Source organism: Catharus ustulatus, chromosome 3 (genome assembly GCF_009819885.2).
Source record: "Catharus ustulatus isolate bCatUst1 chromosome 3, bCatUst1.pri.v2, whole genome shotgun sequence".
Taxonomy (NCBI): Eukaryota; Metazoa; Chordata; class Aves; order Passeriformes; family Turdidae; genus Catharus; species Catharus ustulatus.
This window is the reverse complement of record NC_046223.1, coordinates 51406552-51983267: the sequence shown is the minus strand read 5'-3', so window position 1 is coordinate 51983267 and position 576716 is coordinate 51406552. Positions and strand designations below refer to the sequence as shown.

Sequence of the window (576716 nt, the reverse complement as noted above, 5' to 3'; positions counted from 1 at the left end):
TGCAAGTGTTAAGGCATTCCTAAATGGGACATGCTCTGACTGGATGGAGACCACACGATTCAACCCTCTAACAGACAGTAAGGAGAGCTAAGCACACAGCCAGATGTTCAGTGGCCTTGGATAATAATGTGCGCTCAGACTGCGTGTGCCTTCACAGTGTATCATATTTTAAGTTTAGCATGAAGTTACATTTTCATGCAGTTGTTTAATATTTATTATTTCATTCTGCTTTTGACAGAAGTAATTGAAATAATAAAATTGGAATTAGGAGATATATATATATGTATATATAATCTAGTATATACTGAATTCTTTGTAATTCTGTGGTAAAGCCTTACTTAATGTGGCACATTCCGAGTATAAATAACTCTGATTTTGAAAAGGCTTTATTAAACCAATCAGTAAGCATACTCTAGAGCCCAATATTTCTTATCTTCACCAGATAATCTGAGAACATACTGGTAATTCATCCTGTTTTAGTAAATTGAGTTTCAAGGTTGTTTATCCTGCAAAGTCACAGGAATTCCTTGGCAAAATTCCAAGTCACTGTTTACTTTCTTATTGTAAAGATCCTCTTAGTTATCTGATCAAATAATTTCTTACCAATATAAATAAATTGTTCAAAGCTCTACTTAGACTCCCCCAAGCATTGCAAAAATGTAATATGATCAATTTGAAACTGGTCAAACCAGTGTGCCTCTGCTGAATTTGACGGCTTTTTGTACATGTTCATTTTTCCAGCTAAAATAGATCCACCCATGGTAAGTGTATCTTCTACTGACAGATCTATTTCGATCATTTTGACTGCTCCTGAGAAGTGGAAGAGAAGTCCTGAGGAAGAATCCATATCTCTGCTTCAGGTGTATCCTGGCCTACAGTACAACGTGTCTGTGCTCAACAAAAAAACAAAGAAGCGGGTAAGCTTTGGCAAGGCTCTAGAGCTGCTCCTGTTAAATCTGTGCAAATCTGTGCTCTGTGCTTCTTGAAATTGCAAGATTAGCAAACATGTAGTAGACAAAAGTGGTTTGGTGTTTTGGTTGGTTATGTTTGTTTGTTTGGTGTTTTTTGTATGGCTGGTTTGTTGAGGGATTTTTCACAAAGGTGCAGGAAATATAGCCATTACTTTATTTTGGACTCAAAGGTCTGCATAAATCCTGTTACCCTAAGGCTCCTATCTTTTCCAGAACATCCCAGTTTGAAATATTTTGTGGACCCACACCACATGCCCATCATTGGTTTGTGTGTCAGGACAGGGCTGGAGTGATAGAGCAATTAGCTCTATTAGCTCTATTGCAACATCAGCACAAGAACGTGGGCCGGTAGTGACCAATGGTGCTGCTTCATGTGAAGCATGGAATTGTTCAGTGGTGGTACAAGAATCTGTGATTGGAAGAGAAAATAATCAGAGAGGATGTGACTTAACAAGTAACTTGAATGTTGATTGCTTCTGGAAGAAAAGGACACAGCTGGAAGCTCTTAGAGTATCAGTCTGTCTAGAAAATGCCTGTGCTCTTGACCTTTCTGTACCTCTGGAGTTAAAAGGGAGAAAAATATTTTTTTACATCTTCCAGTGGTTCTTCTCCATCAGCAACAACACCTTGGTCGTGCCCTGGTTAGAGCCTGGAACAGCTTATTGTGTCAGTGCACAGATACATGTCACCACACCAGTTTTGGACAGTGGCTTTTCCAAAGAACATTGCATTACTACATTGAAAGGTATGTGTGAGGTGGGAAATTAAAAAAAAAAAAGAAAATGCAAGTAGAAAAAATCATAGTGATTGAATTTGTGAGTCTTTTATGTATCCATTTTGAGAGTGTAAATGGTTTCTCGCTTCTCTGTCCATTTGTACCAATGAATAAAACTTTGCCTCTAATGAAGCATAGCTGGGACTGACTGGAAGGTGCATCAGTACCTCTGAAGAAAAGTGTCTGCATTCTTTGAGTTTTAGTGCATGGAGAATGTTTTTTCTCTTTGAATGCATTTTGGGAGTGGCAGAGCTGGGTCAATCTGAAGTTAGCAACCTAAGGGAGAACCTAAGGGACATGTTGTTACTTCTTTTTAGAATTTAATTTATCATTTAGACAATAATAATAATTGCCCTTTAGCTCGCTTTTTTTTTCATTTCCTGGAAATTCCTTGTTTATCTAAACCATTTGCATTCTGTATCCAAAATGCAATGTGGTGGATGCACATATTATTGTCTACATACATTAAAAAGTTGGTTGAAAACTTTTATTTTATTAACAGATAAAACAGAAGATGAGGCTATAACAATCACATTTGGATGTATTATGCCTACCACGCTGGCTCTACTTTTTATTTCTGTGGCATGCTATTGTGTGCACAAGTATATTCACGTCCACAAACAAAAACATCCAGCAAATCTGGTAAGTGTCTTCTGTTGCAGGAGCTCGCTGTCAGAGCTGTGTGTTCTCCAGGGTTCCAAGCAGGCTTGGAGGAAACTGTGGCTAGCTCTGAATAAAAGCTCTAGGTACCACTGAGATCAAGAGAAGAAAACCACATCAAGGGTTATTAAATGTAAGGAAAACAGAGTAATCAAGTTTGCAATGATCAGAACAAGCTGTTGGTTTGGGAAGAGTCATTGCCTTAAGCAAGGTCTGAGGTGCACTAGGAAAGGTGTGTCAGGATGTTAGAACTCCATAAATTTATCTAAGATGAAGCACTGTGTGAAGTCAGTTGAACAAAAGTTATTAATTTGTTGAATTCAGAAACAAGAAGGGAAGATGGTTAAGCAGTACAGAAACACCATGATGTTTTCTTGGACTGTTACTGGATATTACCAGATATTTCCACTTAATTGTGATTGTGAAGAATTTAACATGTGCATCATGCAGATAACTTGACCTGGATTTCAAGAATACTTTGAAATCCTGCCATTTCCTAACACACAAAAATGTATAAACAAACACATTCCATTATTTAGAGAGCCCAAATAACTTTGTGCAAAAAAAGGTTCTCAAATTTCTTAGTGCTGCAAAGTGTGTCAATTTTTAGAAAGAACACATAAAGTCTATGAAAAGTTAGTGGTTTCTAGCTCATGAGGTCAACAGAACTTTCTCACAGGTGTCTTTAAGTAAGTTGCACAACCATAAACATGCAATTATAATAATGAATGAAGACTTCTGTGTTAATCCAATCTGCATGACACCGGGGGATGGGAGATACAAGAGAGTTGGTTTCAACCTGCTGATCTTGATGAAGATTAGAGGAGTGCAGAGGTGACAGGAGAAATCTTCACAGAGGGACTGTGAGTTCAGAAGGCTCAAAAGGACTGGAGCAGCTACTGCTGCAGCGTGTTCAGATGTGCACAGAAACACCTCCTGCACTTGACGAGGCACTGGGTTTATTACAGAACTTTGGAATCACAGAGTGGTTTGGGTTGGTAGGGGCCTTCAATGGTATCTAGTTCAACCATTCTGACATGGACAAGGACATCTGCCACTAGAACAGGTTGCTTAAAGCTCCATCCAGCCTGACTTGAGGCACTTGCACTTATGGGGCATCCACAGCTTCTTGGGAAACCTATTCCAGTGCCTCACCACAATCACAGTAAACAATTTATTCCTTGTATTCAGTCTAAATGAACCTTCTTTAATTTTAAAACTGTTGTCCTGTATCACTAAAGACCCTAGTAAAAAGTCTGTCTCTGTCTTATTCTGTATGTTTTGTTCCTGGGATGCAAGTCATGGTATGGGCAGATAGCTTGATCTTTTGGGGAGGTAACAGGACAAAGCTCTTTAAAGCCCAAGAACATGAAGGGTGACTTAGTAAAAGATTTCCACTCAGTAGCAGACTAAACTCCTAACTCCAAGAGTTTTTTTTCTCTAATAAAGATGTAGTTTGAATGTGGGGATTTTTTTATGTTCATTGCACTTTCTAATGACCATCGTGGAGCTTCAGTTTTATTTCTCACCCTCTGGATTCAGTCAATGTTAAGGTAACAAATGAATACAGACCTGGTATTTTAATGATGGTCTCTGGCTGTTCCACATGTGCACTGTGTGTGGCCTGGGGGACATGGAATAAACTGTTTTGGTCCAGCATTTCTGACCTGTGCAACCCTTCAGACTACTTGGTACATCCATTAGTGGTCTCAGTCTTCCATTCAAGCTTGAAAGCACTGAAATGCACCTTCTGGTTGTTTTTCCTATTCACACCACCACTATGTTGATTCCTGTCAAAAATTTTACTAGTTTCAGAAAGATCCCTATTGTTTAATTTGATGATTTTGCACAAAAGTGGCCTGTGGCAGACTGCACAGTGTAGACTTTGTGCTTCCACCTGATGTGTAGCTCCCTCTCTGAAAGGAAACCTGGTATTATTTTATTCTCTTTAAGTTATGCATTAACATGTTACCTGACACTGCTTGTGGGAACTGGTTGTGATTGCATTTTCTCTTCACTGGTTCAAAGGAGTGGAATAGATTTGGTAATCTTTGATCCAAGAACAAAACCTGATGTTTTCTCCAAAGTCATATGAGTTTACGCTGGTTTGGAAACAAATGGGGAAGAGGAGGAAAGAGATATTAAACCCAGTCATAATATAGTTTTACTTTAGATAGAATAAAAATGGGAGCATATTGACATTCTTGAATGTTTATATGATGAACTTTCTTCTTCCCTAAGTTGAAATAACCTCCTAATAAGGTCTAACCTAGCCTTATATTTTAAAAATATAAGATGGTATAAGAAGCAGCAAGATGGTAATTTTATTAGACTTCACTCAAAATATTTCTTACTTTCCAGGTATGGCAGTACACTGACAAATGCAAGGGACGAGTTTTCATACCAAGTGAAAAAGTAGTGCTCAACCTTATCACTGTGACTGGGGATGACTGTAAGAAATCCAGTTGTCTATCAGAAAGGAAAAATCCCCATTACAACTCTATTTGCAATGACACTGAAGGGGAGGATTTGCCTTCTAAACAAGTGCTGGAAGCAAGATATTTGCTTGATATTTCACTCAAAGAAGATACTTTAGTGGAAGGGGACCAAACTGGAAAATGGGAATCTCCTGGCCGGTCTGGAGCACAGAATACCTGCAGAGATAAAAATTCAGGGGTTGTAGAGTATGAACATGATGTAAGGGCTGAAGACTTCAGTCCTGGTCAGAAACCAGAAGAGAAGTTTTGTGCCCCCAGGGGGCTACAGGGTGAGCCACAGATTGCTTTGGGGGACTTGGTTGATATGGAAACAGGACAGCTATCTTCCCCCCAGCAAGAGGTAAGGGTAGCAGACCTTTGTTTGGGACAGAAAACAGAGGAACTTAATTTGAAGGTGGCTGATGCAGGAGACGAATTGCCAGGTGAGACCCATATCGACTTCATGGACCTGGATACTGAGAAATCTGGGCAGACATCCTATCATCAGCTGGAAAAAATCACACAGGACCTCACAGAGAAAGGTGTGCAGAGCATATTAGTTGATTTGGATCCTCACAGTGGAAGACTGTATATTCCTACTTTGTCCAGTGTTGAAGATCAGATGTGTGAAGGAGTATTCAAGTGTGATGATCCCAACAAAGAAGGAATTTTACTCAGACTCTATGAGAAAGAAGTATCTGGTGAATCATCTGAGGACCAAGAAATGTATCTCCTGCAGTTCAAGGAACAATGGGGACTTCATGTAGAAATGGAAGACTGAAAAGTAATTTTCTGAAATATTCAAATTGCAAAATCTTGTTTATTTTACCAAAGAGAGTTATAGACTCAGGGGAACAGACATGTTTTAATGTTTTGAAGCTTTTGGAACCATCAGAGTTGAACAATTTATTCATTATATGTTATTTGTAACAGTTTCCATAAATGACTTTATAACAATTATAAATCTCTTGTGTAAAATATGATTGTTGTGAGGTTATATTTTTCTTTTTAAATAAAAGAATTTAAAAATAAATTAAAAGAAAAAAATATTTTAAAATAAATATTTTTACAGAAGATGCTCCCACCTTGCAATTCCTGCAAAAACAAAATACCAGTATTTGAAAGCAGTTACTTTTAGGGGAGAAAAACAACCAAACAAACCAAAAAAAAGGAAAAATTGCAGATCAAAGGAGTTCAGTGAAATGGCTGTAATTGTACTAGCTGGACCATTAGATTACTTAGAAATTACTAGGGCAGATGGCATTTTCCTTTTCAAAACTTGTCCCTTTTTCACTTATTGAATTTATTCCCCCTTTTAGTACACCAAAAAACCTCATAGTAATGATTTACAGTAATTTCACAATTATAAGACACACCATTTTGACTAAAATTTTGGTCTGAACCCGAAGTGCGGCTTATAATCAGATGCAGCTTATATACGGACAAAGAATGAAAAGTTGCTGTTTTAGTTTGAAGGACAGGTGTCTGCTGAGAAAGGCAGGAGCTTCTCTTTGAAATGGAGAATGTAAACCCCCTCCCTCCAAATTATTATAATGTTGAAATTAAGGGGCTTTCAGGCAAAAATATGGGAATCAGGAATAACAGTTCTTTTCTAGGGAAATTAAAATAAAAATACAGTACTACAAAGAAACAAACTCCAAACCCTGACAAAGTCAGAGTACAACCTGACACCCTGTCAGGCAGGGTGCTGGTAGCAGTCCCATTAAATGGTGGCTGCATCTTCCTGCAGTGACAGATGTGATTCAGTTGAAGCAGTGCTCCTGTAGAAGGTGCAGTTTCCCTCCAGAGGTCCACTGGTGATTTGGAGAAATCCAGTTTTCCTCTGTAGTCCAGTGGAGAAAGGGGCTCCCTTAGTGTCCCAAAACCTCTGTTTTTATCTTGGTAAGAAATATTGGGCTCTTCCCCCTGGCTGGAGCAACTTCCAATGGGATGCAGTAATTTTATCAGTCCCACAGTGGGACTCAATGGGCCATTAGCAGAAAATGACTCGCTGGAGGAAGGATGGGTTGTGAAAAGATAAAGAACAATGCCCTGCCTGGTTTCAATGGCTAGCCCATTAGCAGAATATCCACCGTGGAGATAAGGATCACTGCCCCCACCCTCAACAGATGGTGATAGAATAGATACCTTTTATCACACTCTGTGTTGTAACGTGCGGCTTATAATCAGGTGCGGCTTATGTATGGACAAAGAATGAAAAGTTACTGAAACTCAGAAGTGCGGCTTATACTCAGTGCGGCTTATAATCGTGAAATTACTGTATTTGGTTTTGAACAGGATAAGCAAAAAGAAAAAAAATCTACTGTTTTAAAATTTGTGTCTTCCAAACTAGTACATAGTTAGGTGATTCTTTTAAAAAAAGACTTCTACCTAAATGTTTTCTCTCAGTTTTGTTGTTGCATGACCCTGACATTCTCTGTGACTGTTTGTCCTCTGAATTTTTTCAATTGTAGTCATAGACTTTAAAACCAGAAATTGCATTAGAATATTTCTAATTTTTCTAAATTCAGCATTACAATATGCTGATGTCTCCTTATCAGAAGGTACAAAATTGTCCTCAGCTGCTTTTATAATAGAGACCATGCAGCAGTATTACACCTAGCTTAAATAAACATACCTTTGTTCTTCGGGAAGATTACAGAGGAGAGGTATAGTTTATTGTAAAAGAAGAAAACAGTTAGGAGATGTGATTTTTTTTGCTCTCAAAAAAATCAGTCATCCTAAATATTTCTCAGTATTTCCTAAAGATTTCTTCACTAACCTCTTTGTGCATGATCTCATGATGTTCTTTTGCAGTGTAGGGCCTCTAACTCATAGGTAGGAAACAATTACTTACTTTTTTCCAGTAGCTCATTGAATTTTGCCCAGTATATACACATCGGTGTATGTCCATACAAACGGACAGAAAAGGATGGTTCAGTTCTGTATATATATTTTAGAGTAGGTCAACCAACATGCCTTGAAGAGGAAGATATCCCTTATTTTAGGTGTGTATTTCTCCTGGCTTTATTTGCCAGCTGCTAGTGTCTGCTGCTGCTTTTTCTTTTAGGTGAGCAAGCCTTGCACCACTGGTTAAGGATAACTACTTATAAAGATACTTAACATACCATAATCAAGAAATTGCTGATTAAAATTTGAAAACTTGGTTACTTATCCATAGAATCTCACTTCATTAAGTTTTTTTGTGGTTATAATCTTTCACTGCATCTTATCCTGTTTTGTTTTGGCTTTTTGCTTTTTGGTTGGTTTGGTTGATTGGGTTTTTTTTACTTTTCAGTAACAATTAGGTTAGCATTTATTTCCTCTAGTACTTGAAAAGGCATTGCCTTCCCAGTTAACAGTACTTGTGATTAAAATACAATATGCTGAGATTCTTGCAATAATTTTCATCATAAATTTGTGCTTAGGAATAGTGGTTAATTTTTAGACCAAAATATTTTTGATAGAAGTTTGCAGCACTTTCAGTGTTGCTTCCTCTTGATGAGAATTTGCATTAAATTCAGAACTGATACTAGATTATGCAAACAGTCCTTCATATTTATGATACACTTTGAAAGTGTTTTCAGAATGATCACAGAAAAAAAAAAAAAAGCATGCATGGAAAAGATGTTAATGAAGATAAGAACTTTCTTTTATATGCAAAAGGATTTTCCAAGTTAGCTAGTTCTGGAATTGATGAAGCAGACATAATAGTGCATATTTCCATCAATATAATACCAGTAAATTGTTGATGGCTTTTTTAATATCCTCAAAGTTACACATATTTTTCCTTAAAATCTTCTAATTATGTTAATCAAACGAAGCTGATCAGACATGGTGCTTTCAGCAAACCACTCAGCAAGGAGCAAAACACTGCCATGTAAATTTATAAAATAGTAGAGGGAAGAGCCAAGCAGTAAGACAGCTGAGATGTTCCTACTCTTACTGCACTTTATTAAACTTTGCTTAGCCACAATGCAGCCACAAGCAAGATCATATATCTAGAATCATACATCTAGACTACAGATTATACTCAAACACAAGGTTACCTGGAGCTGGGAAGTCAGTGATTTTGAAAATTGTAAGGGAGAGGAATAGAATGAAAAGGCAGTTTGTTGAGGACAATGGGATGCATATTTCTTAATTGTTGCGGCAATAAAACCAGATCTTTAGCTGTGTTTACAGGCCTGATGTGACTACTACTGGAAAAACTGAAAAACTGTCTCTGGTTTACAATGTAAGTCATGAAGATGAAAGGCAAATGCTGGTATAAAAGGCCAAAGCAATGCACTTCAGAGCTTGAAAAACAGGAAACCTAGCTATCAAAATGAGATCTAATGGTGATGAAACTGATAGCTCGGTGTGGGCACACACAGTTTTGGAAAAGTAACTATAATTGTAAGCATAGTTTTGCTGCCTACTGCTTAGGCAGAATGACAGGGATGTTGAAGGAGAGACTGAAACACGGCTGAGCACAAGATACCTGTGATCTGGCGCAGCGCATCCCTGGAGAAGCTACTGCAGAATGAGAGTGACCAGATGGAAAGGCCCAAACACGAGGGAAAAATGCAGTATGAGTCACATGCCTGGTGTGGTAAGGACTGCAGACAAAACGAGCACCCACTGGGCAAGAGATTAACCAGGTGAGGAATCCATGATGACTCTCTAGAACATGATGCAAGATCACCTGTTACATGAAGGGTAGGGAAATGATCAAGAGGGCTCCAGAGGTGGGCTCTGGAAAGAGTAGCTAACACTATTACTTGGCACAGCTCTTCCTATGGATAGCAGGGAAGCTCCAGAAAAAGCCCTGAGAAACATTCACTGGGTCTAGAAATAGCCCAATATGAAAACATCCTGAGCAAGAAAATACTTCAGATTACATTAGTAACAAATACACAGAAACATGTTCAGTTTCTCCTGACTTCAAGTTAAATTCCAAGTTATGCTTTAGGTTTTTGCTAAAACTGAGAGAATTCCTGAATTTGGGACTAACAAAATCTGTCAAAGCATATAAAAACAAAAATAAGTCATGACTTGCATATGGTCTAACCAGGCTTAACCAGACAGAATGACTGAGATGTGAAACAAGTGAAATTTAAAACAGAAGAGTAGCATGGTTTGAATATTTTAAAATATGGACAATTGACTGTTTACCAAGGCCTGTGAAAATCCTCTAATGCTTGTAGGTCTTTCAAATAAGCTTGTTGTTCTTCAACAATAATGCTACAATGGGTGACATTTCTTGCCTGAAATATGCTAAGTGGTACAATGATGTTCATACGTTGTCAAGTCCTAAAATTTGATTAATCCTTTTTTTCTCCTCTTTAAATAAGACTTTTTTGCTCATCTCTACAGCAAAGTTAAAAAAACAATTACTCCAAGCACCATAGTTTTGAAGCTTTGATGTTTGAAGCTTTGATTCTTTCTTGCAAAGTCAAGATTTAAACCTGTTCCGCCATTTTACATTGTCCACACCAAAATACCAAAGTTTTCCTTAAAAGGAAAACACAGCAACATGTCAAGATTTTTCTGCTTTAGTTTTGCATGTGGGTTTCAAGCTTGATCAGCCCAGGAGCACACAGCAGTAAGTGTAGGAAGTAATTTTCATGTTTAGTGTTACCTCTTAGAAACCATCAAAATTTTGTTAATTTGCACTGGCAAACTAAGCTAGTCACATAGTTTCTCACTTCTTTTCTCTGGTTTAAAAAAATAAAAATAAATAAATAATAATTTTTAAAAGTAACAAAACCATTTCTGTTTTCTAATACCTCCAGAATCAGTTTAGCTAAGACAGATTTTTCTGGCCTAAGTTAGGTTTTAAGAAGAGGACTTGCTCCTTAGCATCACACAGCTATGAAAACCCTTACTTGCTGAAGGAAGGTGCACATTCCAGTAGTGCTGCTTCAGCTTTCTGCTTTTGCCTTTATTTGGCTGGAGGAACAATATCCTGCATTACAATATTTTTCAGTCACACTGTCCCTGCTCTGAAGGCCTCTTGTTTGCCACTGCTCTTTACAACAAGGCTGAGAAACCTGGAGAAGGGGAATTGTCCTAATTCTGTATTATTGCAAGGTGACCACCTAGATTTCTCACACCTCAGTTGTTACTTTACCTTGTCAAAGTTCAAGGAGTTATTAATCCAAATAGAGATCTAGCATTGCTGCTCACCTCTGGCAGCAGTTCAGCAAATGCTGTCTGCTAGCACCCAAAATTGCTGCAGTGACTCCCATGGCATCAGAACATTTTCATTTCACTGTAACTCACCCAGGTACTGGCTTTAGCAGCATCAGCCTGTGCTATAAACATACATCATGAGCTCTGCCATCCAAAAACTGCCATTAAGAAACATCTTCCAGATGTCCAAAGTACAGTAATTTCACGACTACAAGGCTCACCCTTTTGACTAAAATTTTCCCCCAAACCTGGAAGTGCGCCTTATAGTCTGGTGTGCCTTATCTGATGTACAAAGTTGCAAAACTTGCCAACCCGGAAGTGTGAGCTGCAGTGGGGGGGCGGTGCCACAGGAGTGCCGAGACGCAAGGTGGGGCGGGAGCGGGCGGCCGCAGCCGGCAGGAGCCACGCAGGGAGGGAGGGAGCCAGCACCGGCCCCAGCGCCAGCGCAGGGGGAACGAGAAGCTGGGTGGCGCTGGCCCCGGCCCAGGTGTGGGGGGAAGGAGCTGCCAGCAGCCGTGGTGGCCAAGCCGCAAGCCAAGCTGCGCCAGCCAGTGCCGGGCGGGAGTGCCTGCACCCATGGCAGCTGCGGCTGCCGGGCAGGGGAAGCCGGGACTCACGGCCGCACGGCGGTAGCCAGGAGCTGTGAGCTGCGCCAGCCGGTGCCAGGGGCGGGTGGGAGTGCGGGGGACTGCAGCATGGGGAGGGCACCTGGGGCTGCATTTAAACGCTACGCCAATCTGTGAAAAATGTTTGCAAATTGAGCACCTGCCAGTAATTCATTACTCTGTCGCACGCAATGCAGCTCCTCACTGCAAAAAAAAGATGCGAGCGGTGAGCCGAGCCGTGAGGGGGGCAGTGCCACAGGAGCGCCGAGCCGTGAGGGGGGGCGGGAGCGGCCAGCCCCCAGCCAGCAGCAGCCACGTGGGGAGAGAGGGAGTGGGCGGCCTCCGGCCAGCAGGAGCCGCACAGGGAGAGAGGGAGCAGGCAGCGCCGTGCCGTCCCGAGCCATGGACGGTCCTGAGCTGCGGCGATTCTGAGCCACCCTGAACCACAGCAACCCTGAGGTGTGAGCTGTGGCCGCCCCAAACCGCGGCAGCCGTGAGCCACAGCCGCCCCGAACCCCACCTCGCCAGCCTGGGGCAGGCAGGAGTGCCGGAGTCCGTGCACAGGGAGGGTGCCTGGGGCTGAGTTTAAAGGCTACACCAATCTGTGAAAAATGTTTCCAAATTGAGCCCCTGCCAGTAAACTCCACGCTCATGGGATTCCGTTACTAATTCGTTACTTTGTTGTGCGCAGCACGGATCTTCGCAGCAAAAAAAAAGTGCGCCTTATAGTCCGGTGTACTTATATAATGTACAAAGTTGCGAAATTTGCCGGCTCCCAGAGGTGCGCCTTATAGTCCGGTGTGCTTTATGGTCGTGAAATTACAGTAAGTCAGCAAGCAGTGTGGCCCAGCAGCAGGGCAGCAAACTGCTTTGCTTTTCTAAATTCTTGTGATCATGTCATTGAGGGTGCAGCAAAATGCTCAGCAAGACCCCCTACTGAAAACAATGGGAGAATACTGAAAAATACCTGGACCCTTCCAGTGTGATGGAAAGAGATCAAAACATTTGAGCATTTTCAGTACTCCCGTGTATCATTTGTATATTTTAATTTTTCCTTGTTTTTTATTTCAAGCCCTTCACGCATTTTATAGTAACTAAAGATAAAGGAAAAGAAATTGCTATTCCAGTTTTACAGACAGGGCAATGGAAAGGCTAAAATGGACTGAAAACCATCATACAGTAAGTGTAGGGTGCAGGGCAGGAGATGACAAAACACAGAGGACACTTGCCAATGTAGTAATTGCCAAAGTCACAGCTCCCCTCAGCAATATAGCCCCATGGTGCAGGTTACTCCAAGCTGTTAGATGTTCAAGGCTAAATGGTCCTACAGTTCCATTTAAATAAAAAATATTAAATTTTAAGGTGAAAGTTTAGTATGTGAACCAGCTGCAGAGTCCAGACCAACAAGAAGAACAGAAGTCTGACAAACCCAACCTTCAGGGCCAGGAGAGTCAAAAGGATCTAAGTAAACCACTCTCTGGGGAAGAAAAGATAACCAGTAATGCCAGGTAGAAATGGTAAGATGAAGGCTGCTGTGCTGAGTGGGGTGAGCTCCAAATTGCCCCTATGCTGTCCCATTCTGTTCCACAGCCTCATTAATGTTGACATTAAAGTTGTTTTGCTGGATGTAGTTTATGTGCTAGTTTATTTTGTAACACTTCTTTCTTCCAAGAAGGATACTGGACCAGTGGAGTCGATGGCTTGGGAAGAGAGGACAGTCTTCAAGAATTATAGAAAAGGAAAAGAAAAAAAAGGAAACATCAGCTGGAGTGGTTTAAATACAGTCAATCTTGTGAGGATGCAGGATGAGAATCAAATGAAAGGGTCCTGTTTTACACAGCAAATGTCATCAACCCAAACAGCACAGAAAAATCCCTGGGCATGTTGGTGAGACTGTACACTTCTCCTTTGCTCTTGGCTATAGATGAGGCATGGGTTGAGGGAAGTGGTTCTGCTCTTGCAAACTTCTTTCCTGGGCTGAGATGGGGCTCTCTTCATCAGTGTTCCGGTTTTTCAGTCATGCCCTTCCCAAACTGTGCCACCTTCCAGGTTTCTGATCTTTTAATCTCTGAATAGCCATTTCACTCTTAGCCCAGTGCTCCTCCTGAATGACCTCTGTTCTGCAAACTCTCAAAGATAAAATTCCTTTCACTAATACTGTATTGGAAATTGGTTTTATGTGTTTCTGAGTTTGCTTAATTATTCTCTGTGCAATATAAAAAGTTGTTAGAATATATCTGTACATCTATTTCTCGCTCTGTCTCCGGGAAAATTATGTTCTTTAGATTACCCCTTGCTCCTTGTAATGCAAACACCATCACATCTACAGGGATCAGAGGGACTCAGCCTGTGTAATGTGATTTAGAGGCATGATTACTCTTCTCACACTCGACTTAAAAACACAATGTGTTCTATTTGTCTCCTAAATTGACTTACACAAAATAATTCTCCTGAACTGATTGTGTTTAGGTTTTCCTATGTGGTCACAGAGACATTTTGTTCTTTAAGCAGTTGTCACATATTATATGCATCCTAAAAAAATATTTCATGTTTAAAATTCGGTTTTAAAGATAAATCCTAAAAACTCTTGGTGCGGACCTTTCTCTGGCATGCAAGATTGATCTTGCATAGCTCACAGACTGCTGGAAACAAATGTTTGTTATTTACCCAGGAAATGTAATATATCCTTTTATGAGGATACAACATAAAGTTTAGAAACCTGCATAGAGCTTTCATGATCAACCTGAAATTTTAAACCCCTCCATATTTCTTAGCTGTTGAAAAAGATGGGTAGCAGTCTGTTCTGCTGCTCAGTGCTATTCTCTCTTTCCTCCTACATCCAGTCTCCCTGGGGCTCAAATTTTTAATCTGTAGCCAAAAAGCAGTCTGGCATTAGGGCAGCAGTTATCAGTCAGAAAGGGAGTCAGCAATTATCAACAGATAGCCAGCAAAATTAACATCAGGCAGCACAACTGGTTGCAGTAAAGACAGCATTGCCAAAGGAAAATAGTGAAAGCTGTTTAAGTGTCGCCTTCTGTTCTACTGAACCAGGAGTTGAGTGATGAGCAGAGGGGCCCTGTGCATACCCAGGGGCAACAGCAGGAGCTTTTAACCCTCTTCCTTTTGCTGGGAATTTGTTTCCTCATGGAAATAGCAGTGTCTACATCCCAGCACAGACCTACTAGCAACCTTAGCATGCAGTAATGACAGCATTTGGCAAAGGGCTCCAAATTAATTACAGCTACAAGTTTTGCCTTTGCCCGAAGCTGACACTCAATCTCTTTCTGTAAGTAGTGTAAGCAAAGATACTGTTAGGGAATAATAGAGGTAGTGATAGGAAATCTGACTTCTGCTCCTTTCTCTCAGTCTCTTGCTTGCAAAGAGACTTTATTGAAGCTACTAAGAAAGGGCCTGAAGCAATGTCACCTGCAGCAATTTCATCCTCTCTGCTGAGCCTCTAGAACCAGCAGTGAACTGGTCTGTATGTTCCTGTGCTACTAAGGAAGCAAAGGTTTGTCAGAAAACTGTATCTCATGGCTTATAATACATGAATGTGAGCATGAACCTAAAAAACCTCAAAAATTTTCCACTGCATTCATGTCTTGATGGATAGTTTACAGTACCTTTGTGTACCTTATATCACTAGTTAAACACTTATTTACTTTCATTTATGTCTTCCCTGTACTTGCAACATCCATAATTTCTCATTGCAATCACAAATACTTAATCACAATTTTCATCTTTTGGGACAACTCTACTTCTAGGTCATCCAAAATACAGATGCCAGAACTAGCCAGTCTTGCAGCCCTTGTCAAATCAGTCCCACATGTCTGTACATGCATTCTGGTCCAACACACTGGGGTGTGGCGAGGCCATCACCTGTTACCCAATTAGTAAACACAATTGATCTGTGTAGCAAAGAGAAAAGGGTCTTGCTTCCATTATGCAGACTAATAAATTTCTCACAAACAAGTCTCTCAGGAGGGTCCAGTTCTACTCCACTTACACCACTTGCTTTAATAGAAACCTTTCCATAAGCAACACAAGTTCAATCTAAGTATGCTTCTCAAATCCTCTCCATTTTCAAGTTGCAGGGTATGCTTGTGGAGCAGAAAGTACTCCTGTTTTCCCAAGACTGCATCAATGCCACTAATAGAAATAAGCTGACCAAAGCTAATGACATAAAGCAGCTAAGTTACACCCTTCTTCTACAGCAGAATGCTGTGCAGTGTTGTGTTGCAGCTGGCCTTAGTTCTCAACACTATAGGCTCTATTTTTCCCATTCTCCTGGCTGTGCTACTTACTACAGCAGATGTTTTACCCTGCTGCTTGTGCCATGCTCTGTTTCCTCAAGTTTTTTAGAGGTTAACGCCAGTTTTCATTTCCTAGTCAACCTCAAAGGAAATCTCAGCATAATCTTGACCTTTTAGTGCTCTGAGATCTGTTGTGCAACCTAGCCACCTGAGCATGCAGGACATTCAAAAGAAGCCACTGCCAAATTGCCAGCTGTCTTCTTAGTGCCACATGGAAAATGCATGAGAGAGAAATCCATGGCTTCTGTCAGGGCTGAGGAGTCTGAAAAACAGAGTGGTCAGCACCCAAAATCCTGTGGTTGCACTGAGCACTTGACACTCCTACCAAGGATTGGGGCATTTGAAAAAGAAATCTCACCCCATTCCAGGGATGGGGCCTAAGTGCTACATTTGATGTAATGCCAATAATAAACTGAACTGGAACTGAAGATTTTACCCTGAATGCCTGGAACACTCTGTAAAAATTGATAATTTCCTGATATTTAATTTCCTGATATTTCTGTGGCATTCAGAAGTGCAAAATCTCTCATTGCTAGGTTTCTTCACAATAACTATGATAGTTTTGAGGTCCATCCTGTAAAAGCAAAACCACCCCACCTATCCTCTGTAGCTTGTGCAGTGATCATGTTACTACTGGCTCCGTTAAAAATTAGCATTTTGCTCATGGCTGATCCAGTGCCAAATATTCCAGTAAATAGCAATAATCAAAACCCATTAAGTCAATGGACCCGTTGTGGCTTGTTTTCCCTACCTTTTTATTGTTCTGTTTTTCATTAGTAAGAAGGCAGATCTGTTCCACATAACTTTGTTAACATTTATCTGAAAGCTATCTGCTATAGTGAGGCCATGAGAGTTCCCGGGAAATACAAATAAAGACCAAACCAAGCAACTTTATTGAGACTAGGTTTGTTAAATTTGCTTATCTTCTAACTTCTGGTCACCATGACACAGGGCAGATGGCGAAGATTATTTTCAGTCTGATTTGATTACTACTTGTTTTTGTCTCTTCTGCAAGGGAGCACATGAGACCCCATACTGAGTTAGCTGGAAAGAACCTTGTCCTAAGTCTCACCAAGCATATCTCATTATTCCATGATTCAGTGTGCTCTCCAGTCCTAGTGGCAAAGAAATATCGAAAGTGAGTGTACATGGTTGAAACTGAGTTAAACTGAGCACCTGAAATATATAGGGTAAATGTTATCTATTAAAATTAGAAATCTCGTGGCAGCAAGCACAGTAGAAATACCAACATGTACCTTCAGTCAGAAATGCAAAACTCTTAGCAGTTCAGATTCAGGAACAGGGATTTAGCATTTAATCCTAAGGCTTGCAACACACTTTACTAGGGCTTCAGGCAAACCAATCTGTTTTCTATTTCTGCCTCTATTACTCCATGATAAGTATTTAGAAAGCTCCCCACACCCCTCTCAGCTTTGGACTGCCTGGTGCAATACATGACAATACTCAGTTTCTTCCTCAGGCAGTTTTCATTCCCTGAAGGAAGCAGGTGCATTTTGGTGGCCAAGACACACTGTAACTTTCTTAGAACTAACCCCAGGAGCTGCAGGGGAAATCCATTGATTCATTCTCTAAACCATGAGAAATACTTGGCAGAAATGTGTCACACTGCTGTGTGGTGAGGTCAGGGTAGCACCTGAGATCTTGTTTGCAGGCTCAGGAGCAGCCCAAGATGAGAAGTCCCTAACTTTCCAAAGCTCTTGCTTTCTCAGGGGGAGGGATTGGAGTCCAGGCCCTTTGTGCCTTAGAGAAACCAAGGATGTTCAAATCTTCCCACACAGAGGGAAGCTACCAAAGGAAGTTGTTCATTAAATATGAAAATCTTCACAAAGAGAATAGGAAGTTAAAATCACTAAATGGATGGGCTAAATGGATAGACTAAATCTGCTTTATCTTTTTAACATTGTAAAGGTTTTGCCAGCAATGAAGAGGAAGTAGAGAGCCAAATACTTGTCAGTCACAGTTTCAAGGAGAGCAGGTGACTGAGAATTTGGTTACTCTGAATTATGCTGAACCCACGGTTCACTACCTTTTTTTCAGTAACTCCATTTCTGTGTCACTTGTCTAGGTTTTAGGTGTTTCAGAGCACAGTTCAGACCCACATTGTTTCCTCTGCAACTTGTCAGTAATACAAAAAGAACAAAAATGGCAATGGCAGATTCAGCATGGACCTTCTGGTCTACAGTGAGCACATCTATGGAGGCAAAAATTTGCAGTGGGTAAAATCTACTTATTATTTCAATATCTGAAAACATAAACCAAGCGGATGTCTCCCAGACAAATACATTAGAATATATAATACAATATAATATAATAATAATAACATAATTTTAGAAGGCTAAACCAGACAGGCTGTTCTGAAGGAGCATGAGTGTGACACATAATTGAGGCTACTGCAGAAAGCTGGAGCAGTCCTGACCTGTAACTAACCACAAATGAGCATACACACTTCTCAGACTTCCTTTCATCCATCTACTTGTATTTATTCCCAAATAAGACCTCTTTGGAAAGGCTAGCTCATGATTTTACATCCATCAAAGTTAGTGTCTCACTCTAGATAGCATTAGCTGGTTCATCTACCTGGGTAGTTTCATCAATGATGTGTCCAACATCCATGGAAATTTTCCTCTGCAGGAAAACTCTCATTAGCAAGCTGAAAAGAAACCTTGGACACAAGCACCCAGCTGTTCACCCAGCAATTTATCCATCTGCAAGCAGGCCTGCAGAAACTCAAGTCTGAGGACACATTCATATTCAGGGAGTAGAGTCATCTTTTATGGAGGAGAGGGGAATGAGCACTTGTGGATGAGCACTTGCTGGATGGGCTGCAGTACTGAGTTCAGAGGCCTCTGGTCACACTGCCACAAGCAGGACAGGGTCAGCCTTAGATTTCAGGACAAGTGAAAGTAAAGGAAAGATTTTTTTTCCTCAATCATTCTGTAAATTCAGAACTAGAAGGACTGTGTGCCCACTTGCAGAACAGGTAACACCAAGAGACTGAAAGATGGGCTTTGTTTCACCTGAGTTTTTATACTTTGCTCTAATCTGCTTGTGAGTTTGGTAAGGACTCGGCCAGAAAACTGTCCATGGTGCAAAGGTAAATCCTGTCACCGAGGACTTCTCAAAGATGAATGAAGCTTTATGTATTAGGAAATCTGTTAAGGGTGACAAAGCACATGAAGAGGTACAGATCAAGCAATCTGAAATGCTGGTGATTGCCATATGACTAGGCTTTTGCAGTAAAGCCTGAAAATATCAAAAGTAGACATTTCTAATGTAAACCTGGACCCTAACCCTAAGCAGAGCAGTAAAAGCAGCCTTTTCCTGAGGCTGAGGATCCCAGCACATGGGTGGTGCCAAGGAGCAAGACGTGGAGGGAGCAATATTGTGGCAATGCCATGCTCCCCTTGGCACGCCTTTTGCAGTTGCAGTATCCCTGGAGCTCTAGGGTTTGTGGTTTTTTCAACCCTAATGGTAACTCTAAGCCTAAGCCCAAACACCTCTGAGACCTGACATACATAACTACAAGAATTCCTTGCAAACCTTTTCCTTTCTTCCTTCTGTTATCTATGTGATAATCTTTCTCCAGGCTTCCCAACACCTTCCCCACCAGCATTCAAGGGGAAGTTTTAGACCAGCACTTGGCAGGTAAATAACCTGTCCTGGGGCTCCACAGTTTCACAAGCCAGGCTGCTGGAGAGCTTTTAGCTGGGATGGCAGCTTTTTACATTTCAGTACCTTGGTGTGCCAGTTTTTTAGGAGCAGATTAGGGCACTGAACCCATCAAACTCCTGGAACCCATTTGTCCCCTCCACACCTCTGCTGTGACATGTAGAAAAGCCTGTCGGTGCTCCAGTAGTGTTCTGCTTCCCCAGCTCCTGCAGGCGGGTGGGAAAAGATAAGGAATTTCCTTTGTATTTCTTTCTTTAAGGAGTCAATGCATTTTTGCTTGCTTAAAGTGCTCTGTGTGGAGAATGTTATTCTCCATCAAATTGTGAAAAGTGATGGTGTTACTTTAGCATGTACCGAAAACTCATATTTAGCTTGCTTAGGATGCCCTGTCAACCACAAACAACCACAACCTCCGGTGCCTGTCTAGAACATTTGCCACTGACAACTCTGTGGCACAAAGGCTCCTTTTTCCGAAGTTTCCCTTTTTAATCCCTTTCCTAATTTTTAGGCGGGGCTTGGCGCCGCCTGGCGGTGATGCGCCCGGCTTTTCTGCGAGGCAGAAGCGACAGAGAAAGATGAGGACGTGATTCCTCCCTCCCCAGTTTCCAGTTATGTGCACTCGTGTAGATTTTAACACTCCGCTTCAAAAGTTCTTAAATACAGCACCAGCTGGGCATCCTTCAAGTGAAATAAAATAGAGTCTCCTGATTTCAGCTGGAAGAGAGGTTTTTTCCTAGGTGCTGGTGCAGTGCTGTGTTTTGGATTTAGGATGACACTGCTGCTAACATACTGATGTTGCTGAGCAAAGCTTACTCTAAGTCAAGGACTGCTCAGTCTCCCATGGACTGCCACTAGGAAAGTGCACAAGAAGCTGGGGCGGGGGGCACAGCCAGGACAGCAGATGGAAACTAGCCAAAGGGATATTCCATACCAAGGAACATCATGGTCAGATGTTCAGAATTGGCTGGGAGGGACCAACTGCTGCTTGGGGATGGGCAAGTAATTTGTATTGTGTTTCTTGGGATTTGTATCTCTTTGTCCTCTTCTTATTACTATTATTATCATTATCATCATCATTATTATTATTATGTTTTACTTTATTTTAATTATTAAGCTGTCTTAAGCCAGCATTTTGACTTTTTCCCCCCCTGATTTTCCTGCCCATCCCACTGAGAGGACAAGGGGGTGTGACTGAGCAGCTGTGTGGGACTTGCTGCTGTCAGTACCACAGTACACTGGGGTTAAACCACATCACTCCTGTTGCAGGTATTTTGTTGCATGAGTGTGTCTAGGTTCAAAAAACCTTAGAGAAGGTATTTTTCTCTTTATTCTTTTCACAGAGAGGATTCTGTGACAAATGTCCTCCCATCAGCAACGTTTTGGAAAGGGAAGTAGGTTAAATGCACCTTTTAAAAGCCACCACCTCTGCCAAAAGTTACACACAGTAATCACCAAAACGTGGCTGCAGAACACATAGAAAAGCAGGCCCCACAAAGGAATATTGTAGCTCTGTAGTACTGTAGTATTGCAGCTCTTTATATCTGTCTAGAAGGTCCCCATGAGGCTCTTCTCTGAGGGTTGTCCTGTCTTCCTTTTTCCAGATTGTGGAGTTGTAGCCTGAAATCTTACTAGTAGTTCCATATGCAGTTGATTCTCACCATTTTTTCATTATTTCTGAAATCTATATTTCTCAATTTTGTAAGAAACAGGGAGAACAAAGAAAAATTCTGGAAAGATCTTAAGTGCAGGAATGCATTTGATGCATCCCCACCCTCCTCTCCACTGCCCTGCCCCTTCTTAAAGTGACCTAAAACATTAATTCATGACACCAGCTCCAGAGTGGACTCCAGGCTCTGATTTGGTGCCCGAATTTGTTACTGAAGGAATAGGGACAGTCAGATGTCTCATGGGGTGCCAGAGCATCCAGTGTTCAAGGCAGAGAGCCCATCTCAAGTCACCAAGCCAAGCCACCACACAGGAATGTGCAGGAGGGAGTCTCATGCCTTTCTAGGGTGTCAGCACCTTGCGCTAAGTGAAAAGACAGGAAGCTCCTACATTCAGTATCCTGAGCCCTGAAATAATATCTTTTGAAAGCAGATATTCACAGCAAGACAGGCTCAGTCTCCTCTCAGGCAGGCTCACTAGGTGGTGATGGTATCATCAGTATATTTGAAAGGTTGGATCATGCACCCCAGCAGTGGGTCACAGAAATTAACCTCTTCCTCTGCCCAAGGAGGGATCCAAATCCATGCCAATTTGAATATCCCCCACACCAGGAACTTTTGAGGCTATATAGCAGTTCAAGAAGGAAGACGTTCCACATTCTTGAAGAACATGAGAGGAAGCATTTCTTGTTAGCAATGAGAAGTCATTTATACTTGTCTCTACTCTCAATCCTAGTTGTCTAAATTATTCACAAATATAAATGCTACCTACGCAGGAGAAAATGACACTTTCTCTTGATGTCCCGTATGAGAACACTGCTGCCAGCATAAAATTTGTGGAGACATCAGACTTGTCAGTATATATGAAACATTCTCAGTGTAGACAAATTGATAATGCCCTTAGCAGGATTCAGGGGGAAAAAAATTATTTCTGGATCCTAGTCAGACTGAGACACAATTGAGATATATCTCCTGTCAAGACTCAGATGTTGCCAAATCTTAATTTATCTTTTTCACCATTTAACTAGCCCAGTTCCACACTCCCCAAACTTCCAGATATTGAAGAATTGTTTTCCCCAAATTGTTTGTTTTTTTTCTTTCAAGAAAGGAATAGTAAACATAGAAGACAAAGATGTCCCACAATAAAAGCTGTACAACAATGTACAACTCTATACTATTACAGTTTGAGGGACTAGAAGCACTTGAAAAGCCAGGCACAAACTCAGGAGTAATCCAAGGATGGTAGTAAACCTTCAGCTTCAGCTGTTACCAGTGAACATGATGTAGAACAGGATGGACAGGTGGACACAATGTTTCAGGAGCATGGATATGCTAAACTGTAAATTGCTATTCATGATTTGGAAACAGAATTTAACTACTTAGGGAGAAGGAAAAAAAAAAGCTAGAAATGAAAACAAACTTTCTCATAATTGGAGAGTTGAAGCTCTGAAAGTCTTTTCAGTAGCAGCAAAAAGCCCAAACCTAGAGCTTCATAAATTAGTGAAGGGAACTGCAGACTGAACTGAAATAACCCTAGATATCCTTAGCTGTTCCAGGTTCATCTTTTTAAACCAGGGAACAGAGAGCCAACAAAATCCCTCGGAGGCTAATCACAGTGACCCTTCTGTGGAACCAAAAATATTGTTAGAATTCAAAAGAATTTCAGCCAGATTGAATAATAAGGCAGACAAAGCCAAATTTTGCTTCCAGTTCTTCAGATTTCACATTACATAGGGGTGAAGTTCCCAGTCTTGGGCGTAGTGTATAATTAATATGTTTCAAGCAAGTTTTGGACCATCTCCTTATTTCCTGCATGGTCACATAGAGGCATGAGTCCTCAAAATGAGTGGGAACATTTTGTTACATCTTACTCAAAAATGGATGCTGACAGCAATCCTCCATGTCCTGGCCTGCCACTCTGACAATGAGAAGCCCACAATGCCAGCCCATGAGCTGAAAAGCAGGGGAAGCAGTAAAGTCTCATGCAGGGATGAGAAGGATGCCTTTTCTGCAATGAGTGCTCCCTCCTTCTGCCAAAGCAATACCACAAAAAATGCATTTGAAACATAATTTTCCTTGCACTAGCACCAGGGCACGTAGCCAAAATGCAGTTCTCTTAGCTTCTGTTCTGGTACATCAGGAAAAGTGAATTATGGTGCTTGCATTTTTCTTTTCCCCATAGAAAATGGTAGAAAATGGGGAAATTTCCCCATTCCTCTTTTCCTGGAAGGGCAGTATTCTGGAAGATAAAGCAGGTATTGCCCAAGCCCCCTGGAACACTTTCAGGTCACTGTAAACAACCTGATCTTAGTTTGAATCAACGACTCAAAATTAATAAAATTTCAGCAGGTAGGAACACCATAGGTAGAATGCCCATGTGAACCTGGTAGCATTCCTGAAGGGACAATAATACCAGAAATTTGTGTTTTGCTTTGAGTTTATTTTCTTTTTTAAAATTATTAAATAAAAGCCAACCCTTTTACAGGGAAACCAAATAATCAAGAGATCTGTCCAGGCTTCTTGATTTTCTCTTTGAAGATAAATCAGGTGCCTTTATGGTCATATACAGAGTCCTCTGCTAGGTAACTTCAGCCCACTGGAGGCACGGACAGTCTCTGAAAACACCCAAAGGGACAGAGGCCAGCTTTAATCATTTGCAGATAATGCACTGTGCAACATAGAGAGACTGGGGAGAATAATTCTACATGAGAAGGAAAAAGTACTCTATTCCTTACAATTACCCATCTTCAAAGGAAATAAAGGCTTTAGTGGTATAAAAAAAAAAAAGAGTGGTGCTGTAGTTATGCCATATTTGCTGTATCCTGTGTGAATTAATTTCATTCAAGTATGAACTGTGCTTTTGGCTTTCTAATTTACATTATGTCACTGAACAATTTTTCTATACTGCCTTTTGAGAAGAACTTGGGGTTTTAGACAAATTGAATATTGTTCTCTCTTTCATGGAGATCATCCAAAGCCAGTCGATGACGCAAATTTTTATAGCCCTTTTAAAATTTCATCTAATTTTTAGAGTGTAGAACTTTTTTTTTTTATTAGTTGGAGCCTATTCTTTTGTAGAGGCCCATTGTTTGAGAAATCACAAATGGCTTCAGTAAACACTCAGGAAGGGTCAGAGACTGGGAAAGCTGTAGAGACTGTAGGAAAATCTGAGGCTGGAGCATAGCACCACACTGCAATGCAACAGATTACAGCACAAATCAGATTAAGTGGAAGAGTTACTTGCTGCTCAATATACTTTTGCCATGCTTGTGGCTTTGGGAAGGGAAGGGGAGAGCTGAGGGCTCTGAGGGCTGTGCTTGCTGCAAGCATGGAAACAACAGCAAGACACAAACAAATTTGCTGTGCTCAGCCATGATGAAGTAATACTGCTGCTTTCCTGGGCAGAGGACAGCCATCTGCTGCCTCTCACAAAATGCAAGCCCTCCCCAGTGGGCTCCAATCTCTAAATTCCCAAACCTTCTAAGGACTGGGAAAAAGAAACCTTAAGCCTGACCCCGCTGAGGGTTTTTAACTCTCTTATGGACATCCCCAGACTGAGGACCACAGGGAGAGTCTGTGGAGAAGGCAGACTTGGTTTGTTTGTTGCAACTTTCTGACAGTCACTATCCCATCACTCTCCATCTACAGCATGTGTTTCTCACATCCATTTTCAGTTGCTTCTGGAGACTGCACTGTTCCCTGCTGTGGAAAAAGTTGTCTGTGACAAGGACAGCAAGTACACTGTCACAGGTGTCTGGGTAGCTACTTCTATAGGTCTCATAGCATGCTGTCTTGTAGATTCCAGGTACCTGATTTTTTTAAAAAGTAAATTAACGAGGCACAGAAATCTGCCTCAACAGGGCTTTTGAGGCCAGACACATGAGTTGGGCAGCTTAGGAAAAGTGCAGCTCTGTTCACATGGTGCTACACCCATGTAAATCAATCCAAGTAATCCAATGCTGTCACACAGATCTGCCTCAGATGTGTCGGCACCTAAGGCAACCTGTACCTTTGATAATCTTCCCAAAAACAATAAGGAGCTATTGAGAGTAACTCGTACACTAATCCCCAAAGCAGACCAACCCAGGAGTGTCACACCCCAGTTTGTGGAGGAGGAACAAGAGCTCTGAAGCCCTGCAGAAGGCTGTGGGCATGGCAGTACCTGGTTTCAAGGCTCCCTGTTGCCTGGTGGAGCCCTCTGCCCCGAGGAGGGATGCTGGCCTGTGGGTGGCTCAGCTAAAGAGAATGAACCCACATCCTCTGCATCCTGTAGCTGTCTTTCTGTGTTTAGTTACCCCAGAAACTCTATCTCCCAAGTGTAGTTACTAGAGAGCCTCCAAAACACATTTACAGTATGTAAGTGCAGCATACAGTAATACTTACTAGTGAAATGACTTAAACATTTTTTATCAGAGTATGAAATTCAACAGATTTCTTCAAATAACCACTCGTTGTTGGTCTGTTTGATCCCATTGAAGTAATCTATGAAACTCCCATTAACTAAACAAGAAGCACATTTAAAAAGCTGTTTACACCCACACTGCACTCAGCTTCTGAAGTAAGTGATGCTCACACATGCTCAAGTCTATGTGATCAGTAACTCCACAAGCAGGAGTCTTTCTCTGAAGCAAGTGGGTTAAAAAAAAACAAACCCACACTTTATTGTCTCTCGCTTGGTTCACAATCAGAGACAGATTATTTTTTCTCTTCTATCAAAGAGTAAAAAGAGCTGTCAGAAGTCACAGCACCCTTTTCCATTTGCAGTATATATGCTCATTTCATTGCTGCAGAACCTCAGACAGTATGAGCCTAAGTGACAGCTTGGCTGAGTCTTTTGCTGCACACAATGCACCGTGGGCTGGGAGGACTTTTCTGCACAGAGTAAAAGAACATCTGGTGGCTGCTTTACAGGAGAACTCACTTCACCTTCTTTATCACACTTCCACACCTGGGATCTCTCTTCATTACTTCATTTTCCTCTCTTCAGACGCAAGTTATTATGAATTGTTAAGGAATATTGCATAATGTCTTCTACTAATAAGAATTTACCCACAGATGGAACCTGGTATTAGATGAAGCAATGCTATCTATCTGCCCTGACAGGTTTGTGGAGTGCAAGCTATTCTATTATGCACTTCATGCAGTTTTATCTTCTAGTAGCACATAAAATTGCAGAGGATCACTCAATATTGTATTTTGATTGCCAAGTCTTTGGCCTGAGACCATCTCTTGTATAAGCAGAGCCTAATGCACTAGGGACCTCTTTTTGTCTGTGTCCTTCAGATACTTCTGGGATGGAAATTCTAAATATTATCAATCCACAAGACTGAATTATTCCTGAGCCCTTCCACTCCATAGTCAGTATAATCCACTTGGTGTTGTGCCAGTTGTTTTACAAAGTTAAATACTTGTACTTTTACTATAAAAGCCCAAGAAAAAGGTTAAAACTACAAGGAGAAACACAAACACACAGAATGTTTACAGAAATACTGAGTTGAGAAAACTCAGCTGCTGCCTGTCTAAAGCCCACAGTCATTGAATTTTCTGTCTTCAGACCACCAGCCACCTATAGCACTCCAGCCCTACCACCAGTTTCACCCATGCATCCAACCATTGCCAGCAGGGTGCTGGCCAGGCTCCCCCATCACCTCGCTCTTTGGTGACACTGCAGGGGCAGACACAGAGAGATGAAGACACAAACCAGGGAGGTCCTCAGCTCCAGGAAAGGAACCAGAATGGAGTCACAGTGGGAGCAGGTACTTCAGCTGCTGAAACAACCTACAATCCTGCACCAAAGCAGCATGTGTTGGCATGTTCTCATATGGGCTCTGGTCTCCTTACTACAGCAGTTAGGAATTTACCATGATGACTGTCTCAGTTCTCTTCCAGGCACAGGAGACAAGTGTTGAGCTCTGAGCTGGCTGGCATAGCCAGAGGGGGGAGCATTCAGCTCCTAAGACCAAGCCACAGGTGCAACACATCCTACTTTTCAAAGCTCTGCTGTCTACACACAGCTCAGGAATATCTGCATCTCAGCTACTCAGCACAGATACTCCTTTGGCTCCTGGGAGGGGCTGGCCACCTTAATATAGGAGTGGAGAGCTCTGCAACTGAAGGAATAAAACCAGGTTTTGTACCACTGTTTTTTTAATGCCTTTGGAGAGTTCAGCCCTGCCTCTGTTCAGCTGTTAGCACTTTGAACAGATCTCCAAGCCATGTGAATCAAATTGCCATTGAATCCAGTCATTTCAAATCAGATCAAGTGTGAGTCTTGAAATTAAAATACATACAATCAATAGAAGTATTTTACTGTTGTACTCTTGGGATTATTTCAGAGATGGAGTTACAGATTTCCATTAGATGTAGCTTACATAATTTACTAAAGAGTTTTGCTTTTTTAAAACTGCCATCTGTTTCCACACATAAGATCTAATTGTACAATGCTCCAGATCCTAATTTTTATCAACTTCAGAATATTTTTTGTGCTACACCCTGAAGCACATCTATCATTCTGCAATGCAAAGTGCTGGTGATTGCAAAGGATGAGGAAGCAGAAAACAAATGATGGGTACAACAACGGGGAAGGATATAGATCATTACCTCCTATAGCTACAAGCATCTCAGTGTTGCACAGCAAGACACCAGCCCAATTCCATTCAAGTTTTGTAGAAATGGTGGATGGAAGAAGTAAAATTGAGGTTTGCATGACTGTCTATTGACAGAGCTTTGTGTTGTGCCTATAAACTGAGGATTATCTAGTAGCTGCTTGAGAGAGCTGGGCCAGGTACATCATTCAGTTACAGGAAACACTTGCTCACTCTTAGGAACATGGTATAAGTGGGCATTGCCTATAATAATGACACATATGTCCTTTTGTGATTACTGTGGTGCTTTATAGAGGAGGAGGTGAGGGAATCCAGCAGGTCATACATTCAAAAGCAGTCAGTACTGGTGAACTTTTCCAGCAGGACTCACTGGCCTTTGCAAGGACCTTTCTTTACTTCTAACTATGCTGAGTCACTGTTTTTGGTGAAGTAGAAGGAAAAAACAAGCCAGAGTGCAACAAAGAAATTGACAGCAGGTAAGCACAATTTTCAAAATAATGATTGGTGGCAGAGCAAGAAAGAGTACAGTAATTTCACGACCATAAGGCGCACCGGACTATAAGGCGCACCCCCCTGGAGTCGGCAAAATTCGCAACTTTGTAGATCATATACGGTGCACTGGACTATAAGGCGCACTTTCTTTTTGCAGTGAGGCTCCGCCCCCAGCTCCCCCCGCGCGGTTTCTGGCCGAGGCCCCGCCTCAACCCGGCAGCTGTGGGGCCCTGGGCCTGCCTGTATCCGGCAGGGGCAGCGCCGCGAGCCACCGGGCCCGCCTTCACCCGGCAGCCATGGGCTCCCGGGACTGCCTGGACCCGAGAGGGGCGGTGGCACAGCCCCTCTGGCCCGCCTCCACCTGGCAGGGGCGGTGCCACAGGCCTCCGGGCCCGCCCCCACCCGGCTGCCATGGCATTGCTGGCTCCCCCCACAGCTCACAGCTCACACTTCCGGTTTGGCAAATTTTGTAACTGTCCATCAGATAAGGCGCACTGGACTATAAGGCACACTTTCGGGTTCAAGGGAAAATTTTAGTCAAAAGGGTGTGCCTTATAGTCGTGAAATTACTGTAAGTAAATCACTGAAGGACAGGATTTCCAAGACTTTTGAAGATGGATTATATCTTGAAGAAACTTTTACAGACTTTCCTCCTAGAGAATGTATTAAAGAAAACATACAAATGGCCATAACAAAAGGTCAAAGCAAAAGTTTGTCTTGCCAGTATCCCATTCTCAGCAGCACCATGAGCAGAGAGATCAGGGGGCTGTGCATGGTACATCCTCTGAATACTGTCCCAGACTCAACACATTTCAATCTCAAAGAACTTCCTGATTCATATGAGGTTTTCTATTTTTATTAACCCTTAGGTTCCTGGAGTACATGGGTATATGGAGTTCTCTTCTGTGTGCCTATGACATAAAGGAAAGTTTCAGCTTCCACTGTATCCTTCAGCAGCGACACCAATCTAATGCTTCCTGTGTCAAGGACATTTCTATTTGCTTTGAACCCAGAGCTACAGTGCAATCCTCTCATTGTACCAGATAATTCTACTTGGAAAAAATTTAAAAAAAAAAAAAAATATATATATAAAATGAGAATAATAGTTATACATGAGACTCTAAGAAAACTAAGGGTCAAATATGGAAGAGGCCAGTCTGCCCTAGATGGCACTGAGTAGTCATGATAATTCTGCACCACTTGCAGTATAAATATGGTTGGAAGGGTCAGCAGTGCAAGACCAGCCTCAGATTTGACAGTGTGAAATGCAGCAGAACAGTGAAGAAGAAAAGGATGTAACTTTTAGCTAAACTAAAGATGAATAATTTTAGATGCTGCTACGAGGAAGCTGGTGACTGAGATGAGGAACCTGTCAATGGGCTGTCAGAAGAAGGACAGTTATTGCCTCAAGTGGATCTGGCACTGATTGAGGAATTTTTTAGCTTGCACTGAGTTCATCCAATCCCCATTTCCTGCACTGGACATTCCTGCCCCTGAATTTTGCCAAGTAGCAGATTCATGACTTGCAGACTGCATCTGAAATGAAGAGCCAGGTATCTCCCAGCAGAGTGTTCGTGGACACGGGGAGTGGGGTGAAAACTAATGACAAAATGACAGCAAACCATGTAGCACCAAGAGAAAAAACAGTCAGTTAAATCTCTCCATTTTTGACATCCCTAAATGCAGATAGACAATTCCCACGAGGAATTGCTCCACAACATGGGAAATTGTAACAAGGCAAAAATCCTGAGCTGCACCCCACTAACCCCTGTGACAGGTATATAAAATCACACTCCCCTCACAGGACCTTTTTTATGCTTCTCTCTGCTGCCACAGCAGAGAACTCTGCAGTTTTATGTCCATCCATCTTCTGATCAGGAGAGATGCTTATAGATCATGAGGGACCTATTTGTCCTGAAACAGCTTTTTGCCAATCAATTTCATTGGCATTATGGGACCATGTCAATGTAGCAGAAGCTAGCCAGCTCTTTGCTTGTTTTGAAGCACATTGATCTCACCAAATAAGCAGAATTAACCCACAGTCCAAAATCAATGGATGAAACCCCCAAATACTCGTGCATCCTCTTACAAAAGTGAGTGACAGCAAAATTTCAGAGGCAGTGCAATTCTATTTACAGTTGAAAAGATCCCAGCAAGGAAAGACCTGGCTAAAGTCCAAGTCTAGTGGTCTTTGTTTAAACATTGACACCAGCCCTGGAACACAGAAGCTCCTGTCACAACTGATGTAACAAAAATGCCAGCTTTGGTGGATCATCTAATTTTTATCTCACATATCAGATAGACCAAAAGTGAGTGGAGTAGTTCATCTAAATCTTCACCTTTAAGAAAGCAAGTTAGCAGAAAAAAAAAATTACTTCATTAACCTGGAGGCTCTGGTAAAAAAAAAAAAAAGAAAATTAAAATCTACGCTTCTGACCTTCTTTTTTTTTTATTCCTGGCAGTACTGTAAAGCCTCAACCAGTTGAGGCATTGTCACAAAAAAATATGGCTGGGGAGACATTTGCTCCTGAAGGAAAACAAGAAGCAAATGAAATGGTTGCAAAGTTTTTAATTTTATCTGGGTATACAAAGACAAAACAAGGCAGAATATGTATTTATTTCCAGCCTCACAGATCCCTGCATGCAGTGGATTTCTCCAGACTTGAAAGTATTGTGGTGCACTGGGATGCCCATGGCTCAGACCCTGGTGGCTTCTGCTTATGGGCTCCCTGCACCTGCATTTGGGTCAGATAGTGGCACTGGATTTAAAATAATTCAAATTATTTATGTCCTTCTTGTTATTACTCCAATGTTTATTCATTATTCTGACTGAGAATTGCAGAGTAACAGCACTATTACTTTGGAAATGCGTCTGTGGGACTACAGTTTTTTGCTTCCTTTGGCTTTCCTTCTTCCCAGTTAGCTTAAAATACTTTTATATTACTGCTCAAGCTTAGTGTTTTAGTTAAAATGAGAGCAGTTTTTTGCATGAATCTGCAAAATTGATCCTGTGTGTCTCTACTGGCCACCACTCATGGTCAGACTTTATGCACCCTAATGCTGGAAATGCACTTACCTAAATTAGATATCCCATTGCAGCAGAGCTCACCGATAGCAGGGCACATCAGCACTGCCTGCACCCTGGGAATCAGCTGGCTACTCCTTATCTTGCAGGAGATTGAATTTGTGACATTTTTTATTCTAAGGCTCAGCTGTCAAGATGCCAGAATTGTTTGTCAAGTCAACTTCAAGAATAATGGCAAATCCCTGACATTCTCAAATGGGTTTGAAGGTTTGCTGTGGCAAAGCTGCTTTACAGAACTCGTTACTTATTGCAGTTCTTACCTTTACATCTTCGTTTTCACAGTCACTTTGAAGGCAGCGAAAATGAGGCAGCCACCAACCTAATCCATTCCATACACTGAATGATTTTGCAAGCTCAGCAGGGGTTGTGCTGCCTGCAGGAACTCTCTTCTGAAATAAATCTTTTCTTCTTTAAAAACTATTAGTCCATTTGCATATTTCCTTTCAGAAGCATAGAGGGAGCTACATCTGGGAAAAAAAGTAATAAAGGAAGAATTTTACTGTAGTAATAGCCTATCTGAACTGCACAGGTAAAATTTGTGCTCTTTCCCTCACCATGGTACCACTTTGCAGCTGAGCTGACTTTCATCCTGCATGGGGAGGGACTGAGTTGTCATGTGTCAGCTCCCTGTAAGGAGCTTTGGAAAAGGGCAAACCCTGACCCCACAGGAGAACACTCACCCACGCAGCTTTAGCGCCCAGAGTGGCTCTCCAACAGCTTCTGCAGTCTCAGCTCTGTGTGTTCGAGGGTGCCAGCATGGCCCCAGCAGCTGGTGGCCCTTCTCTGGCGCTGCACAGTGCCATGGAACATGCCAAATCGACAGGAGCTCTGTTCTCCTTGCAGCAGCTGCTTTTACCATCAGCTGTATTGCCACAGCAATGTCACTAAATAGACTTGATTGGCTCTTTCTCTAGGTTTGCATTGCTGGAATTCTGAGTGTTAGCTTCTCAAGCACAGAAATCTGCTTGGTGGGATAGAAAATAATGCTAAAACTCCCTTCTAACACAGTCCTTGGCTTGGGGAAGTGGAACACCAGACACTAGTGAGCCCCTAAAGTAGCAAAGTGCTTTCATTGAGGCTCATGTCCTACTGAATGAAGGCTTGATCAAGGCACCAAATGCAAAAATGTTCTAGCGCAAGGAATGAGAGAATTCCTGGCAGCTGGTGGGAAGGGTTGTGGTGACTGCTCTATATTGCCATCTAGGAATCCGTGTTCACATTGCAGCCTGAGCCTTCAAAGTTTGCCAACTTACGTGCCAGCACGTCCGATTTATACAAAACACAAAGAGGAACCCCACTAAAAAATAATCTCTGTTTTCACACCATGCTTTAAATGCAGAGATGCAGCAAAGCCTTCTTGGCTGGGACGGTCTTACTCTCAGTGCTTTTCATGATGAGTATGAATCTGCATGAATCTGCAATGAACAATATGTCCTTATTTTTGACCCTGAAAGTGGCATCTGACGTTTTTTGTCTGCTGCCTGCTGGTGTGTGCCAGACACAGGACTGGGTCTTGTGCCCTACCTGACCAGCGGCAGGGACAGGTGAAGTTTTCAAAAGAAAAGTAAAAAATGGTTCCAGAGCAACACTAAAGCTCTATCAAGAGCAAAATTTGCAGATTTTGAGGAAAGGCGCTGTAGCACAGAAAGATGGAGAAAGCCTAAAACTTGGGTGGCAAATAACCCAAACTCCATCTGCACAATCTTCCATTGGAAAGGCAGCTCTAGCTGTCATTTTCATCCTCTACATCAGCTAGCTATTGCTTAGCTTCTTTCCTGAACTGTGACATTGAAAATTTGGAGCAGCTATAAAAGACCTTTATAAGTATACAAGCATATTTAATCACTGTTAAGTAGATTCCCCAGACAGAAAAATAAAGTGTGCTGCTTGTGTTGGATGACAGAGCTGGATGCAGCAGGAATCAAATTGTACTGGTTTTATCAAGCCACTGCAACATCCAGGTGCTGGATGAAGAGTTCAGCAGTCAGAAGGTGCCCCAGGACCAGATATTACAGATGATTCTGCTCATTCATAACATCTATTACAGAAAAAAAATAAATTAAAAAATAAATAATAATTAAAAAAAGGTTGAGCAATTTTGAAAGTCGAATCCTGGAAATGTGCTGCTGGCTTGGCAGTGATCCTTCTCTGAAGAGAAGCTCTTCACAGAGACCTGCATCAAAACTTACCTAAGTCAAGCAATTTCTTCTATGGTGCCAGGCAAATGCTCCCCAGTCTCTTTTCTTTTGAAAAATATTGTAAATCCCAAGGCCAAAACTGCGTGGCTGTGTACTCAGTTGTGGTCTGTTTTGTGTGCATCAGCCTTCTGATGAATTAGACTCAGTGGCCTCTTGGCCACTATGCTTAAGGAAATGTAATTATTTTCCTGTAAAATTGTGATAAGGAAATACTCAGCTGGTTTTTGTATGTTTGTAATGATATATGTTGTTGGACATTTAATCTGTGCTCCTGAATTTTCACTCACTGAAGAAGATGCATTGACAAAGGGAGCTTCTCTGCCCTTCAGATCCCAGATTAGCTTGTGGTTTGAGAAACAGAAAGGAAAATCTATATTCTACCTTTTAATCAGGTGTACATGGTTTGGAATTAGACTAACCATAAGGACAAAGTTGCAGAGATACTCTGAAGACAAAAATGCACTTAACAGAATTGGGACAATTCAAGACATGAAGAGTTAATGGTGATATACACTGCAGCTTTTAGCTGTTTTTATCTCCTGACACTACTGATCATTATTTACAGCACTACTAAACCTGACTGGGTTACTATTATGGCCACTTCCAACTCATTAATGGCTCTCATTTGACCCCCGTGACAGGTAAGAAGTGGTCTGTGACTTTAGGAGTTATTGCTCTTGATCAGAGAAATCCTGAATTCTGTTAAATAATTGTTGGCATCTTCTTGTTTTGTCAGGAACAAAATCAATAGCACCTAATAAAAGAAGTACTGTAATTTTGAGAACAGAGCTGACGTTGCTTTTACTTGACAAAAGACAAACTTATTAACAAGATTAATGTGCCCAGAGCAAAATTTCTTACAACTGTCCAGTAAACAAGAAAAAAAAAGATAACAGAATCACAAAGAATAGATCCCGCCATCTTTCCCGCAGCCAGCTTGTTCACTCTGCCTCTCTTCATGTGCACTGCTCTTCCAGAGCCCAAATTCAACTGCATTCACTGCAGCTTCACCTCACTCTTTGGCCATCGGTTTCCAATGCTGTCCCTTTTTTTTCATGCAAGAACATTTTTCTTTTCTGCAAACTATCAGATATTCCCTATCCATCCTCATTTGAAGCCCACATATTTTCCCCATCCATCTTAGTCCCCTCCCATGTACCTCTTTGAGCATTGTTTTCATGGTCTCTACCTGGGTTTTCATCTCAGGCTGCCTCTCTTCTATTCAAATACAATGTCCAGCACTGAAATGTGACTGGCTTTCTTAAGTCTCAACCTATAAAAAAACTGAGCCTGGCTCAACAGCATGTTTGTGCCTTACTCCTTAAAATGTTGTTACTACGAAAAGCCCTCCTGGTTCTGTGTGTACGGTAAATCTGCCCAGGGGCTGGCAGAGATGAATTTCAGTGCTGGCAGAGCGGGGCACTCGCTCCAGCGCCTGTCCGTGCACAGCCCAGCTCCACAGGACACTGGTACACAGCCCAGGCGCAGCTCCACGAGAAGCTGGGACACAGCCAGGGTTGAGCTATACAGGGATCTCGGATGCAGGGAGCTGGTGGGCAGAAACATGCACAAAGGTAGAAAGAAGCAATCTGGACGTACAAGATCCTGCTGGTCCATCCCTTTCCCTGCCCTTCTGGAAAAAAATAAAAATTACCAGAAGCCTTAGTGGCAAGTCCTCCATCACTTGCAGAGATTTGCAGGATGGACACTGGAAAAAAGATTCGGGAGATACAGCAGCAACAAAGGATGAGAAAAGAGGACATGTGCATGCTCATCAATTCCTGACAGGAACAGGGTTGAAGTGAAAAGCTTCCCAACGACCTTCAACAAGCAACTGAAGCATGAATACGGCAGCTAATTGAGAGCAGAGTTGATTGCCTCCAGTGCACTTAAGAGACTCATTAGAAAAACACAGAAGAAACCTCAAAGTAATAGTGAAATGATACAGGACTCAGGCAGAGAGGGTTAAGGTGTTAACCCTTCACCATGATAAGCAGCAAAATGCTCAAATGTTAATTTAGAGACCAGAGCTGAAGGGCTTGCACCTTTTTGCCGACTAAAGCCTTTGCAGCAAACAGGCATTTTTGCAGCAAACAGAATTACAAGAGGCTATTAAACACTGGCAATAAACTATCCCTGGATGTATGCAAGGGTCTGGAGTGCTTGTTAGTAAACCATAAAATTTCTTTCATTCTCAGATGGTTCTTTGTAAGTTGATGCTTATTTTCCACACGGAAGTGATGACAAATACAAGATTAATGATGTATGCCAATTTTAATTTATCCTTAGAAATTTTAACTGTACCTGCCTCAAAATAAACTGTCCTCTCTTTAATTTCTTAGAGACAAGAATGCATTTTAAAAAAGATGGCCAGCCTGGCTTTTGTTGTCCTGTTGCCTGTGTATTTGTGTGCGTGCATGTGCGCATACGTGCACGTCTAGGAGTGCTACAGCAGGTGTTACTCAAGGGTGTGTTGACACTGAAATTCCTGTTTATTCTCAAAGCAGTCATTGTGCATCAGGTTCATTCATTATCTGACAACAAGGACGGTTTGCTTCTCTAAATCAACCTGCAGGCACATTTGTGTAGAGCTCTGAGTTGAATTCGGCAATAAACACCGACAACAGCCTGGTCTGGCACAACCCAGTTTCAGCCACGGGCGTATTATGTACCTTTCATCCAAAGCAAACAGGTAAAAATTAATGCTTAAGTCATCTCCTATTATGCGACATAAATGGTAATACAAATACTTAACATTGTAAAAAGAAATTAATATTATGCCCTTTAATAACGCAGTCATTTTATAATAGAACTACTAATAATGAGTATCATCTTACTTTTATTAATTCTGGAGTTATAACAGTTACACCAGTGACATTAAATCATCTTAAATATGCAAATAAAAAAAATCACCACTGAGAACCACAGAAATTCTGAGCTGTACTGAGGCCCCAGCCCTTCAGAATACTGTGTTCCTTTGTCGGTCCTTAGTCCCTCTGTCCATGACAGTATTTATAGTGTGCGCTCACATGTTGAGGAATCTTGGATGGTATAAAGGCACAAGAATAACTATAAATGAAGTAAAAATGAGCACTCTGGAGTAGCAACAATAAGAAAACCAGAAGGCTTTTGGAAAGCAGTTCATTTTATTCCCACATCTCATTCTGCAGTCTTCCGCTGATGTTATTAAAATACCTCAGCACGAGGCAGTATTTTTATTTAGTTGTGCAACAGTGTCTGTTACTGAAAAAACTGGATTGAATTTGCCAAATTCCCATTTTAATTTAGGGAATTTACAGGTAAAAACAGAATACATTATAATCACATTTCGACTATACATGCAAATGTACAACATTGTAACAGCAGCTTTTTTGATAGTCAAAACTGTTTGAATTTCCACAGGTTTCTACTAATAATTTAACAATTAAGTGGCAAAACATTTAAGCCCCCAGGAAAAAGTCCTGATACAAGAGTCCGGGGGGAGAGCTTCCTACAGCACATATCAAACATGGTGTGTGCACTATGGGACCTAAGACTGGCATCCAGGTGATAAGAAGATCCACATTTTTTGTGGATGGAAAACACTGAGCACAGTGAGGACAGATCAGAATCGTGGGTTTCTCTCCAGCCATCTGTTTGATAACAATGCAGTTCAATATCACAATAAGTTCAATAATACAGCAACTATAAGTCATAGGTACAAACTTCTTTAGGATGCATTTGAAAAACTAACAAAAGCCCTATTATATTAGCCTAGAAACAATAAATAGTACTTTTATTGAAAAGACCACATATGGAGTTTGAACAGAAGGTAAACGTATTTTGGCGTACAGCCAGTACCTCTTAAACACAAGCTATACATAACGTGATGTACAGAGCTCTGTGCCCTGTCCCCCAGCTCACCAGCTACAGGCTTTTAGCATAAACGTCCTTTTAGCCATCTCTTTCAAAATTCATGGGTGGTGCCAGGTCAGCCAACTTGTGCAATCATTATGAAAACACACTGCCACAGCACCTGATGTTTCTGCCTGTATTTATTGACAAGAACCTAAAGCTCCCCCAGAGAGCAGTTTTGCAAATATTCCCTGCTGGGCAAATTGCTCACTTCAGACTGAACGCGCTGTGAAGCTAATACTGCCGGCTCGGCTGGAGAGAGCATGGGGATAGGCACTGCTTAAATAGGGCTGTGGGAATGGCTGATTTTCAGTTCAGTGGTTTAACAGATAATAATAAATAATTATTAATAACAACAATAATAATATAAAAAACAACAATGACATCAACAAACTCGGTTCATTTTTTCACAAAATGATAACAACTTGTTTCAGTCTGTGGTCAAGGTGGCCCCAATGGCTGCAGCACCCTTTTGGGGTGAGAAATACTCAGTCAAATCTTTTCTCTGTCTAGTCTCAGCAGAGGTTCCACTCAAGTATTCCCACCTACCAAAAGGATATCTTCAGGCAAAGAAGCACTCAAACATTTGTTTCCACAGTCTTTCCAGTTAAACAGATGTGGAACAAAATACTAGCATATTCAGCAGAGGCCTCTCTGGAATGCCTGCTTCCCATTTCTCACATGAGCGCTTGAGTAGAGAAGGGAGAGGCAGCACTGCCCTTCACAGCCCGTGGGGACAGGGACAGTCTGGGCACTGGGGAGCTGCTTCTACCAAAGCCATGGATGTCCTCATGCCAAACACACTGAGCATCCTGCTCCCCAGGCACTCGGCCATGGCTCTGCCGGAGCACTGGGCGTCTCCTGCCTGCACTTTGTTCCACTGGACAGTGCAGCACAGGGACAGGGAGGGCAGATGTGCACAAAGCCACGGACCAGCACGTGGTCAGGATGTAGCAGAACTATCCTGCAAAAGCACCCTTGGGAACTTCAGAGCTGGTGTCCCCAGCTCTGCTATCAGCCTCTGCTTATGAGAGAATGAATGGAGAGGATACCTGGGTACCAGTCCAGGCTCTGATTCATCTGGGTACAAGGAGGGATAACACAAGGCACACACTTTCTCCCTAAATTATTACAGACCTCCCAAATCCAGTCAATACATACCAACATTTCCAAGCTCTTCTATTTGAGTCAAGTTAATATTCCAAATGCTACCTGTAGTTAAAGCTCATAAACATCTTTCTTTTGCCAATCAAATCTTCTCAGAAGCTCAGACCTGCTTCTGCTTTCATGTACATCACCACAAGACTAAAGTATTTCTACTGAAGACACAAAGCACCCAATGTAAACCAAGTCCAAGGCTCAGCCTGGAAGGCTTCAATTTGTCAGATAAGAGAGTGATATTACACCAATACAACTGAAGTGACACAGCCTCTAGCTCTCTTGCAATTGTATTGACACAGAGGAGCACAAAAAAGTACAGTTAATATGAGTTTATATTGTAGGAATTATTTATGTAGAGTACCTATAATTGGATGGATACAGATACAGAAGCACATTGACAGAGCCTCCAAAGTGTTAAAATCACTAGGCTCCAGACACAATCTAAGGTATAGGCCACTGCTATGTAACTGGCACTGCCAAGTATCTCAATGGCACTGATGTCCCTCTTATTCCTGGTTGCTGAAAAAGCACCCTGTGACTTTCCATTACCCAGCTCTCTCTGTGTCTGCAGCAGAGTGTCAGCACCTTAGCTGAGGTGGGTCTGAAGTGACATACCGAAAGCAGCTGAAAGCAAGCCCAAAGCACGAGCAAAGTATGACCTTTTGCTTTTTGACAATGAGGTAAAGTCATCCTGAATGATTTGGATTTGTAAGCATTGATGTGGAAATGTATGCTCTGCCTTCCCCCTGTACAGAAAACCAAGTGTCTGTCCTCAAGCAATAGGTTTTCAAATCTGCTTTTTAAGGGTTTGATAGCTCTTCATTTTCTATCAAATAATCCTTCTTTATATAATTAGCACCCCTCACCAACCTCCATACTCCAAGATAGGTTTCTTTCAGCGAGCTTCTGTTCACTTCTTGTGGGATGGTGGATTTTCCCTGAACCACAAGTGCCTTGGCTGATTTCTCAGTGACATTCTTCTCTTCCTCTCCACTCTGTCTCTGTCCTGTGGATGATCCTTCCACCTCTGCTTCCTCAGCCCCCTTCCCCTGGGAAATTGTCTCCATGGCAAAGAGAGCTTGGTCTCCAGCCTGCCTTTTCCCCTCCTCTTCTCTAGCTTCTTTCTCCAGGTCCTCATAGTTGCTCTGCCGCCTGGTCTCAACATACTTGGCCACGCAGTAAATGACAGACCCCAAGGTGTTGACCACAACACCAGCTATAAATAACTTTGTGGGTTCCACATCATTGAATGCCACCATGCCTACTGTGATGGTGGCGATGCTCTTCACCACCCCCACAAAGCTGGTGGTCACAGCCGAGTTAATGTAAGTGCAGTGAAGAGTGGTAAAGTTCATGGCACAGCTAATCAGGACACAAGCAATAAAGATGCATACCATGGCAGGGTCCTTCCACCCCGGGAAGGACCAGACATTGATGGAATCCATGCTGGCAAACGAGCAGATGATGAGGAAAGGGGTAGCCGAAACAGCAATGGCATACTGAGCTGTCAGGGGTCCATATTCACTATCTACACTGGTTTTCTGGATGAGCACCAGGTAGGCAGCATGTATCAGCACGGCCAGCACGCCTGTCACATAGCCCATAGCATCCCCGGTCAGGTCACCAGCTCCTGTCACAGAGTCACAGAGAGAAATAATGGGTGTTGCACGTGAGAAAGAGAGCACTGTTTTCGACTACCGAGATATTTAGGAAATAGGCATCATTGCACTTTCTATAACCCCTAGGATTTGTCAGTCTTGTCCCAAGTCTTGCCTCCCAACAAATCTCTTATCCAGTTTTTTAAGCTGCAAACATATTGAGTGTTTTTCACCCCCCCTCTAAATCCTCCAGGCAAAATCAGATTGCCTTCTCCCTTTTGTGAAGACACTATGGAAGATTTGTAGCTGAAACTGCACACACAGAGCAGCCCTGAGCATCCTCTTGCCAGCACTGACACATGCCAGCTCTGGCTGGCCGAGCTGCCTGCCCTCCAACCCACTGGCCGTTCTGCACTCTCTAGCAATGGAACTCTGTGGGATCCCTGAAGCAGCAGCCTTTCCTCCCGAGCCCCCTGTCAGCCACTCTGCAGATTAAATTACACACTGTGCATGTGCTCTGTTATCTGAGGCAGCCCCCAACCCAGGAGTGCAGTCGGGCCACAAAGTACCAGATTTTCCTCCCACCTCACCTACACCTCGGCTGGAAAGCAGCAGGGTCCTCCTGGCCCCAGAGGGCTATAGCTGTCCCCTAAGCTTGCACCTGCCCTTGTAAGATCGCACTTGCCCCAGCAGGGCTGCAGCTGTCCCATGGGCTTGCAGCTGTTCCCAGAACGCTACATCTACCCCTGCATATGCACCCGCCCGCCATAAGACTACACTTCTCTCCATAAGGTTTCACCTTTCTTGTAGGGTTGCAATACGGTTGCACCTACTCCCACAGGTTTACACCGACCCCCATAAGGATGCACCTATCTCCAAAAGGTTGTATCGAGCCCTACAAGAACGTACCAATCACAGCGGGGCTGCATCCATCCCTGCAAGGCTGCACCTGCCCTTCCGTGAGGCTGCATCTGCCTCCGTGGGGCCGCAACTGCCCCCCGGGACTGTACGTCCCCCGTATCCTCGCATCTTTCTCCCCGGGCTGGCGCTGCCCTCCATGTCCCGCGCCCGAAGCCCAGATGGAGCGGCTACCGCTGCGGTCGCCTGCCCCGTCCCTTCCCGCCCCCTCCCGTCCCGTCCTGCCCAGTCCCCTCCCGTCCCGTCCCCTCGGTGCGGTCGCGCTCACCGGCCAGCGCGGCGCCGCAGGTGGTGATGAGGACGGCGACGAGGACGCCGGGCGAGGGCATGCCGTCGCGGAGCACCAGGGCGCCCGTGACCAGCGTGACGAGGGGCAGGCAGCGCTTGAAGACGACGTACATGGGGAGGCTGAGGCCGCGCAGCGACCAGAGGGTGAGGGTGGACTGCAGGGTGGCCAGGGCGGCCACGGCGGCGAAGGGGCGCGCCAGGCGGGGCCCGAAGGGCGGCAGCGCCGCCAGCCCCCGCCGCCGCAGCGCCTCCAGCCCCAGCGCCGCCGCCGCGCTGCTAAGGCACTGCAGCAGCGTCAGGAAGGCGAAGTGGTAGCGGGCCAGCAAGAACTTCAGCAGGATGTTCAGCGAGCCCGAGCACAGCCCGTGTGCCACCGCCACCGCGACGCCCCGCGCCCGGCCCCGCCAGCGGAGCATCCTGCCCGCGCACGGCCCCGCCGCCGCGGCCCCGGCTCTGCCGCCCGCCCGGCCACCCGCCGCGGCGGCGGCGGCGCGGGGGGACGGGGACGAGCGGCGCGGGGGGCGGGAGGAGGCAGGACGAGCTCCCGGCAGGGCAGCCACCGCCCTCGACGTGTCCCCCCCGCGCCGCCCCCAGCGTGTCTCCCCTCCTATCCGCCTCCCCTCCCCCGGTGTGTCCCCACGCCATCCCCGCTGGGTCTGCGTCGCCGGTGTCGGTGTCCCCCCATCCCGCCGCCCCCGCCTCCCGTGTTTCCAGGTTCGCCCCGCGGTGTCCCCCGGAGCACGCCCGGCTCAGCGGGCATGAGGAGGTTCCCCTCTGTCCGCAAGCCCTCCCGAGCCCGCTGGGGTGCAGGAGGACGGGCAGCGGGAGCGGGCACCGAGGTGCTTTCCGCGCGAGGGAAAGCTCCGCAGCCGAGCGCCACCCGCCCGAAAATAATGTGGAACAGCCGTGGGAAACCCCATGTCTCCCGGAGCAAGGAAAACAGTGCGGTCCCGCGCGTTCCCAAGCAGTTAGCATCGCTTCTCCCAGAAGTATACGGCTTCCCGGGAAAAAGCATCTATCGAGTCTGCCGGGAGCATCCCTCCCGCTGCCCCCCTGCTTCCTCGGCTTATCCGAGGGAGTGCTTCTCGGGCTACGAACGGCAGAGAGACGGGAAAGCTGCTAAGAAAAGCAGGGAGAACCGGGTTCTAGCGGAAGGAATCGCCTTGAGAAGTCCTCAAAAACTGGTGACACACAGCTTTCAAAAGTGGTGTTTTAAAGCCTGGTAAAGCTTAAATAAGCTGATCGCCTCTCTCGACTTTGCAGATGAAAGTTTTAACAGGAGATTGCAATAGACCACATCGACTCTAAGGAAAAGGCAAAGCAAAAGCAGTTCCCTCGGGCAGCCAGTCCTCTCTCCCAGTCTCCTGCAGTGTCAGGCAACACAAGGGAAGGAAAAACTATACTTTTATTCAGAGCTGCCTTATAATCTTGAGCCTTCTTTTAACATCTTCCATCGATTTCTCTCATCAGGACAGGCAGGGTAAAGGGGGGCAAGGTTTATAAAAATGAAATGAGGTATGCATTAAAAATTAGTGTCTGAAGATGAAAACTCATAATGCAGGAAAAGAAACCACAGGTACTGGAGATGAAGTCTGGTTTCAGAACCCACTAGAGCAATGTGCTAATACATTTACATCAGCCTCTGTTTGGACTCACCCCAAGTCCACATGCAACACAATTTAAAGGAAAGTGTGGATCACCTTGACAGTGTTTGCACATGGGACAAAAAAAGCCTCTTGCGAAGTAGGAGCAGATGGAAAAAAACAGGACTATGCTTTCTGGAAATACTGTAGTAATTTGGACTATGCCTGAGTGTATCCTCTGGCAGAAACATTTTTGTCACCTCACCAGTGAAATTATCACTAGAGGAGTGAATCTCTGACATTGCAGAGTATCAGGCTGCAAAACTGCTTTGGGGGCTAAATATTTCCTTGACTGAAACAGAAAAACAAATGTATCACAAACAAAAATTTTAATAGACTATTTCACTTGTAAGGAATTTAGAATGATCACCCTAGTCCAACTGCCTGACCAATTCAGGGCTGACCAGAAATTAAAGCATTTTTGTTTAGGGCATTCTCCAAATGCCTCTTAAACACTGACAAGCCTGGGACATCAACCATCTCTCTGGGAAGCCTGTCCCAGTGTTTGAATGCCTGCTTAGTAAAGAAACGCTTCCAAATGTCCAGTCTCCTCTGGTTCATCTTTAAACCATTCCCATGCACCTTATCACTTGAGTCTCAAGTGGAAGCACTTCCCTATCCACTTGCCCTTCTTGGGAAGCATCAGAAAGTGATGTTTCCCCTCAATCTCCTTTGCTCTGAACTAGACAAGCCTAAAGCCCTCAGCCTCTCCTCACAGAACATGCCTTCCAGCCCTTCCACCAGCTCTGAGGTACGCTTCTGGATGCATTCAAGGATCTTCACATCCTTAAATTGTAGGGCACAGAACTGAATGGAGAACTCAAGGAGAGGTTGCACCAATACTCAGTTTGGAAAGTAGGTGTTCAAGTACCAAATCCTATCTTTTGGAACTCACCTATGCTGTAAGGGTAGCTTCTCTTACAGCATCTCTCATGATACTCTTAGTTTTAATATTGTCTATAGACAGGAAAGGGAGGTGGAGGGGAAGCTGTTTTCCCTTGCCAAACCACCCCTTTCTCAAGATGGATTGAGGTCAGGTTCAGTACTAGTCTCTTACTGCCTCTCTGCTCTTCACTGGGGAGGCAATGAACAAAGCAACAGGGAGACATCATCAGAGGTGACACTGCAGTGAAGGAACTTCCTCTACACTGGCTGTTCATGTGTCCAGAGGGAACAGTGGCTGCTCAGTTCATATGTTGACACTGCTAAAGAGTTTTGACCTAGCAGTGGGGCAGATCATAGCAAAAAATGGCTCTGTGGTTCCTTACCCTAATGAGACAATTATGATACCTTAGCTCTCATCCTTTAAAGGAAATTGTGCTCAGTTCTGCATTTCACCTAGCTACAATGACATAGGTGAGAGGAAAACAAAACCTGCAGCAAATTGGTGTCTTCCTAAGGGCATAGATTTTTTATAATTGCTTCTTGGATGAAAGTGGTTAAGATCTCTATAAATGGTTAAGGAAAAATTTGCTTTAATTAGAGTCTAATGCAACCATGAGGTCTATCAGGGAAGAATTGTGTAGAGTTGTATTCATTCCCCATCCCATGACCCTGAGCACAGCTAAGTAGTACTATTGAAAGGCACAGTACACCCTGCTTATGCAGCAAAATTTGAGGCCAGCACTGTACTTGGCTGGAAGAACGAGATCACTTCATCACTGACATATACTCTGTACAAGTCGACACAAAGAATAATTTAAAATAGTTTTCCTTTATGAAAATGAAGATCTGAGGGAGACACACACCTAGGAAAAGTTGCATAAAATATACAGTAATTTCACGAATACAAGCCGCAGCAATTTGACAAAAATTTTGGTGGAAACCCGGAAGTGCGGCTAATAGTCGGGTGCGGCTAATACATTAATAATTTTCTGACATTTACAACCCCAGACGTGCCAGCCAGAGTGCCGAGCCAAGCACCGGCCAGTAAAAGCCGGCATTTCACAATTGTTACAGTGTTACCGTGTTGCCCCGGCTCCCTGCAGGCAGCACGGGGGGCGGGGAGAGAGGCGGGAGAGCTCTCTTCTTCCCTCCTCTGCCGCAGCCCAGGGGAGGGGGGGGGGGGGGGGCGCCGCCATTGCCGCGGCCCGGGGAGCCGACGGGGGGGGGGGGGGGGGCCGCCATTGCCGCGGCCCGGGGAGCCGACGGGGGGGGGGGGGGCCGCCATTGCCGTGGCTCGGGGAGGACGCGGGGGATCCGCGCCGCCATTGCCGCGGCCCGGGGAGCCGACGGGGGGGGGCGCCGCCATTGCCGCGGCCCGGGGAGCCGACGGGGGGGGGGCGCCGCCATTGCCGCGGCTCGGGGGGGCCGCGCCGCCATTGCCGCGGCTTGGGGGGGCCGCGCCGCCATTGCCGCGGCTCCGGGAGCCGACGGGAGCCCTGCGCAGCCATTGCCGCGGCCCGGGGAGGGGGGGGGAAGTGCGCGCCGCCATTGCCACGTCTCGGGGAGCCGGCGGGAGCCCCGCGCCGCCATTGCCGCGGCCCGGGGGGGGGCGGGTAGTGCGCGCCGCCATTGCCACGGCTCGGGGAGGAGGCGGGGTGCTTTGTCTGCGCCCGCCGCCGGCGCCACGGGCGCGGGAAAGCTCCGTCCCCGCCCGCCGCCGCTGCCGTAGGAGCGGGGGAAGCTCCGTCCCTGCCTGCCACCGCAGGGCAGCGCCGACCCGGGGTCCCCGAGCCCAGGGGCAGCGGCGGCCGGCCCCGAGCGGCAGCACCGGGCTGGGCCACCTGGCCCCGTCAGCGGCCCCTAGCGGGCCGAGCCTGCACAGCCTTAGCTCAGCCAGTAAACCCCGCCCTGCCGCGGTTCTGTTACTAATTGCACGCGGGTCCTCGCTGCGAACGACAGAGCGGCTTATATTCGTGTGCGGCTTATCTATGGACAAAAACCGAAATATTTGCCAACACCCAGAGATGCGGCTTATAGTCAGTGCGGCTTGTATTCGTGAATTTACTGTAGTCTTCACCAGTACAGGGGAAAAATGTGACCATCACCCAGTATACATACATGAAATGAACCATGATTATGATACTCTTCTTAGAAGATACTCTCAGTATCTTTCACTGCATTTACTTTTTGAATATTTCTTAACTGGGGAAGTGAACACAAGAGTATAGCCAAAGATGCTGTGTGCAATTAATTTAATAGCATTATAGAACAACAAATTCACGCCTTTAGAACTTGATTAATCAATATGTTTCTTGAACCAAAGAGAAACCCAGACTTAAATAAAACAAAATCTTTCATAGGAGCACGTTTGAAAGTAGAACACATTACATCTTTTAGACTGTTGTTGTTAACTGTTTCAGTAAATGAAAAAAAGATTGGAAGCTAGTATTTTGGTCATAAAATAAGAAGTATTTCTTCAAAACAACTATAGCAAATATTCCCTGAGAATTAAGAATCAGCAACAACTATTGCCAAATTGTTTTTTCTGTTACAGTGCAGAAATGTTACAGCACATTCTCACCATTCAAAGATCACACAGGAAGATTAAAGGCCACAGTTTTTATTTACTATGTGCATCTTCTGGATGTGCTCATCTTTCAAGAGAATTAAATCTGGATCCAGCAACCCTCAGCACTGAAGCTAACCAGGACATGAGGGGAGAGAAGGCAGTTGAGGAAAGATTTATTCCATGTGCTGAGTGTGCATGCTCAGAATTTCTAATTTTTCCCCCTGTGCTAGGTTTTCTAAATTTTCCCTTCCAACTGATAGGCTATGGCAGCATTCTGGAATAACCCACGCTCTCTGTCCTCCCAGAAACATGCATATAAAATACACACCTGCCACCAAAATGTTCCACTCAGACAAGCAACTTGTAATCAAAGCAGAAAAGGGAGATAAAACAGAAGAGTGGAGGAACTATTGAAGTTGAAATAATCAATTTTAATGCCTAAAATTAGATTTTATGGCCCATGGTACTGCTGCATGCAGCACAGCTTTATTTTGCATTATTCCTCAGCACACAGAATTAAAGTGCAGTAAACGTTTGGGATTTGGTACAGCACACTGTCATAAAAAAAGATAAATCTATTTTTTGTTATTAATTCAGCTCAAAAAGATGTCAGTCTGGAGGCAGTTTGTATTTCCCCAAGAAAAATACAAGATCCAACTGGGATCCAAATTATCCTGTTGTAGAAGCAAGTTTCTTCCTGTCCAGCCCTATATACCACATACTATATGCGTGTCTCCTTGTGGCTACGTGTTAGTTCCCTGGCTCTTTTGCCAAGATAGAACAATCATTCTTTCCTCGCAACTTGAAGGTCTTAGCTCAGCTGAATTCTTTCCTTCATGGCTTCAAAGCATCCAGCAGATCTGGCAGTGTCTGCTATTGGTTGATCTATGAGTGCTGCAGCCCAGAAGGGTAGAGCATTCACTAACAGCACACTATGAAAATCTGACCGGAGATCTGCAAAGACCCAACCTGCAAAGAGTTTTTGGTGGCAGTGGTAGTTGAGATGGGCTAACAGCAGAAAGGAGATAGTTTAAAGAAGGCAAAAAAAAAGGCTAGTAGGAAATCAGGAGAGAAGGCTAACATATACCAATGAGTGCTGCAGTACTATCACAGTTTGATCCTAAAACACTCTTCAGAGGTGTTTGGAGAAACATAACATCTGAACATCTCTACTTGCCCCAGAAAACTTCGATGCAGCATGAGGGCTGAGAGGGTCAAACTGAGAATGCAAAGTATTCAACATACTAGAACATGTTGTGCATATTGTAGTGACTGCAATAGTTTGGCCATGCTGAATCTGCTATGCTTATATCATGCAATTAATCTGCGTGTATATAGGTTAACTGGTCTGGACATCAGTTCTCACTTTGGCCAGGCCATCAGAGGTCCAGAAACACTGGATATATGGCCACATCCCTCTCCTATTTCTTGGAAAAATTTTCTAAGTGAAAACAGAAGACAAGTCTAAAAGAAGAGATGGTTGCCCTATCTCTAAATCTTGAGGACTGTGATCCGATTAGTTTTGTATATATTTCATTTTTTCATAACCATTTTCTCTATTATCAGAGCATCTTTCTACATAACCTCATCAACTGTTTTACTCAAAGAGATCTAAAGGAAAAATATATGAAAATAATCTTTACTATCTTTAATAAGAGGCAATCAAAAAGGTCAAACATCAGCTGGCTATAAACTATGACATTTACTGTCGATCAAGAGTAAATGCATCATATTGCAAAAGAAAATAATGCAACGTGACTCACAGCAAAACATAAATGCATCTGGGTGATACAAACTTCAGCTGACATTACAGTACTTTATAAAGTCTTTATTTTCCTTTCCTTTCTCTTCCTTTCTTTTCTTAACTACAGTGACATCTCAACATACACTGCCAGTTACTTTTAATCTTTATAAGGAACAAGAAGATTCTGTTCCCATCCTTAGCCAGACAAATCACAAATTCATGTTGGTGATTCAGCTCTCTAGACACCCACTGATATCTGCTATGGCCACTCTTCAGCCACTGAGTAGCTGTGGAACGTTTTGCTAGTTCAAGTACTACTGTACAGTAAACCAAGCCCTAAAGTCTCCACATGTTCAAGTGCACAACACTCCATTCAAGCAGTTTACTTATAAAGAGACGCTGAGATTAGTGACACTGTCAACAATTTAGCACAAGTCTGGTTGTGGGGGGAAGAGAGAAAGGTTCCTGGTGTGCCAGATCATCTTCTCTTCTAAACAGGAACTGCCAGACATGATGGAGTATAAATCTTCACTAGTTCATCCCAAGCACAGTCCACCACCTACAAAGCAAACAAAATCTATTTAGATTCTTCACAAAGGTCATTTTTACAAAAAACACAGGGAACTTAATGCATATTGTGGATTTAATATCAGTTGGTACTCTGACTTACAAGGCTTCAAAATTACACAATAAGTAAATTGGTTTTGGTTTCTTTTTTTTTTTTAAACTTTAGTTTTATTAAGAAACATGAAAATTAACAACCTACTATTTTCTATAATCCCCATGAGGAAAGCAGGGAAACCTTTGGGTTTCAACTGATTGTTCCAAATAGGCAAAAGAATGAAACTGAAAATTAAATTAAGGAAGGATGCACAAAAGTCCAGACCCTGCCATTTCTTCTCTTTATAGAGTCTAAGGATCCTTTTACCATAATAACTAAACATTTCATTACCAGATCTGAATAACCTTCTTGTATTTTCAGATACAGAAATCTGTTATAGACTATTTCCTAACGTCTAGAGCTGAGGAATGGAAAATCAAAAAAAGTTCAACAAAATTATACAGGAAGCTTCCTGAAGAATTAAACCAGAATTTCAGTCTCACGCTTGATAAGCTATGAGCTCACTGTCTATTGTTGAGAAGAGAAATGTGTATTTGCTGAGCATTGTGATTTGGAGGCCGTGGTACTGCTTCAAGCACTACCTAGACTGCCACTAGTCCAATAAGAAGTGGTGCCACTTGTGGCAAAGGCATCTTATAAACAGTGACTGATTCGAGTATAATTGCAACTTTTCTGAATTCAATGTCCCAAGTTCTATCCTAGATGAAGGCTTGAACTTGAAACCAGAAAACCAGAAGGCTAACCTAAGTCTGTAGTGTTTAAAGATTTTAATAAATAACAAGATTCCAAGAAAAAAGACCACTAAATACTCTAGGTTTGAAAATTAATTGAAAACACACTTTAGAGTCTGAAACAAAGTGAAAGGCCTAGCCACACTGGCAGTTACTCAAGATGACCTATCATATACATTCACAAAATACTGCAGGAGGTAAGAACTAAGGGAAATAAAAGAAGAAAGAGGAGAGCTAAAGAGAAAAAGCTGATGAGCTCCACAAATAAATGCCAGCAAATCTGGCTGAAACCATATTGCATTATCTTTACAATGTCATTTCCAGTTATGATCACAAAAGATACAGTATTGGATCCTCTGCACAACAAGCTTCCTTCTGCTTCTGACTGCAATTCCTGTTCTCTTCTAGAGCCAGAATGAACAGCTGCACACCAAAAATTTGGAAATCCAACTACAGTATTTGATTTCAGACTATAATTAGCCCATTTTGTGTTTACTATACTGCACTATTATTCATTTTTATTGCTTCCTTAGCTGGTTGTACTTAGTTATTTGAAGTGCTTTCCATATACATCTAAATGGGTCAAAAAAACTCGTGACAATATGTCTGTCTATTCATATGACACAATAGAGCTTTCTGTAGCATAATGTTCTGCTGCATTGCAGTCTCTTAAATCATACCAAAAAAAAAAATTTGAGTTTTCCACTAAATGCTGTGTAGAAACTGGTAATCACATAAACTGAAGTTTTTTTACTATTCTCCACAGCTACAGATCAATGTTCTATAGGCAATACTTTCTATTTTTGTAAAGAAACAAGAAACAAAAATAACATTTGGAAAAAATCCCATGGGAATTCCCACCTGCTTTCAATGTAATTAGCATCCCTGAAATCTCCTCTGAACAAATACAGTTATAGAACCATTTAATCTAGCAACACTAAAAATAAACAGGGGATATTAAAAGAGTTTGAAAAGGATCACTTGTGATAAGTTGCCCAACTCATTGACTTAATGATATCACATGAAAGGAGAAAACATAACCAGGCAACAAGAGGAAAACAAAAGCTGCAGTAAGTAACCGTGAATCAAGTTCTCCTATGCAGCAGGAAGTCTATAATGGAATACTGATACCAGAAACCTAGATGAAAATACACATGTGAAGTACAGCAAACAGGTATCTATGGGAAACTGGGGCACTGCAGTATGGCAGAATACTAAAAAATGAAATGGCATTTCCATTTCTCCATACTTTCTTCAAAACACAGCCAACAATGTCAGAGAAAGGAGGCAACTGTAAGCTAAGAGCGCAGCAGCCAGCATTCATTGATGGAGAGTGCCACGTGCTCCTTTGCAGTAGCTCTGAGAATGTCACTGCCTCAAATACAAACAACTAAGATGAATCCTAAGATAAAGAGAAGGACTTGTTCATGCAGCAGCTGGATCAGTTTACAAAATGTTCTCCTTGCATTTTGCCTTTTATCTTGCGACCTGTCTTATAAGTGATCTTGTGATAGTTGTGTGCCTTTCCCCAGAAGAGAACATGGGATATTGGATGTAAGTGCTTTAAAAGTATTTAAAAATGTCAGTTCTCATGTGACTTATGACCATTTTTAATACACACTTCAAAGCACTTTAGCCTTTAAAAAGAAAAATAAACCAAATGCTAATTTATTTAAATATTGAAATAGAGGTAGAAATTTCATTGGGATGAAGGCACATCCAGCACACCACAGTAAATAAATATACTATACAAAAAGGGGCAAGTTCCTAGAGTTCATATTTTGATCAATGAGATGATGTTACTGACAGGTAAAAAAAATCCTCCTGTGGTGGGATGAAGACAAAGGAAAACTGAAAATGAACTCACACTTTATTTGCATACCTGATATTAGTCCCTGACATGAAGAGCATGAAGGGATGGAAGTTTGTCCTCCTGTTAAAAAAGTCTGCTGTCTTTGGGACAAATTCTACTCTGAGATTCAAACAAATCTCACTGATTTCAGTTTTTAGAGGGTGCATGGTTTTTTGGTGGTTTTTTTTCTTTTTTTTCAAACTGACATGCCAGCAAAGCAGAGGAAAATTTATTTCAGTTGCAAAGAACTGTATAAATTGCAATATCCTTATAATATTGACTATATTGCATGGCATATTTTGTATGTCACGCAACTTTCATTATCATTTATGAATACTCTTGTAACTATAGAATGCTGTTTTACTATTTCACTATAGCAACTTTTAACTATTGGACTGCAGAGAAAAGCAGAATAATTAGAGCTTAACTGTAAAACAAGAATATTCTCTATTGCACTGACTGGTAAAGTACATGAAGAAATAACACAAATAGAAGAAGCATTCTATGCCTGGTAATTTTCATAGTAACCAAAGCTACATAGAACAAAGGTAGTCTAACAAAATGACATTTATTAATTGTCTTTAACTCTCTTATTTCAGTAGCAAAGTTGTGGTACCAGCATATACACTAAAGGTACTATACTGTTATTACTGCATAACAAATATCATGTAAATTTATCTGCCAGCAAAGACACAAAAACAAGGACAAAAAATGGGGATCACTGTATTTCTCTCCAAGCCAAAAAGCAAGCAAGCAAACTAACAAAAAACTGCAATCATCACAGAAAGCTAATTGTTTGACTAGAAAATCATAGTTCAACTCAGCTGAAACAGCTATCCTGTATTTTATTGAAATGTTTATCCTTGTCCCAGAGTATAACAATGTTTTCCACCAACTGATTTAATACTGACATCCATTCATTTATCAGAGCCATTTCCATTGACTCACTAACTGATTTACTCCTTTGACAGGCCCTCTGTTTCCTATTCATCACAATCATCTTGCCTTGCAATAGACTTAGACCTTTTCCAGCACCCGAGGGCAATCCATTCAGTCTAGTGCAATTACCTGCATGACATTCTGCCTCTTTACTGTTCAGAAGAAGCAAGAGAACAAGAGAAAACTCCCAAGTTGGCCACTAACTTTTTTATTCAGTACTTGAAGGCACAATAAATCTGCAAGCCCTAATCAAGATTAAATATATTCAAAAGAACAACTAAAAACTTAAGAGTTCAATTACCCTTTATGAAAGGGTTTAATCAGAGCAAAGTACAGTCCTCTCTAGATTAATATCTCCAGAACTATCTTGGTGCCACTGAGTTTCCAGAGTGCTCATAATGAATCATGTGATAATACATAAATGTGCCTGAGAGAGACCCATTTCTCAGCTTCTCCCCACCCCATTTTCAAATGAGACCTTTTTTTTTTCCTGTAGAAGAGTCAGCAGGAAAAAATTCAGCTCTTGACTCTTGTTTCAGTTCTTGTTTCCCTTCCTCTTTTAGCTTCTTATCTTCTGTGTCTTCTCAAACATAATTTAATGGTCTATTTATATAATTTTTATGTAATTTTGAGGGATCCTGAGCATCCTCTAAGGTTGTGGGATGGAGATTAATTGAAGATAAAGCAAGCTATTAGGGTTGCTATTCATCAAATTATTTTCACAGGTGAACATTGAAACTAATTGGTCAAATGCATAATGGACCATGCATGAGTTTAAAATTAATTCAGTACCTATTTTCTTTTAAAAAAATCTGGACCACTACTGTGGCCTGTTTGGTTAGCAGTTGCCAGAGTGAACTGCATGATGCTAACCTTTACATGAGAGTGAAACTGATGGGAGTTCGCAAATAAAACTTTTAATTTTCAATGTGCAATAATACCAATATATTTTTAATTTATTTTCAAAAAATATACCTTGATTTAATTATTATTTCCAGTAAAGACAAAATTAGAAAAACTCTGGAGCAGAACTTCTTATAAAGATCCAGGTTCAACCTAGAGTTATCAGAAACAGATGCTCCAAGTGCTGCTTAAAAATCCATTTCTTTCTTAAGGAAAAAAAGAGATAAAAGACTTTAGGGGCATTATTTTCCACATTGCAAAGATATGTCACAAAGAACTAATCTAAGAAGCTGGGAGCTGTCTCATCATTTGTTCTGTTACTCTGATATGGGCAATGGGAAGATGACTTGGAAGTCATGCCACACATTCCTAAATGCAAGTCTTCCAAGTGTGCTTTCATCATAAAGTTACAAAGGAAATGGAGATGTGATTTGCAGGTTAGAAAAATCATTGAAATCTCCAGAGATCTGGTAGTAATTCCTCTGTACTCTAAAAATTAGGAGAAAGATATCACCTCAGTCTTCCAAGAACTGGTTTAATTGGTAAGTCAGTTTTAAGTTCTGTAGAAGGTACATTGGGACTGCAAAATGCCTTTCTGTGCTGATACTGACCTTGGTGACCCCAAATGCAGTCAATTTACATCAGTGAAATTTTTTTCTAATGACCCTATCCAATCTTCGAATGCATCCTTCAGCTCAGAGATATAATCACAAATAATCATAAGCCAAACAGTATTTTCAGTAACAGCTGCAAAATCCGCTGTCTTCCACTGAGTTTCACTTGTGCAATTCACTGGGACTTCTTGAACATTTACTGGTCATGCAGGAGAGTAAGACTCCACTACGCTGAGTAGAAGATGGGGCTCACAGAAGTACCAAGTATTTGTAAGCCATTGCACCAAATAAAATGCAGGAGCAACACATTGACTAAGAAAGTACTGTCTCCCATCCCAGTACTTCAGTATCAAAATTGATTTTCCTCTCCAACACTTGCAGCTTTTACAAAATTGTGATGCCTGACAGAAACCTTTCCAAACACTGAGACTTTTGCTGATAATGGCAAATAGTGACCATTACTCAGGAATGCCTAGCTTTGACTTACACAGTGAAAGTTTAATTTTCACAGTTTGGGAAAGACATACAGTAAGCTCCAGTAAGAAGTATCTCCTTCTTTTAACCCCTCCAACTCAGTAAGGTGTTCAGATTGGTTTAACATTTGCAGCTGGTGAAATCAGATATTTTCTGGAAAAAATCCACTCTGAAATTAGGTAAGTAGGTTCTTTTTATCTCAAAGAATCAAAGAAACTGAATTAACTTTAGTAGCATTCCAGAGAAGGACCACAAGGAGAGACTAAACTGAAGTAAATAGAGTGTCATAATTATAGCAGTGGGATAGCCATAACAGCTGGGTGGAAGCTATCAGGTCCTTAGTAATTAAGTGTAAAAGATAAGAGCAAGTGATCAAAAGAAAAAAGCAGAGAATATCTGTTTTTCTGTACATTTCCACAAGATGTAATTCCACTTTTATATGGAACAATCAACATTTCTGGGCCTCTTGAGCATCCACAATTAATTTAAATGAACAGCAAAATACACAGCCAAACAGCCTTATTAAAGACATCATCTGCATTTATATTTGGCTATACTGGTTAAGCCAACTTCCGCAGCCCCTCCTGTCCCTTCTGCTTCCTGTGTTGGCACAGCTAATGCAGCACACTGCAAAAGCTGAACAAAGAAAACAAGGAGCAGAACAAACCTGCACACCAGAACTTGACATCAAAAATTTCCTCATAAGGCTGGACAAATTTAGAACTAGATTTCAAGTTACCTTCAGGGGCATGCAGGTTAAGTGTATACAGTTTGGCCATGGCCTCCCTCCAGCAAGTAAGAAATGACAGCTTTAAAATTTTAGTGAGCAACACAGTGAGCAGGATACTATCAATTTCATGGGATCAACAGAGTAATCCAGGCACCTCTTCTCAGCTCTGCCATTGGACTGGTGCAAGGAAGGAGCAGACTGTGCTTTGGCAGAACATGCTGGTGACACCCTGCAGCTTTAGGAAGAAGAGAGTGTAAGTTCAGGAAGGCCAAATTACAAGGCCAGTTTAACACAGAGCACAAGAGTCACAGGTACCACACTGGTACCATCACTGTCTCCATAATATGGGGTGTTGTGTGTGTTTAATCCCCACCAGCAACTGCTGCTCACTCACCCTGACCCTGCCAGGTGGGATGGGAACTGGGAAAAAAGGGAGGTGCAGCCAGAAGGTTAGAGAAAACAAGTTTCCTCCCAGACTTGTTGACAGTTGCGCTTTTGTGGTGCAATTATGATCCAAACACACACAGTCAAAGTAGAAGCAAATCCTAAGTGATCACTATTTGTGTTGTACACAAGTTATTCTGAAACCTAGATTTCAGCATGTTCTGATCTGGCATGTCACAGATGTCTAATGTGCTTTTCACATATCAAGTACTCTACATCACTTGCCATCACTCCCACTGAAAATTACAAATCCTTGCAGTTTAGGAATGCCATTGTTCATAGCACAGAAGTATAGAGAAATTGAAAGATTCCACTTCTGTTCCCATTAGATACTTAATCCTGTTCTCAGCAGCACAACAGAAAGCCTGATTCAATGGAAATCAGTTATTTATACTTTCCACTGGCTGCTTTACAGAGTTCAGAACAGATGTAAGGTGTAGCTAAAAAAGATTTTCAGACAAAATTCAGAGTCAGTTTTTTTTACATTTTTGTTTGGCAAAATTGTTTTAGAACTGCAACAGAAAGGGTTGAGTATCTTTTTGTCCATGATTTAAGGAAATTCATGATACATGTGTATTTTCTATTTTTTATATACTTATGGAAATAACTTCAGAATCAGAATCAGAAGGGAATATTTACAGGATCTGTACTTGTATCTGTGTCATTAATAGACTGCTTGAAGATATTAAAAATTAATTCATGACTCCCATATGGCATTTAACCTACAAGAGAAGAAAAAGACCACTTTTAAAAACAGCTGCAGAAGTAACACCAAAGGAAGTTGCCTACAGCATGTAAACATGAACATAAACACAGCAAAATCCCAGGAAGAGATGGCTTAAAGAAGTATGATATTTTTATTCACCAGAACATTCACAGATCACATACAGGAAAAGTAAATACCAGGAGAGAAGTAAGAAATCCAGTGAACTACAGAGCACAACTCCATTACCAGCCCTAAGCAAGGAATAGTTGAGAGCTAATTACAATTTTTAATACCTATATATATCCTACATCTATCTAGTGTGTATACAAGGAAGCAAACTTTAGTTGTTTTTTTTTTTTATCCCTAAACTTGGGGAAGAACTATCTGATTTTAAAAGCCGCATACTCTTAATGTTGCTGAAAGGGTAAACAGATTTGTTCAGTTCTAAACACTACACATCATCACAATTTAAAAGATGTTTGGTGCTTAGGTTCTTGTCACTGCTCTGATCTGTGCCTAGGCTACATTGGCCGAAAGCTGGAGTTGGGAGTATTTTCTCCTAGAAAACATGCCTGGCAAACTCTCGCATCAGCACTTGCAGTTTAACAGAGAAATACCCTGAAAATCATGAGGATCATTTCTGTTAACAATTTGCACTGCAAATGCACATTTTTCTATCCACCTGAAAGTTTGTTTATTGTCTCAAATTTCTATGAATCTGACACTAACATTATGCAGGGGAAAAAACCCTCAAACCTTACATCTGATTTTTAAAATTCAAAGTTTTCAAAAAACACCTTCTTTACATAGAGGAAGATAATCCAAAAGAGTTACTAGAATATTTAATTAAGCGCAAAGGAGTTTACTAGCTAATATTAGTAGGTCTCTTCACATTTCTTATGACCAGATTTTTTTTTCCACATGTTGCCTCCCTTAGCACAAGAACCAGCTTTCCTGCACGTACTTGCTGTCTGCCTGTGGGTTCTGTTCAAAACTCAATCAGTTCCACAGGAATGTCTTGTAATTCCTAGATTACTAGCTACTTAATCACAATATCTATTCTGAACCCTTTCAATAGTGCAGATAATTTTTTCCTTGACATGTAAAAAATACTTCAAAAATGCTGAAGTTCATTGTGCAAAGCCAAAGAAGACATAATCCCTCTAGACAACAAAAGATATCATTAAGAATGAAAGCAAAGGTTAATGACCAGAAGGTACTTAATCTGAGTACAAATGAATAGCTTGTCCATTATAAATAAAATACTCTGCACTCTCCCTGGATCCTTCTTCTCTTTCTCCCTGGAGGAGAGAAGCAGTTCAAATCTGAAGTCATAACTCCTTATAAAGCACACAGTGAAAATCACAAATAATGCAAATAAATTAAGAAAACAAATAATGGAGCTCATCATCTGAGATAAAGAACAGACAAAGACAACCTATATATTTGGAACAGTAGCATAAAATTTAAGCAAATAATCTTTGTTGGATGGATGCAGAAGCCAGGGAAAGACTCCAGGGGCTCATACTGGAAGCAACTATTCAGAAGGTGTTCATACAATCATAGAATGATTTGGGCTGGAAGGAACCTTAAAGATCATCTAGTTCAAAACCCCCCTACATGCACCTTTCACTAGACCAGGTTGTTCAAAGTCCCTTTCAGCCTGATCTTGAACATTTCCATCCACAACTCTGGGTAGCCTGTTCCAGTGTCTCATCACACTCACAGTAAAGAATTCCTTCCTTATACCTACCTTATCATCTCTCAGTTTGAAGCCATGACCTCTTGTCCTATCACTACACGTCCTTGTAAAAAGTTCCTCTCCAGCTCTCTCGGAGGATCCCTTTAGGTACTGGAAGGTTGCTACAAGGTCTCCCTGGAGCCTTGTCTTTTCCAGGCTGAACAACCCCAACTGTCTCAGCCTGTCTTTGTACAAAAGATGCTTCAGCCCTCTGATCATCTTCATGGCCCTTCTCTGGACTCATTCCAACAGGTCCATGTCCTACTCAGAGCTGAACAAAGTATACTCAAGGTGGTGTCTCATGCGTCTTCCTTTCAAAACAGGGGTTATGTTTCCCTTGTGCTCACTCTTTAACTTAGTGAGAGCTCAACTTTATCACAGATTTTTAAACTTCTTTTAAAAAAAACAAAACATTCACAATTTGCACTGCTGTGATATCCAACCCTCAGAATACATTAAATCAACTCAATGGAAAAAAACCAGAGGAATATCAAAGCTGTTTCAAATGCCAAACTTCTGTCTGGAACTTGGCACTCAGACACTCATGGATATGTACCCCAGATCTATAGATTTTGTGCACTAAATTCAACATCAGACTTGTAGAATTTCTGTGTGGGAAAAAAAGATACCTACATGTACAAAAGTCCTAGCGTTGATAGGTATGCACACCATCATTTTCCTTTTTTCAACATAAAAGTGCTTGTGCACTTTTCTTTCAGTTCATTATGTACCATGAAGCAATGGGCTTACAGTCAAACTAATCACATCCTAAATAAAAAATGAAAGAAAAAATATTCTCTCTTCATTCAGATCAAACACAAATCCACACCAACTTCATGGAAAACTGAGCTGGGCTCAGCATATGCACTGCTCTGGAACTGTGAAGCCTTAAAAGCACTATGCTATGCTCACTGCTCCCTCTGGACCCAGTGCAGCCAAACTACATCCATGCAGTCACTTGGGATGAAGTTTCAATCCCCAGCAACTGGCCTTTAAGTATTCTTGCCCTGCTATGATGAAAAATAACCTGAACCCTGAAAGCTTTTGTCAGCCTTACAAATTCCCCCATGTGGTTCACAGCATGGCCTTGTGTACAGTTACTGCAGCACCACTGGAGCAACAGAATTTAAGGAACAACCAACCAGGCAGAAAACCCATCAAGCTATCATATAGGTAGAATGGTTCCACGTGCAGTAAGCTAAGTATTTTGCCAAACTTACACCTTGCTCCTGTATCCTTTTACCAGTAGAAATTACAATGGTTTAAATTTGCTTTGTCCAAACAGAATGTGAATGCAGATGTTACCATTTTTATCTGGGGTGAAAAAATCACTTTACAGTGAATTTGAGAAGAATCTCAATGCAAATTATAACTCCGCCACATTAAATAGTGCATTAGGAATAGTTAATACACTTACAGTAATTTCTGTGTGAAAACTAAAGGTTTCTCATTTTAAAGTAAAAAATTACCATCAGTTTTTCAGAGTTTCTTGTCTAAAAAGCATTTCATACTACAAAAAAAGAATCCTCTGTTTACAAAATAGAGACAACTTTAGCAACAGAAGGAGAGGGAAATCCTTACAGAACCAGTACATAAATAAGGGTTACTGATAAAATAGGTTCTACTTATTCTCATTAATAGCTGAGGGTTTTTTAATTTCAGCCACAGATTAAGCATCTCCTAGTTCTCTAAACAGTATGCCAAACCAGGCCTAGGCATCATGTGTGACACTACTGACATTTAATTTGACAATTTAAGTAGATGGAAGAAAGCTCTGTATCTCAGCTTAGCATTCTAGACTCTTCTCTACTACTCTTCCTACGGAAACAAAATACCTCATTTTCCCAGAGCTCACCATGGCTTTCAGTTATCTGATTTTGCAATCTTGTCTGTCCTGTCCTCCTCTCCTACCCAATGCAAGGAACTGCTTCACAAATAAAAATGGACCCGAAATGAGGTTTATTTGATAAGTGTTCAGCCAGACTCACTTCCAGAAGCTTACTGCAATCTGGTGACTTATTCAGGATCTGAGTCCTGCAGCCCAGCCATGAACGCAGCCCAGCCATGAACGCAGCCCAGCCGCAGCACAGGCAATTGAAAAGTAAATGCATCCCAGCTCTTACCTGATCACGCTTGTGAAGACTTAAATCGAGACCACATGTAAATTCAGTATGATGCTCAACTGTTTCCAGCAAAGGATTAGGCTTGGAAAAGTCCCAGAATCTATAGAGAGAATAAAGGAGGGAGAGAGAGAGAGAGTGGGGGGGAAAAAACAAAAATCAAATAAACCACAATTCAAGTAATTGAAAGGCCATTTCAAAAATATAATGCAAGATATTGACAAATCTGTTGCTGCCAGGGTATTTAAAAAGGCAAACTCATCCACTTAGGAAACATAACAAATCATACCCCTGCAAAACCATCTGCTGATTTGCATAAACGAAATCCCACTGAGCAAAACCATCTTTGTGTCCTGTTGCAGGAACCAAGATCAAAGTTGGCACCAAGGTGCAGTTGGTTGGGACATTATTAAAAAAGAAGAAAAAACGTAGGCTAGAATATTCTTGTTATATTTCTTGAAGGCTGGGGAATTTTATCCCTGAAAGATACTAGCACAATGCGTGATTTTTCTCAGTTTTTGGCATCATTAACTGTGGGGTTAAATAAAAATTATATACTTATTCAGAGATCTCAGTCATTCACACTCTCAAATTTGAGACTATGTTCTTGTAAAACAGAATTTAGTATTATAATTTAGTAACAAATTTGTACTATACAGATGAATTGTATTACACAGTTAATTCCACTAGTTCATATTCTTAAAAGAAATTTTTCTTTTGAGCCTTGGTTGATAAAAAATACTTAAATAAGAATTTTTAAGTGCTCTACTTCTTCCAGCTACTGTCCCAACAGATGCAGTGTCCATCAATGCAATTAACAGCAAGTATGAGAGATGTAAGAGTAGATGGGATTAAAATAGAAGTAAAAGATACCTCGGTCATGAAAAAAAGGATTCAAACCCAGAATTTTCAGATAATAACACACTGACAAAACCCCATATGACGGCACAGAGCAAAGATTTGTTTCTCTTTCTTCTGTTGTATATACTGCTGAGAAAAGTCTGCAGGCTGCACAGCACAGCACATTTTGTGGGCTGTCAGCTGTAATCCAATTTTCTACAGCTCAGACTTTCACACAGGGATCAGTTATAGGCTTTACTACTTCTGTAACAATCACAGAGGTAGGTGTCTGCCTTGACTTTATTGGGAAAAGTGACAATACTTAACAAGAACAGCTCATTATCAGACCAACTACAGTGGAAGTACTGTAAGTTCAAACCAATTCAGGTAAAATAGCAAACACTGGAGACAGCAGGGTCAGTTTGTTTACTATGTAGATGTAATTTCCTTTATGAACAAGGAGAGTGGTATCAGCACAATGGCTATGCCATAGCAACAACCCTCTTAATTTTTTCCTAGTACCTGAGATCTAAAGTAAACAACTTATTTTGCAGGAGAGAGGAGCAAAAGACCATCTCAGCATTTCCATCCTCCCACATTTGTTCATAAGAAGGTAGGGAAACAAATCTTGTTGTTTCTAAGTAATAGTGTTAGTCTTCCTTACCACATTAGTTCTCTACTAATTCTTGAAAGACAGATGCTCATAACTAAAAACTACGAATACAGAAGATAACTTTAGATCTACATGAATAAAAACCTAAAAAATATTAAATTATCCATTTTGATCAATTTTTAAAAAAGGACAATATAGTGTTTGTTATATGAAGTCATGTTGTAAAAAGTCAAAAGTAGTTTAGAGTTTAAGAGTACGGCAACTTAGTTCAAGTACAACAGACTGAATGGAAGCTTTGAAACCTTTTCTTAATATATAAATAGTTACTAGAGAAAGCCAAAAAAATGTTCAGTCTTAGGACTGAGAACTATTGATGACAAACTAATGATGGTTCTCATAAAAACTTTGCAATCCAAAGTGAGAAACACTCTCTGTAGCACAGCTTCCAAAACCACCATGGGGAAAGACAGCAGTATTTTCCTCAGAGTCAACTTCCATCACATTTTGCACTGAGAGGGCAATGCAATTTTCCCAAGATACTGTTTACCACAGCAGGACGTCTGTACAGTGAAGTGAAGATGCATTCACAGCACAAGTAGGTGTGCTTGCCTGACTTTAGTTGAAAGTGCATCTACAGAGTTAGCAGTATGAATTTAAAAAATGGGCCATGTTGTAACCCACTACCCATGATGTATTAAGAATGGTATGTCCCTTGATTCCTGTAGACCCTGTAATATGGACTGTCCCTATATACTCTGTGCTATCCTATTGGCAGGAAGCCAAGTTTCTCCTCCCCTTTCCTGACCCTAGAAAAGACCCCAGACTTTGGGAAACTTCCTCTTTGCCCCCTGGAAGCCATGAAGAAATAAACCAAGGAAACCCCTGGGAGGAACGGCCTCTTTGTATCTTTTATCCTGTTCATGCTATTAATCCCAGGCTTGCCTTGCTACAGAATTGCCAGGGAGCGGGGAAGCCTCGATGGCAGTAGCAGGGCCAGAACACATAGGCTTTTAGAGTCCCTTACAGTTTTGTACAGCCTGTCCAATTACAGGTGTGTCACCTAGAACTGCTATTTTTACCCGTATTATGTATGAAGCCACAACTTCAGTCACATCTGCACCAATCACAAAACCCCCAAACCTATATGAGTGCATTTTCTTAAGCTTTTAAATGCTGGAATTGTTAAAAGTATAGCTTCTTCCTCATTTCTCTATGGTTTATTTTTTTTTACATGGTCCTGGCATGCAATTAATAAGATGCACATGCATTGTAAGTGGACTGATTATTCTGAACAAGACCTTACGAAAAGAGAAAAAGCCTGTCATGCTATGGATTTTGTACTTTGTACCACACATAGCAGTGTCATGAACACTTGTCCTCTCCAACCAAATCACTTTTACCAACCCAAATATAGTTTGTCCTGCATATCTCCTACCTTGTCCTCACCCCCACTCTACCCTTACTAAGTGTCCCTGCATCTTCCCCACTGGCTGGGAATGAAGAAGTCTCAAGTATCATTCCAGGTTCCAGTGTCTGTACAATTGTATTTGTTGTGGCAACCTGTTGCTGCGTGATGAGGAGCCAGCAGATCAGTAGGAAGAAGATTGCTACTTGTGGTGGTGAATTCATGCTACATCTCTTACTTTCTTTAAGACAGTTCTTGAGGTTTCCCTCTTTTGCATGCTCGTGAGTTTCCATTAAATTTCTAAAAACTTAGTAAATTTAGACTACGAGTTTCCTGTCAAATCTAGTTAAGTTTTCAGTAAGTACAAAAGTTACTCCAGGAAATGATTCTATGAAAATACACAGATGGAAGCACAAAGAACAACTCCTCAAGTCTATGTCCTTCTGGGTAAGAATAAAAAAAAATTATGATAAATATTTATTCATTAAAGATTTACTAATGTTCTTAGGTTACAAGATGTCTTCATACATCATATTTTTAGGTGGGAGTGAATCAGTTGTTTAGAAGCTGCTTTCCATAAAAGCCCTCTCAACATCTAATGCTAGCTTTCACACACAACCACACCAGGCACAAGTCACAGAAGCATATGGATGTATAAAACCAAGAACCTATCAAGAGCAACACAGAACTCATTGCTAGTTTACTACATGTGTATCACACAATTCATCCCCCTGCTCCTCTTTTCTAATTCCTGTGCTGACTTGCAAAAGTTCTTCCTGGAGACTAGAGAAACTTCTGTCAGAGAAGAGTTTAGTGTCAAGCTAGTTTTGGATACAGGCCAATCAGGGCAATGTTGTCATTTCAGGAGTTAACTGGGAACATCTATTTCCACACTAATATTCTGAAGAGATTATTCCATTACAGTTCCAGTGAAGTATCAACATTATGAAGCAATTAGGGTATAGAAGGACATTTTCCATTTGAGGAAAATATGAAAAAAAAAGAGAGCAAATGAGCAAACACCCACCTTTTCACCTCAAAGGAAAAAAACAGAAAAAGAATACCAGGATAGTAAAGATAACTAACTGAAATGGAACACAGTTTATTTTATGACCAGCTTTATTCTGTAAGGCTTCTTTGTGATCCTAGTTACTGAACTTGTACATAGTGATGGAGAACTGGAGATAGTGGTTTACCTTACAGTGTGTTGCAGAGATGATGCCCAATATAGTACAACTTTAAAAAAAAAAAAAAGCCTTTTTGCCTTAGGGACAAGCCTCTGTGAATAGGATCCAAAATCTGGCCTGATACCAGCTTAATGAAGGTCTGTAATTTATCAGATCTCCTGTTTAGATTTTTGTGAGCACTGTCTGTGACTAATGCAGCAAGATTTCTTTTTTATACTGAAGACTCCAAAAATACAAAATGGTGATTCCAGTAAAAGACAACACTGATGTTCTTCCAAACTGAATTTTGACAGAGATAACGTTTAGGAATATGCATGCAGGCCTAAAGTAGTTCTGGAAATGTTACAGTACTTTTTGTATTTCCTGGCATTTTAATGATTCATTTGTATTTAATCTACTCTTTAATTAGCCTACATTTTTTATGAGCCTACATTTTTTAAGGAAATGATATAGAAAAAATTTGTCTGAATGAAGCATTTACTGGACAGGGATTATAAATCATTATAGCAAGGTATGTAAAAACTCAAGTTCAAATCAACATCCTTTTTTTCTCACCTCCCAGTATGAAGCTGGCATGTCAACTAGCTTTCTTTTCAGTAGCTTGACTACAGTACCCACATTCAATCATTATACTATTTGCAAAGGAGGAAGCCAAGTGCTGTTAACTTTGTTTCCAATCTACTATTTTTTCTTTTAGATATCCAGTTGTGATTATGCGCCAAAGTAGTTGTATAACTTGAAACAAACAAAAACCCAGCCTCTTACATGACAGTTTGACAATCTGAACTAAGATTTGCAACTGTTTGGTTAAACTATAAAGCTTCAGTAACATTTAAGATTACAGAGCTCTGATAGTAAAGGGTTGCTCCAATACTATGCTCTATTCTGTTATCTACTATAAACTAATGCTTGCAGATAATTCTGAGCTTCTAACAGACCCACCAAAGAATATAAACGAACAATGTCATAACTAAACTGATATTAAAGTAACACTGCAAAAAATCTGTTTTTAAGGGACTGTCATACCATGCTGTTCTATGATTCAAAAATCAGCCTCCCCTCACCAAAAGGAGCTAAAAAGTCAGAGGCCTTGAGTAGATTCACCAAGGTCCATAAGTAATGTCATGTACTAGAATCCCTATTTCTCTTCCATCTTTTATATATTTATCAAGGATATTTACTCTTAAATTGAAATGTATGTGTATGTGTGCATATATTCACATCCACATGTGTGGTTCTACATGTGCATATATGACAGGATGTGTGCATGTATGTACGTGTGGAGTGTATGGTGTGTCCAGCAAAATGACAGTATGTGGTAGAGGTAAAACACAGTCTTTGAAAGAGATGTTCCCAAATTTTTATTGCAACAATTTTCCTCCATTATACAGAAGAATACTTTGCCTGTGACATGTTTTCCAAAGACTTTCACCTGGCCTTCTCTGTTGTTTGTTCATTTATACCGATCCAACAGTCTCAGAAAACTGTATTTCAAAATTTTTATTTCATCTCTTCAATTCTGCTGTCTCTCCCTAGTCATGACAAGTAAATATTTGAACAGAAAAATCATGCCTAGAGTGAATTTTGTGCAGAGGTCCCCAAGCTCTGCATCTATAGACATGATGCTTTGTGAGCTAGTAGCTCTCTCCATCTTTTCTGACAATTTTCACATACAAAAATATCAGAGCTGAAATTGCACTAGATTTCAGTACTGCATGAAGCACATTAGTGCCAAACCTGAAGGTTGGTGCCAAAAATGGGAAGAGCAAAACAACACAATCAAGTCACTTCAATGCTTAATGGGTTAACTTCATGATGCAACTTTATATGATGCTGTGGCAGAAGACTGGATAGATTTATGATTTCGCAGCACATACAGGCACTGAGAATTAGCAACAGAACCCTTTGGCAACAGAGTGTCTCTAGGGCTGGTGTCAGACCAATTAGGACACAACCAGAAGTGACATTACTTGAGATGATTTGGACAAGTGGGATAACTTTGCAGTCCTTTATGCACACAAGAGGACTTCTCCCATTTCTTAAATGTACTGCCTACTACATTCAGTCCATGTTAGACAATTAAATCAAATAGATCAAAGAATGTGATTGAGGTATTCAGGAATACCTCATAGTGTATTGACTTACAACACTGTATCTTAGATATATCAAACTTCTTTAGGACTTTAAATCAGCTTTAAAACAACTGTAGTATGAGATCCTCAGCAGTATCAGATATACTGAGCAGCCATGGGAACTTGCAGAAGTACCGTGTAAAAAGCTTCAGCATACACACTGTGGAACTCTACTACAGCTTCCTCAGATACTGGTAGGACAAAAACTGCTCATAAAAAGCCTAAATAAAAATGTGTCACAGAAACATAAGAATTCCCAGAACTAAATTAATTTAAGAGGGTATTACCTTCTTATCAGATATTATCACAACTGGATGCAACTATGTTCAGTAAAGTGATGTGAAAAGGATTGCAGAAAGCATCTGACAGAGCAGATACTGCTCAGCAGAGTGACTGAGCTGGCCCTTAAGTAACAAACTCATGCATTTTCAACATAGCTTATGAAGCAACTGACAACATTAACTATACTTCAGTATATCCAATCTGGAACTATTTTCTGTTTCAAGCCATACTAAAATAGATCGCCTTTCTAGTTTTATCCAGTTATAGAAAATACTGTACCTTACAGTAAAATCATAGGAGCAAGAGGCCAATATGCTTGCATGGAATGGCGAAAACTGCAAGAAAAAAACAAATTTTAAAGTTAAAACATTGTGAACATATACAGACTTACCATAAGTAGTAAGTCATCAAAGTTTAACTATTTAAATTATCTTGGTTGGTGCTGCAACAAAACAGATTACATCAATGTATTTCTCCCTCATGCTTCTAATTACAAGGAATCATAGAATTAATAATCACAAGGAATGCTCTGTGGGATCCTGGTTTGCTTAGATTTCATTACAGCAGTACCAAATAATTCTGCTGTAAAGTTAAGAAGTTCTGGAACAGTCATATAAACAGTCATTAAATTCTGCTTTTGGCTAATAGGCTAAGTTTCAGCTCGTTATATAAATCAAGTTTCAAACCAGCTGTGTGACCAGTTAATTATTTTCAGAGAGACAAAATCTGTGCCATACTGCAGAAAATACAAGATATATTACTGTCATCAATTCTATACCTTAGCATTTTGAAATTATTCCTACAAATGGCAAAATTGGAGAGAAGTAGAAAAACTGAAGGCAATATAACATCATTTCATGATTTCCCCCTCTCCATTTTACAGGATACACTCTTCCACGGACTCTTGCAGATTAGTCTAAGAACTGCAGCAAAAGAAGGAGGTAGTTATGCAAAAACTGTTCATCTCAGCTCTAGTTTTTTGGCAACCTTCAGTTTCCAACTATTTTAAAAACTGTATTTCTCAGCAGGAAATACAAGTCACTGACATAACTTGAGTTTGAAATCCAGGTACCCCACACCATGTTTCACAGCAAAGTCTTCCTGCAAGGCTTCTAATATTCTTCACAGCAACTACAAAGTTGGAAGTTAAGTCTGGGCTATTGCCACAACTGCCCAAGTTGCCAAGAGAACATAGTATGTTGATGGCTGCTGAACTCTGCTGACAGAGTTCTCTTTACTATAGCAGAATTGAGGCATGTGCATGCTGGAACTTGAACCTTTGCAGACTTCCTGCAATTCTTTTTTTTGAGGGGAAAAAACCCCCAAAACAAAATGGGTTCTGCACCTCAGGAAAATTAATACTAGAGGGGAAGAAGTCTGATGGGCAACAAAAAACAATGGTACACCTTCCACAAGCCCCCTTTGCATGTGCACATAGTTTAAGATAAAGCAAAACCATTCTGTCAAAGCTTTGTCATTAACCCTAAGTATTCTAGAAACTTACCTAAGCAAACTCTATCAAAATACTTAGCAGAGTGCTACACGTGTAAGTTGAAAAAATTTGCATCATGTCTTTCTGCTACAAGAGAAAATTCTGCTCCATTTAACTATAAGATAATACAATTTTATCATCTGAACAGCTGTATACAGGCAGAAGATACCACCATATCATCCATCATGACCCCAACAGATCATTTATCCAAGTATCTTTTGAAGTAAATGCAAAAACCATAACTATGTTTCAGTGTAAGACACTAAGCCAGCTTAGAAGGTGAGGACCAAATGCACCAATATCAAACTCCCAAAAAGGACTCTAGATGACCTCAGTGTGCTGATAATGCCCTGTACTGCAGTGAAAGACCGTAAGAAATCCACAGGAATCCTGACAGTATTGTGCTGGGTAGAATTCCTTGCCAGCCTCAGATCTGACAGTCAACACAACCCCTGAACAAGTGAACAGAATACAAACGATGGGCAACAAAAGAGTGTGATTTCATGGTTGGTGTAAGCTAATTTCAGAGCACACTGCTGCCAAGACTTGTGGCTTCCATCTTCTTTTCCACTTCTAACTGTGTGCTCCTGTCCCCCTCCTTGCAATTGTGTGGTTGAGCAACAAATTGATCCAGCTTAGCCACTTTCAGGGAGAGGGTTTTCAGTCAGAGCCATCAGCTGCAGCTTTACAATCACTAGTGTCAGCACAAGGCAGGGGAAGGGGTATCAATAGAGACAGAGGCCTCTAGAGAGGCAGCATCCAGGTCTCTCTCTCAATTCAGTGTGACTGGGGAGTTATACCACACAAGTGGAGATACGTAGCACGCTCTTCAAGTGCTGGCCCACACTGTCATAGCTTATGTCCTCAGGGACCATGTCTGTCTTGAAATGGAAGCAATGAAAGCCTGGTAAGATGGAATAGAAGTCATGCACTCTCAGTACGGCTCCTTGGCACATGGATGCATCTTCTCCTATGAAAAATATTTCACAGAGCCAGATTAGAGAACAGTCGTGTAGGCATTAAATTAGAGACTCAGCATCAATCACCAGTGGGGAGAGCAAGTAGGGGTAGCTGTGATAAGAACAGCAGGAGCTTCTCATGTTGTCTGACCATGAAAAGGATTTGTGATACAGAATTACTATCTGAGTCACACCCTTTTCTGACAAATTATAAACTAAGCACAGTAACTTCTAAGTATGTTAGAAACCAATCAAAGCATGTAAAGTAAAACACCACCCCAGGATAACTTTCTTCTGCCAGTTCAGACTTCCTAGAAAATATTAATAAACATACCTGCTCCTGAAAGCCTTTAAAAGAATTAGGTATTGTCTCCTTTTTCAGGAGACTTTGATATTGATGCAAAGTGACGTTAGCATTCTTTGCTGGTTTCAATATTTTACACTGAAACAAGAGTTATAGTTTTTCAGTTTACCTAAAAACAACACGAAAAAAATGTCATTGTGCATTGAAAGCAAATTCTTACTAGCTGTACACAGATCCAGTAAAGTTATCTGTAGCCTTTTGTGCATGAAGTTTCAAAATCTCTTTGAATGCATTAATATTTTCTTTGTATACACAAAAGTATATAATCACAATGTGTTCTACATCTAGTCTTCTGTGAATATTGCTCCTTCATGTGGAATGACAAACTCAGAAAAAGTAAGGGGAAGTGTTTTCCCCATCTCAAATTTCCCACATAATTTAGCTGAAGTCAACCTTCTAATCCTTTCTCAAGCCCTCTAACACTCTTCATGTAAATATACTGACTTTGAAAATGCCATTTACCATAAAATCCCAGTAATCTATGAAACATCAAAATGTTTGACAGTGCTAAACAGAAAGTTCGCAATAACAGTCACTGTAACATCTAAAATCCTGTCGTTTTTTCATACTTATTAGATAATATAAAATATTACTGGCTTCCAGAAAAATTTGTGTAACAATTCAGTGATGATCCACGGGAAATAAAATTCAACTTACTTTTACTCTTCTGATAGCATAGGTATGACCAAGCAAGACAAACACTGGTTGCCGGATGTTCCTCAAATCCCAGCCTTTCAAGCTACAGTCAACTGCACCAGTTATCAGCAAGTTCTGAAAGTTCAAAAACCACATTTAATTACTAAATTGCAGCAATGCATATGTTGGGTACAAAAGTTAGATAAATAAAAAAATACAGATTAATAAATCATAAATGAAGTGACGTCCAAGTGCGTAAATTAAAGAGCATAGAGAAACATAAACTGGACTTCCACTTTTGTCTACTCTGCCCACTACACAAAAGAGTTAAGCAAAATCTCTGATCTGCTTTGGCAGACCATGTCTTAGAACAAAGCTCCTCTGGAGATGTAATAGTGAATGAATGAGAGCAACAAAGCAACTAGGCATATTTTCATGAAGAGAAGAGGCAATAATCTTGCAGTAAAACCCCCTGCTATTTAATGAGTGGTTCAATTATCAAAACAGTGGGATGAACGGTTTTATACCTCATCATATTTGCACCAGTCACAACTCAAGACCTCAGCCTGGTGGGCTGGTATCACAAGTTTGACTCCTGGGGTTTTCACATCCCAAATTCTCAATGTCTGATCACCTGAAACAAGGAGAAATTGATTCAATGTTGTTGCATCAGTTATGGTCCAATAACACTTAGCAGACAAGTGTTTCTTAGGTGTATGAGATACAAATGATTGCATGAGAACAATCATGCCAAATAAAGCAAGCAACTTTACAGACACATTATAGAAGATGGATTGATGCAAGAAAAGGTATCTCAACTTACAACTGCTTTTCCATTAGAGAAAAAACTCCATTTTACTACTAACACTTCCACCGTTTTTTTAAACTCAGATTTGATTAAAAGGAGATAGGGTAAAAGACTTAAATAACATTTAATTAAACTAGGAGCCATTTAAAAGGTGCATTTAAAAATAAATTTAGAAGATCAGAATAATGAAAAAGTTTTCTTTTCGAGCCATCTGAGAAGTACCACCTAGGCACATGCTTTTGGAACAAAGTGAACAGTATTTGATATAAAATTTATTTCAAAATTCTTTCAAAGAAAAGAAAATTTATGATATATCACCTGTATCCATCATGTACAAAGCCTGCAGTTACTCTCATTAATTGAAATATTGCAAGATGAAGTCATTCTACTATAAATGCTACAGATATGAAAGGCAACATGCGCTTTAACCTTGGAGCAAGTACACACGAGCACACACACACAGAGCAGTGGAGCCCAGTGTAAGAGTGTTAATCACCTGTGCCTCTCACTTAACTGCTAGCCATACATTTTCTTCTACCCCTAAAGATCTTTAGCATTTGTACACACGCTTCTTACAAATTCAGTTCCCAATGGCTTGTAAAGACATAGAGAGCTGCATCAGCTGACAGGACAACTACACTTTTCAATTTTTTACATTGGGATTTTCTCATTACCCTGAATATCTAGCTTTGTGTCAGCAAAAACAGATTCTCTAGCTCTCTAACTTACAGAGAGAAAATTAATTAGAACTTATTATTATGCTTATGTTCATTCAAGAGACAAATTTAATCACTAAGAGGTGATTAAAAACACTTGTGATTTCTATAGGAAGCATGTATCAATACTACCTAAATAAAAAACCCACTGTTTTATGCTGCTATTGAAGAAATTTTTGATATTTCCTTATAATTATTATTTTCATGCTGTTTATATACAAGCACTTTGATGGTTTTAGTGCCCTGGTGGTCACCGGCTGTAAAATATACAGCTGAGCACAAAAAAAAAATCATAGCTCTTTTCAAGCTACTGGCTACTGATCAAATAAAACCATCCCTAGTGCCCCAGAAATATTACTAATTGCACGATACCGGACCCTGCAGACTTCACAAAAAACCCCGTTAGACATTTGGAAAGTTTAAGTAAATAAAGCAGAGAGAGCTGGCTTCACTACATGCCATGAGTGCAGTCTTCTGATGGCGGAGACCATGGGGAGCTTGCTCTGGTGTTGGCTGGCTCGTCCTCAGCCCTCACGACTGGGAGAGAGGCTGCATTCTTGGTGGATAACTTCCCCATCTATAAGGTGGGAATAACATCCAATTTCTCCCTGTTCTCACTCCTCTCCCCCACTGTCAAGAGGAATACTGCTGCTCAGTACACAGACAGCACTCCTGACAATGGCACCCTGCAGCCAGCCAGCTGAAACCTCAAGCATCGCTACAGTGCCTATAAAAACAGGGCAACATATGGAGAGGAAGAAACACAAGCAGCAGGGTTTTGGCAAAAAAACTGGTAGCACGCCCTGGATCCACTCCCATTAGCCTTGCTAATATGCTTGCCTGCAGAGGAAAGTTCAGTTTGAGTTTTAAGTCTTTCTGAGATATTATAATGGACTTCTTAAAAAGCTTTTATTTTAATTTCATCAGATAACATAGATTTGAAGGGGAAACACATATTTCACTACAGACGGGACCATTTTCCCCAAGCAAATAAATATGTAAATCCAGGTGAACTAGAATGAACTGTTACAGAGATGCTACAGTAGCATTATAAGGGCCAAAAGCATTTGGAAAAGTAAGTTTTTCAGCCAATATCAATTTTGACACTAAATATACAATTGCCCCAATTACTTCTTTTTTTAACAGAAAATACTGATGCATGAGAAAAGGAAAAAATGGTTATTTTCCTTGTTTTTTAACTTCTTTGAAAATGCTAGACTTAGCAGTTCTTAATTCTGGCTGGCACTATCAGTGAAATGTTTTTAATGGAACACAACATGCAAGTGAACCTTTCTGATTCAAAGCCAAAGGCAATCCAATTCTTTCATTTAAGTGGAAAAATCAGATTAATTTTTTTAAAAACCTGATAAACAGTGCAATCCTGACTCAGTGCACATTTTAACAAACTTTTTTTTAACCTCAAATTTATTGCTATTACGTATATATATTTACATTTAATTTCAACAAAAGCTGAAGTTTAAAATTTTGTGATTTCCACATTTTCCACGAGCACTACTGAGCATGCACTTCTTCCACAAGATAAAGCAAAAGTAAAACAATAATAATAGAAAGTCCAAGGAAAGCACTTCTTGTACAACCATACTCACTAACAGACAATTCCAGTTGACATCCCAAAGTAAGCAACCACAAAAGTACCCAACATTTCCCCCATAAAATATTGCTATTTTTGTAAGAAGAAATTTCTCCATGGCAACAGATTTTTACTGGTCCATTAGATAATTATTATTTCAGAATTGTTTATACATTGTACTTGCTTGCTTTCTTTCTAATGAATATTTGTGAAATCTTGGACGAATCCATAAAACTACACAATATACACTCATCTATTCAAAACTTTTCAATCATCCTTATACAAAGGATAAAGATTGCTAATGTGAACGACAATGTCTGGTAGTCAAAAGACAAAGTTTATTTAACATTTAAATTTCATGTAAGTTTTATACTACCTTTTTTACTCACAGATATATTTTATCCAAACTTACACATTATCATCTCTGAAGTCCTGTGAGAGTAACCAGCTAAGCAATCATTCCTAAACAGTAAGTACAAAAAACAGCTAGATTTGGTAGGTTAATAAAACCTCATAAAATCTTAAACAGTATCTTAATGGGAAAAGGAGTCTAACTAGGACAGGTACCACGTTTTTCAGGAACTAACTTCCACTAGATCAGGTTGGTCAGAGCCCCATCCAAGCTGGGCTTGAACACTTCCACAAATGGGGCACCTGCAGCTTCTCTGGGCAACCTGTCTGGTTGTTCTGGTGCCTCATCACCCTCAGAGTGCAGAATTTCTTCGTATATAATCTAAACCTACCCTCTTTCAGTTTAAAGCATTGCCCCTTGTTCTATCACTACGTGCATCTGTAAAAAGCCAAAACCATTGCAATTAAAGTATGTCTGCAGTGCCACTGAATGATTACAAGTTAACATTACTTGCTTAGTTACATGCATTTTTAAATACTAAACCAGATTAAATTATTTAGTTCGAATCAAACAGAAAATCTCTGGGAGAATTAAAAGCAGAACCCAAATCTCATGACTCAAAACCAATCTCTGTATGCATGTTAAAATGATGGTGCTGATTGTTTCTATCAGAGATAATTGTTCTGATTTTGGCTGAAATAAGAGATGTTTTTCTTCTGAGTAGCTGGTACAGCGCTGTGCTTTGGATGTAGGATGAGAACAACATTGATAAGACACTGATGTTTTGGTTGTCACTGAGGAGTGTTTACACTAAATCAAGGACTTTTCAGCTCCTCATGGTGGCCTGCCAGTGGCAGGGCTGGGGCTGCACAAAAAGTTGGAAGGGGACACAACTGGGACAGCTGACCACAGCTGACCAAAGGGATACCCCATAATAGATGGCACCATGCTTAACCTACAAAGCTGGGAGAAGAAAAAGGAAGAAAGACATGTTTGGAATAATGGCATTTGTCTTCCCATGTAATCCTTATGCATGATGGAACTCAGCTTTCCAAGAAATGCTTGAAGACTTGCCTGCCCATGGAAAGTGGTAAATGAATTCTCTGTTTTGCTCTTGCATTCACATCTTTTGCTTTACCCATTAAACTGTCTTTACCACAACCCATGAGTTTCCCAGCTTTGGCCCTTCTGATTCTCTCTTAATCGCACTATGGGGGAGTGACTGAGCAGCTGTGTGGGGCTGAGCTGTTAACGGGTTAAACCAATACAACAGTACAAGAAAACTTACAACAGGAATAATAAAGCTCATGGAATTCCACACAAAGAGACAGAAATAGAGTGACACAAACAACAGCTTTAGTTAAATCATCCAAGAGTGCTACCAAATACACAAAATTGATCTCCATGTAGCAAAACTTACTTCGCAAGCACACATAATTACCAGTGGAAATTTACTTTCCAGCTGGTCAATTTTAGTCTGATACAAAATGCTGTCAAGCTAAAAATTAGAAGAGTTTTAAGTTACTTTAGGGAAGAGCCCAATTAATTCTTTATCTAAAAAGAATACAAAATAAAATAACACAAAATATATTTTTTAAAAGTTAGTGAAATCTTTATTTCAGTGTTTCCCAAGAGGATTATACATAAATCTTGGAACAATTTTTTTTCCCCAAAATTGACCAAAGTTAGGACTTATGATTAAGCCATTCTTCAGCAAATGGCAATATTGGCTAGATATCTACCTGTAACCTAAATGACACAATCCGAATTAATTCGCTGTAAAAAAATGTTACTGTTTATTTCTTCTGAACACTGAAACATTTAATGAGATTTTAATATGAAATATAGTAACCTGGAAGTGCTTTATATTATAGATGTGCTATATACAGTACTTTACTATGGTTAGCATGTAGTATAAATTGAGGGATAAACTCATTTCCTGAGAAACACTTCAGCTTGTACATTAAAGAATGATTTAGTAAAGCTTATTTGATGTGCTAGTTTTGGCTTGGTTAGGTTTAATTTTCTTCACAGTGGTATGGGGCTGTGTTTTGGATTTGTACTGAGCCCAGGGTTGATAATATGGAGATGCTTTTGTTATTGCTGAGCAGGATTTGCACAGAGTAAGGCATTTTCTGCTTTTCAGAGTGCCCGGCTTGTGAGGGGGCTGGGGGTGCATGGGAGACTGGGAGGAGACACAGCTGGGACAGGTGACTCCAACTCTATATTCCAGACCTATGACATTATGCTCAGCATATAAACTTGGGGAAATCAAGAGGAAGTGGGAGGACCTTTGGAGAGATGGCAATTATCTTCACAAGTCACTGTCACGCATGAAGGGACCCTGCTCTCCTGGGGATGGGTGAACACCTGTCTGCCCATGGGAAGTGGTGAATTAGTTCCTTGTTTTTCTTTGCTTGTGTGCACAGCTTTTGCTTTCCCTATTAAGCTGTCTTTATCTCAATCCACGAGTTTTCTCACTTTTACCCTACCTATTCTCTCCATGATCCTACTGGTGGGGAGTGACCATGTGGCTGCACGGGGTTTGGTGGCTGGCTGGGGTTAAACCACAACACTGCAGCACAAGACTTGGATGAATTCAATACAGTGCTGCTAAGTCTTTAAATAACAGACTGCAAATGAAAACGCTCACCTCATGTCACTACATAGATTTGACATAACAAACTAAGCAAGTAAATTGTATTTCAAAAGCTTCTAGTATGAACAGCAGTTGGGCTGAACTGCAACAAGCCACAGTAACTCCACAGTCAGCCTGCCCTCTAGATGCCTGATTTGTACAACAGTGTACCATGCAGTAAATTGAAGCACCTTATTCTTTTATCCCTTTAGGGTTTGGATTTCAAAAATGACCATTTTTTGCAAAGCCTTGAACCTTGTTCACTATGGCATTTCTCCTAACACATTCAACAAGAAAATCACCAGGAGTCGTAAGAAGCAAAAAGTGGACCCACACCACACACAAATGGATTGAACATAAACTTCTAGAAAAAAGTGCTTTGGAACTAATTAGAAACCACTGTCATAGCCAAACAGCAGACTATTTCTTCTAATTATAAGGAACCTGAACAAACATAAGCATCTTTGGAATTGTCTTCAAGCCCTGCTATCCAATGGCTCCTTCTGCTCAGTGCTACTTCTGAGGCAGGAATGTGAGCTGAAACTTGAGAAAACTTGTTGATAAAAGCTTGACAGCCCCACACTTTGGTCCAGAAACACAAAAACCATCTCTACTGAGAAGCTGCACTAATTCAGTAAATGTTCTCTTAGCAGATGTACACCTTTCCCAGGTCATTATTTCATGCAAAATAATGTGTTCAATCATAAGTTTTTTACACTTTGAATACCAAACATGGAAGAGTGCACTGAGACCACATGCCAGCCTGATCTATGAAACTACAGTTTGACAATCCCTTTACTACACACATCTGTCACCAAGAGACCAGTAAGCAAGAAGACTTTTTAAAAGGCAACTCACTAACTCAGGGTTGGCAGAAAAGCAGAATATAAGATAAACAATGTTTTTTTAGTTTCAACATTAAAGTCTAGCACTCAGTGCAAGGGCTTACAAGAGTGGAACCTGGATTTACAGATTCATTTGTAAAGCAGCAAAGCTACAGTCATCCAACACTTTTGTCAACACAATAAAATGTATCAGAAATTATTGCATCTTGTGGTACAAGAAAATTTTTTGCCCTAGGCTTTTGGTCTGAAAAACAAATCTTTGAGCAAAGAATACAATTAATTGATCTAAATACTGATGAATACTGACATTGTCAGGCAGATTTCGAAATAATTTCTTTCCCTTATTCATGAATTAAGATGTTATTAAAATTATGCATCTGCCCTGATCAGTAAACTTAAAGACTGACTTCAAAAGGAAAGCAGCATTAAAACTAAGGCCCCAGTATTTAAGAAAATAGCTATCAGTCACTGTAAAGCTGGGCTTTGTCAAATCCAAAACATTCATATTTTCATCATTAGTCAGTGTTGTATCTGTATCAAAGAATATTGAAGATAAAGGTAAAATGGTATTTATGAAGTATTTTCTACTGTTAAAGGCCAATAAACCCAGTTCATACCAAAAAGGATGATTTCTTTATATACCACAGGACTAAGCAAGGCCTACAGCTCTGCAGTCATGGAGAATCATTTAGTAGACCTCATTAACATTTGACTAAATATTACCGCTGTGTGCATTTCTAACATTCTTTATGAGCTTCTTCACCAATTTGCTTTCTGCTTTCTGGGTTAAAAAAAAAGTCTACTAGGCAAATGATATAATGACTCATTAAACCCCTTTAGCCATGAGGCTGCTGTTAATGTTGTTAGTGGCTTCATGTCACTTCTTTAACGACATTTTCCACATCACTGTGTTTTCAGCATAAGGCAGACATTTACCAGGGCTCTGGTTTGGTGCCACACGTACACCTGAATATCCTGCTTATCTGCTCAGAAATTGTTACTGACATCACAACAGCACTTATTTACATATCCAGAATTAACAGTTTGCTCTGTTACTATTAACTCCCAATTAAAAAAAAAATAACAAGGTTATTTACTTTGTTTTTGGAGTACGAATGATTGTACATGAAGATAACAGCATGATAAAGAACCTCACACATCCCTGTAAATGTTAAATGGAAGTTTACTAGATGCTGAATAAAACCTAATTTAACCGAACCATCAGACATATATATCTTTTGCAATTCAATTGTGTTTTATTGTCCACTGCAGACAAGCTCAGTTTTCTTGTATGTATTCAGAATGGAGACTTAATGAAGCAAAAAAGGCTATACCTCGTATCAAACTCTTTTTCAATTGCTTTATATTGCCATCTTAGATTTCTCATTTTCTTAACTTGCATTCTTTTTCTAATCTCATAATAGCCTGATAAAAAGCCATATTTCAAAATCAAATATTAGCTTCAGGCCTAAGTTGATCCTTTTGAGCAGCTATTTTACTGTGGTTTGCAATTCTATTTGGTTTTCTGTTTTCAGTGTTCACAAACTAATTAGTTACATGGAAATTAAACTTCTGCAGGACTCTATAGGGATTCAAATAAAAGCATAAAAATGGCAGGGGTATGGCATGTTTTTAAACCTTCTTTCCATTTGATGACTTCCTTTAAAAGAAAAAAAAAAAGAGTGCATTGTTTTACTTGTATTTAGTTTAATCTAAAATACTTAAAGAGCAACATTTTTTCCAATCTGTGGTTTACAACACACCTTATTTTACTCGCACATGCAGAATTGAAGATGCTGCTACATGAAACAGTTAATTTCTCAAGCATTACAGTTATACTATTAAGACAGCAGTAAGTACATGTTTGTGAGTAGGTATGTGTGAGGTGGGATGAGACAAAGAGGACAAGGGGGACAAAAGAGAGAAAGAAAAAGATACAGACACACAGACACCCTACAATGCCAAAGCAGTACAGACTTCTTCAAGAAAGGAGTGTTTCAATAATCTTTAACAACATCCAAAAAAACTATTGTTTTAAAAAGTGAAAAAACATAAGTGAGATGAAAGGAGGTATAAAAAGTTTCCCTCCTGACACATTTCAGTCACTAATTTTCAAGACAGCAAAAAGTTGCAAAGTAAGAGACCACAAAACTGCAGGCCAGCCTTTCCAGCAAGCACATCCCAAAGAAGGGAACAGCTCTAAATTTGACACAGTACTATCACATTGAGATTCAAGTTTCTCTTCAGCTCCAACTTTAGCTCAATAGAAGATGAATCATCAGTGAAATTTAGCTTTCTGTCCCATGATTTTCTGTCATCCTCACAGAGCATGCAGACCATAGCAAGTTTTAAATGAGGACAACCAGTCTCCTTGAACAGTTCCACTTTACTTTCATCACATACCTTGACTGACAGAGTAGAATGTCATTAAGCACTAAACAATAAACTCTCTGAACATCAACTCTGTGAGATATACCTTTTTAACAATAAGGAAATGGCATTTATACACAGAGCCAGAGGGTCATGAGTCCTTCTACTATCCAGAGTCCTGCTGACCAAAGAAGGGATTGCCAATAAGCATTTTCTGTAGTGAAACAATCCAATCAAATCACAGGAAAATTTCAGTGTAAGCAATGCAAATTCAGAAGCCTTTTCCACATCAGGATGTCATGATTTCTATGTTATTTCACCTAGAAGTACATCAGACATTTTGGAAACTGTAAAAAAAGTTCACTGTCATTCTGAAGTCCTCTTCTTCCAAAATCTAATTGTTTTATACCCAGAATTACACTATCAGTGTACTGATGGCAAATTTGTATTTCACACCCGAATTGTACTCAGAGAAGAAAAATACTGTGTCTTTTGTGCATGTTGTTTTTCCATTAATGAGTGAAAACTGACTGCAATTAGCTTTAGGCTCCAGTAGCATATTAGTCCCTTTCAAGCATCAAAGTAAAAATTCACAAAAGAATGGGAGCTCTGTAGTGTTTTAGTTCCTCCAACAGCTGCACCCACTGAGTCACTCAAATAATAGATCAATAATGGTACCCAATTTAGGTACCACGACATACAGCATCTAACAATCAATGTTTCCCAAAATTGTTCAAGTGGCAATGTATTAGAAGAAAGATTGGCTTCATATCCTAGAGGATCAAATATGAAATAATTAATTGTATCAGAAAAGCCCTTTTGTTCATCTAGAATGCCAGAAATTTTGTATGGGTAAGACTATCATGGACAGGAAGGTTCTAAGCATGACTTTAAAGAGAACATTCCTTAGAACTTGCAAAAACCACTAAGCACTTAACCTTGACCAAATGGTACTTAGCCAGTATTTTGTAGTGTACAGATAGTTGCATTTCAGTAGAACTGTTCAGTAGTGTACAGGGATCAATTCTGTAAGTTTCTGCACATCCTGTTAGATAAGGTGGAAAAACCTGTGCTCCAACATTTGGCTTTCAAGCACTACTATGTTAGAACAAATAAATGCTACTTGTTCACCATTCTAGCTAAACTTTGCAGGCAGAATCAGATGAAAATAGCCAGACAGAAATTTTATGAAAGTCACATGTACTTTTTCATCTGACTTGCCAAAGAATAGAGAATACCAGTATCTGTGTGTACACACTGTCTCTCTAACTTCAGTAACAGGAAAACATACTTACACCCACTTACTCTCTTGATGTAAGAGCCATACAATTTCTATTTAAATCAGTACAGAAGTAAAACAGATATGAAATCTGAGACATTTAGGCCACCGGAGTTAATGTATTAATATATTTGTATTAAGACAATGCCTTACAGCCCTTTTACCTCCCAGACCAACTCTGTGGCTCACAGCACCTCTCTCACAGCTAATCATCAGCTGGGCTCCAGGTATCACTCCAGAACTCTCCGTGTGCCTCTGAAGCAGGAGCAGTGTTTGGAAAACACTGTAACCTCACCTCTCTTTGCCTCTGTGTACACCCAACTCAACTGTGATTGTATTTACCAGTAAGACCCATAGCACTGGCCAAAGCAGAAAACTAAAATTGATTCAACAATACACAGAGATCTATGGAATTACATAAAAAAGTTCAGTGGGAACTGACTACATTTCTCACAGAGTTAATAGTCTACTGACACTTGAGATAATTTGAACAAAAACATAGGCCAAAACACAAAATAAAGTATATAACACGATTTAGTGGTCAAAAACAAGAGTGAGATGAATGGGAGAGAGTTACATAAAATAACAGAAAAAACTGCCACAAAGTCACTGCTAGAAAACTGCTGATCCTCGTTTAAATGGTCAAGAGGATGATCTACTGACTGTAACAGAACCTACAAATCCAGCTGCAGCAATGCATTTACCTTTCCTTGTTCCCTTTTTATGGAACAAGTGTATATGACACACACCACCATCTGCTGGACAAAGTGCTGAACTGATCCACTAACAAAGAAAGTGGCTTTTGGGCTTTTGTTGTGAGAACCTCTTTACCATCACACTTACCTGAGGCAGATGCAAAACAACCTGGGATGTGTGGAGACCATATAGTGCTGTAAATGACTCCTTCATGGCCTTTAAAAGTGCATAATGACTTCCCCACAGCTGGATCCCACTGAATAAAGGAAAAAAATAAAACTGTTGAGATATACATCCAATAAGAAATTAAAGGGTTTCATACATTGGAAGAAAGCAACTTTATACATACAGAAAGGAATAAATTAATTTCTTTTAAAAAAGCATTTTTATGCTTAAACTGGTATCAACTGAGAGTTTAAGCAATCTCTCAATTAAAGCAGAACTTCAGCCACAGAGTAAAAATAAACATGAAAGGAGAATCCATGCTGTCTCTTAACAGAAAGAGCTACGAAATACAAAAGAAATCACACTTTTCACCTTCAGCAGAAAACCAACATACCAGCTTGGCTGTTTGATCCCATGAGCCAGACACCACTAGCTGCTCTCCTCTAGTTTGGCTCCAATCAACACTGTATGCCTATAAATGACATAAGAGAATAATTTAGAAGGAGCATTAGAATACAAGTTTCAGGCTGTACAAGTTTCACAAAATAGATTTGGATTTGCAGATTGTATTCTAATCAGCTGAAAAACCATACCACTAAAGCACAACAAAACTGCCAAGAATGCCATTTACCTGAACAAAAACTACATTTAACATCTCAGTCAGACATTAAAGGTACATACAAGCTACGAAAAGTATCTGAAAAAGCAAAGATGAGCCAAAAGGGATGAAAAAGAAAATTTGTAACAAAACCCACATATATCTGCAATCATTAGGAGTCTACCACTTTAAAAGCCATAATTCAGACTTGATTTCTTATCGCTGATCCAATTTTATTCAAAGATCTATAGTTTCCAATTCCTAGCCATCTCTCATTGTAAATGCCATCTCTCTTCAGAGCTGACTTTGAGATTTTAGCTGACTAACAATAAATGCTTTTTAATTCTATCTAATTCTCCTAAGAAATATGTCATGAAATACCCCTGGTTTTCATCTTTTCCAGGTTCTATGGCACTCTTTTTACCATCCAAATCCTCAAATAAGTAAAATAAAATAAAAGTTCATTTTCCCTCATAACCACTCATTTCAGCTATTAAGAAATTATTTTCCACTATGTAGTTGAAATAAGCTCCCTCTTCCCTGACAGCATGCTCTAATGATGATCCTCCTTTGACAGAGGATACTTTAACTCCACCCTTCACTGCTGATTTTTCAGCTCTGCTGCCTCACAGTAACAAATGCACTACGGTAGTTCTTCAAATTGTTTAAAATCCTGAAGTCTCAAGTACATGTACAACTTCCATCTTCAAATATACCTCTTAACTTGATGGAAGGTGCACTCTCTTTTGCCTGGTTTTACCTCACACCAAAGTGATTGAATAAGCTGCAGTGAGATATGAACCATTTCAATGTAAGGTGGGTAAATATTAGATAAAACAGCTTATCCACTTAACCTCCAGATCCAATCAGAGCTCCCAGGACACTTCTCAGAAATGTGGTCACTATCAAGGACTAGGAGGTGGCACTGCTTTCAACAGCTGGGCCATTAACCACTGAGGATTTGTATTCCACTTGGGATAATCTAGTACTAGTACAGCACTGGATATGGTCTGCAAGTCAACATACTTGAATAGATGGAATTGTGCATTTAATAACAGCAGTCCTTCTTTTGAAGGTGGAAGTGCTTGGACCTGTGTTACCAGATTAAAAAGCAGAGAAGCTGAAAGGGAAAGAAATCCAGCAACTGTCAAAGTCTTCTATGGAAAGTGTCCTGTGTGAGAATGGAAATCAAGGTAATATATAGCTATTTCTGAGAATTTTTCTTCCTAAGAAATATTTCAGTCTGTGCTAGCTCCAACTTAAATGAACTGATTTTCATCTATCTGTTTATCTTCCTTAAGTGGAAGACAATCACTGCCCAGAGAAAAACAAGTTGCTTTATCTGCAACTCTCCTTTTTTATTTGACAAGGTCCTGCTTCCCATATACTGAAGGCCATACTGCTCCAGAACCATTTTGTACTAACTCCCTTCCTTGAGGAGCTTACAGTCCAAATGTACAAGACACTAGGAGAGTACTTGACAAAAGCCATATAACCGAGAGGTAATTCTTTAGGGTTTTTTTGCCAAACCATACTCTTGTCTTTTCTACTTTTGTTAGCTAACTAATTGTACTACAGCTCATTAAAGCATGCTGCTTTTTACTCTAACTCTTCCTACTAAAATAGTAACAAAGCAAACACAACCAGTACCTCTCCATAGATTCTAAGAATGGAAGACATTACAGTTCTCCGAAGTAGTTTCCAAGTTCCTCACAAATATTTCTCTTTGCCTTTGAATCTGTGATGTCCTGAGCTCAACTCCTAAGCTGCTGTTGTTTGAAAATGCCCCTAACTGTATCACTACCCAGTATGCCTCCTTCACACAACAGCTCAGTAAGTGTTTGGTTCTCACATTCATATTCAAGATTTTCCAGAGAGAAACAGATCTTTGGGAAACATGCACCTGTGTCACACAATCCAGGTAGCTGGTATTCAATACATTGTACTTGGGATGTATCAGATCTGCTGCAGGGATAAGGCAAAGCACACACAGAGCTCCTAGCTTGCTCCCAAGCTATCAGCACGTAGATCTGCTGAGCAGGTGCTGTGACACTGACCTGGGCACATATGGCACACAGGGCTGGCACTGCTCAGCACTCTGCAGCTGCAGCAGAGGCAGACGCACCTGGGCAAACTCTCCTTCAGGCAAGAATTACAAACAGAACAGACAACAGACTCGGGCAAAACAAGATGCTGTCCATTTGGCATGTGACAGGTCTAGGTAATAGGAAGAGGATGAAAAGAAGACAGTGTGAAGAACTCAGTAAGGTTCACTTCTTCTTTCCTTCTCATGCTATCTTCCAACATAAATTTACAGACATTTCAATGGAAGCAGCGTTAAGCAACTGGGAAAGACTAATAACACAGCATAAACCTTAGCTGTTAATCTTTTAGTGCTTTATCTTCAATCATAAAATAAATGAACCCTATCTTATGCCTAAACAGCAGCAAGAAATGCCTCAGGCAAGATAAAAAGATGAGGGAAAAAAATGCAAAAACATAAAATGCAGCTTAAAAGAAATGTTCAGGCTCACTTTACAAGACAAATTTAATTCAAGCACTCTATTATCTCACAATCCAGTGAGATTTTGTCAAAAACAAAGTAAATTAGACTAATTTATTCATGAGATTCAGCAGTTGGCTAGTGCCAGAATAAACTCATCATCCTTTGATAATGCAAATTCACTTTTAAATTAAAAATGCACATTCTTTTTTGAGAAGGGACAATGATCTCATTTAGAAAAAAAAAATAGACCCCTGTCAATCATGCATTAGAAATAATATAAAACTGCCATTAAAAATGTCAGATGGATTAAGGATTAGGAAAGTAGTGAGAACAGTCTGACAGAGTTTACCACAAATTACTAGGTAAATTCCTTCTGAGACCTATCCTCTTAATACAAATTTAGAAAGAATCAATACAAATCTTTCATATCTCACAAACTCTCACTTGGCTCATGTTTCCTATACTGTCTTTCTACGCACAGTTGAATATGTCCACCTCCCATGCTACCAGCTCAGCTAAGACATAGACAAAGAAATGTATATCTCACAAACAACAGATGGTGTAGCAAACCAAAATAAACTTACTCACACAATTTCAATGAGAAAATGACAGAAAAACTAACAAAGAAAACCTGGTACTATGCTTCACCTACGTCTTTCTGTAACTATTATCAGCCTTTGAACATTATCACAAAAGCCTGATAACAACTAGAAACTCCTCTCTCAAAATTCTCAATTTACTCAGCAGACGTAGTATTAAACCAAAGTAGAAAAACTTCAAAGAAATAAACTACAGAAGATGGGCTCTTGTGTAACTACAAGCACTCAGCTTTTAGCTTTGTGCTTCATATCTGAAAAAAATTGAGATTTTAGGGAATGAAACTGAATTTCCTCAATCTGTTTTTGACTGCGTATCTACTAGATTATTTTGAGATCAATACCATTTATATAAAGCATCAGTAAAGCCAGCAAAATCCAGGCTGAAACTCATTGCATCTTAAGTTCAAAGACCTAACAGAAGTGAGTGGAGGGTTAGAAGGAAAGCTTAAAAAAAAAGGGAAGAAAAATCAAGGAAGAAAAAAGGAAGAAAAATATGGGGAAGATATATGTACTACAGTATAAATATTGTTAAACTATGCAAATATATTTATGAACCTGAACATAACATTATTCTCTACCCATACAGCACTACATAAAGAAAGAGATTTTAAGGAAATCAAATGCAACAGTATCAAACCAAGGCTAAACATACACACTCTCCCAACATTTGACGAACATTATTTGAGTAGAATCTCACAGATGCTAGAAGAGAAAAGGATAAGCAGATCTGAGTGCAACCCAAGTGCTAAGGATCTGCATAATGTGTATCACTCCACAACCTCAAGAACAATACTGATATATCAGCTGTCTGATTTAGACGTATCTAATATGGCTCTCTAAAAGTCACAGCGTGGCTGCAGTAATTTCATACATCACAATGATTACTTAGCTTGTAAGGAACCACAAATGCTATTTCTGAATATATTAGATTTGTGTAATCAAGCAGTACCTACTACAGTGTATGAACATGCACAAGAATATGTACATCCACTTTATACTCAAGTTATTAATTCATACCACAGAGCCAAAAAAGAAAACAAAAAAAAAAGCTTTTGATTATAGGACTACAAATAAATATTTTAATTATTCAAACATAAGTGCATCCATTACATTTTTTAAGTTGCCTGATTTACCTCCAAAGTGTGTTCTTTATAGACTTGCAGTGGACCTTTGGTTTTAGCCATATCCCAGATTTGCAGAGATCCATCTCCACTACAAGTGATCAACACGTTTTCATTATTCTCACTCCAGGTCACATCAAACAGGCCATCATTCCAGTCAAAACTAAATTGGAAAAATGAAGATATTTGTCTGTGAGAAATCACAACATAAAAGTCTGGACTAGTTCCATGCAAAGAAAATCTTTAAATTGCCTTTTTACCATTCTAAACAGCATTTTTATATATTTCAGTTTCAAGTGAATCGCCTCACAATCAATCTACTTGTTTGAATGTCAATTTCTACAACCGTATGCCAGAATAGATTGATTAATTTAAAGCATAAATGAGCCAAGGACCTTCCACACACAAAGAAGAAACTCTGCTTTCAGTCTAAAACTTGCCACACAAACAGAGGTACAACACGCCTCAGTCCGATTTATGATTTCTCCAAAATACAGGAGCACTTTGTTTCTTACAACTGTGGTAAATAAAGAAATAAAACTGTGTTGGGAGAGCCCTATCCAATTCACAACACCACTATGAATCTTAGTGAAAACCCAACAGAAACACAGTCAAGAATTTATTGAAGAAGTCTACACTCCCTTGAAAATGCTTTCAAGACACCAACAATCCACCATGCAGGATCTGATGCCATATATTAGTTACTCTGTGACAGCTATCAATTACTGCAATATTATCTGATGGGAAACAGGAATTTATTTACCCCCTTTTCACTGAAGGTTTAGCTAAGCTTAGGTCAAATTTGATGGCATTCTGCAGAAATGATAAGATAAAGGCATGCACATGGAACACTTTGATAAATAGCATGGTCTGTGGGTCAGGAACTTTAGAGGACTTTCTACCACAAAATAAGGGGCATCACTGCAAACAGAAATGAACTAAACTAAACCAGAGTACTAAACCAGAGTACTTAGCAGAAGTAACAGAGTGTTCAACATCTTCAGAGAGTCTTGGTTTATAATTATGAATGAAAAAAAAGTTTCACTGAATATGATTAACTATTTTTTAAAGCATTTCTATGTCAGCCATGTTGATCTAAACGATCCCTGTTTCAAGGTTCTCCTTAAAACATTTCAGGTTATTAACAGCCAAGTATTAAATCCCCTCCTTTCTAACCTTTCCCCTCCTTCCATCCACAACAAAATCAACCTCCTTAAAACCCTTAGAAAATTGTATCTCCTAGGAAAGATCTCCATGATTTGATGTAGCTTTCTGGTCTATTTTCAGTATAAATCAATCATAAGGGCACAAATCTAGGTGTCAAGGCACTGCTCCTAAAAATCTAGAACTTAAAATTTCAAGCTAGGGCAGAGAAGTTGTTCCTATTTCACATTGTCAGTTTCCTACAAAATGGTTTATGCTACGGAAATGGTGTGAGCTAGATGATTTCCCATAACAAAATTAATGCAATGTAAACATATCTTTTGTATTGTATATAAATACAAATACATTAATTTCTACATAAATACAAAGACCTGTATTCAATAGCTACCTCAAAATAGAAAAAATACTTTTTATTGCTAAAAATAACCAAAAATATTTCAGTTGTGCCTGGTACTCACAAGTACACAGTAAGTTTTTCTCTTACAAAAATAAAAGATAAACCTTTATTACCTCCTGAGCAGAACAATCCCAGCTTCATTTTGTTCCAGTACTGCCAGAGTTCCACAACCTAAACCAGCAAAATAAAACAAAACATTACAACTAGTTTCTCAGTGACAAAGGAAACTGGGGTGGTTCTGAGATAGCTTCATTGTGCAAACACAAAGCACACATAAACTTCAAGAGGCTGAACAATTGCATAATTAAACATCTTGCGGCCTCATGCTCTCTGAAACAGTAATTAATTTACACCAGATTGTTCTGGTTTGATTTTTGGGGGGTTTTTTGTTTGGTTGGTTTTTTGGGGTTTTTTTTTGTGCTGGTTTGGTTTATTTTTTTACTTTTTTTATCTGTAGGTGAGGTTGAAAAAGAATTGCTTATAAAAGCACAAACGGGCATTTCCCCATGGGCCTCACATGACAGAGATACCAGTTTGGAGTTCCTTTTGTGTTTTTGATAACACAAACACTTCTTTCACCCCTTCCTAAATATAGGAAGCTCACCAGAGGAAACGAAACAAATAATTCAGTTCTGATAAAACACACATCGGTTCTGCTTCCTCACCTGATGGAGATATTGTTCAAGTCGTTCTATTTCTATTTGGAAATATTTTTTTTTTTAATTAATGTTTTGGGGAGCAATACTCCCACTGGAAATGAAAAAGGTGACAGTATTCAGGAACCATAGGGTCACCAGGGCCTGCCTGGACACTCAGGGACTAAAACAAGAACAGCTGAAGGCACAGAATCACAGAATAATCTGAGCTGGAAAGGACCCATCAGTACCGAACCAGCTCCCGGCCCTGCACAGCACCATCCCTAAGAGTCACACCCGAGCTCTGTCAGGCTGGTGCTGTGACCACTTCCCTGGGGAGCCTGTTCAGTGCCCAGCCACCCTCCGGGTGAAGAACCTTTTCCAAATATCCAACCTAAACCTCCTCTGAGACAACTCCCTCGGGTCCTGTCAGCGGAGAAAGTTATTTTCAGACATTTTATTCACACTGTGTACATCTTTACTGCCATATTTATTCTCGACCCCATCTCGAGGCGCTGTGAGAAGCGCCAGGGCAGCAGCGGGCTGGTCCTTGGGAAGGGGTAGATCCCGGCGGGCTGTGGAGGGCAAGGGGCAGCTCCCGCCACATCCCCGGCCCGGCCGCGGGGCACAGGCGCTGTCTCACAGCGAAACAAACGCAGCCGAAAGGGAAGTCGTCCCCAAGTGCTTTGGCATTTGGCAGACACCGTCTGTCCTTCCGCACACCCACGTTTCCAGCCTCCTCCTCCTGCCGTGAGGAGCCGCGCTCCCGGTCACCCCCCGCGCCGCCCCCCGCACCTGCCATGCCGTAGTACTGCGCGGCGGCGCAGGCCACGCGCCCCGGGCAGTATGGCGAGAACTCCACCGCGTACCCGTGCAGCCCGGGCAGCCGCAGGGCGCCCGCGCCCGCCGCCGTGCCCATGGCCCCCACCCGGGCCTCCGCCGAGCCGCGGAGGAGCCGCCTCGCCCCCGGCCCCGGCGGAAGCGCCCGCCCGCCGGGCGGTGCCGGAGCCGCCATCTTTGGCCATGGCAGGGGCCGGCCCGGGGCGCTGCCAGTGCGGCGGGTCCGGGCATGCCGAGCCTCAAAATCGCCTTCCTACGCACAAGGAATCGCTGCCAAATTCCAGAAACAATCCGCTCTTTTATACGCCATGCAGGACATAGATCAGTTCGGGGTGTGCGCATCAGCTTAAATACATGAGGTGTTTCAATCATAAGTGTGCGCGTTAGCGTTCATTTTTCTTTTTAAAAAGACCTTCTAAGTTTTTAATTCTCCTAAATTCTTGAATAGATCTTCATATTATATAATTCTTCTCAGCATGCAGTTTTGCTCCATGGAAGTCCTTTTATGAATAAACTTCTTACACCTGTGAGAACTTCTATTTAAGTCAGTGGGAATTTTGCCTTTGAAAAGAAGAGGTGGGCAGGGGGTGTTCAGGCTTAGAAAATTAATAGCAGAGCAGCAGCTGCAGCTTTTGCCATATTATATCCTATATATGTCCATATCTATGTCTCTTAAAATACAGACATATTATTCTAGTTGGACACAGACCACCCTAATTAGTCACCAATGACCCATGTATGTGTTTAAAGATAAAAATGCAAAAATATCATTTTGCACTTCCAGAAGTTACAGCAAAGGCAAATTAGATTATTTAATCACAGTAACCTCATGGAACTTGGAACATAGTTATGTACTTCTGGTACCTATATTTAAAAGTAAACCTTGACTACAAAATCCATTGTAAAGCCACGAAAATACCCATTTGCTTAAATTGGCACTCAGATGCAGAATTAGGCAGTTCTACTCATTGTTTAATCTCGTAATAAAAATGAAAACAAATGTGTTTATCAAATAGCTTCTGGGATTTTAGAATAAAGTCAGTTCAAATGCAGTGCAAGTCAAACTCAATTCAATGTATCCTTTGGATTACCACAGCAGTTCTCAAAGCCTCATAACTGGCAATTTATAGGCTTCATTTATTGACATTGTGTGAGATCAGATTTTTTAACCCTGGGGCAAAGGAATACCTTACAGAATTGGCTGGTCCAGGCCAAATTTAGCTAATTTTAGCTTCGGTGGAATCTTTTAACATGATTTCTCTACATGTTACAAGACAGTTTTCTGAGCAAGTGTTTTTAAAGTAATTGCCCTTTGTGACTGTGATGTCAATAGCAATGCTCAAAAGGCCACCATAGGGGTATGGTAAGTAAATTTGGACACAGCCTTTTGCAAAGTGTCAGGGAGTCAGATGCTTAATGGTGTAAAGTCCAGTTACTCTATGGATAATTTATCACTAAATTGGAAAGGTTTCATCAAGTGCATTTTTTTCCAAGCTGGTTGATCTTTCGTAATGAGTGAAATTCTACAAAGAGGTTATGCAAACAGGAACCAGTTCTTATCAGTGGCCCAGCTTTGTTTTAAAGACACGATTAGAAAAACTTTCATAGACATAAAGATCAAGAAGGGGATAAAAGGTAACAAGGAAGTCCTGAGAGAAGGACTAGTTCTCAAACAATTTTTTCACAGACTTACTTGTGAATTCAGGTTTTGAAGATCCACAGAAGTAGAAAGCAAAATAATATGGACAGCGAAAGTACTTGAATAGGATGGTTTCAAGACAGAATAACAACAAAAGAAACAAAAACTATTTTAGAGGCACAGAGAGAAGCGCCCAACAAACAAAATTGTTAAATATGACTATTTCCTCCTCGGCCTCTGGGCAGCTGAGTAAATTCAAGAAACATGAAGGACCACCAATCACAGCAGCATTTTATATGCAGCTACGGAAACCAAATTATCTACCAGCCAGCTCCTTTCAGCTAACTCCAAATTACAGAATCACAGAGTTAATTAAGTTGGAAAAGACCTCTGAGATCACCGAGTCCAACCTATGACTGAACATCACCATGTCAGCTAGACCATAGCACTCAGTGGCACGTCCAGGCTTTCCTTATATGCCTTCAGGGACAGCGATGCCAACACCTCCATGGGCAGCCCATTCCAATGTCTGATTACCCTTTCTGTAAAGAAATTCCTCCTAATGTCCAACCTAAACTCCCCTTGGCTCAGCTTGAGGCCACTTCCTTTCATCCTGTCAAAAGCTGCAGGGGACGAGAGGCTGACCCCTACCTGCCTACACCCTCCTTTCAAGGTGCTGTAGAGATGGATAAGGTCAGCCCTGAGCCTTCTCATCTCCACACTGAACACCCCCAGCTCTTTTAGCCGCTCCTCATCAGACCTGTGTTTTAGAGCTTCATCACCTTTGTTGTCCTTCTCCAGACTTACTCCAGTACCTCAACTGAACTGAGGAGCCCAGAAATGGACACAGGACCCGAGGTGTGGCCTCACCAGTGCAGAGGAAGAATCCAGATTCTTCCAAACAGACGGATCCTGAGTGCAGCAGTAGATGGCAGCCATGTTCCACGCAAAAAACGAAGAGCCCTCAGCTGAAGGGAAAAAAATCCCAAATACACTGAAATTGCTGTTTACCTAACACAACATAGTTTCAATTTTAAAAAGAGAGAAAGTTACTTTGTATTCAGTTTTAGGCTATCTTTATGCAGCGGCAACTTCTCTAGGCTCAGGTAGAAGCCGAGACCCTCGTTAGCATTAGAAGAGGTGGATGAGATGCCCACTGCAGTATCTCCACCTTTTTTGGTCCCGAGCTCTGCTCTGTTACAAACACATGTCCCTCATTTCCTCAGCTTGCTAGTGACAGCTAGCTTAGATGTGAGTTGAGCTGGTAACCATCACTGCTCTGTGCACAAATCCTTCCAAAACCCTTGCTGGTCAGCAGGAGCAGAAATCAGAAAGGCTTGAGTCCAAGTGTTTGGACAAGTTTAAAAAAGGTCTTTTCTACCAGAGAGTAGAATGCGAGCTACTTCCTCATGTGCAAGGGCAGGTAGCTTAAACCACTGAAAATATTCAAGGACTGAGTTAATTTTTGTCTGTATTTTAACTATTGAACCATTCCTATGTCATCAAGATTTTCTTGTACAAGTGAATGCTTATTGACTAAGAGAAATACAGAGGTGTTTCCAGCTGAAATCCCCATATCATTTAAGACTGAAAAACTGGCAACATTATAAACCAATAAAACAAAAATAAGCAAATAAAAACAATCAAGGGGGTTGCAGTAATGAATGCGAAGCAGAAAGGCTCCCCTCATATGGCTAAACTGAAGGCTATGGCATTTGGAAGGAAGAGGCAGTTAGCATGGAGGCTTTTCTGGAAGTTTTAAAGAATAAAAGAAGCAAGAGGAGGGAAAGACACTGAAGCAAATGAAGATTTGGAAAGAAATGTGAGAATTACGGGGAAAGAGAGTATGAAGCAAGAACAGCACACAATCTTCACCATTCTCACAAGAAGAGGGCTACAGGGACAATCCTGACCGGTGAAATATCCTTCCCAGATGATGTATCCACATTGTTCGGTCAGGTTTTGCTGGCTGCCACCCATGTGCACCATGCTGTAATTTGGTAAAGAGATTCCCCATGTTATTACTGTTTCATCATCAGCTACATCCCTACACAATGGCCACCAGTCTCTCTTTACCGCCCACACCTCCCACTTAAATATTGTTTTATATGGTCAGTGTCACCATAAGTGTATCTTTTCTTAAAGACTGGAAGCTGGCTGCCTCAAAATACTGCCTTCTCCCTACTGAACTTAGAAGTTACTTCTCATTGTCTACAGTGATATATTTAGTCTAACTTTTTAGATAGCTTTTAGAAACAACATTTTTAAAATTTCAGATTAACCTTTTCTAGTGCTTGTGAGAGTTCTGGCCTAAAGGTTATGAAAATCAAATTAACTTATAAACTTTAAATATCTCATTCAAATTTTTATATCTCCAAGTTTCTTTAAATTCTTTTGAATTTTTTTAGACACTCATAATTGAAGCATGCTGGATTCCTGAAAACTTTTTCCAGTTTATCAGTGAAGAATTTACAGTGAATCTCCAATCTCTCACTCCTATATGTTATCCTGTAGTTAAATAAGAGGGCCTCAAAGGATGAATGAAATTTCATATCCATTTTAAATCCAGTATTTGTGGAGATATATTTCTGTTTATTCTATGAATTCCATCCACATAACCATAAACAAATTCAAGATGCAGATTGATCTAAAATAATTTTTCTCCCTCTACTGGACATGGATGGCCACAGTACATGAAAAATATAAACCAGGCACAGTTATGTTTAAATTTAGTGTTTATAAATCAGGACATTTGAATTGTCTTTTTTGGTCTTGAATCTTGTTTACACTAGTTGGATCAGCTAAATCCAGCCTGTGGTATTTGTCATGAGCTGTTTGTAACTCATCAAAAATTGCATTTATATTTGCAACTAATAAAGGTGGCAAACTCTTGGGTGTTAAAATTATAATTATTGTTAATACCAGAGGTAAATGACTTATAGATGTAGAAATATATAATGAAGAGAAGGTTGTTATTTCAACAAGTCTACAGCCAACTGCTTGTTCCAAGTTTTTGTCTATTTTGTCTCTGAAAAAAACAGAGCTGGAACAGGATGGTACTGAATCGTGATTATATACAAACCATCTGGTGTTAAAGATGTTAATTTCACAGCCCTTGAGATACAATTGAACAAGGTAAGAGTACTTCTGACAACAAATAGGGTGTTACTTCAGTTTTTAAAAAGTCCTTGGAATTATCTCCTAATCAAACATGAAAACACAAGAGCTCCTAAATGCCTAATTGTTCATTTCAGAGAGCTAACAGATTAAAAAAAAATAATTTCACTTTCTAAAAGCATCAGCAATTTGTGTTTGTTATCCAACAGTACTTTGATTTTTTTCCCAGTTTAGCGCTCAACCTCACTCACAGCCAAATCAGTAGAAGAACTACCTTGTATTTGGAAAAGACATGGTGCTAATAACGAAGCAAGCCTCAAGTCAGTAATGCTAAGTGGAATAGCATGCTTCTTCCGTCTCTTTTCAGTCCATGACTTCCTTCTGCACTTGACAAACACGGGCTGTTCTCGAGAACAACAGAGACATATTGTTCTTGCTTCCTGTAAGGTGATGTAAGTGCAATGTTGAATGGATTAACACCAATTTCTGCATTTTGTGGAAAATGCCACAATTTAGAAAAACACTTTGCCATTCAGACTTTAGCAAGAAACAATAACTTACTGTATCTGGCAGATGAGCAAATATTAACTTTTCCCTGTAAATTAGTCTTTAGTTTGCTTGTCATATTCCCACCCCATTTACCTATTTCTTATCAGCAGAAGCAAATGCCAGGCATATCTTGTTGGAAAAGGGGACTGCTCAACGCAAAAGCAAACAGAGCTACTGAAGCTACTGCAGTAAGTAATTTTTCTAATTATTCCAGAATTGATCCTCTGTCTACAGAAGTAATGGAAAACAATGATACAGGAGGAAGCTTTGTGCCAACAAGTAGATTAGTCTTAACGTCAATTTTAACAGGATGGGACCTATTGACATAACATATAAACAAAGCTTTTTCTTTCTCTCTCGTATCTGTTTAATAGAAGCCCTTAAAAAGGACATTTGATAAATCACCTACTCTCACAGTATTTATATCCAAAAACACACTGCAGAAGTCTCAACGTTATTTTGTTTTCCAAACCATTTTGAATTCCCCAGATATTCGCTCTTGTACTGCAAATAATCTGAAATTTTGGGGCATATTTTCTTCATATGATGGATTATTTTTAAAGCCAAAGGATCTTTTCCTCTACTGGGTGCTGTATTGTAAAAAGTTAGGACAGCTTTTGGCTATATGCTACTAGTTTCTTTCTCTGTGAAGTAATGTTTTTCGTAATTATCAAGCTTTCAAGCATTCTTGACAAGTAAATTGCAGGTGAATGCAAGAAACCGACATATTTACTCAACATACAGGGGTAGTTCTCCAGTTTCCGAGTGCAGCACTTGCGAAGCTGATCCTGCTCAAAGCGGCCATAAACCCTTCGGTGAACTCGAAGGCGCTCGGGAGCACAGAGCGAGGCAGGTTCAGGCGGAGGATAAGAGCAGACGGCAAAGGCTAATGATTACTCAGTCCTGACACTACTCTCAACTCACTGCAAACACTCGAAGGATTTACTCCTGACAGGCTAGAGTACGTGTGCCATTAAAAACAAACAAGAAAAGCAGTAAATGATAAAAGTCCCTTTAGCAGGACGGGGTTGAGCGCACAGGAAGGACCTGCCTTCTCGCAAACACAGGCTCCTTCACGTGAGCCCCAAGCACCTCTGGCGGCTCCGGGCCGAGGCAGGGCCCCCGTCATTCCAGCACCGAGGAGGCGCAGCCTGACCCGCAGATTTGAAGCGCGACCGTGGGTTCGTGTTATGGGGGAGGATATTGCAAAATAAAGCCCCGCAGGAGACGGCAGGAAAGGGCCGCGCTCGGCGCTCTCCAGCAGCCGGCACCGCCGTCCCCTCCCGGGGCGCCCCGAGGAGCGGGGGTGGCCGGGCCGGGACTCCCCAAGGGGAGCGGCGCCTTCCAGGCTGACGAGGCCGGGAGCACACGACGTGACTCCCCTTCCTCGAGAGATCCCACTCGGGACGCGGCCAGAACGCTGAGCAGGGGGGCGGAAAAGGTTATTTCTGCCGGAGGCGGGGCCGGAGGAGGTGCCCGGTGCTGGGGCCGCCCCAGCCCGCGCTGCCAGTGGCTCCGCAGCTGTCGCTTGGCTGGGGCGCCGGAGAGCGATCCCACAAGTGGTTCCTCCGCGCGGCCGAGGAATTTCGCCCAAGGGGTGAAGCGGCCGGAGGCAGAGCGGGGTGTCGGGGGTGGCAGGAGAAGGAGGCCGGGCTGCCGGGGGTCGGCGCGCCGGGAAGTCCCTGCAGGTGCGGGGGAGAAGGGAGCGGCGCGTCATGGTGCCGGTGGCAGGCACGGAGGGAGGCTGTGCTCGTCTCCCCGTCTCCGTCAGCCTTCGGTAGCGCCCGAGTGGGAATCCCTCTCTTCAGCCCGGCCGTCTCTCCCCTCCAGCAGCTCAGCGGGACCGCTCCGGGGCGGGCGGCGCATTATGGCATCCGCCTAACCCCGGCCAGCGCAACAGAGCCCGGGGCTACTCCTTCCTCGCCGGGATGAGCGACAGCAGCGAGGGGATCGTCAGCCTGCCGGTGCCCGGTCCGTCCGGCGGCGGGACGCCCTGCGAAGAGGTGCTCGGCAGGAGAGCGCCCGGGGCCGACACCGGCGCCCGCAGCCTCCCGCCCGACTTGGCTGCGCCGCCCGCCGCTCTCTGGGCTGAGGACGCGGCCGCCGCCGCCTGCCCGAGCACCGCGGCGCGGGCCAAGGGTGGCGGCCGGCGGACCGCGGTCACCTACGTGATCAACGAGGCGAGCCAGGGGCCGCTGCTGGCGGCGGAGAGCGGCGCCCTGCAGAGCCTGCGGGAGGCGTGCGAGGCGGTGGGGGCCGCGCTGGAGACCCTGCACTTCGGCAAGCTGGACTTCGGCGAGACGGCGGTGCTGGACCGCTTCTACAACGCAGGTGAGAAGGGCTGCCCGACCGGCGCTGATCATCGCGCCGCGGGACCGGCTCGGCCGGCACTCGCCGTCACCGCCCCGGGTTCACCGCGGGGCGGCGGGAGCAGCTCCGGCCGCCGACTCCTCCGGGAGCCGAGCCCCTGTGCCCCCGCGGCCCCGGCTGCAGTGACACCCCCGGGTGGCCACCGCGGGTACGTGGGGAGGCACAAGTGCCCCAGAGCGCGCTCTTGTCCCCCGCGCTAGTGAAGAGGAAACTCTTATGTCAGCAAGCGTGCTGTGAATCAGCGCCTGTGACTGCTACCAGCGGCTTAAACATGCCCTGGCTGTTTTCTCTCGGTGTCCTAACAGAGTGCAAGGATGCCAATTCGCATAGTGCGATGAGTGCGGGCTGGAACAGACAGGAGCTGCGAGGCCACGCGAGCTTTGAAACGCAAATTTGACACCAGACGTGTCGGGACAATTTCTTAGTGCTGACACAGTATTTGGGAAGCTCCATGTATTTGTGGTTGAAAGTTTGTGCTTTTGATATTGGTTGCATAAAATACACACGATGGATGCGCTCGAACAAAGGGCTGCTCACACCGATCAAGTTAGTTGGCTAGAGTACCCAGAGCTGCATCCTCTCGCCCCAGTTTTCCAGCTGCACGGCGACAAAAGTACAGCACCTTCATTTCAAGGTGTGGTGGCCTGAGGTCCTATGTTAGGATGTACTTGGCCCCGTTTGTTAAAATAACTAAAACTTTCCCCATCTATTTATCTTACTGACAGATACATGGTGTGAATGTAGAATTAAAAATACCCCTGCTTGCTAGATTTTCATACAACGAACGTTATAGCATTGAATTAATGGCTTTTTGCTTAAAAAAAAAATCAGAAGCAGGAAAGTGACCTGCAATTTTAAGCTTACTGTGAGATATGGCTTTGGTGTATATGAAATACATGCTAAAAAGAAGCATTTAACAAGTTTTGTGAGATACTGCAGTTTACTCCTCTCCTGGGGGGAGGGGTGAAGAAAAAGCGAAAGAAAACCTAAAAAAACAAACAAAAACGTCCTGGCAGTATTGTAATCAGTTCTCACAAAAGAATCTTCAGCACAGGCGTGCATATGCCTGTCACCTCTTTGAAATTTTGCAAGCTTTGCCTCGTGGACTGCTGCTTTCAGTTCGGTGAGGTGGGCGATTCTTAAGTGTGCACTCGCAGCTTATTCCTTTTGCTCCATGCAGAGCCATTTCCTTAAAAGTAGCAATTCTCAGAAGCCAGAGGAGCTGTCCTCACAGGTGAAAATAGAAGGCCATGGAGTTTCATTATAGACCTTATATCCTCTGCATTCAGCTCGGAGAGGTTTCAAGTGCCCTGACATCTCTTCATCCCAGGGCAGGTGAAACCTGAGAGTCTCTTGGTTGTGTTGTGGAAGCTGTCGCGTAGTGAGGCTCAGGAAGTTGAATTATCCCTGATGTTTTTGTGCCTCTTATGCCAGTTAATTTTTAGACTCTGAACTGTTCAATAGGCGGGGTCTTGATAATTCAAGGACGCTTTTCTTGTAATGGGAGATTTGACTTGAAGTGGGCCCCTTTTAATTCTGGCAGTAGGCATCTGGCTCATACTGCTACATAGCTGCATGCTTATGTAATATAATTTGCTTATTTCAATGGCTTTTCAGCAAACTGTAAATGTGAAAACATTACTTTTTTTTTCGTTCTTTTTGGCTGGAATTTAATGGAACTGTTGCAAACCGTAAAAAGTACTTTGTCGTTCTGCTTTAGTAGTAAAGTCCATAAACATGTAAAGAACTAGGAGAGTCTCACCTCCAGTGGCTGGACTGAAGAGAGCTAGATGTAGAAGTTTGCATCTGCTCTACATATGCTCTGTACTGTCAGAGTTGATCAGTGATAAACCAACTGCAATCTCAAAAGCTGTGTTATGCTGCTGATCTTAGGTCTAGAAGGATCTGTGGTTTTTCACACTAGTTTCTTTATCCCTGTTGCACTTTCAATACTCTGTTTTTTAAGCATTAGTTGTTCTCCAGAAGCTTTAAAATGGTGAAAACATTGAAAACATCTCTCTCAGATTGGGAACAACATTAAGGAGTAGAAGCTGTATAGTAGAAAAATGCAAATGGGGAACAGAGTAGGGAACAAAACTGAAACGGCTATGGAGGGTATAGCTTTTGTAGAGATTTTTTTTTAAACTACTTTAACAGGGTGGTGGGACAGAGCATTTGTAGATATCCTATACTCCTCTCTTATCCTTCTTGTCCTCTTTTGCTGTGTGCTTTGAATGATCAAAGGTGATATTAGTAATAATAAATAATATCTGCATGCTATGTTATTTTTAAAAATAGTATATGAAAATAAAACAGCATGACTAAATATGAAATAAAAATTCAGCAGTAAAAGTGTTTTCCAATTATGTCATAGTTAAGTGGTCATATTCAGGGTATGAAGTCTTCCTGGATTCATTGTAAAGGCCAGCAAGTTACAAGAGTAATGAAGATGTGATTTCGTGAAGGTTTGGAAAATCAAACTTCTGTGTTTGTATGAAACAAAACATTAAGCATCTCAACTCTCATAATGCACATAAATTAACTGTGAGTTACAAGGATAGACCTACAGTATAAATACCTGTAGATCATTAAGGCTTCCCTTTTAATGTCTTATTTTTTGCTTTGTATAACATAGTCTGAAGTCTTGGTGATTTCTGATGTATGTTTGCTTCATGCCTTTCACTGCTTCAAAGATAACGTGAAGGAGTATTAACTAAAATGTCTTAAATGAAAATACTCATCATCCGCTCTAAACGTAGATTAGCCTACGAATAATCTCCTGCCAGCTTCAGTCAACTATGGCCCTTAAATGCTGAGACATAATTAGCAGTGCATATTTAGTGAGTAGGTGTCAGCTATGTATAATTGAACCATGCATGCGCCAAATATTAATAATGAGCCTAATCTAGCATTTCTGATTGCATTTTTGATACTATTTCTAAAATCCACTTGATTTCAGCAAAAAACTTAAAAATTATTTCTTAAAAAGCAAATGTCAAGTGAGCCCTGGAAACTGTTGTAGAAATGTCTGACAAAAACAGAGACTTCAATATTTATCACATTTTCTTCCACTTAAAGAGGAAGGTGAAGAGAGGAAAACGTAGTTCAATATCTTGCAAAACTTGACGTATCTGGATTTAATTAGCTGCCTTAAGGGCTCTTTTCCTTTGTAAAGAGGATAACTAGAGGGTTTTTTGTTTTGTTTTTGGTTTTTTGTCTCTAGTTATTTTAAACTGGTGCAGGTGAATTACAGGTATCTCATAAATTCTACTTCTAAACACTTCAGGAATATTTTAAGGGTTGGGCAATCAGAGAGATGCCAAAATGTATCTGAGAGACCATTCTATGGTGCAGTAGATAATCATGGTACTTTTAAAGTCATTAAAGCCATTGATATTTCTAATTAAATGGTATTTTCTCTGCATTTTAATGGCTAGATCTGCATATCCTGTTGATTTTTCTTTAATTGCTCAGTTTCTTTTGGAAGCAGGCATAAACAAGTATAAATTACTTTGTTTGGCTTAGGTAAGCATTCTACTTTTTCCCCCCTATCTTTTTTTGGCAATTGAAATTAGAATTATTTTCTTTCTAAGCAGACCTTTACACAGTCACTTTGTATTACATAAGTACATCAAGGACTGGCTGAACAGAGTGTCAGAGTAAAACAAAATATATTAAAGTATGGTAAAAGGAAAAAAGTCTCATGAATCAGTAACCTGAGTGAAGCCAGCTCTTCATGGGAGAGGGAGGTGCTCTAAGTCAGGGTAATTTCTTCATAAATGTTTTTAGAATTAGACAGGAATGTGTATGGTAATTAACTAGATGCTTAGTGTTGGGCATTCTGACTTTTAAATAAAGTCTCAGAGGGGACTGGTTGAGGATAAGAAAGATCATACAGTTACTGAAGAGAATATGGATTTTCTAATCTGTGCAGTCACTTGATTTAGGTTGGTTCTCAAGCTAAACAAGCTTGACTGATGTGCTTTTCTTAAAACTGTCTTTCTAACTTTAATGTTTTCTTATTATGGGGTATTTCAATTTTATAAGCTTCTTATGCTCAAGTTTGATCCATCAATGACCCTTAGGATAGATAGCATTTTCTACTATCTGCTATTGTGTGAGGCTATTGAGATAATTCTCCGGAACAGCAATGATCAACTAAAATACTGTTCATCAAACAAGAGATGATAAAGTAGGTTCAATATCTTTATTTCTAGAATTCAGTATTATTGCTTTCAGAATTCAAGCAAGCTTGGGTTTGAGATTGGCATGTTGGCTTACTGGGCTTAGAAACATAGTGTGCAACATTCTTGGGAAGACTGTTGATATAAAAAAGGACAAAAAGTTCAGGAAACTAGTACAATCACTTGTGTGAAGGTGAACTTTACTTCAAAGATGTTCTACACCTAAGTTGTTCCTACAGATTCTGCAGAAAATTTGCAGATTGTGCATTTAGAAACACTTACAGGCACACAGAAATACGGTAAAGTAGTACCAGGGCTCAACAGCATTCTTGTGGTTTCTTCCTCTAAATATGATAAATTCTAGGATGCTATTTTTATCAAGCAGAATTTATGCTTTAAGTAAGTTTCCTGAAGTTTGTGATCGTGGCACACTAACACAGACTTTCCGCTTAAACCCAAAGGAGGTTATATTCTCTTCAAAACTGATGTTCACAATTCTAGAAGATGATGTGAATATTTTCTGTTTTAAAATGCAGCATATATCCTGCAATATTAGCTGTTTGTAGGAGCAAGAAAAATCACTAGCAGACAGAGTAATCACAAGTTTTATTCTATTCCACGTTTTCTTTCAGAACAATTAGGTGGTTTTCGCCACCTTTTTCTTGGTGCCTCCTGATTAATGTTCTTTCTTTTCACTGACGGAGTTTTGTCAACCACTTGAAATACTGCACATACTTTTTGTGATTATGCAACACTTACATTCATATCTTATTTTACTTCTTTTTGACATACACCACCCCCACCCCATTCTCCAGGTGCTGCTGTAGCCCCACTGCTGTTTCTATAGCATCATGACTGGAGAATCAAATGATAGTTCTTATTAGTGTAGCGGGAAAAACTATTGTGATGGATTATTCTTGTCTAATTTCAGAGCCCAGGACAACTACTAAAAAAATAAAAAGGAGCTTAGTCCCACTGTCAGGCGAAATCACGTTGAAAAATTCTGTATTTCAGCAACAATGATGCAAGTGATGAGGTGGAGCAAGAGATGCCAAGTAAGTTAGTAATGGTGTGCAGACTTGAGCTGATGGCTGTCTTGAGAGTATGACTATGATCACATCAGGGATGTGAAGTATTATGACTACAGAATCTTTGTGTCAGAATGCATAGCACAAATTGTAATGTTTAGGTGGGGTGGTTTATAAAGCTCCTTTTAATTCTGTGTATTGATTCCAGACTGTCTTAGAAAGCAGCATTAGAAATCTAAGCTAAATGCATGGCATATCTTTGACACGGAAGTGTATTTAATTCTAAAACACCTGTCATCTACATCTACAACAAAAATTATGAGCCTGGAAAAAATCTGTAATCATGATACAAAGTTTGTATGTTCATAATGCTAGAGAACTTCTGAATTTATGAAGAAATTGTGGGATTTGAAAAACATATTCATGAATATTACTATTGCTGGACCAGCTATAAATTTTTATAACTAGATTCCAATATTGGTACTGTATTGCGCTACTCTCATCAGGCTACTTGTCCATAGGTGACTGGAAAACTAGTATTCCATCAGTTTCTGTCTGAAGGAGGAAGAGCACAGCAGATACACCCACTCCATGTATGTAGCCTGTGAGACCTGGGTTCTCTTTCAGGCTCTGTCACCGGCCTGTCACAGCAGTTTGTAGCTCTGCTGTGCAGAAAGGGCTTCCTTGGGCCTCTGCCACAGCTGAGAGGCTTATGCAGCATGTGCCATGTGTGTGAATTACCAGCCATGTCTGTAATATAAATAACATTAAGGGTATGCTCCTGCAGTGTTTATTTACTGAAGTGTTATCAGTGAGACAGCTGACTACAGAGTCCACATGAAGGCTTTTGTTGGAGGATTTAGAAGTTACTGGAAGTTATTAGAAGTTAGGCTTTTGAAATGTACTTTCTCTTTTGCACTTGAGTACATCAGGGTGATAGAACTAGTTTAGAAATACCATGGTATTTGAAGTGGTGGGAGGAAAGCAGGTTATGAAATTCTTAAGGTCTCTTAAAATACAGTAAAAATGTGAAACTCGTGAGGCATCTGTATGAGCAGACATCATCTAAGTATATTCCCCACTGGAGAAAATGCTGAATGGAACTAGATTAATGTTTTTTGAGTAATGCAGAAGAAAACTTGTGACTGAATTTTCTGCAGTTTTCATTTCTGTAGCTCTGAACAGGATGTGTCATAAAGAAATTACTCTTGAATTTGCTGCAGTCATGATAATAATTTGGCTTCTCTTTTTAGTAGCTTTCCAAAATAAAGAAGCATAATACAAAATGCTGTAAATGTAGCAAGTGACAACAGCTGAAACAAGTTGTATTAAAGCCTAAAGGTTCAAGTGAAAAATAGTAAAGACCTTATATACATGCTTTGGCACCATTGCCCTCAGTAAATTTCAGCCTGTGTTACATTTTAAATAAAGTTAAGCTAAGCAAGTGAAAATTTCAGTTTTAGGGCAGTTTGTTTTCTTTTGTCTCCATATAGAACATCTGAGTTTTGAGTGTATTCTGTGGTGTTGATCATTTAAAACTTGTTTCTCTCTTTATTCATGTGTTTGGAGCAGTCTGTATTTGGAATTGCTATATTTGCATGCATAGGTAACTTGTAAGTTTATTTCTAAGTTAAATCCAAAGGAATTTAAAAACCTCAGTGGCTCTGCAGTGACAGAGATTTTCCAAGTCTGTATTTAATAAAATGGAAGTTATTGCTGGGATTCACATCTTTCGTTGTGGACTCCCTGCTCTAGATTGTCCCCAAACATCCACTGGTCACAGCAGTCTCCAGCTGCTTCTTCAGTATGGCTTCTCTGGGGATTTTTACGCAGCAGTACAGACATGCTCAAAGTACAGCATTTGTTAGAATGATATAAACATCTGTAGCAGTCAGCAAAGTCATCTCGTACTACAGACCATGTGTGTGTGACAGATGACAGAAGAATCTGTTTCGACAATTGGAGGATTTTCTGGTAATTACTGATGGGTAGATTTCTGTAAGAAGTTTGTAATTGTGTTCCAAGAGAACATGAACCTCAGACTGATCTTGACATACAAGCACAGGCTGTTTTTTTGGTTTATATTACTGTTTTCCTCTGAGACCAAATTTATGCCTTGAGTGATTCAGATATATTTCGGTTATGAGGAGCTGCTGATCAACTATTAACAACAGCATACCAGAGTTGAATTCTCTTCCAAATCGTGTCTGCCTTTATTCATAAACATTGGGATGAGTTTAGATGCAACATGGGGCTAAAAGATTTCCCACAGTCTGAATCATTTGAAGCCAGTGGGAATCAGTGCTCTTTGAAATCCCACAAGAAATGTATGTTTTGATTTAAGAGCTAGACACCCTTGCGAAAATTTGGCTCTACATTTCTCCCTTACTGTAATAAAGTAAATGAGTTGCTCTGGGACTTGCTTGCTGATTGTGTCAGTGGGTGTCTCTTGCAGAGAGTGCACTCTGGGTGAGTAAGCAGCTGGTGCTTCCAGTGGTGAAGACATTTTTTCAGTGGTATCTCCAAAGAAGAGTTACCTACACTTCTTGCAGAATTTATCTCCTTTTCTTCCCCTTTGTACAATACTTGTCTGATACAGTTTTAATGCTGGTTTCTTTACAGTCTTTCTGGCTTCTTAGGGACCTATAGGGGGAAACCTGCAGTCTGTGAACTGTAAAGATGCAGGTTAAACTTCTGGCAGAAGTCTATCATGCAGTGTGCATAGGTCACCTCTCTGTAGCACAGCAAGCCCTGGATGTGACCAAGGAAGACTCAATGATGTACCAGGAGTAAAGAAACAGTTGTACCACTGTAGGAATTCATGTATGGTTCTGAAGTGGCATCCCTCCTGCTTGGGATAAATTTATTCAGTTATCTTGACACAGAAAGTGCTTCATTTAACTCCACATAGAGGTACACCCATAAGATTAAATGCTCCTACTTCCACTGCTCCACCTTCAATATGATTTTTGCAGCTACACATACTTCTAATGCGTGATACTACTGGCTTTTTCTATAGAAAAATGTATCTGCATACACTATAATGTATACACTAGGTGTATGCCATAATTTTGTGTTTTATTGGTTTATTACTAATTTTCAATACAATATCTGAGATAAGGTTTCTTGACCTTCCTCCAGGAACCTTATAGCTGATCTGAGTGAAAATGGATTGACTTTAACCTGAATGTATGCATGCTGACAACTGGTTATGCTTTCAATAATCTAGCATGGTAATGAAAGCCAGGTTTTTGGTTGTGTGCTGCATCCCATCTGCACTCACTCCTTGCAGGTCTTGCCATCAGTGGAAGTGACATGTGGCATCTGTGGAGAAGGGCATTTGCCTTTTGAGTGTAACCTTTACTTTCAGATCGCAGTTGCAAACGAGAAGTTTTTGCCAGGCAGTTGATGTGAAGAACAGAGAATCCCTCCAAATCTCCTTGGGAGCAGAATTTTGTCAGTTCTGAACATCATCATCATTTTTGGGTCAAATGCAATTACAAAAGGCTCAGTGACACCATCCTGATCATTTTCACAAGAAGTGATTGTTATTTGTGTAAATAAGGTGAAGTCCTGTGTATTTATGTTCTCTGTTTCCCTGAGATCAGTTTCAGTTTTTGTTTTCCGCAGAGCTGAACTTCACTGTTACTTCATATGAAAATAAATATAGTTCCTTTGTTACTTGGAGTCCTTCACTATGCAATCTCTTGCAAGGGTTTTCAGTGATCTTGCAAATAATGCAAGTTTGCTGTACACAAACTATTTTCTTTTGGCTATTATGTTGAAACTTATTTTGGGAGGTAAAGTTCCCTGATTAAATGATGCAATATTTGTATATTACTTAAATTTTGAGACTCTGAAGACTAATTTCCGCAACTATTTTTATGATTGCACGTTAAGTAAAAGAGGAACAGAATTTCTTAGAGGTTGGGGTTTTTTTTTGTTTGGTTTTTATTTTTGTTTGTTTGTTTTGTTTTGATACTGTGCTTGGTTGTTCTAGTTTCCTTTTGTGTCTTTCAGGGTTTTTATTATTTTGGGAATTTTACTGATTTATTAACCAGGAGTAACAACTCTGTATATAGTGAATGTGGCACATATGAAGCATGACAGACAGTGCAAAGCAAGCCAGGAAAAAAAATAGCCCTTCCAAAATATCCTGTACAACTATATTATTATATTATATGACACCAGTACTATTAACTTTGAGGAAGTGCTGGGATCTTTCAGCATGTTCTGTTTGCAGATGAGAAATGTCTCAGGCTGGATTTAGCAGCCACTCAAAGAGCTTGTATTGGTTACTCAAATATTCTTATTTAATTGAGGCTTAATAACACTAGAAGTTTGTGGAGGTCATTAAGTATGAAGTGGATTTAACATGGTTTAAGTACTTCAAAACATTTGGGTGTATTTCACAATTCTGAGGTACATGGAGAAAGTCTTAAAAGTATGTGTTCTAAAAGCATTCCACAAAAGAAACAAGAAAATGAGGATTCTTGCCACTAATTCTGTTACCAGAAACCATGATCTCCCTTTTCCTGCTGATGCAAGAAGGCCAAAATGCAGTAAAAGCACTGGGAAAATGGACTGAACTAAAGCAAGTGCTTTTGCAGCAAGCCCTGCCAAAAGGGTGTGAACTGGAAAATCTCCAGTCCATTTTGTTGCTTAACTGCTTGTGTTTTGGTCTCTGTTCTGCAGCGTCCCAGAAGTGTCTCTGCTTTGAGTGATCAGTATGTTGACAACCTGATACTTGCTTCTCTGTCTTCTCTGTTCAAGTACTTTAATAGTAGCTTCAGTTGAAAAATTTCCTGGTAGGCAGACTTACCAAACCTTAGTGAATTTCAGTTTATGCTGTGGCTGGTTGCAAGCTGGCAGATGTCTGTCTTCAAGATTTCGTTAAGTTCATAAAAATTATGTATTCCTTATCCATTATGAATTGAAAATACTGATTTACAGACACAGAGCTGGGGTTATTCAACACGGAGAAGAGAAGACTTCAGGGAGACCTCATTGCAGCCCTTGAGACCTCATGGCAACCCTTCAGTACCTCAAGGGGGCTTATGAAAAAGAAGGAGATGGGCTTTTTATATGGGCAGATAGTGACAAGAAAAGGGGAAATGGTTTTAAACTGATTTTCTAACTGAAAGAGGGCAGGTTTAGTGTAGATGTTAAGAAGAAATTCTTTATTCAGCAGGTGGTGAAGCACTGGAACAGATTGCCCAAAAGTTGTGGATTCCCCATCCCTGGAAGTGTTCAAGGCCACTTTGGATGGGCCCTGAGCAGCCTGATCTAGTGAGTGCATCCCTGCCTGAGGCAGTAGGGTTGGAATTAGGTGGACTTAGATGTCCCTTCCAACCCAAACCATTCTGTGATTCTGTGATTTAGAGTTACTGCCGTAGTTATGTCAAATACTTTTGCAGTAGAACTCTCTCAGACCTCTAGCACTGAAAGGCCTAGTTGATATGGCACATTTTCAAGTAATCTTTAATGTCAATAAATAAATACAACTAAGATGACAGTTACTGCAATATACATATCAGTATCAGAAAAGAGAATTACCCTCCCGCTTAGTGTATACTGCTGCCTCACTCTAGCTGCAGTGCTAAGTAGGGTAAGAAGATCATAAAATCAATTTTTCTGTGCACTTACTCTCATTAAGTAGAACTGCTGGAATAGTTGAGTATATTGTATCATTTGAGAGGCAGTCCCACAGCAGCTTAAGTGGAGGAGAAACTGGACTAACATGCTTCTCCCTGGTGCTGCTTTCAGTGCTCAGAGAATTATGTGATGAGGTAGGTCATGGAGCTGGCCTGATTGCTAACTCACTCCTTTACTTCCTTCTGGTTAGCTTTCTGTTGAGTAAGTTCTGTGAGCTGAGCACACATGCCAGGGGGCAGACCAAAAGCAGGACTGCAGCAACCTGTGTTGAGATTGTCTAAAGGTGTGGTTTCATGTTATTCTTGATCTTGTCCCCTTGTGGGTTGCCTCATATCCTTTCCTGTTCTGGTCAGGGTAATCAAGGTGGTGGTACTCTCAGTCTGATGTTTTTCAGATACTTTCAGTCTACAGGAAGCTTTGAAAACATTCGGAGTTTTTCTGTGTATTACAACAAAAACTTGAGGACTTATCATCTTTAAGTTTGAAGATTCTGCCACCTGAATTAAAATTTTGACTACATCTTTGCTAGCAAATGAGTATTTGTGGTGTGGTGTCCCACTCTTAAGGGAAGCAGCTGAGATTCATAGGTGCTCATGGTTGAAAGGAATGACAAAAGTTAGAGGTCTGCAAAAGCTTACAAAGTTTTGTTAGGTTATACACTCGCCATGAAAATTGGTATGTTAGCCTGTTATCTCCCAGTATAAACAACAGTACTGGGTTTTGAAAAGGAAGAGAGAGATGGGTTAAAGAGGGTGAAAGAGGAAAAAAGGAAGAGAGATCAGCAGTCCTGGCTTCAGCATTGATCCAGCTGATGGTGTGGCCAAGGTCTGGGATGCACATGCACCTGGGTACCTTTTTATAGGTAAGTTTTCTCTGCCCTGGAGATAAGTTTATCACTTTCTATGCAAGTTAGTTATCATGCTCAGTCCATTCTTTTAGACCTTTCTGGAAATGGGTCAGAGGGCTTTGGAGATCTTTGGTGGTCTTGATCCCCGCCTACAGTCCATGCCCGCTTCTTGACCTCATTCATGCACTGTACTGTGTTGTGCTTATCTCCAGGAGCCAGAACAAGGACTCTTGTCCTGGAAAAGTGCTACCCTACCTCTATATGGTCCCCTTTTCCAGCCACATCCTGTTCTTTCTCACAACAATCCTTGGTTGGCTCCACAGTTATCCGGCTATTGGTGTTTGGAGACATGCACATTAGTCTCCTTATCTTCTAGGCTTCTACACGTGGATAGCAGCGTTCAGTGGCCTATGCTGTTAAGCTGTTATCACTTCTGGCATGCTTTTGGTCTGTGCCAATGAGTAGAGCCTCAGCAGCGTTTCCAGTTGTCTGTCTACAAGGAGCAACCTGAGGCTAGGAGAATTTAAGACTGATGCAAACTATTCCAAGCCACTTAGGCCTGATGCAGAAGGGGGAGTGGGACATGTTTAATTGGTCAGCAATGCTATACTGGTTTCCCAGTTTAGGTGTAACAAATGTGCCTCTTTCAAGCTTTTGTTCAGAGCTGAGGAAGTACAGTTGCAATGCCGTATCTATTCAGGAAGATTGGTTAAAGATAATGCGTTTGTGAATGCACAGTTTTAGCAGCTATCTTAGCTTCCAGATTCACAGTCTTTCTTGAGGCCCTTAAACTGAATGAAGGGCAGTGAGTAGCTATTGCAAGTCTTAGGCCTCAATGGTCATTCAGCAAATAACCTGCTAATATGTGCTGTTTGTTGAAAAAGAGTCTTTCAGATTCACCATATGGAACTATATTCCAAATACAGCATTTGTGCATCTTTTCCAGCATGGTCCATCAGTTTCTTTGTAGGAAATGTAAAAAATGTTATGACTGAATATGATTTCACCTTCCATTTTAATACATTTAATTTTTCAGTCAAACTCGAGGCCATAACTCAGAAAGAACATCTTAGTTATTTTTTTTATAAAAGATATTATATGTTTCAGTTCTTAATTTCTGCTTAAATGTAACTACCCTGCAGTTATATTGAAAAGGCTTCAGTGTGGTAAATTAAGAAGATTGGCTGTAAAAGAAACAAATGGAATTTCAGGACCTTTATTTTTGGCTTATGCTATTGTAAATCACTTGGTCTGTGCTGGCGAGGTTGTTTCCTAGAGTTTGTTGTTTAATTTGCTGGCCTTTATATCCAGATATTTTTGGATAAATTTCTGTGAAAGAGTGATTACTCTGCTAAAAATGAATGTGTGAGTAGGTGGTGGCTGTTGTCACTTTTTTCCCCCCAGTGTCTTAAGTATTTCTCCATCTAAATGTTTCTTTTTCTCTTCCATAGAAGATCAAGAACCTGAAGCATGAGAATTTAAGTGTTTATATGATACAAACTGATCTAGGTTTCCTACCAGTTGTGTGGTTATTTACTTTGTGTAAAGCCGAATATCTATTTTAATGGCAATTATTCAGATTTACATCTGTGTAGCTTTCCTGTTCACATCAATAATTGCTGTAGGAAAAAAAAAATCTGTTTTTAGCAAAAATTATCTTTACCATTTCAGCAGTGCAGGTTGAATGGAGGTTGAAGCCTGTATTGAGTATTGCAGTGAGATAATGTATACGGAGTTGTTTTAGTTAATTACTACAAGAACAGCTGGAATAGTAACTGAATTCCAGTCACTTGGAATGTAAACATTTTTACCTGTATGTAGAATACAGAAGGAATAGAAATATAAGATAAAACAAATCACCAATTTTACATGCAAATGGTAATTATTGCCACTTTGGGTCAATTAACCTTTCTCTTGCCCCACGGATTTAGGCACTTGGAATTGATGAATTCATAAGATTCTTCTAGTAGCATTTCTTTGTTTCAGTTTTGGACTAACTAGCAGGAGGTTTTGCACTCTACTGTGATTTAAAAAATATAAATAATGGATTAGTTGTAGACTATTTTCTCAAGTAAAAGCTTGTGTTTCTATTTTGTAGTCCTTGTTCTTACTCAAAAATATGATACAGTGCAAGACACCCTTGTTCTTACTCAAAAATATGATACAGTGCAAGACACTTAAAACCTCATTTGTAGTGCTAGTTCTGCTTCAAAAGTGCTACTGGTACAACATATATTTTTCTTTTCTGTATGTGGAGTTCAGCATTGTCCTAGCTATCCTAGTGAATGTCCATATATAAATACTTCAGAATCGAATTCAACATACAGTGCTTCAAGTGCTGTGTCTTGAAGTCTTTTGTCTTTCTTCTGCCAGCTGTGATGCTGGCCATTCCCCTTCCTGGGTAATGTACATACTTAAGGATTTCATCTATAGAGGCTAGAGCACTTTATAGAGGGAACAGATAGACATCTCATCATTTTAAGGAGAATGAAACCAGAAGGATGGAGAGTAAATGACTTGCCTGGGGTTTGGCACTAGAAAGGTAAAGAGAAAGCTCAGCTTTCCTGAGTTTGTGAGCTGCTGGCTAGATCAGATGTGCTGCTATTGGGATCTCTGCTGATTTAGATATGACTCATTTCTGTAAAGAAGGACAAGAACTTCCATGATAGTTACATAAAATCTGTAATTTAAAATACTCTTACAGTGTGGTTGGATATTAATTTGTACTGTAGAATTACTGTAGAATTAGTGCAGTAGCCATATAAAAGTAGTTTTTGGTACCAGAGTCACGTGAAGAGATGGGTTGCCTTTGAGCATCTTGTATTAATACAGAGAGGGGCAAGCAACAATAATCCAAGGCTGTTCTTTTTGCTGTAGAAGTGAATTGAATGAGAATGGAGTCATAGCTATCGTAGGCCACATGGAATAACGATTGTCAAAGCCAAACACTTATCAGATCTGTTTAATCTCGTTTTGCAACAATTAGCAGCAATCATGTCAAGCGTTAAAGAATTTAACTCAGATGAGTCATATCCGTTTTCTGTTGGAGGATGCAATAGCGAAGTTACTTGCGAGGCTGGGCAGTCTGTGCTGCCTTAGAGGCAGATGGTGGTGGTGTGAGCAGTAGTATTTTCTGTATTGATTTGCAAATTAGTAGTTGCTTCTCAGGAATTGTGAGTGTGATTTTTCCAGTAACTTAAATACCAAGTTACTATTTACGTGCAAACGTGTGGTTATTTTGGTAGAAAACTAGCGTGGGAAGTTTTGTCCTCCTTAATAAGAATAATTTGGGTATCACCTCCTGTCCCCTTTCTTTACTGGTACTTTCACTGTTACTCTGGCAGTCCTGAAAGGCGAGGATGCTCCAGTAAGCTAAAGCAGAATCATAGCTCAAATTGTGAAATTAATTTCAAGCTTGATCTGTGCAAAAGGGAGATGAACTTCAGCTAAATAAAGCAGCCTGGATGAATCTGTGTCTGTCTGAACCTTTATCCTAGACTTGTGTAATTGCTTCCTTGGGAACTGGCGAGAGGTGAAGTTTACGAAGGGACAGCCCTTCGACACTTTCTTGTAGTTGGCAACAATACTGTGATCTTGTAACTTCTATGTCTGCAGCTGTAGACAAGGCTGCAACTGTGCTTCTTTCTGCTGGAGATAAACTCCTCGTTCTTGTTACCTTCTAACAGGGCCCTTCAAATTCTTGTATTTTAGGCTTTTGTGTTATGGGACAAGATTACCCAAATCTGCAATGTGGAGTGCTTTGCAAAGCAGGGCACTGATTCTGGCTCAATCTTTTGTGAATTGTTGCAATAGAAGAAAATTATAGTGCCACGTGCCGTGTTAGTGACATATGTCTGGTTTGATGGAGGGCTGCTTTCTAAAATATCTGATACTCCAAACTATAGTCTCATCTTTGAATTGAAGACTATTTTCTGTGTGAAGTTGATACTTTTTTGCAGTGTTTTTGGTGGAGCCCAGGGGCTCTTTCAAACTAGGTTTAATCGGGTGTGTTTTGTTTACATACACTTCACCTGTGTTGACAGAAGTAAATGGATTTGTGTGGTTGAGTGCTGCGTGCGGGGTTTTTTCCTGCTAAATTGCAAGGAAGGCTGCGTGCAAACGTTGTACTTGTGACTTACAGATCACTAAGGTGTGACCAAGCCCTGTGAAGGTTGTCCTACCTGCTTCCAAATCATGTTTGACTTGAGAAGCCTTAGTAGTACTTGTAGTGTTACGTGGAAAAAGCAGCTTAGCTGTAATTCTACAGCTTGCTTTGTTGAAAGAAAGTGGTGGTGGTTTCTTTTTTGTTTTGTTTTTGTTTTATTTTGTTTTTTAAAGGAAGAACTGGAAATGGATAAGGTATATGAGGTATGGAAGCAGATACTGATATGTCTTTCTGGTTTTTTCAAAGATTTCATTGAAACAGAACATAAATAGACTTTGTAAGGTGCAGATGAGTAGGAAAAGTAGACATAATCTTTTGAATTTGAACAACAAATATTTAGGACATTGCAAATAGACAATAAATAATAGTAAATTCATGTGCAAGCAATGACAAATTCATTGCTATGCTCATGGGGAAGGAACATGCAATGCTACCCAGAAATCTGTGAGCAAGGAAACAATTGATAAACTAGTGCTTAAACGGGTTTATTTTGGAAAATATTGGTCAGTGCAATCACTAGAACAATTTAAAAATGAAATTAATAGACAGAGACACAAAATTACTAAATGCTGTTGGATATGCTTATTTTCTAATCTATTTGGGTGAGTAACAGAGGTTAGAGCTGTTGTGAATAAATTGCTGAAAACCTTACAGGAGTAATAAATAAACTTGTCAGGAGTCACAAGGCAAGAAAGGGGAAAAACTAGAAGAGTTATTCGCTGTATAACTGTGATGTGGCATATCATTAACACTTCATCTCTGCTCATCGCATTTGAAAAACTGGATTTGGGTCTTGGTGGAATACACAGAGAAAGGAAAAACTGGATCATCAGAAGCATTTGTGGAATTATTTCCATACAGATGAACACCGACTAGATAGGGTCTTTTCAGAAAAGCAACAAAGGGAAAGGTGGTGTAATCTAAAATCAAGAATGAAAAGATATAGTAAGGTGTAATAACTAATTTTTGATTTTTGACTTTCTAACTCTTATCTGTAAGCAGCTTTAGAAGAAGCTAAAAGAAGCGTTTTTCCATACAAGGACATAGTTAAAGAGGCTTCAAAAGGGCTAACATTCCTGAGGGATGGGTTTGCTAAGACGTGTCATATATTGTGTACACATGAAATGACTTGGAAACTCTTCAAGCTGTTGAATTTCCAGATGCTTTAGAATGTAATGTGTGGTTATACAGTTGCTTTTTCTTTTCATTTTTGCGAAGATTTGTGCACTTTTTGAGAGACAATTTATTTTTTTTAATCAGAAAACATGGCATGTGAAATTCCAAAGCCTTCAGGCAATTAGTTTTCTTAGTGTCTTTCTGTTCATGAGAAGACATTGGACACAGCAGCAAAAATGCTATCATGTAGAGATTTTTATGAGGGAGTGGTGAGAACCAGGAATGGTAAACATATTCTTTAATCTTTATGAAATTTGAGGTTTAAAATTCTCAAGTGCTGAATTATTTATGAAAAATACAGTGTTTTTTTTTAAAATGGAAATATTTCCATGTCTAAATGAAGACATTTAACAAAGATGTTTGTTTACATCTCTTGGAAAAATTCTGCTTCCAAATTTTCAGAAGCTTAGGAAGATTCCCACTTTTTACAGGCATGCCAGATGCTGTTCATCATCATCTTGAAGTGCTTGTATTTATTTTTCAGTCTGTACTTGCTGGTCGTGAATCTTCTAAGCTTAAACCATTTTTGGTATCACTGGACTGGAAAACATTAACTCTCATTACTTGAAAATAATGTTATAAGAAATACTTGTACATCTTTGTATTAGAAACACTTCTAGAATCTTTTCAATAGCTTAATGGGTGTGACTTTGGCCTTCTTGAGAAGGGTCTACAGTCTTAGACATTTAGCTCCTTTTGGTGCAGCCGATATTTCTACTGTGAAAAAAATTAGCAAGCTTCTTAACAAGAAATTGACAGGATTAGCTAAAAAGAGGAAGAGCATTCAGATGGCAAAAAGACATCCTAAGAAAAATTCCATTGAGAAAATGTGTGCTATTTACTAACAGAATTTGTAAAGTATTCCACAGCAGGTGGCATTACTAAGAAGATAAAGAAATGGAATGATGCCCTTTGGAAAGAGAACTTTTGTTCTGATGAGGAAAGAAGTTGGAAATGTGTAAAAAGGCATGTAAGTCTTAGTAAGACAGTTTCCAAAATAGTTTGAGTAATATTTGCTGAGGACTGCTTTTTTTATGGGTGCATGACTTCTGACTTCACTTGATATCGGCAGCATTGTAGTGGGAGATTGTATTGGTATTACATTAGGGCAAATGGGTTGAAAATATAAATAAAGAACATATCATTTAGAGTCATGGGTAAAATCTGGCAGCAGGGAGGAGTTGAAGCTTTTTTTTGTAGAAGGAACTCACACTCTTGTTATGAGACTGTACTTGTGGATAATACATTTAGGACAGTATATTGAGATGTCAAAAAGCTTTTGATGGGATACTTTACCAAATACTCTTAAAGGGACAAAATGACTGGAGATGACATCTTATAACCCTTAAGTGGACTCTTAAATGAAAGGAACAGAAGATAAGTTTTGCAATGAAGCAAGGTTGCCAGTAGAAAAATAGGCTGTTAGAAGTTCTGTACTTTCTTGAATTGGGCTATTCAGAAATTTCACGGCTGATCTTCAAATTTCTTTCTGGTGAAAAGGGTGGTGGTAACGTTTGCTAATGTTGAGGCTTATCAAAGAAGAATAGGCAGTAATAAACAGCAGAAGGTTTTATGGTATTAAGCAAATGAGCAGGTAAAGGACAGCTCAATTCCCGTGATAGAGAATGCAAAGTAACATACATGAAGAAAAGCAGCTCTAATTGCTCACATAACATTGAACACTAAATTAGTTGTTGATATTCAGCATTCTAGGTAGCTCAGCATTTTTTCTGTAAATGTGTCTGGATTGTTTAATAAAGCTCAGTCTTGCACCGTTCTTACCACCTCTACCACATTGCCTGCTGCTTCTGGAGAGAAGAAATACTGAGTTAAACAGAGTTTTCTTCTGATCCCTCCAGATGCTGCAATGAAACCCAGAGTTCATTTTTGAAGCTTAGAGGTGGATCTGCCTTGACATTTTTGTCACAGTGAGCTGAGCAAAGAAACCAAATATATGACTGTGTTATAAGTGAAAATATTTAGATTTTAGGAAAAAAAAACAAAACTGGAAAACTTCTTATATGGAGAAAACTTCAGGTCACTAAGTCAGGAATAAACAGAACAGGAAAGACAGAAATAAAAAGGACTTTTGATCAGCTTTTTCTCCTGCTTGTCCTGTCCTTGGAGGTGGATGGTTGTTTCCTTCCTTGGTTTAAATGTTCTCTGCAACTTTTGAGCTGTAGCAAACTCTGCAGTTTGCTTAGACTTTAGGAAAACTTTCCACCACTCCTGAAACCTGTGTTCTTGAAAGTTCTTTCTTTTTGGGTAGGCTCAGTCACTTCTCCAAAGAATAAAGTGTCACTCTTTCATCTTGCATCTCAAAGACACATAACATAAACACATAAACCAAAATAATCACACAAATACCATCATATTTTCTCTCTCTCTCTCTCGCTCCCCCTGAGATTTTCCTGATTAAGATCCTGTCCAGGCCAAAGGAGTGTTTGGTCTTCTTTGAAAAATATTGCAATGATGAAAATCTGAACAAATCTTCTAAATGTAGAAATACTGGCTTGCCTTATTTTCATTGACTACTTCTGCTGTTGCATCTGTGGATTGCTTAAATAATATTTGGTATTAGCCCTGTAATGTGCTCCAGCCTTCAGATGAGCTTCAGTACTTACCCGATTGATGTCTGAGTATTTTTTCTGATGCAAAGTTCAGAGTTAAGGTAGTCTTTAATATTTGGTTATTGGTACTAGGGAGCCTGCTTCATTAGGATTGATACAGATGCATTGAGTCTTAACGTACTGAGGTTATTTTTGAATAAATGGCTCTTTGTTTGCTTGTCATGTTTTATTCTTGCCTGATCCTGAGTTCCTCCCACACGCATCAAGCTGAGAGTGGGTTTTTTGAATTGTTGGGTGTTGGAATCATGTGATAACATTACAGTCCTGTTTTGGGCCAAGAGAGAGTGGATTTTTTGATACTCAAGCTTTTTTCTGTTTTTTTTTTCTTCATCAGCCTTTCTATATTGTTTCAGTTGTCTTCAGATCATTGACACAGTAATTTAGGTTTTGATGTGTAGTTTGATGTGCTAATTCTTCCACAACCCTTTATTGTTTGCCATCTTTATCTTCCTATCTCATTCCTTTTCTAACAGCTGCTATAACTTTCTTTGTGTTACCAGTTGGTTTCTAACTTCTGCTGTTTTATTTTGGAAATTGCCTTCAGCTTATCTCCCATCAGTTTTTGATTACGGGACTGAAAGGTTCTTTTCCCTTCATATCTTTGAAACATAGTGCAGACAAAAAAGCCAGGGTTTATTTGGAGGGTCTTGCTCTTGAATACTGTTGTTGTAACAAGAAAAGGAACTTGTTTTTCTCTCCTCCTTGCTTGGATGATTCCACTTGGTGAAGTATTACGTTTGATTTTCTGAGAATGATCTGAGCCAGTTTGCTACAAAAGTTGTCAGGAACTAATTTGTGCAGGTCTTACTAAGGAGCACCTTGATGTATTGTGGGGCAGGGTGCAATTTCTGTGACAGCAGATCACCACCCATCAGTTAAACATCTGAGGGGGTGCTCCAGGACGTTTGGATTTGTAGATTATAAACTTTCTTGGGATTTCCAGTTTAAATTTATACAGGAACAGCTTATATTTGCTCTTGTACATGGTCAGCCTTTTACTTAAGTAGTTCTTCTCTCTTACCTTATTGACTAGAAAGAAATGAAAAACTATTAATGATTTAAAAAGAGGAAATTGCTTTTATGTGATTAGCTAGTTAATTTTTTGTTAATGAGTAGACTCCTAGAGACCTAAATTGAGTCACATATTCTGTCAGCAGATGTGGCTACAGATACCTAATGTAATGAGGTGAATTGTGGGTAAATCTTTTTATGTATTTTCTGTATTGTTCTTCAAGAAACACTTCTTCCTGTGATTTAATATATGGGATTCTTGAGCAAGTGGATGTTGGATCCATGTCTGTATGGAGGATTAAAATTTACCTACCCCCTGGAACAATATGTGACTCAAGCAGAAGTAAGTAGGTACTTGGTTGCATCTTTGCAGCTGTGGTGGCTGATGCCTTCTTTATACAGAACCTAGTGATTGTGTGGGTGAAAAGTGAGATCATCTAACTGATCCAGGAGTCAGCTGATCCTGCACACTCACTCACCCCTCCAAACAGAGAGACTGAGTTGTCTCACTGGGTATTGCCCACACTGGATCTGATACAAATGTGAAAGAGGGTTAGAATCACCCCTAACAGTAACAGCTGTTTATTGAGTTTATCTGAAGTGAAATAACACCTTTTTGCTTATGAGTCTAGTGTAGAAGTTCACTTTGAAATTCAAGTGCAGCTCAACTCAGTTTAGCTATTCGAGGAACAGTGGACTCTTAATACCCATGAGGATATGAGGGAAAAATGATACTGTTGTATCCAAAGGTAACTTGGTGTTTTTTGGGCAAGCACTAAGTGCTCTAATTATTTCTAGCTCAAATTAGTGTGATGCAGCCTCTGGAAAGGGACCACCCACCAGTCAGCTGGGTTTGTGCGGTATCTGCCGGGATTTTGTGCTCAGAAACTCCCTTTTGAGTAGGTTGCAGGATAGGCTCTGATCTGTACTTCTGTTTCCATTGCAAAAAAATGAGACTGCTCAAGACAGGATTACTATAAGATTCCTAAGTCACAGTGCTTTTCATTAGATTAGAACTAGCCCATGTCCATCACATGTTTTTGTCTTTGTGCCCTTAAGCCTACTTTGTGCCTCAATTCAAGTCTCTACAAATGCCCTGCTTTTCCTCTAGTATAGCATACTAAACTTGCCTGTGCCCTTTTCCTTCCCCATATTCAAGCCTCAGACACCCTTATAAAGTTTCTTTTTTTTTTTTTTTTTTTTTTTTAGCCTCTCCCAGCAGACTGGCATGACTGGACTGATTTCCTGAGAGGTTGGCCATTCACCTGTGTTTGGGTATTCTCACCTCAGTGGCTCCCATCAATTGTTTCTGGCCTTGGAGCCATATGATACACCCTTGGCAGGAAATGTCTGGTTCCAGTGCTGTTGACAAGTCTGTGGCACTGTGGTTTGCACGGTTGAACCAGAAATACCAATCTGTACTGACGTGTCGGGATTGCCAAAGCAGGTTTCCTACCTCATGCAGGCAGTCTCTAGTAAACAGGAAGATATCTATGCCAAGCATAGAGAATCATACAGAAGTTGAAGTAGATAAGTATATTCCTTGCTTGTTTCTGAAAGTTTGCCCAATGGTGTCATCATATCGTCATTCTAAGGCTGAATGGAGAGCTGCTACTGCATAAGTTTGGTGTTCAGACCTGCACTGAAATAAATTTTGCTCTCCTTTCTCTTCTTTTATATCTCTGTCAGAACAGCGTCTTACTCTTTTAAGCCTCAAGTGGAAAAGAACACAAAATCCTGGTCTCAGAAGTTGCCGTTATCATCTTTCCTTTTCCCCTGATTAATTGTGGGATAGTGAATGTTAGGCAATAGTCATGTATATGGTAACAATTAATCAGAAGATAATAACAAACACAAACATTCATGAGTCGTATAGATTCTGTTTGTATTCACTGCTTTTCCTGGCAGCACTGTAGTAAGCAGGTAATATCAAAAAGTAGGGTGTACATGTATGATATCTCAGAGCACTTGTTTAAACATTCTTCTTTGCCGTGTTACATTTAAAACAATGAGTAGAAGATGAACTTTGACCGCTGCATTTCGTTTATCACTGTCTTGGTGACTAAAGGCATGGCTAATAGCCAAGAGCAAAGGGCTCTGTATCCACTAATGGACACTCACCCTTTTTTGGCCTTGTTAATGTGTATACTCTTGAGTTTTCCCCATTTCTTAACAAGTTAATCAGTAGAGATTTTACATGTAAGGTTCTCAGTCTTTGCACAGATAGCTTAAAGAGAACTAAGTGGATTTACATCACAGTTAAGAATGATCGTAGGATGGTTTTAATCTATGCCAAACTTCACAGAGATCTGTACTTTACCAGTGCTTCTCAGGCAAGAAGGGTCAAGCGGGTTACCTCCAATTCCAGCTCATGAATCTGGTTTCCCAGGGTACTAAGAAACCAGTTACTACTGCAGTGATACTTTGTTCTCTTGAATGTCTGACTGTGTGTTTCAAGCTATTGTTGGTGTAGATGTTAGCCTAATAACAGGCTAAACTGTGACTCTCAGTAGCTGTTGGCATGTCTACAGCTCAGTCTGTGGTTACTCAGTTGATGTGTTCATAGGCAGCTTCATTAGAGGTAGTTTGGATGCTGTCAGCAGACAGACAGAGCTTGGAGTGATTTAGCGCATGGAAACTGCCTGCTGCTGTATTTATGCTGGGTTTGCTGCCTAGGTCAGAGCGAATGAAGCTCTGGTTGTGTGTTTATGATGCACTTGTCTTATCTATTTAGGCATGCCAATCATTTAAGGGGATGGGGTTGTGATTAGACTTAATTTATTGCCCATAAACTATGAGAGACAATAATTTACTGCAAGACTTATTGTAAGACTTTCTAGCTATAATGTCAAAGATGACTAGAAAAGGTAAAGACTGTTCTATGCCTGTTTTTCTTTAATATCAGTGACCTGTCACCAGGTCTACTTTCATGACATATAGTAAATTTTATCCCTTACTTTGGTCTTGGGCACAAAATTAAATTTCACATTCTTGCAGCCTGTGAGGTTGCAAAAATTGAAGTTCTTGCACTTTTCTGTCTTCCTATTTTGGGTAGCATGCTTCCATACCCACCCTACTCATTAGTCTACTGGAGCCTGAACAGACTTTTTTGCTGCAGCACTGAAGGCGTGCAAGAGCATTTGAAATGAATTTATGTCAGTGAACTGATATTTCTGGTCTTCAGAGTGCTTCATCCTGAGGGCTTAGGTGTTGAGAGAGCTCTACTCTGATTCCTGTGCTTGATCAGGCTTTTCCTTGCCTTGAAACTCAAACCATAGATGTGCAGTTCCAGTGTAACTGTAGAGCTGATTCCTCCACCTTTGTTGAAATACCATTTTGCCACTTCAGAAGCTGTGTTCTCCAGTGAACAGGTAATTTATCTTCTATGGCAGAATGTTTGATTGATTTCATCTGGGAGAAATGAGAGTGAGGACCTAATAAAGAGGGTTATAGCAGTTTATGTATTGATGACAAAACAGTTCTTTTGGGTTTAGCTAAATACTGGCTCTTTCAAACTAGTGAGAATTTTTATATATGTATGTATGTATACTTACATTTGTCTTGAAAACCATCAGTCTTGCTCGTCTTTGCTAAACTTCTAATCATATTTTATGTAACTGAATATCGTGTTTGGCTGCTTTGTAGTGAACTCAGTGGTACAGTTCAGGTGCTTTATAGGAACCATTCCCACCTCTGTTTCTGTGGTGGATTTTTTCTCTCTCTTTTATTTTTCCCCCCTCCAAAATGAGCTATATAGTATTTGACTTCTGCACTTCTGTCAAGTACATTGATCCATTGATCCTTCCTTTGGTCAGAGGAGTTTCTCTCCTGATGTTGTGAAAGAAGATAGTCCGAAACGGGTCTGTCAGAAGAGCTGTTATAGGTTATATGGTTTTTTATTTGGACAGACATCTGATGTCAAAAGTGCATGTACCTTTTGTGGCTTGTTGGAATTGCAGGTAAGGTTTGTTCCCCTTGGAAATTGCAATACCAGCCCAGAGGCCTAACCTGAACTTGAGAAATCTGATCTCTTTGTTGTGAGTGACATCTTCATCTTAAAATACATAACTGTTAGACTGAGCAGGAAAACTTCACAAAAGACGGACCTATTCTAAGGAAGACACTGCTTTATCTATCAAATAAGATTATCTAGAAGGATTTCACAGAAGTCTTGAGATGCAAAGGAAAGAGATCCTCTTTAGTTGCATAAGAAATGCAAGTATCACAAAAGAGTTTATGCCAGTATCTCAGTGAGATGTTTCATACAAATGTTTCTTTACTCATGGACCTTCCCTCCCCTGTGTAAGTGACTCATAATTTTTGTATAGTTTGGGTATTTTTTTTTTTACTATGATAAGGAAGGTACAGGACCCAAGAATGTTTCCTACAGTGTGGTCCTGTGTCAGACTCATTCAATGCATTTGGCCAGCTTATTAGTTATATATATATATACACACATAATTTTTTTAAAAATTCATCTTTCCTTCTTCGTGATCCTAGGAGCTTGTCATTTTAATAGAGGATCTCAAGTATTTTTTGTAATATGGCTTTGATCAGACTCCATCTAAAATAATATCTCTCTTTTATTCTTAGTTTTGCAACTCTAGTGAGAGCACATTGTCTTGCAAAATTGCAGAATTAAGTCATGGCAAGTTGCGCAAATTTTCCTCCTGCTTGGCATTAACAGATATGTACCATAGATTTAGAGCTGCTCAAGATTAGACTTCTATGTGAGTAAGAGCAGTTAAAAATATAACTTGTGTTACAGCACGTTTCAGAAGAAAATAAACAGACTCTAATCTCACCCAAAATATAGTGGCAGTATTGTCATTCTTGTTTGGCTTTTGTGATGCTTCGGTTTCCTAAAATTAATGAAAGTGAGGATATGTGTAGTCTTCATAAATACAGCCTTTTTTGCTTCAATAAAATTTGATGGCATTCATACTGCAAATATTTATGTGGAATTGGACAGAGGGAGATGCTTAGAACACAAATTATGAATCTTTTAGAAAACATAATTTAATATTAGATTATTTTGTCAAGTGTGAAACAATATCTTTTTTTGTACCATATTTGTCTCTTCTTTTTAAATTTTGTTTCTTGAAGAGCCTAAGCTTGTATAGGCAAATGTTTCTCTTTCAACTGTATCTGTCCTTCCTTCAGGTTTTTAATAATTTATAAGCCTGTAGGCCAGTTACAGAAAAACATTACTGAAGAGTAGATGTCTCAAAGTTATTCCTTTTCAACAAGTTGGAGAGACATTGCTTCCCCAGTTAAGAGTACAACCCCAAGGTTTATCTTTTATTTAACATCTTCATTTCAGTTTTGATGATCTAAGTAAATAGGCAAGGTCAAAAGTTGTGGTTAGAGGTAGAATCTCTGATTAGATTAATTAGAGAAATTTGAGGGCACATAGGCTTTTTCCTACAGAACTTGTCTTGCTATGCATCTTTTCAGTCATGAAAGCATCCAAAGGCATGGGAAAGCATAGAGAGATAATGAAACCAGGCTGCTTTTCTTGTTCTACTCTTAACAGAGGCATATTTCTCTGTTTTGGGTTTGATTTTCTGTTTTTTTGTTTATTTGTTTTTGTTTTGTTTTGTTTTTCTGAAACCTAAGAAAAAAATTAATTGGGTGAAAAGACAGAAAGGTGTTTGTGGAAGAGGTGGAGATGAGTCAGTTTTCTTGCTTTGCTCTCTTGATTCCACAAGACTTTTGCAGTGGAAACATGCTGCCCGGTATAACAGGAATCTTGCAAAGAGTCAGCAGAAATAGTTAATTGCCTCTTGTTATACTTTGACGTTGGTGAAAATCTGGTCAAGAGAAACACGTGGTGTAAGAGAAATTGTGGACTACATTCCTTGTTCTGCAAGCGTTTGTGTATGTGCTCACATGCATTATTCACCCAAATAAAATTTATTATGAACAGAATTGTCTGCACAGTAAAGTTTTTACTTACATGGGGGTTTCTTTGGCTTTATATATTCACTCCCTCTTTGCTTCTCTGCCTCTATAGAAGTCTTTTTCTCATTCTATCATCTTTCTATATAAATCAAAATAGAACTGAATGGTAATTTATATTGGAACGTTATCGTTCAGTTTTTCTTCCAAAGCTCTAGTACAGAATCTATACAGTATATTAAAGACACATTATATAGATACATTCTTTTTTTGCCACTTGCACAGAGGGTAAAAATATGTCTAATGTAATTTTTTTCTTTTATATTTCCCTAAGGTTATTAGTCACCATGTATAGATTTAGAATTTTATTCTTCAAGACAGAAATTGAAATATTTTGCTTTTCTTTATTTGTGGTTTATCTGTTTTTACCATTTTAAGGTCTCATTAAAAGAAAAAAATCGAGTAATAGTAAAATAGAAAAAAACCAAAACCACATCCTGCTGACTATGTTCAAAGTTCAGGTATAATAGTTAAAATGGGAAAATCCCTCTAGATCTCTCATTTCCTACTTAAAGACAGGTCTTCTTAGCAAAATAAGTTGTGTGAACAGACATGACCTAGATGTATTTGACTGTCAGAAATGTGTGGCATTGACAACATTATTTTTTAATTTCTTTCTGCAGATATTGCTGTTGTAGAGATGAGTGACGCCTTCCGTCAACCTTCCCTGTTCTACCATCTGGGAGTCAGGGAGAGCTTCAGCATGGCTAACAACATTATCCTCTACTGTGACACAAATGCAGAGTCTCTGCAGTCACTGAAGGTAGCTCTGGGTGGAAAAAGGGGGTTGGAGGGCAAGTCACAGCTAGTCTAACACTTGAAATAGGTTCTTTGTCTATGAAATACGCATGCCATTTGTGGTTCAGAATAGCAAAAATGTTCTGAGGGCTGGCAAAGATGTCTGCAATGCAATGCTGTAAAACTCAGTCTAGTTTTCTAAAGAGAAAGATTTACATTACTTGATCACAGTCAGATAAATACCTAGCTGTTAAATGCCTGTTTATGGAAACAGAAGTTTGCCAAATTTGAGATGAGAAATTAAATGCTAGAGTTTGTAATTCAAGGGAATTACTGGTGTTTGTGGTAAACTGTTACAGTAATAACAATCCTGAGAGAGTGGTAGTGTGTAGGCAGCAAAATAATCCTTAGACTTTAGCTTCTGTCTAAATTAGCAGTTTTCTGCCAAGCCTTATGGGGCCTCCTGATACCCCCTGCTAGATCTTGCTAAATTGCTTCTGTTTGCATCAGGTACCTAAAGGATTACTGTGCTGGAGATTAGCAGCAGCGTAATGAAGTCAGTAAAAACAAAAGTTGTGCCTCAATGGAGAGTATGGTTCTTTGGTTTAAGGCAAGAAGATGTTTTAAGATAATCTATGGGGCTGTGAATTTTGTCAGCCAAGAAGTTAATACTTGCTTCCTACTGCAACTATCCAAAAAGTTTAGTAACTTCCATGATGGGAAGGGATAGATAACTTGGATGGCCGTGTTTTCAATTACTTCCCCTCTCTCAGATGCATTGGTTTTACTCAGGAGGTGTTTTATGCTCTTGCACTTCCCTTCCAGGCTTTGATGAGAAGAAGAATTTAGAGTGAGCAGCTTGGTGAGTCAGACTGCAGTCTGGGCACCAGCACCACTCAGGAAGGGTTTGCTTCCACTGCTTCTGGCAAGTGCAGGCTATTTGGTTTTGATTCTGTCCCATTTTTTTCTGGTTGGCTCTATATTTGGGACAGACATGCTTAGTACTCTGTTTCTTCCCCTTGCTCTTCCCTCTAAATTTTCTCAGCTAACTGGACCACTTACAATCCAATTATTTCCTTTCTTCTTCAACACAAAGAGTATACAGATAAAAGCCCTAAAAATAATGCTAATGGTAAAAGATGCATCTGGGAATTTAATTCAATTGTGTACGTGCAATTATCTACCGTATAAGCAGAGCAGAATTTCATTGTACGGGGCAAAGAGCCAAATACCCAACTCCCACTGAGAAATCTCTTGGGGTGAGGCATCAGGCTTTCTTGGGCACTTGGAAGAACTTTTTACTAGTTTAGAAGCTGGACTTTGTAAATGCTGGCTTCCCACTAGCATCAGTGGAAGCCCAGTTCTGTGCAGGGAGACTTGGATGTCACAGTTGCCGCCAGTACTCTGCCGACTGAAAGACCTCCTTTGGTTTCCCTTAGCTTTGAACTGGGCGTGTGTTTCTGCTCTTGATAGTCTGCAGGGAGCTAGTCAAAGAGCAAGACCCTTTCCATACTGTTTAGTAACTGCCTAGAAAAAGTAGCTATGGACATACTGGTATGTCTGCTGAGGCAGTGTTTTTTTCTGTATTTGTTACAGCCAGCAGGTAAGAGTGGAAGCAATATAGGAGAGCATTAGCAGTTTTAATCTTGTGTGGAAGAGGGAATTTAAAAAACAAAAATTAAGGAAATACAGATCTGAAGCACATGATATAATCAGGGCATAAAGCAGTAAACTTTTACTGGTGAAATATTCTTCTGCATGAGCATTCAGGCCACGCTGGGCAGCACTTTGATCAACCTGATCTAGTTGAAGATGTTCCTGTCCATGCTGGGTTTGACCAGACCTTTACGGCCCACACTTGGAAAGCTAGAAACAATCATATGTGAAACATGCCCCTCTCAACAGGGAGAAGAGCAGTTTTATCAAAGCCTGACTCAACAATATGGAAAGTGTGAGGTGCCTTGGTTTGATGCTGTCCTTGTTTCTAATGCTGTTGAGCTGGTGAAGCTGCTCACCAGTCCCAGTGGCAGAGGCATAGGTGGCTGATAAATCTGGTATGGTTATCAATTCCTGGGATCAGAACTTGCTGGCAAATCATTATGGAAGCAAGATGATCATTGTTCAGGAGTGGTTTACACTTGAGCTGTACCATCAGGATTAGTGTGCAGGAATCAGCTCTTTCCATCTGTGTGTGCTTCAGAGTCTCTGAAAACTCACATTGAAAATGTGAAGATATATTCTTTGCATCTGATTATTAGACCCAAGTGAATTTCAAGCAGTTTTGTATTATTTTAAAACCTCATATGAGTACTGCTTTTACTATTCTTTTTGGTTGCTTCTCCTGGTAGCAAAATGTTACTTACTATATTTGACTTTTCAAAAATGAATAGATTTTTAATAGACAACTTCTGGATGTCATCTCTCTAGGAAAATTTTTAAGTGGAAGGACATGTTTATATGTGTATGCAAGTATATTCACATGCAGACAGGAGATATGCTCTTATGTATAAATAAGTTGTATGTTTCTACTTGGTTCTGTAGTAATTTTGTCTCTTCTGAGACAATACCTCATTTATGTTGATTTGACAGGTTTAGAAAATATATGTCAATCAACCTTTTCTTGTCATGTGTGCAAACAGTAATATTAGAAAGTCATACTGATCAAATAGCTTTCCTAGTGCTATCAACATTATTTTCTTTTTTTTTCAGGAAATTATTTGCCAGAAGAATAATGTAAGTATGATGTATTAATTAATTAAGTTGAATTATAAACATTGCAAACTTCTGTTTCGTTTAATGTTGTTTATATTCTGTTTTCTACTTGAATCATTTAGCACTCTCCTACTGTATTTTGCAGAGTTAGATGTAGAATTCTGGAAATTCTAGCAGCAAATCTGAGGATATCACTTGGTTGCTAGGTACCAGGCTGACTTCTTACCTTGCCTCTATCTATCAGTGGTATTTTCTCTGCTGCCTTTACTTGTCTGTCGTATTATCTCATACCCATTTGCATTTGTCATTTTATCTTTTTTGTTGTTGCCTTTTTCTATACAGTGTTCATTAATGTTTTTAAAAAATAATCTGTTAGAAAGTAGAGTTATTTGGGAACTGTTGCTCACTTTAGAAACCTAGCTACAGCTCTGAAAAAACCAAGTGTGTATATATATATATACATATGTGCATGTATATATATGTGTGTGTGTAAATATATATATATGCGTATATATATGTATATATGTGTGTGTGTATATCTATGTATATATATATGTACATATATATATGTGTATGTATATATAGATGTATGAGAGTATATATATGTAATAGATTTATAAAGAGAGTATTTATTTCTAGCAGTTGAGTCCTGAAGCCTGTTATTCCAAGTGCAGTGCAGATCCTGGTGGTCTAAGTGCCAGTCATTATTAAACTGCAGTTTTTTGCACCTTGGCGTCCCTTTGGTTTTAACGTGACCTTCCAAATCTCCCTTCCCTTTTTCCCTCCCAAGTTCAAGGGAGGCAGACTTGTGGCTAGGAGAGCACTGCATTTTCACTGTGGTTTGTTCTGGAGCAGCAGGGCCAGTCATGTCAGAATATATAACTGGCATGTTGAGTTGTTCTTGGCTTCGCTTCGTGACTTACTGGTAGCCACATTTGCTAAGATATAATTTCATAGAGGCTAGTCAGTGCTCTGCTGATATCCTGAGGTGCTATGTACATGCTGTACAATTCCATACATTTGACTGAAATTTTCTAGAGGGGCTTATTTAATTTCAGAAATTGGCTAGGTTTTCTTTTCCTCAGTGCCATGAAAACCACAGCATTCCTGATTTTACTTCTTTATTTAAAGGTGGATTAAGTAATTACTTTTGCCAGTATGAAATATGACTCCCTGAAAAAGATGCAGTCTTTTCTCTGCATGGAGTTTGTAAAGATGGCTTCAAAACCAGTGTAAGCTTTGGTCTAATGCTGCATTTTAACTTACAGGGGTTTTTTTTGTGTGTGTAAAAAACCCAAAAAAAGCAAAGAGGTTTCCCTATAGAGCTTCTGTATATCTCTTAACCAGAGAGTGCTTTTCAGACACTCACAGAAGGCTGTGAAGGATGTGCTAGACTAGAAATCTCTCGCCTTTCTCTAATGAAAGTGGAAGAAATGATCAGTTAGGCCTTTTACATCAAATGAAAAGAGAACAGTAAGGCCTTTCTTGTAAATGAATGTATTGCATTCTGTGTTTTTGTTCTGGTGGCCCAGGACCTAGGGAAAATGATGTGTGACTAATGTAATATTCCTGGGAGGGTAGGGCAAAGAGCTCTCTTAGCAGGAAACCAGCAGGAGGTGACTGGTACAATAGAATAAAGGGGAGATGTCATCTTGTCCTGTTTTTAAATGTCCCCAAAGCTCAAGGAGAGGTATGATAACTTGGCCTTCATCTGTTTCAGAAAGAACTGTTCTGTTTTCCATTTAAATTTGGATAGGTGACTGTGACACTGTCATTTATCACTTTTAGAAATGTTTCACTGTATGCCAGAAAAAGAATGTGTTCCTTGAAAGTCTCAGATGTTTTCAAGCACACCCACATAACATCTTTTCGGGGAGGAAGTATTTTCCCTGGGATTAGAACAGGGAAGTCAGTGAAATGGTTTTAGCAGCTCTTTTGTCTCCTTTTTCCTCGTTTTTTTCAGTATGATGTCAGCCAAATTACCTGGAAGTAGACTTTTCCAATATTGGTGCATGCCTAACTACTGAATAGAACACCTGCTTCATAAAATCTTGTTTCTTCATAAATGATAAAATTCTTGGATAAATGGATATGGTGGAGGTTCTGTTCTAGAGAAGCCATGTCTCTGATGCCCACCCTTACCAAAAATAGTCATGTGAGGTTACTGCTATGAAAAGATAATGAAATTCACATATGGATAAACAAAGAGTTCAGTCTTGCTGTTCTAGAACATGTTTTTTAATAGCATACAAACATCAGCCCTATCAGGATCGTGGTATCCTTGGCACCAGGGGATTAAAAAGGTTGCAAAACAAGTGTTTGTTTATCAGTATATATCTGCCTAACTGAAATGCCTTGTGTTTGCTTTTCCTAAACCTAAAAATAAGTGGGATTAAAAAAAAATATTGCTGACTGTTTTGTTCTTCTGACTGGATTTTTGTGCTTCCTAATAATAGTCAATACTATGTTGCATAGCAGGGATAAGCTGCCTGGAGCCTGTCTGGGCAGAGCAGTACAAGATAACATTGGCTTATTTCCTGTTATATGTGGTTTTATAGCTATTTAGTTGGACCTTCTCCAAATGTTCCAGTAATACCAAAACCATATATTTTTACAGGGAGTGATACCTTAACAGGAGGTAGTTGCTTTTCTGGTTGAAAGCTTAAGTTTAGTTTTTGCTGTTATCTGATTTTTGAGGTCAATCAAGCAGCAGAGGCATTCTAGAAATTACTTGTAAAGAATTTCAGTCATAAGATGTTGCTATAAAGGTTATGGTTCATGACTGTACATTGCTAGTTTTAGCTAACCAGTTTTAATTTCATCATACTTCTCCATGGTTTAAATTATACTGCCTTTGGAGGAAAGTTGCAGGTCTATTTAATTTTTTAAAAATTTAACGTCTTGCTGAATCTGAGTGTTTAATATGCTTGTATTCTACATGTGGTTTGCAATCCATTGCAGTAAGTTACACCTTGACACAGTGAACACCCTTCAGTTCAGGCTGCTGGCTTGCACCAGTTTGGAGTAGTGGACAGCCTCGGGGCCTGCCTGGGGTGTGAGACTACAGTACAGCTCCTGGTCTGATCAGAAGAGCCCTTGGAGACAATGGGAATTGTTCTCTTGGGGCAGCTGACTTGCAGGTATGAGCTATTTAAACAGCAGGGTTAATGTTCTATGGCCAGGCACCCTTAGTAGTGTTTTGCTTTTCTGACACTTGAAGGGTTCAGATTGTAGTGACAGCACAAAGGGCAATGGCTTCAAGTTCTAAGAGAGTATGTTTAGATTAGGTATTAGGAAGAAATTATGTACTGTGAGGGTGGTGAGGCACTGGAACATGTTGCCCAGAGAAGCTATGGATGCTAGATCCCTGGAAGTGTTCAAAGCCAGGTTGGATGGGGCTCTAAGCAACCTGGTCTAGTGGAAGGTGTCCCACAACACAGATGTGGTTTGGAACTGGATGACCTTTAAGGTCCCTTCCAACCAAAACCATTCTATAGCTTTATGATTGCAATTTTTACTGGTTTTCCACAGCCTTTCCTAATTGCCTCTTGTTTAAGGCGTAGCTTGAGAGACAGTTTGGTGTAGCACTCCTTTAATGTGAGTGGGAGACCAGTTCTGAGATCCACAAGAGAAAACATGGAGCTCCTGGAGCAGGTCCAGCACAGGGCAACAAAGATGAATGAAAGGACTGGAGCATCTCGTAGGAGGAAAGGCTGAGGGAGTTGGGCCTGTTCAGCCTTGAGAAGAGACAGCTGAGAGGGACTTCATCAATGTCTTTAAGTATCTGAAGGGAGGGTGTCAAGAAGATGGAGCCACACTCTTTTAAATGGTGCCAAGGACTAGAAAAAGAGGCAATGGGCAGACACTGATGCACAGGAAATTCTACCTGAATAGGAGGAAAATCTTCTTTACTTGGTGCAAGCGACCAAGCACCGGAACAGATTGCCTAGAGAAATTGTAGAGTCTCCCTGACTGGAGATATTCCAGAACTGTCTGGACACAATGCTGTGCCATGTGCTCTAGGATGACCCTGCTTGAGTGGGGAGGTTGGATCAGATGACCACTGTGGTGTCTTCCAACCTGACCCATTCTGTGACTCTGGATGAAGCATTCCGGAGGCATCTGCAAGCTCAGAATCTCCATATAGCTCCTGACAAAAGACTGTAGCATAGGGTATGTTTAACTGTTTCTTTCACCATGGAAATAGGGGTAAATATTTTTAATACTCTTCATCCAACCAACAAGAGATTTGTGGCCAGTTTGATTTTTGATATCCAAGTATGTAAAAATGCTATGTAGCCTTCAATAAATATTTAGCTGAAAATGATAACTGGTATTTATGGTATTTATTATTTATGATGCAACATATTTTGCTTATTCTTTAATTTTTTTTAATTCTTGACTAATATATTTGATACATACTTTACTAGGAAAACTTTACCAGTTACCTGGTAACTTTTTTCCCTATGTAAATATGATGACAGGATCATATAGGCTGAAGCTGATTTTTAACAAGCATTTAGGATGTAGCATGGCTGCAATGGAATGCTATTGTTGAGTATATAAAGAAAGAATATATTCTCAAAAAAAGGGGAAGCATTTGATAGAGGAGATCCAGTCTTTGTGCTTCAGTTCATTTGAGGCATGAGGCTTACTTAAGTTCCTTTTCAAATCAGTAGTAAGGCTATCATTCATGTGAGTGGGATTTTAAGTAGACCCAAACTGAGTCTGTATTCATTAAAACATCAGCACATGTTGATTTATGGTGTGTTTGGGGGATGGAGGGAATAGATTTAATAACTTGGTTTATGATTTTGCCATCTGCTACACTTAATACTATGTGCAGTCAGAGAACTACCTTAAAAATTTCACCAGAAGAATTGAAATAAAAGCAGATATTTCTCAAAAGAATGAGTGGGAGAAATAGATAAAAGCTCTCTTAATTAGAAGAGTGTCAGCAGGAAGAACAGTTCCTACTGTGAGAGACACTGGCTATTTTTATTACTTCAGCAGATTTTTTTTTCTTTTATTAAAGTTACGTTGGATACTGACCTGAAGCTTTGGCTAGTGGGTGAGATTCTGCTGGATTCTCCCATCCATGGTTGGCTGGAGGATCTTCGCTTTCTTTGACATTTCTTGTCTTTGAAGGCAGTTTTCTTCTGTTTGTGGATATTTGACTGCTAAATGATACCAACAGAGCAGTGATAGTAAAGAGCCCTAGGGAATTGAAAGGACTGTGCATCATTGACTCTCTCCAATTTTTCAGTTTTCTCCTGCTTTTTGAAGAAAAAGTCAAGACATGAGAATTAACTGGCCAGAACTCAAATGTTTCTCTGTCTAGCACCATCTCTTTTGAATCTGTGAAACTTTCAGAAAAAAAATATTTCGTATTACATCAGATTTATTTTTGAGGGAGATATTAATGTTTATCTTATTTCATTATGTTCTTTCTAAGAAGATGTGGTCTCCCCATTCAAGTCCTAAAAGCTGTCCTTTTCACAAGTAGTAGCTTTGTAGAAGAGGGGAATATTGGAAGAAGGTTTGGTTTATATTCTTACTGTGATAATTAAAATGTAAGTATATGCTATTTATTTTTATTATCTCTTGAATATTAACTTCTTTCAGAAGCTGTGAAAGGATATTGAACAAGAAAGAGGTGCTTAATACTCCAGTGACCACTTGGTCTAGCTAGAAGCAGCCTCTTCTTAAATTCTGTAATTATAGAGCTATTAAGAATGATCTTACATCTCTAACTGAAATTACTCACACTTCGGAATTGTTAAATTTGTCCTCAGTAAATTAGGAAGGGACATTAGAAAAATACACAGCTATTAAAACATTTGCAAAAATTAATTACAGATTCTGTCACTTATTTGTAAGCACTTAGTGTGTGTAGCTGGCGCCAGCCACCACTTCTGCCTAATGAGTCTGACTGATATGATGAAATGGGCTGACAGGGATAGTCTGTCAGAAAATGACCTGATGTTGCCAGGTGCTGAGTGTGGTAGCCCAAGGCTTTCAAAGATATGTATGTTCATATCTCCCAGATAAAAGTAGCTCAGCTGATGTGACAGCTTAGGCCAGGATTACCTGTCTAATGTCCCGAGTTCCCGTGCGTCAGTCTGAACCACAGCAACTATCGTCTAACCCTGTATGCAGACTCGAAGCTGTCCCAGCCCCAGGTGTTTTCAGTAATGCCTTTCAACTCTGGTGCCCTGCAATCCCTTTGTAATTTTCACTAGTGTAATTCGAGCTTTTGAAACTTAAATAATGAAGGTTTTATAAAGGAACAGGGTTGCAAAATGAAACTAGCAGCAGCTGTTCTTGATTGGAGGGGTCTATTCCCACCCACTTTTGAAGTCCCTATATTCAACCCATCTTTTTTAAAGGGTGTTGACATAACAGAGTATTACAATTGTATTTAAAATCTACTCCTTCAAAAATATCCTGGTTTTATTGAAAAGCTTCTATCTGTTACTTTCATTATACATGATATGGTGAGTCACAAGAATAGAGCAAAGTAGAACAGTTTTGTCTTGTGTATTTAACAGACTTAGAGTATAGAAGGAAGTCGGGGTCAGAAAAAATACTAGATTTTGTGGGATCAGAGTTGAGATGGAGTATTACAGGGCAAATTTTAATAGAATAAATTAAATATATTTAAGCTTCCAAGTCTAGTAATATGCACCAAGTGAAAATATGAAGCAAAGTATGAGCAGATGGGAAGTGTGTGTCAGAAAGACCACCTGATCCTTTCTGGCTTAAGTTAGCATTGCTTTATATTTTGACAAAAAAAGATGAAAAAGAAGTATAAGTTGCTGAAACAGGTTACATCACCTGATGAATGAGGAAAGAAGCAAGTCATACACTCTGCTTTGGGGAAAATGGTTGAGAGTTGTCTGACATTTAGAGTAGCAGCAGACTGCTTCCCCCACAGCTTTGTTCTCCTGGGCTCCCACCCTAATCATAGCCCAAATGCAGCTGGAGTCAGCCTCTTTGCAGTTAGAATTTGTGATGGTGACACAACATGTTTCTCCACAGTAGGGGACTATAGACTTTGCTACACAAAAGCAGTCATGCCATCATTGTTATCTTTCTTCCACCACCACCTTTAGTAAATAATATATAACTTTTGATTCTTTTTTTTTCCTTTTAACGCTAGAGTTACTGCATGTCTCCTTTGTTAGGTTTAGCAGTTAAATATCTACCTACGATACTCTTTACCCAGGGAAGTGAAATTGAGATCAGTATTTCTTGTGTTTCTTGGCTTTATTGCATGTGTGCTGTTTCTACTTTTTTTTTTTTTTAAAGTGTATTTCCTATGGAAATGAAACTTAAGAGCTTGTACTGGTTTTTCATCCTCCACCTTTGTATCTGCCTGTTTGTCTGTCTGTTTGAATTTCAGCTGAATTTGAGAGGTTTCATAGATACAGAGCTCCCACAAAAGATAACAATCTAGGTTAAGTTGAGAAACAAAGTGATGCCCTGGCTGAGGGAAAGGCCACTGTGTTTTCACACTACTTGCTACTGAATATCAGGGCGAGATTCTACCTTGAGACAATTCCCTGAGTCCCCTGGGGGCCCTCTGAACAACTGTAAACGGATTTATTTTTTTCTCTTTTTTTCCCACAGTTTTTTCTAATCTTTTAATGTTAAGTTCTTCCCTGTCCACTGCTTCCAAAGACTCTGAAGTCTGCAAGTCTTCAATGCCAGGCTCTATATTATTGCCAGCTTTGATTTTCCCCCTTCAGCTAACAGAAAGAATGCATATAAACTAACTTTTGCTGTCTCTCTTATTTCACTGAAATAGATATGCACTTCCCACAGGAGGTGCACTCAGGATGAGTGCTCAGTAATGGATTCAGACACTTGTCATCTGCAGGAATAGCAGTTTTCCTCCTGGTAGAATTAAAAATTAAGACTGGCACAACCATTTTACAAAGATAAACGTTGGGTTCTATGAATTTCAAAATGTGGGAGCATCCTTTTTCAGAGCTGATTTTTGTTTAAGACCGGAGTATTGGAAACAGTGTGCCAGTGGCCTGAGAGGGTCTTCCTGCAAACACTTTGGAATTTATTTTTGACACACTGAATAAACATTAGGAAGTAAAATGCTTGTCTCCGGATATCTGCAGCTACTTCACCATTTTTCTTGCCTCTGAATTCCTAATCTTTTTTTTGCTTTATCTAGAAAAGGAAAGCTGGAGAATAGTCTGCCTATGTGTAATAGTGGCTCTTATGCCGGTGGCTATGTACCCATCTCTTCCAATTGCTGAAACCAGTTCCAGCAAATTCATAATTTTCACTCTGTCTTTGACTGTGGAGCTCATTAGATTTTAGCAGGGTAAAAAGTTCATCTATTCACTGTTGAAAGCATGTGATTGCCTTACATGCTAGAATATTCTTGAATAGAAGTATCCACTCACTTCTCTATTGCACAGACAAGCAGTTTGGGTTCTGGCATCCCACTCCTTAGTTACTTGTTAAAAAATTTGTCATATACTCCCTAGTTCTCGAGTTTCCTTTGGAATTGCTGCAGTCATGCAGAGATAAGTATTCCCTAGCTCTTCAGCAGCAGTAGTTTATAATGGCTGGGGAAAGAAAACTAAATTAATCCTTGTGCAAGGCACTGTATAAAATAATCTCTGAACAACTTCTGTGTTAGTTGAACTCAATTGACCTCGTGTAAGTGCCTGTACCAATTATTTTTAGATTTTATAGAGTCTGTTGATACCCCTCAGAAGTGCAGTGGGATTGCCTTTATATTGAGGTCTTACAGTTATATGGTATGATGGGTTCAATTAAAAAAATAATTCCTGTACTTTTCATAGTCAGAATCTGATTTGTACACAAACGTGTTTACTGATATTCTATTACACATACATTTTGCAGACTCAATCCTTCCATGTTTTAAAAATCTAATAATGCATTTTAAAACGCATATTTAATGCACACAGCTGGTGTTGTGCATTCAAAAACTATTCAGTCAATGCCCTCTCAATGCATGGAGCTCAGCTAGGCAGGGGAGTTTCTGAAGTGATGTCAGCATTGCTGTATTTGCTTCGGTGAGAGCAGAATCAGATGAACAGAAACTAATTAACCTGGCAAGTAATTTAGGGGTACCAAAAATGATGAGTCTCAAGAATTGGTTTCTTAAGGGTTTTGTTGTTGGTCTGCTGGGCACTTCAGTAATGGGGTCTGAGCTTTGAGAGATGAATGGAGGAGCATCTCCTGATTTTCTTTGTATTCTGTCTCATAGTTAAGACTCTTTAAACCATAAATATTTAGCAACTTTCTCTGCACATAAATCTGTAGTCACACACATACCACAGTCAGCAGACATCTTAGTAGTCTAAGATGCCTCCCTCTTCCTTGGAGGATACTTAATTTTTTCTTTTTCTTTTTTTTTTTTTTCCCCCGAAGTATCTGTCACACATTGATGTGCAAAAATCAATGCAGTTTAGCAATGCTGAAGTGCTCTGTAAGTGATTATTCTGAGCTGTGTATGATTTTAAGTCTCATTGAAAATATTTTCTACATAGTAGGGAATTTATTTTGCTTTTTGAATGCAAAACTATTTGAGTCATTTTGCAGTTCATGTGAGGATAAGTTTTCTCTATGGTTTTCCTGTTGTGAAGCAACTAGATTGTGTTACTGTTTCCAGTATCTGTGAGCCAAACTGTTCTGCTGTCTTCTGATCATCTGCCACCTTGAAAAGCAAGTACCTCAGCTTCTTTTGATTCCATCTGGCTCTTCAGGGTGTGGCCTGAGAATTGTTTCTCTACTGAGGCAATTTTAAGGTGAACTTGATACTTCTGAAAAGACTGATTTTACAGAAAGCATATCAGAACTCTGAAAGAATACATTTTGGGCATATATCCTATTTGATGTGAAAACTGAATTTATGAGTCAAAACTTAGTCTTGCTGAAGTAAGCAGCAGGTCTCCCTTTCACTTTAGCAGGTGTAATTCTGAAGGTAGTATATGCAGTTGTTTCATACTTTGGCTTGCCAAGCCATCACTGACCTAAATATTGCCCCTTGTTTCCCTGCAGATGTGCACTGGGAACTACATATTTGTTCCTTATATGATAACTCCACATAACAAGGTGTACTGCTGTGATAGCAGCTTCGTGAAGGGACTCACTGAGCTGATGCCTCCTGGTTTTGAGTCTCTGCTTGGGCCTATATGCTTACCCTTGGTGGATCGATTTATCCAGCTCTTGAAGGTGGCACAGGCCAGTTCCAGGTGAGTTGTGTAAAACACAAATATTCCGGCAAATGTCAGCCTCTTCTGCCTGCTGTTCAGAAAAACTGATATCTAATAGTTCAGCTTGACCAAACCCCTGCATTGACACTGCTCTATCAATCCATGTTCTGCACATACACTGTGGGAGAGCTGTGGGGCCAGAAAAACGAGTGCAAGGGACCTGTCCCAAATTGCTGATGTGAAGTTGTTCCTCTCCAGCCAGTATTTCCGGGAATCCATTCTGAATGACATCCGGAAGGCCCGGACGCTTTACACGGGCAAAGAGCTTGCAGCAGAGCTGGCAAGGATTCGACAGCGAGTAGATAACGTTGAAGTCCTGTCAGCTGACATTGTAATAAACTTGCTGCTGTCCTACAGAGACATCCAGGTAGGAGTTTGGCGCACTACTAAGAGTAGTAAATTAAGTTATATTCTCACAGAAATTTTTAGTGTATTTTGTGCAGATTTTTTTAATAAACTGTGTGGATTATGCGCGCTAATAAAAATCTTTTATGGTGTCTTCATTGATGTTTTTATTTTGTTTTGTAGTTTCACTGTTTGCCTTTTCCTGGCAGAAAAGGGTTTTATAACTGTATCTAAAGAGTACATGACATGTAATAACTCCATCTCAGAACTGTGTGATGAACAGCATGTACTAAAAGGCTATGGTGGCATTCTGCAACTGATAGGCAAATGTATTCTTTGCCTGCAAAGCTGGTGATGTTTCTTATGGAAACATAAATAGTTCATATGCATTTCAGGTTTCTGAATTATGTTTTTTGCTTTGTTATCCATACTTTCAATTGTCGCTCCTTAAACATTATGAAGTGGTTTGTGTTTGAGTTTTTATTTTTATTTGTTTTTTAAATATGTCAGTGAGTAAGCTACTTTAAAAAGGGTGGTATTAAGAGTCTTGGTTTTGTGGCTTATGCCTACTTCAGAGACTTGAGATGTCTTAATTCAAATGCAATTATCTTTGTAACGTCTACACAATGTGAGCACTGACACAGGTTCAGCTCCTGGAGCTAACTTTAGTAATGAAACAGATATATGAAAATTTCCACAGGACTATGTTGAAGCAGCACAGGAGTCCAAACTGTGCTTCCCTGCTGAATACTGTGCATATTCCCATCTCTGATTAGTACTAAACTATTTACAGTTTGAGACTGAAGAAACTGAAATCCATAAAACTTACAATGGACTGGAAATACTTCGTAGTATGAAATAGTAGCTGCTTAGGTTGAAGAGGAGTTTATATAGGCATACCTCAGCACAGCCACTTAAAACTTTATTATTCCTTTCTTTTGGAAGGATTACGATTCCATTGTGAAATTGGTGAAAACTTTAGAAAAACTGCCCACTTTTGACTTGGCTTCCCACCACCATGTGAGGTTGCATTATGCATTTGCACTAAACAGGTAAGAATCTACCCTTCTGCTATGGAGCAGTAAATCAAAACTTCGAACTTTGTAAGGGTGGGTAATCCTGTGTGAAGTTCCCTGCTTTACATGTAGTCCTAGGATTTTGACTGAAGCAGCTCTGGGGATTCTAAGCTTCTTTTTATCTCATCAGGTTTCATTCCTTTTCCTTTAGTATGTTTGATTTGTCTTTCTATAGGTTTGCATTATTTTTTGTTTCAGTACCTAAATTAGAGCAAATAAATGCCTAACAATACTTTCCTTCTGTAAAATACACTTTTAACATTGTTGTGTGAGTGGCAGCGCTGCATCATTTGTACTGGCAAAGACATCATCTCATTCAATTCAGAGTTCTGGTAATGTCAGGAGACAGAAGCAGACCTTTCATCAAATGTCCATAGGATGATTTTATTGTATTATGATGATAAACTAATTTTCATGTTCTCTGATAACACGGGCAAAATGTGATACATAGAGCAACATATAGTGCTTCTATGGATTAAATAAATGCCAAACCTAGATTTTCTTTCTAGGATACTGACATTTAGGTAAGTGACAAAAAGGGTATTTTTTTCTGAAGAAACTACGGATGTTCTCTGCTCCATTGCCATTATCACAGTGAACTTTTTGCTGTTGTCTTTCAGAGGAGTAGACCAAGTGTCAGCAGGTATTGAAATTGTCAAGTATAGAAAATATCTATAAATGGTTCTGCTTCTCACAGATTTGAATTTTGTAATTCAGGTTCACTGAGGAGGCTTAAAACTGCATATCATGTGAAAGTGATGTCAAAACATGTCACAAGGAATTACTTTAAAAAAATAAACCAGTTTTGAAAGAAAAATAAAAGAAAAGTTAAAAATAAAAAACAGCTATCTGACATTTTTTGTGTGAATAAGATGTCCAGATCCTTTCTTGTGCCTTTATACCAGGTAAATGAAGGTATAAATATTGTGTCTTTTTTTGTTTCCACTTTGACACAAATATGTGAAGTTTTGCAAATTAAATAACCCAGCATGCATCTACCACTTCTACAGAGCCTTCACAAGGGTCACTAGGTGTTCCTTGGAGTTGGAACATGTTGTTTAGACCTCACAGTTTTCTGAAACAAAGACACCTTTTAAAGCAGGACTCTTTCACTGAGGCACTAAAAACCTGGAAAACTGCAGCATGATCTTTTCAGGCATATCCTTGTACTTCACTGATTCTGTGATTCTAAGATGTTGCTGCTGAGAGTATCTGACAAAAGATCTACACAGTACCTCCAAATGAGTCCAGATGAGATTTTTCCTATTCCTCTCTTCTCCAAACTGACCATTAAACTAGAAACCATGACAGCCATGAAAACATTCATGCTTTGGTGTGCCAAGGAGTTAGTTCGGCTAATTGTAGCTTTCTCCTTACTGGGACTATAGAGGATATTTTGTGACCTGAGGCAGGAGTACTATGGAATACTCTGTACTTCTGAATCTTTGCTACGAAAAAAATGTGTCTCTTGCTTCTTATCCAGGTCACTAGTACGGAAGGATGGAGCGGCTCAATTAGTCAGGATTAGTCTGACCTAAATCAAGAAAGTGTAAGGGCATTGATGGAAAAGTAAACAGAAATAAAAGTAGGGACCTCTGTCTCTGAAGACCAGCTAAGTGTAAATAATCCAAGTTGCAAAACATTATTTGCTGTACTGGCTTTGTTCTCATTAAATTCACTAATCTGGATTAGTGATAGTTGATACAAGATGTGGAAGTGTTGAAAAGGGAGTCATTTGATTGTTCAGTACACAAACACGTTAAAATTCTAAACTTTTGATACTGAATGTGGATGTATCATAACTGACTCACCAGGAAGTGTCTAATGCTTGCAATTACGTGGTTTATTTGTCTGAAGTACTTCTTTTAATATTGCCTTCTTGGCTTTACTCCTAAACCTTCCCTATCTTGGGAGTTCAATCTGGTTTGTGCTTTTTGAATATTTTGCTTTACAGTCAAAATGTATATAAAAAGTAAAATCACAAGCACAAGATTGAATCTTTTTTCCTTTAGAGCATGAATTGCAATGAAAGCAATATTAGATATGAAATCAAGGTTCATATTTTTCTATTTTATAAGGAAGTAACACATGATTCCTTCTAAGAATTTCCCTGGGGGCTCTTGATGCTGTTTTCCGTGTTTCGTTATAGCTGATGGTCCATGAGAGAGAGAAGTTATGCTTGGGGGTTTTTATAAAGGTTTCCCATGATATAAAGAAAAGGGGGGAAAAAAGGAAGAAGGGGATAAGTGTGTATATATAACATAGTTCATTGTGTCTATCTTTCATTTTACATGGATGAAAGTCGTATGTCTGTATTAAAAAATGGTCATGTAAAATTATTTCTTGTTAACTTTGTTGTTTTCTAAATCAAAATTATTATTTTTAACAGGCGAAATCTGCCTGGAGACAGACAGAAAGCTCTAGAAATTATGATTCCCCTTGTAGAGCAGGAAGACCAAGTAGCTTCAGATATGTACTGCCTGGTTGGTCGAATTTACAAGGACATGTTTTTGGAATCTGGGTTCATAGACATAGAAAGCAGGGACAAAGGAACTTTCTGGTGAGTACTGTTTTGCTGGTCTATGTCCTTTTTTAGCTTTGGGAAAATATTCCTTGTACAAGAATTGTTTGGTTTTTCTTTCCAAATATTTGGCATCCTTAGGGGATAGACTGAATCTTCTAAACTTCCTTGCTTGTTTGTTGAGAATGAGAGATTTATGTCGTTCACACATCTTATTCTGCAAAGTTTTTGAAGTGGCTCAGGGACTTGAAGTACAGGTGTAAACTAAATTCATTAGAGTGTATTTTCCTCATTTTCCCAAATGGGAAGTCTCCTGTTTACTGTATTATTCTTAGGAATCTGGGCCAGGGAATAATCGGTCATTAATTGATTGACATGTATGGAGTCTGATGGATATTAGCTAGCAAGGCTTAGAAGCTTAACTCACAACCAATATGACTGCTCCAAACTTGCTGACAAAAGTTTTATCACCCCAGCATCATCGTATAACATACGCATATTGCAGTGGAATGCAGTGGCATCAGTAGTCAAAGAAGCACACAATAACTAGTCAATAATAGATAAATTATTATCCTCATTTTAGAGACAAGAATCTTGGGGGTTTTAATGCTTTTGAAATGCACTAGATCACTGTTGTGTGGAAGAGGTTAGGAAATGAAGGCATGGGATATAATCCTAGATTTCTGTTTGGATGAGCTGCTTCTCTGCATTCAGATGAGGATACAGACAATCTTCATTCATGTGTCCTGCACATCACATCTTAGCTCTGGTCTTGTGCTCATCAGCTGCTTGTTGAAGTAAATGCTTAAAATGGAAAGCTTTCTTTTTTCTTTGTCATTTATCACTTGTTTTCAGTAAACTTCAGCTTAGAATTGTCTCTCATAAAAGGTAAGACAAATTGTTTACCAGTTATGACCTCAGAATACAGATACAAGTTTGTAACTTCTGGTCATGCTTTACAGTTTGGCAATTCTTACTGGACTTTTAAAAAATGTTGAAATAGCAGGAATGTAACACATTATTGTCATCCCTCCAGCATAATTTTGGATTAAAGAAAAGTTTCATTTCCTGTAAAGCACAAAGCCTGTAAAAAACTTTCAGGGGTCTTTTGTAAACGCTGTTCTGCTAATGTCAGGAGCATGATGAAAAGTATAGTTCTATATACAAATTTTAGGCATTATTACAGATTAATTAAATATTAATTACTGTTGCTATTGTACATCTTGCTTTCACCTTGTTAATAGTGCCTTATGAACAGATCAACTTTGATATTGTCAAACATAATTGAACTAAGAATGATTATATGTATAACAGTGGCGAGTTCATGTAGCCATTTTAACTCGCTTTGAATAAATGCATCTTATCAATCATGATAATCATAGATGTGATGATGGGAAGTGATTGCAGGCATTCCAGTTTAGGAAAGGACAGAGGCTGATAGCTCCTGCAAAGGGTAGGTTGCTGGCCACTCAGCCCCTAAATAATCCCTGAAGTCTCTGGCACTTGAGACCCGATACAGAATGCTCTGTGCACCTCCTGCCACAGAACAAGGAGATCTCTGTTGAGTCAAGCTGGAGTTTGGCCGGAAGCTGTACCGGATGGCCCAGCTGCTTTTGGTTTGTACTTTATACTGGATATTGATTTGAGTTTCTAGTGTTAGTCATGCAGCAGGCTTGACACACTGAAATGTTTACTCATGACACAGTGAAAAGCTCTTAGAGAGGAGCAGGCCTACTCTAGTGCTGCAGCAGGCCACAACAGGACAAGGTGTGTGCAGGAGCAATGCCTCCATGGCAGTGTTATGTTATGGTGAGATAAAGGTTATTATCTCAGTCTTAGAAAAATAAGGATGTAAGAGAAGTACAGTGAATTGCATGAGACAATGAGAATTTGGCAGCAGAACCAAAGCACTGGTTTTGCAACAGCTAGTCATGTCAAGGTACTTTGTCTATTCCAATTTACAAAACCCAAACCAACCATGTGCTTTTCTGACAATTCGAAAACAGAATAAAAGACATCTTTCATATAAATATGAGAGAAAGAGTAATTATTAATTGACACTTTCTTGTTTTCACACCGACAGTGTGAATCAGACTTAGCAAAGCTACCTTTTCTAAAAGTCTTTATTCATATCTTTTCACTGCTACCTCCTAATTCAGTGTCTGCACTGCAACATTTTCTCAAATGTCAGCAACTACAATATTTTTTTAAGAGTACACTCTCTCTTGTACAGGAACAAAAATGTTAATTTCCAAGGCTTTTTCTTTTTCAGTCAATCTTTTCTCTCTCCTTTTTGTATTGCATGAGAATTGCAGCATGGAGGATCTCTAGGGCAGAAAAGGTGGTCCAGTTGCCAACATCACTATGTCTCCAAACAGATAATGCCAGCTATAGGACTTCTCTTAAATGTGTATACTTAGAATCAATGAGAGTGTTGTCCTGTTAATTGGCAGATTTTTATGGTTTTTTTGTTTGTTGTCTTGGCTTGTTGTGGGGTTTTTTTGTTGGTTTTTCTTTTTTGTTTGTTTGGTTTGGTTTTTGTTTTGTTGGTTTGGTTTTGGTTTTAGGTTGGGTGTTTTTTGTGTATGTATGTGTTGGTTGGACATTTTTTAAGTGAGCCAAAAATATTTTGTACGTATTTTCTTCCTCACTTTTTTGTAACTCAGTGCAAGAGAAAATTGCAGATGATGAAAGAAAAAGATCTAGTACTCTCTGCTTCTCTTGATTTTGTTTAGAGCAGTAGGCGCTTGTCTAATGATTAAGTTCTTTGAAGGTGGGCAGCTGAAGTATCAAAAGTATATATATGTAGCAGATTGAAGAGGAGCCTCTCTTACAGTTTTGGAGAGCAGTGCTTATGTTAAAGGATTCAAAGTCATCAATCATTAGAGCAGAAAAACCAACAAATGAACTAATTAAAAACAAGCCATATTTTTGGCCTGGTGGGATAAAAATGCCATAGCTTTGCTTGCACATCAAAACATGGTCTAGAAGTCAAACCCTTAGGTTTTGCACAGATTGTTTTTCTTCATTATATACTAACCTCACAACCTGTTTAATACTTTGAATGTATTCAATTTGTTTGTATTTTTTTCATCCTTTGGAAAGTAATTTTAAACTCCATTGCTCTTACTCCAGTGAGTTGTGTTGACTGAATCTCTCGTGCTCCTTAACTCACATATAATAGTAGTCTTTGCCTTCTCCCTATGAAGGTTTGAATGTGTGTGTGTATATGTGCAACCAAAGGTGCTCTTATTCTGAAGAGTAAGTTTAAACCTCTGTAGATGTCCTGTTGCTGTTGTCACAGCTACTCGTGTTGCTAGCATGACAGTGTGTGCTGTGTTTCTGTGAAGTCCACTTCTTTTATGACAAGACTGAGCCTAGGTGAATGCCTCCGCCATTTCATTTGCTTACTCAGTTTCTCTTGAGGAGAATGAAATCTGGTATCATCCTTTTTTATGTGAACTCATAAGAACAGTGTCAATAAGACACTCAGTAAAGAATAAAATTTGGAGTAGCTGAAACCATAGCTAAATGTGAGGTATATTCTTGTATAACTTACTTCTGTGCTGAAGCATTTTGATATTGCTGTATGCCATTGTAGCAGATCCACAATAAAATCTAAGGTTTCAAGTCAATGAAAATTCATACATTGAAGGCTAAAGTAATGAGCTTATTAATAAATATAACTCTGAAACAGGTCTTTTACAAGCTGATAGTATTATTCTGTTTTATTTAATCTTCAAGAAAATATTGCATGATACTGTAACTTTCCTGGGATAATTTTACTGGGATGGATGATTAGGATCTGCGCTTGTTGTGTGGGGGGAAAGGAAATGGGAGGAGGATGTATAAATACCAGACTCCTAAAAATAACCACGAAGAATGTGTGGAAAACAGTAAAATATTTTTTGCTTCTATGGATTCTTACTGTGTAAACAGAAGATAAGCTCTTAAATTACCTAAAACTGTAATGATACCCCAACTAGATTGCATTATTTAGAAAGTAAGCTTGAATGTTTGTTTTTCTAGGTTCAAGAAGGCGTTTGAGTCAGAGCCAACGTTACCAGCGGGAATTAATTATGCAGTACTCCTCCTGGCAGCTGGACATTGCTTTGATACTTCTTTTGAGCTGCGGAAAGTTGGTAATTATAACTTGCAAATTCATGGTGAAATCACATTCTAGTGAAAGTACCACCCACTGTTACAGGGGAAAAATCTGGTGGTTGTATGTGAAAGCTTTGATAGAGAGCATGTGAATATTTAAGTTGGTCTCTCACACCACTGCTGATCCCACCTGACTGCAGGTGAGTGCTGTCATAAAAACCTGGTTTCAGTGTCAAGGTCTTAAATGGTTACCAGAGTTTAGTGGAAACTAAGCTTCATTGTAAAGGCATCATTTGTGTGAAACAGGAACACCTGAAATAGGAATCCAGTTCCAGCTAGCACTCTTTAAAACAAACACAAACTCCTGAAGGGAATATGAATGAGAAGTCCATCCTAAGACTGAGGAAAATGCACTTGAGTTGAGCTTGGGTTGGGTTGAGAGAAGGATATTTCTCTTCTGATGCATTCTTAGAGGTTTCTGAATGTCTGTATTCATAGAATCATAGTAGTTTGGGTTGGAGGGACCTTTTAAAATCCATCTAGTCCAAGCCCCTGCTGTGGGCAGAGACACTAGATCAGGTTGCTCAGATTGACACTTCCAGCACAGAGGCATTCACTTCCCTGGGCTACCTGGTCCAATCTCTCGCCACCCTTGACATAAAAAGTTTCTTATTTAAGAAGGAAGAATTAAGATTTTATTTGATTTTGTTTGTGATTTTCTAGATTTGAGGAGAGCAAAAATTCAAGATTAGTCAGTAATATGTTTAGGGAAGATTTGGGAGGTAGGACTGAATGTTGTAATACGCATTGCATTTGGTGTTCTTCCCCATGAATTTGTATAATTCTTGACATTCTGTAGAGTCTTTTTTAGCTTTGTTTCTCCTGAGGAGGTCATCAAGTGAGAAAGAAACAATTTTTTTCACTCCACTGAATATATCTATATTCAGCCACTGCTCTAGTTTCGAAGTCAGGTGTGCACTATATGTCTGGGAGTAATTTCCTGGGTAATTTTGAGTATAAAGGTCAGAGAGAGATGATTACTTTTGCATAAACAGTGGAAGTGAAATTTAAATTCCCAGGTGTGAACGAAGGTATTAATTTGGATGTGTGAGGCTGCGTAGAGTTGCCCCAACTACTGTGTTTGCCCTTCTGTGAGTGGGTGAGATTTTGCTTTTTAATTGGCATAGAATACTTCCACATCCTATGCTGAAATTAGAATTCTTGTACCAGAGTAAGAGGCAGGAAGATATGTTCTACATATTGCATAACATTTACAAATATTTGCTTGCTTGCCTAACTTTAAGCCAGATAGTTTAATGGAGCTGGGTTATATTTTTTTTGTGTAGTTTAATATGAATCCTTAAATTCTAAAGAAACTCCTCAATTGCATACAGATTACAACTGACTGGATCTGTACGAATTAATGTTACGAATTAAATTTGTATGCTATGTCTTTGGTATCATCTTTTTATGAGTTTGTCCAGTGTTGTTTTCCCTATTGTTTTTATTGAGACCATTACGGAAATTAATGTTCATTCTTACATAAGTGCAGAACTATTTAGTGCAGAAGTTTTTTGTTCCTTAGGTGGTTTGTTTGTGTGTTTGTTTGCCTGTCTTATATTAACATTTAGTTGGTGTCTGTTGGATACCCTTGATACAGCCACCCTTCCTATTAGCTACTGGTGTCCATCTTTCTTTTTTGTTCCAGGGAATATTGTCAAAATACTTTTAGTTTCAGACTGACTCAGCTGTTTTGAAACATGTTTTCAAGCACATTTATAGTATAGACCCTACGTGTATCATTGGTTATTTATTTCTTGTTGATAAGACTGTGGTCACTATTCATAGAATCATGGGATGCTGGGTTGGAAATTACCTCCAAGATCATCTGCTACAAACTTTCTTTGGAAAAACACACTCCAAACAGGATGGCCCAGCACCCTGTCCAGCTGAACCTTAAATATGTCCAACGTCAACAAATCCAGTGCTTCCCTGGGAGATGATTCCAAAGACTGATCCTTCAAATTTTGAAAAATTTTCATCTTGTGCCCAATTGGAAAGTCCCCAGCAGTAACTTGTATCCTAATCACCCTTTGTCTTTTTCTTGTTACTCCTTGTTAAAAGGGAGTCTCCATCTTCTTTGTAGCCATCCTTTACCCAATGGATGGTGATAACACCTCCCCCAAGCCCGCTCCCCAAGGCTGAACAAACCCAGCTTTTCCTCATATGGCAGGCTTCCAGTCCTTTGTTCATCTTTGTGACCATTCTCTGGACCCTCTCCAACCTGTCCACATCTTTTGTGTATAGTGAGAGCCAAAACTGAAGAAATTATTCCAGAAGTGCCCTGGCAAGCACTGAATAGAATGGGATAATGGCTTCTTTATCCCTCCTAGAGATGTCCCTGTTGATGCATCCCAACATCCTGTTGGGTTTCTTTGCTGAAGGAGCACACTGTTCACTCATATTCAGCTGCTTGTTTTTCAGGGCCCCCAGGTCTCTTTCCACAGAGCTGCTCCCCAGTGGAGTAGATACCAGCCTGTGCTGCACTCCTGGATTATGTTTTCCCAGGTGTGAGACCTTACAATGGTCTTTGTACAAGGCTGGAGTTGTGCTAGATTCTGAGGATAATTTAAATTTTAATTGTCTGGGATTAAAGTTAATGGTTTAAACAAAATCAGTCAAAATCATGAAAGTTGTATGGGAAAATGCTTTTGGTTTTTTTTCTGGTCCTAAATATCTCTTACATGTGTGTAATTATTTTGATGTCACCTCTTGTTTAGATCTGTGAGTGGAAGACTATTTTTTAGCAATAGTTAGATTTGCCAGGCAGTGCTTTCTATTTGGCGTCCACCCACAGCATTATCTGTAGTACACAGAGAAGTTCTGCTTTCTGCTGAGAGATCAGGAGAGAAGCAAGAACATACCAATCAAGTTCAGTCCAGGTTATATGGAAATTATATTGGTAGGCTGGGAAAGGTGTAGCAAAGGATGTAGCCATTATCAGTTCTTCAGAGAGTGCATGAGGCTGTAATTAGGAGATGCATATTCTGCATCAGATCAGAAAATTTGCCTTCTAAGAGTTCCAACCTGTACTTGCCAGATAATAGTTCACAACTAAATGAACAAACAGAGCATTAATAAAAACCCTCCTCCTACTTTCTGGGTAGTTTTGCTTACTTAACCGTACAAAGAACTTTGAAACCAGACAGAAATGCTGTGATCTGCATTGACAGTTATGATCTCTGCAGGTTGTGCAACTTTGACACACAAAGGATCCTGTAATATGAATTGTTATATCAATATTTGAGCAAGGAAAGAACTTTATTTATAAAGCCTTCATAGTAATATTTAAATGGTAATGTCTACTTACTGTATCTTGTTTTTGTCACAAGCTGTGGATATATTCTTGGTGTCATAAAACAAAGGCTTTTCTGGTGTTAATGGTTCCTCTATTTTGGCTCATTTGTTTCAAAGGCAAAATATTTTTGATAAAATATACTGGAATTCAGCTGCTGCTTTTTTTCCCTCCCTTTGTGAATGCCAAGTTTATTATGGAAGGAGAGAATGTCATGACTTTGCCTGGATTTTCTTATACTTTCAAAAATCTTTTAAAGATGGTGAAATAAAAATAAACTTAGAAAAAGGGAAATTATACAAGGAGACCATAAACTCAGAATTAGAATTATGAAGGTTCACTTTGCAAGTTTCCAAAATAATCCTTTCCCTTTGAGTTCTTTAAATTGGAGTTACTGTCTTTTGAACCTCTTACTAATGTCATCACAAAACAGCTGCATTTAAGGGATAAGTAACTTGTCTTTCAGGAATGAGGAACTTTGTAGATAGATGAGCTTTGCAGAGGATGGTCAGCAAACCAGAGTGAGTTGTAGCCACGTACCTCACCTTTCTCAGAAGGATTTGATGAGAGGGTGATGTTGTCTTCTCTAAGGTAACAGGATCCACTTCACAGAATATTTGAGTAAAACTTCCATTTTATCCAAGTTATGTAACAGTAACAATTCCCAAACTTGGTGTGCTGAGATACTGCTACACATCCATCCTTTCTTCCTCTGTCTTCCTATAAGTCTTACTGAGCTGGGACTCCAAGTGATTGCTTGGTCACCAGTCCTTCCCTCCTAACAAACACCTCTCCCTGCCAGCCATGTGAGGTTCCTCCCCATGTGAGCTGTACCCTTTGTCAGACCCACACACACAGTTTGTTCCTCGCTTTAGCTCTGTTCCCATATGTGGAGCATGGATGTGATGGGTGTGTCCCTGCAGACACAGTGAAGCATGGCAGAACATGTCTGCCTGTGAACCAGAGACTGGTGCTGCTGCTTGCTGTGACAAATAGCCTGTGGTAGCTGGTCAGTAGCCACTGCAACTGTGTGTGCCATCACACAGTGCTTAGCAAAGGCCCTGTGCACAGCTGAATTCCTCCCTTTGCCCTTCCTCCCAACAAAGGTATGTCCAACTGAAATGATCCATGTATCCCTGTGATACCAGTTCCTTACATCTCTTGTGATGAAGTTGCATTAAAAGCCTGTGGAAGTTTGTAGGTGTCTGTCTTTTCTTGTGTGTTGCTATCAAATGCATGCAAATGTTTTAGATGTTCTAGTAGAGCCCTTTGGCCTTTGTAGATATTGCTGAGGTGTGATACTCTAAAGTCCTAGGGGAGATTAATTTTTTCCATTTACAGTAATTTCATGGTTACAAGCCGCACCGTTTTGACTAAAATTTTGCTCCCACACCAGAAATGCGGCTTATACTCAGGAGTGGCTAATATGTGAATAATTTTCCGACATTTCCAACCCCGGAAGTGCCAGCCAGGGTGCCGAGTCGAGCAACCTGCCAGTAAAACCCAGCTTTACGTGATTGTTACAGATTGTTACTCTGTTGCATGGTGGGTGAAGTGGGGCTCTGTGTAGGCAGCGTGGGGGGTAGGGGGGAAAAGCGGGGGACTCCCTCCTTCAGGCAGCACAGCCCAGGGGAGAGACGGGGGGCTCCCTCCTGCTGGCGCCATGGCCCCGAGGAGGCAGGGGGCTCCTGTCCCCTCCTGCTACCGCTGCCATGGGTGCCAGCGGGCTCCATCCCCGCCTCCCACCACAGCTGCGAGTACCGGCGGGCTCCATGCCCACCTGCCACTGCGGGGCAGCGCCGGACTGGGGTGAGCGAGTCCAGAGGCGGTGACGGCTGGCCCCAAGCGGCCCCACCGAGCGGCAGCGCCGAGCTGGGCCACCTTGCCCTGTCGGCAGCCCCGAGCCCTCACGGCCTGAGCTGAGCCAGTAAACCCCACCATGCTGTGATTCTGTTACTATTTGGCAACTTTGTTGCACGCGGGTCCTCGCTGTGAACGACAGAGCGGCTTATACTCAGGTGCGGCTTATTTATGGACAAAGAACAAAATGTTGCCAACACCTGGAGATGCGGCTTATAGTCAGTGCGGCTTGTAATCGTGAAATTACTGTACTGTGTTTTCTGGATAGTGTTCAAGTCTTGCTTTTTAGAACCCAGCTAAAGCTGAACATTATCAACACAAATTCCCCCTCCCTATTCTTCACTGACTAGTGCAGGTGTACATCTTCAAGTGATCTCTTTGACAGTGTCAATGTGTGTAGCACCCTGGCTTAAAGCCTTGCAGAGATGGTCACCATGGTACCTTGTGGAGCAGATGGAAGTGATGTGCATTGTGATGTTTCTCAGGCAGATCAGAGATACTTTGCAGCATCTATGGCACTTTTAAAAGCCTTTATTGCCTGATGTTGATGCCATAAAAATGGGAGCAATGTGATAAAACAAGATAAACTATAGGCTGAAAGGAGTTTATGTAATGATACCCATTTTGATAATATTTATTACTGCTTCTACTGTGAAGTTTAGTCTGCTAGCTACTCAAGGAAGGTTATGTAGAAAACAAGATCAACAGTTGCATTGAAATTTCTCGTGAATACTCAGCGTGAATATCAAGGACAATGGACGATGATGTGGGAGGGAAACTGTCATACTGGAGTAGTGTGGGAAAAGTGAATAAAAGAATACAGTTGTGGAGTGGCTTGTTGTGTAAGCTAAAAATTGGGTTTTTTGCAGGGAATGGTGTAGCATATCTCATGTTCTCTATATGTAGCAGCTCATGTGAACTAAAACTCATCCTGAAGGCCACAGGGGAGCCTAGTTCTCAGCAAACTTAGCAAGTAAAAATAAAACCTGAGGCTCTCCGTAGTCTTGAGTTGCTGAGGGACTTGTGAATATTAATAGATGTCTTTCATTGGGGTAGGACTTGCTGCAGTTAAAAGAACATCACTGCTGGAAGAAGCTCAGTGGATCATCTGTTCCTTCTGCATGGGACCTTGTCTATAAAGGTAAGTTTGGGGCTTGGGGCTTATAAGTCAAAAAAAAAAAAAAAACAAAGCAGAAAAAAACATAATAGGTGCCTTATTCAGCATCTGTTAAGTTTTTGCAGCTATGTTGTGTAGCCTAAGGCCCCAATTTACCTTTACAGATGAGGTCCATGCAAGAACATAGGTAATCTGACTGTGGCCTTGTCCTGACAGTGATGTCTTAAAGTTCCTTTCTTGAGAAGTCTGTAGGAAGAGGGGGTGGGAAAAAAAACTTCTACCAATTAGGGTGTTTGGAAGGCATATAACATTAACTGGTAAGTATGATTTCCATCTTATTTTATCAAAATTGAGAGGGTATAGTAATGTAAGTAATTAAAATATTTTGAATAAGGGAAATGGTTATTTTTAAATTGCATTAATACAAATACTTGTGACTTGTTATTCTCTTTGCTACAGGAGTAAAGATCAGCAGCCTGCTTGGTAAAAAGGGGAGCTTGGAGAAACTGCAAAGCTATTGGGAAGTGGGATCTTTCTTGGGGGCCAGTATGTTGGCTAATGATCATATAAGAGTGATCCAGGCTTCAGAAAAGCTGTTTAAATTAAAGGCACCAGCATGGTAAGGTGATAAACAAGGCCATATACATTCCTATGTTTTAAAACGTTAGACTCCCTCAGCTTTCACATTAGGCACTGTATTCAGCTGACAGGAGATATGTTTTCTGTTTTTTAACAGGTTTTACTGTGTGTGTATTATTTCACTGTACTTTTATCCATAGGGCATAGATTTTGCCCTTATTCAGAGATAGATCTGATACAGGTCTTTAATTTGATGTGTGACAAGGGCAGATCCATCATGGACTTCAAGCTCTCCTGAGGGCAAAGAAGAAAGGAGGAGTTGCTTGCAGCTACATTGCTGAAGAGAAGTGGTAGTGGCTTGTGAGTTTAGTCATAAGAGCCTGAAGATTTTGGGGAATGAAGACAACTTAGCTAGAGAGGTCTGACTGCACCTTTAAATATTGTCAAGGTTATGGCACATAAGAGCTGTTTTAGGAGCTGAATACAAATGAGCTGTATGGTGCCATCTGCATCTTGTAGTGATTGAGAAGACTACAAGTCAAAGTCCAATTAATAGGAAAGCCATAAATCCAGGGTTAAAGACAACCCTGTAAACTCAACATCTGTTATGCAAAGGCCAGGAGATGTGTGTTCTGACAGCAGGTTCCTGGCTCCTGCTATGGATATAGGCAACAATGAAGGACCAGTCACCTGCTCATTAAGGGCTAGGATCATCTTAGGTGCGGAGAACCATGACTCCTTTCTGACTAAAAGATGTTGTCACTCCGCTAATCATAAGAGTGAACAAAGTATGTATGAATTCTTATATTTTTATAAAGGATAGAGTATACCTCCAGAAGGTAATCAGATGGATACCAAAACACAGAAATGCTAAACTTCTGCATTGACATAACATAGAAATGTAAAAATGAAAAACTCTAATTTTCAGACAAAATATTTCATAAATGCTCTTTACGGTGTATTTTTTGCAAGGTTTTCCATTTTTACTATGTGTATATTTTACTAAGAAGCTGGATAGCATTCTCTGGAAGTCTCCTGGTGGAATTTTCTGGAGTTTATGAATGCCTGGTTGTCAGGATTTTATGTACCCCAGTGCCTTTGGGGTTTAAGTCTGTGGATTAAGCTCTGAAAATACTGCACACTCATTTGTGCTTCATGAAGAATTTCTCCTCTGAGCAATTCCTTCCCAGTCTGTTCCCTGCTTTATAGCACAGCCCACTTGGTGCAAGCAGGAGTAGACACAGTACCTTAAGCCAGCTATCCTGATGGCCTAAGAAAGATAATTGGAAATTGCACTATGGAAATGTTCCCTAAAAACCCTCTGAGGGTGGTACAAAAGTTTCCATGAGTAGTCTGTGATAAAGTGATAGCACTGATAAATCCTCTTTTAACATGTGTACCTCATTGCTGTAGTATTCATAAAAATTGCGTGAGATTATGTTTATAACCTTTTTTTCAGAAATGCCAAGAGAAAGCAATATTATCAAGAAGCCCCATAAATCAGCCTCAGAAAGTAGAACAGCAGAGAAGAGGGGTGAACTGCTTTTAGGGGAAACACTCAGCACTGCTGTTGTCCTTCTCTAGCAATGCCAAAAGACTGCATAACATGGTTGTTGCCATCTTTGTAGGATAATCAGTTCCAGAAGCATAATGTTTTAGAAATCTGTGTTAAATAATTCATTATGCAGATACAATATAGGAACTAGAACAGTGCAGAAAGTTAAACTAGTGGACTTTTCACCTGAGTTTTTGTTTGAGGTAGATCACTACTAAAATAAGTTGGACAAAGGCTCAGTTTGGTCCTTAGGTAGAGGGTTTATCTATTTCAAGAATTTTAATGGTTTAGGATAGAAGACACTGAATTTACTATCTGTGTATCTATGTATTTTTGGATGGTCACAGGTACCTGAAGTCTATTGTAGAGACTATTTTGATATATCAGCATTTTAAGAAGCTGGCTCCAGAGCAACATACAGCCAAACAGGAACTCGTGGATTTCTGGATGGACTTCCTTGTTGAAGCCACAAAGACAGATGTGACTGTAGTTCGATTTCCAGTAAGTGGCTGTTTTGTTGAGGTCTGGAGACTTTTTTTGGTTCTATTTTTTGGGGGTGGGTTTTTTTTTTTAAAACAAATTGTGATGTAAAGGAAATGAGCACAAAGCACTGCCTGGTGGCCAGACAATAAACTGTTTGTCCAGAAGAAATATATTTGGCCTGCATCTTTGATTGATTTTAACTGAATGCATGTGGGTACAACAGTGTGGGCACAATGTCTTCTATACAAAAGTAATGAGGAAAAATGTCAAGATAGAATTTTTCTATTTATTATTTGCTACTAATGGGTATACTTCTAAAGCAAACAGGTTATATATTAACTATACTGTGTTTTGAAAAAAAAAGGATCTTTAATTAATTTCGGTCTTCTTCTAGCTCAGCAGGCTTTGTATACTCTACTGCCAGTTAAGACTTAGCCTTTTCAGAGGTTAAAAATCAGCCCAAACAGTCAGAAATCCATTGTTCCAGCTACTAGAAAATGTATTTCAACAGCATTGCACTATAAGTGTGTATATATATGTTTATTTCTGATTTCTTCCACAAAAATTTTGCTGGGAATTTTTATTAGATGCCCCAGTGTTGTAACATGTCCTGAAACTATACCGTAAAAAAGTCTATGTTTTCTGTATGTTTTAACTGTATATGTCCAGGTAATAATGTCTTGGGTATTCCTTTTAGCTAACCATCAACAAAACAGTTTTTTGTCTTAAGTAGCTATTGCTATTGCCTCCCAGATAGTTAAAGTGCATGCAGGTTGTTTTGTACAGTTCTTTTGCCTTCCATGTGTAGATGTGATAATAAACTAAAAGGAGGACTTCAATGTTGAACAGCAAGAGCTCGAAGCAGTAAAGTAAAAACAACACAAGGCTGTCTAAAGAGCCTAGTTTTCCTTTTCTGATGAGAACAGGTAGAAAGTTTTGCAGGGAAACAAAATGTGTGTTGAATCTTCTGGGTTTTGTACAAGGTAAGGCATAATCGTTTTAGATTTTAGATGATGGAATAGTTCAATTAGATAGTTAAAGTAGGCTCTGACTTATAAAACTGTCCAAATAAAATGGTTTGAATTTTTATTCATATTAAGAGGCAAACCAAAGCTGATCACTGTGATAGCATGAGCCAAGAGATAAACCCAGTGTCCACCTAGTTCGATGGTGTTAGACAGGAGGTTGGTTGGAGCATGGAGCTGACAAGGCCAAGGTCATGGCTGCCATCCCTGTATGGACTCAGTGATCCTTCTGGGTCCCTTCGAACTCAGACTGTTCTGAGATTTTGTGACCTGACTACACTGCTGTTGCAGAAGACATATGGGATTTCTCATTATACAGAAATTCTATTTGTGCCAGTTCAGAATGAAAAGCACACAGTTCAATAAATCAACAAAAGGAAAATTAGCAATTTTCTTTTCCCTCCCTTCTCTCAGATCATAATTAATTTATTTTAAAAAAAGTCTTTTTTTCATATTTCCTTGTTGTGAATTGTTCTGTGTATTCTGAGAGCTTGAACTTAAGAGCTCCCCTGTCCATGGGCACTAGCTTAGCTGTTAGTTACTCTCTTATCTGGTAGCATCAGTGTCATCACTTAGGCCTTTAAAGGAAGAAATGACACAGTGCATGGACAACTTGTTAAAGGATTAAGACCACAGTTTGTGAAATGGCTTAATTTTGCAAATTATAAGTCTCTGGAGATGCCAAGCAACACATTCTAATTCCCAGTGCTTATCATTACAAAGTTAAATGTGTAGGTACTTTTCAGAATTTAGCCCTGCACTGTTTCCAGTATATCTCAGTGCTTATTGACTCTGAAGGAGGAGACACGACTTAGATTTCACTCTAAGCCATGGCTGTCTCCAAGACTTTCTATGTTGGTGTTTTTATAAACCTTTGAAAATAGATGTAGACCAACTTGCCCTAGTCAATAATTGTTCCATCTCATCTCTTTTAATGATGCTTCTAGTTTTTGTTTCACCTCTCGCGGTGGTACTTGTTACTTTTGAGAAAATACTTTGATCTGGTGGCTACAATTCATCCTGATCTAGATCATGAACTGTTCAGTTTAGCTCTAGGTTAATCTGTTTCTCTGCTTCACCCAAATATGCTTCTACCAAACCACGATAAAAATGTACCGTGAATCTTCTCCACACGGGAGATAGGCATTCTAGAGTGGCATGGTAGGAGACTGAATTGTGACAGAAAGATTTCAAAACCTGACATTTTAAAAAAAAATAATTTGCAAAATCGATACATGCTACCAATTGACACATAACAGCCTTCTGTAAAAAAAAAAAAATTAGGGTTGGCATTTTTTTTTTTTTTAATTTTAAGTTACTGTCAGCCACACTAAACTAGCCCAGTACCTAAAATTCTGCTTTTCATTATTTCCCTGTTATTCCTACTATGGTATGACTAAAGAAATAGTTTTAACAGATTTCAATATCTTTTGAAATTCTACCAGTTTTGCATTAACTATTGAAACTTATTTTTTCTGCAAGGTTTTGATATTGGAACCAACAAAAATCTATCAGCCCTCGTATCTCTCCATTAACAGTGAAGCTGAGGAGAAGACGGTATCCATCTGGCATGTGCTTCCTGATGACAAGGTATGTTTGTAGTTGTAACTTTTTTCACAATTTATAAGTATACAGGGTACATAAGGCATGTAGCATGTGACCAGTTGCATCTAAATATGATTCTGCAAAGTAGAAAAATGTTTTAGTAACACACAGGAAGATGCTGTGCTTAAGATTGTCCTGATTTTCAATGGATCTTTTGTTTCCCATAATTTGTCGATATAACTTGTGTTTTCCTTCAGGTTGTTTTAAGCCATTGTATATTATACAACATATCTGTTGCTTAAGATTTCATAAGCAATTTATAATTTACTGTCATCATACCAATAACGTAGTATAAATTATTTACAGAATTATCTTCTTACTGCCCTTGCAGTTTTACATGTCAGCTGTGACAAATACTCCTTTAATATGAAAGTAATTGAGACTGGTATGTTAAAATGGGAGCAGAATCCATCAAATGCCAAAGAAGCATTTGGCAGAAGGATAAATGGACACTCTAGAAATTAAAAATTCTGAGAAGTCTATATGTCAAGGTATGAGATATACCAGACATATTTGGAAAGGAACTTAGAAAATCCAGAGATGGAAGTGGAGGGAAAAACCTAGAATGGTTATTACATTCTGGGATGTTTAGGAAGCAAAATATTGGCAAGAGGGAAGACAGGGAGGAGGTCATAGAACCTTAGAGAAGGACGTCAGCTAGGGAAAATGAAGGAGTATATGAAGAGTGAATAGAGACTGAATTAGCTGGAGGCAAAACACTGGGGATGCTGTGATTTGTAAGAACTAGTGCTGTACATTCCTCCATTACAGCATTTTGTTTGCCTGCAGGATAGAACAATGAAGACCTGTTTTTCAGGTAACCATAGAATCATTTAGGTTGGAAAAGACCTTCAAGATCACCAAGTCCAATTGTTAACCTAACACTGGCAAGTCCAATCTTCAGCTTTCCTGCTAGTAGCCTGTAAAAGGAGAAATGTTTTTGAGCACAAAACAGTGACATTCTACTGCTTAGAATTTTTATTGTGAGTTCATGAGAAAATGTAAATGGCAGTTGAAATAGCATATTTAGAGAACAAACTGAAATGTTTGCCTAGACCAATAAATTTCTATTTATTTGTGGCTTGTTCTGACTGATGTTTTTTGAAGTAGGCTCAGCCTCTGAGAATAATTTAAAAAATAAATGTATGCAATTCTTGGGAAAATAAAATTTACCATAGAGTGAATAATCATTTGTCAGAAATACAAACTTAATCTTCTTATTCTAAAATACTTGTTTGGAAAGTATTTCTGTAGTCAGAATTTATTCTATTTAGAGACAACTTGAACATGCTTTTTTTTTTTGGTGACTTTTTTGTGTGTATATTTATCTCACCTCCAAATAATACTCTTCATTCTGTTAAGTGGCTTAACTGTAGGGCAAGAAGGAACATAGGACTAGAAGGAATTTTCTGGACTGTTGAGTTCTGTTCACCTCTCTTGCAGACACTCTCCCCATATAGTTTCCAATAAAGTGGTGAAGATCTTTCTGAATGTTAGTATAGGTTTCACAGTTGACCAATCATACTGAAAAGTGGTTTGAGAATTCCATTGCAACTCTAAAAGAGCAAAGAGTGGAATATTGATGGTGAAAAGGAGTTACCTCAAGTCTTCTAGTTTTCAGTCTGAAATTGTTGACATTTCATACGCATTTGTTCTTTTGCTAACAAAGTGTTTCTATTGAGTAGTTTCCTTTCTCTCTCAGATGTTTACCTGACAGTATTTTTTAGGGGAGTCCTAATACCTCTTAGTATGGGGTTTTCATGTAGGTTTCTTTTTAGGCAAAACAAGTAGGCTTGGTGTCCTGGCCACACGTGGCACCTCATTGCCATAACTTCCTATGTTCCAGTTTGAGCTAACCTCACTTGAGCATGTGAACTCATATTCCAAAAGGTGTATTCCATGGTGCATTCATGTATTGTTTAGCTACTGGGATATTTTTTAATACACTCAGCAATGGCATTTTTCATAGCTGTGTCAATTGTCTGCCCAGTTATCCTCTGTCTGGGAGAAAGATTTGAGTGTATTAGTCTATGCCTGTTTGGTGTTCAGAAGGTAGGTGTTTCTTTCAGTTTTCCCCTTCTTCCTGGTGTGAGGTGTGTGTCTGTATTTTCTGCAGAATAGTATTTTCCTATTTCTCTGTCCTAGCCTTAATCATTGGCATTAGACATTAAGTGCACTCCTTGTACTTTTGCTCTGGCCAGAATCCTTACTGTGATGAGCTTATTGAGTAGCCAGGAATCTGATCGATACTCTGTGCCCTGTGAGCCATCATACCCAATGGAACAATGCAAAGGCAATTTGGTAGTTACCCATTCAGCTGTACAATTATAGTCTGCTGTAATTTGTCAAATTAGAATCCATCACAAACCTCACTGAGAGAAAAGGGACTAGAAAAATTTGGAGGCACCAGCTTCCTTTTCAACTGAGTATAACCAGTATAATATTTGTCTTTGTTAATAGATTTTGTGAAGGAAAAGGATGCATTGTCTGCCAGTCTACTGCACAGAGAAAGACCCATATTTAGGTCCTTAGGAGCCTGAAAACAAGCCTTTTTTGGGGCTGATTAACAAGCAAAGACCATCTATCTCTACTGCAAGGGTATGTTAGACAGCTAGGTTTGGAAACTTCTTCATCTATCCAAGTCTACCAACCATAGGTCTGTCAGAGATTTAGCAATTTGTGCTTCAGATTTCAGTTCATTTTGGCACGTAAATTAATGGTTCTACATGTTTTCCAGAGTTCAGTCAGTGCTCCAAGAATAAGATTTGTGAGTTACAAAGTGTGTGAACTTCCTTTCATGCACAAAGAAGCTGAATTTCCATTTCAAATCCAAACTGAAACTGAGTGGAGCCTGCAGCTGGCACTTTTGTACTAGACAAATGACAGTCAGTACCAGCATAAATAATGTAGCCTCTTTCTTTTCTATTGCTTTCTAGCAACATATTTTAATATTTATTTCTTTAATATTACTGAGTTTAAGATAAACAAATGTCAAGAAAAATCAGACAGTATTTTATTTTGTAGAATGCACATTACCTTTGCCTTGCAGTTCCCTAATTTTAGCAGCCGTTCCCGCATGGGGTTAGAGGAATGCAGCAGTGCTGTTTGTAAGTTTGAAATAGAACAGCCTGTCTCTGTTTTGCTTTGGCTTCTGAATCCATTTTGAGTTTTGTTTTGGGTAGTTGATGATTTTTTTGCCTAACCAAAGAACAGATGCTGAATTTGGATAGCACGCCTGATATATTTACTCCAATGTATTCAAAACTTGGCAAGATCATGAAGGGACATAACTTTTTATGTTATTTCATTGCTTGAGAACTTCACATGGTAATTAAGATTTAAGAGATTAGTTGCACATAGGTGACAGGTAAAGAAACAGTACTAGTGCTTCTTGTTATGTTTCTTGAGCATTTCTGCCTCTCAGAACATATATTTTAACTTACTTGGATTTTAGATTATTCCCAGTACTGGGAATTGGACAAGCACCAATAGCTGAGGTCTGAGGAGAGTTTATAAGCATGGAAAATTGGAAACTAGCAGGTTTTGTATATGAAGGGAGTTGTAAAAGACTGTGCAGAAACCCCTCCTCATTAGCACAGGAATTGAGTTGATCTTCCTTTATTTGAGAGAACCAGGCAACTCAAACAGTGCTTTCACAAACATGCCATAACTAGCATCAGTTAGTACCTCCACTTCAAGATGCAAATCCAGCTTTTCCTAATATTGGGCTACTCTCCTGCTCCTTTACCCCATGAAAGAAACCTGTACCCCATTTAACATTGAAGAGATATTGAAGGTAGTGCTTTGTACTTTACATTTATAGTAGTTATGAAACTTGTGCATCAAGATGTTTGCTTGTATTTTTGGCCCATTGTATTAGGCATCTCATATTAGCATCACAACGTATAATGTGATTTAAGCAGGAAGGGAAGAATTACAGAGGAGGAAAAAATTCTATGAGGAATCCTCATAGAAAGCTGCTATAGCTGGGAGAGTAATTTCCACTGTGGTTTTCTGCACATTGTGCAACTATTTCAGTGGTGTATCTGACTTCTGTGTATTTCACGATTCGTTTTATAAGCTACGCATTTTCAAGTCTTCTTTTGGAATACATTTGATTATGTTTTTCTGTTTGACAGCATACCCTTGCTCATATCACTAAAATGCCAAATGAAATTCAGCTGCAGAAAGCAAAGGTTCTTCGAATATGTGGCTCATTGTGATGGGATCCCAATGTTGCCAGGGCGGTGAGGTGGTGTAGTTCCACCTTTTCCTGAAAGGAGAATGTTTTCTTTAGAAGATACAAAAGGCTTCTGTTTTCTACAGTAAAGTTTTAATAGAATATAAACACAGAGCAATATAAGTGTCTACAGAGAACTCAGTTCTGCTGAGTGTGACAGCTGTAAATTTAAAAGATCTGAAAATAGATGAGGCCTGTCCCTTTGTGTTTTCATAGGGTGGCTTTTTTCTTCCAGCCATGTTTTCACTCCTGCAGCTCTTAGGGGTTTTGGTACATTCTTATCGCTCTCTTCTGGATTCCTAGTGAAATATCTCCTTTCTGTTTCTTTGGACACTTTTCATATTTGAGTAATTCTTCCTACTTTTCTCTCCTGCATTTCTACTCGTAGCTCTCTCCACCCAGCCTTCCCCCACACTAGGGGATTGAGTGTGCAGAGCAAGCTCTCCTTATTCTCAGATGTGGAATATTTTTCCCCCTCCTTTCCTAAGTATCACATCTGATCCCAAACAAGGCTGTACTGGCCTCTCTTCTGATCTGCTCTTTTGAATGTTTTCTAAAATAGTAAATTGTGTTTGCAGTGCAAACAGTGAAGAAATAACCCAAAACTTCTAATAAATAAACTAATAATAAATCCAAATGTAGAACTTCTATTGCTTTGGTTTCAGTTTAAAAAATGCCGTGTAATTGGTGTTAACATATAATAAATAGACTATTGTCATTCGCATGTTTCCCCTTCCATCTCATGAGCTTCATTATAGAAGATATGCCTAGTGGCCCCTCACACATAAGGAGGAATATTTTGATTATTTATTTATTATTGTGTGTTACAGAAAGGTATCCATGAGTGGAACTTCTGTGCTGCCTCTATTAGAGGGGTAAGGTAAGTTGTTTCCTGTTTTTGTTTTGAAATTAAAGGAATAATTGAATGATTTTTGTATTATGCTGTTGCTGCTCTGGACTTTGGAGTGACAGTGATATTCTATCTGTAACCTCTTGCAATTTATTCTTCATCTTAGTCTCTTTTTCCCTTTTCCTGAGGATTTATCTATATTTGTCATCCTGCAACTTTCCACTTTCCTTTCAGTGTAATTAAAAGAAAAAAAGTCCATAAAACTTACATTTTTTAAATAGTCGTTGCTCTGTTCTAATAATAACTGTTCCATACACAGAGTTGTTGCTATGTCTGCAGGACGTTTTTGCACAGATGGATGATTCTTTTTCCTTCCAAAAAGTAACTTAAAAACACCAAACTATCAATAGGAACAGAAATTCAATCCTGTGGAATTCAGCTTATTTTAGGCAAAAATTGCAATGATATGCTTAGTTCAGTCTGGTTTAGGTTTTGGCTACAGTATGTTTTTGTGTGCCTCTAAAAAAATAGAGGGAAAGTATTTATTTATTTATTTATTTATTTGCCGTAATTTTGGTTTTTCCTTCCCCTTATTAAACCATGCTGTGGTCAGTGCTGTTTCTAGTGTAACTCCTGCTCTAGTTGTTTAAACTATGAGTTTTCATTTAATTTTTCAATTGATTTTCCAGTCTGTTCATCTGAACAGATGTCCAAAACAACTCGGATGACTTTATAGTGAGCCAAGAGTCACTGTGAATTCTTAGAGAACTTTCTGGCTCCCTCCGTGAGGAGCTGCAGGGGGAAATATTTATCTTATGCAAACATAAAGCTGAAGAAGGGTTTTCTTTTCCTTTTTATTTTAAATATATGCAAGTTTCTGATCACTTAATTTTTCAGTGTTTTACATGTTTTTTTCCTAGTTTTATGAAGGCAAGTATTGTTTGGGGTGGGTGAGCCTGCAGAACTAGGCCTGCTTCTAATCTATTTTTGTATCAAGAGTATTTTTGGCTACTTTGAGGCTCCTAGACTTAAAGTGGTCTAGGAAGGGGCAGTTCCCAGATTTATAAGGATTCTCAGCCCTTTTAGACTAGTAAGAGTCAGCTTTAGAAATGCAGCCTTAATGTACAAGGCAGGTCTTTGTACATAATCTTGGAGGCTTTTATGACAAAGACCTCCATAAATATTTATGGCACTCCATAAGGAGACAGCAGGTCTGAAGAGACACCTAGCTATGAAATGGCTCACATTTTTGGTAAATACTTCACAGCACTGACAGAGAGTCACTTCTTCTGCCTGCTGTGTAACAGCCACCATAATCAGCATCTTGTTTCACGAGTAATAGGGTTCAGCTCTCAAGTACTGCAAAGCAACTTGCGAAGTATGTAGAACTCTCTGAGCAGAACAGTGCTAAATCACACTCTCTGTGCAGGAAGTCATAGCAACTGGCTTTAGCATAAGAAACTCATCGATTAGCACTTTGTGTGCCAGTGTAAATAGCTCTGCTTTTGCCATATGCCTTCTTGACCTCTTAAATAGAAATGTTTCTTATTGAATTGGCCCAGAAAGTGCTGTTATTCTTTAAAGGCTTTGTCTGAGCTTTTGGAACATGGCTGTTTCCCCAAGGTACTTTGCATCTTAGTTTATCAAGCAAAGTTCCTACTGTTCTGCAAAGATGACAGCATATGAACAAGAAGATAGGAAATTTTATTTTTCTAATTGAAAAAGAGAAACTAAAGTGGAGGACTGAAGTTTGCTACACTACAAACTGGCTTTTACTCAATATTCAGGAGTAGTTCTGGATTATGAAGTAACCACTACTTGTGTTGTTTCTGTGGGAGAGTGCCTCAGGGGTCCCAGTTTCTTTCATAGCTCAAAAACTTAGACAAGCTTGAGACAAGGGTATTTGCCTTCCATCCTAAGTTCTTGGAGCTTTGAATCTCATCAGAATACCTAATTACACACAATGAGAGGTACCTGTACTGCTAGATTTCTAGAAAACACGCAGTTTCACACAGCTCTTTTTCTGTGATTCCTGCTGGTGTTTACCTGTTTAATCTGCTGCTTCATCTGGAAGTACTAGTAATCAGTAGTTACAGCATTTGCAGTGTTTTTTATCGACTAAGGGGAGTTCTGGATGTACATGAGCTGGGCACAAGGCCATGCTAGCCTTGCTTCCCTCTTTGTTTATGGAGTTTGGTGAATTCAGCCCCAGTTCTGCTGTCACAGATGTCAGTAGATGCTACATCTGCTTGGGCACTGTCAGAGTGAGGCACTTCCTGAGCAAATTATCCTGGGTCTTTTTATAACTTGCATGATTTTTAGTCTTCCTTTTTTCAGTTTAGCTTTTTTTTTTTTTTTAACCCAGGGAGGAAAGCAACATATAAGCAATGTAAACCCTCACTTAAAGGCTTAAAGGTCTTAAATATTTATCAATTTCCCTGGCCTCTGTGTACACTCCACATTCTTACCCTTTTATCCACTGCTGTGTTTGTCAGTGGTTTCTGGGCATGCTAAGTTTCAGCTGACAGTTTAGTCAGTAAAATGTTTCAATGCACATGGAACTTGAATGAGTAATTCTGTTAATATCAGTTACTCCATATCTAGAGAGTTTATTTATATGCCTGAAAAGTTGGAATTAAAGTTAGTTTATAAGCTTAGGACAGTGACTGTCTTCCTAAATGCATACACTACTTAGCATTTATGAATGTCCCTAATGTAGAAATAAATGAGTCACTGTACACTCAGACAAATATTCTTATAATGAAGCTCGTTCTTTTCATAAGTAGCTTTATGGAAGGCTAGCTTGTCTAAAGAGTCACTTATGTATTAAAACTTACGGAATTTTATAATACAGCAATCATAAAGGGGACTAAGGATCAGGCAATCTTAAACACTTATTACAGGTTCAAATTCCAAGCATTTCCAGATACTTAAAAAAACCATTACATTAGTCAAATAGTCAATCCTTTGGCACAACATAATTCATAATTCTACTTCATTGTGCTGCAAATTAAGTAGTGACATGATGGCTGTCTTGATCCATCTAAAATAGATTGATGTCACTAGGACTTAATGCAGCATGGACAAAGTGGATTTTGTCCAGTATGTTAATAAGCTTAATAAGGAGACTTAATTTGTCTTGGTTTCTCAAATACTGCATTATTTTCCCTTGTAACACCCCTTGCCATTTCCCTCCTCCCTTTTCCAATATAGTAAGAATCAATTATACTGCATCAGCTTGACAGCTGGCACTCAATATGTGACAAAGTTACAGAAAGAGCTATTTCAAATAACATTTAATATTTTCTATAAGGAGCAGAGTAATGACATGCATATAAAACAGTTCTGGTGAATGAATATCTTTGCATGAACTACCACCTGCTTGGTATAGAAAACTGACAACTGTACAAGAGTTTGCACCTCTTCTATTTTTCTATTGAGACATTTATGCATTCATAGGAAAATGACATACATGCCTCCTCTTTATCTTTGCTCTGCAGTTATAGCAGATGAAACCAAAACTGAAGGAAGAAGTGAACAGGCAAGGGTAATAAGATAATTCACCTCATATTTAGATAATCACTAAATTTAAAAACACTTTTCCGACTTACTATCAAGGTACCAATTAACAAGAAACCGAGTAGAAGAATTTGTTTTGAAGATTGAGCTGTGACTGATGTCTAAAACACAAAGAACTCATTATTATAGTTCAAAGTTCAACTTTCTAATATGACCCTGAAAGGGTGCTTCATTCTGGTTGCAAGAGTAAAAATTAAACGCCTTGCCTAAATGTACTGAAGACAAAAATGTCACAGGTCAATGGAAATATTGGTATAAATTTCTTTGCTCCTGTTCTTCCTTGGGCAATGTGTCGATAAGTGGGACAAGTTGAATGATAGCAAACATCAGAATGCGGACTTTGGAGGATACAAGAGAGTGATTTTATAATAAGGAAAAACTAGGATCCTCAGATTTAATCTGGTGCTTTCCCATGTTAAAAGGGTTGGTCTGTATGGTTTGACAAAGTTGGTAGAAGTCTAAATGCATCTTTCCAATAACTTTCTTGGCCATTCTTTCAGCATTTCAAAGTTTGAGGAACGATGCTGTTTCTTGTACGTGCTGCACAACTCGGATGACTTTCAAATCTATTTCTGCACAGAACTTCATTGTAGAAGGTGGGTCACTGCTGTTATTTCAGAAAAAAACATGGGCTGTGATGGGATAGAGGGTGTCTGCATCCACCACAGGGACTGACAGTTTCAGAACTATGGTGAAAGTTGATCTGAGTGTCCTCAGTGATCAGCATCTTTTGTGTGACAACTTAATACACAGCACCCTGTGTACCTTAGTACACTGGAGAAGGATCAAAGAACAAGCTCAGACAAACATTAGAAACAAATAAAATTGTAAATCTAACTATTTTTTTACACACACCTTTCTGGGATTAGTTTTGTAAGACATATCATATGACGGCTTACTAAAAGCATGTCCCCCCATTTCAACAAAGCATCCCAAATTTTAGAATGACTTACTAAAGTGGGAACATTTGGAATAGCAACAAAGTCTGGTCAAGATTTCTCTGTAACTGTAAATACATTTTTATTTACAGTTAAAAACAAGCACACTTGATTTCCTTTACATTAGCATATATTTACATAAGTAAGATTGTACCTGTGTCTCTGCAGGAAATTTGGCAGAGGTTGGGGTGTCTCAGTTTCTCTAAGCTGTGTTTCTGCTCCATAAGCTTGAGGATGCAGTGTTGAATTGATCCTGAAAGCATTGCCAAAGGAAATTTCACATCTTTTTGTGCTAAAATGGCTGCAAATTTGCCAAAAATCACTGCAGTACTCTCTGATAATGACTGGATCCACCTCACAGCCCAATCTCTAGCTTGTTCTTTTATCCATTCCAGTTCGTATAGGTTCTTTTACTATACGTTCATTCCCCTTCACATCTGAGCTCTTCCTAAGACATGAGTAAGCAATACCTTAGCATGACATAGCTTTTGTACTTGCCTTCTTTCAAAAGTGTAGAAGTAATTTATAATAGGATTTTGAAATAGAAAGGTAAGGAAATAGACATCCTTTTAATTCAAGGGAAAACTTGAAGCTAGAATTCCTACACTACAAAAACTCTTCCACATGTAGCAAGACTTCCCAGCACTTCTCATGGTGCTTCAGTGCTTTCAATGGACATAAACAAATGGTGGTATAGGATGAGAATTTCAACCAATCTGTAGCTTTTGAAATACTAATTCCATTAATAATTCCAGATATCATGGGGGTTTTGTACATGTAAAAGAAGTAGAAAAACTTCCAATTTTGATGACTGAATCACCATGTAAACAAATTTTCTTCTTACAAGCAAACTTACACAGTGAATTTATACTTACTGTACAGATTACACTTAAATATACTTATATATACATCATTATTGCATAATATGTAGTTATATAAAATAATTACTGTACTTATGTCCTCTCTTGGTCTCTTCATTACTTTGTTCCTATACTATCTCAAGTTACTGTCTCAAGTTACTGTCTCAAGCGTGTGTTTGGTTTTTTCTCCTCTCTTTTTTTTTTAAACAGATTTTTTGACATGGTGAACAGTATCACTGAAGAAATGGGGAAGACCACAGAGGAAGGGGAATGTGATGGAGACTCTCTAGAGGTATTTGCACTTTTTTTCTCCCAACATACAAAATTATGGGCTTCTAGTCTAGCGCTTCACTGAAGTAAATTATTCATTCCTTTTCCAGGGATTAGTGAAGTGGATTAGTGAAGTTACTGTTTAAGTTGTGTTCTCACCTGGAGTTTTATCTGAAGACCCATGCAGCTGCAGAGGGATACCAGGATATTGGGTGCAATGCAGCACTTAAGAGGTTTAGGCTTTCTTTGAGGTGGCAGGGAGCCGGACAGAATACCTAAGCACCTGTCCTATCGCAGGAAAATCTGGTGTCCTGAAGCTCTAGAGATATCCACAACTAACTGAGAAAGTCAGTGCTGTGTAACAAATACAGACAGCCCTCTGTCTCAGTTTTGATGTTGGCATTTTATAATGCATTCATAACACATTTTATAACTCTCTCTCTCTGAAATCGGAGGTTGGACAAAGGGAAACCACTGGGGTGACTTGTGGCAGGCAGAGAAGAAAAGGCTGTTGAGAACCTTAGGGTGCCTGTTTATTTTAGCAAAAAGAAAAGCAGTGGGTGACTTGATTACAGTGGATAAGTATTTTTACAGGGAAAATAGCAATGTGCTAATAGTCTCTTTAATCTGTTGAATGAAAATGTAATTAAATAATGACAACAAAAGAATTTAATTAAGAGGCATGACTTTAGCATGAAAATAATTCATTGCTGAAACAAACTACTAAAAGAAGTAGCAGATTCTTTCTTTTATTAAAAAGACAACCATCTTCATATGGAAGAAAATAAAAAATACTTTACCTAGGCCTAAGCTACTGGGTTTAGCACAGGAGTGAGCTTGTGAAATTCTGTGTTACACAAGAGGACACATCAGGTAATCTGTCTAACAAATGTTTTTGGGCTGGCCTTAAACTCTTTGAAATTCAAACTCAGCTGAAACCACGCTTAATGCACTGCGGTGCTGACTAAGCTCCGTTGGCACAGCTCTGCTGGCAGAGCCGGCAGTGTCAGAATGGAGGCTGTGCTGGTTTTGGGAGCCGTGGGGAGGTCAGGAGAGCCCCTGGGAGGGATGAGGAGTGTCCTGCCTTGCTCCCTGTGCCCAAGCAGGAGCCAGGCTCTGTCTGGCGCACAGTGAGTGCCCTCTGTTGTCGGCTGTGCTGCGCAGCTCCTGCGGGCAGAGCTGCGGTGCTGCTCTCTGAGACACAAGGTTTCCACTGCACTGACCCGGTACAGCAAAGCTCAGCTTAACGCACTTCCCTGAAAAGGAAGAAGCCACTGGAGAATCATAGGTGTGTCTGCACTGTATCCCAGTTGTCATCTTAGAGTGGTTTTTGCCTTTATCCTCTGTGATCTGCAGAAAGCTACGAGCATGTTGGATTCCTTAGTTATGATCACAGGGTGAGACGGAATGAATGTTTTCTTTCTGTTCCATTTCACGTTGTTACTGTTTGCTTTGCAGTATGATTATGAGTATGATGAGAATGGTGAGCGGGTCATTCTGGGAAAAGGAACATACGGCATCGTATATGCAGGACGAGATCTGAGCAATCAAGTCAGAATTGCTATTAAAGAAATCCCAGAGAGAGACAGCAGGTATAGGAACTGTGGTTAATTCCAAATTCTGTGCATTGCATGATTTCGTCACTAACGTGGTCAATGAATTTGCTGATCAAGGAGTGCCTCTTCTACTGCCCATAAGTTACCTGTCTGTGGTATATAGTGGTGTACCCTATCTTTGTACCTAGAGGTTTCCAAGCTGTGGAGTGTTCACAAGTGAGAATTTAGATATTTGCTGGGTTTGATATTAGTATTTTCTCATTGAAAAAAAACCACTGAAGTGCAGAATATTACTCAGACACCTGGTGATGAGTCCTATCTACTTAGACACACTCAGGTACATCCTTATAAAAGACCTGTTAGAATTCATGATTTGTGCAGTCCTTTAAAATTCTGGACCTGAACTGTTGTCAAAGAAATTTTTCTTTCTTGTTTTTGCACCATTTGTTTTGAAGCCTTATAACATTAGAATAAATCATATGGAATTATTTATTTGTTAATTTTTTTATTTAAATGCAGAATGTCTGTGTATGTGTAACCCTCTCTCTTGTATAAAGGTTGCCATGTAAGGACCAAGCACGTGTTTGTGTATCTGAAGACTTCTGGGTTATCCTATTTTGTACACATAGATTTCCACAAATATTGTGATAAAAGTGATATGAAATCTAAAGTTAAGAGTTTTGAGGTGAAACTGACTGTATTAAACTATCATGTTTAGCTCAGTTTCTTTTTCATGGGTCTGCTTGGGGACTTCCCTTTGGTTATTCTGTTCTGACTTGTTTTTTTTCTTTGATGTTTAAAAATTAACATTTCTAAATATTTTGGCTGTCCAAATGGATATGTGGTTTAATAATTTTTCCATTCTCATAATCTTTTAAAGGTACTAGAACTTAGATTATGGAGAGGGGAATCCTTCCATCCTGTATATTGTTATTCCAAACTGACCTTCAGTATGTCATAATTTCCCAGAAAGTATGGCCTTATTACATAAAACAATCTGTTGACTCAAAATCATTACAAGTTTTCTGTATGTTAAAAGAAATTTGCTTGTAACAATTGTGATTAATAAAAATATAGACTGAATACAGCAGTAACTACTTCAAAGAAAAAAAAAATCCAGATTTTTCTTCTTCAATATACATTATAAAAGATATTTAAATGGAGAAAGTTTCAGGTTAATTGTGCGAAGGATACCACAGAAGAGACTATTAGGAAGCTGTTGGTCATTCATCTAAATGTTTAGAGGCTTCAAGAATTGATTTCAAGTATTATTCTTTTAATGGCAAAGTAAGAAAGAATTATTAATTTACTTCTGGTTAATTGTAACCTGATCTTTTAATACTTTGAAAGAAGTCAACAGAAAGAAATCACTGAAGTTAATTTGTATAATTTTAAAAGTAAGCATTAACACCTTTTCAATTTGTAAAAAATATTTACATTCTGAGTCAGGCAAGATTGGAAATTAAAATATGTCTATGCAAAAAGCAGTGAGTCTTCAATTTTGCTGTATGTTGAATAAAAGCTATTGAATTATTATCAGGAAACATTAGACTACAGAGACACATTCTCTAGTCCAGCAAAGTGGAAATCAGGAAAAAAAGCCAGGACAGCTGCTTGAAGGAGCAAGCATCTACTGGAAAACTCAGACTCCCAAAGGAAGCCTACAAAGGATGGAAGAAAGTACATGTAGCCTGGGAGGAGTACAGAGAAACTGGATATTGGCTGGGCAGCCAGGGACCAGGTTAGGAAACCAAAGTACCTTAAAGAATTAAATCTGGCCAGGGATGTCAAGGGCATCATGAAAAGCTTCTGTAAGTACATGGTGATAAAAGGAAGGCTAGGGAAAACGTGGACCTTCTCCAGAAGGGAACCAGAGACCTGGTTATCCAGGACGTTAGAAGGCTGAGGTATTTGACAGCTTTTGTGCTTTAGTCTTCAACAAGTGCTCCAGCCACACTGCCCAAGTCACAGGAGGCAAAGGCGGGGTTTGGGAGAATCAAAAACCACCAGCTGTAGAAGACCAGGTTTGAGGCCATGTGAGGAACCTGAACATGCACAAGTCCACAGGGCCTGAAGAGTTACTTCCATGGGTTCCCACTGACTGGAAAAGGGAGATAAACCCCCAGTGTTTAGAAAGGGAATAAGGAAGGCCAGAGAACTAAAGGTCAGTCATTTTACCTCTATGCTGAATGTGATCATGGAACAGGCCTGCTTTAAAACTGTCCTAAGGCAGAGAAAAAATAATGAAGTGATTGGTGACAGCAGACACGGCAGCACTAAGGGCAAATCATGCCTAACTAATCTGGTGGCCTTCTGTGACAGGGTTACAGCTGTGGCAGATAAGGGAAGAGTGACTGACAAGGCCAGCTTGGATAAAGCCTTGAGCAACTTGGTCTAGTGGGAGATGTCCCTGCCTATGTCAGGAGGGCTGGAGCTCTAAAGTCTCTCCCTAACTACAACCATTCTATGATGATGATTTAGAATTTTTGTTCATACCATTTAAAGTCTTCTAGTAATTAAGTCCTAAAACAAAAAACGCTTCATCCTAGGGAAAAATTTTCTTATGGCTTTATTTTATTTGCAAAATTGTTTTGTTGCTCAAGTCTCAACTGTGCTGTTAAAAAGTGCAGGAAGAAGAATTATAATGTTCTTACTGCTGCTGCTCAGAATTAGTATCTCATTAACAGAACTCAGGAATACAATCTTTGATTTTGCATTTCTGTGTGACTAATAACGTAGTCAGAATCTTTATAATCACGTGGAGAGATAAGGCAAAACTCAAATTAGTTTTTAATAAACAGACTCAGAGTTGCATAATCATACTTTTCATTAAACAAATAATTATTTTCTATAACAGTTGTTCTCCAGTAGGATTTTCAGGTGACCACTTTTTTTTCTTTTCCCTGCACTTTTTTAAGAGTTCAGCCTCCACTAGTAGCTTGATGCTCTTTGAGGGAGAGGTGATAGCTACCTGTGCTATTTGCTGTTGCAAATGTTGCAGCTACTTTTCACATTTGGACTGACAGAAGGAGGTCAGTGTCCTTCATCTATTTCAGCTACCCTGCAAGTGTTGCCACAGATGTTAGTGCTTTAGAGAAGATAGCTACCAGACTGTCAGCATATTGTCTACATTTTGCCAGAAATACACAGAAAATACATAAAATCTGGCAGCTGATCCGCCTCCAAGGGAAGTGTTAGGGCAGGCCTAAGTTAGGAAGAGTGTCAGGGTGGACCTAATAACATCAGGTCAGCACATCAGCTGCTGAGCTCTGGTGGTGTTCAACACTGGAGAAAGATCCTGACTCCAGAAACTGGCTTGGCTAAAAGGCTGTTGAAAAACGCTTTGCCTTGGACTAAATTGAATTTGGTGAAATTGTTTTGATCTCTCCATTAATGATTTCTGTTTTCTTTCTCTGATACTTCAGCAGAGACTTCTACTTTAAAATTTAAACGGGAATTCATTTTCATTATTAAAGTGTTATTATTTATACACTAGCTTTATAGTTTACTAGTTCACTTTGGCACCAATATAAATCCAACCACTTCCAAAATTTCTTACTGTCTTGGAGTTAGTCTGGAGTGGAGTTTGTTTTTCAGAATTTTTTTTCCTCACTTTATATATGTTTGTAACATTTTCTGTGTATGAATACACAATATTATATGTATTTTGTAGATGTTATTTTTATTTACATATGTTTACATACTATTTTAGTATGTCCTGGTCACAACCAGTGTTGTTAAATTCATTTAACAAATACTCATTTTCAATTTAAGCTGTTTCAAGGCTTTCTTCACCAAGATGAAGAATAAACTGGTTCTTTGCTTTCCAGGTACTCTCAACCTCTGCATGAAGAAATAGCTTTGCATAAGCATCTGAAACACAAGAACATTGTCCAGTATTTAGGTTCTCTTAGTGAGAATGGCTTCATCAAAATATTCATGGAACAGGTGCCAGGTGGTAAGTTTTGGGGGAGACTGGTTTGGTGGTTGATATGTTTGTTTGTTTTTTTAGCATTTTAAAAGAACAAAAACATATAATAGGGCCATGAGATACATTTTGTACAGGTGTAATATTCTGTAGTGTCCCTTTCTGAAATCAGTAGGGAACATTGTATCTTCAAACTGCTTGAGTAGTTAGATATGGTGTGCTACAGATAAAGCTCAGATCATTGCTATAGCAGGTGAGCTCCTTTTACCTACAGATCAGTGGTGGACTGACCCTGGCTGGATCCCAGCTGCCCACCAAAGCTACTCTGTTACTCTGCTCCTCACCTGGATAGGGGAGAGAAAATGCAACACAAGGCTCATGGGTCGTGATAAGGACAGGGAGAGATCAGTTACTGTCACAAGCAAAAAGGACTTGACTTGGGGAGACTTATTTAATTCATTGTCAACCCAATCAGAGTAGGGTATTGAGAAATAAAACCAAAGCTTAGACATACATTCCCCCACCCCTCCCTTCTTTCTGGACCTAAATTCACTTAGGATTTTCTTTCCCTTCTCCTACCAGTGGTGCAGGGGGATGTGGAATGTGGTTAGTTCATCAAAATTGTCACTCCTTCCTCCTGAAGGGGAGGACTCCTCACTTCCTTACCCTGCTCCGGCAGGGATGGGGTCCCTTCCAAGAGAGACAGTCCTCTGTGAACTTCTCCAATGCGAGTCCTTCCCATGGGCTTCAGTTTTTCACATACTTCCCAAGAATTTTTGCAAAATTTTTGCTTTCTTTAATTGAGCAGGCCAGTGTTGATACAAATAAGCATTTGACTGGAGAGGAGTTTGGTTATAGATGAGATGTCTACAGTTGGATTGGGATTGATACTTGCTGTTACTTTTTTCCTTTTGGGGGAGAAAGCAGAATAAAAAGAAGATTTTATTAATCCTCATTAATAAAAATGAGGATTTTTTTATTCTCGCTTTTTGCTCTCTAAAATTATAGGCAGTCTTTCTGCTCTTCTACGATCAAAATGGGGACCATTAAAAAATAATGAGCAGACAATTGGCTTTTACACCAAGCAGATTCTTGAAGGATTAAAATACCTCCACGATAATCAAATAGTGCATCGAGACATAAAGGTAAGAATTTGCAGAGAATTAAGCCTGATAGTATTATGTAACTGCATAGACATTTATTTTTCCTGTAATTTAAAAATGTTTTTACTGCAAGCTCTCTGCTATTCTGAACCACGGGTTAGGTAGGTGAACTATTGTTGATTTCAATTTGCACCAACAAAATATGTTTGGGTTTTTTTATTTTAGGAAAATCCACATGTAGCAACTTAATATGTGATAAAGTAGATACTTCTTTTTCTGTTTTCAAAGACATGACTGACATGACTGAACTTTCATAAAATCTGATCGAAGTGAAGAAGATTGTGGATGGGATAATTAGCAAGTTCTTTTCTAAGGAGGTTGCAGAAGAAGAAGTGTTTGGCTTGTTTTTTTAAAAAGTACCATTTTTCCTCTTTTAGTGTTCTTTAACTGAATTCCTTCTGGTAAAAGGGAAAATTCACTTTGAGATGAAGTTTTTGTTAATGGGATTACATAAGGCAGGAACATTATTGATTTCTCTTTCATCTCCTCTCTTAAGAAGTCCCTTACTTAGTAAAAAGTGCATTGTAAAAACAGGTTATGCAAAAAGTCTTAGAGATGAAGGGTCTACAGAGAATAATAATTGCTCTGCATGTTCTTTTCCTCAGGGTGATAACGTGCTTATCAACACATACAGTGGAGTGTTAAAGATTTCAGACTTTGGAACTTCAAAGAGACTTGCAGGAATCAATCCTTGTACTGAAACCTTCACTGGTATGTTCCCAGAGGAGTTCTTATCCTCACTCGAACTGTGTATGTAGGGTCATAATCCACAGATGCTGAACTCTCATTGACTTCAAATCAGTATAAAAGGTTACTGGAAAAACAACTTTTGGATATATAATCTTAATCTATACACTCTACTGGTATACACTGTTCAAAGAGAATGCTGTTTTGGATGTTCCACTTGTAACATCAAAGTCCTCTACAACAGAAGAGCTGTGTCTCTCCTGTGCTTTATTTGAGTCTGTCTCCTTTGTGCGTGTGGCTTTTTCATCTTGCTGATCTTTTTCTTTCATGATTGGCTTGGACATCCTGACTTCATCTCCAGAATCGTGTATCTGTCATTCAGTTGCCCCTCCTTCTGCTTGATAATTTGATTTGGGTGTTAAATCATGCAGTGGCACTGCATTAAATGCAGTAATTTCAGGAATACAAGCTGCATTGACTATAAGCCGCATCTCCGGGTGTTGGCAAACATTTTGTTCTTTGTCCATACACAAGCCGCACCCAATTATAAGCCGCTCTGTCGTTTGCAGCGAGGACCCGCATGCAACAAAGTTGCCAAATAGTAACAGAATCACGGGATGGCGGGGTTTACTGGCTCGGCCCTGCTTGGGGCAGCCGCCAGGGAGCGGCCCCGGCCCCGCTCACCACAGCTGCCAGGAAGCAGGAGAGCGGTGTGCCCGGCCGCCAATGCCACCGTGCTTGTCGGGGCTGGGCAGCGCCGCTGCGCTTGCGGGGGGCCAAGCAGCGCTGCCGTGCTTGTCAGGGGTGAGCGGTGCTGCCGTGCTTGCGGAGGGCGAGCAGCGCTGCTGCGGTTATCTAGGCTGGGCAGCGCCACTGTGTTTGTCGGGGGTGGGCAGCGCTGCCACGCTTGCTGGGACTGGGCAGCGCCGCTGCCGCGCTTGCAGGCTCTCACTTCCGGGTTTGGAAATTTCCTAAATTTGTTAATATATTAGCCACTCCGGAGTGTACGCCGCACTTCCGGGTTGGTAGCTAAATTTAAGTCAAAATGGTGCGGCTTGTAATCGTGAAATTACTGTAATTATGTAAAATGAGAAGTGACTGTTATTTTAATTCCATCCTTTGTTCTTACATTGCTTCTGTAAAAGGAACAGAGTGCAGGATGATGTGTCACATTTATTCCCTTATTTCAGAAAGAAATGTTCCTCTCACCTACTCTTTTTAGGTTAAGGTTTCAGGTTTCTCTTCCTTTTTCTCCCTGGGTAAAATTCAGAGTGCTTTCTCATTTTTTGATCTTAAGATATAAGAAAATAAATGAAAGTTATCTCTGATCAAAAGCTCATTGAAACGTTTAATAATTGTCATTGACATTGAAAAGCGATCTCTAGATCAGTAGATGATATGAAATGCTTTTAGCACGAGTAATATCTTGAGTAGTATTTTGAGTTTTATATAGAATGTGGAAATTCTTGAATTTTGAATAATAAAAGGGGATTTTTAAACTTCTCATATTGCTCACTCCTCAGTCATTTTGTTCCTCCTGTCTTTTAGCTATCTGTTTGCAGCATTATTGCACCTAAGTAAACCAGAAAGAGTCTGTTTTAAACAGGTACCCTCCAGTACATGGCACCAGAGATCATAGATAAAGGGCCACGTGGCTATGGGAAGGCTGCAGACATCTGGTCTCTGGGATGCACAATCATTGAGATGGCTACTGGGAAACCCCCGTTTTATGAACTGGGAGAACCACAAGCAGCCATGTTTAAGGTCAGACATCTTCCTTGTACAGCTCAGAGTTGTATTTCTAAACACAGGAAATCTGATGACTGTTTTGGAGAAGCCGGAATTAGAGGTTTCAAGAAAGGGAAATACAGGAAGTGCTTGGGTTGTGAGGATGTTAAGAACAATTATCTGATTCATCCGAGAGGGAGTGCTGTGTATTTTTTAATAGATTAGTAGAGATATAGCAGCTATTCAACTGGTGTTTAAGGAAAAAAACAAGACCAAACTGAGAAAAAGAAGCAGTTTTCTGTTTTGTGAAAAGCCTCTACTTGCAGCTGCGAGTTTTTTTAAATATAATTGTTTCTGCAGTTTGCAATAGTTGGAGGGATTTTTCCCTCTTCATTTTTCTAATGAACTAGTTGTATAAAGTTAATATTAAAATCTGAGAATGATATACCATTTTTACTATCTAAGCAGTTCTTTGATGTTGCTAACTGTTTGGGGTAAGAACAGTTTAGGCTATTGTTTCTCCCTTTATTTTTCTCAGGTGGGGATGTTTAAAATACACCCAGAAATTCCTGAATCCATGTCTGCAGAGGCCAAGGCTTTCATATTGCGTTGCTTTGAGCCAGATCCTGATAAAAGAGCTTTTGCTCATGATCTGCTTATAGATGAATTCTTGAAGGTTTCAAGCAAGAAAAGAAAGTCTCCTTCAAAGCTCTCAGGTAAGCATTGCTAAATTCAATCTGGAAGATGCCTCTTGGCCATGGCACTGTTTCCTGAAATTGCTGATTTAGTCTTTAAAATGAGCACAGTGGATCTCCATCCACTGTGAATGCTGTTGTGGCCTTCTTTACCATCAGCTTGCTACAGAAACACTGCTGTAGCAGGATTCTGTTATCATGTTGTCACAGAAGTCAATTTCTGTAAATATTTCTGATAAGATTTCTAAAAGCCTGTTTATGATTTTGTGCACTTTTTATGGTTGTTAGATTTTTGTATCATTTGTTTTCTGTTTTTTAATTTGTGTATATTTCAATTGAAAGAATATTTATATATTTTGTGTAAGGTTAGAACATGCTATTAGATCTCAGTGGAGTTTTCTACATAAGCAAAATTAATCTTTGTCACAGAGCAAATGTGCATACACTGCGGGTTTTTATTGTTTAATCAAACTTCATTTTCAGGAAATGTTCATTTCCTGTAGTGTTCTAAATTATGGAAAGTAGCAAAGGAGATTTGAGAGCAGTAATAACATATTCTATTGTGTGTGGATATATATTTAGAAAAATATCTTCTGTATATTTTTAGCATGATACTTAAAGAAAGAAAAACATCAGGTAAAGAAGATGATAGTTGATGATCACTTTTAATGTGGTTTCCACCCCCTCAGAATAAAATTAAATTACACTAAATTACACTTTTGGCGACTGCAACCAGGAGAATTGAGATAGTCCATAAAAATGGGAAGTTACCCTTTAGGCTATGTTATTTTCTCAGTTAATTTCAGCATGTTTAACTTTCCTTTTTCTTTCCGTTTCTCACACAGCTCTTTCAGCTAACACAAATGGTGAGTTTTAACCTACTTCTCCATCAAAAACATGCCTGATACTGTAGTTATCACTTACTCTGGTATAATTTGTCAACACCAAAAAGTTGGAACGAGAAGTGGTCACAATTGTGAAAATAAGTGACCTCTCTCTGTTAGGAACATCTAATTCATTGTGCATATCTGAACTACTGTTTTTAGTTCTACCAGACTATGGCTTGATTGTCCAGGCAGGTGGGTGATACAGCCTTGAGGGGCTGTACTGTCATTTATGAGGTCATTTGGTGGAAACCAATGGCTGTTTTATAGTAGCCAGAGAGCCAAGGTTTGTGGAGAATGATAACATAGATTTTTATTAGACTAAATTCTATAACTGAAAAACCAGAATGCATTTAAGACCCCTTGTCAGACCAGGGTACAGGATACTCATCTCTTTCAGGAAATGAACTGGCAGAGTGAGGGGGGGAACTGAACACACACATAGTTACCTCCATGCTGAATTGGTGTAAAAGCACATTTTGAAATGTGCACATGTGAAATAGATATGAGTAGCTTCCTGCAGCGGTAATGCGTGCTCTGGATTTAAAACTAAAAGTTCTCACTTAACTGCATGTCTATTATTATCAGTCAATGATTATGAATTAATTAAACCTGTACAAAGTAATCTGATGAAGAAATATATCTTGTATATGTTATAGTATATATACTTATGTGTAGTGCATATATAAATATATATTCATATACACCCATAAAATTAGGATCTCGGAAGGTATTTGGATGACTTACCATACAGAAGCATTTTCCTACTGCTAGAAGTCATGATAGGAAATGCATGTTCACTTCAGTGCTGAAGTTCTCTGAGTGAACTCACAAGAAGCCCAGCATTTCCATCTTTCAGAACTGAAAACACACCTGAAAGATAACTATATTCCAGATGAAAAAGCTTTAGGAGTTTTTTGTCAATTTTTTTTCTAATATTTTGTGTTGATGTGTGGGAAGGCTGGAATTTTTCTCTCTCCTCTGAAAAAATAATCTTCACTTCAAAACTCTGATGGTGTTATTAAATTCTAATTTCTGAATATTCCTGTACAAATAGAGTATCTTCGGAGTATATCCTTACCTGTCCCTGTTCTGGTGGAAGATACAAGTAGCAGCAGTGAATATGGTTCTGTCTCACCTGATACCGAATTAAAAATTGATCCATTCTCTTTCAAAACAAGAGCCAAATCCTGTGGCGAAAAAGATGGGAAGGGAATCCGGTCCCTTTTTCTGAGGTAAAGAGCTACCTGACATTTTTGTTATGCAGTAGATTAGGAATGCGTGCGTCGGGATGGTTTTTATAATGTTTCTTTTCACTGTGTCTTTCATTCAGCATCCCAGATGAACATTTTGAGGATCACAGTGCACCTCCTTCACCTGAAGAGAAAGATTCTGGTTTTTTTATGCTGAAGAAAGATAGTGAAAGGAGAGCCACCCTCCACAGAATTCTAACTGAGGACCAAGACCAGGTTGTGAGAAACCTGATGGAAGCTTTGACTCAGGTAATTTCAGAGGGCAGCAAGAAATATATGGAATTCTAAGACTTCTCAGCAGTTACCTGGAACTCTTGAAATTAAACATAGTAAAGCAATTAGAAATTAAGTTGGATTAAACTAGAAAGCATATACCATGTAAGCTTTCACGGTCACTGTTTTATTTGAGCTATTAAAAACAGGCTTTGAAAGTTTTCATGATGCATTACATATACCTTTTTTGTTTGTAATTACTACGTATATTCCTGGGTATCAGTACTGGCAAGACAACAGAAAAAACGTGTTTTCATGATACTCTATTTTACCAGTGCTTTTCAAATTTTACTGACTTTGGGTCAGGCTACTCATATAAGGTAGATCATCTCCAGGAGTGGATTATCTTGACCCCCTTTTAAACTTCTGTGTTCTGGCTGACTGGTTTGACAGAGGGAGGTTTAGTCTTTTGGCCTGCTCTGGCCTTACCTTAGGCTAATGTGTGGAAAAAATGGGGCTGATGGATACACCATCGCCTTCTAGCCAACAGCCATAACAGGGGAGAGAGGGGGCTCAGGAGAAAATAAATTGCAGCTATTCTTTAGTACAATCGAAAGCAGGTATGGAGGGAGGATGTAGTAATTGTGAGAGCTACAACAAACAACAAAATAATTGCAGAATGACCTTTTGGCACTCCTTTGTGGGGATGATTCATTATGATGATGTATCAGTTCAGGACAACACTGAAGAAATAACAGGTCATGACCACACTGCGAAGTGTTGCAACACTGTAATTGGATGACAGGTTTTTTTGTTCCTGTTTGTGTGTGTGTTAGTAGTTAATTGTTCCACTTTATTCTCAAGGCACAGTATTGCTGGTCTAAAACATTTGTATAAAACATGACAACTCATCTTCTAAAGATACTAGTGTTTAGAAACTGATGCAAACCAATATGATTATTATGTATGTACTGCAGTTACTGTAATGGGAAATTGGTGCCATGCAAATACAAGCAGCTTCTAACTCTTGGGAGTGGGGAGAGAGTAACCCACAGTTATCCTGGTAACTACAGAAAATGTTAAAAGATACTTGTGATCTGTGCTCTGTTAGAGCGTTGCTGTAACAGACACAGTTTTTGCATATGTATGCAAGTAATAATCAGTTATCATGATACGCTGAAACTCAATCACAAATCCCAGAAAGTGTTGCATGCCTCTCTCAGCTGGGTCTGGAACAGCCTGAAAGAGAAGCAGAGACACAGAATTTTAGAACCAAAGAGTTCAAAGCTCATGTTCATGTCACAGGCTGCCCTTCATTTCTCTCTTGAGAAATGCAAGAAATTACCAATAGAACAAGCCTGGCTTACTTGTTAGGCTTCATTAGGATTTAGGATTTCACAGTTTTTCTCTTCACAAACACTTTTCACAAGAAAGGTTGCAGCAAAATCGTTGGGTATTAGGGCTAGGGGAGGAGAATGCCCCTCACAAAAGGGGTCATTATTTCTAATTGACAAGTCATACTGCTCGTCCTGTCCCCGTGATGCCTAGTGCCGTCATGGACTTGGATCCTTGGATCTTCTAGTCCAGAGCTGCAGTGTTCATTTACCTATCTACCCTAATGGCTTATTAATTTTCTACCTGAAAAGAAGATTGGCTACTGCAGAATAGCGAGAGATCCACTTCTGCATAGAAAATCTTCAGGTGAATTCTTCATAGCAGATCAAAATCAGAGGCTAGGATCTTTTATCTCAGGTGGATGTTTTAGTCAGTGGTATCTTTGACTGCTCTAGAACTTTTGCTTTCTTTTAAAGCTTTTTTCTCAATCAAATTATCTTTGTTTCATCCTGATCAGAATTAATTGACTTTAGTTAAAAGCTCAGTGTTGCTGGTAAACAAAAGTTCTTGGTGCCTGGCCAGCCATAACATTCATGGCATAAAACCAGCAAATGCAGTAGAACCAAACACCGTATGTCCTTCTCTTACAGAAATCAATGCTGGATATCCTTAGTCTGTATAAATATTTGCTTTACTTCCTCCAAAATAAGCATCTAATACTTTATGTTGAACTACAATTCTGGCTTAATTTAAGATCTGGCTTTGAAATTTGCATTTAATTGGCCTAACTTTACTTATGAGAGCAAACACAGTGCTCTGCTTCCTAGTCACTTAGCCTGGTTATTCTGAAGAATGCTTTTGAGCTTTTTGCTACTTTGGTAGCTCATGCAAAGACACAAAAGCTTTTAAAAATAGGCAAATGAATATTTATGCTAGAAAGGTGAGATCTTTGTAAACCTGCTTTAAGAACAGCTAAGTGTAGAAGTTCCGTATTAAGGGAAATTAGGAAATTATATAAGAAACAACCAGTTCCTTTGTGAGCCTCCAGCATAACTTTGACTAATCTCATCTTTTAAATGCTGCTGTAGAATTTCACACAGTGTCTTTGAGAAGCACACAGAAATTAGAAGCACTGAAAAGTATGTGTGTGTTTGCAATTATGAGTAATTTGTAGTATCCAGTGCACAGTACATTTATTCATATCTTTTCATTTTTCTACAAGGACACATACACATTACAGTGTGCATACATTCTTCAGCAACTGGTGTAAAACAAAGTCAGCTACTTGTTCATCGAGTTTGTGCCTGCGTCACCAGGGAGCCCCAGGGCTCTGTGTTGCTGCAATTATGCTGCCACCAGTACCTGACCTGCAGCTGCTCCTTTCCCTTAACCATAGCAGCAGAGTTTCTGAAAACCCATATTGCCACCTGACATCATTGTCTGAAGTCTTTCTGGATGTATGTTTCAAAAGATGACCGTCAAAACTATTTCTTTTCTTCTCTCTTCTACCAGGGAGCTGAAGAGCCGAAGTTAAAATGGGAACATATCACAACACTCATTTCCAGCCTCAGAGAGTTTGTACGGTCCACTGATCGCAAACTCATCGCAACCACACTTTCAAAATTGAAGCTGGAGTTGGACTTTGACAGCCATGGTATCAGCCAAGTGCAGCTTGTGCTCTTTGGTTTTCAAGATGCTGTAAGTTGTAATTTTTACTAAGAAATTTGTGCACATAAACTGAAAAAAACTAAACAAACCAGGACCAAAGAGAACTTGTTTAACTTCCACACAGAGTTGCTGAAACAATAATATTTGAGGCTCAGAAAGTGTAAAAGCAAAATATGAGCCCACAGCAGTGACTTAATTTCATTGCCTTGTGATTCTTTGGCTGGACACAGACCCTGAACACTACTGAGATCTTGCTGATTAAAGATATAGAAGATTCAGAATAATTGTGTGAATATCGCGTCATAATAGTAAGGCAGGAAAGCCTTTCTAAAAAATCTCATTTTGGAAGGTTTTCTGGGAAATAAAACCAACAATGATTGTCAGGTTTATCCTGCACAAATCCAGATCTCTTAAACTTCTCTTGCAAACTAATGTATTGTCCCCGATAGTAATCTATATACCTGGTAATACTGTATTGAATTCTTATTTTAGTATTTTTGACTAGCTGCATATTTCTGCCAAACTAGTAATTTTTATTTCAATTTATAATAAGTGTGATAAGGAGGAATTAAAATTGTTACTTTTCTATCAATAACAAATGCAAGATTTATAATTTCCTACATTAAGCAACCAAACAGATGCACGGGTAGCCTCTAAACACAGGTAGCTAGTTTACAAAAAGCAAATGTTTTCTTAAGGTATGAATTTAATAGTTAAATACAGTTAAATAGTTAGTTCACAAGAAGTTAGGCTTAATGATTAAGATGAATAATGAACATGGGAGGGTGCAGTCGTGCTGAGTATGACTTGTCCAAACTGAAGTCATGTAGTAAAAATGAAATGACAATTCAGGTAGGTATTTGAGGGGGATGATTCTTTTAGAATTTAAACTTGGGGCACTCAGACAAGTAGAAGAGCTGTCAGGAGGGATATCATAGTAAATTGTTGCATAGACTACACTAACAATTAGATGCTTTTATTAAAAAAAAAGTGTTACATGAATCTGTGAAAGAGATCTTCCTACAAATCAAAAGTTTTCTCTTTGATTCTTTTGAGTATGCTTTCAGGTTATTAACCTCATAGTAATATTGTTTTGACATTGGAAGAGAAAAAAAACAAGCATACGAGGTCAAGAAAACAATGGAGGGGTAATAATACAAATACTTGTATTGGTGTTCTGATAGAGATGTTGCTGGGCACCAGTTGTTTGGTAGTGATTGCCTGGGTTGTATTCTTACCAGTAAAGAATGTACATTCTGTTAACTTCATCATTGCAAATTGCTGTTTTTTAACAGATGTCTCTTTCATTACTTTCTACTATTTAAAACTGGGTTTATTAAAACAGAAAGTTGAAAGAAAATCTTTTATTTGTATGTGCACTGTCATAATTCTTTTGGCCTTACAATAGATTTCTATAGTACTACACTGAAATCCAGGACAATATCAAGACCTCATGTGCTGCAGACTGCTGAGGTACTGCTTAAAGTGAGGGAAAGTAGTTCCCTTGCTCTTGAGACTTAATAAGGTGATCTTAGTTACAGTGTTTAATAATCAAAACATTCTTATCAGACCAACCAAAAAAAATTTTGTAATGTAATAAAAATAACTAAATTGTGTTCTTGACTAAGTAAGATTATGCTTCCTCGGTTCTCAACAAAGCTACATTTAGCTAAACATGCCACTGTCTTGGTAATAGTAGTTTGGGAAGGTTCAAGGTACTCACACAGGGGAGTTGTGTTGCCCCAGAAGACAGTGGGCAAGCCTTTGGGGCAGCTGTGTCCAGGTGTGAGGCCCAGGACAGACTCCCCTGGCACTGCTGAGAGGTCTCTGAATCCAAGCACAGTGTCCAAGTGCCATCTCGTGGCCACTGGCAATAGAATTGAGGAGACAGGTACTGCTGCACTGGCTTGACCCTGGCAGGCAGGTAGAGGAAAGCACCTACCCAGTCATTCACTCACTCCTTCCCAACGAGAAGAGAGAGAGAATTGGAAGGATCAAAAGTGAGAAAATTTGTGGGTCAAAATAAAGATTTATAAATAAGTGAAAGGACATGGAAAAGTTCACGAGTATTGCAAAAGCAGTCAGTCACCAGCAGCAGACTAGTGCCCAGCCAATCCCTGAGCAACAGGAAAAAGCAGCCTCTAGTATATTGCTGAGCATGAGCTTATAAGGAATATTGGGAATATTTCCTAGGTGAGCTGTTCCAGCTGTGCCAGCCATGTACCCCTCCAGCCTTTAGTCCACCCACAGTCCCCTGGCTGCTGGGGCAGTGTAAGAAACAGAGGCAGCCTTGACAGCTTGTATGCTTTGCTCGCAGGAGCTGAAGCGTGTGTGTGTTACCAAGGCTGTTTCAGCCACAATCTGAAACATAGCACCGTGTGGACAGCTGTGAAAGCAACCAAAGCCAGTGCAGGCACCTGCATAAATTACTGCATTACGGAATACTCTTGCTTTTTGGCACTGGAAATAATAAGATTGATAACTTTTACATATCCTCTGAGGGCATAATTTGTGTAACTTCAGTAATTTTTTACAGAAAAGTTATCATATTATGAGGGAATTGAACTAATCCTTTTTTTAGGAAGAGTGTATCTTCAGTATGTTTTTGCCATGTTTTTTAGTAATCAGTAGTTGTTCCTTTTTTTATAGTGCTGTAATTTGATAATTTTGTAAATACAGTTATATTTGTTGCTCCCTACAACTGTTTGAGCTCTGCCCCTGCTTTGTTGCTTTGGGTTGCTTCTGTGCCAGGCAAACAGCACTGAGTTTTGTGCTATTGCTGCTTACTGTTGGCTAGGTATTTCCTTGTCATTTGGAAGCTGGAAAACAGTTCCATGAGGTAGAGATGTCTGTGCAAGTGGCATGGAGCATCCATAGAGGCATCTGAGAACATGGCTAAAAGCAGTTTGTAAGCAGACATGTAGGTGGTTAGGAGCAACCCATTGTAGAAAATAATGAGATTGTACAAAGCAAGCAGCAGAAGGGAAGAGAAAATGGTACAGCACAGTTCCCTAATTGTTTAAACTGTCATTAATTAACTAGTTTAAGAATTAAGTAGGAGTGGCGTTACATTAGTTCTTTGATATTTCCTGCAAAAGTACTTTAGAATAGACAAGCAGTGCTGAGAGCAAGCAGTGAAAGTGATACCAAAAAAGTAACAAGATTAATCAGCTACAAGCCTTCTATAACATAGTCCTTGTTACTTGTCTTGCCCGCTTTCTTTTGAAGTTTCTTTCCACAGCCATGAAGGTTTAACTATCACAGCCATCAAAAGTCACCCAAAACAGGAATCAGTACTTGATGAAAAATACAAAATATTGCATGACTTATAATAAAATGGATGAAGTTGATAATATTGTTATCAAAAAATAATTGTAATCATCTGCTTGGATACAGAATCTATAAGTTTAAACACTTTATATGATGTGCATTCTCATTTTAAGTTGTGGGGCATGTAACATCTGAACTGAATTTTCTCTTACTAGGTCAATAAAGTTCTCCGAAATCATAATATTAAGCCACATTGGATGTTTGCACTGGACAGCATAATAAGAAAAGCTGTGCAGACTGCTATTACAATTCTGGTCCCAGGTGAGTCATTTTTCATACTCAGCAAATGTTTATCAGTTGATCTCTTTAAACACGCTTTAGAGTTGTGATTATGATGCTTCACTTAAGGTTTTGAAACCAGCAATAGCCTTTTTCTGGTTCACTGTCTGTTTTGCAATTCAGAAGCTGATTTGTGTATTGTTCAAGCTATTTTGGAAAGTACCTTTCCACAATGTGTAATCTAAATGACTCTGCAACACAGTGAGTAGTTGTAGGTTAAGGTGCTCTGGGACCTAAGTTTTCAAGGTGCAAAATGTTGCCTATTGCTTATGGTCAGAAGCTGTCTTTAAAAAAACCAACAAACTCAAAAAAAATACCCTGGAAAAACAACAACCCCAAAAAAACCTGAAATACCCCAAACCCTTGACTTGGAACCTGCCAAAACCAAACAAACAGGTCTGCAGTGCCTGCAGCTTGTACATTGTTTTTTAAATGTGGATTTAGAATGTATGGCTTCACTGAGAGAAGGAATCTGCTCAGATGAAACTGTAGCCCATTCTGTTACTTTTCTACCTATTTCCAAATTTAGTTTTTCTGCTTCTTAACTTTTAATGCTGGGGTTAATGGTGATATTTTCAAATATGTCATTTAATGCTCTAAGTCGGAATACTTACATTCCTGTTTCCTGCATGGGTTGAGTCTCAGATTATCATCAAGGAGATCTGAAAATTACATAGAAAGTTACAGCAATTCCTATTCTCCTTACTTTCCATATCCCTAGCACAACCAACAAGATATAAATACAGTTTCTGTGTTACTTTCAAGTTATAAAGAAACTCTGTCTTCTGATTAGAATGCTGAACACCCCTTACAGGCATGTACTTCATTACTGTGTAATAGGAGTAACTGTAGAATTCCTCCTTAATAGTCTGTGCTTCCCCGTACAGCTCAGTGTCAGCATTAATTGCAGGTGGTCAAGCTTAAACAGAAGCCTCTGTGCCCTAGTAGTTTTCAGGCACTGATCATCTGCTGCTTCCCTAGTTGCCTTACCCTACTTCAGATTACAGTAATTTCACGACTATAAGGCGCACCCTTTTGACTAAAATTTTCCCTCGAACCCGGAAGTGCGCCTTATAGTCCGGTGCGCCTTATCTGATGTACAAAGCGGCGAAATTTGCCAAACCGGAAGTGTGAGCTGAGAGCCGTGGGGGGAGCCGGAAGTGCCACTGCAGCCGGCTGGGGGCGGGCCCGGAGGCCCGCGGCACTGCCCCTGCCGGGTGGAGGCGGGCCAGGGGGACCAAGGCACCGCCCCTCTCCGGTCCAGGCAGACCTGGGGCCTCATGGCTGCCGGGTGAATGTGGGCTAGGGAGGCCGCGGCACCCCCATTCCCGGGTGGAAGCAGTCCCAGGAGCCCATGGCTGCCGGGTGAATGAGGGCAAGGGGGGCCGCGGCACCCGCCTTCCCGGGTCCAGGCAGTCCCGGGAGCCCACGGCTGCAGGGTGAATGTGGGCAAGGGGGGCCGCGGCACCCCCATTCCCGGGTGGAAGCAGTCCCAGGAGCCCATGGCTGCCGGGTGAATGAGGGCAAGGGGGGCCGTGGCACCCGCCTTCCCGGGTCCAGGCAGTCCCAGGAGCCCATGGCTGCCGGGTGAATGAGGGCAAGGGGGGCCGCGGCACCCGCCTTCCCGGGTCCAGGCAGTCCCGGGAGCCCACGGCTGCCGGGTGAATGTGGGCAAGGGGGGCCGCGGCACCCCCATTCCCGGGTGGAAGCAATCCCAGGAGCCCATGGCTGCCGGGTGAATGAGGGCAAGGGGGGCCGCGGCACCCGCCTTCCCGGGTCCAGGCAGTCCCGGGAGCCCACGGCTGCCAGGTGAATGTGGGCAAGGGGGGCCGCGGCACCCCCATTCCCGGGTGGAAGCAGTCCCAGGAGCCCACGGCTGCCGGGTGAATGTGGGCAAGGGGGGCCGCGGCACCCCCCTTCCCAGGTGGAAGTAGTCCCGGGAGCCCATGGCTGCCGGATGAAGGCAGGCTAGGGAGCCGGCAGCAGCCCCGTTCCTGGGTCCAGGCAGTCCTGGGGAGCCATGGCTGCCGCGTGAATGTGGGCTAGGAGGGCCACAGCAACCCCGCTCCTGGCTCCAGGCAGCCGCGGGAGCCCATGGCTGCTGGATGAAGGCAGGCTAGGGGGCCGGCAGCAGCCCCGTTCCTGGGTCCAGGCAGTCCTGGGGAGCCATGGCTGCCGCGTGAATGTGGGCTAGGAGGGCCACGGCAACCCCGCTCCTGGCTCCAGGCAGCCGCGGGAGCCCATGGCTGCCGGATGAAGGCAGGCTAGGGGGCCGGCAGCAGCCCCGTTCCTGGGTCCAGGCAGTCCTGGGGAGCCATGGCTGCCGCGTGAATGTGGGCTAGGAGGGCCACGGCAACCCCGCTCCTGGCTCCAGGCAGCCGCGGGAGCCCATGGCTGCCGGATGAAGGCAGGCTAGGGGGCCGGCAGCAGCCCCGTTCCTGGGTCCAGGCAGTCCTGGGGAGCCATGGCTGCCGCGTGAATTTGGGCTAGGAGGGCCACGGCAACCCCGCTCCTGGCTCCAGGCAGCCGCGGGAGCCCATGGCTGCCGGATGAAGGCAGGCTAGGGAGCCGGCAGCAGCCCCGTTCCTGGGTCCAGGCAGTCCTGGGGAGCCATGGCTGCCGCGTGAATGTGGGCTAGGAGGGCCACGGCAACCCCGCTCCTGGCTCCAGGCAGCCGCGGGAGCCCATGGCTGCCGGATGAAGGCAGGCTAGGGGGCCGGCAGCAGCCCCGTTCCTGGGTCCAGGCAGTCCTGGGGAGCCATGGCTGCCGCGTGAATGTGGGCTAGGAGGGCCACGGCAACCCCGCTCCTGGCTCCAGGCAGCCGCGGGAGCCCATGGCTGCCGGATGAAGGCAGGCTAGGGGGCCGGCAGCAGCCCCGTTCCTGGGTCCAGGCAGTCTTGGGGAGCCATGGCTGCCGCGTGAATGTGGGCTAGGAGGGCCACGGCAACCCCGCTCCTGGCTCCAGGCAGCCGCGGGAGCCCATGGCTGCCAGATGAAGGCAGGCTAGGGGGCCGACAGCAGCCCCGTTCCTGGGTCCAGGCAGTCCTGGGGAGCCATGGCTGCCGCGTGAATGCGGGCTGGGGGGCCGCGGCACCCCCCTTCTCAGGTGGAAGCAGTCCCGGGAGCCCATGGCTGCCGGGTCCAGGGTGGCTCGGTGGCTCGCGGCACCGCCCCTACCGGGTGGAGGCGGCCCCGGGGGCCAATGGCTGCCGGGTGGAGGCGGGGCCTCGGCCAGCAACCCCACGGGGTGAGCTGGGGGCGGGGCCTCACTGCAAAAAAAAAAGTGCGCCTTATAGACCGGTGCGCCTTATCTGATCTACAAAGTTGCAAATTTTGCCGAATCCGGGGGGGTGCGCCTTATAGTCCGGTGCGCCTTATAGTTGTGAAATTACTGTACTTTTCCTTGCCTTTGTCTCACCCTTTTTTCTTAATTCTTTTTCTTATGATATGGAGATTTATCACTGGCCTTAACACTTGTAAAAGTTATGGCATGTTTAGAGGGATAGTACGAAGTCGATTTTATGCTGTCTGGTGGTGAACAATGGCAAAGAACTTCCGCATCCTGCTAATAAGAACAGAAGTTAGCAGATTCAGACATATTTGTCTAGCAATATTTAGGTAACTGCTATATAATAAATCTGCTCTCCTGAATTTAGTGGAAGCATAGCTCTGTTGATCTTAGTATGTTCAGCCTTGAAAAAGATATACAGCATTGAAATGAAGAGGTGAAATAGGTCAAGGAACAAATGTTTCTTTTGTAAAGAAGAGAAACATACTTGTTAGTTTAGTTATTCAGCAGAAAGGGCAAAAAGTAAGCCTGATTCAAGAAAAAAAGTACAGTAATTTCACGAATACAAGCCGCACCAATTTGACTAAGATTTTGCTCCTAAACCGGAAATGTGGCTAATAATCAGGAGCGGCTAATACAACCTCAGAAGTGCCAACCAGAGTGCTGAGCCGAGCAGCTGCAAAGTCGGCATTTTGCGATTGTTACAAATCGCTACTTTGTTGCACTGTGGGTGGAGCCTGGCTCCCTGTAGGCAGCACGGGGGGCGGGGAGAGAGGCGGGAGAGCTCTCTTTCCTCCTCTGCCACAGCCCGGGGGAGAGACGGGGGGGGGCCCGGCGCCGCCATTGCCGCGGCCCGGGGAGGAGAGGGGGGACCCGGGCCGCCCCTACCGCGGCCCGGGGAGGGGGGGGGAAGTGCGCGCCGCCATTGCTGCGGCCCGGGGAGCCGACGGGAGCCCCGCGCTGCCATTGCTACGGCCCGGGGAGGGGGGGGAAGCGCGCCGCCATTGCTGTGGCCCGGGGAGGGGGGGGAAGCGCGCGCCGCCATTGCTGTGGCCCGGGGAGCCGACGGGAGCCCCGCGCAGCCATTGCCGCGGCTCGGGGAGCCGACGGGGTGCTTTGTCCCTGCCCGCCGCCGCCGCGGCAGCAGCGGGGAAACTACGTCCCTGCCCGCCGCCGGCGCCACGTGCGCGGGAAAGCTCCGTCCCCGCCCGCCGCCGCTGCCGTAGGAGCAGGGGAAGCTCCGTCCCTGCCTGCCACCGCAGGGCAGCGCCGACCCGGGCTGACCGAGCCCAGTGGCAGCGGTGGCCGGCCCCGAGCGGCAGCACCGGGCTGGGCCACCTGGCCCCGTCAGCGGCCCCTAGCGGGCCGAGCCTGCACAGCCTTAGCTCAGCCAGTAAACCCCGCCCTCCCGCGGTTCTGTTACTAATTGCACGCGGGTCCTCGCTGCGAACGACAAAGCGGCTTATATTCGTGTGCGGCTTATCTATGGACAAAAACCGAAATATTTGCCAACACCCAGAGATGCGGCTTATAGTCAGTGCGGCTTGTATTCGTGAATTTACTGTACATTTTGGTGAGGAGACTAGAGGGAGTTCTTAGCAGTAGGAGCCACAATTGAAGGAAGTAAGGAAGAAAGAAAGGTTTGTATTAAATAGTTAGAATTAACAAACAGGCGTTTTTACAATATGTTGTGTAGGAGTGTCAGATCTTGTGTACATATCATACATACCTGGTGGGCTCTGGTAGGTAGTTTAAACAGGGAACAACAGAAAACAGGGTATAGCTTTGTGTTTGTAGTTTTGTGGATGTGCATCATTACAAAATAGGCGATGTTCCCTCTGGTAAGTAGAAGGGAAGTGTGCTTTTAATTGTTGGGAGAGAGGCCTTTTTGTAATTTCCTCTCTATGTTTGGATGCCATTTTTTGGTGAACATGGTATTCTTATAATGATGGAATGCTAAATATGCCAGAACAGCAACAGCAGGGGTACCTGCATAGAAAAGGAAAAATAGTTACTTGTTTAATAAAATGTTTCAAGTCAGGCACATAAGAAAATACAAACTTCTGAGAATGGAATTAAGCAAAAGAAACACTGCTGTACATGTTACTTCTGCACAATTTGACATGAAATGGTAGCCAAATCTGGAATCATATTCATCGAGATGTTGGTTTTTTACAGCTCTTGAACCTTCAATAGGCAAAATAATAATTGCATGAACAAAGGTGCTGTTATGAGTGATCTTAAACCCCTAGAAAATATCTGTTCTCCTTTTACAAAAATTTCTGGTCTGTTGTAACCAAACCCATAGGATGATCTGTAAACAGTCACTTGTGTCTGCTTCTGTTCTAATATTCAACTGATGTTTAATATCTTTGGTGGTTTGTTTTTTTTTTTTTGTTTTTGCTTATATCTTAATAGAATTGAGGCCACATTTTAGTCTTGCATCTGAAAGTGATACAGCTGATCAAGATGATATAGAAGTTGAAGATCAAGATGAACAGCCTCAGAATCAAACCATCCAGCAGCCTTGCATTGTCTTGGAAGATGCAGTAGCTACCTCAGGTGTAAGCACACTCAGCTCTACGGTGTCCCATGACTCCCAGGCTGCTCACAGATCACTGAGTGTCCAACTGGGCAGGATGAAATTAGAGACAAACAGGTAAGTCTGGACATCAGAAGACGGGAACACTAACCTGCTTACAGCACTATGCATTAGTTAGCTTTAAAAATACATAAGCTGGAATGCTAGTGACAGTGCCAAAATTCCATGGCAGTAAGTTGTTCCTTTTAATGATGCTCCTTGCTTAGCTGTGACTGATCACTTACATAGTTTCATGGGTTTCAACAAAACCATAGCGATGCAAATTAAGGTCAGACTTGATTTCAGGTGCCCTTTCGGGGAAGGTCTGGAAAAAACTGACTTGCTTCCAAACTTCTGCTTTTTCTCTCTTTGGTGTGCTCTGTATGGCTGATGAATGGTGTTATGTTTTGTTTCCATTAAGGCAGAACTTGCTGTTCTTTTCTATAGCTATTCTCAGCAAGTGAACTCAAGCTAATACACAGCCACACAAACTCCACAGGGAAACTGCTTCACATTTGTTTCATGCACAAAAATCACTGCAAGCAGGTCTTTGCTTACCAGTAACCATTAATTTTTTATTAAATAAGTTCTTTTCATCAGAGAAAGATGGGGAAAACAGGTGTTTTGTTTAAAAGAGGAAATGAGGAAAAATTTGGATAGTGTATTTTTTTTCAGAAATATGTTGTGAGCTTTTTACAAGTGAAAAGTGATTCTTTAAGGTTTTGTTGTTCTTTCAAGAAATGTTGGAGAAAAATCCAAATCCAAATTATTTTCTATACATTTTGTTTTCTTTTCATTAAAATATACCAAATAGTCTGGTTAAAGTAGCATGGGGTTTTTTGCAGCATGTGATTTATGACACTGGATTTTACACTGAACTCAGTAAATTTTGAATGTGACCTTGATAGAAAGAGAACATGTTTCCAATAAAACAGTTGTTACACTGGTAGAACATTCTTTGGAGCTGCAGTTCCATTTGAAATTAGAATGTTAAATTGCACTTTACTTTATACATATGTCCAGGAAGGTTACCATAATTACAGTACTTCATCAGACTGTACTGTTTTTAATAAAGTGACAGTATTTTGGGGTCCTTACATCACAACTTGTGACCACTGAGAAATATTTTGATTGTCTTATTGATGTACCTAAAGAAATACATAAATACGTTATATTGACTCCCTTTACTTCACAAGCTTATGATGGAGAATAGCCTCTAATCAGCTTGTAGAGGTACTTTTTTGCTATCATTTTGCTTCTCTGAATTTCTCAGATGCAAAACCTCTGACCAAATATTCACATTCAGTCATTCATGCAGAAATTTTGAATAAATAATAAAAATAATTGTGTATTTATGACAGCTTTATTGGCATAAGCAGCAAGCAGTTATCAGGAGAAAATAATGGATTATTTTATTGACCTTTTTCAACCAGAATAGATGGATTAAGAATATGTTGACTGAAAGGTGACCCGTCTGGACAGAATATCAGTTTGCACTGAGAATAATCAAGCTGTGGAGGTAGTGTAGATGCACCAAGCAGCTCTGTTCACATGCAGGGTGAACTTGTTAAGGTTTGTTAGCTCAGGTGTGGAAGCACTCAAGTGCAAATATGTTTCTGGTAGGCCTGCATGCAAGCTAAAAGTAGGGCTAAATGTTTTTACAATGCAGTCGTGGGATTCAGGTGGAATTCGGTTTGCCCCTGTGCAAAGGCAGGGAAGGGGCTTTTGTGGTGCATTTTTAAACTGAATGCCTGTCGTTTAGAAAAAGATTGCAGTGCTCAACTGGTATAAATTTTTTTAAAAATTGGATACATGGATAAGTAAAAGAAACATGCTGAAATGGAACAGTTATCGCATAGTTCTCAGGCTACCAGAGGTTTCAAGAAAGGGATGAAGATACTGCAGTCCTTTCGAGGCAGAACTTCTGAAGACTCAGGAGTCAATTACAGGTTTATGAGTGTGTTCTCCATGTCCAAATTTTGACCAAGTTCCCGGTAACATATCATTCACAAATCCTGCATTTTACTAAACCACTTTTCTAAAAGAACAAATTGCAGCAGTTTTATGTACTAGTTTTCCATTATATTCTGACTATTTTCTTTTGATCAGCTTAAATGGTGCCAGCCACTGAATCTCTCCAGGTTTCTCTCTGCGTTTGTATTATGAAAGAGGTCAAACATGAGTTTTAATTTACTTCTGCTTGACATTCTCAGAAGTAATTGCTTAGGGGAGTAGTCAAGTATTTTGCCTTCTCTTTTCTCACTCTTAATATAGCCTAAGAGGGCAGGCACAAAGTGCCTTATATGTGAGGAAGGGACAGCCCTTGTGTGGTTGAGAATGTATTTTTCATACTTATGAAATGCAGCCATATATTTCCACTACATTTTTATCACTGCTCTACCCTTTCCATACCTTGGAAATGTTTGCTGGAGAGATGTGAACTGGCATTTTTCCTTACAAAGGTTTAATCCCTAGTTTATGAACCACTTCGATATTTGTTCTCAGTTGAAATTTTGTTTAAAATAGAGCACAGACTATAGAAATTTTACTGCCATTTTCTACCATTCCACTTGTTTAGTGGGTGAGCATTTATGTGGAGGGGGCTTCTGTATGAATGTTTATGTCTTGATAGGGGTCATAATCAATCTGTAGTGAAAGAACGTACCTGTGCAAACTGAAGAAATCTGTCATTGTCTTTGTCAGGAAGGTTTCCATTTTAGGTATAGTAAGATCTTTCCTTTCCTGAAAATTTGAAGCTACTGAAGGAAATGTGTGCTTTGTTCCCATTACTTCACAGGTTACTGGAGGAGTTAGTTCAAAAGGAGAGAGAATTTCAAGTCCTCTTGCATCAAGCTATAGAAGAAAAAGATCAAGAGATCAGGAACCTACAGCTCAGTTCACAGCCAATAGGTAAGTGAGAAGAATTTTTAAGGAAAACTTTCATACTGGCTACAGACAAAAAAGTGCCAGCTAAATGTCTGTTCATTTCATTCAGCCAGTCTCAGCAAAGATGCTTTATTGTGCTGCTTCTGGTAGGGTTTGCTCTGAAATAAGAATGTACATTGTGGAAACAAATCACTCGATTTCTTAATCGCAGTACAAGAAATGGTGTGATTGAAATATTTTTGTTTGTGATTATATGGAAGAGTGCAAGGCTCATATCCTACTGAATAAATATTATTTCTAAAGAGGATAATCTAGTATGTTTAGCTAAATGTTCCTTGAATTGTAGGCTGTTCCAATTGTTACATTGAAAGTTCAAGAGGATCTAATTGGTGAGAGGCAAATACAACTCAAACATTACTGAGGGAAGCTGAGTTTGCTGTGGCTGCCCTGAAGAAGGTGGAAGTGCTAATGCAGTTTGATATTTCTGTGTAATATGCTTCTAAGTGTTGCTTCCCAAAAGCATCTGATCCTCAGCCTAAGACATTGCCTGTGCAGCAATTGTATGAGTTACACTGAACAGTTCAGTCAATTGATGCAATAACCTTAGTGTAGATACAGTGACAGTGACATTGATGTGCCTTGTACTAGCAAAGTCATTTTCAGAAGAGGGCAGAAAAAATTTGTGTGTGTCAATGTTCACACTACTTTACCCTTAGTACAGTTGTAGAGAAATTAATGTATAGCTGTCTATAATTTGTAATTAAGTGTGTTCTTTGGGAATTGGCATTTATTTATGGGGATACTGGTATTCTGAGCTTGAAGGGAAAGCTCACTGAAGAAAGTGCTTGAGGAGTTAAAAATGGCAAGAAGTTGCTTTGGCAACACAAAGCCTTGTCTCAATTATGCTTGTTCCAGATATTCCTGGATTGTCTGTCTGTCATCGTCATTCCACTGGCACAGGGACTGAAGACCCTGATCTCATAAACTGGCTGAGAGTTCATGGAGCTGACGAGGCCACGATAAACAAGGTAGCAATGATCCTATTCACTGCCAGGCACAGTTGCATTACTGTTTTGTGACTCAATTTTAAAAAATGCCAAAACTTTCAAATTACTTTAGCACATTTTGAGAGATCAATTTGTTTTCAGACGATAAGAAAAAGCCATGAATGTGAAGGCCTTCATAAATATACAGTACCATTAATAGTTCCTAAATCTGATTATGAATAAAGCAATAAAATATCCTGGTAAATAGACACTCTTGGGTTTTCAGTGTCTTTACACACTACAGCATTCCTACTGATGATACAGGATACATGTTCACCCTTAACAAACTGTGCTCTAGTGAAATATCCTGAAGTAGATCAGTCTGCTCTGCAGCAAATTATATAACTTTAGAGGTGTTGAGGATTTCAGCTAATTTAGGAATACCTGCATGTAGTTATCACTCCTACAGATCAGACCAAAGGTTCCTTCTAGTTGAATTACAACAAATTTAGATGCCATTTTTGAAAAGGTAGGTCTTAACAGTTTTCATTTTCTCATAGGTTAAATGTGGTATTACTTATGGTCTAATTTGTGTTCAGTGAAGTCTGTGATTCTGAGATACCAGTGGTAACAATAGAAATGCCAGTTGACGAAGGTTGTGAGTAGATGTAAAAGCATTACATCTTTCAAGTTGAGCCTAGTATGCCAATGCAGAGTATTTAGTGTAAAAATTAAGTAGTTTCACTGTATTTGGAGAAACAGTGTTTTTCTGTTACACGTACCACATTTCAGCCTAATTTTAGGTTTCTCCCAGATTTAACCTTCTATGTTTAGTGGCAGATGATTCTAGGAAGATGACCTAAGGAATTTAAATAATATTTCTAACAAAATGTTCATTTAAATTTCTTTCTGCAGTTCTTGGCTGAGGATTATACCTTAACGGATGTTCTCTGCTATGTTACACGAGAGGATCTGAAATGTTTGAGACTGAGGTAATGCTTCACAGTTAAATGAACTGTGAGAAAAAAAATTAACTGATACTAAGTCTCTATTGATTGCATTGTGTGCTATTAATTTAAAATAAGTAACACTTTCCAGTATGTCTTTGTATGCTGATACATTTCTCCCAAACAACTGATACTGTTTAAATCTTAAAATAGTCCGTTTCTATTAATGGCAAAATTTTAAGGTAAAGCATTTAATTTACTACAGGAGACACTGGATATTCCATTAGAGCCTTGCTTTTATTAAAAAAGGTAGAGCTAGAAAACCATTCAGTAGTTTATTATCATCATCAAACTTCAGAAATGTTATTCATGGACTGTAACACTGCATTTCACCTAATCATGCCAGGTCTATAGGTCACCAACTTGCATCATGTTGGAAGTGAAATGTGGGTTATGCAAGTCCTTTGGACCAGAAGTCTGAATTCCAGACAGCAGGCATCTGCCAAGTGGAAAGATTGCCCTGTCCTTTAATCAGAAAAGGACTCTGTTCTCTGTTTGAGTAATGCATGTTGAATTTCATCACCTTTGATCAGCCTTCCCACTGAATATCATTGATCAAAACCAGAGGAAGAAAATCAGAAAGCACCTCAGTTGGAAGGCATTCAGGCTAGAGAGTATCTTTGTGCGTGAGTGTCTTTATGATTTTTCTTTACAGAGGAGGAATGCTGTGCACACTCTGGAAGGCTATCACTGACTTTCGAGAGAAACACGCCTGACATCAATATGTTACTTTGCTTCTCTGCAGAGATGAAAAGATTTCCTTTCAGCCAGAGCAGGTGTGCTGTCAGAAGGACTGTTGCACTTTAATCCAGTATTTGTTTACCAATGTTAAAAACACTGCAGCTTACTGACTGCTTTTATTCCTATAATCCACAAGGAATCTGTAAACAACCTGCAACATTATTTTACTTTAAATATTTTTACATGCAAGTTTTTCAAAAATTTTTAGAAAACATACACACAAAAGTTATGAACTCATGAAATATTGTAGTTAAAGTAACCAGATGTTAATTTCCTGACAAACTGATGTAAGATTTCATGTAACAGTACATCACTGGAACAAAACCAAAATGTGACAACAACTTTTCAATTTCTTTGTAATATATCTCAATATTATCTGTAGTAGAGCTTCATAATTTCAATCATAATTAGATATTTTTCTTTTAGTGTGCAAGACCTAAAGGTAATTGTTTTTATCTACCGCTCTATATAGTTTAATATTGTTTATTTTTGGTAATTTAAGTTCCATGGTGCATTTGTTTTAGAGTTGTTTATGTACTACTGAACTGTACCAGTTGTATACACCTGAACCACGGTAATGTTAGCTTGTTCTAAAGCTATCTCTGACATACACAATTGAAAATAAAAATAACCTAAGACTTACTTTTTCCTATATTTTTGGGCTTCTAAAATAATAACAGTGGTGTGGAACTGGAAAATATTGGAATAAAAAAAAGGAAAAAAATTTGTACTGAGTATCAAGGGAACCTTTCTGACACATCTTAAACTTACTGTGATTTGAGTATAACCCTAGCATGGAATATTTTCTTGGTTTTTCTATTCAGTCTAATTCCTGTGCTAAGAAGCTAAGACCAAAAAAAATTCTTCTCTGGGTGCTGTACTTGACTTGAGAAAAGTCCTGCCTCCATGCACTGAATAGTCATTGTGGCCTTTTGTTTATTTTTCTGCTTTTGTTTATGCAGTGATTTTTTTTCTCACATATGATGTAAGAGGGTGGTGGGTGTTCCCTGTACATCCCCTGTCATTGTCGCTCCACTGTCTAGCACTGGGTATCAACAGATTCTTCTGGGGCAGCTGCAAAAAATTCCATTGTGGGTAAGACTTGCATGGACAAGAAGCTGCTTCTTTCTTCATAAGCCTTGGTAACCATTAAAAGGCCTGTGCTCTTAATTTTTCAGGTCTAGCAGGTATTTTCAAGGAAAACTAATTTTTTTTTAAACATAAACACGTTGTCCTAACATGCATACAGTAACTTTTGCTAGCTGAAATGCAACAATTATGTATTTTTAAAAAATAAGAAAAACAGTAGATTAAATAATTTTAGTCAGATTTTTTTTTTTTACTCTGAAGATGGTTCTACTGATTTTTAGGCACAGATGTATTCAACTAATTCCAAAAACTTCACTGCATTTTGCGAGAAGCACAGCTACTGTTTACTAATTTCTACTTCTGTTACAGCAGAAAACAGTACAGTTTCAAGGTAATTTTAAAAATTAGAAAGACCAGTGATAGAAACTAACTTGTAAAACCCAAAACTTGAAAAAGACTGTACCCATTGAGAGCTAACCCTAAGACAATGAACTTCCCTAATATGGTTTTTGTATGAAGGATAATCCTGTATTGGTTCAGCTTTAAAACCTCTGGTTTCATGTGGTATGACTGGAAGGTAATTGCACCGCTCTGTTTACTTGGAAAGCATGCAGCCTGTTCTCTATGACTCAGGCTGCTCAGAAATGCCAGCTATGTAAGGGAGAAAGGAGTGTGATTGAGATTTCTGTTGAGTGTCTCCATGAGACCTAGCCTGGCACCAGCTGGGAATTAACTCCTGTAGTTATTTCCTGGCTTCACCAGACCTGAGGTGGCTTCTGCAGCATTGTTCACCAATCGGTTCTGTATTCTCCATGGTGAGACTGTTGGATCTGATCCATGCCCAGGCCAGGCACGTTTATGCTCCTCCAGCAATTCAGGTCTGAATGTGGTTCCCTGAGCAGCACAGCTAATCCATACAGATACTAGATTGGTGTACAAAAGCTTATGTAAGATATCTACATCAGGCTAATTCATATAGATTGTACCAGATGTTACTTTTTACATCCTCGGACAAAACATGGCATAAAGCTTTGGGAAGGTGTGCATCAGGTCAGCCTGGGGTTCTTGAGCCTGGCTCCCAGAATATGCTGGTGGATAAATGCCTACATGGGCCCTAAGTGAGGGAATTGAGATTGTTAGTGCAGGATTTTGCTGAGGGCAACATTTTGACCGTAGGGCATACCACTGGGCTTCAACTTGGATAACCTCTTAGTCTTTGATCAGTGCTGTTGTAATCCAGGGCTCAAGTTGACTGAGAGATGCTTTTACACCTCCCTTAAGAGGGCACAGAAGTGAAAACTCGACCAAGGCAGTGCTGATTTTGCTCTTTTATGCCTTTCAGCACAGAGCCCAGCCTATTCTTCTATTACAGACACTCTCCTGCCCACAAGCCACAGGGTGTGTTTATCACCCAAGTCACAAACTCCTTGTTCTAGAGCACAAAAGGCTCTTGGTTCAACAACAAAATATTAATTTCCCCTTCCCTTAGAAGACCTTGTGCTCTGAACTTAGCAGTTTGTGAGAGGAGGATGCTCTACGGGGTGGCTGAAGTTGGCTTGGTCCAAGCTCACCAGACTAAGGGAGCTGCCCATCTCCACCTGCTTGCCTGCATCCACAGCTGCATCCTATGAGTTGCCCGATTCACCCACCCTCCTTCACCTGTAGTTCTGATGATTGGCGCTACCTACGAGCCGATGCAAAATTAAATGATGTTTTGATGCAGACTAGAACACTTCAAAAAGAAACATTCTTATGACCCTGAAAAGAAGCATAAAGTAAATTAAGGCAAGCTCATAGGAAAGATAAGAGGATTGTGACCTTCAGAGAAGTGACTGATACATCGACAGCGCTTCGCAGAGAGATTTTTTTGGAAGCAAGGCGTTGCACGCAGCTTTAAAACGGGCTGTTTAAGAGCACGTGCCGCAGGAACGAGTGAGTCTACAGCAGTGCAGCTCTTTCCCACACGATGCGGCGCATCGCCCGGGCTTGCGAGGCGGCCGCCACTCCTCCCACCCACTGTCGAGATGGCGAGCATCCTCAAACCTGTTGTTCCTCTCGGCGCCGGTGCCGAACGAGCTGTGCCAATGCGGCGGGAGCTGCTCTGAAGGAAAAAAACATCGCACCTGTGTGAACAGCGGTACCTCGGCAGCCCGGGCCGCCGCGGGGGCTGGAGTGCGGGCGGCCGCCCCCGCAGCGCCGCCGCCGCACCAGCGCCTCCAGCCCGTGAGAGGCGGCGGCTCCCGGGCCGCGGGCGGCGGTCCCGCCCTCACCTGCAGCCGGGCAGAGCCGGCGGCGGGGGCGGGGGACGTGGCGCTCACCTGCCCCGGGCCGCGGAGCCGCGGGGCGGAGCAGCCGCGCTCGGCGAGCAGCAGGAGACATGGCGGAGGCCGCGGGCAGGAGCGGCGGGCGCCGGCGGCCCGCAGGTGAGCGCTGCTGCCGGCCGGGGCGGAGGGAGGGCGGCACGGGTCGGGTCGGGTCTGCGCGCGGGTGCGGGGGCCCTGCGCTCCCGGGGGCTGCGGGCGGAGCGGGAGCGCGGCGGGCCCGGGCGGCCTCGTCCGCAACAGGTGCGGGGGCGCTCCGCGGCCCGGCCGTGCGGGGCTTGGCTGCCTTCCCGGGGGACAGCGGAGGGTCGGCCCGGGCGGCGCGCCCGAGCCGTGCCCGCCGTAGCAGCGAGAGCCCCCCCGGCCCCGCGCGGGGCCATCCGCCGGCCCGCGCCGTCGTTCCCGGGTCACCGCCGGTCGCTCTGAACCCTCCGCTCCAAGCGCTCGGAGCGCGGCGGGGCCAACGCGGGGTGCGGGGCCGCCCGCGTCCGGCCAGGAAGGGACCGGAGGGGGCGGCCACCGGGTGCGGGCTTTGACCGGGGCTTGCGGTAGCGCCGAGCTCCCGCAGTACGGGTGTGGGGTACCCGCAAGGCGCTGCTAACGGGACGCGGCGAGGGCGCGGGGACGGCTCGGCTTGGCTGGGTCAAGGTACCTGGGGGCAGCGCCCGGCGCCCGCCGAGCGAGGCCCGCTGCGGGGCCCCGGGCTTGGCTGCGCCTCTAAGGCGGGCGAGCGGCGGGCTGTGCGAGCCCTTGCTTCCTACAGGGAGAGCGGGGAGATGCCCTTGCGTCTCCTCTAAGGAGGGATGCACACTGCGAGAACGTTTTAACTCGCTTTTATTTTGGCCCTAAGGGCGAGGAGGGTGCAGGGAGGAGATTTTGGCTTACGCAAGCGGATCGACCGCTGTATCACTGTTGTAGGCGCGGATGCTGTTTGCTTTTGCTGCTTTCTGGACTGTGAAGTCTGAGTCCAACTTCTAGTTCTCTCCTTTTTTCCTTTTCTATCTTCCTCCACAGTTCCATTCCGCTCACCCTTTGCTAGTCCTTCTCTAACATATGTCCAAGTTTATCTCTAAATCAAAAAGTGAGCTTTTCTATCACAACAGCATATGAGTAGGCCATATGGGTATTGACAGACTGATTGTGTTTCCTCAGTGTAACATTTTTAATGCATACTTTATGTAATGCGGACATACAGTCACAAGCAACGACTCTGGACAGACTCATCCAAGTGCTGTCTTCATTAGACTTAGAAGTATAGTGGCTTTGCTCAGAAAGCCTTACAAGTCACTCCCAGGCATCACTCTAAAGTTCAGCTTCAGAAAGGATATGTGCCTGTGTTCCCACACGTTTCAGAGTTTGCAACTGCATTGACTTCACTTTCCACGGGAAAAACTGACTGTTTTTTTAAGCCATTTCTTAGAAATTCTTTTTGAGCTCTTTACCTTACCTTGCTGATGCTTTTTGGGGTTTGTTTTGTTTTGTTTTTAATTATCTGAGTCTTTCTCTAGTTACTTACTAAGACTTGACATGTGCCAACAGGTGACATGTATTTTGCATATGTTCTGTTTTAAAAGGACTTATGTCCCTAGATTTATTCTGAGTTTGCTTTATAGTTTCATTTCAAGCTGCCGTGTTGAACATTTATTAATTGGGACGTTTGTAGACAAAAGGATCTTCTTACATAAGTTCTTGAGTATTTTGAGTTTAAATTGTTTTGTGCTGTCAAAGTTCATTTGAAACTTCTTTGTGAGTGAAATGTCAGATTTAAACTTCTGTGAAGCTGTTTGTTATCTGCTGAGATCCTTTTAGGTCTCTGAGTTATCACAGGGCCCGCTTTGCAGGCGTTCACAAAAAGGAGCGGCCCTAAAGCACATCAGGGATCTGCTCCATGGCTCTTTAGTCCATCCATAAGCGAGCAGATGTGTGTGCCCAGGGAGTGCCATGCAGATGGCTTTGGCTGCAGTCTGCTCTGCAAGCAGAACACCTGTGTCTGGATCCGGCTCCTCAGGAAGGTCAACATCCCATCTGTGTTTGGTGAAATTACCTACCTGTGAAACTGTTACCTCTGCTGAAACAACAGAGCTCTGTGTGTGTGTTGTGGTGTGTGGCTGGTTTGTTTCTTTCCTTGCCTCCTGTGGCTACACACATGGACTGCCAGGGCTGATCCTGGGGAAAGCTTCAGCATCACCACAAAGGGTTTTGCAGGGAGGTGTTACAAGTGTCTCCCTTTATTGGCAGATGGTCCGCTTAACTAGCTTTCTTTGGGTAAATGGCTTATTTATCAGGGTGAAGGGTTTTTTAATTCTGCTATTCATGAATGTACGGATGGCAAAGTGAGTACGGTGCTCAGGGGATATACCAATTTATACCAGTTGGAATTTTTCAGTCATAGCTACTCGAGCATCTAATAGTGCTAACAAGCTCTTCAGTGGTTCCTGAGATGAGAGGGGCCCTCTTGTGGGGAATACCACGCGGAGAAGCTTCTGAGGCACCTCATTCTATGGCTGCCCATCCATAAATCATAGGCATGTCTCCACCTGTGAGAATTCCCCACACGTGCTCTGGGCTGTCTTGGCCAGCTCTGTGCACATGTAACAATCTGTGTAAGCTTTGGGGATGCCAGAGAGAGCTATGTGTAATGTTGCAAAGAACAGTACAGTTTGCGTACTGTTGTAGTTCTTTCTTCTAAGTGAGCTTAGTATTGCTCTGTACTTTTTGCAGCAAAAAAATCTGCACTTTAAATTATGTCAGTGCCAGGTGGCTTGTGAAAGCCGAACACTTGAGATGATCACTCTTTAACTGCTGATGGGACTTTATCTTGCTTGCTCATCCTGGTATTTTCTCCATCTGAGTCTAAATCAAATTTCAACTTACTGTGCTTAATTTTTTCTAATAAATAGATAAATTATTGGGGAAAACACAGAAGTGCAGAAAGCATACAGTGGCTGGGAGCTGAAGGCGTGCTCTGGCTCCCACGGCTCTTTCCCAGCGGTGCCAACGTGTTTTGCTGGGGAGGGTTTACACGACGGTGTTGTGACACACGGGTTTTGTTTCTCCGGTCGGCGCAGTCGATTCATGTTCTTTCCAGGGGAAGCTCCTGGGTGCTGGTCACTGTGGCCAGAGGAAGGGATGGACTATGCCCGTACCCAACCACCGGCACCGGGGGGATGGTCCCGGTGCTCCGGCACAGGCTGCGGTGCCGCCCGGGGGTCACCAGGGGAGTGTCCCGGTTCCTTGCGCTCACCTGTGCCATGAACTGCGGCTGTGGGAGTAGCGGGTGGGAGGAAGCGGGGACTGCCGCCAGATGTGTGCTCAACGGTGCTGTGGGTGTTGAGGTTTGTGTGTGGTGGGCGTGCTCTAGTTTCCATCCACGATTATCTGACTGTTAGTACATTGCGAATCCTTTCTGTCTTTTAAGATACAAATCGTGGCTCTGCAGTTATTCTATTGCCACCCCCTTTGATGAAAACCTATTCAGATTTTGAAATTGTGTATCACAGCATATAATTATAATTTTGGTCCCACATTAACGATTTTTGAGGTACTACTGAATGCACAGAAACTCAGATTTATCAGTACCTTGTAGAATGAAAATAGCACAACTAAATTAAATTTAGGTTAAAATCCTCATAGAAGCCTCCCTCAGCTTTAGAAAGCTTTTCAAGAGCTGTGTCTTGGTATCTCTTAATGGTCAAGTAATGTCTGTGCAAGGACTACAAGCTGTGGAAAAGTTTGAACGAGCCTTTGTATGTGCTTATTGTGTAATGGGAGTCAAGCTGTCTTTCTCCACCCACCTACACCCAGCATTACTAGTGTAAAAAAAAAAAAAAAAGGTGTGTATGAAACAAACCACAAGAAAAAAACTCAACAACAAGAATTCAACCCCGTTCAAAAAAAATCCTTCCCCCCCCCAAAAAAAAAAAATTCCAGCCCAAAGTAACTCTACACACACAGACACACAAAACCCCCAAAGCCAAGCCAAACACTGAAAAAAAAAAAATATATATATATCTGAGTTTATGAAGAATTAGGCCCATTAAGTGATAATCCAGCAACTGGCTTATGTGGTATTTCCAGTACAGAAATAGAATTTTTACTAATTTAGTTGAAGTAACATACACATTTCCCTTGGCTTTAATTTTTAAAAGAGATGCATTTGTGTATGTGCCCTTTCAAAATGCAAGAAGTTGTAAGTTTACAGTACTCTGAGATGGCTAATACTTTATTTGCATGATTTATTATTATCCCAGATAAACAAATTTAATACTTTGTAGCTGAAAATTATTTGTGGTGTTAAAGGTAATTAAATGATCAGAGCAATAATTGCCTCAATTATGTAAATATACTGGATAACCTTGCAACAGCATACTTTCTTTTCCACTTGAAACAAGTATGTGTAAGTCTACATCCACAATATAAGACACAGTGTGCTGCTGCTGTTGTTATGGTAACTCTTAGTGTATCTATCCTTCCTTCAGGAAGGGGATCCCCTCTATAAGACTTCTATTAGAGAAATGTAGTGAGCTGCCAGGAACTATGGCAGGAAAACCTATGTGTATATTATATTCTTTTTTAAACCTTACACATGCATGAGAAATGCTGTATTTGTGAAACTGGTTCAGGTTTAATTCTGCAGCTTTCCCTTAGTGCTAGTTCTGGAGTCATGCCACGTTTGCTTTCATGAAAACAAGTAGGCTTTAGGGAGAAAGCTTGAAAATGTGTGTTCTAGGAGATCTGTTGGATTTCAAGGGAAACAACCATAAGTTTTCTGCTACACTGATATGTAGGACTAGGCTGCCTTGCTGTTCAAATAAATGGAGCTAGAAACCCTGACTCTTAACAATGAGATTCTTCAGAGAGGTGATGGAATGGTTTGTGCTCCTGAAGGAGAGTCACTGTGAGATTAGTGAGGGGAGACATAAAGTACTGATGACTTCAAATATTCCTTGTCTCTCTATCTGAAACTCTGTTCTCCCTTATCCAAAAGTCCACACGTCTTGCTCATATTCTAAGAAACATGTTGGGAACTAAGATGTCAGGAAAGCACTGGTAATTAACACAGTTCTCAGGATTCCATCCATCAGATACTGTCGGTAATACAACAATGGAAAAAACAATTAATTTGGTCTTGGCATATTGCCTTTTCTTTCATGTCCCTGTTTCTGTGAAAAAGCTTGGAGCCTTTTCTTTGAAGTATTCATTTTTAGTGAAAAGCTTAGTACGTACATAAGTGCTCTTAATTTTGAGTGCTAAACAAATGCTTGGTTCTCTTGACATGTATAAAACCCAGGTATTTTAAAAAATAAGTTTTTTGATGTTTTTTGGTTTTGGGGGTTTTGTTTTTTTCCAGACAAAAGCAGTGACAACATTGCCCGGGCAATTAGAATTCATAATTTCTATCTTCTACCAAATTTCTTTTTTCTACTGTCCTGTGAACTCCCAGTTCCTTGCTACCTTTCCTTATTTAACTGACCATTGGTTGAAGCTACATGGTATGTTCTACTACAGGGTCTGATCCAATAACAGAATGATTTCTGTTATATATAAATAAATAATGTTGACTAAGAATGATCAAATATGTTTTTGATTCATCATGGTGTGCCTTGTGCAATGTTTCTAATTAGTCCTACTATGCAAATCAATTTAATTAAAAATGTGACAGACTTCTTAATGTAAGTCTTGTATTTGATTGTTTTATTGGTGTATATGTGTGGAAAGTGAATGATGAAACTCTTGACTAAGTTCTTGATGAACTCTTCAAGTTCATGTGCCTTTTTGTGCTGATGAATGGGTTTGACTGAAACAGGGCAGGGCTTCCAGCCCTCTCCTAAATTTTTCGTATGCATGGAAATGCACAAAGGTTTAGATTTCTTTGACAGAAGGGGAAACAGTTAACACTTTCCTTCTGTCTAATCACTTCTGAGGTGCTCTTAACAGCCCTTGGTCCAGTGTGTGGCACTGTGCATGTCAGGGGGACAGCATACTGTTGTCTATAGCAACTGAAGTTGTTTAAAAGTAATTCAGTTACTGCAGTAAAAAATATGTAATTGGTTGGTCTTTTATGATCTTGTATATAAAAGTGAGGCCTTAGAGATACCTTTGAAGAGAAACTTAGAAACCTCTATAAAGACAAGATTATTATATGTCACTTTGGAAAATAAGAGGTAGAAGGAAGAGAAAATAGAGAGCAGCAGTGGAAAAAATTAGGTGTTTGAGACAGTGGTTGACTTAATGGAAGCAAGTGGTTTTTTCTGATACAGTGGCTATTTTTACTATTTCCAAGTTAACTGTAAAAAAACAAAACAAGGTGTGGGGATGAAACCTGCCTGACTTTTTAAGGGTAGTTTGTTTTGTCCTAGATTTACATGCCGTAGAAAAGGAGGTTTCCAGTCCTTTGATGCTGGGTAAATAGCTGTTTTCTTACATGAGTCGGGGGGTGGGGGGAAGGCCCTACTTTCTCCATCTTTTAAGCCTGGCTTCCTGATTTAAAACCTAGTGAAGCAGAAAGTAAACAGACATATGACTCCTGAAGAAAACTAGGAATAGATTGAGTTTGGAGTTTAGATAATGTATGTGTATTCCAACATAGTCCTGTGAGGGATAAGGACTTGGAGTTAATGATCTTTATGGATCCCTTCAAATTTGACATATTGTATGATCTAGTACTGTCTATATTATGTATTTTTAAATGAGTTCTTAGAAAAAGCTTTTAATATAGATGATTAATACAGAAAATATTAAAATCTATACAAAATATGATTGTGCGTTTTGATAAGTAGGTAAGTTGAAATTTTTTTGTTGTGATGTTTTTGTAGAATAGATGCTTTTAACTGGATTTTCCTGATATTTTTTCTCAAGAAAGAAACATTTGGAATCTACTTCCCAATGGAACCCTTTGTTTCATGGAAGGAAAGCATGTAAAAACAAAATTCTATATCCTTTCTGGTCATAAATATAGAAGATATATACCTACCTTGCCCTGAGCCTCTCAGTTATAAGCAAATCAGAAATAACAATGAAATAGTGGCAATCTGTAAAGGAATGTATGCTAACATGATATATTTACTTGATCTATTTCTTGATACAAAATACATGTAAGAAGAGGGGAAACTTTCCCAAGGCAGTGGCTGTGGAATGTGAATTTATGAGCAATTTGTTATACTTTAAATCACAGTAATGAGCTTCATGGAGTTTGGGTATTTTACAGGGAATGAAACAATCCTGTTAATGAAAGAAGATAGCAAATCTAGTTTAGCTATGGTGACTGGCTTCAACTTCCTTTTCATTTAATAGGTATAGATATCAATTCTTAATTCCTAACGGTAAAGTAGAAACATCACTCATGTTGTCATAAATATTTACATTTCCCATATTATGATTTAATTGTCCTAATAATCCTTGCTCAAGTTGCTCTTTGACTGTTGCATATCAGATGATGTTTTGTGCAGGTAATTATACCTATAGAATCCAGTGGATGCAAGTAGGTGTGTTGAAGTGTAATGGTTTGTCTGATAATCAGTTTGCAGGTGTTGTAAAAAGGAAAACTTAAAAATGACCTAGTGCCCTCAAGACACACAGTTGCCCTCGCTCCATCTCTTGAGAGAGTCTCACTCCATGAGTAAGAGAGCTCAGCTGTGACTGTGTTAATACACAGGATGACTAATGGTTAGAGGGGGAAAAATAATCAATAATAGGTGTTATGCAACAAAATTGTTCTTTTTGTTTTACCTTTTTTTTAAAGTGTTTAACAGCCTTGTTACTAAAATTATCCACCCCATTGTTCCCCCCAGGGAATGTTGCTTTCATCTCAGTTTTCATATAGAAGCTCCCACATAGATGAGACAAGACTGAAATGAGCAAAACTTTCCTGCTAGGAATACCTGAGGAGCTTCTTTATCTTCCCTAAACTCGCAGACTGAGGAAGGGGGGGCTGTCAGTGCAGTCTTTTATGCAGTGCTAGTACCTTTAATGTATGTTTAATAGTATTTTTAGGAATGTTTTTCAGAAAAAAAAATTGCCCAAGTGCCTAAAGTTAGGGGATTTTTTTTTATTAGAATAGATATCTTTTATATGTAATAGGTTGCGTTTTATTAGGCATTTGGAAACATGTTGTGAGCTGGCATAGTTTTTAACCACAGGGACCTTGAAATAAAATCTTGCTGTGTAAGCTGAATGTGCTGTTGATACTTTTCCTCTGTCACCTCTGCATTGGTAAGTCAACAGGAAGAAATATGTACCAATACTTCAATTGTGTGTGTGTCGTTGCCCAAATCTGCCTGCATCAGCCCCTGAAGCATCAGACTTGGTTGTGATTACATCTTGTACAGAGGGCAAGTCACTCTTATGGGTGTGGGGGATTCTGCAAGGACCAATGAAGTCATTCACAGTCCTGTATCTTTTCTGCATGACTCCTTCAATAATAGGGAAATGGAGATGCTGAAACAGTAAACATACCTGTACGCTGGGAAGCTGCTCCAGTCAGGTATATTTTTGTGTGTTACATACTTCTTACATGTTTTGAAATGCCTATTTAAGGAATTCAGCAATCTAAGGCAATTAAACATAATTTTTAAAAGGGTAGAAATCCTCACTTAATGACTTAAAACAGTGAAACGGGGTGGAGCAATATTTAATGAAGCTGTCATATAAATGCTGTTTTCTGTTACTTTTGTTCTGTTGAATTTCTGAGAAATTGTGATGGTACTAACTACTGTCCACTTTCTGTAGCAGTGTGTGTTCTGTTAGGTGGTGTCTGTGGGAGGTGTTAGGTGGATGGGATTTGAGGGATGAAGCTGTTTCTCTTTATAGAATAAAGTAGTTGTGCCTGTATAAATGCCAGAAGGCAAATTGCTGAGCCAAAGAACAGCTTGTTAGAGCTTTCTTCTTACTCTTTTGTCCACACCCTGTAGTACAAAGCGTCTCCAACTGCAGACAAATATCATCACGTACAGCTTCCGTGTACGCCCAGAGTCCAAGGTGTAGCCAGGAGGCAGGACGTAGCCAGGAGGAAATACATACTAGAGGGACTCTGGGCTTGCTTCAGAAATGGTGTCCTCCTGCAAAATACTTCTGCTTTGGCTGGATGTTTTGTGCCTGTGCTGGTGAGGGAAGAACGGTGCAGCTGAGCCTTCAGGTGGTGCTGTGTTCTTCTCCGTCTGCTGTGATCCTGGCTCGTGAGCCTGAGATGTACAAGAACAGAGCTATCCTGCCAGCTGAGCATGATCCTCTGTCAAGAGCATCCCAGGCCACTGTGGCAGTCAATATAGTTCGTGTTCTTCAGTTTTACCTGTGTCATTGACGCGATCACATACATCCCTATAACTCACAGTTTTCAATGAGCCACCTACAGACTTGTCAGCTAATGTCTGTGCCATCTTGTGGTGGCTGATCAGGTTACACCAAGATTTCTCTAAAAAAAACCAAAGCAAACAAAAAACCAACCAAAACAACCCTGAAGTGAGCAAAAATAATGTACTCTTAAAATTATAGAATGATTCTAGCTGGCAGTTTTTCTTTGGTAGCATTTTGAAATGGTGAGCACACACTGAATTGAGGTGGGAGCAGATGAAGATTAAGATGTTTCTCAGGTGAAACACCCAGCATGTTGGGTAGTGGCATTTGCAGCTGTGAAAGATGAAACATTCAGATTGCAAAACTTGTGAGCAAGCATTCTGTCGTAAATCGCTTAAGAAAATCCAGAATGGCAGCATATGAGGGAAATCAACTAGCTAAAACTACCTGGGCTGTTTGCACTTTGCTCGTTTTGTGAGTGTGTGTTAAAGGCTGGCACTGCAAGACTAACGGCATGGTACAGAATTTTTGGAATTCTGTTGTCCCATGTTGTCCACACAAACTAGAAATTCTCATTTTTGCGCTTTCACATGTGGAAAAGAATGTTCTAACACCTGCCTGTAATGTGGGTGTATATATTCCTAATGCAAAAAGTATGTACTGCATAGGAAGGTGATTAAGGGGGGTGGGGGGGCGGTGGCACATGCAAATATAGAAGACGACTCATCCTCATTGTTTTAGGTTAGGGTAAAATTTCTAAACGGGAACAAGCAGGGCAGCTGAGCAAAAAGCAGGTTCATGCCTGGAGCCTTCCAGGCTTCTTTTCCCTGAGTGCTCATGTGCTTGTGCAACCGCAGCTACATTCTCCCGCTGCCTGGAGAGGAGGAAGGAGCAGCCCCTGCTGCCGAGGTGCTTCCAGCTCTCCACAAGAGACAGCGCTCCCAAGGCTCGCTGCAGCTGAAGAGACAGCACTCATAGACCCTTCTTTGATTAGGATGTGTCCGTGTTGTCAGGGCAACTGGTAACAGCGCGGGATCATATTTTCTTCTCTTGTATTGCGTGCTGAATATTTTAGCGTGCTGTAGCTGGAAGAAGGTTGTAGGGAAAGAAGGTGCTGCTGCAAGGAACCTGGAGCTGTGGGCTGGGATCTGATTGAACGGTTAAGACAGCAAAGAGCAGCATCTTTACCAATGTGCCTTTAATTAGGGCTCTTCTTCAAGGAGGGGAACGACTGCAAGCCTTTCGCTGCCGGCTGGATGTTGGTATTTGTCAGCTGGTTGCATACTGCTTATCCATAGGGGATCTGTTACAAGTGCTCAAATGAACAGACAGCCTTGCAGCTAGCAGCTAGTCAGGGGCTGGGGTTTCTTACTTTTTTTGAATAAGCAAGAGGCAACAGCAATATGCCTGGTTCAACTACTGCCCTACGACAAGAGAGACTGAAGAAAAGTCCCAGGCCAAATCCCCCAGGTTTATTCACCATTAATGAAGAGGATGAGCAGCAAAAAAATGGGAATTCCACAAGGCTGCAAGGTACGTTGCTGTTCTGCGGTGTGATCAGGGCTGCCTGTGGGATATGCTGCACAGCAGTGTATTATTAGCTCTTGTGTGTCCTACAGAGTCTGTAAGTGACTGGTGCAGTTTGGCAGTTCATGCTGGCACTCACAAATGTGCTGTGTATGATAGGTGTTTTTAAATCCCTTGGCTTGTTATGCAATCGGCTGCTTTGGCTGTGAAGAAAAAAAAATACCTTTTAGTTATTAATCACATTTCTTCTGGTAGGGATAATGGTCCTGCATCAGAAGTACATCAGTGAGTTTCTGTATGTTTACTTTGGTTTCTGTTTACAGTCTGGGTAAATAACTGGGGGTAGGCTTGGACAGTGCAGAAAGCAATGCCTGCCTGTTACAGAAGACAGCTTTACCAAAGACAATGTGAAACTGTCCATACTTCCATTCATGTGCAGGAGGGGCACTGTGCCTTTGGTAGAAAAATAAACATTGTTCAAATATGCTGACTTTTTTATAAGTCTGACAACAAAGCAAAACAGAAAACCCAAATACAAACTCAACAAATTGTTAAAGAAAAATATTTATGTGCTTAAGGTAGGTAAGCAATGGTGGCAAAGGGATGCTGATGGCCATTGAGTTATAGAAGGTTAGTCAAGCCTGTGTAGCCACTATCTGTCTTGTATCATGTAATTCCTGTTTCCTACATGGATCCTAGTGTTTAAAGTTTCTTAGTCTGGCAGGGATTCTGCTACTTAAATTGTGACTGTAATTTTTCTTTTTTTTTTCTTTTTTTTTGTGCTCAAGTGATTCTATGTATATGAGCACTCCTTTTGAGGGAGGAGGGAAGGGGTGGACTGTGTAAGTTTTTGTTTACAAAACAAATGTTAGTTTGTAGCCTCAAGACACTGTTTTAAGTTTCAGTTATTACCATTCTACCATGTAACAGGAGAGGCTAGAAAGCATTTAAATAGCAAATTTATAGTATGTGTATTTATTAGAGCTGGATAATTTACAGCTGTTTATTTTCTTCTTCTGAAGGTAAAAGGAAGCTAGCTTGGTAGTTTTTGCAAACAAATTCAGAACTCAAGTTTTGTTGTTGGGGTTTTTTTGAGTTCACATCTTTTTTTTCCTCGGAATGGTAATAAAACCTAACTGGTTAGAACTTCATGATAAAGTATATATTGCTAGTTATTATTAATGTGTCTATTGTGTTAGTCTTGTGTACACAGTTACCTGGTCTTCTGTGTATTTAAAATTGCCCATATAAAATGGAGATCCAAACTCCACTGTGAGGTTATTGAGGTTTTAATGTTTCAAGAAGCATAGTACTTTCCTTTATCACCCACCGGATGGCTTCCAGAGTCAACAGTCCATAAAGCTAAAGATCAATAATTTGCCTGGTTTTGTTCAATGGCACTGCTAGTTTCCCAACTAGCAGTGTTTACTTATTTTGTTTACTTAGCTACTCTTTTCAACTTGCAGGAGCTATACAGATGTGCTTTGTGTCTCTTGTTTTAACTGAGATTTGATTTTTGATTATTCCTTTATTTTCTCTTGCTGCTGTGAAATGTAAGCAGATGCATATGCACAGTAACACAGATAGCAAGCACACAAGTTTACGTGGTTTTAAGATAAAAATTTGTCAGCTTATCTTGACTGCTCCTGGTGAGAAATAATATAGGAAATGGTAGAAAATATTCTGGGACTATACTAATTTGCTTTTCATTTCACTAGATATTTAAAATGGCTCATAGTGTCTCTAGAACAGTACATCCTTTGCACAGTGATACATGTGGGTAAATAGTGATATTTGAATGTTACCAGTCACTGGGTGGGTTAGGCCAGAATGCCTGCTAATGGAGAATGCATGCACTCAGGGTGATGTTCTTTTCACCTGGTACCAAGTAAGGTCACTCCAGTGCAGCTCTGACAGGGTGATGGACCCACATGGGGTTTTCATGAATCTTTAGTGTCTGCTGTTCTCTTGCTTCTTTACAGGGTTTGCCTTGTCTTAGTTCTTTACCTGTTGTTTTTGTTCAGCAAGCACCTGCAGCTGCTGAGATGCTTAATTTTTATTTTGTTTTTCTCTCTAGCACATTCTCCGTGTCGTCTTTGTGGGAGATGGGCTAAATGTTGTCTTCATCTGCAGTTTCTGTTATCGTGCTATACTTGTCTTTGTACAACAGTTTAAAACCCAAGAGGCCTTTAATGCATCTGATACTCCAAAGTAAAGAAGTTCCTTTCTGCATTAAGATTATTTGAATATCATCACAAGGTTTAAAATAATCATATTTTCATCAGACTGCTAAGACTTCTTATGAGAATTGTTTTTGTCATCCAGGAAACAAATATTTATGTGGATCTTAAAGTGGCCGGTCTTTGTGAGGTTTTCTGCAAACTGATTTTAGTGTTAACCATTCTTTTGCTTGTCTGGCTGTCTGCATTGTAATTGGAGGAGTCTGGTAGGTAAAATGAATTTGTTTCTCCAGTGAAAACAAATAATGACAATGTTAAGGATTTTTCTTTTTGGTCTGGTGATACTAAAAGCATACAGTGACCTTTGTAGCCATATGCTCCTGATGTTTCCTTCCCTTTGATGTCAACTGTATTTACTGCTTTTTCAACAATACTTGAACTTCCTTTCCTCCTCTTGGCTTTGGGGACAAGCCTGCATTTTTGTTATGTATCTGTAGGGCACCCACTATTTCATGGTCTTGAGATCCTGTTGTGTAGTAAAAGAGTGCAAAATAAAATTACTTTCAATATCCTTTTTTACCTTTATTCACAGTATTTATTCTTTTTTCCTCTTATAAATGAATTTTGCTGCACAGTGCACTCCTCAAATACAATTCTGCGGGTTTACAGAAGCTTATTTAGCACTTGAATTGGTTTATGGTTTAGTTTCCTGCAGTCCTGCAGCTATACTCCCAAAGAAACCAGACAAAACAGGAAGAGAACCACACACTTAACAGCCTCAGTGTTTCCTTAAAGCTTGTGTAGTAAAACAGATATTCTTTCTGTGGCTGAAGAGAGCGTGTGTATGTGGTTCTATATGTAAATCACAAAGACATGACTTTGAGTAGATTAGTGTTTAATTACAGGTATTCATTCCTTGAATTAAGGCACTAACAATTCAATCTGCCTTAGGATTTCCCTCCTCTGCTCTGTTAATTATGTGAGCATTGGATGTAGTCTTAAAACCTTACTCAATTTTATGAAATTTTAAAATGATGCCTCCTCTCCTTCCTCTTAGAAGGAGGACGTTCTCAACTGTTGATAATGTGTGATTAAACTATCATTTGATGAGGCTGGAAAAGCAATGTTCATGTTTCTCAGTTATGGATTTGAATATTTAATAATTGAAATAATGATGACATTTGTGACAAATTAATGAAAAATCTCAATTTAGCAATGTAATCATTCACCATCCTGCTAATTTAAAATTGATTGAGGGAGGGTACCTCTGATATGCTGAGTGAGTATTGCTAATACAAAGCTAGTCATACACGCTGTAGTTTTCTGAACAGTAGCACTGATTCTTTGTCATCTTGAAAACAAGAGAAGGGCTTTTTTTGGCCCTTTGGTGAATGACAGTTATGTCAGTGATCACCAGCAGATTTTGCCACTGCTGTGGCTGGTAATGTTTGTGCATACTGCTCATTTCAGATGAAAAGTTTGTTCTTCCAGAGAGATGGAGAAGATTTCTTCTACCATGACCCTTTCGGTGCTTAGTTACCATGTTCTGCAGGAATTAGTGAAACATATATTTCTTTATAGACTCAAATTGCCTAACTTGTAGTTCAGTTGTTGTCTGTACTTTGTGTCTATGTCTAAAGCAAACTTAAGATACCTGAAAGGAAGGGGAACTTGGCATCTTCAAGGGCATTAAATAGATAGTCCTGGAAACTGAAACTGTATACTTACAAAACAGGTATTGCATGGGGTGTGGAAGTGTAATTTTATCCCACGCTGCAGAGTCAGTGCCTCAGGCAGGATCCAGAAAGACAACAGAGTTTCTGGTTTTCACCACATTTTAAACCAGCAAAACTGCCTGAGATTGTGGTTCTCAAAGGGGCCGCTTGATGCTGGTCAGGAGGTTGACCTCTGGTTTGCTTGGGGCAAAACAGTGAGCAATTCTTAAAGGCTGATGAGCTGTCTTACCAAAATCAAGTACTTGAGGTTTTTTTTGACAATATGTAGCCCTATCTTGCCCATCTGCATTTGAGGCATAATGAGTGAAAAGAGTGGATGGAAGGAAGGAAAGGAACCAATTCTCATTATGATGCTGGTTGTGTAAAAGGGCAGGGCTGAGAACCTGGACAGTGTGGTCTGGCATCTTGCATTTTCCAATGAGTTCTGCTAAAGTTTCTATGTACTTCCTGTTTTTCTGCTAGCCAAGGCCAGGAGAAGAGGGGTCCAAAAGTGATTCTTCTGGACATTTATTTACAGAATCATGGAAAAAGGTGAGTTGGAAGGGACCCACAAGGATCATTGAGTCTAACTCTGGGCCTGTCACAGGGCCATTCCTGAGAATCACACCATGTGCTCAAGAGCAGTGTCCAGACATTTCTTGAGCTCTGTCAGGCTTGGTGCTGTGATCACTTCCCTGGGGAGCCTGTTCCAGTGCCCAAGCACCCTCTGGGTGAAGAACCTTTTCCTGATATCCAACCTAAACCTGCCCTGACACAACTTCAGGCCATTTCCTCAGGTCACCATAGAAATCAAAGTCTACCCCTCCTCTTCCCCTCACAAGGCAGTTGTAGATTGCAATTATGTCTTTAAAAATATCTCTCAAAGTATCTGGGAGGTACATTCTTTAAAAAACCTACATTCATTGCTTACAGTGAAGCTGTTGGGGTTACAAAAGGAATTTGTGTTCTTTTCAGGAAACTGCTCCATCTGTTTGGAGGGAGTCCCCATTCATAGCTGTAGGTGCCCAGGTACCAGGAAGTATTCTATTTTTAACCACGTCAAAGAGATCCTAACATGAAGTAATTTTTAAGCAGTATAACAAAGATACTATGCTGGAAGTCTGGGGGATAGTAGGGAATGTGTCTGTAGACTAGCAGAGAAAATCTGATTTGTTCAGTCCCTCTGGCTTTCAGAGAGAAAGTCCAAGGTCTGAGGACTTGGCTTCTGTTGTAACACAGCCTGTTCATCAAAGTGTGTGCTGCGATTACTGACAGTGCTTATCTGTGCTGGGTGAGAATCATCTTACACTTCTAGCTCAGCCCTATGAGAAGAGGCTTTCACTGCTCATTCTGGATGATTGTGTTCAGTTTTTTGATGGCTACTTTTTGGGGAGGAAACAGCCTGTGTCTATTCATATGCTCAGGGACATCCTTGACATTGAGTACATTGATGGCAAAAGTTAAAAAAAGAGTATGAAATTGACAGCCTTTAAGTTGTTTGTTAAGGTGCATTCAGTTTAATTGGCATGTGAACTAGGAAAATCCCTTTTAAGGAAAGATTGAATTTTGTGAAATAGGTTTTGTAAGTAAATGGGGTTATTTCAATCAAGATCTAAATGACAACACGGTGTTCAGCAGAACTATCCTGTGAGAACAGGCTGCAACATTTGATTTGCAGGACATACATACTGTACTTGCAGGATAGGATGCTTGTTGAAGTTGCAAAAAGATTGGTGTTCAGTTTATTTGAGATAAGTCTCAAGAAAGTTTTTGTATAAGAAACACCACTCATGAAAGTGGAGTTATTTCCTTATTTACTATTACCTCTGCAAAAGTTTGATTTTAAAAACCTGGAATTTGGTATATGATTCTGTGTGGAAAATAAATGCAAATGGAGTGTCAGTTCATGGTCATTTCTTATGGGGAAAAAGAGAAACCTGGAAAGTGATAGACCTGTCCAAGAATCCTGAAATTCTCTGAGGTCTTGTTGCATTCTTTTTTTCCTGAAAATATGCAAATAATACTCTTTCGACTTTATACAGTAACACGTCTTTGGAATAAATTGACAGCAAGATGAAATAGATTTCTGTGACCTGTTGTACTGCATCATACACACCTAGGTAGTACCATGTTTTTATTTTGCAGTGAAAAAATTGAGGTGATGGCTAAGCTCATGTTTTAAAAAGAAATACATTGCAATTCAATCCCCTGATGTTTTTGTGATTGCGGTTTTGTCAAGAGTCTTGGTGCTCTTGCTGCTGTTCGCAAAGCTTGCTCAGAAACTGCTGTATCTGTTCACTCCCTCTAAGTTGGCTTTGTACCCAGGTACGTAGCAATCTGGATATAGTTTTAAGGGAAAAGCTTTTGCTTGTTATATTGAACTCCAGAGAAGTTAATGAGCTCTGGCCTAGAGCATTGCTTCTGGCCATGAGTGGTGATGCAGCTCTGTGTATTACTAGGATCAGCTGATTTAGTGGGAGTACGTAATTTTTCTTCCTACACAAGCTCACGTGTGTGTTCTTTGCTTTCTCATCTACCTACGGAGTAATTTTCATGCCTTTTGAATTTTTTCTTGCTTCTTTAAATTCAATCTGTACTTTACAATTGGAGATTTTTTTTTCTGTTATTTGAGTGTTAAGGATTCTGAATAAAAGAATCTCAAAAGAGTCTTGTGGTATTATCAGAAGTCTCTTCAGAAGTGATTTGTGGATGTGGGATTTTTTTGTTTGTTTGGTGAGACATGCTATGGTATTATTTAATCAAGTCTGTCCAACCTCAGGCCACAACACTAATATGCCAGAACAAATGCCACAATGATTGATACAATTTTATCTGTTTTAATGAACTGCCTTCAGTCACTGAAGGTGCATCTCACACTGCACTGTTTCTGCAGCCAAGCACTGCTTGAAACTCACGAGTTTTAGATGCATTGAGTTAAAGCATGTGGGTCAGATTTGTATAATCAATATAAGAGACAGGGGCAATGTTTAATAAGCAAATAAAAATGCTGGTGAAATATCAGAAATTAAATTAGGGAGTATTCTGAAACTTGGACTTTGATGTCTTGTTGCTTGAAGTAAATTATCTTTGTTTTTCAGCGGAGTGGAATCACATTTACTAAATTCTGCATGAAACTCTCATTGATTTATAGGTCTTGACTACGAGAGCCATTAAAAAACTAAATTGCCCCAAGACCCATCCTAGTGTATAGATGTAGCCTTAACTGCTTAGTCAAGTTCAAGGGAGGAATGATTAGGGGCAGCATGCAGGTGGTATACATTTTCTTTTTATGCTGGCACTTTCAGAGGAGAACCACTTGAATGCTGGCTTCACTTTCTCCTTTAAATGATTAACTTGTAGTTAACGGCTCAAGTAAACAAAGTTCCAGAAGGCATGTCACTGCAGCTTAACCTGCATACAAGTTTCTCCAGAAAGCAGACTTGTGTCCATGTTGCAGTAGAGGACACAAGGGGTTTGGAGCAGGCTGTACCAGTGGAAAACTGAGCTGCTTTGTCAGTACTGACACAGACCTGTAGCTGTACTCAGTGTTTTTCTACTGGGGAGCTCTTGGGTTGTTTTGAAGTAGATGAATACCTCCCGTAGCTTCAATGGGATGATAGTAGAGGATTGCTTTTATTGTCTGTTTTATTGTTTTTGTTTCCTTTTATTCTGGACAAATAGATTTTCATCCAGTTGTTTCAGATCTGTTGAAACCTAGTTTTGCTCTTCAGCTCTCTGGAGGAAACATAGTTTTCTCAGGGATTAACTATATTTCCACACATTTTTATGCGGTTTCTCCATGTAGTTGTCAACAAGAAGCAGCTGGGTTTGGAATTAAGAGCTGGAACAAATCAAGCACAGGTATCTGCTGAGATGCAAAATGTGACAAGTAGCAGAGATTCCAAATTATAGTGGTCTTCCAGTTGATGCCTATCACACAGGAATAAAAATTCAGTTACATGAAACTCTCTTCCTTTTATGGTCCTAGTGTCTGTAGAGATAGCTTCAGAAAATGCAGGAGTTTCCCATTACAAGTCACATTTGTGGATTTTCAACTGGTCTCTAATCTCAGCAAGTGCTCTTCAATTGTGCATGTTGGAGGCCAGATGAACAACCAACTTAATTCCTAGGCAAAATGACTCTCTGCCTCCTGTTTTGAGAGTCATCCAAAACCCTCAAGAAGCCAGGAGAAATGATCAAAGTACTGGAGTTCCCAGAAGGGACTCAATGTACTTAGGGACTGAATTTGTAGTTTGGTTGCTGGCCACCTACTCATCAGATTTTATTTCTTTTGTTTCACACCAATATAGTCTGAGCGTCCAGTAATGCCTACTAATTGGGCTAGTCTTCACACAGAGGTGGATCAATTGACTGATTGATTTATTGATATGTTTTCACTGTCAGCATTCTTCTGTGTCTTCCTCTTCTATCTGAAGCTGACACAGGACCAACTGTCCTCCTACAATCTGGCACATCAGGCGCAACTGCTCACAGATCACTTCTGCAATCTGCCACTGGCTTTTTGTTTAGCACTGGAGGGCTATGGTATAAGGCTGGTGCCAGTGCACACCCCTGCAGGAAATGCTCCAACTGGTTGGAATTTTGTCTTCAGAAGAGCTTTGTTGCAGCATAGTGCCATACCCACCTCCTATTGCATGGTATGCTGTACTAAAAATGCGTTCTTTCCTAGTCAACAGCACAGAAAACATTAGGAAGAATTTTTATCTTTCTCCTGGGAGGAAACAAGGGAAAGGATTGAGGAAGCAACACATTCAAAACTAAGTTTTCTGTAGGATGCCTGAGTTCTAATGTGATTGCTGGGAATACGATTGTAGTGCTGATGTCCGAGTTAAAAGTCCAGTGAAAGATCCTCGACCTAAAATTTCATGAGGCTCTAGAACATTTTGTAAATGTCCTGAAGAAGCCTGGATGGGGTTTTTTTTTTTCATTCTTGAATTCTTTTTCAGCTTCATTTTAAACTCCTGTAATAGGCAAGGTGTATTATGGAAGTGCTGACAGAACTTGATTCATACTGTTGTATCTTGTACAAAGCTATCTTGTTTCTCAATTCTGCTTCAGGAAGCTTTTCTGAAAGCTGTTTTGGAAATGCAGGTTTATCCAGTTACCCGCCCTTGACATAAGAAGTCATTCTTTTACACAGCCAGTTCTGGCTTTGGGTTTTTTCCTTTATTCAAAGTCAATTTCCTCATTGTCTGCATGCTGACTAAATGTACTGGTAAATATTACAGTACTGAATTTTGGCTTGCTTGCTAAGACATCACAAATGACACCGAACACATCTGAGATGTTTCTCAAGACAGAGATGTCATGCCAGTGGAGTTTGCACCAGTTTATAGTGCAGGAGTGGCAGTGTGGTGGAAAACAATCTGATGAGCCTTCTTGCCTGTCATTCCTTCTTAATTGTAAAAGTGCTTTCATTGAGGAATGTACACCCCATCTTGGACATGCAGTCCATACAAATTCTAGATAATGATACTTTAATTTTTCGTGTGCATATCCTTTCAGTAGAAAAATGAAAACATGTTTACCTCACTCTTTATTCCCTGCAGCAAAAGAAGAAAAAGTAGGTTTTGTTTTGTTGGGTTTTTCAAAACAAAAACAACAACAAACATCATTTTCTAGCCACCTAACTGTGGTAGTGATATGTTTACTTGCAGTCTCAACTGCAAAATAAGAGGTAAAGAAAAAAGCAGATGGCAGTTGCCATCTGTAAAACAGAAAAGGACAGCAACAACCAGCTTCTGAGTGAGGTATTGGCAAAAAACCCAGGCTGCAGACCAAGTAATTTGTACTCATAGTGCCTGGGTTATCACTGTTTTGATATGTTCTTACACTTCCAATTGGTTTTTTCTGAATTTTGCTCTAATGTATTGATTTACTTCTCTGCTACTATTTTTCTCTCCTATTCTCAATTTTAGGAAACACAATCGTCATAGTTTGTGTCCAGGGAGTTTCTGTGAGCCTCACCATCCCTGTGAGTTAGGTAGAGTTATGCTGCTGTAAGCCATACCTCACATGCTCAGTGTCACTGAAGGCTGCATGCAGCACAGCCTGGCTGTTCCCTACACTATGTTCAATTTAAATCTTTGCAGTCAATAACTGATGGAGAGCAAAGCATTACTGTGCAAACTGTGGTGCTCACACGCAGGACAGAGATGCTTGTGGATGCTTCCTTTTTTGGTTTGGCTTTTTAAAAATTCCTATCAGATTTCACATGTTTGTGGCATCTGCATAATGAGCAATGTTCAGGACTGAAATATTTAAGGTGATACTATGATGGTTTGATCTTCCTTTCCTGAGAAGTGAAGACAGCATCTCCATTGTAATTGTGCTGCATTTCTGAAAAGGCTCCTGACCCCAAGGTTTGCAGAGGTGATTTCTACTCATTTTAGCTCTGCAAACAGGCCCTGCTATTGCCTGGCTGTAAACAGTTCAGTGTGTTTTGCTGCTACTAGCAGTTTCCTTCAAGGGAACTCTTAACTAATCTCTGTGAAGATTTAGCTTGCACTTTGAGAAAGTGCTGCTGTTTAGTCTTTCTTTATACTCCAGACTTGGATTATGGACTTTTCTTAAACTTGTCCTAGGATTTATTTTCAAAAAGATCTAGATAATTGCCAGTACCAAGCTCTTATCACTAAAATCTAGTCCCAGATGGTCAAATTGAAGTGCTTTTTTTCTATACATCAAGGCATGAAGGTTTGATGATGTCAAATTCTGCGAACCAGTTTTCAGTAGAGTTCTTCCTTGGGCGGGGGTGCTTTTAAGATGTATCTGGCCTCTTCCATGTTTCTGGCTTTTTTGTTGGGGAGGTGTAGGGGGTGTGGTTGGTTTTGTTTAATATTTCAAGTAATAATATGGTAATATGGGTTTATAAACCTGACCTGATGGGCTCCCAGGAGCTTTCAGAAGGAAGGGAGTCTGTTAGGGAGAGAGGTTACACTCCCATTAAGTTTGTGTGCCATTTTCATGGCTCCAAGGAGTGTGATTTGACACACTTTGTCCAATAAGTCACATAAGCAGACCTCTGCTCTTGAAATTATGTAAGCTAACATAGCTTTAGAAAGAAAAAAGGTAGGGAACAACTTAATGAAAATGTTCGCTTCTTCATTTCTGTGTTGGTAGCATGTTATATCATTAAAGTGAGCTAAGATATTTCTTAAAGGGAATTGGTAGAGTTACTGCATGCTTATAAGTGGGATGATCTGTAACTAACTTCTGTTCTGAAGTAAACATAATCCAATACCTTTATGAAAAGTAAGACTTTGAATTTTTCTCTGCAGTTATAAAACCTGTTGTAATGTGTGTCTGAGGAGAGGGGGAGGCATTTGCTAAATTTTGGAAGACTTTTACCATCCTCATTCTCTACACAGACTATCCATCCTGACCTCACTTTGGTGGACAGAGATAGTGTGGAAGTACTCCGAGCTATGGGGCTGGGACTGAGCAAGAATTACAGAAGTCAAGAGAATCACAGAATGCTTTAGGTTAGAAGGAGCTTTAAAGATTGTATAGTTTTGACCCCCTGCTGTGGGCAGGGACGCCTTCCATTAGACCAACTTGCTCAGAGGCCCATCCAGCCTGGCCTTAAGCACTTCCAGGGTTGGGGTATCCACAACTTTAATGGATAACCTGTTGTAGCGCCTCACCATCTTCACAACAAAGAATTCCTTTCTAACATCTAATATAAACTTACCCTTCTTTACTTTGAAGCCAATTTCCCCTTGTCCTGTCACTACGTGTTCTATGAAAATTTTTTCTCCAGATGACGTAACAATATATTTATAAAATCTGAGGCATGCTCTTTACTTGAGGAAGGCTTGTTTTTCAGTTTTAAAGCTGCTGTCTTTTGAGACTGGTTATTGGAAAATAACCAGTTATTGATTAACAGCTGCTCTGAGACCTGTGCTGCAAAGACTCCTTTTCACGTGGAAATTCATGTGACTTACAGAAAAAATATGATGTTGAGTAGCATTTACAGAAACAGTATCTGTTTCCCTCTCTGGGGAGAGGGAATTTGTTTTTGCAGAACATCCTGACAATAGTGATTATAATGAGAGCTATCCCATCTGAATCAAATATTTCATGCTGTGTAGGGACTATTGAATATTACTCTGTGGAAAAACAGTCAGCCAAAGAGGTTCTAATTACTTGTGCCTGAGCAACAGTGCACCTACTTTCCATTCTCTGCACAGGGTTTTCTCCCTTTCTTTTTATCAGACTTTCCTTTTGCTTAAATGTTCTTTAAATGAAAACAGCATTTATTGTATCCTCCAGAAGGATTTAATATGAAGCAAACATGTTTGTGCGATATCTATTACAAATACTTCTTTAACATGTTTTACCTGTAAATTTTTGAGAAGACTTTGCTACTTGCAGGTATTAAAAGATGTGAAATCACTATGTGCATATGCTTAAACCTCTGCTTTTCTACTGTGCTCTTGGATCTTTAAATGGGAAAATCCAATGAGATCTGGCTTTTCTGTTATATAACACACTGCTGTGCAATTCTAAATGCTAAGGCCATGTTCCAAATACCTTTATTTTATGCTGCACTACAAAGTAGTGCGATGTTGGATTATGTTTTATGCTTTGCTTTTTAAAGGGAGAAAAATAAAATGAGGAAAATCTGGGAGCCTGTTGGTGTACTGCATGCCTTTAAGATTAATTGGGACTTTGTACTGAAAGAGAAGCTAATTTGTGTTGAATACAACTGGCTGCTGAGTAAGTGGAGCGTTGAGGCTTATGTTAATTGGCAGTTGTGCCTTTTCTGCTGTTTCCTGGTGCTGCACTCTGTGACCTGGTTGGGCTGGGCTGGCATGGCTCGTATCCGGTCAGAGCTGCTCACACACTGCTGCTTGCAGAGCAGGGCTGTTTTAATGGACACTTGCATAGCATGATGGTCATGGTGCACTGAGCTCTGCCCGTCACATGCCAGTAGAGCCCAGAGCTCTGTGTGCTGAGATGCTGGTGGCCAAGCAGATGGAAATGGAGATTGCCTGCCAGGCTGGTTTGCTGGCTCTGCTGTCACTGCATTTGATTGCCTATTCATGGACTTGAGATGTAAATATGCACACCAGTTGTTATAATCTTCTACAAAATTTTAATATCTTTTGGTAAATTTTATTGGTACAGAGCTGCCTGGTCAGCCTGAGATATAACAAAGTTTTAAGTATTTCCATTCCTGTCCCACCTGGGTAAGACATTCTAACATATTATACCGTGGTTTGTGATTTTGGTGAAGCTTATTGGCTAAACATTTTCCGTCAGTGGTATTTGTGTTTCTGCGGTCTGTGGGTGTCTTTTGGACGATATCTTAGTGTCAGAGCTTTCCAAGCAAGGATTGCTACTGACTGCTGTGGCAAAGTACAGAGCAGTGCTATGGTTAAGTGCTTAGTGCTTTTGATGTGAAGGGAAGCCTTTGTCCCTGTATCTGCCCTTGTGCAGGTAGGGTTCTACCCTTCACCCACATACTGTGACATAGGTGTTTGTGAGGCATCACTGACAACTCTTCCAATACTTGTAACAGATTATTTGAGAAAGGACAATAGGTAAATATTGCTAAGGCATTCCTTTACCCCCAGGTAAACAAAGTAGGAGCACTCATTTATGGAGAAGATGAGGTGTGGTTTGTTTTGAGGGGTGTTTTTCTGAAAATCCTCAAACAAATACAGACGTAGGCAGATTATTAATGCCAGTGGAGTGTGGGAAGAGGTTATGCTATTGATTGCATCACAGGCTTTGGCAAAATAAAGGCTTGTAGACAGTGATTCTAGATCCTGTTCTTGCTCTATTGTGTCAAGTACTTTCCTTCTAAGAGAGTGGGAGAAAAGCTCTGCTAGGCTATTACCTGCTGTAGTTAATTATACAAATATATGGACAGTGAATTTTGTAGTCGGCTGTCACAACTGGAAAGACGTGCCATGGTATCAGTTGAAGTCCACCTAGTAAAGGACTTAGGTACTTCTGTTTATGAGCACTGAAAAGCTAGACCTCATGTGTGCTCCTTTCTCATGGTTTTTAAAACCTTCTCCAAAGGTCTTTAAATAAATTCTCTGAATAGGAGTTGAAATAAAAACTGTATGAGGTAAAAACAAGGTTTGTTGACCTTGAAGTATTTAAAATATTGCATGGGATAGTTGCAAATGAATGGTTTACTCTTATCAAAGCTGCAAATGTTTTGCACTACTGTAATTCTGTGCTATGCATAGTAATTTCACGATTACAAGCCGCACCGTTTTGACTAAAATTTTGCTCCCACCCCGGAAATGCGGCTTACACTCAGGAGCGGCTAATATGTGAATAATTTTCTGACATTTCCAACCCCGGAAGTGCCAACCAGGGTGCCGAGCCGAGCACCTGCCAGTAAAACCAGGCTTTACACGATTGTTACAAATTGGTTACTGTGTTTTGCGGCGGGTGGAGCTGGGCTCCGTGCTGGCAGCGCGGGGTGGGGGAAAGCGGGGGACTCCCTCCTTCAGGCAGCGCAACCCGAGGGAGAGGTGGGGGGCTCCTCCTGCTGGCCCTGCAGCCCAGGGGGAGGCAGGGAGCTCCATGCTGCCATCCCCGCGGCCCGGGGGGAAGGCGGGGGGCTCCCGTCCTCGCCTGCCACCACTGCCGCAGGAGCAGGCAGACTCCCATCCCCACCTGCCGCGGGAGCAGGGGGGCTCCTTCCCCTCCTGCTGCCGCTGCTGCGGGTGCTGGCGGGCTCCATCCCCGCCACCACGGGGCAGTGGCGGGCTGGGGCGAGCGAGCCCGGCAGCAGCGGCAGCCGACCCCGAGTGGCAGCGCTGAGCTGGGCCACCTGGCTCCATCGGCAGCCCTGAGCCCTCACAGCCCAAGCCGAGCCAGTTAACCCCGCCATGCTGCGATTCTATTACTATTTGGCAACTTTGTTGCACGTGGGTCCTCTCTGCGAACGACAGAGCAGCTTATAATTGGATGCGGCTTATGTATGGACAAAGAACGAAATGTTTGCCAACACCTGGAGATGCGGTTTATAGTCCGTGCGGCTTGTAATCATGAAATTACTGTAGTTGTAACTCATGAATAGTGCAGAACTCAGTTTGTCCTAAGAAGAAGTGCTGTGTGTGGAGAATTTTAAAGATGTCTGGCAAGAAGATGCATACTTAGACTTGTGCAACACCATTCAAAAGGCTGGGCCAACTTTGTTCCTGTTGTCATTCTTCTGAGGCAAAATAAATTGAAAAAGTAGTGAATCTGACCACACTTAAAACACTTGTATTCTTCTCTTGATAATGGACTGAAAGCACTTATTGATCTTAATGAGCTGAACTGCACTTTGTAAGTAAACAATTAGCGGTCTAATTGAAAAAAACCAAACATATAATATCCATTTCAAAGAATGAGAAAGCTCCCAAGGACAGGTATAGCTATAGTACCTCAAGTTGCCTTGAAGAAATTGGTCCAAGTTTCTCATCAGCCTTTGAATTCCAGATTGTTTATCTTCTGAATTATTGGTGGGTCTGTACATCCTGCTGTCATTATATCTCAAAATAGTAGAACTACAAAAAAGTTGATAATTTTGCAGTGGAGTAGTTACTTTTTGAAACTCTTTTTTTCTGGCAAATGGGAATTATTAGGCAACTTGCAAAAAGAGAGTTTGGAGCAAGGGACTTATGAAATGAATGGTCTGAATCATCCCTCTCCTCTGTGAGGGCTGAGGCATTCTGGCAGGACTGCAGGCAGTGCTGCTCCAGCACAGCCTGGTATTACTTGTGTGGAGAAACAAAGGGCTTCAGTCCTGAAATGCCCAGCCTGGTACTCATCAGAGAACAGGACTCCATAGGATTTGATGGGAAGAATAGGTCAAGAGTGTCTGGCACAGGGAAGAGAGGCATTATAAAGAAGAGTTATTTCTACTTTAATTGTATCTTTTGTTCCTGAAATCTTCTTTTTCATACTTCATGTTGTTTTATGGCAATGTTTACTTACCTGGGCTTCCCAGAAGCCTGCACTGTCTGTTTGCTTGGAATAGTGTCTATTTGTGTGCCAGTAGCTCATCTGATTCGTGCTTCAGAACTTCCCAGAGATCAAAGCTGCATTTACCAGAACTGGAGAGAAGCTATGCTGGACTGGGTCCAGATTCCTTGGGTTTGTTCTTATGCTATTGGCAGTAAATGTCTAGATTGTTTTGCAGCCATACCTTCAATTTGCTGCACTGCTTATGCTGAGGGGACTTGGCACTGAATTCAACTCTGTTGCATTATTTTATTGCAAACGATGCATCGTGATTCAAAGAGAGGTGTTAAAATGATGGATTGTGGATGTCATCCAGGATGTATAATGTCAGCATTTTCAAACACAAAAGCTAGAAGTGACTGTACTGATGCAGTTAGCCTGTGCCTCAGAGGGACTATCACAAAAAAATTGAAGTGGTCCACTCAATTCTTTGATATGTGGTCTCTGAAGTCTGCATTACTTAATAGTGAGCTGGTCCCAAAAGTTATTGGCTATTTGGAGGCTTGGGAGACTTTTTCAGTTTGTTGTCTTGGTTGGGTTTTTGTTGTTTTTGTTTGATTTTGATGTGTTTGGAGGTTTTTTTGTTTTGCTTTTGTTTTTTCTTTGTTTGGGTTTTGGGGTTTTTTTGTTGCAATTACTTTAGCACCAGCTAACAAGGCTGCTGCCTTAAGACTGGGATTTGGCTGCAGCTTATGAACTGCCTCAAATAACACTTTGGGGAGTAATGAGGCTGCCTACTCTGCTACTGAATCAAATACTTAACTGCTGCATGGTTGTTCAGGCTCTATTCACTGTTCAGTAATTGCTATGTTTGATAGTGTGGCTCTGTTTTTTAAATCTGTTCACCAAATTCCTTAGTTCAGAGCAGTTTCTTAAAGACTTGCCAAGCATACAGCTTAACTAAATGCAGAAGAGACTGTTCTTTCCACAGAATTTTGTCTGCTAGGAGAAAAGGACATAGCTGGGAGGAAAGGTGCATCAGCAAATCAGGCAAGGCGCACAAGTTCTCACAGAAAAGATGTGTAGGCATGTAGTCACATCTGGATACAGATGTGCTTATTAAAGAAGTGAATGGACAGTGTTTCTAAACGGTACATTAATCCCATGGATACTGTACAGCAATTACATGTACAGCCCTTTGACACTGCACTGAAGCATTTGGGAAAAGGTGATGTACCTCCTAAGGAAAATGGCCTATCCTGGAGCTGTTAGTTAATGCTCCCATGTCTTTCCAGTACTAACATCCTAGTGAAACTAACTTCAGCTGCTTTAGCCTTCATTTCTAGAAGCTCCAAAATGATAGTAATAAACAGAAATATTTTTATTTCTTTAATGCTGCTTAAATTATGCAAATTATGGCACTTCAAGATTCTGGATTCTACCTCTCTTTTCTTATTAAGGAAGCCTACATGCACTGCTGCTTAGTGCTAACTTCTCGTGACTGAAATTTGCCTATTTTTGCTCAACAGTGGAAGCTGTGACTCTCCTGACAGCCTCCTACTGAAGAAGGTATCAGACATCATTGCTTAGGTACATAAATTTATGGAATAACTCTTAAGTTCTTCCTCTTCTAGGACACTGGTACAAGGAAAGCAAATCTCACCCTCAAGTAAATTCCATCATAACCATATTATTACTCAAAATAGATGATTGGGGAAAAGAAAAACCCACTCTGCGGATATAGGCCTAACTTAAGTCCAAATATGTATAGTGACATAAACTACACTTAAAAAAACTTGTCTTCAAATTGGCATCCTAAGGCTTGTACAAAATAATTGAAGAAAGTTCTTTTGCTAAAACGGTGTAATCAAATGCGTAATTATGGGTAAAGAATAAATAATATTTTGTGTATTTGGATCACACTTTTGGGAAGAAAGAGACCTTTTTTAAGCATTTAATGAATTGTCTCAGACTCCCTGGATCACCTACAAGTCTTGCTCCTCACAAATGGCTCATGAGGACTCAAAGAGAGAGGTGTGTTCCTGGAATGGAAATTGCAGAACACTTCTGCTATCTGTCAGCTGCTATCCATGTTCCCCCTGTCCAGCCATACTTTGCCTTACGCAGGTTGTTTTCAGGACAGCCATGGAAGAGACTGAACTTTCAAAAGGGATCTTTACGTTGTTGTTCTTGGTCTTAAGCCAATGCACTCAGCTGTTTTCAGCTAATGCTCTTTGGGGTTTGGGGAGTATTTTCAACATAAGATCTGCTCTCAGCACCAATGCTTCTGTTTAATTGTTCTTTTTGATGTTTATATGCTAGTGTGGTCTTGAGTATGGGGGCACTGCCCTTCTGTGTGCAGGTGGAAGGACAGAGCTCAGAGTGGGCCAGGAGCAAAGCCAACAGAACAGTGAAGGGGACCTGACTCCTTATTCTCATGCCACAGTGATTATTGACTTCTGTAGAAAAAAAAAATAGGTTGTGCTATTATTGATGGGGGAGGAGGGGGGGGAGTGCTTGTTCAGATTTTCAGAAGCTTTTTCTGTTAGTGTGCAAAAATAATTTTGTGAGGACATTGAATCTACAGTGAAAGCATGTCTTGCCAGGTGACTCTTCAGCCCCATAATTGCGATTGTTTCCTGTCTACCAGCAAGCAAGTAGTTAAAATATCCACTTTTTGGTTTAACATGTAAAGAATAGGAAAAGGAAATTGAATAAATCTATACATGTATGATAGCTAACTGATAGGCTAATTTATTATGGAGACATTATCAATACAAAGGAAGAGCAGGTGGTTTACAGACAATTTAAGAAGGCCTAGCTGGAGAGTCAAGTCAGTAAGTGGGGCAGGGCATGTGTGGAGATGCCTCTTGTCTTTCTACTGCTGATCTGCCTCCTAAAGGTGAAACCATGCCTGCCAGTGTAAGGCCAATCCTCTGCTAATCTGGGGAAATCCATTTTGTCTCAGTCAGTTGATATAGGCAAAGATCTCTTCCCTCAGACTGAGCTTTCTTCCTCAGAGGTAACATGGAGGATAGGATCAGAAGGTCTCTACACTGCAGAGGTTAGCTCTAGTCACTCTCAGTATTTGTCTGAGAAACACACTTACCAGTGCATCCGAAATCTATTGGAATGAAATGGCTGAATTTTATGAAGATGACTCTCTGATGACACTTGCTTGTGCTAAAGTAATGACAGTTCCTTATTCATCCATGAAGGTTTCTTGCCCTGCTGGCCTAATTTTCTTCCTCATTGGAATGCATTATTCTTGAGCCTGGCAGAAGTGATCTCAGCTCTTATGGATTCTTCTTCCCACCAGGGCCTGTTCCTATGGAATTCTTCAAAGATCCCTGAAGAGCTTAAATCAGCTCTCCTGACATCCATGGTTATAATCTTACTTGCTACTCTGCTTCCTCCTCACCTAATAATGAACTCTACAATCTCATGGTTGCTGCAACCAAGGCTGCTCCCTATCTTCCCCGTCTCCAACAAGGCCTTCCCCATTTGGTAGCATGAAGTCAAGCAGCACACCATTCCTTGTGGGATCCTCTACAACCTGTGACAGGAAGTTGTCACCAATGCTTTCCAGAAACCTTCTCTACTGTTATTCTCTTCTTTGCTGTGTTGCTTCTTCAGCAGGTGTCAGGATGGTTAAAGTCTCCCACAAGAACCAGTGCCTGTGACTTTGAGGATGCTTCGAGCTGCTGGTAGAAGGGCTCATCTGCTTCCTTCTGCTGATCAGATGACCTGCAGCAAACACCCGCAGCAGTGTCTCTCTGGTCTGTCCTCTTATCCTGACCCTTAAGTCATCATCCATCCCAAGACAGAGCTTGATACATGCTGTGTTGTCTCACATAGAGAACAGCTCCACCACTGCCTTTTCCTGGTCCTTTTCTCAAGCACATGGCCCTGCATAACAACATTCTACTAATTCCGTCCCATGGGAGCTATCCCATCATGTCTCGATAACTGCAATGAGGTCAAAGCCCTGTGACTGTACACACATCTCCAGTTCCTCCTGTTTCTGCCCCGTATGTTTACCTTGGTGCACAAGCACCTTACAGAACCATTTGATTATGCCAATATCCCCATAGGCATGCAAAGGGATGCCCCATAATCCTATGTTATGTTACATCTTTGGCTGCTTGTGCTGGCTTGAGGTATTCCCTCTTTATCCTCCTTTTCCTACAGGTGTGGTTGCTTCAACTCTCCCCATACCCAGTCTCTGTTGAGCCTATGTCCCTGTCCCCGCTTCCAATCTAGACAGGGGCAATAGAAACTGACCTAAACACTCAGTACCCTGATCTTTACTTGTTTAGCTCTTTCAGCTTTTAGTACTTTTCATGATCTAGAAAAAAACTGCTAAATTTTCCTATTCTTTTTCAGAAGAAGTGTAGGAAGAAATCCTGTTCTAAAAACAATTCAGAAATTGATTAGAAGAAACATCAACCAGGGCACAGGACAGTGCTCTTGTAAAGTCAATTCTCTATATATGCTTCTCTTAAAATAAAGCAGATATTTTGCTTTTTCATAGAAAACCTCTACCAAGTGTTTTAATACCTTCTTTTTCTGTAATGTTTTGTGTATATGTACATGTGTTCTGACTCTATGTGGTAACAGCTTTCTCCCTTTTAACTCTCCCTTTTAAACTGAGCTAAAATAACATCTATTAAAAATTAACTTCAAGGATGAAAATTCATCTTCCTCTCTCTTTTCAGCACTGGCCTGTTATGAACCTTAGTGCCTAAGTTTTCCTTGCATTAGTGCTGCTCAATCTTTATGGCCTAAACGTATCTAGGGCATTCTGCAGCTACTCCAGCACACTCTGTGGCTATTTTTGGCAATGTAGCTTTTGTCTGGCAGTGCTAGAGAGGGATGGCATATGCTCACTGCTGTGCATGTGACTTGATTTAAAGGTGAATGATGTGGTTTTGTTTACGTATGTGTATTTATCAGAATTTCATAAAACCCTACTCTGTATAATGTAGAAACCCATACAAATTGAATAGGCTTGACTGCATGAGTTTTTTATTCTCCTTTTTTATGTAATTGTATGCTTAGTGAACTGTGCATTAGAAAGTGAATTAGCAAGTTAATTTACCCTACATGCCAGTGATAGAATAGCTTTTACATCCTCAGGCCATGTGATCTGAACTGTGTATAAGTGTATCCGAATACACAAACACTGGTTTTAGAACCATTGCTGGGAGGGCTGTTGTTAGTTTAACCTGTTCTCTCCCTTGGTTTTTGATTCTGGTTTGCAGTTACTGTCAGTGGGGTGTTTTTGGATGTGCTCTGAGTGAACTGGGTTTTGGTTTTGTTTGAGTGCTTCAAGTACTGTACCTCAAGGGGACCTCTTGCAGGGCAAGTTACCTGCTTATCATCTGAATAAAGAGAATAAAATTATAATGATAATAATAATAATTTTTAGTATTCCTAATTGAAGGTAACTAATATTTACACTCTATTTTGAGATTAGCAGTCTACTTCCCTCATATTCCATAAATTCATCGGGCTCAGTTTCATGGGAACAGCTCTAGAACCTTAGTTACAGTTCCTACAACAGGGTAGCCAGCTCCAAAAACAAAATTTGGTTTCAGATTTTTTCAATTGTAGGACTGAAGGAGAATGTTTGCATCAGAACCAGTAATTTGAATAAATGAGTAATAAAAGAGCAGCGAATAAGAAAGTTTTAATCTTAAGATGTAGATCCAAGTTGTGAGAGGCTAAGTGCTGTTAGTGCTCCTTGGATTTTTACTGCTCTGAAGGCTCTGATAGGACCACATGCTCAATTCCCCTCTCCCAGGCTCCCTGGTTATGTCACAACCACATGGCTGCTTTTGACATTGCAGGACAGGACTTTGCTGTGTCCCTCTTTAAGCTCCTGTGCATGGGCCAGCAAGCGGAGTGGGTGGGAGAAGCCCTTGTGCCACACGAATACAGTATCTATTATGGCTTAACAAATGGTGAGTGTAGAACCAGCAGGTTTATTAACTGTTGGTTCTGAAATGGGAGGTATAATGATGACATGATTTTGTTGGTGCGCAAATCCGATTTTAATTGTTTTGTTACAAAATGTGTAATGAAGGAATTGCAGAGGAGAATGATGTTTGGTGATCTTGTGTAGTTGTGTGTTATGTCTTAGTGGAAAGTTAAACATGGCATAGAGTAGGTGTAGGTAGAGTGCAGATATTTCTTAAAATCTGGATTAAATATGCTATTAGTTTGGGTTTTTTTGTTTTTGAGGATGAGCGAAGTTTTATAGCCGTTGCTATATTTTGCTAGTAACCAATTTGCCTTATTGACCAAAGTGTTGACGTTAATGACTGAATTATGATTGTCGAAAGGGCTCATTTGTCATCAAGCCAATAGAAAGACCTCAAGAATTACCTGATGTCCAAGAAATGTTAAAATGTAAAGTAATGTATTTAATACTAAAATCTTGGAAATGTCTAAGTAAACAATCTGTATATGTACAGATGCAAAAATTCTTTTTGAAAATCAAGGCCCCATCTCAATTCAATTTTTGATCTTGAAATGCTTGTTGGATTTTTTAGTATTGCTGTAACTGACCATTGCATTAAGCTGTTTGAAAAGGAAGGGTATGTTTAGAAAACAATTGAAGGGCTGTTCAAGGCAAATATGGAAGCTCCACTGTTTGGCTTCTCCATTTTATTTGGGAGCAGGTTGGAGCTGTCTGACCAAGACCTCCTTCCCAGGCAGTGTGTTTTGAAATAGGAAGTGGGGCAGTGTGGTAGACAGCTGCCAGCACCAATAACCGGTGGCTTGAGCTGCTTAACAGAGGCTAAGCCCAAATCTATTGACGCAGAGCACAGGGAAGTGCTCCGCAGACTTCTCCCCCCTCCCCGTCCTTGCATATAATCTCATGATGCTGTGGATGTGACAAACTCCATTTTGATCAGATGTTGGGCCAGAAATGGTGAGAGAGGGTCGGTTTTGACCTCGAAAGGGTATTATGATGGCATGCCTTCTCCACACTTCCTGAAACTGCACCTTTTTTTTCCGTGATACCACCTCCTTTCTACATCAGGTTTGCAAAATTGCTAGCCTGAATTTTTAAAATGTAGGCTGGGAAATTGAAGCCATGCATACTGGGTGATATGGATCATGCTATGGATGCACAGTAGACCTCTGCAGTGCAAATGAGCATTCAGTACTGAATATAATGGATGAAATAGGTAAGCACCTTGCTCTTCATATTTCCAGAAAAAGACCTTTTAAATGGCTTTCCAATTAAAATTTGTAAATGAAAAACTTTATCTCTAGTTATGGGATACATGTAGTCGTTTTCCTTTGTACTTTCACTTTATAATTAACTGTAAGGAGTCTAACATGATGCAAGGGGTTGCAGAAGAGCATTCTGCTAATACATTGATATTCTGCTTTTCCTTTTTCAAGACAGATTATGAAAGGAAAGGTTTTATCTTTCTGCAGTATCTGCTGTTAATATCTAAGTAATTAATTACTAATTGTTTTATAAACCACCAGATTACTTATTAAAGTTGACTTCTTGGTTGTAAGTAGCCATACTTTTGATATGTAGTGCAGTTAACTACTGCTTCACAACATAATTCAGTCTAATTAGTTGTAACTTCAAATCCACAAAACAGGAGGGGACCTATTTGTCTGTAATGAAGTCTTTTACATAAGCTAGGGCTGCAGTTGCTAAAACAACTGCAGTGTAACATCCCGATTCCAAAAGTACTAGTAACTTTGGTATCAGAATATTTCCTTTCTGTCATCCACTCTAGGCCAGACAAGTGGCAAAAGATGTTCTGTGTTATGAATGCACTGCCAGACTTATTCCCCAGAGGGTGAATTAATGGTGCTTTTTGTAACTCTTAATCTGTTTAGTTATTGAACTTTGTACAGGCACAGCATGAAAACGAGATCATTATTTTGTGTTTTCCCTTCTACCTACATTTAGGTTATGTTTCTGGTGAATAAACACAGCAAAAGTATTTTTTAAAAATTCCAAAACCAAACAATAGACCCTTCTTTGATGAAGGCACTTTTTTGCTGTCTCATTTTGTCATTCAGCATGTTTGTTTGACTTTTTGGTAGTTGCCTACTGTATTTGCTCTGTAAACTTTGGATTATGTCATAAGGATGTCCTTTTTGTTTCCTATGAACCATCTCTGAAGTAATCACTTAATTGCTCTTTATTTCCTTTGCTCTAAGTGCTACTTAACATACCTATGAGTAGCCTGATATTGAATAGTAGCTTGATGCTATCATGTGTTCTATGTGCAACACCCTAATCTGATCCTTATTTCCCCTCATGGAATGACAGCTCACAGTCCCTGTACAGAGATGGTCCTTTCTTCATCCTCTGTACCCCAGGTGCCAGCTGCAGCACTATTTTATATTTCCCCCACCCCCAACAATTGGTGTCTGGCACGTCAGGCTCTAGAGCTAACCTGGAGGGGTGGAAGTCACCACAGATGCTGTAAACAGAGGAGTCAGCACCTCCTGCCTTATGTTATGGTGCCTACTTCAAGCACACAGCGGTAGTCAATCAGCCCTTGCCCATCATGGTGCCACTCCAGAGGGCACAGCCCAACACAGGATGCATTTATGCTCACTGAAAAATCAGAGGTCCTAGTAAGTGTGGCCTGATTTGATGTCTGCAACTTTCATTTGCTTAAATCATGGCTGTCATATTGAGATTATTCTGAAAGTGAAGTGAGTATGAGATTCTTCAATCTCCAAATAAGGTTGTGAAGTTATGACAATGAATAATCTGGGGTGTTTTGAATTTATTATTAAAGTGGGGCAAGTGAAACTTAGTGCTTCTGGAAATAAAGGATTGCTAGCATTATCTAATAGCTATCTAATATTATTGTTCATGTGTGCTTAACTATTTTCCTTGATGGTTATAAGAATTTCTCCCTTTTTTTAAAATTCCTGATCTTAGATTGCAGGCTTTTTCTCTTGGGAGTGGAGAGTTCAGGGAAGAGAAGGGAATGCTGAGTTGTGGAGTTGGAAAAAGCAGTAAAAGTAAGCTGAGACCACCTACCTCACTTTAATTTCTAATGTAATTGGGAACTTCAGATGTGAAAAGCTGTTGCTGTAATCTGTTGTATCGTTGCCAAAATCTTTGGAAATTGAATTCATCTGAAATCTTAATATTGGTTAACAAAGCAGTGGAATTCTATCAGCTATCAGATAATGCTGGAAGCTGGAAGTGGAAATATAATACAATAAGAGAATCTTTACTGGAGGATGTGAACAGAGACAGAATTTTTTGTAAGGCCTTGATTGAATGAATTAATAGAAAACAAGGCAAACCTTTAGGTCGTTATAACTTATGTTGATAGAATCTTTTACTTGGCTATTTTTAAAAATCTGCATAATAATAAAATTACTAAATTAAATAAGAAATTCCTATGTTTTGAGGCTGTTTTACTAGAAGAATAAAGAGCTGGAATGGAATTCTTCAGTACTTATAAAAAGAAAATACTACAAAGTGAGGGGTTTTGATGCCTCTTGCTGTGCAGTGCTACAAAGTCAGAGCTGCTACAGTTCTTAAAACCTGTTTCCAGTGGCCAGCATTTGTATGGGAAACAAAAGCAGAGGCCAAGGCATCGTAAAGTGATGCAGGTGGGAGGGGCAGGGAACCTGCAGTAGCTGGTACATGACTTCCCGCCCCTCTGGCCTAGTTGGAGAGCAGATCAGGGTTAACAGAGGGTTGGCATTGAATAGGAACAACTAAAGGTGTCATTCCTATGAAATAATAGTTTTGTCATGGCTTTTCAGAACTAGGGTCATGTATAGAAGTATGGTTTTACTTATGTTCTTCCTGTTATGGTTAGGGAGGTGTGATATTAGTAGGATGAGAAGCCCGTCGTACACCTGCAATAACTGAACCATCTATTTGATCAAATAGAAATGATAATGCTTCTTTCACTTAGTGTCTTTTTTCACATGCAAAGAAGATTGCACAGGCTTCTTGGACTAAAAAGAAGATAGAATCTATAGATCAGAATTTGTATGGAATGTTTCCTTCTGCCTAGGGCAATAGGATAGAAGCAATTTTTTGTCATGTAAGCAGAACAAGTCACAGCTCAGACAGAAAACAGCTATCTGAATCGAAGGAAACAAAATTTCTGTGGGGCTTTTCTTTCTAGGCAGTAAGATTTGAAATATACATATTGCCCAGCAACAAAATGTCTTGGAAAAAAACATTTATCCACATGCCTGAAATGCGTACACTGTTTGTTCTCTGAAAGTGTGCAGTCAGTGCATGAAGCAGAATGAGACTTTCACATTTGTTGCAAGTATTCTCTTCTTGGTTTTGAAAATTTTAACACTAAGTTGTCAAAATAAAAATGAAGCAGCATTTGAAGATCTGCCATATTTGAAATTATAATTATGCTATTAAATGAAACTCCAAGGATAGCTGAGACTTGGGAATTACATATACTTCCTTTAGTCATGAATAATAAAAATGGATATGCTAATAAATAACTGTTGCTTGTACTACTCTTTTATATTAGTTTTGAGTTTTCTATGATGTCAGAGGATATCAATAGACACAGCAAATTTACAGGGTCGTATGGCTTTGACTTTCAAGCTCAAGTGATATTTTTAACACAAGGTAACTGAAAAAGCATTTGAAATGGCTCTCTGCTATTTTTAATGCATCTAGCACTTTAAAAAAATCCATATAATCCTCTTGAAACAGATGGCTACAGTGAGTTAAAATCCCATGCTAGGATTTGGGGTTTTTACCTGGTGCTGAAACCAATGTCATGATACAGAGATGAATCACTAAATTTGGAGGTGAAAACTGATTTCAAAGCTGTCTAAAAAAAATAAAAAAAAAGGCTGTGAGGAGCTGTGAAGTCCCTTTGTATGTAGAATTGACTGTTAATTTCTTCTAGTTTGTGTTGTCTTTTCCAGACATTGGAATGTGGAAGTTGGTGTCAACTAACTTCACAACCTTTCCTTCTGGGAGAAAGGAAAAGTAGGGAGCTAAAACTTGTAACTTCAAATCCTGTAAAACTTGGGATGATTAATTAGAGACAGGATTTCAACTGAAATTTTTTTGTTTTAACTCTATATTAGGATAACCCAGGAACAGTCCAGGGGAGAGGACTGACGTGTGAAGAGGAGGATGCTAGTATTAGTCTTATCTAGTATTAAAACATGCATATATTTTCTTTTTTTTTAAAGGTCATCTGCTTTTTTTTAAAATCTATTGAACTACAGCAGTGCCTCTAGAGATGATGACAAAACATTGGTGTTCTTGTCCAGATAACTGGAAATAATTTAATATAGCTGGTGATTAATGAATGGAGCACATACTATTTCAGTGTGCTTGTTTCCTGCACTCTTTTCATTGTAAAAGGAAGCAAATGAATGGAAGAGTAAAGTGTTGACATGCATTTAAGTTTTTACAGTTAAGTCACTTAGTAGTTAAATTTTTTTCCTGGTGCATTCCAACGGTTAACCAGAGATTAATTTGAGCCAACGACAGAGAAGTTGCAGCCTTTCCTTGAATTAAGATCTGAATTGCACCAAAATGTATTTAAACCTAATAAATAAAATACCCTGTTCTGACTGTTCTACCTATTTATCAAGTGCACACAATGATTGTAGCATGTTGTGTTCAGCAGGGACAGGAAGAGTGCAGCCCAAGTTATAGCCTCAGCTGGGCAGTACCCACAACTCTGGGGATGCACGTGTGCCCTGGCTGTTCTCTGCCCTCAGCTCTCCACCATAGCTCGTGCATTTGAACCTGCCTTCTCAATCAATTTTTCTCACCACCTGCAGCACTCAGTTGGCTGCAAGTATGTGAGTATTAACAGACAGAGAAATATTAAGCAGCTTGATAGCAGGTAATAAAGGATATGAACTGTAGGGAAGTGAAGCCTGGTTTTTTGACATATCATTTTAATGTGATGTCTTGAGATACATTCAGAACTTCCTTGTCCTCCCTTAGTTTCCAGTGTAGGTCATTCCTAGCAAGCTGAAGGATGAAATGTATACTAGAATATAGAAGATTTTTCAAGATATGTCAGGAAGATTCTTTACTGAAACTGAATAACTCTTTCAAGCTTGTAGCTCTCAGTATCTGTTTTTTCTAAGGCTCTTACTGCAAAGTCTGCTTTAGTGTTCTTAGTTTATTGCTCTAATACAGGCAAATAGTGCTTGGAAAAGAACACCTTTGGCATCTTGACCATACACATGTGAAAAGTTCTTGGTATTCTGGATTTGTTTTTGCTTCCTGGTAAAATTTAGGATAACTCTGGGTGATTCTTGAGAAGGCGTGTAGGAGGTGAGAGCTCATCTTGTAGATGCAGTCACTCGAGAAGCTGAGTTTCTCTGGACTTCAGTGACAGGTTGCTGTTAGGCCTGTTGGCACATGCTAGATTTAATCTTTAAAGAACTGGTGATGGCCACAGTTGGATTTTTTTTTTTCTCCTCTACTCTACTAACTTTACTGACAGAGCTTTTCATCTTGACATGCTCCTATTCCTCAGTTTCTTAATGCTGCTTTAGCTAGACTTGCATCAAACTGCAAAGCAAGCAGAGAGTGTATGAAGAGAGATATTGGGACAGGGAGTAGGTGTTTTGAATGTGTTACATCTTTTAGGGATGTCCTGAACAAGAAGTACTGCTGCTGGGTCTGCCAGATGAGTAGTTCAGAAACTAGGTTATTGTGAAATAACTTGCTACTGTTGCAGTCACAGATTATTTGTGTGCTTTTAGCTGAGGAAAATATAGTGTATTTGTGCTAAAGCATGCCATTGTTTTGTGCCGTGATAAATACATCTCTGCTGCCTTGATCTATACTTGTACAATGGCAGAGGGGTATGGTAGTCTTAGGAGGACAGGTTTGGAGGAGGCACTCCAGATTTTGTTTAATTAAATCATAACCAAGACCTTCCCTCAGCTGTATGAAATGCAAAGGTAGCTCATAATGATGCACACTTTAATAGTCTGAATGCATACATAGAAGCAAAGGTACTGCTCCACAGGACTACAGCAGACCTGTAAAGGAGGTTGTGACACTCAAAGCAATCAATGAGTCCTTAGGCCCTTTCTGTATTTTTTGTAGTTTTCACAGTGGCCCAGTGAGACCCAGTCCCCCAAACCTTGCAGTCAGTGTTAGTAAATTCTTGCTTAATGAAGCTGTGTCCCCAGACTCCCAGGGGCCTGCAAACTGATGCATGATGTAGTGCCTTCTGTGCACTTCATGATTTATGAAGCTTGCTCATCTGTCCTGGAAAAAAAACATTTTATGTGTCCTGTCTAGTCCTGGTGAAATATGTATATTTGCAACAACAGAAGTATACCTGTAAAATAGATATTAGATTTATAAGGGTCTTTCCTCACTGCTTCAGCCTTGAAGCTGGCTGACACACTACCCATAGAGCCCTTTGGGAGCTGGTGTAGTGTTGAGTGTGTATTAACATCAACATCTGCCCCTTTTTTGTTCGACTGCTACTTCTCTCCCCTGGGCATGCAGAAGGATGTGCAAAGAGTGAGGACAGGAGGCAACACTCAGAAATGTGACCCTCTCTTTTTCCCCTTCTGAAGCCTGAGCTCTGCTTTCTACTTGGTTTTGCTTTGGAAAACTCTTCCTCCCCGTGTGGCAACTGAGCCCAGGGCTCCATGTGCTAAGCAGAGGAACTGTATTTCCCTTCTATAACTTTCTTAATTAACATTTTCATTGCTTAATCTACATGGCTCAGCCTGTCTGCATGCCTTCTCTTGTTACAGTCTCTGAAGTAAGTGATTTAAGAATTTGATAATTATATACCTTGAAAAACTAATTTGTATAATCATCTTGCTGGATTCAAAACACCTGCTTGTACTCTAGTTACTTTTTCTCTGTGGAAATACTGATATTATTGATTGCAAAATTAGGAATAGACTCAGCGTTAACTTTTGTGACTTTGAGGACTGTTAGGGATTGCTGAAACTTTGTCACAGTAAATTTTCTCTACCTCATGGTTAAAATAGGAGGGACTGCTTTTGAGTAGGAGAATGAAATATTTCTTGTCTGTTGAAGTGTTTAAATTTTCTGACTTAACCCAATGTTGCCTTGCTCTGATCTCCCTGGATTGCCTCTTCATACACTGTATGATTCCCTGCTTTTCAACACTCAAGTACAGCAATAGTGTAAGAAGGTCATGTCAGAGGAAGTGCTAAAAATCAGCTCTAAAACGCAGTCTCTGATTAAAGCACTTTGGGATGGTTGCTGCTGTTTGGTACATCTGTGTCCTCAAACCAGAAGAGTCCTAATGATGTCTGTGGCACTTAGTAAGAGAAAATGCAGTTGTGAACACCTCTTCTACACTAACAAAGCTGTAGAAACAAGTACACTGTTGCAGACAGTTTTATGAAGGAAAAAAATCCACCCAAACAAAAAAATCCCAACCACAGATGAGAGCTGCCAACTGTTATGTAAATATAGAGAAATCCTTAGAAATCTGCACTAAGATGTCTACATATTTAATATGCCATTAAGCGCTTAGCCTTGGGAGGGAGGCCCACATAAGGCTTTTTCTCCATCTTCAGAACTAGTAGCTCAGTAACTATTTCTCAGCTGGTCCATTTAAGCCTGAGCGCATGTAGTGAAAAGAACCCTTTCTTGGTTTGTGTGTGGTTCATTGAACAAGGTGGCTGCTTAAAAACAAGAGTGTTATTCGTCATGTCACCCTTTGCTTTTACCCCAGCCGACCTTTCAGCTCTGCAGAAGGGAACACAGGCAGTAATTAATCAGCCCATGCTTATTATTTCAGGTCACTAGCATGGTTTAGACAAAAGGAAGAAGAGGAATACAAATGTGAAATATTTTCCACCATTTGCTTTTAAGGGCAGGGTGGAGCATGACAACGTGGACTGTCTGGTTTGTTACAGTGAATTTAGGTGGTGTGCTGACTTTAGTGGTGGAGAATTAATTATATGAAGTTGGCTGGGTGGGCACCTCTTAAACAGGAGCAGCCAGAGCCTCCTTAGGCTGCTCAGCTGTAGGGGAAGGGGCTGTTCTGTCTACACTGGAAGGATTAAAGGCTTCGTGAGGTAGAGAAGGAATATCTTGAGCACTTCTTTGTATTCAGAATGTCTTGTGATAGGAATTCTTAACAGCTAATGGTCTGTGGGACATGGTAAGCTTCAGACCTCATCAGGCATGCAAAGGACCTGTTTAAAAATATATAGGATACCTCTGAAAGGAGTTTTAAGCATAAATATGGAAAAACATGCACGTAACAGTGTAGTTTATTATTTGTCCAGTGTTTCATGTGCTTGGGAAATGAAACTTTCATAAGACTTGTTTTCAGAGTTTTTCTGGGGGAAGAGACAACTTGTCCTATGGTAACAATTAAACACTGGTGAATTTGGGACATATTTAAGACTTTCTGGATGATAGTATTGGAATTGGAGAGGCATTTTCTTTCCACTCAACTGTTATAATTCCTTCTGATTTGTACTTATCTCAGAGGAATCTAGTTGGTTTCTGTCCTTTCTGCCCCTGTAACTTGCCTTACTTCCCCATTTTGTCACAAAACCCTAGAGTAAAAGTCTGTTCTGTAGCAATTAAGGATTGATTTGTCAGTTCACATCTCTGATGGAGAGACTGAATGGGCTTAAATTTATGCATAACAGTCTCTTGTCTTAAGGCAGAGTTGCAGGTCTTCTGCATAGGAGGGGATGCTTCTAGGGTGGGAGCTTTGAGTACTGCTACTGTGCAAAGAAATTCTTAACATATGCTAATATGTTATTTAGCTTCTTACTGAAGATGTACAGCCTGACTCACAGCAGCACCCCGTGATGCATGAACTACTTGGAGTAGTGTCCTTCTCCCAGGTTACTTACAGCCTCTTAATCATTCCAGTATCTAATCTCAGATTAGATGTTGAAGAAGAACAGTTTCCAAAGCCAGTCAGTATTCTTTAGCTCCTGACCAGATAACTCACTAGCATGTCCTTAAGAGATTTCCTTGGAATGTCCATAGAAGATTATTGTTCTGGCAGAGATCTGAGGGCATCACAGACAAATTCATGTCATCTAAATGCAACATTAATTCTTCCAAGGGGAAGATAATTTACAGCCCTATTTTTAAAAAAACTTCTACAATATTATCAGAATGATTGTCCCAAATAATCATATTCACTACTGCATGTAACTGGTCATGTTACCTGAGTTTCTTCCAAATAGGGAAGTGACAAGTGTTCTGTCCTCTTTAATATAACTTCTATTCTTTTGAGGTAGAATGGTAATTGTTTTGATTTTGAAACCATACTACTTTATTCCAGTATACACTGAGCACAACTATGAGGGGAAGAATGAAGTAAGTTCATTCTGCAAGTGAAAATAAATTGTATGTTTAGCACAATCTAATTGCAAAGGTCTAACCTTATATGAAAATAATAATAATATTTTCCTGGCTTACCAGAAATTAATAAACGCTGAAACTTCTTAATTTGCATTATTGTTTCACATTATTTGTCAACAGAATTCAGGAAAAAGGTTTTGAACTCCCAACTCAGGATCAACTCTTATTGGTTTGTGAGACTGTTAGTGTCATCGAAGTCAAATGTAGACAAAATAAACCTCTGTATAGCATGCAAATTGATCTCTTTTCTTGCTACTATCTCAAATTAACTTATATATATGTAAGTATACACTTAGTTGCTTCCCAGTCTAGATTTAGCAATAGCAAGAGGTTTAACTTGTATAGCTAAATTTAGACTCCTCCTAATTTACAGAAGGGTAGGAGGAGATGACAGCTAGGACTACCTACTGCTAATTATGCAGGTATGACTATCAGTTCACTGTGACACTAATTACTGTTCATTCGCATAGTTTGAAAATGTGTGGGTTTGGCATTAGTTTTTGTTAGTGAATTTTGAAACTTTAAAAATAGAGGTTAGTTCTCTTTCTCTCTGGCTTTGCATAGTGGCACTGATGTAGTGCTGCCTTGAATCAGGTGCTGTTGTTCACAGTGGTGTAGAAATGCCAAGGAAAGATCTGTCCAAAGATCTGACAGTTTTTAAAGCTGTGTGAATGTTCAAAAACTGGCAAAGAATAGTGATTCTCTTGATAAATAGTTTAAAAAATCAGTCTGTTGAAGAGCTGTGGTAGTTAGGATGCTTTGTATGCTTTACAGGCAGCCTAATTCCCATCCGAAATAGTCTGTATTGTGTGAGAACACTGAGAAGAATAATAATTTGTCTTATTATGGAGGCTGCAATCATTTCCCAATCACTCTGTTCCCAAGGACTTCTTGGGAAGATCACATGTCTGTTTTTGACATTAAAAAATCATATTCAGCTTTATGGTGGTGTTAGATGGAAGATCTTGTATATTTGTTGCTTCATTTTATTTCAGAATCTATTTTTATGCTTTCTGGGCCTTAGAATAAGACTGCTCTTGATCTCCTTCAAACATACTCCCAAACAAAGCTATTTAAAAGGTGTGATAGCATTTTCCCCACTTATCTGTTGGGATCTGTGCTGCAGAGCAGACTATGGACAGCAGAGTAAACACTCAGCTGCGAGAGAATCCGCTCCCAGGCTTCTTGTCAGCATAGCATAGCATAGCATGGGACTTGTCAGCTGAAGAGCCACGAGGGGTATTTCAGGCTCTTTACTGGTTAAAAAGAGAGTGGACAGGTCACAGATCACAGAATATTCTGAGTTGCAAAGGACCCACAAGGATCATTAAGTCCAGTTTTTAAGTGAGTGGCCCATAGACGGGTTAAACCCACAACCTTGGTGTTTTTAGCACCATGTCCTCACCAACTGAGCTAGTCTCAGGGTGTGAAGAGGAGGGATTGTGCTCTCTATAAATGAGTGGTTTGAATGATTGGAGCTTGTCCTGGGGCAGGTGACAAACCAGTAGAAATGTTGGTGGTGCTGCCTTTAGGTATCTGGAGACTGCCTCAGGCTGTAGTACTCGTGGGTGTCTCTTAAACACTGTTCTGGAAGGGAAATGCACTTGGGTGCTAGAAACCAGGAGATTAGTTTAACATATTCCAAAGCAATTCTTGATGCAGGTGACCAGTGAACTAAGAGTCATGCTCTGCTGGACCTGCTGCTCACAGACAAGAACTGGTAGGGGATGAAAAGGTTGAGGGCACCTTTAAATTGCTGTCTGGCCAGCCTTAGTTTTGCACAGTGTTTGTCTCTAGTTGCATCAGCTTTTGGCATTGATCTTCCATTACAAGCAGGAGAAGTGCTTGCTGGAAGTAAAAAGTGCTGACAAGTTTATTTTGTTTTTGTTTGTTTTAATTGCAAAGCTGGCACAGCAATAGGTAAGCACTAACAAAAATAAGTCAGTTGGCACTCCAGTTGTTGGAAGTAATGTTTTAAAGTGTTTTGAACAGATAAAGAGTGCATCTTGTCATTGCATCTTCCATTGTATAATTGTGATATGAATCCTGATTGTTCAGAGCCTGGTCAGCGATGTTGTGCTTGTCTGTGCTGATCAAAGAGTTGTGAAGCAAGGTGATCTCTTACACAGCAGCATCATGCTTCAAAGTGATTGACTTAGGTATATTTATTGTGTTGAATGAAGATAAACCAGTTAGGTGGACATGAATTATGTTATTTTAGTCACATTCCATAGAGCTTTAATAATCTTGTAGCCTGGAACTTCACTGGTGGTGAGCTACTCACTGTCCAGAAAAGTAGTTTCATAAAAGATTGAAGCAGGTTTGATGAGTTCTGTCTCCCTGTGGAATGGCAATCCACATGGGCTAGTCTTAAAGAATAACCTTTTCGATAAGTCCATTTGCATTCTAAAAATAATTTCCACGGTGCAATATAGGGAGCACTTGGTACTAGCCTGATTCCAGCAGTAACTGATCTATGTGGTCCCAAGTTTTGTGCAACAAAACCTGGTGTGTGTCTCCCATACAAGCAAAACTTTTATAGTTATAATTTAGTCTAGCCAGGAAGGGGGAGTGTGGGGATCCTGCAGGCAATTTGTGGGAACCATTGCATTGTTGGTATGGAACCAGTTCTGTTCAGTGGTTCAAGGAAACTTAATGGCTCTGGCAACCAACCACTGTCTCTGTGAGCAAAGGGAAAGGCTGGAGGACAGTGCTTGAGTGACTCGCCTGAAGATGAAGCAGTCTTGAACACTTTTCCATCCTCATTTCACCTGCTCAAGGCAAAGAAGGGGGAGGTGTGGTCAGCCTGTCTGAAGTTACTGGACCTGCTACCACTGTCTATCAGGCATCCAGCATGGGCTGCCTGGGCTTTCAGATATATAACTCTTATATGGTGAACAATGCATAGAGTCAAATACTGCAATTGCAGCATTGTGGTCCTCATCTGTTTTCTCCTTTTTCACTATTTATGTAACGCATCAATTTTTGTGAGGCTTTGTTTTTTTGTGCTGAAGTGGAATATTTGATGTGCATTACCGAGCAATAGTTGACTTTAAAGTATTGCACTGACATAAGTCACTTGGAACAAACACCTCAATGAGACAGACCATTTTTTCTTTTGGTTGACCAAACAAAGGAATCAAAACCAAGAACATAGTCTAAAACAAAGTTACTCTAGAGGTATACTTGGTACACTATAGTTTAGTCTAGCAAGTCTTGTAAAACTCTTTAAAGGCAGGGACACAAAAATATATAAAATATATAAAACATATTATAGTTATAGTTATAAAATGTTATATAAAATATTGTTAACAGATCCTCATTGTTTCTGGGGTCAAATTTGAAGACACTTCATGAAATTAAATGTTTAGCTTTGTTATCAGAGTGATTGGAATTTTTCATCTTTGTTAGTAGGTCTGTCAAGGCTAGTCTGATGCTGAAGTGTGTGGCTTAGCAGTCTAAATTATTTGCTTTTTCAAGCCATGATAAAGAGGAGACCACTTTATTGTATTAAAGAGTTGTAATTCCATGAAGCATTTCAGTGATGTTGTAAAATCAAGACGTTTTGCATAATAAAATAACCCCAAGTGAGAACTTTATCTTTTTCGTGCTTAATTTGAATTTTACAAGGCAGATGGCAAATAATAAAGGTTGCATAACATTTCCAGTTTAAAGAGTCTTGTTTCAATCTCTTTAAAACTTTGATAGATTTAAATGGTTTGGCTTCCATTTCTCTTTTGCCAGGTTCTTTCCCTCCTTTTTGTTTTCTTCATCTTCAGCAAATGGACCAATTGCTTAAGAATGAGACATAGGAAAGCAATGAAAAAAGTATCAGTCCTGAAGGATGGCTTAAGGTCACAATGCTTTAATGAAAGATTTGAAACTGGGAACAGTATGGATTTGGTTTTAGAGCTATGCCTCCTCTTGACCTCATGAGAATCTATTCAAATTAGTGACATAAAAAGTCACGGCTCATGCTTGTCAGGGATGCATTCAGCATTTGAATGTTATGTTTCTGTCCAGGACTTTTGGCTGAACTGAGGCAGCAGTCTTTCCTCTCAAACGCTTTGGGCTAATCAGTGTCCAAATTATTCACAATCCCCAAGGAACAAGTTGAGCATGATCCTCCCTGGAGTCTGAGAGGAAGCAACCGGAGAAAAATGTCCCAGTCTCTGCAGGCAGCTTTGACACTGGGTGCACCAACTGGGAGTGTAGAGGCTTGTTTTTCTCCCATGCTGCCCAGATGCCTGCTGCTTGAGTTGGCAGGAAGAGTGATGTGATGCCTCTAGGAGAGGTGGGCATGAGAAGGGTTTGGGTTAGAACAATGCTGCCCAGGGATCTACAGGGGTTAAAAGAACAGCAAGAGAAGAGAGTTGCAGTGTAGCAGCTTAAGGAATAAGAAAGGGAAGCTGGGAAGGCATGGAGGGGGGATGTAAGGTGAGGAGAGGGACCAAAGATGTTGTTCAATAGGATAAGAGGAACAGAAGGTCATCTAGTGGAAAGGAATTTTGCTGGTATGTAAAGTTACCTATTTTTAATGCTTATGTTCTTAAATTTTGGTGACTGATATATGGCAGTGCATTATGCAAGCTTTTGGTTAACTTTAGGGTTTCAAGTTCAAGAACTGAAAAGTTAAGAAATCTCAGAGTGAAAGTTGACCCTGTTTAGTACAACTTATTTAATGCGTCTTGTTTAATACAATTTATACATGACATACTATCAAACAATTAGGCATGTGATTGTGTTATTGGAAATTAATAGCCCTCCCATCAGTCAGGCTAAATAACTGTGAAGGAAGTCAGCCTTTAATCTGTCTCAGTAGCGCTGTACCTGAGGTTGTGATGATATAACTTAATGGAAACTTCAAACATCTTCTGAGAGTTTGTAGTTGAGTTAATAGAAACTGTCCAAAAGCAAGGATTTGTGCACATCTTTGTATTAAGAATGAGAGACCTTTGCAGCAAGACACTGAACACTGGAGTGTTAAAGTCTGAAAAAATATCTAGGTTTGTTTTTTGTTCTTAAATCTTGGTGTTAAATAGATTTCTTTGGATTACAGCATGTTGCTGTGCTCAGTCAGATGTTTTACGTTTCATATTCTGTCATCATTAGAAACCAATTTAAAATTAGAGCAGAAAAGAAAGGCAACAACTTTAGGAGTTATTCGGTGTTTTGTCTGTTAAACACAATCCAAGCAACATTATGGTGGATTTTCTCCGGGTAACTAAGGCAGCAAGTACAACGGCAATAGTAATTTTTTTAAATACCCTATTTGATTTGTTGGATATACAGACTACCTACATAAATATTGAACTAAAAGCTATGGAGGGGGGGTGAGGAAAGATTTTTCTTCCTCCTGTTAAAAAAACAGACTAACAAATGTTTGGTTTGATTTTCAGAAGCAACCCATTCCTACATGTGGGTTTTCTTCAGAAGACCTAATTTTCAGTGGTTGTTATAACCTGCATATGGCTGAATCCTCTCAGACTGGTTTTGCAATTGTGGAACATGCTTAGAATAAAAACAACCTGGAAACAAAAGATTTCTCTGAAGACTGTAGAGGGGCAAAAAGTGAATTTTTTGTCTCCAAAGGCCTAAGAACTTCAAATTATGGCAGTACAGCAATGCAATTACCAAGAGAACTAACAAGCAATTGCTTGGAAAACCAATGACATCAATGCTTAGGGAACTAAAAGAGAACCTTCATGGACTTGGAATGTTTTATGCTTTTGTGATATATGAAGAGCTGTTGTAGTACTGGACTTAGGGCAAATGTTTGTGCTGCCCATAGAGTGGTCTATGTCTAAGAGAAATCAGCTGCCTGTGGAGATTCTATGGAGAAACAAGTTTTGATTTTTACAGACTTCTGCAGGTAGTGGGTTTTGTGAAAGTGTGGGGCGGCAGTGTATAAAGACAAGATGTACTTTTTTAGTGGTGTGGCACTCAGCTTCAGGTCCAAGAAAGAACCTGGGTAAAAAATATACTTTACTTTTGGTGATGAATTTTGGTGATGCATTATTCTTATAACAATAAGGCCAAACAACTCTGGTAACAATTTGATGTATTCATAATAAAGACTTTTCAAAAGTAACTGTTGGTGTTATTTAAAGATTGCATGTAATACCTTCCTATTGAAATATATATATTTGCCTTTCTAAACACATATTCATTTATTGCAATTTTTTCAAATATATGGAGCTCAGGAATGATTAAGTTTTGGGGTTTTTTTTGTTGTGCAGACTCAGTCCTGTGCATGGATGCTGTAATTAGCAATTAGAATCTGCTGCCTTTCTGCCAAGCAATACATAGCTGCTGAGGAAACCGTATTTCCTGACAGCTGGACAGAAGTAGAGAATGGCTCCCTGAACTGGAAATAAATTTTCCAGTTCCCTGTGATGTTTACTTAGAAATACAAGTTTCACCAGAAACATGAGTAAATGGTGTCTTGAGAATCTTATTGAGCTCTCGGCTGCCATTAGCTGTGTTTGTCTTCTGCCTCCTTAAATATGGTAGTGTAGGCCTGGCACAGCTTTTATTTTTGACAGTGATTGAAGTGATTATGGGTAAGTCATGCAGTATAAATATATTTTTCAAGTCAGTTTTTCAGCTCTGTTCCCTGCTCAGCAATGGTAGGAAATGCTCCTTTTTGCTTCACTGTTTCTGTGTATATGCATTCTGCGCCACACTAAATGCTCATTTTATTTGGCTTGCAGTCATAGCATAGATATTTTATATAAAAATAACAGGAGAAGAAGCAGCAAATGGAGTGTTGTACTTGCTCTAAGTAGTTACAGCATCCCTTCCAGCAAGGCAGAGGCAGGCTACCAGAAAACTGCCTGTTTTCCTCAGGCAAGAGTGCTCTGAATTAGAGTAATGGCTTGAACGTGTGCATCCAGGAACTCAACTGCAAAATAACAGCATGGAGTCTTTATAGTTTTAACTATTTCAGAAATAACTGTCTGTACAGAGTATGTTATATAAACAAAGCCTGGCTCTCTAAATCTCCCTGCTGTCTTTAGTTGAGAGCTGGTTGTTGCTATAGCAATTTGCAGGCATTATCCATGCTTTATTTTTCTGAGGCTGGAAGGAGGACTCTGAACATCTCCTCAAAATTTGAGGTGCAGGGAGCTTTGCTCAAGAAAACCTGCAGCAGGGAAATGATTATCTATGTTACTTGTATTGATCCCACTCACTCGTAGGTAGTCCAGAATTTATCTCTCTGGAAGAGAAATCCCAACAAATGCACCAGGCATAAATCTAAGTGGCCTAAAGTGTGTGAAGATAATTAGGTACCTGAGTAACGTGGCTACCTCAGTGTAATGCTTAACTTGACCTTTCAGCCAAATCCAACTCCTGCAGTGGACTCTGGTCTTGACACGGCTCTCTCACATTCAGTTCAGGGTATCAAGTCAGGAGATGAAACCCCTGTGACAATGAACTTTTCCTTAGTAAACCAGGTTGTGCTGCTTCATAATTTTATTTAGAAGCTGCATCTTTCATGAAACTCTTCAGCTTCTATAGCCAATTATAGTAAATTTTACCCCACATTCCTTCGCATGGAGTACTAAGTGCCTTGGGCTGCTAACATTAAATAATACTTGTTTCCCCATCCTCTCTTCTTGTGTTTTGAATATCTTTATTTTTGCTCGTTCTCTGGTAAAAGATTTGATAAGATCTCACCAAAGGCAGTTGTCAGGGCCTGTGCAGAGCAGTTGGGAGTACTCTTGGGAGTTGTCCTGTGAAATTGAACCACATGAAACACTTCCAGTCTAAAGCCACTTGTCTGTTTGTGCAAATGTACTTCCATTATGGCTGACTGTAAAAGGAAAATAGCCACTAAATCAATATGCTGCATTAAAATTATTCTGTTTCTTTTCTTGCAATGAGTGCCCATTTATTGTCTCCCAAATGAGGTAATTGAACAAAGTAACTCTTGCAACCCAATCTTCTTCCTAGATGCAAAAGGATGAGACTGAAGATGCTTTAAAGCAATTATGGAATGAAGGCCAGGAGTTCACTTAGTTCAGCACATACAGTGATTCTGAGTTTAAGGTAATTGAAAGCAGAGGAGAGAAAATCTTGGATAATGGATTTCTCTTAAGCTTTATTGTAGATTTCTTTTAATGGGGATAGATAGTGAGGGAATTGTCATTTGTGTGTCAGGCTACTAGCTTGGAATCCAGTGAGAGCTGCTGTCGTGTTGGCTGAAGCTCTGTAGAAAGAAAGTGGTTGGAGGTAACCAGAAGGTCAGGGAGATGGTAAATGTATTCTAAAAGTAATGTAGTGCAAGAATTGCATTGTAGTCTCACTTGTATAGTTGTGTAAGGTGGCAGTTCAGAGCAACCAAAGAAAGAAGGGTTTGAAGGAGAATAGTTCTATTTTTGAACTTTCTTATGCTTGAAAAGTTCATATCACTTCATTTGTTAAGTGTCTTATGGCTCTTGCAGCTGCTCTTGTGTGTGTGAAATGCTAGAGGCGCCCTAGTTTTAGAGTGCGCCTGCAACTGCACTCACAGCAAAGAGAGATTATTAAAGCAAAAATCTGAATTTTCTCTCAATGGAAAACCAAGCAGTTCTAAAACCTCATTTGTTTCCATGGTCTGAAACTCACCTGGCAAGGGCAAGTCTCAGCATTTGGATGTCAGCAAAGAGAACGGGTGTTTGTTCTTACACAGAGCACACTGACTAAACCTGAAAATGGTGAAAATGGTGTGCTTGTGTGCAGATGTCCCCAGAGGGCAACAGAATCACTTGGCTGCTGTAGATAGGAATGAATTACTGTGACGCAGAAAGAGAGTAGATCCTTGCTTTTGAATGATCAGTATGCTGCCATGTATGAAGGAATTCTTCACCATGAGGATGGAGGTCACCTAGGAAGTTGTGGGTGCCCCGTTCTTGGAAATGTTCAAGGTCAGGCTGAATGGGGCTTTGAGCAACCTGATCTCTGGTGGAAGGTGTTCCTATCCATAGTAGGGGGATTGGAACTAGATGATCTTTTAGGTTCCTTCTAACCCAAATCGTTCTATGATTAATTCTGTGATTCCATGGTGGCAGAAGTACCATTATTATGGGACTACCATGTCTAAAACATGAAGTCACTGGGACGGTAACTGTGACATGGAGCTAAGTCAGAAGTTGAAAGCATAGAGGAAAGCATGGGTGTGCACTGATTTCAGCAGGGATGCAGTGACTTGTATATGTCAGTGGGATGGCAAGAAGAAAGCACTGTCGGTCTGAAAAGCTCAGTGTTGGTGGGAGTACGCTAAATTAATCAGTAGATATTGTTCATTTTGTGGCATACTCATTTAAATTAAGAATACATTTTTCATCCAAAAAAAGTTTCATTTTATTTTACTTTGGTGGGGAAAAGTGATAATATCCTCTTGTTGCAAAGCTGAGACCAAAGAGATTGCATTGTTTTCAAAAATTGTTATATCTCAAGATCAAATTGCTCAATAGGGCAATGTATAGCAAAGTATCCATTTTCCCCTTCTCTCCATATCCACGCTCACTTTACTGCAGTTGCTATCTCACTAACACTCACAGGCTACAATATCATTTGGTCATTGTGCCCTCTGAGCGAGGATATCAAATAATGGGATACTCAAGTTGCTTTCTGCAGTTCAAGCAATCTCACCTTGGAATTGGTGTGATATCGAAAGCAGGCTGGTGTCTGCCTAATTCTCCATTTCTCAGCAGTAGGTGTAAGCTTCTTTGTGACTTGGAATTACTCACAGGAATTACCTCATGGTTTGGAGAATGATCTCTAGTTGAAGTCCAGAAGAATTCTTCATCTAGAAAATTGTCCAGGTGCTCCATTTCATAATCTCTGAGGTGACCTTCCATGTACAGCTACTGCAGCAATACACTGACACTGATCCTGGGTATGGGAATCTCTCTGACATCGTGGTAGCAAATGCTGCCTGCAGCAGTGAGAAATCTGAGGAGGAGAAGCAGCTGGTGCTCTTGTACCTTGGCTGAAGGTGTTTGCCCTTATGTTAACAGTCTCACAAATAAATCACTGCATCTTGCACATTGCCTGCTTTTGGTGTTTGAAGAGCATATGAGCTAAGACAGGCTGCACAGCGCAAATTGCTGGCTGTCTGGAGCAGAGGTTGTCCTGCATGCCCTCAGGCAGTGGCATTTCAGCTTTCATTTTGGTGATGTGTAATTAAAACGCTTCCATTCACGTGCCTCATCTGCATTTGTGTGAGCTTGCTAGCCTTCTGGTCAGCTGCAGAACTGGCTTCATAGCACAGGCTTTTTCAGCAGAAAACAGGGACTCTTTTTCCAGGGATCCTTTCATGTTAATATCCTTGTTTTATATTGCAGTAAGATGATGAAATATAATTATCCACAGGATACAAGTGTCAGTGTTCTAAAAAATGCTGTTACAGATACCTTTTATCATCCTTAAGAGATTCTAAGACCTTCCCTACAAAGGCATTTGGTTTGGTATCTTCTACATTATTTACAGTAATTTCACGATTATAAGCCTCACCATTTTGACTAAAGTTTTGGTCTCTACCCGGAAGTGCGGCTTGTATTCTGGAGTGGCTTATATATGAACAATTTTCAGAAATTTTCAAACCCGGAAGTGAGAGCCCACAGCAACCCCGAGCCGAGCTGGAGCCCACACGGCCCCAGCGATGTGGCAGCGCTGCCGATCTGAGCCCGTGATAGTTCCTGTATTTGGTGTTTTCAGTCTTGTGCGGCTGCACAGCTGCCCTGCTCCCTACCCGTCCGAGTGGCTGTCCTGCTCCCTGCCCACCCACACAGCTGAGTGGCTGAGCAGCTGTTTAAAGGCAACGTGGATCCATTGGAAATGCTTTCAAAACGACCATGCTATTGCTTGTATCTTTTTCTGCTCATAAATAAAACTTGCATGGTACGCTGTCGCAGCTATTGTCTGTATCTTTTTTCACTTGGAAATAATGTTTCCAAAGTCAGCACCTGCCAGTAAACCCCACGATCCCGCAATTCTGTTACTAATTGGCAACTTTGTGAACGTTCGCTGCAAACGAAAGTGCGGCTTACAATTAGGTGCTGATTATATATTGACGAAGACCTAAACGGTGCCAACACCCGGACGTGTGGTTTACAATCAGGTGTGGCTTATAATCGTGAAATTACTGTAATATTTTAGGATACAATGCTTTTTAAAGCTGGCATAGTCAACCAAAAGTAATCTTTTATAAACAGGCATGTCCCAATGGAGCAGTTACACAAGTTTGATCTTTAAAAAACAAAAAAGCTGACCCTTTCCCTATAGCCAGCTGCATCACCCAGATTTATGTCTGTGAATTGCTTCCAAATAAATCTATTTGTGCTTCTGGTTTTTATGTTTCACAGTTTAGTTCTGAATTAACTGTGATAGTTTAAAACCATCTGTTTATCTTTCTAGTTTACAATATGATGAAAACAATGGCAACTTTTATACCATTCCATGAATAGTAAGCACTATTGCTGGTGAGTTTTCACTCTGCTTCACTTAGCCAGAACATTAGAGATAAGAAGCATTGGTAAGAGTGCTTTGTTTGGCAACTCTGATGGTAGACTTCTATGATAAGTGCCAGAGCAAAAAGAACTGGTATGGTCACCACAGCTTTAATTTATTTATGTTTGCAAAACAGTCTAGTAAGTTCCACACTGTTGGAAGTACAAAAAGATCTACTGAAGCATTGAACTTTTAAGAATCTAAAGTATTTTAATATAAAATTAATTAATAGGTATGTTAAAATAAGGTATGAACTTTGCTTTCATGTTTCAGTGAATGGAAATGAAACACACATTCTGTCACTCTTCTTACTCAAACCTCCAACTTGCAAATGTACTTTGTAAGTACTGCTGTTTAGACTGTAGAAGAGCAGGCATTTTCCATTTACTAATGATGGAAATTTCAAAAAGTTTTTGTCTGAAATTGTGAAGACTTGTATTACCTGCACTGAAAATAGCAAACCGGTCTATAGTCTAGAAGTACTCTTGCTTCACCTTACCTCCCTCACAAATCACTTCAACCTACTTCCCTTAACAAGAGAATCTGAGTGTTGACATCTAACCAAAATTAGGTACGTGTCTTTATTGTTTCAAACAAGAAATCTAGATTTTAGTTTTAAAATACTGGAGTGCGTTAGATCCAAGATTTCTGCAGAATTCCTGCAGCTCTTTCTGCCTCACTGCTAGTTGGCAGAACCTTGTAAATGTCTTGAAATAATTTTATCAGTGTTGTTAATTAGAACAAGAATTTGTTACAAAAAGATTTTGATTTGATGGTATAGCCCTACCCATCCTACCAAGAGTTTTCTGAAGAATCTAAATTAAGAAGCCTGAAGGAGTTGGTTTTGATGTGTTTCTATTTTTGTTCTGTAATGGTAGCTCTGTTAGAGAAATCTTTCTGGTGTCTCTTTTGAACCTGGTGTTCAGTATGTTCAAGAGGACTTGGGGTTTTTTGGGTGGAATGGAATGTGGACAGCACATGTACTGATGCTTCAGTTCTGTTCCTATCTGTATGCTCTTGTCCGAAGGGTTAACCTGAAAGAAGGGCAGTGCACCATCAGTGTCTTGGTTTCCCCATTCCCAAGAAACCTTACATTTCTTGTGAGCAAGCTTCTGCAAAAGGCGTGTTAATGATGTGCTCTCCTTGTCATTCCTGCAACCTATTGCTATCTTCTCCAATCTCCAGAGATATTTCCCTTGTTTCCCATCCCATTGTACTAAAAAAAAAAATCACAGGATCTGAGCTCACTCCCAAGCACAGCTCTGAGCCTGTCTGTTGAACTCCCTACTGAACTGATCACTGAACCTTCCCAGAGGCACCAGGAATCTCTTTCTCCATAGTAAATGTTAGCAAAGGTTTCTTAGTGTGCCCTTTTGCTCCTGTCCTCAGCACCTGCTCAGGGAGCCTCTGCCAATGACCAGGACAGCGCATCTGGTACACAGGAGGGGCTCTGCAGCCAGGACTTTAAAGGATGAAGGCTGCTTCAAAATGGTCTGTGGATAGGAGCTGACTGCTACCAGGCTGCTTGTGCTTTGGAGGCCAGCAGCAACACACAAGGCCCCATTTATTACCTCCTGCACAGAAGGGAGGTTTGCAGAAGGGGAGAATAGAAGGAGATTATTTATATTGATAAAATGCTGATGCATAATTCCTGTGCTCCTGCACGGTTTATGTGTCAGAGTAACTGTCTTGGACACAGCTCTAAAGAGAGCAGATCACAATTTTGTACTGACTTGTTCTGAAGATTTTAATATAAAACATCTAGATGCTTGGTTTTTACCTTTTTAGCTATGAGCTATACTGCATGCATCTTGGTAATTTTTAGTCAGCCATAGAACTTTGAGACCTATTTATTTCTGGAAAGATTGCTGTCTTTTGTTCCCAAGCTTACAATTCTGAAATGCAAGTAAAAAGTAAGTATGGGGTGCAAGTATGGAATGAACACATTACTTAACTCTAAAACAATAAAGTGCACTAAAATATTACTTAGTATATTGTTTGTCTGAATGTATATAAACGCTATTGATAACACAAAGAATATGAAGTTCTAAAGACTTGCAAAATATATTTTACTGTAAATATGGAGAGTAGTTTTTGCATTTCTTATTCAGAAACTATGGATGTAAGAAGAGGCAAAAGTCACAAGCAGTGGAAAAGCTTTAATTTGTGTTGAACTCTGCTTTTCCGTGTATTCAGCCCCTGGATCATGGTTCACATGAATTTGCTTGTAGGATAAACAACCCAGTTTTGCCATTAAAGAGACTCCTCAGTCTTAAATTTCAGTGGTATTGCTTTAAAATAGAACAGCCAGTTGCTGAATGCTCAGATGCTTATTCTGAGCCAGGTACTCAGGATTTCAGTCTTAATGTGCTTCTGAATTTAAGCTAATAAATTCTGTCAGCTCTGACCTGTATCTGCACTTCCAACACACTCTACCTAGCACAGCAGTATCTCTGGCCTGACTGCCACGCTAGCTAGCCACTGCTCCCACTGCCTAGACTAGCCCCAATTCTGTATTATTACTTATACAAACCTGGAATACTCTGTTCTCTGCTTAATTCTGAGTAATTCAAACTATGCATTTTTTTACATTGTGCATGTCAGGTGTGACATGCTATATAAAATAAGCAATATAAGAGTGGGCTTTTTTGGAGCAGTGTTCATAAGGAAGTAATTGGAGGTAACGGAATTGGATGCTAGGGAGTAAAGAATATATCAGTTCCCAGTTAGCTCTGTTCTAAATTTCCCAGTTTAATGCTGAATTTCCTCTGCTGTGTATTGGCAGTGCTTTTTTACTGAGGCATGAGTTTGTTCCAGCTGTCATTTCTGATGCCTTCCCTATCTCTCAACACACATCCCCAGCACTCTGACAGCTAAAAAAGTAGCTGTTCAGTCATACCAGGGGGATTATATGGCAAGTGGCAGGTACAGAATAGCTAGATTTTCTTCTTTTTTCCCTGTAATCCCTCCTCCTCTGATTTAGCTGCTTCTTTTTCTTATGGTTGTTTCTTGGTAACATCTCTCTCACTTATAGGATTAGAGCAGGAAGCTGGAGGGTGGTCTTTCCTCTTTGGTGCTCAGAGCACCCTGTCCCCAGAGGCGTACCTGCACTGTCAGGCACACACAGCTATCTGCAGGCTCTCCTGTGCTTGTGCTCTCATCCACAGCTATGCAGCCCTTGTACAGCTCCGCTTTCCAGACCTGTGCTAGGATGCAGTGCTGGGGGGCTGCTGTGCACATCCTGACTTTGACACAGGTCTGAGCAGCACTTCTTGCTTGTGCTGCCCAAGTGCCCCTACACACTATGCTTAATCTCTTGAGGCTTACACTTCTGGGGTTAGACACCTTCTGGAAATAGAACTGCCTCTGTCTTGTGGCTGATTCCCTTCCTCCATGGTAAAGTGCTTAACCATCTTCTTTCCAGCTCCTCACCCTTGCTTTGGGGCCTTTGGTTTGCCATTCAGCTCACTGGGAATAGCTGGTTCACTCTGTGCAAACATGTGCTTGATGTGCCACAGTCTGAAAAACAAGTTTGTATTCTGCATGGCTCTTGTGCTTTTAAAAAAGCCTGTCAAAATGCCCATGTGGTGCTTCCCCTCTCAATGTTTGGCATTCAGTGGTTTTTCCAGGGTCTGGGTGAATGTTCTTTCTGCTTTCCAGCACATCCTCCCCGGGGCACTAATTCTCAACTGAGTTTTTCCCCTTGGATGTGTTATCTTGTCTCTCAGGCCAGCCTTCTTTGAGCAGAGCTTACCTGGCACGTAAAAAGCACTAAAAGCTTATAGCTTTCCTCTTTTCTCATTGTTTTCTATGAGACTTTTCCTCAACTTTGAATCTTTTTAATATAAACTTACTCTTTGTGTATGTTTTGCTTCCAACTGCTACCAATTCCTACCTCTGCTCACACACACCTCCTTTGGACAAGCTGGAGAGAACTGGTTTTGTTACTTCCAGAGGAACACCTTAGACTTAGACACCCTATTAAAGGCATTTTTGTCTGACAGATAATGGAATAGCTCTTTCAAAATAGTTCTGGCAATCATAAAGTGGTTTTTTTCTCTTTTAGGAAATAAACTTCGGTACTGGTACTTGGTATGGAGATTGTTAACTGCTGTAGCAATTGACTGCAATTATAGCGGCTGTATGAGACTTGGGATGAGCTGATATCCTTTGAAATTGCTTGTCAGTTCTTCTAGAGCTTGTACTTATCCTGGTAACACAAGTATTGATTTAACCTGTCTGATTGTGAACACATAGATATTTCAAAACAGATCAGAGATTTCTAAATGGATTTCATTTCCATTACAAAACTGTTATTTTAGGAATACTCTGCCAGTTTTGTAATACTTGTCTTGGTTCAAAGCAAAGCTAAAAGCTGAGCCTGCAGAGGACCTCCCTAGCATTAGTCATCCTTGTGGATCCCTTTCAGCTCTGTCCCTGGTATATACACTGAATTCTGTGCTGCATCTGGTTTAACTTGAAAGCTCAGCATTTACAAATGCATATTATTCAGTAGCAATGCATATATCTTTTGTTGCCTTTCCCCCCCTATTTTTTCCCTTTTTCACACAGAGGAGCTGAAGTACAGCTTTCTGTTTGATACCGTGCCATATAGGAATGGCAGAACTGAGAGGGAGGAGCTGTGTTTCACAGAAAATTATCCATCTCTAACACTTCTTTATGCAACTTTTATTCCCCTATGTAAAGGTAATGGTTCAAGATAAGTAGCAGAGCAAGTATTAGGTAGTTGAGTTTATATCTCTTCTGGCACCTGTTAGGTATTGAAATCAGTGTTGTCAATATTTAGGTGTGTGTTTTAGATGTTTAGTTGTCTGATTAATCTGTTTGTATCCTAGAGCAAGAGGTATTTTATGTGGGAGCACACCTACACTGGTTACTAAATACTTGTGCCAATTCTTATTTGATATCCAGTGTCATTAAAATCCGTGGTGTGCCATCTGTTCTTTTCATCACTTGTCATATAAGTGGTCATATGAATTTGTATTCAAACTGTGTCAAAAAACATTCCAAGGAAATGTTAGACAAGAAAATACGGGGGAAAAGTATTACTTTGTGTACCTAGGCTTTTTTGCAAGTGCGTTTTCTGGATGGCATTTAAACCACAGTTTTGAAGTTAATGGAGTGTTGCATAATCCCATGACATAATGCTCGAAGAAAATAGTGCACATACTCAGTATGAAAGATACGAAGAAATTTGTGCTGACACAATTAGAATATCAGTGTACTCACTAACTCTTAGAAACAGTATTTTTACTATTTTATTCCAGTTTCCTCTTCTATATGATGCCCTAGACCAGGCTGATGGGAATTGTGATGTAGTCCCACTGAGTTACAGTGGAAGTTTTTCTGCGAATGTTCTAAATGGTTGATACATGCAAGAGAAAAGCTTCTTTTTCTAGTACCTTAGCTTCGAGGGGGAGGTAAGATATAAAGAGTTTAGAGTCACAGAAGTGTTAAGGTTGGAAAAGACCTTTAAAATGAAGTCCAACTCTTAAACTAACACTACCATGTTCACCACTAAACCATGGCTCCGGGTGCCACATTCCCCAAGTTTTTGAACACTTCCAGAGGTGGTGATTCCACCACTTTCCTGGGCAGCCTGTTCCAAAGCCTGAGTACTCTTTTGGGAAGTATTTTTTCCTAATATCCAGTTTAAAACTCCTCTGGTGCAACTTGAGGCCATTTCCTCCTCATAGTGTTGCTTCTTGTTCTGGGAGAAGAAGCTGACCCCCACCTGGTGACAAGCTCCTTTTAGGCAGTTGTAGAGTGATATGATTCCCTGTGAGCCTCCCTTTTCCCAGGCTGAACACCCCCAGCTCCCTCCCCTACTCCTGATAGCACTTTTGCTCCTGACACTATACCAGCTCTCTGGCTTTCCCTGGACTTGCTCCAGCACCAGCTATGGATTTTTGTAATGGTAGATCCTACCAAGTCTGGTGGTGCAACTGTTCAGTGGTGCTCAAATTATCTTGCCAAAAATCCATCCATCTACCCAAAGGTCATGCTAACCTTTTGCATGAGGCCTTTAAAATGGCAAATGCTAAAATCTTGTTTTAAGCTGCCTCTAAGGTGTTGCAGTTCTTATTGTCATTTGGAGACAGTATTTAAGTTCAACAATGGTTATTTCTATTGGTCGTAAGAGACTTAATACAGGCGTCAGGAAGAGGAGTGTCTGACAATTATTTAAGATTTCACACAATTTTTTTGGTGAGACGACATGATTTTTGAACACTGTTATTGGCAAAACGTTGCTCTTGAACATGAAACATTTGATAACAGTATTTTTGTATTTCCCTCTCACACCTTGCCCCTGCCAAAAAGGTACAGTACATGTAACATACAGGTTCTTCCTGCAACCTTTTACCCTCTAAGTTAATCCTGAAACATGCCTGTGGAAGGAGGGAAGCAAGGAAACAAAGTCTTCTGTGAGGCCATGAAGGGAATGGACTCACTGCGGTACTAAGTGCTGAGTGTGTATTGTTAAAGCTGACATGCATAAGAAATTGCTTGGAGTCTTTTGAGGAAAATTTGTTTTAATTATGTTTTCTAAAGTCTATCTAATACAGTAATGCCTGTTTAGCTTTTAAATCTGGAGTAATCAGGGTTTTTTTCCACCTTTAATTTCTAGTGATATTTTTCTTCAAAGGAATTGGTGTCTTTCATCTCCTAGGGTTTATTTATAACTGTCTTTTTATCCTTGCTTGCAAATTCTTTCAAACTGTTTTTGGAAGTCTTCTTAGAATTCTTACAGTCTGTCTTTAGGCTGTTCTCAGATTGGTGTATTCTGGACTCCAACACTCCTATAGTGGAACTGCTGGATAAGAAAATGAGTAGTAAGATTAAATCATGGCATCTACTTTCTTGGCTTGTTTTTTTTAGTTGAAGATAGATGCTGAACCAAGGATATGGTTTTGATTTGAATAATTGTAATGAATCTTCTGGAGTTTTCTTCTTTATAAAGAGTTGCTGAAAGGGCATTCAAAGCACCAGAATTAGATCTTGTTCTAGGCTGGTAGGGCCCTATCAAAATAATGGGAATATCTCCTCGGATATATTCTTTCAGGTCATTAATAGGCCTCTCTTCAGTTCTGCATTATGGGTGTGTTAGTGATTTGTAAAGAAATTTTTACCAGTATCTTGTACCATACCATTAGAAACCTGTGATCTGCAAGTCATCTTGTAAGTTTTAATAAAACACATTGTTAAAATGAAATCTTCTTGTGGCTTTTTCCTCAAGTTGAATTGAGAACTTATATTGTGGTTTAAATGCTTTCTGTGTAGTCTTTGGGGTTTTTCTATGCAAAATGATATAGAATGGCATGAAGGTGAAATCTTGGAACTATCTGATTTTAAAGGGAATCTGGCAATGTTTAAGTTTCCTTATAATAAGGTAAGTGACCTATTACTAAGTAAAATGGTTAATTAATATCTTCTTTTCTTCCTTATTTTAGCAACTGAAGGCTCTGAAACACCAGATAAGAAAGTCACTTCAGGACAAAGCAGCACAGGAACTAAACCAGGTACACCATTTGACATGCTCTGCGTTTTAAAGCTGTTTGCCTCAATGGTGTATAGAAAACAGCTACAGTTGTTGTAACAGAACTGCTCTGTTTCAGTTGTTACAGAAACTTCTAAAGTTTGTTGATTTTCTACCTTACTGTATTGGTTACAATTACAAAATTGGTATCAGTGACTGTTCATGTTTAGAAAGGCTGGAATATGTGATTGTTTGCAAAGAAGCAAAACGGGGAAAATCTATTTATATTTTAGAATAGAATGAGAGTTAGGAAGTGAGAAAAGACAACAGAAGCCACTGTATTTGCATCTGTGCTTGAATGAGAATTATGTGCTGTAGGCAAAGATTTGCAGCTTTATAAAAGTGTTCCTCTGTTTGGGCGTTTCCTCACTTACCACAAAGCATGCCATATTCTGTGCTCTATGCAGTGGGCAGATGTTTCTCATTACTTCACCATACCTCATGTGTACGTTGTGTGGATTTAATTCACAGTTCACTTACTCAATTAAAAATGTATGTGATAAAAAGCTTAATGTAGTCCTTGGTGGCATGGGTCTATTCCACTTACATGCTTAGACCAAGATCCAGAAGAGGACTTGGATATCTGAAATTCTGCTTGTGTTGCAATTCAGGTACCCAAGGTTAAAGCATGCAGTTAATAATGATTTTGCTTAGATGCCTGGGAAAGCAGAGGTGCTTGTGCCGCTGAGGACAAAGACCACTGTAACATCCCCCTTTCAACTCCTTGACAGCTTGGCAGCTCAGTGATTGTTTTGTACTGATAGACCCTCCCCTATCCCCAAAGGGGGTGCCTTTGGCCTAGGACCCCAGAGGGTAGGAATGATCATACCTCGCGTGCTCTGCCAGACACACTGGTTCCTCCATAAAGCACAGGAATCACAGCTGCTCCCAATCAGATAGGCAGTGGGAAAAGGAGGAGAAAATAAAGATTATATTACCTCTTTCCACAGCTCTTTGTGGTAGACAGTGTTCAATACTTGCTCTATTCTGCAGTAGTTCAATCCAGTTTTCATTTCTCAGGAGGGTGTCCTAGCTATTCCAATGTTTCCTTTATCTATGCTGGTGTGTAGAAAGGAATCCAAAATTCTTGGGACTGGAGTGAGGGAAGGCAGAGTGGAGCTGATAGTACGAGCCACAAAACCTGGTTATATTTACAAAGCACGTATGGCAATTGTTAATTTAGAAACTTAATTTCCACAAATATCAATTTTACTTAAGAGTTTATTGAGTTTTTGTTCTATAGAGGTTTGTAAAACTTGTTTTTTCTTTATGTTACTATCATTAGGAAAAAAATCTATTGATGTTTCAGTGCTGAATTTCTATTCTGAAATAAAGCAAAATATTGTTCACAGTGTCTAAGCTTTCAAAATTACCTTTTAACTTATTAAAATGAATTTTGAACACACACAAAATGTTCTAAATATATGGACATATACTGGTTTCATATGTAGTTTAGAGGTTTAATTTCCAGCAGCAGGTACAAAATTAATTTCCTGTGTTGAACTATGGCTTATTTATTCTCCAAACATCCCTATCACAGAAATGCTTAATTCTATGCCTGTTACATAAGTGAAGGGAAATAGGTTGTTGAGTGTGAGTTCCCACATATTGTAGCATAACCAGCTGCAACTTAAAAAGCAGCACGTGGGTATTCCTGGAGTGTTGTCTCTTAGGCTTTGATAATGCCCAGTTGGCAATCATTTCTCTAAAAAATGAGGATTCAAATTATTGCAGGATTTGTTGCAGCTGCCATGTTTTCCATTTCCTTTCACAGTATCTTAAAGCTTATAGTCTGATGATGACTATGAACAAAAGAGAGTACAAAGTACTTTGTCCCAATATTCCTACCCAATAAGAAATGCCAATCCACCAGGTATTTGCCTGGTGGGTTTTTAATGAGTAGAGACATGAGAAATAAAATGAGGAACAGTGAACTCTCTTGTTTTGTCACAGTTTGAAACTATTGATGCTCTGCACTGGGGGTGCCAGCAGAACGCCTGGATTCAGAATGTGCAGTAATTTCACGAATACAAGCCACACTGTTTTGACTAAAATTTTGCTCCCACCTCGGAAATGCAGCTTACACTCAGGAACGGCTAATATGTGAATAATTTTCTGACATTTCCAACCCCAGAAGTGCAAACCGAGGTGCTGAGCCGAGCACCTGCCAGTAAAACCCAGCTTTACGCGATTGTTACAAATTGGTTACTCTGTTTCACGGCAGGTGGAGCCAGGCTCCATGCTGGCAGCACGGGCCGGGCGGGTGGGAGGGATAGGGAATCTCCCTCCTTCAGGCAACGCAGCCTGGGGGAGGCAGGGCGGGGGGCTCCCTCCTGCTGGCTCTGTGGCTCGGGAGAGGCGGGGGGCTCCCATCTCCGCCTGCCGCCACCGCCGTGGGTGCTGGCGGGCTCCGTGCCCCGCTGCCACCGCGGTGCAACGCTGGGCCGGGGCGAGCGAGCCCAGCGACAGCGGCGGCTAGCCCCGAGCAGCCCCACCAAGCGGCAGTGCCAAGCTGGGCCACCCAGCCCTGTCGGCAACCCCAAGCCCTCACGGCCCAAGCTGGCCAGTAAATCCCGCCATGCCGTGATTCTGTTGCTATTCGGCAACTTTGTTGCATGCAGTTCCTCGCTGCGAACGACAGAGAGGCTTATAATTGAGTGCAGCTTGTGTATGGATAAAGAACGAAATGTTTGCCAACACCCGGAGATGCGGCTTGTAGTCAGTGCGGCTTGTAATCGTGAAATTTCTGTAGATGTTGGAGGTTGAGATTGTAACCAAACTATGAAGGATCACTTTAAAGACTTAGAGAAGACATTTTAATTATCACCGTAAGACTTGCACTGATAAATACACTCCAGCTTCTGGCAGAGCAAATGCAATGATGGTCTGCTACAAAGGTGTTGCCCTCAACTTTTTGCTAACATTGATTTAGCTCTTTGTGATCCCAGATGTATGCAAAATCGCTTGTTACTGAAGACACACATTCTGCATAGCCTGCAACTTAATGCAAATTCTTTAGGATTGTTCTAACATCCTGGGGTGTTGGGAGGAGGGCTATTCTTGTGTGAACACTATCAGGTGTGTGATATGGAAAAAATAATTAGATATCTTCGAACAGAGTGGCAGAGGGCAACTTTAAAAATTTATTTTATTTCTTCCATTCCTTATAATTGGGAATTCTTAAGGGAGAACCTTTTCAATTTGCCTGTCCATGTAGCCCTCCTGCCTCTTTGAAGAATTGTTGCCTCTCCCCAATAGGGAAATCTCTCTTCTCAAGAAAGGGGGGGGGGGAAAAAATGACTGCAAGGATATTCTGAAAGAAGCAGGTTTCTACATTTTTCGCCAGTGCCTTACCATTTTCTGTCAACTCAATGTTACATTGACTTTGCTGACAACCCTTGAAGGGAATCCTTGTTTTCCAGGGAAAATGTGCATTATTCTACAAGCACTAATTACTCATGCCACAGAAATCCATGTTTTGTGAATCTTGTGTGCCAGTCACCAGAGAGAAGGAATATTATTACCCTTTTGACCCATGTCTGTATGCTGAAGGGACTGCGTGTGAGTCAGTGCGCTGCTGAATATCTGCCAAAGGCAGATGTACACTGTGCAGTGGGCAAATCTCTGCCATGGCATGGCCGAGCACAGTGTCACAAATGGCAGCACTGTGAGCCAGTCAGCCAGCAATAAAGTTTTGACCTGTGACTGGGTGGTGGGTTACCTTTGTCTTTGCTGGTGACTTTTTCACTTGTTGCGTCTTTGACTGGGGCTTTCGTATTTGAAGGTTCTCCCTGCCAGTTGTGCAATGGATTTTCTCCTTGCAGCTGTTACTTTGCATTGCTGTTAACACTCTTAATTGCGACTCTAGTCTGACAGTTGTTGAGATAATAGTTTTTCACTGATCAGAGTTCAAGAGTAATTAAAGTGTATATAGCTGTTGGTGAACTGGTTCACCCAAGAAATCCTGTCATGCTTATGCAGAAACTTCTGTTAGAGGGTGAAATGCACATTATATTTTTTAAATCTAATTCAAATAAATATTCAAAATTAGTCTAGCACAGCCTTGCTTCAGAGACTTATTTTGCAAATATCTTTAACCTGAATTTTATTGTGTTGTTTGCTAATAACTTTTTTCATAGGTGTGCAGCAAATACACAAGTAGGCTAAGTCTACGTATTTTTACAAGTTGCTTACATGTATATTCACACTGAATAGTGAAAAGGCTTTGTTGTCTTGTGCACTTTCATGATGACAGTATTCTAGGTAGTTCTTTATCTTAAAATACTTTTAAACTGAGTTCCCCTCAATACTAAAATAGATCAGACCATTTATTTATACCCAGAAATATTTTTGATTTTTCTGTGGGTTTTTTGTTTATTGTGTTCTTATGCAAAGCAGACTTTTTCAGTGCTACTGAAAAAAGCATAAAATTAAGAGCTTTCCAGGTTTAACAGAACAGGCTGAGTAGGAAATTAGTTTTGGCAGCATGCTGAGATGAATTGCTAACTTGGATTTTGTTCCCTTTGTCTGGAACAGCTCCATTGCTGAGACTGGAAGTTGGATGCTAACTGTTCAGCACTTTGTTGTCTTCCAGAACCATCACTGAGCAAGTGATGTTTTCCAACCAAACCTGAATTTTTACAGCCAAACCTGGACTCTGACACAGATATTTCACATTATCCTCAGTCTTACTGCTGTGATCCAAGTGGCCAGTTGCAGATAGTTGTGAAGTACTCATGTAGCTAAATTTCAATCTATAAGAACAGTTAAAACTCTCATCTCACTTGACTCGTATTATACCAGTCCATGCATATGATACCTGACTGCCTTTAAAATATTTGCCAGAGTTTTCAACATATGTGCACACAAACATCTTTTGAGATCAATATCATGCTGTTTCCAGAGGCTCGGCCAGAACAGTGTTTTGATCCAGCCTGTTTTGCTTGGGTGCTGAGGTTCTTGTGTCATAATATAGGGCTTATTGGTTGTTCTGAGGCAATATCAAGGGGAAGAAAATGGTTTATTACAAAAGACTTTCCTATGGATGAATTTTGGAGAGACATTATGGAATAATAAACAGTATTTTTTCAAAATGGTCTCAAGCAGTCCAGTTATTTTATGCTTGGAAACAGCAAAAAGCTTCTTCCTAGGCTTTCACAAGCAGTAGTCTTGCTGGGTATTCACAGCTACATCTTAGTCTATTCTTTGGAAGTATTTTGCATCTTAAAAAATATGAATGTATTCTAATTATTTTCTGGGGTTTTTTAGAATAAGATGGATTTCTGAAAACATGATCTTTTTTTTGACAGAATAATTAGAGTTGTTTAAAGCCATTTTCCTAAAAATTGGGGTTTGATAGTATTTGATTTTGTGCTGTCCTCTTTCTCCACTTCTAGATCATCCAACTGTACTGAAGGTCGATGACAGGCAACGGCTTGCCAGAGAACGGAGAGAAGAGCGAGAAAAACAGCTAGGTAAGGCCTGCTCTGATTTTTGTTGGTTTGTTTTCAGTGGACTATCATTTGCATGCAGTGTTATTGACAGTTTACTTTTAGGGGCAGTCAGCAAAATGATAGTGCTAGATATGCAATAGTGTAATTTTAGATGCACTATCGTATGTTTAAAGCAGACCTTTTAGTTCATCAGTACTATATCTCTCACCTGTTCTATGAATGTGAATGAAAAGTAGGAATAGGTTTAATTCTGAAATCATGCACGGGAGTTGCTGTGATGTAAATGGAATTTTGAAGTTCTAGAATATTTTGCCGATTAAGATCAGAATGCTGAATATCATAAAATAGAATTGTAGAACATGTTGCCATGGTTTGAATTTTTATATGTAAACTTGGGGTGCTTTTTTCTGGTCAAACCTTTAGTAGGTGTCAGATAGGTGTGCTCAATATCTTATGTCACCTGTAACAGTTCAAGTGAATAGTGAAAACTACTTAACAAGTGACTACTGACAGACAGTACCCTGAGTGTGGTGGTGAACAAATTGAAAATTATGTGAGGCCAAATTGGTGGCTTTCTAAACAGCATTTATGTTTGACTGCCACAAAGTTCTGTGGTAATTAGGAGGTCAGGAAATACAAGTATTTCCTCTTTTTTTATATTATTTCTTTCAATGCTGGTTTGTTCATAGCCCTTGAGAAACAGAAGTTCTTTATTTCTCATTTCTAACTTCTGAAAGTTTATTGAACTATGTTATAACTCCAGTCATAATTATGCTGCTTTTTCTAACCTGAAGAGCCATGATTAACTGTCCCCTAGGTCTTGATAGCATTTATAGCCTCCCTTCTTTGCATCACCTTATAACATTGCAATAGCCGTGCATGAATCACTAGGATTGTTTTGGAGGGGAAAAAGAATCTTTGGTTTGCTCAAGGCATAACATGACAGGATGTTTGCTAATCCCTGAAAAACTGCTCCTGGAGTTGAGGTTGATGGTATGTGTAGGCTTAGTTTCTTTAGGTTTCAGAGCAAATGGATGTTACTGGTCCATTTCAATTAATTTTTCACAGATGATGGTTCCATGTCTTGAATTTGTTTTTTTTCTCAGGTTTTAGCCTTGTGTAATAACAATGCTTTACTTAAATGCAGAGAAAGATGCTTTCCTTGAGTTTAACTCAACTCTGATTTTTCTAGCTATTAATAAATGAGTATTTCTTACGAGAAGGACATGGCATCTGTTGAAAAATGTATTATTTTGTGTGACATGTTTCAAAAGCAACTCCAAAGCAACATCAGGAGTTTTAGCAAGTTGACATGGAATTCTTAATTTCCAAGTTGGAGGGTTGTGCATGTCCCTATAATGTATGAATGCATTGTATGTTCTTGCTTGAAGAATTATTTTGGACTAACATTAAAATTGAAAGTTGCATTGTACTGTTATCTGTATATTTGTCTGTGATGATTTAGGAACTGTCTCTTGAGATCTGTGTTCCAGTACAGCAAAGCAATGATTTTTACAATGGCACGCAACTTTATTTACGGTAATGTCAAGATTATAAGCCACACCATTTTCACTAAAATTTTGGTCCGAACCCGAAGTGCGGCTTATAATCAGGTGCGGCTTATATATGGACAAAGAATGAAATGTTGCTGTTTTAGTTTGGAGGACAGGTGTCTGCTGAGAAAGGCAGGAACTTCTCTTTGAAATGGAGAATGTAAACCCTCTCCCTCCAAATTATTATTATTTTGAAATCAAGGGGCTTTCAGGCAAAGATATGGGAATTAGGAATAACAGTTCTTTACTAGGGAAATTAAAATAGAAATACAGTACTACAAGGAAACAAACTGCAAACCCTGACAAAGTCAGAGTACAACCTGACACCCCGTCAGGCAGGGTGTTGGTAGCAGTCCCATTAAATGGTGGCTGCATCCTCCTGCAGTGACAGATGTGATTCAGTTGGAGCAGTGCTCCTCTAGAAGGTGCAGTTTCCCTCCGGAGGTCCAGTGGTGATGTGGAGAAATCCGGTTTTCCTCTGGAGTCCAGTGGAGAAAGGGGCTCCCTTAGTGTCCCAAAACCTCTGTTTTTGTCTTAGTAAGAAATGTTGGGCTCTTCCTCCTGGCTGGAGCAACTTCCAATGGGATGCAGTAATTTTATCAGTCCCACAGTGGGACTCAATGGGCAATTAGCAGAAAATGACTCGCTGGAGGAAGGATGGGTTATGAAAAGATAAAGAACAATGCCCTGCCTGGTTTCAATGGATGGCCCATTAGCAGAATATCTGCCATAGAGATAAAGATCACTGCCCCCACCCTTAACAGATGGTGATAGAACAGATACCTTTTATCACACTCTGTATTGTAACCCAAGACAGTTGCTGACACCCGGAAGTGTGGCTTATAATCAGGTGCGGCTTATAATGTACTTTTCTTCCTTTTTTTTTTTCTAGTGCAGAACCTAGATAATCAGTCACTCATGTCGTGTGAACTGTAGCAAAGAAATTCCTAAGCTGTCTCTCTTAAACATTAAGTTGTATAATATTGTTACATAAATGTGTCTTGCTAAACATTAGAGATGGATTTTGTTAATACTGGGACATTAGCCATGCAACAGTAAAGCAACTGAAGGAAGGAATTTTAATTTTTTTCAATAGAATTAGGTTGGATTTAAGCTTAATTCCTTTCCTTTTGATTCAGGGGATCTGTCAGGTTTAGCAAAGACTTCTTTTTATACAGAAGTTGAGAGTTTCAGTCATACCTCAAGTAAAATTATTCTTTGCTCCTAAAGGGAAAGGACAGAGTTCAATTCTCTAGGCATAGAGCTGGTAGTAATATTTTTTTGTACTTTCAGCAACTTGAACTCCTGGAGGTCATGTTATCAGTCTTTTCAGGAAAATTAAGACCCTTCTGTTAAGAATGTGTGGAGTACCATTTTAGTAGGGATTATGTGTATTTACTGGGCAATGTTCTGATATTAAAGGAGAGTTGATTTAAGACTGTTTTTCTTCCCCCTTTCTTTTACCCTCAAGGTGCAATTTCTTTCGAGTTCCACTGTGCTGTAATAGATTTGACTTTCCTGTGGTAAAGTGGGTTAGCATGTGCTCTGAACTCCTGAGGAGTTGCTTGTACCTGGAAATAGTATTTTAGCAGTCTTATCCTGCTTAGCACTCTTGGGTGTCTAAGTCTTGTTTTTAATGAGAGTTTAGAAAGTAGGAAATGCTGTAATTTTTGTTGTCTGGATGTATATAGCATATATGTGCTGGGACTGTCAGTATCTGCTGTTTCTTGAGGATCATGTTGAGTCACCTAATTGAAAAGATTAAAGAAGCTTCTACAAAAATGCCCCTTTCACCTTTAGTGTATTCCTGTTTTGTTTAGAGAACATTGAAGATACACAGGGACACAATCAGCAAATCATACTATCAAGAAGGAATGATTGTTTTAACTCTTTCATTGTGGGAAAAGCATTGCTTTTGAAATGCCATGTCAACAATCCTGAAATATTAATTCTTTGACTTCTTTTTGTGCAGCTCATTGTGCATGATTAAAGTTGTATCAATTGGGAGGAGGATTTGCTTCAATTTTTTTATTCTCTTGACCATTTAGTAATATGTGTATTGTTGATGTGCACATTCAGACCTTTAAAGGATTATTGGAGTGATTATACTTAATGTTCTAAGTAATGCTTCCAGTATTGACATTTGCTCTTTAAGTAACTGTGTTTTCATTTTTGTGCTCTTTCCCACAGTACCTATGCATGAAAGTTAACATCTGACCTTTAAAATACAAATATCAGATCTCTCTTTGTGAAACTAACCCTCTTGGATTGTGCAAGACAGAAATCCTGAGAGGCAGTGCTAGCTGTCACATGGGTCAGAGTGAAGGGAGATCACACTGTGGCTCCAACTTGCCACTTTACATGTGTCAGGCTGAGCAGCTGTGCTCTGGCACTGGATGCTGAGACACATGTTGGAACTGACTTATTTATGAAGGCAACCATGATAGATGGCCTGGTCAAGCTGGAAAATGTTCCTGAAAACTGCTGGTTTTACCTCATGCGGACTTTACCTTTCTCTGCCATTCTGATTGTATCTGTACTGCCAAATTAACAGTGCTGAAGAGCATTCCCTGGTGTTAAAACTTAATTGTTCTTGTTATAAAGCTGTTATGATCGATCCTGGCAGGGTGTTGGCTCCAGCCAACTAGCTGTCTGCTTTCTGATTCCCAGACAAGGTTTGAGAATTGGAAGGGAAGGTCCATGGGCTTTTCTGCATGTGCTGGTTAAGTGCTGTCACCGTTTTGGAGGGCAGAAGTTTAGTAGTAGAGGTGAAAGTTGTTCTGTGCCAGTTAGTGTCTGATTCCAGAACATAGACCTGGTCCCCCCTAACTAGAAAGAAAAATCCAAATGTATTTTTTCCACATGGAAAATAACTGTGATTTTAAAATGGGTTTCATTCTGGTAACCTTAGATAGTGACCCAGCAAAGAGGAAGAATTGTCTTGTTATTACTCAGCAGTTTCTGCATCCCTAATTCTTGAGAAAACTGTTTTAAGTCTCACTGCTGTGCATGTTTTATCTACACTAATCGTGCTTGAAGACTGACTTTTTTTTAATTAGAATTGTGATCCTGACAAGGACACATGGTTCATTTAGTTCCTGGTGTTGGGAACAAAAGATGGTAATGCTGCCTTTTGACTTAGCACACTTCCTTAAATGAAGAGGGATTAATCTTAGCTCTTAGAATATGTCTGAGTTTCAAGTTGGCTAAATTCATTAAATTCTTAATACTTACAATGCCTAAGCATTAAAACAATATTTTATGGATCACATTATCATGCAGATTTCTCTCCCATTTGAAAGTGATCATTGGCAAAATACTAACCTTAATGAAAATTTTAATTTTTTTTGGTGAATAAATTCCTTCTGGTCTATTTTCTTCCCTGGCACTTAGGGTCAGAGCTTTATCTGACATTTCAACAGAAAAAAAGCCCCACAGAAACTGGGAATCATTGACCCTAGCGTATGAATAATTTTGGGATCTCCTTGGAGAACCTGAACGTCGAAAGGGCTTATAAGACAAAAAACCAATTTTTAAGGAAGACTAGTTTAAAAATGGCTGTGATGAATGTCCCTCAGAGCATGGTTACTGGGGAAAGGTTGGCTTAGAGAAATCTCACATTAACTTCACCTTTAATTACAGCTCTGAAGTTCACCTTCTAATTCGTTCAGTCAGCCACTTCTGTGTAATGTCCCCATTTTTAGGTATGGTTAAAGCATCACCGATCCATTTTACTGCTAATGCAGCAAGGAGGCAATCACAACCTCAGTGCAGAGCTGGCACTGAGCAAAGGTGAAAGAGCAGTCAGAGGAGAAAGCTCTTGCTGAGGTCAGTGCCGTAAACTTAGAAAAGACAAAGGCTGGAAAGCTCGGCAAAGACTGTAAGGTCTTGGCTCAGGTAAGCTGTCTGTCTGAGGTGGATTCAAAAGGCAGACTGAGAAAGTGTGGTGCTAGATGGATCTGCATTTGTATAGGTGGTAAACCAAAAGAAAAAAGACTGAAGTGAAAAGACAGCAGAAGGGATAGAAAAAGAGAATCTGGGGGCACATTCTTTGCTTCACATATGTAAACAGAAAATAAAGGCTTTGACACTTAGTGCATGCTCCTCCTTCCCTCACAGCCTAAAACCCTGCAAAGAATAGTTCTCTGTATGTGTGATTGAGGAAAGAAACTACAAAATTATTTCCAAAAAAGAGACGTGCATTGTTTGCAGCTAAAGTCTTCCACATTAAGTTAGTTAATTCCAGTGTAAAATCAATTGGTTTAAAGTCTTATGTCTCTTATTATTGGAGTGTCTCTTTCTTGACTGACCTTGTTTTCTCTTGCTGTTATTCACTTCAAAAGTGTCAGAAACACAACCTTAATTATGTTACTTTGTAATGTAATCCAGCATTACTAGTTTGCGCACAAGCAGAGGGTATTCAACAGCATGTCTAGGGCTCAATTTGTAATCTTGTTTTTATGCTCTAATTTTGCATTCTTGTAGCACGTGACTGGTTCAAATATATTGATTGCACTAAGGAATGGAATAGAAAATGGATCAGGCTATGACTTTCATTTGTACTTTCCAGCTTTAAAGCAATTGTTCCTGTGGCATTTAAGCTTTCAGCATGCAGGTGCTATCTGAACAATGACCAAATTTTCCTTGAATGAATCTTGCATGTTGTCAGACCGTGTGTGGAGTTACAAGGAGGGGAAGGATTGTGAACCTGTTACTGCTTGGATCATGAACCAAGGAAATGCCTTTTTGTTGGACCATACCCGCCCTGGAATTCAGTGTTGGCTCAGCACCTGGAAGAGATCTTAGCACAGTTTCTGGAGATACCAACATAAAAGTTGGTATTCGTCTCTGCCACATCCTCAAATTGGCTGCTCTTTCAGGTTGACGAGACCTTTTAGAGGTATCTTCAGTTTCCTGTAGGCTCCTATGCTGATTCTTTCTGTCAGCAAGGCATTTGATATTGTGCTTCCAGAAGCACACCTCTGTATGCAGAATAGAGCTTAATATCCCTACTTTTTTACCTTAGAGCAGAAGTCTAAAGAGTAAACTTTTTACTCTACAAGACAATTTATTCATTTCTGTTTGGGGTAGCAGGAAAATCTTTCTGAAAATTCATAAATAGGGACATAAGGATGAAATAAAAATGTTCTAAGCTTCTTATTTTTCCTGAAGATATCCTTATATATCTAAGGACACTAACTTATGTCACTGTATTTGTCACCTACCTTATAAGAGACAAGAACTGAGCCCTTAAGTTCACATAAGAATGTCAGTAGTGCATATAGGAAGAAGTGAAAACAAAGCAGATGTTTTTGATTCTCTAATAAGATAAAATGTAGGAACTGATATTTGAAAAAAAATTAAAAGTAGTTAAGGTTATACCTCTATCTGTGGAAAAAAGTTAAATTCATGAAAATATATATTACAGTTTTTTCAGCACACAGATGTATCATAAATTGTACTTTCATGTGCTTGTTAAATTCTTGGTCCAAGCATTACTTTAGTAACTTCCTTATGTTAGCAGATGAGTACATATTTTCTGCTGCCTTTTGCATGTAGCCTAAAGGTGATGGAAAGATGTAGCTTTTGTATTTGTTTTGAATCAGATCTATTATTTTTGTTAAGAGTTATTCTTGCCAAACCCTTCCATTTGCTTGGGTTAATCCATCACTAATGTCTCTTTATGTTATTGAGCCAACTTACTGTGTCACAAAAGTGATTTTTATCACCCCTTCTTGGAGAAGCAGAAAGCTGAAGATAAGTGTTCTATCCAGAGGTCCAGCATTCTGATTGTCTTAGCAACACTAAGAATGTACCTAAATATCTTTTCAGCTTTTATCTTCTTGAATTTAGTCTCAAAGTTCAAATGTCATATTTTTATTACTTTTTTCTAAAGAACATGACAGAATGAAACCTATGGTAATCACCATGAACAGTCTCTCAAGAAAGTCTAGCCATTTGCATTAATAACAGAAAGAACAAATAATCTCCATATTTTTATAGGCAAATTAATATTCCAGTGACATCAGTTAAGAAAGCTGGTTGGGATGGTTTGGTTTTTTTTATTTATTGATTGATTTTCAGTAGACCAAAGAGGTTTTTTTGTGCTGAGTTGCCATTGTAATCAGATTTCAGGCACAAAAGAATCAGCTCATCACAGGATCTGTGGAAGTCTTGTGGCTCAGGGCAGTGGCTTATCTTGATATGATCATTAGAGTCTGTACACAAGTAATTATTCATTAAAAGTTGACATGCTGCAGCTAGCTGGATTTTCATGATTATATACAATTGTGCTTCTTAGGGAGAAAAATTCGTCTTGTGTAGGGCTTCTTGTTTAGTCTTGATTAGCTCTTCTGAAACTTGTTTGAAGCTGTGCCTAAGTGGAATCATGTGACACATTAAGGTTTACCTTTAGGCTACTTTGATGGGTAACTTCCTTCTGTTGGCCCAGGTGCTCGAATTGCCATCCCAGCCACTCCTATTGCAAGGGATCTGTCTTGATCAGAAAAGGTGAAAGTTATGATAGTTTTATGATTGTATTGTTGGGGTTTTTTTCAGTAAAATTTTACAGAGAATTGTCATTGTTTGTATAACAGAAGTTTGTTCACATACAGCTGACCTCAGTATTTTAGGCATTTTAAGCTAGCAAAAAAATCCATAAAGTTTTTTCCATGAAGATACTGTATGCTCAAATAACTGTTGTCAACTCATACTAAGTAAATTGCGATTAAATAAAATCAGTGTGTGGCCAGGGTATGTTTTAATACATGAAGAGGGATAAGGCTATTATCTATGTCTGAAGAAAGAGTTCAAAAGGTTTTCCATTTACCTTGGTTATTCAAAATGTATTAAAGATTTCATTGCATAAAGCAAGTTAATCCTTTTATTCTCATTTTTCTTACAGCTGCAAGAGAATCTGTCTGGTTAGAAAGAGAAGAGAGAGCACGGCAACATTATGAAAAACACCTTGAGGAACGCAGAAAGAAGCTAGAAGAGCAGAGACTAAAGGAAGAGAGAAGGCGAGCTGCAGTAGAGGAAAAGCGAAGGCAGAAACTAGAGGAAGAGAAGGTAAAAACAAATGTTGTGGTAACACTTTCAACTTCTCCGTCATAAGATACAGTGCTATCAACCTTTTTCTCCAAGAGCTGATGTAAAGAATGCAGCATGGCCAGTATGGCACAGTGTGTGGAAGGATTTTAAGCCTTATTTGCACAGGTACTCTTTCTGTAATGAATCAAATGCGGTGTGGTTGAGCATGCGTGGATTATAGTGTATGGCACTGAGCAAACTCATGCAGAAAAACAAACTGGCTCAGGTTTGTATGGTTATCTGATAATTCTTAGCCATTCAGTTTAAGGGTAGTTACATATAAGTTGCCCTGCGAAAACCTTTTCAAAAATGAGTGTGTAATGAAATATGCTCTTGGCTGATTTGTCTCAGTTAAACTGGGAAGTACATGCAGTGTGGTCCTATGTAAGTCACCGCATCCTTGTGGGTGTTTTGTTTCCTGTCTCTCCCACTCTTCTGGTATTAAGTAGATGGGAAGGAGCAGTAGGATGTGTTTGTGTAGTTGCAGGCCCACTTAAACAGATTTTACCTTATCAAAACTTTGGTTACCATTTTATCTTTTTTATGGCTTATTTGCTGCTTAAGTTTGTTCTCGTCTGTATATCTTAAGTAGGCAGCGTGTTAGTTTAAACACACTTGTAAGACCCCTACTTGGTTTTGTCCATCTCGACGGAGAGTAGCAGGGTTTGATGAGGAAATAAAGTTAAAAACCCAATGGTATCCAAATGTATTATCCTGTTGTACTTAAGGAACGACATGAAGCTGTTGTACGTCGCACAATTGAAAGAAGCCAGAAGCCAAAACAAAGACAAAACAGGTGGTCCTGGGGAGGAGCACTACACAACCGCATTAATAACACAGGTAAAGAGGGAGGCTTGCTTTGCTTGCCAGTTTCCCTTCCCCACCAGTCAACTGGAATTTACTTTTCTTCTTCTGAAAGGAAGGATGATGCAGTGTACGCTAGCTTGAATTCTTTGCTCTTGGTCCTATTACTGCTAGCAGTGGCATGTTTGTGACATTCTTGTGTAGCAAAAAGGTAACAAGGAGAAATGTGAACAAAAGTTACAGCTTGTTTCCGTAGTTGACTTGTTCTGTAACTACCTTGCTACAGCTTCTGCTTCTGCTGCTTTGCTGTTGTTCGTGTGTATATGTGGGTGTGCTGTGTCAGTCTTGTGGTATGAGCTACTGTGGCAGATGCTAGCTTTGTGCCTCAAAGAGCAGGTCTGGTGGAAATGACCAAATACTGAGATTAAAGTAGACACAAGGAAGAAAAATTGTTCTTTGTAATAAGCAATCTATGCCTTGCATTGAAATTTGTGGAAATAGCAGTCCCTTTTCCTCCCCTAAAGATCGGCAAATTAAGTTTAAGTGGATTTTAACTACATGCTTTTTTCCCCAGTTGTCTTCTCTAAGTTAATCTGCCAATCATTAATGTGTATATGCCCTGTTCAATATGAATCAAACCCCCAAAAAGAGAACTTTTCCTTTACTTCTTTTTACAGAAAGTGATCCTTAAAGTTTTTTTCTTCCTAGTCTAATTTCAGTGTCTAACCTCTCATCAGGGGAGGAAAAAAAGAAAAGTTGAGAAAAGAATGCTCTGAAATCTTTGTCATACATAATTTCAATAAACAGTTATTTTTCATAAAACATTACTTTTTTGCTTAACTTTGAATAACTTGTTTGATTTTTATTTCATTTTCTGTGAAAAATCATTGTCTTGCATTCTGTCCCTAGGTTATTTTTTTGAATCATCATTCACCTTTCTCGATTTAGCAGGCCTGGAGCACCACTTCAGATCTCTGGGTGGTGCTAGAAAACCTGGTACATAATGCTGTGGTTTGTTATTCCTTTACCCATAGCTAGTTCTCAAGAAGTGAGATCATCAGTAACTAAACCACCCTCATGTAGTTGCAATGCATGCTTAACACCATGCTGATAGATTAGAACTGTTTTAGTATCAGATTTTTCATTATTATTTATTTTTATGGTGGAGAGTTACTGCTGGCTGACTCTAAAGATTTGGCACAATTCACTGAAATGAAGCATAATATTCTATCTGCTGGAATTTAAGGAGAGAAAATTTGAATATTTTGTTATTTTCTAAAACATTTTTGGCATACTGCAAGTAGGATTTACAATTATTTTGCTCATGAATACAGACACATAACCAGCTGCGTTGGCTGTTTCGTTGCTCATGAGTATTTTAATTCTTTTTTTTGTTTGTTTCTTTTTTGGTTTTTTTGGGTAAAGAAAGCAACAATTTTCCAGGCAATAGATTGTATTTGGCCTATTCTACATTTATAGGATTCATATTACCAGCACTTATATGCAAATCCTTATGCTGAATGTCATTCATTTAAATAAGGTTCATTGACACGATAAATGTTGTCATGCCTAACAGCAGAGGTGATTTTCAATATTGTCATTTGTCATCTTCAGAAAGCCAATTTATGCCATACACCCTTTTTGCCAAATGTAGAAACTTTATGGCTGTACTGATACACTGTGTAGTTTCTCACTGGCAGATTAGACGTGAGATCAAGGTCCCCATCCCATTCCTACAAATATTGTTCTGTTCTGAGGAAGGCCGAACATCTTGTCTCCAGTAGTGACTTGCACAGGGCATTCTCCAGTTTACCCCATAGATCAATTTTGGATCATATTGACAGCCTACAGAGGTCTTTTTCTTAGTTGCAATATTTAGATTTCTCCTTCTTAAAACCTATTTCTGAGTTTTATTCCCCTCCCAGTATCCAGTCTGCCAGTTCTATGCCCTCACCAAGTCATTCTAACATTAAAGTTAGAAAATAATCACATGGAGTAGGGAGAATCTTTCTTCAGTCCAACCAGTTATAGCCAATCCTGTATAGTTCATAGATCTGGAGAGCATTAAGGTGTTTTTCATGTACTTTATTTCTATGATTTTTTTTGTATGCAGCAAGTATAATTGAATCTATAGGGACAGAACAGGTAAACACAATCTTAATACGCTTGTCATAAATAAACAGTTGCAAATAATATTTCAGCAGCAGCATCCTTAATGCTGTCATTGTCCTGAGTTTGTATCTGCTTTGAAAACAGGATATGGACACATTTTTGCACACACAGAATATGAATCAGCAGAGCAGTTAAGCATATGCTCAAGGCTAATTGCATTTCAGCAAGGTTGAGTGCTTTGCTGAGTAGTGCTGAGGTTCAGTACATGCTAAAATGTAAGCAAAAGCAGAATTGATTCTCACAGAATCTTTTGGATGTCAGATTTTCAGATGAAAATTTGTAATGGGGAAGGGGTAGCCAATGCATGGAGCTTGGAGCTCTTTTGTTTGGGTTTTTTTTTTTTTTTGAGAGAGAAAAAAAAGGGCACAGCAAGCTTCCTGTGACACACATATGCACTAAGTGTATGCAGTCTCTATTCTTGAAGTAACCATCAACCCCTCAGCAGGACGCAGATGCTGACTGCAATAGTTGTGCAAATGATGTAATACCACTCTGAAACGTAGAGAAACTAAAATCGAAATATAAATTTTTTGTGTAATGCATGCCAAGTAGGCGCATTACAAGTACTTTCCACAGAGGTTGATGTTTTTATATCTGCTAAGGTGTGTGCTGAGCTGGATTTTCAGCATGCTGAAAATAACTCTCGTGGGTGGTTTAGCACTTATACATAGCTGTGGGATTTTTAACTAAACCTTTTAATTTCTTTTGTGCTTACCCTCACTTCCTTTTTGCACTAGTCTTCCCTTAATCTTTCAGCATGGTATAGTCACAGTATTTACCATCTGCCCTGTCACCTTTTATTCAGATGCTAGGGTGTTTTTTTCAACTTTGCATTTCCAAGCATCTTGGTCCTTCCATGAAGCTTTCTATTTTAAGTCGTGAGCAAAGATTTTCTGACAATATTGAAAGTCCCATTGAGTGATAATGAACAGAATATTTTACACATTTGAAACTTAAACTGTGTTGTGCCCAGTCTTTGAGTCACCTCTTCAACATCTGCTGAGAAATCCATTCTATTTTGGAAGTTCTTGTGGTAGAGCAGGAGTGACCTAGTCCTGTTTTCCTCCTCCCAGTAGTGAGCTAGGAACTTGCACTATTGCATGTGGGCTGTCAATTAGCATTATCTCCATTTGTTTTAGATCGAGACAGGCGGTCTGTTTCAACAATGAACCTTTCGAAACATGTTGATCCAGTCATAAACAAGCGGCTCTCCTCCTCATCGGCAACATTACTAAATTCTCCAGACAGAGGTACAGTTTTGAAGAGAAAAGCATTAAAAGAGCAGCAAGAAAGAATGTTCTATACTGATGTATTACTTTGCACATAAAACAAGCTTCTGAAGTCGTTTTCTGTACTTCATCTAAGTGGTAGTGAAAGACTTCAAATGTGACAAGTAAATGGTTGAACATTTTTTCCTGTGAGAACAAATGAATCTTGTTTTTTTTAAACAAGAGAACTTACCTAAACAATTCTGCTTTAGCAAATGATAAAAGCAGTGCTTCTGTCAGGTTTTTAGTAAATGAGGTACAACTATTGAAAGAATACATCACTCCATAGTGCATGCATTCATGTGGTGACCTTTTCTTTGCATTAGACCATTTTGTCATTATTTTATTTTGTTTTCCTTTCTTTTTTGGTAATAGTTCTTGAATGTCTAAAAACATGTTGCATGAAGCTTTCAAGCAGTTACTTTATTACCATTTCTGGTTATTTTATTATAATTTCCAGTTATTTTTATGGAAGCCGTGTGGGTGTTCTTCATATTGTCTGTTTATTGACTTTTTGTGTCCAGTTATTTCTCAAAGATTGCTTCATTTCAGTGTACATTTTTTGGTGTTTACTAGTCTGAAAAATTATAAACTATCAAACTTTTAAAAATTAACGTAGCTGAATTGCTGCCTCTGTTCTGAGGACTTACGAGATTTAAGCATTGAGCTTAAAAGTTTTATAAAAGAATGTCTCTTGTGTAACTTGTGCAAAGAGCTTTACAGTAAGATACTTGGTAGGGATTTTTTTGTCCTCTACTGAGAATAAGTTCTGTCCCATTTTAAGCCATAAAATTATTTTAAAAAGCAATTTTTAAATGGACTTTCAGTTGTCTTGTCTGGTTGATGTCATTATTTGTGTGTCTTAACTAAGTTCCAAGTTTGCCTAGACGTGTATATCTGGTTGATTCATTGAGCCACGTTCATCCTAGTAGGCTAATCTAGTTGTACAGTCTGATAGCTTGTGAAAAATGCAGTAGTACATTAGGAAATAATTTATTCTTAAGCACCAGTAATTTCTTGACTAAATGTTGAAATCCAGTCAGTTTTATTTTTATTGGCTTTTCAGGTGTGTAAATTTTTTGCAAATGGTTCTTTGCCTGGAGATGCTTTTTTGAGGAAGGATCTTGGTGATGTGGGCAGGGGAACAGCAACAGGCATTAAGTGTGAAGGATAGTCTTTTATGGACTGTAACACAGTGTTTTAGTTTATGCCACTCATTTCAAGTTCAGGAGAAGTTAAACTGAAGTCTAATGGTAAGGACAGAAAAGGAATATGGAAGTGATGGCATATGTCAAAATGTTGAGGCATTCTTTGCTTGGCATTTTTAAAACAGGACAGAACTCTTTAGGAATCACTTGTGACTTTTGCAGACTCCAAGACAGAAAGTAAATCCAAAAGCTATAAATGCCTTTTCTCATGCAAAGTCACATACTTAAATCTAGTTGAGCCATGTATCTGGAGAAGTGGCACTACTCTCTCCAGTGGCTTCAACCTCTTAAGGCAGGTGCTGAAAGGGAGGCTGTGGCTGCCTGCTCCCCATTTCACCTTCCAGAGGGCACCCAATCGCACTTTGTCTATAATACAGACTCCTAGCAGAGAGCTAGAGAGCTGGAGATAAGGATGATAAGCTTACCTACTAAGTGGCTTATAGCTGTCGACAAGAACTTGTCATCTATTGAGCAGCGCCTTTTTATCATTTGAAGGACAATTTTTTTTTTTTTTTTTTTTTTTTTTTTTTTTTATGCAGCAAAGGACACAAGTTTTCATTAACTAATTGGCTAAAAGACTGGTTAATTTTATTTCAAGCATCGGATTGCTGTATAGCTCTTTGTCACAGTTATACAATTGGGCAGCTAGACCAGGCTTCTCATTATGCTTTCATTTAACTGTAGTTAGTGAGTAGTTGAAACTGTAACGAAACATGAACACATATTCAGCTGGAGAAAACTGCAGCTGACCAACAGATTTTGGCAATTATGCTCTTTAAGGAGAGCTTAGCAAGGGGATAATACTTTTCATGAGGTATGAGTTACATACTTTAAGTTTTGCAAAGCTTGCACACTCCCCTTCTCTGCAGTGATTTTTCTTTTAAGCAGATGATGGTCTCAATCACTGCATCACCATTTTCTGCAACCATTATAGAAGATATTCTAGAAGACTCCAGTATTGTTTCCTGTTGAAAGAGCAGTTTCCCCCATTCCCCCATCTATGCCTCACCATATTGTGTATGTGTATAAGCAAACACCACATTTATCAATGAGTCTCCTTCCTGGTGCTCGTCAGAAGGCCTGTTAAATCCTTGCCTCCCATCTGTTCCTACAACTAATCAAATGCTGCTGTTTGCTTACTTGCAAATTATTCTACTGCTGCTAAGGCAACTTCCAGTGTTCAGGTTGTATATCCTGAAGACAAATACAGATTATTTTAATCAATTTACTTTTGCCAGCTTCCTGCAACTTTGTGTGTTTTTTAGTTACAAGTTAGGTTATAAAGATCTTTAATCTGTTAAAAATGACCTACTTGTGGCTGGGGGTAAGGGTAATTCCTTGTACCAGCAAGACTATCACAAATGTGCTTCCTGTGTGAAAAGGTAGCAATAAAAGCTGAGAGTTGGGTTTGTTCAGACTGGAGAAGAGAAGGCTTCAGGGAGACTTTACAGCAAAAGGGTCCCCCAGGAAAGCTGGGGAAAGACTTTTTACAAGACATGTAGCAATAGGACCAAGAGGTAATTGCTTCAAACTGAAAGGTTTAGAGGTTTAAGGAATAAAATCTTCACTCAGAGGTTTGAGGTAGGTTGCTAGAGGCTGGTGGAACAGATTGCCCATAGAAACTGTGGATCCCCAAGGTCTAGCTGGGTGGGACTTTGAGCAACCTGGTCTAATGGTGGGTATCCTGGCCCATGAGAGGAAGGTTGGGACTAGATGATCTTTCAGGTCCCTTCCAACCCAAACCATTCCAGAATTCTATGAAATAGCTTTTAGAGCGATAGCTTAACACATCATGAGAACAAATAATACTGCTTCCCCTTGTCTGTCAAATGGTTTGAAAGACTAAATCTTGGGAATGTCACCATGAGGCATTAAAAAGAAAAAGTGCAAGAAAAAACCACCTGACCTCATTGTCTTGCAGTTGATGTTATTTTGGGATGTTCTTTGTTTGGTATTCAGTTTTGCTCCAGTGTGGTTTGGACACCAAACTGAAGCTGTTCAATGCGTTCAGGTATTAATACTCTTGTAGTTGAAACCAGTGGGCAAAAGTTTGTCTGTTCTAGGTGAATGGTGGTGCTAATCTGTTAAAATATGTATTGAATGTGTGAAGCGTGATGCTTTCAGGGAACTGTGCATTTGGAAAATTCAGTACATTATGACCCTGTCCCACAAAGCCAAGGTGCTTCAAACAAACTCTGATCTAAACCCATTGTAGAGAATCAGGGACACACCACTCCAAGGTTCTGGCTAAAACTATTTTGACATCTCTGAACCAAGCCTATTGCTTATACAGAGAGGAAAGTTTTTGGTTTTAGTTTGTTGTTGTGCATATCAGCTAGCTGACACCCAAACACTGCCTCAGTGCTTCACCTGGATGCTGTGGACACATGATTGCTTCCAATAGGGAATAGGGGATGTAGATACAAGCTTCCCTGAGTTAGGGCCAAAGATAATTAAACCATACTCATCTTTAGGGCAAGGCACATGAGAGACATGACAGGTGAAACATTGGTGTTCTAAATCATCAGTCTCTTAGCTGTGTCCTTGAGATTACTTCATCTCTGGGGGCTTATATGTGATATAAGGCCTGCAGCTGGCCCACAGGGCCATATTTTCATTGTGACATTTACTTGTCATGTGAAGATAAACTCCAAGAAATGGATGGTGTATATAGTACTGGTTTACTAGCGTAAAATATCAGGGATTACTTTCTGAAGTTGTGTGATCTTTATGTTAAACTATAGTAGAAGAGTTCTCCAAACTCATCCACAATCATACCTATTGAAGCCTGAGACCACAAAGAATTGTCTTGTGACGGTAGCTTTAAACAGTGATCATACTGAGCATTGTGCCTGGAGAGTAAAGGAAGCAAAGACTTTACCATTACTACATCCAGCTTAATGGTAGCTCTGTGATTTCTTCATTGTTAAACTGCAAGCTTAATGATAATGTGTGTGCTGTAATGGAGGTCTCTGTAGGGTATTTTGTGTGCCTGTATGATCTCTACCATTGCAGAATGGAACCATTAATCACTAAAATTTCTGGCAATAGTACATCGCGTGAAAGGACAGTTAGGAAAGGAGCCTGCTGTGTTTGAAGAGTCCTATATTTCTATAGTAATGCCCCTTATTGCATTAGTGGAATTTAAGGGAGCAATTTGAGAAGTGCAAAACAGCACTGAAGGCAGATTAAGCAGTTATATTTTCATAGGAGGAGATTGAGATCAGCCTCTCTTTTCATGAGGCTCAGCAAGGAGTAGATTAAAGACAGATTCAGAGTTTGTCTATTAAAAGTGATGGATCTCTTCCTTTAAAAATGCAAATTAATGTAAAGTTTGTTACAGTCACTTCAATGAATGTTATAGAGATTGAACCTCATAAATACAAGCTACAATTTTGTTGCTGCAAATGGTAAACTAAGGCAAATGAATGCTGAGATATAATAAGACCTGATTTTGCTTGCAATATCAAGATTACTGCTATAATGTAAGCTTACTATAATGAACTACTTTGGGAGCTAGCTGAATGTTTTGACTTGTGATAGTTACTATAAAACAAGTTGTTGCATTGGAATATCAAGGAAATACCCTTTTAAATACAGAAAGTAACTTACAAAATTCTTCTAGTTAATGCTTCACCGTGATGTTTAATTAGTATTTTAAAAAGAAAAAGTAAAGAAACTTTGCAAGATAAAAGGATTATATTACCAAGCTATGTTTGCATTAGACAACACTGGGAAGTAGCAGTGTGATTGCAGCCAGGTCAACATATAGTGTGTTTTCAAAACAGAGCAACTATATGAAAAGTTGATTCTTCTTACTGTTCTACATGGAAACTGATTATTAGCAGGATCCTTGGACAGAGAACGAATGATCACATATATTTATTGTTTTCTGAAGATTCACCTATTACTGAGACAACTGTAGCTGCTGAGCTTGGTATCCGCAGTTGAGACACACTATCCTTTTGCAATACTTTGATAAAACCTTATTGCTCTTCTAGTAGGGAAATTATCCTGTTATTCCTAACATGGAATGTGACAGATGTGAAAAATATCCATATTCATTTGGTAACAATTTGCTTTTATGCCACAGGCAATAACACAAATAAGATGTTCAGATGTACATATTTCTATAGGAATTCTTCTGCTAAAAAGGAGGATAATAAAATGCAAAACACTGAACTATCATGGGCACTTTCAAGAGTTTAATGGTATCCATAGTGAGGAAATGGTACTAACACTCTGCAGCATGTGGCTATATGTGAAGTGTTTGATCTAACCTCTTGCTTGTATGGTGCACGTTCAGCTCGCCGTCTTCAGCTCAGTCCATGGGAGAGCAGCATCGTTAGCAGGCTCCTGACGCCCACACACTCATTCCTGGCTCGGAGTAAAAGCACAGCTGCATTGTCTGGAGATGCAGGTAATCTTATAAGAACAGAGCTTCATGTCTCAGACACTTATTTTTCCAGACTCCCTGCCGGATGTTGTGAAGTCATTGATCTAATTATGAGTGTATGGTAGCATCTCAGAATGAACATGAACACCCGTGATTAGTGTGCATGACAGCATGAAAGCTTCTCTGTACAGTTGTTTGCTACATCTTTCTCCTACTACCTCTTTCTTACTTTTGCCTCTTCATCAATGCAGTAAACGAATACAAAACATGCAGGGCAACAACATCACGCTGACCATGGCTGTTTTAGGAAATGCACACCTTGTTGGAAAGAGCTGATTTAGCACATCCACTGCTAAAGCTGTGAGCTGCTTGCTACAAAGGAGTTTGAGCCACTACCAGAGCACTTTCCACGTGGAGAAAGTTAGACTTTAATAAAGATAGGCCCTGGCTACTGTGCATTTAATACCTGTGAAGGTAAATGTGCAGGTTTAGCAAGGTTATAATAATTGCAAAGTTGTCTGCCAACCCCAGAACAGCCTCACTGAAGGAAGATTAATGTGCAGAAATGCGATGATATCACTAGGTGGTAATTGAAGGCCCATGTAAAACTGTATTCCAAATACAACCAGGGCAGGCTAGCTCATCATGTATTTTAGGCAGGTGACAGCTGCCTCTTCTTTTATCATAGGATGTTTTACAATCATCCACTGGGAACTTTACCATTGCACCCTCAACACGTGCAGTAATATATTATCGTAAGTCTAGGCAAGTCTTTCTTGTCTGATGTGAACAGGATTTTTATTCTAATTAAAGAACATAGAAGGTAAGAAGGAACAGAGATCTGCTAAGATTACTTTTAAAGAAGCTTTCACTTAAGAACTCTTATAACTAATTAGGCTGTGGTATGTTTCCACAGGGGTAGAGCTGTAGGAGCAAAAATGTGGATGATAATCTGCAAATAGTAGAATTCACAAGCAATTAGTAATAGAACAGTAGAATCAAGAATTATTTTTTACTCTTCAGAAACAATAGTTTGTGAAGTTAATATTTAATATCACCTATCGAGAAGGGTATTGGAAATTCAGCTCCTTATTAGGGAACGCTTGAGAAGGCAGCATGTAAATGGTTACCATCCTGGAGCAAGCATGAAGCTTTTTGTGACTGCTCTTGTTTATTCTGCACAACCAACTCTAAACTGAGTGGAATGTTGACAAAGGCTACAAGTAGCAGGAAAGACTGATTTGTCAGTTCTATCCAAGGCAATCCCTGAAATGCCTTCTTTGTGCTAACTGGAGCTGTACCACCAGAAGAATAATCCATCTGCTCATTATTTTCCAGGTATTATTCTCAAGGAGCAATAACTTCAGCCCCTTCATACAGGATGCTTCCTGGAGATTAATAATCAGATGATGGCAATGGCTCACAGCTGTGCTCTGAGCACTCCACTCATCCCAGCCTGCCATTATTCCCTAGAAAATTACATACCTTGCCCTTTGGATGTAAAAACAAATTGCAATGTAAAGAATCCAAACTGAGTTAAATATGGATTCTTGTCCTTAAATTTGAAGTGAGCTATTAGGGACATCCAGTGAAAGAGTACCTCTTGATTTTTTTTCCAAATAAATCCTTCAAAACCAAAATGTTTTTAAAATAGGTTTCTAAAAGCTCCTCTGAATAGATCTAATCATGTTAGTACATGAATTATTGGAAGTGCTACCTAAAGCATTTTTTGGCAACTTCACAAATGAAAATGAACTGTTTCTCTTTTAATACTTGTGTTGTCATCCTTGGTGGTAACTTCAGATAATCAGCATGCAGAAAGGGAATTGAATCACAGAACAGGAGCCACATAAATTATAAGCGGTGTAAAGCATTATGCCACTACCTCTTATCTGATTTAGATATCCTCTACCAAAATAAAAACACAAACAAAAATCCCTGTTTTCTTGTTTCTTGCTTGTTTTAAAATTAGTCATAATTCCTCATTAAACAAAAATCCCTATAAACTATAAGGCAAGAATTAGTGCCATTGCTGTAACACTTACATGAGACTCTTTGTTCATAATGTTAATCTCTTGGTGCAATAGAATTTGCAGCATTAGTACTGTTAAGTCTATGAGCTCTTCCTGTAACAGCAGCTGTACTTTTGTAAGACTAGAATAATTAACTGTATGTGGAACTGCATTCTTTCAAGTGTGCTCAGAGAGGGATATACAGGCAAGAAATATTGCTTTGGCTTCGTTTGGTTTGGCTTTTCATTAAGGAAATAGAGGATGTAAGTTTCTTTGACATGGGGAAAAAAAGAATAGGAAAGATACTATATAGAGCCCTATTTTTTCCTCAAGTGACATGCTGGATAATAATTGTGCTAAGACTCAATTAAATGACTAGAAGAGACAAACAGGACCAGAAAAATAAAACTTCACAGTAATAACATAGTTTTTTTCCCAAACTTCTCCTTCAGTTAAATAAAGTCCAAGAACACCTTGCTGCAAGAAGTTTCCCATTATATGTTTTGCAGTTAAAGTTCTCTTTGAAGATAAAATCAGAGCACTGTATATCTGATACCTGCTATTGTCAGATCTTTTGGTAATAGTCTTTTTGTTTGTGCAAACCAACAAAAGCTACCATCCTGGTAACTCAAATACTAATTTCCAAGCTGATTTGTTGTTGCTTTATTTTTTTTAATGTGTAAAATCATTTGCTGTTGAGAATGTATTTGAGTAAGTTGCTATTCTAGAAGTATCAAAAAATATGATGGGCTAAAATATTCCTAAAATGAAGAATTTTTAAGAACAAATCACTTGCTGTAAATTGTAGACAGCAATTTCACTGATTTCCTAGTTGAAACTCTTTTGTATTGTCAATGGGTTCTGATCTTTGTGTGTATGTCTTCTTGAATTTTTCTTTACTTCCAATGCAATTTGTAGGCATTCTGATTTCATTCGCTTTCTATTCTGAATGTAATTGAAACTCATTTCAGTTTGTGTACTAAGCTAATCAGCCATAGTTTCTACTGCTTTTTCAGAACCACCATTGTACAAAAATTTAACAGGAAAATACTATTTCCTACCCAGTATCATGGCATACTTCTTAATTTTTTAGAAAGGAATTATTAGTTTACAAATGGAAAAGTGCATGAGCACCTATTGAACTTGCATCCTTACTGTACCTGTGGCCAAGCTAATGTGTCAAATGATGGTTCTGACTTGATAGTTAGTCACTTCTCTGTGCATTAATACCTTCTTTCTTTTCTATCTTTCTCGGTCATTTCTGTTCCTGCTGGCTTTCCTCTCTCAATTCTCCAATGCTACTCTGTAATTAAAACTATTAAATAACAAAACCAACCAACACCGTAGTTATCCCCGTTTGTCCCCGTTCAGCATCTTGCAGCCCCCTCAGTCCTCTGTCCTACAAGGCCATGAACTGTAGGAGCTCAGGAGAACGAGCAAAACTTTATGCTTCTACTGATGCTGTTGGACGTCGGAGAACAACACACCTCGCAGGGGTAAGCTTGGCAGCTACACATGTCCTTTGTGTCCCGTGCCATGGCCACCTGACTGCACTGCTTGTCAGGACTGGAATAGCTGCAGGGATGCTTCCTACCCTCTGCCCTATCCCCACCCTTTCCAGTTTGTGTCATAGTTGGCTGGATTTTAACTGCAACATGCTACGTTATGTGGTGGCACAGCCTGATTATGCACCAAAGAATCCATGTGGAAAAACACTGATGTTTTCCAAGCACTCGTGTTTGCAGATTAGATGTCTTAGCTTCTCACAAGGCACAGAGGCAGTCACAGTGCCCTGTTCTTAAGTGGATTCTTTGCTGCCATTTAAGGACCTAGATGATGTTGCCACTTTGCCTTCATTAGGGAACTTGTTTTTCCCAGCAGGCTGTTTTCACAAAGGTTTCAGACTTTGACATCTTCTGAGACATTCAGCTAATTCAGCTGAGCTCCTAGAATAAAGAGGGGGAATGCATGTGCTCACGTCTCTATACACAAGTGTGCAGAGTACTCTTCCTTCATCTGTACTTTCTTAGGAGACCAGCCTAGTAAATTTTCCCTTACTGGGAAGGAAGATGCTGGTTTAGGCGTGTGGTTTATAAGCAGGGCTTTCCACGGGTCACAGATCACTCTGAATGATTTAGTAGCACTACAAGGGCTGATCTGAGCTTTTAGGAAAATCAAAACAGTAGAACAAACTCATGTTGAGTGTACTCCAAGCCAGTGGGATGCAGTCAGACCCAGTTCAGATTCATTTGCTGAACCTGAGCTGTTATGTTTTTCTTATACTCTACAACCTGAGTTAGTTTAGAGTGTAAGAAGAGTTGAAGTCATCTCTGCAAAACATTGTGTGAGAGGTGCTTGCATTTTTGTTTGACCTGAAGGTCAAGAGGTAGTGCTGCTATTGACATCCTTGTTGGAAGCAGTGTTAATCAAAGTGCTATGAGTCATAGCCACTACTTAATCTTTCAGGCAGAGGATAGTATACTGCAGTTTAAGCTAAGGCATAACCTTAGTATGTATCTCTGGAGAAATTTCCTAGCATGTGCATAGAGCATTGCAGTCTTCCAGCCTGTTGGTTCTTCCTCTTGAGTCCTTCTGATTGCAAGAGGTTAGAGGTTTGGCTTTTTTTTTCCCCCTTAATTAAAAAGAACAAAGGTTGTTGCACAGGAGGTCATATAAAACTGTTGTTAATATTAAATGAGTGTGTTAAGAGCTGTTGCCTGTATGATGTGGAGAATCTTTTATGCTTCTGCAAACTTCTGTATTAATTCAGCTTTTTACTTTAGTGATATGAAGAAAAATTTTCTGCTGCTCTGCTTTCAGTACTAATGAAGCAGATCCAATAGAGAGTTACTAGCAAGCCAAAACTCTTGTTCATTGTAATGCATTAATTCTGATTGTGTTTACTTTGATAACTCAGCACATCATGTGCTCATGAAATTGTTTTCAGTCTTTCTTTTCCAGTTGTTAACCTGGCTTTCAGTCCAGGGGATGAGCATTGCACAGCTTTCAGCTTGTGAGGCTCTCAAGCCTCATGACACACCTGCTGCAGGGGTTGTGTTTAAGCCCCAGTCTCTGATTCATGGTGGCTGAGTGGCAGCTCAGTGTACTTCCCAGTATTCCTAGTTTTCAGACTCCCAGGACCTGAGCTCATTATTCCCAAACCATGAAGTTTTTAATCTATACTTAAATATGGAAAATATATAGATGCCTAAATTCTGATATATTACCTTAAAACAGTAGTTTGGTTGTAACTCTGGTTTGCTTTATTAGAAATGTTTCTCAACTTAAAATCTAATTTTTAAAAAAAAAGAGGGAAAAAGAAAATCACTATCTTTTATGAGAGCCAATGGCAAAAAGTATGTGCTGGAAAATCAAGAAAAGAAAGAATAGGATGACTGCTGTACCATGTTTGGAAGATTTGAGAACATCAGTGGTGTTCACTTGTAAGCATGAACTCAAAATGTTATGCTATATAGGAAGGAGGACTGTGACCAAGTATGAGCCAAGGGCAAGGGGAGTTTTATGTTTTCTTCAAAAGACCTCCTGTGTTTATGAGAAGAAGAGGAAGGTACAGTAATTTCACAATTATAAGCCGCACCATTTTCACTAAAATTTTGGTCCAAACCTGAAGTGCGGCTTATAATCAGGTGCGGCTTATATATGGACAAAGAACGAAAAGTTGCTGTTTTAGTTTGGAGGACAGGTGTCTGCTGAGAAAGGCAGGAGCTTCTCTTTGAAATGGAGAATGTAAACCCCCTCCCTCCAAATTATTATAATTTCAAAATCAAGGGGCTTTCAGGCAAAGAGATGGGAATTAGGAATAACAGTTCTTTTCTAGGAAATTAAAATAGAAATACAGTACTACAAAGAAACAACCTCCAAACCCTGACAAAGTCAGAGTACAACCTGACACCCCGTCAGGCAGGGTGTTGGTAGCAGTCCCATTAAATGGTGGCTGCATCCTCCTGCAGTGACAGATGTGGTTCAGTTGGAGCAGTGCTCCTGCAGAAGGTGCAGTTTCCCTCTGAGGTCCAGTGGTGATGTGGAGAAATCCGGTTTTCCTCTGGAGTCCAGTGGAGAAAGGGGCTCCCTTAGTTTCCCAAAACCTCTGTTTTTATCTTGGTAAGAAATGTTGGGCTCTTCCCCCTGGCTGGAGCAACTTCCAATGGGATGCAGTTATTTTATCAGTCACACAGTGGGACTCAATGGGCCATTAGCAGAAAATGACTCGCTGGAGGAAGGATGGGGGTGTGAAAAGATAAAGAACAATGCCCCGCCTGGTTTCAATGGATGGCCCACTAGCAGAATATCTGCCGTGGAGATAAGGATCACTGCCCCCACCCTCAACAGATGGTGATAGAATAGATACCTTTTATCAAACTCTGTATTGCAACGTGCAGCTTATAATCAGGTGCGGCTTATGTATGGACTAAGAATGAAAAGTTGCTGGCACCCAGAAGTGCGGCTTATACTCAGTGCGGCTTGTAATCCTGAATTACTGTACTCTGTGGTAATCAGCAAAGATCAAACTATAAATGGTAATTCTCCTGCCCGTGTAAAAATATGCAGCTGCAAATTAGCCCATTACATTTTAGGACAGGGGAGGATGATCAAGAAGGATTCTTGTTGTCAAATGTGTATCTGCTGACAAAGGTGGTGTCAGTTACAGGACCTGTATTAAGGAACTTGTTAAACAAGCTGTAGAAACCACTGACTCAGCATGACTTTTTCTCAGCACACCCCCCCCCCCCCCCCCCAAAGTCCTCATCCTTTACTGAGCTTGCTTTGCTTTCTTTAGCTGTGTGAACTCTGGCTTGACTTTGTCTTTTTGTTTGCCGAGCTATAGACTGACAAAAGAGAAAGGGATCATTTGTCATCCAGCTTCTCAGCCAACTTTAAAGGAGGTCATTTTACTTCCAACCTCAAAGCTAGATCATCAGCTCCCTCTCCAGTTTGGTAAGTCAAGTACATACTTAGCTGGACATGAGCTGTAGGCAGCTCTGATTGTTCTATTAATTAAATGTGAAATGGGGAAAACTTATTTGATGATGTGGATGTTTTCTCTCTGCAAAAAAAGAGTCCTGCTTAAAAAAAAAATAAATCTTGCTACTGCTCTGCAGAGGGGAGGGGGCATGAAAATACTTGGTTTCTTCCTTCCTGGCTGGGCTCAGTGCTCACACATCTGGAGAGCTGGAGAGAGGCATTTTGCATGAAACCAAACCAGTTGTGCCAGCAGTCCTACTTGATAGAGAAATAGAGAAGTTGTATTTATTTATGGTTGTAGAAGTGATGTATAGGTGTAAACCAGCATTGTCACTCTTTGATTACACAGGCATGCGTCAAAGTCTCTGCCTTTTTTGCCTGGCACACCCAAACAGATAACTTCCCCACCTGGTTCCTCCAAAGTCTCCTCTGCTCAGACACGTCCTCCCTCTCCTGGCAACATCCGACCAGTCAAAAAAGAGATCAAACCAGAGAGTGAGAAGAAAAGACCAGAAAAGGAGGCTGAAAAGGCCAGTGAGGCGAGGACAGAAGAAAGTAAAGGAACTTCAGCAGGTGCTGGAGAACCCACAAGTCAGGAACAGCTCACTGTCCAAGCAGAGCTAACTCAAGGTAAGGAGACACCCCACGTTAGGATAAGGAGTGGTTTATATTTTTCCTTCCTTTTCTCTGAAATTATGTAGCTTTCAGTAGTTTTCTGTCAAAGGTTAATATGAATTCTTCACAACACTCCTGCAGATGTATGTTGATTATGAGGAAATTATAGGCAGGTTGAGGCCCTCCTGCTTTTAAGTCAAAACATCATGCTAAGCTGCCTCACACAGTCTGGCTTCACAAGCCTCTTCTCTGCCCTTTTGGAACAGGATTTTTATCCCCAATATCATAACATAGCTTCTTTACAAACTGCTGAAGTAGAATAATAATGGTCTGAAGACTTAACAGTACAAGAAGCCACCACATGAGGTTGTGTGAGCAGTGAGAATGTCCAGCTCTGCTAGACACAGTGCACTTGTGCTGGTAATACTGCTACCTTATGTATAATATGGCAGGGGACCATATCACAGGAGAGATTAGCAGAATATAGAGGAATGCAAAGAACCAAGGAGAAGAGTAAAAAGGAATAGGGAGAATTTTTAAGGGAAAATGAGTTATTAAAAATAGTTAAAAAGCGAATAAGAAACCCACACCAAACCCTACAACCCTGAAAAGCAGCAATGAAGAAAAGGATATACACAAAAAAATGAAATGATGACTTTAAAATGTAAAAAGGGCAAAAGGTGAATCTGAAAATGAAAAAATATGGGTTTGTTCTAGCAGACATTTTACTTCATTCTAAATATGGCATAAACTGTCTCTTGAAGATGAAAGTCCAGTGTGACCATTGGGATACATAAGTTGGGTTAGGATTCTGAACTTAAAATTTGTAGACTTTCCTGTAGTTATCTTTCAGATAACAGTTTTAAATATTTAAATCTTGCATACAACTGCAGCAGGTGTAGTTTGGGCTTGTTCTGTGAAAAAAAAAACCTCACATGAATTGATTTCTTTTGTTTTATTAAATTCTGATACAGTTGTTCCTGTCTGATACCCAGGTCCTACTACAAAAGGTGAAACCCCACAAAAAGGGCAGATGGATGTATCTGCTGGCCATGGGCAAGCAAAGGAGATTTAATTGCCATCTTTTGCCTACTTCCTTTTGAGAAGAAAATCTCCTTTTAAGACAGTTTTAGAGATATCACTGAGATAACGTTACAATATAGCTCTCCAGCACAAGGAGCAGACCAGAGAAAACATCATTCTTGTTCAACTGTTTAGGAGGAAGAGTGACTCCACTTCTTTGCCGTGTCAGTCAATATTTGAGTTTGTGACAAGGTCTCTTAGTATTGAAATAGGTTATGTATGATAAAGGTATTCAAAAGTCAAGCAGTTTGTATTCACAGCAAAAAATACAAATAAGAATACAAAGCAGAGACAAATGAAAGAGAAGGGTACTATAGTTAAAACAATGAGGAGCCCTTCAACTTGAGTGTGTTTTCCCAAAGCCAGAGGAGGTGGTGGCTGGGACCAAAGGCGGAGACCTCAGGCAGAGCCTTTTACATGTGAGGTTATAGAATGGCTTGGTACTCCTGATGGAGGCTCAGCTGCCAAAACTTAATATCTGGTTGAATTCAAGAACCTAGAGAGGTGCAAGTACAGCATTAGGGGCTGGAGGAATGTTGCTGATTCTCCTGGGACTGTTGCAGGTGAATACAGCTCATTCTCTACAGGTAACAGCACTGGCCTTTCACTGGTCTGGCTCAGCTGCCTGCTGGCTCTGTGCTCACAGGAGCCAGGAGGTCAGCAGGTAGCAACTGCTGATGAAGCTGTTCAAACTTTTGCAGGCAAATCTCACATACAACTTTACTAATGCCAATGAAGCTTTAAAGGTCTTTTGGGTATTATCTGTTCTGACAGCAGGGCAGGTGTGCATTAAGCTACTTGTTATGCTACCAACTTCAGCGCCTGAGGCAAGAAGTGAGTCCCAAGCAGCACAAAAGCTGTGCTCCCTTCAAAGCAAGAGCCCTGCCTTGGCCCACGTTAGTAAATTAAAAAGGGCTGAGGTGCAGGAACTCTGTCATTTATACTGTTTACAATTACAAAGGCTCCCTGGTTTGTTTCTGATCCAGGCTGTAATTGCAGCTTCTCATTTTCTTACCTGCTGTCCCCAAGGCTAAGAGCATGGCTCTAAATGGCTCCCAAGATTCTGAGTGATCAAATTGCTTACGTTTTTATATTTCAGCATCCCAGGACTGTCTGAGTTCCCAGCTACATCTTGGAGGTTAGCCCAGGTTTGGATTACTCCCTGGGGTTGGGCTGAATACCTGTTTTGGTAATGTGAGAGAACAGTGCTCCACTGCGCTAAACTGTGCAAGCTCACCTCAAGGCTAGAGAACAGGCCCTGGCACTCTTTAAATTACTGGTGTAGAAGTATCATTTGAATTCACGGTCAAAGCCCTGAAGCAGCTATAGAAAGAACTCTGTAGTCTTTAGCTGATAGAAGAGGAGAGCAGAGAGGTCAACAGATGGGAATTCAGCACAGAAAGCAAATGAATTTATGTTTGTTTACATTATGAGGTAGAGAAAGGCGGGAGTCAGGGAGGAAACCCCTCTTTAAAAGTTGTTAGTGAGGTTTGGAAAATTGTCACATCCCAGTGTATGGTTAGAAATGCAGATTTAAAATCATCTGCTTGTTGCTTCTTATGACTTATTTTACATATATATTACTAGGGTCAGAATCTGATTTCACTGACAGTTCAAAGTCTTTCCTCTCCATGTTTACCTGCATTACCAGACAGGATTACTCTGGAAATGCTTCCTAACGTCAGCTTGTGTGTTGGTAATGGTCCCTGGTGTCCAGAGAAAAGGTAATGAATCACTCTGTACCTCTGCTAGAGAATGCCAGGCAAACTTACAGAAATATGAATTAGTCTTTTACTTGAAAAAACCCTGTAACATCTTTTCTGCCACATGGACAAAGCTGGCCCTGAATAAAGAATTGATATGAAGGCACTACTGAGATTTGAACACAAGCCACAGTTCACTAATAGTAGCAAAATATAAAAAACTGTGTCCCATGAGTTGCCTCAGATTGGAGAAGCTGCAAAACTGATGACAGCTGGTGTCCTACCCTCGGTGCAGATCACCTCAGGCAATTGATGTTCGAGATCACAGAGTTGCCAAAAGTGACTATCACCAAAAGTTCTGGCTCTGATCTTCAGGTGTGGATGATCAGACACAAGAAAATATAATTACACAATGTTTTGTTTCTGCTCTTCAAACAGAATTGGGCAAGCTTAAGAAATGTGATGGTAGGGACATGCTGAGTCAGCATAACTCCTGTTAAGCACCTGTCAGCATTTGTTCTGACAGAAGACTTTACTTACACTTTCAGCTGCAGCTGCTTTCACATACATTGCAAAACCAAACTGCCTTGAAGACAAGTGAACTTCTAGCATCTAGAAACATCTTCCTTCTCTGAATAATTTTTATAACACACATAAGCTTGAAAACACTTTGCAGTGCATTTGAAAGTATTTTCTGTCCCTTTCAAGAGAGTGACATCTTGGCTACTGTGTCTGTACAAACTAATTTTCTTTCCCATTTGTTTCAGCAGACAGCCCATCCCTACCTCCTGCTCCAGCAGCTCCATCTCCAGCCCCAGCACCACCCAAGCCCTCTGCAGGTACAACTGACCCTGAAGAAGCAACAAGGCTGCTGGCTGAAAAGAGGCGCCTTGCCCGTGAGCAGCGGGAGCGGGAGGAGCAGGAAAGGAGGGAGAGAGAAGAGCTGGAAAGGTAATTCTAGGCATCTGCAGTAGAGAAGATATGTTTTTAGCAGCTTCCTGTGTGTGTATTCTGCTTTTACATTGTTACATGTGAAGGACAGCCCTGAAGTGCAGGAGACACAAGTTTCTCCCCAAAACCATATTTTCCTGTTGGTTTTTTCAGTTGGTGCAATATATATCTAAACAGATCTGTAAGGTTAAAACTTATTCTAAGTAGTATTTTAAGATGGGACAAGAGGAGAGAGCAGATCCTTGCAGTTGTGATTTGTTGTTTGCTCAGAGATTAACTAAATTGTGCTTTTTTGTTTCAGCTAGAGAACTCTGCATGGCTGTTTTCAACTTTGTGATCAGCACAAAGTCTCACACTTTGAGTTGTAAGATCTCTGTTGTGGGCAGTGCTTTAAGTGTCCAGCTGTTGTGACTTAGACCTTTTTGTTTTCTAATTTAAAATAAGGATGCCCCCTCACACCCTTACAACTGTTTTGGAGGGTAATTAATGTTACATCTCACTTTCTAATAGCAAATGAGTAGCCCATCTGGATGCTCATGACTCTGGCCACAGCATGAGTTGAGTGGTTTTTTTAGAGGGCTGCCATGCCTCTGGAATTTGTTGGACTTCTTTAACCACTTCACTGATAGGAAAAAGGCAGAACCAGTTTAAAATAGCCTGGCTTTCCAAAAGTCTCACAACACTGACCCTCTCAAAAAGCGTTTTAAAGAAAAAAAGCTGCTGTGGCATAAGAGTAATATGGTGAATAAATACTAACACAGATCACAAATAAAAAGTAAAGAGTAATCAGCTTTCACAGTGAAAGGGGTTTTGAGTGTCTGTGCAGTGGCTTGATAAAAGAATTTGAAAGGAATTGAGGCTGGTGAGGTGATGTTGGTCTTCAATGAGATAAGTCAGTTGTGAACAGTCTGAGATATAGCTTATATTGCTGAGCTACAAAATGGAAGCTGAATTGCTGTATTGAGAAGCATAAAGGAATGTGTGTAGGAAATAATCCTAACTTGACTCCTGGTGTTGGTCTCTGGGTGAGTTATTTCTCAGGGAAGAGATATTGTTTGCAGTTGAATATATGAAAGTATCAGGTGAGTCATCGTTGACAAGGTAAATGAACTGTTACAAGTTAATAGAAAACAAGAACAAAATGAAAATGTCATTCTGAAATAATCAGGATAAATCTATGCTTTTAATGTTGAGTTTTACATTTTTTGAGATAATAAAATTAGTAAAACTAGAAAAATAAGTGCAAACTGACATTAAGGAAGATCATAAGTACAAAACAGTTTCCATATGAAAATCTACTAAACAGGTGACCATTCTTCAGCTGGGAAGATACGCTAAAAAGTCCTAAATAATTTGGGAAACATCAAAGGTGAAGGGGAAAAGTTACTCACTTTGTAATACAAGGATGAGGAGTCATTAGTAAGGTTAGGGGGTAACTTCCAAAATCAGCAGAATTAGGTACATTTTTGTAAGAGTGGAATCATTGCCATGAGGTGAGATGGGTGCCAAAAATGCATACTGTTTCAAAATATTATATGAAATAGCAGGAAGGAGTGTTTTGCAGAATGTACTAACCAAAGATTCTATTTCGGATTCAGAAAGTATGCAAGTCATAGATTAGGCAGAGGTATGCTGGAGAAGTATTGGTGCTGCATTGCAAAGTTTTTTATATTCCATAGGGCTTCCTGTTTGGCCCCTATGGGAAGCAGAACAGACAGCTTGGGAATAGGAGAGCAGTGCACCCTTTATCAAGTTGGGACAGCAGTGCTGGACTAGGAACCTGGTGGTTTGGCTTTCCTCCCTACTTTTATTGCCTGTTTTTCTTATGGTTATTGAATGATTGCAGGCAAAAGAAAGAAGAGTTGTCACAGAGGATAGCTGAAGAAAGAGCTCGCCGAGAAGAGGAGGAAGCTCGCAGACAAGAAGCAGAAAAACAAAGGAAGGAAGCAGAGGAGCGGGAAAAGGAGGAACGGCTGCGCCGCCAGGCAGAGGAGAGAGAGCAGAAGGAGAAAGAAGAAATGGAGCGCATTCAGAAACAAGTATGTTTCCCTCGCGCAATTTCTGGGGCAGTCTAGCTGGCAGCAAAGTGGGCAAAGCAGTACCTCTTACAGAGCACCTAAATTCAAGCAATATCTAAAATTTAAATGCTATCTGAAAAGTATTGGGATAGAACTCATTCCATAGAGTAGTTCAAAGAGTAGAGATATTTCTGCTCGACAAAATCATGTGGCAGGGAATTGAGTTTAGGGATTTTTTTCCTCTCTCTTTTTACAATATGTTTAGAACAAATCCTTTCTTATTTTTCAAAAATTGTGATAAAAAAATCAATAGAGTTGTATTGGGGAATTTTGATAAATGCTGTTATACCAGAGAATTCTTTGTCCCAATAGTTATAGCAAGTCCAGATGCAAAGATAACTGTTCACTTTGCTGGAGATATAGTGCTGCTAAGTTCTAATCATATATCAAATACTGCTTTTGTGTGGGGCTGGTGGTAAGGGTTTAATCAAACCAAGCAGAACCTTTATTCAGTATTGCTGAAATCAGAGTAGCTAGTCAAAAGACATACGATAATGAATGAAAATTAAGTACAGTAATTTCACGATTATAAGCCGCACCATTTTGACTAAAATTTTGCTCCCAAACCGGAAGTGGGGCATACATTCAAGAGCGGCTCATATATGAACAAATTTTGGAAATTTCCCAACCCCGAAGTCCGAGCCAGCAGCGGCCCCGGGCAGCGGGGCAGTGCCGGCACAGCGGCAGCGCTGCCCAGCCCTGGGGGGCGCGGCGGTGGCACCGGCTGGGCACGCCCCTCTCCCTCCTCCCAGTGGCAGTGGCCAGGCACACCCCTCTCGCTCCTCCCAGCGGCAGTGGCCAGGCACACCCCTCTCCTTCCTCCTGGCAGCACCAACCAGACACGCCGCTCCCCTGCCTCCTGGCAGCAGCGGTGAGCGGGGCTGGGGCTGCTCCCTGGCGGCTACCCTGAGCCGGCTGAGCCAGTAAACCCCACCATCCCGCTGATTCTGTTACTATTTGGCAACTTTGTTGCACGCAGGTCCTCCCAGCGAATGACAGAGCAGCTTATAATTAGGTGTGGCTTGTGTATGGACAAAGAACGAAATGTTTGCCAACACCTGGAAATGTGGCTTCTAGTCAGTGCGGCTTGTAATCGTGAAATTACTGTACTTTCATTTTTGGTGGGCACAATGTTAGTTTACTGACTTGAGGAGAGGCAGTGGTAAGCATTCTGGATAGGATTCTTCTCTTTTCACATGTCCTCTTACTTCTTGCATGTGCTCTATTCTACAGTCCAGCACTTCAATTTGCCTTGTAGACACAAGGTTTTCTTCTGGTGTATAAATGTATACTTCTGATAATAAATGTTTAAAGAATTATGTTAGTGAATATGTCTGAGAAACTCCATTCTTCTTTTTCAGACTATGTGTGCTACTTTCTTTGAAATGTTAAACTGAGACTTAACTCAGTTTAGCACTCAGAGACAGCACATGGCCAAGGCTTTTTCGGATGTTAGAGACATAAAAAATGATCTAGTGCAGTAATTCCATAATATAACAGTGTCACAGTCAGAGAGCAAACCTCTCTACAGTAGATTCAATTTTGGATTTCATTAAAAAAGCAGGAATGGAAAGCTTGTGTAAATGGGTCTGTGGCTGTTTGCCCTTGGTCTCATTAAACAGTTACTCTGTTGGCCAAATAAAACATTCTACTGCATTTGTTTTACTCTCAAAAATATCTACCCCACACAAGACATGGATCTCTCTAATACTTTCCTGGCTGCTGTTTTAATGCTGAAGGCTAGAAAATTTATTCCTTATTTGTCATCTGGTGTGTTCTGGAATGGGCAAAGAACCAAACATGATGTCCATTGTTTATTATTCTCTCTTAATGCTACACAAAACATGGAGATTAATCAAGAAATGTGCAATTCCGTCTGAAAAGATTTTTGGTGACTTGTAAATCCCAAAAAGTGTCTTTTCAGGGTGTTGTAGATACACATAATTAGGCATAGAGTATAAAACTGAATATAAATAGTAAATTATTCCTCACTTCTTTTTCTTTTACCACTGACATAGAAAGAAGAGGAAGCTCGCCTGCGGGAAGAGGCTGAGAGGATTCGATTGGAACGTGAAAAGCATTTCCAAAGAGAAGAGCAAGAGCGCTTGGAAAGGAAGAAGGTAACTCAGTCCATGCACAGAAACCCTGCTTGGTTTTGCCTTAGCAGTCTTTTTCCACCTCAGCAGTAGGAAGTAAATGATATAAATGTTTTTATCTCTCAAAAAGGCTGGAGTCCTCATTGGCTGATGTGACAATTAAGGGAATATTGCCAACAGTAATAAAGAATTCATTTTTTTGCAATAAACATATAGCTGATAAATGACAAGCAGTTTGGGAGAAAGATATTCAAATTAATGCCAGCAAACATTATTTTACCCCTTTATATTTCATTGTAGAGGCTTGAGGAGATCATGAAGAGAACTAGGCGTGTAGAAGCTGTAGATAAGGTCAGTGCTGCTACTTAATGTGTAAATAATGAACACATTTCTGGTTTTTCCCCTAGTGCCATTTTTAATTTACAAAACTGTGCTTTCTTTGTAGAAATCCAATGACCAGCAAAATGGACATATATCAAAGACAAATATTACTGGAGAAGCAGGTATTGTGTTTAATTGTGCCCTGAGCACAACAGGTGAATAAATGCCTACTGAGCACAGATTTGAGAAACAGTTCTGAAACTTGGCTCACTAATTGCAGTAAAAAAACAACAACTATGAGAGCAGCATAAATGAAATCTTAGCAGATGTTAATTATTTAGCCTTTCTGTATAGGAAACTAGCCATTACTAAATGAGTCCAATATTTTAACAACTTTACCACATTGGTGTTTAGAAAAACGAAATTTTCTTAAGAAGTTTAATTATTTATAAAGTGAAATTATTTTGTGATTTTTCAGTTTATTTATTATATTATTTCAGATGTTTGTTGCAGATTTACTTAAACATTACTTTGCATTTTCTTAAAAGATTATTTCTTCTTAGTCATCAAAACAAAACATTCATTGTTCTAAACATCTCCCTGTGACTTCTTTCTCCCACACCTGCAGTCTTATTCACTTGGTCTTTATTTCTTTTTTTTATAAAACTGAGCTACTACAAAAGCTTAGTCTTGTCACACCCACACTCTTATGCTTTCCTTCTAATCCATTCCCTCTATCTTTGTTTCTTTTTAGGTCATCTATACAAGACTTTAATACTTAAAATAAAGGAAGAAAAATAAAATGTAGCTTATAATTGCTAGGTGTGAATTAGGACTGTTTAAAGATACTGAAGTCAAGCTTTCAAATGGCTTATCCTATTGCAGCATAACATATTAAATGGCATTAATCTCTTTCTCCTTTGTATTTGGGTTGAGTAACAGGGAAGACAGCAGCACTGACTGATGGATGATTTTTTTTCTTGATATTTAAAACGAACACTAAAATTAGTACTGTCAGGAAACCTTTTGATGCAGATTTCATTACCTGAGTTTGTTATTTGTTTGCATATTATCTCGGGGAAAAATGTTTGTGAGCTAATACAGGACTCATCTGGAATGCCATCTTTGTCTTTGGGCACTGTTGAAAGTGTCATAAACCATTTAAAGAATTCCTGAAACTATAAAGGGCTCCACAACCTTTGGCTAATGCTTTCCCTCTAGAGATAGATGAGAAATAGTCTTCTATCAGTTTCCTAAGGCAGAGGAGACTTTGGATCTCTATTTCCCCAGGCCCAAGGGAAGGCCAGAGTCCCTGAGTAACTGAATAAAGAGAAAACTGCTCTCAGCCTCAGGGCTGCTCTACTGTTTGACTTTGCATTATTATCTATATGTGCCATTGGATTAAAGGTATGGATTAATGGGCATATTCCAGCCACATTAATTTCCATATTGCACTTTAACAGACCTCTGACTTTCCATTAACTGTTTTTAAATTTTTTTCTTAAGTCTTACTGTTTGCCAGAACCTGAGGAGACATTTATGGGAATGGCCAAATCTCACAATGAAAAAAATCCATCACCTTTCTGTCATTCGTTTGCTTCAAAATGAGACTGTTCTGCATTTCCAAAGCAGAACAAAGTTTTATTCTGCTTTTTCCTACTAAACGTTAAAGCAAATATATTTTCCTGTTATTCGATTTGTAGAAGCACAGAAACCTCTATTTCTACTGTATTCCATATAAAAAATTACCAAAATCAGACTAAGGCATTCAGTATAAAAGTCTTCGGCCCAAACATTTGGAGTACAGTGAAATACAGCAGCTAAAGTAGGGGATTACCAGATGAGGTTTTGGGTAACGTAGATAAATGTGTCCAAGCCTATTAATTGTCCTGCAATTATCCACTGAATTGTCCTTGCAATTACTGTGGCAGATGTTAGCAGGGTGGGGTGCAGTTACTTCCTCTTATTGACCTGTATATGAATAGAGTGACTCTAGATACAATGCAGAAGGCTGCAGTTGTACTTTAAAAGAAAACCACCGGGCAGGCTAGAAACATGTATCATGTGGTGTCAGCATGAGGGACAAGGGTATCTCATTTTATGTTGCTCTCTGCAATGTTTTATAGTAGTAATTTGGTACTTATTGAAGAAGTGTCCTTCCCAAAGGAGATTTCTTTTTTTTCTTAATTTCCTTTTGAGTCACTGGAATCAAGAAATACCAGTGTATGGAATTAATAATGTCCAAGTTTTGCTCTATTCCATTCTCTAGTGCTACTTGAAAAGTACCAGCATAGCATTCTATCAGATACCAGCCTCTTTTGCCCATTGGCTTATATATTGGAATTGTGCATATGATTGTAAAATATTTATTCTTGTTCACAAAGCTATGGCTTTGAAATCTGTGACATTTACTTTGGACCTGAAACAGGGTTTGTGTGCCCAAAAAGTTGACAAAGGAGATGGGGTTGGGGGAGGGCTGTGGGAACTGTATATTTTTTTAAAACTGTAACTTGTCTTGGCCGTGCTGGCTTTTGTAGAAAATATTTTACCCTAATCTGCAGGGTAGATACTGCTGCTTGTTTTTATGCAAACCTGTTTTCTTTGCCCAGCCGCAACCAGCCCCGCATGTCCCTCGGAGCCTGCAGCAGGACCCCAACCCCAGCAGGCAGTGCCAGCTCCGCACAACGGGACCCCGGCCGCCTGCACGCGCCTGGGGGCTCCGCACCTGCCCCCCGCAAACGTGGACAGGTAAAGCACTGCCAGGGAGCCGTGCGTGCAGGGTGAGGGCTGCTACAGTCAGGAATTATACTCATTAGCTAAATAAGAGGCAACTGTTCAGTCTGCTTTGTTTCCTGGTTTTTATCTTTTCCTGTGTTCCGAAAAGAACTTTAACATATTTCAAGTAGCAGTAAATGATTTTTTGCTAACTGATAGGGAAGATTTATCTTAAAAAATAGAGCATGTTCTTTGCAGTGTTTGGAACAATGGGCTTGGCAGCATTGAAACTTAATGGAGAGATATTTTTCTCCTGTTTCTTTCCCTGAATTTAGCTTCATAAAACCCTCTCTGGACTTGCACTGCTTATTTTCTTAATTTAAATAATAAATACTGCGCTTTCAGGCTAGATGTGTTGATTGCTAAACTACCTGAAGTATTAGCAAGTGGTGGTGTAGATATGTTCTTGGTATGAGATATGGGATAGTCACTTTGGTTATGCATTTAAAAAAAAAACCTTTGCTCCTCATAAGGAGTACTTGAGGAGGCAGATATTTTGCATTGGGAACTCTCTGCAGCCATGAAGCAAGTCACTCAGACTTTGAAAAATTGCTGAAAAGCTTGAAACCTCAGTATTGAACTGAGTGACATCTGTTACATAAGCATGAGCTGTCAGATTTTTAATTTTAATAATGCAGAAAGCCAAATAATCTTGCAGTCCTTTCATGTTTTATGCAGGTAGTGCCACAATATGCATGGAAAAACTTGAATGTGGGAAGCCATTGTGCAGTGTGTAATGGACAGTATGCTCCAGAGTGTGATTGGCACTAATTGAAGGAGGAATTTGCCCTTTCTCGATCCCTCCATATGCCTGGGGGATCTTAGCTTGCTGTCATGCTGACAAGGATGCTCCTGCTGAGGGAAGTTCTGTCAGTGACACTGAGGTGCATTGGATGAGCTGCACAGAGCTACCTCATAATTGTCTTGGGCAGCTATTAAAATGTTAATCACTCCTAGCCTTACAAGCACCTTGATGTTTGAAATATAAAATGTGCCACACTAATGAGTGCTGTCATCTGCTGTTATAATCTGTGCAGAAGGAACCTCAGAATGCCCACAGTGAAGAATGAATAAATGAGATTGAAGATCACTGACAAAAGTGGGAAGGGCATGTAAGGCTTGTGGAAGGGAAAACTGGCATGCCAGGTTGGAATGTGTCTGCTTCAGGGGTACATCCAAAGTGACTGGGAAGGTAAAGCCTGAAGCACTTGGCAGTGTCCCATAGATTTTGTCACATGGTAAAAGCCACAGGTGCCAACATCACTGCTACTGCATCTTTGTGTGCTGTTGCTATCTGGCACCCAGATACACCAGACACAGTAACACATGGGGGCAATGGGTGCAGGCTGTCTCCTCAGTGAGCATCTCACTCCAGCCCTCAGCAAAATTTGGCTTTTGTCTGAAAAAGCCTTCATCAAGTTTTAAGGGCAAGAGTGCTTAGATTTCTGACCAGAAGTTAAAAAGGTGTTGCCTGGGGGACTTGTGTCATGTGCTTGTGGGGGTACGTGCACAGAGTGATGCAGAACCCTACAGCTGCCTAATCCATAGCCCACTTACAGAGTTTTGCTTGTACTCTACTCTCTAATTCTTTGCCCAAGACAGATCGTGCCTGCTACTTCTTAGAAAAAGTTATTTCAGTATAGTGGTTTATGTTGACAGTACTTTCCTTATGGTACTTACTCTGTAATTCCTCTTTTCTGTGCTGTTTTCTACAAACGCAATGCAATGCAAAATGCTTCGGTGAGCACAACTCACCTGATGTATCTCCATCCTATGTGTGTGGGGCTGGGTCTGGGCCAGTTAGATAGCCAGTTTTCAGAAATAAACAGCTGGTCTGAATGATTGCCTTCATATCTTGTCCTGGAAAAGAAAGCTCTTCTTTGCTGGCTAGTTTCAGTGCTGTTGTCTCCGTTTTTAAAAATAGACACCATTTATTTAAATAATCCAGAAATCTGGGATCCATTTTGCTGTTAATGTCTATCTATGTTTCCTCTGCAAAAATCCTCTCAATAAATGAGGTAGACTGACGTTGTCCTTCAGATCAGAAGTAGCAGCTGTGAAAATATTTTGGCATTTTTCAAAGGCCCCCAAATCTGTATTTTATTTTTTTCCAATTCAATGCTGATTTCTGATGAATGATTGGAAACAGATATACTGAATTCTGGCCTTCTTTATTTTTTAGTCTCTTCAAATTCTAATTGCAGGCTGTGTCTACACAGAGTTTTGGCTAAAATTATCTACAACGGATATAATTTTCAATAATTTGAATTTTTTTGGATGTTCCAGTTCCTTTAATTACACTGGCTTCTCTTTCCTCAGCATCCTCCAGTCTATCTTGTTAATATTGATGTGTTCAGGTCAAAATGTGAAGCTGCAGAGATCCTTTTCAGCTGCCATGGAGATGTCCTTCAGATGCTTGCAAGACTGTTATGTTTGGAAATACACTCTGAACAACTCAGGCTACTTTTTTTCCCTCTATTACATAAGTGTCTTGCTACATGCACACTTATGGAATATGTTGGAATGCCAAAATTATCAATTTCTTTTTGCAATATTGTATGCCTGAAAAGGGTATCTCGGGTTGCATTAGACACTTAGACTACATTAAGAATGCAACATTAGACAGTAAGAACATCTGTAGCAGGTCAAAAATCCTTTTTTATTTTTTTGTGTTTTTTATTTTAATGACCTGTAGCAAAATGTAAAGGGGAAAAAAAAGGTAATTACCAGGAGATCCTCCAGCCAATGAAGGGTTGCTAAGCACGGTGGTCCAAATGCAACCACAGGCTCTAGTAGTCCCTAAGCTGCTAATTACCAAAAGCTGAAGGGCATACCAATCTCCTAGGAATTTATCTAATCTTTTTGTGAACTTGTGGCCTCTAAGACATCCAGTGGAAATTAATTCCACTGTTCTATTTTCCGCTTTGTTTTGTCTAAATTTGCTCCTCTAGTAATTAGGATCAAGCAGCATAGAATCTAGATGATTTTATACCACAAAATTTAGAATATTTATAGTCCTGATTTCCTTTTCTGTGCCCCTTTTGTGATTGTAGACTCAAAAGATATTGCTCAAGTCTGAACGAATCTTGCTCTAACTCCGTGTATAATACTGGCAGTGCAATGACACATAAATATGAAATATGAAGAATTATTTATTCACTAAGTCAACTTATAAATTGGGTAGAAGAATTCTGTTTGCAGAAGCGAGGGGCTTCTTCATTGCTCCAATACTTGCTGAACTACTGTGTCGTTTAATTTATATGAATGGACAGTTGCTCTCTTCCCACCTCTTACCCCATTCATCAAACTTAGCAGGTTATCCTAGCTCTGGCAGTAGATGGGGATAAAATAAATAATGGGATACCTTGAAGTGAATAATAACCTAATGACCATATATGACAGAGCAGGTTTTAATAGTCCTAAAGCATTTCACATAATCTGCTCCTCATCTTACAGATGTGGGTCTCTGGCACAAAAGGGTGATGTGACTTCAGAGCTCTCCCAGGCAGCCAGCAGGGTTTCTGTGCCTGCTCTCAAACTCAGTACAGTGAAACATATTTTTCACTTTGAAATTTGCCCAGCATGTCCACAGATTAAAAAAAGAGGAGTGCCTTTCTGCGAAAGAACTGATGATGGTTTGAAAAGGTGGGAAGGCTTGATATGAATGTGATTCTCACAGGAAATCTGGGCTTTGGATAAAGCATTGCCACTTTCAAAAGAGCAATGGGTTTTGTTTTTTTTTTTTTGGGGGGGTGGGGTTTGTCTCTTAGGGAATACTATAAAACAATTGTTTAATTGTCTGTGCAAAGTTGTACAAAGAAGCCAGCAAATGAAAATATACTGTATGCCAATTACAAGCAGGTTTCTTTTTAAGGCTAGTAAATGTGCTGTCAAAAAATTAGCCTGTGAAGCCAAGCCACCTGCTAAGAAATGGCCTGAGGAAGTTGATAGTCAAGTTCCAATCTAGGAAAATTGCATCTGTGCCTTTGTGGCTGAAGTATTTCCAAACAACCTGAACAGTTGTGATGTGGTCCAAACAGGGAATAGGTACCCAGGATAGTCAGGATCTAACTGTTGAGGGCTTTAGGAAGCACCTGTGAAAGATCAAGATTTTTGAGTATTCGTTGAGCACTTGCTCTTGCTTGAGGAGCTTTTGGTCCCATTACTATCATCCTGTTCGCTGAAACAGCACCTTAGTTTCTCCTCTCTGGCAGGATAGGGTATGGCATCGGCAAAGTCAGAAGGATTTGACAATGCAGCACCTAACAAAGGGGTTGGCAGGGGAGGACCAAGGCTGTGAGACATTAGCAAGTATCCTCTGGGGAGAGTACTCTGTAAATGCCGAGTGTCTGTGCTTGTGCTGCTCTTGACAGGGGGAGGTGTACAAGAGCTCGCTCATAAGGTATCTCTGTCACATGGGAGATGGAAAATGGAAGTGCAGATCAACATAAGGGGTTCTGGGAGAGGGCTCTTGTGGCTTGGACATGATCAGCAGGAGCAGTGTGGAGCTGGGTAGTGCCTTGAAAATGACCCCTACGATCTTGTATGGGAGAAGGAACTGAAAGGAGCACTATATTGACAAGGAAGGTTTTTTCCCTCTGGATAAGTGACATATAGAAGAAGCTGCTCCAGAACTGATGACAGCAGTTGATCCAAGAAATAATAAAAATAACAGTGATCTTATCCAAGGGCAATTACATTGATTTGCAATAAGAGGAAGGGTATAACAAAGGTTATGAGATCTGAAAAAGATATTAGGGGCTGTAAATTGCATTATGTGGGTGGTTCCAGGTATTGGTGGTACTGCAGAGGTTTCCCTACTGATTCCCATTGCAGTTGCTTCTCACACTGCAGTGTCCACACAGCACCCTGTAATTCTGGCTATGTAGCCAAAGGTAAATGCTATCCCATGGGTTTGAGGGAAGGAATACCAAGTACTTGGCTGCAAAACCAGTTTTTCCTTCTGTGGTAGAAGCATAGTTTTATTTTAAATGGGTGAAAGAATGGTTGGGATTGATGCGGACATTCCTTCATTTGTACTGTTGCTTTGAGGATGACTGATTTCTGTTCTAGATAAAGTGCGTAAGGAAAAATTTCTGTGTTTCTCTTTCAGCAATCTCAATCCAGAGGAAAATGCAAATGAAAATGGAACGTCTATGCAGAACGATAACTTTGAAGAGATCATGAACCTACCTATTGGTTCTAAACCATCCCGGCTGGATGCTATGAACAATGATGGAAGCAATAGTCCCGAAATTCCTTTGAATCCAATTCTAGCCTTTGAAGATAAGGGGACTCTTTTGCCTCAGGTAGATAGTGTTCAAACACATCAAACAGCAGGTAGGTTTTCTGTGGTGCACCAACAGTTGTAATTTACTGTAACTGACAGAGGTCCTAGAGCTCTCAATTAATATAAGTTGATTCATTTAAGCATTTTCAGACTCTATGTTTTTTATATTTAAACTCTGTTTAAATTTTACACAAATTTAAATTACCTGGGGACAGGAGTACATCTCTTTGTAAAGCAATGGCTGCCAAGCACGTACAGATGCAGTGCAGTGGTGGTGAGGCCTTATAGTTTCCTGAGTGAGGGTTTCTCACATATACTTTCTGCCGTATGAAGTTGCTTGGAAAGATTTACCCTGTGCTTTTAAACAGAATTGATGGGAACAGCTGCTGTTCTGACCTTATGGTCAGCAATTGGGCTCCAGTTTTGCAAGTGCAGTGCTTGACATGCACATGCAGAAGAGGTGTTACCACTTTTTAAAAAACTACAGTAATTTCACAATTACAAGCCACACGGACTATAAGCTGCATCTCCAGGTGTTGGCAAACATTTCATTCTTTGTCCATAAATAAGCCGCACCTGAGTATAAGCCGCTCTGTCGTTCGCAGCAAGGACCCACGTGCAACAAAGTTGCCAAATAGTAACAGAATCGCGGCATGGCGGGGCGTTTACTGGCTCAGCTAAGGCTGTGCTGTCTCGGCCTGCTTGGGGCTGCTGATGGGGCCAGGTGGCCCAGCTCGGTGGGGCCACTCGGCAGGGCCGCTCAGGGCTGGCTGCTGCTGCCACTGGGCTTGCTCACCCCGACCCAGCGCTGCCCCGTGGTGGCAGGCAGGGACGAAGCCCGCCGGCACCTGCGACGGCGGCAGCGGGCGGGGACGGAGCCCACCAGCATCCACGGCGACGGGCGAGGACGGAGCCCCCCCGCTCCCTTAGCGGCGAAGGCAGGAGGGGAAGGAGCATCCTTGCTCCCGCCGCGGCGGCTGCAAGCAGGGGTGGAGCCTGCCTGCTCCTGCTGCAGCAGGTGGGGGCAGGAGCCCCTCACTTACCCCATGGGCCGCGGGGACGGCAGCACGGAGCCCGCGCCTCCTCCCCGAGCCGTGGGGATGTCAGCACAGAGCCGCCCCCCTCTCCCCCGCCTGAAGTAGGGAACTCCCCTGCCTCTCTCCCTCCCCCTGCGCTGCCGGCGCTGAGCTGGCCCCGCCCGCCGCGCAACACACTAACCAATTTGTAACAATCGCGAAATCCTGGGTTTTACTGGCAGGTGCTCGGCTTGGTACCCTGGCTGGCACTTCTGGGGTTGGAAATGTCAGAAGGTTATTCACATATTAGCCGCTCCTGAGTGTAAGCCGCATTTCCGGGGTGGGAGCAAAATTTTAGTCAAAATGGTGTGGCTTGTATTCGTGAAATTACTGTACTTTTTGAAATTCTGGATATGCTTTTCTCATCAAGTTCTTCCAGGCATTGAGGGATGGTTTTCAGGAGCCCGGATTTTTCTGAATTATATCACAGCTTTTCAAGAATGTTCAGTAAACAAATACTAACTTAGGAGATTAAATTAGACAGTGCTTTATTTTTCTCTGGCCTAAAAATGTAAGGAAAATCATCTCACATTAAAATAATTGCATAAGCACATAACATTTTGAAGACAGAATTGCCACTCAGTTGCCACTCTGACCTGTCACGTTTACCTTCTGTTTTAGAAGTGATCTGATTGTTTCTTCTGAAGAACCAAAGGTGATATGAGCATCTCTGCAGTCAGTGGAGTTTCTTCCATGCTATGAAGGAGTGTTTTATTTTTTTCTCTCCAGTTTTTTAAAGATTTCTTGAATATCTTTTTTGAAAGGACTTTAGTAAAACCAGCAGAAGAAATGAGGGGAATAGACTTGGATCACCATTATAATAGCTTTCATCACTAGAAAAATCATGCTTCACGTGCGTTACTTAATATGGCTATTTCCAACAAGCTTTTTTTGTTAGTAAATGAATATTTCTGCATTCCTTAAGACACAAGACACTGGAATCTGAAAGTAACGGGCTGATTTGGGTGGTGGGACTGATTCTTTTTTGTTTTTAAAAAAGGCGGGTGTTGGTTTAAAAGGCATAATTGTAAAATTGGCAAAGAATCTTTTACACTTTGTGGTTCTAATACTTGAAAAATAAATGCCTCATTGCTCTACAAGTAGAGTTAATGGGGTGTTTTATTTAAACCTGTTGGTTTAAATGTTATTGCAGAGAACTCTAATTATGGGGGCAAACTATAGGCTTCTGTATCAGGTTCTTGTAAATGTAATTCCTACAGGGACATTCTGTAAATTGAGATGTCACTATGATCGTCTCACATTTTCTCTAAAAACACAAAACAAGACAGGTTTTAAAATGTGAAAATTTGAAACAGTTATTTTTTCATGGACAAGAGGAAAACCTATTGTTCTCCTAGATTATGTATTTATGAATTTTGCTCAGTACAGAAATAAATCATTTAATTGAATAAATTAGACAAATGTGGTAAAAAATAAACTGCAAACTTGATTTTTTTTCAGTTACATCCATGTTCACAATACTATAAAAGATGTGTATGCATATGTGCACACACGTGTGCACATACATACAAGGAAATACCTTGTTCTGAGTCCTGTAAATTGCTGCTGTTCCTAATGATGGAAAATTTTTCCTTTGCCTTATCAGACTATTGAAGACTGTGTGAAACCTGGGAGTTTTGGATGACGATGCAGGTTTGGCGATTTTTGGGGTTTGCTCGTTTCAGAGCAAATGGAAAATGGTCGTTGTTTGTGCTTTTTTATGTAGTGTGTGGTTTTAATAAAGCAGTGCAGTTTGAGTGATAAGAGAAGCAATGCAGGTTGCTTTCTCTTTAGTTTGATGCTGATTTCTACTGTCATTCATTACTCCATCCCACACCTTTGGTTGCTGTTGTGCAGAACTGTAAAATCTTGCACGTTTTTGTGCTTTGCTAAACAATGCTATTGGAGGCAGAGCTCGCTCTGGGCGCTTGAGTTTGCAGCATCACCGAATGCTTGAGGCATTGCTCTGAATCAGTGAGAAGATCTTGGGTAAGGGAAATGGAGGTTCATGGGCTCTCAGCTCCTGCTAACAGAGAATATACCATTAAGACTGCTGCACTTGCCTGTAGTGAGCACTGAGCGAGGCCTCTAAGAAGCTGTGCAGAAAGTCTGTGCTAGCAAAAGAAATCCTCTGAGACAAAAGCCGAAGAACTTTTCAAGAAATTTCTGCTGCTGCCAAGTGTTCATCTTATAGAGGAGATGGGATAAAATGGAAATAAAATGAAAGAGACTTCATCTGCCAGAATATTTATGGAAGGGAAAAAACAGCCATTCAGTCAGAGTGCTTTCAATAGTAACTTGTGATACAGTAAAATGAATTGGGTTCCTTTCTTGCTTTCTTTAGTTTACCATGTACATAGCCATGATATTTTGAAGTGTCCAAAATATGTAGTTTCTCTTTAAAACTATATATAGCATGTAAGTACCAAATAAAACTTGTTTGAAATATTTATTTCTACTTATATTTTCATTTGCTTGCATAATTGAAGCAGAGTCAATCTCTGATGCAAAATTCTTCTTGCTACTCATGGTCCACTTAAAACTTTGCTTTGGATTTTCTCTAATTTCTTTACTAAAAAATCAGTACAGAGTCACTTGCAACAAGAAAGAGAGCAATGAAATAGACAGTTCATTTAACTTCAGTTTTAAGCCTTAGGATTCATTTAGGATCAGGTTTAAATTGTGTCAATCTTGCGCTATTTAGGATTGGTTATAAATTATGCTGGTCTGTTTTTTGGGAGACTTCGGCACACTTGCTTCACTGTTTGTGGAAAAATGGGCCAGTTTTGTTTCTCATGTGCACTTTGTTTTTTGTTTTCTTTATTTTTTAACATTTTAAAACAGTTTATCATTACATTCAATCCAGGTTTGCTTCGAATGAGAGCAAGAATTTCTTGTGTCAGGGCCTGACATACAAAATAAAACCAAGGGAACTGAGAGTAGAAGTAGGTGTATGAATTTTTTTAAAAAGTATTTAATATTGAATTTTTAAATCTTTTGGTTAAGACTCTTTTAATGCAGGGAAAATAGTTTATCTTCTGTTTGGTGTTGTTCTTGACAACAAAATATGGCACAGCAGGAAAGCCAGCTTCTCTGCCTGCTATTGCAACTAGTTGTGCTGTTTGTACCATGAGGGGCAAGGTGGAACTACGCTGTGAGGTAGAAGGAGCAGGTGCAGACCTCAGCTGTTCTGAGGGCTGGGAGCAAAGCCTTCCCCAGCAGAGAGCTGTGTGACTGGGGAAGGCTCAGCTCCGTGCTCCCGTCTCCACAGCCAAACATCGATGTTTACAGGGATGATGCTCTGTGAATTATTTCAGTACATCACAACTGCTGCACTGCTCACCATTAGTTCTGCTTGCTTCATGTCTTTTATCTCCTCATTCCTGATGAAGAATGCTTTATTTGATTTCTTGCTAAGACCTTGAAATAATGATTGAGATTAAATATCTAAGAATATGGATACAGGACACATACTAATATCATTACTTAATATTGCACTGTTGCTTTTTGGAAACTGATCTAAAATCATCCACAGAGGTGGTTTGCAATTTGAGATTTTTTATTCCCAGGTGTGTCATTCACCCAGTTTTAGAAAGTCTGCCTGCCTGAAACTGAGCACACAGTTTGTCACATGAGATTTCAAAACTAGATTCCTGTCACACATGAATACTGAAAGCCATATTGTTTTATCCAAAGTTTCTGTCTACCCTGCACTTTAATAGGCTTTTTTACTGCACTGAGTGTGGTTTTGGTTCTTTTTACATGTTTGTTTGGTTTTCGTTGTTTTTCTTTTTTGTTTTGGGATGGGGACGGGGCGGGGTAGGTAGTTTTGTTTTTTCCTAAATGGTACCATTGGAAAGAACTTGCTGATATGAAAAGAAATCATTATCAAAAATGCCTCCCCCAAGCACCAAAGTTAAGCTCAGAGATTTTAGCCACAATAAAACGGAACATTGAGCTATTAACTGAAAGAATAACTTTTTTTAAAACTATTTTTTAAATATCACTTTTATTCCTCGTTTGTAACCAGTATCAGCTCTAAAGCCATATAACAGTGCACATAAGAGTTATGAGATGGTCAGAAGCACCTCAAAAGACAGTGTGCTGCTTTTGGCTGGGGTAGAGTTAATTTTCTTCACAGAGGCTCAAAGGGGGCTGTGTTTGGGTTTGTGCTGAACACAAAGTTGGTAACACAGGGATGTTTTAGTTACTGCTCAGCAGCATGTGCTCAGAGTCTGCCTCTCACATCACCCCATCTGCCTGGGGTTGCACAAGAAGTTGGGAGGGGACAGCTGGGACAGGTGACCCCAGCTGACCATAGGGACATTCCATACCTTACATTGTCATGCTGGGCATATAAAGCTGGGGGAAGGAAGAGGAAAGGAAGATGTTTGAAGTTACAGTGTGTGCCTTCCCAAGTAACCATTACACATGATGGAACGCAGTTTTCCTGGAGATGGCTGAACATCTGCCTGCCCATGGGAAGAAGATACGGAAGAAAATTGAATTTAAACACATGACTGTTTTTATTGTTCTTTAACTCCATTTAAAATGAAGTATCAATATCACAATATAACAAAAGTTCCTAATTTTGCCAAATATTTTCAGTTTTCCCTTGTTGCAAGTAGCTTTGGAAATAATTTAATGTTTGCAGAACACAGTTCTGTACTTAAACATATCTCACCCAAATCCTTCATGGTTCCTGCTGTATTCTGTATTGCTCTGTGCAACATTTCCTTGCCTAAACATGCCTTTGCTCTTCTGCTGGAGAGTAGTGCCAATTGTGTGGACAAGGATCAGCTGTAAGGCTTCACCCCTTCTTGTTTCTTACAAATTTCTTGCACTTTATGAATTGACCCTCAGCAGTTACTTTCTGTAGTAACCTGTTCATAGTTTTCTACCTTTATAGTACGGGTTGATTCAATTATTTTCCAAAGTCCTTGGAGTGCGCTCTGAAATACAGGACATGTAACAGAAACAGAATAAAGATGAATGCAGAGTCACCTGCATACTTGAGAGATGCCTCATCGGTGCAATCAGCCTGTTGCATGAATAAAACCTCATTAATGCGGTGCTGGTTTTTCTGAAGGAGGGGTGAGGAAACCAAAAACAAACCATGGAAGGTGGACCAAGTATAGTGGATATTTTTCAACATGCAGCCATGTCCTCAAGCACATTTAAGCAGCCAGCCAAAGAGTCCAAGGAATTATTTTGACCTGCTCCAGTTCTTGCTATCAGGACATCTCTTGTATGACGAAACTGCAAGTAGCAGGAAAATTACAGGAACCAATGAAAAGAGTTGTTTCCTCTGAAAGTTCAGGCCCTTGGATCTGGTAAGTTTTCATAAGCCATTTGGCTTAAATATTAACTGTCTTCATGGTACATAGCTGCCTTAAGGAGCTCTTGAGTTTCTTCTGTTTGTTGGCGGACTTGCTCAAGGAGTTTGGCCATTTGGCTTTTTCTGAATGCTAATGAAAAGTCTGGAACTGAAGAGGAATAACAGGTGTTAGGCAACCTGCTGTTTTTTCCCTATATTCTAATGCAGAGATGTATAGAAAACTTTTTTTAAGGTTAGATACAATTGGTTGGTGGTTCTTATTACAGGTTAGGCAGAAAAATACCACACAAAGGAGATACAAATTCAGTTTTCATCCCTACAACCATTCAAGATTGCTGCTAAATTCTCCTGATCCAGATGTATAAATCTCAGGTGCTAAATTCAGCCTTATGTAGCAGCTGCCTATCTAGATATAGCAGGGTTTTGGCTCTGGCTCTACGTATGTAAAGATATGTGCTATATGCAGTTATTTCTACATTGTAACTCTCATGAGTACTCAACTTTTATCCAAAGACAAGAAGACTAGCCAAACCCAGAAAAAAATATTAAGGAATGGACTTTTAAGTATGAAGATGTGAGACTTCCCAGTTTTAATATCAGTTGGTCATGCAATTTCCTATTTGCTTGCTTTATCAAAATAAACTAAAATCACATTTGAAAAACTTTTAGGTTTCATCTAGTGCCCAAAAATTCTTATATAGAATAAAAGCATCAGTTCCTGAAGTCCTGCTTCACTGCTGTTCAGAAAGCTTTTCATTTTAAAGCAAGTAAACAAAATCCTCCTGCCTTTATCAGGATGTGCTCTTGAACAGCTGCTTTAAAACAGGTGAGGTAACAGCAACCCTTGAGATTATTCTGTTTTCTTAAGTGAGCAGAGATAGTCCCCAGAGAAGTTTGCACTGTCAGTGGTTGGACTTGATCTTAGAGGTCTTTTCCAACCCTAATGATTCTGTGATCTCTGTTACTAAGCAGTGCCTGTTTGCTGCTGATGGGTGCAGGCAGCCTTGGCAGAAAGGACGTACCTGCTTGTAATCTGCAGAATGTGGAGATGCCCAGCTGCTGAAAACGGACCTCTTGGTGGGTAAGAAAATTCTTGAGGTAGGCTTGAATCTCTCCAATGTGTTGCTTCCACAAAAACATAATTTTTTCTGCATAAATGGGAGAACCAATGGAGATCAATACGAGCCTTGAAACTCTTTGAAAACTGATTTTTGTAACAACATTTTTAAGATCAATAATGACTCATCCACCTTCAGCTAAAACCAAGATTACTGCAAAGACTGGCAAGGGACTTCCCTATATTACAGCTTCTGATACTACTGCTGATACTTCAGGTAAATAAAAAGATGAGTGGGCTGCTGTGCTGGGAATCTGATCCCTGTGCAAGAGGCCTGCTGGTTCACAGACTGGTTGGCCTCGTAGGTGAAGCTATCCATGAGATGATTAAGCTCTAGAATTCTGTTCACTACCCGAGAGTCTGCTCTGTTGCAAACCCGCGATGCTAGAAATGGAACAGATTTGCATTTTCCCTTACTGGGGACTCACTACAGATTTCCATTTTTCTTATGGCTGATGTCTAAAATCTATACCTTTCTAGAGAATGTGGCAAGTGTCATCTTTTCTTGCAAGTCTTAAAGGCTCTTGGCTGCATGGGACAAGTATATTAAGCATAAAGCTGTTTGTTTTCTATAGGTGAAAATAATGCTCTTTTATTCTCTCTCATTGAAACTTTAAAAATTTTGGCTACGTTCTTAAAAGGCACTTCACCACTCCTGCTAATTTAGTCTAGAATTATATCAGCAAGATTTGGTTTAGTAAGAGTTTTTCTCCTGTTGGTCAGGGAGCAGAGTTAACCTAAATTTTGGAACACAACCTCTGCTGTCTGTGAAGGATTCCATCACATTTTACATATTGAGAAAGAAGGTCATATAGGAAGATGTGACCTTGTCTGAAGGGACCCTTGTCTGAAACACATTCTCATCTCTCCCATGGTGAGGAGTATCTTAATGGTCTCCTACCTTCCTACTGAAGTTGTTTGCAAGGACCTCAGAATTGGCTAGGACCAGCCCTGCAGAATGGCAGTTCTTGAAGAAGGCAACAAACATGTGAATCAGACCTTTATCTATGGTCCACTTTCATCCGTGGACTTTCTCATGTACCCAAGGACTGTTTTATTTCAAGGGTGACTATAAAAAATTTGTAGAGACCAAAAGTGGGGGTGATAGAGAAATATTTAAGGTTGTTCAGTGCCTGGGAAAAGACTAATTTCACTCCAGACAGCCATAAGTCCCTTTCAAAGCACAGTTAATCCTGTGTGAGTTACCGTGACCGATCATGTGCCGGATGATGGAGGCAGCATAAAAGGACGGCTCAGGATATTCCAGTTGGCCAGCCAGTCTCACCAAGCACTTTGTCAAAGGTTCATCCATCCACTGGACCATGTGCAAGATGGCTCCTTCTGGAAGGCAGAAAGGTAAGAGAGCAGTCTCTAAATAGGAACTCCAGTGTCAAAGAAATTAAGATGAGAGGTCTGCCAGAATCTGCTGAAATAGTGAGTCCTTCATGCAACTGGAAAAGCAAAATAAGCGCTAAACTTGGTTAGTAAGTATGTTTAGGTTATAAAAAAGGGTTCTGTTCTGAAGTTATGCTTTCAGTATGGTAAGGCCATGGATTTGGTTCATATTTTGTTGGCTTTTTGTTCTGCAAAAATAAATCACTTTATGTGAAAGATCCACTCTTGGCCTGTTGGGCTCAGTCTGTCCAGGAGCTACTGCACTCTGCTTGCAAAATTAAATGTGACATGTTGCCAGCTGCATGGCCATTACACCAGATACAAGAGATGACTTGCTTGACAGACAACATCCAAAGCTGGGCATGTTGGGAAAATTTAAACTCGTCCTTTCTGCTATAAAGAGTGCTGTACCTTTCAAGAGTGCCAATTTGGTATCTCTGATAAAATCCATGTGCAAAAAATTTCAAGATAAAGACCTATTTCGTATTTAGATCTTTTTTTATATATCAGTTTCTGCAATGATAAAATTATTTCAGCCAGAGAAACTGGGAAATGTTACAAATAGAAATAGACAGGCTGTGTACAGCCGTGAAGTTCAGCACAAAAAAAAATTTAGAGTAAAGCATTTTAAGCAGTTGAACAAAACCACAGACAATGGAACCCATGTTTCCTGCCAGTGAATTGGATTTTGTTCTTGAAACTTACAACTAAACAATGAATTTAAAGGGAAACACAGGCTGTATGTCCAGCTGTGCTCCATCTCCTATTAGAGTTAACAAAGGACGTCTGCACTTGTCTGATTCAGCCATTCATGGAGGGTTGCTGCCATACCTTGCTTGGCTAGCTCAGCAAGGCAGGATGTCACGTAACGAAGGGAGTCTTCCTGAGCGTCGGTCAAAAGCATGGTCTGGAGGAGACCTTCAACACAACAGCTCTCTGTGATTCTCTGCCACAAGAGAGAGATTCATGTTCAGCACTTCCATTATGGTTTAGGGGTGTCTGGGGACTTCAAAAGTACTCCTACAGTACTGAGGGTTACACCATCAATAACGGAAATGTCTCCTCCCAGATCTACCACAACCAGGTAAAAACACCTTGGATTGTTCAGAGATCACCTGTACAGAAATTTTTTACTTTTACAGACCACGTCTAAAATAGATAGGAGACCTGGATTAAAAGCAAGAAATGAGACCAAGAAATGAGTTCTGAATGAGTCAGCTGGAGGTAACTGGTTGCTAGTGAAGTTGAATAGTGAAGTCATCAGCTCACTGGGAGGCCCTACCAATGGAAGCTGCTCATGGCTCTCTAAGTGAGCTCAGGTGTCTGTCAACAAAAGGGACTATCTTTTTCTCATTTTATGAGAATTTTTTTACTCATTTTATGCTGCAGTTTTTTAACTTGCTGCTTAGAGGTTCAAGGTGGATTTGAGACTGCTGCTTTTCAAGCTCCCACACTCTGTTTGTGTCCTGTTGGCATAAAAACAACATTTCTTTTTCCACTTGTGCCAAGGACTCTCATGTGTTTTAGGGAGCGTTCCTTAGAATTGACCCTGGAAACTTGTCACTCCCACTCACGCCTGTGTATTCACTCAGGCAGTGAGTGCTTGGTACTCTATATTATAAAGCTTTATGAAGGTGAAGCAGCTCCAGCTGATAACAGGATAAAGTCACAGAATTTAAGTAATTTTAAAAAAGACCATATTTTTCAAACTTTGAACGTGTGGTCCATTTTTATTCCTACTGTGAACTTTGAGTTTAAGGAAATCTAGTTTCCCGTACAACTTGATGTCACAGCTATTAGAAACTTATTTAATTCTTATCTTAGTGAAAACAAACATACTTTTCCTTCTGGCTGGTTTAAATCTCTGGAACTAGTAGTAATTGGATCATGAACAAAGAGGGGAAACAAACCCAAAAAACTGAGTCTTGAAAAGTGTGTACTGGGAAGTGGGACAAAGCAGAAATGAGGATTTGGTGGGTTTTTTCCCTCAATATTGATTACTACTGAAGGTACTGTTTGATCAAGGTATTCTAAAAGGCAAGGAGAAATAAAGTGCATCTGTGCACATGGATTTCGAAGCAACGTCAGCAAGAGAGATCTTTGTAGCATTTTGGCATAGCCAGTATCTTGCCAAAAAGGCAAAATGTACATCAGTAGCTGGGGTTCTATTTCACAATGAACAGCAGCTGAAGCATGAGAGCCAGGAAATAAAGATTCAGTTCAAAACTGACCTCAGATTTTCCTGAATGGTTTCTTTAATGAGTATGAAATGTCCTTGCTAGAAGAACTTTTTATACCTGTGATGCAGTCAAATTAGGTAACTACATTACTCATAGCAAAAATTAGACATTTCTTATTTTAATTAGTTTTTTTGTATTGGGAAATACGAATAAAACTACCTTTCATTTTGTGTAAAATATATAGCAATTTGGCATATGTTTAATTACCCACAGAATTAATTATTTTTTTAATGCTGATTTGACATAAACACAATGGCAATCTCACAGTGACAAACATCGGGTACCTACCTGCCTGTTTTTGGAAAGGCTCAGGTTTTTGATGATGCAAGCAGTATGTCCAACAATCACAGGGTCTGTTTTATGTGCTGCCAGTAACATCCCCAGGCTCTGCAGTAGCTCAGCACATGCCAGAGTGTCCTGAGAAGAGCAACCAGTATCTCAGTTACATCCACTATGGACAACACAACGTGACTTTGCAGTGAGCTATGGAGAAATCCAATTTAGCTCTGCAAGAAGAGCATTAATTTGCTTATTTAAACCAAGGATGTGGCTGGGTCCAGTGCTGCTTCTCTCAAGTACAGTCTGATTGGCACTGACTGTTGAGCACTTGCTATGGAAAGCTGGAGTCTTCAAGGTTGTGTCGTTTATTGTTGTTTCCACCAAATACCTCACCAGGGTCACTGCTAGTCAGGGGAAAGATGTGATCCTGACTGGAAGGAGAGGTGGTCAGGGTCTGTGTGAAAGGCAGAAGTACCTGGTGAAGCAGCAGCAGCAGTGTGTTCTTGAGTACCTCAGCAACTTACCTGGCTACAATAATGGGTTGTATGTTTAGATCAGTTTGTGATCAGGCACCTCTTCAGTAAACATATCCTGAACAATATCTTCTTTACACACATTTCTCTGCTGTCTGGTGATATCTTAGACATACTTTGCTGGGGATCTCTCTCTGAATGTAGTCTTCCTCCAATTACCATTAATATTAATTGAATCACAGAATAGCTTGGGTTGGAAGAGACCTTAAAGATCATTGAGTTCCAAACCCCCTGCCATGGGCAGGAACACCTTCCACTAGGCCAGGTTGCTTAGAGCCCCATCCAACATGGCCTTAAACACTTCCAGGGATGGGGCATCCACAAATTCTCTGGGCAACATGTTCCAGTGCCTCACCACTCTCACAGTAAGAATTTTTTTCCTAGTATCAAATCTAAATCTACTTTCTTTCAGTTTGAAGCCCCTACTGTGGTATCAGATTGGAGTCTGGATTACAGCACAGGTAGTTAATAATATGGATTAAGGAGGCACTGCTGTGTGTAAGAGAAACCTGACTTCAACACAGTTTGTGTTAGGTCTACAGTTAAAAGCAAAAGATTTCCTCTTGGGAGTGTTTTTCTCTTTCAGTTTCCCTCCCTTAGGAATTTAGGAGTTTTTAATGCAGATTTTCTGTTTGTTCACAATGAACTATATTATTTGTACTACTAGGAAACTGAGACACATTAGCAAGGGAGTTCAATACAAAACAAATCATTGGTCCTATACACAGCTACAAAAAAATCACATAATTCTGAAATCTGTGAAATATCAGGATCACTAAAGCAGTGTTGAAAGGTAGATGTCTTTAAAAGCTAGTTTCATCTTTCTTTTGCATAGCTTAAATTCTTTTAATACCAGCTGGCATCTTCACTTAGCTCACTTTAAGCGCTGTCACAACCAGCAATTCTAAAATAAAACAGAAAAATAAGTGGAAAGGGCAGTTCTGTGCCTAAACACAGGGCATTTAAAGAATCCTATATGCAGACATGACAGTAAATTTTCCTTAGTCTTATTTTTCCTTCTTTTTAAAGGAAGAAATAATATAGTTTTACATAATCCAATTACATTACCACTGATGACTGTTTTCTATGCTTTTGGGCCAAATGTCTTTTCTATGTAATCCCATCAACTACGATACTTGTTCTTGATTTGCTACAGCCTGAGAGGAGGAAATTTTCTATGGATTATAAAGGAACTTTCTAATATATAATGACTTCCCTGCCAAGATCTTTTGTTTATTTAGGACCTACATTAGCAAGTGGCAGTACTTGAATTTTGCTGAACTTTTTTTGGCTGGAATATGGCTGAGATCCAGATTTTGTTTTCTGGCTCAGTCCTGCCTAGTACAAGAGAATCATGAGAAAACTGTGAGTGAAAATAGATTGAGTGATTCAGATGGATATTGATCAAACTTCTCTCAAGACTAGAATATTTAAAAAATAAAGGCAAGGCAAAGCATTCCAGCAGCAAGTGTGCTTACAGTGCAATGCTGCACTCATACTCCTTACACAAGAATTTCTTGACAAAATAAATATTACGCTGTTTACCAGTTAGCAAGATGGTAAGGCAAAGTTATTTTGTACCTGGAGTGGAGAGTCAGTGGCACTATCTGGAGTAGACAGACCCTGACTTCCAGGTCTTTGCTCAAAGGAATTGGAGTTAAAAGACTCTTTTCTCACAAAGCCAGATTTCTTTAGTGTTTCAGGGTTGGGCTGTCCTTGGGAAAACTGAATACAACTGCAAGAGGGAAGTTTTCCAGCCCTTGCTGGGAATCCCTGTCAACAGCCTGACCAGGAGACTGCAAAAGGGGGGCTGAAGCAGGGCAAGGAGCTCCTGTGAAGCATTCCTGGGGGTTTGCTTCATGGTAACAAAAGGGCAGACGAATTCTGCCCCATTGTATCCTGGGTAGCATTTGTAATAATTCAAGCATCACTTGACTTGGTTGTAAAGGTTAGCTTTGTTCAGTGGTTTGTTTTCCAACAGCTGTTCCCATGGAGAAGTCCCTTTTTCAGTCACGGAGAATTCAGCCTGAGTTAGAGAAAGAAACATTGAAAAGCCTTGAAAAACAGGCCAGAAAAGGCATGGAGGTGGGGAGGCAGGATATGAATGCGAAGAGGTCAGCCTCTTCTCAGAGTGCCCAGGGCTCGCTCGCACAAAGCAGCAACATTCAGTAGTCAGGGACAGCCATGTTTGCTCGCTAAAACAAACTTAGAGATGTAGATACTTCTCACTGGAGAATAAAGTGAGATGCTTTGCTTTGCAGCCTCTTGCTACTGACCCTTTTTCCCCTCATGAAGGATGGACTGTTTCACTTCTGGTGTACCAAGGCTGAGCTCCCAGTGTCTTCATTCCTGCTTATGCTGACCACGTCTCTTTGTGGCCAGGGGTTCGAAACACTGGTAAAGACAAGTTTCAGGACCAGGGAGAAAAGGATTTATGGATACTCTTTGCTGGGAGAACCAAAAAATAAACAATATTTGGAGACAAGAAGAGCCAAACTGAGTGAGGACCATATTCCAGCATAACGTCTCACACTGAATAACATATTTACTGTGCAAATGGCCTTCAACTAATTTAATGCACTTCAATTGTAAGCTTGTTGAGTGCAAATTGTATTTTGATTGTATGAGGCAGTTTGACAAGCATTGAGGATGTTCAGTGCTCATGCAGCCACTGTGCCTTGAATAGCTCTGTGCTCTAGTTGCTGCCTCCCAGGCATTCAGCTCATCCATTTTCTCCATCACATCCCAGATGCAGGGGAGGTGCAATGTTGGCTTGTGTACAGACAACTGAGCTGTAACACACCAAGTTTTCCAAACCCAGTGTAAATTTCCAATTAGCTGAATGTATTTCAGGCACCTAAGGCCACCTGAAACTATTCAAACCCTGTCACTACTGCTTGAAGCAATGTGGCAGGACAGGTTCTGACATATTTTTGCTCTATGTACCCAACTTCTGACTACCTTCAAATGCTGTTGTTACCTTAAAACACTTACCAAAAACCTTACACATCTGTGTTCTTAAGGATGTCTTTAATTACTGTAAAGAAAAGTTCATTTATAAACAAGAGTAATCTGTCAGTATTTGCTGGAATTTAATTGTAGTCAGACGTCTTCATGTATTTCCTAGTGTTGCACTATTAATGGTGATGTTTACCCTGAACAAACAGAATCATTCTATAACTTAGGGTATGAGGCTACACAGTCCTAGTGAAAGTCCTAATGCATTAACTAAAGATAGACAGGATTTCAAATTCTGTTAGTCCCCCTTTTTGTTTTGATCCTAATTGAAAATATGTTAATATTTTACAAATGCGGTTTTGAACAAAGCTATCCATGTAGGGAAGTAATGTATATTTGCTCTTTGTTCTGCACTTATGCACTTTAAATGTGTGCTCTAAATTAGTTTCTCTGCTTTTCAGTGTGTGGGGAAGCTCTGTAGCCAAGAAATAACTTCCTTAGTTGCCCTCATGGTGGCAGTCTCTCATGATGCTGTGAGTGTCCTCCATTCCCCCCCCCCCCCCCACCCCGCCCCGGCACACCCATCTGGAGACCTATGGTCTGGGGACTGAGGGGACTGCAGGGGGTGCAAGGCAGTGTACACATATACAACGACTCCGACACCCGTCTCTCCCTCTACTCTCTCACTGGTCTCTCCTTTGGATCCCCCTCAGCACAACAAATGGCTCCTCAGGTAGTTAGTGACAGCGAAGATGCAGTAAACAAAGCCTTGTTATTTTGGGTAGGAGAGAGAGAAGGGTTGGGAAGTCCTCTTGGTCATTCTCAAAATATATTTCATAGGCAGTTTTGCCATAACAGAGCGTTACCTCAGGTGGTGGCCAGAACTACTGTTTCCCCTCTGGTTTTTGGGAAAAGACCTCCCATACCTGGTTGGGTGGGTGCTGGGAGAGTATCCAGAGCAGAGCGATGGAGGCACGACGGACATCCTCACTGCCAGAGGCCAGGAGGGAGCACAGCTTGGGCAGGGCGTTCTCAGCAACCATCTCAGCCTGGATGTCTGCTGGTGTGGGAAAACAAAGCAGGTCAGGGGGGTTCAGAGCACTGCAGGGAGTAATTCAGGCTCTAACAGTTGACTGTTGCCTCAGTGATCAAATTAGAGGGGACCTCCCCATCTCTGTGGGATGGGGCAATACCAGATGTTTAGTTATAAAAATAAACTCTCATTTGTTATGCCTCCTTTTGCTGTGGGATTAACACAAGCTTGATGGAAGATTGTAGGTTTGGGCACTCTCAGTCTGCGTCTGAACCTCAAAAAAAAAACCAAAAAAAAAAAAAAACAGAGGGGAATTTTCTGAGTCCATCAGCCATCCCACTCACTGAGTTGTTATACCCCATTTGCCCCTGCAACCTCAGTAAGTGCAGTAAAAGGCAATGCCAGAGCAGCCAGCAGATGGAGAGGCAAACCTAAAAGATCAAGCAGACCAGGTGTTTCAAACACATTAAGGAGTGGCACAGCGCTTCTTTCACTCTCAGCTCCTCTATAATTGTGACTGCTTGAAAATTAAGCACCTCTACATTTTCTAGATTAATAACTCTACCCTGGAGTCTGGGACTTTAGCCTTGAGTATGCCAGTCCTCTACCACAATCTCCTGAATATGTCATAGAAGTGAATTTTGGACATTTAATAGGACACAGTTTATTAAGGGGATGACAAATGCATGTGAGAAAATTACATTTAATGATAGACAGAACTATGCCTTGGAGAAGACAGGTCCCCACTCAATAAGCAATTTCAGGAGACATTCTGTCCTAAAGGGTTTAATGCCTAGGAAACATGGAAAGGAGGAAAGCTTATCAACTCACTAAGGCTCTCTGGATAAGAACACCTCTGCTGCCTTTCTCACTTTCTCCAGATGCTCCCCTTGCTACCTGGGAGCTCTAAGACAGATTTAGTTAGGATATGCATTGCACCTTCCCCTTCCCTTAACATACAGTTAAAATACAGAAAATGTCTCTGCTTTTAATAGGAAAGGTTCCCAGCCCACTGTGCTCACTCTGAAAGGCAGAGAGAGAAAGACAAGAGTGGCTTCTTTATCTCCAAGACATTGCTTACCACTGGTAGCCAAATTTCTTAGGCAAACACATGCCTGGCTTGAAACCTGCTTGTGCCAAAGAGGAAAAAAAAAATAAAAATGAGAGAGAGGAGAAAAAAGAGCAGTTTCAGTAATGTGTATTCTTGCCTATTGCACACAAAATAAAGATGACAACACCATCAAGTTATTATGTTATCTTCAAGAATAAATTTTGGCACTTTTTTTTCAAATTTTTAATTAATTTTTTTTTCAACTTCCTAATATCAGTCATCCTATTGTTGATGAAGAATGGGGTTCAGATGTTGGCTTTATTTCAGAATGTCTGATAAGTTACAGGAAAATGAAGGGAAAGAAATTGTCTCATTTGCTTTGTCTTTTTTTCACCTCCCTTCTACACAGAATTTCAATTCCACTCTGAACTGTAGTTTCTTGAAGTTTCTTTGATGTTGCTTCCAACAAAGCAAAATTTTTAAGATGTTATTCCTTGAAGCCATACAGTAAAAATTCCAGATACCAAAAAGAAAGTAGCACAACAGATGTGTCAGACAACTGTCACAGACACAATGATCAAAGACAGAGCCTGGACAGTGCACTTCTCACATGATGTTTCAAGTTAATAGCATACAAGCTATCCTAGTCTAAAGGAAGCGTCCAGGGCTGTAGAACAACTTTAATAATTTCCCTTTGCTTTCTTCATACATTGACCTTGTAGAACCCATGTATTTTTTACTGCAGGTATATTTTCTCATGGGAAAGGTGCAGTAGATAAACAGAATGATGTGAAGCTGAAACTAGGAGCCCAAGTTTATAGTTCTACTCGGATGCTAAGTTTTTGCACAAAGGGAAAGCTATAGCTTTACCTTGTCCACAGAAGAGGATAGGAGAGAGATCAGTGTCCGCAGCAGGAATCTGTCACCGGGTCTCAGCAAGGCTTTGTGGTGCTGGACATTGGCTGCCACGTTGCTCAGGGCAGCACAGCTGTAATACTGCAAAGAACCAAGAAAAATTGTAGAGAGAGAGGTCAGAGTGGTGACACATTGAAGAGAACACAAATAAATTGGAGAAATGCTCAAATTTACAACCAATGAAAACAAAATGCTTTTTCACATAACGTGCTATAGCTGCTATGGCAATCCTGCTGGGGCATGTTGCACATCCATCAGGACCCTGTCTGCTTGGGAATGCGCTCTGCTGCTGCAATGACATTGCTGCTGGTATTTAAGTTAGGTCATCTGCATCTACTGTACTAAATGTTTACATTGATTTACTCAAGCTGGATGTAGCTATTGCCCTAGCATGCCAAGAGATCATTGCCAAAGGATCTAACCATTAACGCTAGGGAGGATTGCACATATAGAAGTATCTATTACTAGGGAGGTATAATTAGAAGAAACAGGTTGAGCTACAGAGATGGAAATTTTAAGATGAATCTCAGAGAAATTTAAAAATGCTGAAACAGTTTGCAGAAAGCAATTCCAGAGGGTCCATCCCTTCAGACATTTGAAAAAATCTGAGTAGAGATAATTAAACTGATGTAGCAAACAATTTCATCATACTCAAAGGACTGATGAACAAACTAGCAAAGTGTAAGGCTTACAACTCTGATTCATAGTTTATTTATCAGAATACTTTTTCACTAAGATGAGCTCTCTGCTGAGTATGCAGAATCACAAAGAGGTGTCTGTGATAGGCATAAAATAGGATGCTTTACAGATATTTACAACAACAAGAAAAAGATCTTTGCAAGTTATGTCTTCCCAGAATATTTAGAAACATTGCTTAGAGCAGAAGATCAAAGTTAGGATGCAATAAAAATCCCAAAAAACCCAAAAAGCCAAAACCCAGAGGAAGAGATCTATCTGCATCTTGTCTGATCTGAAAGGTAGCCACATAACAACCCTGTGCATGCTCCTGGTGGAAAAAGTTTTGTGTCATAAACTTTCTCCTGTGGAGTGAGACAAATTGAGTCTTTTAATACACATTGTCTGACTGAGCTGAGTTTCACCAAGATGCTCTCCCATGTTTCTCCACTTCAATGGAGAAACCCTTCCTCCTTTCCCCCTTTTCATTTCTGCATACTGTGGTTTGTGCTCTCCTTACAGTCACGATGTTACTGTTTTAAATCTGACCTATTTTAGTCATACCTGGACTTCTGAGTCAGGAGATTCCAGCAATAAGGCAAGAACTGGTAGGGCTCCTTCCTTGCACAGGACTTGTTGGATTTTCTCTGCCATAAAAAAAAAAAAAAAAAAAAAAAAAAAAAGTAAAAGTCTCCTCCTCCTCCTTTCCCTCTCATCTGGAGCCACCATTCAAAAGGGATGTGCACAGTTCTTGGGTTCTAAAGGGTACTGATGTAGTCCAAATATATGCCAGTCAGTGTGATTAGAGTATATAATTTAGAGCTTGTGTAATGCAACAGTATGCAGGTATTTTAGCAAAAAGACTAGCAGGCTGTCTGATTAAGCTTTTGATGGTTTTATGCTAAAGACTGCTCTGAGAACTTGAATTGCTGGAGAAGCTGAAAAGCCTCAGGTAAGATCTTCACTATTATTTCTGTGTTTTGAAAACAAATTATTTAACATACTCGGAATAATATCAGAAATGTAATAGCCAACTGTGTAAGTTCTTGCCAACTGTTTCCTTCCACAATACAGAGTTCAGAGATGTTACTCATGATTTTATTGTTTAGCTCTGTGGAATAATGGTATCATCTTGGTAGGTGAGATTTAATGCTGGTTTGGTTCAGAGTTAATTAAAACCATTAGTCCAAAAGTACCTGATTGTGTGAGGTTCAGAATAGCACCAACTGCATTCTGTTGTACTCTGGGATCATAGGATTTGGCAAGAGACAGTAGGGGTGTAACTCCTCTAGCAGCACCAATAGCCTCTCGGTTGGACTCTGGAGAAAAGAATTAGAGAAAGAAAGAAATGCTTACTGCCGTCTTACTGTGAGCCACAAGCAGGACAACTAGCAGCACTTTGGTGTTCCCTTCTCTGATTTCTCTGCATGCTCAAAGGAAACTATTAAAAATTCTGAGAGCTTAACAGGAAGGAAAACAACTCATGACTTCTGGATTAGCCATAAATCACAGCTGGTTCAATGCTTTTGGTTTGTGACTAGAAAAATTAAAATATCCTTAAGACCCTTTAAACAGGTTAACAAAGTGCTGTACTTGCTTATACTCTTGGTATGTCTGATCAACCTATTCACAGTGTGATAACCAAAAACTACATCATTAACTGCAGGTAAGGTTTAATTAATTTAGTAAGGTATATTCAGAGGCAAGTTCTCTCTTGGAATGTCCCTGTGTTACTGACTTGAGAGCTACAAACAGTGCAGAGCTTTCTAAAGACAGAATTTTATTTAAACATTGGAATTTGAAAAGAGGATGCTTCTCTGAAGTGGTGGTGATTCTTTGCATGGCAGTATACTAAGTTGTACAGTTGTATTCAACAACCTGGAGTACAAGGAGAAGTCAAAAAATATCTGCAGAATTCCTTAAGTCTCTTGGATGAAAAACTGGTGAAAAAAAGAAAAACTATAATAAATAATCCTATAAAATTGACAATATTTATACACAGTTAAATGATGGCCAGTCTGTGGATGTTTGCTGAGAGAAACATGAAGCAGACAGAGCAATAAAAAAAAAAGGTATATAGATGAGATCAAGTCTTCAGGTGCTGACTATCTTAGAGAATTGAGTATGAGAACAAAGTTTTATACCTAGAGCCTATCTAATGTGGAACTGACATACACAGATTAGCCAGGATATTTATTCAAGTGTAGTTCAGATAATATCAGTTTAATATTCCAGGGCAAGCAATTTTCTGTCTTCTTGTGAGTATGTAATCAAGTAAATAACTTTTATTCTGGAAAAAAATGAGAAAAATAATTCTTCTGGGAAGAGTAATCTATTTAAAAATACCTTCTCCATGTGGGAAGCTATTATTCTGGTGAAATATTCTGGTCCCTTTTGTAGACAAGCCCTTTTCTAATCTACCTATATACCATTATTTTGTTTCCCTCAGTAGAAGCAGAAAGTCTTTTGTATGGGTCCAACTGGTGTGATGCAAACTACTCAGCTGAATAAAAACGAGAAGTAAAAAGTTTAAGAAAGAATTTATATATTGCTGCTTCCCTTATTTTCGCACACAATACACTCAATGAATGTTTGTGAATGTGGAAAACAACCTTACCTTTGAGAAAAGGGATTACAAACATTTGGACAAATCTTGGGCAAATTCTTTATTCTATCAGATATTGTGCCTGAACACTTGTTTTGCCAGTTTATGATGACAGACTGAATGGGGAAATCTGTCTCACCAAGATGTGTAACTGTATTTCCATCTCTGTAAGAGATACGGCAGGCTAGATCATGTTTTTCTCCTGGACCACACGTTTACTTTAAAAAATCCAGTCCCTCCACTGGTGCCACTGCATGATGCCCCTTGGAATGCTTTTAGAAGGAAGTCATGTGTTTGAGATGTTTCTTTAAAGTGGGGAAATCAACAACATCTACTCAAGCTGTATTTGAATAACTCACTAATTTAGAAATTCTCCTTCCACTCTCTGACATTTGTGTGCTTGAAAATTCCCATCTGAACAACTTTGAATGCGCTTTACACTCAGTGCGTCCTCCTTGTTTTAGCTTAAAGCAGATGTTCAGGCCCCCCTAAATGCCAAAGATGTGAACATTTAGTTCTGTTCTGAAGTACTGTCAGTTCTTATCCCAGAACTGATTACTTTCACTCACTGATTGAAAAGCTGCAGATAATTGCAACTATGTGTGTGTCCTTTTGCTGCGTGGACAAACGTTGGTGTTGGAACAAACTAACCTTCAAATATTTTTCATCTGAATGGGCTCATTTGCTCTTCTTATTTTCAGCTCCCTATTGCAGCAAGGAGACAACCCAGTTTACACATGACCTGCAGTAACACTGTTAAACAGTTTCACTCTGTACATAGTCTTTCATGCTTGTTGCAACAGAATTAAAACCATTCTTAGATGCAGAATTTTAGTTACCTTAAAGCCATCTAAGAATCTTCCTAATTTGGTTGTGCTTCCATATTTATCTTTTTTGCATAAATGGCCTTCTTGAAGGATATGACTGACAGAACAGGACACTTTTCTCAAGCAGACATTTAAAAATACCAGAGTCTGAGAATTAAAATTAAAGTAAACCCTGGAGAATTGCCTCTTGCTTTAGTCTCATTGCTATGGTATCTAAATATAGTCTGAAAAACAAATAAATGGATCCAGCCCATTTAAATCCTAGTTAAACTGGGACACAGATCCTCAACACTGATCAAATTCCAGGCAGCAACCCAGCCTATGCAGGACTGCCTACCTCTGTGCTCAGCTTTGAAAGCTCCTTGAGTGCTTAATTTGGAGTACTTGTGCTCAGAAGGACATTGGCACTTAAGGGAGTGTGAAAAGGCATTAGAACACCACAGGGAATGAAGGTAGCCTGGATCTGGAGTAGCTGAGGGTTCCCCATATTCCATGTTAGACATCTAGAAGGGCAAGAGTGTCTTCAGGACAAAGTAACAACCTTAGGTGCCCAAACAAATCACTTTCTCCACGGACTGTTTAAAACAGGTGAAGGGACATCTCTCTGTAAATCTTCAAGGGACTAACTTCACTGAACCTACACAAAGAAAGTCCTTTTAGTGCCAAGTACAGCAATTTCATGATTACAAGCCGCACTGACTATAAGCCGCATCTCTGGGTGTTGGCAAACATTTCGTTCTCTGTCCATACACAAGCCGCACCCAATTATAGGCCGCTCTGTCTTTGCAGCGAGGACCCGCGTGCAACAAAGTTGCCAAATAGTAACAGAATCCCGGCATGGCGGGGTTTACTGGCTCGGCTGGGGCCGTGAGGGCTCAGGGCTGCCGACAGGGCCAGGTGGCCCAGCTTGGCACTGCCGCTCAGCAGGGCCGCTCGGGGCTGGCCGCCGCCACCACTGGGGTCGCTCGCCCTGGCCCGGCGCTGCCCCGTGGTGGCAGTGGGGCACGGAGCCCGCCGGCACGCGTGGCGGCAGGTGGGAGGCGGGGATGGAGCCCACTGGCACCCACGGCGGCAGCAGCAGGAGGGGACGGGAGCCCCCCACCTCCCCCCGAGCCACGGGGCAGCAGGAGGCAGCCCCTGCATCTCCCCTGCTGTGCTGCCAGCACAAGCCAGCTCCACCCGCCGCGAAACAGAGTAACCAATTTGTAACAATAGCACAATGCGGGGTTTTACTGTCAGGTGCTCGACTCAGCCCCTCGGTTTGCACTACTGGGGTTGGAAATGTCAGAAAATTATTCACATATTAGCCGCTCCTGAGTGTAAGCCACATTTCTGGTGTGGGAGAAAAATTTTAGTCAAAATGGTGCAGCTTGTAATCGTGAAATTACTGTACCTAAAAGTTTAGCAATGCCATGCCTAATTAAGACATTTAAATGAGGCAATTTGCATTCCACACAAAGTAATGTAGTATGTAGAATGCTCAACCTGACAAGGATATACAATGCTTAAAAATAAGTTCCTAAGGGTAAAGTGTTTAAAAACCTGAAAACAAAACAAAAAAAGTGGGATAAAATGCAAATCAGCATTTTCATGTGGTTGGATCCTGCTTATCCACTCCTCCTTTGCAACATAAATACTTAAATGATGCTTCCCTCAGCTTTCTGGGACATCAGACTGCAACTTCCCATGCTGGAGAGGGAAGCTGGCAGAATAAATGCTACAGGAAGGGAAATAAATGTTATTAATGGCTTTTCTACAGACTTGTACACAATTTGTACTGAAGAACTACGAGTTTGCACAAGGTAGAGGAAGACAGACTAATATGATAACCTTTTGGTAACTGTGGCTGAATTTACCTGTCTGGATACCAGGAAAATATTAATATCATTATATGAAATATGCACTGTTTAACAGAAGCTGGTGACAAATGCAAGTAGTACATGCTGAAAAACTGAGTGAAAGCAAACTAGGAGCAAGTTTTGCTGAATGGGAATGACAACTTGGGAATGGAATTCCATGAGGGCTAGTCTGTACTTGCTTTGAACTAGAGAATTAAAACAAAGATGTGAATATAGAACTGTCATTGCAGTGGAGGACCAGAATATTGTACAAATAACAGACAAGTTAGAAGACTGAAGCAATGGAAACAGAATGAAATTTGTACAAAATGCAGGGATGTGCACTTGGAATGTTGTAGAGCCTTGATTACTTGGTGTCTGCTGGAAACAGCAGCAAAGGAGCTGCAAACTAAGTGATTAAGTCAGCTCTAAGATGACAAGATCACCATGGCACAATCACCAAACCTGCAAGTGTTACTATGAGATATACCACAAAACTTCCCTAAGAAAAATAATTTCCCTGCGTTCCACAATAAAAGGCAAAGGTGAGACCCCAGCTGAAATACTGCACATTTCTGGTGACTTCTCTTTCAGAAGAGATTAATCCAAAACTGAATTCCTGCAGCATTTATCTGTATCTTGGCACTGTAACAATGCCTGAGGCCTGTGGTACCATGATACGGCACATGCAAATGCTACGTTCCATTCCTGGAACATATAATTTACACCCGGAAGGACTCTGAAGATGATTGGAGAGTATCACTTACAAGAGGAGTATTAAAAGGCCTTACCTTTCTTAGTCTAGTAAAATGAAGGAACCTCATCAGCATAGACATCAGAGAGACAGAACACCTCAAGCAAAAGCCAGTGTAGACATTAATTAAGATAAGCTGGTCATGAATACATTTAGGATGAAAATCAGAAAAAGGTTTGTAATCAGAAGAGCACAAAGGTCAGAAACACTGAGAAAAATAACTGGAATGTCAGGAGGTTGAATTCATGATATGGGAATACCAAAACTTGCTGCATCTTATGACTCCTAAACCAATTGCAAATAGGTTGTTTCATCTTAAAATATGATGGAAGAGTTGAATGAATTCAAGTAGCAGACAAAGGCAAAGAGAACACTCACCTGAAACAGCCAAAGTCATCATGCATGCACAGGAATTACACTGTACAGTGGGATCCTCTGACTCAAGCAGATCCAGAATTGGCTCAAGTAAACCCATTTGGACAACTAATTCTTTGTCAACTATTCAGAAATTCAAGGAAAAAAATGGACAAATAAAATAGTAAACAGTTAGTGATTTTTGTGGAAAGAATACATCATCCATTGACTGCTTTGGAGATCTACATTATAATTATACAAAATAGACCTAAGATGGAAACACCTGAAAGCCACTCACAGTCCCTAGCCGGGTTTACTTAATTCCCCTTCAGACGCATGAAAGAGTGCAACAGAAGTTCGGAGCATTTAGGCCAGAAGGTCCCAAATCAGGTTAATTTTGGCAGGAGCTAGTGCAGCTTTCCAATAAGTTCACAATTTACTCAGCAACCCCCTGACCCTTTCTTTTTCTTCTGTGGTCTACCCTTTAAATATATTTTTTCTTTGTAAATAGTGACATTATTTTATTTGCAGCAAAATCCTTAAAAAAAAAAAAAAAAAGGGAAAGGCCAGCTTCACTGAAGACTGACCCTGTCTCCTGCTATTACAGGACTGCAAGATGGAATACTTGTTGCGGCCCAGGTGCCCAGGAGTGCAGTAGTAGATGCAACAAGGACTCAATTGATGAGGTGTGGCATGTTCATGCCCACTATCTATCAACATAAACATTATTGGGAAGTTTTTCTTCTGCATCTCCCAGATTCTATCTCAAATCTATTTTCCCCTTTAATTACAGAAGTAGGTGAATTACACTAAGCATTTAAACTTTTTTTTCTCTGCAAGCAATTTAAGACTAAGGTCCAGCTCACAAATAACCAGAAAATGAGCACTGTCTCATACACAGAGTTTATTTCTATGAGCTGTATATATTATTTGAAAGGAAAAATATCGATAGATCCAAGAACAAGAATAGAATTCCCACACTGGTACTAGAATAATTTATCAGCCTTTGCATACAGATCCAAGAATTCTTGGCAAATTATATAGCTGGAGGGATATGATGTGTCTTTGTGCCACCAGAAGCTAGGTATCTTGCACTCAGAATCAGGCTCACACTCTCCTATCAGGAACACAAAAAAAGGAATCTAGATTTGTGTAGAAGTGCCCTCCTTCTGGCCGAGTCTGGCTGAAGAGATACTTCTTCACCTGAAGAGAAATGTGTTGTTAATTACTCACTATTTCCTTCCAGCAAGAAGTTGACAAGAGACAAGGAGGACATCTGCTGCACCTCCAGGTCAGCAGAACTTAGCAAGGCATAGAAGGGTTCCAGATGCTCCACAGGCAGGGGGATGTTCACTGCAAGAATGAGAGGAAATATTCACGAGTCCCACTGCTCACCACTGTCACATTTTTCCCTTGATGGACTTAGGTCTCAGGTGCTCCCATGGACAGGCTGAGTGGTATTCACCTTCATTAAAATTCCACTGCTACAAGCAAACAAGGCAAGTTTGCTGAAGAGGTTTTGAATAATCAAGTACTTCAAAAACATCATGGCAAGGGAAGTAGCGTGCCTTGCTACCAAACAAGTCATTCTGCCTCACAGCAGGTCCTTGTATTGTGGCCACCTGTACTTTTTATCCAGCAGAAAATATATGGGATGGAATAAAGCATCCAAGTGACAGAATATTCTCTTTGAAGTAAAATCAAAATAAACAAATATATAAATAAATTGCACCCTGCTTATTGCTAGTATTTTTACCTTTTTTTAGAATCCAAACTCTTGCTAGCATTTTATTTGGGATATCTAGGCTGACTCCTAATCATAAACAAACTACCTCAAGAGGCAAGTGCTCCCACAGAATAGTTGGAAGAAAGAAAAATAAATTCATAAATTTTCACTACAATCTGGCTTCCGGAGCTCTGTCCTCTTTTGTATACAATATAAAACATTAACTGGTCACTATGTCCCTTTCCTCTCACCATATTTTGACTGTGTTACTTTCAGGAGATTCAGTATACACTAACTCTAAATACTTCGGGTTGTGCTGACTTTCAGAAGTATAACAGAAGTATAACAATTTCCTTAAAAACAGTCTTTTATAATCATAAGTGATATTTCCTTAGCACAAACTCTGAACTGACTCTGCCTATGTGATAATAAGTTTTCCATCTTCCTTGGCAAACAACATAGCATGAAAGCAAAAAACCCCAAAACTTGCTTAATGAATCAAAAGTAGTTTCACAGTTTGAAATAATATTTTTATTTACGATTACATGAAAATTTCGTAATGTTCACTGAGATAACTTACTGTGCTGACTCATATGCAAGTAATAGAGGGCAGCTGACTGCTGTAAACCTGGGTTTTCTGAAAAGGATAAGGTCCTCAAGGCTTCCAGAGCGTCCTTTCCAAGTGGAGACATTTCAAAATCTAAAGATGCAAAATGACAGCACAGGCTCAATTACATCTGAAAAGGGTTAGTTTGGAAAAATCAAAATTTACAGTCAACCAAACACATAAGGATTTATGTACTGCAACAACTCCATAAAACCCATCTATCTTTATTCATGTTTCCATGGGCAGAAGCAATAGATGAACTGGGAATAACCTACAAGAGGCGATGCCTTGTGTAAAGCTCACAAAGCTAGTGATTGGAAACAAGACAAATGATAACTCTTAGACACGTTTATGCTATCTAATACAAACACATGTTCTTGTTCTCCACAAAAATCTTTATATTTTTCTGAATCTTTGTTAAAATACTGAACATGGTGTTCTTAGTTAAGTAAGAGTATATATTTCTAATATATTTTGTATTTCTATATATATTTTTAAGTATAGAAAGAATATATATTTCTAATTTACCACATCTGAAGTTCACTGTGTTTCCTCTATTGGGTACTGAAAGACAGGATTTAAAGGAATAGCAGCATGGACTGCAAACGGGCTTACCTCAGGGTTAAATTTCTACCATGAGTCTACCTGTTCTCAAGCATCATAACTCCCCCATGAATAAACCAGATGTTCAACAACAGTCACCAAGCAACAGGAGTCATGCATGACTTCTGTAAGTCATTGTATAATATAATATGTGGAATGGAGCAGCAGAGAGGAAAATGAAAGGGACATTGAACCAATGAAAAGAGTTAAAAATGTAATGTATGATTGATCAACTGGTGGAGCACACCATTATAAGACACTTTCAGGCAATAGATTAAATCTGTGCATTAATGATTGAAATACCTCTATGAAAAATGTCTAGCTACTTAACCTCCCACGGGACAAAAAAAGTGAGGGATGTGAGGGGCATGAGCTTTCATGCCTCAGTGCAAAACACAGCCAATATCTCAAGCCATTAGAAACTGCTGACATGTCAAGACTAGCAAACTCCTACCCTCAAGATTAGGTAAGTGAGCTTCATAGAACTGAATCATAGAAAGATCAATTTAAAAATAATTAGTAATACACACAAAGGGAAGGACTTTCCTGTGTGTGCAAGGTTATAGGAAAAAAAAAATCCCTAAAATCTCTTCATGCAGTTTAATTATGTTCCTTTAACTATTGGAAACTGAATCCATCTGATTCTTTCACGTATCTGTGTTTTTTTTTGGGAGAGTGATAAAGCTGAAACCACTCAAAATCTTCACTTGCTTAAAATATCAAAATTTGCTGCCCTGGCTAACAGGCAAGTAAGATGATCAACCATGAAGTCTCTCCTTGTACCCAAATTGTCCAAACACTGTCTTTTTGCTTATTATATTTTGCTCAAAACTGAGCATAGGCTTGTTCTCTCTTGGAATAAAATACAAGGGTAAGTGTTAAAGTAAGAGGGATATGTCTTGATTCTCTTTGTGAGGCTTCCCTGCCTCCATTTGTCTAGGCAGTAAGATTTGGCCACTCAGAGAATTAACCTTGGTTCTGCTTCCTAGGTGGTGTACGTGTCCTGCTGTGGACAGTGGGACCTCCTTGGAAACCCTCACTGTCATCTTGTACTGCTGTCAGAGAAGCTCTAGGCTTCCTGCTGCTGTATCCCAACTCCCATGGATCCAAGACAGACCAGACTTTTGAAGACTGATCTCAGAGGGGAAAGGATCTTTAAAGAAAACACACATTTAGTCTTTTCAGAGAGCACCAGTGGCTGTTACAAGGGGCCATTCTGGCCTCCCCTTCATTACATCTCATCCATCAGCTGTGCAGGGATACCGCCAAGACAGCCTCCTACAGAGTCACGAGCATGCTAGCCTTTGGAAGAAAAAGTTCAACCCTGGAAGATCTCCCCTGTATAATAAGCTGAAAGATCTGTCCCTATTGTGGATATGAACTCGTGGATTTAAACTAGTGCTAAAGGTGCAACCATCAGTGAACCTTATCAGCAGCACAGAATCCACCACATTCACTGGATAATTCACCAGCTAATAACAGGCGAGGCTAATTCACACATGTTCCCAACAGCCAGAGTCACAGCAATTATGCCAAAGGTTGTTCCATGACAGATCATTTCAAACAGCATTAATCATGTCACACCAAGGAAAAATATCTCTCCTGGCTCCCCTCACAAGATTGTTTCATGTTCCCAAAAAGGCAAGTAAAGAAACAGTAGTTTCACGCCTTTCATACAAACCAAAGTAGGAGACTACACAATTTTTTTGTATAGTAATTTCAGCCCAAATCTGCTAAACATAAAGTATACCCAACTAGTTGTGAAACAAAGCAAAACCAAACAAGCAATGACCCCTTATCTTGAGATAAGGACTGTTTTTACACTGGACAGCCAAGAAAATACACTCATCCAAGATGACTGCAGAAGCAAAATAAAAAACCAAGCTTTCCTATTGATACTGTATACTAGGACAGGACAAAGAGGACATCCCAAATAGAAAACCAGGGGAAATTAGGCAGATAACGTGTAAAGCAAAGGAGATAGATGAAGAGTTATGGATCTATTTTGATTCAAGCAGAATCTCATTATTGTGATTAAGCCTGATGTCTAAAACATTTGTACAAAGGCACAGTTGCTTGGAATCCTGAGAGCTCAATGACTGTTGTTCCAGGGTGACTTTGATTTTCCCAATATATGGTCCAGACATTTCCAGCATAAGTCCAAGTGTTCAGCCAATACAGAGGTTCCCAACTGTGTACATCACATTGTGATGTGCCCACTCACAGCTCAGCACTCACATAGCATCCAGTCTTAGCAAAGCCCATGTCCAATTTTGTCAGCTCCTTTTGACTGACTTCAAAAAATAACTTTAATTTCTACAAGGACTCACTTTTATGAAGCACATTTACATGGGTTATATATTAACAGTGGTGGTAGATCAAGAAAGTGACCTAGATCCACCTGTTGCACTACTTGAGCCCTTGATGTCCTGTACACAAAGAAAATGCTCTGTAGCTCTGTAGCTCTGCAGCCTCTCCTCATCACCACCAAGCTGCTCAATGCCATGCCAGAGCAGATCAGCTAGCAATCTGCTTTCAACCCACAAAACTAACCCCCTTGCTCTTTCACAGTCCTTTAGAAAAAAACAAGTCCTCTTACCTGTTTCAATATGTTGCAGAAACACCTGGGCTGTCACTCTCTCATGAGGCTGTAGGATGGGCTTGTACAGTTGTCTGTTTTTAGAGCTGTTTTGTTTTAAGCAGAAGCATTTGCTTATCAGAGTTAAGCATTCCTTGATGCCTTGCACCAAGTCAGAGGACATCCTCTGAACAAAGCCGACAAAGTCCCGCAGGAGCTGCATGCATCGTCCACATAGCTGACCCATTCTTGTTCCAACAGCAGCACAAAGCAAGAAGAGAAGGAAGGAGATGGAAACAAAAGTTTCTTCTCAATTTGTCCGCTTTTTGCACTAGCTTGCCTGCTTACTGTTTGTTCTATCTTACAGATATTAACACCACACCATGTGCAGATGCTGTAAGGCAGACAGACTTCTGTGTCCAAAAAACTACATTTCACAAGGCTGGTTTCTGCAGATCTCCTAGAATTCATAAATTATTATTTAAAACAAGTGCACTGAAGACACACCTTCCTTTTGCTAAAAGAAAAAAAAAGATACTGACCTAAACATTTCATGGAGAAAAAATGGAGTTCAAGTCATGGAGCACACACCAAAGCCTGTATGAGGCTAGAAAAACTCTGGGATTAATGGAAAATGCAAACTGTTTTTGTAAGGCAGCTTTCCACATGAAAGGTAGGCACCACCTTGCCTGCATGTGTACCAGCTGCAGCTACCAATGGGAGAGAGGAAGATTAAAAAAAAAAAAAAGCAAGTGAACAGGTTTTTCCAGTTTTTGCTGGAGCACAGATCAGAACAAAGGAGCTGTTGGACAAACAACTCAGAACTCAGTCACCTGAGACTTTGCAAATCAGCAAGAATAGAAAACTGGGGGGAAAAAAGAAAAAAATAAGAAAAAAAAATAAAGAAAACCAAACCAAACCAAAACACCAAAACAAAACAAAAAAAAAAAAAAAAAGAAAAAAAAAAAGGAAAAAGACAGTGGCCAAACGAATTTAGCACTGTTTTCTTGGCCAGTCCTGCTGAGTGGGCCAGATAAGTTAGCAATGGCAGAAAGCAAAAATTATCTGCAGTTTTCATGCAGAAAGAGGTAGTAAAAGGAAAATGTTCAGTTCTCCTTTCGGTTAATTCACCAGTCTGGTGCATATGCCCACCCTTCACTGAAGAGTTTTAGAAATGACCCTGGTTTAATTCTTGTAGCATGAGATGATATTTGTAATATTGAGGATTCCAGTAAAAACTGGTTTGATTCAGAGTCACCTAAATTAGGAATCTTGTAAGTACAGAACCGATGAAAATTAATCACTTTTATTAACTTACTCATAGATTTAGTGGATTTATTCTAACTATTGCATTTGATACATTTATTGTCTATCCTTTAATAAATCTTTATTTTCTAAATAAATCCTGTTTGAAAATCAACCCTTTGCTCTGCACTCATGAACACTCATGAACAGACTCACACAAATCCCTCTGGTCTGTCCAACAACTGCTGCTTTTTCTCTTGATGTAATTTTCCTAATCCCAAATACCACTTGTCACAAATAACCCTACCTACACTGGTAAACCAAAAGATATGACACTTCTAATACATAATGCAATTCATTACAAAGAATTGGGACTTTGATTTTTCTGGCTACTTCCTTGACCAGCTCTGCAAACCCATTGGGTTGTCAGGCTTCTCAATGTTATCAAAAGCAGGACTAGTATAGCTATTTTCTCACCATGTCTTCTGGATCCTTTCATAGGGGTCTTCTAAAGAATAGGGAACCCATGTGATTGCCAGGTCCTACTTCTGTCACCACTTGCTCTTCACCTTTTGCTCATCATTTTCCACCCTTCAGCTTTCATCCTAAAAGCCTGTTATTCATCACATGCTCCACCTATTTCTTGCTCTGTTGTAATAAACTGTAATGTTTAATTGTGAGGTTCTTTAAAGGTAACTTGAACTGTACTGCACTGAGATGAAAAAACAGCAGGACTGTTTCAATGAAATATTTGCTAGTAACAACTGCATTTCTGTAATGCTCTTACCAAACATTTCAAAATGTATTGCGAACACTAAAACAGTTTTCCAATGCATCTGTAGAGAAGATATTCCCAAAACATTTTAAAACATGTTTCAGAGGTGCCAAGCTCTTGCAACTCTGTTTTAGATAAGTGGAAGTTAAAGAGTGCATGACACTGAAAATTAGGCTATAATTTGCCTGAAGGCATAAAACTCAGGTGTCCTGATACATAGTTTGATGACTCAGACAATTGTTCTCCGATTTGAAACAACTACTTGAAAGCCAGTGTAGAAGGCTGGTTTGTGGGTCTTCAAAATACTCTGAAATCCCAACAGCTGCTATAAAAGTAAACATTGAAACTATAAATCAAATGTTTCTGATTTGTTTCATGACCTTGATAAGTTTCCTTATTAATTGAATAAAATGCCAGCTCAAGATTGCAGAAGAAGAAAAAAAACCAGTAGTACCCTAATAATGATAATATATTTTTGCTTTTATTATTGTACATGTATATGTATATGTATATGTATATGTATATGTATATGTATATGTATATGTATATGTATATGCATTTATTTATATTTATATTATGCAGAACATGCTTCAAATAGTAAATGTCCCACATTAAAACAACTTGATTTTTGTCTCCAAAGGAAAAAAAAAATCCATTCCTTTGTACAGTGTTAAAAAAGCCTGTCCAAACCATTTCCATGCAGTTTGTGTGCAAAAGAGACTTCCAAACAGTAACCTTACTGTGTGAAGGCTGTTTGGAATTCTGCATAAAATGCCTTTGGAAGTTTATATCTATTTGCCAAAAAACCAGATGAATGCTGTAGCTATATAGTACTTTCAATAGAAAGCTTCCACAGGTCCAGCATTTACAGTAATTTCATGACTATAAGGCGCACCCTTTTGACTAAAATTTTTGCCCGAACACAGAAGTGTGCCTTATAGTCCGGTGCACCTTATATATGGGCAAAAGTTCGGAAATTTGCCAACCCGGAAATGTGAGCCACGAGCCGCAGGGGGAGCCGGCAGGGCCGTGGCTGCCGGGTGGAGGTGGGGCTGTGGGGCCGCAGCTTCCGGGTGCAGGGTGGCCTGGGGACCTGCAGCGCCTCTCCTGCCAGGTACAGGCGGGCCCGGGGGCCAATGGCTGCCGGGTTGAGGCGGGGCCTCGGCCAGCAACCTTGTGGGGGGAGCTGGGGGCAGAGCCTCGCTGCAAAAAAAAAGGTGTGCCTTATAGTCCGGTACGCCTTATATAATGTACAAAGTTGCGAAATTTGCAGACTCCCGGCGGTGCTCCTTATAGTCCAGTGCACCTTATGGTCGTGAAATTACTGTAATCTGGCATATGGCTTCTCTGCAAATGACAGAAAATACTGCTTTTGGGCACAGTCCCTTAAGCACTTGATACTCACAGTAGGTTTGTTTTGTTTTGACTCAAAAATAGAAAATTTAAAAGAATACACTTATTAATCAACCTTTTTGCTTAACCAGCATGCCACTGCTAGAACTGCTTATTTTAACAGAAATTCTTTTCTCCATTTTGCAGTAGTGCTTAACTTTTGATTGCTCAAAAGTTGACTGTCACTGGAGAGATGTACACAAATACTCTTTCTACTTTTCCTCCATTCATGACCTGGGGCCTCTTCATGCTGTCAGGCCCCCAGACACCCTCAGGCTCTGACATAAATATTGGGGGTAAAAAAAAGTCAATTTTATTTGAGCTATGACAGTAAAATTTTAGCTCCTGGGCCTGGATTTTAAAAATATTGTTATCCCTCCCTGTGGTTTTAATCAATGGAAAAAGGAATTTTGCAGTGTAGGGGAGAGGCAATGATTGAGAACCTGCGTAGCATTATTTGACTTGTGTGTCAGTCAAATAAGAAAAAACTACTTAAATGCTTAAAAAGCAGTAAATTGAAAGAATATACTCACATTACTCAAGAATCCTAAAAGAAATTGAACTAATTAAATTTGCATTTTATAAATTTGTCCAATGTAATATTTTTATTGCAACTTTGTCTTCTACACATTTCTTTCATATTCCTCTTTCACCTTCCTATTCAAGGGTGAGGAAAACAGTGTGCAGTTTAAAAAGATGTATGATGGCTGTACACTGCTGCTTGTTTAGCAACAGATTTGATTCAAAAAGTTGCCGCTTCCCTAAAGCCTAGCAGGTCTTCATTGACCCATACCTGCAGCTAAGGCCTCCTCATTTGCATGAATTCAGTACTCTTTAAACTGGATCTATGAAATTTTGTGACTAGAAAATACAATCAGAAAACTATCAACAAATCAAAGGACTTAAGTTCCCATAATGAACCTACCACTAACAGAACAGAAAAATAAAAGAATTTTTAAAAAAATTATTGGAAAAGCAGAACAATTGTAAACCCTGAGTCTAATGTGTGCAGCTTACATTACCACTGAGCTCTTTTATTTTTATATGCATATATATATATGTATATATATTGTATATGTGTATGTATATACACAAAATACACACAATATAGATTGTGTAAACAGACTACAGTCATTCAAAAGCAGGGAGGAAGCCAGATGTGAGGACTTGATAGATCCAGATTTGTGAAAACCTGCCAGGAGCTGCATAGCTAGGCAGAGCTTTATGTGCATTCACTGTGATTTCTGTAGAGTATAAAGGAAGTTGTTCTCACTGCATCTAATTCCTTGGCTGAGGTATTTGCCCATCCTCCTTCAGAAGGAGAGTGCCATCTACTGAAGCATTCCTTCACACAGCTCCCTTGAGCCTTGTCCCACTCATGGACTGACAAAGTCCATTCAAAGGGGTTGTAAAACTGAACAAGGTTTTAAAAGGAAAAGCAGCTGCTATAGATGTGAATCTCCGTTGTAAAGTACCAGCTGCATATAAAGAACTAGGCCAAAGATGGTAAATACAACCACTGACTTGTGCAAGCTTGTGCTCCAGCTTTTGAAGAGATTAAAGACAACTTCACTCTGGGATTTCTCCATTCCTAATATATCCCTGGAACTGAGAATACATTACTATTTGTAACTCTTAGGAGTGACATTCCCTGACCGGACAATCCAATTTCACTGCTGACTATCAACCACGAACTTTCCTACCAATTCCTCCTTTCTGTGTTAACACTCACAAGACATACAGCTCCTCAGCTGACTTACTGAACAGTGATCTGATAAGTCACCAAGAGTCTGGCTTGTGATGACACAGTATTATTATTGTGCTGCTTTGTCTTTAAGTATTTTCCCATTTTCTTGAGCTTCATATTTTGTTGTAAATTTTCTGGACTGCTGTTGTATTCAAATAAAGCAGCAGTTTATGTCATGCCCAGAGGTACTATCTCCTATGATAATAATAAGCATACAAATTAAAGTATTTTAAAATATTTTTTATTACTTTGTAGAAAAAATAGTATCTCTAAAACATCAAAGGCAACTCATAGGTGCCCATATACCTTAGAGGTTTGAACAAATTGTATAAAAACAAAGCTAAATTTTACAAGGTAAATTACCACACAAATTCATGGAGTCAGAGGGAAACCTGTCAGGTTGTGTTTCATTTGAATACCCTTAGAAAATGACTGGTTTGATGTGTTTCAAAGCACAGGTGCCTGTCCTGATGTTTTTGCTACCAAGGGGCTCCACTGAAGAATCACACAGCCCATAGCTCAAATGTCACATTTGGTAAGATAAGAAATGAACAAAACTTTGAAAGAACTTGCATTACTTGCCATCAGGCAAATATATGTGAAAAACTTCACAATATATTTTCAAAAAGTTTTACATCATAGTTTGTTTTTTCCATCTGGGCACACAGCATGTTGCCTTAACAGAGAACTGAAAGAGTAGAAGTCTTTCTGTCCCAGTGAAATGCATCCCACAAACCTTATATTGGTTTGTGTCCCACAAATCTTTGTTGGTACCAGTGAGATTGAGTGCACCCTCAGCAAGTATTCCAACAACACCAAGTTGAGAGGTGTGGTCAGCACACTGAAGGGAAGGGATGCCATCCAGAGGGACCAGGACAGGCTTGAAGTGGGCCTGTATGTACCTCATTGATTTCAACAGGGCCAAGCGCAAGGTTCCACACCTGGATCGGGGCAATCCCAAGCAAAAGCACAGGCTGGCAGAAAATGGATTGAGAGCAGCCCTGAGGAGAAGAACTTGGAGGTGCTGATGGATGAGAGGCTGGACATGAACCAGCAACGTGAACTCACAGCTCAGAAAGCCAGTTGTGCTCTGGGCTGCATCCAAAGCAGCGAGGCCAGTAGGATGAGAGAGGGCATTCTGCTTCTCTACTCTGCTCTGTGAGACCTGGGGCATCCAGCTCTGGGGTCCCAACACAACAAGGCAATGGACCTGGTGAAGCAGTCCAGAGGGCTGGAGCACCTCTCCTGTGAAGACAGGCCCAGAGAGCTGGGGTAGTTTACTCAGGAGGGAGCTCCAAGGAGATCGTACTGCAGCCTTCCAGTACCTATGGGTAGGGCCCTACAGGATGGCCAGAGAGTGGCTTTTTACAGGGGCATGTACAACGGGCAATGGCTTTAAACTGAAAGAGGGTAAGTTTAGTTTAGATATTATGAAGAAATTCTTACTTAAGAGTGGTGAGGCACTAGCACAGGTTACCCAGAGAAGCTGTGGATGCACCAGCTGTGGAGTGTTCAAGGCCAGACTGCATGGGGTTTTGAGCAACCTAGTCTAGTGGAAGGTGTCCCTGCATGAGCAATTCTCAGAACCATTAAAAAAATAGGTATATTAAATGCAGTCAAATTTCAGGACAGTTCTGAAAAACCTTATAGGCCCTGGCAAATTGTCTTTTCTCACAGGTTTCTTATCACAGCTCAAAGAGCCTCTTCATTAATAGTGCCTTATTGTTGGTTACAGCAAAAGCTGTAGCATGTGTGCTGCACTTGAGATACATATCTGTTAACTCTACCCCTGTAGAAAGAAAAACCTTAAAAGGGGAAAGGGAGTTGTTTCTTTCTAGCTCAGACTGTTCATCAGTTAACCACACTTTTTATTTTAGCATCAACTACTCACTGTTTGCTGCCTCCATAGAAGGCTACATTTCAAAAAACCTAATAGCCACAACAAACAGATCTAACCACTGCATCACTTTCCCTACACGTAGAACAGCAAACCAGCATTTGGGGATTCTGTCTGCATCTCATCTTCCATGCCCTTTTCTTCCATCAGTTGCTTTTGGCTGCCTCCCAGTCATTGTACCCAGAATTTACAAAAGTTACGTTAAAACGGCATACGTGTCCCTTCCTATTTTTTTTTGTTTGTAGTGGGTTGTTTTCTGTTTCTTGCCTCAAAAATAATAGACAAGAGCTTTCTAAAAAATAAATCAGCTGTGTAAGATTCAAGAAGTGTGAATTGCTTATCAATGCTCTCAAGTACATGGTGCGATTCTTGGGGCTGTCCTGCGCCCGGCTCGAAATGGGTCCCTTCCAACTCAGAATACTCTCATTGTGTGAACTGTAGGACTTGACCAGCGTACATACACCTCTTCGCGCATCAAAGGCAGCCCTCGGCCGCACCACTTTGGTGGTACAGAAACCGCTCGGCCGCGCTTTCCCCGAACGCGGCGCTGCTGCATCGAAACCAAGCATCGGCCGCCCGCCTGCTGCAAAAGGTGCTGCAGTAAAGCGCCGCGGCACCGCCATCTCCCCGCCGGTGCGCGGAGCCCCGGCTGCCAATGCCGCTGGATGCCGAGCCGCAGCCTGCGCTGTGCTCCGCACACTGCCCCTTCCGAGCGACTCCGGTCCCGTGCACGGATGCGCACCCCGCCCCACAGGTAACTAGGCAACGGCCGGGGGGACCCTGCGCTCTCGCTTCCCTTCGGGCAACGAGAGGCTGCAAGGCGACAGCTTTCAGCCGCAGCGGTGCGGGGGAAGCCGGCGGCCGCAGCGGGCGGGACACGGGGTCCCCGGGCGCGGGGTAGGGACACAGCCCGGCGGGGGCGGGCAGCCACCAGCCGCCATCTTGCTTGCGGACGGGTACCCAAAACCAAGATGGCGCTCAGGCGTTAAGCGCGGGGCTAGCGCTTCCCCGCCTAGAGCGGAAGTGACGTTTCCGTGGCAGCAGCGCCCCCCCCTCCCGCCGTTCCCCCCGGTGGATTTTGCGTTTCGCCGCGGGCTGCACGTCTCTTCCTCCGGCGAGACGGAAAATGGCCGCCCGGCTGCCATAAGGGAGCGGGGCTGCCGGGAGTTCCGCCCGCCAGGTGAGAGAAAGGCGGAGGTAAAGGGGCTGCGTGGAGGCTTGGCGGGGCGGTGGCCCCTGGTTGGGGGGAAGATGGCGGGGGAAGCCTGAGGGAGAGCAGCCCGGCCCCGCCCCCCCCGAGCGCGCGGTGCTCGCGCGCCGCGCCGTCCCGCCTTCCCCCGCCGCGTGACCTCGGCGCTCCGCAGCCATTATCCCGATTATCCCGCGCCAGCCGACAGGGAACGGGACGGGAGCGGGTGGTCGCCGTCACCGCCCTGACGCGGGCCACCGCTTCCAGCGGGAGCCGGACGGAGCCGGTGCCGTTCCTCCCTGCGCCCCGGCAAGCGAAGGTAGAAAGGGAAGGGGCGGTGGGAGGCGGCAGCGGAGCTGCCTTGAGCTGTTCCGTGGCTCTCGGAAGCCTGGCGGGAGGGGGCTGTCGGGGTGTGTGGGGAGTGGGCGGCCGGCCGGCCCTATTGGGCTGCCTCCCCGGCTGCGCGGCCTTTAGCTTTGGGCCTCCCTGAGGGAGTCAGGAAGGCCCGAGGGGATGTGACTCTACAACGCTGGTTATGGGAATGTTAAATTTCCCCGTTATGCTGGTGGGTGTGACACTGGCGAGGGAAACGGTGCCGGGAAGAAAGGATGCTTCCCAGTGTTGGATCAGCCTTTACGGTCGTTGGAGGAACTTCCCTTCGGGCAGGGCTGTGGTTCAGGCGCCTGTGCCTGAAGTACCCCACGCCTCCCTGCGCCTTTCCTGCCCTGATTGCAGATACCCGCAAAACCCCGTCAGGGACCGCAGTGGGTTTTATGCCCCTTGCTGAAAGGGACTATTGTGTTCCAAGTCTTGATTACACTGTACTATACAACTATTGCAGGACCATTCCCGTTATTTCCCCTTTGCTTTGTAAATCCCTTACTTCTCGCCTTTAATTCTATGAAAATCAGATTCTTGTTTTGTGTGTCATGTTGATTCTTTACGAAGTCACTTGTTTATCTCAGAGATCAAAGTTTTGTCCTCAAAGGAACAGTTAAATTTTACTACAGAAAGACGTGAGGGCATGCAAAACAAAGGTGCTCTTGACTCTGCGAGTAGTCACTGCTTAAGAAATGCAAATGTATAAAAATATCACTTAGAATAGTTGTTCTTGGTGTGGGAGGGATTGGTTAAACAGCGTGGAGTTGCAGGAAAATGCTGTCTAGCTGCTTTTCTCCTCCCTCCTCCTCGTCCTCCTCTCTGATAATCATGTTGTTTTGGACAAAAGTGGGGAGAATGAGGACGAGTTAAAGGCTCTGGCACTGAGGTGTGCTCCAGGCATGCATCTTGTGGCAGGGAGAGTAAGAATTGCATCCTCCCATTCGTCCCTTTTGATGTTGAGTGGCAGGCTGTGCTGAATGGCCAGACGAGGTTCGGTGTGTTGTATATATCGGTGCTTGGAGCTGGAGTCTCTGTCCTGAGCAAGGCTTTAGCGGGCCAGCCTGTGTGGAGCGACTTCTCAGGTGTGGGCTGTGGCTGACAGAATCCTGGGGACAGGAGGTCGGAGCATGTACCGTGAAGAAGGGCCTGTTTGCATTGAGAATGCAGAAAACCAACAAGGAGCTGTTTGGAGCTAGGGTGCAGATATTCGGATGGATTATATTCAGGCTGGTTGTCAAGGAGAGATAGTGCTGTAGGGATTTGTGGAATGACAGTGAACATTTGGGGTTTGTTTACAGGTAGTGGAGGTAGGTGATGAAAGCTGCCGAGGAAAGTGCTCTGTTTGTGTGAGAGTTTCTCCCAAAGGTATTCCGAAACAGCGCGTTGCTTGCTTGTTCATTGTGCTGGCATTGGCCTCGTGCAGCTTTGTGTTAAATGGGTTCTGGGAGGTGATGTGACTGAAAAGGCAGCTTTTGTCCAGAGTAGTTTTCTTACGGATCACTGCTGCAGCCCACCAAGCACCTCTGGGGGTGTCAGTTTTGGAACAAATGAGGGCAGGAAGATTGCCTTTTCTGTAGCAGCAATTCTGGTTTGTAGCAGAGATTGGGGAAACCACGGCGTAAGGGCGTATGAAAACATGGTGTGTAAAACACATGCACAAAAATAACAAAGACTATCTGAAACAGTATGTGTCCAAAAGCATGCTAATTCATTTCTCTGTATGGACATATTTCTCAGGCACTTTGGTTTCTTTGTTTTTTTAGTTAGAGGGGAAACATGGTTTTGTTTGCCAATAGTATTACATAAAAGATAGCTAACAATCATATGACAGTTTTGCAGAGGTGATTTTACTGTTACTAGGATGCTGGTTTTTGGCTTAATTTACAAATATTTTGTGTTATTTTCTGTATAGGAATTAATTAATTGAGGGGGAAAAGGCCTTTGTATTGTTTTACTGTTTCCATTATATTTCCAGCATATGAAGTGGGGGAAATAATGCTTCCCACCTTTTATTTGTACATAACAAGATAGTTTGGGCAAATTTACCGTGGAATTTTAGTATTTGTAGGAATCAAAGTCACCGATGATCCAAGTAGGATAGGTTTAAGTGACTGTGAAATGCATTCTATTCTTATGTGTGATGTGCCACTGCTACAGTTGTCGACATTAAAGAAAAAGGAGGGGGGAGGTAGAGGGTGGATAAGAAAGCACAGCAGATGTGCATGCACTGAATAGATGACTTACAGTGCTGTCTCATTAAGACTGACTTTATTTCAGTGGGTGTATTATGAGAAACTTTTACAAATTCTGTGGAATTTTGTGAAGACTGTCCCTTTTGTGTTGTCATGGTTGTATAATCATTTGAAGCTTGAATCTCTGAATGGAAACACATTTTGGCAACAGCTTGTGAATTACTTAAACAAGATTTTGATTTAAATCTACCTGACAGTTGTCAAGCAATGCTTAAGCAAGAGAAATGCAGAGTACTAAACAGCTATAAATGAAGGGTAGCTAAAATAATGGATCTAAGGGGAAGCAGTGTTTTGCTCATGTAAGTGAATATAACTGTCCTAAAATGTCTTAAACTTACATGTGATGTTTAACTTGTAAAACAGCTTAAGAGATGTGTTGTACTACAGTCTGCGTACTCTGAGAAAACTCCGACATGAACAGTGAAGTCTCCTAAAAATATTATATAAAAGGGATTTTCCCCGACCTTTTACATTTTTTATTGAACATAGCAAATGCTGACAGTGTCACTTACTTCTTATTGTGTTGCTTGTGGTGGCATAAGCCCGATTCTTTTGCGTATCTTGTTTTTGCTTGACGGCTGCACTTGCTGGCCAAGATTGAAGACATCCAAAGATCCTGTTGTTTTATTTGTTAAGAAACTTTTCTGAATGTGATTCAATAACTGACAGATGGTGGAGTAGACAATTTTTGGAAAACATCATGGTTTCTGTGTTCAGTCTTGGTTGTTTGGGTGTGTTTGGCTTTTGTTATTTTGACTTTATATGTGTGTGTTTATTTTGGTGGGTTTTTTTGTTTATGGGTTTTTTTGTGTTTCGTTTTTTATTTTTAAAGCTGCTTGCAAGTATTTTTAAAAAGCTGAAATACCACCAAGTTTGTTGCTTCTGAAGGCTATGCCAGTCTGGTTTCAGGGAAGCTTTAAGTTTGTGGTGCTGCCAAAAGAAGCAGTTTTGCCCAGCTGCTATTTCAATTTCCCTGTGTTGGCCCAAGTGTTTGTGGGCTATGTAATGAGCCATATAAAAAATTAAAGTTGTATTGAAAGTGATCCAGCATGTGAGTGCAGAAATACTTAGAATGGCATAGGAGAGATCGGCAGGAATGTGAGGAAACACAGGAGAGGAGAGGTGAACTAGCAGAACCACCTCATTCTGTGGACCTGCAGCAGCTTCCTTTGTAAAATCCAGATTTTTTAACGTGGTAGTGAAATGGTTGAGAGCCAGGCATCTCCTTTCAATTATTTAGGGTGGAAAGCAAGGGGAAAAGAGACTTGAGTGGAAAAGGAGCATGTGGATTAGAGCCCTGGTATTTCAGACAGAACGCGTTCCTAACACTTAGCAATGCTGGGTGATACTGATGATACCTTGTGTCACATTGGTGGTGCACGCCTTTGGCCTATTGTGGTTCTCTTCTGATAAAGCATCAAATGGTGCTTAGGACCTCTTTTTCACTGCCCGTACTTGACCTGGTGTAGCCACTGCAGCCTGGCCGTGAGCAGGAAGAGGCTGTGGGTGCTTTCATTTGCTGCTGTGAACCATGTTGTAGCTGTGGTGCTCTGAGGAATGGATACTTTTCCTGTGAAGGTGTGCAGCCTGTAGGAGTTCACTGTCACAGACAGCTGTTTTCCAGCATACTCCTGGTACTACCACAGTTCTTTTCTAAATGAACTTTAATAAAGGCTAATAAAATTTTAGATTCTTGTATATTATAAGAATACTTACACAGACCAAAAAAACCTCAGCTATGTAGTCTTTTCTACTCCTAAGTATGAGTGTTGTTTGGATAAGTGAGTCTTGTGTGTCAAGCTTCTATCTATTACAATTAAATGGAAACAAAAGCTGCAAATAGTTAAATGTTTTTTATTCAGTAGTTAAGGTTTTTATTCAAAGTTCTTTTTTTAAAACAAACATTATATCTGTACTCTTCTTAAAAGACTTAAATGAGAAAAGGGTAGCAGATATGTTTTAGCTGCAAGGGTTGGATGTGGTATAGCTAATGGGTTGTTTAGAAACACTTCAGAAGTGTGGCTACTTTTCACCTTTGCCAGTTGCTAGAAAATATTTCTAAGACTGCAGAACTGACTACCAGAGTTTGAGTTATGGTAATTTAAGATCTTGTCTTCTACTTAGAGTGGGGTAACTGTCTTGTTCTGTATCCCTAGGTCTAAAAACTTGTCTAAATTAGGATTTGGGATTTGGGATTTCAGCTAACACCAGTTTAAGTCAGAAATATGGATTATTTAAGTATTCATTTAAAATCAGAGCCTGAACTTGAAGTTTGTATTGCTTTTTCTGTACTAGACTTCTGAATGCCTTCGTTACCCTTTACTGGCTAATACCATCTCGCCTTTTGTCTAGACAAAATCTGACATGGTCCGATACACTACTGTGCTCCTTCGGAGACTCATGCTTGCTGATGATGAGAAGTAAAAACTTATTCTTAATAAAGCATATATTTTGTAGAAATTGGAAATATCTTGGTCACTACTAGTGAATGGTAAGTGGATTTTTGAAAGCAGTGTTTATGAACACAAATGCTACATTTCTTCTTTTAGATGAAGAAAACACCTATGGTCAAGTGTGGAAGTGTCCTTCAGGAGCAGTCAATGTCTTATGCCTTTGGATTTAATTAATTGTGTTGTTGTGCTGCAGAAGTTCTGGAGCTCCAGCCTGTCTGTAGTGAACTGGGATAAAATTCTGTTTTTGTTGGTTAAGTGGAATTGAAAAGTGTTGAGTTAGAATACAAATGTACATAATCTTAAGGCTTGGAGGTAATTAAAAACTGAGGTCAGTGTAAAATTCATACATTTGAGATGGGTTTTGTTATTACTGTTATGCTTTCTTTCTGCATAACTGTAAAAGAGCTAGTTCTTGAAGATGTTGGCTCTTTAGGTGAAATCATATATGTATGCATTTTAAACAAGAGGTTATACTAGAGTAATTCTTGTGTAAATATTGCAAGAGAAACCTAAAGATTAAACTGTCACTGTTGGCCTGACTTCTCATCCCCATTTTTTTTTTCCAATAAGATAACTCTAGTGAAGTGCAGAGCTGCGTCCTAGAGCTCAAACTGGTCTAACAGTTTGACACTGTCCTTTTTGCCTCCCTCTTTCTGGTGCGTGCTTTTATTTGCTCCATAATCCAGCTCAGTTTGGCCCTTCATTAAGCCACTTGGATAACCTAGTTAAATGAAAGTGGTTTCTAGGTATCAAGAGCTGGTCACTGGAGGATCTGAAGGGTGTCAGGGCTGCTGTGAAGGTGAGGATAACCTGTTACACAGCCCTGATAACAGGGCTGAGGAAGGAGTGGTCACGCATGGAAAGGGAGTAGGATTTGCCACTTGGCAGTGGCAGGCTCTTGATCTGCTCTGGTCTTAGAGTGCAGCATCACTGAGTCCAAGAGTAAATTTGCTATTTCTTATGTGTTGTCTTTTCATGACAGATTAATGTTTTAACCCATTTTAAGCAAAAAGGTGCTGGCTTTTAGGAAATGTTCATGTCTTTGATAGTCTCGTTTTTTGTTCTATAGGAATCAGTATTGCTGAAAGCACAGAGTTTTGAAATAATTTCTTCATTGACGCCAACTAACTGTTGGAGGTAAGTTTAGCTTCATTCCTTTTTAAATGTTCTGATGGAACTCAGCTATTGAGAATTAAATCTTCTTTTGCTTTCTTAAATTTTATGCTTGCAGTGGGAAGCTTCACTATATAAAACTGTCTTGTAAAGATCAGCTGTACTTCTCATAGATAGAATGCAAATAATTTAAAGCTGAGATTGAGTTATATTATAAACATTGTGTATCTGATGTTTGGTTTGATAATTACTTGTAACAGAAAAGAAACCCACCAGGTTTTGTTTTCTGTCGCTCTTGGAAAATTGGCATGTCTTAAACAGTTTTAAAGGTCTAAATTTTTGTTGCCTGTGAGTATTGATCCTAAGAGATTACAAGCCATTTTCTGTAAGTTTAATTGAATGCAATGAATTAGAAAATATCTTCAGCGTATAGATTTTGCAAATTTATTTTTTTTAGTGGAAGGAGCCAATAAAAAAGAGCATTCAACATATTCTTCTTCAACAAGGTAAATAGTTGCATTGAAGGCTGGTTTATGTTCAGTTTTTGTTGGAGTAGTTTCAGATGAGGTTACATCTCTAAGGCCATGCAAACTCTTGTAAGGAAAGTCATGTGGGGCAGGAGGAACCAGTTGATAAGAGAAAAGTTGGTCTGCTTTTCTCTTTTGGGTTCTCTTAGATATGTCTGAAGTTGCTGTAGTTTTGTTGACTTTGAATTAAACTCTAATGTTTTTTTTTGTCTTTATGTAATTGAAATACTACCCAGGTAACAAGAAAGATTATGTAAGACAGAAAGTGCTTGTTGTGTTGAGCTAGTATTTTTGATTCAGTAATTTTAGGCTTTAGCCTGTTTGCAATGCAAAAGGTAAATGTTTGGTTTTTACCATTCCTGTTTCAATTATTATTAAACAATGATAATTGAGCATTCAAAGGCCTGAAAATGTGTAGTTACTTGTTCATAGCTTGTATTCAGGTTGTCTAATGTGACACTTTTTTTTTTTTTTTTTAAAGCTGGGCAATTTCTAAAGAAAATGGTAATGGGTCAAACTTTTTATTAATTAAATTGGGGATTTTTAGCCACTGATCCGAAAAGAAAAGGAAAAGGTGTGTATTTTTTTATGGTTGGCATTAATTCTAAATATCTATTACAACTTGCATAAGAAGAAATGATAGTTTATTATGAATGACTTTCTTTCAGTTCTCATTGATTTATAATCAGTTGTAGTTTTCATAGCTTAATTTGTGCTGAAGTATGTTGAATCTTGTTGCAAGCCATTCGGTTTAACTAATTGTTAAAATCTTTAAGTTGGCTGTGCATTTTACATGTAGGTTAAAAAGCAATGTTAATATAAAAAGATGCAGGATGGGCGTCTTGAGCAGTGGAAATTTGGATCAGAGTGATGAGCTTTAGTACATGTGGTTAAGAGAAATAATACCTGTGGGTCAAACTAACAGCTGCTGGACCAAATAACATCAACGTTTTTTCTTTGCTCATGTAAAAGGTGTAGAGGACTGTGAACTCCTCCTGGAGAAGGAACAGTGCATTGGAAATGCAAAGGAATTACAAACTATGCAATAGCTAGAATTTTGTTACAATGTATTGAGATGTCCAGAGTTATATTATTCTTGCCTAATTTGCAGAAATATTTTGTTTTCTGCTGCCTCCTCTCTCCTACAGGATCTATGTGCAGTTGAATGTGGAAAAAGCCTTTTACTGTTACATGTTGTGTTTTTAGAGAAAGTGTGTACACTGCAGCGATGTTAAATTGTTTAAAACGTGGTTAAGCTTTTAATTTACCAATAAATGTACTTACATGGTCTCCAAAGCTCTTTTGTTTAGTAAATGCTATGTTACTTTCTAATAGTGTCATTTTAGTAGATGCAAATTTTGTTCATTTATATCATTTACATGGATGCTAAATGGTTGCTTCCATTTTTTTCCCCTTCTCTCATTGCTTTTCCTTTTTGGGAAGGAGTAGATCTACTGGCAAAAATGGGTCGATCTAATTCTAGATCACACTCATCAAGATCGAAGTCCAGATCTCAGTCCAGCTCTAGATCAAGATCTAGATCACATTCAAGAAAAAAGAGATACAGGTAAGTTGATGTCTTACTGTGTGAAAAGGTGATTTGGCATATTAGATTTTGTCTGGAAAATGTTTTTCACTTGCATGATGCTGTGGCAGAAGTGAGCCTGGGATTCCATTTCATTTTAGGCAGTAGGTAAACTATGCTTTGAGTGTAATTTCTGTTTATATTTTTTTCCATTTTCCTGTGTCTCAAGGTAACTTCAGAATGCTAATGATTCTTCATGATTTCTGGCCCGTTTGATTATTCCCTTCCCCTTTACATGATGTTTTCTTCATCCAGTCTTTTTTCCTGTAATTTGTTATTTTTCATTAAGCTTTTTGTATCTGAAGTAACTTAAGACTTCAGTAGATAAGCTTTGCTGTATCTCACCTTCTCAGTTGTCTCCAGTGTTTTCTTCATCTTACTTGTTAGTGGACATTACCATCTCCCATAAAAGAATTGGGTCAATTGAATGTTTACTGCCTCAGCTGCTGCCATCCACAGGCTGGCATATTATACTGGGGGTCATGTCATTCCCTGTTCCAGGCTGTGAAGTCTGGTGGTTGAGCAATGCAATTCCGTGTTTCAGAGTGGTGATGCTCTCTAATAAAGTGGCGGGGGAGGCCACTGAGGCTGGCAGTGTCTTAATCACGTGATCTCAAGTTTCACAGTCCTTAGCAGTATAGATGTGTTTATTATAATTAATATATTACAGAAATAATAAATAGAGATTATAGAAGTTACTCTAAGACTAGGAGGATGCATCCTTTACCATTCTGACTGCATTTTGAGAATTTTGTGTCAAGGCACTACTTTTTTATTCTGCACCCCCCCCTTCCCCCCGCCCCCCCAAATTTTCCAGTTGTTAACGTTTGCTTTATAATTTTAGTTCTAGGTCTCGGTCAAGGACATATTCCCGATCTCGGAGCAGAGATCGTGTTTATTCCAGAGATTATCGCAGAGATTACAGAAACAATAGAGGAATGAGACGTCCCTATGGTTACAGAGGAAGAGGTAGAGGGTATTATCAAGGAGGAGGTGGTAGATACCATCGTGGAGGTTATAGACCTGTGTGGAACCGAAGACACTCCAGAAGCCCTAGGCGTGGCCGCTCACGTTCCAGAAGTCCAAAACGAAGGTCTGTGTCTTCTCAGAGGTCCCGGAGCAGGTCTCGTCGCTCTTACAGATCCTCCCGGTCCCCAAGGTCGTCTTCATCTCGTTCTTCATCCCCATACAGCAAATCACCTGTCTCTTCCAAAAGACGCGCATCTCTGGAAAAGCAGGCAAAGAAAACTGAAGGGGCTCCTTTGCAAGAGAGTCCCTTGAAAAATAAACCACAAGATGAACAGAAAGATACATTTGAACATGACCCATCAGAGTCTCTTGACGATTTTAACAAATCATCAGCAGCTTCTGGTGACATTTGGCCTGGCCTTTCAGCATATGATAACAGTCCAAGGTCACCCCATAGTCCTTCTATTGCCACCCCACCTAGTCAGAGTTCATCTTGCTCTGATGCCCCTCTGCTTAGCACAGCCCACTCAGCAAAGGACACACCTCAGCATTCCCATTCCATTCAGCATAGTCCTGAGAGATCTGGCTCTGGTTCTCTTGGAAATGGTTCTAGCCGCTATAGTCCTTCTCAGAATAGCCCATTGCATCATATCCCTTCGAGGAGAAGCCCTGCAAAGACAATCCCACCACAGAGCGCCCCCCGTGAGGAGGCTCGAGTGCGGTCGTTTTATCCTGAGGGTGGTGAGCAGGAAACTGCAAAAGGTGGAAAGTTTATGAAAAGGTAAGAACCAAGTTATAAGCCTACTGTTGCCTCTTAAAAATGTTAGAGTTTCACCAAGTTTATCACTGTTGCCTTGGAAAATGTATTATGGAGCGCTAGTAACACTAGTCTGGTTGGAATTGAGCTTGAAAGACACATATACCTTTTCCTGCTAGGATACGTCAAGGCCTTGAATGTTGACTAATAGAGATAGGGACATGTATCCTCGAGGAAGAACTGGTTTGTGCTTTTTGTCTATGGTTTATTTTCTTATACTCAATTTTTTCCTATTAAGAAAAATCTTAATTGGAATAATGCATCAGACTTGCCGGCTGATAGTGAACTCTCTTCGGGTATTTCAAAATTTTAATGCTTTGCGTACTTTGAAATGTAAATATTCTGGAAGTCTAAAAATGTTGATGTTGTGCAATAATTTCTTTATGTTGACATAAACAGCGTCAGTTGCTAATTGTGTGGTACAGTATGAAAACTTTGATGTTTTGAATTGCTTTACTTATCAAAGAGGGTAGGTGTTGGTATTCTAGGAATATAATGCTGTCGATGTGAAGGAATTTCAGTGTACATATTCCAATGATTGTAAAATTCTTCCAATTTGTTCTCAAAATGTTCTTGACACAGTAGTAATTTTTGAAAGTTGTAAAAGTCTTACTATCATTAGACTGTTCCTTTGTAATGTAACTGGTGTTTTGGTAGATTTCTTGCAAAATGAGTTCAAGTTGTGACTATGCTATATAAACTTGATTGCAGGCTTTTAAATTAATTTGTCTAGTCAGTGATTTATTATGTAAAAAAATACTGCTTAGGAGATCAAAATTACAACTTTTCTTGGATTAGATGTGTTGGAATACATATTAGAACGTATGAACTGTGTGAACATAGCATACAGATAAGGCAGTGGCTGAAATAATTAATTGGTGTGTTTCTGTGTTTAGGAGAGCTGCCTTCTAAAAGTTTCTTGCTTGAGCACAATATGAATAGTGAATGCACTAAGCCTGTGCCAGATTGTGGAATTATCTTAGTAATGTTCAGGATCTTGAAAAGAATTCACTTTTTTGTGCTACTACTTCAACTCTTTCAGTAAAAGAAGTGCAAAAACAAATCACAGTCTGAATTTTCAAACCATGTGAATTTGATGGAAAAAATTGCTAGTGTAAAAGAATGTGAAACTGGGTACTGATTAAGAAAACAAGCAAGTACATTTCTAGGCATTCTACAGAAAGGCATTATATTCTTCAGATGCCTCCATTAGGGCATAAATGACAGTGGATACAATGTTAATGGAGTACCAGGCATTGCATGCTAAAGTTAATTGCTTGGAGGAATGTATTTTCATCTTCTTCTTGGTGTGGAATTGACACAAAAGAGGAATGCAAGTGAACTGGAATGAATGCAATCCAGAGTTACCAGTCTCTTCTTTGCTATCCACAGGTACACAGATGAAGAGTCTAGAGTATACCTGCTTGATAGGGGTAATACCAGGGAGAAGGAGGCCCAGAAGGAGAGAGGATCAGAAAAAGGGAGGACAGAGGGAGAAAGGGAATGGGAGGAACAGGAAACTTTAGACTTTTTCGTTGATAAAGAGACTGGGAAGGAAAAGTTTAATGACTCTGAAGGGGAGGACACAGAGGAGACAGAGGATTACAGACAGTTCAGAAAATCTGTCCTGGCAGATCAGGGTAAAAATTTTCCTACTGCATCTCACCGGAATGCTGAGGAGGAAGGAACCAAATACAAATCTAAAATATCAATCAAGGGCAGTAGAGAGAGCGATGGATTTAGAGATGAGAAAAGTTATAAACTAAAAGAGACTGGCTATGTAGTGGAAAGGCCTAGTGCAACAAAAGATAAGCACAAGGAAGAAGACAAGAGTTCTGAGAGACTAATGATGAAGAAAGAAACTCAGTCACCTGAGCAGGTAAAGTCTGAAAAGCTCAAAGAACTCTTTGATTACAGTCCTCCTCTACACAAGAATCTGGATGCGAGAGAAAAATCCACCTTCAGAGAGGAGAGCCCACTTAGGATCAAAATGATAGCCAGTGACTCCCATCGTCCTGAAGTTAAACTCAAAATGGCACCAGTACCTCTTGATGATTCCAATAGGTAAAATATTCTACTTAACAGTGTGATTCTCCACCTGCCTGCAGTGTTGTTCATATTTATTTAAACTAGTGGTTTCTTTTTGTGTGTCCCTTTTGTTGTTGATGCATTTTAGACCTGCTTCCTTGACTAAAGACAGGCTGCTTGCTAGCACACTTGTCCATTCCGTCAAGAAGGAGCAAGAGTTCCGATCCATCTTTGACCACATTAAGTTGCCACAGGCCAGCAAAAGCACATCAGAGTCATTTATTCAGCACATTGTGTCCTTGGTTCACCATGTCAAAGGTATGTGTTCATTGTACCAGATGTGTCTGACAAGTTCATTTAAACCTATTTGCTGTTCCTAGTACAAGGAGATTTTGGGCTTCTTCTGATGTTGTGATTTAACCAGACTTTCTTCCTGTTGAAGTGTGCATGAAAATAATTAGAAAAATAATAGCCATAGAAACTAGGACAAAAAACCCACAAGCAGTGTAGAGTATAATAGCAGGTATTCTATGTTTCTGGATAAATTTTTGAGCCTAGGTAGCATAGAAAGTTTGAATTTCTGCAGTGTAGTTTAAACGTACTACACTGGTTAATTTTTCTAATTTTATATTAAATGTTGCAGTGTGGGTCGACAGATGTTTTTGGACTGTAAATACAATGGCATTCCTTTTAAAGCACCCCAGAAGTAGTGTCCAGATTCTTATTAGAAAGGATTTTTTTTCCTCCTCAGTAAGATTTAAGAAAAACTGTATTTTAGATGGTAGTAAAATTCATGGTGATAATGTTTTATTCCTATATGATGATATTTTCAGGAATTTCACTTACAGAAACTTGGCAGTGGCTAAATAAACCTCCATTAAATGAGTTTTACACTAATTATTTTTTGATGTAACAGTAGTGGCTGTTTTCTATAAACACCAAGAACCCTCAACAAACCAAGCACAACCAATGCCCTTCCCCAAAACTACTGAAATCCAAACCTGGACCATCAAAGTAGATATATTTAACTTAGGTCATATATCCTCTGAAGTTTTTTGATGGGAAAACAGATAATTCCTAAAATCCCTTGGGGATGTCTGGAGTGTTCTTTAAATGCTTTTTTTCTATAGCCTCTGCTTTATTTCACTGTCTGTTTTCTTGCTGTTGTGGTAAATGTAACTGATACAATACAAAGCTGGTAAAAGTAATTTTGCCGTATCATCACAGTAAAGGGAAAAGTGGAAATGCTTGATTAGGTACCAGTTTCAATGAACCTGCCTGTAAGCATTGTTTTTAAGGTGCATTTGCTTCTAAAATTGCTGAGATTTGTGTGATAGAAATATGTGCTGAACTTCAGTTAAAAATCTAATTTTGTTGACGTAATTCAGATTACTGAGGCCAGATTATTTCCTTTGTATTGAATTGCTTACAAAGTAATAGTCAACAGTAATGGACTATGAGAATGTATTAGTTAAAAAAAATTATTTGGATACCTGTTTAGTGTATAATGATTTGTTGTGAACGTATGTATTTATTGATATGTAAAGAAATGTAAGACTCAATCCAGTGAGAGCTTCTGTAAATTTTTGCTTACATGGTACATGTATAGCTGTAGGTGAAAATAATACTTGTGGAACTCACATGTTGATCACAGAATAGACTTTTTCTGTAAATTTTTGTATGTTGAATATCTGATAAATTTAACAGCCTGTCTGGACAAGTTACTAGGATATGTACTGTTATGGTTATTTTTGAAAGCAGAACATTTCTTTAAGTTTCAGATTTACTGTGGTCTGTAATCAGAATTTTTGTAACTTTTTTGACAAACTGAAGTTATGTTCATTATTGGTGTGATGCGACCAGTCTGAACAGCTCTTTATTAATGTAGAGCTGAAAATGCCCAGTGATGTTTTCTTTTTCATTGTAACTAGGTCCTGGAATGTGTTTTGAAATGGCAAAATCCATGTTTCAAAAGTAAAATAGCTGTTGAAAGATACAGATGCCAAACAGGCAAAGTTGAACCTTCTGTCTTCCTGGCAAAAATGGCATAAAAACAGAATTACTAGCTCAAATTCCTGTGTTTGATGGAATTATGATTGAGGCACTACCCTTGTAGTGGCCGTTTCAAGTTTTAATGGTTGGTTATGAGACAAATACTGGATGCCGGGCGGTAAGTTGATACAGATGTATGTTGACCTGTTAAGCAGATAGCTTGCTTCATATGTAACATTTCATAGCTCATGACTTTATGTATTTCTATATTACATTTGAACACATTTGTTGAGCTGGTTTAAAATCTGAGTTTTACTGTGGCTAATTTAACTGTCTTGGAAGAAAGGAGAAAATTGTCAGAGAAGTTGTCAAGTTTGCCAAGATGCCAGATGCTTAAATGAATTTATTTATGCATAAGTGTGTTAATTGTATTGTTTATCATCACTCAATCAAGAAATTGTATTCCTTTAAGAAAAGACTTGTCAGGTCATTAATGTAGTTATTGAAGAATATATTGTTTCAATGTTTTCACTAATTCTTATTTTAAGTTAAAGATGAGCTGAATGGTAAAGTGTACTTGTTGCAAGTATTCATGACTCAAAAGTAATTTCACTTTCTCTTGTGGGAAGAGTATAAAATAATAGTTTAAGAAATTGCTCTTGATCGTTAGAGGAGAATGTCACTGAAAATGAGCAAGTGCAGTCAGTAAATGATGCTTCAATTAGATGTGATACAGTCATGGCATAATAGACTTGCAGTGATGCTGTGTACTGCTATTTTGTTTGGGTTACAGAGTGTGTAAAAATAGGGAAAATGCCACATTTGCTTGCCCTGATAAATTTATTGAAAGCACTGTGGGTTTTGCCTGCTACTTGACTTTCTGTCAGGAGTAAAATATGTGTCAGTTGAATTAAACTAATGAAACAGTGGTTTTTTTCTATTGTAACCAACAGAGCAATACTTCAAGTCAGCTGGAATGACGCTAAATGAGAGGTTCACTGCGTATCAAAAAGCAACTGAAGAGCACTGCACCCGACAAAAGAGCCCAGAAATACATAGGTATATGTTAACTGCATATATAGATGCTTTGTGTTTGAAATAATGTCTTCTAATATTTCTTCTGAGTGCCCAAAATACGTTTTCTAATGATGAGGTAATTTGTATAATTACAAAATTTTAAAAAACAAAAAACAAAAAAAAGCAAACCCAAAAAACCCAACCCTTTTGTAAAAGAGAACTCATCTGATTCAGGTCTGGCTTCATCTGTGGTTTTGTGACAGATGTCTTCTCTGCCTCTGTATCTCATTTGGGATATATTTACTTTTCTCACATGCAGTGCTCAAATATTGAGGGGCATATGTCTTGAAGATGAAAAGAAGCCCTGTACATGCATCTTTCTTCTTCAGTGTGAAATGTTCCATCTCATACTACTTTAGTTTTTGTGTGTGTTAATTTACAGCAGTTTTTTGAAAAATCTGAGAATCTAAAAGGTAAGAAGGTAGGCATGCAGATGTAGTGTCTGATCATGTGCTCTAGTTTTATGATGCAGTGTACTATATTTGTGTTGCATGTGAGGATACAGTATCTAACTTCACAATTTTTCTTGTTAAGAATTTTTTGACTTTACAGCACACTATCATAGTGCTGATGGCTTCTTGGAGGGGTGGGCTTTCAACTGGCTACATATACTGGTCCTTTTGAAATAAATCATTAAACATTTTTTGTCTTCCAAACTATACTTAAAATGTGAAACATCAGTCTGCCTGTTTTCTGTATTTTTGTTTTTAGCATATTTCACACAGAAGTATGGTTTTTCATTTTTAGTCTTGCTTCTGTGTTCTGATGGTGAGGTTTAATAATGCAGAAAGTTTATTCTGCTGCAAAAATGCCTTGTTTGTCAGTTTTCTGTTGAAATGAAATGTCTGAGGCTGTTAACGGTCCTGTACATGTATGGCAAGACACTGCTTTTATTTTACATTTAGGAGGATTGACATCTCTCCAAGTACCCTGAGGAAGCATACCCGTTTAACAGGTGAAGAGAGAGTCTTTAAGGAAGAAAATCAAAAAGTAGGTTCTAAGTAAATGTGCTATTTGTGCTTCTAAACTTACTAAACTTAGACTCATTTTAAATCTCAACTTAATCTCTGGTTTTCTGTGTGTTTATTGTACCTAGATTACTTGCATTTAGATTTTTTTTTTTCCTTTGAGTAAAACATGTTTTACCAAGAAGCTGGTTTATGTAGTGTGGTTTTGCTATATTAATGATGTGGTACATAAGGTCAAGTCTTCTGCCCTGCTTCCTTTCTTCTTGCATGTTCCTTGACCACTAAGCTGCCCAAGGACAAAGAATAGGCTTGGGGCAGAGGGAAGTACCAAGATGGTCAGTGAGTAGTGTGGTTGAACTGCGAGGTTGCTTATGCTGTGTTTAAAAACAATTCACCAGAAGAAATGAATACTTAATTATCTCCTCAAACCATGTATTGTGGTCTGTATCATCGAAAACTAGACACCAATTACTTGATGGGAACACTTGTTTGAAACTGAAATTCTTAGCTGTTCTTTTTTAGATATAGCCATTGCATGTAAAGGGCAAAGTCAATTTGTGTGCTGAAGTTTGTTGAAAAATAGGTAAATTCTATTTTTTTTAATTTTAATTGATGCACAGTTTGCCTTTTCACTGAGAATTCTTTTGATGTTTTATTTCAATATTTTGTTGCAAAATATATATTTGTTTACAGGGAGATAAAAAATTAAGGTGTGATTCTGCTGATCTTCGGCATGACATTGATCGACGTAGAAAAGAACGAAGTAAAGAGCGAGGAGACTCAAAGGGTTCCAGGGAATCCAGTGGGTCAAGAAAGCAGGAGAAAACTCCAAAAGATTACAAGGATTACAAATCTTACAAAGATGACAGGTAAATATTTGAAGTCCCTATAAAGGATTTTAGCTTCTAATTAGCCTTTTATAATTGTAAGCTTAATTGCTTTCAATTTTCAATGTATAATGGAACATTTAATTTTAAACAATTAAAATTATTTGTTTTACAGCAAATATGTATTATCTGTCTTTTACACGGCTTATGGTGGATGAGGACAAAAACTTTGGAATAGCAAGCTAACACTGAAAAAAAAAATGACAAATTAATCTGTCCTATTATCCAGGCTACATCAGGAGGTTGGACTTCAATGCAGTACATTTCTATAAACAGTTTGTGTAAGAACTTTGGTTCGTTATGCTTGATTCCGCACTTTTTCAACTCATAACACCCAGAGTATGACAATTTTACTGATACTTAGGTTTTAACATGGGTGAGAAGGGGAATTTTTAAATTTTTGTCTAAGCCAGTGGGCTGTTTTAAGAAAAAAATGTTAGCCTATCTCAGTGGATACTGTGTAAAAGTGGTAAGAGTTACTTCAGGTATGGCCTTTCTTTGAATAGAATGCTAAAATCTTGTAAATTGGGACAAGTTAATACCACTATGGGGTTACTAAAAATTTTGATGTAGGAATTTTTTCCCTGCTTTGTACTGTATATAAAGTGAATTTTTACTTATACTTCCTGTTTCCCATTTACTTTGACTTTGGTATCCACATTGTCTTCCACTGGCTAATTTCCCTACAGCCATCTATGTAGGGAAGCCCATACCATACCTCTCAACAGTGTGCAAACTGAACTGTGCCAATTTACTGTAAAACTTTACCTTGAGGGTTTTTTCCCTTTAACTTCTGTTTTTCTGCCTCAGAAGAAAGGCAGATATTAAAAGTAACAGCATCTCTTTATGGCATCAAAATCTAGAAAAGTTGTATTTTACAGTTTGCAGACTGCTGCTTTCCAACTCACCAGCAATACTATGCATTTAGTGCACTTAAATGTGTCAGAGGAGGCTGGAAAGTGGAAATATACTTCGCCTTAATATCTCAAATATGTAACATGTGACTTTATAACCAGAAGGGGGTTAGTTTTTCATAAAATATAGAGACCCGGTTTAGTATAGCATGTTACAGACTATCTAGTACGTTTAAAATAGCACATAGTATATTTTTTTATTTTTCAGTAAACAAAAAAGAGACCAAGACCGTGCTCGGTCCTCCCCATCTTCCTCCCCATCTTCTTCCTCATCCAGTTCTCGAGAAGAAAAGGATTGCAAGAAAGAAAGAGATGAAGAATTCAAAACCCACCATGAGCAGAAAGAATACTCTGGTTTTGCAGGAGTCAACAGGCCAAGAGGCACCTTTGTAAGTTTTTCTCCTGTTCTTCCCCCACATTACGAACACTTCACCAATGGTAATAGTGTAAAAAAGAAAATGGGGGAGTGTTGTAGTGATTCATGTTAAGTCAGACTGGAGGTCTTTATGTGTTACACTGAACCTGAAATACTGAGTCTCTTTTTTTCCCAGCACTCCCCAGTAGCAGTTAGATGATATGTAAATATGCATTAACATGACATTAAAGATCCTAGCATAAGGATCTGGAGAACAGGATTTCTTGATTATTCCTTGCTCTTCTGTAGTAATGCTGTTTCCTAACAGAATCTGAAAATTCAGTGTTCTGTAAATTTTAAATCTTGGGTCCTGATACCTCTTAGCTCCCTGCAGCTTCTGTTTTTCCCTCTCATGTTGGGTTTGATTTTGCCCTCCTTTGTGTGTAATACCTGCAACTTTTTCAATAGAGAATGGCACATAATTAAGATATATGTATATATATGTATACATGTTAACCTTGAAACAGCTGTATTGAGGAGATGGTATACTTGTTATTTTTGTTTTTCTTTGGCTTTGACTAGCTACTGAGCGTGAAAGCTCATTGATCTACCTCTGGAATGTATTTAAGCATTGTGATTTGGAAAGTGGCACATTGACCACTGTAGTTTTCAGAAAAATCTTAAACTGTCAGATTCCATGTTAATGTAATTATTGATGTATAATCAGGAAATGTAGAAGCATTTGGAAAAACTAGGAATCAATAAGGGAGGCCTTGAAAAAGATAAGGAGCACTTGAAAACACCATACAACTCAAACAAAAAAAAACCCCAAAACAACTCACAGGCACCCACACAACCACCCCTCAACAACACAGCAAAATAGACCTCCAAACCATAGCTAAACACACAAAAAAATTCAAGTTCCTTTTAGGTTGGGAAAAATTGTTTTGCATAATAAATAAGAGTAATTTCATACTTCAACAATAATTCCTTAATGTAGTCTGTAATCACGACCAAATAATGCTAAAATGCATTGTTAGTATAAATGTTTAGTCATACAAAAAATATTTTGGACTGCACTTAAGTGTGTCTGAAATGCATGTGGCATGTGTCAACACCTGAGGCTTGAATTTTCCATCTAAAAAACTGTAGCCACCTATAGGAAAATTTCAAGCTCTAAATTTCTAACACTAAAAGTGCATCATTTCCTCCTTTCTTCTTACTTTTTTATGTAGTTATGCTATGGAACTATGTGGCATAAGTATATAAATCCATGGATGGTGTAGGCATCAAATATGACTATCACCACAATTTGTAGCTATATAAAATAATGGCATAAACAAAGAAGTTAAATGAAAAAGAGCTTAAAACTCCATTTCCTTTCAAGGAGATTTAGTGGTAGAAAACTTGTAATTCGTTGAAGCCTTCCTACTTTATAAAACTAGATTGTATGTATTGTGAAAGAGATGCTACTTTACATGCAATTGAGGTAAATGGGAGCTGGAAAGTTAATAGATTTCTACTCATTTAATTGCTAGTGACTGCTAATTCCGTCTATGCAGTGATAACAGGTTAATGTTGCATAATAACATACATGGTCACACACAGGCTTTTGGAACAAAGTGTCTGGGCAGGTCAATCTAAATAGGCCAACTGCTGACTCAGATCTCCTCTTTAGGGGTACATCTTGGATGGTATGGAAAAACACAGACCAGGTAGTGTAGGAATGTGTTTGTAAATACAGACTAATAATGTCTGCATTCCAGTGAATACTGTTATGCTTTTGCAGTAAATAAAATGCTATGGTTTTGAATCCTTCTCCTAATAGGAAGCCTTGGAGAATGTAACATCTCTCCTATCTAGCAAGCTCATGTTAAATCAGCAATGGTTTTTCACTAACTTTGACTGGTACATGGTTCCATTGGATTCTAGGCTTCCCATATATAGGCATCATGAATGGTTTTGTAATGTGTACACAGAAAAAAGGATTAAGTAGAATTTTTCAATGGCAATGTCATTAGTGTCTATACCTGAAAGAATTCTGTGTAGCAGCTCTGCTTAAAGTGAGTTCTATATAGAAAATATACTCTTGTCTTTTTTGTGGTGGTCTTTCTAATAAGCAAGCCTGTAATGATAACACCATAATAGATTTAATGTCCTGCAGTTCTTTACCTGAAAGTTGATTTGGTAGGGGGAAGCATTAATAAAATGGTGAGGAAAACTGTAGGTATTTTTCTAAAGGGAATCTGATCACAGGACTGATTACCAGGAAATGCTGATACCTTTTTTTTTTTTTCTCTTTTTTAAGCTTGTCATAATTCTGTCTGCCCCCTGACCCTCCCCCCAGGTTACTGTTTGTTGTGCCCTAATTTTGTAAAGCTGTTGGAAACAAAGAAAGCATGTCTTATTTCCTCCCTTGTACAGCTTTCCAAATGACTCTCCAAACAATTTTTCCCCTCCAGAGTATTGGATAGGTCTTATGAGCCTTCTTTAGATTGTTTTACAGTCTGTTTGACTTCAGAATAATTTTAAATCTGTCCAGCATAAATTCTGCATGAGAAGTTTGGATCTTTGTGGAACTAAGTATGCATAATACTTATCTTTGGAGTTCATTAATTATATACATTTTTGATCTGTGTTTATGAAACATGCTTATTTTTAACAAATAAATTAGCTTCCAGTCATGTTTTTGTACTATTACTCTGAAGATGCAGTTCTCTGTTTTAAGTAGATTGTGGAAATTGTGTTCTGTAGTAACTGCAGCTTTTAGCAGTCTTACCTTCCCAAACTAACCTTTCTTCTCCCCTTGAATGAAGGATGTGAACTCATTTAATGTTTCTTACAAGCTAAGTATTTACATGCTGAGATAACTGTATACATTACTACTTAGTGTATTCTGAGTGAAGGGTGGTTTTTGGTGTGAGATTTTCTAGCCTAGCATTTTAAAACTTCGGTAATTAATTATAAAGAATATTTAAAACACTCTTTCTCACTTAAGCATTGCTATTCTGCACAGTACATACTATTGACTTTTTTCTGAGTAAAGAATTTACTCATTTGAAATGTAATTTGGCCTTAGGTACATTCATGAATCTCAGTTAAAAATGCTTGAGTAACACACAGTGGCTATACTCCTTTGAAAACTGCACTGTTAGTATGTATTTCAGAATGTCCTTTTCATAAATTATCCAGTTGGCTCCATAAATACCTTTCTTTTCCCCCTGACAGTTTTGTCATTGTTTCAGTCTAGTTTTCCTCCTGGTCTTTTGTCTCTGAACAGCTTCAGAAGCTTCTTGTGACCTTTTGTTCCAACACACTGGTTTGCTAGCAGTCAAATTTCTCTTCAGTGGTTGTGGGTGAACTTATGCCAAGAACTCAAATGTGTTTCAATTAAGTTTAATAGAAAAATTATTTCAAAATGAATGCTTGAATATATTACTTAAGGTAGTATGTGAATTTGAAAATGGTTTTTCTACTTGCAGATACTGTAATTAAGCACAGAAAGTATTTTCAGTAACAGAGAACTTGAACTCTACTTTGTGGTGTTATGTAAATGGATTAAATGACATCTTGGTTAATCAGTTTCGAATTAGGGGCAGAGGAAGAGCCAGAGGAGTCTTTGCTGGAACAAATACTGGTCCCAGCAACTCAAATACTACTTTTCAGAAGAGACCGAAGGAAGAGGAATGGGATCCTGAATATACCCCAAAAAGCAAGAAATACTTCTTGGTGGGTGTGGAGAACTCGATGTCTTATGCATGCTTTTGTTTTTTCAAACTTTCTACAAGTGTAGAAGTAGCATGCATGTATGGACAGGGCCTAGAGTAACTGTGAGAGTATCAGGGTGGCTGTAGTGGTTGGTTTTGCTTATTTTTCATCTTTCTGCAGCAGACTGGCAATAACTGATGCCTAACCTGGAATTTATCTCCAAAAATTTCATCAGGGAGTGGGGAAGAAGGCAGGTTCAGATAACATTTATTAAAATCCAACTTTGAACCAAAAAGGCCTGTGCAGTGTTTTCCTGGATTTACGTCTGTATGACATTCGAGATTTTTTCTTAGATTGGTGTGGAAGTCTACAGAAAGATCAGGAAAAGCTGACAGTGCTTGTGGATGTACATAGGCAGAGTCTGTTATGAGCAGTTTTCTGCTCTGTGTAGTGTGATAGTCATAAGACACCACAGTTTTGATGCCTTTTTCCCATCTGGATTATGAAAGGAGGACCCTTGATGTAACCGCTCTAAGTAGTGCAGTACACTGAATGTGTGGCCTCTGCTCCAGTTATTTCCATAACAATGCAAACTTTGAAGGGTATTGTTTCATCATTGAAAAATGATCAGTAATGAAGATGAGACCTTCTGTAGCATTATAGCTTGTCACAAATATGTTAACAGGTAACTAAGAAAAAATGCAGTCACAATTTAGGTATTTCTTTAAGGAGTTCTGTCTTCCTAGACATACCTAAACTTTTCTGATCTGTAAACAGAGATGTGATAATCTGTTAATGATAATAAAACAACCAATTATGGCTATTAAACTTGAATTTCTAAAAATATTTTAAATTAAATAAGTCACCCTTCAACTACTTCAGTGTAATTAAACTGCATTATATGGGTGTGATACATGTTTAATAGTTCAGACTTCTTTCCAAATCACAAGTTAAAAAACATATGTTGAAGCACGTGTACCTCACTGTTCTAAATATAAACTTTTTATATTAAGTAATGGTTTGTATATTTCATGCAGTGCCTGAAATGATTGTGAAAACATACCAAACTATGTAAGGCCATATTTGGTAGCAAGACAGCAAACTTAAAGCTTATTAACCAGAGAAATTCAACTATTGTTTGGTAATGCTAGATTTAAACAGTTTGAACTTAATTTGCCCTACGTGTTGCAGGTGGGGCAGATTTTCTGAAAACTGCCTTCAGTTACTGATTCTTATGATGTATAAAGAACTCCCTCTGAGCTAAAGTAACCTAGGACTTTCCTAGAGCTTCTTCCAAAGTAGCAATTTCTTTCTCTCAAAACTAGTAATTCTTAATTCTGAATGTAAGTTACAGACAAGTGATTTGTTACTAACATTTGAGGAGACCCACAGTGAATAAGGGCTCTTCAAACAATTCTCTTGTGGTTTTAGTTACAGCATTATGCCTTTTAAGAATAATTACAATCTGAAGAGAACTTTTTGAGTTACTTTGTTTTATACATTTGCTATAGCAGAGTACTAACATTATGGGGTACGTTTAAGAGGTATCTAACCTTACTCTTTTTCTGGTGTTATTGCAGCATGATGACAGAGACGATGGTGTGGATTATTGGGCCAAAAGAGGAAGAGGTCGTGGTACTTTCCAGCGTGGCAGAGGGCGTTTTAACTTCAAAAAGTCAGGTAGCAGTCCAAAGTGGACTCATGACAAATACCAAGGGGATGGGATTGTGGAAGATGAGGAAGAAACAATTGAGAATAATGAAGAAAAGGACAGACGCAAAGAGGAAAAGGTAAATTGTTCAGTGAATTGCAGATTAGACAGTTTATCTTGCACTATGCCAAGTAATATGATGCACGTACAGATCACTTTAAAGATTTTGGAGTTTGATTATTAATACATTACAACAAGACTGTTTTCTTTCTTTCCACAGGAATAACCCAGAAGAACGTTGTAGCTGAAAGAGCAGCTCTTGCACCAACCACACAACATTTTTAATATGTTTTTTTGTTGTCAAATGAATGTAAGCATTTTACTTAAATTTTACTGTTGGAAAGTAGTTTAGAGAGATTGTTTTTGTTTTAAGCCTTTAGAAAAAAATCATGATATAGTAAACTATGTTAATGATCGTACAGGTAGAAGGTAAAATATTTGTAACAACTTTTAAGAAATTTTACTGTTTGTTATATGCAGTGTAATTCTGCTTTGTCCAAATATATGGTCAAGTACAACTCTTAAAAGTTTTGATTCTCCCCTATGTCTGTGTTTTATTCTGAAGTAAACTTACAGCTCTGCACACCTGAAATCTTGGAGCAGCATTTTTTATAAACTGATCACTACTTTTCCATTGCCTTCTTACAAGAATTGTATTTAAGGGTAGTTATCCAGTCACAGTACAAGTACAGACAATTGTGCAAAATGCTGATTGTATGTTAATGCACAAGAGTTACGTTTACATAGTAATGAATCTGGGTTCTTACTCCACCCTGCAGGGGTGCAGTAAGAATTTTACTTCAGCAGTGAAATAGTCACTCTTCATTAGTAACCTAAGAAACGCATATGCATATACACACTTCAGTGAGTTTCAAGTATATTCTCTCATTGCTTAGTCATCAGCAGAACACTTAAGTTAAATTGGTGGCAGTATCAATCTAGTTTCTTTTTTAGCAGTTTCTTTTTAGAGTGTGTTAGAATTGCCTCTTTAATTTCTCTATATGGGCTTGCCTCTCTGGATATGTAATCTGGCAAGAGTGAGTCAATCACATGTACAGCATTTAACTTAAAATGAGAGCAGGGCAGGAGCAGGTGGGAGGAGAGAAACGAAATGAAACCACCACAAAATCCCTGATAAAATAAAGCAAAATATGTTCAAACCTGAATTGGTAAAGATAATGCATATATAACAGAAGTGTGAAAAATTAATCTTACTTTCTTCAACACTGATTTCTAATAATTGTGCTGCAAGAATTTTTGTAGCCAAAGTGCAGATGTTAATGTTTTTTTGTTGATTTTTGTTTATTTGGTTTTTTGGTTTTGTTTTGTTTGTTTTAACAAAAATAACAAACCTGCAAGCTTAGTTTCAGTTGTACACACTTAACCTCTAGAATGTTAAGGATGACAGTAACATACTTGAATTACCAGAACAAGGACATTCTAATACAAGAAGATTACTTTGTTTCTCTTTCTCAAAATGCTGTAGATAAACTAAATCTTAATGTTATGTGGAGTTAAAAATGTAGTTCTTCTTATTCACCCCTTTGAATGGCATAATATCTTTCAAAGTAGGGGGGAAAAAAGAGGAAAGGAAAAGCTTTGATAGAGGTGTTTGTATTAAATACCTATATAATGTATGCCCTTTTATTTGCTTTACTGTTAGGGAGAAGTCCTAACATGTCTCCTATCCAAATTAGACACTAGAAGGCAGGAAAACAAAATAATCCACACTGTAGCTGAAGAAACTATATTTTAAATTGTACTAGTTTGCCAGCAGCTGTGTAGAAGGGGAAACAGGAATAATACTTGCCTCCCAGTATTAGTTAGTTAGTAAAGAGTCATTCCTTCTTTATATTTTAAAATATTTAAGCCAACTAAACTGTTGATGCAAGATTTGCTTTTACATATACAGTGCATCTTTTAATAGTTGTTTGAAATGATAAATTGAGTATTCTTTCAGTATGACTTCTCAGCAAAACTCAGACTTTGTGCATATTAAAGTAGAATAAGCAAAAAAAGGGAACAAAGCAAAATTTGACATCGCAGCCAAAATTGAACATCAGTCTGAAACTGAACAGAATCAAGATAGGCTTGATCTGTCTTAGAACAGGTAATTTGTAGCATTTATGTCAAGCTGAAAGTGGATTTTTAGGGTCTGTGAGTCATAAAGCAGTACAATTCCTGCAAGATGAGGCAGACTTAAATTTTGTACTCCAGCTGAATGTCCAAGGAGATCTGGTAGAGATTGCTTTGGTAATGGCATTTGATCCTACAAACCTGTCTGGAGGTTAGATCACAAAAATCCATTTTTTGCAATCTCTAATTTCATTGTAGATTATCAGAAATGTAATTCGATTACAGAACACATGATGACAGCCACTAACATTTCCTTAAGAGATAATGTAGACAAAGATGCAAGTTGAGAGATCTGTAAGAAACAAAGTGAGCACTTACTAGTCTTTCAACATGAGCAGTGAATTTTCACTGTGCTAAGAAAAAACATTTTTTGAGGTTTTCACTTGGTAAGGTAGTTGCATGACCCATGAATGGAATTTCAGTGCGTTTTGCATTTCTCTTGTTAAAAGGTAGAGACCATCATTGGTGGTACGGGGGGGAAAAACGTGTAGACGTTATGCTGGTATAAAATGTTTAAATGCCTTTTAAATTGTTATTAATTCTGATTGCTCTTCAGCAATGAAACACTTTTTAAGGACACTGCAAAGATGAAGTGGATTCACAAAGTTTGAAGTTATCCATGCAGTTCAGATAAAATCAGGCATACATTTTACTAGGCCAAAAGAAAAGGCCACCAACCATACTGGAATCCAGTAGCTGTACTGTTAGTACAGTGTCTCTTTAGTTTCTTGGTTTGGAATTAAATCTCATATCCTCTTCCCTCCCAGGAACAATCAGCAGCTACAGAAGAGTAAATCTTTCCTGCATTTGTTTTGCTAGTGTTTGAAAAGGAGAGCTGTCCTGAGCTTTGGCTCAGCTCCAGATCCCTATGTCACATCTTGTTCTCAAAAGCTGGCTTGTCACAAGATGCTTTTGTTCAGAAGATCCTGCAGGTCCCTTCTGTACTGTTGAGAGGTGCTCCTGCTGACTTGAAGCATTTCTGTACGAGTTCCCAACTGCATCTCCTCATTCAGTACAGCTGGTTACTGGTGCTGCAGTGAAAACTAAATTGCCTCGGTTTTGCTGTTGCTTCTGAGTCCCTGCCTCTCTTCCTGGCTTTCCATTAGAGCTATGTGTTGTTTCCATTCTGTTGACGCTTTAGTAAGATGTTGGAGGAATAGGTGAGAAGTACTTTTGGCTTAAAAAAAGAAAGTATTGTAGCACAGTTTTTCAAAACATGCATTAAAATGTCCTGCCCTTCCTCTCCTCAAGCTTAAACCTTCCTAGTCCCCTGAACTAGCTATATATGCTGTTACTACAGTGTGTAGTGCCAGTACTGCTCCTCCTTTGTGTTTGGTCTTAGATAATGGCTCCACTTGACAGGTCATGGATAACTGTAACCCGCAATGCTGCTGTAGGAACCCCAGTACTGACTACAGGAACACGAGGGAAGGCGATCTTCGACTGCATAGCTGGAGGAAAAAGATACTTCTCCTAGTAGCAGCCCTATTAGCACTGCTACCTTTCTTGAAGCTTTCAAATTTTCTTGAGGGAAAACAGTAGAAATCTTCCTTACAAAGATGAAAGTAGTGCAAGATAAAGAGCAAGTGTAGAATTTCAAAGCCGGGTTTTAAAGTGAAGTCAGTGTAGTCAGGTCTTACAGGGGAGTTGAGTGAATGAAGTAGTTACGCGTTCACTACATCGAAGACCTAAACCATCTCACTTAGCTCCTTGCCATTAGTTAAGTGAGTTTACAGGCCCTGGTTCATTTCTTCTGTTGGTGCGTACTGTGCTCTGCCTTGGTCAGTGAGGCATACGAGCTGGCCGCAGTGCGCTTTGGCCTCAGCGGCGCCCGCATTCCCGGGAGCGCTCCCAGGAAGAGGGGCAGGCCCGGGCAGCGCGGTGTTCAAACCGCTCCCTCCCGACACCCCCCGCGCCGGGCCCGCCCCGCCGCTCATTGGCTCTGCCGCGGGCACTGCTGGCTTCCTATTGGCGGGGTGCCGCGGTGCCCCGCCCCCAACTGCGGGCGGCTTCGCTCGGGGCACTGCTGTGGGCTCAGGCTTCGCGCGGTACGTACCCGCCATGGCGCTGCTGCTGCTGCAGCTTCTCCGGCGGCTGCTGCGCTGCCTCGGCTGGCCGCGCCACCAGGTGAGACCCGCGGCGGCTGCCTCCACCCCAAGAGCCGCTCGGGCGAGCGTCTCTCCTGCAGCCGCCTGGCTCGGCGGGAAGGGAGGGAGAGAGGGAGGGCGGCTTCAGCGGTGGTGGGGCGGCTTCAGCGCTGCCCGCACGTGGGGAGGCGTGGGGGCACTACCCTGACACAGCCGCTCGAGCGGCTCTCTTTGCGCTGAAGTGAGCTTAGGAAAGTCAGCGGTGTTGGCTGCTCGTGCTTTGCTGTTTGAAACACAAGGCTGCGTCCCCCTTCCTAAGCAGCAGTTAATCCCGCGTGTTCAGAGGCCGGGAAGGTGCGGCAGGGGAAGCTGAAGAGGCCCTGGTGCTATGCCAGGGGCTCCTGTTGCAGCGTGGGGTGGAGGGCAGCTCCTCGGTGGGGGCTGTCAGCAGCGAGGCGCAGCTGCGGCTTGTGCTTCTGAGACAGTCCTGCCGCTGTTCGTGGGAAGCTACCGAGTGTGTCTGCAGGAGTGCTGATTCGGCTGAGGTGCCCTGTTTACTTTCTGGTTCCCTTGTTCGAAACTGTTGATTTTTTGGACAGGCCGTGTTTTTTGAAACTCAGGTGTTTGGCAGCAGTATCAGTCGTACCCTCGGAACATGCCTTCCTTCGGCAGTCTCATCAGGAAGGCATTTCCAGCAGTTATATGCTGTCATAAGGAAGTATCAGGCCAAGGTATGTTAAGTTTATTTCACTTCTTTGCTAATTGTTTTCTCCCAAGACTTATACAGGTATATGCAGTAATTAAATGGGCACTTTTGACACCATCTGAAGATACTGGCCTTTGTGCGTCTTTAAAATATTCTGTATTTTGGCAGTGTTTTAGACACTGTCTGTCGTACCAGTGTAGGTATGGTGGATTTGGGCTTTATGCTTGAGAAGAACATTGAAAAGTTAGGTTCGCCAAACTGCATTCTATTTAATTGCTTGTAACATGGAATAATTAAATAACTTTGGTTAGAGTGAGATTAAGAACTGAGGGCTTTCATTCTGCTTGTCAGTTTCAAAGGTTTTCTGATTTTTAGGTCACATCTCTTTGCCAAAAAAAGGAATATGGACCTACTCGAAGTATTGTCCGTAGACTGGGGACAATTCTTTCCTTGGAGCCCTACCCCAGACCCTATTTTCAAGTAAGCAATTTATTGTCATATGTATACTTCATCTGTTTGTATTTTCTTGTTTCTTAATTGGATGATAACTTTCCTCTTCTTTTTAGCTTGTGTAGTTGTGTGGTGCATCCCTTACACTCATTGTTTTCAACTTCATTATAACACTGTTTAAAAATTCCTGTTTGCTGAGGCAAAACCTTTAATATATGCTGAATCCAGTTTCCCTTCATAACTTTTTTTTTGGCATTGTTCATTTTTAGTTTGTTCAAGACCAAAGTCCATTGGGTTGTGATGAGCAAAATGTGGCTCCATCACTTGCTGATGTCCTGTGGGTGGCAAATGATGAAGGACAAGCGTGTACTAGACTTAGGTCAGTAAAAGTGTAAAAAGGAATAATAGAAATAACTTTTACCTTCTCTATGGTGTGTGATTTTGTGTTTTTTTTCCTTTATTCCTAATATTTTCTGGAAACCTTTTGGGGTTGGGGGTGGAACGGTCAACTTACCTGAAGATTATGACTGTGTAAAGCATTCTTTTCTGAAATAATTCTGAAATTGAGTCTCCTCTTTCTTCTTCGTATTAGTATGTCAGGTGCATTACTGATACTTTAGATGATACATAATATTTAGGGAGGGAGCTGGTTGTTGTACTATTTCATAAGATTATTCCTATCTTTTGCCTTTTAGTTTACAACCTGTTTGATAAACTTTATGAATGGGGAAACAAGAAAAAAAAATTTAAATCTCTCCTTTTGGCTTTGATTTTTAGAGTGCGATGTGTAAGCCTTGATGATTACTTTGATGGAAAAACAAACATGATTATGTTAAAATTTTAAAAACATTTTGAATGTAGTTTATATACATGTTCCTAGCTCTTATGGAGGACTGAAGGAAAAGAATTGTCCAAGAATTTGCAGACACAAATAGTATACAAGTTTTGTCTTGGTTTTTTTTTTTCCCCTCACTGGAGAAGAAATAGTTGTCTTGCTGTTCCTCTAAAAAGCTGTTCAAAATCAGAGGATGAGTTAGAGCCAGAAGCAAAATTAAAATGTGCACACTTGTATTGTCTTGTACTGCATCTCTATGGGACAGTGTAATTCTGCTTCATGTTGGCATTTGTTTGTCTGTGATCTTTGTGCTGCTTACCAGTAGTGAAAATACAAGAAATTGATGAATTGAAATGACACACTTTTCTTTGGAGAAGTTGGATACAGTGTGTTTTATCTTATGTTTCCTGAGGCATTCTTGTTAAATTACTAAAGTTTGTTTGTAACAGCTGTAAAATAGCAGAAAAACAAGAACATTGTTGAAAGAACAAAAAAATCCTGACCTGTTTTGTCCTGCTCATGCTTTTCTTTTGCTGGCCAGATTCACAGAACTGTGACAGTTCATTCTTTGTTGTTTCTATTCTTTGCTCCTCCTCCTCTTCTGGCTGTTTTTCAAGAACAACTATTCTAATTGGTATCTTCCCATTCTGAAGCAGTATTTATAGCAAGGGGGTTTTGGCAGATCAGAGAGCAGTGTTTCAGGTCCGATTTGAGGTAAAAGGATATTTAAAATAAGGGAAAAGGCCTGAGCTTTTTTTTCAATCAAAGCTTAGGGCATTTTAAATTACTCGGGTAAATTTAGTTTCTTTCTGGTAGTTTGATTTTATACTTACATTTTAAGTTTATTTCTGCTGGCACAGACTTGAAACAATTTTTAAAATTAAAACCTGAGACTTATAGCACAATTTTCTAAAGCTTTGTTTGATTATAGTAGCTTACAGGTGGTGAGATTCTTCTTCTGTAAGTCTGTATCAAACCTTATTATTTTCAAGTACAATCTTCTGAAAGACTGTAACTGCTGCTTGCAGCGTTCATGTTAAGAGTTTGAGAAATGACTAAAACTTCTGAAGTCTAATTAGGAGATCATTATTTATTGACTCTCCTGCCTTTCATATTCATGTGGCAAGAAGGGAGAGACACCTTACAGTCAGTCTAATAATTATTGAATAATGTAGTCCTACTGTATGACTTTATGATGTTTAATTATCCTTGAGTGAATTGTCTGACTAATTCTTACGATGACTTTGCAAGGATCTGCATTGTACTTGAGTAAAGGGAGATTTGAAATATTTTAGAAGTTATGAGTAGTTATAAGTGTAGTTTCTTTAAATAGTTGGAAAAGTTAGGTCTTGCTGAATGATGGTAACTTACTTGAACAGCCCAAGTAATTTTGAGATTTCCATTGTTGGTTGAGCCTTTTGAAACTGTATCTTTCTTTGCTTTGTAGGACTGAATTGAGAAGAAAAGAAAAAAGTACAGCTCCTCCTGACCTGCATCCATGTCTGGATTCAATACAGAGTATTCCAAAAAACATTGCACAAAAAGACGTTGTTGATCAAGCAGCACTCCAGAAAATTTCTGCACTTGAAGATGAACTGACCTTTCTTCGTGCTCAGATTGCTGCAATTGTTTCAGCGCAGACCTTGGGAAGCATTCCCTCAAGTAAGCCCTTCTTGGTTTGAAGCAACCGTTTCTTTCTTTGGTTTAGAGTCTACCATGTCTGATATTGGTAGAGTACATGTTTAACTTTTCTAACTCAAGATACACCTACTAAATTTACTGAATATAATATTTTTTTTTTATTTTTGCCATCTGGTGCACTTTCACTTTTCTGTTTTGTGGTCTGTTTGCCAAGTTCAAATGCAATTGATCCTAAGTACAGTAAATTCACGAATACAAGCCGCACTGAATATAAGCCGCATCACTGGGTGTTGGCAAACATTTTGGTTTTTGTCCATAGATAAGCCGCACCCGAATATAAGCCGCTTTGTCGTTCGCAGCGAGGACCCGCGTGCAATTAGTAACAGAACCGCGGCAGGGCGGGGTTTACTGGCTGAGCTAAGGCTGTGCAGGCTCGGCCCGCTAGGGGCCGCTGACGGGGCCGGGTGGCCCAGCCCGGTGCTGCCGCTCGGGGCCGGCTGCCGCTGCCACTGGGCTCGGTCACCCCGGGTCGGCGCTGCCCCGCGGTGGCAGGCAGGGACGGAGCTTCCCCCGCTCCTGCGGCGGCGGGCGGGGACGGAGCTTTCCCGCGCCCGTGGCGCCGGCGGCGGGCAGGGACGGAGTTTCCCCGCTCCTGCCGCGGCGGCGGCGGGCGGGGACAAAGCACCCCGTCGGCTCCCCGGGCCACAGCAATGGCGGCGCGCGCTTCCCCCCCCTCCCTGGGCCGCAGCAATGGCGGCGCGGGCTTCCCCCCCCCTTCCCGGGCCGCAGCAATGGCGGCGCGGGCTTCCCCTCCCCCCTCCCCGGGCCGCGGTAGGGGCGGCCCGGGTCCCCCCTCTCCTCCCCGGGCCGCAGCAATGGCGGCGCCGGGCCCCCCCCCGTCTCTCCCCTGGGCTGTGGCAGAGGAGGAAAGACAGCTCTCCCGCCTCTCTCCCCGCCCCCCGTGCTGCCTACAGGGAGCCAGGCTCCACCCGCGGTGCAACAGAGTAGCGATTTGTAACAATCGCAAAATGCCGACTTTGCAGCTGCTCGGCTCAGCACTCTGGCAGGCACTTCTGAGGTTGTATTAGCCGCTCCTGATTATTAGCCGCATTTCCGGTTTAGGAGCAAAATCTTAGTCAAATTGGTGCGGCTTGTATTCGTGAAATTACTGTACTCTTTATTCTCATTTCCATGTTGGTGAAGGAGCTTAGTAACATCATTATCTATAGTCTACTAATAACTGTTTTAAAAAGTTACAGGCTATTAATTGTCCCTTCAGGGTTTTGCACTGTTTCTAACAAATTATCAAAGTAATGGGTAGAAAAAGTATTTTCAGTCAGTCGGGTTGGGGCTATAACAAAAACAAATGTTACAAACAGATGTGTCCTAGGTAGCTGGTCTCCAATATGCACTTCTGTCTTGTGACCTCTTTTTTTTCCTGATAAGTTTTGAGTCTCAAATGTCTTACTTGTAGACCAGTTTACCCGGTTGGTGAAATACTTGGACTGGTGTGAGGTACTTACTTTTGTGTGGCATTGTGATGCACTTCTGTGATTCAGCTGTTCTGTTGGGTCTTGTCTGTCTCTTCTCCATTGCACTCAGTATTGTAATCTCTTTTACACGTTTTGGTTATCTTTTGCTTCATGTAGGTTATTGTAACCTCTAGACCATTGATTACCATGTACAGTCTGCTTTGCTGATTTATCTAGTGCCTAGATTGAAGACATGAGAAAATCGGAGCAGCACAAGACACCTCATATTCATTACTTCATGTATTGTGAATATGTGGGTTTGAAGTAAGGTTCTTTGTTTTAAGTTTAGTTCTTCTGTGTTGGAATGTGCAAGGTGTCCAAGAAAGCGCTTTCAGAGTGTAGTCTTACCTTAAAACTGATTTATCCTAGATGTTAATGTATGTTGTTGTTTTTCTTCTCTAACTGTGTGCAGAAACCTTTAAAACACTCAACACTCCAGATGGATTTTACCCACTGCCAGCCGTGACTTCTACGCCATTGTCCGTCTCACACACTCACTTTGTAATTCCCTCGCCTCCTCCACTTCCTTCTGGTGCACCATCTGGTGTTGATGCTAGTAATTCTGCACTGGAACTTATCAAACAACGCAGAGCTACAAGGAACAGTGTTGCAACTGCATCTGACAGTATGCATCACCAGAGGACAAAGAACATTCCCAGTATGATGGATGTTTTGAAAGACCTAAACAAAGTTCAGTTGCGAGCTGTTGAGAGGTAGGTTGGATTGGATGTGCATCTCAGCAAGCCAAGGCTACCTAAGCATCAACAGCACTTCAGTAGCACCAGGGAACACCAGTCATTTGGTGTTGTCAGTGTGCATTATTAGGTACAAATCATCAGCCCAGAGACAGCACTTTGCTAACAGAACTATGAACACCTCTAGATTTTTCCACCCCTCCAAGATATCTCGTGTTTAAAAAGTCTTATGATTTATTGTTGTGGACTAGTCACTAGCTTCCACAGTTATGAGAAACTTTGGGGTGAAGTGCCGTGTTGATTTCTGAATTTAAATGAACTTAAAATGAATAAAATTTAAATTAAATTGTCTACACGATAATTATGAAATACCTTAGTGGAACATTGCCATTAATATACTTTATTATAAGTTATAAATGATTTGGTGTAAAACTGCAATCTCGCTGCTTTTTTTTTTTTTTTTTTTTTGGCTTGTTCTTTGCAATAGTTCAACACTTTGTGTTGATTTTCTGCCAGTTTTCTTCATGGAATAGCATCAAGTTGTCTTTTCAGCCTAAGAATGTGACTGTCAAGCTGTTGGGTATAATTGTATCAGTTGTAGTTGATGAATTGCTTTAAAGTTACAATGGCATTACTTGTGTCATCAGGGATTTATAGAATGGGGTGTTTACAGAAGTTGTGTCTCTAGATTTTGGATTAGTCAGCACAGGATTAGGGTTAGAAGACAATAACTTGTTGTTGTTATTCATAGGTCTCCTGGAGGCACTCCTCTTTCTAGACCCACAAAGACACAAAGTTCAGATTGGGATCCAGTTGCTCTACTGACTCATGCTCTAAAGCAGAAATTTGCACATAAAAATGATGATGAAGATGATTCTCTGGACAAAGAAAATAATTCTTTTGATAGCTCTCCATTTTCTAGTCCTGAGATGCCAGTGGTATGTTTTTATATAAGAATGTGTTCTTATTCTTCTTGAACTGACTGCTGTTTTCATGGAAGTTGCAGAGTTTTCGCAAGCCTAGAACTTCTCTACAATCTTTTTCACCATCAGCCCAAGTAGTTACTTTCTTTGAAGTATAATTAAAGCAGAAGATCTCAAATTAATTTGGGTGGATTTAGACTGGTAAATGCTTCTGGATGTGCAAAGAAAAAAAATTTAGAAGACTGATTTTAAAAATTCAGCTCATAGTTGATTGAACTGTGAACCTTAGCTTGATGGTACCTGGCAGTTCTCCATGCATGGAAACTGTGTATTTAAATAGTTATTGACAAACTTTTCAAATAAGGATGTTAGGAACGTACAGGAAGGTCTGACAAATATACCCTAATTGTTCAGAAATGTAAATAAATACATAGTCTGTAATGTGTTCCTTTGAATGCAAGTTCCACACAGTTTGAATCTTTAACCAAAATGAGTTGTGATTCTGTTGTAAAGCCCATGAAGAATGCAGTTTTTCCTAGGAACAAAGAAGTGATAGACAGAGCCATTGGACTAAGGTGATTCTGAGCATCAGTTTCGGCATAGCCTGTGCTGGCTACCTCAGCATTTACAGTCCAGCAGTGCTGTTGTTTGGTTAGGTATTGGGCATTTCCACAAACCTCAGAACTGCTCAAATGAGATGGATAGTAATAGATGGCACTAATTTAAACTGTGTCTATGCTGTCTCTTTATTGTAAGAGTGAGATAAAAGATTCAGGCTGTGGCATTTGTTGCCCTAATGGAGGAAGATAGTAATGCTGAACATACAATGGAAATCCAGATATTCTTCGATATTCGTTGGAAGCTGCTCTTACGTGTGGCTAGCCATGTGACTGGAAACTTGAGAAAAACTAATGTGCATTCCTCTTTCTATCTATAATGATTTGGTTTTTTTTTTTTTTTAATTGCCACAAGGATTTTCCAAGCTAAATGTAGCATATATTTTACGGAGTGCAGTGTGTCAACAGTTCTGGTGCAGTCTTAATAAATTTCTTTGATTTTTTTTTTTTTTCCCCCCACCAAAAGGAAAATTAAAATTTCTTAAAAATAACTATACTGGTATTTTGGATGCTGCAGACTATTGCACTGCTCAACTGATATACCTGATTCTAGATACAAAGATGAAAAACAGCTCCTGGAACAACTTGTATATGGAATAACTTTTGTTTCAGGATCTGACAACTGTATTATAAAGTCCTGGAAGGGACACTGCTTAAGGCCAGCATGTTCAGGAGTAGATAAAAAAAAGATAGAATTTTTCTGGTTAAAGCAGAGTAATCTTACGAGTTTGTAACCAAGCCTCTAACTGTTGACTGTTAAGTGTTTTGAAGAGTAAATGTGCTTAAACCAGTTGCACAGACTTAGTATTTTATTCTTTCCATGTTGAGAGAAGTGCAACAACTCTTCCAAAATGTTTTTCTTGTAAACATCTAATTCAGTTTCTTGGATATAGTTTCAACTTTGTCTCTACTCCTCAGGTTGGACGCTGCATTCTGAAACCAAATGCAAAACCCAACCTTACAAGAACTGATGGAGTTAAGCAGGTACCAGCATGGAAAGGGAGAGCTCGTGTTTAGTGGAGACTTCCAAGGAAAGTTAAGTGTGTATAAGTGGTGGGTCCACTTTGAAACTGCTGTAAGGTGCTGTAACGTGTTCTAGAGCATACCCTTCCTATGCTGTTGAAGTTTTGCATGAGTGTTGCATGGTTTGTAAAATTACCTCTTCCTTCTCTTTGATTTCCCAGTAGCCAAACTTGTGAACATGATGCTTTTACAACAAGCACAGAACTGAGAGAAGGCTTCCATTGTTGTGGAGCAGTGTCTTTGGAACCTGGGAAATTAAAGAAAGCAGTATGTGTGTGTGGGGAAAACAAAGATCTATTGCTGTGATGGCTGAGGTATATGCTGTTTGCACTCCAGTGTAAATAACAAAGAAGTGTAAACGTTTTGTTAGTGTGATAAAACTACTGTATATAATGTTAATACTTTTTCATGAGAGTGGCATAGTTGCCTTGGTTTTCTTTGCAGTTTGCTGATGCAACTCATTCCATGTGCAAACAGTTTTCTAATTTATTTTGGGTCAGGAGATGAACTTTCATGTTTGTGGAACTTTGAACTCTAAGTAGACTACTGGTCATCTATTCAATGCCTGTAATATGAGGGAGTTGTGTTCTGAGGAAAAAAAGACCTTGCAGAGAGATCTGCTTGCATACAGTCTAAATTTCATATGTAAGTAAATACTAATTCCTGTCTTGACATGTGCATCTGAACTCTGTTTTGTTCCCAAGAGCTTATAAAATAAAATTCTCTTTGTATTGTATGTGTGTGTGGTAGTGGCCTTTTGTGTTGCAGACTCTTCTGTATCTTAAGAACTGATCATATTAGACAAGTTCTTAAATTGCATTTTGTAAAACTGATTAAAGAACAGCTTGTATTTTTTCCTACTACAGTAATTAATGAAGCCACTTATTTACAAATTTATTATGGTCCACTGCTTAGGAGCTGCTTTCACCTAATCTAACAATCCAGATCTATAACACCTAACTCCTGTCAGACTGTTAAATGGGTTCCTTATATCCCATGTGTCTTCTGTTTCCCTGCCCAGTTACACAGAGTAGACTGACGGCTACTGCATCGCTCTTACTTCAGAATCTTATTTGTACAGTTGTAAGAAATTAGTATGCAAATACCATACTTGCGTTTTTGTTGTTAAAATTATCTTTTGACTAAAACTGGAACTTAAGTGATTTGAAATATTATGCTTCTAAAGTTAAATCTTCTAGGTGTCTGTTTCTTCTGAATTTAGTAAAATTATTGAACTTTATTATATTCTCCCATTCCTTTATTGATCCGTAACAGTTTGGCCTTCACTTTCTTCCAAAATAAGCATTTGTTGCTTTCTTTACCTAAGCTTGATAATTGCTATGAAATCTTATTGAATATCCAGCTCAGCCCCATAATTTTACCCTCTTCCGTCACAGCTCCTCATTGTCTTTTATCTGCTGCTCTGGTCTCTGCTGTACAAGAGCAGCAGGGAGGGACAGTGAAGGAAGTCCATGTGGTGCCCGCTGAAGAGGACATGAAGGCAGGTGAACCCCAGTGAGCATGAGGGCTTTGAATTGGCTCCCTCTTGCTCAGGATCTGTGCAGTGAGGTGGAGTAAGTCATCTAGTTGATATCAGCGTTCCTAGATCCAGGGCATTTCAGGTATTGGGGCCCTGCTGTTGTGACTGACAAGCAGGAGGGAGTTGCTTCTTTGAGAGACTGAATTGTATGCAAAGCGATAGGCTAGTCACTCTCTGCTACATCAGTTGCTTTGTGTGACCAAGTTTCTTCTCTTCATGAAGAACTGTTATTTTTGACTCCTTTTGCAATTTTTCTGTTCTCCCCAGGATTCATTATTTAACTGCAAGTGTGGTCAACAGGAGCAGTTTACGGTGAGAATGTTGACTTTGGAAGTGTCTTTTCATTTTAAAAGGGACTTCTGAGAAACTTCTCAGTACCTCAACACAATCTAGTGTCAGAAGCATCTGTAAATTTTAGTGAGTTATGTCACCCTTCTGGTTGTTGGATACCATCTGATTTTTGTAATTTTGATGTGAATTGTGCAGTGATGTAATTTATAGCTGATCCGCTTCCTTAGGGAAAAGAATAAGTTATGGACCATGTGATTTTTTCCCCCCCCACCTACACATGTTACAAGAACAGATTCTTTGTTTCATACGGTTCCAGATGTAAAAAAGTCTACGGGTGGCATCTGGTAACATCTGACAGTTTTTAATACTAAGAAGTTGGAAAGCTTAGCAAAAGTTAGTAATGAAAAGTTTTATCACTCATTGCAGAGATTTTTCTCCCTTTTCAGAACTGATGGAAACGTGGCTTTGTCATCTTATTTTCTTTGACTAAAACTTCTGCATCAACAACTGGGAAGCAACTTTAGGTTCTCTGAAGTTTCTGTGCCCATCTAGAATCAATTCCATGTCGTGCCTACAAATGCCTTTGTTAACATAAGGTCCCTAACTGAATTGCTCAGTCACAGCCCAACTCAAACAGTTGTGCTACTGATCTGGGAGAGGAGGAGGAGACTCAGGAACACGAGTGCTCTATTGGTTTGCTGACAGGATCTTGTGAAAGGTTGTGCTTTCTTATCACTTGAAGAAGTCTGAAAAACTTACTCTCCTACCACTCCCAGTGAATTACTGGGCAGGATATCTTCCATCAGGAGGTGCTGGATTGGTCACTGGAATGAAAGTTGGTTTTGTTTTTCTACTCGAAAGACTTAAAGAGTATGTGTATTATATCCAATTTTCCAGCTGATAAAATTGAAATAAGTAAATGTTTCAAATGTTTTGAGTAAAAGGGCTAGAAGGGAATTATTTATAATGCGGTCCTTTAAAAATATTTTTACAGATTTTAGGAAATTCTAAAAGATTTGAGTTCTCTATCAGTGAGCTTCCCATTACAAAGAGACTAATGAATACAATTACCTGACAATTACTGTCAGAATGTCACTGCTGACATATTCCTGTAATATATCAGACCTGTCCACATACTCACTACTTGTGAGGGACAATTAATATATAATTTAATATATATTCATATTGTATTAATATATATTTAATCTATATACACTATGTATGTGTAAGTACAGAGTTTTTGGATAAAGGCAGAGCAGAGAGTATGCAACGCTATTCACTGCCCTCAATCAATCTTGCTAGGAATTAATTACATTGTTCTTTAGTCCCACCTAAATAGTAAAATTGTGTATAGGGTTCTTGCAAAAGCCAAACTGACAAAGGAACCTGCTAAGCAAGTTAGCCTTGAATTACTGATCAGATGCCTTGGGGAAAGGAAGTTCTACATCAAGACTATTGAAACAACTGATGTACCAGTGTTAAGCAAGGTCTGTGGCCAGATTTCACTTCCACTTAATGTAATGTGTTTGCCAGTGATTGGCAGATATTTGTCATCCTGATTCCTCTACCAGGTTCTCAGATCCCTATATGATTTACCAATACATTTTTCATAGTGACACTGACTTCAGCTACATCTGTATTACCTTTTAGGTTTATCTGAATAATCAGTTAATTGCGCACGATATTTTAAGGCATTGTTGCATATCTGTGTGAAATTGAATAGTTACTGTGGGCAAGGTGCCCTGCTGTGCCTTTTGTGTGCAAACAAAGAAGGACTAGTGGGTGACCGTTGGAGATGTCTTGGGCACAGTAATCACAGAGCCACTAGCATTTTCAGTTCTCAGAGAAGACAACAGAACTGCTATTCTGGACTTCTGCGGGACAGACTTTGGCTATCTAGGAGACTGAGTGAATCTCTTGAGAGGCAGTCCCAGAAGGCCAAGGAGTCCCAGAAAGATGGACATTCTTCAAGAAGAAAATGCTAGTGCCAGAGGAGGAGGAGGTGATTTCCATGCACTGAAAGACAAGCTGGGGAGGAAGACCTGTCTGGCAGGACAGAGAGCTTTGACCTATGACCTTTGGAAGAAGGGGCAGACAACTCAGGAGGACTACGAGAATTCCGCAAGGTAACTCAGGGAGGAAATTACAAGAGTCAAAGCCCAACTAAAACTTTGTCTGACTACTGCAGTAAAAAAATGTTTCTCTAAATACATTAGTAACGACAGGAAGGCCACGGAGAAGCTCTGTCCTTTTCTGCATGTGTGGAGAAACATAGTGACAAAGGACAAGAAAGAGGCTGAGGTACTTAATGCTTTCTTTGTGTCATCCTTTAATAGCTAGACTACTTGTTCCCCAGGTGCACAGCCCCCTGAGCTGGAAGACGTTGGCAGGGAGTGGAATGAAGCCCCCAAAATCCAAGGGGAGATGGCCAGTGACTTACTGCCACACTTGGACATGCACAAGTTTATGGGGCCAGATGGGATCCACTCGAGGATGCTGAGGGAGCTGGGGGAAGTGCTCACTGAGCACTCGTGTTCTGTGCCTAGTTTTGAGCCCCTCACTGCAAGAAAGACATGGAGATGCTTAGGCATGTTCAGAGAAAGGCAATTTAATTTCAAAGATCTGAAGATAAAGTATGTAGCTTAACCAGCAGGAATAGGATAGCTGTTGTAAATTGCCAATATATAAAGAGGGAAATTTTTCATTATTTCTCAAAATACTTGGAAGGATGAAGCTGAAGTCACTATATTAAAAGTGTAGCAAAAAAACCCAGTTATTTTATAGTTGTATTGGAGAGTTTTTGTAAAAAAATGAAGAATCTTATAAAGTCATAAATAGTGGATATGTTAGAGTAATTCAAATTATGTAAAAGGAAAAACAACCTGAATCAATGCTTGTATCTGTTTGTGTAAGTGATTCTGCTTTTGTTTCTTGCAAATTAGCCAAATGTGAAAAGCACAATATGGAAGGGTCTTTGACAGACTTACTGTTTGTAGATGGTTCAGTGGTTTAGAACAATATATATCATTCTCCATAGTTATGCCTTGAAACACTTTGTTTAGGAACTCAGTCTTGAAATTGTGGTGCTAGTTTTAGCAATATCTAAAACTGTGTTTTGAATAAAGGCTAAAAACGACAGCTGTCCTAGTTCTGGGAAATTTGGCACATTTCAGTACTATTTGGCTGGATTATTTACAAATTTTGATTATAATAATCTAAAGGCCCTTCTTTTGATATTCATTCATTTTCCCCAATAATCCTGTCAACAGGACCTCTCCTTCTGCAGTGGGAATTTGAATAATTTCTGTTTGCACATTGAAAGAACAACAGCATGTTGCTTTTGTTCCTACTGCATTTCTAGACCTCTTTACATTTTAATTTCTGCCTGCATTTTTATCCAGCCTGGATAAAGTAGGCCTTAAAAGAAAATTATTTATGTATGTTATGGAGAGTGTTCAGACTTTCATTGTTATTTGGATGGGTGTGTTCTTACCTTTTGTTTAAGGCTAATTTTAGGCATTTGATTTCAGTGGGACACAGAAGAAAAAGCAGCAGTCAAAATTCCCTCTTTAAGGTGACTGAGACATGGCAGTACAGTCTGCAGGGGTGGAGCTGGCTCAGATTGCTTCAAACAGATGATCAGCTAAAAATGTCTTAGAATAAAATACATTTGAAAATATTTTAAAATAATTTATACAGTTACATTTTGCAGATGAACTGCGTGGGTTTAGCCACAAGAGAGCAGTGTCACACCAGGCTATGTTGCAAGTCTTAATCTAAAAAGGAATTCTGTGTTGACAGCATCAAGTCTCACAACAAAATTTTAATCCCTTTATATTTTTATTTTCATAGTGGTATGCACTAAGCTGTAGGGGTAGGTGAGTCTATCTTACTAGCATTTTGATGAATTATGTTTATGTGCACTTGGATTAGTAAAAAGTCAACACTTGTCTAGTTTATTTTCTTCACAAAACTGCTACTTCATTTTCTGGCTGAACAGGCTGAAGGTTTTATGTGATGAGTTAGAGAAGAACTTGACATGGCAGTAATTTTTTTTCTGAAAAATTATCTTCTTTATCCCATGTAAAATGGCCATGGGAGATTTTTTTGTGGTCCAGTACACATATAATGAACACTACCACAGAATTGCATGGATTTGTATACATAACTTCTAGCTTATACAAGTGAAAATATGTTGCTTTTTACTGATTAAGAGTCAAAGTGACTATGAGGCAAAGTAATTCACATTTCTTTGAGATGAAACACTATGCTGCTGTTCTGTAAACATGTGTTCTTTGCTCCTCACATGTACACAGTGACTTGAACGAGTTTGGGGTATCCATATAGCTGGGTAAGGGGATGTTTGCAAAGCTGGGCAAATTTTAACCTTCAGTAGTGTGAGTCTTCAAAGCATTGACTTCATTCTTGCCATCTGTGCTTTCTCTTTGGTAGTCGGCATTTTATTTAGTGTGGAATGTTAAACTGAATTGATTGTTCCCACTTCTCTGTTTCACTTTATAGTTCTTGTGCTGTAGCACAGCAGCTGTGTTTGCTGGGAGGCAGTTGCCACTGAGCAACAGCTGCTGGCATAAAGGAGCAGTAGGAAGAAATTTCAAGTAAGCTTAGCTTTAGTTTTTTCCCTGTGTTATTTTTGCCTTATGGCTGTTTGATGCGTTGCTATCTTACAGTTTACAGTCTGTAAGTATTTGTCCTGTTTTTTCTATAATGAAAATTGTAGGAATAATTGAGATAGCAGAGGTTGTGTGTTCTACTGCTGAAGAGAGGGGTTTCTGTCCTTTGGAATATTAGGTTTTTTATGTATTCTGTTGTTTCTTACTCAATTTTTTCTGTCTGGTATTTTGCTTATCTTTTTCCATTATCCATTTTCTAGCAGGTGTTTTTGCTTGACTTGCATACCATGTTTGACTGTCATCTACTGGGACAAGCTTGATAAACCAGGCTGTTTTTAAACTTTTTCTTTGCTTGTAAGGAAATGTTTCTGAAGAGACGTCAAACTCAATGTTCTTGGTTTTGATTTATTAAGTGGGGAGTTCCTTACCAGCATGTACAGTGGGAAAATAATCTCTAGCTTAGTATTTTGTGATAATAAAAATAGGTAGTTTGAAGATGTACTTTGGTTTGACTCAGGTGAAACATGGGCTTTATCAACACACCCTGTTCCTATCTGCTCATTTGACCACTCCAATATTTTTCATCCATTTGTGTTTGCTGCTTCTGTCTGTATGTACTGTCTGCATGTATAATAATTATAGTAAGGCTTTACTAGTTACATTTCTGAGGAGTCTCTGTTTTTTCAAGACTTCTAGCAAATCCCCAGCCCATTTATTATTTCTCAGTAGTGGCATAGACTTTTCTTTCAGATTTGAAGAGTATACTTTGTATTTAGTATATTAGAACAACACAGCTGCTAATGAGACTTATACCAAATAATCTTCTGTATAACCTAGCTTGTTACTGAACTAGTTTTGAATGTTAAATTAGGTTTTTGAGTTCACAAATAAAAGAATATATTGAAAATATATTGACATAAGGCGAGCAAAATAAACAGAATTTGTGAGATCCTTGTGAGCTTTGGGAGCTGTTGCTAGGAGAAGAGCATGGTAACAGTGCTCTAAGCTGGTAGTTGCCCGGGAACCCAGAGACACTTGTGCTATTTCTACACATCTGTACCAACTCACAGTACTTTTCTTCCATGTACCCCCTTTTTCCTCTTCTCTAGCATAAGAAAAGGTGTGGGGGATCTTGACCACAGGCATAAGTCCTTTGTCATCCTTCAGCATACAGGTCTCACAGTCAAGACTTAGTAGTTTTGAAGAAAATGGTACTTGCTCAGATCTTGACTGAGCACAATAGTGGTGAATAGCTGACCCAATACAGGTTGAGGGTAACAAACATCACACCTAATAATGGGCACTGGCACTTTTATTTGGAAGTTGTTGCTGTTCCATTGCTTCAATATGATTAGAAGTCTCACTTAGGAATTGCATAGATTTTAGGAAAAGTGGAATGTATTTACTTAGAAAAAAACCCAGGATCACTAATTACCACTGAAGTAATTATCAGATGGAGGAATAAGACAAAAATCTGCTTACTCGAACAAAAAACTTTGAGCTGCAGATGGCAAAGCAATTTAAACCTGCAGATTCTAAAGAAGCTGGCTGATGGACATATCTGACCCCTTTATATTTACTTTGAATGAACTTTCCAGTAATACAGAAATTCAGAAAATTGTGTCATCTAAGTTTTCTTTATAAGAGAAGCGGGGTAAGATACATGACTATAGGTCAATTGACATGTATCAATTCTAGGCAAAAAATCTGCGTACCTGGAAATACTTAGATAATAGGACTGATCTCTTATGACTTTATTGTAAAATAGATGTTTTAAATCATCTTTAGCAAAAATAGCTGCAACAGAATAGTGTAAATTAAAAATGCAACATTTTTATAACCTACAAAGTAGGTGTTAAGTGGATGTAGAACTGATTAGCTGGCAGAGAATAGTAATCACTGAGAGGAAGTATTTCTATAGAGAATGGTATTAGGCTAATACAGTCTCATGTTTTTAGTAATGAAGTAAGTGATAAAATTTGTGGATAATTAAAATCAGAAATTATATAGAGAGAAATGTTGAAGATGTGAATGGTGGCAAAAAGCCACAAGATAGTGCCATAGCAGGTTAGGTCTTCAGAAGGAAAGTACATTCTAGTACAATCAGTTGAAAAATTATAAAGCTATTTCATTCAAATGGTATTTTCAGAAACAGAAAATCTGTTTGCAGTGATTTGATTTGTCTGTGAATGCATGAAGATTAAGAAAAAGTGCTAAAAGCCTCTTTCTGTGACAGAGAAATGTAATATTAGCCAGATGTAGGAAGTAGAAACTAAAATAATTTAAATGAGAGTGCATTTCAATAATGATCATGACATTCACAGTGGGAAATTGTGACTCTTCTTTATTTCTTCTCTGTAGTAGAACTCAATGCTAGTTTGACAGTGACCCAACTACAGAGTGAAATAATTATCCCTTTTTGACAATGGTGCCTTCCTTCTCATATGTTTATTTTCTAGTCTATTTATTGTAGGTTGTCTCAGGAAGAGAACAGCTTTTACTATATTTGTTTTACATCTCAAAAGGACTTTTAGTTTCACAGAGTAACTTGTGCTACTCTTGAAGGTGCAAACTTTTTGCTGATATTCAGATATTTAAGAAGACTTCATTCCGTCATAAATCTCAGTAAAATTTAAGCTTATGGATATGTTGTGCCAGCTGAAAAATGACATCTGCATTATTATATAAGTTGTCCCTGAGAGCAGTGTAACACCCACAGGCAAAACTTCAAGCTGTCATGTAACTCAAAAACCATGATGTAAGCTCTCCCTTTAAATTAATGACACTGAAATATCAGAAAGACCTGCAGTTGACTTGGTGAAGAAATAAAAGAAAAAAAAAACAAACCCAAAAAACAGGACCCAAACCCCTAGCAACACGTACATATTTTTTTAAGGTACCTGGAGGTGATCAATTAACTTTTTCCACAAAACCACAGAAGTTGTGCTCCATTATCGTTAAAGTAAAACCTGTCCTTTCACACCTAGCTCTCTCTACAGGATCTGTGATGATTTGCTTCTTGACCTCTAAACTGAATCTGTTATTAAATTATTTCTATTGTAACAACTTGTCACGGGAGCAGCATTGGTATCCCTTGTGTGGTTCCTGTCTGTAACTAGAGCACTCTGAAGTGTAACCACGGTGCACATAAATAAACTACACCCCTGTTCAGCACTTCTCACACAGCATGACTGTTGAGTTGCCATAGTCAAAAAGCCAGATAATTTTGGTTATGGTTTATATTTCAAAACCTGTCAACATAAAGGCCTAAGTAGTGGAACTGGTCAGAAGAAAATGGAGGCTATAGGGCACACAGGATTATATTGCGACATATTTAGATCTTGGGCAGGTGGAGGAGTCTTGACATTGTTCTTATGCTTCATCCTAAGCAAGTATTAATTATTGACTGTTCTTCCTTAAAACTAGAAAACTGAAAAACTCTAAAAAAAAAAAAAGTATTTCATACTATTGTAAAATGTACTTGATAAAAAGTGGGATGGGAATTGAAATGGATCTGAGCCTCAGGAAGCTGTTTCTCTTGAAATCAAAAAGCCAGACTTTATTACAACACAGCCTCCATAGTTTTATCTAGGGAGAACACAGGAATTATCAAGGAAGACCGAAAATAAAAAAGGGGTTGTGATCTTGCATCCAAGTCTTTGCTTCCACTTAATACCTTTCCAAGTTGCAGCAAAGTCTCTTAGGCCCCTCTCATGTCTGGCCAACAGCAGATGCTCACAAGAATTTTATTTACTTGCTACATTCTTTGAGTGAGCTGTGAGCTTCTTGCTGTGGCTCTCTTTCATGAGATATCCTGCAGTTGCTGATCTTTCTATCTTGTAGCTAAATCCAGAGCATCTCAGAGAAAAAGGAATTCCCTGCTTCTCTTGAGAGGGAGGGGGAAATCACATATGGTTGGGATCATAAGAAATACCATCATTTCCCCAGTCAAATTATTTTTTGTATTGCTTGTGGTTAGTTGGTGTTTTCAAGAAGCTGACCATAATTAGGTATGGAGGCAAGGGGATGAGGGCAAGACCTCTAAGAAGGTAAAAATGAGGCTTGATAACCAATTTTAGTTGTCTCTAGACAGGACTCCTGATAGACCAAGCATAGAGGATTTGTGAGGATCAAGTGCAGAAGGAAATCAACTATCCAGCTTTGTACCTGAGTTTTTTCACTTTGAGTCACTAATCCCTTCGCTAACATAATTTTCTGCATTATTTTTGTAGCTATAATGAAGTTAAATGAAGGAAGTGTATCAGCTCTGTTAAAACTGTAGTATAAACACCTTTATGCACCTAAAGCCAACGTGCCAAAGTCACTCAACCATTTTGAGTGGCTGATACACCCATCCCAAATCTTATTTACGTTTCTTAATTTGTTTAATATCTACCTTTATATAGGCAGTCTTCAGGCAGTGGCATTGTTGAGGAAGATTTCATGTGGGAGCTGGGGCAGTTACCATCCACATCTGCATGCATATTTATTCAGCCATAGCACTGATAAAAGGGACTTCAAAGCACCAAAGTGCGAGTGGCCACTCCTTAATGACCCATGCAGAAATGGTGGAGCTGGTGGCAGTGACTTTCCTGATGCATTGGGGGAAATAAATGTACAAAGGTACCACAGAGGGCAGTGGCAATGTCCCAAAGTACTTGTCATCTACATGGAACCTCGTCCCAGCAAAACAGTACATTTTTTTAAAACAAAGTAATTCCACTCATGTTTTGGTCTCTCCGCTGGGGATACCAATGTATCTAGTTTTCCTCTTTCTAGAAGATGACTTGAAATACATTTATCCAATACACAAAGCATGGCAGATACAAACAAGTGATCTTTAGGACAATACTTTCTCAATCTGCCCTTGAATCTACCCTATGTTCCAGTACTTCCTATTTTCTTTGAAGTTTCATTGCCTAACATGACTAGCCTCTGCAGGTGTTGGTAGGTCTGGTTATAGAAATGAGGCTGGGCATCAAATACATGTGTAGTTGTAGCACCAAATTTTTCTTTTTGGTAGCTGTATTTCTTTCATAAGTATTCTTATGTATGAGCTAAGCTGATAGGAATCCTCTACACATATGAATGGAAAATCTGGATTTGGAACATAACATCTGCTGAGCAGCATGAGTAGGTCAGGAAAGCATCATTTTAAACTAATGGTGGAATTTTGTTTCATATAAATGTTCAATCTTTTAAGCTTTTCTGTGTGGTTAAAGGTTAATATATTTCTTATGGCAGCAACTTCCTTATGTACTGCTGCATTTTGTTGTACCTGTTTTGATTTGGGGAAAGCAGCTCTCAGTCTGCCCAAGTGTTCTGAGGTGTTTTTTTTAATAGGTGGTGTTAATGAAGCTACAGTACTTTTTCCTCTCTCTCCCCTCCCCAGAGGTTCTTCATGATTCAAATTGCTTTTTGCCACTCTTTGCACTTCCCACTCTTGTACTTGCACTTTCTAGAGAGGGATGATTGGTACACAAATTGAATTTAGGTGGTAGGAGTGCTGGAAATAATAGAACTTATCTGTTTTATACTCCATTTTAGTTATGGCTTCTTAAGATAACCAGATTCCCTTCCTAATCTAGTAGTACAATATATTTAGAGCTCTGTAGGGTACAGGATTCAAATCTTCTCTCTAAATTGCGTTACTATAAAATCTGTCATGAAATTCATCTGCTGTTGTGATACTTCCTTGTGTTTAGGTGTGCATGGCCCTGCATAGACACCCAAGGTAGCTTTTAGGGACTGCTGCTGCTGGTAGCAAAATCCAGTTGTCATGGATTAAGGTAGTGCATGGTGTTCAATTCTGCCTAAGAGCCAAGCAAGCCCAGGATACAGTGAGATGATCCACTGGTTTTACTGGTAGAGCCACTTCAGACTCTTCTCTAACCTGTGATTTATTTACTGTCTGTCTGTCCCTAGACAGCTGTTTGAGACTCTACTGTACATAACATCACTGAAAGATTGAGAGGTGTAGAACTGGGGACACCACAAACCTGCTTTGTTGGTAAAACCAGGGTATTTTGTAATAGCACTCATTTTATTTTGAAGAGGATTTGGCATTTGAGAGACCCCACCTTCCTCACCTTCAGCTAAAAGGAGTGTCTGCTACCTAATTGATTGTCACATACATATTACATTGTTTCTTCTCTGGTTGAATAGATATATTTCCAAAATTTTCCACCTAAACTTTAAACCATATTTAAGTATTTGGTCGGAACAAAAATATTGCCATATAATTAATTTTTCTTTTGCTGTTCGTTGATGCATTTCAACTTGCTGGTCTGCATTTTTTGTTTTAAACCATTAAGCATCAGAATCCATCTAGACAGTGCTGTGCAGAGTGGGAAGCTGTATTGATTTAGCTGTACTTGAAAATAACTGTGTTACAGAAAACAGTGGTTTTCCAATGGTGACTGTGTGGAACTACTCCTGGAGAAACCATCACAACTCCAACCCTGTATAGGACAGACCTCTAAGGGGCTTCATTCTAAAATCAATTTTGCAGTTCTGCTTGCATGTGGAGGACACAGAAAACACTTACTGTGATTCTGAAGGATGATTTTTTTTTTTTTTTTTAGAAAAGTTTAAATTTAAAATTTTGGCTAAAGAGCAGTGAAACAAAACATAGTTCCAGCTCCTATATTTTGTTCAGTTGTTGTATTTGCATGCCATGAACTATGTGAGTATTGCTACTGAACACTTTGAGGTACAAATGAATTCTGGCTTTAGAAATGTGTCAGAGTCAAGAAGAGTCCCTGCAGTGATATCCATCAGTGATGACAAGTATTTCTCACTTAAAAATACTTTTCAGTGTAGAACAGCAATACTTCTCATATTTTCAATTAAACTTCACAAGCTTCTGTCATGTTGCACACATAAAGAACATGGTCTGAAACAGAAATGAGAAAATGGAGATTAAAACTGACCAATGATCCTAAGGAGAACTCATTACTGGAACTGAAAAAATAGTTTTAGGAAAACTCTCCTTTAAATACTTTACCAGGGAAACATTTTCCCTAGGGTTTGAAAATCCTTCTAGTACATGCTTAGGAAAATTACATGGAAGTGCTTTCCTTGCTGGGAACTCCATTTATATTCATACGGCAAGTCTAAGGGGAAATTTAGAGAAAAGTTCTCAGAAACTGTGCACTAGGAAAGTGATTATTCTGTTGGTAGAAAGGAGAGGCAGTGAAAGAATGGATGCAGTGGGATTTCTGCTGCCTTGTCAAACCAGAATGTCTTCTGCAAACAAAGGAGGATCCTTCAATCAACTGGTTTTACCAAAGAACTTGGAACACTTCACTTTTTTTTTTTTATTACTTGTCATTCTTCGACATGATGAATACTTACAGCAGTATGTTAAAAAAGATACAGTTAAGTCTCTTGGCATCACTGCATAGCAGTCACAGCATTTTCACACAATCTAGTGCTTCCTTTCAGAACGATGCATATGGCATATATACGCACATATGGGGGCTGATTCTTGGTCCCAGTGAAGTTGGGGGGACCAGTGTTTGGCCCATAGAGTTGTATAAGATATGTGACTATGTATATATAAAATGCTTTACAATAAACATGACATATACAATCTTGAATTCAAAGATAAGCAGAATATGTTTTACATCCAAGTCAAGCTTATGCTCTGCACTTAAAAGTTTATGTACCTAAAATATTGGATGGATTACAGAAACAAAGAGCAACAGTTTGCACCAAAGTAATTTGAATACATAGTCATGGCATGAAGCTTGCCTTGTGTTTTTGTTTTGTGTTTTGGGGTAGCTCTTTTTTGGACTTGCAGGATTTTAATTCAAATTTCATTATTGATTTTTGTGGGCCATGGGGGTCATGGTGACATCAGGAGGGGAATGGGCATACCTCATGGACAGCTCAGCTGAGTGACTTAAAATACAAGGCAAAAAATTATGGCTGGTACCCGAAAATAAAATTGTGACTATGTATGTGTCTCCTTTTTGAGGAGAATCCATTTGGAAGAGCTAAGTGTCCATTCTGTGTCTAATTTGATGGAAACCTTTAACAGAAATTTAAACCCCAGATTGCAAAAGCTGGTGAGATCGCTATGCAGTGTAACAACACCCTTATCTCATTTACAGCTTTCTCATTCATTGTTGGGGAGGCTTTGGTTTTCTTAATGAAAACCAAGTTTATACAAACATAATTGACCTGTGTTAGAGATTAGGTTAGATACAACTGCAGATAATGTGTTGGGTTTTTTCTTTTTCCTCCATGAACTCTACTTAATCTCAGCTACTCCTGATTTTGTTCTTTGTATTCCAAAGGTACATGTTGTCAATAGTCCTTTTATTCCCCACTTGACTGGTGACTGGACCACTGACATTTAAAAACACAATAGTATGTAAAATCTTGATGACAATGCATACATATGCATTATTTTAACCAGCCTAAGATTTTCACTTATTATCACTTACTAATGTTTTCATACAGAATTGCCTCTTCAGGTGGTATGAAACCTTCATTTAAAGGATCTAGATTTTAATCACATTTGTGAGGCATAAAAAAATTTCAACATCCTGTTTTTTTTCTATATATGAACACCTTAACTCAGTTTGAAAACTTCAAAATCTTTCAGATGCAGTGGCCCAGTGGGAAGGAAAAATAATTTGCAAGGGCCCTCTGTAAATTGGCTGATAGGGCTGATGTCACCAAAATCTGTGTTATCTGCATGGCTTTTCTATTCTGTGCACCAGCAGCCCGTTGGCACACTGGGGAGAAATCCCAGTGCAGAAATGCCCTCCAAACCAGAGAATACCAAATACCAAGTATGTGTCACAACTGCATGTGCTGAGCACTGGTGCTGTTGGATTGACTGGTACCAGTTATGGTTTCTACGGAAATCAGGTGGTTGCATTTTGCATTACAGACCCCAGGGAATCTGGCTGCCAGGCATCTGCTGGCATCTACCCTTTCTGAGCACTTCTATCTGGAGCACCTGAGGAAAACTGGCCCAGGCCCAAACCCATGTAATGGGTTTGGCTCACAAGTACAGAAGCCTTGCTGGGGCCACCCTGAACCTCTTTCAAACACTGTTTCATTAGACAAGGTGATAGAAATCTAGCTGGTATGTTCAGTGCACCAAAATCCCCCACAGCCTGATAATTTCCAGAAGAGCTTTTTAAATTTGGAAAGTTTTAACGTGGTAAGAGAAAACTTGTAATGGAACCTGTAGGTTCTACTTGTAGGAAAGGGTTTGGGTTTAATGTGGCTGTAACAAAATCTGATTTGTACCTAAGATTTCCTGTTGGATCTATTTTCTGGAAGCTCTTCAAAAACAGCTTAACAATGTTTCTGTCAAGAGCTTTTTATGCTGCTAGATGCTGGGTTTGACTACATTTCAGAACATTTAAAAAAAATTCTTTGAACTAGATGGAAAAGGGCTTCCATTTCTTAGTAAAAAGATAAAACACAGGAAATTACATCCTTTTGTATGGACTTAACTGCTTCTAAGCAGCGCATTACGTTGCTCACGTAATGTCCTAATAATTGTCCTACATCTGTCAGAAAGAAAAGTACACCTAAAAAGCTGCAAAGCAGTGGTGCTTCCACCCCCACCACCCCTATGTGGTTAAGAGGACATTTATGTCCTGTAGTTAGAAATAACTGAATTCTGCTACAACTCTCTAGAGTGCCCTTTGCTTGCTGTGGTCCTTGTATTATATGAATCTCATTTAGATTAGTGGGAAGAAGAAGGAGGTTTTCTATTGGTTGTGCCTTACATAAGAGTGGAAGGGGAGAAAAACATCGCTGCAGTGCTTTGTGTGCTCACCGCGTTTTGTCCCTTTTTACTTCACTGGGTTTCAGCCTCTTTTCTCTGAAGATACAAATAATTAGTGGAGTAAATCATCCTTCACTAAAATTCATGCTTTTTATTTTCCTCTAAGTGTATCAGTCACTATGAGCATGAACTTTCTCTCATCAAGTCAACATCCCCTGTAATTGAGAAAAATGCATTATATTTTCCGTCGCACTTCTGTGAGTAAGCATCTTTCTCATGTTTCTCAAACACCAACTTAAAAAGCTCTTTCTTTGTTGGCCTCTTCAAGGTCTTTCCATCCCAATGTGACTATCCAAACGTCACTACTTGGCCATACCCACTGGCTCTTTTGGAAAGCAGCTGTACAGATTTGATGTACAGGGGGTTCACAGCAGGGCTGTACTTCACCCGAATGCAGTTATTCCTTCTGGGGGCAAAGGAGCAGGGGACAATCCCTTTGGTGCAACACAGTAGTGTCTGAGAAAGCAATCTCACTGAAATGGTGGAAGCTTAAGTAAAGTTTAATAAAGACTTTCCAAACTGAGGTTGTTAATGGCATAGTTAAGGCCAAGTATCTTTCACAAACATGAGATCATAGAAAATTCCTCAGCCACTATGATAACTACATGAATTTTTCTTAATAGTCTGACTACAACACATTTTTTTCCTTCATTGACTGAGACAAATCTAAAAAGTCAGTTGAAGTATTCTTTTAATTAAAAGAATGCATTTTAATTAAATACAAATGCATTTTGATGCTGACTATCTAAGGAAGGAACATGGGGAACAAATCAGCTACACTGCAACATCTCTCACGAAAACAACTGAACTCCAGAACTAATGCCGTGCTTTGTAGAAAACTAAACTATTTAGTAAAAATTCACACTCTTGAATAAATGGTAATCAGGCTGAACTGTCAAATCATGTGGTGCTGCTGTGGGGCCTGGGGGTTTTTTTGAAATTAAAACTTCAGGCTCTGTGAAACATTTGCCTAGATCGAATGTGCAAGGTGCCATGGATTAACAACACGGACCCATATGGAATGTGTTTGAAGTTTTCAAGAAGTTATCCTGCCAGACTTCATTCTTTAATGACCTTTGATACACCTTGGATAGTGGAAAGGCAGTTCAGAATCGTATCTTGTTATCATATGATTTTGGCAGCTATCAGAAGATGAAGGATGCTGAAAGTTAAGGCTTTTATCCACAAACAATGGTGTATATTAATAAATTCTATACCATATTTACAAATGCTTTCTCTTGTATTAAAACTAACAGTATTCTGTTCACAGTGCCAATGTTTTTACAGGTAGCAATCATCCCACAAATACTCCAGTATTTTGGCATGGGAATCAGTAGCGCTTTCTATTTACAGAAAATGTACACATATGAATATAAACAGGTAACTTGAAACAGTACTCAAAAGATAGATCTGTTTGTGTTTCAAAGGTTTAGACTGTACTACACCTTCCCTTTCAGCTGCGAGGGAATACTGTTCCTTGCAATGAGAAGATGCCTGTCTTTTATCCAAAGTGGCATAAAAATGATTACCAAAACGAGCCTTTGTTACACTGGAGGTGTGTATATGGAGAGTACAGTAATTTCACGAATACAAGCCGCACCAATTTGACCAAAATTTTGGTGGAAACCCGGAAGTGCGGCTAATATTCCGGGGCGGCTAATCTATTAACAAAATTCTAAAAGCTGCCAACACGGAAGTGAGAGCCCGCGGCAGCCCCAAGCCAAGCTGGAGCCCGGCCGGCCCCGGCAGAGGTGGGAAAGCCTGGCAGAGGCGGGGCCAGCAGTGTGGGGGCGGGCGGCAGAGCCTGAGCCAGCAGGGCGGGGGAGCCCGGGAGAACTGGGGCTAGCAGTGCAGGGGAGCATGGCAGAAGCAGGAAGGCCGGCGGGTGGGGCTGCCTGGCAGCGGGGGAAGCCCAGCATAATCGGGGCCAGCAGCGTGGGGGAGCCCGGCGGTGCGGGGGCCTGCAGTGCCGGCCAGGGCGAGGAAACGCGGCGGCGGTGCAGACGGGAGGGGGCGGCCGGCGAGCGTGGTGGCGGCGGCGGCAGCCCTGCCGGCGGGGCGAGCGAAAGCGGCGCCGCTCGCGAAAGCGCCGCCGCGAGCCGCGAACCGCGAGCCGCGAACCGCGAGCCGCGAACCGCGAGCCGCGAGCCGCGAGCCGCGAGCCGCGAACCGCGAGCCGCGAACCGCGAGCCGCGAAAGCGCCGCCGCGAACCGCGAGCCGCGAGCCGCGAGCCGCGAGCCGCGAACGCGCCGCCGCGAACCGCGAGCCGCGAACCGCGAGCCGCGAGCCGCGAGCCGCGAACCGCGAGCCGCGAGCCGCGAGCCGCGAAAGCGCCGCCGCGAACCGCGAGCCGCGAACCGCGAGCCGCGAACCGCGAGCCGCGAGCCGCGAGCCGCGAACCGCGAGCCGCGAACCGCGAGCCGCGAACCGCGAACGCGCCGCCGCGAACCGCGAGCCGCGAGCCGCGAGCCGCGAACCGCGAGCCGCGAACCGCGAGCCGCGAACCGCGAGCCGCGAACGCGCCGCCGCGAACCGCGAGCCGCGAACCGCGAGCCGCGAGCTGCGAGCCGCGAACGCGCCGCCGCGAACCGCGAGCCGCGAGCCGCGAACCGCGAGCCGCGAGCCGCGAGCCGCGAACCGCGAGCCGCGAGCCGCGAGCCGCGAACCGCGAGCCGCGAAAGCGCCGCCGCGAACCGCGAGCCGCGAACCGCGAGCCGCGAACCGCGAGCCGCGAGCCGCGAGCCGCGAGCCGCGAACCGCGAGCCGCGAACCGCGAGCCGCGAAAGCGCCGCCGCGAGCCGCGAACCGCGAGCCGCGAAAGCGCCGCGGGGCGGGCGCGGCGCGGGGCGGGCGCGGCGCTCGCGAGGCGCGGCGCGGGGCGAGCGAAAGCGGCAGCGGGGCGGACGGCGAGCCCGGCGGCGGCGGCGGCAGCCCTGCCAGCCGGGCGAGCGAACGCGGCAGCGGGGCGGTGCTGACGGGAGAGGGGGGCCAGCGAGCCCGGCGGCGGCGGCAGCACCACCCGGCCAGCCCCGCCGAGCCGTGGCGCTGAGCTGGGCCACCCGGCCCCGTCGGCAACCATGAGCGGGCCGAGCCTGCCTGGCCCCGCCCCGAGCCAGTAAAGCCCGCTATGCCGCGATCCTGTTACTAATTGGCCAATTTGTGAAAGCTGCGCACGGATTCTCGCGACGAACGAAAGTGCGGCTAATATTCGGGGTGCGGCTTATCTATTGACAAAGACAGCAACATTGTCGAGGCACCGGGGGTGCGGCTTATAATCCGTGCGGCTTGTATTCGTGAAACTACTGTAACTTCAGTCCAAGGTTTATAGATCTGTTCTTTAGTGCCCGGAATACAAAAGTTAAAAAGGTTTTTAACTACTAAAACAACCCGACTCTCTGCCCTCTGTGAGCACCATCCCACTCAGTCCATGTCCTCTGGATGCTGGAGATGCTGGTGGTTTAATGTGCAGCCCAGCTGCCAGCCTAGAAAGGGTGTGGCACTCTTGGCCTATATACAGATGTCACATATGACTTGTGGTAAGTGAAAAGATCACCGAGAGTGCCTCTCTTTGTCCCCTGTTCTCTCAGCAATCCTCCCTGCTTCATGGCAGTCAGAACTGGCCTGGCTTCCCTGCCGCTGGCTGGGACTCCACACCGGGGCAGTTTGGTATCAGGAGTGACTAATGGTATCAGGCATGCGCAGAATGGAGAGAGGGGAGAGGAACATGAAGATCAGAAAGAAACCCAGCAGAACCATGGGCACGTTCGTGAGGACCCTTAGAGCTTTGCCATTTCTTGCCTTTGCACGGTGTTGACAACAGGCTGCTGCTCCCCGGGACCTTGTTTGCTGCTTGACCAAGACGGAGATAGCAGTGCTGGAAGGAAAAGTGCAAAGCTGCCACTAGGGAGTCTCTTCTTCATTTAAAGTCTGTTCCTGGCTGCCAGTCACTTGGCCTGAATGGTCATTGCTCCTACTACTGCTGTGTTGCTTGTGGAGCAAACTCCTCCACTTGGCCTTGTTCCTCCTGAGATGGTTTAGCATATTTTCAGACAGGGGAGTGTTGCCGGTGAACTGGGCCCACCTCTCGAAGAGAGGCTCAACGATGTATGTCATGAACCCTGGAGAAACACACAAGGGACAGCTGGTGAGCAACGAGTTAATTCCACAAGTGCACAGTCCCACCAAGTGCCTCCAAAGCACAGAGTAAGGTAAGTGGCAAAAGCCATGATGAGAAATAGCAACAAACTCTCAAACAGACATCAATGCCTTCTGAAATGCACAGCTTTTCACCAGCATACATAACAAAACATGGCTTTATCTGTGTGTGTCACAGCAAACTCTCTGACAGCCAGCAACCCTTTGAGGAGATCTCAGAAAATAAAATAACCAGTGTTTCACACTGGCTGCAGTTTTTTTGCATAGGTATTTTTTATTTTTCCCCTGTGCAAAGACTCCTTTGTCTTTCTGTTGAATATTTGGCTTAGATAGGTTTCTCTTTGAACATTTTAATTTAGAACATATTTTTAACTCTTATGGTATCCACAGCTCTTATTGTTAAAACAACTGGATCAGAGTGGGGCACGAAATGGATAAAAGTTTCTCTTAGAGCTTCTGCCACAGTGAGATAAAGATGAAGAGAATGAAAGTAATACTTACCAATCTGGATGCTTGGTACTGTGTCCTTTTGCTGATTACAAAGGGGGCTTATTTCCAGTTCAAATTTTTGTTCCAGATCACCTGCAAAAAAAGGAAAAAAAAAGAAATTTTTTTCTGTCACTTTTATCTATTCTCCGTACCTGTGCCACACTCTTACAGTGTCTACAAATGTGTGAGGAGTTGAGAATCTTCTACCAATGATGACCATGGTAAATGTCTAAACACTTCATCTTCTGGATTTTTCTTTTTAGGTATAAGAGAAACCAATTATCCATACAAAGAAAAATCTAAGAAAAGAAGAAGATAAGCATTAAATCTGAGCATGTAAGTTTTCCTGAGGACCTTAATTTTTAAAATAGACTCTCATGTGAAAGATTTTTAAGACATTCTAGTTCATTTACTCATTGTTCAAATCTCTTCCTACCAGAAAACTGCAGTATATCAATTTTAGAAGGAATGCATCTTCAGTAGTACTGTAGTGGAAATTGATAGCCTGTTCTTGTGGAAGTGGCTTGTAAAGGGAAGTGTTGGAGCCTGGCAGCCCACACCTGTGGCTGCAGTAACAAACTAATAGGAGCCAAAGCATGGACTCAAGCAATGTTTCAAGTGTCAAGAGCCATGGAGCTCAAGTTAAAAATGTGGAAAAAGGATGAAATTAAAAGTCTGTCTTATTACTGTGCTGTAGCTATGCCTTTGCTGCACTGAGCATATTGTTTTCCTGGGTTGTCCAGGATGTCCCCAGAGAGGCATCTGCACAGGACTGGCTTGAGACTACAAAGTGGTTGGCTGAGCTCACAGCCACCCTCATAGCAGAGTATTTGACTAATTGGACCAGGAGGTTCCCAGTTCAAATCTGGGACTGCCCTGAAGATTCCTGCAAGCAGCTCCTGCCGTGACCAGCCCTGGGGACTGTTTCAAATTGTTGGAAGAAAAACCTGGCTGGGGGATCTGCTCACTCCAGGGCCACCTCAGATTGCTCCTGATGCAGAACTGACCACGTTTGACATCAAGAAGATGCTTATAAACAATCAGTAGAAATTATTCCTTCAGAAATGGTCACACAGGACAGGCTTCTATATATAGTGATGACAGGAGATGTTTTTTATGGAGTTGAAGGTAATCAATAGCAACGACCATGCTGGATTTAAGAATTCAGCAGAAAAACATCTCAGAGGGTGTAATTTGCTCACTGCCATGCAAGACAACAGTCACTTTTTCTGCTGGAGAGACTGAATTCCCACGTGCCTGCAATTACTTCATGCAAAGACTGCTCTGAGCTAAGTTTTGGGTTTTCTTAGAACAAACACTCTCTGTCTGTGAGTGCAACACATTCATCCTTTGTGGTTGTTAGCCTTCCCTACCAGTGTACAATCCTGGTTACTGCATGAGGTACAAGACCTTTCCTGTCTACAATATGGAAGGGAAGTGAGAGTTAACTATGTGCAAGCTAAGATGTGCCACTTCTCTCACACAATAATATTTTGTCCATCTGATTTACTAATAAGGATTTGGTGAGAGCTAGTTAGGAAAAAAACTTTTCTGTAAGAGAGACAGATCTGCTAGTTTAGACAGAATGCTGTATTCAACCCATGAAGAAACATTTTGCTTCAAATTCATTGTTTTTGTTTGAAAGCCCCAAACAGGTTTTGCTATTGTGCTACTGTGCTGCTCAGGTTCTATAGCCCCATATAAAACACTGTGTGCATTTCTAAGCCTTGCCTTTCTTCCCTTTACAGCCTATAATCACTTCTTAAATGTGAGCAGAGTATTTTCAGTCCTAATTGAGTACTTAGAAAGTATAAGGAAAATATTTTTAGCTTCATGAACAATCAAAAGGAACAATTTAGCAAAACTGAGACACAATAACAGTTTCTCATGTTTCCAAACGTGCAGTTTGTCTTATTCTCATCTACGCCTCCAAAAATTTTTGACTAAAAGAAAGTTTCTAACTCCAGTGATATCCCTTTTGTAGGTATTCTGGGAAGAAAATGGTTGACCTGTCTGGCTGAAAGTATATCCACATCTTCTTTCAGAAGTCACTTAATTGACAAAAATAAGATTTGCTTTTGCATGGTAAGAATTTAAAATGACAGTCAAGTTTCTTTTGTTTCAAGTTACAATAAAAGGAACTGCATGAATTAGTTCCTGAGAACTTTCATGGTAGGGAAAACCTTCCAAGCAATTTTAAAACCTCATCAGAGAAACTGATCATTAATGTTGCTTCAACATTAGCCATTTTCTTGAAAGCTTTTTCTTACTACTTCCAGTTTCATATATACAAATCAAGTTTTATTACTTACCCTGTGTTCCTAGCTGTGTCGACTTTTAAAAGACCTGAAAACAAAGTATTTTTCTAGGAAGTGTTTTTGTTAGGAGCTGTTGAAGGCATCAGACACTCCCTGAAATAACTGGATTGTTATTTTATTTACTAACATGTAGTGTAGATGCACCAGAACACTGGAAGATCAGGATCTGAGTCTCTATTAAAATGGTCTTAAAAAAATGTTAAAACTTTGTATCTGTTCCAGAAGTAAGAATAAACCAAGCACTAATTGTGATATTATCTCTCATCTATAGTTAAAATAAAAACACGAGACCTTATGGTTTCTAAATGTTAAATTTAGTGCCAAAAAATACGTTCAAGCCCCATCATTGTGTGCAAGGGGGTAGAGAGGTCTACAAATACACTATAAAGTGATAATGATATCTAAATGCATGCTATTTAATACTGGGGTGTTGTACCACTGAACAGGATTTATACAGCCACTAGTGATAGTCAGAGCACAGTTTCTGTATAACTGTCCCACATAAAATGCTCCTTTTCTCCCTGTGATGCTTCGTATGTCTCATGTTGGGCTAACAAATCTTGAGGGCAGTGGAAAAAGCTTACATTTGTAAGAGTTGAGCTGTCTTTCTCAGCAAGATCCCCCAGTACACTAAAGGTGAGGTTCTGTGCCTCATGAGCTGCATACTGATTATACCTTCGCTACATCTGATTAACTAAACCTGCATCGAGCAAGTTGCTTATGTTGCTTCAAAGGCATGAAAGTCAAAGACATTTCACCAGCTTAAACTGACATTGGCTGAAAATTAACTTGCTGACCTGTTTGTCCTTGTTACAAACTAACTGTACCAGGTACTAGCTCAGATGTGACTTAATTTTGTAGTGCAGAATGTAAAATGAACTAAGAACTTCATTGTGTGCTCTTCCACTTGCCTTCAACTCTCAGGATGCTCTGAACAAAGAATTTAGGAGTGATTAAACTCTGCGGCACCCTGTATTGTAGCACAGCATGACCTTGCCTATGCAGATAGAGCCAAATGGTGTAATTACTGTGTTTCAAAAAAAACCCTGCTTGACTGTGCTCTCTGCAGGGGTCTGAAAACATTTGCAGTAGGTTCTAGCTGAGGTTTGGCTTGCCTGCTTTGGCCCTTTCAATAGCATGCTGGGAAGCGTGTTTGAACCCTTTCTGTGCATTTGCAGGCAGAAGAATGTGTCATATTTGGGAAACAGTGAGGGTAAGGCTCCCATCAGAGTTGTAGTGGGAGCATGAAAAGTGAGACAAAACAGTGCTAGGATTTTGAGGCAGTGTGGCACTGGCACCATTCCAGCTCAGAAACGCTCATGGTGACTGGAGGGGTCTCAGAGAACCCAGCCGTGGGCTTTTCAGCTGAATTCAAGTGCTGAGGCACAGAAAAACCCTCCCTTCCTGCCTGATGCTGGTAGAGGAGCAGAGAAACACTTGTCGCTCTTCTACCCCTTCCCACTTTTCCAATGAGGCAGCACATCTCTGAACAGCTCATTCTCAAGATATTTCAGTTCTACCTCTGACATGTCACACAGAAACCATGGAAAGCAGAGGTAAAAGGGGACTGCTATGAGTTGAGGGCCTGACCTTGCCGGTAAAACTCTTCGCAGACTCGTTCACTCCACTGTTTGCTCAGATCCCAGACCCGGCAAGGGTTGCAAATGTCAGCACACTTGAGTGCAATCTGAAAGCAAGAAGAAAAGTAGTAGTGAGAAAAGAAGTTACTATTTAGCAGTGCTCCAGCAGTAAATCTGCAGTCACGGAACTCCCTGGCCCCACCAGCAGTGCTGGGAAGGGTTAAGCTTACCTTCCATAGACTCAGCCTCACCCAAATGTGCCCTCTGAGGAAAGAGCATTTATTTAAGCTGCAAACAAAACTTTCATTCAGCCCTCCGCTTTACCGTAGTGAGAACAAGAGCAGGGCCACATTCCAAGGCTGCAAAGTGTTTTGGATATTCCTTGCAAGGAATAAGCCAACAAAAGCCTCAGGCTGGCTCCTGCTGACTGCTTGGCTCAGCGTCCATGGCTGCTGACAAGGAAGGGAAGAGCCAAGCTGGTGTATTTGGGCATGATTTCTCTGCGGTCTCAGTGAGTGACCTTGCATCTCACTTCAATTACACTTCATCTTAATGTCTGCATATTTTTGTTTACAAAGCTAAGCACAGGGCTCTCCACACTGCCCCTGGCCTGGTTTCACTTCGTTAACTAGTACTTTTAAGTGCTATGTAGGAGAATGAGTACAGGGGAAAAGATTTTTAAAACCGAGTAACTACTTCAGAAAAGTAAACCATGTAATAGTCTGCCTCTCTTACTGCCTTGGAACAAAATATCATGTGCCTTGTTTCTTCACAGACTGAACACAGTCATTCAGTCTGACAGAAGTCAGAAGTCATTCTGGCACCTGGGACAAAAACATATTTTCTGTAAGAGTTCAGACCTGTGAACCAGCAGAGGGAAATCTTCAAGTCATTTTTCTCTTTGGATTAAGCTGATTAACTTTAATGTTATTGTCTACTGCAAGGACCTTTCAAACTTCCTTTAGCTTACTCCAATCAGTTCTTGATTTTTTTCTTTTCTTCTTCCATAACTAATCCATCAGATAAGTAAATCTTACTATGTCTGTTCCCTTTTTTCTACGTTCCTAGTGCATAAGAAACTTATTTTGCCGTAGCTGAGAGCTGTAATTCCTCTACTTTTGATGCTTGCACAACTTTCTTGCCTCATCAAGAAATAAGGTCAACCTGTGACCCTGCCCTGTACAGTCTGTGCAGGGATCTGGCAGAAGACTGTGTTTGAGGAAGCACAGGTGAGAAGCTACTACATTTCTCACACTGCTGGAGGGGGAAGAATTAACGGATCAGAACTTCTTTCCTTCCAGCTGTCACCTTTCCTGTGACTTTGATGGAAGGAAAATATGTAGGTGTTTGTTTTATGAATGAAAAAGATTACTTCAATTTCTTCATGTATTTAGGAATGAAATTAATGTAATTGCTCCAAAGAAGCAAGTATATGTAGCTACGTTAATGACAATTATGCTTTAAAAGGCAGAGGTTTATTTTGGAGAGTCTGCTAATGACTGCTGCTTAGCTGGAAGAACCAGTGTGAACCTATTTGATTTTTTGAAAAAAGCATGGGTTTTTCATTAGCTGGGCAGATGCACTAGAGAAGCATCTGCTGCCATGGCAACAGCTGTCTCTGCAGAGGCAGTTTCTGAGCATCCATCACAGGAACAGGACTTGGAGACCTGATGTCAGGCTGTCCTGGAAAGAACACCAACAAGGGGGCTCTCCTGCATGGTGACAGAAAATAACACCAGTGGAGGGACATTTGCCCAAAGAGAGAGGGAAACTAAAACTGAAGCATTATCTGGCAAGAGAAGCAGTGTTCTGGAAATAAAATAATTACTTCATTCCTTAGCATTTGACACTCTCCTGTATCTGTTGCATTCACAGCTTTTTAACTCAAGGAAATTACATAAGGAAATACTGGAGGCAACTCATGCTTGCCTGATGTGCCAGAAGGTGGCAGAAGGGAAGTGTTTATGGTAATAGGTAAGGAGAGGCTGATGTCCAGACATGCTACAATATACTACTCTTAACATATACTAGGAAATACTGTGATCTGAAAAATTAATAACAATTTAAAAAAATATTTGAAGTTACCTGAAGCATAAAATGTCTGTCTTGTGCATCCTCCAGCCTCAAATCCTGATTGTCAAGGTGAGATTTTAGACGGATCAAAAACTCATTCTGCCTGTTGATGTCTGTTGCCAAGATCAGGGAGCCCAACTGCTGCTCAATGTCCTGTCTGCAATGAAGGTAAATAAGCCCCTTTAATCATGGAACTATTCAACATTAAGAGCTCAAACCAACCTGCTCTGTATCACTGGAGCTGGCATAAAGCTCCCTCTTTCTTTATGGACCCAGTCTGATCTGTTTGGCCAGTCCACTGAGGTTTGCAGGGTACAACTGTTCTACCTGCCCAAATGGGCTCAACAAGAATAGATAATGTAGAAGAAAAATGCTTGTTGGCACAGGCTGTTCTGAAAGCTTCTGAAAAGTGCTAGGAAAGTACAAAAAAAACAGCATGTTGCATCAAGAAAAATGCTCACGTCTTACTTCAGCTGCTCAGAGCTGAATAGTGAATACTGCAACTTTGAAGTTGCAGTCAAAGTTGTGAAGGTCTAGACTAAAGTCCTTTAACGTTGTTGGTCTGATGCAAAGAATTTCTGGAGCAACATGGAGCTTATTGCTTCCAGGTAACTTGCTTACATTCTTGGTAGGGTCACTTGTGATTTAAAATTTAATACTGCAATCTGTTCAGTCAATCTCCCATCCTTGGTGGGACTAACACAAGTAAAAAGCTAGCAGCAACTTGGCCAAGGTGCTCATGTGGCTGCTCCTTTTTTGCTTTATCCATAAAGACTGAATCACATTCCCTCAGTGAGGTGTGTGGAAGTCTGGAGCAGTCTTGATGCTTCTCGACCAACTCCTTCAATTTCCTGTTTTCAATCACTAAATCTTTCCATATTCAGTTGGTGCTATGTAAAATGAAAAATGCCAACAATTCATCTGAACAAGTCCACTTTTGCTGGACTCCCCATGTTCCTGGTGCTGAGAGTAGCCATTCCTGTGCTGCAGAAGTGGGTAGATCTTAATAGTTCCGCTGTACAACTTCATCTCATGATTTCATAGTGGCACCAAGAAGGGGCAGGAAGTTCAGCCTAATCTGAAGCCAGGGCCTCCTTCCCAGTGTGCTTTTAAGAAGGGAGAAGAAGGCCATGTCCTAGCTTCAGTGATTCTGGTGGACACTTACGTGACCTCCTTGGGCAGGTGGGCGAGCAGCCGTGACTCTCGAAGCATGCCTATGGTAGAGCGCCAGTGGTGGTTCTCCAGCACGGAAACATTCTGGGGAGGAATAACACCAATAAGTGCAAGGATTAGGATGGCATCCATGGTACAGGTATACATATGGATTTGCCATATCACATGATACCCAGAGCTGGTTGGACATGCTGTAACATGAGCCTAAAATGTGTGCTTTTCAGCCACATTTGGATTAGAGTAATTGGTCTAGATTTCTACAGCTAAGGACCTTGTGCTTTTGGGTTTCTTAGCTAAGGTCAGCCCTAGAGGCCTGTTGTACTGCAGTTTTTGAGTCCTGCTGTGAACAGAGGAGCTAATCTCATCTGAGTAGGAGGTAGCTTGCATTCTAACAGATTTATTAACAAACTAATTAAAGCAGGAGTGCAAAATCATATTTTTACCTCCTATTGATTCCAGGCTGACTTTTCAGCCTCCACAGTTTGAATGCAGAGCGGACAAAAAAAAGAAAACTAAACTGCCAAATTTCCCTTTGAGTCACGGAACTAGAAGCTGCCTGCAGCTGTTCAGTGAAAGCAAGAGGAATAGTAGTACTGCTGAGCATTTGCAGGCTTCAGCAACTTTGTCTGCAACAAATTCTGACTCCTCTTTGTTTCCTTGCTTTCAAGTAAGTGGAACCAAAGTTAGGCTGGAAAAAAACTGCTAGGGAGCCAAAACCCAGCTTTCTAGGTTGTCAGTAAATTACAACAAATTTGGTATCTTATGTCTGATGACTTGAAATTACTATCCTAACACACAATGCATTTTCCCATCATCAATTGTTTCGTTCACAGAGTACTTTCTAACACCAAATGCCTCAGAAACGTCACTTGTTCAGAAACCCCTATCATCCGTTCCCTGTTTTGCACAGTTCACAGCTTTTGTAGATGAGCCCTGGATAAGAAAAATAAAACAAAACAAAACAAAACACAACCAAAGCTTTTGAGCAGGCAGCAGAACAAGGACTCCACCTTTTCACTGCCAGCTGGGAAAGTGCGGTCAGAATCCCTCTCTCCAGTCACTGTTAATCTGATCTCTAGCTTCCTCACACACAGTCCCACAGCTCTGAGGTGTTGCTGCCTTTCCCATGGCACATGATGTGCAACTTCCACTTTTCCATGAGGGACTGAGCAGTATTTTCTCCCTAAGTCTTCCCCATCTTCTTTTGTAGTCCTATCATATCTAGTAACTGTTGAAACACTAAACATTGCCAGTAACGAAGATCCAATTTGCTTTTTGATCATCTTGCCTAGTGCAAAGGTGAGAGTACAAATTGGATTGACTTCCTATCACAGTACTCTGCAGTGCTTTTTGTTGCTTCTGAATGCACACAAACAATGCTGCTTTGGTACTTCTCTGGTTTTGTCTGCTTGTTTCCCTTACAGAAATCACAGATTCTGGGGAAAAAAAACCAAAGTAAACCAACCCCAAAATTTTAAAACCAGTTGCTTTTCTTAAGAAGAGCTGATGGATTCAGACCTCAACATCAGTTATGCAATGTAGAAATTACTTCTGACAGCAATTCTGTTCATTTGCCAACTTAAATATCCCTTTTCTCCTTTTGCCTAAATATATCAGGATGGACTTTTGCAACCCGACACTCTGACCATAAAAATAAGACAATGTAATAGGACATAATAACAAATTTTGTTTTGTTTTGTTTTCAACTACCCAGTCACAGAGGTGAATACTGGTCCCAAGAGTACCCCCAGGCCACAGGCTGCCATCTTCCTACTAAACTGGACCTACCTGACTGTCACCTTTGGCTTTTGGGAAGGCTTACACTTATTTAAGACAGTGTCTGTGTGCAGAGTTTCCTGTCACCCTGGTCTGACTGCATCCTTGAAACAATGCAACCAGGGAAATCCCACTTGGAACACCCCAGATCCCCACATCCCTTCCAGCATGGCAGCCTTACTTGCTGTGAGGAGCTACTTCAGCAGCACCTGCCTCAAACAGAATTACACTCCATGGATGCAGCTGCTCCTTGGCCATACTGAAGGTCAGAACAGGGCTGAGGCATCTCAGACCTTTCCTGCATCCAATTAGTAGTTACTCATAGGAAAAAGCAAACTCAAGTAGTCACCTCAGAGTATTTCTACTTCTAAGTTTCTGCTCTTTGCCCACTGCTGTAGAGGGAACTTAAACGGACACTGCTGCACTGATTCGTTTCCCACACTAAAACTATAGGGAGAAGGGAAAAGGAAAGGTCATGTTAACAAGCAACAACTGAGCATGAAGTCATATGACTCTCCTCTTAAATGGTAAGGAGCCAGAATCCCTGAAGAGGAGGCCAGCAATTAGTAGAGTCAGCTATTCCACCTAGGAGCACACTACTGCTTTATTAAGACTAATTGCCATGAGCTATCTGATTACCCAGGCTGGTGGGAGACAACCCATGCAGGGAAAGTCTCCGTGCTGGCTTGCAGACTGGGACTCTCAGCTCTGCTTCACATGGTGTTTTAGTTTTTTAGAAAAGCATGAGTGCTGCAGCTTTGCTTTAAAGGCTGCACTTGTAGGAAGCAGCTGTCACATTTACAGCTCAAGCCCAGTAGATTGCTATTACAGAGACTTCAGGACTATGACTGTTTATTTTACTTAGGCTACCACAGTATTTCCAATCTGTTACTTTGAGCTATTTGAACCACTGCATTCAACATACACATTTGAAAAAGAACTTGAAGAGAGGGAGACTTGCTACTAACTAGGTGCAGAGCAAACTTCAATTTTAACTCAAAAAGGGGATCAGAATTTCTTTCAATCTCTTCAATCTAGTCTTACTCATTGAGCAGTTGGTTTAACTACATAATGTTAAATAGTCAAAAATGACACTTATAATTAGAAACATTGCTTTTAAGGAAGACTGCAAAGGAGAACTGTTTTTACTCATGCCCAAAATGTACCTTCCTATTTCCAGCTTATCTACATGTATACTAAAGTTGTAAAGTATCCTTTCTGAAACCTGTTTTGTACTACAGATGTCTTATGTGATCTATTCACACTTCTAAACTTTCACCCTTCCTTTAAAAGCCGGACAATGTAAGTTATATGTAAAGTCTGCATCATGTTACAAGGAATGCTGCTGTGCTCCTCAGAGGAAAATTAAGTGACCTCCAGACCACTAGAGTCCCCTTCTGTCCTTGTAATGCTGGTGATTTCAGTGAACTGCTTTTATTTTTGTTGAAAATTATGGTGCATACAATCACGTGCAATAGACTCTAGGGGAAATTACCCTACAGATTATGAAACAAAGTGTCTTGTATCACAAAATACGGATTTAGTATGAAAAGAAATATTGAAAGCTCTGAAGTCCTTGGATGTCTTCCTGAAATATGACTCTTCTCACATACATACTTCAGAAGCTGTCAAACAATTTACATCTTTGTCAAAAACTGACCTAACTCATTTTGTAAAACCTTTTCTTCCAAATGTAAATGTAAGGTTCTAATTTAAATGTCAAGAGACATTTAAAAGCACAGAAATGCCATACATGGATAAATCCACTGTCTCAAAGACAGATGACTGCCAGCTCTGTTAAAACTTACTTTCATTTGATCCTTTTTCTGATTAATCCCAGCAGTTCTGTGGCTCTGCTACTTAAAAAACAAAAACCTAAGAATTTTCTTTCAGTTTCAAGCACATTTTAAAAAACATGTTTTAAAGACTATTCACCAAATTTAAATTTTTGACTAAAAATGTTCTCAGCTGTTGCAGTCAGGTAGATAAATTATAAAAGAAGGGCCTCAAAAACAGGCCTTGCTCTCTGCTAAATTAATAGCTAGCTTGTTACTTCTATGTGCAGCTAAGTGGCTTGCAAGTTCCCATGTGAAAACAATCTTAAGCATGAAAACAATTAACACAACAAGCTATTCTGGTAAGAGAACCATTTGCACCTCCAATAAACAAGAAATCTGTCTCATGGGAATCAGTGAACAAAATATGTAAACTAACCAAGAATAGAGACATTTGATAGACAAATAAAATACCTTTTACTAACCAATGGATAAATTGGCAAGAAAATTATTAACCGATTAGAGTTGCACATAAGTTCTGCAAGAACTGTGTAAAATAAATTGCGTGAATAAAAAATGAACTTTTCCCGCATGAAGAAAATGGAGTCTCAGCTGATTTATTACAACATTCAGCAAAACTTTTTTCCAGGAGTTATTTTTATTGGCATCCATATACTGTATACTACTAAAATCTTTGGAAACAATGTGGGATCATTTTCAGTTAAAATAACTCAAACTTGCCAGTGAATGTCCTTAAGTGGGGTACTTCAGATCTCATTTGCTGTTGAAAGATTGCATTTTTTGCTTTGTCACTGCCTTTTCTAACCAACATTTGTAGTATATTCAAACCCAAATAACTGAGCAAAAACCACTTCTCCAAGATACTAATATTTTAGCTGTATGTCTTTCAGATTAGTCTAATTTTTCAACCTAATTATAAAGTACTATTCGCCAGTATTAATTTGAGAAGGAATTGTCTGTACCTTTTCAAAAGATGAGGCATTCTGTGGAATGGCTCTACTCACTCTTCAAAACACCATTACCATTCCCTCCTCACTCAGCTGGCCTGACATTCTGGTCCAAGACTGCACCAGAAACATATGGGTATGACATAATAAGCTGTATCAGCTTATGATGAGGCCAGTCACAAAGTTTTCAGTGTTTGAGCATCACTGTGCCTTGGCTGGGGCTCCTACAGTACAGCCCACTCCCATGTCTGAGGGCAGGACAGTTGCATCAATACACAATCCACTTCTTATAGGAAAACCCAAATTTTGCTTATGTAGGGTAGAAAAAGAGAGTCTCATCAAGTAGTAAGCACATCACAGCAATCTCTCAATTTGCTGAGTATGCGTTTGTAGCTATTAGTGAGTCTTCTTCAGGTAGATTAATTTTTAACGTGGGATATTCTGTTTCTGACAACCTCCACAAAGGCTGAAATTTATTCTTCCAAAGTGGCTGGAAAGCAGCCCAGTGGGAGCGCTGGTCGACAGCTACTGAACATGAGCCAACATGTGCCCAGGTGGCCAAGCAGAATGTTACTGTAAGTGTCTACAACCTTTCCTTTGGTTTCATCTGTCTTCTATTTTTTTTTAATGCTGTGTTGATTAAGTGTTTAATTTTACTACAGCCATATGAAGCAAAGGTTTCTTTAAATGCAATACTAATTTAGAGCATGCCTGCTGCTTACTTGCTCACTGAAAGAACATGAAATTTTGTCACAATTTAAAATCTCCTAGCCATAGTTCCTCATCCCAGATGATCTACAGCAGAAACAACCCAGGCAACTGATCTGCCTTAAATGTTCTCAAAAAAATCTGACATTCCCACCTCCTTTCCTGTATCAGCTTTGCTGTAAGAAATGACACCCAGTGAGGTGCTTGATTGAAATTGTCCAGACTCCTAAGTGCAAGATGACTTGACACGCATGATCTCACTGCCAGATTCTGGCATTAAAAGTTCACTGCAAATTGCTTAAACTCTCCTTGACTGCATTATACACATTAGCAACTCGATGAGCAGTTTTACCTGGTACAAGCTGGCAAGGTGGTGTTTAGTTTTAATCAGAAAGGGTTGGTTGACCCCTGGGTGATCCACATCATGAGCTGCAGCAGCGAGCAGTCCGAGCATGATGTCCGATGGGGTGAGGAAGTTGGCAAGCTGAATCATCACACACATTAATCACAACAAGAACATGAACGGTAAACACTTTTTGGAAAATAAACAAACCAGCTGACATCATGGCATTGCTTGGGTTTGTAGGCATTTCTACACAAATGTCAAGTATAAATTTTGTGAACAACATTTTTAAGGTAAATGTTGAACATACATCTATAAAGATATTAGACTACATAATCATCTTTTATTACAGTTTGTATTTTCCATCTCTTTGTCATTCATGGCAATATAAGGATTGTTGTAATAGAAGTGTTTGAGCATAGTCTCAAACATTTAGTTTAAAAACCAAACAGGTAGGCTGGTAGGCTGGCATATGTTAGTATCCATTGTAAGAGCTCTGTCTCTCCAAGTATTTAGTAATATTAACAAAAGATCAGGCTTCAATTTTCCAGCACAGCACTGTATTATAAAATGCAAAGTTTATCAATTTCTGAAATTTCAGCCTTGGCTGTTAAATATCTACCTCAGTTCAAGTATATATATGTTTTATTAGAGGTCATAATTTCCCTTTCTGACTTCAAACATCCAAGCTGGAAAACCTGTTCAGATTTTTTTCTGCTACAGGGCTCATTTAGAAGCAAAAAAAGGTAGTCTTAGCATTTTCTGTTTGTGATTGTGAGGCAGTTATTACCAGCCCAATGAGCCTGTACAGAGTACAGCTCTATGAGATGGAAAGAAGCATCCTGAAGTAAGAACTGATGAGCATTATGGTCCAACTTCTGGATGCTGACTGTCTTCTGCACTTCCTAGCAACAAAGGGCTTGTAGATCTTGCAGAGGACAAAAATACAGGAAAGGTGGGGCCTGCTCCTGTCCTCACTTACCATTGCTATATTCTGGTGTAACAAACTGCTAGTTCTAGCAGAACATCCTTTCATTTGAGATTGTTTATGTTCTTACACTGGCTCAGCATGGCAATATTACAGTGCCTTCCAGTGACACACAAAGCAACACCCTTATGCTATAAGAACTGCAGCAGCAGTCAAATACTTGTGCAGAGGACACCCTTGCAACACATGCATCTGAAGGGACTGTTTTCCCCTTTCCTGGTGTGGCACTGCACCTAATTTGGTATTTTGAAATAGGGATGTGGGGAGCTTATGCTCTGAGGTGGCTGAGGTAGACATGCATTGCCTCCTGCTGAGTTTGATGGGAGAAGAACTGCAGGCACCAGTGGGTGGCTGCGTCTCACCACCGTGGTGGCTGGAGCTCATGGCAGCACTTAGACACGATGCCTGCGTGATGAGAAGTGACACTCGTAGCTTGACTGAAACATCTCTAATCTGTACCTGAGGCTGCTCCTGACTTGTTGCTAACTTTCCAGCATGCAATCACTTTCTGCTGTCTAGAAATACTTCTTAGGGGTTTTATTTCAATCCTGGGAATAAAAATCTGAGAGCCATCTGAAAGCGACATCAGTGTGAAAGGTTGTCATTACCTTGGGCTCCCTCAGATAGCAGTGCATAGCTTGTGTGACATCAGCGGCATGGACAGCATTGTGGTATGGGTTCTGGCTATGGTAATCTTCTTGAACCATAACTGGAATCAAAACAGAAAACAAAGATCCTTTTGTCTCTGAATGCTATGGCCACAAGTGGGAACTGGACTTAAAATACAATCTGAGGTTTTGCAGTCAGCTGCCTAAGGAGTTCCTTCAAATAGCTGTAGGTTATTTAAATTGCTGCTTTTATCGGGATACCTTTAGAGAAAAAATGCATGAAAGGATTTGTGAGGCCCAAGGGGATATACTCAGTCTAGTGCATAAATCACCTCTTTCTTGCCTTAGTGAAGGCTCTCATTGAGAAGTAAAATAAACAAGGAAAAGAGGCAGATTTATCCACGGAGCATAATTATTTAGGCTGCTGTCATAGGGTAGTAGTGTGCCATTAAGGCAGCACCACCTATTTTACAGCAGCAGGGAGTGAGACCCTGACATCCTGCCATCATTTGTTATTTGAGTGATGAACTAGAGCCAAAGGCATTCCCAGGTGCCCCAGGTGAAGAATTAAAAAAAAAATTCTCCTGTGACAATTTTAGTCACATCTGTGTGTTCATTTTAAAATGCCAGTCCCTCTTGCTTTAGTTTGTAGTGCTGGAACCAGTCCAGGAGCAGGAGCACCAACCTCTTAAGTCCCAGCTTTCTCTCAGACAGAAAAATCACTGAGATATGTGCTTCACAACCCTGTGTTCCTTGCAGCAGTACATGGTCTTGGGACACCACCACGTGAGCTCTGGAAGCTGCATGTGATCTTGCCTAGAGCGCTCTCCTAGACACGATCAAATCAATCAAACGGAAAGCTAACGCTGCCAGCACGAGGAGCGCCAAAGACACTCCAAGCCTTCTGTTTGTTTCCAGCCACACAAGCATCTGGAGGTACAGTGGGTAATCCATTAAACTGTGAGTACCACTAGCTCTAATTAGCTGACTGTCCACTTCATGACTGCCCACAGGAGTTAGAAACAGCAGGGAGATTTTGTCCGTCTCCACACCAGAGGAACACTTTCCAGAAGCAACAATTAGGCAGTCTTGAAGAAGAGGCTTTCCCTGCTTTAGAAACTCTGCCTGACAGCCTGGAAAACAGGCATTTAGCTGCTTTCAAAAAGTGATGCAAAAAGTAATTGATTTTGGCCAATTTCCTCTTTTGGTTCACTGACAGCATGGGGCTAATATTTCTGTTGGCAGTAACAGCAGCAGGGGCTTTCATCAACAGTATTCAGTGTAGACAGCTTGATATAATTTGTTAAATCTTGCACATAAGCTTTTAACTGCCCTGGGTCTCAGTGGTCTTTTAGTCACTAAAATAATTACACTGCACCACAATTGTACTGTGCATGCATAGGTTCTGCAGTGTCTGCCTGTGTGGGCCTAAGCCAGCCACATCTCTGCATGGCATACCTTATTTTAAATCACCAGTGTGACTCTGGTGCTGGGATGCTTCTGCCCAATGCAGAGCCTTTTGAAATCCCTCCATGGACTAGGTACTGAATCAAGTACTTGAGTGCCTGCAAACTGTATGCTGATATATATCACAGACATCTTTTACTGCAATATTTCCAATGACATCATCATTTTTACATGGACAGACCAAGCCAGTGCCTTCTCTGATGCTCTAGTTAAGTTATAAACTTCATTCAAAGATGGCTTTGAGGTGCACACTTACCAAAAAACCTGTGTAATGTAACCATGTCTAACTGGAAATGGTGAATAAGTCCATGCACATTGAAGAGGTGACAAAGCAGTGTTACAAGACTGTTTCCTAAAAGCAGAAATGAAACAACTCTTAGATTACTTTTACATATAGTTACAAACCAAGCAAGGCTAAAAATCTGGGTAATTTCCTATTAGCCAGCTCCTATCGCCTCATCTCACATCTAAGTGAGCTTAGATGACTCTCATATACTCAAAAGTAACTTGTACAAATTACTCCTATACTACTCTTAATCAAGCCTTGATGGAAAGGCTGTACCAATGGAATGCCATTCTTGTGTCTAGAAGCCATAAAGTCACATTTGCTGCTTCAACATGACAGGCAAGCTGGATTTTAACTGGAAGAAGGCAAAGTGACATGGTTTTAATAAAATCTTTAGACAGGCTTGTCTGACAGGGACATCATAATTCAGATCAATCTTGAGAAATAATAGAAACAGAAGTGGCTTTTCTGCCACTTTGGTTTGCCATACTGTACTAATCAATTAATTACTAAAAATCAGGAGTTTGGAATTAATTTTTTTTATTTTGCATATGGTTGTAAAAACATATAATTAACCCATGTAGCACAGCTACAACTGCATCTCATAATGATGAAACAGACAGGAGAAATGAGCTGCAGCATTCACAGTCTCAAGTCCCACTGTAATGCTGCACTGGCCTTACTATAAATCCAATACTGGGAACACTGGTAAAATTGAGCCTTGCTAGTATTACATGATCAGCTGTACATAAAGACAATATTTTATAAAGTTTTCACTGCTTAATTCAGGGGCACTGTTTCCATAAAAGTTAGAAAAAACCTCAAACCAACCAACCCCTGCTACACATAAACAAAGTTTGAAGGGAGTCTTTTCTTATGTAACATAACTCAGGAAGGAAAATAAATGTCTGTATGAAGAACACATGGAAACTTGGTCTTGACTACTGAGCAGGGGCATAGAAAGATAATTTAGAAGAACTATGCTTTTGCTTCCCAGGCAATTTGTAGTCCTTTTCACTCTTCAACTGCCAGTCACTCAGCTGAATGACCCTGCCCCAGCCAAACCTAATTAGAGTGGAGGTGAGGAATGAGGGATCTCAGTTCTCTGAGCAGTACAGAAAGGGGAAAGGTGCAATCATCACCCTCTTCAAGAGATATTACCTGATCAAGAGATATTGCCTGGACATTTATGGGGAAGGGGAGATTAAATTAATACAAAAGCTCACTTTAAACATTATCCTATAGTTCAGGAAAAGCCTGAAAAAGCTCCAGGATGTGATTTTAATAGGGGTTAAATGTGGCCCATCTCTCTTCAGTAATCTGAACTAGAAACATTTAGCAAACAATTCATTAGGGATTTTTTTAATAGTCCTATATGAGAGATAGTAAAATAAAACCATAAAATTTTACATACCATTTGTCAAGCGATCAAACAAGAAAATGTCAAAATCCCACATTCCCACTTTGGATAGCATATGCTGGAAAAAAAAGTGAAAAGGCCAATGACTGGTATGTAACACTGTAAAGCTGGTTTTAATTATTATTCCACACAAATCAGTCACAGGATTGGTTACTACAGCTTTAAAGGTTTTTTCAATAAACCTACAGAGGTTGTATTTGAAATATCAGAAATCAGGCTCATGTAGCTGTACTGCAAAAAATATCACTTGCACTTTTAACTGAGGAGGTTTTGAACATAACACTAAAAATACCTTTTAAATGGAAGTCAAAACAAGGAATAATATAAACTAAAATATTATGAAAATATTCCCTTTTACTGCACAAATGCTTTATTGTTTCTTCATGTCCCCAAATTGTCAGTGCAAATTCTCTTAGGTTTTAATACAGTTTTAAAATCTTAGCTCTCATGGTGAATATGAGTTACAACGTGCTAAACAAAGCAGTACACAGGAATAGCTTTCATAAACTACTGTTAATAACTACTGCGCTACTGTTAAGCCCTCTCAGACATACAGAAAATCTATCATTACCACCAAATGTAGTGATTTTACAGCTGTATCAGTTGAGTCAGGAGACTGATGCTGGACTACCTCTATGACCCACAGTGATGTACGTGCGAATGAAATACATATTCTCTCCCATCTCTAGTCTACATTCAAACAGTCTGGATTCTTAATTAATTTCTAACTTGTGGCATATAATCTCCTCTAGCAGAGAATAAAAATTGCCGAGGCATATAATCCCAATGCCATCAACTGCAAGTTTTGCTAGAAAATACCATTCAAAGTAAGTGTAAGAGCTGCAAAATAAGATAATTATATTTCACTTCACTGTGAAGTTTGCAGTCAATGTTCCACATTTCCTAGCCTTTGCCACTATGGAGAGCTATTGTGGGTTGCCTAATAGCTGTTTCATACCAGATGAGAGATACCTGTCCTTTTTCAAGTGGATGAATTAAATGCTGTGTCAGAGCTGCACTTGAATCAGTAACTTAACCTGAAATCTTTCAGTCTTTAATAAATACATATTATAATTTCAGTTGCTGGAATCTGAAAATGCTGAATAGATTTAGTAATACTTTCTTGTTGCTTTGAGACCTAAGTCTTCAAGGCTATAACCACAAATGAGGAATGGACAATCTGTTTGTTGTGAGAGAGGCACATAACGTGGGTCATTTAAGAAAGATCAGCCATGAATTTGGTTATCTGAAGACTAAAACAAAACTGACACTCTGTACTAGTATTAAAAGAAACTGAGATCTGGAGACCTGTCTTACCCTTGCTTGCCCAAGGTAGTCCTCATCCAGTAGGTACAGAGAGGCTTGTGGTACAATTCCACGCAGTAACCTGGATGCATGGAAATATCTCTGGAAACTTAACAGTCTTTTCACTTTTTTCTTGGTGCCTATTTCCCCTGAGAGTGTAGTATCTGTGAAAAGAAATCAGTACAGAAGCCATGAAACCCAAGATGATGGGTGACATTATCAGTTTATAAGAGCAGTATCAAACACTAAAATAGTAATACAAAAATTGTGAAGTTCATGCTTCTTGCCAAGCCACATGAAGGAGCAGTACTCAAATCACTTCAGCATAATATATTTGTTTAGTTTAGAAAGGAAGTATGTTCCAGGAAGGAAAATACTATTGTAGGTTTTGGAAGATCTGAGTTCAGTACACTGCCTGCCAGCTCAGTCACTGGGGGGAAGGGGGTGATACATCTCCTAACTGTAGGTGTTAGAGGGAGCCTAAATGACTAGGCAGAGTTAGGTACAGGAAAGCTGCTCTTTCTTACCCTGTCTGCCTCTGTTCCCTAACTATATGCCTGAAAATAACATTACCTTGCTACCTTACAGGAGTGTCACTGGAATATATTAAAAATCACACAGCATTAGAGCTGCAAGGTGATCTTGGGTGTAAAATCAAAAAAGTGACACTAAAAGAGAACTCGAAAACACAAATGTGTGATCCACTTTTGGAAAATGAAATAAAAGAGAGATAGAAATAAGAATAGGTTAATAATCCTATTTCATTGTCAGCTGTCTGTTTGTTAAAGCAAATTATAAATGAAGAAAATATTTTAGCTCTGCAATGAGGAAAGCAGGTATATTCAGATAATACAGGCATTTCTGGTTACACAACAGGATATGTTCTTTTCACTCAGTACCAGGATAATTCTAATTCTCTAATGCTGTCCTAGGAGATTTTCATATAGAGCTAAATGTGACACAAAAACCAAGGCAGTTTTTATACAGTGATTAAATCACTAATTAGAGTAATTATACTACCTTATTGTTAGTAAGAAAAAATATGGAGGCTTTCTAAAACTCATAATGGTTCAGGTAATTTCATTTGAACTTTTAACATAACCTTACATTCAGCTGTGGTGTTTTCATGTTGCAGTCTGGTATAAATTTTGGAAAAAAGGGAGGACAGAAACTGGAAAGTTGGTCGAAAGTAGCAAGATTCAATACAGTTCTATTTGTAAGACAAACCTTGTAAGAAACTGAAGATTAAACAGTCCTTTGAGAGAACAGTAATGATTTCTTGAGATAAGAAGCTCCATAGCAATTCACTGGATTTCAGGTTTAAGTAAGAGCTCAGGAAAAATATCCACACACTGAAGAGGACTCGTCTCTATTCTCTATTCTTTCATCTCTTTCTATGAAAAAACATTGAATGCTTGTTCTGTGAAACTAAAATATCACTTTGTCTGCTGCCTCAATGCCTTATTCTGAGAGGATTTTCAGAGAAGTCAGTATGGTTTTTTTGGATCATGGATGGTTCAGGATTTGATTTCTCTAACAGCAGATGTGCAAGCACTCACTGTAGCAAGTTTCTTCCTTATTAAGTAATCCAACTGAGAGGCACAAAGTCAGTAACAACATCAAAAAAAGCCATTCTTACGTACTGAGTATCAACATAACTTCCAACACCAGCAAGCCTCATGGTTCTTATGCAGGGTCTAAAGACCTCACCGAGTTTTAATAATATAAAAGCACAAAATAACTTCATTGCAACTTGACAAGCCATGTGGTTTCCAGAATACAAAGAGTAACAACACCACTACTGTACCAGCCTGAAGGTCAGGTTTTCATTTATGATGTGCCAGCACCTGCCTTGATTTTCTCACACGTTTTAAAAACTGGAACAATTTCATGGCCTGTTGAAGGAGTGACTAATGTAGGTGTGAACAGTTACCCAGTGGCAGCAAACCGTGGAGGAACCAGTAGACATGTTTTCTTATTTCTTTTCATTTATATAGGGCTGCTATGAAATGGCAGGCATTCCATCTAATTCCTGGATAACAAAATACTCTTAAAATAAATTCACTTTTTTAAACTTCTTGTGTTAGCCGTTTCTCAACTTTCCAACTTTACTATTTCCATCTTAGCCTACAAACTGTCACCACTTTCAGGTAACAAGTTTAAATTTTAATGTACAAAAAACTTCCCCTTTTTACATTAAAAATTAGAAGTTGTTTTCACTAATTTTTATCTAAGTTAGTAGCTGTTTTTTCAGTTAAAGACACATGACTGAAATCACCACCTACACTCTCTTGAACTGTCTTTAAAACTCACACATAGAGCTGCTGTGGATGATTTGAAGGTGAAGGTTTGGCCTGAGTCCCAACAAGCAGCTGTACATTCGATTATGAAGAAATGGTTATTTTAACCTTTGGATTACCAGATCGTTTCAGTAGCATGAATAATACTTGCCAAAGCACAAATACATCAGATGGAAACAAGCAACTTCTTATTATGAAAAATATTTTCGGAACTGAACCATCAAACTTGCTGCCCATTGCTCTGTATGGTTGTCATGGGTCTCAATTCAAATTAAGTCATCAGCAGACAGTGCCCCTGCACCTGACTTGCTTCAGGTGAGCCCTGTATTCTAATATATTACACAAAAAAAGATTACCCACAATACTGTATTTTCATTCATAAGGGAAAAAGTTCATAATACTGACAAAGAATTGTAGCAAATGTATTTTTAAAACTGTGTCCTTGACAGAACAGCCTGAATCCAGAACTGCAGGCTATCCACATGCAAACTCTTAAGATGTCAGCTTAAAAGAATATCACATTAAAATCACATCCTTTGGGTCATTTCAGTAATAACTGATTTGCCTTTGAATCACAGGACTTATCAGCTGACTGCTATGACCCATCTCAGATTACTGTGGTATCCACAATAATGTGCTTTATTATGATGGTGTCTTCCATAAAATTGGACGAAGATGCTGCCCTTCTCTGAGCACAATACACCCCAAATAAGTATAATCTAAATCAGCATTTTCTCTTTCCCTTTCCAAGATCAGTGTCAAACAAAAAAAAGCACAACTATATGAAGTTGAGAGAAAAAAGTTAATTAGAACAAAAGAGCAAAAAGTGATGCAGCCAAAAGTGAACACTTAAATTCTGTCCTCAGCTCAGCAGTTGCATCTGAATCTCCCAAAAGCCAAGAGTCATTCCGAGCATATGGTATTCACCACTGACACAAAATCAAGATGCAGTTTTAAGATTAAATTAAGGCTTTATGTGAATGACTTACAGTAAAATGCTGAACATACTACTTCTTTACTGACAACTGCAAATTTCAATTTACATTGTAAATACAAAATTTTGATGATGACACATGATGCAAGTCATACAGTGCCTTCAGGTGAATTTGAATTACAAAGTAAATTAATCAAAAATATTACTGCAGATATCCCTGAACTTCAGCTGTTGTTTTATGGATACTAAAACATATGCTACAGCATCTGGTTAAAGACTATGATCTGCAAAGCTCACATGGGAAGGATTTGGTAATTATGTGCAATTTTGAAATTAACGTGAAAGACAAACAAGAATGTCTTTTGTTTATACCCATAAAACTTCCCTTGAGAACTCTGTTTAACTTTAGTCATTGTGGCAACTTCTGAACATTTTGCTTACCTAAAAAACCTCCATCTCTTAAAAGATGCCTATTCTCATGCTACGGAGTTACTGCCTAACACAAGGGTTGCAGAAACCCTCCTTTGTACACTGAACAAAGTTACTGTATGAATTATACAGACATCTTGTATGAATTACATACATGTTTATAGACATGTTCGTACAAGCATTCCTCACAAAGCTCAACTTCTGCCTTCAAAAGCTCAGGCAGGCAGAGCTTGCAGCATATCTCCTGTGTTCCAGCAGGCAAGCAAAGGGGCTGCATTTTTCTTCAGGTAATTTGATAGCCACATCACGCACACACAAACCAGCAGACCATGGATGATGTCTGCATCACTGCACGTGGCCCTCAAGAGGTTCATAAGCTGCAGACTCAATGGCTGCCTTCTTTCTCTCAGCACAGCTCCTCCAGTTACACTGATCTTCTCGCCTTAAATTGATCTATGGTTCACTACACACGAACCTCTGTTATTTCAGGAAAAGACTTTTCCTGCACTGGGAACTGCTACCAGTTTTATTTCACATTTCTTTCACACTGCTGCACTAGCACGTGCCCACAGGCAGCATGAATATAAATATGATGGAGGTTATGCTAACAGTGGTTGAGTTATCATCCAGAAATGATCACATAAATCAAATTTGGACAAGGATGTACTTAACTCTGCACCAGACATTCATTACATTGTTACTGTTCTTTCAAAGTAAACAAACTGTGTTACGCATTCAAATAAAGCCTCTGAGTTTTTCTTCACAGTACTGGCTTTTGTTACTATATTGCATCTCAGCATACAATAAAAACAGGTCATCCAGCAGCATGAGTGGATAAAAAAGGGTTTATTAATTTTTAAAAGTGAACTGATTCAGAAAAGGGAATTTTTTTTCCTCTTCTTTCCTAAAGGATGCAGAATAAATCAGGTCCTCAAGCAGCTGCCTTTGATTCATACAATTTATATACCCTTTCCCCTTTTTCGAGGGTGCAAAGGCATTTCATACTCAGCCACTGTATGCCTGAAGAGCCAGGCAGGACTGGTGGGAAAGTGCTGGGGTACCTGGAAGATAAGGTGAGAGGGTGAGTCCTGCAATTTAAGTTGTGCAGGACAGTCTGCAAACCGCGAGGACTCTGGGAAACAATTTGTATCTGATCCTACAATTTTACGCACTGGTTCCTGGCTTGAGAGCTGGTTAGAAAACTTCTCATTGTGAGCCTGAGAGGTACGTAATTGACTGAGGAGTAACTGGTGTTTGTCCCTTTTTTTTTTTTCATGTAAAACTGTGCCATGCATTTAGAGCACCTTTACTGAAGTCTTCTTTGGCATATTCGCTGCATGCTTGGTTGCTGAAATTTTCGCACACAGGAGAGTGCATAGAACTGATGATAGAAAAAAAACGCTGTGCCTTCCTACTATCTTCTTACATTACAGATTTATCATTATGTCCAGCAGCATTAGTATGGGTAGTTGAAATAACACAGGCGATCTAAAAATGAATGACAAACGTAATATTTTATATTTGAATTTTGGAGAAAACACTTGTCAACTAGAAGAACAGAAAACCTCTACTCTCTGCCCTGTCTAATCCTTCCAGATGAGTTTCACCTTGTAGTCCAAATAGCCTTCAGAAAGAAAACACTCAAGTTTTGAATAAAGGCCTGAGAAAATGCACAAACCACCAGAAGCCCATGTGGAAGGACTGTCACTTAAAAGCTTTCAGCCTAGTACAGAAGGACCAAGGAGCTCAGATGAATATGTCAGTTTTACCTCTCAATCACCTGTGTAAGAAACTAACTGGCTGGTGTAAGAAACTAACAAACAGGATTGATTCAAATATAAAATAAGACTGTGTCAATTTTATCATCTGAATATACATTGGTCGCTGCAACTAAGAAGACTGAGATGAAGACCTTACACTATATCATATCTACAGATAAAAAAGTGTTGTACTGAAATCTTGTAAATGCAGAAATCCTCATGAGACGTCCTCAGACTATATGGAATCCAAAAAAGTTGTATTATAAACACTGTTTTTACTTGCTTCTCTAATGTGTAAAATATTCTTTGTTCCTTGACTTCTGATGAGTTTTTAGAGATCAAGGGCTCTTTGTTAGCTGCCATTGTTCATATAGGTTGCAACTGCATTATTTCTCTCTAGAAAGGTAAACTTTTTTTCAATTAGGCAGAAGCCATGAGAAAGAGAGATGGACCTTGAACACATCAGAGAAAAGCACAGAATTTAGAAGTACAGCAAAAGAACTTTAAAATTTTCTGCTTTTTAGTAAAAATTTTGTTCTCCAACCATGTGCACAAGTGCACAAAACAAATGCAAAGCCCTGTTTACAGAGGAGGTACTCATGCTTCTCTGGTTAGTGTGAGAGGTTCTGAGAAACCATCTTTCTGGGTGACCTGGCTTTGGAGTTTCCTCTTTGAATATCGCTTGAAGTGATGGTGGCTTGTAACAGCTGAGTTTCCAACTCATGAAATTCCTGAAAAATTGTTGGCATCTTGAAGAACACTAGTCATGCAGTTTCCTCCCCATCCCAAAATATATTCTTTTTAAAACTGTTTGAAAGAGAATACAGAATTTAAGAATTATGCTGATTATCCCACTTATATACTGAATAATCCTATTACAACAAGTTCTGGAGAAATTAGGGTTTCAAAGACCACTTCAGTAACAGAATATTAGGCATAATAAGAGGAAGAGGAATAGATTAAATCCAAACTTAAAATGAATTTAGATGTGTTTTTGAAGCCTTAATTTGGGCTATCACTCATCTTAATGCAAACAAACATTTTGGCATCTTTTTATTAAGCCTCCTCCAAGTTCTTAGGAAATGTGATTTTCTGTTTAGTCACAATCTCATTATCATTTCATTATGAACCTTTTCTTTGCCACTTCAGACTTTGTACAGCAGTCAGGACCTTTTCTTCCTAAAACTGCAAATGTTCTACAGCTGATTATAGTTTCTCCAACAGGAAACAGTGCATCCCCTCCTCCTTCACTCCCCTTGAGAAAAAACAACATAACCTGTAATAACAGCAAACCCCAGTTTCATTTATCATTTTAATGATCCCTTCTCCTTGTTCTCTCTTTTCCTCTGGTCATTTGGTAAGTATCCTCAGTGTTATCTTCAATACATCCTTTCTCTTTTCTAATCAAGGAAAAGAAGGTGGGGTGCCAGAATGGGTCACACATCATTTGGCAACTTTTAAAGGGACATCTACAGTTAACTGAATCACAAGTCTGTACTAAAAGAATAAGTTACAAATGTGTGTAAACAGGTCAATGTTCGCTAAGACTTTGTGTGTGACGCACGTGTAGGTTGTTTGTTTTGCTTGCTTTTGTTTGTTTTGAGACCTCCTGAAGCATTCATAACCCAAAATTACACATTTTGCTAGCAGATGAGGGCATGTGCATTTATCAGTTTTACATTTGGGCTTTCATTTTTTCTGCAAATGTGTCATTAAAGCTAAACGAGGAGCATGAATGGCAGGAAGTAGATTATAATTTTCAAACAAACTCTGTTATTAAATTTTGCATATAACAACACTTAGAAAAATACAAAAAATGCAGTCTCTTCCTCCAAAACCCCCCCTTGCTATTATTTGATGAAAAGGGTGAACTGTATCGACTTCCAATGACAGGAAGAATTTTTTTATATAGTGAGGAGTTAATGGAAAAGAGAACAATCTCTGTGCTGAAATATTAAGAGGATTCCAAGTTCTTTTCCTTGAACAGGTAACTGATAGCAAAGCCACAAGCAGACCAGTTCTGGAAATGTTCATCCCATTGAAACAAGCAAACTGGATTAAGAAGCCTATGTGTCTTAGGGATGTTGATGAGTATCTTTTGGATGGGCTTATCCATGAGGAACTAGGGGAAATATTATGCAGAAATAATGCAGACCTCATAAGATTTTTCCCTTTCTAATTTAAAAACCATCTGGAACTCTGGACTCATCTCCACAGGCTGGGCTGGGATCTGAGTAATCCAATCAGCCCTTGAAACTTCCTCACAAGATTTTTAGTGTCCTAATTTAACCTAGGTCAGAAATATCTAAAAAGGCATCTCTCACTCCCACTTCTTTTTCTAGCCAAAGGCAACAAAACAAGGCACTTAACCAAACTCTTTTTAACCTCACTCATTTGCGTTCGGGTTACTTGATGGTTCAGTTTTGGGTTGGTGACTGCGGTTAAGTTTTATTTTCCCTGGAGACAGGCCCTACCTGAAAGCCCTGGAGTGTTCAAAATTCAAACCCAAAAATGAATGTAAATTTTGAAATAGACCCTTCTGTAGACAGGCAGAAACCACAGATTCAAATGTCCACAGGCTTTGGTTCTTTGAGATGGAGACATTTTCATGACTTCATATCTTCCCTTGCTAATCCTGACAACACGTTTCATTTCTCCAATACCTAATTCATCACATGCCTGCAAAGTATGTGATGAATTCACTTTATTTGCAAACAAACTGAAAACCAGAATATTTTGCTTGACTCAGATCAGACAGCAAATCAAGGACAGAGATGGAATGTTACCTAATATTACCATTTATCACCATCTGGTGTAAAAAGTATAGAATCTGCAGTAAATTAATTTGCAAACTAAGCTTAAAGCAGGTGGAGTTCTTTTGGACTCAACTTCTGCTTGCACGACAACATCAAGATCCTAAGTAATACAGAGACATACCTTTGGAATGTCTACAGACATGTTTTGACATTTTACATATTCTCAGATCCCACTCTGTGTTCCTGTTGTGCAAGGTGTAAGAAAACAGATATCTCTCTGGGTAACACCATTTGGGTACAAAGACTCCAATTTGCAGGTCACATATGTAAGTACTGAAGTGAATACTGAAGAAGTGAATTAAATATAGTCAATTAAAGGCTAATAATTTTGTCATTTGCAAGCCAAAATTTAAAAGCTTAGCATAAACAAGATGGGAACTGGAGAATTTAAGTCTTAAGAACCTGGCTGTCTTCTGACTTGCTTGACAAGCATGTTTGTAAATAACAAGTTACTTATCTCAGCTGTAAACTATGTTATTTTGTTACTCTACTTGATTGAACCTGGCAGTGAAACAAAGTATCTAACATAATTGCAAAAGGGTGAGGTCTTCTTGCTTACTGATGCATGTTTACCTACAAGTCCAGATTTATCACAAGGAATTCCCTCAAACTTTGAGTTAAGGCAATGAAGAAGTGTACTGTCACAGTCACAAAAAAACTCATAATGAGATAATGAAATCCTTTCAAATCAGTGCATATTATTCACTGGTGGGATCTGCTACAATGACTCACTGAGCAACTTTGTGAATCAGAGAACTAAATTATTGCTTACCATAGCTGTGCTCCTTTATTCCTCAAATCCAAACTATACTCTACTAAAAGGAAAATTGGATTAATTTTCACAGCAGAAGTATTTCAAATTTTAAATTATTACCCTACAAATACTCAGTTTAACTCCTTTTCTATCCTATGAACATGGTAAGGTTCATTTAATTCGCTGAAATGCAGAAATGGCAATGAGCCAGCCAACACCAATTTCAACCTGCACCAGGTTCAGTTTCAAGCTTGAGCTACCCAGGTCAGAGTCAAAATTTCCTAAAATTTGTGAGGTTTTGTTTGGAATTAATTGAAGAGAAAACTCTCACCCTATTTTCCTATAAACCTATAGTCCTGTGCAAAATTTGTATCTCTTATTTTAGGAGTCTGTAAAGTCTGATACTGGTTCATTAAGCCTCCCGGTGAATGTGGAGCCTCAAGTCTGTCATAAGGGGGCTAGTTTTTGTCTGGGGGATGTCAGGGGCCACTGGGAGCAGGTGGTTTGGCTGCCCTATCAGAACAGAAGGAGGGTTGGTGGACTTGCCTCCAGTGGGTCTCCACACCAGGCTGATGATAAGCAGCAGCTGCCCCAACTTCTCTGCAGGGGAGGAGCCGCTACATGGCTTCCTCTCAAGCTTCTGACTCGCTGCCATCAACACAGAACAGAATCTGGTAGGTCACAGAGGTCTCCACAAGCTGCGGGACTAACTCTAGGGGCTGGAGCAAACTTTCACAGAAAACAGAAACAAGGAACTCTCGGTGACACAGGGATATATTATACTCAATTTGGTATTCCGGAGTTATCTTAAAAGTCCCCAAATCCACCAGTCCAACTTTGCAACTAGGCAGAGAAAAGACAGGAAGACACTAAAGTCCTGCATCTCCCCCAGACACGATTCTGAAAAATCCTCATGGTCTTGACAGCCTGGCAAAGACAAGGTGAAGTAACATTAACTTTCTATACACTGCAGAGAGTCACTGGAGGAATGAGAAGATGGCATCACAGACTCAAACAGCAAGAAGCAACATTAATCCAGTTGGCTTTGATTAGGGCTACAGAAGATGCCATTTTCAGAGTGCAGGAAGTTTTCCTATCCAAAAAGACTTCATGATGTCTTAAGTTACACAGTCCTTTACTGTAGGACTCCAGAAAAAACAGAAGATATGGTTTAGTCAGCATTAACCCTTAACAGACTAACTTGACTGAATCTGCAAGTACACAAAAGAAAAGTTACATGTAAGTAACCTTTAGTCTGACGCCCCGTATTTATCAATGCCCTGTATTTTTTTTTACATGTGAATTTACATAAAGGATGTCAACTCTGTTCAAGAATGAGCTTCAGTATTTTCCCTTACTTTAAAAGAAGGCTGGTACTGTGTTTCAGATGTGAGATGGAACAATTGCTATTTAAGCTCATTTTGTTAGTGAGAAGCTGCAGTAATGTTTATACTGCATTTGTTTATGACCTCTGAGAATATTTACTATAAAATTTCCTCTGCCTCTTCCCTCCCTCACTCTAACATCTTTCAGTATACAGTTGATGCCTGCTAGTTACTAACCCCAAACAAATGCAACACGGTGACAAAATTTTACTGCAAGTATTAGATGGGTACTTTTCAAGAAAGTGTGCAGTAGTGACATTTATATATATTTCTTTTTGATAGGATGTGCAGTACCATGCTTTTTGCTGCTTACATGCTTACGTTTTTTGCTACTTCCACATGGCAGAAATGGATTTAACAGGCAGATGTAGATGAACAAATATTACAAAAGCTTGTTTATTTCCTGGCAAAACACATCTGCATGCTCTGACACTGAGCATCTTAATTTACTTGTAGGTCACCAAGTGAACCAGGCCCAATGCACTTGCCAGCTACAAAATCAGTAGTCAAGTATCCAGAACTCTCACTTCATTTTGCACCAAAAAATTACAGCAATACTACTCCTTAGAGAGAAAATGGCAAATATGTAAAAAACTGAAAACCATGGGAAATTACAAATCAGGATCACTTCTTTCCTTTACAGAGATCTTGATCAGCCATACTGACTTATTTCAGATTATGGAAAAGCAGTAAAAAGAATAAGCTGGAGGACTCTGTAACAGAGCATGGGAGCACAGAACCCCAGGTGTCCCACTCTGTTGGACCAGAGGTGCACACACAAGGAGACTGCTTTTTAGGTTCAGCTGTTACATTTAGAGGGGTTGTAGCGTACCCTGCTCCCAGCATGATTGAAGGCTGAGTATTCACCAGAACATCCCTTGTCATGGATGTCTCCTGACACAGCCCACAGACAGCACCAGCATTTCCCAGAAACTGGCAGGATCTGGAAGACAGCAGGACTCATCTACAGGGGCTAAAAGTGAAAGCCCTATTGACAGAAAAATACCCTGAAACCATTCTTCTGTTATTCCTTCTCCATGGGTAAAGAAACTGAAAAGTTTTCAGTTTCTTTACCCATGGAGAAGGAAAAACATAAGAATGGAATTTTACGTAACCTGTATGTATTCAAAATAAAAAAGAAATAATTAATATAGTCACATTTGAATATGAATATATATCCACTTCTACTTCATGAATAAAAAGTGCATTATTTACTCTCAGTCTTCATAAGAGCATGCATGACCAGCACTTTTTCCAGCTAGCCTACACCTGATTTTTCTTCATGCTTTTCATCGGCAAGTCAGAACTAAATTGTCCTCAAAACTCTGCTCAACCAGTAAGTTATTCCCTTTGTCCTGGGAAAACTGATGGACTCATCTCATCCCTTACATCCTTCTATCTCAGCCACAGCAAGCTCTCCGATGGACCCACAACCCAGAGAACACCTTCAATCAGCAAGACTGACAGCAGCATGTTGCTGGGTAGTAATTCTGCCAGAGTGAGTGAATGCAGCCCATCAGATCCCAAACCCTCCCCTCCGCAGCTCCTCTTTACTCCTGACTCCCAGCCAGCCTTCCTGCTTTGCTTCCTCCCTGCTCCCCTCACTCCCCGCTCCCCTCACTCCCCGCTTCCTCCTCCCTCCTTCCCCTTCCCCAGGCACTCAGACAAGGAGGTACAAAGAGGAAAATTCAAACTTTGGTTTGACAATTGCTCTTTGATGAAAAGCATAATCACTAGAAACATAACAGTGTCAGCACTGAAACTATTGGAGTTCCAGTCTGTTTTGATGAATACAGTGAATAACAGTTTTTTCAAAGGTTGCTTGTGCAATACACAAAGACACATCGAGATCTGCCTGTGTCTGAACACAGTTAAGTTAACACAATGTCCAGGATGAGTGCTACAGGGCCCAAGACTAAGTGGTCACTGTTTTTTTTTTTTTATTTTTTACACACTTGCTAATGGGTTTGCATCAGTATAGAGAGTCCATCAGGTGAAAAAAAACCTCAACAGGGTCTTGATTTGTTTTGGTTTTGTTTTTTTTTTTTCTTTTTAGATTTGCTGTCCTTTATTTACAACAGTGGCAAAATAACTTCAATCAAAATGAGGTTAAGATTATTTTTAACAGATGTTCACTGCTGGCCTGACCCAAAATCCATTGACGTCAATGAGAAGACTCCATGGGGCTTTGGACTGGGTTCTAATTGTTGGAAAAATTAATGTTATTGTAAACCACTGGTCAGTGCTGTCACATGCTCCCCTTCTGTGCCAATTCTATATGACCGGATAACAGCTTCACATAAATCTGTTCCAACTGTTGTCTAAGAGGCTAAAGGACACAGAGGTTTATCTTTTTAATTCTGAACTGCCCCTGCTCCTTCCCTAGCACACCCCATGGCCCTACTGTATTTACATTTGACAGATTGAGCATTATGGACTATTCATACAATCAAAGTATTTCACAGCCAGACACTGAGTGGAAATAATGGAATTAATGCCGACTGTGTGAAGACAGCTGAGCTACAGATATGTATGAGATGAGATAGTTTGGTTCATATACTTTCAAGAGAGGTTTTTATTTGTTTTTATTTAAATACAGACCTGAAAGAAGGGTTGCACTTACTGTTAAGAAGACGGAAGTCTATAAATGGGTAGGAGCCACGGCGCTCGGAGACAACCCCTGTCTGACCTCTCACCCGTGCATCTCCTGCAAAACACAAAATCCCCAGAGACATTAGAAGGGGCAGCTGCCTTTCTCTGCTGTTTTGATCTAGATCTATTTTTTAATACAAAGTGACGACATTACACTCCTCCAGTGGGAAAACTAAGGTCATCTCCCATGACATCCCTGGGTAACTGGGTAAAGCAGTACAGCTGATCCTCTTATCAGAATAAAGACACAAAAAACCCTTCATTGCTGGCTGGAATTAACCCACAACATTATCCTATTGAACAACTTCTTGCCCAGCAAGTAGACTCTCATGACTTCACAAAAAGTGCACACATCTGCTTTTTTTTCTCAAGCAAGAACAGGTAGGACTCTGTCATGGCTTCACATGCAAAGGTCCCAGTCCTGGACTAGGCCCACAATCCAACTGACCTCCACAGTTGTGGGACTGGTCTCAAAACCATTAGTTGATGAAAAAATCCGCCCAAAAAGTATGAAGATATTTTCACACTTAGGTGGGTGGTTTGTTTGTTTGTTTGTTTTTGTTTTACTTTCTGCTCTTTGAGCACTGTGGAAAATGCAAGCCTTCTCCTTGAACACTGCAACTGTTTTATGTAAGTGAAAACCTGATGTTCTCAGATAAGCATTACTCTGGAGCGTTTGTGTATTTAAAGATGATGAAGTGCCAACACAATACTAAGAATCAATACTGCTGTGCACTAGTTCCTGTAATATTACCATGTAATACTGATGAAATAGGCAAAAGTAATTTAAAGAGAAAAATGCTCCTCAGGACAAGTAAGAGTTCCAAAAGCTCTATACAAGTAGACAAGAAGTAGTGGTAAAGCAGATGTCATTTTCCTGTTTCTGTAATTTTAAGTATCTTGCAATGTAATGTAATTGTTTCTTTACAGGCAATTAACAAGACCAGAATATTAAAAATTCTTAAATAAGATGAATTTTGGAGATTTTGAGGTTTTAGTTAGAGTACTCTAGTTCTTCACCATACTAATTCCTCTTCTATAGAAACAGAGACTGCAGTGTTGAAAGCATACCCACTGCACATCCTTACACAGCTCACACTGTAGTGCTCTCAAAGTTTGCAATAAAATACAAATTTTTAGTTAGCTTGAATTGCATTTCCTCGAGGATAAAAATATGGCATCTGACTAATCTAAACAACAATAATTTCAGAATTTGGCTGTTAGTGCTCCCTTCTACTGCTTGTGTTTAAAAATAAGAAAACATCTTGTAGCACAAAAGAAGGATCTAGTTAAATGCTGTTATTTTTTTTCTACGTAATGTTCACTTAAAATGTGCTTACAATTATGTTTAAGCGAAGAAAGCCAAGTAGAATTATTAAGTTAAATATGTGAGGTGGAGAAAAACTTCCGTGCCCTCTAGGGGTCCTTAGAGATATGAAAGACACAAGAGAGCACATGCAAATTAAGAATATTTCAAACACAGTCACTTTTGATTATAAATCTAAATCTAGGTTGTCTCACCCTTACTTTCACTTTGCTTTTTTGTTCCCAGAGACAGAACACGTGTTCCCTGTTCTTGGCTCCTGCTTGCCAACCACCCTAAGGAACCAGTCCAAAACAACTCAAGTTGCTGTTGACCCCACTTACCCCTCCTGATAGCCGGGGCAGGAGGTGCAAACCTCTACCTGCTCTTCAGCTGTTCCACTTCAAAGGCAAGGTAATGCCCTGGGTCTACCTTCATCAGCAGCTTAAAATTACACGCCAGGTAATTGTGGCAATGAAGGTATATGAACCCATCCCCCTGCGATCCTGGCGCTGAAGAGTAGAAGGGTGGAGCAAATAGCTGGAGAGTTTGTAAAACACCGACGCAAGATTCATCAGCACCCACAAGCCAGAGCCCATGAAGCAGCACCCAGACTTAAAAGCATTGCTCTCTGCCACAAGTAACCCCATCAGATTGGCTCACGTGTGCTCAAAGAGTAAGAATGGCAAGCATATGGTGCACATTATATAAACTCAAAAAAATCAGGCAGGCTTGAGCCTGCTACTAATACAGGCATCAGCAAATTAGGAACGGGTGTGAATTCAGAGCATGCCTTGACCAATGCTTTTGTTTTTCTGCAGGCACCAATAAGTTAACAGGAATCTGCAAGTAATCCCCTGCATTACATACTGATAAACATGTAACTTGTGACTGTATCAGCAGAGACATTAAAAAAAAAAAAAAAAGAGAAATTCAGGCTCCAAATATCTGAAAAAACACCCAAAGCCCATGATACTATAAAACCAGCAAGACTAATATTCTTTCTAGGCATAAATAATACATCTATCAAATCAAAGGAGGCACCATAGTACTAGAGGAAATGAAAATCATATACAGTCATGTATTAAAAAGATTGCTGGACTCTGATCTCAATAGTATTACCTGAAATTTTGAGGAAGAGAACACTAAAGGTAGGTAGACAACTGTAACACTGAAGAAAACACGAGGTGGACTTACCAAAAGTAAAGCATACGAGATACTTAACTACCTCAAATAAAATAGCTAACTGTTAGACAAAAGGAAAAGAAAGCAATACTGTAGTGCAATTCATGAAGGTATGAACCTCTTTAAAATACAAGAGAAGGGAAGAGATGAGTACAAAAACTGAAGACTAAAAATAAGAAGATAACACCGTGCATTGAAAGGAAACGTTTGCTTGGGAACAGTTACTCTATGATCTCCATGATATTTAGAAAATTTATGCTGGGAATGGTCCTAAAGAATTTTTATTGATGATCTTGACACAGAAGAGCACTACTGATACTTGAAGATAATACAATGCTGGAAGATAATCAGGTATTAACAGCTACAGCCATTTTAAGTTAAGTTCACTGCTACTGTCACCTTTTCTGTCTCAACTGCTCTGTGAACAAGATACCTGGATGTTCCAGATAGCCCAGCTTCCTCCCATGGTGCTGCTGTCTCATATAGAGCTAGATAACAGCCAAATTAGATGCTTATGGACACTATTCAAAGCTATTTCAGCAAAGGGAGGGAAAGCAAGGGAGTTATGGATGTAACTAGTAAGAAATGTGAATGAGTTTTATTGAACTAGCAAAGCCCAGGAACTGAAGTCATGACAAATTAGTGATGATTCCAATTGGCTATTTGTGTAATTTTACATTTTTTACAGACAATATAATTCTGGGCTATCTCTAGCACTAGAGGAATCTGTATGCAGAATAAATCTGCATCCCTGCTGACTTAGGAAAAGCCACTAAAATCTTTATATTCTTATATGAATATTAACTTTATCCTGAGGGAAGGCAAGTTTCTGATGAGTCAAAGATGTTATCAAGTAGCTCTACCTCATGAATCTGTTATTTCAAAATACTTCACCAGGTGCCACCTAGTCTCTCTCTACATCATTACAGAAAGATTAGTTAGGAAGTGGCGGTGGGCTAAAACGACCACACCTCCCTTCTTCCATTTTTTCTTGGCTCACATATTTGGAAAATACTTATATACTTCTCTATTACTTTTAATTACAGCTAAGCGCACTCAACAGAGAGACTAAGAACAGGGATTGCGCCAGATATACAACTTATCACATGGATTTTAATTTCCAAGAGGCAGGGGCTGTTCATGGCAACACATTCAATGTTAATTTTTTTGCTTTGGCAGATGACTTTGAGGCTGACTTTCATCAGTCCACCATACCTTTACATCTCTTTGTCTCCACCTTAAAAATTAAGCTAAGTAGTCATTCTGACAATTTATGCAATTAGCAGTTTTAGATAAATAATCCTTTTCAGAGCAGAAGGAAGGAATTCTGTGGTAACAAGGCAGGAAATTTTGACAGCTCATTGTGTTCCCAAATGAAACAAGCAGAGTGAAGGGAAATGGTCAGGGTACACGTTCTCCTTGACTGCTTTGGGCAGAAGATGCAAGGCTGGAACATCTACAGCCGCAAATACCAGGGGTTGCACCCTCACTGGTGCCAAGCTGCCACAAGAGATTCCAGCAGAGACATTTCCCAAGGGCTGCTGTGCTTTTGAATTTTACTCTATCCTTGTTAAAACAGACAAGAACACAAACCAAACAAACCAAAGCAACCTATATAAGGAGCCAGAGCTGTGACTGACATGTATGACAGATCACAGGCCCAAGAAACTCAGCTATAGGGCAACAACCATGGCACTACTGCAGCCATAGCATCAAGGGCACTTCAAGATGGTTCAGAAGGGTTAAGAAAAAAATGAGGCAGCTCTTAACTGCCTTTCACATCTGGAGGAAAGAGCCATCTGCACTGAGGAAAACAACTTCTCCAAAACTAGTCTGAAACAGCATGCGATTCAATTTCACTGAGCAAGCACAACAAATTAGGAGAGAAAATAGGACCATAGATGTGACAAAAGAACAGAGTAGCTTCATCCAGCTTAAGTTAGGATGAACCACTAAGTTACTGATTCTATTTAGTACACAGCTCCATGTGGTAAATTGGGAATACCACAGCGAATTCACAAGAGGTTACAAGTATTTATTCCAGTCAAGCTTTCTTACAATCTTGATTTCAGTATTTCTTAAGTTGACTGTTCAGGGTACTTACTACAGTGGCTGCCAACTTTTCACAGAAAAGCAAGCAGCAGTGGCTTCTTATGGACTCCATGGAGCCCACAGCTCTTCCACTATTTCAGTTAGGAAAAGGCTTGGGATTTCTGACCTGGAGGAAGAGGACCTGATAATGTTTTAAGCATCAATGTGGTTTTAGTGGAAAGCTTTCTAAAAGAGAGAAGTGTTGCTCTGTAAAGTAGCAAATTCAAATAAAAAGTTAGGTTAAAAGTGAGTACTAGAATTACTGGAATTATATTTTCATTTGAAGAGATCTAATGCTTCATGGAGATTCATGTTGGTTTGGGTTATTTTAGTGTATTAGTTGTATTACTGCTATAAGTGTTACTATAAATTCTTTTTTGTAAAAGGCATTTTATACAGATTTCTCATGTGTACCAGATCTTCTGAAAAAAACCATTTCCTCTGAACAGACACAGAGAGACTGATTTAAGGGTTACTCAGGATGGCTGCCCTTTGCAGCAGGAGCTGGAGCAGCCACCTCACTTCATTAATTTGTAAGCACTGAATTTTTAAGCATGTAAACATTCCAAAATGTAAAGTTTTCCATGCTGTATGCTGCATGGTTCTACTATTTCTGCTAATAGTCCTAATGAGCTCGTAAGTATTGATTCCATCCTATGTATTGTGCAGATTTGTTTCAAAATGCTCTGCAAAGGGGAGTAATTGCTGGTACTCACTTTTGACAAAGAGGATAAAATGATGATATAAAAACTGTAATTCAGTTTTGTAAATGTTTTTTACATAGAAAATCACCTAATTTCCCTTTTGTGGTCCTACTTTGTGAATGAATTTTTAAAATTTATTGATGACGGATCAATTACTTAAAATTCAACTATTAAAAATTCTTTCTCCAGCTGCAGATGTTTCATGCATCGTGTTTACTTAGTATTTTGAAGTGAATGGTGGTTCTTATGTTCAACAAGAACTACTGGGACTGCTTTACTGTCCCTGCCAGCTCTAATTTCTGCCCTCCTTTACAGACCACTGCAGCTGTATCTTACCCTCCTAAACAGTACTATCACCACTCCTTGTGTCAACCAGTAAAATGCAAGAAAGAGAAGGGGGCAATCTGTTCATAAAGCCCTTCTCAATGCTGGAATTTTCCTGGCATATCTTACCCGGAAATAGATGAAAACCCTAGGATCCACAGGCCATTGTCCATTCTCACAAAAGAGCAAGTTAAATGAGTGTTTTACAGAAACTCTAGAAACCCTCTCTTTAATCATAAGACACCAGTGACTCTGGTGAAAAGACTGAACTGACATATCTTGAGGCAAAGCTCTTACAACATGTAGACTTTGGAAAAAGCTCTTGTAGACAAGTGAAAACCAAGAGGATGAGAAAACTGCCATAGAGAACCAGATAACAGCAGTCATGAGAAACTCAGACATTGAGGTAGAATCCACGTTACCCTCTTCACAGACCTGTTTGTTCTTCCATGAGCCAATGTAGAGCCTGCAACACTAACATCTGACTGAAAACGTGGCCAGAGTCAACCAAACAGGCATCAACTCCCCACTGTGTGAGCTAACAAAGGTAGGTTTTCAAAATGTCAATGCATTATATTGCAATTCTTTCACTTGTTTTTGATTTTGATAATGGGCTATGAATTATTGCCTTAAGGTCAAACGTATTTTACATACTCGTAGGTCTAAAGTGAAGTAGGTGCCTCCGCCCAGTGACTAATGCTTAAAGAGATTTTCAAAGACCCATGTTTCTGATTTTGATGCAGATGGAGTCTAAGACCCTTCTTTTCCAAAATTAGGTGCCATGATTATAAACAGAGCATGGGCAGGGAAGAATCCAAGACCTCACCCATGAGGATTGTATTCAGAAAACTGGGACCACACCAAACCCCTTACCTGGGATTTGACTGTGATTATCCCTGTGACTATTTGCTAACAAACAGAACAGATACATACACCTTTAGTTCACACCAGTGTAGGCACACCCTCAAAACACGTCCCTACTGTGTACACTCGTACAGTGTAATATTATCCCATAGCTCAGTTAAACAAAAATCGGCACTTGTTATGCAACAGCCATTGGAGTACAGCTCTGGATAAAATACAACAATTTATTTCTTTGATTCTACTGAATGATATCTACTTACTTTTCAGTATTTTCTAGATGAAACACAGAAGTTTACATAAAAGTTTACATGAAGTGCTTAAACCACAGGACACAAAGACAGAGAGGGAGCATAAGAATGGGTAATTTGCACAGCCTGCTTAATTACTTTTCCTTTTGAAGACTCAGAGATTCAGATATAGGAAGGAGCTTGCTAGTACAAATTTTGCAAAATTCAGCCAATGGCTTTAACATGCAGGTAAAAAGATAGACAAGTGCTGTTATCTAGCAGGAAAGGATAGGGAGCTATTGAACTAAAAATCAGGACACAGGTCTCGAAAAAAAGAATCCAACAAGAGAGAAAGGAAACCTGTATAAATACAGCATTTTAAGTGCAGAAGACAGAAGTCATCTATCACCACCTCCATACTTGAAAGGCATGGTTTAGACAACCATCTTGACTTTGGTAAATATTTTCCTTGCACTGTATTGTAAAGAGCAAGCCATCTCTTATCTAGAGGGGCTGAAGTCACTAGTAAGAGAGGAAAAGGAAAGCCTGGGAGAACACCTGCATATGACTGATGGTATCTTGAGAGTCTCACTGCTGCGATCCCAAACGAAGCACTCTCTCTGACTTCAAGCTGCTCAGCAGGGCTGGAGCAGTAACAGACATCCTGGGATACTATGAGCAGACAGAATCCTCTTAGTAACATGGATATAACCATTCCAAGCTCTGGTGATAGGAACCACCTGTTTGAACCTTGAGTTTTGTATGATGTTATTGGTGGGGCATTTCTGTCTCCAAATACTGACCACTGACTTTACAGGAAAAGTGGATATTAATATAGATAGGTCACTGCACTGTCTTGATAATCTTGTCTTCCTAAATGGTTTGACAGCTTGTAAATTTCTCTGCATTAGAGAACAGGAGCTACATCGGCAGAACAAGGTTCCTTGCATTGCTGTCATTGCTATTACTGTAGAGCCCTGCTGGCAAGTGGCAAAATTTACTGGTTTTCCTAAAAATGAAATTGAATTGTAAAAAACGCCTTAAAATCTAAAGGATACATCTAGAGCTGTAATAAAAGTAATAACAGCTACATCACAGTCGTAGCAACAGGTAGGAGGTTGCATTACCATGGCAACCTTGAACATAATATCCTACTGTCATGCTACTCCCATCCCTTTCCCAAATAAATTACAGCATAAATAAAAGAACATTATTACTTATTCAATTCAAAATTTTTTGATTCTAGTCTTCAGTTAGACTCTCAGCTACTGAAAAAAAATGCATTAATAACAAACTTCTAAGACATCTACACTCCCAATTCCAAGTCAGTAGGCTTTTATTCTGTATAAAAGAAAAAGCATTAAAGGTCTGTTTCTTCTAAGACCAATGCCAAAAAAGGTATAGAATTCAAATCTCTATGCACAGTGCAATAGGTGAAGCTACTTCTGTTGTCATTCCCCAAAGATAAGGATTTTCTTCTCTCATGAATACATCAAAACCCCAAGTCATCCCAAACATAAATTGCATTTTCTTAACTGTAATAACATTCTAGATATAGATACCCTTTCAGAGACCCTTTCGTATTTGTCTATGTATTATAACTTCAAACTGAATTCTTTCAAACATTACATCTTATTATACGGATTTGTGATTTGAACATTGACAGTTCTTTAAATGCTTCTACTGTGAGAACACAATTGTACTTGAATCCACCAGAGGGTTTTGCAGTTGAAAAACAGAAAGCTGAGCTAATCACAGAGCATTTATTCAACCAAGTCTGCCTTACTGCTCTGCATTCTCATTTCTCACCCAGCAATAATATTTGTTAAGGGATCTCTTAAATTAACCTTTTATTATTTGTTCTACAAGTCCTTCAAAAACTTATATGTAAGTATACACCCATAATGGGTTGCAATGACTGAGCCATAAGGTATCATTCTAATTTTTGGCTAAGACACTATCATGTTGGCAAGCAGAAAACAGTTGATATTACAATCAATGTAAATCTAGCATAGCCATTGCTTAAAATTTGATATATATAATTAATTTATGTAAAATAAAAATTGGTATAATTACATAAATATTAATGGAAAAAATGCTGTTCATTCCAAAGCAGAATAGAACAAATGCAAGGGTTTTTTTTAATGTTCAGTAAATTAATATTAATATTTTTTGTTTCTGAGAAAGAAAGGGCATGCATGGTAATAACATGCAGCATAAGCACTGAGCTCATTTCCTGGTTTCTTATGGAACAAACTGTTTTCTTTCCATGCCTCAGTTTTCCACTTCTGAGTTTTGTTTGTTCTGAGCAGACAGTGAATTCTCTAATGCAGGGCCTCAGCAGTTCAACAGCATTTTCTACCTTCAGTTCTGGTCCTGTTTTCTACATTACCACAGTTCAAACACTAATTATCTCTGTTTTTTTTTTTTTTTTTTTACAACCAACAGTTAAGTTAGACAACACAATAGAAAATGAATGCAGAGAGGTTTACTTGTGCTATTAAATCAAAATTTGCTTTCAACTCTTTAACGTGACACTTAAGAAAATTTCCCTCTATTTCCACAGCATTGCCCACAAGATTTCTCCACCCTCTCTTTCCCATTAAACTACAAAAGACACATATTTAAAACCATAAGTAGTAATACAGCAATTGACACTGACTACTTTTGAAACACCTGACATTAGCCAAAACCTCAAGTCTACCAACAGTTTTCACAGAAATGTAGCCTGTGGAGCAGGAAAAGCACAAGAGCCTCTGAATTTGCTCCCCTCTGATTTTGTGCTGAAATTGCACAGCTGCCATTTGCCTCACACAAGGGGACTGAGTCTCTGCTGATTCAGTCTGTCTCTATCTAACGTATCGTGCTTCCACAAGCCTTTAAAGTGCATCAGTACAAAGCCAACGTTGGAGATGAGTGAGACACAATAAGCCTAATTTGTCTCATCTTGTGCACTGAGCACAGGATAATCCTTCCTTGTCAGTCTCCCCATGTTCTTCATCTCCTCTTTGCCGACTCTGCTCTGCATTATGTATACATACATATATATACACATAGGCATGTATCCCTACCTCTAACGTGACCCTTCTTACTCGCCTCCGACTCAGCAGTGATTCAGCCTCCCCTCTGCCCACTGCCCTCTCCTGAGGCTGGAGTACTGTGTAGTGGTCTAACAACCAGCCCAGCAGCACTGGCCACTTTTTCTTCCCCATGGGGCTACCCCAAGGGTCTTTATGGCTGGAGAGAGCAATGACGGATAAAGAAGGAGAAGGAGAAGGAGAAGGAGAAGGAGAAGGAGAAGGAGAAGGAGAAGGAGAAGGAGAAGGAGAAGGAGAAGGAGAAGGAGAAGGAGAAGGAGAAGGAGAAGGAGAAGGAGAAGGAGAAGGAGAAGGAGAAGGAGAAGGAGAAGGAGAAGGAGAAAGAAGGAGAAGGAAGAGCTGAGCACTGGCTTGGCAGCAGAGGGAAGTGCCTGTTACATCGTGCAGGAGAAAACTTTACTCACCATCTGAAGCTTTGCTCTCATTAAAAACTTTAGCTACATGGGAGACTGCAGTAACAAAAGTCTTGAGGTTAATAATTTGAATTCTTTTTGTACATTATATATTGTAATAAAATCTTCTCTATCTTTTGAATTCAAAAGAAGTATCTATGATAAATAACTCTAAATCTTCTTTCTTATTTTTAAATTTGGTCTAGTATCTCAATGGAACATATAAATACTACCAAAACTCAGTGAAGTATTGATCAATAAGGCAAGATAACTTTGTCCAAAGTAAGCACTGGTTTTTAGCAATAAGGTAACTTATTATTTGCTTATTCAAGATGAATATTTCCTGAGCTAGTCCTAGGCTAGTCTACATCTTTTCATGCAATACTTCTTAATCATTAAGTATTTTTTTTTAATAAAAAGATAGCATATGTATGTAACGTCTATTTGGAATGGAACCCGTTACTTTTGATGCTAGACACAAGAACAAATCTGCATCAATTGGAAGCTGAGCTTAACTGATCTACTGTTTAGAAAATACTTTTCTCTTCCTTTTTTTTACATGGTATTTTTCAAATAATTCATTGGCTCTTAAAAAAAAAAGAATCAAGCAAAGAAAACCCCACCAAAAACCACCACACTCAAATCATCAAATGGAGAACCCTAATCTGTCTACAATTTAGCAAATACGCTGCCTCTTACACTTAGATCACTGATATGGATCATTCTTGCTTGGTACTATGCATTTAAATTTCAAAACTTCAGAAAAGTATGGCAAAAGAGAAAGCTCTGGATCAATCTCATGTTACTCAAACATTAGCATAGTTTCTGTGACCCATTCACTGTTATGGTTCAGTTGCCTTAAATATCTGTAGTACAATTAAATAGCAGTTTACCTTTTTACTTCACGGCACTTTCTTAAGAGAGGTAAGCACAAGCTGGCTTAAAGGAAAATAATTATCTACATATTTCTGTAATTACAAAACACCCGATAAACCTATTTAACTAGGTGCTTCCCATGGGTAAAGTCTGGTTATTTCGCCAGAACCTGGTTTTGTGTTTCCTGGGATGGCCGAGCCCTGACCATGACACAAAGCAGTGGTAGGAGCAAGTGGCATCTGGGCCTCTTCCCCAAATGATGTGCTGGCAACCAGAGCTTCCCTGGGTCCAGCAAATGTGCAAGCTTCTCCCAGGTAGCCTCTACCCAACTTCTTTAGATGAATAGGGGGATCCACTCCAGCTCTTTATTCCAGAAACTGCAAAACTTCATCATCTGAAAGGAAGAGCAACTAGCAAGGTATGCAGAGAGGGTTAAGCTTACCATATGGCTTACCATAACCAGACCCTCCTCTCAAGGACGTTTTACATCACCATGTATTTCTTCCCTCATCCCATAATTATGTACACTGAGTGTTGATTTCACTTTGACAAACAGCAGTGTCCCATAAGGGACCTGCACTGAACATTGCCCTTTGTGAAGAAAGGCCAAGCATACCTGAAGAGAGGGAAATCCTGTCCTGCCCTGGAAAGAAATAGATTCTGCTGGGCCCCTTGCTGAGGAGGACAGACAGAGCAGGGGAGAGAAAGCATTTTCCTCCTTCCTCCTATTCTGTACCTACTTCCACAAGAAGTCAGGAAAAACTGGTTTTCAGACTCACATTTGCTTCAATACATATTTGATTAATTATCTTCCAAAACCACCATGAATAGATAAAACCATGAATTAACATTGTGAAAACTGTACAAATCTGCTAACTGGCCAAACCCAGAAGTCTCCTTTTATGAACAACTACACTGGAGCTACACCTAGAGACTATCTGCAATAAAGGCCCATCGTGGCATAAACCTTGTCAAAGTTTTATTTACTGTGTCAACATCAAGAACCAAGAGGCATATACAGGAAACCCACTAGTAAGGGAGCCAGAGAGGAAGCTTTTTGGGATGTTGGCAGTCCAGAGCAGGTTGGCATCATACCCTTTCTGGAAGCCAAGACACACAATACTATCTTCCTATTTAATGTCTTCCAATTATTTACAGTAATTTCACGATTACAAGCCGCACCGTTTTGACTAAAATTTTTCTCCCACACCAGAAATGCGGCTTACACTCAGGGGTGGCTAATATGTGAATAATTTTCTGACATTTCCAACCCCAGAAGCGCAAATCAAGGTGCTGAGCCGAGCACCGGCCAGTAAAACCCGGCTTTACGCGATTGTTACAAATAGGTTACTCTGTTGCGCAGCGGGTGGAGCTGGGCTCCATGCGGGCAGCACAGGAGGGGGAGGGAGGTAGGGGAGCTCCCTCCTCCCCTCCTCTCTCACAGCCCGGGGGAGGTAGGGGCTCCGTGCTGCCAGCCCTGCAGCTCGGGAGGGAGGCAGGGGGCTTCCTCCTGCCTGCCGCCGCGGGAGCGGGGGCGTTCCTTCCCCTCTTGCCGCCGCCACCGCCATGGGTACCAGTGGGCTCCCGTCCCCTCCTGCCACCGTGGGGCAGCGCCGGGCCAGGGTAAGTGAGCCCAGCGGCAGCGGCAGCTGGCCCCGAGAGGCCCTGCTGAGTGGCAGCGCCGAGCTGGGCCACCCCAAGTGGGCCGTGCCCTCATGGCCCGAGCTGAGCCAGTAAACCCCTGCCCGATCCCGCGATTCTGTTACTATTTGGCAACTTTGTTGCACGCAGGTCTTCACTGCGAACGACAGAGCGGCTTATAATTGGGTGTGGCTAATTTATGGACAAAGAACGAAATGTTTGCCAACACCCGGAGATGGAGCTTATAGTCAGTGCGGCTTGCAATCGTGAAATTACTGTAATCCTTTAAGAAGTACCATTAGTAAATATATTTAATTTTTTAACTGTAAGGTTAACTTTATATTTGAAGTTTCCACCAAAAGCCCCATGCATTTCATCCCTGGTTTTAGTTAATATGGAAAAACAACAAAAAACCAAAACAGCACCAAAAATATTAACAACATTTCAGACATTTTTACATGAGAAATGCCTGGTCCTCCACTGCAATACTGCCTTTCTCCACAACCAGGACTGAAAACAGAAGCTGAGGCTTTTGTCTCCTGTGTTTTAACATACTCTTAGGGAATTCAATTAGTTACTCAAGTCCTTCAGAAAGAAGAAAAAACTGCAATCTAAAACTTGTAATTCAACAAAGACAGTTTTTTGGGTGGAGGCAAAGAATACTAGAGATGTTTTTATAAATCCCAAAGGAACAATAAATTATGCAAACAGTAATTTAATTTTGTCTCAAAATTTACCTTTCAATTACAGCTTAGCGACCCAAGAGTTCTGTCTTAGATATTAAACAGATCCTTTTCTGAGCAATCCAGCTCCTCAGGCTCCTCCTCAAATAGTATTTTAAAGGAGAAAGAGCAAGATAGCACTTCAGTATTTGCTCTTCACAACCCCCTTGAAATTTCAATAGAGAATAGCTCTTGGCAGAGACGTTTTGGCATGTGCATGTGAAGACACATAAAAAGTATTTCTCGACTCATACTCTTGCGCAATTCATACCAAAGTTTTTGTTGGGTTGGTGTTTTTTGGGGTTTTTTTTTGGTTTGTTTTTTTTTTTTTTGGTTTTGCATTTGGTGAGGGGGTTTTGTTATTGTTCTGGGAATTGAAAGACATAACAGAAAAAACAGTAAGGTTACTGTCTTTTTCTTCAAAACAGCTTGAGTAAACATTGAGTGTAACTTGAAGCAATATTCGGAAAAAGGTTTTGTTTTTCCTAGAATCTACCTTAACAGTATATTCAGAAGTTAAGGATTAGCAAAGAAAAATCAAGACCTGTATAAAAATAATCTTAACTAGTTAGACTCTACTTCCAAATTATATCTAATATAAAGGTTCTCCAAATTATGTTTTAAATTATTACAGAGAAGCAGTTCAGAAACTCTGATAGAAGACTTCCAAGAACCTTTTTCACTCAAATATTTGGCTGGCTCACTAAACCAGTGAAATACTTACCTAAACACTTGGAAATTCTGAAAAAGTTACATTTCAATTTGGTTCTACACTGACAAGAAAGTCCAGGAAGATTTGTAAGAATCAGCTCATCATTATCACATTACTGAAGAATGTAATAAAATTCTGTTTATAGTTGCAGAACTGCCTAATGTTTTGGAGCAGGCTCTAATACCAGATGTATATTACTAGGAGAAACACTGTACTTTGTGTTAGTTCCCACACAAGTGTAGCAAGGTAATGTACACTGTATTCACAGCTATTCAAGCACAGATCCTGTATCAACTATATGATGAAAAACATTGATTAAAATTCTACCATCTGATAGAGGTGTGCCTAATGTCTTAACAAAGGACATATATTCCAGTTTACCTTAAAGTGAGCCTCCTGTTTTATTCCTCCCCAATACCAAACAGCTGAGTAATTCTCTCTCCAGAATGCAACATGATCCACTGAAGCAGGAAGGGATTGGTATAGGGCTGCCAGCACCATCTTATTTGTTTAGTACACTGCAGCTGTGAGCTCACACTTCAGATTAGTTGTTTCAGTATGAGATGTTCCTATTCTCTCAGAGATAAAGCTCTGGAAATGTTTGTAGGGTTTTCCTCCTAGATACAGGAAGAACAGTTTTTCCTAGATCTCAGATATCAAGTACTAGGTGTTTTCAGTCCCTGTGTTGGCTCCTGCGGCTGCTCTGAGGTCTGCTGGCCCATGCCCACATATCCTACCACCCCTGGACACCAAGAGATCTGGTGCTCAAAGGCCAGTGGAGGTAGTGACTACATGCGGTTACTCCCCACAAAGGAGATGAACAGCTTACCCAAAAAAGACAAATCTGATTTTTCTGAACTGGCTTTCCATTTGTATAATAAAAAGGGGAAATAATTTCAACTCCATGCAAATGGGAATGGGGTTGTGGGGGTGTTCTAGTCACCTTCCCATTCCTTGGTCACCTCTGTGACCCCACTTCCCAATCTCAGTAACTGACATCATCACTGGGGATCCCAGAAAAAGAAAGGTGTTGATCTGGGGAGGTGTTGGGAGTAACAAGAAGAAAGCAAAAGGTTGTCCTGAGCTTTCCACAGAAGCTGATTGATGTGGCACACCCTCAGGCCCCTGGGGTAGAGGCAGCAGTCACTGTTCCCAAATCTTTCATTTTCAGAAACTGAATGATTGAATCTTTATTCAGATACTGCAAAGTCTGCAGGTACTGCAGGAACCACTGTGGTCAGTGAAAAATCAAAGTTATTGGCACAGGTGAAGAGTGAAAACAAACTCAGGCAAACAGGATCCTACCACTACTAAAAGGATATGCTATTCTGTTTACATATTACAGAGAGTCTTGAAATTTCAGATCAGAAACTTGAAATTCCAGATTTCAAGAACTGAGTTGGAAGTTACCACTTGTAAAAATTACATGTATTGAAGACCTTGATCCAACAGCCTCAGAACTTCGTCTCCTAAAAACAAGCACCCAGCACTCCTAGGACACTCATGTCAGGCTGTGAGGAAATTCAGCAGAGATCAACACTTTTAAAAAATTAGACCCAAAAATTCACTTACATTTTTTTTCCTTAGTCAGGTAAATACCTGAAGTGGAACAGACAGAAAGTTCAAGAAATTGAAGGTAATATACACTTTCTAAAAGGAAATAGATGGAACTGTTAGTAAGAAGTAAGTCCTGTATCCATCCTCAACATGCTAACACATACACAGGAAAAATACTATATTATATGCTAATATCCAGAGATATTAGTGAAGAACGGAGAAACTGAACTGGGTTTTAGCAAACCACGAAAGTGCTTTCAGCAGTACCTCATCTAGCAGATAGAAGTAGGATATCAGATTTTTCTTTCTCTAAAAAATGAGCTTCTCAAAGAAGAGCATATATACCTAAACCAGAGTAGTACATAGGTTGTTATTTGAGTTTCTTTCACTACTGCTACAAGGTACTGGAAAAAGAAGTACCTTTGCCAACAACCTTTGTGGAATTACTTACAATCCTCAGAAAATGTGCACATTCATAAAAAAACCCAGCAGTCATAGAGTACAAATGTTTTCACTACATTTATGAGAGGGTGGAGGGAGACAGGGGAGCTCAAAGTCAACTATTCTACATTTTCCCTCAGTGTTTCATTGTGTTCCCTCAGTGTCTTGCCTTCATTTATTTTCCCTGATATTTTTTGTGCTATCTTACCATGTTTTCAGTTGAAATCAAGTAAATTTTAGCTCACATGAAATCTTGTGTCATCTAATAAATATTGAGTGGACAGTGCTACGATAATTTTTCTACAGATATTAACATTACTTACAGTTAAAAAAAACATGCTGGGAAAACCCTCCTACACCTCAAGGCATCTTCAAATATCCCCAGATCATTTCAAATCCCAGTCCTTGAAGGACAACATATTCCCTGAACAAAACAGTCTTACATGTTTGATAGATTCTGAGAAGAAATTCTTTAACATTCATTCTCTAATGTTATTAACAGAAATAAATAGGACAGGTGTGAAATATATTTATTTTACTGAAAGCTATTCTGCACATCCAAGAAAGCTTTAACTCTATCCATTCTTCAAAGGCTTATTTTACACAATACAATAAACTTTCAGCAAGGCCTTGTCTTTTTTTGTCACATCAGTATGGATGAATTTGAGGTGGGTTTTCCTTCCCAGTATATATATTTTTTTCAAAACACCAGGCACTTAACATTTCAGATTTATTATAATTAGTTTCACACCCAAAGACTGCCAATGATATGTGCTTGCTATTGTTTTTAAGAGTAAAAGTGGGTTTGTATAAACAGTCCTACATCATCTGCCTGGCAGGCTATCGGCTCCATCTGTGAGCAGCCCTTCAGTGTGGAAGTTCCTGCCTAATTACTGCAGACAGATGTTGTCCTGCTGTAGCTGTAGACACTGTGGAGGCTCCTGCTATGTTAATCAACCAGCTTAAAGACATTCATTTTACAAACTGAAAAACCTAGAAATACAGTAGAAATGCCAGGTTTCACTATACGTCCATTTTTTTTTGCCTAAATGTAATTTTCACTATACTTCCTGCTAGATGCTCAGTGGAAATTCAGCCTAGCTTGGTGAGAGGTATCTTTAACCTCTCCTCACTCAAGCAGTCCTTTTCAGATGGCTTTGGGCAACTACTTGGGGAGACCAGCATAATTCTACACTTACCAGAGACTAATTTCACTAAAGTAGCCTATTAATACATGGCAATGATCCATTGTTTCTCTAAAGGTTATACTGACAAAATAACAAGTGGCAGAGTTGGCCATGAATTAAATCGGACAGGATTTGAGTAGCCAGGTGCCTGAAAAATCCTTCAATGGAAAAAAAAGCAAAGCACAAAGAAAGGAGAAAGAGAAATATATATTTTCGCATATGTAAAATACATATTTATGTACATAAAAATATATTTAAACACATTTCAATGTTTTTTAAGATGTAATGCCTCCCACAGCAGTAAAAGGTTGATAAGGCAGTAAAAATGGTTTCTGTGTAAATTATTTTATCAAGGGAAACAAAGGTTTAAACACTGCAAATATTTCAGAAACATGACCCCTTCCTAAAACTTCATTTACCAGTACAATCCTAAGATGAAAGAGTTTGACAAAAAGATTCATGTTGGTAAAATAAACTGTCCTTTCATTCTCTTGTTTACACTTTTATTCTGGCTGGAAAAACGGATATTTGGGGAGCAACTGAAAGAAAACACATATGCCCTACCCCTGTTATGTCTTCAAGAAACACCAAAGAATTTGTATTTGACTAGTGGTAAAGGTCACAAAATACGCAGGGATTTTAGCTAATATTATTAGGAGTGGCTTTTCTTTGCAAAGCCTTCTACAAGTGGTCAGACCAACCTGACCAGTCCAAAATACAGGTAGAACACCAGACCTTTCCAGTTGATGCAAGCAAGGTATGAGGGCAAAGCAGGCTCAGCTCATTCTTACGCATCTGTTAAATGCAAAGTCCATTTCATACATGGGAAACTAATGCTGGAAACTGAAACTGACTTCTGAGAATCCATTAAGTCCAAACTCTTTCACATCAAACACTGCTCATCCTTCACCCTATTATTAAGTAGAACATTTAGTTTACACGAAGGTGTCTTTGTCTCCGGGAAACTTCACTTCAGAACAAAGGTGGAGAACAGGATGGCACCTCAGTATTTCAGTACCTGAAACCTCTGCACCAAGCAGGAAAGTGCCCAGACGATTGCAACAGACAAACAAATGAGAAGAATCATGATCCCCAAAAATGACTTGTTTTAAAGGAAATTAATCTTGAAATTGAAAAAGTTTCCATATTTATACTCAGATCACTAAATGATCCTACAACATAACTCTGTGTTTCCATGACACAAAACATCACAACATAGGGATTAAGGTGCAGAGCTGACTTTTGAGATTCTCCTAATGCAGTCTAATGGAGAGGCATCTCCTGAGTCTGGGCTTCAGTTCACAAACAGGCAATGTCCTAGTGCCACTTTATTTTTCCACTTGGTCCCAATAAAAGCTGAATTTAGCTGTACGTGCAACTGTAGCCTTCCATCTATCAGGTCAATGCACACTGCCCTACTGTAATGTTTCACCAGCTATAAGGCAGAGGCAGGAGACGAGGCATTAACTAAAACCTACTCATAACTAAGGGAAATGCTGATACAGAAAACTGAAAAATCAGATGAAAATTAACAGAAGAGACAGGAGCACACAGCATTATGTCCTTGAAGTATGGAATCATTCACACAAAATCTATTCCATCTTCACCACCTATAAATATTTATAGTAATTTCACGACTGTAAGGTGCACCCTTTTGGCTAAAATTTTGGTCCGAACCCAGAAGTGTTACATATAGTCCAGTGTGCCTTATATTATGGACAAAGTTGGGAAATTTGCCAACCCAGAAGTGCGAGCCGGGAGAGCCGTGGGGGAAGCTGGCGGTGTTGCGGAGAGGTTCAGGCTCCCAGCATCACGACGTGGCACGGGCTCCCGACACCGCGGGGCGGCGTGGGCTCTCCCGGCACAGTCACACGGCAGAGTTGCCCGGCACCGTGGTGTGGCACGGGTGCCCAGCACTGCGGTGGGGCACGGATGCCTGAAACTGCCGCGTGGCAGAGTTGCCTGAAAACGCAGGGCGGAACGGGCTTCCAGCATCCTGGCGTGACTTGGGCTTCCGGAATCCTGGTGCGGCACAGGCACCCAGTGCCACGGCATGGCACGGGTGCTTGGCACAGCAGCGGGGCACAGGCACCTGGCACCTTGGTACGGCATGGGCGCCCGGCACCTCCGCGCGGCAGAGTTGCCCAGCAACGCGGGGCGGAACAGGCTTCCGGCAGCGCGGTGTGGCTTGGGTCCCGGCACCACCGTGCGGCTCGGGTGCCTGGCACCAGCAGCAGCCCTGAGTGGCGCCGAGCCCGCCCGACCCCGAATCAAGCCAGTAAACCCTGCGATCACATGATTTTGTTACTATTTCGTTACTTTGTTGCGCATGGCATGGATCCTTGCTGAAAAAAAAAAGTGCACCTTATAGTCCGGTGCATCTTATATAATGTACTAAGTTGCAAAATTTGCCGACTCCTGGAGGTGCGCCTTATAATCCGGTGCACCTTATAGTCACGAAATTACTGTAATTATCTCCAACAAGACTTCTGAACCTCAAATTACTAGATTTTATTAAATCCTCTAAGACATCAGTATAAATACCACCGTAACAAAAATGATGTCTTTCCTATATGGGAGGTATTAGTCTTGAGGAGGTCCCACTGATAAGTAAAAATCACTTTGAGAAAGACTTGGACATTGGTTGAGACAAGACAGCAGTCAGCATATGGAGCATGGATGCTAAATGGCTGCAATGCACTCAGTAGAGTACCAAACAACTGCACAAAATGAAATGGCAATGCACATGCACACCCAAAATATGTAGCAGGCACGCAGATGCTGCTGTACAGATGGCTGCTCTAAAAGATGTAAATGTAAACAAAACACCCCACTCCTAGAACACGATGTTCTTGAGTGTGTGATGGTTAGTGTGGCATCTTTAAAAATATCTCATTTGTTAGGTACGAAAGATGATATGTAATTACTTCTTTACAGCTCTGCCGTAGGTCCAACATCCTTCCTCCTTTGTGTGAAAAATCTATTACAGTCGACTCTGAGCCTCCATAATTGGTCTCCATTAGTAATGATTTACATGATATTACAGCTGTCACCGAATGTCAAGGTAATTTTCCCGTTTTCTTTCTTTGAATCCTTTTATAAATTTTAGTTTAAAAGAGTACCTACTGTAAACATGTTCTAACAGAGGAGACTGCTAAAGAAAAACAAATTCTAAAGGACATGAGACTATGATTTTGAAATATCTTGTCATTACAAAATTGACATTATTCATTTCTAGCTATGAACACTTTGTATTTCTTTTTGCACCCAAGGAAACATCGTGAGGAGTGAAGAATTCAATTTTCTGATCTGACAATGGCATAGGACAGGGTGGAAAAATCTGTCACTCCAGTTGGAAACTTTAAAATGTGATGTTTTCAATTCATATACAGCTTCAGTGGTTGCTAAGAAATCCAAAGTTAATCTTCATAAAAGCCATTACTTAGGATTACATGCCAAAACTGGGGTTAGGACCTGCAAGCCTGAAAACTTCCAAAAAGTGGACAGACCTTGAGTTGCCACCCTTTCCAGCGGTAAGCCTGGAGGGATGCTGATGCTGGAAATGAGGCTGCCTCCCACACCAGTCATGTGTTGGATAGAGGAGCATGGCACACTGGTGCCCGACATGGCAAGCACGGAGTTGAAACGTCCTGGCTGTATACTGTCAGACACTGGACCCAAAAGAGGCACAGCATAAACCTCCTCTCTTCAAAGGAGCTGTTCTAGACTGAGATTGACCTGCACTTGGTGGGTACAGGAACACAGACTACAAGTACAGCTTCTCCATGGGTGTGACTCAGGCAGTTCCTCATGGTGGTGTTGACAGCAGACTTGTTAAGAGTGTCTTCTCAAAACCTACAGACCCACCCTATGTCCTGCATTTACACATCTGACAAATGTAGTCAAAGTCACTCTGTAGTAACTGACCTCTAACCAAGAAGGTTAAGATTCAGAAAGAAATACACATGACAGTGTTTCATAATGCCATTTAGACATGGAAAATAAAACGTAGGAAGAATGTATTGGCTGACACTATTGGACTGCAGCCTTTAAAATCACTCTTAACAGTAATGTAGACCTTGGTTGACTTTTTTTTTTTTGCATGGGTGGCTCTTTAATTCACACTTACTAAAGATTATTCAGGAACTACTTAGGAAAGCGTAAGTGAACTTAAAAAGGAGTAAGATCCACTGAAAATCTGCCTTGGGCAGATTTGGTTTCATTTTGAATAATCCGTCTTTCCTCCAAACACAAGTCCCATTGATTATCACCATAGAGAAAATCTGCTTTCCTTTAAAAAGTAATTAAGAATAAGTTGGTTTGTGTTTGCTTCTCGGTAGCCAAGTCTTCATATCATGAAACAACCATTTACACTATTGGGTGAACTTCTTAGGCAGATTAATTGGGAGTTTTGAGGGCTCTGTTGTCCCAGTGGATGATACTCAGTTATTCCTGAGGATCCCACGGAAAATCAGGACAGAACAACTCTAAGAGAGCTAAATGAGAACAGCTGCAGCCCCAAATAACCATGCTGTGACTGAACAGAGCAACTCACTCCTAACAGCTCCAGGTTGTCCATGACAACCCATCAAGGGTAGCACATCCTACATGGAAAACATATTTATCTGTTAAGTAGTAATTTTTCAAATAAAATTAAAGAAGCCGTTCTTGGAAGCTCCAGACTACATCAAACATTGTTTGTCCCTAACAACCAAAGTGAGGAAAACACTACAGCATTATTCTGCACTGGGGAGGGAGACCAAAAGAAAAGTAGAAGGCTGATTTAAGATGTAATTAATTACTGATTAAAAAAACCAAATTGCACTCACCACCTAGCCCACATAATAGAAAAACTATAAGCCACCAGCATGGTAGAGAAGTTTCCTTAATGCTTTAGCAGTGGAAGGAGAACATTATTTATGCAGAATCACAAAATTGTTCAAAATCATGGTCAACATGCTAAGTATTAGGAAAGATACCAAAATCATGCCTTGAATTGCTAACAAGAAATTCATGGGACAAAATGGTAGACATAACTCAGGTGAGTTTTGTTCTTCCTTTTGTTCTTTCTTTTACTTTTTCCTGTTCTTATCGTTTACCATCACAGCAATCAGTTAAACAGGCAATGTTCAGATTCCCTGAGCTTTACTAAAAGTTTTTTTGGCCAAAATATTTTAAAAAACTCCAACTTTGTAAGGTGTTGGCCAGAAGTGGGGCCCAAGTGTATTGTGTTGGGTCTCGGTGTTGGATCCTGCTGTATCACTTCTCCTCTGGGGCTCAGGTGTAAGATGGATGAAGGAAGGACTCTTCCCTCTCCCTGCAACCACAATGGGAAGGGAGTGGGTTAAGCAGCACGAGGTGCATTTCCTGCCCTCTCCTTAGCTTGTTGATGCTGTCAGAGCTGCTGGGTGCTGGCAGCACAGCCAGGCTGGACATCCATGTTAGATCTGGGCCTACGAGGGCCCTCCTGGCTGCTCTTGTTTGGGGCACATGAGAAATAAAGGCAGCTTGGTGAAGGCAGTGGGCTTGAAAGCTAAGATGTGAGTTTCTCTTGTACTGTCAGTGAGGTGAGGGCCCCCATGGACCCATCCCAGCCTTACAAAACATACCTGGGGAGGCCAGCCTGGGGAACAGAAGCAGCCCCTACACCTCTCTGAGCTCTCCTGGCCTTCACACACCCATCTGCCTCTCCCAGAGCTTCCAGCCCTCTGCATGGCCTGGCAAGTCCTACCAGCCTTCCTCAGCCTTCCTCGCCCTCAATGTCTTTTACTGCCACTAAAACACCGAGTTCTGCTGCAATCAAAGGTAAGGACAGAGTATGTATTACTTTGCTCCTGGAGCGGCCAAATTTTGCCTTGTCCATTGAGAAACCTTGAGCTGGATCTAGACCAGGCCATCACAAACTAACATCACCAGAGTCTAGCAGAACCTAAAGTTTGAGAGAAAATCCCCTGTATCTAATACTTAAAGGCAAGCATTTGCATGTAAGCTAAATGTCTCAGGTGTCATTCCAGCCAAAGTTGTAAGCCAGTGGAGCTTGGAGAAGTATTCAGTTGATTCAATTTCCACTGGCTACAGCAGGAACTTAGGTACTACACTTGAAGCATCTTAACCTGGAGCTGAATCACTGACCCCTGGTGACCAAGAACAAAATCCTCTAGAAGGATTACAATTTTAGGACAAGCTGTATAGAAAGGAGACACCTACTTAAATGCTGAGAGTGACTTGGAATAACATGTAAAATCCCATGAGAATCACTCTAATTTTTGGGGTTTCCTTTTTTTTTGTTGTTGTCGTCAGGTTTTTTTGTTTGTTTGAGGTTTTTGTTGTTTTGGGCTTTTTCTTGGGTTTGTTTTGTTTTGTTTTTTGTTTTGGAGCTGTTTGGGATTTTTGTGGAGGGGTTTCAATGAAGTATTTTCAACAGTCATCTGACACAAAATGAATTGTCTTTAGAGACTATTAGTTCAACAGTACCAAATAGAAAAAAACCCATCTAGATAGGTTTTCAGCAGAAACCTGTTTTGTGGATATTACTCAAGAACACTCTATCTTTCAGTATATTTGCTGATTGTAAATTCATACTTTCCCAGTCTTAACTCAGAAAGACAATAACATACTAAAACATTTGCTTTTCATAGCAAGCTATGTTTAATCTCAACTAATTAAACCAAACCCTTATCAAGAAACTAGTAACAGTACATAAGTATGCTTTGTGAAGTCAGAACTCAGAAACCACTCATTACCACAATAATTATATAATAATTGTGGTCAAATTCATTGAGCCACATACTATGATGCCCATATCTGAATATTTACCTCTAGCTTACCACAGTTCATTAACTACCATCTTATACATTCTTGAGCAGCATTACGTGAGATGCTTTCAGGCTGTACAAACCCATTGAAAGATGTGGAAACACCCTCTGTCAGCTTGCCTAAATATGCATAATCTTTGCTATCTGAAACTAATGAATACTAATTTAAAGGCTCCTTTCCAAATTCAGTCCCACAATGTAAATGCAACACCCACCACTTTCGTGAAGTATCTAATGCTTCTAATTCACTGCACCTGCACAGCAACAATTATATTCAACAGGAGAAAGTAAGGATTTTCACCAGAGCAGTAACAAAATGACATTTGAAATGTGTATGTGTGCATTTTGAGTCAATATGTGCAGTTTGAGTCAATATGACGTTTTCCTCAGCTAGCTGAGGAATGCTATAACCATAGCCTAGCTGATGTTCAGTGCATTTTCATACAGAGATGAAACTCTGCTTGTTTAAAGAAACTAGTACTAATGTGAACAGTTTTCAGTGCTGGAGATACAGAGTTTTGCTGTAATTTTGTGCCTTTAGCAGGAGTAGGCTAATGGAGAAGTAACATTTTTGGTCTTAGTAAAGAATCCCAAAAAAGTTACATTACATTTTGGCTGGATTGGAAATACTAAAGGAATAATCCATCTCACAGTATCTTTGCTAAGTTTCCATGAGATTTTGGGTGAAGAGCTCTGATGGACTTTTACAAGCCTACCATCTTCAGGTCAGGTGACACAACTTTAGGACATTTCTCTACCAGCACACAAATTAACATCCGTGGCTTTGACAAGCCTACATACATAAGGCAGACTGTTAAGGCAGAACACTTATTTTCTTACAAATCCAGTCAAGGATCATATAGATAGGCCTTGTATGGTTCAGTCTTCATGTCTGTCCTCAAAAGAATATCGAGATAAGACTTCTTTGCAGGCTTTTGTGTAAGCATATGTTTCAACTAGTGTGGGCCAAGCCCTGAAACTGTAGGGGAAAAAATTAAAATACTAGAAAAACCAAAAAGCAAAGAGAACTCTAAACATGGCCTCAGACAACACACTTCTCAGTGTGTGGTTTATCTGGGTTTTGGGGTACCGCTCCGCAATTTCTAAGAAGTGACTCTAAAATAAGAAACAGAACAGAATATATTTGAATCATGGGCGTGCCTACAACAGGAAGCTGCATTTTAAAACTAATTTTGTAAAGGCACCTTTTGTGACAGCAAACAATTGCTAACTTTTTAAAATTTTTCTGCAACTTTGTGACAGGAATGTCAACTTCTTCAAAGTGCTGACACACTGACATGTTATCTCCAATTAATTGCAATCACTAACATCTCCGCTGTATGTTATTCTGAACAGATAAATTTCTATGGAACTAGTAAGTGAATAAATCAAAGTACCTTAATTCATGAGCATTTTTATTACACCTTTTGTTCTTTAAAGCACTACATCAGGATAAGAGAAAATAAGAACTGCTAAGGAAGGGAATCGTGAGTTGTTAGGTAACTATTTTCTCTGATTCTCACCTTACACTTACAAGAACTCTGTAACTCTATAGAGAGGATGATGATATTCTCATTCCTTCTGCAAAGAGACATGGGTGCATGCTGTGTTCTTCTAGAGAGGATTTTTTTTTCACTCTAACAGCTCTTGTTATCAATCTAAAGTGAATTCTACTCTTAGTAGATACCTATGACCACTCATCATTATTTTCTGAAGTTCGTGGCTCAGTGACAAAGCCTCTCATTAGAAGAAGGAATTTGTTCTCTCATAAGGATGTTTTTCCACCTCTTGCCTCCTGCATTTTCTTTGCTCATCCACCTGTCTTTTCATAAGAGACATATAAAGTTCAGAATGCACAGCACCTGACACACCATCTTTCTGCAATTTGCCACAATTTCTGCATGAACTCTGTGCCCTGGCATTAGCAGCACAGTGAAGCTCATGGGAGGACACGGGGGTTCTCCCACCCAACAGGTTGTGCAAACGTGTCTTTACTGCACAGACAACTAAGTTTTTGACAGCTCAAGGATGATTAAAATTTTCAAGAGCCTGGCAGATACCTCTGCTAAAGCAGAAGGAAAATGGTGGATAAATAAAGCAAATACATGCTTACCATTTAGCAACAGCTTTTCTCTCTTCATGATTCCAGTTTTTGTAATCTTCCTGTCAAAAGTTGTTTGTTTCATACACAGGCACTGCTGCACAAAGCCCTGCTAATCTGCCCTTGCCGCCTCCTCCTGTGCTTCAAATATAACAAAAGGTGATTTTCTTTCCTTTTTTGTGTAATTGATTCAAGTGAAGGACATGTTCTTTTCATTTAAAACCTTCTTTATACAAGACTGAAATACCACGTCTTAGACCCAAGCATTAGGTATGCATTAGATATAAACAAACGTACTGTCAAACCTGGCACTTGTAACAAAAAAATTCTCCTTTCCCCAACATCTCTCTGTTCTCCAAACTACTGTATTATTTTCTGTGCACAGACTCTGACCATAAGAGACTTCTTGTTGATAAATACAGTGTAAATTTCCATCTCTATCAACATCCATCTGCTTGCCTAAAAGCTTCCGTTTTGCTGTTATTTCATTAAACACAGAATCATACAGCGAGGTGAAACAGATTTGGGAATAGAACGTTCATGCTTTCATGCTGGGTATGTCATGCAGAGCACGATGAGATGTTATATATACTCCTTCAGAATTTCAGGCAGAAATAAGAGTTAATTGGATAGGATTTGTCTCTCTCATGCACTCAGTCACACTTTCACAATGCTCTGAAACTGGTCTTTTCCAGCTTTCCCTTCATGAAGAATTGCTACCTATGTCCAGTCACAATGAGTTGTTGGACACTTATGAAACAAAATCAGTTGCTTGGACAGATATTCTGAAAATTCAAAGCTGTGGAAAGGATTCACAGCTCAGAGTGATCCAACAGCTAGAAAAAAAATAGAATGCAGCCTGATAATTTTCAGTACCAGCCCTGGTTTGATCCTATTCTACCCTAAAACCATCTTCAGACACAAACCCAGGACAGCTCCAAATCTGCAGGATGGATAGGCCTGAAATGCACATGTATTCAACAGCCAAAGTACAGAATAAGTCTCTCAATTTTGATCAAACAAATGTGTTTCTCTAATGACATTTTTTTCCTTTTTGATCCTGACTGGTTCCTGTAGGATAAATCAGATTTAAAACAAGAGTGTTATCACTAAGAATTTGGACCCCGAGATATTAAATTTCGTAAATTTTTCATCTGCACATTTGTGTGTAAGTAATAAATATCACTCACTCCTACTCCTAACAACTTACTGTTGCATTCAATGACAAAATACATAACCTTGGCTTTACCAGCCTTGCATTTCAAAGGCATTTCATAATTGTTTACCTCTTGGCTTGAACAGTAGTATTGTATGCATAAGGCCCTCCTTGAACTTGTGTAATTCAAAAGTGTTCAGAAACCTTACCTCAAACTAATTTCTTCAGGGAAAAAAAAAGCAAACAACAATAATAATAACATATTCCAATAAAGGATTTCTGTTAAGTCTCTTTTGTTAAAAATAAAAAATTCCTTTCTCTTTTACCCCAGAAAAGCAGTTTTCATTCCTGCTTATTTCAAAGGAATGTCTGCAATTTTGCGGTATTATGCAAACCCCAATTAGCAGTCCACAAGGTGTTTTGAGAAACAGTGCCTAATGTGTTACAGACACATTTAGTGGCCAACCTCCAACAGCCTGAAAAAATGCCTTTTTTGAAAGAAAGTTTGGGAATTAAGTCACCTCCATTTTACTGGGAAATGCTAATAGAAATAATTCTTCCAACAGTTAATAAAACTTTTTTTTTATTATTAGTTGTTGTTGCTTTATGTTCTCTTACAAGAACAGAGCAGAATATTTCTGACACCTAAGTAGTTTTGTTTCCTTCAATCTTTCCTTAAAGACAGCTCTGCAACTACTCACTGCTGAGCAAAGTGGTTAGTCCGACAAATTGTAGTCATTATTTGAGAGCAGTTCGAAAGACATTAGTTGATTACATTTGTTTATTTAGGTTTGTTATGGGACCTAATAACTGTGGGGTTTTTTTCACCACATTGCCCAGCAAAACAGGACACAGGCACTTAGGCTGCTTGATAGGGTAAGCTTCAGGATTGGGGTAAGTAAGAACAGTAAGAACAGTAAAGGATGGGGTACACTGTTTACTCTGGGAGCACTCCTGGGCTACACCAAGACTACCACTGAGCAGAATGTGCTGTTGACACAGCTTACCTGCACCTCAGAAATAAGACTCCACAGATTTAAAACACACAAAGCAGCACTGACATACACAAGTGACAGCGAAATTGCTGCTCATTCACAGGGCTGAGATTTTATTCCTTCCTTCCTCACCCGAACTGTGGAAAGATTTTATGAATGGCAAAGTCAGAAGGAAGGTAAGGACATACATATGAGCATTTCAAACACTCCTGACTATACTATGCTGAGAATTTCATACCCCTTAATTCTCTTCCCTGCAGAGGAAAAAACCATCATCCTATTGTTAGCAATCTTTTACAAGTCATCCTACCCTAGCCAACTCCAATAAGCATGTTTTATTGCTCAATTAGTTCTTTATTTCTATCATGACTAGGAACAGAAGCAAGATCTTGAAAAGTTTAAACCTTTTATTTCCTTGGCTCACATTCTACACAAACTGTTTCTAAAACTCTCATCCTTTCTCACTGACACATTAAAGTTCCTGGTCTCCTTCTTCCAAGTTTCTAATCATGCCTCAACTCCTCATGAAATTCCCAAGAGGCCCTGGCAGACTCAACTCCTCTCTCTCATTCTTTGCTAGCACAAAGTGGGACAGAGTGGGCCTTACTGGGCAAAGGGACAGAAGGGGCAAGGCTTTATTAAAGTTACTCTTCAAAGATTTTCATTATCATCAGAATAAGCACAAAGAAGACAAGTATCTTGAACCGTGATAATTTCTTCCTGAAGGCATAAAATAAAGTGCATATCTAGAAATATCATAAATTACAGATCAGCTGCCAATACATTGTGTAAACAAATATCCAGTGGTTGAATTCGACATGCTTCTGAACCTCTGGGCCTGAGTGCCATTTAAGTCATTTAACAGCATATCAGAATTGATTTTTGTTTTAGTCTTCCTGACAAGTCAGTTTTGCTGACCCACTGCCATTTTACTCTTCCTTGTTTTAAAATCCACAGAAGGAAAATATGTATTTAAAAATATGAAAGCCATAAATCAGTAAATTAGAAGTTTCAGAGGAAGAATCTGAGCTTCAGTTGAGTAATTCTTACAACCTTGGCTTTACTCTATGCAAGATCACAAAAGGGGGTCAGACAGCCAAAAACTTACCCTTTTGGTTCACTCTGGCAAACTGGGAAGTGTTGAGTCAGTCACAAAATATGGGGCCCAATCTGTTCTGTTAGAACAGACACTTTGGTAGCTGCTCTTGCTAAAAGGCCATTGCTTTCAACAGCCTGAAGTCTTCAGGCAGTCACCAGCCTTCAAGTGTACAGCAAGTTATGCGATGGTACTCAAAGTGTGCATTGGTGCATTAAAGCAACTGCCCTGCTGCTGAAGGTATCATTCCTCTGGCTCTGTTACATTAGAGGAGCATGCAAACATCCCTAGCCTCCCTCAATGCAAGATATGTTAAATATGCTAAATAACCTGACTAATAAATTTACGGGTGGTTTCCAAAATTATCATCCATCTGTACCCACATGCTGCGAACTGCTTTTCAAGGTGAACTGTATAGGAGCCTATGACACAAACTGTTTCCACCTCAGTAGCAGGCATATCAGTCTTCCTGACAGAGGTCAGCATTGATGGCAAAGTAGATCCAGAAGGAGATGCGCTTGACCCTCACCTTACCTGTCAACTAACAAGAAAGCTCTCTCAGTCCATGCAGTTTCAAAACTAGAAACTCCAAGACAAGTTTATATGTTTTTTCCTATTCAATTACAGCAGTAAAAAAACCTGCCACTCTGAGCCTAAATAAAGTGCATTTAGGGCTTGGGCTCTATTTCAAGTTCTTATTAGCTCCTGGAAAGGCGCCACAGCAGCTCAAAACCTCTCCTGCCTGAAGCCGCTTAACTCTGCTGTACAAAGAGTGCTGCATCTGCATGGAAGAAGACCGGTTCCTTTGGATTTCCCACTCGTGGCCCTGCTTGGCTCTGCACAACCACACTCTCGATGTGCTGAGCTGCCTGAGCCAGAGATGCAGCTCTGCTCCCCATCTCCACATTTCCCTGCAGTCCAGGAAACACAACCCGGTGCCACACAGCAGAAGGCACCACCAGACCACCACTGATCCGATGCACAGATCACCTGTGACATGTCAACACAGCCCTGAGCCGCTTCTGAGTGCCTCACGCATAATTCACACTTCCTAAAGTGGTTTCTGTATGTATTTTGACTGCTGACACTCCAAGCTCATTTCTGATCTGCTGCACCGTGGCATTGAAGAGCTCTAAATGCTAGCTGACTTCCCCCAGAAAGCATTAAGTTACACACAGAGCCTTTGTTCTCCACACCTCCCCACAGGAAAAAAAAAAAAAAAAAAAAAAGGCCTGGCAGCTTTCCTGTAAATTGGTTCATGCCTTCAGTAGCTAGAAAGGAAATAGAAGAAAGTCAGTTCCTTCCTTCACTGTGCATCTTATAACAGACTCGCACAGAAAACCCAACACAGTGGTCACCCATCCTCCTCCCACCTCTTTTTCTGTCTCAAGCAGTGGAGACAGCTCTTTAAATGCCATCTCCTCTGGTGATGCAGGTTGCACTTTCAGAGCCTGTCACTGGTGATTTGGGAAAATCACAATGTGTGGCTCCACCAGCTTGACTTACTGCCTCTCTCAGTTGGTCAAGCATTCAGGTGTGGTTTTCCACTCAAAGAAAGCAGGAAGATACACTACTCGAGGCAATGGGAGCTGGCAGGCAGCTCCTTTAGGTTTTGGGGTTTTTTCATTATTTCCCCCATGTTTCTTTATTTGTAGAAATATCATGCAAACAGAGACAGAAAAATTTGCCCAGATTTTCCATGGTTCCACTGTAACATCTGTTTGCAAATTTTACGTTTGATAACAAAGCGAGAGAAGTAACAGAAAACAGTTTTAATTGCTCCATTTTCCCTTCCCCTTCAAAGAGTGAGTACTCCTGTCACCAAAGCGGACTGAATGCCACCTATTTTGTGAATCGGTGCCTCCTGTTCACAGGCCACCTTCCACTACCAATTGTATCAAGCCTTAAAGAAAATATTTTCTTATTTCATCCTCAAGGATGACAGTCTGAAGCAGAAGTGATATACATCCTTACTTTCAAAGAAGTTTTTGATTTATACAGCACTCACGGGCTACTTAGATTTTTTGGGAATTGACAGATGAAGTAGCTAAGCCCACCTCCATTATCTTTGAGTAGCTGTGGAATTTAGTAAAGCTCGACCGACTGGAAATGGGGAAGCAAAATCCCCATTTTTACAAAGGGATACAAGGAAGACCTTGAAAACTACATGTCAGCAGGTTGGTCAGGCTCAGGCTGGTCAGTCTCACCTCTGTGACCAACAAGATCACGGAGCAGATCCTCCTGGAACTACACTGAATGCTCACATGGAAAACAAGGAGGTGACTGGTGACAGCAAACACAGCTCCAGTAAGGACAAATCATGCCTGACAAATTGGTGGCCTTCTACAACGGAATTAACATTTTGGTGGATAAGGGAAGAGCTGCTGGCATCATCTAACTGGACTTGTGCAAAGCAGCTGATGCTGTCACACACAGTATCCCTGTCTCTAAACTGAAGAGACATGGATTTGACAGATGAACTATGCAGTAGATAAAGAACTGGCAGGATGGTCACACTCAAGAGCTGCAGTCAGGGGCTCAATGTTCAAGTGACAAATGGCATTTCTCAGGGGTTGGCTTAGCAACCAGCACTATTCCACACTTTTGCTGGCAACATGGACAGTAGGACTGAGTGCACCCTCAACAAGTCTGCCAACACCACCAAGTTCTATGGTGTGCTCTGTATGCCGGAAGGAAGGGATGCCACCCAGAGGGACCTTTACAGGACTGAGAAGTGGGCCTGTGCAAACCTCATTAAGCTCAACAAGACCAAGGGCAAGGTCCTGCACCTGGATAGGGGAAATCCCAAGCACATGTACATACTGAGCGGAGAATGGATTGAGAGCAAACCTTGTGAGAAGAACTTGGATGTGTTGGTGGCTGAGAAACTTGACATGAATGGGCTGTGTAAGCTCACAGCCAAGGTGGTCAACCATTTCCTGGGTTGCATCAAAAGCAGCATGGCCAGCAGGGCAAGGGAGGTACTTCTGCCACCTCAGTCTGCTCTCAAGAGACCTCATCTGAAGTGCTGCATCCAGCTCTGAGGGCCCCAACATAAGAAGGACACAGATCTGTAGAAGCAAGACCAGAGGTAGGACATGGAGATTTTCACAGGGCTGGAGCCTCTCCTATGAAGACAGGCTGAGAGAGAGCTGGGGCTGTCCTGGAGACACAAAAGCTGCAGGGAGACCTTACAGCACCTTCTGGCACCTAAAGGGGGCCTACAGGAGACCTGGAGAGAGATTTTTTACAAGGGCATGAAGTGACAGAACAAGGGGAAATGATTGCAAACTGAAAGAGGGTAGGTTTAGATTAGATATATAAAAGAAATTTGTAACTATGAGGATGGTAAAACATTGGAACAGATTGCTCAGAGAAGCTATGGATGCCCCATTCCTGGAAATGTTCAAGGCCAGGTCGGATGGGGCTTTGAGAAACCTGGTCTAGTGGAAGGTGTCCCTGCCCTACATGATCTCTGAGGTCTCTTCCAACTCAAACCATTCTGTGATTTGTAATGCAACACAGCACAACATAAGGGATGTCTAAGAAGTTGTTCTTTCCTTATCTCAGTGCGGCTTATTTGTGCTCTATCCTTGTCCAATCCAGTTAAATTACCGGTTTCGCTCTTTAAATATATTTTAAAACAGTATCAAACTGTTCTGCTATCCCACAGATTAGTTGTGCTCCTCACCCAAGCCATCTGTCCAGCATTTATATTTTAACATGCTTTTCTTTTTACTAGCATGCTGCTTTTATTTAATCTCTGCTCCTCCCACTTCCGCCCCTGTGTGTGGCTCTGATGGTTCTGTGTTATTTATCAGACTCTTAACTACAAGAGAAATCTGAGACAGATACAAAGTTTTGCTGCTGCATGCCCTGCTTATGCTCATGCAGAAGAGGCTGAGGTTCTTCTCTTGATAAAAAGAAGGGTTTGGGAATAGGAGCAGAAGTTTTGAGCAACAGTATTAAAGCCAAACAAGTTTTTATTGGCAGCACCCTATCAAGTTCACTTGGGAAAGCTGCTGACTCCTACAAGCCATAGGGCTTTGGTGATTGCAATGCTCATGACCCAGTGCACAGTGAGGTTTTCATAGAAAATTAAGTTTCATTATCTACTCTTTCCTTCTGGACAAGGGTAAAAGAGAAGCTCCTGAAGGGCATTGAATATATATGTCCTGGCTAAAACATATGATTTAAACAGTTGCCTGCCTTTGCACCATCACAGTTGTCCCAGTAGCTTCATCCACTCTAATTAATATAAGGTGTGGGGTGCTATCTGCGGAAAAACAGGAGTTCTATTGACTTGAGTCAAGAAACAGATATTTGTGAGGCATTTCACAAGCCATTCATACAGTGACATAACAAGCTGTATTTGTAGAGGACATAAACTGCAGACTCCAACAGGACATGCCCTTATCTACCATGTGCTATCCTTTATTAAAGGGAAGAAGCAGTAAATAAAATTCTGCCTTTAAGAAGAGGAAGAGGGAATGCAAGGGACAAGAGATACTAATTTTTCTGTTGAAAGAAGCATTTGTGAAAATGTACTGTGCACAGAGGTGGAGGCTACAGGAGGGGAAGGTTTCAAAGACTATCTATCTAAAATAGAGAAGAAGCAATTAAAACTGCAGGTGTGGGAACCAGTTAAGCAGAAGACAGAGATGTGATTGCAACAGAAGAGAACTAATTTGCAGTGAGGTTGTCAGTCTGGTCATAATAATTTGGAAAGACGCTCAAAGGCATGGCGGCTGAGGAGTACACTAGGACAGACTTTGCAGCATGAAGGGAGAACAAATGATAATTATTAAGAGAAATCTTGAGGAATCAAGAGGACTTGACAGTGATAGTGAAAAAGAAATCGTCTATTGAATTGTTGCTCTGCATTCCTAAAATGGAGGAGAACTGACCTGGCGATTTTTCTCATCCTCGTCTCTCCATGTGACCTAGAGTCAGCATGAAAACTGAAGTCTAAATAGGACAACAGGTCAAAAAATTAAGCAGATGACCATAAAAACACACATTCTCAATAATGATCTAAGCTTCAGTAGTTCTGCCTCTAATTCATAGTGTTGCTCTTAAGTCATGCTGTTAACAAGGTCACATGCAAAATGTTTTTCTGTCTGTATGACAAGACAGCTAAGTATAGAGTGCTTTCCCCTTCTAGTCATTTGATCCTATTCAAAACATATAATCTCCCAGGTCTCCAGTCTGTGCAAACCCAGACATCAGCACATTTTTGCTGCAGGGCACCTACAGTGACAGTCTTGTGAGGATTGTGGTACAGATTCTGTCAAGGGGCCAACATTTAAATAAGGTACCTTGCACTTCCATTAGGAGAATTCCAGCTCACTCTTAGCAAAGTTAGTTTAACTTTTACTCTGTTTTGCCAGCTACTTAGCAGGTACCTAACAGCTGGAAACAGGGGAAGGGAAGATCTATTTTATTGCTATTCCACAGGGAAATTAAATAGGCTTCCTGAGTCTGCCTGTTTAGGGATTATAACTTTATTCTGAATTCCATCTCTTTAATGTAATTATGATTTAACAGCTATGTGATTTCAATAGGTGATCACATTTTACAGATTGCTTCTTATAACTCAGAAAACCAGAACATTATTCTGTAGGTAGCTTAAGCACTTATCTGGCACAAATCAGGTAGCTTCCTTGACACTTAAGTCAGGCTTCTTCTATCTTGAAGCAGAACTTCAGACTTAGTTATTAGTGAAGATCTGAGCATTCAGGTTCTACTGATGATCTGTGAAATCTTGTCAAGGATCATACATTTCTAACAGGTAAGCTATGCAGACCACTCAGTGAACGTGTCCCAGTCCAGTTCTGACAGGAAAATCCCATACTTCTGACTCGTACTAATTCTCCCCAGGCAAAATAGGGTCTTCAGGCACACTTCTGTCTTAAGCTACATATTATTTGCTGCCCTTTGTTTTGCATGCAGTATGTTATCTGCACTCACCTCACAAGTCCTACTATCCCTTTCACTTTTACAATGGGTAAGTTAACTAGTACTCAGGAAGAAAGAGAAGATATCATACTGAAACCTTTTGATTACTCATTAAGCTGAACGACTATAGTCCTGTAACAGCTCCTTTATGCTCTTGCCTGCAGCATGTCTTCAGCATGAACTCCCATGCTGCTGTAACTTGAGTTGCTACTCTTGATATTTTCATCACTTTGGCTGAGATGCATGAAGCTAGAGAAATGGATAAACCATACTTCACAACATGCTCCTTTAAAAAAACAGTCTCTGAGAGTCAGCACAGGACTGCACCAAGCCCATCTCATGTGTGTCACCATGACCTTCTCCACATCTTCAATTATGGTTTCCAATGAGAGGCCAGGACAAAAAGCTGTGCCAACACTTATACACAACAGTGATTGTTGCCTTATTCATGACTGACAAGGAGGGAATTTAGGATTAAACTTGGGACATGCTAGTGGATTTAACGGCGCTGAAGAAATTACCATCTCTCCCTCCAACTCCTACCCAGGAGGCTTGTCTCCTCTAAGTGCGCTCTGTTCCTTGCTGTTCTGCTTTCTTAAGAGCTTGCAGTTTGCTGGCTTTAAGCAGGATGTTCCAACTGACCTTGCTTGGAAGTGTATGATGACAGTGTCTCACCTAAAAGCCTTGCACCTCTGCCATTTTATTATGGTCATTCTCAGCTGCACAGTAAATTCTTCTCTCTTTAGTCTGTTTTCCAGTGGTCATGGAAAGCAGCACACAGAACTGAGTTCAGTTCTGAGATATTACCAGTATTAATTTATCCAGCTAGCTTTAGTTACCAAATGAGAACATGAAATGCACGCTCACTAGAGCTTCCAGGAAGAACAGAAAGCAAGTGCAATAGCTGTGCAGCACCTATAAAGCACGTGGTTTTCTGTTCCTCACTGTAAGTGTGCCTGAACATAATCTGTATCAATAAAATAATCTGCATGCAGGGAGTGCCAAATTCTTTTCCTCTCCCCACTTCTTTTAATGTGACAAACCTGCATGCAAACCCCAAGCTAGATAAAATCATTTTTCTGTCATTTCACAGAAGCCCAGTCTCTCTCACCCCTTTATTCTCTTAGTTCCACTTGGAATTAGAAATGCAATTGCTCAATTACTGTGAAGGCAGCTGTTTCTGCAGTATATCCACTCAGGTTGGAAGCAGGAATTTAAAAAAATCTTCCATGAAAGCCTGTAATTACAAGATTCCCAGTTTAAGCTTCGCACACATGAACTGTTTGGAAGATGTTTGGATAAGTAAAGTTTGGAACACAGCTATTTGGATAAGCAGCTGGGTGCTTCAGTGAACACAGTCTCCTGATAACCCAGATAACAAGCAAGATAACCCCCCAAGGACTAGCTGCTGATAACATTAACTAATGGAAAGCTCACTCACAGAAGCACTTCTTATTAGACAAGGAAGAACTTAGCCAACAGCTATTAAGAACATGATACTGTACTGTGTGTCAAAATTTTGATGGCTTAAGAAATGTTCTGCACCTGCATTTTCCAATTAATCTGTATGATTTTTAATTGATTATTCTCCTGGCACATCTGTGCAGACACTAGTTTTTGACTATTGTGGAACATAGTTCCAGCAAGCTTAAAACTAATTCCTTCTACTTGATGAACCTACTTTATGATTTAACTTTTAAAAACAGTGTTGAAACACTGCCATGTAGCGCTTAGTTTAGAGTTATTCTTCTGTCTGATCTGTAATTCCAGCAGCTGAAAACAAAGCATTCAATCTCAAGGCAGTGCTTAAGCAGCAGGAAAGAAGCAATGCCTGCCACAGCACAGGGCGTTCTGAAAACCCTCCAGGATAACAATTCATTTCTAATGGCACCTGCACAAAGCATCACTTAAATAGGTCTTTGAGCTAATACTTTGTCCTTCCCTTAGGTCAGGGATATCAGGAGAACACTGAGATAGCAATATTTGAGGGGCATTACCTCCACACATTATCGCCACACAAGCCACATCTGGCTACAGATGAAAGGATTTCATACTCTCCCACAGGAAGCGGAGTTTTGCACACTTCCCTTTCAGAAGGGATCAGAGTTGGGGAATTTTACAGTAATTTCTCCAAATGGTCTCATGTGTATAAAGAGACACTCAAGAGTACACCTTCCTCAGAGTTTTACCAAAAAGTAGCAATGAACATCCTGGTTTAGAACAAAGCCCATCCATGTCCATGGAAAGACTGTCGCTGGCTTCATGGCAATTTCAAACAGGTCCTTGGTCCCTGGGACTGAGGAGCACTCCCACCCCATTGCATTCCCAGAGATTATAAATAAACAGGCAAAGGTCAGTGGTAAAGTTTTATTTTTACAGGGAAATTTGAAGGATACTGAATTGCAGGATACTCTGTCCAAAGAGCAATGGAAGGGGTTTGCGCCTCTCTATTGCCACTCTAGTAAGGTGCAGATCTGATAGCAATACTGACAGCCTGCTAAATCCTTGTTGTGTTGAACCTCTCTCTTTGTACACACCTTAGACCATACTATGGTCAGCTTTTTCAGGGAAAACCAGAGCTGGCAGTCCACAGAGGAGCCAAAAGGATGCTTTATCCAGGAGGTGAGCAAGAAGGATTTATTCCTTCCCTCATAAAGAATTTGTTTATTTGTAGCCATAATAGTGACAGAAGAAATTGTATGTTGCAAGCTGAGGAAAAAAATGAAGAGTAAAGACATTTTTTGCACTTGCAAGTCTACACCATGGGCCAGTCAAGTACTCAATGTAATGTATCCCGTAATTTAGCAGGGCGAATGCTCTTTTTGAACAGGGTTAGAATAACTTATAAAAAGTTTTTAACAATGTCAAAGCATGTTTTATGCTGGATATCTCATGTGTTTCACTTTTTAGTCCAGACAAAAGGAAGACAGGAGAACTAGAAAGTTTTATAGAATTATGGCCAGAACCCAGGTGCATAATTGCTGTGAAGAATCAGCCTGAGGTCAACTGACTTTTTTCAAAGAAGGTGATACCAGGGAGTTCCTGCAGGACAACTCCAATTCAGACAAGTTTGCCCATTTGTAAAGATGCCCCTTGGAAAGGTGGCATATGTGAGCTATTACCGTAAGTAACGTGGTTTAGCATATTCTGAAAGCAGAGCTCTGGGGAGGGGGTGTGATTAGGTCATGGTGGAGAAAATGGTGACATGGACACCCTTTTCCCTTGTTGCTTGGATGGAAAGCCAAACTCACACTTCCTAAAGCAGGACTACAGAAAGCTGTCTGGGATGCATGTCTCCAAGCAGACTCTTTTAAGTATGACAGATCACAAACTAAGTTTGTTGTGAAGAAGCACTGAAACAGCAAACATTGGATACAATGAGCTTCCCACTTTGGAAGCTGGAATGCAGTATTGAGCCTCCCACAAAGCATTTTAAACACTCCTCTCACAACACTTAAGCAATACAGAAAACTACCACCACTAGGCAGACATGGCTAATATCACTACTGCTTTCTGTCGGTAGCCGCTTATCAGTTTCATTCTTCACAGAGTACAGAGACCTTTAGAGTCAATTTACCAAAGATAAAAAAAACTATCAGCTATAACCCTAACAAAGCAAACAAGCATACACCACCATCCCCCCCGACAATTCCCTCCCAGCTCTGTTTGTATTACAGCGTAGTAGCTTTTCCAGCTTTTCCTTTAGAAACAATACTTTTATATATAAAGTCACATCTTTGGCTCCTAGTATTTAGAAAACAGTTTCACTAAAAGCAACAGATTTGACCACCATTACACAGCTCACTGGCATTTGCTCTATTAGTATTTACAGTTTTCAGCAGACTGCTCATTTGTCTCTGAGCTGACAGACCAATAAACCTCTGTCACTTTTCTAGCACACCAGCCCCATTCCCTTCTTCATGCTGGCCAACATCCAACCGGGGCAATCCCATTTTATCTCCTAACTTCATCCTGAAGTCTTAGCTCTATAATATTGTAATCTTTTTCTCTCTTTTGTGGCTGTACAGCTGAACAGCTGCTCAAAGAGCTTCTCTAAATATTTCTGCAAATAAATTTTGTTTTCCAACATTCACAATAATGCAAACAAAAAATGTGCCAGCCAGGCTGAACTGAAAGACCATTTAGAAATCAGTGAGATTTTCACATTATTTCTTCTCTACTGTTTACCCCTGGTCTAGCTCCTATTTTGGTGGAGACGGCAGTGGTTGAACTTGGTAATCTTAAAGGTCATTTCCAACTTAACTCTGAATATCCCAAAATCCCAACAAATCCACACCAGAAAATTTACATAAGAATGAAGTAGAAGTGAGTGGTTAAGCACAGTATTTAAGTAGAAAATTCTCACTCCCAAAATAAACACTACTTCAATTTACACATACACTCACATAAGCTCATTTTGACACGTTCAAAATTAAAGACCTCTAATATCAGTTCAGCTTCTCATTCCACACTACGTTTTAAAAATACTTCAAAGAGGTAGGTATCAATCAAGGACCAGGATTTTAATGGTGACAATGATTTAATATCTCAAAATTATTTCTTTTAATCTTTGAAGCCAATTCTCTAATTAGCATAGTCTTTTGGAAAAAATATAGCCCCAAATCTTACGTATTAACAACTTATGTTCAGCCAGTAAACTGAAGTTTGAACAGCATTAGACATAGGTGTGGTCTGAATTTTCTCTCTTGGTCTACATACACACACTACACAAGGGTCACTGCACACCATCTAGTTTCACTGTTCTTAATGAGACCATCACACAGTTCCACTGATTAAACCATGAAACATAGAAGAGTACATTTCTTGTTCTCAGGGGCAGGATTTTAAACACAACAGTCAATGAGCAATCAAAGTTGCCACAAGTAGTCTTGATCCTATCAAATTCACATTCTTTGTCCCTCTAAGTGTAATGGATTTAACAAGTCTCAACATAAAACTTGGGGGAAAAAAAGAAGAAAAGAAAACCTAACCTCAGAAATATATAGCAAGCTGTCCTGCCTGCTGTGCATCTGTCAGCAGGACATAAACGAAGCTGAGTTCAATCTGAACAATAACACAGGAGACTGGTCAGGTGCTAAAACAATGCCATTTGATACCTCCCACGTTTTATTTATTACTAGGATCTACATTTGTGGCACCTACATGCTCAGCACCAAATACTCAAAACTACCAGCTTTTAAGATGTTAGTCAAACTCCCATTTGGTTCTCAGTAATTTGCAGATTTAAATTTTAAGATCTTATGATTATTAGTTATTGCAGTGGAACTACAAACACAAGCACCAGTTTCAAGGCGTCACAATACAGTTCAGCAAATGTGTACCCAAACAGGTTGCTCAGAGAAGTTGTGGATGCCAATTCCTGGAAGTCTTCAAGGCCAGATGGGATGTAACTTTGAGTCACCTGGTCTAGTGGAAGGTGTCCCCTGCCCAGGCTGGAGGCTTGAAACTGCATGTTTTTTAAAGGTCTCTTCCAACCCAAATAATTTTGTGATTCTATAAGCAATGATAGGAAGCAGTAGCGTGAAGTTCATTATTACACACAGCAAAGCTATTGCACAGCATGATAAAAATTGTTAAATACAAAAGAAAAATAAAGTAGAAGACATGTTTCCTGGGATACTATGGGAGAACTAAGTCTTTGGGAGTCTTGTGAATAACTTTAAGGAAGACCTTCAAACAATCACTGAGGAAACATGAATGATTTAACTCGGACATCTCTAACAGGTGTATCATCACAAGATTGCTCAGCAGACAGCTCTAAGGCTTGGAAGAGCAAGCAAGAAGTTTGAATAGACTACTGAACTGTAAAGGAGACAGTGGACTGAAGAGGAGAAGTAAACAGACACACCAATAACTGGTGGAGATTTTCCCAACTGTAATAGGAGTGATGTGTGGTATTTGCTTCGCTTTGCAAGGGACTCACCAGTTAACAACAAGCATGATGCACATATGAATCAGAACCTACATTTCTGAGAAAACATCCACCAACAGAAAGAAGCAGTGGAAAAAAAAATTCAGAGTTGTTTCAAAAAACCCACAGTGTCTCAACAGACCTCAATAATTCTTAGTAGCACAGCACCTTCTCTCAAAGTCTTGCATGTCTGCACATGTGCAAGACTCAGTACAGAAAGTCTCTCCGGAGTTATCTGGGATGATCACTGTAAGCTTAAGAGGCTGCTACGAAGACTCTTGGAGGCAAACCTGTACCTGTTCCTTGATCAGGTTTGTTTGATATGCAAAGCTACTGCTGAACTCTAGGAGAGAGCGATAAGAAAGTTAGGGTCATAAAAAGAACACTGTTCTCTCCTAGAGACAAACTCAGTTTCAGATCAGATTTACTTGAATAATTCAACTGTAATAATATCAATACATGCTGTTATTTTATTCAAGTAAAAGGTATTGGCTTGCAAAAAACAGCCCAGGGAGTATCTTCAATAAATCTGAGTTTTGTCCTGATTTGGTCAAGGATTGAAACGGGGTGGGGGCAGTTACTAAGCAACAGTGGGCCAGGAGCGGGAGAAAGGTCTATAGTCTTAATTGACTAATTGACTAATACTAACATTAAAAAGCAGTGCAACAGGAAGAGAAGGCCCAAGATGTGAGTTTTACTGCTTTGGAAGTGAAAATAAATCATCATTAGAAACCCCAGGCATGCAGTCACTGAAATACGAGTTCTTCATTCATCCCAACTATATGCTGCATGATGTATTGCAAACCCTTTTTTTGCAGGCAGATTAAGTAGCTTATTCTCAGCACTGAACAAGATGAAAGACCCAGATATAGCTCTTACACATGACAGCCCAGGACACACAGATAGTTTTACTCTCTACTCCTACCTCAGGAAAGACGAATGTGGTATAAATTACGGCTAAATGGGTCCCCAAGACATTGCCATCCACAGAACTGACTTCATGTGCACATATAGCTCTCCCTCTTCCACACTCTCTCTGGTTAAGAGGGTTGTGACTTTGCCAGCAAGCCAGCCCAAAGCCCAGTCCGATCATTCGGACAAGGCAAAGAAATTTGCTTAGGTAAATCTGTATTAACATGATCAAGCAAGCCAGAAATCCTGACAGTTTCCTTCCAGAATTCATATCTATTTCCTCTTCTACTGTAAGCAAAGTAGTTTCATGAGGATGTGATAACAGAACATGAGTTATCACATGAATACTTACAAATTCAAATGAAAAAGCCCTTGATGTGGAAAGTGCTGTGAACTCTACTACTGAACAATCAACCTTTATTTGCCTAGCTAGCAGTACCTCAAGCAGAAGTTATTTGCTTTAATTTAACCTGAAGAAAATCTGATTCCTGACTAAGTACTGCCTTTTTTATAACATACAAGTTATGAAGTTTTGTTCTGATTTTTTTTCAGGAATCAAACATGTAAAAAACACCACACAAACACAAAGCTGAGTACTCAAACTACTGTGCCTTCCAAACTATTACCTCTTCTTCCCATTTCTGCTTTCTTTGACTCTGCACTTATTTAAGTATACTAGATTTCAGCATTTACTGGTTTTCCCACATATTCCAATGTACTTAAAGTGACTAAAATGAAACCACAAGAGGGAAAACTACCACGATGACTGTTGCTGAGGAGGAAAAACCAGCAACCCAGGTCTGGTTCACTCAAACCGTCTGATGATTCGTATTTAAAGTGTTGAGAGTTAAGAGTCATCTTCTGCCCTGATTTGTACTGCCACAAGTCAGCTGAGCTTAAGAAATAGGATCTGGCACCATGAGGAGGACTGTCCCCTCCACAGGATACGAGTAATGGCCATTTGAGTAAATGCAAGTTACTCACATCCTGCTAGTGAACTAATCTGTCTCTGTACATTCACATTCATTTTTAGTTGCCTCCAGGAACCTGAAGGTGAATCTCATTTGTTACCTAATGAAAGTAATTTCACAAGATACAACACAAGCACACTGAAAAACCACCATTACTCATACATAAGGTGTAAGCAATGCAGCATTTCTCAGATTGCTTCATTAGGGTCTACCTCTGAACATTCAGTATTCCCCACACAAGCCTCAATCTCCCTGGTTGGCTACAGTACATTCCCAGCTGATTTGTTCCAAGTCTTAAAGAGCAATATAACCTCCTCTTTCATTATCCACATCACTCTCACTTATTATTCTTTTAAACTGAAGTGATTCCCCAAGAGTAAGGTGACATATTGTACACCTTCCTCAGAGACTGAGAACCATCTCCCCTTTTTCAAAATGGAAGGGGAACAAGCATTTTTTGATTAAACTGCAAACATTTTAAGTAATAGACATACACTGATCAACCACCCAAACTTAGTAGGGATTCAAAAGTGACAGACTGATACCTATTTAATATTCAAGTTTATATATACATTTATGGATACATACATACACACAACATACTTACATATACACAACAAGGACTTCGAAATACCACCAAAGAGGTGACTCTACCTATGAAATTAAATTATTCTGATACAAAATACTGTAATTTATAGGTCTCAATAACAGGTACACCAAAGATAAAAGCATAGTCTCTGAAGACTGAATGCATCAGAAGAATTCATGACCAAACTGCAGAGATGAGATAATCCAGAGTTCTGAAGAAACAAGCCACACAATTTCATTAAGTCTATTTAATCACAGCAGTGCAATTACAGGAGAATAAAAAATTATCGACAGGTACTGAGACAACTATAGACCTATGACCCCGACTTCAACAGAAGGCAAGAGGTTTTGAACCATAAGCAGTGCAGAGCACAGGTTAAGATGCAGAATCAACTGATCAGAAGCACCATGCTAACTTGGCAATTCATCTCTACCGAATAAAAATGCTGCAGATCTAACCTGGACTTCGGTAAAACATGTGATGACATGCCATATGTTAGTGAGATCGGAAAAAACTGACAGACGAGATTTGTACAGTTAGTGAAAAAGCACGTGCTCTTTACCCAGTAATACACCACCTTTAAAGAGAAAGTAATGGGATAGGGCAGCGTTTCTCAAGTTTTTAACAGTGGTGGCTATCAAAACCCAAGCCGTAAGGGAGTCGCTCCGCTTCGTACAAGGGAAGCGCGGGCAGGTCCTGTGAAGGGAGCCCAGCGCACGCAAAGACCGGCGAGAGGTTTGGCGGTGGAAAAGAGGAGGCCATGCGCTCGGAAGGGCACGGCGAACACAGCCGGGAAAGCTCCTGCAGCGGCCGGACTGCCCGGCGGCCCCGGGGCGCCGCTCCTCCGGCACCTTGACCGCGGGGCCGCCGCTGCGCAGCTCCCTGCGGGCCGGGAGAGAGCTCCGCGCCCGCACTGAGCCCGGGTGCCCCGGTGGAGGTCAGCCTCCGAGCCGCGGAGCCACTCGCTCCGGTTTCCAGCCGAGCTTTTCTCACGCGCGTACAAAAACCACGCAACACACTGGACCGGGGGAGCGCCATCGGCAAACTGACGTGGCTTCAGCGCGGCACCAACTCCGGTGCGGTGTCCCGGCGGCGGCAGAGAGCTGCCCAAAGCACGGGCTGTTTCTCAGCACGGGCTGTTTCTCAGCACGGCCGCTCTCGGTCGGGCAGCTCCGCGGCCCCGGCGGCGCTGGCCCACGACGGGACGGTCCGGATCCGGCTCCGGTTTCGGCCGCGGCTCCCCAACACCCCCGGCCCCCAGCCGCGTTTGCCCCGTAGCTTTCCTGAGCAGCAGGGCGGGGGAAACCTACCTGCCGGACCGCCCAGGGCATCCTCGCTCTCCAAAACGCCCCTGTGCTTCGCTCCGCGGAGCTCTCCCTTGGATTTCCAAACGAGCTTTACCATCTTGATCATCTCGGGCAAGTCCCAGGCCAGGGTCCCCTGCTGATAACCGGGCAGGCTGCCCATGGGAAAGGGCATCGGTTCTTCTCCCGTCCTCCTCCGCCTGCCCGGCTCTGCCGCGGGGAAGAAGCGCTCCAGCACCGGCATCCTGGCCCGCGCCCCCCGCCGGGGAGCCGCAGCCACCCCCCGGCCCGAGCAGCCGCGATGGGCATCCAGAGCGGGGCGAGGGCGCCCGGCTGCCCACCGCCGCCGCCCCTCGCCAGGGGCGCGTCCGGCCCCGGCCCCGCGGAAGGAAGGAGCACCGGGCTCCGGCGGCCGCGCTCGGCTCCCGGCGCTGCGCGCCCTCAGCCCGCCGCCAGGCGCCTGCAGCCGGGGCGAAGCGGCTGCCGGGCAGGCGCGGGGCCGCCGCTCATGCCGGCTCGGCGCCGGGACCCGGGGGCGGGGGCTCGGGCCGCTGCTGCGGGCGGCACTCGGGGCAGCGGGGCCGCGCCGGCACAGCCGCAGCTCACACCGCGCTAAGCGCCGCGGCGGAGGCACTTTGACTTTATCCCTGCCGCGATGCCATTGGGGAGACCCCACCGCCCCGCCTTCCTCCTCGCCCCGCTGGCTGCGGAGCCGTGGGGGTTTTGGCCTCTTAGTCAAACCCCGCCGTCACCTCGGCTGCCCTTCGGCGGGAGGAAGGGCGGTGATTCACGGGACGCCGAGGGCCGGGAGCGGAGCACGAGTGCGCTGGCGGCGTGCGATGCCCCCGCCTGCCCCGCTCTCGGCCGTCAGCCCGGCCGAGGGGCAGCGGAGGTGCCGGCGCTTGAGGGGTCGGAGAGGAACGAGCGCTGAAAGGACGGGCTATGGGGAGGGCGTGGGGTCTGCTCCGCGCCCGCAGTCGGTTCGGCTGTAAAGCTTCACCTGAACGGGTTCACCTTAGGACAGTGCCTGGTGGCAGCGGTCGTTCCCAGACTACGGCCAGGAGGCAATTATTCATCGCTAATCATTAAAAGCAAGGCAAAGCCGCCCGGCGGACTGCTCTGTCTCGTGCAGCAGCAGAGCTGGCGTGCTGGGGCTACGCAGCTGTCAGCCAGGGCTTCCCCGGGCTTGTGGGCTGCCTTTGGCCAGACCCTGTAGCAGCACCCGGCCCTTCCCTGGGATCCCGGACCCGGAGGGACCATGCGATTTTCACAACATTCATACTGCCTTTATACAGTATATCCCTTTTAGCCTGCTCGTGATACTGTCCCTCAGCTTATGAAGCGGAGGGTGAAGGTTGAGCTCTTGCACCAGCACTTAGTTTTCAGTAAAATTGCAGACTTGTTTAATGGGATCTTAGTGGGCATTATAACATTTCCTAGCGTGCATAGCTAATGTTTGTCTTCTCTGGGTTACATTCAATGTTCTGCCTTCTCTGGAAAAGTAAACTGTCAAACAAGCAGGATCTTCCTTCGCACAGGAGGAGAAGCCAAGAGAATGGACTGAAACTCAACACCCTTATATGTAGAAAACAGAGTGCACAAGTCTTTCCTCCTTATATTAACATCATGCTGTTTCCCCTGGTACAGGATCTCTGCCTTGCTTATCTTGATGTTCCAACCTCAAACTGACTAATAGTTTGCTGAAGTTTTGATTGTAGACTGTAGTCCTGTACTATTAGCCCTCCACACTCGGTAACTTTCCCTTGAAAATTACAAAGCACTTCCAAAGTAGTGTAGTAGTGTTGCTGTTGTGCTGGTATGTTGCAGTCTTTTGTATCAGGATATCCTGAGTCATTGAACAAAGGGGTAAAGAACAAAGAAACAGATGATGTGCAGTATATTAGCACGAGCATTGACACATTCATACAATCTCTGGTTATAATTTAATTGAAAGGCAAATTTTTATTTGTTTTTATTTTCATATGGTTTATTGTGATATTTTAGGTGCTTCATATTGGTGTGTCTCGTGCCATTACTCTTTAAAGCACTGTTCCTATCAACGAGGGATAACCTAGGCAACTGAAATCCAGAAGACTTTGAAGACTCTTTGCCTACTGGTTGGTTTAAACCCCAACTACTTCATTTTGGTTTTGCGCAATAAGGACCTGCAGTAACTTTTTTCAGCTATTGTTTTTCCTCTTTGTTTACCTCTGTGCTTTGTGGTCCCCACTGAGGCAAAGAGCAGAAGTGCCAGAGCACTCTGAAATAAAGGCTATCCTTGTGACATTTCTAGCTTCACTGGATGCAAAAAGTGATCAAGAAATAACTGAAAGTGGCACTTAGTGCTATGGTTTAGCTGACAAGGTGATGTACTGCCAAAGGCTGGACTCAATGGTCATGAAAATCTGTCCCAAACATAATGATTCCACGATAAAAGATAGCAGACATTGTGGAAGACAGTATATTCACAGATGTCCAGACTAATTTTTAGATTAATATCTGAATATTTAAGTGTTTAACAGCCACCAGCTCTCTTGGCAGCAGCAGTAAACTTCTGAGACTTCAAAATCTACACTACCTTCTTGTGTCCTTAACACTGTGAAAGGTTTTGTATCATTTGTAGTTGGGTCACTTAGGTAAGTACCTCTCTCATGGGTAGGATCACGATTTAATGTAGTATTTGTCTTCACTTACAGTTCTACAAGTGGAAAGGAGGAGGCCAGTCAAAAAAACAGCTGAAACACACCTGTTGTTGTAGTATCAGTATTTCAAGAAGTTATGTAATAAACCTAATGAAATGTATGTACTTTGTCAAATGAAAACAACTGTTTTAGGTAGCCAGGAGTTTTTGGGTTTTTTTGGTGTTTTTTTTGTTGTTTTTTTGTTGTTGTTGGGGGTAGTGAATAAAAAATATGTTAAAATTATTGCTTGGCATTAATGGGTATGTCTGTAAATTAATTCATCTTATTCTTAATGAACTTACACTTCACAGTTGTACTCCAATTCAGTGATTACTTATCCTTAATTCATCAAAGATTTTGCTGTAACTGACTTTCTTTTTTGTCTTTTTCGTTATAAGAATGAAAGCACATAAGGGCTGCTCACAGGAAAGCCTGGAATTTCTAAACTTGAATATGAGGAGTTCTAGCACCAAAAATCAGCTGTAGCATCACTCTCAGAGATTTCTAAATTGACAAAATGCTCAGATTTTGCAAGTTCTCTGCAGAGTTTATCTGACTTCAGCTGTGCCGTGATGATTTACTCAACTTGAAGATGTGACTTCAACACCATGCTTTTCATTTAAGAAAGTCCATTAGAAATAAAACATGCTACACAGCAATGTACCCAGCCATTTCTAACTGCATTTTAAACAGTTCTTCCGCAAGCTCGGCTCACCTAAAATTTCTCTTTTGCATTCCCACTTCCAACCATATTTGAAGGAAATAGTTCAGCAGAGGTGAATGGCTTTATTTCTACCAACTGCATTTCTCTCTGAGTTAAAGAAACTTATGTGATTACAAGAGAAATAGAAATGTATTAGCTCCGTCCCTCATTCATTCTGAGAGGCAATGCCAAAAAAAAAGGCAAATGGAGTCATCTGCAAACATGACAAGGCAGTGCATATTTTCACAGGTAGACATGAGAACTGGAAAAGACTTGAGGAAAGGAATTACTGGGAGAAAAGAGAAGAGAGTAAGCTGACAGATTAATAGCTGGTGGTTTATAGTTGGTGTCTCTTAAAAAGTTTTACTTGTTTGCTTATTCACTCCGAAGTTATGTACCAAGAGCAGCAGCAGCAGAATTACATGCCAGATGGTAGAGGAAGTGCCTCGTGTATCTTTCCAGTCTACTGAAGCCTGCAGGGTTCTTGTTAACCCACTGCTCTGGTTTTCATTGCAAATCCCTTTCTTCCCCTTTTTTCTTTTCCTTCCTTCAAAGGAAAAGTAGGGAGGGGGGAAGACAAAAAAAAAATAGAAAGAAAAGCCATAGTTTAAACTGGCAATAGCACCATCCTTTTGGCTTTGAGCTACCCTGTCTTGTGCCAAATATACTGTCTCCAGCAGCTCTCCCACAACAAATCAGTCCAGACACACAAAAGCTGCAAAAAAAGAATGGTGAAGAAAGATCCTTGATTCTCCTCTTCTACCCCCCCACAGCCTTTTCCTTTTGCTTCCGTCCTCAAGCTCCATTCCCCAGCAGTGGTCTCCTCTTGCCAGTACTGTAAGCGATACTGGGACCTCCAGCCTGTAGCTTTGCTGACAGCTTCCTTAGAGTACAGGCGCCTTTGCCTTTCTGTATTAACAGGCCATTGTAAAGCAAAAGTTACATTCTATTATTTCTCCCAGTTCCATCTGATAGCTGATGTTTGGGGAAAAAAAGGCTCATAAATTATTAGCGTGGCAGACCCATTGCTTTTGGAAACTTTTCCTATTCTTTCAGCTAAGCCACTCCACTGCATTGTGTCAGAACTTGCATTTCCAAACAGACACCTAAAAAGATTGTATATAGTCTGTTTTTACAGTATGTTATTAAATGTTTTTGGAAAAATACTCCCAATTTTTAAAGCAATTTACATTAGGAAGTCCAAATGCGGAGACCAGTTTCAAAGACTATCAGATACTGATTTTTAGAAACTGTAAAGGATGTGTCTTTAAATGGCACTTACTAGTGAAATAATTTTAAATCAGTAGCTGCTTATGAAAAGTATGCCTTTGTCTCTGTCCCAGGGATTGTAGAGGTGTGCAGAGACAATGGTGAGGCCATTGCCTCGGGTCAGAACCAGGAGATCCCACTGCCACCAGAATCAAGTTTTAGGAGGTTTCAGGGGGATGAGTTTAATATAGAAGAGAAGATTGCAAGTGCTGGAGCACAGTGCCTACACAGAAAGCAAAAAAATAAAAATAATAAGAAAATAAAATTAACAAAAAGCACATTTGCAGGGCAGTGTAATCAGGGCAACAGAGAAAATAAGAGTGCAAGTGAGTAACTTTTAAAAGGGACAAGGAAACAGAATGCCTAAGAAATTTGGAGAATATGACAGAAGAAACATAAACAGGCACAGTTATGCAGAATTTTTTCTAATAACCTCCTGGAAGGTTTCTTTCATCACTTTAAAAATCACAGTATAATTTTCTTATTCTTTGCCCTGCATTTGTCTCATTCCAGATGTCTATTATTTTTAAGGTCATTCTTGCTAGTAAGAACAATTACTCTTAGTTATTGCTATCATTGCAATTACTTCATTAAATATGAAAAATTTTATATTTGTTTGAGGACAGTTGCTATGTCTTTGCTTTAAAGCGAACATATCAAATTCTCTAAATTCTATCTCAGAACATTTTTTTCCCAATCCTGAAATTATTTTTATATTTTTTCTACGAATTCTCAACAATTCACTAACTCTGATGCATACTAAAGATACACAGTGGATTTTTTTTTGCCTGCTACCAACTCACTGTCAAGAGAAGTGAGCTGAACTGCTAAGAGAATGGTACAATTAATTAATTAATTAATTAATATTGCCTGAACTTTGCATAGCATCATGCCTTGAGACCCTCACATACTGGGAAATGTGGAAGACAGGCAGTAGTGTTCTATAGGTTCATAAACTGTTGGTTGTTTTCATCAGCTAATCAGATTCCTTGGAAGCAGGTTCTGGAAATGGAGGAATAAGGATTGTTTGAGTTCTGTAGGGCAGGGAGAAAATGCCTTTTTCATTCTTAGTGCAGATGAGTGAACAAATTTTTAGGATTAACAATTTGTACTTCTAAGTAAGCAAAAATGCTTGCAGTAAAGGAATAAACAGAAGTCCATAACTAATTTGAAACAGTGAGGTTGTGTAACATTTCCTTTGCTCACTTGGGAAAATTAAAAGTTCAGCATACTGAATCTGATGATTCCAATCTCCCACAGTAAACAGCAAAATTCTATGTGACTTTAGAGGAACTAGAAAATAACAGAGAAAAGACTCATCTCACCTTAATAAACCATAATAGGAAAATAATAATTATAAGCTGAAAGGGAATTGAAAAAGGAATTGCCAGCATGATATTTAATTGTGTTGCACAATGTATCTTATGGACTCTGTTAGTTTATTCCCTTCCTTTAATTCTTACACACAAACAATTTACCAGATCCCAGGCAAAGTCATGGGATTTTAAAAAAAACTTAATTGCCTGAGTTTAGAGTGATCATTGTAACAGATGCTTAATGATGGACTAGGCTAATGGAGTGGGAGGTTTAGAATACTGCGTCAGCTTGAAAACATTGGTAGAAATCAAGTAGAAAATAATAACCTGTTATTTGGGATGGTGGACATGCTAATAATCATCTTTATGAAACATCCCTATGAGAAGAATAACCTCTGCATCCCACAGGATTTCCTTTAGGGAATATGTGAAAAAAGGCTGAGTAGAAAAAGGAACTAACCATGTGACAGATGTCTATGCCTTAAATACATAACTAATAGTAAGTACAGTAATTTCACGACCATAAGGCACACCAGACTATAAGGTGCACTTTTTTTTGCAGCGAGGCTCCGCCCCCAGGTCCCCCTGCACGGTTTCTGGCCAAGGCCCCGCCTCAGCCCGGCAGCCATTGGGCCCCGGGCCCACCTGTACCCGGCAGGGGCGGTGCCGCGGGACCCCAGACCTGCCTGTACCCGGCGGGGCCAGGCTATACCCGCCGCCCCTCCATGCCACCTGCACGGGGCTGGGGCATGCCTGTAGAGGGGCCATCCTGCCTGCACGGGGCCGGGGAAAGCCTCTGAAGGGGCTGTCCCGCCTGCACGGGGCCGGGGCATGCCTGTGGAGGGGCAGCTCTGCCTCCATGGGGCCGATGCGTGCCCGCTGCCACTCCACCCTGCCTCCACCTGGCAGCTGCGGCCCTGCCGGCTCCCCCCGCGGCTCGCAGCTCGCACTTCGGGGTTGGCAAATTTCTGAACTTTGTCCATCAGATAACGCACACCAGACTATAAGGCACACTTCTGGGTTCTGCGGAAAATTTTAGTCAAAAGGGTGCGTCTTATAGTCGTGAAATTACTGTAACTGTATGGTCTCAATGAATTTAAAGGGATTGCTGCCATTTTTAAAGCTGAGCATGCGCATAGGTATTTTCTCAGTTGGGACCTATGTATATAAAAATGACTGCAGAAGTTTGAAAGATGAGAGATGTGCCACGTTTGAAATGTTTCCTCTTCATGTTTGAAATGTTTCTGTCACCTCTTACCTTAATGAGATGGTGTGGGTGCCCGCATGGCCTGTGCTTGACCCTTAGGATATACAGAAAAGACTTGTGCCTATGATTTTGTCTTTTTCTGTATTTTGAAATTATAGAAGTGAGTAGCTCAGAAATCTGCATTAAGTGATATCTAGTTTAATTTTTTTGTCAAAGAAAGCTTCATACCATAAGAATAAATGGAACATAAATATCAGGATAAATACAAATGAATAATAGCGCTTGCTCCCTCTTTTGTAAATCAGATATCACAAGATCTGATAACTTAGTTTTTCCTTTTCACTTTAAAAATGGAGATTAATATTTGACTAGGAAAAGAAGCACTATTTTAAATAAAATCATTACATGTTTCTTAACTTTGTTAACTTGTTAGGTATTTGATGGCTGCACATATTAATATCGCAGAGTATCTACTCCTCTTTATTCTCCAGTCTTTCTCTTTCTGACTTTTATAATTAACGGTGAATTTAGCTCTTTGTATAATCCCATTTAGACCTTATAACAAACATTAGGATTGCATAGGTGCAGACCTCTCCCAAATGTATTCCTATTTGCAATGCAAACACAACTGAATCGCATTTTGCCTGATGCCATTCTGGCTGCAGACTTATTGCTACCTCTGACTAATTAAGATTGATACTTTGGTCATGTTGAATAGCTAGGCTACTACGTATTTCAGATTAAATATCTATGATACTTGAATGCCATACCTACACTTCTGCTCAGGTTGTATCCATGGTTTGTGCTTCTTTATGTTGCCTGCACATCAGCATTCTGATGATGTACATCTCCCAAAACTGACATTATCTGCCCTCTCACAGAAGTCCTAGGGCTTCATTTCCCTCTTTGCATCTTGCGTGACAGCAGTGGGTGCAGTTTGCTGTGGGGATGGACAGGAGATGCAGCTGGGAAGTCGTGGGAAAGGCCTAACAATGATGTACAAATATCCTAGTGATAAACTAAGCTCCCTCTGACCTAGTTTCTCATGACTGCAAAATCAGGCCATATTTACTGTAATCAAGCTCTTTGCATTTCTTACAAATGCATTTGTGTAAATGTAGCTCCACTGGGATGAGCAGCTTTGGAAATATGCTGTCACCCCTGTCCTGGCATTTTATTACCATGCCCTCAAAATCCACCGATAATCATGCAAACACATGTTGGCTCTTTTCTTCACTACAGATTCTTCTTGAAATATATTCATGCTGATGAAGCTGCAGAAGGAAAAAAAACTCTGAGTAGATAGCCTAAGAGGAAAAGCTCTCTCCTCTAGATCTGCAGATGAAGGGAAGGCTTTCTGGAAAACCTGTTTCTCTGAGATGTATTTGGGCAGGTTGCTCTCAGTACTGTAGTTCCAGCTGTACTGTGCTTTCCAAGATACCCTGACAATGTGTAAAAACATAAATGTTTTTGAGTGTTTCCTAAGATATCTGTTACAATTATTTTTTTTCCAATCCAGGCGATTCACACATAATTTTGCCAGGCGCTGCACTGCTTTTATGATAGCAATAATAATTTAGATACACAGCAATTGTAAGATCTATTTAAAAACCAGTAATGCTTAGTAAAAGAAGAAAGTATTCAGGTTATTTTAAAAGTCCTTAGTCAAAATATGAGCTTCAGTCATGGTATTGACATCCACAAACATCTCTTTCTACTAGTAGCAGTGCAACTACAGAAGTTTTCAGATGGGATTGTTAGTCAGAAGTTCTGTCTCCCTTTTGCCACCTGTGGTACGAGGAGCTACATTTGCTTGTGCTTTTTTTTTCCTGCGGTTTGCAATATTTTCAATGTATTTTTCTGAGGTTTGAAGTATCATGTGCCAAATCAACTACAAGGCATCACTGGATACTTAATGTTACAATTCCAAGATTTTTGGGTTACACTCTTTAGGTTGCTTTCTGCTGACAGAGATCTTCTAGAAACAGCAAAACCATTTTCAGCCACCTTGAGGTGAGATGAAAGCTAAATGTAAGAGTGATTGCTCCCACAATCAGTGTCTGCCAGTTGGAACCTGAAGATGCTTAATTCAGAAACCAGGCTCAGATCCTTAGAATGACAGGCCCAGTCTTCTCCGTATAAGCATGGGCTTGTAAAGTAGTCACCCTTTATTGGAGGCTGCGGAGTTCTGATCACACTCAGAGAAGCGGACTGAGGGAGATTACTGTGGGTTTCCATCAGCCAAGGAAAGACAATTTAAATGCTCAAGGGAGCACTGAAATTCCAGGGACAGTTTTGCTCCCCAGTTCTATATTCACTGTCCATGTAACTCTTGAGTGCTTTGAATAGTGGAGATGTTACAGAGTGTTTGTTACTGGGTCAAAGAATCAGAGTTAAAAAAAAAAAAAAGTCAAATAATGGCTTAGTCTATCTTTTCACTTGTTTTTATTGGACTATTGTGAATATACTAAATAAGAAAAATTATTTATGTTATTTTTATCAGGAACTTCTTATGCGTTTCAATGAAACCCATTACACAGTTGTTGCTGGCTTTTTTAAAGTATAATATAGATGTTCAAGTAATACCAGATGAAACTGATTTCAGCCACCACTAACTCTGGCTTTTCGGAAAGGGAAAGGAATCCTCCAGTATTTCCAACTTCAGTTGGAATATGGACACAAGAAACTATTTAGCAGGGCTACTATGCAAGGAAGTGATGTATCTTTTACCAAATTTTCTGACTGTATGGGGGAAAAAAAGCGCAGCATAAATTGGCTGCTACCCTATTAAACCACTAGCTTCCTGTACCAATGAATTGGAAAATGAATTGCAACTCCTTTGCTGGCATTTGCCATCTACATCAGCTGGTTTCTTAATGGTTAAATATCAGACTTCCAACTATGCTGTAATGTGCTTGAGTAAGTTCAATAGGAAATACTTATTTAAGTCTCATTTTGGCCTGAACATAAACTTCCCTTTCTAGTCATATAAGAAACAGAAGTGTGTGCTGATCTAGGACTGCCTGCTGGTTCATTACTATATTATTTTAAAAATCCTGATTCCTTACTTCAGAATACAAGTCCTAAGATAATGGCAGTCATGTTAGCAGTAGCAAGATGGAAAGTAAAATTTGTTGCACAAAAATGTCATATTTTTTTATTAGAAGTTAAAACCAAATGTCCATTGAGCAGAATTTAAATTTTTGTAGGAAATGACTTATGAGAAAATATTTTTTTCCTTTTCATGTAGCGAGTATTCTGTTGAGATAACCTCAAAAAATTGCAATATAATAAGAGATCCTATAACCTGGTATTTGAATAACATTTAACCTGGTATTTGAATAACATTTGAATAAGCTTGTTAGAGTATTAAAGCCTAAATAAATTAACAAAACAATAGTGAAGGAAAATTACCAGAAAAGGTCAGAACGTAATGCCGATTGGTTTTTTTACAAAACGAGAAACAAGAAGCAACTTTTCCCTCATGGAAAAAATTTCCAATAATTTCTTTTTGAGAAAAAATATAAAATACTGCCTTTTCTAAGGCAGTATGAATTCACTGGAAAAATAAAAAAAATCTTACTGAAGCTGTCTTCTTGATAATGTGGTAACAGGTGTCTGTGTTAATGGAGCCTTATTTTGCTAGGTATCATAAAGACAGGTCATCATTATCATTTAAAGGTCAGTGTAAGAAACAGGGAGGCTTTCACAATGCCAACTAGTTTACTTAGCCTTCTGCTCTGAATCACTGTATCCGAGAGTCTGTGTCTTCACTTTGACTCAAAGAGGAACCATGGGAAAACAGCTAGACAATTGAACCAGCCAAGTTTTGTGCTGATATTTAGGTAAGCTCATTGTACTCTAAATTATAGTAATGGACAGTGGAGTAGCATTTGAGACAGACCAACTGTCCTAAATTGTAACATTTGCTGTTTAAACATTGTGTAGTAGAATTTGGCAGACATCCAAACAACCAAATTTCCCTTCCTTTTGTTTTGATGTTCAAAATGTTCCATTGCTTTAGAAATAAATAAATATTTGAGTCATCTATGCACCCCAGTTTCTGCTGAAATCAGAAGTAGGATAAGAATGGTGCAAAAGGCACTTCCAGGGAAGAGAATCTCATGAGATAATTCTGATCTCTGGTTTTCTGCCTAAATTCCAAGATGATAAAATAAACTGAAACATTCAGAAATTTATTTTTATTTTTTTAATATAAAATGCACTCATCAAAGCTTTTGAGGTTTGCCTATTATCTACTAAATGCATCAGCAGTATTGCTTGATAAATGTTGATTTTGCAAATTTGGTCTCTGAAGCTTGGGAAAACAGTAATGGTAATGGCTGTCTGAATACCTGTAAAGTAGCACAATGACCAAAACAGTTTTGTTTTCACCAGTTCTCATAATATCTATTCTTATTTAAGGACTTCCACTGTGTGGTGGCATTTTGTCACTTCCCCTCTCCTACATACAGTCCTTATGGGAAAAAAAAAGAAAATGAGCTGTGCTTTCCTAAGTGCCTTCCATCTCTACAGAAGTTACCTGAAGAGTACCCAAAACATCTGCCACAAATTACACATATTCTTAAGAAGTAATTTACTTCTTTTCAGAGCAGATACAAATTCAGCTCTCTGGTCTGTTGCAATGCCTGTGTGATACTAAGAAATCAGTTTTAATCACTTTGGCTCTATCTAAACTCTGCCTAACCTCTGGAGTTACTCCTCCTTCTATGGTATGGCAATGTCAGACAACTGAGAGCTGGGATGAGATCTAGAGCCTATTTCATGTTTTTCTCTTGCCTTCTGTTTTCTCTATGAAGAAGTCCAGGGATGTAAGTTGAAAAAGCACCACACTGCACTGGATAATGCAGGTTGATAAGGAAACCAGGACTAAGTTATTTGTAGCATCTGTCTCACTGTATACACGTAATTATTATCTTTGGTAATATGGGAATAGTGTTAACTTTTTTCAAAGGAAGAAAGTAATGTTAGGAATAATGAACGTTTAGTATACTGTAATAACAGAGACCTTACACCTCTTCCTAAACATATTTATTTTGAAGAATCTGTCTCAAACACAGTTGTATACATGCAGTTTAACAGTTGGATTTGATGATCTAAAAGGTCTTTTCCAATCTAAAAGTTTCTGTGGCTCTGTGAATCTGGGCTATCAAGATTTATAGCTATCTAGTCACCCTCGGGGCACAAGTGCAATTGGCAAGACAGTACAAATAACAAACGCATGTTGAAATGTAACACTGTTAGCCAGGTTCAGATATGGTGGTGTTTTTCCCAGGGAGTCGAGTAGGAGTTCATCACTTTGCAATGTCTGTGAGTCATGCCGGATAGCACTGGCAGCCCTGCATGACCTTGCAGAGTGCTGTGTCCCCAGCTAACCTGAGAGTCTCGCTGTGAAGGACATGTGAGAAGCCTTTCCCTGTGCCAGGTGTGTGCAGGGAGGGAGGGAGCACTCAGCAGACACAATGTTCAAGTGGTGTTATTGTTGTCTCATTGTCCAGCCCAGTTCTGGTTGGGCAATTATGATTGACAAGACGTGTCTTGCATCTTCAGTTGCTTTTATTATGAAAAATATTTAAAAGGGTTTGTTGTTTTTTCTTGCTGCTCAAAATAATGTGATTATTTGTGTTTGATTATTTCTGTTGTCTTGCCAATAACACCTGGGCTATTAGGTGGGGGTACAGTTGCAAACTACAGGAATAGCTGTAAGCTCTGCTGTTCACCCATGACTGAAGTGACTGAATAGGATCAGATATAAATGCTTGGAACTTGAATAGATTATAAGCAAAACATTTAAAATAATGTTGTATCCAAACCAATATTTTGGTCAGAGAAGTAGGATAAACCCAATTCTAAGAATCATCTATCATTGTCACAAGTAACAAAGGCCACAGTTACTTCACCCCCTTTATGGCTTGTGAGGAGTCATTTCCTTTAATTTAACACAGGGAAGACTGCTTACCTAATTTATCTTTTGTTTCAGTCCTGTTGTGACTGCAGGGTTGCAACTGGTGGGCACAGCCCACACATGCAGCCTAGTCCTCTAGCAGCCTGTGGACCTGCTAGAGGCTGAGAGGCTTTGGAGGTGAGACGTGCTCAGAAATTTCTGTGTCTGGCCTACCACCAGCACTGTGTGTTGCAGCTCTGAAATCAGCTGCAACAAATGCTTGCCTTCTCACCTAAATACCAAAAAAGGGCTTTTGCTGTTGAGGTGAGCCAATTTGCTCTACACAGTAAGTGAAAGGATGTGCATCTCTGAGAGGAGCTAGCACTTAAATGTGTGCCAACATGAGCTACACTGGATGAAGAGCTGTGAGGCAGGAAGAAAGGGAGGCAGAAATTCCTGTGTGTGATTTCTGTGTTCTGGATGTGCGTGGCCTTGGGTGGGAAGAAAATCTTCCCATCCTGTCCGAAAGTCTTGCTTATAAGAAGAGCATAAACTTTGGAAAGTTGTTATTCTGAATATCATTAAGCAGTTTTCATGCATTTCTTTCACGTGTGCTATTTTCCACATTACTGAAGACACTTTTTTTTTGCTAAATTTTGCTAAGAATTTACAAAAAACTCCTCCAATTGTACTACACCAAAAAGCATTTAAATATATGAAATCCCTTTTCATTATGCATCCACAGATTGTGAAACCCAGAAGCTGGTTTCCAAAGAGACTGTTGATTTGGATGTCCTGATTCCAGACAATCCAGTTAGAAGCTCCTAAAATTAATTGATTTTCAGGAACTAATTAATAAGTATAATTTCACTGAAAGTGTATTTCTTTAACATATTGCATGTTGGTGTCATAAAATTATAGCCTGAGGTTTTAAGTTATGATGGAAAAGATATAGCTGATGGAAAAGATACAACTGAGGAAAAGGTATCATCATTCCTTAAAGAGCCAAATTGCCTTTTTAAATATGTGGTATCATGTTTCTTGGCTGGGCTAATTCCACCTATGTCATGGAATATTATCAGAGCATGTCCAATTTAGTGATTTTTCTCTATAATACCATGTAAAATGCCTTTTACATACACATTGTAGCACCTTGCATTTACTTAGTACTGCACAATGAGCAGTGTATTTTCTAGAACATATGTGTATTTCCTCTAATACCCAGGTATGTGGACTAGGCATGCTTGCATACACAGCAAGGCAAGCCAACACTCCTACTCCTACACATGCCTTTCTGGGACATTTAGAATTAAAAACATAAATATCTCTACACCTGTAGCTGCATTACCTATAACTATTGTTAAAAAATCAAAGTTCAACACGAGTTGCAATCAAGTGTTTTAAAATTTCCTTAATTATTCTACAATCAGAACTGGCTGCTTTTAAACCTGGCATGAACTGGATGTCTGATTTGTCATACATGTATGATCTCTCAAAGTCTTACTACCTTCTCTCATTACTACTCCTCCTCACAGAGGAGAAAACTCAAACTGGTCATCCTTGGGTCCCTTCTAGTTAACCAACAGAAACAGCTTATTTGATTCATGGGAGGTATTTACATTGCCACACTTTATTTTGAGAGATGAAAAGAGCTGTCAAATGCCTGTGTCACTCTGCTGACTGCCACAAAGGCTCAGACAGAAACATTCTTACTGTGGACATATAAAGGTAAAAAAGAGGTAAGGAGAAAGCACACTGCTCCCCTGGCCAAGCAATGTGCTCTCTGTGAAGAGAATTTACTGCCCTCAGTGTTGTGCAGTAACGATTCCTTCTTTAGAGCTGAGATTGCCCATGTGTACTATTCAACCAAGACCTTTTTGTGCTTTACAGTCTCCTGCTTTCTTTCCTTTTCAAAGATGAAACTCCTTCTTAAGCAGTAATTTGATAGAGTGAGAGAAGATAGTTAAAGACTTCAGAATCAGGAGTTTCTTTATTATAAAGTCCCACAATTTCTTGTGTAAATGTATTTTGTATGCTTGATCTATGCATAAAACATGACTAAACAAGCTAGGAAATATATGAACCTTGATATTTTGGCTCAGTACCAGTCTCTTACAAACTTTTCCTCAATTCACTCATCCAAAACAATCTAGAACTTCAGCCAGGGTTAACTATTTCTATATTCGGCCCATGATGGAAAAAGGTTACAAATATTAACAGCTATTCCATTATAATGAGACAATTAAATGAAATACCTCCAAATAACTCCACAAGATTTTAAATTTTTTTTCCCTATATAAGCCTGAGGAAATAAAAAAAATCTCATTTAGATAGGCCAAGTTTTAGGGGACAGCTAATGAGAGAAACAGTAATTACAGGAAAGGCTACCTCAAAGAGCCCAAGTTCCACATCAGTAACAAACTGTTACTGATGAATCAAGAAGATAAGACTACCTTTACGGACAAACGGGAAAGGGTCTAAAAACAGATATTCCTGTTAACAATGGGAAAATATCTGGAGAAAAGCCAAAGTCTCATTTATTTGTGCAGCCTTTAGGGAAGAAAGTATAATGTATGGCTTCCACATTAGGAATATGAGAAAGCAAATTAGTAACTGAGAGGCTGCTCAAACAGAAATCTATCTTAAAAGATTGCGTATTTGATTTCTAGGATTTGTACTGATGAAGCTTTTGTAATGCTTATGTGGATGGTTTGAGGATGTTTATAAAGAGACACACAAAAGCAGGTTTTAGCATATGAAAGAGATAGAGCATGGTAGGGAGTCTGAATTCCTGACACATATTTGAGCAAAGTATTGAATGAGAAGAGGTGCATCAATTTTCTGGCAGTAGAAGATGAGAAGGAGAGGCTGCTGAGATCTGCTGCTGGCCTGAGCCACAGGAATTACTTTCCTGGTACAACCTTGCAAGCTTCCATGCCTTTTTTCCCCTGGGGGCAGTAGCCACCACGTGATAGTCCTTGACTTCCTGGAAACAGCAGATAGCCCCACCAGATAGCTAATAGCCAGCACACTGGTTTGGCCACCCACTTCCTACAATCTCCTGTCAGTCAACGGGCCCTGTGATAAAAACTTCCACTACAATTCTAGGAGAAACATTGGGACTGTTGGGACTCAGCACTAATACAATTTTTGGAGAGGGATGGATGGTTGAGCAGTTGTAGAGCAGAAGCAAAGATCAGAGTTTGGTGAGGACAGAATTAGCAGACTGCCTAGGTCTGGTGACAGCCCAGGGTGGGCTGAAAGTGGCAAATTCAGGCACAATTATCAATGAACTCCACAAGCACATCAGTTGGAATTTTTGCTGCCTTGTAGAATGAAATAAACCAACATTAGAGAGAACTTGATGGTGATGGAAGGAATTCACTACAGGTGCTCTCTTCAGGCTGGAGCTAGAACTAGATGCCCACAGGCACAGCGAGATGTATCTTATGTGTTCTTTGCTTTTGTCAGCTGATAACTTCCTGGACTTCTGAATTAGGAGAGTCTCAAGTTTTTACCTCACCATAAAATGAAATGCCAGGAGCATCAGGTCTGTAATTTACCAGCAATCATGAAGCCAGTAAGTGTAGCTTTGTTTAAGTAAGACCTGGTTAGGTCACATCTCTTAAAAGTAAATGAAAAGGAAAGATTAAAGTGGGTTCAGCAGCAAACAATTATCTTTGACCACATGTTATCAACTAGATGGCCTTATGCCTCTAAGTCTACGTTAATTATGGTTTTTTCCAACAATATCCAATTACATGACGAATAACCTTGGCATCTAAGGCAGGAACCTCTGATATGCGTCACTTCTTACCTCAAGAAGACTGTTTATCAGAGTTATCAGTGCTGGCTGCTGAAAAATCAGCCTGTTATTGTTACATTCCCATTCAGAGCACGCTGTCTTCCAAAACATCCGAGCAGACCTGACAGACTGACGGCTGGGAGTACTTTGACATACTCAACCAGAGGGAACTCCTGGGGGGAATAAGCCAACTGCATTCACTGCACTTCCTCCTTTGGAGTGTGTGGTAACGTAGCTGGGGAATCCAAGGGAAGTCTCTTCTATGAGAGACAAAGCAGCAAATACATATAGGAAATATTCAGGTCATATTCATGCTTTGCACTTATTTTATTCCCGGTTCTTGTTAGGGCAGTGGTTGCAAATTACAAGGACAGAAACATCTTGCACTGTGTTAAAAAAGGCTTTTATATACAGGGATCACTCCCCATTATGCTCCACAAAGAGAGAAGCACTGACTAGCCTTAGATCCCATAAGCAATGAAGATTGAAAAGCATTATTAGAACAAAAAGTGTTAACAATAAAATGCATCCTAAGAATAGATTAGAAGGTGATGTAGTTTGTACAGTAACACCTTGTACTGTCTTAGAATAAGAAGACTCATAAATTGGAAAAAGAAGACATGAACTTCATTACAGAATTGTTTGAGATATTCATTAATAGAAATGGCTGTTTTATATGTATTATTTATTTATAAATTTAGCTATATATTGCTCTAATTAACCTGGGATTTTCACTTAATATGTCTTGTTTGAATCTTGGGTTAATGCTTCAGAAACATCTACTGTCCCAAAAAAAATTATCTTCCCAGCTCTTTGCCAGAAAAAAATAAGCTTTTGACTCATAGCTAATAAAACTTTTGTTAATAATTAAAGAATGTTGATGATTAGAAGCAGCCTACAGTTACCATGCATATATATTACAGATGAGATCTATCAGTTTCTGTTTCTTAATGAATGTGGAAACATGGCATAGGTCATCAAAATGTTATGGACTAGATCCAAAAAATGTTCCTGAACTGGGATTTTGGAATTTCAAATAGGGTTTTGTGCTTACATCCAAGGATAAGACCCTGAAAACTCCCATTTCACTTTTGTTTGACATTGAAAATGCTTCCCCACTCTGCCCAGCACAAATTTCTTGCTTTGCTTTCTTGCTTTCTAACTTTAAAACCCAGTTGTGTCTGGAAAGACCTGAGTGACAGTGTACTCAAAAGAGCCTCAGATTGAGGCCGAGCTCAGAGGCTGCTGCTGCTTTCATGTTATCATCCTATTTTCATCCAGATTTCTTTTTCCCCAGAAAAGAAACACTTTTTCTGGAGTTCCCTTGGGTTCACTCCAGTTGCTGTCCTCAGTACCTGCCAGGTACAGCTGTGCACCAAGCTCTAGCAGTGACCACTTCAAAATAGAACTAAGAAGAAAAGAGATGCCTTTTCTTTATATGGAATCAAAACTGAGCATGGAATTTATATATCAGTTTAGCATTTGCAAGGGCTTTCCATAAACTGGGGGAGTAGGTTAAATTTCACTGTCTGCCAGGGGGAGCACAACTTGTAACTCCTAGCAGAACACCTTACAGCATTAGGTGTACTGAGCAGGAACAGCCTGTCTGTGCAACAGAGAATTCAAGGTTAGTTGTGTATGTGTGTGCAAGAGTGAAATGGGTTTTTACAGTAAGGGTTATGACATGCACCTAGGGTGAGGGAGAATGGAAGTCTTGCCTGAACTTCATAGTATTCTTCTTGGATTTTATATACATGACTTCCTTGGGGTACATCTAGTCCAGAGACAACAGTTTAGGAGTGCTTCTTCAGCAGTGTGCAATTTTAACTGGAGCAGATTAAGCTGCAATCTTAAAATTTAATTTATTTTTGGCTTTTAAAGTCAGTCCTTTTTTTGTAAGTTTTTTAAAATTTTAAAGTAGCTTTACAATAGCTCTCTACGGTTAAAAATCGGTTCGGGTACTTGTGAGTCAAATGAAAAGACTGAGAGTCCTCAAGTGAACAGGAACTGTTTGCAATGAGTTTGTTCATACTCTTTTTCTAACTGGCTGATAAGCTATATACAGATGCTTTCAAAGCCCCACTGGGACTGGAGTGACTATTTCAATACTTAATAACTTTAAACTCTGAACCTGCAGTTTTCCTGTTCCACTGTTGCTGCTTTATTTCATGGATACATATTTGAGTTTCCCATTGAACTGACATTTGCACTTCTGAGGCAGACTCAGACTCAAATTGCTGTGATGTTTCGCCTTGGAAAAATTACAAATAACTTGCCACAAAGTCTTGCATTACACACCAGCCAGCACTTTAGGGTAGCTTTATAATGACAAGGAAAATATAGACAAAGAGCTGTTCTACCAAGAAAGATTCATTCATTCTGGTGGTCTGGCTTCAGAAACTTGATTAAAAACAGATCCTTTGTTTGTTTGTTTTTGTGGTAGTCAAAGGGTAACTGGCAAGTGTTTGTGCACCAGCACTCATGGGAGAGAACAGCCTGGAACGTGGGAGCAGGTGTTGCATTGGCCAACTTGAAACAGAGGGAAGATGACTAAAACCCTCCTTCATTCTCATCCCTTGCCAAATTAAATCCAATTTAGAGCAATGTGTTGCTACACATTACACCAACAATTAAAGAGGATAAAACTCCTGACTTACTTATTTTAAAACTGAAGAAGTCCTGTTTTACAGTACCATAACAACTGCTCTTACAAAAGAGATGCCACAGGATCAGTGAGCAGAGGGCATTAAGAGCAGAATTTAAAATCTTTTCAAGCAGACAGCTCCTCTATGAGCAGGACACTCACAAACTGCACATCTCCAGCTGGCACAGGCACTATGTCAGCTCCATTAAGTCATCCATGTCACTGTGTTAATCCAACTCATCTTCTTTTTTGTCAGATAAGTTTACTATCACAAAGTTACATAGTCCGAGTGAACAAGCTCAATAAAGAAACATGGTAGAAACTGAAATGTTATCTAAAATTTATTTTTATAAAAAAATTCCTGAATTCCACAGGGATTTTTTTTTCTATTTGTCAGAGTGGTTTAGTGCTCATTTTCTTCCACAAACAAAATTGCAGTTTTCATCTGTAAATAATGGATTCCCAGATGCTATAGGCATTCCTCAGGTGAACCTTAACATCTCTGTCTCTTTTTTCCATTTTCTTCTGTGACTGATGTTACTCAGCCAAGCTGAACCTGCTGTGAGATGTCACCAGGGACTCCAGTCATATGCTGGAGTAACTCAGACACACAGTGATGCACCTCCCACATAAAAGACTGAAGCACACAGACCTTTAACAACTCTGCCTTTTAAACATGAGATCGACTTTTCCGAATCTAAGGCTTGTTACCAGCCAAAAGATTTCACGAAAAGCTTTTGGATTTGAGTCTCAAGTTTTCATCTGAAATGTAATTTTAAGATCGTATTTCAGGAAGATGATTTTTGTCAAACATTTCTGAAGAAATTCTTCTTCCAGCCAGCTTAGGTGTATACCTGCTATCAAAAGCAGGCAATTTTTTTGGTGGAAAAAAGTGGGCATAGTGACAGCAAAAAGAAGGACAGGAACTGAATGATGGGCCCTGCCTATGTGAACCTCTACTTCTGGTATATCTCCCACCAAGGGAGTTAAATAGGTCCATAATATGACATCCTGCATCACATCTTGTTACTCTCGAGGCAGCTTCAGCAACAATATAAAAACCAGGTGGATAAAGGTGCTAGTACCTTAGTAATTCCTGCAGATGATCTTTCCGTTTCAAGGAAGATGATTTCCAGCAGGACAGTGTCAGAGGGATCTATGCTGTTTTGCAGAAGGAGAGGCTTGAGGCTGCACAGCTGCCTGCCTAAAACCTTTCTAGGTCTACTACTGGAAATTCACTTAAAATTAAACATCAGCAACATCATCCCCCAACAAAGATTAGGAACAAAAAATGCCAAGTAGGAAATGTTCAGGGTGAAGAGAGATTTGTGGTGCTTCTGATTAAAATCAAAATCAAACTCTCCCCCATCCCATTCTAGGATTTCAGAAAGCTTTCCAGCAAACATCTGCCTCCAGTTTCCTCTTTGTTTATTCAGTCATCAATTATCAAGAGACTTTTTGTTTTGTCTCAAAGAGCTGCACAATTTGAAGCAACTGTGGTATCTAAGATGGTTCTGCCTAAACCAAACACAGATTCCTTCATGGCACAGAGAAACTGGTTTGGATTAAAATAAAAAATATCCAAAACCAACAGCATTTTCTCTGTAAACTGTTCTGAGGGCTATTATAATGTCATTTTTCCCCGTGAAACAAATAATACAGAGACTTCAAAAGCCCTGAGTCTTGTTTGCAAACAACAGAAAAGAAATGAGATTTGACATCATGATTTATGATGCTTTCATTCCTTTTTTTTTTTTTTAAGAAAAGTGAAATATGTTAATAATTAAAGTAATGCAAATTTGGATTCTTCTGGCTTCTTAAGTATTATGACCTGCACTTGCCTCAAGAGCTGTCTAGTACAAATATACAATGGCAGCAATTGCGGTTGTGCCTTTAATGTGGTAGCTCCCTGGACATACTATTACCTGTGATAAACCAGTGGATTAATGTCTGTTGTTATACTCCCTGCTGATAACAACAAATTACAATGAGGCATTTGTCATTCATCTTCCCTTTCCAGCAGAACTCTGTCAGTGACTGCCATTGCTGTTACATCATGTAGATGCTAGCTGGAGCCTCAAATAATTTATGCTACCCCTTAACTTACATTTGCATCTTCCCAACTCCTTCCATAGGAGAAGTTCCACGGTGATTTTAATTAAATATTTACAGAATAGCTGAGTGTGTAGGCAGCTCTATTTGAAGTTTCCAAAGCAAAGCCAAATAATACCAGTTTAACAATGACGTTTCTGTATTGCAGATACTGCCCCAAGTTTGTAAAAAAATTTCAGATACCAATAGTAAAAGAAATTAAGTTCAGTTAGAAAATCTTCACAGGACAGACAAATTCTGTCTCTTTCTCAGACAGTGACCTTTCTCTTGACAAATGCCTGTCTCAACCATCAAAGTTCCAGAGCATTCTGGGACTTGACAGTCATGTACCTTAAATACAAATTTGTCTTCCTACTTTTGTAGAAACCTGAAATACAGTTCATGGGGTGGAAATGCACAGGCTTCTCTTTAAGAGTATGTTCATACATTATTTATTAGCAAAAACATTAATAGGGCAAACACACATACACACATATATATACACAGACATATATATATATGTAGGGACTATCATTACATATTGTTATCTAACTGTCTGAAAAGACACTGAAAGGAACAGTCCCTTCTTCTGACAACAGGGTAATATGATTCTTGATATGATCATGTAATACATTTTTGCTGTCATTGTATTGCACTGTTTTCAGATGGAGAAGTCAATTCTAGTCCACTAATCCTTGCTTTCTTCTAAGTCTACTAATAAAGTGTATGATCCAAGCATTCTCTGTTATAAAACAAAAAGATACCTCAATTAGAATTTTTCCTATGTATGCATGAATAAAATGTGAGGATCTCCTTACTATATGTCAATAAACAAAACTCTGCAATATTAATAATTCCTTTGAATTAGTTGTTAAATTAAATTTGCTCTGTACTAACGTGTGAGATCAGTGGGAAAACCTGATCAAGACTTAAAAATAATTTACCTTATGTTTCAAAAGGGAAAAATTTCTCATTGGACTAAATCACATTTGCCATTCCACATAAACTTGTCCTCATGTGAGTGTATAAGACAAATATCTGATAAAGTTATAGGTTTCATGCCCTAATTGATGGCATGTGTACTTGAAGTAGGCAAGCAATAAACACATGCTTGCAACCCATATTAAATTATTAATTATATACATCCTAGGCATCCTCAGTTGAATCTTAACTGAGATGAATGGTCCTGAAAGTAAATTGTGGCTACAGAAGTCTGCATGTTAGAGCAACATTGGGTTGAAGTCTCGATGGGTTTTGACTCTCTGGCAAAGTTCAGAGAAGCAGGAGCACAAGAAGAGCAAATTGGCTGAGTTAAACAGCCATAGTGGACGCCCCCAGGTCTGCACTGTGTATGCTTTGGAGGATTTTTCTGGACTACTTCCAATCTATCTCCATGGGTTAGATGCCTAGTAGCAGCTGGAATGCACTAGAAGTGCTTCCAGAGCATAGAGCTTGCTGTATTTCATGTGAAAGTTGTCTACTTTGTCTATTCTAGACTATTTCATGAGGCAAATCAGAATTTGCAGTATATTGGGATAGGATCTCAAGAACACACTCCTGAGATGATCTAAAACACCAAGGTGTACACTTTCTTAACAAAAATGAGCTATAGAGTACCCTCCGTAAAAATTTTACAGTGGATTGATATTTTAAAAGTTTTGAAAATCAAAACCATATTTGACACATTAATGGCAGAATTTAGTCTTCATATCTAAAGACTTCATGATACAGTCAAATTTTCTTCCCATGGGACAGCATGCTGGATCCCTTAAGCATTTGAAAAATCCTTTGTCATGTTTTCAATTTACTTTATTCAACTCAAATTCAGGAGCTATTCAGATGTCAGAAAAGGTCCTGCAGCTATGTCAAAGGGAGAGAGGGAGAAATGAAGACTTCACAAAAGCAATGAGGAAAAGAATTCAGTTAATAAAAACTATTTTCCACAAATACTTCTCTACAAATATTCAGAAAACTTGAGACTTGATTCTATGTTAAATATATATATATATATATATCTTGCAGATGAGGTTGATTGGCCTATTTTTCTATTATTTCCTCAACTTTAAACCTCAGAGCTTTGAATGCCATGAAAAACAATATCTGTACTTCCAGAGAAAGATTATTCCCCTTGAACTGCTCACATCCACTTACAGTTTCTTGATTAAATGGGGAGAGACCAGTTTTATACAACTATTTTGCAATGATATAAGTCTGAAGGAAGCACTTCTTTCTGGTTATTTTATGCTGTAAAAGGGGTGATTATATGATGGCTGTAGACTTTAAAGTTTTTTTACAGACGTTTACAGACATTCTGCTAGATGAATTGCATCCCAGCTGTCTTAAGCATTATTTCCTCGGCAGAGTGAGAAGAATGCCCTATGAGGGAATTCCAGTAGAACTCTTTGAACTTTTCTGTAAGAAATACATTAATTTCTTGACATAGCCAGTTGTGATTCAGAAATTCCGTTTCTTGTTGCTAAATAGAATTTCTGTCATTTACTACCAGTCTTCACAGTCACACTCCATGATTTCATAAGCCCAGAGGCTCAAGTGTTTGGATCAGACCAGTGCTTGAGCATGCACAGTGCTAGACACTGTGACGGACCCTGGCATGCAAACTTACTTCAATCTACTCAGTTTTTGGCTGCAGTGAAAATATGTAAATATATGTTTAAGTAGTCTGATGATCAACAGATGATCAAAGAAAGCAACTTAATGTTTTAAGAAGTATGAGATGTACAAGAAGATAGCAGATTATATTTAGAAATGATATTTTAATATTAAAAAATTTAAAAAGGAAAGGGAAGCTAAAGCTATCAAGGAAAACTGGTTACCCAGCTAACCAGGCAAAAGAACAGCAGAGTTTTGATTTGGTAGCTTTTTTCTTTTATACTAGAGGTGAAAAAAAATCCTACAAATATTACACTGCCAATTAGAATTAGAATGGTAAAATTATTAACAACATTTCAGAACAGCTCCAGAATACAAGATATCCTTAAAATACAGAGCAGAGAAGAATATAGAAAAATGCCTTCTTAACCTGAGAAGTTTATGAGCACATACAGTCAAGAACTGAGTGCCTGAAAGCACAGGAATTCCGTGGTTTTCTCAGACATAAATCACTCTTACTAAGGGTAGCTACACAATAGTGTGTAGGACATTGCAGAGACTTTGAAATTCCAAGGTATCACCAAGTAATAATTAAAGTAGCAAAGATTAATTGCTAGAGATGAGCTCAAACCACAAATTATAAACCTGAACATCTTAAATCTAATTTTGAAAAGTTTAGCTCTGGAAATTTGATTATATGTAGGCTATCATAGAGGGATGGCTGATGTAGAACTGTGAATAAGTGTTTTCTTCTTCAATTTGGTCCCCAGTTTGGAGTTCCTTTCCCCCCTCCTCATCTTTTGAGAGAACGTCATTATAGCAGTATGGTTAGTCACAGCAATTTTCTGTACAGCATGTACTTTGGGTGAACACAACCCACTCATAACACTTTGGACAAAGAAGATGGGAAACTACGTGAATGCAGTCCGTGTTTGGACACGAGGTTAGGCATGAGGAAAAATCAAACTGTGAGGAAGCAGAGTGAATAGGCACTTGAAATCTATTTTTCAACAGGGATCAGCAATAACTCATGTGACAAATACCATGAAACAACATATGAGATCATCTTAAGTAAATCAATCAAGCCACTGTTCTTCTGCTTTTCAAAGAAGTGCTTAGTTAAAAAAAAAAAAAAAAGAAAAAGGAAACGTCTGTGAAACATAATTTAGGTTTCTTCTTGTCTTACATGTGTGTGCTCCTCCAGATGCAGGGAGATATTTCTTATCCTCCTGGAGTCATATCCAGCATTTTTCCTTGTGCAGGGTCAATAGAGGCACTGAGTGCATTTAATACCATCCTGGGTTGCCTTTATTTTTGCAGGTAAGAAAGAAGTGCTATGAGGTTTAACTGTTTTAGGATGACGAAAGGTCAGAATTAAAAGGTTAACCTCTCACTAGGTTATTACATACATGGGCAGCAGAATGCAACCCTTCTGTTTGCAACATGCATTGGACAAAAAGGGAAACACTTGGCTTTGCAGTCTGCTAGAATTTGAAAGTATTTGTAGCAATGATTTGACTGCAACTTCAGGATAGGACTTGCAAACCTGTAGCTTTTTCCTAAATTCTCAGACAAGTCAAGAAAACTTTTTGATAGATAAAGAAGCTGAAGAGTCAGTGGTTTGGGGTATTTCTAGTCGCGGGACTAGAGGAGTTTTTTATCATCTCTTGAGGTTTTGAATCTCAGTTGAGTCTCCTGGTCCAAATGAATAGCTTTTGCAGACGTAGGCAACACAGTAACACTCTCTTCTACAGAAAGCCATAATGTTGTGCTTACATTATATATTATATATTATATATTACATATTATATATTATATATTACATATTATATATTATATATTATATATTATATATTATATATTATATATTATATATTATATATTATATATTATATATTATATATTATATAGTATATATTATATAGTATATATTATATATAATATATATAATATTATATATCATATATTATATATTATATATTATATATTATATATTATATATTATATCCTTTTTACTGCATTCTCTGCAAGTGCCCTGTCACTCCCATCTCTTTCCTGTACCAGGTTCAGACACAGGATAAAACTATATATGATTCAAGTTAATGTTTATGTGATAGGAAACCAAGAACCCTAAATAATATTTAGAAAAGTGTTCTATATGCATGCTCAAAAGGACAAGGTCAACTTTTGTCTTCTTCAGTACACTTCTGGAAGGTAGAATACTGCAAGAGAAGTAGTTTCAGTCTGACCTGATTTACAGGACAGAACAGGATAAACAAGTGGTCACTGTCACTCAACTACCAGCCTATATAATTACCTAAAATAGTAATTAGATCAAAATTACTTGAATAACAAGATGTTATTAGAGAACTGCTCTTTAAAATATTCTTAAGACATCAGAGATTTGAATGTTTAATTTTTTTTTAAATGATTTCTTACCCAAATTATTCAAATAGTCATGAAAGTAAAAGCTGGATTTGACATTCTTTGTGTTTTTAGGCAAAAATCTTGTTATAGTGAAGACAAAGACTCCTGCTTGCTTAGCCTGAAGCCGTAACATGGGAACGAAGTGGCACAGTGGTGGCGTGTGTGCACTGTAGAGTCCTGCACAAAGGGGCTGCTGTTGTGGCCTCGTGCCCGCTGGTTTGCCACTTTCTGTCTCCAAGCAACACTCCCATGTAGGTAGCCTGGCATCTCAGCCTTCCACACACATCAAGCACGGGGTGATGCCCCAAGCCTTTAGCCTGCTCTGTACTATATGGCCAGCAAGTTATGGGCGCTCTCAGGGAAAGCAGATTTAGAAAGAATTGCATTTCAGGAAGATACAGTCAGCTTGGGGAGGAGGTCTTAACTGATGTGAAGGAGCAATAAGCCTCTGTTTCAGTGCTGGTAAGGACACAGAGAATCCACTTTTAAAAATTCACTTAAAAAGCATAGTTGCAACATCAGAAATTAAGTCTTATTTTTAAATTGTGTTAATACACTCGAATACTATTTTAGAGGAAAAAGGGAGATGTGTTAGAAGTCATTTGAAAATCTCTACTCAGTTGCGTAGAGCTACATTTCCATAGATCATATCTATACAATCCTGTTCTCATCAGAATAAATTGTTGGTAGAGAGTGGCAATTAGAATATGAAATATAAGTGAAAAACCTGAAGCATTGACTTATATGTTAATTTTTGAACTTATGTACATTAACAGGATATCAAAAGGAGACATGGTGTTTATCTTTCTGTATGCATTCACACCATCGCTTTATAAATGGAAAAAAATCTGCTTCTGTTCATCCTGTGTTGCAAGCTACTCATGGAATAGAAGCCTATCTTTTTGCAGCAGACATCCTAAGCCTCTCCCTTCCGACAGCTATGAAATTCTGAGTAATCCTGATGGGCAGTGTAGCAACAAGCATGCATTTCTTGCTAGTCACTGTAGATTTTAGGCCTTTTCCACATAAATATGTTGCTTAATTTTACAAAAATTAATTCATATGTTTAATTGTACCTCATTTGCATGGATAGAATACTAAGTCTGTGTAAGGTCAAGTACAGGTGTAAGTCTTTGAGTGACTGGGATATAAATAGTCCATACATCTGGCTATTTAGAACACCATTGCTCATGCATGACTATCAGTTGCAGCACAAGTTTTGCATGTGCAAGAGATATAGGGTCACATTTCAAATGCACAGGTTCTTCACCAGTGCAGAACTATTTGTCTACATGCCTCAATATTTTTTTCTCCCTTCACTGCAGGGCAAGTTGACACATTTAATTACTCTTCAGTATTTCTACCCATTAAGTTGTTTGGTTATTTACCTGATCAAGTTTTGCAAAGTACGTTGTAATAGATTTTTTTCTGCCACAAGGGAAGGTGCCTCCAATGGTTATATAAGGCAGGGACCAGCCAACCAGAGCCTTGCCAGTACCCCTCTCTCCTGGCTTTCAACACAGTTGTTATTCCAGCAATGTCTCTCTCTCTCAAGCTGTGCCTGCCAACTCTGTTCAAATGTGTGGTGGTTTCCTGCTGTGGGCAAAGAGCCACCAAGACTGAAGCTGGATTCACGAAACTAATTTCATGGCTAAATGCCGGTTCGTTTGCCCGTAACTCTTCATAGGCAATAAGTGATGGAAGTATGCCAAAAACCAACTTTTTTGGGGAGATGAGGGACGTAGACACCTCTCTGTGCTGGAATATGAAACAGTTTGTTGCCTCAAAGCAATGAAGTTATGTACCAGTAGTATGGGGAATTTAAAAAAAAAAAGGGTGTCACTACCTAATTTTTTTTAAATAATTGCTTCTTTTGTTGTTGTTTTTATTTAATTTTAAATTGGTATTGAGGAAATTTAAATTGGTAGTGAGGAAACTACTTTTATTCCAAGCAAGGATTCATCTGTCTGCTCTTGCAAGGATTAAGTCTGCACCAAATGGGAAACAAAACTCAGCCACATCATTCCTGTCTGCTTGGAATTTACAGTAATGAAAAGAAAGCACCTCAGCCTTTTGCCATGGGGTGTCTGGAAGGCTTGTGTTTTCATCTTACTAACCAGCTCCTTAAGGAGGGCGATTCACATTTCCCCTGGAAGAATTTCTGCAGACAGCAGAGTTGGCCAACAAGGGATGTGACCTCTTCAAAATCTGCCTAGCATTTCATTAAGGAGTAAAGACTAAATCTGGTGGTAAAAGACTGCTTGCTGGAGTAATAAACTAAATAATTTGCACTTATCCATCCCCCTTACTTCACTATCATCAATCAGGTTGAACAGATTAAAATTGAAGGGATAATTTAATTTTTTATGTGTTGTGATGGGTGCAACTGCCTATTTTCTATAGTCAAATAATGAATAAATATGTATTTTAACTATGCAGAGGTGTCCCTTAGTTGATGTGACAGCATATAAGGATAACTATATCTATTCTGTATAAACAGGTAATTATTTATATAAACAAAATTACACACACACACACACACACACACATATATATATATTAAAAATTGAAGCTTCTCTTCTAGTTGGCAGACCTTTTTGCTTTGGTGCTACTCTATAGCCAGCTGTGGGAACTCATTTCTTCCAGGACAAATTCTTAAAACTTAGTGCTCTGCCATGTAGAGGTTACTGAGTTAAGTTTGTTAACTGAGCTAGTTAAGGAGGTGAAAACCAGTTAAGTTGCCTTAACTTTGGACTCTTAAAAGCTCGTATGCAATCCTTCCCAGCAGAGTTAATTAGCTCAGGCATCCAACCAGCAATTTTCACAGCAAACTAACCCAATTATCTCTGCATGATATGATACTGTGTCATGTCTGAGCCCAGAATACGTCTGTCTGCATATGGGAAAAATTAACCTCAGGTTGTGCCACTGAAAATAGCAGTGGGTGCTCTAGGGAGAGGAATAGCTCCCTTCTGCCTTTCATAATACAAATCACATAACTACATAGTGAGTATATTTCTGTAATCTCAATTTTTGTGCTAACTATAATTTTTTGAGTCAAAATCATTAATACTAAAGAGCATGAGGAGCCCAGGGTTCTACCTTTCAGAATGCAGCATAAAGCAAAAGGTTTTTGACATCCTGTTTAGCATTATCAGACAATTTTTTCATGGCCAAGTGCCTTCACTAACTTGATAACAGTTCCAATTTAAGCAGAACAGTTCTGATTTTCTTTCTTGCCCTAGAAGTGCTGATGATCTGCCATTATCTCCTGACAGACTTGGAGATTCAAGGGAAACCTCTGATAACACAGTTCTATTGAAAGCGTGATATTTTCATTACTCGTATTACTGTAGAACTTCAGCTTCTCATTGTACTTATAAATTTATTCTTCTTCTTCTTCCTAAGAAATGAGGAAACACTTATGTCCCCATTTTTCAAAGGACAATATATATGCAGGGTTCAAAGTCTTATCCAATATCATACTCAAGAAAACTGTGATATATTTAGGGTCTTAGCACTTCAGGTCTTCAAAACGCTAAGGTGGGCCCCTGACCAACTTTCTTCTGTCACAGTTACCAAAGTTGTGTTGCTTTAACTGGTATAACATATTGTCCTGGTTTTGACTGGGATGGAGTTAATTTCATTCTTTGTAGCTGATACAGCACTGTGTTTTTAATTTAGTATGAGAAAACTGTTGATAACACACTGATGTTAAAGTTTTGTTCCCTACAGCTTGCTGTAAAGGAATTTTTGGTTTCCTGTACTCTGACTGTGAACAGGGCCACTGAACTTGCCAAAGGAATATTCCATATCATACAGTATCATGATCAGGAAATAAATTTGTGGTTTTTTCTCTGTGTGTGTGTGTGTGTGTGTGTGTGTGTGTGTGTGTGTATGTTGGCTGGGAGCTGCTGATCACTTTGGCCAGCAGCTGGTGAGCAATTGTATTGTGCGTCACTTGTTTCTCTTGGGTTTTATTCCTCTCTTTCTTTTTAATTGCCATTATTATTGTTGTTGTTGTTATTATTATTAGTATAATATTTTATTTTGCTTCTATTATTCAGCTGTTCCTGTCTCAGCCCAGAAGTTTTACTTTATTCTGATTCAGCTCCCGCTGCAGGGGGGAAGAGAGCAAGTGGGTGCATGTTGCTTAGTTGCCAATTGGGATTAAATCATAGCACAGATAAAAGTGTAAAGAGACAAGTACAATATAAAAAATAAGAGGGAGAACATAACTTTCTGTAACGATTTCAGTGCAGATAATTACACTAATACTAAACATATTCTGGTCAGAGCACATAGCTATTATCTTTTGTATCCTCAGGAAACACTGCTAAGTGACCATTAGATTTTGCTGTTTTTTACACTTGAATTATAAATATCCATCACTCTGATGCTGAAAGATGAGGCATTAAGCTGATTCTATGCTCTTAATCTTGGGTTGAATGATATCTAGTCAGTGCCTCGAAAATTACCTATTTTCACTCAAGGCATTGTAAGAATTTCAGCATTTTTTTTTCATCTATTATTTACTGTTTTCTAGCAAGAAGAAGGATTTTTACTGCAAACCTCTCTTCCTCAACCTTTATAGAAAATGAACTTCATACACATAATCCATGTTACCTCAAGGAATGTGGACTCAGTGGCAAGCCTGGCATTACTTCTAAAAAACTTTAGATTTGAAGCTAGTCCAGAACCAGCAGTATAAAGCAGATACAGACATTTTCTGACAAAACCAGCTCCTACTATTTTAGAGTACAGCTCAATAATGTGTAGTTTCAGGTATGAACTGATCTTGCATCAAAGATCCCTGAAGAAACACAGTCAGTACTCCAGGTTCCTATGTTTCTTTACTTACTGGGGTAATTATCCTCTTGCAGTTGCTGGGACTTGCTCTCTAGATTTCTGTCAGCACCGTGTCACTGTTCCATTAAATGACAGCACGACAGTTTCAGCATATTTCAAAGATGGAGCAGCCAAGAAATATGTCCCTCTCTGAAGGCACGCTGTGCTTTGTTCACTGGTCACACCCACAGACATTAATAATGTCAGCTTTGCATTGATCAGTGACAAACTGTGTTACATTCTCTTGGAAATTCAATTGCCTTGTAAAATATGAGGCTGGGCACTGCATGACACATTCAACACAAAGTCTTAGGCCTTTTTGGCTGCACAATTTCTGGTTTCTGCTCTACCCTACAAGCTCAGTATGAAAAGAGAGGTGTCCAGAATGCACACCCTCTGGCTTCACAGCACTACCAGAACCACACAGATTTCTGTGATAAATGGAGACAATGGAGCTTGTCTTCAGTAGTCACTCTCAGAGAGACGGTAGTTTCTACTGTGTTTGTACTTGTTAGTTTCTCTTTCCCACAATTCTTCAGAGTCAGTTCTGGAATATACAAATTGCACTTAGAATAGTTTCAGTTCTGTATATGATTTGGAATACCTTAGGGTGCTAGTGACACTGAAAAATAACAATAGCAGGTGAAATATTTTTTAATACAAGAGACGTAACCTCTGAGAATCAGTTACACCTTTGGCATGTGCTCTTGGAGTAATTTTTACATTCCTAGCTGTTTCCTCACACAACACAGCATATGTTCTCATTCTTGTACATGAATATACTACAAGACGTAGACAGGAACATATGCAATGGAAACAAGATCTCCTTCTTGCTTCTCCTAAAGAATTGTTTGCACTAAGAGGGATGTCAAACTCCCAATTTTGGACTGACATCTTCTAAAAATGCCAAATGAAATGATGAACAAACCCATGCAGAAGGGATTTTTTTTTGCTCCTTCTCCTCTCTCCCATCCCCCATTCTTTCCCCAAATGCATAATAACATTTGCACGAATATAACTTCCTTAGAACTAGAGTATTAGGAGCTCAATTGTATTTACACTGTAGATTATAACTGGCATGATAAAGGATCACAAGTGTATCTTTTTTTGTCAGCTTGTTCCATTAAGGAGTTCTAACCATGGATCATTGATGTAACCGATCATTATGGCCCATTGTGTCAGTTCATCTGTTGGGATCTGTGCACTAGAAGCATGACAGATTTCCTGTGCAGCAATTATAGTCTGTTGTGACAATAGGATTTAATGAATATAAACAACAAACCACATAATCTGTTAATACAGAGCACAGCTATGCACCCAGATGGGAATTAAGTTCCTAGACACTGCCAGTTGCAGTTGAAAAAATTGTGGCTATTTCAATCTTCATGTTATTAAATGCAATGCTCTAATTTACAGTATATATTTATCTCTTCCCTGGCAGGTCAATGGTCTTCAGAATTTAGGGCCTAATCCTGCAAGTGTTCTGTGATTTCATTTTTTTTTCTGAGTAAACATTATGTCTTAGGTTTTTGTACACTTACTGCCTTTCACTGTGATACTAGCCATGCTATTAATGTTGCAGTAATAGCATTGCAGATGAAACAACTACAATGAAATTGGTCACAGAAATTAATGAAACATAGCAGAAGATTTTTGTGTTGTTTCTGAATAATAGGCACTGCAAATAAGTAAAACCATTGACTGAAATTACCCTGAATGATGCGGCTGAAGGTCTGCTCTAGAGATTTTGGATACATGCTTGTGGAATTAATACTGTCCTTAAAAATACAGATTTTCAGCTTTTGAATATGAGTTTTGGACTTCATCTCATCAGAGCTCCCAGTTATAGTGTTGGTACTGCTATATTTTAATCTATGCACATGGACACTTCTGGAATATATGTACTTTGTTTAAATAATTGAAAGTTCATTGCAAAGAATATATTCATGAGGACTACATGTGGATGAGCTATGCAAATGCCACTGTGGATCACCATGGTCATTATCATGTACTTTTAAGAAGAAATTCCCAATTAAACATATTTCCATATCCACACACTTGAATAAAAAAGTGAAGAGATTCTTACCCTTACCTAGCATGCGAACACATTTGGCATTCTGGTCAGGACTATCAAATGAGATTTCTCCGCACCTCTGGGGAAAAAAAGATAGATTTCATTAACGACTCTGTGATGGTACTCCTGTCCTCATCCTCTGATACCTCTTTTTACGTTTTGGAACTAGAGATGTTCAAGACGCATTGTAAAAATGTCAAAGTGAAAGTCTTTGCAAGTAGCCAAAGTTTGAGAAAATAAATGGTTGTTGAAAATGTGCCAGGATGGGTCAGCACTGTACTCCAGGGTGTTCGCTGGGGAAAACTCAAGGTAATGTCTTACTGCCTTTGGATCTGTCTCAAGCTAAGACTGATGTCTGCCCCTATCATCAAGGATGATTGTCTGCCTGTATACTCCCAGTCAAGGAACATCATTAGAGTTATGATCAGAACACAGAAGTGTTAGGTTGTTTTCAAACAAGATATCATTTCTGAGTTTATGCAGACACACCTGTCAGTTTAGCTGCCAGGAGAAATATAATTGGTGTGGCTCATGGGTCTGATCCAGCTTCAATTAAAGACAATCAGCGGACAGATCCTACTAACTTCAGTAGTGGTTTCTTCAGATGCTACATAAAAGATTCAGTTTTGTATCACTACATTCAAAGCTCATGAGAGGGGCTTAAGGAACAGCCTCACATCTTGTAGGTAAAAGTAGTCTCTACTTCCTTATCTATGTACTTATGGTTTTGGTATCCACGGCCAAATAGGAATAAAAGCAGAGTGAGTAAAGTTTGTAAAACTAACTGAGAGCAGTCCATTTCTGTTTCTCTTTCTTTCTCTGTCTTACATACTTTCTCCTTTTCAGCACCTATGGTGAAGTTGTTAGAACTGGGTTTTTTTTGCTTATTTTCTCATTAATGAAGGTGACATTGCAGCAAATATTTAAACCTACAAATCAGGTAAAAAACCTCAGAGCATCAAAGAAGATGAAACACAGCAGCAGTTTCATAAATGAACAACACATTTGAAACTCACTATTGTTAAAAAACTTTTCACCTCCCTCACACTGAAATAAACACAAATAAACAAACAAAAGTCCCACACAGAGTCTTTTCATATATCAGTACATCTAAAAAGAGCAAACAGATGTCTGTATTAACCATCCTAGGTGGGAGCACATACTACAGAAACATTGAAAGAGAAAAACAACACCTTGCATTTCAAAGTTAATTTTATCAATGCTCTTATACCAGCTCCCTGTCAGGAGAAACAGAAACTTGACATTATTCTTCTGAGAATAATGCTAGAATATAGGCATATTTTCACAGAAGTCTTCCAGCTGCTTCTTCTCAAGCAAGCATTCTAAGACAAACACAGATGGTAGAAAACATGTCAAAATTCACTGCCCACCTCACCCCTGGAATTATCGTGCTCTGTGAAAACCTTTGATTATTTTTGATTCAGTACCTCAGAGGTACTGTATGTTCCAGACATATTTATATAAAGATCACATTTAAGGCTGGCAAGTGGTGTCTTACAATGTCTAACAATACTCACCAGTCCCAGAGTTATGAAATTGGGAAAACGGCTAATGTCCCCCAGAGCCAACTAACATCCCACGGGATCCATTGTGATGATGGATGAACTTTGAAAACTTTGCAAGTAAGATTCAGATAACTGTATGCAAGTTCACAGCCTTATCTGAATTCCCTTTATGCCTACAGTCCACAGAAATGGTTGAAAATTACGACACTCAGCCTAGGAGATTTTTCACCACTACCACTGCAGCTGCAAATACCAGGAGAAAGATCTTCTGCAGCAATTTAACTTCCGTTGCTAGTAAAAGTTCATAGGCATGTCAGTGGAATGAAAAATAAACTGTTACCAAGCTGCTCAAAGCATCTGAAAAAGACCTAGTTGGATCCTGGATGTGTAAAATGGCACAGAAACACAGCAGGATCTCACTTTTGCTCATCCAAAGAATAGCAAATGTTAGCAAATGTTTTCCATGAACAAAAAGTGAGGAATGATTTCAGGATTTAATCTTTAGGATTAAACCGGGACTTTACCACAAGTGCTATGAATCCCTTCCACGGCTGGATAAGCTTCCTCTGCCCTTTTCCTGGGCTGGCTTACTTCCTGTTTAGTTTTGTTATGCCTGCTTGTACGTCGTGGTTGGTACTGTGAAATATTGCCAAAGACTAAACTAATTTTCCAAACTAACCTTACAGGAGCTACCCATTCCCTCCTGAAAACATCTAAGTTGGTTATAGAGTCAGTAAAGAATCTATCAGGGAGAAGAAATAGGAATTGATATTAGATGCTGGTTATTCTACTTTTGAATTTCAACCAGTCAGAAAGCAGAGAGAGGAGGAGGAATGACCTTGGACATGCCTGAGATTGGGATATTTTAAATCTCAGTCTGGGCTTCATGGCTGTGCCTAGTATAATATTGGTTGGACTGGCTCTGCCATATGCAAACCTGGATGTGAGGCTGGTGAGTTCACAGAGGCAGTGCTGCTGAAAATAATACTACTAGTGTTCAGTTTCTCTGAAGTGGGAGATCCTTTGCTGTTGAAAAATTTCAAAGGACTGTCATGTTTTGAATTGATCAGATTTAACAAAGAAGTGGGTAAATACAAGTAAAAGTCAACCCTCTGAGTCTTCATTGTATGTTCATCTATTTTGACTATGTATTATAACTACATATTTTGAACTCTGGACTAGACTGTTTTTCTTCTCTTTCTGGAGAAAAGGTAAGCATAGGTGCTTTTGGTTAATAGTATTTTCAGTAATAGAGGCTCATTTCCACATAGACATGCGCCTGCAGTTCATTACACATTTTTTTAATAAATATGAAAAAAAATTTATATTTATATAAGAAGATGAATTTATAAATTATCTACTCTCTACTCCCTTTCTTGAGATCAGATGCATGTCATGATATTGAGCCTGTTACACAAGCTGCAATGTAGTAAACTAGAATGGAACTTACACATCTCCTATGGAAAAGAGACTGAATCATGGAGCAGCTGAAAGTGAAGCTTAAAATAAAACTGAGTGAAAAATGAGAATGGCAACAAAAGGACACGGAATTCAGAAGAAATGTGCCACGAACTCGGTAAGGTAAGTACATTGGATTGCTTGAAACCAGCCTGGATGACACTAATGGCCCAGTACCAGTTGTCAGAATAGGGAAACACTGAAAGGCACAGGCATCATCTTCCACAGAGAAAGGCTCTGTTGGACAAGGGTGCTCTCACGCAAGATGACCAGTGCAAGACACTATGAACAGTGCACAGGGAAATGGGCAGCCATCTGCACAAAGCCCTGTACCAAAACAGTGTAAGTAAAACTTCAACAAAGCAGGGCATAACTAGCAGGCAAAAAGTTCATGCAGAGAATGGGTGGAAAATCGACTCTGTGTGCTCTAACACAGTAATGCATCTCATGTTACTTCCCTGGTATTACGTGATCATTCATAGGCTGGGTTTCCATTTCAAGCATGCCTGGGCTCACACCAGCTGCATTTGAGGATTTGAGATATGTAGCAATAAACAGGGTGTATATACCTCAACCAGAATATGCTCTTAGTTTGTTGGATGGTTTGTTTTCTTTTTTAATGTTGTAGAGAACATTTTGCTTATGGAAAAACTGGTTTGAAGTCATTCTATTCAACTTCTATCCGTATGATAAACTAATGCATTACTCAGTTTAAGGAGGAAGATGCAAATCAAGTAATTGAAATAAATGGGTCTAAACTCTTTTCTATGACAAAACTCAGCAAGTAAACGTCTGAAAGTCTTTTTAATGAAAATTGCAGTAAGTGGTATGTTAATTTTCTACTTATTAAAGGCATATAATTAACACTGATCTAGCATTTAATTATTTTAATCTTGTTAGATTGTGTAGTGTTTAAAAAATATAGTAGGAACTTTTTGGGCATGAAATTTGGATGTGGGTAATTTTTACCTTTTTAAGCTGCAAATAACCAAGTTTTTTAAAGCAAGTTTAAAAGATTATTAGAGTAGGAACCATACTTATAGGCTTCTTCACTCTAATCTGTTTTGTTCTGCTTGTCCTGAGTATAGCGTTCAACACGTGTCTCTTCCAACACTACAATAATAGGGAGGTACAGGATCAGCCAAACATGACAGTAAATATTGCATCATTTCCTTTTCGCAGGAGGTGACAGGGATTATTGTTCCTCCAAACAGAGGAGATGTGTTAACTGCGCATTGATTGAGTGCCAAATATTTATTAAGAATCTATTGATTTATTTTTTTTAAAGTAACCTCCAGTTAGTATGCTTTGCTCTTACCAATAGTAGATGGAAGTAGATTCCACGTAACAGTACAGTTTGGTGAAAGAGCTTTTTCTTTCTTTCTTTCTTTCTTTCTTTCTTTCTTTCTTTCTTTCTTTCTTTCTTTCTTTCTTTCTTTCCTTGAGTAATACATATAATTTCTCATACCTTTAGAAAGCAGAGTTAAAAGATACACCATCTGATTAAAAGAATTTAAGGCAGAGCAAAATGCTTCTATGCTTTTATGAATAAATGGATTATCTCAGAGGCAATTAAAAATGCTAGTTACTCATATTTCTGTTTTCGTATTATGTTCCTATATCCATCATCTATAAAAGGTACTTAAAAAATGTTCTCTAGTATGAAAAAACATCATTCTATTTGCCTAAGGATTATAGATGTAAAATCTGCTAGTGTGAAAAACAATGCTACTTTTTAACTTAGTGCTTTATGCTACTTTTAATGCTTTATGCTAACTTTAATGCTACTTTTAGTTAGCAAACTTCCATAAAAACAAGAGGCCACTCATAAATAGCTGAAATTTAAGGGCAATATTTCAGAAAGAGTCAGACCACACACTTTTCATCTTCAGGCTGCATGCGAGGCCTTTTAAGTTTCACTTGATAAACTAGCAGAGTGTAGGAACTGTAGGATATCCAAGGCATTGTGCTTCCCTTTCTGCCTCTCTTCACCGACAGGGACAAAAGAAAGTATGGGAATTACAAAAGCAGACTGATGTGTGATCTCTCTTACCTGTAGCCTTTCTACTATCACCTCCCCCAAAATAAAAGCCTTGTAATAACATCTGGTAGTGATTAAATCAACTTTTATGCAAAACAAGGAAGTTGCCTACTGATACTCTGTAATTTTGAGATGCACTTAAACGTCAGATACTTCTGAGTTTTGCTGGATTTTTATCCATGGTCTTTGTTGGCCTTAGCAAAGGAAATATAGCCATTGTTTTTGTTTAGAGACATAAGCTTATTTTCTCTGTATCACACTGTATTTTAATTCTAACAGGACCACATTTGATAAATTTTCTCCGAAGAAAATAAATTGAAAGATGTTGCCCCATTCATGTGACCTTGAATTGATGACTCTGCATTCTTCAAGAATTTTACTTAGCCTTTCTTACACAAAAGTGTGTGTATAATGAATGCAACATGAGAATTACATGTATAAATGTATAAATGTATAAACATTCTCATTGGTAGCAAACACTACTAGAATTTTTCAGCTAATGAAATTACCCAAGATCTATAAAAAATTGTGATTTGTTTTATATACTATTTCCCAAGGACTTGTTAACAGTTCCCATAGTGATTATAGCTAAAATCTTATATTTACCTGAAAATTTAGACCTACATTAGGCAAGTCAAGGGTTTCACTAAATTGGGCTGAAAATAACTACACTTCCTTTTAACTGGCATGTACTGTGTGCATGTCCATCCGCTTGCATACTGATGACTGCCTTTAAAATACTATTAGAAGCCAGAATGCTACATTTTTTTGCTATTCAAATTACTACTATTGCATTGCAACTATTATATTGCAGCTGTACTGTATTTCATGGGGAAAGTTTCCAGCTTCCCTATTTAGTATCAGTATTGAGGTGTAGTTAAACTGAAAATTCAGGTTCTCTTAACACCTGGATGATTTTCTGCAGAGTAGCATAGCTATATCTGGGCAGACTTGTTCAGAGAGTTCATCCCTTTCCAAGTTTTCCCAGTGAAAGGGAAGGTTACTCTTCCCTCCATGAAATTAAAACATGTTGGTCAAGTAACCTCTCAACACTGTCACTGTCAATCTCCAGCAGAACTCTGGCACTGCATTTCATTCTGTAATCTACAACGCTGTAGACCCTCAGCTAGTCTGAACAGAAGACACAGCAAACTAAGTAATTGCAACTAAATTCAGCAATAATTTCCAACCACCCATTGCTGCCAGTAGTCAGCATCTTGTTTGTGGGCTAAATAGCCTGAGGTGAACCTTTAAGCAGTTCATTTTATCACAAACCTGTGATTTAATATGGTTAAGAGTGGTTTGAAATGGATTAGTGCTGCTGGAAAATGGATACAGCCATTCAACTGCTTTGTTTTCTTCTCAAGTCTAGGAAGAAAAGAAATTTAACAGGGTGACTTCATTAGGGAGGTGCCAGTAGCCCTGACCCCCATGAGAATGTGTCAGTGTTTCAATATGGCACCCCTACTTTATAGTGTTTATAACAGGGACACTGGGAGCCAAATCCAGAATTACTAAGCAATAACAATGTTGAGTTTTAATAGGCAGTAAGTTACAGTCGAGTGTGCATTAATGGGTGAGGTACAATTTTCAGGCATGCTCTGAAGGGGTGCTATCATCCAAGAAACATTAAAGAGCAGGCCAGTTTTTTACCCTCATGGGATGAATCAGTATTACAATTCATTTTCTAGTTTACATTTAACATCTGTAGATTACCTAATGGATCCTCCCACCACAGAAACAGTTCTAAGTGGGAGGGAAGATGGGAGGAAAACATCAATATTAGGGAAAAGGCAAATATGTTCTCTCTATTTATTGTTGCTGTGATGTGAAACATCAAAGTTCTTTGTACTTAAAACATTTCCTGGACCACATAATTATCTTTCATCCTCTGAATTGTAGAGCTGGGCTGTTCTCCTAGTTGCTTTCCATGGTCACAGCCATTTTAACTTTCCATTTAAACATATAATGGGAAGAAAATATGACATTAATTTGTGAAAATTTAGGTCTCAACTTCAACCACATGTTTTTGTCACATAATTCCTACCAATCTACTGGATCAAAGCCTTGGAAGCGCCAGCTGACACACCACTCTCTCCAATAAGCAAATCAGAGGTCTGTGGGAGAATGGATCTCCTGAAAAGTCTCCTTAGGCTGTTCAGAGCAATGTGGGATGAATTTTGGCACCTGCTTGCTTGTGTGTGCCCACTGCATACCATATAGTTTGCAAACAAAGTGCAGTCTCAGGAAGGATGGGAGGACTGAGTGCCAGGGAGTTGACACGGGCATCTCCCTGACCCCTTCCTGAGCAGCACCAAGCACCAGTGGCCACCTGTTGCTCAAGAGCTGGGCTTTCCTGGTTCCCTAAAACATAGGAATATACTGAGGCTGTCCTATTTCATCCTTTCTAGGGCTTAGTTTTTAAGGAATAGGAGCTAGTGAGAACAACCCCCGCCAAAAGCATACCATACCATACTATACCAACATTTAGGTAATGTGTTCACGAGTCCACCACTTTCACTCACTTTCTGGCATACTTAGGTAACAGAATGGCACTGGACCAAACAAACACGTAGGAGAGAGTTAGAAGTCGTTAAACAAAACTGAACACAAATGTGGAAGGTCTTGTCAAGTTGACAGATTCAGCAGAAGTGAAAATAGAGCGCTTAGAGGCAGAAGGCAGGAAGCTACTTTTCCCTAGTTCCTTGCTTGTGCACCACACAGTGCCTGGGTCTGAAGGTAGTAGGGTCTCAAGGACAGCTGCTAAACGACTGCAGAATTGGCCATCTTGTTAAAAGGGAGCTTTTCCCTTTCTCATTTCTCACTCTCTCTCTTCTTGCTCTTTCCCTAAGGTAACTTTGTCTGGCATCCATAAGGAACTGGGCAAATAAAACTTTGTATGAACAAAGTCCTTTCTGCAACACTTTGAGGCCCCATGATGCCCTAAGGAGACCTGGGCCCCATTGCAAAGAGGACACCACCAAAGGATGGCCACGGGAACCTCTTCGGATTAGCTGTTCAGATGATTTTAATGTGTCACAATATGAATAGTTCATGTTCACAATGTCTCCTGGGTTTATTGCCAACCACTTACAGTTTTACTCACAACTTTGCTCCTGGTTATACTTTTCAAACATTTTGAGCTCTCCTGCTTTGCACCTATTTTTAAGCTCTTTCACCACTATAAGCAATATTAATATATAAGTGCTATCTTCAGTAGTCCTGCAAAATTGGCCTGATAACAAAATGTTGTGGGCACCCATCCAGCATGCTACCAAACATATACTGTAAAAATGGACATCGATTAACACATGCTTCTACAGTCACAGCTATCCATTAGCAGTACTTTATGTACTTATGTGTAATACTCATTGAGAATCTCCCTCACCAAGAGACTCAAGAATTCTCTGGATTCAATCCTGGGCTGTGTGCTCTAGGATATGCTTGGGCAGGGAGGTGGGACCCACTGTGGTGCCTTCCAACCTGAGCCATTCTGTGTTTCTGTGACACTCCTACATCACTGCAGCTTAGAAGAGGAAAACAAACCAAAAAAGATGAGTGACCTTAACACTGAAAACATGGCTTTTATAAAGTCAAGTACAGCCAGCATACAACTATGTTTCTGTGTGCATATGGAGCTAAAAAAACAGCAAGTGTTGTTTTGACAGGAAAAATTTGCATTTCAAAATTGTTAGACATTGTGGAAGAACATCTTCTGTATTAAAAGAAAGTGTCATTGGTACTAATGTCTCTTTCTCAAATTTCAAAGTGGGATTAATAACATCTGGGGCCACACATATGCCATTATATCATCAGGAAATACTTAGATGCTACTGCAGTAATCCCTATGAACATATTTCAGATACAGGGAAATCCACATTATTTTGACACATTAGCTGCTGTTTCCAAGGTTGCAGTCTTTTGGAGCAATGCCAAAAAGACTAATTTTCTCCCTGAAAATAATTCCCAGAAGCAGAGTGTTTTGTTTTGCTTTGTTTTATGTGTGGAAGCATCAGTTTGAAATAGGTGTATTGCTGGCAAGTATTGCACAAAGCTGCTCTTTTCTTTCACTTCTGAACAGATTCTGATTACAATCTCTTAGCCAAGACTACTTCCATGCTTACCCTTGAGAAGGTAAAAGGACAAAGTGCCTGCAAATGTTTCTTTTACTGTGGTAAAAACTCATCATAGGAATTCACACCAGGAATGAAATGCCCAGAAGTTTACACAAGGAATTAATTGCCCAGGTATCTTGCTTCTTCTCTGGCAGTCCCAATGCCTTCCCAAGTGATTTGCATGTTGATTCCCCACACAAAAATTGTACAAGCTTTTCATTCTAAAGAGGCTTATGTTAGACTGCAGAAACAACTAGAATAAAAACCAGCAAAAACACTCAATGGGAACAAAATGTTCCCTGGTCTACACTCAATGTCTTTTAGAGCCATCAATCTCTAGTCTAGAGAAAATAAAGCCATCATAGCTTCATAGCTATCTGTGACTGCTGTCATAATCCTTGTTTTGAGAGCAGGTATTCAAACAAGTCTGAAATTTTATTACAGAGTTCACTTCCATGTGTAATCCAAACAATATCCGGATCATATTGAAGGGTAAGAGACCTCTAAATTCACCCTATTGGAAGCATTTTACCTGCCAGTCTTTGTTTTCTTATGAAGTTTTTATCAATAAGAAACATGAAAGTATTTTACACTTGATTATGAAGAACTTCATTTTGTAGTAGAGAAAAGGTCATGTACCTCACATTTTAACTACAACATACAGTAAAGCATATAATATAAGAAAGGTAATGCTTATTAAAAGAGGCAGAGTACAAATTAATTTCATAGAATGCCTCTATACTAAACTGGCTTTTTTTTGTAATAAAAACAGGAAAAAGGAAATAGTTACTATTCTTTCAGGCTTTGCTAAGAGGCAACAACACCTACTATTTATGGGATTTAAATGAAGGCTAGAGAAGGACTTGGTTGAATGTGGTTCCGTCCCTTCTTCTGGATTTATTCTCTTGAAGAGATGTCTTCCTACTGTTAGTAGTAAACCTCAAGAATTCTGCAAAAGAGGCAAAGACGTGTCTGCTATTGCTCTCTATCCAACCAGACACTGCTTTTCAGGGGGAAAACTGTGAACTGTACTTCATCTGTAGAATTAAGAAATGTTAACCTGTTGTCATGGAAATAATCTTAGATTGCCTTTTGGCCTGGCTTTGCTCATACCTTCCACTCTTACCTGCCAAAGTCAACATGGTGAACATTTTACTGGTGGAGTTTCTATCATATATCCACTACTTGTCTGTACAAAACCAGACAATCTGTTTCATTTTCAGTATTAATCAATTTGATTCTGACTAATACACATGGCATCATTGCTCTTCTGTGTCTGTTACCAATCTTATCACCACAGCTGAGTTTCTTGCAGTGGGTGTATCAAGCAAAGTGACTAATACCTGCCATATATAGTTTATTCTTTAACTGATCCCCCAAAGGAAAAACTGGGTTCATCATCTATAATTTTGTTCTCAAAAGATTTTATTCTTGGATCTATTTGTTTTTGTCTTGTGCTATTTGCATGTGATTGCTATTATGTATTTATGTTAAAGATGGGATTCAAAACAAATTGGTTTTGAATTTTTTCATTTAATTCCCAAATTTTATATGATAGGCTTCAGGAAAAATCATTCTCTCTGTATATTTTCAAACAATTGCTAAGATACTGAACATCTTACCGAGTTATTTCTTTAAATGAAGAAGACTCTGTACCGGTAGAAGTCTGTTTTATAAAACTCCCAAGAATTAACATGTAGATCATATTGACAAATAAGGTGGGGTTTTTTTTGAATCTCACTTGAAGGAATTGAGCTCTACATTTTTAGGTTCATAAAGGAAGAGAGAGAGAAATTTCTAGAGACTTATTTAGCCCACCTGATTAGAGAAAAGCCTGGATGCCTAACTCTTCATCAAACGCATTCAGAAGGATTTAGCTGACTCTCAGTGTAAACACAGGCTGGACATTAAAACCAGCATTAATCCTGAATGTTAGAGGTTGGAACTGCACAGCTGGGAAAATGTTTTCCATGTTGCCACATGACAGTTATGTGGCTGTCAAGGAAGCAGAACTAAGGGAGTTGCAAATGGTCTCACTGGGATGTGGGATATCCAGAATGTTTGGTCATAGAGGGAGGGCAGCATGGACTGTTTAATAACTCTAAATTCACTTCATTTTTGTGAAGGAATTAAAAAGATGTTTTTAATACTGCTATGGCCACCATTATTAGGACTAATTAACCACTAGGGAAGAGTACGAGGTGAATAGCAAGATACAGCTCTGAGGCTCACTAACAGCTGAAGGAAAATACACTGTTTTCTTAGTAAAGAAAAAACCTTTTCTGAAGCTAGGGGTAAATCCTGTTATTTCCTCTCAGCTTTAAAAAATGATAAGGCAGTAAGCAAAATAATATTTCCCATTTTCCTATTCTATATTGTTATATACCTTTGTATATAAAATACAATTCCTATAATGAAGCATAAAAGTACAGTTATAATGTCATGGAGGTAAGGATTGCTGAGTAAATTGTACTTTGTGGGAAGCAGTGGAACATTTCAAAGTTGTGCAGTGCAGTGATTGAGTGCAAGGGGCAGAAGCACTTTGCTTGCCAGAATCTGAAAGCACTTCTTAAAAATTCTCTTTTAAAAACATTTATACATGATTATGGTGTCTTTAGTATTTACATATTGCAGGTCTTTGTCATTCTTAACAAACAAGTCATGGTTTCCCACATATTGCAATATACCTGAGCCATGTGAATCTGATAAAATTGTGCATGTTACAAATGGTACATCCACACAATTTCTACAAGGAAATTACTTCTTTACAGCTTTTAGAAACTTTATTTAAACTTACTTTCCTAGCATTTTCAAAAATTCTTTCAAAACAGATTTTGCGTAATGTGTATCTAATTATCTTTGCTGAATTTATTTTAAAATCTAAAGGTGCTGTTCATTTTATGCTACATGATCTTAAGAATAACTCAGGTGAAAATGCTGTTCAATGCAAACAAGTTTTTGAGTGGAAATGTGCCAGGTTCCAATTAAAGGAGGTTCTGAAGTACCGCCTATTTATATGGAAACACATGAAATTTGCATTTGGATGTAAACTCATGGTGCTCAGGCACATCTGTATTATGGATGCTGAGGCATTTCTCCTATTTGAATGCTGGCAATGAACTGCTGACCTACTGACTGAAGTGACTGCAGCAGTTGTCATGCTGAGCCTGACACAAACCATGTAATGAGTTTTTAACAGATCTCTGCAAGTGAAAAACATTTGGTGTCTCGTGATTTTTTAAATTTTTCTTGTTGTTTTTGTTGTTCTTTCAATTTTTTGTTAGTTTTTATTAACAGTATTATTTGGCATTACCCTTGAGGCAGGCAAAATTTTACAGTTATGTACTATACAGATGGGAAAAGGAGGAAAGGATTGCTTACACAAACTTGCTAAAGGTCACTGAAACAGCAGGGAGTAACATTCCAGTTGCATGTGATTCTGTGTGTTGTTTTTTACATTAACAGTATGACTACATTTATCTTCTTGAGTAATGGCTGACTAAATACAGGAACTAATAGTGCTGACTGATGAGTACTCTCACCTCATAAAGTCAACTGAGCAACTCAGGCCAGAAAAATCAGATTTGAGGGGAGATATTTTGAAAACAAATGTCACAATAGATCAGGAACTCTGTCAAGATTTTATTCTTGAAAGACTCCTGGGTGACTTAAGAGCATGGTTATTAAAAGTCCTGTGCTTGTTGAGCATTTTCTTCCTTATGAACCTGCAGCAAGTAAATCCAGCATTTACAGGTAACATTTTGGTCAGCACAAGAGGCTCTGTTTGACTCTGATCTGCAGAGGGAGTAAAGACCCTGGCTGATACAGCAGTGGTTGTTTATCTAAAGATGACCACACACACCAGCCCCCACAGTGCTCCCTCCCCATCTGAAATCCACTGGATGAGTCCCTGGAGCTTCAACCAGCACCACACATCAACAGCAAAAGGAACTGTGGGGAAAGGGTGAGCACTGCCAGCACTGCAGATCAGATGGTCTATGCTGTATTTCATATTGACACATTCATTTTGCATGAAACTGATTTGATTTGTACAAAAATGTGAATGAGGAATTCCCTTCATGGGGAAACACAGAAAGTTTTATCCTGGTGAAATTTCTGTTTCCAGAAAAATCAGATTTGGCAACAAGACATAAAAATGAAACCAAAGATATTCTAATTTTGAAAACAATTACCAAGCAAGAACTCCTTAAGTTGAAAAAACCTCTAAGTCAAACTAATCTTCCCATGTGGATATACAGTAATCCAAGAGGAGGATAAGAAAGTTATTGTGTGGGTTCTTCAATGTTTTTCTTGTGTTTAATGTGATATTTCACAACTGTCTGGGGCCTCCTTCTTCAGTGCATTGAGAAACATCCATTGCAATATTAGATTCTGTAATGAAAAAAAAATAATATTTTGCCAGAAATGCTGGATTTCTCTAACACAGAAAGTTGGCTACTCAAGTAGCTCAGTTTTCAGCCACGGACAAATTGATCTACAGATGACACGCAGCCCTTTTTGGCCATTGGAAATCATGCTCCAGCCAAGTTAGAAGGTCTACTGACACCTAATGCTACTTAGAAATTCCAGTTTCCACAGACATGGACTGATGTGGACAACACTCAGCATTCCCCATTGTGCAGACAGAAGAGACAGCAGCCATCAACTCAGACCCCAAGCAAGACTCAACATGAACAGAAAGGCAGCTTTCCTCTCTACACCTAACTCTTAAACCACCATCTTTAAACAAAACTACTGTCTTCTATTGTTTTTACCACATATGAGTTAAATAACAGGTCCTGTTCATCACTGAATGTCCACCAAAAATCAAAGACATAACACATCTTTCTGGAGATTACTGTGATAACCCAGCCCCTCATTCAAGGCTCAGTTCACCTCTGTTTAGACATTCTCTGCTTAGCTGCCACTGAGCTCTTGCTGGTGCTCACTAACAACAACATCTCCAAATACGACATGGGCCAGTGTGGTTAGTATTTTGAAGTATGGTGTTACATTCCTTTATGAAAGAAAGCTCTGTCCTAAGTTCACCTCCATTCTCAACATGGAGATTCAACACTGTTTGATCACACATTTATTTTTATCTGGTGACTGTATAGAAGGGATTTAGAAAGCCTATTGTAATAACACAGAAGCCTGGAATAAGATTTAAAAAGTGTCATTCTCATGGAAAGGATGTTAATCCAGTATCAAAAAGTGTTTAGGTTGTGATATCTTTGGAAGTTTACGGATATCACCTTACAATGGTGTGATAGCTATGAGTGGTCTGTCTGAAATTAAACAAAGACGAAATTCAATGTCATCCTGATCCTGCTTATCCTTTACATGTTATATCACACTAAAGCAGGGAATTTCAAAACAGTAAATTGCTATAATCCCAATGGAAAATCAAGGATGGAGAATTTCCTGTCCTTTGATATTTAAAATCAGAAATGCTGATGTTTTCTTTCAACTTACTTTTATTGGTTTTGCATAAGCCTTGAAACAATACATAAAATAAATATTTTATAATTTTGTTCCTGAACATTTTTGCAAAATAAACACAAGATAGTGCAACCTTGTCTCCTGTGTTGGCCTTCACCACAAGTGTCCAGGACATGAGTAGCTCCACCCACCAGCCAGCTACATAAAGGATTATTATGATATTTTAAAAGGGAAAATTGAAAGCATGCAAGGACTGCTTGAGAAGAGATAATGGGGAAAGTATGCTGTTCGAGGTTCTCCAGCAATCTTTACCAAAACCACAAGGCACAGTGAAAACTCAAGGCTTCTTTTAAAAAGCGCTCAGCCCTCCATAGCTAGTCCAAGCAGCAGTCACAGAAGTATATCTCCACAGCTTTTTCCAACCACGTTTGAAAATTTTGTCTAACTATTGTTTCAAATGCTGGCAGCTCATATCTGACATCTGGGAGACCTGATATCTGTCACTCAGTGAAAAGGAAGGAACTATCTCACCTCACCTCCTACAGAGATTACTAACAAAGAACACCAACAGCCTTTATACCAAAACACTGATACTTTCAAAGTCTGCCAGAAACAATCTTTATCCCATACATCATCCTTAATAAAGTTGCTTTACTCCCAAAGAGAAAGCATCTTGAAACTTTTGAAGAAACACATGTGGTTGGCCAGACACATCAGTGATCTCTGCTTCCAGAACTAAAATTACCAGATATCTTGCCCTTATCTAAACCAAAAGAGGCTAACATATTGTTAAGCCTCTTTACACCTTATTCAAAAGGAAAGAAAAATGTTTTGCCCAGAATACTGTATGTACATGAAGAGATGTGAATTTATATGTGAAGACATGAACAAGCTACAGCCTCAGTTCTTCATTTCATGATATTTACCTCTCCTTCTGAAGAGTAAAACAAAAAACTGATAGCAACAGTTCTGGATTACAGAAGAGATGGAGACCAGCAGATCAGACCAGTCTTTGGACAGAATTTATAAAAAGGACCTGAATAAAGAATTTAAGTTCATGCTTTTGTGAAAAGTGCTTTCAAATATAGTCACAAATTAATACTTTGCTATATAGACTTTTTATATCAGTTTTTTTTTAAACTGATCAGTGCTTCCATTAAAGACAAAGTGTTATCTGGAAAATAATTATCTGCACAGATTTAGCAAAACAAAATTGTTTTCTGAACTTTACAGTTTGGACATTAAGGTGCTGTCTATCTCAGCAAATTATAATACCAGGGACAGTTCTTTACAGCCTGCTGGCACAGAACAGTTGACATCAATCGTATTAAATTTTGTGTAGTCTCCAAAGCAGCCCACAGTGACAAATGGAGTGAGACCAAGTCCACCCTGGGAGCATGAAATTGCTGTGAATCAAATCAAACTTCATAGATTAGCACAGTCCTCACAATTGCTAAAATATAGCAATGCCCCAAAACTGTCTGAATTACTGTGAAAGTGCTTATTCCCACAAGCCTGGCAAGAAATCCAAGCTCAGAGCCTCCCTTTCCCTGTTTACAGTGTGAGGTTTCTGTGTTTAATTGCTTCACAGAGATGTTGTGAGGCCCACCTACATAATATTTGCAAAGTAATGTTTGCAGAGCAGTGTATGGCACATGAAAAGTAGGGAAGTGAGCCAGGCACCGAGGTGGAGATGGAGCAGACAATTGAGCTCTGGGTTCCTATGCTGCTGTTCACTCCTCTGGCAGCTTCTGCACTGTGGCTGCAGACATTTAGGTAGCCCAGCCTTGCAATTAATTAATTATTTCCTTGGTATAAAGTATATTGAGGGCCCCTGTATAAGACCAGTGTTTACAGACGGCTCACGAGTGGCTGCTGTTACCTCCTGGCATAGCTGCCCTTGCACACAGAGTGGCATGGATTTTCCACCTAGCTACCTGACCTTGGACAGTTTTAGCTCCTAAGGAAACTGCTTAGGAAATATGTGTGAAAACAGCAGCACTAAGGGAAATATTGTCACTGAATTGTGACAGTCCTTACCAGTGACTGCTACAGTGATATTTCTGCATGTGTGTGGGGGAATTCACTGCAGGGTCACAGCAATCAGGGAAAGCCAGACCCATCCAGCATGAATGGTGGCTGTTCAAGCAGGACACAATATTACCACTGTTGCAGACAGCTGGGAGGAAGTCTTAGAGAGGCATCATAGTCCACTGACTGCCCACTTCTGCCTGACAGCTTTCAAATAGACCAACAAGAAAAATCTCTGCCTATTAAACTGTGGCAAACCCTGCTCCTCCCTGGGGAACCATGAGAGCCAGGAGACAAAAATTCAGTTGCCTTAACCATTCCCTCCAGAAAACAAAAATATCCTACAATTTAAAGTTCCATTTTACCTTGCCTACATTGGCTCAAATGCATTAAAAGGGCTGAAATTGCAGAAATTTGGCCTGTGGTTTTTGAATCCTGGGAGTCTAAGCGGGCAGACACAGCTGTAATCTCCATGTACCTCCTGTTCAGGCATATTTGGTTCAATTACTCTCAGAATAAACTTGCCTGTTGCTGGCATCCATGCGCTTGCAAAATGCTGTCAGCACAGGAGCAAAGACTGGTCCAAATCCGATTTGAAGTACAGCAATTTCACGACTATAAGGCACACCCCTTTGACTAAAATTTTGGCCCGAGCCCGGAAGTGCACCTTATAGTCCGCTGTGCCTTATATAATGTACAAAGTTCAGAAGTTTGCCACCCCGGAAGTGCGAGCCGCAAGGGGGAGCGGCCCCGCAGCTGTACCGGGCTGTGAGGGGGGAGTGGTCCCGTGGCCTTATAGTCTGGTGCGCCTTATCTGATCTACAAAGTTGCAATATTTGCCGACTCCCAGGGGGTGCGCCTTATAGTCCAGTGCGCCTTATGGTTGTGAAATTACTGTATGTGGTGCAGAAGGTGTGAGCTGTCCCCCCTGGCTTCATTGCTACTCACACTAGGCAGCCTTCTCTGCTATTTCTTGTTACAGATGCTGTCATGCACAACTCCTGTGCTTTAAAACCAGTAAGCACAGCCAGGTGACTCTCCAGGACATGACCAGCTCACGCATTCAAATCCACTGTGCCATTCCCACTGGGCAGGGACTCATGAATGCCCAAGTGATTTTAGCTGGTGGGAGAGTGGTACCTCAGAGACAAGTTTCAAGGTGGAAATCACTGTTGAACAAAAGGAAGAAGCCTCCCTTTATGGCCAAATGCTTGAAGGAAGGATTTATCACTTCTTTGAGAGTTAAGGACAATGCCAGCTGTTGATGGTAGCTAACATGGCACAAAAGACAGACTAAATTGACACTGGATTTAACACTGCTGAATTAACAGAATTGCAGCAATATGAACCTAGTTTGACTTGCTCTGAATAGTATCTGTAGAAATTGGTCTATACTCTAGAAAACATTTAATTTACCCAGCTTGCTTTATCCTTATCTGTTCTTATAGTGTTAACCATCACACTTGGCATTTGCATAACACTTCTACCTTGAAAAAACATCAATGCTGCTAGAAATAACATTGTTTTTACTAGTTATGGGGCATCACAATTTCTAAAATTAAAATGAAGAACTATTCAAAAAGCTTTTGTTTTAATTCAGTTACTGAAATCGGTAAAGATGTTTGTTCCTATTTCATATTTACAGTTGGAATGATCTGTCCATTAATGAAGATGGAGATATTGATGCTATAAAATTAACATGATGTCAAAGGAATGCAAAAAGAATATAAATAGAGACAAATATTTGTGGAAAGTTTGAAAGCATGAAAGAATAGCTTGTTCCTAGGAAACATAAACAGAGTCATGCTCAAATACACGTTTGCTTGTTGATTTCTTTATAATTTGGGAAAATTTAAATTCTTTAAAATAGAAATTTTGGTATGCAACCAAAGGAAGTTTTATGTGCAGGGATCAGAAATAATCTGGCAATCTGGCATCCAGGCAATGTCTCACCGGTACTGAAAATAATATAGCTAAGAAAAATTGTTTGCCAACAGCTGCTATCCTTTAAGGAATATTCTCTATGAGCATATTTTTATAATAGTTGCTCACCAACACAAATAAAAATAACTGTATCTGTAGAGAAATATGCTGTTAATTTGCAGATAATGCCATGCACCAGTCTTTGTGTCTCTTTATTTGGACTATAATACTTCCAAAAAATAGTATAGATTGTTGAGAGAGTGGGATAAATTAATGGATTGTGAATGTGTATATTGACAAGACACTGCTAAAAAGCATTTTCAGTGTTTCTTAATTTTTTTCATAACAGGCCTTAGAAAAACTCTGGGGCCAGTGGATATTTTATTTTGAAAATGTCCAGACTTTTCTCTCCAAACATTTAAATTTTTAATATTTCTCCTCTGTTGTAGTGCCTAACGTATTATTTTCTTCTTTAGCCCCAGTTTGCAGTTTGCCTTTGATTTTAAAGGTCTGTTAATATGCAGAAGAGGCAAATCAGAACCTTCATTTCTATAATACTTTATCTAGGAATTTAATGGTTTGGTTGGTTTGGTTTTGTTTTATTTTTTTAATATTGTTGCTATTTGGTATAATGTTATATATTCATTCTTGTATAGGCTGTATTTTTTCTCCTGCAGTTCCATGGGTTTACAGTCATTTCCCAGTTCTCTCTGTTGAATTATTTCCATTTAGTTTTCTTTGTCTAGAGACTGCTGTACTTTCTCCCATTATTGTCATCCTCCATCCATTCCTAAATGCTTTCCTTCTATCTCCTCTACCTGATTTTAATATTTATTTTTTACGAACATGGACATAAACTAACAAATTGCTCCAGAAACTTATGCCCTGTAATTTACAGTTTAATGAAATTGTTGCAGACAACAGATTACAGAAGGTGCTAAGGTAGGACACCTGAAATTCAGATATTTGAATATGCCATCATCAAAATGCCTGCTCCATAAGTTTTTGGCAGTAACTTTTCCCCTCTCCTTAAAGATGCACTTCTGGGTATATTTGTCATCACTAAGCTGTTTGCTGCCTGTCTTCAAGGGTGTGTTGACAAGTGCACGTCAACCTGATATGAACTTGGATCATCCTCAAAGAAGAAGAAATTTCTAGGTCTGAATTTGGAAGGGAAAGCAAAGGGGAGTTATCTGCAGAGCTAGCTTTGAACAGAGGTATTCCTGAGAGATGACAAAATACAAAACTTGATGAAAATGACTTTTCAGAGCTTTGTTCATAAGCTGTCTGTGATTTCAACACTTGGTCTTACTGGACTATATGGAATCATCTCCAGAAAATCTCTGCCTGTCTCATATGGGAATATCCCATTTGAGAACTGGAATGGGCCTTAGGGCGCACACGCCCTAAAGATCTGTCCTTCAGGCACTGACATAATAAACATAATTTAATAATATACATTAATGTCTCATCCAAAAGCTACATGGCTGCCTAATGTGCCACGAAGGGCATGAAAATAATGAATGCTCCCTCTTTTACTGCAGCTAATGGCCAGCTCAGGACATCAAACACTGTTAAGATACTGGAGTGTACAGATTTTGAAGTAACAAGTCAAGGACTGGTTTGCAATAGGGAATGAAAAAATGTGCAGCATTTGGCACTAAGGGTATGCTGTCACTTGGAGAGGAAAAGCTACCATTCAGATTCCTGACTCTGCTCTGTATTTTGCATTAAAATTTTGCATAAATATTGACCAATAAATATAAGCAATCCAGAAAGCAAAGACTACAGATCCCTTTGCCTCCTAACACCATTGCCCAGTTCATAAAGAATGACACCTGTGCTTACCCTCACTCCTGGCCCTGGTCCACTCAATCTTTAAAGGTACCATGCAAAGAAGAGCACATTCAAGAGGTCATATGGAGCATATCCATACCCCAAAGTGCATGTGGCCTGGTGGCTGGGGAGGTAGGAGATGTCAGTCTGTCACACACCAAATCACTGCTCTTAGCCCACTATCATATAGAATTGGCTTCAATACAGCAGTGATGCTGTTGTAATGTCAGTGGCCTGCTTATATAGAGTTTTTCTGTATCTCAACTGAGGCAGGATCAACTAACAAGTAAAAGGAGCTTTACTATGTGTCTTGGACAGAGGTATGCACATGACCCTGTGCAAACAATGATGTTCAAGAGACGTTTTTATTGTTATTTATCCTTTTTGCTATCTGAAAATACTGTTCTCTCAGTTGGCTCAGTTTGTAACTGGCTTGATTTTGTAAGCCTCAAAAAGAACTATTTGAAGACAATCAGCCCTTTTTAGTACTATATTGTAATGCTTTCAGATATTTTTCTGCTAGAAATCCATGCTTTGGGAGGATTCAGATGCAAAACAATTGTGCAGCATAAAAGGAAAGGCAAAAATTGTCATTAGAGCTGTGGGCAACACAGTGATTTGAACAGTTCCTTAGCAACTTTTAAGGAGCTGCATTTACAAAAGTGGTTTAAGAGTTTTGTCAGGCAGATAGATGCATAATGTAGAAAGAAATAAATTAGGGGTCACTAGAATAAAAAATCCCTGAATGTTTGTTTACTAATAACGGGAAAGAGAGGTTACAGCGCATGCAGACATTCAGTTCCTATAAGCAACACAATCCCTATGAAAATAAATTCTGTAAAACCCACTGTGGAGTGAAGATCAATACTAATATTCTAAAGTATTCAGCAGCTGACCCTGTTTAAATCAAAGCTGTTATTTTCTGGGAAAATCCTCTAAGAAACTCTCTTCAACAAAACTAAAATATTACTGCTAAAACATTGTTTTACTTGCATTTCCAATGCTGCATATGTGTTACTGTGAGAATATGTTTGCATGGCAGATGCTCCACAAAATAAAGCTGTACTGTACTTTTGTTTGCCACTAAGAACATCTTGGAAGTTGGGAGATATGCCAATCATGAGGGAGTTATGTTGTTGAGATACACCAAAAAGACTTTGCAAGCTTCTGCTATGCAATTTTTCTGCAATTCTAGTTAACAATTTAGTTTAGTAGTGGTGCTTGCTCATTCTTACCAAAACAGTTGATCTGATTTATTAATGAAAGAATTGAGCACAATTAAGCAACAGTCAAGTTAAAGCTGTGGAATTCCAATAAGGATGTGGGGAAAAAACAAACTGCATTTGGTCACCACCGAGCTTTCACAAAAAACAAGACCTAGCTAGGACCAGTGCTTCACAGAATCATCTGCATAATGGATTATTTCTGCTAGCATATTAGTTATAGATGAAAACCAAAACAAAACAACACAACAAAAACAACAACCAAACAACAACAACCAAAAAAAAACAGATAGAAGACATCAGGTATTCTACCTCTTTTGTTTTTCTGTCAGAATGGAAGCAAAAATCAAAACGGAACTCTGGGGGTGGATGTGAAATATGGCAACTCCTTGAAATCACACCTGGATTTCTGAAAACATTTTTGATTTGTGTTTTAGTTTGCTCTTAATCTCCTGAAACTTGACTCAGTCAGGAAGAATTTTTCCTTGAGAGTAGACAGTGTAGACACCAAGGCATGATTATGGTAAGTCACAAACTATTCACCCCTGTCCTCCAAAATGCACCTCAGTGAGGTACTTGTGATCATCTTCTAAAATTAACTGATCTCCTCAGCTGTGATAGTGTCATCACCATTCTCCAAATTGGGTTTTACACTGCAGTATGAGGCCCATGACACCACTTCAAAGTATGTCTAGGCTGTATACTTCTCTGCCTTGTTTATAACTTGTCAGAACAAATTGTACTGAGGTGTAAAAGCTTCAGATCATGACCACAGTGATTATTAGTCAAAGCTATAAGATAAACAACTAATTTACTTTATCACAGTGAAGGTAAAAAACAGGTGTTATCTTTAAACAAGCTACACCAGATAAAGTAATAAGCCCTGTACATCTGATACTTGTGTTCTATCTCTAGCAGAGCCTCCAGATTCCTTCTTGCTAGAGATCACTCGTCTAGGAGAACCAGAGATTTCCTTATCTGGCTGGCCAAGATGCCAGAGTGATGCTCTGTAAAAGAATCATCAGGATATTGCACAGCATGTGCCTGTGGACTTAATTACCACAGCATGCCTTATCTGGCACACCTTCTCTTTAAAACAGCAGCTCTAATCTTGACTTGTAGTCCTATAATTATACCTTCCCCATTGTCCCTAATAAAACTCTTTTTGCTTGGTGTAGAAGGAGGCATTGAAAACTGTCAATCAAATATGAAGAAAACCCTATTCATTAAATTAAAAACAATGCTGATACCTGAGAATCTGAATATTCAGTACATGAAAATTTCAAGATTTCCTCCATGTGGCATTTGCAAACCAATCCATTCTGCAACATTGTGCCTTAACAGAAACAACTTGAATTGCTTGCATACATTTTTAATATGAATAGATATATGTAGTACAATTAATTTTTTTCTGAATTTAGATAAAAGTGTACAGAGTCTAACAGTACAAGAAATAGGGGAAACTTGTAAATGGGACATTATGCTTATCCAGTACCAGGTTACCAGTATCTGTCACGGCTTCATTTTTGGCAAAAGAACAAATAATTCTTCTGCTCTTTAAAATGAAGATGTGGGATAGCTAGAATATGAGAGATGCTGAAAGGTGATCTAGAGCCCTCCACCCCAATCTTTTTAGAAGACTTTTGCTACAAAGTCGTTTCCAATAACTTTACCAAAAGGACTCTTCCCAGTCTAGCCTTACAAGGACTACTCCCACAGATACCCATCCTTCATGCATTCTAATTCTAGCTTTGACCTGCTGTCAGAGGAACACTTCTGGTTTTTTTTTAAAAATTGGCCAGTGTTGCTTTTTCAGCTCTCAAAGGTTTCTATAGTAAATATTTGGCAAAAAAAGTATAAAGCCTGCCAGAAAAATTATTCAACATTTCAACATATCCACTTCCCACCTGAACATAGTACAGCTTGGACATACTCCATCTAGTTTTGGGCAGAAGTAATAATAGCATACAGTTTCAAACAGAATCTGTCATTTTTGCTTGACTGTGAATCTTGAGGTGAAGATATTTTCCAACATAATTATTTTATTTTATGACTTTCTCCTTCCAGTTGCAGAAATAGGGTGCTAGAGAGCCAGTGTTTCCATGTTAGAGAGGAAACATGGGGAGTTCTTGATAAGGGTGTAACACATACGTTTTACACATGGAAACTGATTGCTACCATGAAGTACAGTCTTAATAGAAAAAAAGAATATTGATGAAGAATCTTTTTAACTTGTAAAAAGATTAAATGAAAACTTGTAAAACTTCAAGCAAAAAGAGCACTCTCCACACAGAAGACAACCACTAAGCATTAAACTTTGGTAAAAAGCTATTAAGAATTTCTTTAAGGGACCATAACAAACAAATGTCGACATATAGCAGAAGTTCTCTAGCAGCATAACTGGTATGGTGGGAAAAAAAAGGTGAACTGTGTGGTTTATTTTGAAACACATTAATTGAGAAATAGTGAAAACCTGTTTATTTTCCACTTCACATAATTTTCTACAAGACATGCTCATTTCCCATTTAAAATGTCTGATGCAATAGACTTTCCCTCTTCGTGAGGAGTGTTCTGACAAAGAATTGGTGGCAACAAAATTATGTGTATTTTAGATATTTCTGATGTTAACATTTTTCAGCCAAGTATGACTGCCTGTTTTTCTCACTATTCCAACACAGACATGTTGGATGGAAGTAGATCTGTGTGAAATATTCCTTAGAGTGAGGTATCCGAAATTGTGTGCCTCCCCAATATGAAAATGACAGTAAAATATTTTTTGGGTGTACCAAAATTATGCTCCAGAGTATAGCTATTTATCAGAGGCATAAAGTAGTCCTTATACTATTTGTGTGACAACATCTACTTGGTGTGCTGGATAAAGGAGAAAAGGACTGATAATGTACAATAAAAGACTGCACAGTTCAGAGCAGCTGAGAAAAGCAGGGGAAAAGCAGGAGAAGTGCTCTGAGTCAAAGTCCTGCCTTTCAAACAGAATTTCCAGGGAGTTGTAGGTGCTGTTACCAGACATTCAAGGACAGGTTAAGTACGAATGCAAGAAAATCATCCAGATTGTAACAGGCCACGTGACCCAAGAGCTTTGCTGTAACTACTTGTTTATAAGTCTGTGTGAAAATAATTCTGCCACATTTATCTATACATGGAGAACTTTCTCTAATTAAAAACACTGGAGTTTATAGGCTCCAGGCCAGTGGCAGAAAAATCAATGCAAAATAAAATCTATAAAATACAATAGAAACACAATAGGGGGAAAAAACCCAAAGAAAAGGAAACAATTGCAGTCCTTGTGAGACACAGCAGCATTCTTTGGTGTCTCTACTCCTTTGTTAATCAGGAAAATAGCAAAATGACCCCACTTAACTTCACTCCAGAGAAGGGTGGAAGCACCATTGAGCTTACAGCTATCTAGCCAGGCCCTAAACAAAGGAATATAGTTTTTATGATAACATTTGCATACCTTACACAGCCATCTGTTTGCCCATGTACATATTACACATAAACTTCTTTGTAGAGATAGACAACATCGCATTGTGAGTTTGAGTGTAATAACATATAGCAAATCCTTACAAAGAAAGTACATATTTAAGCAATATAACAGAATAAAGAGACAATTGACATAGCTCTTTAGTTTAATATGTAAATAACTGGGATTACTCCAATCTCCATGTGTTTTTGGTTTGTTTTTTTTGATATTACAGAAAGTGTCACAATGACTTTTTACAGTTAAACAAGTGTAACAGAATGATACTGGGTTCTGTTTTGTATCTTTGAATTTCTGGTGCTGCTCCAGTAGCACAAAGGGTTATGCTTGATTTCATTACTGTACAAATCTGCAGAATTGTTAAAACCCAAAATTATTAAATAAAATGTAGTATTTCCAAGTTAATTTATGAACTGAAAAACAAGCTGTCTTAGCAACTTAACATTCAATTCTTGTCAAACAAAATATCTCAGGCAAAAGTTTTGAAATTATTTTCTTGAGGAAAATATTTTTTTAAATATATAACTTGGTTTGTTTTGGGTTTTTTATTAATAATTTTTTAAGAAGTGATATTGGTATTTCTTCCACAAATTTAAAGAAGCAGAAAAACTAATTATTTGCATCTTCTTCAAAACAGAAAAATGCTAATGAGACCATTATTACAGAAATTCCTTGGTTTGTCCCATTTTGCTTTTTTTCTCTCCTCTCCATTCCAGATAACAAACTGATTAAGGGGAGAGATTAGGAAAAAGACCCACAGCATTGAAAAGTTAAAAACAACTCTACAAAAAATGTGGGAGTTTTCTTCCAAAATAAAGATTTTTTTTTTTTTCCAAGAGAAAGAATTTGGTAAAAAAAACATCATTGGCCAAAATTGTGATTTTAAAAGGACTATCTTGCAAAACATCATCCACCCTTATAAAAATCTCTCAGTTTCTTTATTTGGAAATAATGTTTATACATAATTTATTGCAGATATATTATTTAGCTGATCTTTTCTTTGCAAATCTGGTGACAAAAGAGTTAACAGATTTTGGGAAGGCATGGCAATGAGCTGTGGTGGAGGGTGCTGACTGGCTCAAATCTGCCCCAGCTGGGGCTTCATGGAGTTCCAAGGAATTGCAGCCACTTACACCAGATCTAAATATATCTGCATCTGAAGAGTTTCTATTAACCAAAATAATCACACTTCAAACAAAGGTAGGGGTTGGTCATGATTTCTGCATCTGGAGAGTTTAATTACAGAACTCCTCTGAGCTCTCCTTGGGAACAGCCAAAACTAGTCTGCTCCCCACCTGTGACAGAAAATGTTTTATTTTTTGGTTTTCTGATGAAGGAAAAAATATGTCCAAAGAAAACAGACCCTTTCCAGTAAAAGCTTTTATCAAAATAGAGCAATGAGTAGTTGTACTGTGTGAAAATGGTATATTTCTGTGATTGATTTCCATGCTATGCAGGGACCACAGATAGGATCCTTTGCCTTTTTCTACTTCTGTTCACCTTCTTCATATAAACCACATAAAAAAATAACAAAAAGAAGGTGATTTTTTAAACGAGTTTGCCTTTTGTTAAAAGAAAGTAATGGAAAATTCTTGAAATAGTGCCATGTAGCTAAAACGTCAACCCAAGCAGATATGTACGTAGTCATAGGATCATATTCTTTTGGGCTGGCTCTAAAAAGACTAAAGCCAGAAAAAGCTTTAGGAAAGGAAACAGAGTTGTTCCTGACACATTCCCTCAGCCAGGGAGCTTTTAGCTGAGGGCAGAACATGACACTACTGAGGGCTGCTCTGGACAGCTGTTCAGGGCAAAGCTAACAGGGCTGCTGTGGTTGGGGTCCCTGAAGTTCACAATTGCTCTGATTCTGCTCACAATTAGCAAAAAAAAACCCTCAGAAACAAATGGGATCATTTTGGAGATCCTGCTGCTTTGAAAATAATTTTATTTAAGACAAGGAAGAGATATTGAGGTAAAGACCATAAGAAACAGAACTGGGAGATTAAACCTCTCTAGGTAAGTAGTACTGTCATGGTTTGGGAATGGTATTCTCCAGTATAGTACTCCCACTAAAACCATGTGCCACTCACTCCCTGCTTCCCCATCCCCTGCAGAACTCTGGAGAGGGAATTGGAGGCAAAAAAGGCAAATATCACAGGTTGAGATAGGAACAACTTATTGGAAACAGCAATGAGATAAGGAAATGAACAGAAATAGCAACAATACTAATGACAGAGGGTACAAGAAATAAACTATTCACACAAAACGCCCCCAACTGCAGACAATACCTTCTGGCTCCCTCTGGCACCCTCACTCAACCAGACCAGAACCCTTTCTCCTCACAAGAGTCTCTTTTCCTCCCCATGCTGCCTCCTGGATACTGAAAAGGATTAACCATGTCCTGGCAGGAACCAGGACAGCAACTGTACTCTTTCTGGAATTCAGCAATACTATGATTTCCTGAGCAGGTTGCAACTGGGCCATTTTGTTTAGCTGCATTTAAGCATGCATTCTGCATGAATTTGCATCTTTTGTCTTTGAACTTACTTGTATTTTTGACATCTTCAACATCCTGTGGAAAGGAGTTCCATGATTTAATTATGCATTTGTGAAAAAGTACTTCCTTTTTACCTGTGCTCTCCAACATTTTCATTTAGTATTTCCTCATTCCGACTTACTAAAAATAGTGAAATTCCATGCCTATAGACCTCTGTTAAATCCTTCCCTTTCTTGGTGGTCACACCTCTTCCACTCCATCACACCTCTTCCACCTGGAAGCCAAATCCATTTACGCAGTAATGCTCAACAAACCCTACTGCAACCAGAGCAATCTGGTGGCATTCTGGCTGAACTGGCTGCCTGACCTTGTCATGGCAATAAGCAACATGGCTAGGATGGATCTTTTATTTAGTAAACTTTTCCCTGAGAATCTAAAATGCCATTGTCCATCACCATTTCTCTCCACAAAGGATGGTTCACATAGGTGGTATTTTACATTTCAGTAATGGGAGTGCACTTTGGTCTGTGGAAATTACTTCACCTTTAACTTTATGCTACAATTTGGGGGGAAACTGAGCACTACCTTTTCCTCATTTCTTTAACATGTTACCAAATTCTGAGATAAGGAAGACAACCTCTAGAAAAACAGGGAAAATTTCCATCCTCAGTTGTACCTAAATAATATCTTTTCGAAGTCTACAAAATTACAAACCCCTAGTCGGTACCTAATTTGGTGTCTGGGGGAGGGGGAAATTCTTTTCTTTTTTATTCTGAGCAAATGTTCCTGGTAAGTCACTATTTTAGCTTTGACTCTTTGGAATTACCATGGCAGTTCATTTATTTAGGCCAGAAATTATTTTCTATAAGAAATATTTGTCTTTGAATTTACATGACATTTCTGGCATCAGCTTCACAATTGCACCATAAAACTGGTTTATTTCCAGAACTTTTAACCTCCCTGTCAACACACAGCTGGAATGAAACAGAAGGTAGACAAATAAAGACTGTTTGTGGGCTTTTGAGAGAAATGCATTAATCACTAAGCCCGATTTGAAAAGGTACAACTGACTTCTTAACCACTTTCTCTGCTACAGACCATCTTTCACTTATACTACTGACGCCTTTGAAATGTGCTCTTGAGAAAAAGGGTGGAATTGTCAACAAGTACAAATCTTGAAGCGATTCTTTTCTGGTTGCAAAAAAAGCCTGGGTTGAGTAATTATCAACTGCATCTATCATCAACTTTAAAGAAAGATGCTCTGAAGTATGGATGCAGAAACTAACTGTGCTCCTGGAACTAATTGCAGCACTATTCAGAGCTGAGAGACAGGCTGCCATAAAACAAATTTTAGGAACTTTCTGCTATGATACTAAAAATGGAACAGCAGAAGCATCAGCTTACTTCACTGCAAAATACGTAGATATGACGTCTCACTGCTGCAGAATGCAGAAAAAGAAGAGAAAGGAGTAGATACAGAGATGATGGGGAAAAAAATCTAGTACAAGGAGCAGAGACATGGATGAAATGTGAGTAAGTGTGAATGGGAAATGCTGCTGTGCTGGAAGCTTAGGCACAGTATATGTGAAAATTGGCTGAATGTATTTGAGAATATCAATCTAACAAAGAGGAAAAACCCAATGCTGTAGCAAAAACATGTACTGACTATAACAAAGGATAAGGTTGATATTTGACACAGAAAATGGGAAATGGGCATGTGGGTAAATTTGAGGGTGTTGCAGAATCATCATAAATGCTACAAGAAAGGAAGTAAAAGGGGAGGTAGTTCTTAGAAAGGAATTGGAAAAGCGAACTCAGAAAAGAGGAACACTCCGGATTTCTTAGAAAATCTTTTTATCAGTCACCTGTAGCTGAAAGTAGAAGGTGATGAATCAGGGAAGAAGCACAACAAACCTAAAGCACTCCTCAGTGCAGCCATAGAAATACCTACATACTCATGCAGAATGAAAATACTTCCTTAGTGTAAACTGGAGCTGTTTTTATGTTTAAATTCTGTAGAGAGTGGATGCAATCTTTATATGAAAAAAATATGAAGACAAAGAAATAGGAATTCAATCTGCTAAAATAATTTGAAGTTTCATCAACTTCAAAATAAACATATATGGCAAAGCATGAATTTGCACCCTTCTATGCTACTTTCTCTACTTACATTTGCCTTGGATTGTAGCCAAAATATCATTCATAGGAATCAGATCAACACATCAAGAGTGAAGTCAGAAATATATGGTCATACACAGATGGCAAAAAGACTTCTTTCAACCCACATCAGTAAATGAGAACTTGAGATCCCTGTTTTATGAATGTGTAATAATTAAATGCACTGCCTGAGTCAGAGAATGTTTCATCCTATCACCTGCATTTGTCCCCTGTGTCATGCACCAAAATCCCTTCCACCACTTCACTCAGCCGTGGTTCTGTCAGCTGGTTCTCAAGGAGACCTTAAGCACTAGGCTGGGCAGCTGAGGTGTAAACGGGACTGCAGTGCTGGGCATCACTCATAATTTACACTACCTTTCAAACAGGCCCCTTAAGGATCCCAGCATGTGCTGAACAGAAAGGATGGCAAGATGGACCTCATCCCCCTGCCAAAGCTATGTTAGCAGGAGAAAACATTCCATTTCTAACAGAGAAACTGGTCATGATGAAAGATTTAAAACTTCTGTAAATTCAGTTTAGGAAATGGGACTCAGTTTTCATTATTTCTAGGAGAAGCTTACCTGTCAATGTAATCAATCTGTTACAGTTCCAAATATGAGTGCAAAACCTCTGTATGCTGCAAGAAGTTGATGTTTCAGCTTCTTGTTTACTTGCTATCATCTTTTCTGCCTCAGTCAATATCAGATCATTTCTAAATGATGGAGATGCACAATTACATTAAAAAAATAGGCTCTTCAAAACCTTCATGCTACTCTGTTTCCCACCATGTTATTTAAGTCTTAAAGTAAGTAAGGATTACACCCTATTATAATTTTATTTTGAACTGACTGAGTGGCATGTAAAGCATTGTTTCCTCTTAGTTATAGATGGACTGCTCTGAAATAGTACATTAGGATCTCAGTGGATAAATGGAGAAGAGCAGGGCAATGAAATAATTTGTTGTTGTTGTTACTAATCTTTTTTAATGTGATGCTTAGGGACATGGTTTAGCGGTGGATTTGGCTGTGCTGGGTAAATGGCTGGTCTCAATCCTAAAGCTTTTTATCAACTTAAATGATTCTATGGTTCTTTGAAGTTGAGCTCCAAGCTTTTGGCCAAAATATGTTGAGTACCTATTAATGGCATAGGCAGCTGAGGACACCATGAAGGGCAGTACAGATGCTCTGTTGTTGAGCAGACACTGTCCTGCACAGTTAATGGCAATCATCTCCTGCATGGCTAAGGATGGGCTGGGAAAGAGTCGCCCTTGCCTGCAGCATGTGTTATATCCTGAGATACCCAGAAACAAAACAAATTCTGCAACGCCTCTTCCCATTCAATTTGCCTTCCAATTAAAGAATGTGGTGATATATAACAAAGATCCTTCTCAGTGGAATTTTTTGCAGCTCTCTGCTTGATTTTCAGCAGAAAAGATGTCTCTCTCAAACAACTACTCATTCCAGATTATTCCAACTTGCTCTGTGTTCTATCTTCTTCTTGTGTAAAAGTGCAGGAACTTTTCTTGTTTCCACAGAGCTATGTCTACCTGATTACTAAGTCTCTCTGTGTCACTTAAAGATGTGCATTACCTGACTTTCTGTTCCTGTGTCCGAGTTCCATGTCCCTTTACTCTGCCACAAACAATGAAGTTCACACTTTCCTTCAACTGAGAAGAGCAAAGTACCTTTAATGTATATTTAAGTCTTCCAGTCACACTGATTGACACAGTGGGCTGTCAGAAGCATTAACTTACACGTCAAATGGTGCACATTTATTCTGTTAGTTTAATCTCCAGTGGGGCAAGTACCACAGAACATGAATCCTTTATGCCTGTCAATACCTTGCAAATCAATAGTAACCTTCTGTGATCTGCTGCTTTAAGGTGGCAAAGTTCATAAAGCTGTATTCAGTCAAAATCCACAATGGACACCATTTGGAGGTTACCTTACCTAGACATACAGCATTCATAAAATCAGGAAGGAGGCGTTTTCCTTGGCATCTGAAGAAACATTGCCTGGCACTCTTTCTAAAGGATTTCTTTTCTTGTTCAGAAATATCAAACTGGAAGAACTTTAGGGAACCTCCTACCAGAACTGAAAATATTTTAATAGCATACTATTATCAGAGCTCTTCAACAACTATTGCAGACCACATCTACTTTGTCCCCTTGATACAATTATTTTTAAGAAATAAACCTGTCAGATTTGAGGAAAAAAACAATTTCTTCAGTTGAAATAAAAGCACAGCAGCCTGTGAGATGTGATTTTGAACTTGACTTATAAGTACAGTACAGCACTGGGTATAATAGCTAGAAAGGGTGAAAAGTCCAACCATCCCCCAGAGTCATTATGTGCTTAGGCTGCAGCAATGGATGAACTAATTAAATAAAAGTGAATTAGACTGGAGCCCTTCTTGGAAAAATACTTGGCTAATGACTTTGATGAGAAAATGTCAACATATATTTTCAAAGTGTTTCCAGATTATACAATAAGGTATTAATAAAAAATCCTATTCCCTTGAGAAATTTCTAGACCAGCTATTTGCAGGGCAAAGACAGCAAACAAGAACCCATTGTTGTGACTTCCAACTTCAGAACAAAGCTTGGGTGCAAGCATTTTCAGATTTTCTTTGTACAATTTTAAAAAGATAATATACAAACACTAGTACTCATTCATAGCACACAATTCTGATTATGCAGTCTTTTTCCTAATTAATGCATAAAACTAGGCAACATAGGAAGAAGATATTCTTATGAAAAGAATCTTGAAGATGGAAGATTTCAGTAAAACTCTACCTGGATTTGCTGGAATAGTTCTTTTTGCAGGATCCCGTCTTCCATTTGCAGCATGCATGATCAAAGGATGGCAGCTGTATTATCTTTAGCCCTCTAAACTAAACAGCACACACTTTCTCTCAGTAAGACCTTAGATTCTAATTAATTCCCACACATTAAAGGGGAAAAAAATAAGTATTGTGTGCAAACACTGTGTGTATATGTATGTGTGGGAGGTATTTTGCAATGTAGATGCAGCTGTTGCTTTGTGAGCTGCAGCTAGTAAAACTAGAATTATGAGCTGAAGGTGTCCACTTTCAGGTTCCCCTTTTGGCAGTATAAGGCCTCTGTACATTTTTGATCCTGCTATCAACAAATATCTTTGCAGCCTTTGGAACTTCTGGCTTTGTCTGAAGATCATTTCCGTGCAAGATGAGGAGCTATTCTGTTGGCTACAGTGGAAACACTGATACTGCTGCCTTGCTATATCACATCCATAAGAGATAGAAACACTTTTCTTAAGTTTGGGGTTTTTCCTTTAAAAATCAAGGAAACTCTCCTCCTTTTTCCATTTAAAAAACCCCAAAAACTATATAAAGCATTTAAAAGGAAAGAACCCCAATTGTCAATTTACATCAGTTAAAACAAATCCCCACACTCTCTTCTGAGTCTGTATTTGAGAAAAAAAAACCCAGCTTCAACCTGCTGACTTTCTCCCTCTGTCTGGTTTATCAGGTAAGTGACAGTGCTGAGGATCATTTGGCTCCTGCTGCTCTCAAGGAGTTCCTGGGTTATGTCTCCTAATTAAGGGACAGATTGTTACTTTGCTTCATAAAGATGCAAATACATACCGATACAGATTTCAAGATGAGAAACATCAGCTTTACAAATGGCTCAAACATATTTTTTAAAGTGGGTTATGAATTTCTATTTGTTACTCTCTCAGGGCCCAAGTAAGAACCCAGTGGGAATTGTGTTTTAACATATAAATATCAAAATAATAGAAGTAATTTGGAAATCTAAATTCCAGGCATTAAAAATTGGGAAAATCAGAAGGAGTATGCTCAGATTTGGGGAATGGGATTATTTGTCATCTGTGAAGATTATGCCTCTTTACAAGGATTCAGCTTTGATTCATATTTTACAAATTAATTTATGCTATAGATATAACCCTTGAACATAACCTACCTCAGGAAGCAATAATCCAGGTTAGACAGGTAAAAATTGACCACTTAGATAATTACTAAATGGAAGAGGAAGTAGGAGAACAACAATTTCACGATAAAAAGCAGGAAGACAAAGGAATTTTGCCTGCCTAGCAAACAAAATATGAAGATACAAATACTGAACAATAAATTTGAATTTAAAAATATAGGAGAATGCTTTCATACAGTGCAAAAGGAGGATAAAAATTATTAAATGTAAAACCGCTAAAGAACCCAAGGAGATGCAGGCATGGGCAGCTAACATGTACTGATTACCTCGTATAAGTATTTGTTATACAGAAAGAGAATACGCAGTACTCACTCACATTTGAAGGGTCGAGGGTAACAGACACAATATAAAGGTTTCAGACCTGCAGCTCTTAAGTAGTTAGTAAACTATAATCTGTGTATAAAACGTGCACATTCTCAAAGAACTCTAAAGCACAGAGAAACAAATGTACAAGACGCTGAAATAATGAATTTTGACACAACAAGAGACCATGATGCCCTATCAGAAAAAATTCTTCCTATTTAAGGCTGAACACATCTTAGTTGGTCACAGGATGTCCTGAGTTGGAAGGGACTCATGAGGATCATCAAAGTCCAGCTTCAAGAAGTGTAACTGCACAACTACAAGGCATATGAATGCAAAACTTCAGACACTGTCAAGCACTCAAGACATTGTATCAGAGAACCTTTCTCCTGCCCTTCTTCAAGTCTTATTTTAAACAAACAGTGATATTGAAACATGAGCAATGGAAGAATACAACAAAGCTGGTAAGATCCTATGGGCCCAAACAGTAGGTAAAGAGCTCATTTGTTTTTGCATGGGCACTTCTGTTTTCATGGAAGTATAAAAATGCTACATGGCCACCATCACTGTTAATGCAGTGTTAATGCAAATGAAGTGAGTGTGCCTTGCACAAAATAAAATGCTATTACTAGGTCGTGCAAATTTGATAAAGAACAATATTGACACGTCATTTACAAATTACAACTATTAGGAAGGAGCAATATAAACACTTAGCAGACACTTTTTTTCCTACAAGGAGCCTAGGAGAAATGCTCAGAAAAGAGAATTGATTCAAAGTTTCTTGCAGTCAGAGACTTCCCATGTATTTTACTGGGTTTTGGATCTGCACTTAAATCACAAATAGCTTTGCAGATGACAATAAGAACATGATACTAATGAAAAAAGATAATAAATAATGAACTAAAAATTATTAACTTGAAAACTACAACATGCCATTTACTTGTTATGGAATGATTTTGTCTATTTTGCAGCATTAATGTCTTACTCTCTCTTTGGCAAACAGAGGAGACACTGTTGTACTATATATCTATCAATATCTATCAATATCTATGTCAATAACTAGCCAGGAGCCAAATAAGAGTTTACAAATGTATTATAATTAAAAAATCATCAATATGACAAAGACAGCTATGCAAGGACCACAAATATGATATGTAGAACTTAGAAGAGTTTTACAGCTAGAATATTAAAAGTCTGACTTATTGAAAGCTAGTAAGCCTCTTACTGTTATTGTCATGTATGACATCAAATATTTACTGAATTAACTTTTCCCAACCTAATATAACTCGAGGCCTGCTGCTACAAGTTATTACAACTAATACTTGCAGTAGAAAAATGAAGAAAAGCAAATTATGTCATACATACGTGTGACAAGCCTTGATCAACAAACACATTTAGAACATCATGAGTTTGTCAAAGTCTTCACACAACTAGCATCCAACTAATATGTTGACTGCTTCAGAAAACCTATTTACATAGAACCTTGTACAAACAGCATAGCCTTTTGATTTATTCATTATTCTGTAACTAGAATATGCAGTTACACTTGGAAGGTTCAAGTAGTCTATCGCTAAAAACACACTGTAAAAACTTGAATAGGAAATATAAGCAAGCCATGTATCTTTTTAATAAAATCTCAATTGATGTTGATAATCACATCATCAGGTTTCAATGTATGAGGTTGCAATGTATGCCCATGCGAAATTAAAATTTTAGCAAACTGTGCACACAGACACCATAAAAATCAAAACACATTCACTTCCACTATATTGAATGCAATTTTGGTTGCTAAGCATGAAAGATCCATGTTCACACATTCCAATTGGCTGCATCCTCTAACTATTACAAATAAAAGATACTCCCGAAAATCAAGATAATTATTGCCAGCAGGTGGCCAAGAATTGGCAAATGCAATTTATCCGTACCTTGCAATGAAGTTTAAGAAGTAAGCTAAGCAGTCAGCCCATCCCCGAGGTATATGATTTCTTTCAGAGATTTCAGGTAGGTATATTTCTAGTGTATTGATGCCAAAATGCCTAAGCCACAGCACCACAGTGTTGAAATGCCACTTTCTGAAAAATTCCACAGGCCTATTTGTTCTGCATTCAGATCCTCAATTTCTTATTATGGTAAGAAATTTCTTGGCTGACTAGTTACACTGAAGTTAAAGAGGTAACAATGGGAATAAACACAGTGTAGCAATAAGCTTTAGAAAGAGAGTGTCTTAAAAGACAAATAATTTTTACCTGAGAACAAAAAAATACAACTCAGTTCCATTGAGATAACAGATACTGAGTTCCACATTAATGGAGTGAAAAATAGTTTTGTTGAAAGATTCTTTTTCATTTCTTGATCAAGATGAACCACATGGATGATTGTATTAATCAAACAGGGCAGACTGGGGCATGTCAGGAGATTTAATAAGTTCTGCAGAGTTTTGGTTCCTACTGCTAGTTCCTCATGGTTATTGTGATATTCTGGCTCTGCTGTAGTTCACAGGAGAATTTTTACAGGGCTCATTACATTCATTTGATACACTTTAATTAAAATATTAATTAAAGATAAGTGTAACAAGGGACCTGGGATATATTGTGTGAGATCAGATTCACAGAATGACATGTTGCTTCTCATCTTCAAATGCAGACTCTTAAGCAGGGCTGCCACACAGAAGCAGGCTTTCTACTTTATCTGTTGATGATAGAGACAATGTACTGGGTTTTTCAAGGTTGTTTTTAAACTGAGAACCGTTTGGGATTTATGTCTCACTTGTAGTAAATTTCCATTTGTTTTGATTAAGAGTCCTATAAATTTTCAGGGATGTAAATATCTGAATTATAAATTATGATTCATTAATAGTTACAAAAACCTTTGTGGTAGTAGGCTTTTAGAGCAGAGAACATGCAGCTGATGCTTTTACATAACCCTGTCTCTCTAATACAAGCTATTAATCAGTGGGTTCAGAAATATTTTCCCTTCTGAATAAATCTAGCAAACATGGGCAGCACATATGCTCAAAAAAATTAGAAGTTGTAAAGGTAAATTATGTGCAAATTACAATGCGGCTTCCCTGTGGATTTCACAGTCTTTGGAAGGGATACAAGTACCAGCGCCTGGGCGTGTACACACACATGCATACACATAAACAAAATCAGGCCTTCAAATTACCTGTAGTAGCAATTATTTGAAACATCATACGAAATGGGACTCTTATTCATCTTCTGGAAGCATAAATACTGACTGAAAGCATATTTTATATTTGAAATGTTTATTATCATGTTCCTTTTGAACTCTAACAGTACACTAATGGATGTGCCAGAAAAATATCAAAGCACAGATGACCTAGAATGCTCAGTGGCAAAAGGGTACATTATTGAATGTGAATTAATGGATAAAATGTTCTGAAAGATAATTTGACCTGATTAATAAAAGCAGGAACAGACATAATCCAGAATATCCTCAAAATATTCTGAAAAGATAATGGAAACATTAATTATCTGCATCGTTTTGCTAAAGAAGCAAAGGTACTAATTTCTAGACTTGAAATCAGTTGTTAGCTTGTGCCTCCCTGCTACAGAAAACTTGTAAATAGAGGGATGTTCCTTCTGTCTTCTCCCTAAGTGGTATTATTGGCATTTACACTTCCAGCTGGTGCATGCTGGCAGTGCTACCACAGCTGTGGGGCTTGGCAGTCTGCTGGCCTCATGTGTGCCATGCTTGGAGTCTCCAAAAGGTTGGGGATGGAAGGGATCTCTGGAGATTGCCTGGTGCATAACCTGTCCCTCTCTCACACCCTCCACTGTACACAGTGACACAGCCATCTATACACAGTGACAAGATCTTTCCCAAGCCCTCTCTTCTCCAGGCTGAACAGTCTCCAAGCATTCTCGTCCTCTCCATGCAAGACAGATCCTCCAGTCCTTATTCACCTTCATGGTGCTTCACTGAACTCCAGGAACTCCACGTCTTTCTTACACTGGGGAGCCCAGAACTGGATGAAGTGCTCCAGATGTGGGTTCACAGCATAGATTGTTAATAACCTGTGAACCTCTAAAGGTCTCAGTAGAAGTTGTCATTAAGGACTGTGAATTAAGAAGGCCAACAAAGATTTTTTTTAGATCAAATCAAGACTGATTCAAAGATAGGCTAACCATTTAACTTAGTAAGCATGCAACAAAAAAATAACTTCTAGTGAAAGTATAGTTTGAATTCCCCATAAAGAATAAAAAATGCTTTTGCTCTGAAGTAAATATAATGGATAATATCTACGTCACTGGAAAAACAATTTTGTCTGAAAACTTCCATACTTCATTAGCTCATTTTCACATATAAAAAATTTAGATATCAGTTTATGCAACAATTAAGCCATGCAAATACCAAATCTTACTTTTGTATGCTTATATTGCTTCTTCTCTTTCATATGCTATACTTGACATTTGTTTCCAATTAAATGACCAGAGCAGTGCCTTTGTCTCTGTGTCCCCTTGATTATGCAGCAGCTAAAGCAATGGAGATGGCAGAGGGAAACAGAATAGCTGCAATGCAAGTACAGTAATTTCACGATTACAAGCCACACGGACTATAAGCCGCATCTCCAGGTGTTGGCAAACATTTCGTTCTTTGTCCATACACAAGCCGCACCCAATTAAAAGCCGCTCTGTCATTCGCAACGAGGACCCGCGTGCAACAAAGTTGCCAAATAGTAACAGAATCACGGGATGGCGGGGTTTACGGGCTCAGCCCTGCTCGGGGTGGCCGCCAGGGAGCGGCCCCGGCCCCGCTCGCTGCAGCTGCCAGGAAGCAGGAGAGCAGCGTGCCCGGCCGCCAATGCCACTGTGCTTGTCGGGGCTGGGCAGCACCGCTGCGCTTGCGGAGGGCGAGCAGTGCTGCTGCACTTATCGGGGCTGGGCAGTGCCACTGTGCTTGTCGGGGGCGAGCAGAGCGGCCGCGCTTGCAGGCTCTTACTTCCGGGTTTGGAAATTTCCTAAATTTGTTAATATATTGGCTGCTCCGGAGTGCACAGCACATTTCCGGGTTGGGAGCTAAATTTTAGTCAAAATGGTGTGGCTTGTAATCGTGAAATTACTGTAAATACATAGGCAGCAAAAACATGGGAAAAGTGAAAACAAATATTCCCTTCATTTCATTCAGGTCTGTTTTTGGCTTTGCACTTCAAAGTAAAGCTAGACTTTGCTATGATATCCCAAAATAATTTAGAAACTTTTGACAAAATTTGACATTGAAAAAGAAAAATCTGCTTTGTCACAATAGAAAAATTCATTGGTCTAAAAAAGCATTGATCTGTTATTTTATTTTACATATTGATATAGGAGTAGAGTCAGTTTAGCTGTCAAATAGTTCTGTATGTCAGAATTAAGTAGTCCAGGAATGGACAATATTGATTTATTCTCATAAAGATGGAAAATGTCTATTTACATCTTCATACCATAGTTCTTGGTGTTGGTGGTTGAAAACTTCTTCCTGATCCAGTGGAATACAAATTCATACTTTCAAATACGGATATACTATCCTTACCGTTCCCAAACATCACACATGTATCACAGTTTCCTTCTCATTCCTTTCCAGTAGCAAACATGCCTTCAGATACTTGGATTTGACATTCTCCTCTGCTAGTTCTCAAGTCCATCCTTCACTTAAAATAAGACTATATTTAAAAAAACCCCAAAAGTTTGTTCACAGTAAGAACAACTTCCATGCCCTAACAATAATGAATCAAATGAAACAAGAAGAAAACACTCTCTGCAGAACCTGAATAGCACAGGGAAGCCCTGTGGTTTTGCAATAGATGGCTCCTGTGGATTGGTCTTTTAGCAAATTGTCATGTGGTCATTTGACACTTCTATTCAAATTAAGAGAGTGTTCCCAAATAGCTACAGGAAATGCTAATTTGACATGGCTATTATGCATACAGAAAATCAGAGGTAGCAAGATGTTTTTATTACATCTGATTTTTGTAAGTTGTTTACACTCTGTTCTTGAAAACCAGCACTTTAGACTTCCTACATGTTGTACTAGAAAAAGATATTATGGATCGGTAACTTTTTCTCTTGCAGTATTGAACCTGTGTCTAGTGCTGTTTGTTTTTACAAGAGTTATTCTCAGTTCATTCATGTAAAAATTCCCATATGCATTCTAAATTATCTTCTGCTGCAAGTAACAAATCCATTTATTAAGATTTAATAAGGACATCTCTAAGTAGGTCTGGAAGGCTAGCCTAGTTAATCATAATATTGACTTGAATAAATATACATTGAAAATTATGCTTTTTTTATATTGCTATAAATCTTCCTACAGATAGCTTCATCCAATTTTAGAAAACCTTATATTTTAGGGAAGAAAATTGTTTCTAAGTGTTATCATGAAATTAAAAGAGCATATCTTTTTCTCCTTATTTAAAACAAAGGAAATTAAGATTGTGGCCTGTGATTTCCTTCATGTAAGTATTAAGGACCAGTATTGAAGGATCAAGTATGAGTCAAATCCTAGTGAGTATGAACTAAGACGAATCGTCAGTACAGTCTGGGTTAATAGCCCACTTCAGTGTTTTGTATTCACCTCTGCCATTTAATTTATTTATTCCACTCTCCATCCTTGTTTTAGTGAATGTTAATCTCTGACATTACTCAGCAAACAATGTTCTTTAACTGACCACTCTAACTGACTAGGACAGGATCTGTCACATCAGGAAAACCCAAAACACCCTCCCAATAACTCTAGGCAGAGCTGATAAAGAGCAATGACATATCCTGGCACATCAGACCTCAGCCACCCATGTGATGAGCAGAGCAGTTCCCAGGAACAGCCAGCCAGGGCAAAACAAAGGTCACCAATGGCACCATTTGGAGATCCTGGTGACTTGTCACTCACACTGTGAGGCACAGCCAGGCAGACCATGCACCAAGAAATGGTCTGGAGGGAAGCAAATCAGGCAACGCACTTGATTCACCACCAGCTTTCAGGAGCCTGTAGAAAACATAGCTAAACTTCCATCAGGCAGAAGTACAACTAGAACTTTACTATGAAATGGAATAGTGGAAACGGATCTGCCATTTCTTTTTAGCAACATATATATATATATGTATATATGTATATTTCATCTGTGCATTTTTTACTTCTTGATAGGGTATTTCTGATTATGAAGAACAGTAAGTTTTGTTGTACAAAAAAAGCTGCTGCTTGTCTGCCTATAGAACATACAGTGAGAGTAACTTCCAGGCTGAAATCAGACTCTTAAAATATTAAAATACCAAAGGCCAGGAAAAGTCTGACAGTACAACTATCCAAGTCTTATTAAGCAAGCGGATTGTTTCTTAGGAGTTAAACTATTTCCTAGTATTTAAATTATTCTGTGTCAAACTACATCTTTTACCAGGATTCCTACATCATGGGGAGATATTACAAGAAAAATGCTCAGGTAATATTTCAATGTGGTTGGTATGAGTGGAGGCAGAAGGAAAGGGAAAATAAAGAATTAGACAGACCGCAAAGCCCAGAGGCCTCGTGCATTGTTTGTTGTCAAACACTAATAGTCTAGTTTGATGTTTCTCAGAGCGATGTAAAACACGTGGTAACCTTTGCCCATTCCTTACTCTGGAATTCCCATGTACCAAATGCCACTGAGGCAGAGCAGCTTCCCTGGGATGGCTGCCAGCACTCTGAGCACAGCTTGCTGAAAATAAACCTGGTGCCAAGAAGATGCAAAGGGTAATCACTTAAAGGGAAAGATGCCATCAGAGGATTAAGTACAAAATGACTACAGCAACAGAGAGAGAGGAATATACATCTTTAAAGTCAGAATCAAGTGACAGTTTCAGACCAACTACTACAGTTCCTAGGGCTTATTTCATTAGTTACAATAATTTCAGGTGCCCATAGGCAAGTTTATTTTAAATTTGTGCTGATTTCTTCAGAATGATTAGGAATCTGGAATCTAGACAAAGGCCTGATTTGCTGATGTGCTAGTGACAAGAAGATGCCTGCCAAATTCATAATTCTGCCAAATTAATTTATTTATGCACAAATAATTGTTTGGAGATATAGCAAAGGCTTTGTAATCCCAGCAACTGTTACATATTTGGCTCTTCAAAGTAAAATGCAGTAGAGATTAGCTGCCAGAACTGCCTTAAAACACATAAACCAGCAAGGCCTGGTTGATTGGACAGCAGGATTTTTCTTATTACTAGACTCAGATACAAGCTGAATCCTAAAACTGGAAACAACACTAATTTCTTTATGTAACATAGCCCTCTTTCCATACATGGAAGATTACCGTGAAGACAAGCAGTCCTTTTCTTTCATGTATAAAAAGAATTTGATTTATGTCTACCAAGTTGTCTGTACCATGCAGTTTTTCAGGATACCTTGACAGCTTAAGTATCCAGTCACAAGATATGACCTTTCACCTTCTGAGTTTATGTTAGATCCTAATTTCTTTTTCATATCTGTATTTAATAACTCAAAAAATTAATCGCTGAAATCTTTCATACTGATAAAGAATTTAGAAGACATAGAAATACTTCAAATCCATAGATAAATTCTCACAGTTTTCCAAAGCAACCATTGCCTAAATATCATACAGACTTTCTAAAAATGATTTAGTAATTGAGAAATCAGTTCTTGGTACTGTGTTGTGATATTGTCAAGACCTGAAGAGACACAGCTATTCACATAATTAAATACGTTGTTAAAGATCTAAAACATTCAAAGTACTTAAAATCACAGTTCTCCATATGAAAAAAAACCCCAAAAAACGACCACATTATTGCTCTTGTGAAACACATTTGCAGGTAATGTCATAATGACTTTTATTTCACATATCAAATAAAATTGCCAATTTTATGTATCAAATCAAATCAAAAATTGATTTCACATATCAAGTCAAATAGCAAATTCTCAAAGACTGCGTGAACAGTCCAGATAATTGCATGCAATGGGATGTCACAGGGTGAACCATTGAGTTTAAAAAATATTCTGGAGTAAATAAATAGTGATATTCATTGTTTCTTGTTCCTAAAGGGCAAATCTTTACGTTTCCAGCAATCTTCTCAGGTTTTTTTTCTGTTTTGTCTCTCACCCTCAAGGGTGAATACTTTACAGTACTCTATAAACTAAGAGTGTGGTATCTGTTATATTTGATTTGTAGTCTCAATTATTCTGTTTTAAACATGTGATGATTTCTTTGAAAAATTGAGAAAATTATTTCTTGCACTTGGAAAGGGAAGTGTTGAGGAATGATAATCCCCAGTTTCTTAGCAGGTCATTTTGAAATTTCACAGAGATGTCTCCTATACAATCTTTATCCTGATGCTGGAGACAGCTTTTATGTCACCACAGACATGTAGCCCACCACCATAAAGAAATCTGTGTAAAGCTGGACCCAAGCCCCCTGATGTTTGACAGATTAATTTTTTTTTTAACAACTTGTGTAAAAATACTGGGGGTGGGGGTGTGCTTCAAAAGATCAAGACTTGATGGAAACAAGGAGAAACAGTGCTGATATAGTCTTAATATCAGCAATTTTATAGCAGTGATGACACTGACTTAATATCAGCAATTTTAGAGTCCGTATCAGATAGAGAAAGGTGCATTATTACAGATGTGCAATTACAGTGCAATTTCCCCCCCATTATTATCTGTATCCACCCTCTTCCATTTCTTTCTCCTCCACTCTTTCACTCCCTATCTGCCCTCACCCTGCCTGCACAATGGGAAGCAGAGTCAGGGCTTTTGGTCAGAGACACAAAATTCTCCGTGGGAGACTGCTCACAGCCTGAGCTGTGCCCAGTGATGCTGAGGAAAGCTGAACTCTTAGCAGAGCTATGGAATCACTTGATTTGGCATTCTCTGCTGTGGGGTTGCCTATAGGAAACAGAGCTCCAGGGTATGTGAGGTTTCCACCCTGCCTGCTGAAACAAGTCTGTGCTTTGGGTTCAGAGGGAGATGGGTACAGTTTGTACTCAGGGTGCATATGGTAGGTGAACTGAACACTTCATCTTTATTTTTTTAAATAATAAAAATCAAATACATACATGAATTCATTCTATCCTCAGTTCAAGAACTCCCAATCCCTACTACACAGAGCAATTTGCCATAGCAAATTATTTTTCTTATGAAATGGAAAATTGCCATAGTAGAGAACTCTGTCAACATAAACTGTTTAAACAAATGTTTGATTGTTCTGCAGTCAAATAACTAGATTCAGAGACAAAGAATAGAAAGCTTAAGTATTTAAACACTAAATGTCTCTCAGTTAATAAAAAAAATATTTTCTGAGTTAGAAAATATGGAATGACAAAAGCTTGAATCTCCAACTTTTAAAAGATTCATGCACTGAGAGGGAAGCCATTTCCAGAAAGTAGTCTTTAATAATCTGCATTTCTACCTGTGGGGGATGCAGGTGTCTGACATAAATGACTGACTTACATTTTACACACAGTATTTTCATACTCTGCTGCTACTGCAACACACTTTGCAATGTAGAGCAAGAGCCTTAAATAATCTCTTAGCTCAACACAATTTTTCCTAGGCTAGCATTTCATTTGGTATGAGTCTGAACATGATATCACGTTCCTATTTGGGATACAGAGTCTCTGATACCATATCTGCTTGCCTTTCTCTCTTTCACTCTCTTATCAGTCACAATCAGAAATGCTTCTGACATCTTCTGATAGATGAGGCGCTACTTTCCTCTGATGCCTGCCCACAGCACAGTGCATGGACTGCCTGTAACTCTGCTCACAGATCAGGGGAGCGTACTTGTGACGGTTCACAATCAGAGGAAAAAAGATTATTTTCTCATTTGGTATTTCAATTTTTAAAAAAATAAGTTAGATAAAAGAGTCTTTATCCCTAAATGTAGTAAGAAGATAATTTTTTAGAGGTAGCAAGCAGTTGCTGTGAATGTAACATAAAACACGGACAGAAGGGTCACACTTTTCAAAATAAGTTCCTCAAAACATTTAAAAGTGAGTAAGTTTGACTTGGTTACCCCAACACTTTTACTTTAAATGAAGATTCTTTTAAGGGTCAGACTCCGAATTTTCAAACAAAAACTCTTTCCATGCCTCTATTTGTAAAATTAATAATGGTAAAGCCTCTCTTAAAACCCCCCAATTTTTGCTTTATTCATCAGTTCATTCAGAAACATCCTCTGTCTGTCTGAGGGTTTTCATTAACTCAGCTTTTTATACTAGACTCTGGGAACAGTGAATGCCATTGCATTCATGAAACATGAAAAATACCTTATCATTTCTTATAACATATAAGGTAACGTCACAGCTTAGGCTGACACAATTTCATATCTGCCTGGGCTAAAACTAAGGCCATTTCCTTCATATAACTGACTTTCCAATGCCCAGCAGAACAGATTGCTCAGAGAGATTGTGGAGCCTCCCACACCAGAGATATTCAGGAGCTTTGTGGATGCAATCCTGTGCCATGCATTCTAGGATGACCTGCTTAAGCCAGCAGGATGGACCAGATGACCACTGTGGTCCTTCCAACCTGACCCTCCTGTGATTCCATGAGCTCCTCTTCCAGGTGCAAGGAGCTGCAGGAATTGCCAGACGTTCGCAGGCAACATGCAGAGAGACATTAATTAGTAAGCAAACTGTGCATTCAGCAAGTACTTGACTCTGAAAAGCAGTGAGGACAATTTAAGGGACCAAAATTATAGCACCACTGGTGACTTAATAGAAACATCTGGTGGAGGGCTGACTCTTCATAAAAGCTTTTCTGTTCTGCTAGTCACTGAAATCTACAGTATCCTATATCTCAGAAACACCCTATCATTCTCTACATTGGACTTTATTTGTTGCCAGAGCAGAAAAATATGTATTGTATCAAATTTGAGGGTAAAATATGTTGAATCTCATGCCCCAAGAAGAACCACAAGAGCAACTCTGTTGGCAGTGCTATTCATATTTGATGTTTTAATGTAAATGAGCTAAACCAATTTTTTCTCTCTGCTGCACTCAAGTGGCACTTCTCTGCAGAACTCAGTGGTATCACAATTTGGATCCCAGTTTGCTACAGAGACTGGTTTACTACTGTTATTTTATCAATTAATTAATGTCTTGTATACTTGCAACATGGACCAGAACTCCCTCGTTCAAAGGCATTAGGTTTGCTTGTTTTGAACTTAATAAAGGGTAAAACAGTTTAGGTAATGAAGAAGTTGTTAACATCAGATAGTGACTTATTTTCTGTCTGCTACTAGGAGAAAGAGCATTATTTCCCATGCCAGAACCTATAAATCAGTGGAGTGAAAATACCATTTTAAGATAAATGTTCTCAGGAGAAAATACATGTTGCAGATTCGCAAAGGAGAAATGCCCTTTTAATATAGTATTCCAGAAAACATCTCCAGAAATTGAGGAATTAGCTCAGAGGCTTCTGAAATTCTCCTAAAGTGAGAGCTGAAGAAGTTCAGCTGTTGAAGTATTGTCAACAGATGACAATTAAAGTGTGGCTAGAAAGCACTGAGACCTCTCTGCTAATTATTGTCTACATCTTAAACATCAGGACCTTTCGAGACATTTTAGAAATTGGTTTGCTTATTGGCAAACTAATTTTCATCAACTGTCATAAAAAAGGTGCAACGCCAAGCACAAATTGACATTCAATGATTTTAGCTTCATTTTTTTGGTGAAATGTGAGTTTTCAATGATACTTAGAAAATAGCAGAAGTCAGCTCCAGCGTTTTTACATTAGTAATAAACATGATTGAATTTTTAAAAATATATTTTCCAAGTGATGTTCTAAAACTATGAATGCCAGTTTAAAAATTCTAAGCTAGTGACACCAAGCTGCAGTGGCATATCAGGTGGTCCAGATAACTGTGACATTGCCCCCAAAGAGGCTGTCTGACCAGCTGACATATTAAAACATTATAATTCTCCCTTTGTCATCTTATTGGATTTGAAACAATATTTGCTATGGTGCTTAAGCCAAAAATAAAAACTCAAGCAGAATCCTACACTCCTTTGCTCTGACAGAGAGGCCCTGAAGGCTTTTTGAATTTAGGGAGGGATGAGAATAATAATAATATACTGTAGTGCATATGAAAACCTCTTTTTAAACCAAATGTGATTCACAGTTTAAAAAAAAGTGAACTCTACAAGCAAATCTTCATGCAGAAATAATCTATTCAGCACTATAGGGATCCTATAAATAAAGTATGGATTGCTGATTTTTTCCCCAACTTATTTTGAAAATAAGAAGCAGAAGTAGAACTAAGTCTGTTGGTAGGAGAGTGAGAAGAAGATTGCTGAAATATTTGGAAATTAAAGGTTTCAATGATGTTTGAGCTTTCAATTCAGGTGCAGTAAAATAAAAACTAAGCAGACATTTCAATGGTCACTGGATGGTCACCAGAACTTCAAAGAATCATCAGAGTTGGAAGAGACCTTGTAGATCATGTAGTCCAACCATCTATCACTCACCTCTGCCCAAGAGCAGGCAGGTACCCAAACCAAACAAAGTCCCTGTACCCCTCAGTCCTCACAAGTAAGATGGACATTCTGCAGTAGCAGTGAGATTTCTTTTTTTCCCTCTGTAAAATATATCTGAGCTTTCTTTTTAAAAACAACTATTCATTTGTACAAAATTTGTTCAGAAGGAGGTAGGTGCTCCTTTGAAGAAAACACACATCAGAAAAGCTTCTTGGGTTCAGGACAGAACTCCTGGACCTGCAGGTAAGTGTCTGCCTGAAACCACCTTTATGTGCCCCTTCAGCAGTGTAGAAGTTTGAGTTCCACACTGGGGCTAAAGGTGGGGCAGTGGACTGTAGGTTGCTTCTATGAGGACCCATGAGGACAAAGCTCAGCCCTTATTGGACACTGCAGGTGTTATCCACCTCAGGAAAGCTGAGAGAAGCAGAGAAGGAACTCGAATCTTTTCTTTCACATCTTCTTGAAAGTACTAACAACAGGCTATTGGCTACTTCTGTCCATCTGAGGTAAAAAGGGAAAACATTTCCCAGGCAACCTCTAATGCACAGCAATTTCTCAGATCCAGCCATTTCATTTAGAGACTAAAGTGAATTTTAGCTTTTTAGAAAGCCTGGTCATTTCTATCAGTTTTGATGATATATAGGATGAACTTTATTCAATGTTCTCATGTTACACTGCTGTTTGTTACCATAATATTACAGAGGTTATACTTTGGTAGTGGATAGAGTGCTATAGTTATAGTTTCATGGTTCAAACTGACAAGATATTATAATCTTACCGCAAGAAAATTTTCTTGTGATACAGCGCAGCACACAGTGCAGTCAGTCCCTAAATGAAGTTACTATTTTCCTGTTATTCCTCAGCTTTAAAAATATTACTTATATAGCTGTGTCCTTAAAACAGATCGTGGTCTGTTCTGAAAACGAGCAACATTAGCCCCTTCTGTATTACAAATTTATAAAGTTTTGCAGATGCTAGCACATAAGCTAAAAATTAAATGTAAGGATCTGACTCCAAGTAAAATCTGGCAAACATTTATCTTCTGTGAGAAAGGGAAGGAGAGAGGCAGGGTTAGAGTGTCGTGGACAGAAAAGAATGCATCTCAGCTTCTGTGGAACCAGGAAAGCAGCCCTGTGGTACCACAGTGCTGAGGAAGTTGTGGAAAATTGGTACAAAACACGTATGATGCAAGGTTAATGAACCTAAAATTTGACCTAACCATTGAAGAGAAGGAATGCATTTCAGTCCTGAAAGCTCAGTGTGTCTGATCTTTCACAGGTATAAACTGATGGAGTCCTATTGAACTCAGTGGAATCAAGGCATTTTACACTCTTCCACAGCACTCCAATTTGAGTCTTGTTTTCATCTTTTAGTTGCTCTGCTTTTTAAAGCAGTCCTAGTAAAACAAACCAACTGTGCACTGGAGGAATTTGTTTGGTAAAGAAATGCATTCCAGTTGTATCTTCCTAGCTGATATCGACAGTTTGCTCAAGAAAATTATTTTTTAATGAGATACTTAGTATTGTAAGAGCATTTCCAAATGTTTTTTAATAATTGTTCTCAGATCTGCTAAAGCAGAAAGCAACTTGCTGGTGTGCAAGTTCTTCTTTATTAATCAGGACTAATTATTGTTTTCCTGACTGCCCTACAGTCTTCTAAGGACCATATCGATTAAACTGAGATAAATGGCCTAATTACATTTATGATGGCCATTCTGATGCTACTTAAACATTGTTATTAATAGATACTCAGATGTTATGGAAGCGTGTAAAACAAAAATGACTCTGCATAAGTCAGACAGAGCCAAGTCATATTCCAACATTTGAAACAGAAAGGTCCTAGAAAACAGCATGTTTCAACATGGTTTTCAGGTAACACAAAGCCAGAAGAGTGCTTTCTCCATGAAGGTGTCGTGCATCCGTTTTCATCTCTCTCTGGATGTCCATGTGAGGTCCTCTCCTCCATCGCAGCAGCCTGGTATGAACCAAGACATTCGGTCTAACCTTCCCAGAGGTTTAAAGCCAAGCGGGAAGTTAAGGGAAAGGCAAAACCAAATTTCAGGTGTTGCCCATCTTTAGTGCACTTCAGCATGCAGCTACATACATGTTCCTCTCCAGAAATACAAAGCAGAGGTGTGCAAGCAGAGGTCCCAGCTGTCACTCTATACCCAGATCACTGTGTAGAAAGGAGAAAACAGCTACACCCTTTGGGTGACAGCTGAATTTTTGAGACAGCACTGAGGCATTTCATGTCAATATGTGTTTATTTGCACAGCAATCACCTGGGGATCTACACCTCTTTTACCAAGGGATGAATCCTTGCACACTTGATGGTAACTTTGCCACCTTGTATTAGGACAAGTCCCAGACCCTAGCCAGTCTTTACATGCCCTATAGGAAGTGTGTTAAATTGTGTGGAGGGAAAGAGAAGGAATAAGAATATGAGCATATATATCCTTTCTTTCAGAAGTAATAAAGGGCAATTGCCAACAGAAGCTGTAGTTCCTGTGATCACACAGTAGATCGATACCATCCTCTGGGAGTTGTCTAGTTTAGTTGATGTTTCTTAATTTCATTTTTACAGATGTGTATTTCTCTAAGCCATTCTTGAACTGCTGTGTATTCAGTCAAAACATGCCTGCCTCCTGCTTTATTTTTGAAAGGTAATGACCACCCTTTTCAAAACACCTTTCCTACATACAGATGGGTTAGTATCATAGACTCTGCTGTGAATAACCATGCAGAAAATTGTGTACAGGTCCTGACAGCAGTTGCCCTACAAGTGTGTTTTTATGCCACTGTGGCAATTAGCAAAACTTGACAGGAGATGCTCTGCTCTTCTTTTCAAAACTTTGCACTGCCAGCATTAACACACATCATAGTGAGATATTAGTTGGTGAGTTTTCTCATACCAGAAATTTTTGTGGGTAACTAGTACAAACCTACCACCTACCAGCCAGAAAAAAAAAAAAAAAAAAAAAAAAAAAAAGCCTCTGCAACTGTTTCCTTCTAAATATTTGTTTCTACTTTTTTAAAAATAACCTGCTCAAAGAGAAGTAAATCTTGCTGCTTGTGTCTGAGGGCAATTCTTCTTTAGCTAAAAATGTAACAAATTTGTCTCTGTGTGTGACTGGAAGAATCCTAACTGTTCATGCCCACCTATTAAGAGGAAGAGGTCATCAGCTATGTTTATCCAACCAGGCAACCCGGATGTCTTATTTGGCTGGACAGCAAGCTAGCAGAAGAATATCATATGCCACCACAAGACTATGTGACTTAAATAAGTAGCTAAACTGAGTTCTCACTCACAGCTCCTACTGGGAGAAAGAACAGAATAAAAAAATACAACTCAATAGGACCCTTTCATTGGTTTAGTTTCTCTTGTTTGACACAGTTTACACAGTTAAATGATAGCCCTAGACTTTCCACTTTTCAAAGAACGGAACAAGTGACAAATATATATCAAAATTACTGCATCAATGGACTGATGATACCAGACCATTCAATGTGTGCAAAAGAAATGCTTAATTCACTCAATTGCTGGTTTTTGAGAATTGTCTCTGACACAAACTTTTTACTTACAGTTTTGTCACAGAAGTCTCACCTCTGGAAATACACTCTGTTCTATCTGATCTGGCTCTGATTTGTTATTTTTCTACTTTAAAACTGGAGGCTTTAAAACAGATAGCTATCACTAGCCCAGACCTGAGCACTCTGAACCTTTGCAATATATCTTCTAAATCCCACAGTCTGTTACAGGATAATAGAAACAACAGGGTTCAGAGTTTCGAATATTGTTTTCCAATGCAGGTTTTTTTGGAATGGCACTGTAGTAAGAATAATAGAAAAATTGAATTTAACACTTCTCCACAGTTCCTAGGATTATGCAGAATTCTTCTTCTTGCTAAGAAAAGAAAAAACCTTGGAGAAGTTGACTTTGCATTTTCAAATTCTATGAATTAGTTCAACAAATTGTCTTAAATGAAAAAAAAATGTATTCTATCTCTCTAGTATTTATACAAAGCTAATACTTGATATCTGAAAAACTGCTACTACTGTCAGAAGGCACGTTTATAGGTTTCTACTCATTTTGTGAAACACAAAAGGTTACTAGCAATCCTCATCTGATTTCATATGTGGTACCTGGCACCGTGACCCATCTTCTCAGCATCATCCATCTTTAGGTGCCAAAACTGATGCACCTTGTGGTGGCCAGAAAGAGAAAGAGCATCAGAACTTCTGAATTTCTTTTGTACACTTAGGCTGCATCTGTGTCCCAGTATCATCAAGGTATAAACTCTAAATACCACCAATTTACACTCTCAAGCTTGTGACTGAGAAGTGCAAATTTCACACTAGAGGTAAAGCCACTGTTTCACTGGAAGAGTAAGAACTGATGTCCCTGCAAGAGTAAGCCAGCTTGCTGGCTGAGGAACAAGAAATATGAATTTCCTAGTTCCGACATCTTCTACCCCATATGGATGTGAAAGGAGGAATACTGAACCATTATTTCATTACAAAAGACTTGATTTTGTTCTGGCAGCTAGTAGGACCGCAGCTGTCCCTTTCACTTTCACCCTGTGACAAGCACATGGAATGTTGTAATAATTTCAAGCACGAAAATGGAGTAACAATGTGATGATGAACAACACTGAGTAGCTAAGAATTCCTATTTACATGGGATGTCTTCCTGGCTGCACCAAGCAGCTTGTTTTTCTGTTAGCCCAGAAACCAGAACCAATCTCATCGATAGCTTTTGGCCATATATCTACCTTGATTTGAGGAGATACTAAGTCTCAAATATTTCTTATGGTTAAATAGAGATGTGTTAGGTTTTCTCTATTGACAGTAATGGTTTGGTTAGTAGCTGGCATTTTTTGCTACATACAGCTGCTATGAAAGAAACTACCAGACCAAGAGCAGTTTTTTGCATGAGATTTAAAAACTACAAGAAAACCATATATGTGTAATAGAATACCAATTTTCAGACCATATCTCAATAAAATATGGTTTAGCTATTGGTAGAAGAACCATGTGATGAGTGAAAAGGAATTGCATATGATCAAACGTCTCAAACACACATCATACTTCCAATGAAGACACTGAAGAGTCAGTCTGCTACCATGACTTACCTAGAGGTTTGGTAAGAGCAAGCAGAGGCCTCAGTTTCAGAAGGGAAAAGGACACAAACAGAGAGAAAGGGGAGCTGCCATTATAATGACATATTTATATATTATTTTACATAATTAAACATTTTACAATTTTAAAAAGTGATCTGCAGTATATTGGATTAGGTTCAGCAGAGTGCAGGGTGCAGAGTGCCTTGCTCTGATGGAATCACTGGAACTTCACTGGTGACAACTCCTGTCCACCCTATGGAAATAAACTCAGAAGAAGCAGCCATTCATAGCCATTGAAACTTCTGCAATACACAATTTTTTGAGACCATGTGAGTGCAAACCAGTCAGTAAGTGTTTTATCCACTGCAGAGAGGCCAAGCTTAAATTGTATTTTTTCTAGATGCTGAATTGAGTTTGTTCAGAGGAAACACTGCAGATAAACTTTTCTTTCTAAACCAGAAAAACTCCTTTCCTCAGCTGAAGTCCACTTACTATATTTTCTATTAGTATCACCACTAGTAGTTGCCAAGGAACACAGATGCACCAACATGTAGATACAGAGCTTAAAAACAAAGCTTTTCTAAAAACTTTTTATCAAAAGAAATCAATAATTTAATTATCAGAAATTATTATAAGCAAATATCTTACAGATTGCCTTTTGGAAACTTGAATATAATGATACAGTTACAGGGTCTTTCCTTACAGAACAGGTTATAGTCTCTCTAGGCTGAGACATGCTCTTATTTAAACTTACAAATTAATCATCTCACCAGCATGATATTAGCCTTTCTGAACCTGAGCCTAGAGAAGTAGTACTTTAGTTTTTGAAAACAGTTGGCAGTTCACACAGTAGGAATTTGGGGAGGAAGAGAGAATGACATGGAGATTACAGAATAACAGTTCACCCAACTAAGCTTGACTTTGGGTTGTTAGATGGTACGAGAAAATATCTTCCAGCATCTTCAAAGAGATGGGGCACTTCAGAGCTTATCTGTGACAAACCTCTTTGTTTCTGCAGCCATCAGTGAAGATACAGCAAAGGAAATGGAGGAGCTGCAGTTATGCATTTGCAATACACAAAGTCCTTGTTTTCCCACTAGGCACTGCAGAATAGCAATTGTCCATTCACAGCACATAGCACATCCTCTGCATTTCAGAGCTAATATTTTTGCAGTCCTTAAGCTAGCATGCTTCAGCCCAGTGTAGTTAAAATTTTTAACCCTATGGGGTGCACTGCAGGAGATAGGTGTGCTCATGTTCTGTTCCTTGTTAAAGGAATAGTTTTTTCAGGCGTAATTTTCAAAGTTAAACTGAAATAGTTTCAAACTGCAGAGGATTTACATTTACAACAACATTTCAAACAGAGCTATAAAAAGTCTCTTTCCACAAATGGGAAAAATATGAAGACTGCTGGTCGTTTAACGTACCTGTATATTAATCCAATTAACAACAGAAATCTCCTATGTTGGCTGGAGTTATTTTTAAGACTGCTTGCACACACACACACAAGCTCTGACAAGTGGCTCTTCCCCTTATAATTTAGAATCACGCTCTTGAAGACAATGTTAGTTTGATGGTAGCAGTTGCTTTCATTTACTGCAGCACACGCTGCCCACTGTGATGCTGCAATACTCATTCAAGGCAGATCACTGGCTCAAACACGAATGCTATCAAACAGATGCCAGGTTACATCACTTCAATTCCCGAGCAAATTTCTACTTTTCTCTGTTTAGGTAGCAAAAGCTGGTGAAAACTGGCGTTGATATAAGACAACCAGCTCTCCCCTCTCCCAGTGGGGATCTGCTTCTTAGTCAAAGCTCAGGCTGCTTCTTAATTTTGAACTTCTGAACCCAAACCAAGTAAAGTAATCTAAGCATGATTTGAAAAAAAAAAACAAAAACAAAAAAACAACCAGAAAAACCCAGTACTCCTAAAAATGAGGCTGATATTCTTTTCTACTTGACCTGTTTATTTCCAACTCTTCCTCCCTCTACTCTAACTCAGAAAAACTCACAGCCTCCCTCAGGATAAGAACAAGTTTCTGTTTTCTTCTCCCTTCATCTAAGCCAGACAAGTCCCAGGTCTCCTCTCCTGCCACAGAGCAATAGGAAAATCAATCACACTTTCCCCACGGGGGTCAGAAAGGACTACCACAGGAGATTCTTTTTGCAATCTTCTGTAACCATCAAATGGTTAAATCAACATAAGTTAAAATTTTCATCTAGTTTGAATAAAGAGAAAAAGGGAGGAAATTCAAAAAACAGTTGCTGTAGTAACGATCACCAGTAAAAATCTTTTTCACTAAATAATAGTATTATCTTCCTCTCCCCCTCACAATTTTAGTCCCCCTCCAAAAGAAAAAAAATAAAAAATAACCATGCTGCCTCTTTTAGATTTGCTGTACATACCTCAACCATTAAACAAGACATTTAACCATAGTGGCAGTTCTGTGACCTTTGAATGCCGTGAAATCTCTAAGCGGTGCAGCTTGTTCATGAAGACTTGTACTGCAGAATCCAGTAACTGCATCCAGGATTGGGAACAGAAATAAGTAAACGACAGCAAAACAAAAAACAAAAAACAAAAAGCAAAAAAATAAAAAATAAAAAACAAACAGAAAACCCAACAAAACCAAACCAAACAAAAAAAAGGATAGTAATAACTAAAAATAATAATTAAAAAAAATTTAAAATGAAAATAAATATAAAGGATTTTTTTAAAGCGGGGAGAAGGAAAGCCAGAGGCAAGGCGAGGTCCCGCAGTGGCCCCGGGCAGGAGCGGAGCACCTGGCGGAGCGTGGCGGGAGCGGGCGCTGCGGGCGCTGCGGCGGGGCCGTGCGGGCAGCGCGGCCGGGCGGGCGGGCGGGGAGGCGCTGCCGCCGCCGCGGGCGCAGCGCTCACCAATCCCGGCCCTGCCAATCCCTGCCCTGCTGCCAGCGCCGCCGAGAAACCCTTTCTGTTTATGTTTCCTCTCCTCGGCAGTGACGTCAAAGGGTTTAGTTTTTCCTCTGCATGTGCTATTAATTTTAAGCGACTACTATGGGCGGAATGCGGCGGTGATTTAGGCAGGCTACCCTAGGCGAAAGAAGCCGGAGTCGTGATTTATCTGTCCTGGATTCAGCCCAGAAAGATTTTATACCCAGGGGTACCAGAAAGATCAAAACATCCTCATAACATGGGGAAAGGGTATAAATATGTTTATGTATATGGAAGTATTCTTAAACACACACAAGATATTTTTCAGGGAGAGCTGGATTATCTCCATGGGTTGTGGTGCAAAATCAGACCCAATTCTGCCCTCGCCCTACAGTAAATCAGGAACTGCTTGTCTAAGTTCAGCAGTGTCACACCAGTGTAAACCTGGCTAAAGAGATAAGACTGAGACTACTGTACACATCCTTCTATCAGTCAGCAGGAGCTACGCTGCGGATTAGCAAACTGCTTTCCTTACCCCATCTGAGTCACGGATGCAGTCACCCTTGAGGGTTGATCTGGGCAATCAACTTCTGATCACAGCCCAGCTGTGCTCACCTCTGAGCTCTGCTGCAGACCACCACACAGCCTTCTATTTCTTACCAAATCCACAGCAAAAGGCAAGAGGGAGGCAGAGCCCGGCTTTCACTACAACCACACCGCTGATAGCAGAGAAACCACACTGCCAAAGCTTCAAGAGACAAATAACATTCATCAAGGTCAATTACCATGGGCAAAAAAGGCCCAAAGAGCACAAACTAATTGATAGGAGGTCAGTTGACAACAGTAAGTGTTTTGTTATCTGCATCATTCTAATTTTATCGATTTTTTGTTCTAGTGAATCCTTTCAAATAACTTGGTCTATGAGGCACAATTAATTTCTGAAAAGTCTTAATGGTTTCATATGTAATTTTAAACACAAAGAAGTGCTTTTAAAAATGGGTAGGCAGAAAGCTCCTGAGAAAGAAATTTCTCAGTGCTCCACAGAACATGTACAAATACAATAGAATTCATAGAAACTTGACCACCAATCGATTCTACCAAAATGCAGCTCTAGAGAGGTCAAAATATTTAATGATTTTTTCTTACTGAAAGGTCTGTCTGTGCTATCACTGCTAATGCAATCATCTTCACAAACAAATGCTAAGGGTTATGAGGATGTAAATGCTAGAATAACATATTAAAAAGTATTAAGTTAGAGATTTACAAAATCAATTAGAGCACATTAAGTTCACTGACTATACTTAGAGAACTGTGAGAAGCAACTTGAAATGCATAAATAGGGGTATTATTCATAGTGCACAGAAAATCATCGTGTTCATCTTCACTCTGCATTGATGAGCAGGCAACTGAGTAATGCACTTTGGGAACTGCACTTCAGGAACCAGTTTTGGGAATGTCAGATGAAAATTGAATGGATTTCAGTGGGAGCGATCTGGAGTCTGTGGAGAAAGACTGAGATTGATATTGTTTTGTCCAAAGAAAGGAGAGTTGATAGATATGCTTAACTATATGAAGGGTATATTTCTCTGAAAGAAAATGAACAATGCTAGATAGAGTTTATTCTTTGGCATGGAGACATTATCTGACCTTTAAACTTCTTCACCCTTTATGGCAACATAGCTTCATCTAAGCTGATGATAAGTTTCAGTCTGTGTTTGGAAAGCAATCAGGGCAGTGCCCAAAATCTGTAAAGGTCTGTTCTAGAAATATGACATGATATATAATCAAGGTCCACTGTTTCAAGATGCATTCTGGCTCTGTTTATTTTACTAGGATAGATCCAGACAATTTGCAAAGAAGGAGAGATTAAATTTTTCTCTGTGTAAGCTGTGGTTAGAACAAGTAAACTGCAGCAGAAGAAAGTTGTTTGACTTGGGAAAAAATAAAGGTAGGAGAGTGAAGTACTGAAATAGATGGGCTGTGATAGTCTACAGTGTCTTGCTACTGGCTATTTTTAAAAGTATGGTTAGTCAATTATTATTTATTAACAGTTTTGATAGAGGTGATCCTACTGTGGAGTATAGATGTAAGAGTAGGAGATTTCCAAATGTCTATTTCAGTGTGATTATTTCTTGGGTTGTGCATTTTAGGATCAATCTCATTAACAACATTACGTTGCATTTCATTAATTAGGGTCCAGGTACCTTCCAGTTTTGCACAAAGTCTTGGGTCTTGACTCTCTCTGAGATAAATTAGAGGTTACTTCAGCCTCCTGCAACCAACTCACTATCACGGTGACTGGGCACTGTGGGCTTTGTGATTTAGAGGTTTCTTTGGTGAAAAGATAGAGAAGCCTGGAAACACTTCTGATTGCAGTTCCTACTTGGACAAAGAATACTAATGCCCGCTAGAGGAGATGCAAGTAAGGGTGGGAATGAGAAGGATTATCTTGGTTACGTCTGCATAGCCGTGCATTTCCATGATGAGGTGGGAAGGACTGATGAGAAAAAATGGGCTCCACCTAGCAAAGAGAAAACTTCAGCATAGATTCGCTAATCTGATTTGATATATGCTAAAATATCCTGTCAGGCTGGTGACTTACATGTCCAGATAAATGTGACCCACACTGGCATAAACAAAACAGCCAAAAAAATGAAAACTCATTCTTTAAAAAATTGTCACTGAAGGAAGAAGAAAACAAAGCAACTGATGTTCTTGACTGATGTAAACTGTATCTAAATAAATATAATGGAGCCAGAACACTTGAAGCGAAATCAAAAATACAACTTAATTGACATAACTGAAACTTGGTAGGGTAGAGTCATGTGAGTATGTGACTGGAATACTAATGCCAAAGAGCACAGCTTCTTCAGGAGCAAGAGGAGGAAACAAAGAGGAAAAAAGGTAAAGGAGATTATGCCTCATGTCTCACTGAGATGTTCAGAATGCAGCAGGAAACATGCATTGAAATTTTGAGCAATAATACAAAGGACAAGACTGTAGTCATTGTTGGGGAATCTGCTGCAGATCCAGGTAGATAAAGTAGATAATTCTTTTTGTTAGCAATTAGCAGGATTTTCCAAAGCATAGAACT

At 39.9% G+C, this 576716-nt stretch overlaps 10 protein-coding genes and 1 long non-coding RNA gene across 43 annotated transcripts in view; 5 read left to right on the top strand and 6 right to left on the bottom strand.

Annotated features, from left to right (window-relative positions):
- The window catches only part of IL20RA (interleukin 20 receptor subunit alpha), a 6514-nt gene extending 850 nt beyond the window's left edge, over window positions 1-5664 (top strand). The window contains exons 2-6 of the mRNA XM_033056082.1: window positions 1-77; window positions 742-917; window positions 1572-1716; window positions 2249-2388; window positions 4768-5664. The exon at window positions 1-77 is cut by the window's left edge and continues 102 nt beyond it. Of these exons, the coding sequence (XP_032911973.1) occupies window positions 1-77; window positions 742-917; window positions 1572-1716; window positions 2249-2388; window positions 4768-5664 (1435 nt within the window). The remainder of the gene's footprint in view (window positions 78-741; window positions 918-1571; window positions 1717-2248; window positions 2389-4767) is intronic.
- Window positions 5665-36534: 30870 nt separating this feature from the next.
- SLC35D3 (solute carrier family 35 member D3) lies at window positions 36535-41987 on the bottom strand. The gene is made up of 2 exons (XM_033056519.1): window positions 41552-41987; window positions 36535-40397 (listed from the first exon to the last, which is right to left on the bottom strand). Exons 1-2 carry the CDS (start codon window positions 41985-41987, stop codon window positions 39568-39570), a joined length of 1266 nt encoding a protein of 421 aa, XP_032912410.1. The 3' UTR covers window positions 36535-39567.
- Window positions 41988-46334: 4347 nt separating this feature from the next.
- Window positions 46335-89622, bottom strand: PEX7 (peroxisomal biogenesis factor 7). Its single transcript, XM_033056083.1, has 10 exons — window positions 89474-89622; window positions 88157-88214; window positions 86495-86645; window positions 82053-82130; window positions 81641-81749; window positions 70726-70832; window positions 70220-70333; window positions 67027-67082; window positions 60292-60391; window positions 46335-48971 (listed from the first exon to the last, which is right to left on the bottom strand). The coding sequence occupies exons 1-10, from the start codon at window positions 89595-89597 to the stop codon at window positions 48903-48905; spliced, it is 966 nt and encodes a 321-aa protein (XP_032911974.1). The 5' UTR covers window positions 89598-89622; the 3' UTR covers window positions 46335-48902.
- A 2394-nt stretch (window positions 89623-92016) lies between these two features.
- Window positions 92017-96540, bottom strand: LOC116994028 (translation initiation factor IF-2-like). 2 transcript variants are annotated; one of them, XM_033055417.2, is made up of 2 exons: window positions 94549-96540; window positions 92017-93147 (listed from the first exon to the last, which is right to left on the bottom strand). In XM_033055417.2, the coding sequence occupies exon 1, from the start codon at window positions 96538-96540 to the stop codon at window positions 95797-95799; it is 744 nt and encodes a 247-aa protein (XP_032911308.1). In that variant the 3' UTR covers window positions 92017-93147; window positions 94549-95796. The 2 variants fall into 2 exon arrangements, with proteins under 2 accessions (XP_032911308.1, XP_032911310.1); XM_033055419.2 differs by lacking the exon at window positions 92017-93147 and having other exon boundaries at window positions 93591-94714; window positions 95566-96540.
- MAP3K5 (mitogen-activated protein kinase kinase kinase 5) lies at window positions 96362-198794 on the top strand. Its single transcript, XM_033055407.2, has 30 exons — window positions 96362-97154; window positions 124474-124613; window positions 127298-127321; window positions 137354-137547; window positions 137767-137935; window positions 138859-138965; window positions 141379-141549; window positions 145540-145652; window positions 152406-152565; window positions 154428-154581; window positions 157071-157178; window positions 162264-162313; window positions 166363-166458; window positions 167871-167952; window positions 169389-169522; window positions 173317-173444; window positions 174423-174559; window positions 175183-175288; window positions 176871-177028; window positions 177531-177708; window positions 178533-178553; window positions 179629-179806; window positions 179905-180073; window positions 182885-183070; window positions 186526-186631; window positions 192358-192598; window positions 195318-195430; window positions 196322-196434; window positions 197308-197384; window positions 198055-198794. Exons 1-30 carry the CDS (start codon window positions 96752-96754, stop codon window positions 198113-198115), a joined length of 4077 nt encoding a protein of 1358 aa, XP_032911298.1. The 5' UTR covers window positions 96362-96751; the 3' UTR covers window positions 198116-198794.
- LOC116994029 lies at window positions 180204-201266 on the bottom strand. Its single transcript, XR_004417405.1, has 5 exons — window positions 201048-201266; window positions 195186-195373; window positions 191669-191928; window positions 187264-187311; window positions 180204-181276 (listed from the first exon to the last, which is right to left on the bottom strand). It is a non-coding gene; the product is annotated as an uncharacterized LOC116994029 (long non-coding RNA).
- A 311-nt stretch (window positions 201267-201577) lies between these two features.
- Window positions 201578-315007, top strand: MAP7 (microtubule associated protein 7). Of its 10 annotated transcripts, none has more exons than XM_033055411.2 (19): window positions 201578-201652; window positions 263544-263612; window positions 269026-269103; window positions 277540-277703; window positions 278453-278564; window positions 279438-279524; window positions 281840-281950; window positions 287483-287596; window positions 290932-291080; window positions 294431-294540; window positions 294917-295197; window positions 298736-298919; window positions 300766-300958; window positions 303016-303117; window positions 303394-303444; window positions 303539-303596; window positions 306024-306162; window positions 311303-311529; window positions 313177-315007. In XM_033055411.2, the coding sequence occupies exons 1-19, from the start codon at window positions 201607-201609 to the stop codon at window positions 313185-313187; spliced, it is 2286 nt and encodes a 761-aa protein (XP_032911302.1). In that variant the 5' UTR covers window positions 201578-201606; the 3' UTR covers window positions 313188-315007. The 10 variants fall into 10 exon arrangements, with proteins under 10 accessions (XP_032911302.1, XP_032911301.1, XP_032911300.1 ...); XM_033055410.2 differs by lacking the exon at window positions 201578-201652 and adding an exon at window positions 211696-212374 and having other exon boundaries at window positions 290956-291080; XM_033055409.2 differs by lacking the exon at window positions 201578-201652 and adding an exon at window positions 211696-212374 and having other exon boundaries at window positions 298739-298919.
- Window positions 315008-317069: 2062 nt separating this feature from the next.
- LOC116993341 (vacuolar protein 8-like) lies at window positions 317070-342234 on the bottom strand. The gene is made up of 14 exons (XM_033053738.1): window positions 342003-342234; window positions 338774-338893; window positions 337701-337820; window positions 336492-336611; window positions 331286-331408; window positions 330654-330736; window positions 329370-329495; window positions 328530-328575; window positions 327342-327475; window positions 322934-323062; window positions 321237-321351; window positions 320217-320351; window positions 318916-319041; window positions 317070-318041 (listed from the first exon to the last, which is right to left on the bottom strand). The coding sequence occupies exons 1-14, from the start codon at window positions 342226-342228 to the stop codon at window positions 317920-317922; spliced, it is 1725 nt and encodes a 574-aa protein (XP_032909629.1). The 5' UTR covers window positions 342229-342234; the 3' UTR covers window positions 317070-317919.
- A 7390-nt stretch (window positions 342235-349624) lies between these two features.
- On the top strand, window positions 349625-374555 carry BCLAF1 (BCL2 associated transcription factor 1). Of its 20 annotated transcripts, none has more exons than XM_033055960.2 (15): window positions 350077-350217; window positions 355212-355350; window positions 356382-356449; window positions 356883-356931; window positions 358402-358519; window positions 359382-360287; window positions 361716-362387; window positions 362500-362669; window positions 365297-365402; window positions 366326-366410; window positions 367082-367257; window positions 368398-368578; window positions 372127-372273; window positions 373833-374042; window positions 374184-374555. In XM_033055960.2, exons 5-15 carry the CDS (start codon window positions 358416-358418, stop codon window positions 374187-374189), a joined length of 2763 nt encoding a protein of 920 aa, XP_032911851.1. In that variant the 5' UTR covers window positions 350077-350217; window positions 355212-355350; window positions 356382-356449; window positions 356883-356931; window positions 358402-358415; the 3' UTR covers window positions 374190-374555. The 20 variants fall into 20 exon arrangements, with proteins under 20 accessions (XP_032911854.1, XP_032911857.1, XP_032911848.1 ...); XM_033055958.2 differs by having other exon boundaries at window positions 358396-358519; XM_033055963.2 differs by lacking the exons at window positions 350077-350217; window positions 355212-355350 and adding an exon at window positions 349625-349791 and having other exon boundaries at window positions 358396-358519.
- Window positions 374556-378109: 3554 nt separating this feature from the next.
- Window positions 378110-387344, top strand: MTFR2 (mitochondrial fission regulator 2). 2 transcript variants are annotated; one of them, XM_033055974.2, is made up of 8 exons: window positions 378110-378226; window positions 378807-378917; window positions 379268-379372; window positions 379612-379721; window positions 381625-381839; window positions 383763-384063; window positions 384797-384983; window positions 386504-387344. In XM_033055974.2, exons 1-8 carry the CDS (start codon window positions 378161-378163, stop codon window positions 386600-386602), a joined length of 1194 nt encoding a protein of 397 aa, XP_032911865.1. In that variant the 5' UTR covers window positions 378110-378160; the 3' UTR covers window positions 386603-387344. The 2 variants fall into 2 exon arrangements, with proteins under 2 accessions (XP_032911865.1, XP_032911864.1); XM_033055973.2 differs by having other exon boundaries at window positions 378786-378917.
- Window positions 387345-406198: 18854 nt separating this feature from the next.
- PDE7B (phosphodiesterase 7B) lies at window positions 406199-573333 on the bottom strand. Of its 3 annotated transcripts, none has more exons than XM_033054217.1 (13): window positions 573116-573333; window positions 518096-518162; window positions 439322-439405; window positions 426333-426484; window positions 425010-425073; window positions 423566-423661; window positions 421843-421943; window positions 420256-420387; window positions 414669-414760; window positions 413516-413660; window positions 411441-411537; window positions 407545-407625; window positions 406199-407006 (listed from the first exon to the last, which is right to left on the bottom strand). In XM_033054217.1, the coding sequence occupies exons 1-13, from the start codon at window positions 573134-573136 to the stop codon at window positions 406789-406791; spliced, it is 1350 nt and encodes a 449-aa protein (XP_032910108.1). In that variant the 5' UTR covers window positions 573137-573333; the 3' UTR covers window positions 406199-406788. The 3 variants fall into 3 exon arrangements, with proteins under 3 accessions (XP_032910108.1, XP_032910109.1, XP_032910107.1); XM_033054218.1 differs by having other exon boundaries at window positions 518102-518162; XM_033054216.1 differs by lacking the exons at window positions 518096-518162; window positions 573116-573333 and adding an exon at window positions 484510-484830.
- Between the last annotated feature and the right edge of the window lie 3383 nt (window positions 573334-576716).

Coding starts and splice junctions, on each gene's coding strand:
- PDE7B (XM_033054216.1), bottom strand. CDS start 484,747: ATGCCGGTGCTGGAGCGCTTCTTCCCCGCGGCAGAGCCGGGCAGGCGG. Junction 425,074..426,332: donor ACTACCTTGGGCAAGCAAGG/GTAAGACAGGTC, acceptor TTTTTTTTCCAG/CATATGCTATCCAAAGTGGG. Junction 411,538..413,515: donor ACAGACATTTTATGCTTCAG/GTAACTTCAAAT, acceptor TCTTGCTTTCAG/ATTGCACTCAAGTGTGCTGA.
- PEX7 (XM_033056083.1), bottom strand. CDS start 89,597: ATGGGCACGGCGGCGGGCGCGGGCGCCCTGCGGCTGCCCGGGCTGCAC. Junction 82,131..86,494: donor ATAAAGAACACACTTTGGAG/GTAAATCAGGCA, acceptor TGTCATTTATAG/GCATACAGTGTTGATTGGAG. Junction 60,392..67,026: donor TCCTATGATTTTACTGTAAG/GTACAGTATTTT, acceptor TTCTCTCTATAG/ATTCTGGGACTTTTCCAAGC.
- BCLAF1 (XM_033055966.2), top strand. CDS start 358,416: ATGGGTCGATCTAATTCTAGATCACACTCATCAAGATCGAAGTCCAGA. Junction 365,403..366,325: donor AAGAGCCCAGAAATACATAG/GTATATGTTAAC, acceptor TTTTACATTTAG/GAGGATTGACATCTCTCCAA. Junction 366,411..367,081: donor TTAAGGAAGAAAATCAAAAA/GTAGGTTCTAAG, acceptor ATTTGTTTACAG/GGAGATAAAAAATTAAGGTG.
- LOC116994028 (XM_033055417.2), bottom strand. CDS start 96,540: ATGACGCGCCGCTCCCTTCTCCCCCGCACCTGCAGGGACTTCCCGGCG.
- MAP3K5 (XM_033055407.2), top strand. CDS start 96,752: ATGAGCGACAGCAGCGAGGGGATCGTCAGCCTGCCGGTGCCCGGTCCG. Junction 141,550..145,539: donor AGGGACAAAGGAACTTTCTG/GTGAGTACTGTT, acceptor TTGTTTTTCTAG/GTTCAAGAAGGCGTTTGAGT. Junction 154,582..157,070: donor TGACTGTAGTTCGATTTCCA/GTAAGTGGCTGT, acceptor TTTTTCTGCAAG/GTTTTGATATTGGAACCAAC.
- MTFR2 (XM_033055973.2), top strand. CDS start 378,161: ATGGCGCTGCTGCTGCTGCAGCTTCTCCGGCGGCTGCTGCGCTGCCTC. Junction 379,373..379,611: donor ACCCCAGACCCTATTTTCAA/GTAAGCAATTTA, acceptor GTTCATTTTTAG/TTTGTTCAAGACCAAAGTCC. Junction 379,722..381,624: donor CAAGCGTGTACTAGACTTAG/GTCAGTAAAAGT, acceptor TTTGCTTTGTAG/GACTGAATTGAGAAGAAAAG.
- MAP7 (XM_033055408.2), top strand. CDS start 212,245: ATGCCTGGTTCAACTACTGCCCTACGACAAGAGAGACTGAAGAAAAGT. Junction 294,541..294,916: donor TCAGCTCCCTCTCCAGTTTG/GTAAGTCAAGTA, acceptor TTGATTACACAG/GCATGCGTCAAAGTCTCTGC. Junction 306,163..311,302: donor CCCCCCGCAAACGTGGACAG/GTAAAGCACTGC, acceptor TTTCTCTTTCAG/CAATCTCAATCCAGAGGAAA.
- LOC116993341 (XM_033053738.1), bottom strand. CDS start 342,228: ATGGGTCAGCTATGTGGACGATGCATGCAGCTCCTGCGGGACTTTGTC. Junction 336,612..337,700: donor CTTCTTGCTGGAAGGAAATA/GTGAGTAATTAA, acceptor ATTTCTGAATAG/TTGACAAAGAATTAGTTGTC. Junction 320,352..321,236: donor TGCTGAGCTAGCCAAGCAAG/GTATGGCAGCAA, acceptor TCTGCCTTCCAG/AAGGAGCCATCTTGCACATG.
- SLC35D3 (XM_033056519.1), bottom strand. CDS start 41,987: ATGCTCCGCTGGCGGGGCCGGGCGCGGGGCGTCGCGGTGGCGGTGGCA. Junction 40,398..41,551: donor CTGCGGCGCCGCGCTGGCCG/GTGAGCGCGACC, acceptor ACTCTGTGACAG/GAGCTGGTGACCTGACCGGG.